Here is a 550,304-nt window from a genome sequence, read left to right as displayed (position 1 = left end):
GCAACAACTATTAATCCTTTGATATCCATTGGCCGTCGAAGTCGTATTTGAAATAATCGTATTCATACTTGACCACCACCCCCCATCATACACCTGAGATTCATTAATAATTTTTCATAATTCATTATTTTCAAAACTGAATCGAATTAATCACACACAAACAATCAATTTATTAATTTCAAAAAAAAAATCTATCATTTGATTAATATATCAATCATTCAATCAAAAATACTTTTCAGAAAAACAATAATCTAATCAAATTTGATTGATAATTTTGTGTTTGTGGTTTAATTGTAAGTGAGAGAAAAAGAAAAAGTAATGTATAATTCAATCTTTAAAATATCCATGTAATTATAATTACATTTGAAAAATTTCAAAATGTGTGTGTGTGGGTGTTTACCTTGAATTTCTTAATTTTTTTTTTTAAATACCGTTTTGAATTTTGTCAATTTTTGTGTTCTTTTTTTCAAGTCTTTTTTTTCTGTTCACAATGTTTACAATGAATGAATGTAAATCTGATCTTTGTTTTTTTTTAAAAAGTTTCTGATCAAATATGTTTTTGTAAATGATTAACAAAATTTGTTTGTTTCGTTTTGTTTTGTTTTGTTTTTCGTTCGTTTCTGATAAACATCAACAAATATATATTACCAATGAAGAATATGAAAAACGAAAACGAAAAAAATTTTGATTTTTAAAAGTTTTTTTAGTTTTGTTTCCATACATAAATCACACATGAATGATAATGATATTCATGTTGTTTTTGTTGGACACATGTTTTTGATTTTTCTTTCTGGAAAGGGGGGTTTTGTTCGTGTTTATTCGTCGTCCACTTGTTGATCCGTTTCATGTGTTTTTGTTTTTGTTTTCTCGTTTTTTTATTGATCAATTGATCAATATGTTGTTGGTGTTTAGATAAACAAATTTAGGCCAAATTTTGTTTTTGATTTTGATTTTGTGATAGCATTTCAAACAACAACAACAACAACAACCGAATGATATTTTGTTTGATTATATTTTGAAAGGAAATTGATAAAAACAACAAACATGCAATTTTGTCATTGATTTAGTGGTTGGTTACTCTTTTTTTTTATTTTTTCATCCATTTCATTTTATATTCGTGAATTTTTTAGATAGATTTTCAAACATGAAAATCTCCGTTATCATCGTTAGACAGACAAATTTCAAAATTTAAATTTTGTTTTTTTTAAACAAAAATCAAGGAAATATAGTGTGAATGTTGTTGTTGTTGTTAACCCAGAATGAGAAAAAGGTTAGACATGTTGTGTGGAATAAGGGTCAAAGATTTTTGCATATTTGGAAAATGTTTTTTGTTTTTGGATTTGTTTTGTTGAAAATGAAAATAAACAAATTCTGATCACTTTATCTGATGATGATGGTGGTGGATTGCAATAATATTTTCTGTAAATATTTATAATGTTTTTTTTTGGCAAATAATCATGATTAGAATGATGGCAGTGGTCTTGGCTATGGTGGTTGTATTTTCACCAAAAAAAAAAAATCAAGATAAATCCACCAGACTGTGAATTATTGCAATGGATTTGTCTGTGTGTGTGCTATATGGAGCGAACAAAAGTACAGAATAGAATGAAATTCAAAACTTTAATACAAAAAAAAACTTTCACCCGAATAATGAAATTTTTTTCAAACTGAAAAAAAACCAAAAATGTTATTGCCACCAATGTGTGTTGGAATGATTTTTCATTTTCATTTTTTTTTTTCGTTTAATGTCCGTTCACTTGATGAACGATGATGACAATGTTATTTTTTTCTTCTCCTCCTGTTCATAATTCTCCTGTTCTTTTGGTTACAAGTTATGTAACGTTAATGTAGAATTTCAATGAAATCATCATCATCATCATCGTTATTTAATATTCGTCTGGATTCGTTTATTATTTCGTTCTGAATTTTTTTCCATCAAATCATCATCATGATGACGAATGTGAATTATACGAAATATTCATTTTGGAAAGAATTTTAAAAAAATATGTTAATAATTTCATAAACATTTAGCAAATAATCATTCATTATGAATTTCATGTGTGCGTTCAGTGTGTTTCCAAATATTATCTAGTTTCGGCTTTTTTGTTTAGACATATGATAACAACAAACACAAATGAAAGAATATATTTCTGACCAAAACAACCAAAAATCTAAAATATTTTATTATCGTCATTCATTTTCCTTTTCATTCATTGATTGATTGTTATGTATTTTGACATGTGGAATTTTTTTTCATTTGAAAAATCAAGACTTTTTTTGATGTTTGGATTTCTGATTTGTTTCAATGTTGAGATGAGTCATATTTATTTGTGATTATCTTTTTTCTTCCTTGCTTTCATCAATATTCAATTTGATTGACAAAAAAAACGAAATGATTAAAAAACACATCCGATCTACCAAAACAAAAAACACTTGAAGAAAAAAAATGCTAAGAATGCAAAGACTTTGAAATAAATCATTTAATGATATCCTTTCATCATTAATTAGTGTATTAAGGATGTTTGTATGATTCATATGTGTGCGTGGGTGTATCGTATGATGATAAGAATCCTGGTTTGAATATTCTACCAATACCACTACTTTTTTTTCTACATTCAACAAAAAAATGCTAGGAACTATTAATTTGTTTTAATAATAATGAATTCGACCGACACGCGTCATCAAAATCAAACCGAAAAAGAAGTTTCCCGTTAATTTTTTTCCATTGAATTTTATTCATTTTGTGTTTATCATTCACCATAATTTCTGGTTGTTTATTCAATTACTCACTTGATTTATTTCAATTGAATGTGATTTGATTTCTTTTTCTTCCGTTTTTTTTGCTCAATTCGGTCATTCCACTTTCAAATTGAATTTAATTTTTTTCTGATTTCCTTTTTTTTCCAGGATGGTCATCAAACAACAAATATAAATCCAAATTCATATCATTTAATATTGACACCAACATTAGAATCATTGAAAACATTATCATTACCACGTAAAATTTCACAATCTGGTATTAAAAATCATAATCATAAGAATGGAATTTCATCATCAAAAACCTTGAAACGACAATCAAAATCATTTATTTCATCCGATGATATACCTGTTGTTAATCCTGCATTTAATGATGGAACAATAATGCCAACAGCTATTTCTGATTATGATGATCCATTACGTTTACATCATTTACCACAACAGAATCCACATCCAGATCTAGTTGAAATACGTACTAATCAAAAATATTCAACAACATCAAAATCAGTAGTGGCTGATCAGCAATCATCATCGACATGCAATAATAATAGTAATAATCGTAGCATTCCATCATTTCATTTGACAAAAAATGTTCATTCAACATTATCAAAAGTGACTGATCCAATTGAATTCTGTACATTACCACAATCATCTCGACAAAAATCTAATATGATCAATGATCCACAACAACAACAACGACAATCAATAAATATGTCATCATTTCAGCTGCAACAGAATCAACATCCATTACCACAACCACCAACTATACAAACAATGCAAACAATACAAATGAATCCAAGATTTAGTACATCATCATCGATTAGTAATCAATCATCATCAGATGTTTCTGCCAATCCATCTACAACATCTAGTCTTTTCTATGTAGATTATCGTCCATCATCATCATCTATAAACAACAATAATAATAATGAACAAAAACAACAACATCGAAATTCATCGGTATCCGAACTATCATCAAATAGTTCAACAATCACCGATGGTAGTAGTGGTGATGTTGATAATAATAATCATCATCATAACGATGAAATAGATGATGATTTACCACCTCCACCGGATATATTATTATGTGATGGTAATGATGATATTGATGATGGTGGTAGTATTAGTGATCAAAAACAATTAACACCTACAAATAAAATAGCTCAGCTATTACCACCATTGCCACCTGATTATCATACAATATCAACATTACAACGACAACGTAAACATCAGCCAACATCAACTACGCAACAATTTCCCTTTACATCAAATACATTAAATCGTTCAAAGCCATCCGCAATTAATCATACAATCAATGATGTTCCAGCATATTCAACAACTACATTAAGTTCATTCACCACTTTACAACATCAAACGCAATCATCATCATCAACACCAGGATCACAATCGAGTACATTATTGCGAAAACCTCCGCCGCCGCCACCACCACCAAGGCCGCCACAATCGATCTCATCGGATACAACATCATTACAAACATCATTATCATCATCAGCTAATTCAGATTCATATGCTGATCCACAAACATTATCGATTGTTTCCGGTTCAACATCAACATCACCAATAACTGATAATCTAACAATTATGACAACACCATCACCAACATCTGAACATTATCAAAACTCAGCATCATTACAATCACAGCAACAACATCCTCAACAACAACAACAACAATTGGGTATAAATCAAACATCAAAATTATTTAATCGTCGTACACAATCACCAACATATGGTTGGGTTTATCATCAAACAAACAATTCAATAAGTGATAAAAATAATCTTCAATCAAATATGATTAATCAATTTGAAATAAAACGTTGTGATTCATTAAGTTTAGCTGAAAATGGATCAATTTCAAATGGAATAATAATCCATAATAGTAATGGACCTAATAGTTTGGAATCGGGTGATTCTCGTCAACCATTAACCAATCATTTATTTGATAATAATAATAATAAGAATAATAAAATGAATTCAAAGAAAAAAGATAAGAAAAATCATCATCATCAACTGAATCAACAACAATCAAATAAAACATCATCAAATGTTTATCGTAATCAAGTATTTATTGGTGAAAATGATTGTAAATCAATTTCAAAAAATAATGCTAACAATAATGATGATGATGATGATGATGGTAATGCTGATCGTACAAAAGAACGTATTATTAGACAATCATATCGAATGTTTTTCAATGATATGTCATCGGATGTTGATCATCAAAAGAATGGTCGAAAAAATCATATGAATGGACAGCAAAAATTTTCAATAATCGATGATAATGATGAAAGAAAAAGAAAATTTAATAATCGAAATAATAATTTATTGATACCGATAAAAACAAATAATGAAAATTGTTGTAGAAGATTTTGTCGTTCAACAATTATCGTATTATCAATTATGATATTAATTATTGTTTTAATCATATTGGGAATTACATTGTATAATCATTTTGTATTGGATAAACAAGAAACTGGATTCAATGCAATCGGTCAGATTGAACAATTTTTTCAATCATTATTCAAAACAAATTCTTCTAGTCTAAACAACAACAACAATGATAATAATTTGACAACAACAACAACAAAACCAATGCGTACAACATCATCATTATTATCAACATTAACAACAACCGTAGGAATATTGATGAATACATGGAATATTTCAAGTAAACATTCTATTAGTACAACACCATCGATGATTGACATTCCAGCAACAACAACAATAATACCAACAGTAAAATTTTATCCGGAAAATTTGACTGCAACAACAACAACGACGACGACAACAACAACAGTCATTCCTTTAACAACAAAAACGATTAAAACAACGACAGCCATACAGGATTCGGATTCGAATATCATTATTATACCAACAACAACAATATCACCCTTAATAGAAACAACAACAACAGATAAATCATCGCTGTTGACAGAAATGACTACAAAATCTTTTTCAAATAATGAAAATCAAACGGATATAAGAACAACAATGATGACGTCGATGATTTTGGATGGAAATTCGGAAAACAATGTTCAAATTGATGTGGAAAATTCAACAACATTGATCAACAATGATAAACCTGTAACAACAACATTACCATCAATAATTGATTTAATTGAAAATAATCCGTTGACAACAACAACAATATCTATAAGTACAGTGCCAACACAAACGAACGAAACATTTCCAATCGAACCAGTAACTATAAGTACAGTGCCAACACCAACTGAATCAATGCCGAATGAAACATTTCCAATCGAACCAGTAACTATGAAAACAACATTGACTACTGAACCACCAACGGCAACAATTATTTACGATGAATTGGATGGTTTTCAAGTTTATACACGAAACAGTTCGATAACTGAATCATCCGATAAATCGTTTATATATGAAACGACTGTCATGACTCCTTTGACCGAAAAATCGAAAAAATTGAATCAAACATCCGGAAAATAATCGGTGATGATCAAAAAGTTTAAAATGTAAGTATACCTTGAATTTGTTTTTTAAAATATTAAAATTTTAAATTCTTTTTTCAAATCATTTTTCTAGATGTGATCCTTCTTCATCCGAAAAGCTCAATTTTACTTACAAATCAATCAATCAATCTATAAATTGATTTTCCTACGCTTGTTTGATTTTTCCGAAAAAAAATTGATTCATCCGATTTGATTTTGTGACAAATTTTGTGATCCAACAACAAATATACATCCAAGAATATATACAACGATATTATATTTTTCATACTGCTACGGATTTTTTTATTTTATTTTTATATTTATTCTAAATATGATTTCATAATTTTTATTTTATAAATAATATTCAATTTTAATGATAAAAATAATAAAAAGTTTAAATAAAATTTTCAAAAATAAAAAATTTGTAGTTTGTTTATTCAACACTAGATGGCAAATGCATCGGCATAGATAAAAATGATATCCGTTTATCGATGTCAAACCAAACAAAATTCATGGATATTTTTTTCCATTGATATTTTGGGATTTTCTCAAGAAAAAACAGAATATTCCATCATAAACAAGGAAACAATTTTAAATGAAAATCTATACCGATTGACGTAATCTATTTTCTATTTTTTTCTTTCTTTTTTTTTTTGACTATGCGATTTTGTATTGAATCTGAGAATTCAAATCAATCAATCGGATATTTATTTTTTTGGCCATAGATCTGTCTGTGTTTATTTTGAATAATAATAAACATTCATTCAAGGATAGATAGATAAACATTATTTGAAAAAAGAAAGAAATTGAATCAACAACAACAACAAAAATTCTATATCATTCAGAAGGGATTGGTAAAATTGACATTATAATTGATAGATTATCATTATTATATAATGTGAAATGAAGTGAAACTTGAAGAAATTTACGGTAAGATTTTTTTTGTTTGGTTGCCATTATTATTCCTTTCGATTCAAAACATGTTATTTTTTTTTCATTCGAAAACATCCATCCAGAATGATTCATTGGAAAATTTTTATTCTTCAAAAAAAATTTCAAAATGATTTTTCATTCGATTACAACAATTGTTTCCATTGTGTCTGGTATCATATAACCAGAATCGAAACGTAAATTAAAATGAATTATTTCGTTTTCTTATGAATCCGAAGAAGAAGAAAAAAAAACAGAAAACATCCCATCAATGATGATGCACATTGTTCATCAATCATTTGATTTTCATAAGATTTTTTGTTTCCCTCACTAATATATTTTTCTGGCCATTTAATTTTTTCTTTTTCTCTTTCTCTTTGGATCATCATCATCATCAGAAAAGAATACAAAGAATTTCGATGATGATGATGATGATTAAGATGGATGACCACAATTGAATTGTTTGTTTCACTTAAAGAATAATGGTGAATCAAGAATAGGGAAAAAAGTTTTTCTTTGTCAGAAAAAAGAATCGAATCATTTCATTTCATTTCAGGTGTGTCTGGTTTGCGTACAATACAGCGACCAAATTGTGAATGCGAAAATGATTTACATTCAATATTGGATAGGAAAAACATTCTTTGAAAATGATGATCAATTAATAGGAAAAGTTTCATTCAACTGACTTGATTTACTGGGTCTCCAACACTGATTCACCAACCAAATTGTTTTTCAATCCATCATTATCGACTGTGATAATAATCATGTGTGTGTGCGTGTGTGTTTCTATGTATTTGTCAACATTTCGTTAATCAACGTTAAATTTAATTGCGAATGAAACATCACATTTGATTTATCATTTAAGTGATGTAAAAAACAACTACTACGACAAATTATCGAAAAAGAATTATTATTGAAATGATTAAATCTAAAATCGATTCGATGACCAAATCAAATTCATCATTCATTGTCATGTGATTGTGAAATTTTTCGATTTTGTTTTGTTTTTTCCCAAAAAAAGTAATTATTTGGAATAACATTGTGTATGTTTTTTGGATTTAAATCGATTGTTTTTTAACAATGATAATGACGATGAAGATGTTTGAATCTAATCCTTATCTAATCTTTACATTTGACAATTGATGTTTTGTAATAATGAAAATTGTTATCAATTTTGTTAGTTTGTTTTTTTCTGTATGAAATAATTGTCAATAGATGATTGTCACATAATCATTTCGTTTGTTGGCAGAGAAGAGATTCCGTCATTCGTTCTATTGAAATTCTTTTTTTGTAATCGGCAAGAAATTTTTTATTTTTTTCATTTGCAATCAATCATCTTCATTGTGTTTATGAATGAAAAAAAAGGAAGTGAATAAAACAGCCAAAAATGAATTTCAATAATACATACAAAACTGACCTACATTGAATACGAAACAAAATCTATGAAAAGTGAAAATGATGGTCAAGCGGAAGCCATATATATATTTTTTGTTGTTGTTAGTTCCTATGTTAGTTGTATAAACATACGAAGATCATCATCATCATCAATGTCATCATTGTCATATTAACAATGAATATATTGTATGTTTTGAACTGGCCTGGACTTTCACAAAAATTGAATGAAATGAATCGAAAAAGTTCCAAGAATTCAAAGTAGAAAATAAAATGTTTTCAAATAATAAACAAGGAATATAGTGGACAACAGAATAATATTCTTTTTTTCGACCAAAATCAAATAACCAAAACAGCAGCAACAACAACAGAAAACAATAACCGAAAAGAAAAAGAATAATGTCTATCACATTTGATGATGGTCATACAATCAAGATGATGATGATGATGATGATCAAGATCAAAATGGAAATCTACAACCAGAACAAAAATCTTAAACATTAAATAACCAGACCACCATTCACTATCAGACACTTATATATCTTGAAATAAGAAGAAAAAAAAATGAAATGAAATGCCAGAATAGTTCATGATGATGATGATGATGATGATCCAGAATATCGTTCATCTTTATTCACTGAGGATGAACATATATAAGAAATAAGAAAAACATCAAACTTGTTTGTACAGTGTTTTGTCTCTCTCTCTCTCTCTCTCTCTGCTTTCTCGATTTTTACATTTATTATTATCAAACGAACCGAAACCATTGAAGAAAACGAAAACGAAAAAAAATGTTGAAGATGAAAGTATCATCATCATCATCATCATTCTTTATATTTATTTCTTCAAAGAAATTTCTCATTCATTCATTTTCATTTCCAAGCCATTCATCTCATAATATAAGCTAGGACTACTATTTCCTTCAAAAAAAAGATTCATTCAAGATTCTATTTTCTTTTTTTTGCTTTTTCTTGAATATATAATATATATCCAACTTTGACTGAAAGGAAAAAAGTCAAAGTCAAAAAATGGGTTATATATGTGTGAATCTCTTTCTTTCTCTTCTTTTTTCTGTTCTGTTTTGGTTGGTCGCAAAATGTGCAATTTTTTTCCAAACGGTTCTTGTTGAATAGAGAAGACAAAAAAAAATGGAAAAAATAAAGTTTTTTTTTCTTCATTCAAATGTCAAAAAATTCTTCATCATAATATTGATGCTATGTTTTATGGTGTATATTTATTGGAATAAAAAAAAGAATCATCATCATCATCAGTTTTGCGGTGGTGGTTCCGGCATTTTGATTCATTATAAACGATTTATTCATTCAATTTTTTTCTTTGAAGAATTTTTTTTTTTTTGCCACGTTTTTCGACAAACATTCACCATGAACACAGACACACGTAGTACTTTGGAATCATCGTCGAAATATAATGGATGATTTCAAATAGAAAAATTCTTCATCATTTTGACTGTTTATAATCGAAAAATATTTTTTTTCCGTTGGAATTAAATATTGAGCAAAACAAAAAAACTGACAAAAAAATGAAAATGAAAAAAACATTTTCCCGCATCAATGACAACATAGAATATTTGTTCGGGAAAAAAATGAAAATGAAAAAAACTTCAAATCGCATCAATCCCTATAATCACCAAACATCATTGAGAATGGATCATGAGGATGATGATGAAAAAATCAACCGTGCAGAACCACGGTTTAATCGTGGTTCACAAAACTGATGATGATTTGACCCCGGAACCAAACTGACATTTTTTTCTGTTTGTTTGTTAACAAACAACCAAAAAAAAAGAATGAATCCAGTTTTGGGGGGGATCATAGTATCAGGGAAAATCATCAAAATGATTCATTGTCTTTGGGTGTAAAAACAATGTATTTTCTTTTTCTGTTATAAATCGAGATGGATCGATTTTTTTTTGTTTTGGTTTTGTTTTTGTTTCGAAAGAAATGAAAAACTCTAATAGTTCTTTGATCCTTTGAAATGTAACATTGTTTCTTTTGAGCCAAAAGATGAGGTCAAAGTTTGCCTCCCACAACAACAAATGAAACATTTGACTTTAAAAAAAAATCATTTTTCATTATGTTGGTGGGTGATATTGAAAACAAAGTCAGATGAAAAATCGTTTTTGTTTCATTTCTGTTTTCTGTTTTTTTTTCTCCACTGTCATACACACAATCCAATTTCAATTCAATTCAACGATTGAAACAAAACAAAAAAAAATTTATTTAAAAAATTTAGAAGAAAATTTACTTCAATTCAAGTTTAATCTATCTATTTTTTTCTTTCCTACTCCCGTTGTCATCACATCATCATCATCATCCGCCGACATTGTTAAAGCCATTGGGACAAAATCATAGAATTTAAAGCTGAACAGAAAAACATTGATGATTCTATGAACAAACATAGATAGAAATGAGACACATAATGTTACGATTTGTTGAAAGTCGTTAAAAGATCATTATTTCTTCTCACATTCTCTCGTTTTTTTGGGTTGCCAAATGATGAAATTCTGGAACAACAAAAGAAGAAAAAATTTTCATTTGCCAAAAACATTCGATTCATCCAAATGATTTGACAATCGTTTGTCAGCTTTGTTGTTGTTGTTGTTCATCATCATCATCATCATCATCGATAGTTCATGTTTGATGGTTTTTTCTGTTGTTAACCCGAAAAAAATTCAATGATAATGATGAAAGGAAAGAAATGAAAGGATTCGTTGGGTTAAATAGTAGCAGCAGCAGTAGTATGCAAATGATCCTTTGAGTATAACATGATGATGATGATGATGATGATGATCTTGGATCATCCCCGCATCCATATATTCATCATCAATCGATTTTTTTTTCGTTTCGATTTTAAAATCCAGAATCTTGTTGGTGCTGTTTTTTTTATAGCATGATTTTCTTGAATTGATACAAACTTTGACAATTTTGAATTTTGGAAAATTTACTAGAAAAAAAAATCATGAAATCAATGAAACAAAAACAAATTGAATTTTACGAAAGTTTCCGTTGTTTCGGTTTTTCAATCACACATATTTTTTTTCGGAAAACCGAACCAGAAAAACAGAACCACATTGAACAAACATGAAACTTTTTTTTTGGTTGAAGCAAAAAGAAAAATTCTTTGATTCGTTTGAAATTTTGTTTTTTCAATCCTTAGTTTGTCAAACTTTTTTGTCCCCACATTGATTTTTGGTTTTCTTAAATAACAAAATTCTGTACAAAGTTTTCATCATCATTTTGTTTTGGTATGTGTGTGTGTGTGTTTGATAAGCAATATTTCTCTTTTTTCTTTCATTGTTGTAGTTGTTGTTTTAGTTTGATTATTACATTATCCGTTGATATTTTTCTTCAAAGAATAAAAAAACATCAAAATGCTAAAATCCAAACAAACCCAAATGATGATGATGATGATGATGAACGACAATAATTTAGTTTCCGGATTTTTATTTTCTTTTCGGAATGTTTGTTTGTTTGTTTGTTTTGAGTCAGAATGAAAATTTTCTTTCATTTTCTAAATGCTGCTGTTTGTTTGTTTTTTTTAGTTTGGTTGTTTGGTCAATGGTAAACTCAATGAAAATCGTTTGTGATTCAATGATTGGAACATTTAGAAAAAAACAAGAACAAAAAAAAACCACATTGATTGACCACAATAAGAGGAAAAAAGAAATTTGGAAAAAAAGTTTTCAAATTCTTCATCTAGTCTGTTGATTGTAATAGAAAATGTTTTTGAACAAAAAAAAACAGAATGTTGAATTTTTCTTGACAACTTTTTTGTTTTTTGATTACCGAACTGAGCAATCAAATTTTTTTTTATTGTGTTCGATTCGATTTAAAGTCTCTGGTGACCCAGAAAAAAACAAATGATTCTTGATTGATATGAAACAAACAAACATTTAGAATATTCTTGTTTTTTTTATGATACACATTTTGTTTGGAATTTATTCCAAAGAATCAAAAACTTTAAATTCTTGAATTTTTTTTTTTGACATAACCAACAACAACAACAAGAACGATAACTACAAAATTGCTTTATTGTCAAATGTTTATTACACACTTTGAATGGTTTGTTTTCGTTGTTTTGTTTTTTTTTAGTTCGGTGAATTTTATCTCCAAAATTGTTGAAAATAGATTGATTTTATTCTCTTCATCATCATCATCATAATAATCTTCATTGAACATTTTTTATCTTGGTTCGATTAGGAAATCCAATTTTCTTCGTATCGAATGAATATAGCCATAGATTTTTTTTTTCCTTGGAAAAAGTTCTTGAAAACATTTTTTTTTGTTCAAAAATTCATTGAAAATGTCAAGACAAGAAGTGAAATCATTGAAAAAATAAGAATCATTCTGAGAATTCAACAAAAGCATCTTTTACTGATTTGATTGATTGATTGATTGATTATATAGATTTTTGTTTATGATTCTGTATTCAGTCCTGATGATGATGATGGTTTTGAAAAAATTTTTCAAATTTAAAAAATTCCACGGAATCAAAACGTTTATTTTGAAAAAAATTCATTAATTTCATAAGGGGAAATTCCTCGAAATATGATGAAACCGATGAAAAAAATGTGAAAAATTTCCTGATGCAGATAAACCAATAAGCAAATAAACTTATGAAAATACCGACACCGGAAAAGACAAGACAAAATTTTGGATTCAAGAAACAGAACAATTAATAGCAACAATTCTTCAGAATCGATTTTTCTTTGTAGAATGAATGTTTTTCATTGGAAATTTTTTTCAGACAAACAAACAGTAAAAATTCCCTTTCCTTATCACTTGCTAAACAATAATAATTATTGGCTACCAAAACCAATATTGAACAAAACGAGAGAGAACAAAAATGAAAACAATTGAAAATTTCATCAAAAAAAAGCAATCGAAATGAAAAGAAGAAAAAAAATTTCATTTCAAATATCGTATCCAAATTTCATTTTGGATCAAATTCAACAAAAACCATACTCAATTCCTTCCATTCTCAATTACAAACAATAATAAATGGTAATGGAAGTAATGGGTAATAATTGCAGTATGTCGTAATATAATTTTGTTGAAAAACAATTTGAAACAAACAGAAAAATCAAATCGATTTCAAGGAATTTTCATTCATTTCTTATTTTATCATCAGCAAAAAAAAAGGAAAACAACAATGTCCAATATCCAATATGAAATCAACAAAATGATGAAAAACAAAAACAAAAACAAAAATTTCATCAAGTATTAAGTTTATTTTCTCTGGATAAATATCGATAGTGAAGAGAGTGAGAGAGAGAGAGAATGGAAAACGAGAAAAAGTGTTGAGAAAATTCAATCGATTGGAAATTATATCCCGTTATGATTTCTACGAAATTATTACAGCATTAATATTTTTTTCCCTTTTTTTTGTACCATACTCTTGTTTTTGGACTGCCAAACATCAAACCGAAACGAGAGAAGAAAAGAAAAAACTTTCTACAATCAAGAAATGGGGCGAAAATGAATTTTTTTTCTTTTCATTTTTATTTTTGCCATTCAAAGACCATTTAAAGATGAAGAACAAGAACAAAAGTAGAAGAAAAAACTTTTCTTTTTTTTTGGCAGCTGTGTATGGTTTGATTCGATCCAAAGAGTTCTGGATCGAATCAAACTATGAATGAAATGAAAGATCAGAGTGGAATAAAAATGGACTACATGTACAAATGTCAGTGAGTTTTTTTTTGGAAACTGTAAGAGAAATTTTTCTTTGTCATAAATGTTGAGAAGAGAAAAGAAAAAAAAGTTGGCGAAAAAAAAGTTTAAATTAAAAATGACAGGTCTATTTTAATCTAAAAGGAGTTTGTTGTTGTTGTTGTTGTTTCTGTTGTTTTTCGAAGTTTTTTTCCGGGTAATCTAAGTCAATATAATTTACATCATCATAATTATTATCCATGAACTTTGGATGGTGCATCAACCGGAACATTCATTCATCATCGTTCGTTCGTTTCATTCGAAACAAATAAAAATTTTGACAAATCAAAAACAAATTGGAACAGAATTTTCACACACTGAATCACAGCAAAGAATGAAGAACGAAGAAAAAAATTGATCCTAATAATGGTATGGTTTTTATCGAAAAATATTCTGATGATTAAGCTCGAAGGATCACCAGAAACAACAACAACAACAAAAAGAAATCTTTCGGAAAATAAAGTTTTTTTCCTGTAAAGATTTTTAAAGTTTTTTTTCCTCATTTAAAACAAAAGCAAGAAAAAAAATTTATTTCTCATTGGAATTCAAGATAATGATGATTATGAAAGTTTGCTTTTTAAAAAACCAAAGTTAAATCTTTTTCTTTTGGCTTTCATCGACCATATGATGATGATAATCAGTAAAGAATCCAATTGGCCAATATAATAGGCTTTCTTTTTTTCCAATGAAAAAAATCTCTTCAATCATCTTTCAATGTAATAGTGAAATTGAATATTAAAATCCATTTTCGTTTTCCCCTTCCACTTTGGCCCACTTTTTTCCATTGAATTTTATTGCCTGTTTTTTTCAATTACAATCAATCGACCAATGATTTAGATAATGTATGGGATTTCTGGTTTTTTTTCTGTTGCTTTCACGATACCATAGTCATAAGTAATGTTTGTTTTACAACGATGATGATGTTTGAAATGATGATGTCTAGAGAAAAAAAAATTCAAACATAATTCAATTTCTTGGATATATTTACTTTCTGAATAAACTTGTTTTTTAAATCAAATTGGGATGGGGAAATAAAGGGGAAATAAAAGTCTTCAAAAATCATCTTGATTGAACAATTTTAATATTGAAAAAAAAAACACAAAATTTCTTCATTGTTTTATGATATGGTCATAATTTAAAACCAAAAAAAGCAAAGAAATTTCCCGAAAACCTTTGAGCAATTTCCGGCAAATAAAAAGATTTTCTCAAAATACTACTATTAACGATGATAATGAAACAGTTTCCAGTTATTCATAAACAACATTGAATTCACTCCCCTATCATATACACCCACACATACACATTTTCAACAAAAAACGCACACACACACCAAAGACAATAAAACAAATTACTTTGTCAACGAACAAAAAGCAAACGAATAAAATTTAAAAAAAAAACACAAAAGCAAAATATCATAATGAAATGACAGAATAAAAGAAAAGGAAAGAAAAATTTCTAATGTTTTTGCTTCTAAGTTAAGCAACAACAAAAAAAAATGAAATTAAATTAAATAAATTAACCCTAAAACACTATATCAGAAGAAATGAAATGAATGTAGAAAAAAATTCTTTTTAAAAAAAATTCATCTCAAGTGCTTTTTTCTACTTCTTCTTCTTTATTCCTTTCATTTCATGATGCAGTTTAAGAAATCGTGCCCATTTTTTCTTTCTTTGGCCCAGGAATTTTTCATTTAACTTATTCTGGATAAATTTTTTTTGTCTTCAGTTCCAATTCGATTTGTGATATTTGTTTTGGAGTTTCGTGAAGAAACGATCGGGTTAAATAAGCAAATCCGTAATGTTTTTTCTCTGCTTTGTTCCTCTATTCCATTAGGATCGATATATTTTCTAGACTGAATTCCATCCAAAAGAAAATACATTAAATTTATGTAGCAAAAAATAAATTTTCAAATCGATATCGTTGTCTTTTTGTGAATAGGTCTCCACAAAAAATAAAGTTTCTAATAATAATCAAAATGTGAACCACTACTAATTGAAGTGTGAGTTGAAGAATCAGGACGATTCACACATTTTTTGAAAATGTGGCTACCGAAAAAATTTAAATTTAAATTTCATTTTTCTAATGAGATTCATCTTCATGCATAACGCTTTTAACTTTTTATTTTAACACTTCACTCTCGTTGTTGTTGTTGAAAATTTGTACTTGAAAGTGGAAAATTTTACAATAATGTTAATGTTGTTGCCGGTGTCGATCATTCAAACCACCATTATCATTGATTATTACCGTATAATATAAATTTTGGTTTCTGTCTACAATTTCCCAAAGAAATGATCTAATAATAACACCGTGAATGAAATCTGGATAAAATTTAATTTCCTTGTAACCCGATCTGGTTTATGGTTGAATCGATTGGTAGATTTGAATTGATTGAAACTAGTGAAACATTGAGAAATTCTGAATTTTAAATTCTTAAAAGACAGGAATTCTTGTCTGTGAGAATGTAGGGGAGAAAAAAGCTTGCTTATTTCACTATTCGGCAATGATTTTCGCTTTCCTATCACTTATTTTGTGATGATGATGATGATGATGATGAAAAACTTTTTAATATTCAAATTATAATAATAATAGGATTTTGGAATATTCATTATTCAGGATATGAGTGAAAGAGTGAAAAATAAACGGTAAAGAATTTTCGATTAGGTCAATTTGTTTTTTGGGATTCTGGGTCGAATGAGAAAAAAAATTTCAAATTTGAATTCCAAAGAAAATTCCCGAAAATAACAGTTTTTTTTGCTTTTTGATTCAATCAAAATTGTCTGGATTTTTGATCTGACCACCACCATCATCAGTACCACTACCAAATCAGTTTATTAACAATGTTTTCAAATTCAATTTTACACTTGACTAACTTATTTCCCGTCAATTTTTTATTCTTTATTTTTTTTGGGGGTAAAGTTTTTTCAAATTGTCAAAGATCCAGAACAGCAAAGTAGCAGACCGAAAAAAAAATACAAGTTAGGCAATTTGATTTTTGTTATTTCTTGTAGTTCAGATTCTTTACGTTTTTTTCCCATTGAAAATTTGCGCCCGGAATGATTGTTGTTGTTTTTTTGTGGATATGACATTCGTACACAAATCATCAAATGATTCATTCATTTATCAATTTCTATTTGAAAATTTGTTTTCAATGTCAACGATGGTTGCCTGTTGTTGTTGTTGTTGTTGATTATATGATTAAATGATTCCCGGCAAAACTAAATTTCTTTATTTCGGATGATATCAATCTTTCTGTGTGTTTGTGTGTCTGGAAATAATATTGACGATGGCAGTTTAGCGGTTATGATTAACGATTTAACAACAACAACGACAACATCCTAAACGAAACATGGAAAAAAAACAACATTTTTTCGACGACAACAATAATAAAATATTGAATCATGTCTTGAACATACGAAAAATTTCTTCTTCTTCTTCTTCTTTTACTTAATCATTGAATTATCCGAACAACAACTAATGATAATAATCAACATTATTATTATTGTTGTCATCGCCGTCGTCGTCGTCGTCGTCATGGTCATCGGGTCGATTGGACATGTGTGAATTACGAAAAATAAAAACAACAAAAATAAAGGCCCAGAATAATTGTTGATTAGCCATTGCTAGAGATTTGTTTGTTGTTTTCCGGGAACATTATTTTTTGTTTTGTTTTGTTTTGTTTTGTTTGAAACTGGTAACAAACACAGAATGAATGAATGAATGAATTCATCAAGAAAATTGCCATTTTCATCAAAACGTCGACAACAACAACAACAACAAAATTTCCGTTTATTTTTCTGTTTTGCTAAGCGAATTGAATTTCGCATCGATAATCATTGCCGAAAAAAAACAACAACAACAACAACAACTGATGATTGTATTCGGTTATTATTATTGCTGATGTCGATTCTGTTGATGATGATGATGATGATAGAAATTGCAATCGAATCGGTCCATTTAATGTCAAAGTCATTTTACTTTCGTTCTGCTCTACATTTTGATGATGATGACCGTGATACGAATTTTCGTTTTCATTTTGAAAAAATATGTGAAAATCAAAACAACAAAAAAACAATTCTGCAATATGGTTTCTATGGACCAACCGATATTCAAACACCAAATCCAAAAAACTACGTGAATTGAAAATGGATTGTCAAATGGGGTTGTCATTATGGTTATGGCGAATAAAAGATAAGATTTTGAAATGAAAAAAAATAAAAATAGAAAATTTAACTTTCAATTTTTTTATTTTCCAATATTCAACATTTTTTTCTTACTCTATATATAGTTTTGTCTGAATGTTGTACGGATTTCCGTGTCTGTTTCTTTTTTTTTCTGGTTCAACATTATTCAGTAACAACAATTTCCGGCCGTTAGGATTTTTTTTAGGAATGAGAAAAGAAAAATATTCAACTCTTATCACCATCATCATCATCATCATCATTGTATTTGATGATGATGGTGATGATGATGAAAATGATGAGGTTGATTGTTGTTGGCCTAAATCATAGAATGGATGTAATCATCATCATCAATGAACATCAATCGATTCTTTTTCTTTTTCTTTTTTACTTGATCATTTCATACGGGATATGAACGATTAAAATCGATATTCAATCGATCAATTGATCGATGTATTCGATGGCATTATTCGAATGAAATCAATTTTCAAAAGTAACAGATTCAAGGTTATAATGTTGTGTTAAAATCATTCATTGATGTGTGTGTGTGTGTCTGAAAATTTAAAAGTTTGTAACGAAATTGAAATCGGTTTTCGTATAGGAAATTTTCCAAGAATAATAATTCTCTCTATAAGCTATACACCGTGACACATTAACAACAACAACAACAAAAGTTTCCCAGAAAGATAGAGAAACTTTCTTTAAAAAGAAAGAATGTTAAGAATTTCAACTTTTTTTTAAAAGGAAAAAAATACTTGATCATCATCATGATGATTGAATGAAGCTGCTACATAACCAATTCAAGAATCGATGGACAACAGCGATTCATGATGAGAAAAAAGTCTGCGGTCAAAATGGAAACATCTGGATTCATCTGGACGATAGTAGAAAAAAAACAAATTTTTTTCTTTTAGTTCTTTCGCTATTAAACTTTCACTCATCATCATCATTTGAGATTATTGTTGACTAAGTGCGAAACAAACAAACAAACAAACAATAAAAGTTTATAAGGAAATTTCCAACGAATCGAAAATTCCTGCACAGCTCCAGTTCAACTTCCTTCCCAGAATTTATAATTAGAAATTTTTAATGAAAAAAAACCTCGCCATTCTTAATTTCAAGATTTTCAAACATCTTTAAAGGTTATATGATGGATCAAAAGAATAAATATGGTTGGAAAAAAAAGTTTTTCATCATATATTCTTGGAACCTAACAATGACTTTTATTTGAATTTTTTTGTTTTGTTTTTCCAAACACACAATTCAACCGTGTAGTGGGAGTGTGGAAAAAATGAAAACTTTTGGATTTTTTTTTTTATTATTATTATTTCAGTATTCTCATTTCTCTGTGTTTGTTTGTTTGTTTGAATCTTTGTTTTGTTTTTTTCTTGGATTTTTGAAATCAGCATTCAAAATAAATGAAAAAACAACAACATTACAATTGCACAGATGTTTCCATTTTTTGGAAAAAAATATAAACATTTTTCTTGCAAATCATATATGTATGTGACCATGATGTTCTTTGTTGATCTCTCGAAAGATCAACAAAGAATTATTTGTTATCGTTATGCTGTATGTGTTTATGTTTACGTTTGTTTGTTTGATTTCATTTTCAACTTTTTTTTTGTTCTACCTTTTCTTTTTTCATTTGTTTTTATCCAAAGTTGAAAAATTTTTCAAAACTTTTTCTTTTTCTTCTTGTTGTTGTTCAGTGAACAATGAGAATCTTCAATGGTTTTTTTCTTTTTGGCAAATAAACACAATGAATATATTCCGGATGACCATTCGTTGTTTTGTTATTTATGAATGCTGTAATAATAATAATAATAATAACATGGACGGATACCAGAATCTTCTGTCGTTTTTTTTTGTTTGTTTGTCGCCAAACCAAAGTAGATGAACATCATCATTATCATCATTGAGTAGCTAGAAAATAAAATCATTATACGTGCCCTTTTAATTTTCCAAATGATTTTTCCTTTTGTCACATCATCAACAACATTTACATTGTTTAATGTTGTTGATGTTGTTGTTGAAAACATGAATAGAATTCAAATTGATAAATCAAGTTATCTCAAACTTGCGATACAAATAAACAAACGTTATTGATTTCCACTATATCTAGTAATGATATATTTTATTAGCTTAATAATAATAAATAAAAAAATCGAATCAAAATGCAAAAATCAAACAACAACAGCGATGTTCAGGTTTTTCTCTTTCTTTTTTTTAACGAATCCTATGATAATATTAAATGTTTGAATCTTTGTTTATCGTTTTGTTTTTTTGTTTTTGTTTTTTTCATTATTCTTTGTTATTTGAGATTATGTTATTGACTATCATCATCATCATTATCATTATCATTATTATAGTGATAATAGAATGTTGTTGTTTTGTTTTTTTATTCTATTTTGCCGAATGAATGGAAAAAACGGAAAACATCACCAAAAATGAATGAATGATAAGATGTGTGGTAGTTATATATCTACCCCACCAAAACAAAAATAAAATAATGGCATCATAAAATCTTTATATTTATTTGGATTCGATTTTCTCTCATTGCACTGTGGTGTTTTTTGGTACATCACTAATTCTTTGGTTCTTTACACACAAATTGTTTATATATATGGGCACCCAGAATAAAATGTATTTGAAAAAAACTAGGAAATCTTTATTTTGTTTTTAGTTTCTCTTTTTATCAATATTCTGTATATACGATGCCGATGTTGACAAGAGAGAATATGGTGAATGGGTGTATCAGGTGGGTGGTTGGTTGGTTGGTTGGCTAGCTGTTCACACTGGGATTTAATGTGATCTAATGAAGAACGAAAAAAAACCGAAACCTAAAAATAATAATAATTTTCAGCTTGTCTCTCTCTCTATCCGGAATATAGTAATAAATTTTATTTTATTAGTTAGTTTGAAGTTTAGTATACAGGGTAACATTTTTTCCCCTCATCGTATAATATTGGATCAAATTCCATTGGATCGTTCGTTCCATAATAAAACATGATCCAAGAAAAATATATTGGGTTTATCATTGAATTATACGTGTGTGTGTGTTTGAATGGCGCCAAACCAGACAAACAAACCAAAAAAAACTAAATGAATTTTATTTCTTCTTTGTCCTGTGTGTGTGTGTGTGTGTGTGTGTTTGATGTCCTAAATTCCAACAATGATCATAAGAGCACAAAATTTGCCGGTGAAAATAGACAAAAAATAATAATAATTTTTATTACCATGCGACAAACTCTATGTATGTGAGTGTATTATATATGGCAAAAAAACCTAAATCATCATTGCTGTTCCAATTGGAACCCAACGAAAAAAAAACGCAACCGATTTATAGACGTCTAGTCTTTTGTTTTGTTTATTGGTTATTCGGTAATAAAAGAAATTGTTTCAAGAATCATTACTACTACTACCACTACAAAAAAATACCACTATTACACACAGTGAAAGAAGAATATTCTTGGTTATATAATCAAACGGATATTACACTAACAGCGAAATAATGAAACGAACAAAAAATGAAAAACATTTTCATTCGTATTTTAGACTTTGAATTGTGGTGGTATATATTCTGTGTGTGTGTGCAATTGATTGAAAAATGAATGGAAAAGATTTTCTTTCAATTATGTGTGTGCAATGCTGTCCGGAATATTCCGGGTTGAAATATGAATAATGAAAAACAAATTTTTTCCATTACAACATTTCAATCAATTCATTCAAAAGTTATTATCATTGTTATCGTTATCATCCTATTTGCTTTTAAGCTGAGTTAAAATGAAAAATTTTAATTTTAAAAATTAATTATTTAGAAAATAAAAAATTTCAAAAGTAAATTGTCATTCCATTTCTCTTCTGAATTTCTTTAACTTTTCTAAAAACTCATTACATTGCCATTACATTATTATCATCGATGATGATCGGCAATTCAATTCTGTGTGTGTGTTTGTATCACAGTGATATAATGTTTTTGAATCATCCTTCAGGGCAAAAGATTCAGTGATGCAAAAAAATGTTTTAATTTTTTTCTACTAACCCAATCACAACCAATATATATTGTGCTTGTTTGTTTTTTTCCACAATTAAATTCTATATTATTTGTTCAATTGTCAAAAGTGATTTTTTGTATTTTTTTAAAAAGAAATAGAAAAATGTTGAAATTAAAATCAAATAATTAATTTTTTAAAAAGAAGAAATCAATTACCGATAGCAAACATTGGAAATTTTCTTCTTTCCTTTTAAATCATAAATTAACCAAAATTCTGGGAATCTTTTTCTGTTCATCTTTATCTTATTTATCAAAAAGGAATTCTTTGAAATTGATTGGTGTTTTCAATGTAAGAAAAGAAGAAGGGGTTTCAAATTTCAATTCTGTTTGATTTGTAATGTGATCGACATCTTTGTTTTTATGTGTTTTTTGTTGTTTCAATCGCGATACATCCAATGTGTTTGTTTGTGTGTGTTTCAACCAATGTTTTTTTTTGTCGGTCATTCATCCAACACCAAAACACAATCCATTTGATAATCACAGGTAAGATTAGTTGATTTTTTGTTTCAGGATGGCTGTGTTTTGTTTAATTATCACACACACACATACACCAGCTCACACACCGAACCAGAAGTTAATTGACCAATAATGATAATGTTGACAGGTATGGAGAAAAATTTTTCAACCGAAAAACAAAAAGTAAAATGAACAAAAACAACAATGTTTTTTATGGCGATTTTTAGTTAAATTTTACAAACATCCTACTCATTCATATTGTTATCAAGGAAAAATCCATATATACAACACATTTTATAATTAATTAATTAAATAATTAATTAAATTGGCTAATTAATCAATGTTGTTGTTCGTTGTTTGTTATTTGTTGTTTGCTGTTGTAATGATGCTAATTACATTCAAATAGAATTTCTAGTTTCATGATTCTATAGTTATTTTTTCAAAATTGTCACCGATGACAACAAACAAACAAAACACTGACGTTTTATATACTGCTAATAATATAATGACAATAACTTTTAAGCTTTTACTTCAAACAGTAAACAGTAAATGAGATGTTATATAATGGTTGAAAGAAAAAGAGTTACGAAATTGAAAAAAAAATCAGTTTATCATTATCATTATCATCATCATCATGGATGTTAATTAAATTCTTTTTGTTGTTGTTGTTGTTGACAACAACGTAAACAATGATGTGATGGATATGTTTGTAACGAAAAGGAAGAAAATTTTTTTTTGCCCTCCCGATAAAATAATAATTACCCGAATGATAGATATTTGATGGAAAAACTTTATTTTTTTTTCTATTTATAGAAAAAATGATCAAATGTCAATTGTGCAATTATGTGTGTGTGTGTGTAATCGAAATTATAAATGCGGCAAACAAAAAAAAGAATAAAATGATTGTTTTCTTGATTTTTTTTTCGAAAAAATAATGTAGTTTTTTTTTGGAAACTTTTAAACGAGAATTTGTCTCTCTGGAGAAATTTCTGGCTGATTTTGATCATCAAATGTGAATGAATGAATGAATAATAATGAAAAAAAAATTAGAGGAAAGTGAACAAGAATGAGAACCACTTTTTCCGAGGAAAACCGGGCTGATTTTTTTTTATTTTATTTCTCATTTATTCGATTATTCCGGATGATAATGATAAAAATGTTTGAGATCTTTCAATTTTGTTTTGTTTACTTTCTTTTTTTTTGGCTGTTCCAATTGAAATTCTTTTTCCCTTGCTTGATCCTTTTTTTTCGATGATTTATTTGTCGATTGTTGTTTTCCCCTCTCCCTATTGAAGAAGATATTTGGGTGGAAAAAGATTTTCATCATCATCATCTAATAATATTTTTTCGACGATAAATCATTTCATTTGTTTGATTTTTTCTTTTTTTTCTTATATCCATCTTCCGCAAATTCGAATGTAAACATTTTTTCCTTGGAAACTTTTTTCTCGTTCAAATCAAATTCTGTGTTTTTTTTTCAAGAAAGATTTCTATTCTTTGATTTGAGGAGGAGGGGGGAATGGGATGAAATATTCTGAAAATTCAATCAATTCTGTAGTGCTGATTCTACAACCACCAATTATAAATAGTAATCATTGAAAGAATTTCGTTTTTTTTGACGAAAATGAAACCATCATTATTTATACTTTTCAAAAAGAAAAACAAAACTAAAAAACAGAATAAAAAAACAAATACAATTCCAATTCCTAACAAATTCTTCATTTTGATGATGATAAATTGATTTGAATGAAACAAAACAAAAAAAAATATTTTAAATGTCATTCGTCTAGCGATTCTGGTGAAGAATAATCTATTTATTTGAGAAACCATAGTGATTTGGTTGGTTGGTTGGTTGGTTATCAAATACCCACCATCAAATATCCACCGCTACTACTACCAATGATGATCATCATTTCGACAGCAGAAAATATTTCATTTTATTTTTTGTTGTTTGTTTGTTTGTTTGTTTGTTATTTTAATCATACACATTCTGTGATGTTCTTTTTCCAAGTAATGTTAAGATGTTAAAATCTTTATGTAATGAGAATACGAAGAAAGAAAACAATGACATTCGAATGAATTATTATCCATCATCATCATATGAATAAGATAAATTTCTTTTTGGATTCTATAACAACAACAACAATAACAAAAACATTGTATACCAAACGAAAAAAAAAGAATAAAATTTTGAAATGAATAAATTATATAATCAAAACAACATGAATCAGATCTGAACAGAATCTGTTGTTTTTGTTGTTGTTGTTGTTACATGATATTATTACCGGAATTCTGATGATGATGTTAATGACAAAAAGTTCTGTCATTTCAGTGTGGGAGGGATGAATTTGTTTTGTTTTGTTTGTTTTTCTATTTGTTGTTGTCGGATCCAACTGATATTATTATTATTATTAATTCAATATAAAAAATTCATATCATTTTTTGTTGTTTGAATTATGATGTTAAAAAATTTGTTATTGATAATCACATGGTAATTACAAATGACAAGTTGTTATTGTTGTTGTTGTTTTTTCGATTATCAATCGATGGTTATGTAATCATGTTTAATTCAACGGGAATATATTACACTTACTACCAACTATAAATGTCATCCATCATGATTATTATGGTTGAATCATAATTTTGTTCATTTTTTTTCGTTGATTTTTAGCAGACACAAAAGCAAACAAAACACACAAGCACACACAGATTTTATCTGTCAAAATAACTAATCATCAATGTCAGAATTTTTCGAATATTTTTCCATTCATCATTCATTCAGAAGAATAATCATTTATCATTCAATTCTTATTCTTTTGGATTGTATTTTTCTTTTTCAGAATACAAATCTTTTTTTCTATACTTATTCTGCCTTGAGGTAATTTTTTTTCCTGATTTTTTTCCATCCTTCTTTGACATTTTATTACTGAATTTTAATTCCAAATTCTTTATGAGAATATCAAAGAAGAATATCTAAATATAAATGTATCCAAATGAGAGAGAGAGAAAAAAATAGTAAAGAATAATTTAGTTTCATTCAAGTTTAGTTAATATAAATTCTGACTAAATTTCATTTCATTCAACCATCATTCACAACAACAAAACCGAACCCAAATTCTCTAAGAAAATGAATGAACCTAAAGCTGAGCAATATACAACAATAACAAACAAACAGACAAACAAATAAACGAAAAAAATAGATATATATTGGCCTTCGGGAATTAAATTCATTCATTCTCACACTCGCTATGTGTGTGTAATGAATGTTTATCTGTAATTTTGGTGGTCGCTCATTTCATTTCATTTTGTAATGATTCTACTGTATTTATATTTCAATTGAGGTTTTGATGTGTATGTGTGTGTGTGTGTGTTTGTTCATTTTCGTTTTCACACACTATTCTTCATCATCGTTATTATTTGTTTGTCGCCAATCATTTGCATCATCATCACAATCATCATCATTTATTAATGAATGATGTTTAATGTTTATTCAGTGATGATTATTTTCAAAATCATTTATATTTTGTATGGAAAAAGATGCGTCTAGCCATTTCGTTGATTTTTAATAAAGAAAATTTCAAATTTAATTTGAAATTCAACCAAAAATTGATCATTTTTCACTGATCAAATCAAATAAACTGAAGCAAATAATCTGCGACATTGTAGCCACCGCCACCATCGATGGTCATCATTATCATCGTCGTCGTCAATGAGACGTGCCAGATTAACGATTTTCTTTTTTTCATTTCAGTTTTTTTTGGGGATGTTGTTGTTGTCGATTCCAAAGATTCTATCCTAAGAATCGAAATAAATATAAAGTTTTTGTTGTTGTTGTTGTTGCTGCAGTGTTATTATAAATAAGAAAAAACAAAAGAAAAATAGCGAATTAAAAAAGCAATTCCTAACCAAGAATCCACCAATATTGAACTACTTACGTCGGGATTGTTTTTTGTTCATTTTCATTTTTATTCGGGTAGTTTTCAAAAAAAAATCAATTTAATGAGTTATGTTTCCAATTGAAAAATATATTTTTGTTTTTCCATTTTTTCTTCATTTTTTCTGCTTTTACATCAGTCTCCAATTCCCAATTGAATATTGATATAAAACTTATTCTTATTATTATTATTGATAATGATGATGAAAAACTATAAGTTTTGCTTGAAGCTAAGAAATATAGAAAAAAGTCGATATTCATCAATATGAATGTTGTGTACACCGCACATCTTATCTGTATCAAAATATATGCCGCATCCAAACACAGAAATAAAGTTGCTAGATCGAAATATAAATAGGAAATTATTATTTTATTCTTTTCCTATTTATATCGATTGATACCATACCATAACATAGCATATCATACGCATCAATGTCATATTAAATTGGTGGAAAAAATTTTCTTTTCCTGTTTGTTTGTTTGTTTAGTTTAGTTTATTTTCATTTAGTTCACACTCAATTTTATTGAATATTTATTCTATACACCCACACACACATACAGCCATGGAAAATCAATGAGTTTTTGACATACGGTTCGTCAAAAAAAAAGGATGCAACCAAAAAAAAACAGTAATAACTAAGTAATTGACTGACTGAATGACTGACTAAATGAATCGAATAGGAATGCCTGTCGAACACGTCATCTCAACAAAATCTTAATGGAAATTTTTTATTTTTTTTTATTTTTATTTTTTTTTTTTGGAAATTCTTTACTACTGTTTTGGTAGTTTTTCATTCTACTCTATACCAAAAATATTGATGATGCATTTGATCAACGGAATTCTGGGTTGTCCGGTTCGATAATGTTAATGATGATGATGATAATGGTACTTTTTGTATTTTGTTTCAACATTTTTTTGTTTCAACATCATTTACTTTTACACAGTCTGTAATGGTTGTTAATAAGACACACACAAAAACACAAACACAAGAACTTCCGAATGTTTTTTTTTCGTTTCACCCAAGAAAAATGAAAATAAAAAACATCCCAGCATTGATCATGTAGTGATGATGTTTGGCCGTTGATGTTTTACTTTTCCTGACCAAAATATATACCATTTCGTCGATTTCGATTGATTTTTTCGTTTTCGTTTGCTGACATTTATTTTTTCTGTTTTCGGAAAACTTTTTTCTTTTTTCTTTTCGTTTTTTTATTTCATGGAAAATGTTTCCGATCGTTTTTGTTAATATCGATTATTCTTCGATCAATAATATTCATTTTTTATTTTTGGTTGCATCATTCGTTAAGCAAAATGAATGAACAAGAAAAAATTTTCACTTTTCATTCAAAATTCAATTCAACAAATTGATATTTGTATTTGATTATCATCATCAGAATAATTTCAAAACTCCCCCCTTCCACAAATAAAATTCTGACCAAACAAACAAATCTTTTTTGAAATTTTCGTTAAAAAACATCAACAATTCTTGATTCTTTCGATTGTTCAGAATAAATTTTCCTAATGAACCACCAAGCGATGATAAAGATGAAAAAAAATTCCGATCCCTCTCCCACTGTTGATGATGATGATGATGAACACATATCGAATAAAATGAAAAAAACTGAAGAATGAAGATTGAAATAAAAAAGCAGAATGATATAACCATCTGTCACCATATATACACACACCCTGTGTGTATTCGTTTTTTCTCATTCTTTCTTTATTGGATGTTCATTTCATTTATTCTTCATTCAATTTCTTTATTCACTTTGATTCTGTTTGAAATTCTCATATATTTTTCTCTTCTTTTTTGTTGCTCTTTCGCAAGAATAAAGTGTATATGACCTTTCGTTCAATGGGCAATTTCGGCACCAAAAAAAAAGAACCGAATTTATTTAATAAATTTCAATCTCTCTTTTTGTTTTTCATCTGTGGATTGATTCTACGAAATTGAAAATAAATTTATTCAAAATTTTCCATTGTTCAAATCACTATACAGTAGTTTTATTTGGTTTTCTCTTTCATTTTATCTGCTCTAATCAATCCAAACAACAACAACAAATTTCTCCAGTATTGATTATGCAAATTGACGAAAACATAATTTTGTTGTTGTTGTTGTTGTAATTATGTTTGAGAAATTTTCCTTAAAAAAAATTCAACTTGAAGAATTCTTTTTCCTAGGAATTATTGTTGCCGGAAAAATTTCCCAAACAAAACAGATAATTGCAATTAACTTGAATATAAAAAAAAATTATTTATTATTATTTCTACTACCAAACATCATTTCATTATCATTATTCTGTTGTCATTATTAACATTATTTATGAATGTTATGTTCATTTTTATTTTTCTATTTCCACCCATCCAGCATTTCCACATTTTATCCTTTTGCACTTTATCATTTCGGCATACCATAACATGGTTGAAGAAAAGAAAAAACGAAATTCATAATGATATGATATTCATTTTAATTTATTCAACACACACACACACACACAAATAAACTTGTACGAGAGAAAAACAAAATATGGAATATATATCTAGATTTATATTAATCCTAATAAATTCATTTGGATGCAAAACGAAAACTGGGAAAAAAACTGACTGAATCTAAATTAAGAAAATAATAAAAGCCACATGTGTTTTTTGTTGATGATGATAAAATTCATTACCCAAAAACACACAACATACAGTTATCATTTTTGTTTTTTTTTGAAAGGATTGTCATTTAGTCACTTTATCTATTGATGATCTAGTGATGAATGAAACAAGAGAAAAGGTGAAAGGTTCGTTCATCAAACCAAAGAAAAGAAGAAATTCAGTCAATCAATTCATTCGCCAAACCAACCGACAGTTAGGTTGCTCACGAACATTATCATTCGATGTATCAGTAGAGAAAAGTTTCCGAAAAAAATCCTGTTTTCTAAACAAACATTGGTTGACTGAATCGTTGTATTCTATTGAAGAATATGTGAAAAAAATACATTCCAGAATCAAAAAAAACAACAACAAAAAAATAAATTCTTTTTTCATTTCTCATTTTTATTCTACATTTTTCGTTTCTTCTCAAAAATATTCCAAAACATACATTCCACCAACATATACGATTCCCATTGCATTTGCATTTCTCATTTTAAGAAGAAAAGATTCCATATAGAATTTTATTTGATTTTTTCTTTCTCTGCTTCGTTTTTTCCATTTATTTATTTGCTTGATTTTGTTTTTTTGTTTTTGCTTCTTATTTTTAGACTTTATTTTCAATTTTGGCCATAACCATTTCACTATTTACTTAATTCGGATATAAACAACAAAAAAAAAAACTAGAGAAAAAATTGGGGCCAAGCATCTTTTTGTTTCACTCAACTCAATTAGAAGCCTTGGATGCAAAACAAAGCAAAGCAAAGCAAAACTCTTTTTGTGTCTTTATCAAAACTAAGAAACACAAAAAAAAAAAATCCAGTAGTAAATCTTAACTATTTTAGATGATGATGATGATCATCATCAAGCTTAATCTTTATGTTCATTTCTTTTTCGTTTTGTGTTTAGTTCCCTTTCTTTTCTTACTATTCAAAAAAAAAAAACTTATTTATTGACAATCCGTGATTTGAATAAGTGATGTTATTCTCCACAAAACAAAACGAACGACGAAAGAATCGAATAAAATAATGAAAGAAATGTTCATCATCAAATGTTGTTGTTGTTTCAGAATTATGGTATTTTTCTATGTAAAAAATTTTTGTTTGGAATTTAATTCTGTTGTCGTTTTTGCTATGTTGATCACACACACACACATTTGGCCAATGTCTGTCGTTCCTGTTATTTTTAAAATTGAATTTTTCATTTAATAGAAAAAAAAACAAATTTTGTTGTTGTTGTTGTTGTTTTGTTCGCATTACATGCTAGCTAGTCATCATTCATTCATTCATTCATTCATTTCTGACTTGATATTCACAGAAATTCTTTTATACAGAAACAACAACAAAAAGTGAACACAAAATTTACACAAAATTCTGGACAACAACAAAAACATTACTGAAATTCTCTTGACTTTTTGGCGAAAAAAAAAGTCAATTCGATGTTCATGTTTTTGTTGTTGTTGTTGTCCAGAATTTAAGGTTCTGTTCATTTGTTCAAATGTGTTCGCACAAGATCAAAAACAAGAAAATCGATTTAAATCGAAAATGATTTTGATGATGTAAAATTCTTCTTCTTTTTTGTTTTGTTTGTTATATGCAACATCATCATAATAATAATATTGGTTGTTTGTTTCTGGATCAATTTGGGTAAAAATTTGTTCATTTGTTGTTGTTGTTGTTGTTGTTGCTATTACCAACAACGTATTCATTTTGAATTGAATCAAATTTCATCATCATCAAATTCAGTGTCTTTTTTTTCTACAATTGTTTTTTGTTTGTTTGTTTGTTTGTTGACGATTCAATTCAATTCCATTCGTTCTTCCTGAATTGATTCAAATTTCATTTCAATCAAATAAATCGATTCTTTTAGTTTGCAATGAAAATTCTTTGTTGCCTTGGTTGTTGTTGTTATTGACAAAATAATACACACTGTGAATATCAGTATGAGGGTCTATTATTGAAATCAAGTTATCACGAGGATTTCATTCATTCATTTAGGGCTAAAACTTATTGCTCCATTTCATTTTGGTTGATGGTCATTTTCATAGTTATTCATATATCGAATGAATGGACAAAACAAAGAAAAAAAATTTGTAACTTTGTTTCATAAATTGTATACGATATTTTACGTATGGATCATGTGTATAAAATTCATTCATTCGAATATCTTCGAATACCAAAAAGCTATTATTATCTTGATATCTGTGGTATGGTGTATGTATGTATGTGTGATTGCCATTTTCGCTTTGATGATTTTGTTGTTGTTGTTTTGTTTTTTTTTTTTGGTAGGGGGGCGTCTCGATTCCTATATTCTACGTTGGAAATGGATCGAAATAGTCTTTGGTTTTTTGTTTTGTTATTAGAAAATTGTTTGAATGTTCTCTACATCACTCAATTCTGATGACCGACTGATTCATTTCCGACCACGAAGACGACGACGACAATCATCAATGATGATCGGTTTTTTTTTGTCTTTGGTCCGATTCTATAATTTTGTTTTGTTTTGTTTGTTTCGGAATTTCATCTTGGGCAATTTTCTCTTCTTTTTTTTGCTTGTTTTTCTCAGCATCATACAGAAAAAGAAACAAAATCGATTGCCAATTTTTTTTGTTCCTGTTGTTTTCATTTTCATCACACACAAACACACACACATTGACACGCAACAAAACACATATACAGAATCTGTGAAATGTGTGTTTTTTGTTTGTTTGTTTGTTTGAAAACAAAATGAATCGAGTAGGGGTTCGAGAATGACTATAATTCCAAAGAACGATCAAGAAGATCTATTTAATGATTTTTGATATGAAAATTTTTTTTATTTAATTGCTTAAAATTGGTAAATAAATAAACTTTTTAAGAAAATTTAGTTTATGAAAAAAAACTGGAAAAAAGCAGCAACAAAAAAAAAAATGAAGAACCCAAACGATGAAGAAGATTTTTGAAAAAGAATAATGATTGAAGAAATTGAAATTGATTTTTTTCTTCATGAATTTCAAACATCTTTTTTTCTCTCTTTTTCTCCAAAAAAAAAAATCTTAAAGAATTGAAAAAATATAAGAAAATTCTCATGGGTTTCTCTCTCTCGCTCTCTGTCTTTTTTGCTTGATTTTTATTTCACATTCATCTTCTTGAGTCGTTCGTCGCCATCAATTTTATTCGGGAGAGAAAGAAGAAAAATGAAAGAAAAATGAAGAGAAGAATTTAATTGAAAAAAAAAATTTCTTATCATCAGCAAAACATTACAAAAATACGCCAACCAGAATGGAAAGAGAGAAAAATGAATGAAATGTACAGAAATCTTATCCATTCATTGTTTGAGTGGATATTTCTCTTTTTAAAAATTCTTTTCTTTCAAATTTTTTTTCATTTTCTCGTTGACCTGAATGAATCATTTATAAATCAAAAAAATCAAAATTGAAAAAAATTAATTTTTCAATTTTGATTTTTTTTGGTTGGAAAAAAAATTGATCGATAAAGAATTATCATCAACAAATGACAATGGTCGAAATTCTCTTGTTGAAACAAAATCTTTTTCCATCATCATCATCATCATTGTTCAATCAGAAAAAATTTGCTGTTGTCAACGTTGTTGTTGTTGTTGTTAAAATTCATCGTACCGTGTGATCGGATTCTTAAAAGATTTTGATCATAAATTGAAAATTGCGAAATCTTTTCATCACCATTATCACCATCATCATTTTTTCCTCCATGAGGTTCTTCCAGATTTTAAACAAGAAAACAAATTACTGCAGTTTATAATCTTCAACGAATTATCAGATTCGTATCTGGTTTTGTCATCCGTAATCAAAAAAAAGAAAATTTCTCATTTTTCTAATTAAAAAAAAATCTTTAATACATTTTTTTTTTTGGAACGACAGATCTTTTTATGATTCAAAATAGTAAATAGTAATTCGTTTTTTATTAATGCAATAAAATTAAGTGTGCTTATAACACGGGATGTATAGATCTATAGATTTGGATAAAGATTATTTTTTTCCAATAAGATTTTCATTCGTTATCGCTCGAAATATATAAACAATTCGTGAATTCGTGATTAGAATCGACATTAGAAAACATTATTGGTTATTTTATCCAGTCATTCATTTTTCCATTATATCAGAATTGAAGATGTGAAAAAAAAGAATCTGATTTAGATAATAGCGAGAGAAGAATTCATTATGAATAAAAAAATATCGTCCATTCATAAATGACATGTTTTTTTTTCGAAACGATTGATTGAATTAAGTGAAAACAAAATGAAATTGATCCAAATATATTGCGATTGATTGATTATAAATAAAAAAGGAAATAGAAATGAATGAAATGGAAATAAAGTGTAAATTACAAATTGAAACTTTATTTATCTGTTTGTTTCGATTGATCATAATCATCATCAATGGTGATTGAAAATGAAATTCATCAATTTATCTAATCTTTGTAATGGTATTTTCTAACTTTGTATCGAATTCATACGTGTATGTTGCAACTTGCAAGATTAAATTGATCAAATTCTTTGTAATGTAATAAAAACTGACTGATAATAATAATAATAATAATCTTTTCAAAACCTTTTTCACAAAATGATTTCACAACACTTGTAAAAATTAAATAAAACTTTTTACTACTTCTGCTGCTGTTTTTGGTAGTTATCATTCGTAAAGCGAAAAAGTTATCAGGAAAAAAAAAGTTAAACACAGTGAATCACGTGAGATTTTAATTCTAACTTTTCAACTTTTTTATTCCATCATTAAAATTTGAATAAAATAGAATTGAATTCTAATGATGATAATGATGATGATGATGATTACGATATTTAAATAAATAGCCATGTTTAATAAGTTTTTCTGGTTCATTTTTTACTTCTATATGTAAATTACGTCAAAAATTATATAATAATTATCATTGTCTACTGAATGACAATCATTTATATCATCAAAGATCATATTATCCATTTTGCTCAATCTCTCAATTATTTGAATATTTTTTTTCATTTGAAATGAGTGAATGTGTAAGCTGTTTTTTCTTTTCACATTGGCATTTTTTTGAATATAAAATTAGATTAGACATGTTTCAATTTCTAATTCCAAGTTTGATAATGATAATAAAACTGGATTGAACTTTATTTGGTTGTTTTGTTTCTGGTGAAAAGTTTCTTTGGCTGTTGTTAGTAATTATATCTTTATTTGTTGTTGTTGTTATCGTTACATAGAGTAAATCACAGAATAAATATTTTGTCGTTTATCGAAATGAGATTTTTTTGTTTTGTTTGTTTGTTGTTTTGGTTGGACAATTGATAAATGAATTTGGATTAATTTCTTCATTGAAATTCTCTTGAGACTTTGATAACATTTTGAATTAATTATCAAGAAATAACAACAACAACAACAAGATTTTCTTTCCGGATTTCTACTGTTATTAGACGAATAGAAGAATATTCTTAATTCTTTAAGACAAATAATCGACGACAATGATAACAATAATGACAAACAAACAAGTAATTAATTCTAAAATCAAGATTTAACATGTTTTGTTTGTTTGCTTTTTCTCTCTCTATTTTTGACAATCAAAATCATTCCGATGACTATAAGGATTGTAAAAAATGAAATGAATGAATGAATGAAAGAATTGAAACATTTAAATACAACCACATTACAAATACAATGCTAATCTATTATGAATATTTAAGAAGAAGTATGAAAAAAAACATATTCCGGATATTCATTTCCCATTATCATCATCATTATTATTTGATGAATATTTGTTCGTTTGTTGTTTAGTTTCCCGGATAAATAATCCATTTACCCGAAAAAATATTGTTGTTGTTGTTGTTATAACTGTTTCCTTTTTCGATTGCGTGTATCATCATCATCATCATTATAATGAACCATAATATCTAGAAAAAAAAAATATTAATATTATCATTATTGATTATGTAATATGAATAATTACGAAAATGTAAATCGTTTACCATTAATATCATTATGGCCAATGTAAATGATCATCATTGGTTGCCGGTGGTGATTATTGAATAATTTTTTGTTGTTGTTGTTGTTACAAATTGAAAGACCAGTATCCGGGTTAAGCAAAAAAAAAAATTCTGATTCCAAATGACGAAATTCCACTTTTTTTTGTTATTGGTTTTTTCTTCGATAGAAATTCCATAAGTAAATCATAATTAATCCAAGGGAACGTAAATAAATAAATAAAAAACAAGACAATAATTAATCATTATCTAATTATTTATTTTTTTCGGTTTAATAATACCCGAATAGAATCGAGATTTGATACGCAGGCAAACAAAACAAAAAAAAAAAAACATACCTAAAGGGTAAAAATGATTAATTTTTCATCATCATTATCCTGATCATTTGCAAGGATAGAGAGAAAAAGAGAAATGTCAAAAGCGCTTATTATAACACACGACACACATATTGACATTTACGAATAAATAAATAACCAAAAAAAAAAAAAATCCCATCAAAATATATTTGGGAATGTGGGAAATGTAAAATGACACACCGTTCATTTTTTTGTTGGATCGCTTTGGTTGAGCGCCTGGATTATTTTCATTTCATTTTTTGTTTTACATCATTTATCGTAATAAAAATATATTTTTTCATAATATGGATACACATTCAAGAATCAGTGAGAGAATAAAAAAAAATGATACGTCACATCAAAGATTTTCGATTTAAGCCTACAAACAAAAAAAAAAAACACACCGGTGAATCGATGAATTTGATGATGATGATGATGTTCTATGATAATGATTATTTTCTAAATGAGATTTTATGGTTGATATCATTTTCGTTTCAAATGTTTATTTCATATTTCATTTATTCATACATTCATTGGAGTTTTTTCAACGATTTTTCTCTGTCAAACATTTTGAGAATGACAGAATTCATTCATTTATTATTAGTTTCAAATTTCATTACAACAAAAGAATTTCACATATGAGTTTAATTTGAATTCTTTCTCCTTACCAAAAAAAAAGTGTTGGTTATTAGTTATTATTTGGGTGTGGGTATATGAATCATTTTTCTATACGATTCTGTGTGTGTGGGTGTTTGTCCATCATTCTGATCGAAACGAAGCACATTTAGACAATCAAATCATTCAATATGACGTTAATGATTCAAACAAAAAACACCCAAAACAAAAACCAACAAAACAACAACAAATAACGATCATCATCATCATGGAACATAGTTTTTTTCTTCAACAACAAATTATTATTATCCAACAAATAAATAACCTTACTAAACAACAACAACAACAACAACAAAAAATAATGACAATGATGAGGATCAAATCAAGTAAAGTGGAAATAAATATAAGAAATCATTATTTCTTCGTTTAAGCTCGTTATTTCGTTGCTTGTTTTGTTTTTTGCCTTTGGCCAACACCTACAAAACAAGAAAAATATAACCAACCAAAATGAAAAAAAAGCAAAAGAATTGATGATTCTCACGCGATTCTGTGTGTGAAAAAATGTGTAGAAGACACATACAAACACACGAAAGAAAACATAACAAAGCAATAACAATCATCATTACATAATGATAATTTTTCACAAAACCATAATCATTGAACATTGAATTTTATGTGACAAATAAATTGAAAAATTTGCTTGACAGCATATTATTTCAAGTGTTTTCAAACAAACAAAAATTATTACATAACTTTCAACATTTTGTGATTTTGTACAACTTATGTCCATCAGATGAGATAATCTGTTATTGAAAATTCTGGGTGTGTGTTTTTCTTCGTCGTAAAAGAATATTCTCTCTCTCTCTCTTCATCAAAATCCAATGATTGAATTTTATCGATAATGCGCGCGCACTGTAATAAAGGAAAAAACATATTGGATAATAATCAATTTCGATCATCATCATTATTTATTTATTCATTTTTATGAATATAAAAAAAAAATAAAGAATTTATTCAATGAATGAAAAACATGCGCTCCAATAATTTTACTTACATCATATTTTTTTTTATAGATGGATGATGATCATCACCATCAAGATGATGATGATTCAATGGAAATCCGTTATATTGATAGATATTTTAAAGGCAGGGATTTATTTCTTCTTCTTCTTCGTCTTTGGCTTCTTTCACCATTTTATTATCATCGTTATTGTTATTATTTTATTGAAAAGCTATTTACTAGCAAAACAGTAAAGAACAATAAGAAAATTTCCAGGAAATTTTTTCATCCCCGATTACTGTTTATTTGGGGGAAAAAAATGGTTTTTATTCTGGAAATGGAGAGAAATCCAGGGAAATTTTCCATTTTGTTATTTTATGGCAAACATCTCATCATCATCATCACAATCATTGATTGAATTTTTTCTTTCTTCGTTTTATTTATACAAAAAATACACTTACATTTTCGGAATGTCAACCAAAATGTATTCAAGCATCTGGGAAAAATATCTTTTTCTCTTTTTCTGGTCACTATAAAAAAAGAGAGAAAATTTTCTTATTTAAACTTGAAAAAAAATATTCAAATCCATAAGATGTGTTTGTTTGTTTGTTTACCAATATATTTACCATACACAAATCGAATTCATCAAACAAACAAAATTTGAATAAATATCAAAATAATCAATTCGCCATATCCACCAACATTCACAAACAAACATTATCAGAGAGAGAGAGAGAGAGAGAGAGAGAGAGAGAGAGAGAGAGAGAGAGAGAGAGAAGAAAAAAAATGTGAATTTCAGGGGAAAAAAGTGATTCAAAGATGGTATTCTTTCTTTCTTTTTCTTTTGGTAAAATAATAATCAATAAATAGAAAATGGATCATGGATCAAATGCAATTTCTTTTTTCACATTTTTATTATTATGGACAACGAATGTAAAAAAAAGTTTCTTGTTCAATTCTTGTACGACGGATATTTTGATCATCCATCAAAACAGCAACAGCAGCAGCCAAACGATGATCATCATCCCCTTTTTATCTTGATCTTTATCATCATCATCATCATCACCCAATGAAGGGAATTTTATTTGAACAAAAAATGATGATGAAATTCCAAAAAAAAACAAAGTAGTAGTAGAATGTTTTTGAACCATGAATTTGAATGGATCTTATGATGATGATGGAAACATCTTTTCTTTTTCTCTTCTTTCGTTAACCATCATCCGATATAAACAAACATTGTTATTGTTTGGATGTTTTGTTTTTTTTTCGGTTTTTCTCCTCATTGATCGGTTAAATTCTTTATTGTCGATTTTTTTTTAATAATGAGTTTCCAAATTCTTTTCTTTCGTTGGTCGATTGTTTTTCTTAAATTTGATGAACGTGACTTTTGAAACAAAATATTAATAATAAAATATATAGGCTATTTACACACACACACACACATCACTAACGCCCCCATTCTTAAAGAATAACGAAATGGAACAAAAAAATATTTCAAGAATTTATAGTCGATTTACAGGGGAAAAAACCGAAGAATAATAATGATTGAAATCGATGATGATGTACGAAAACAAATTTCTTAATTCAAGTTTTTTGTTGCAAAACAAAAAAAAAAGAAAAACTGATGAAAGATTTGTCACATGAACAAAATCTAAAAGATTCCGAAGAATAATTTTGATTCAAAAACCACTGTTTTTTGTTTGAATGTTTGGTGCAAAACTATTACTTTGTTATCGTTATATAGATCGATTTGTGTTTAGAATTTGCCCAGAATTTATCATTCTGGATCAATTTTTTTCTTTTTTGTTGTTTGTCTTTTTTTTGTTTTTTCGGGTACCATTCATCCACCCACACACACTGCTATTACAAATTAATATTAACGACATGTGATTGTATAGTACTTTTTCTTTCTTTTTGTTTCCTAAGAAAAGTATTTCATTTTTTTTTTTTTGTACAGAATTTGGATCACACAACACATCATTTGGAATGAAATAGTAGGTATGAGAGGAAGAAATTATGAAAATGACTTGACTATGTGGCTAGATTTTTGCCTATTTACGAATTTTACGAAAAACAGAAGAAGAAAAAGATCCCGATTATATCGGATTAGGTTATGGAAGACATAAGATCATAAGAAAAAAATTGATGATGAAAAATAAAGAATCATCAGCTCTCTCGTATCATATGAATAGCTAATAGGATTGAGACGATTGATGTTTGCTTAGTTTTTTCTTTATTAATTTATCAACAGTAATAAGTGTTTTTTACAAACCAAAAAAAATGTATGCATCTTTTTTATTGGTTTCGGTGGTGATTAAAAAAAAATCATGAAAATTACTTAGGAACGACATGGGATTTTTTCACTGATAATAATGGGAAATGTTCGGAAATATTTTTTTCAGTAGAAAAATTAAATTATTTTTGTTTACCCCCATGTTTTCCCCTTTCTCTGTTCCATTTTCTAAATGAATATTCAAAACAAAACAAAACAAAAAAAAAAAAAGATTGAATATTAACTGCAAAATGAATGTGTTTGTTTTGGCAAGTTTGTATTTGCAAGCACTTTTTGTTTTGCTGACCTATGCAAATTCTTGTTCAAGATTCTGTCGATTCTGTTGTTGTTTTTTGTTTTGTTTTTTGAGAATAATAACAATTTGATTAATTTTTTTTCTTTCTCTTCCACCTATTATTATTATTATCTAAACATAATCAAAGAAGAATGAAACAAAGGTCAATTTATCTTCATTTTCTCCCACTTCATTTCTTTTTCTCCCACTTCTACATATTAAATATTCAGAATTTGCTTCCTTTTCATTGCGGCATAAAAAATGATCAGGAAAAAAAAGTCAAAACAAGAACGGAATATATAAGAAATTGATTATATTTCAATGGCCTTTTGTTGTTGTTGCTGTTAATGTTAAGTGGTGTACAAAATTTATTATGATTTTTTTTTCTTGCACATACAAAAAGAAATGAACAAGAATCTTTGTGTGTGTGTGAAAAACTAAAGAATCAAGAGAGAGAGAGAAAAAAAACATTGTATTTTATTTTTATGAAGAATTTGCATTTTCTTTCTCTATTTTTTTTCTGCTGACATGGTTTTGTTGTTTTGTTCATCATTCAGAAGAAGAAGAAGAAGAATTGAACCAAAACAACAAAAGCTGAAAAAAATGAATTTTTCCTCTATTGCCGCAAACAGACATTCAACTTTTACAATCAACTATTTTCGCCCTTAAGGACCGGGTTCCAGAATTTTGTATTTGACAATCAGCTTTTTTTCATTCTTTCTTTACGAAGACGACGACAACAACAACAAAAACATTATTTCTGACAAGAAAAACAAAATAGAATTCAAATCAACAACGTTGAATGAGAAGATGAATTTTTAGTTTTTAAAAAACTGTGTCTCTAACTTTCATTATTATTCTTGTCAAATTTTTTTTTCATTATTCAATCACAAAATGATTGGAAAGAATAAACAAACAACAACAAAAAAAAAATTTCGTATGTTATTCATGTCGATGTCGATGATGGTGATGGTAGTGTTGATGATCCAAAGATGATGATAATAATGTATTCATCACCATAACAATCAAACCAAACTGACAATAACAAACATCAAACAACACTGATGATGATGATGATGATGAGATACTTAATTAAAATAATGAGATTATTTACACTTGACAAAACAATGAGAAAAATAGTGAATAAAGGTAACAAACATAAGAAGAAGAAAAAAAATAAACTGAATGAGAGAATGAACTGAACTGAATACAAAATAAAATTTTTTTTTTTGCCATGTTCAATGGATATTATTATTATTATAATGAAAAAAACAAGAATTTTTTTTCTCACTTTTTTTTACTGGTTTAGCTTTTGTTTTCATTAACTGATGACATTGTTTTTTTTTATTATTATTATTCAGAAAAGAATTTTCATTTCCATTTTATCAAACCATAAAGATGATGATGGTGTTTACTTGAAATCATAGTAGTAGTAGTAGTAGAAGAACCAAAAATTTTCAATTCATTTCAATGAATATTCTTTATATTCTATTAATGATAATTAACAATCAAATGTGTTAAGGACAATGTGACTTTGACAATTTCATTTTTTTTCTTCTTCTTCTTCTTTTTCCCATTTCATAATGAAATAATATTTCAAAAAACCTGTTTAAGATTCATAATGATGGCAATGTTTCCGAAATGTTTTTTTCATTACTGTTTGTTTTTCTTTTTCTTGTTCTTTCCCAAATAATTAATTTACTTTATGATGAGAAAAAAATTCATAAATAAAAAAAAAGACAAAATTCAATTAACCAATTTTTTCTTCAAAAAAGAAAGAAAGATGAATCGAGTAGAGAAAATGATTTGATCTTTATGAAAAAAAATTCTACTGATTAATGAATTCGTACCCGAAAAGAATTTTCACGCGTACATTATGAATGACAATTTGTGTTCCGTGTCTAAAAGAAAAAGAAAACAACATTATTAATTTAAAATAAAATGAAAAATAAAAAATTCTTAAAGAAAAATAAAATTCCTTAATGGTTTTTAAAAGTATAAATGAATGATAAACTACTGTGTATATGAGTGTTGTATGTTGAAAAATTGAATCAAAGTTTTTCATCCATTCCCCTTCCGTGTTTTCTTTCAAATCAGTCCAAAAAAAACCATCAAGAAATACCGATGAAAATGCAAATGACTGTGTATTTATAATAAATCAATTATGATGATGATGATAAAATTTTCATTTGATTTAGTTTATTTCTTGAAACAATTTTGTTATTATTGTTGTTTTTAAAGGTCTTGAAGTTTTTTTCCTGTAAAAAATAAGATTTAAAAAAAATTTAGTAAAATTTACAACAGAAAAGAAAACGAAAATGATAATCTCTAAAAAGAAATAATTGAAAATTAGATTATCAACAATGACGACGATTTTTTTCTGAAATAAAATATTAAAAAGTTTCTTCTTCATTTTCCAACGAAATACACACAAACACTGTGTTCTTACCTGATCAATAATAGATTACAAAATCGTATCGATTTCGATAAGAAAAACAAATTCAATTGAATGTGTGTTTCGATTTGAATAAAGAAAATGTTGTTTACAACAACATTTTGAAAACAAAATCGCAAAAGTTTTTTTTTTGAAAAAAATTAGATAGATTCATTAAAATTTCATTAAATTTACTCACTCAGATCGCCTTATTTTATCAGTGTTGTTGCTGGGTGAAAAGAATGAATAAATCCATTCCTTTCTGTCTTTCTTGGTATGAAAATAAATAAATTTTCCATTACTTCATTGAAAGGGGCGAGAAAACGAGCGATGGAAAAAAGAATAATCTAATTGTGATTTGAAAGAATAATAATACCAGAAACTATTGAATTCTCTTTTTCCCCTGGTTGAATAGGTTGAATATTCTTGCTTTTTTTCTGGTAAAATCTTGACGGGATGAAATAAAGAGGAAAAAAAGAAAAAAGAGAGAATGGAAAAACGGTAATTCATTCGACAACAGAATCTCCCATTCTTTTCCCGTCTATTTATAATGATTTTTTTTCGGGAATAATAAAATGAATTTGGTGCAATTATAACTATCGCAGATAACGAAACGATATCTATATTGAATTGAATAGCTTATAGAAGCAAAATACTCGTTCGTTCGATCATTGGATTCACATTAACCAAAATGATAAAAAAAAACAACATAATCCCCCGGCGTGATATGATATGATGATGATGCGGCGGTGGTGAACAACAAAACAGAATAAAAGCCAAAAATTGAATTTTCATGTAAATTTTTCATATAAATGTTTGACAATACGATTTGTTCCAACAACCAAACAAAATAATAATAATAATTTTTTCTTAAATTTCACCAAAAAAGAAAAATCTGTTTACATGAAAAAAGAAAAGAAAAGAATTAGATTTAGGCAAGAGAAGAAAAAAAATTGTTAAGTTAAATCGATTTAGATTTTTGTTTCTTCAACAACGAACAAAAAAAAAGATGCTTCACACTGAGTTTAATAAAGTGATGAGGTAAATATTTGTCTGAAAAAGCCAATTCGACAGGATTTTTGAGTGGGTGTGGAAAGAATGGGTGTTTTCTGTTGATGATTTTAGAATCTTCATTGGTTAAGGTTTTTTTTATGAAAAAAACGATTGACATTTTATTGTTTACATCAACAGTGGCGTTATCGAAGAAAAAAATAATGACGCAAACACAATTTCCATAAAGATTCCAGGATAATAAATTCTTTATTTTTTTCTGTTGACCATATATTCTTTATATTCGTCATTCGTATTATTCTTTGAATTTTCTTTTTGAATCTACTTTGAATTTTCTCAATTTCGAATGAATGAACAACATAATAATATGGTTCTTTTGTCTGTTTTCTTTTTGTTGAACCCACACACAAAACCCACTTCAATAAGGACAGAATTTATTGTTTTCAGAATCCATCATAGTCATCATCATCATATAAATAATGTTTAGCTGTCGAAATATTTTAGTTGTCCGATTATTACTGTTATTGTTGTTGTTTAAAGAAATGAATGAAGAATTTTTTCCTTCGAATATTGTCAAACAATGGTCCAAAAATACGGGTTGAATAAAATGGAATGTTGTGTTGTGTTCCATACCAAAACCACATGTGATTCCAAAAAGCCAATAAAAACAAAAAACAACAACAAAAAATGATGATAGAGATGAATAATTTTAGCCAATAAAACCAGAATGGCAAACCACAATTATTATTGTTGGTGTTGAGAATATGAAAAAAAAATTAACGAAAAAAAAAGAATTTTTTTTTCGGATTCGAAACTATTTTCATCCAAATGGCTTAAATGTTGAAAATGGACAACAACAAACAAGAAAAAAAATTTCCGCTGTTTGTCGTAGCAGCATGAAGTAGTAGCATGTATCATTGCGTAAAATATGTTATTCTTTTCGGTAAAATGTTTTACGATGGAACGGAAATCGGTGTTGTGTACTGCTAGCAATTTATCGAATTTTTCTTTCAACATTTCGATAAACCACTTCTACTTTTTTTTTGGGTTATCAGGAAAAAAAATAATTTCGAATTTTTTTTTATGACGCAACAAACAAAAAACTAAATGAATCGGATAAAAGAAAATTTTTTCATTTAAATGTTTTGTAAATTGTTGATTTTTTTTTGCTTGAAAATTACACGTTTTTCGATTGATTGTGTGTATGTGTCAAGGAAACCAAAAATACCTCACCATCCTCTAAATTCCAAATCGTATCAACAAGTTTGTTGTTGTTGTTTGATCTAAATCCATTTTATGATTAATTTATTTTTATATTTCTTTCCTTTTTAGGCAATTTTGTTTGATATTTGTATCGGGTGATAAACATTTGATGTTTTGATCATCATTCAAAATCCAAAATCCAAAAACATCATCAGTAACTCAACAGTAAGTAAAATTTTTTTTGTTATCCAGATTTTTTATTCTACTGTGTAATCTTAAGTCCTTATTTCTAAATGAATCTTATTCAAATTTGAAATCATCATAATCGTAAAAAATGTTTCATTTTAATTCTGAAATCATGTAATAATCATAATTGCTTGTTATATTCCAATTCTCTTCATCATTATCATCAGAAATCTTTTCAAATCTTATCGTTTCTTTTTCTATCTTTCTATCGATTCACTTCACAATAATAACAACAACTGGAAAAAAATGATGCAATTGAGTGTTGTATGTTGTTCAAGCAAAAAAAAAGTTATGATTGGAAATTCATTCATTTTTTAGCTTGAAGCCATTTTTTGCCTTTAAAATATCAATGGACTGATTTCTGGCTCGATGTCTTAATGCGAATTACCCCTTGTTGTTCATTGATGATGATTTCGGTCGTCATCGTCGTATATGATCATGATGATGACAAACGAAAGAAACAAAAAGCAAAACGAACCAAGTTTTTTCCAATTTTCAAAGTCGACGAACACATCCTTTTTCGAATGTGAATTTCGTTTATTTTTTTTTATTTGGTTCATTTAGTTGTTATTGTTGATGTTATTGCCTTTAAGGTCTTTTTTCCTCTATTTCCTCTAAAATATTAATAGTGTGTATGTTTTTTTTTCGTTTGTGTTAGGGTTGTTTCAATTCGTTCTTTTTTTTGGACAAAAACGAAACAATTTTTTTTTCGCTATATACCGTAACATCTCATTCGTGTTGGTCATTTGTCAAAATATACGATAGGAAAAAAAATTATTATAACATCCTCGAGAAATGATGATGATGATGATCATCATCATTGATGCGTACACTATCTAGGGATGTAGAATTTTTCTTTTTTTGATTCTTTTTTATATTGGGTGATAAGTATGTGTGTGTGTGCGTGAGTGTTACATTTATTTATATAAATAACAAAATAATCATACAATCGAAATGGACAATTTTTCATTCGAATGGAAAATTCATCAATCGATTTTGTTTGTTTGTTTGAAAAATCGATGATGCTACCGATTACCACCGATTGTGACAAACATACACAGGTGTTCAATCATTTAATTTTTTTTCTCAATGCCGATAAAGGTCATTGAATATTTTCATTGTTTTTTTTTGCATGAATAGATCGATTTTGTATCGATTGATTGATTATTGTTGTTATTTTATTATTTTCCTAGAATTGTAAGTTTGAATTTCTTGTTGTTTTTCATCATTGTGAATTTTTTTTTATCTTATTCATTTCATTACGATTCATTGGATATATCTAATGCTTTTATGGAACGATGATTATCTTACATCGCTTGTATAATAGTAACCAATCATCAAAAATGTTTGAAAATTTTTCCATTGTTGTTTTTGGAGAATTTCTTGAATTTTTTTTGCCCAAACACAAATTTAAATTAGTGTTCAATAATCGAGTTATGATGATGGTGTTAGTGTTAGGTGGATTGGCCCATTTCAAACTAAAAAATTCGGGCCATCTATTTTACTGAACAACATTTACAATCCGGCCAAAGAAATTTTTCAAAAAAAAAAAATTCCTATATTTAAACACACAGGATACAATGTGTGTATCATGTGTGTGTGAGTGAATATAGAGAATTTCCTCTTGGGAAGCGTTGATGCAAGAATGTTGTGTATTGAAAAATGATGATCCATCGTCTTAAATTCTATCCAAAAAAAAGAGAAGAATTATATAAAAACGAAAGCCAACTTGATAAATCAATCGACCGTAACACACACACATTCACTATACACTATTTTACAATAAGGCAACGAACAAAAAAGTGAAAAAAAATATCAAGTATGTCTGTGTTGCACTTGAAACCAAAAAAAAATCACAATGTTTTTTCTTGACGAAAATTCTAATGTTGTGTGTGCATTGGATCTCCACTCCATGAAAGATTTTTGTTTTAGTTTGAAAAAACTATAAATGAATTGTTTCTTTCTCTTTTTTCGATTTAATTTTTCTTAGTTTGGGTTTAGTGTATGTTTGAGTGTGTCAAGGATTTCGTTTTATCAAGTTGGATCGATATCAGAGTGGTGAATGAAAACATGAAAAATCCATAAAAAAAGGGTATTTCTCTTTTTCTCTCGACTTTAATTGATGTTGGAATAATTTTTTGTTTTGCTTTGTTTTTGAATGATTCTTTTATGTGACCTAACTTGATTCTATTTTGGATTTTTTTTCTCTTCAATCCTTTTCACTAACTCAAGTCCTATTGAAAATTGACAATGTGATCCTTTTATAACGAATTTCAATTTGACTTTTGATCACAAAAAAAAGTTTTTTTTTGTTTGTAAATCTTTTGACTTGAATTTGCTTCCCAAAACGCCCAATTCTTTTTTCCTTTTATTATAAATGGTATGAGAAACTGGATAAAAATGATAACAAAAAAGGTGTTGATATTTTGTTGTTGTTGTTGTTGGACATTGGATCGATTTAAAATCTATCGATTTTTTCCCTATTTGTTTGTAATAGAATTTCTATTTTTCATTTTTTTTGCTGGTTTTCGATGGCTAGTTATTGATCTGTTTGGTAGTTTTACACCCATTTTTTTCTGTTCATTTTGGTGATTTAAAAGAAATTTTTTTCTGACCAGTTTCTTTTGCTTTTACCCACACCATGTGTGGGTGTGTGAATTAGATTTTTTTTTTTTTGATTCAATTCTTTGATTGTTCGATTTTTTCGCCAACTTTTAAGAATAATCAGAAAAAAAGGTCCAAAGTTTTTTTTCGCATTTCAAAATGATTCGGTGATGGGCGTCATTTTTTTTCGTTTCCTATTCTTTATATTATTAAATACAATAATAACAATTCAGAGATGGCGAAATATTCTTGGAATCAAGAATCATTTTCCCTTTATTTCTTGACGTTATATTTGAATGAATAGGTTATTACGATTGAATTTCGATTCATTTTCCATCATCATCATCATCATCACCATTCTTTCCCAATCATATGTGAACAAACGAAATTCTGATATAACAAATACATACAATGTGTACATATAAAACGAAACGAAAGAATGGAAGAAAAATCGAATCAAAGATGAAAGATTTTTCTATTCTTGTTTGAAGAAGAAGAATAATAATAAGAAAATAATGTCTATTATTCATCCACCACACCACACCAAAATCTATTTTTCTTTTCTTTTTTGCACCACCTTAAGATGAATTACATTTATTCTATCCAACATAGTGAATTTGTTTGGTGATCATGATCATTGTTCGTTTTGATTCATTTATTTCGTTTTTTTTTCGTGAATTGTTGTTGATTAGTTTCCAAGCAATAGATATAGACATTGTCGATCCATTTGGATGGTGAATAAACACAATTTATTCCTTTACTATTGTTACTGTTTCAATAATAATGTTTGAAATCAATTTTTTCTCACTTTTGGTCTATTTTTTATTAGTTACTTTTTTTACTTTACCACACAAATAATTCTTTTTGATATTTGGATTCTGTTTGTGTGTTGGTGATCGATTATCCTTCAATGTCCACTACATACACACAACACAAGAAAAAATAACGAAAAAATATAACAAAGATTTGATCACTGATCATCTTATTGGTAAATATAAATAAATAACATTGAGATACAAGTGGTGGATGATCAATGAAAGAATATTCTGTTGTTATTGTTAGGTTGGTGTTGATGTTTGGACCCAATTTATTATTATTATCATTTTTTTGGATTCTTGGATTGTTTTTTTTTGTTTTTTGTTTAGTTTTCGTTTTTTTTTTTTGGTTCGGGCAAATCCAGTGTGCGTCGATATCGATAATAATGTTTTCTATTCTTTTTTGTTTGTTGTACTGTTTGTTATAAGATAGGAAAAGATTGGAATTTTTTGTTTGTTTGTTTGGATCGAAAATCCTCTTGGTTTATGGCTATGAACGTTTTGGTTGTTGAGAGTGATCAAATGGAAAGTATTTGGAATTTTGTTTCTTGTCCATCATCATCATCATCATTGAAAATCCATCGATTTATCTGAAAGTTTTTTTTCTATTTTTCCTATCTTTCCGAAAAGAATCGCTCTAATTCAATAATAAATAGGTCTAGGTGTCTGGAATCTTTTTTCGTAGTATTTTCTCAATTTGCCCGTCTTAACTTTGAACATCGTTAACAACTGCACAACAGCTAACCCAAAAAAATTTTTTCTCATTCGCATATCTACCCCTTTTTTCTATCCGATATTTATTGAGAAATTTAATTCAATTTTGTTTTTAACCTCATATATTGAATTTAACTTTTCAACTTGATCGATATCGACCGCAAAACCAATTATTTAACCGTTATCGAACCGAAAAAAGGTAAGGAAATTGTCTCTTTTTTAAACGCCAAAAATAAACATTGAAACAACACTAAAAAAGCATCTTCATCTTATTTCTTTTGATTGCGTTTAAATTCATGATAATGATGAATGTTGATCGACAAAGATCGATAAATTTCTTCATGGCGTCAAGTTTTCATTCGAATGATAAAGATGATGATGATGATGATGATTAATGCCTATCACACATTCATACGATCAATTCCAGGAAATATAGATGTGTGATATTTAGTAAGCTAATTAGTATTTGAACATCTTTATCGATTTCCAGACAAGCCAATAAGCTAGCTGAATTAAAGTCGTTGTTGAAAGTTATCAAATTTTTTCTTCTTGACATAATTTTTTCAAGATAATTTTCATTCTCCTGAGATAGAAACTTCCCGAGATTAAGAATTTAAAAAAAAGTTATTCAAATCAATCAATCGATCATTGATGATGCTCTTCAACATTCTGTCATTTAATTTTTTTTAAACATCATTTTTAATATTTATTCAATGTAAAAAAAGTTGAATACTCACTCTTCACTGTACTTCCCTATCGAAACATTATCATTATCACCAAAGTTTTTCTCGGTTGTCCTCATTATCATCATCATCATTAATGATGTGTATAATGATGATGATGATGCGGATAACTAATAAAAACAAATTAGAGTTTATACACATTTCATATTTATAATCATAGGAAAATTTATTTCTCTTACTCTCATATTTTTTTACACTTTAATTCCTTTTACTAAGTACGAAAGTGAGAAACCACACCACACCACCGTTGACGACCCATTGATAATGATGAAAAGGATTTTCCGTTTTTTTTCCTGTTGTTGTTGTTGTTGTTATTGCCAATTCTGTTCGTCTATTTAGCTTCAACACCAAGTATCATCATCATCATTAATTGATGATGAATTTCATCACCCAAAAAACACCAAGCCATATATTGGTTTAACAAACAAAACAAAATAAAAACTTTTCATATCACTAATGATGATGCCATGATGTTGCTTTCGATAATAATGATAATAATTTTTTTTTGGTTGGTTTTGGTTTTTCGGTTGGATAGAGGGGTTTCCATAGTATTTGTGTAATGGTTTGGTTCGTTCATTTATTTGTTTGAATTTAGTGAGTTTTTTAATCCATGTATTTCATGTTTCGCTCTCTTCGTTTCATCTATAGATAATTTTCATTCATTACATTTCATTTTACTTGTATTTGATCTATGGTTAGAAATATGAAACAAAAATGCATAATAATTGAATTTTTGTTTATCAAGATTTTTTTTTCATCATTGTCATTTATTTTCATCAATCGATCAAAAAAAAATTTTCCGCATATAAATTTCATCAATGATCAGATAATCCTTGTTTGTTTGTTTTATTTGAATTTTTGGGTGGCATTGTGTTGTTCATCCAAAATCAATAATTCATTTGCTATTCTATTATTGAAGTTTTTTTTTCGGTTGATGATGTGACCATCTAATCTCTGATCACATATATCTATGGTTTTAGTTGTTTTTTTCCATATGAATATTAAATGTTCATTTCAATATTGATATTTTGTTTTTATCTGAATTTTCTTTCAAATATTCTAAAAGATTAATTTGTATTATTTCAAGGGCCGCGTTAAGCTTGATAGTAAAAATATTACGTACGTCATATGTGTGTGTGTGTGCAACGAAACTCGGTTTGTTTCGTTGCACGCGTGTATTAATGTTGATGATGAAATTGATGTAACGATTAAAATATTCCAAATAACTCATTTTTCTGGTTTTCTCCTCAATATCTGAGTATATTGATCAAAACAAAAACAAAAATTGTTGTCAAAATTTGCAAAGTTGTTCAAGTTTGATGAAATTTTGTTTTGCTCAATTTTATTATGTTTAATGAATTTGCTTTTGTTTCATTCTGATTTTCGAAAAAATTTTCATTGTTTAAGTTGGTGTATGTACCCTTTGCCCTTTCTCATTTTTTTTTATTATTTTCTTTTTTTAATAACGTTTTATTTTTTGTTTTTTTCTCCCACTCCCTTCCACAAATGCATGTTTTGTTTTTCGATTTTCGGCTCAAACATTCTCAAATAACGTTTTATTTTTTGTTTTTTGAAAATATTGTCATTTTTTTCTTAATCCCAAGTCATCATCAGTTGAGATTATTGTCAAAGATAAAAACCAAAAAGAATTTTATATCAAAGTCCAAAAATGTCAAAATTTATACATGAATCCGATATGATCGAAGTTATTGAAGGAGAAGCATCTCGTTCAATAAATTTATTCGACAATTATCATTGGAATTCAAGATCAACAATCGATTATACTAGTTCGACATTTCGAAACCGAAATGACCATGACCACAACAATGAACATGATAATCTTAATTGCAATGATAATAATGATGTTATAAATCGTCATAATCGTGATGAAGATCACTCATTGAGAGATGAATCTGATAATCATGGTAATAATAATCGTTCACGTGATTATGGTAATGAATTTGAAGAAAATGAACATGGATCATCTCGTGGAAATTCCAATCAACGGTCTATAGAATTACTTCGTAGGGTACTAACAAATCGTGATTCATCATTTGGTATGATTGATTCTAGATTTGATTTACCACCAAGAGCCATTTTTTCCCGAAATTCTAGAAATCAAACTCGGGCCATGGATAATAATATTGGTTTATCTTCATCTATAGCTAGTAAAAAAGATAGCCAAAAATCCAGATTTCATTATCATTACGATTCGAAAAAAGATTTGATTCGCGATATGCTAAGTAATTTTCTCTGTCCATTCAACGAAGATGATTATTGCCGATTTGAGCACCATAAATCTTATCCTTGCGAATTTTTCCATCCAAAATCTGGCGTTGATAAATCATATAATCGTTTGCCACCATTTGTTTGTGTATTTAATCTGATTAATCGTTGTAGATCGCCGTCTATATCATGTCAAGGTGGTGAAATGCGCTGTAAAAATGGTTTCCATTTGGATGTATTGCGACTATTAGATTTGAAACAATTCGAATCCGAAAATGAAGAAAATTTACGTGAATTTTATGGCGGATATTCCCAACTTGAATGCACTATCTGTTCAGATAAAATTTGTAATAAATTTTTACATAAATATCGTTGTTGGGCATTACTTGAAAGTTGTTCACATTTTACCTGTTTGCCATGTATGCGAAAATGGCGTAAAATATCTCATTCCTGTCCATTATGTCGTATCGTATCGAATCGTTATTTATGGTCATATTATTCCCAGATTCCAGATGAAAATCGAAAAAAGTGTTTATTTGATAGACGAGATTATCATGTAATAGAAGATGAACCTCCAGCTCCAATAGCATCTGAACCATTGGATATTGAAGTTATCTATCGTTATGAAGATGATGGAACTATTCTTTATCTTGAAGAACCCGATGATGATGACTTTTTTTGAATCATATTTATTGCTTCATTTTTTTTTGTTGAAAAATTTCCACTTCAATTTGAAAAAATTGATAATTTTCAAAAATTGGAATTACAATTCACCAAATGTATTAATATTCCACATCAACATTTGAACAAAATTTAGGAAATCACATAAAAAAAAGAACATTTTTTAACATTTTCCAATAGTTCAACTTAATTGATATAATAATGATAATGGTGAAAAAAATCAATGTTTAATGATGTTTCTAATTTTCCTGATTATGATTTATAAATTCTTATTTCATTTACATTTCGTTCATCTTTTCAAAAAAAAGTATTCTAGAAAAAAAACAAACATTCAATTTATAAATAAAACATTCAATTTTTGATTTGAATTGAATTGAAGAAAAATTATAAATGGATTTTTCTGTTTTGTTTGAAAAACAAATTTTATTTTATTTTTTTCAAAGTTATAAAAATTTTGGATAGCCATTCAATAATAACAAACAACAATTGAATAAATCAAAAACAAATTGAAAAAAAAATTTGTTTAAAAATAAAGAGATGTTCTTCATGGAACATGAATTTTAAATTTATCCATCATTCTTTCAAAAGGTTTGTTTTGTTTTCTTGTTGTTGTTGTTGGTTGTTGTTGTTGTCGAAAATCCAAATGACAATCTAATGCTATTAATGGAATATGATAGTTTCAAATTTTTTTTTCACATTATCATTATCAATATTATTTTTGCAAAATTTCATTGATAATGATAATGATAATGACAGATTGATGGAAATGATGATGGTAAACATTTTTTTTTCTCTCGCCACACATATCTCAATGTTATCGATACAACATACAAGAATCGTAGACATTTGTTTTCAAATATTCTCTCCATTTCGCTCGCCTTGCATGTGACAAAATTCATTTATCCCTTTTTTTTCGTAAATTTTTTTTGGCAAATCCATTGATTTTTCTTAGGACACCGATAATGAATGGATAATTTGATAATTTTTTTGATGTAAAACTTTTTTTTTCTCCTTGATTCGATATCGGATTGGGTAAACATCAGATGATTATATCAGTAACGGAAAAAAACTTATGAATCGAAAAAAAGATGGACATTTTCTTTGATAAAAGAATTCTTAGCACACACACACCACACATCAACCAACAAGGATAACCAGATCAAAAAAGTTTATTTTTTTTTTCGTCCATTCTCCAGAATTCGTGTCCAGTATTTTGAATGAATGATGGTGATGGTGATGGTGGCGATTGAGAAAATGAGTGAAAAGTTTTATTATTTTTTTTTTTTGCTCAGTTGCAAAAGTTTTTTCAAAGTTGGAATAATTCTGTACACACACACACACCCATAGACATTGAGTGTATGTGACAAGTAAATTTTCTTTTTTGTTATTATTTTCCTTTTTTTTCTCTCTTTCATTTCAAGTTTATTGTCGAGTTTTTTTTTCCATAGTTATTCTGTTTTGAGAAGATTGACATAATTAAATTGTTATGTCATTGTCGAATGTTGTTGTTGGTCATCGAGAATGTGAAAGGGAGATCATTTCGTCGATGTATGTTGTTGTCGTCGTTGTTGGTGATGGAAATTTTTTTTTTTTACTACAAAGTTATAAAATAGCTGTCAGAAAAAAAAAATTCAAAAAGATTCGATTTTTATCAAGTTTTTTTTTGTTGTTGTTGTGATGAAAAGATAAATTCTTTATGTTGGATTTAACTCTCTTTTTTTTTGTTGTTGTTGATAATTTGTATTTAATTCCGTTTGTTTCTTTGTTTCTGTTTTTTTTTGTTTCGATTGTTTTGCAGTGTCAAACTTTTTGATTTGTTTCAATTTTTTTCACTCGAAAATTGTTTGCTTTATTTAACCCCTCTATCGCCGCCATCCGGTTATAACATCTCGATAACATTGATCGATTCCAAATTTGATGATGAATTTAAACGACTATTGAAATTCTTTCGGTTTAAATATAAAGTTTAGAATGCTTGTTTTTTTTGAAATTTCATATTTACATAAATGATGTCTTATGGTATATCATAAAGTTTTCGCTTGGACATTTCACTTTATTATTCTCCCCCCAAAAATGTTGTTTCAACAAAAAAAAAATCCCATTACAAAGTTAAAATAGCTTTGTGTCAAATGTTTGTTGTTTTGTTGGTAGAAATAGATCAATTTTTTCCCTTATCTCAAATCATACAGAAACAGAGATTTTGTTTCGATTTTGTTGTTGTTGTTGTTGTTAACAAAAAATTCATTTCAATAATGGTGAGAAAGTTGCAAGTACAAAAAGAACTATTTGATAAACAAACAAATTGAATTTCTTTTTTTTTGTTGAATGAATTCAAAGATAATGTTGATGATTGTGATCAATTTTTTTCCCTCTCTCTTTCTCTATCTCTACAAGTTTGTTTCGGATGCAAAATGGAAAAGAGAGAGAGAGAGAGAGAGAGAGAAAAAAAAGATAAAATCAAAGTTTCTATTTTGTCCAAAAAAGCACCCATAATAACCGAAACCGAATAACATGAACACAAATAAATAAATAAAAAAAAGGGACCATAACAACAGCAGTAACAACAACAACAACAATAATAATAATAATCGAATCGTAATAACCGTCGACGAAAACAAAGCCAAAACAACAGTGTGATGCAAAGAAATAATAAGAAATGAAAAAAAGATGCAATCTTTTTCCTATCTCTTCTTTATAGTCGTTTTGTTCTTTCGTTTGTTCGTTCGTTTTTTCTCTCCTCGACAATCACCAATTCTTGAATCATTAATTTAAATGTTGATCGATATCAGGAATAAACGAAAAAGAAAAAAAACTGAGAACCCGAATAAGGCAAATTGAATGTGGCTGTCCAAGCAAAAAAATCGGCCAAAGAATTGAATCGAAATGAAAATGAATTCAATTCGTTTTGTATATTTTGCAATACAGTTGTTGTTGTTGTTGCCAGTGTTACATAAATAAGTTTCTTAAGAAAACAAAAAAAATATTATTCTCTGGATTTAACGAAATCAAATTCTTTGATTCATTAATTTATATCTTATTCGTTCTTTGTTTTTTTTTTTTTTGGTTATTATCATGATAATGAAAGAATATTCTTTGACGAAAACAAAACAAAACAAAAACAAACTTTCCAAACAACTTTCTTTCCTGTTGTGATTTTATATTTGTACTTTTTTTTGAAAATTTTCTCTCAACAAATACAAGTATCATTTGTTAAAGAGACATTGAATGAAAAGATATATATCCGGATCCAAAAAAAAGAAAGAAGAATCCAAAGTAGATTTTCTTTTCTTTTCTTCTTTTTTTTCGGTATCAATTTCATTTTCGATAGAAATTTTCTTCTGTTTATGACAAGTATTTAAGATTTTCTGTTCAATTTTTCTTGTTGTTTTGTCTTTTATTTTTGGTTCTTATTTCACAATTTTTAGTCAATCTATTCATTCAATGATTACACAAACAATGACAACAATGATGAATAATTAATTCTTTTCATTTTTTGGACAAACATTCCCCGGAAGGAAAACTAAAAACAAGAAATTTTAACAGAAATCTTTAAACAACAACAACAACCAATAGTGATTATCATTATTTCATTGACTTAATGACGTCAACAACAACAACAAAAACAAAAACAAATGTCCAATTCATTCATCAAGAATTTTAATTTTAAAAATGCAATCATGTCATGTCACATTGGTTGTTTCACATTCAAAAACAAAATGACAAAAGGATTCTATTGCATTTCAATCATTCATTCATTCATTCATTTAGTTAATTTATTCTTAATTCTGAATTTGTTCCGAATTCACCAAAAAAAAAAAAAATAAATTCTATTTATATGGATTCTTGGATTCTAATCACTTGATCCAATCTAAAACACACACAATCCAATGGGCTAATGATTTCATTCTATTCATTAATTCTCAGAATATTTCATACATCGAGACTATTTTGATGTGAAAAAAACTGTAGAATAATGATGATGATGATGATGATGATAATAATAAGTACCGATAACAAACAAGCGATGAAAAAACAAAATCTGAACATCGTAAATATTGGAATGGCAAGAAAAATTGGAAAGAGAGAGAGAGAAAAAAAGTAGGCCAAATTCATTTTTCTTTTCAAGACTTTCTGGACTACTGCATATGATCATTATGTTTTGATCTTTGAATTTATCTTTGAATTTTATATCATTTGTCATTTCATTCACAATTCTGTTGTTGTTGTTGTTGTTGTTGTTGCTGTCAACATGAGCCACTTTGGTTCGATATTTTTTTTTGGTAATGTTAATGATGATCATGATGATAAATAAAATAAAAAAAAAGATATTCAGGGGCCAACTTGAACCAACAACAACAAAATGTAAAAGTTTTATTTTTTCTGGCTCTTTTCATTATTGAAAATTATGAATCATTTGGGAAAATTTATGATTTTGAATTTCACAATTTCATCGTCGTCGTCGTCGTTGTTGTTTATTCAATTTATATGGATCATATTTTTTGTTTTGTTTTCGGTTTTTTTGGCTTCAATCAACCAAGTTGCAAGTAGCAAAAAAAAGTTTCGATTGGAAATTTTTTTTCCATTCTCTTTTTTGTTGTTGTTGTATATCCGGTACAAATGAGTGAACAGAAAAACTGTCATTCAAAAGAGCCAGAACCCTTTCATTCACAAAACTGCAAGAATATTGATGATGATATGGTCAGAATGGTTTCGAAATATTTTTGTGTTTTGAATTTTGAATTTTGAATTTTTAAATTCGTTATAATAAACTAACTTTACCAACTAAACAGGAACAGGAAAACAAATCATAGTGGCAATGGCGAAACGAAAAAACTTTTCATTTTTGTTGATGTTTGATCCATTTATAGTTTATTTTTCATCATCAAGTGAAAATGCATCGCTTTACTGCAAACTCTACGGATTTCGAAAGTCAGTGTGAACAACAACAAAAAAAAAGTTTCAACCAAACAACAAAAAATGATATTTTTTCTCAAGAAGAATATTCCTGAAAATGTTTGTTTGTTTGTTTTGGTGGATGGAAGAAAAAAATATATTGCCCATTAACGCCTCGTCGTCGTCGTCGTTCTAGTCGTTTAGTTTCTGTTTCTGTTTCTGTTTCTGGATTTGATAAATTATTCGGAAAATGTTTTTTTCTTCTTCGTTTTTCTTTTTCTTTTTCAAGAAATGAATTTAAATTGATTGCTTGTTGGCAGTCAGTCATTTAGTTGGTTGAAATTTCATTTCATTTGAAATAAAGTTTTTTTTTCATATTAATGCTGGCTGGTCGCAATGTATTTCTTTTTTCGAAAATGAGATGATTTCAAAAAAAAAAAAAAATTGAAAATCACATCCAAAACAAAATACTAATTAATCACTTTATTCCGAACCAACAAAAACAAAAATCGATAATTTTATCAAATTTTTTTTCTTTCAAATGCTTGTGTAATCAATAAATCGATCGATTGATTGATTCATATAATCGATTTTTATTTTTATTTTTCGGTAAAAACGATTCTCATTTATATTCATATGTATGACTTTTCCACCATTTTGAGCGGCTAACCAAGGGAAAAACAGCGAAAAACTAAAATTTTCCATTTAAATTCATAAATATGTCGAGCTAATTGATTTTGTTTTTTTTGTTTCTTTTGTTTTTTTTCTTTTAGGAAATTCAACAATTTTCTGGCTTTTCAAAATGATATCGATAATCGACCAATTAACCTTAAACAAAAAGTTGAATTGATTAATTGAAATTTTTCCGTAAAAAAACAAACAAAAAGTTTCTAATTTCAGTGATGAAAACGATGATGAACAATTTATTAGTAAATCAATCAAATGATTTATTATCGAAAATTATTATTATTGATGATAATAATCATCATTATCATCATCGTAAACGACGAAAACATCGATCTAAATTAATAAAAACTACAAAGGCAACAACGACAATGATGATGATGATGATGATTAAGAAAATTGTGATCATAATGATCATCATACAATCATCAACAACAACAAATCGTTTGCCAAATACTGTGATGGCCATCAATTTACATTCACAACAACAATTATCGAGTGATGAACTTTTTCAATCAACAACAACGATATCGACAACATCATTTCAACAACAACAACAACAGAATAATAATCAAAATTGTAATATAATATGTCAATGTAAATGGAAATCGGGTAAAGAAACGGCCAACTGTGATCATCGTTCATTACAAACAATACCAACAGGTCTTTCATCAACAATACAGGTGATTGATCTAAATGGTAATATGCTCAATAAACTTCCTGCCATGATTTTTGTTAAACGTGGTCTATTAAATCTACAACGTATATATATGGCCAATTGTCATTTAGGTTTGTTTCATTTTTTTATTTTTGTAAATTAAGTATTAATTTTTTGAAAAAAAACTACACTAAACCTAAAATCTATTTCCTGTTTTTCCGTTTATTTATTTCACTTATTTCTTCATAATGATAATCATTATCATTATCATAATTTCTTCTGGTTGGTTGGTTGGTTGGTTGGAAAAAGCTGAGCTCATCAAAGTTGTAATACCCAATAGCCAACAACAACTAATAATCATAATAATCATAATAACAATTCAGCAATTTTTTGCTGATTTTTGCAGGATAATAATATCCATCCAACAATTTACGGGGTAACAAAACGAACAACAACAACAACAAAAAAACATTAACCTTTTCTGTTACGGTTGTTGCTGTTGTTGTTAGAATAGTTTTCATAGCTTGGAATTATTTTTTTGTTGCCCCAGTTGTTTGCCCAACAAATTGATGAAATCTTCATTCATTGTTGGAATTCTGTTGATAATCATCATTTTTGTTTTTCAGTAGTTTTGTCAAGTTATTACAAGTTCAAATATATAAATTAACCTCATTATCAAATTGTTTGTCGTCTTTATTGGCTCGGGTTCAAATTATCATAATGATTGTCTACTGGATGTAAGTTCTACGTGGGAAAATCTAATGAACTCAATTGTTTACTTGTTTTCATCAATGCTTAAAGTTGTTTGCATATTTTCCAAAAGTTAAGATTTAATGATTATAAATATGTGTGAGTGGGGGTTATTTAGGCAGATCAAAGTCATTTTTGAATTCTATTCAATAGTTGAATTGGATTGACCTTTGGCCAATTGGAACTTTGAACAACCACGCAGACATTATGTGACATAATTTTGCATCATCATTATCGTCGACAACAACAATGATGATCAAAAATTTTCAATTGTTATTAACACTTCCTTTCCCTCACCCAGAAAAAATAAAACAATTGATTTCATTGAAATAACAATTTGTATTTATTGTTTTCGATCAAAAGTGGAAGTTGAAATATGTGAAACAAAACAACAAAAAAAAACTGGAAAAAGTTGACTCCACACTTTAATCATTAATTGCGTTTGGTGCAAGATAGACCAGAATCAAATGAAATAAAAATAAATGAATTGTAAAAATGTCAGGCCTGTTGTTGTTGTGAAATAATGTTGTTGTTGAGAAAAAAAAAACGAAAAATACAATTAAATTTAATAATCACTTTGGGACCTATTTTTACATAACTTTATTTTTTTTCCGGACCATTTTTTTTCATTTGGATTCGTTTCGAATCCTGTTTTTTTGTTTTAAATTGAAAAAAAACATTCAATGATGATGATGAAGATGATTGGAAGATGTTAGAATGATTGAATTTGATTATTTTGATATACCTCGAAAGGTTGTCATCAATTCTTTCTGAAATGGTCATCAGCATTATGTTGATTGGGTGAGAAAACACACACACAATTTTAATAATCATCTTCGTCGTCAACGACAACATCCATTATCATCATCATCATCATCGCTAATCGACTGAAAAAAAATTCAATTTTAAAACACCAACACACTATATACTCGTACAGATGAGACAAAAAGCAAACAAAATAAATTGTGAGCAAAAAAATGAAATAATTCCATGTTTGCTAACATTGATAAAATCGATATCAATGGATCAATTGAATCAAGAATTACATCAACACCAACAACAAAAACAACAAAAACATCCTTATTCTGTTATCATAATGAAATTCTACTACTACCAATACTAGTACATTATTTTGCAACTATCATCCAAGTTTCATAAGTTGAACAAATTAACCATTATTTTTATTATTATTATCATTTTGGTGATGATGATGTAATATATATAAATAATCATTAAATTAACCATTTTTGCCTTTCACCATTTTTACGTTTTAAGTTTCTATTCAATAATAAGCTATTTTTTGGAAATAAAGGTTGTCTTTATGGTGTTTATATGTGTTATTCTGGTTTGTAAAAACGAGACAGGACACTATGGGTGTTTTGTTGTTGTTGTTGTTGTTGTTAATTTATGTGCATCTGGTTTTATTTATTTTGCACCAATATTTTTATCAATAATATGGGTGTGTGTAAAATTCTGAACCATTCAAACACCCAAAAAAAACCCATTATAATTATTATTGTTCAATAATAATATTTGGTCATTGTCGTTTCTGAAATTTATTAGAAAAAATTATTATTGTTTTTTTTTTTTGGTTTTGTTTGTTTGTTTGTTTGTGATTCTTCCATTCGCCACCTCGGCATCATTGGAAAAGTCTTTCTCTATCTTGCTGTTGTTGTTGTTGTTGTTGGTTCACCATTTGACATCATTATTATTATTATTATCTTTATCGATAAATCTTTTGGAATTTATATCGGATACCAAAAAAAAGAACCGCTGTTTGAAAATGAAATTAAATTCCGGTTGTGTGTGTGTGTTTTTTTTTGAAATTTAAAACAGAAATTATTGGAAAAAAAACTCAAAATTAAAAAAAAAATTATTTTGCTGTTTTTCAAATAATTTATGCGTTTCGGAACCCCAAAACAAAACAGAAAAACAAAAAAAAAAAACGGACAAAAGTTTGCTTCACTGCCATAATTCCATTGAGTTTTTTTTGGTAATATCAACTCCATTGCCAAATTGAAAATCCATTTTTGTAATCAGCTTTTTTTTTGTTTGTTTGGAAAAATAAAGTAATTTATAAATAATAAATTAGAAGATTAAAATTGATGGACAACATTGATGAGATATTTGAGAAAAGTCATCATAGATATTGTGTAATACAATACAAGTTGAACATCGATGAAAGAAATTTATCATCATTTTTTTTTTTTGTGATGACAAACTAGAATTCCCGGGAAGCTTTTTCTGTTTTCACTATTTGAAAAAACAAAAACAAAACAAATGAAAAAATGTTTTATTCATTTGATATCCGATTGGATTTGTAAAAAAAAAGTTTTTCATTTTGTCAATTTCTAATTTCTTATAATATCATCGTCAATAGATTTGTTACAATTTTTATTTTTAAAATTTAAAAAAATTTAATTTCAATTTTTTTATTTTATTTTTTTCTTTAAAAACTTTAAAACAGTGGAAATATCGGCCGAGAGCTTTATAAAATTATCCAATCTTATTGAGCTTGATTTATCAAATAATTCATTGACAACAATACCATCAAGATCATTAGCTGAATGTCATGGTTTACGACGATTATCATTATCCGGTAATCGTATTAGTAATGTAAAAAGTCGTTCATTTTTACCATTAACAAATTTAAATTGGTTGGATCTTTCAAATAATGTGATCTATCATCTTGATATGGATGCCTTTATTGGTTTACGTTCATTACAAGTTTTAAAATTACAATCAAATCATTTACAAACAATACCATCATCACAATCATTTGTACAATTTTTATCGATAAGAATTTCATTAGATCTTTATGATAATCAATGGCGTTGTGATTGTCATTTAAAACCATTTCGTGATTGGATTATTACTAATCAAATACCGATGACAATTAAACCTGTTTGTTATATGCCAACACGTTTACAAGGTAAGTGATATTCAATTGTATTTTAAATCTCTTTCATAATCATTTATTCTTCGTTCACATTCCATTCTCCAATTTCATGAAAGAATTTTGTTGTTGTTGTTTTTTTACCAAGAAAAACCAGAAAAAAAAAAAGAATTTAGCATCAATAATTTGATGTGTGTGAAAATTGTACGACAGGAAAATCTATTTCAAATGAAATTTCTTCTCTTTTTCTCTTTTTTTTTTGACATGCGAATCATACTGACAACTTTTTTTCTTTCTCTTCTCAACATTGAACAACAACAACAAAAAAAAGTTTGCCTAGTTAAATATAGAATTACCATACCAGTAAAAAAAAATTATAATAAACAAAAACTGGGAGAAAAAAATCGATCAATTGCTTTCCAGAAATTTTTTTTTTCGTTTTTGAAAACGTGAAAAAAATTCCAGAATACCATGAATGTGTGTGTATGTGTGTGTGAAAGTAAAACATGTCTACATAAGAGAGAGACCTGTCTATCTAGTTTGATGCGGCAGAGATGTGTGAATGAAACAAAATACAAATTTCATTCATTCATTCACTCCAGTTCTTGCTGTCACAACAACAACAACAACAAATTTTCATTCAATTGACAAGGAATATGAATGAAAAAAAATCCAAGTGATTCAAGCTAATAACTAAATGGGGATGAACCAAGAATAAAAAATAAAAACTTTTACATGAACCAAATGACGTTTGTGTGTTCGGTGGGTGTGTGTGGGTGGTTGGACATTTCAAGTCGTAGTGGTAAAATGAAATTAGTGAAAATGATAAAATATTCAATTTTTGTTTCCCAGCAAGTTTTTTTTTCTGATCAATAAATGAATGAAACTATTATGACAAGAATCGATTGAATCGATTCATTTATCGAAGAATTTTCGATTATTTTTTTTCGAAATGATTTTTTGAAAAATTCTGTACAGTTTTTGATAATATTCTTTAACACCAAATATGGTTAGTCATATTTTTTTCCATACTTTTTTTTTAAATATTCAAAATTTAAAATTCAGTCACACGCGGACATAAACAATGGATGTTTTTTTCTTTGGAATTCTTTTCTTCTGATTCAATGAATAGCATCATCATCATCATCATCATAACATTGAATGAAAATTGATTCAGGAATATGATAACGTGTGTGTGTGTGCAACAGACGTATGGTTTATGTGTCATTCTCATAGTTGGCAGAAAAAAATGAATGAAAATTATGCTAATTTTTCAAATGATTTTTCAATTTATTATCATCATCATCATCGTGATGATCGAAAAAAAATCAAAGACAAGAAAATACAGGAATCGAGAATGAAAAAAAAGAAAAGAAATTCAAGTATTGAAAATATGTGAATGAATGATTTTGAACGCATACATCGAAAGAATCGTCAGAAGTTTTCAGAAACCTTACCCAAAATGATGACGTTCAAAATTTATTCGAATAATGCAAAAAATATATGAAATGATTCCATCGAATTTGAATTGATGATTGAGATGTGGTGAAAGAAGGGATGCTGATGAGACAAAGAGAGAGAAAAACGTCAGAAAAATTTTGATTGAAATAAAGAAAGAAATTATTCTAATATCAAGCCACACACACACACAGAATCCAAAAGTAAATGAACGCGTATGCACATCATACCCGTTTTTGGTTCTTCTTTTTCCCCTGTTGATGATGATGATGATGATGATGAAAAGTGTGGGAGTTTGAAAATTAAATTTTTTTTTATTCCATAAAGTCTTTATTCGAAATCAAAATTGATGATGATGATAAGGGTGTTATATAATAGGATGATGTTACCACTGTCAATGTCATGTGATGATTTAATTTTTCATCTTCCTCTCTCTCTCTCTCTCTTCATTCACAACAAAACAACCAAACCAAAAGGTCTATAGGCAATTTGAATTCCAGAAGACCAAAAAACCTCTTTGAATCATCATCATCATTTGGAAATGGAGAAAAGAAATTTTGGCAACTACCAAAATGACATCATCATCATTATTATTATTAATATTAATAATGAAAATAATTTCTTTTCTCACTGTTTTTTTTTTTGATCATTTCAAAATCATTTTGTTCTCGAATTACTTTATTTTTTCAACTGGAAAAAAGAAAAGAAAAACACTTTTTTTATAATGGTTGATTTGAAGAGTTGGTGATGGTTGATGATTGATATTCAAGTGTGGTGGTTGGGTGTGAAACTGAAGAAATTAATTTGATTTTTTTTTCATCAAATGATTTATTCGTTTTCCATTCATTTTAAACAGAGAGAATTCTTCGATTCTTTCTTCTCTTTTTGATGAAGAGAAAACTATTTTCTCTTCGGGGAATAATTGATTTGAACATTTTAATTTTCAATTTTTTTTTACATTTTTTGAAATGAATTTATTGATTAAATTTTGTTTCTAAATTTAAATTATAATTTTTTCATTTATTTGATAAATTAGGCCAAACTTGGGATACAATTTCAACGGATGATTTTAGCTGTCCACCAACTATCAATACGGTCAATACACATTATTATAAACATATTGGTAATAATGTAACGATACCATGTTCGGTTAGTGGATTTCCATTGCCACAAATTTATTGGCTATTTGAATCGACCGGTATGGGACAAACAACAATCGAATCGATTAAAGATTCTGATATTGATGAAGATGATGATGATGATAATGATGATGATGGTAATAATAATGGTAATAAATCAACGCTGATCAATAATGATAATGAATATGATGATGTTGATCGATTACAATATAATCAACAACATGATCATAATCATAATCATCATCGACAACTATTACCATCATCAAGATATTCAATTGTACAGGAACGTGAACAAATGGGTATTGTTATCAGTAAATTAACTGTACATTCATTACAACCAATCGATACACAACGAATAACGTGCTATGCACGTAATGTTGGTGGTTCAATAATGAAAAATTTTACATTAATTGTTTCTACACAGGAACCATTTAGTTCATCACGTTCAATGGATCTTTTAGTATCAGAATTTATGTTAATTGTTGTTGCAATTTGTATATTACTTATGTTATTAATGTTATTCCTATTTGTCGTGATATTTCGAAGAAAATCCAATTCATCTGCAATTATCAATAATAATAATAATAGTGGTGGTCCTACAAACCATGTAACCGATTCATCACAAGCACCAGAACCGAATCGTTTACAATTAAATGATGATGATTATCGAATGATCAAACCATCAATGATTAATGGTAATGGTAATGGTGATGTGCTTTCAAATAATATCCTAATGAATGGCAGTATTATTGGTGATGAAAAATCTATATTTCTTGATCATAATAATCATCATCATCAACCTACCTTTCTTCAACCTTATCATCACCATCATCATCCACATAATGATAATGAAACAACAACACCGGCCAATATTTTAATGGTAAATACAATTGATATGTTAGCTGCTGCTGCTGCATTATCAAATGGAAATACAATCTTATCTGCTGATCCAAGTATTTCAACTGATCTATCATCACAATCAACAACAGCAACATCGATGAATGGTAATGTTGTCAATATTCATCCACATCATCAACAACAGAATTCAACAGATTCAAGTGTAAATAGTCAACAGCAATCATATTTTCCATTCGATACAACGATAACATCATCATCATCACCACAACCATCAACGATACAACAGTTACCTCCATCATTTTCTTCCCATCAACCGGATATACTTGTTTCATCGAATGCCTATTATCTTGCTCCATCCAGATCATTATCATCATCAACAGCGATGATGACAACAACATCAACAACAACAACAACAACAGCAACAGCTACACAATTTCCATTATTAAATTCCGGTCCATTATTTCATATGGCCAATTCAAATGATAATAATAATCATATTATTTATGGTACAACACGTATTGCACCAACACGAATGATTACGAATAATTTAGCCATCGCTGGTAATAATAATAATATAATACATAATTCTTCATCAAAAATAACTAAAGTAAAATTTGCCGATGAATTTGAATCATCATCATCATCATTATCATCATTAGATCATCGTTCAATGATTATTTCATCACCACAACAACAATCATCACAAGAATCACAATCAATATCGAATAATAATCAACCATATACAACCATAGGAACAACATTACGACGATCATCAACAATGATGGATAATAATAATAATCTATCAATGAATAAACCATTAGGTATTGGTCATCGAAATATATCATCATATCCAGAAAGATTACGATTAATTGAATCATCAGTTGATTCGGGTGAACCAATACGTGTTACCAATGATAATGAAAATCATATTGATGAAACTGAAGAGGATGATTATTATCAACAGCAACAACAACAACAACAACATCCAGATTCATCAGAGATTTAGTTTCAATCAATCAATCAATCAATCATGATTATTCTATTTCATATCTAAATATAAATCATCATTATAAATATTATCATTATTATTTTATTTTATCTTATAAAAAAAAATTTTACCTCGAAATATTTTCTCTATTTCTTGTTATTATTATTATTATTGTTGTTTTAATTGATTTGAAAAAATTTGTAAATAAATCTTTTCCAAAATAAATGAAAGAATTATTCTCTTTTTATATATATCGCGATACAATCGATTATTCTGCAGAATATAACATCTCCGCAATATGAAAATAATGAATTTTAATGTTGAAACAAAAATAAAAGTTTATTATTCATTTGGGGATGGAAAAATGTGATGAGATGTGGAAAACATGTATGTGTGTTTTGTATTTATATTTACTGCAAATTTAAATGAGATCGTATTTCACAATCAATGATGATGATGATAGTGATGAATGTGTTGTTGTTGTTGAAAAGATTATCAATAAATCATCATCAAGGGATGAAACTAAATTGTGAACGATCTAATGATTGTTGTAAAACTTTTGATACGGTCGATGTAATTACATTTGCAATTTGTAATCGAAATACATTCGATATTGAATTAATAATTAATTCCAAAAGACTATCCCAAACACCTAATCCTTTCATTTCGATCCAAACATAGGTAATATTTTGAACCATAAATTCTTCTAAACGTGGTGTTGAACCACGTTTCAATGGTTGTCGCATACGTAAATAAGCGGTTACATTACGTATGGCTAATGATGATGAACCGGTTGGTCCATTACGTCCTTTGTTTGTTTGTTTGTTTTGATCGATCCATCCATCGATTTTTGATTCATAAATGAACAGAAAAAAAAAGAAATGAAAGAAAAAAAACAGTTAGATTAAAATGTAGGAAAAAAAACATCAAATTACAAAATTATAAATGATCAAAAATTTGGAAAATGAATCGAATCAATCAATTCAATTTTCATTCAAGATTCTAATCTTTTTCCATTGAATCACAAAATACAATAGCAAAATGTGAATGAAAATGAAAATGAACAATATCGAAAGAAGAATATCGATCCGAATTTGATTCCAAATATATTTAATAATAATAATAATAAGAAATGGATCGACATTTCTATAGAAAGATTTCAAATTTCTTTTCAAAACAATTCTCTCACTCTCTTTCGGAATTCAAATAAACTTAAACAAACATCACAGCACAACACATATCTAAGTCTTGAAAAATGAACAAAAAAAACTTGAGAAACCAAAGAATGATTTCGATTCGTTTCTCTCTCTCTCTCTTTTACTCTCTTTAGCTGCTTTATTCATCAGCCAATGGAGAGAATGAAGAAAAAGAAAAGAAATGAAATATAAATCCGAATCCAAAGTTAAATTTCTTTCCATTTTTTTCATCATCATGATGATAATATAAATACAAAAGAATCAAAGTGAAATTCATATATATCACCAAACAAACAAACACACACACACACACAACAAATGTTGAAATGTAATAAATTTCTACATTGAACAACAACAACAACATAACGTGCTACCCTCCCATTTATATAAATAATAATAAAAAATTGGTTTTTTGAAATGAAGAAACATCGATCTATCGATATCCAATATAAATATATATAGATTCTGGGGAGATTCAATTCTATTGATCGAAGAAAAACTTTAAAAAAAATATATATCTCTATATGTTCTCTGTATGTTGAAGATCATTGATCATTGAATATTTTTTCTTTCTATCGATGATGATGATGGCCATTTATAAAAAAGAGTGAATAACTTTTTTTTCATAATACTTCGATATAGGCAAAACTTTTTCCAACATCGAATATCCAATGTGTGTGTGTGTGGTTGAAAGTTGGTTGAAAATATTTGAAAAAAATGGAAAATATTTCTGTAACAAAAGTCAGGATCAAATTGAAATCAATAAATACAAAAATGAATGAATGTAGAGAGAGAGAGAGAAAAAAAATATTCATAATATTTATTATAACGGATATTTATTCTTGTCTATTTTAACCTACTGTATAGTATTTTGTTGATTCGGTTGGATTGAATTAGATTTTTGTTTGTTTTATTTGTTTGGTTGAATCTTTAAAATCCAAAACAAAAACAACAAGAAAAAAACAAATAACTTTAACACTTGATTTTTTTTTCTGCAAAGTTCAGCATCATTAAACTCGCAATGGAAAGAATCTATGCTAGTTTTTTTTTGATTGTCGTAAAAATGGGAATCATCTTTGTTTCTTTATCCACCCACCCACTGACATTACAGATATGAATTTAAGTGACTATCCTGTATTGATGATGGTGGTGGTGTCCACATAATGTTATCACATTGAAAAATTAAATGTTTATCACGATCAATTTCATTTCATTTTTTTTGGATGGAAAAGAACTCTGGTTCTATGGATTCTTCTTTTCGTTAAGCAAAAAAAAATGTGTGAAAATTTTTTTGTTTCACACATTTTTATTTTCTAGCGGGTGTTCAATTCATTTAACACTTTATTCGAAAATGAGAATCATTTTCATTTTCATTTTTCTCTACTTCAAATTGTTGTCTATAAAATGGTAAGAAAAAAAACTAACAAAACAGAATGAGATATGCCATTAAACATTACGAATGTTTTCTATCATTTACCATTATTCTTTTTTTGGTCGAGATAAGACACTTGGCTTTATGACAACAACGATGGCTGACAATCAGAACTGAGAGAAAAAAAAATGAACTGAATTCTTTTCTGTTTTCAACCAACAACAACAACAAAAAAGATGTAAGTAGAAAAAAAACGCTTGAATAAAACTCACTAACTTGGTTTAAACTTTGTTTAAATGTTTTTTTTTCATTTCGTTTTTTAAAAAAATAGGAAATGAAAAAAAATTTTGAACAGAAAAAAACAAACTAGAATTTTCAATTCGTAAGGAAATGAAAACAAAAGTGAAAAGAATTTCGAATGTTGTCAGTTTTGTTTGAATTCGATGTGTATGGTCCATCATCACGATGAAAGTTCATTTCTTTTTCTTTTATTTTTTGTTTCTAAAACAAAAATAAAATTCTTGATGGATTTCTCGAATTATCATTATGAACAAACAACTAACCAACCAACCAACCAACCAACAGAAAAAAAACGACTATCATCATCAAGAACAATCATTTATTAATAGAGAAGACATTAATTTGAAATCTCAAGTGGCAACCATCAAACAAACAAATAAACAAACATTTAAAAGAAAAATAAAATTCTTAAAATGTTCATTACAACTATCCACGCACTATCCACCAGAATCAGATTAAAGAATATTTTTTTTCGAAATGAAAATTTTTTTAAAATAAGAAAAAAAATAACCACTTACCCAATACATTAATATTCCAATCATATTTGCCGGTTAAATTTTGAAAACCAACTTGTGCTTCAATAATGGCTGATTCATCTTCATAAATAACATATATATCACCCATACGTGTAAATGTTGATAAACCATAAAGTTTTCCATGTTCAATATCGATGGAAATATTTATCGGTATAAATTGTAAAATTTTTGTTTCAATTTGTCTTTGAAATGATGGTAATGGTATTGGATCAATACGATGTTTAATACGTTTACTAACCATCCGTACAATATCATCGAATAATATTTCTGATTCATGTTGTATTAATTGATCTAATTTTATTCGTTCTAAACGTTGATTAATTAATGTACGAATTTTTACTGATATTTTATCCGTAACTGTATATTTTACTTGATCAAATATTATATCACTTAATGCACTGATTATTGTTTGGGCGATTACTTCGGAACCGAATACTTCAAAATTTTCCAGATCTAAATTTACTTCATCAGCTTTCATATTTAAATCGATTGTATCGATATGTAGCTGTCCATTTGACATACGTTCAAGATTACCGAATGCATCGATTTCCATATCTGATATATTGAAACGAAATGCTCCGGCTCCTTCGATTGACACAAATGATACCTTAAAAGAAAGAAAGAAAAAACAGAATGAATCAAATGTAAATGACAACAATGATTAAATCTAATTTAACATGATGAAACAAGAATCATAAATAAAACAAACATCTATCTATCAATCAAACAGCCTTATCAAAAAGAGCTAAAAAAGAAGAATTCCAATACAAAGTGATTAATTGCTACCAAAACAACAACAACAAAAGTGAAAAATGGAAAAAACTTTTGGTACTAACGATTCATCCGATCGACCAACCAACTGGCCTAATATAACTAATAATGAGATTTTGTTGCAAACAAAATTTTCAAAAATGCTCTTTTTTTTGGTTCAATAAAGGACAATGAAATGTTTTTTTGTTGTCTCGTTTTTTGTTTGTTAGAAATCAAATCATCAATTTTCTTCCAAATTCTTTATTATCGTAAAACAACGAAGAAGAAAATTCTCTCTAACACTTTTGGGCCATCTTTCAAATAATTTTTTACCCATCCAATTGTGGATGATGGTGAGATCAATTTAGAAAAAAAAAGTTGTTGTTCTCCGAAGTTGAATAAAAAAAATAAAATGATAATCAAAACATTATCTTGGCAATCTCAAAGGGTTAATTTATTTTTCTTTAGAGAAAATTTAGATTTTTTTTCTGGCACTTAATATCTCAACGTTGCCAATTTTTTTCAAGAATAAATTCAACAAAAAGTTAATTCACAATGTTCATGGTCATGAAAGAGAAAGAATAAAATCAAAATCAACTAAATACTAATTATTCTTGGGATTTCAAATACCTTTTTTTTTGTTCTCGTTCATCCGTTTATACACACACAGCGTTACGTGTTGATTTTTTTTTTTGTTTCAATGGAAATTTCTCTCAAAAAAATTCTGTGACACAAATATAGTTGACAAACAAACAAGAACAAACAAGAATATTCTCTTTTTTCTCTCCTAACAATTTAAATCTCTTCTCATGGCAATGAATGGTCCCAAATGATCCATCTGGTGAATAACAGAATCCAGAACTGTTCATTTTTTGGAATATATTGTTGTTGGTTCTTTTGTGTGTGTGTATAAATATCTGCATATATAGAAAATTTTAATTGGAGTTTCTATACAAAAATTTCTTCTTATTTTTATCATGGAAAAGAAAGAAAAAAAAAGAAAGAAATCTCATAATCATCATTTAGATTTTTTTTGTTGGTGAATCTTTTTTTTTTGCTCGATTCATGTCATTTTGTTTGTTTTAAATTTATTTTTTCATTTTTTTTTTAGAAATAAAATCCAATCCAATTGCAAATAAATCCTTCGTTTTCACTCTCTTTCTGGCATTCAAGATTTTAATATATTTTTAAACAAAAAAAAAACTAAAAACTAAAACCGGAAATTAATTTCCGGATAGCGCTAAAAAACGAATCTATTTTTTTCTACCAACTTTCATCCATCAATTCACGAAAACACACACACAGAAAAGATCAAATGAAATGTTTGTTTCAAAGTTTTTTTTGTTTTTCAATCTATAGTCAAGTCATTATTATCAACGAATTTGTTAACAACTATCTTCGGGTATACCCCGGGTATAGTTGTTATGATGATAATAACATCAACCAAAAAACAAAACCATGTCATCATTATAATTATTCATAATATGCATCACACACTTACCGAACCGTCAAGTGTATAGTTTCCGGTTAGAAATACTTCTGATATGGTTAAATGGATCTGTGTTTGTCGGGTAGAATATAATGAGAAAACAAAAACAAAACAAAAAATTTAAATTTTTAAAACAAAGATTTAAGAAGAAATAAATACAGACATTGGCATTCAATTTTCCAACATTAGCACGAATTGATTCAATTTCAACATTACGTATACCATACATCATAACATTGGAAAATTTTCCATTATAAGATGTAAGCCAATCTTCATCTTTCGAAACTGGTATATCACGTACACGAACCGGATCGGGTAAAAATTCATCAATCAATAATTCTGGTCTTATATGGCCATGATTTTCATCCACTTTTTCAGCTAATTTATTTAATTTTGATGAAATTTTTTTCAATTTTTCAACATTTTCATTATCAACTTTAATTATTTTGGATAATTTTTTTAAATCTTCATCACTAATTAATTCACCGGATTCAAAATCATCAAATGGATCTGGTGTTGTTGTTGTTGCTGCTGTCGATTCTGTAGATTCTTTAACTGTTTCACGTTTTAATTTCTGTGTAGTTGCAACAGTTGTTGTCGAAATGGTTGAACGTTTTTCTAAATCTGGTGATGAATCTTTTTAAATTTCATTATTATTGAATGAAATAAAAATCAAATCAGAAAAAAGAAGAAAAAAAGATAAGAAAAATTTTTTTTTCTCAACAAAAAAAAAATCCAATTTAAATTTTTTCACATCCATGGGGGTAGGTAGTAGTGGTGGGGTAAGAAAGAAAAGAATTTCCATCATCATCATCATCATTGAAAAGAGTTGATGTAAGTAAAGTAAATTACAAAACTTTTTTCAAAATAAAAAAAATAAAAATAAAATTCTTATCATCATACCAGAAGTTAATTCGGCGGAAATTTCATCATCATCTGGTTGACTATTTTCATCATTGTTGTTGTTGTTATCGTTGCCACTAGAAGAAGAATCTTCTTGATCATCATCATCATCATCATCATTATTCAATGATCCGTCTAAAGGATGATTATTTATTATCGTTGTTGTTGTTGTTGATAATGTTTTCAATGATGATGATGATGATAATGGTAATATCGTTGTTGTTGTATCATATTGATCATCATCATTATAATGGATTTCGGATATTTGTAATGATAATTTACAACAAACAATAATAATAATAATAATAATAAATTTGATGGCCATCGATAATGATTGCCTAGATTTATTGATTGAAAAATTCATTTTATTTTTTGTTTCAATGTTTAATTTTGGATTCGATTCGGTTTGCAATTGAAAATCTCGTTGTTATTTTCAAAAGGTTTTCTGATTTCACACAAAATAGAAACAAACACAAAGCACACACACACATAGGAAAGTTTGAAATCACTTTCAATTTGACGTTACTGATTAGCGAACTAAACTGAATGAATGAAGGAAGAAAAAAATTCACTGAATTTGTTTGTGTTTCTTTTCAGAAGAATTGAAATCCTGTCGTCGTTGTCGCCGTTGCTTGTAGAATGAAGGTCATCAATGTATATACGCGAGATGATGAAGGCAGATTGAATCTTTCTAAAATTTTGTTGGAAAAAAACAAACAAACAAACAAAAATTATTTGTTGGCCATTTCATTTGTAATCGTACAATGAATGAATGAATGTAAGGATGAAAAGGAAAGTGTGGAATAAATTCCACTTTTAAATTAATCAATCAATCAATAATGCATCAAATGATCAAATGATCAATGATTAACACACGATCATTATCCATATGCAATGGTCAATCTATCGTTGTTGTTGTTGTTGTTGCTGCAATCTATCAATGTTATTTGCTTATTGCAAGTTTGTGTTTTTTGTTTTAAAACCTGTTTCCAAAAAAAATTTTAATTTCGATCAACATTATCGATTGATTGAAGATATTATACAGGGATACATCTCTCATTAATAAATTCACGTAACATTTGAAAAAACATTTTTGTCTGTCTGTTTCTGGGTTTTGGGTTTTTTTTGTCTTCTATTCACTAACTAAATCTCGTTCTCGCTCTTTTCATTACGTCATAATCAAGATTTTTGTTGTTGTTTTGAAAAAAAAATTTAAACAAATCGATCAAAATTTCATTGCACCCAATTCTCTTCCTTCGTTTTTTTTCGTTCGCAAACAAAGACAGAACATTAAAAAAACTGGACCATCAAAATCAATTAATATGTTTTCGGGGAGAAAAAGTGAGAGAGGAGGGGAAAAGACTGATAATTATGTTCAAATGACGTAATCCTCACTGTTGTTTTTGCTACAACTACAAAAACAACAACAATAAAATCATTGGATAGTAAAATTGTCAAAATGAAAAAGAAATTTTCTCATTTTGCAAATGAAAAGGTTCATTACCAGTACACATCCATACATAGATTTTTACCTTTCCATTCATCCATCCATCATAATCAATTATAATGATTTTTGTAAATATAGAAAAAAATATTTATAAAAATCCAACTTACCCAATGTTTCAACTTTTCAAAAAAATCTTCAGAAAAAAAGGCAATCATCAACAAACCAAACAAATGAAACGACGTGTCGTTCATTCGATGAAATCAAATGAAAATGATATATCCGATCGATACCAATCGAATCAAATTGATGATGATAAAAAAAAGAGAGAAAATGGTTTCATTATCTTGTATTTGGTACTAAAAAAAATATCATATTCAAAACGAATAAATTATCAATCAATAAATGCTGATAAACACTGATGATATTTGAAACGTTTTTTGAAATCAAACATCCATCGATTTCAATTTTTCATTTTGTTAATAATCTCGTTTATGATAACAGAATGATAATGATGATAATAAGTTTGATTGATTTGAAAAATGACAGAAATCTTTGAACTCATTCAAATTTTTCATTTCATTCATTTTTTTCTGGTGATTTCATTTTTATAATCCAAAAAACCAACCAATCCAAACTAGGCCTTTGACCTCAATTTTTTTCCAGAAAAAACAAAATCATCAAATGATAACGATGAACCAGAAAAAAAATTTTTATTCCAAGGTTAGAAAACCAAACAAAGTTTTAAAGATGAAGATTTTACGAAAAAAATAAATTAAGCAACTATATCGATCGACGGTGACAAAAAAATCTTTTAACATTTGATTTTCGTTTATTAGCCACACACACAAACAGCAAATATTTGGAACAATTTGAAAGTTTTTTGGTTTTTATTAGTTCATCATTTTTTTCTGATTCCAAATTGGTAATATTGGTTGAAAACCTGATCAACTATAGCCATCATCATCATCATCATCATTACATGACTTGAATTTATTAACAAAAATACAAAATGTTTTTTTTATTTATTTATTTATCCATTGAGAAACATTGTGAAATTATTATTATTATTTAGAATGTTGTTAACTGCAAGTAAAATTGAAACCCTGCAAAAAAAAACCACGTATCATCATCATTAATGTTAATTGTCTTTGGCAATTGTTGTTGTTGTTGTTACTGATAATGGACATTCAGAGGTTTAATAGAGGCCAATAATAATAACCGGGAATAATTCTTGATTTTATTTTATTTTCTCGTAATTATCATCATCATCATGATCATCTGGTGAAAGTTAGAAGAATTTGCTGAATTTATATTCAGTAGATTTTTTTCTTGTTTATTTGGTTGGTGGTGAAACATTGCTACAGTTGATTATATAATCAATTGATGATGATGATGATGATAATTGCAAATCGATCATGATAATCAATAATAATTGTTGATGATGATGATGATGATGTAACAACTTTTTTGTTGTTTGATTTTCCTGATGATGATGATTGGATTCTGTAGATGTGAATGTGATGAAACAAAGAATCCAATAATAAACATTTGGTCATTCATTTGGGTCTAGAATTCTTTCATTGTTGTTTGAAATACATTCGATTCATTGTTTCAATGTTGATGAAGATGAAGAGGCCAGAATAAAAAAGGAAACAAAATGAAAACAAAAATAGAGCGAAATTCTGACACGTTCCACACACACACACACACACACACACAATTGGATTCTTTTCGTTTTATTTTTTCTCTTTGCTTTGTTCAAATTTCTACCAAAAAAACAGAAAGAATCAAGCGACCATGTTTGATTATTATGATGAACAAAACAAAAAAACGAAAGAAATGAATTTTCCAACAACAGAATAATAACGAAAAAAAAAGAAACATTGGGATAAAGCTTGGTTCAAACTTTTTTCTTGTTTTCATCCGCATCATCATCAGCATCAGTTTTTTTTCTCTTTTACTGGGTTACATACATTCATTTCATTGATTCATGACTTTGGTGATGATAAATTCGTGGCAATTTTTTTTCCTTCGTTCGTTTTTGTTTTTTGTTTTTATTCTTGAAGCTTTATCATCATCATCATCATCGCTAAATATTATCATTATTCGATGGATTCTTGTTTCTTTTTTTTTGTTTTGTTCATATTCATAGAATTTTTTTTCTTCTTTCCATCATCATCATCATCATCATCATTATTCATGTCCATTGAGAATCTTTGTTTTGCATGATGATGATGATGATGATATGCACATCGATCGTTGAATCTAACGCCCACCACCACCATCACTTTTTTTCGGTGTGTTATTCTCCCCACCACCACTACCACCATGAACACCACCATAGAAACAAAACAAAAATAGCAATACCAATTGGAAATTTACAATAGAGAATATGAATGAAAGATAGGCGTCAGATGATGATGGCGATGATAAAAAATAAAATTCTGACAATGATGATTATTATTATTATTATTATAACGATTCATTAAAATTTAATCAGCATTTTCTTTTCACTTCGTCATTTACTTCGTTTCATGGATATATATTGAAAGCAAAAAAAAAAAAAATTATGATAGTTTTTCGATGATAATAGTTTTTTGTTTTTGTTTCTTTTGTTCTTGATTCTGGAACTGGAAACAATCCATATTATGAATGAATGAATAGTGTGGAGAGAGAGATGCAAGAATATTCTTTAGAAAAATGATGTGAAATTTATTTTTGTTTTTGTTTTTTTTCTGTTTTTACGATGACAATTCTTTACCAACGATCCATAAAGATATATCATGATTTATTCACATGAAATTCTTTTTTCTTTCTTTTTTTTTTTGTTCAACGATGATGATGATTATGTTTGTGTGTGTGTGTATGTTGATGAAACAAAAGAATATTTTTCTTCATAATATTTAACTACGAAAAACAAAATGAATGATCATCATTTAAAAAAAGAAAGAAAGAAAGGTATCGATAATTGTATCCGATTGATTTTATCTATAGCTATTTCCACATTTTACAGTGCTCATATGTCTAAATAGATTGTTTGTTTTGTTTTGTTTTGTTTTACTTTCATTGCTTTTCCGAAAAAATCTCGTTTCAAATAATGATTGAGGAAAAAAACTTTTTATTTAACCATGTAATAGCAATAACTATCAACCATGATGATGATGATCAAATTAATAAACTAACTTTCTATTACAACAACTTAGTTAATAATCTTTTTTTTTGGCTATATTAACCCAAAATAATGATCATAATCATAATCATTATGACTAATTCTCATATTATATTTACACGCTCACATTCTGAACGATAATCAAAAAGAAATAGAGTTTGAAACAAAAAACAAATTCAATTGATATGAATGTTTGTTTGTGTGAAAAACATTTTCATTACATAACTATTGTTTATTGATTATCATTATTTAAAGATGAGTTTCAGGAAGGAAAAAAAAACCCTAAAAATATCGATAGTATCAGATTATCAATTGAAACAAAATTATTATTCGTTCATCACTATCATTCAATTCGAAGAATAATTAACCTTTTTGATGTTTATTCTGCCATTTTTTTTGATGATCATTTCTGCAACAAAAATAAAAAACAAACATTGAAGAAAAAAAAATTCATATTTGAAGCGTATAAAATAAGAATGATGATTAATCATCATCATGATCATCATGAAAATTTCTCACCATTCATTCATTCATTCATTCATTATATGTTATGTTCCATTTGGATCAATGTATCACCCAACTAGCATCATTATTATCATCAGCAAAGTCATCATCATAGTGTATTCTTATCTATAGTCTTGTTAATTAATTAATTCAAAAAAATAAAAAAATTATACACGACACCCACGCGACATTTACATTAACAAGTTATATATGTTACAGAATGAAATGAATAAATTCTGTTCATTCATTTTTTATGTCTGATGATGATGATGATGATAATATGATGGGCGACTTTTTTAAAAAAAAGACACAATAAAAACTACAATAGTCAATTTTTCCAGTCGAAAAAATAATTATCAAATTAAAAACTATAAAAAAAAGTGAATGAGAAAATTTTCCGGTTTTTTGCTTGTTTCAAGAATTTTTTTTTTACAAATTATAAAAAGATAAAAATTCCAAATATAAATAACATGCATGCATGTAGATCATGGATGCGTAAATTCATAGATTATGTTACGGACGGAAAATCAGTTTGTTCAAATCAGTTATATACTTTGGTTCTGTGAATGTGTGTGTGTTTGAAATGTTTCCTTCTATCCAACCAACCATTCATTCTCCACCAAAACTGAAAAAGAAGAAGAAACAACTACTTTCGACATATGAAACAAAACAAAAAACTAATAATTCATAATCATCATCATGTGTGTTCCAAATGGAACAAATACGTTTTTTGTTTCTCCTATTATATTCTGCATACATTCTGGATATTCGTAGCATCTTTTTCTTCTTCTTCTTCGTTTTTTTTCATAACATTTTCTTGTCATTTGGATACATATTATTATTATTATGAAAATTCCTGAATCAGATAGCAAAAATATAATAATGAAACAAAAATAATAATAATGAATCCAAATCTGTGAAATGTTATGTTTCGATATTGATATTGTCATCATCATCATCATTTGACGATGTTGATGATAATTAATCATAATCATAATTATAACGTTAAAATAATGAATGAATGAATGAATGATTTTAGGATTGTATGAAACTTGTGGAAATTCAAAATGAAAAAAAATATTGTCATCCACGAATATCAATGTTGTTTGATTTTTTTTCTTGTTTGTTTGTTTGTTTGGTTTGTTTTCTCTGAATCGTATTGATGTTTTGAAATAAACAACAACAACAACAAAATCTTTTTTGTTAATCAAAACATAGGACACAGACATTTCCTATTTAATTTATTCTTGACATTCTTTAAATAACGACAACAACAGCAACGACAAAGAAAATTTTTTCCAAAAAAAGGAAAAATTTCTTGGAAAATTTCTTATTCTTATCATTCAAATTCAAATTTTAACCCTTGACTTTTATTTTATTCATTCATTTCATATATAATCAACAAAAACATAAAATTTGAATCTGTATAATGAACAACAAATAAAAAAATATGAAATAATGATTCTATAAACATAGCCAAACATCGATAACAAATAAAGAATCCGGACGAAAAACAACATTGAACTCTTTGAATGTGAACCCGAAAAAATGTGAAGAAAAAAAATTTTTGAATCACAAAAAAAGATGAACTAAAATGAAACGATGCATAACCAAAAAAGTGATCCAGTGTTAGTGGTGTAAAAAAAAGGATTCAAGAATTTCACATATATTCACATCATACAGAAACAGAAAGAAAAAATTAGAATAACAAAATGAACGTCAAAAAAGAATTTCATATGTGCGAATGGGTGGTGGTGGTTCGATTCTATAATATTCCCATAATATTCTATTCCCGTTCCGTCACATATAACTTTTGTTTCGCTATTTCTGTTGTTCTGGATTTTTTTTTTATATATTCTCCTGTTTCCCAGCTTATGCCAAAATCATTTTCAACTTTATCATAATAATTAATCATAATTAATATAAAATGAAATATGATCAACATTGACGACGACGACGGCCAAAAAAATATAAATTTTGCTGAAGATATCCAACAGCAACGACGAAAAAAAATTGTCACCAAGCATCACTACTATGTATTCCTTGAGGGGGAAGAAGAAGAATATTCACCACCACTACGTTTTCCCCTTCCTTTTCACTTATAATCAAACTGATTACTTTCATTGGTTGTTATTATTATTCAACCATGTTGTTTATTGTTATTATTTGTGCCTTGTATCTTTGTCTTCTTCTTTTTTTTGTTCAAATCTCTTCAATATGAACTTTTAACATATGATTCTTGATCTTTCATTTTATACAATAACCAGAAAAAAATAATGAAAATAATTTGCATATTTACCCGGGTTTTGAATTATATTTTCATGAATTTTGGAATCTCATTCAATGCTGATGTATGAATGAATAAATCGATAGTCGATTCTTTTTGCCTTGACAAAAAGAGATGAATGAAAAAAAAGAAAGAAACAAATCCGATTCAATTTCAATCAATCGATGATTAAAATCTATTTGAAATGATGATGTTTGAAAAACGAAAAATCGATTAATTTTATTCTTTCGATCGTTTTTTTCCATTGAAAAATGCATATAAAATTCAACGACCAAAATCCAAAAACCAAATGAAATAAGGCCAGCAACCAAATTATAATTATGGATCTAACCCGAAATAAAAAGCGATAATGATGGTGATGATGATGATCTATAGATCGGTGATCGGCTACATAGTCATCGTCGTCGTCGTCATCGTTAAAGCCATGCAATACATCAATTAATTACAATATTAAACATAGTTATTCATTCATGATTCCATCATCATCATCTGCTTATTATGGAAATAATGATGATGATGGTGATGAAAAGAATCAATTTTGTTTCCAACATTCTCTATGAATATTCTTGTTATAGATATTGAATTTATACCAAGGATAACCCATTTATGAATGGTCCAAATGAAATAATTTCAATTCAGTTTCTTTTAGTTTTAGTTTTGAATAAAACAAAAATAAAACTTTGACGATAATGATGATGATTATATATGATAATGTGATGTGTGTGTTGAAAACTTTTTTCGTTGCAAACAATAGGAAAAAAAATATAACCCTTTTTATTCTGTTTGTGTGTTAAACATTATTCAATTTTTGATACAGCAAACCAAAAACTAAACTTTTTCTTTTGTTAACTTTTTTTTCTTTCTCTCACCATTATTGTTTTGTTTTATATTTCATAAAGTTGTTGTTGATTCTTTTTCACCTACAAATAACAAAAACTATTATGGATGTTGATTATGATTTAAATATTTTTACTTTTTTCTTTAAAAAAAATTGATTGTTTGATTTTGGGAAAAACTATTTTTTTTATCAATAACTTTGTTCGTTCCAAAAATCCATTCGAAATAGTTGATTGCGAATTGAATTGAATCATCATTATCCGATTCTGTTATTCAATATTTTTTTTCAACTATTTATTACGAAAAAAGCAATGTAACAAATATTGTTGACATGAATGTTTGACAAATAGAATCTCCAATCATCAATTATCAAATATCGTTTTTATTTTACTAAATAACCAAAACTAATAAATAGTTTTTATTAATTATACTAATTTATCAAAATTGATTATTTAGATTAGTTAGTTAGTTAGTTAGTATGATTGATAATAACATTTACCCGAATAAATGTTATTCCAAGTTTTTGTCGTTGTTATTTTTTTTCCTGTTTTTTTTGTCTGAAATGACTTTTAATTTCAATTGGTGAATTCGGTTGTTTTTTTTATCAAACATGGAAAACAAGAAAAGAAAAAAAAATTGATTCTTATTAAAAGTTTGGATTTTGGGTCCAAGAATGATGATAGAAAACCTCAATTCAAATTCAATTTGCAACTTTTATCTGACGAAAAAAGACTTATTTTGGAACATAGAAAAAAACTCCCAAAAACTCCCAAAACAAAAATTATCGGGTCATTGAATTCATTCATGATGATCATCAAATTGAATATTTTTCTTTCTTTGATGATGACATCATGACAAAATAGAATTTTCTTCTTAAAGAAAATAAAAATAAAGAAATTCTTTTATCTTTTTTTTTTTTGTTTGTATTTATTTAATATTGATCACCGATCATCAATTTTATTTTATAAATCTAGATCGATGAATATTCCATCATCACATCACATTTAGATTCTCATCTTTGCCGTCATCATCATCATAATCACGATTTCCATGTCCATTATAATGATTAGAAATGATGATGATCAAAAATATCATAATCATCATCAATCATATCGATAATTCACACACAGAGATATAGAAAAAAAGGATTCAATAAAGTATGTTATTCTCATGAATCTTATTTTATTCTTGCCAAAGAATTGGCCACAATGTCCATAATCATCATCATCATTATCATAGGAAAATTATTCTTTCAAATGAATCATCATTTCATGGATAGGATGAATATCTTTACGACAATCCTTTTCCAAAATAAACATTTTATGTTTGTTCGTTTTTTTTTCAGGATGAACAGAAATTCAATAGAAAATTGTCTCCATTTCATTCACAATATGATTCGAATTTCTTCTGGTCTTTTGATTCAACTAAAGAAAAACCTTTTTTTGTTTTGTTTTCCAAGACTGTTTATTCCTGTTGAAGAAATCAACAAACGAAACATTTTGTGAATCCAGGGGAAAAAAATTGATGATGATAATCAAGATAACAGTGAGTGAAAAAAAAATATGATGACAATTGATAATTGATTCTGTTTTTCTCTCTTTGGTTACAAACATTTTTTTCTTTCTTCATTCTTCATATTTGTCGATATTTGTTGTTGTTTGTTTTTCTTCTTCTTATTTCATTTCATTTTTCAGATTCTTTGTTGTGTTTTGTTCCATTTGTTTGTTTTGATTTTCATGTTCGTTAATATGCTGACACAAGAAAAACATACACATACAAACACACACACACACACAATGAAAATGAATCGCGTAATCTTTATTTGTGTGTTTTTCTTTATATGTTTGTTACATTTCTTCTCTTTTTTTTCATTCATTCATTCATTTAACTCACTAACAGTATCCAAAGAAAACATCTATTATTATGTAATTTCATATGTCGTAAACATTCGCGTGTGTGTGTGCGTTGTATATGTATCCGGGGTATAACAAACGAAAAATGATTTGTCGTGTCGATTATTTATTTTTTCATTTCGTTTTTTTCGTTTTTTGTTCATCAAATATAATAACAGTTTGTAAGTTATAATCGAAATTATCAAATTTCATCATCATCATCATTGTTCCAATTGGAAAATTTTTTTCGGTTTTCGTTTTTCATCGGTTTTTTTTGGTTGATGAAAAAAACAAAAAATGACAAAACGGAAATGTTTTGCTATTCCATAACCAATTAGGTCAAAATGGTCGAAATGGTTGTTTTTTACTCAGTTTTTTTGTTTTGTTCTTGGAATATAAGTAGAACAATGAAAGATTCTTTGATTATTCGTTTGATTCTCTCCACCCATCCACGTACACAATGACATAGAATTATTATTATTATACTGATCATCAATTCTGTCAATGTCAATTCTGTCGATTCTGTGATTTTACCGACATCTTAATTATTTTTTTTTCTTCTTTATTCTTTCATTTTAGATCTTCCTCATCATCATCATCACCATCCTACTAACTTGCTATGTAATGAAAATGTTCATATCTTATATTATAGATTATTTTTATTATATAATGAATTGATGTATTACACCAACTCCATATCATTCAGGAATAATAAGGAACCAAAAAAAACGTAACGAATCCTTTTTTATATATATAAAAATAATGTGTGTGTGTGCTGGGATCCAGGATAATAATATATGATGATGATGATGATGTTCTTGATGAAGATCATTGCTTTTCTTTTCACTTTTTTTCAAGAAGTAGAAGAAGAAGAAGATTCAGGCGTCATATAACATTATCATCATCATCATCATCATCATCATCATCTTAGTCTTAAAATAATAATAATCCAATTATTTTAGGATATTTGATATGTGTGGTGTTGATTGTGTGATGATGATGATGATGATGATGAAAGACAACAGGGCCCATCTCTCAAGTGAGAAAATTTTTATTTATTTTTATTTTTTGTTGTTGTTGTTGTTCGGTTTTCATTTTCTTAACTTATCAACTAAGAAAATGAAAATGATGATGAAAAATAAGGCAATGAACAAGTAAAGCAAGAAAAATCAAATTAGCTTCCGTTGTTATAGTTGTTGTTGTTGTTGTTGATCATCATTTTTATTCTTTATTGAATCCATTGATGATGTACATAGTTTTTGTTGTTAGTATTATCATTCATCATTTATTGATATCGATATTGACATTTGAACATTTTGAAAATGTTCGGCTGTTTAATTTTTTTTTTTCAATGTGAATGAGAAATACCAATATTCAAAAACGATTACAATGTTGACCGTAAGAGGGCGATATTAACATTTTTGAAAAAAAAAAATTTCAAAAGCGCAATTTTCAAAAGCAGAATTGATTTTGTTGGAAAATGGGGAAAAAAATCATTTTAAATCTGCTGAACATGTAATAATATGAAGGAACGAAAATGGACAAAAAAAATAAGAAAATTCCAAATCTGATAAAAATCCTAAACGAAAAGATGATAATCGTTGACAAACACAACACACGCACAACATCCATGTCTTAATTTTGTTTTTTATTTTTCATGTTTGCATAATACAAAATTTTTCAACTGGAAGAAAAAACAACGGAAGACAACGGTTTGTTTGTTTGGAAAAAACAATACAGATTTTGTTGTTTTTTGTTTTACCAGATTTTCCAGATCTTCATAATCATCATATTTTTTTCTATAGTTTGTTATCTTTTTTTTCGAAACAAATTCAAACAAACAAACAAACAAACATTCTGGATAAATTGATAAAAAAAATTGAAATTCTTTTTTTCTGCTGATTCAAACTATCGAATGAAAATAGCCATTCTATTCTGTTTATTGAATATTCTTATGTCTTAGGTAAACATTTCGAATATCTTCTTTTTTTCTGTTCATCCAATTCGATTTCAAATTGTATTTTGCTGAAGAAGAATTTTCGTCTATATAGTTGATGTTTGATTCTGTAAAATCTTCCAATTCTTAATACAATTCAATTTGTTTTGCTGGTTTGTTGGTTGATTGGTTAGCTTTGATTTTTTTTTGTCGTTTGACACACACACACAAAAAATTTGTAGCTTTCTTAACCTAAAAAAAATCGAAAACAATGAAATCAAAGCTAAAGGGAATCATTATTTACGGTCGGTTTAAAACAACAACGACAATGATGATTCCATTTTTCAGAAAAACATTGACACTGACTGAAATGATGATGATGATGATTTCGTTTTCGGGAGGAATGTTGAGAAAATTCAATCCAGAATTGTGGTTGATTTGATTTTCTTTTTTTTTCGTGGAACGTCATAATACTGTTTGGCTGATATCAATTCACATAAACCGATCGACAGAATTGTGGGATGAAAAACGGATTTTTCTTTTGCACCAACATCACCACCACCACCACCACCGACGCAATCATCATCATCAACAAACCGACAATCAATTCTTTGGCTTTGCGTAAAATGATGAAAAGAAAAAAGCACATCATCATCATCGTACAGAACAAAAAAAACTGAATCTAATCATGCGAAATTTTTCATCTTTTTACTTGAATGTTTTCGTTTGTTGAATTTTTTTTTATAGCTGGCAAACACTGGCTGCCACCGAAATTCAATTTGATTTTATTTCATTTCATTTCATTTTTTTTTCGTTTCAAGAAAATTGGAAATGTTTGCGAGGATAATATTATGTCCCATGAGAAAAGAGTGGAAATTCTGTTCGATTCCTTTTTTTTGAAACATTCGATTCTGTTTAGAATTTCGAAGCTACGACAGTCAATGTAGCGGCCGCCGTAGTCGTCAAAAAATCATTCGAGCTATAAGTAACACAGAACGCCCAATCGGAACAAGTAAAAAAAAATTCTTTTTTTCTTGTTCGTTATCCAAAATAATGACATTTTTTTTTCTTTCGATTTGATTCCGGTTATTATTGTCATTTCATCAACGGTTATTATTAGTGGAAACTAATGCGAAGATTTCTTATTTAAAAAAAATTGTGTCCGATAAATATATTTGATTTGATTGGGAACTTTACTTGTCATTTACACACACACACACACCCAGTATATAATATCTGATATTTATTCATATCGGTTTTATTGTTGTTGTTGTTGTTGTTGATGTCAGACTACAATTCTGTCAATGTTTTTTCTTTTGTTTTGTTTTTTGTTTGTCGATTCGTTAGTGAGGATTGATTTACAAAAAAAAAAAAAAATCAATTCCGATCTTGCCGATGCTGTCATCTAGTGATCATAACTTTTATTGAATTTTTAAATATTTTTTTTTTTTTGTTAAAAATTCCAATTTTTTTTAATTAATTTAATTACTCAAAACATTCTTTATATTTAAAGAATTTGTTAATTTGAAGTAGCGAAAAAAAAGTTCATTATTATCATTATCAATAAATCATAATGTGTGTTAGTTTCTGTATGGGACGACGATGTTTATTAGCATTAATGCAAATTTCATTAATCTATATTTCAATACTTTATCTATTAAATCCTGATCATAAATGGTTGCAAATGTTATTATTTAAAAATGGTACTATTATTGATTTGATTAATAATAATGATGATAATCCACCGATAAAACATATTGATTTAAAATATATTGAAAAATTATTTCAATCAATCAATCAAATTGTATCATCAAATAAAACATTAAATCAATCATCAACATCATTATTACCATTATCAATAAATTCTAGTTTATCGATAGAATTATCATCACCAACAACATCCAATGATAATGATAATCAATCATGGTATCGTACATGTTGTTATATAATGATAATTATAAATTTATTCGGTTTGATTACAATTTTATGTAAATTATGGATTGGTCTTCTAATTTATTTGATACCGATTATAATATATTTTTGTATAATAATTATACAATTTATAACAACAAAAAATATGATGTATATAATCGATATAATTATATTCTTTATGATCATATGGGAATGTTTAATGATTTTATTGATGGAATGTGCCGATAGTATTTGTGATCTTTTTATATCATCATTTCGTTCATTTTGTCATTGTTGTTGTTCTTGTTGTTGTTGTAGTTGTTGTCAATGTTGTAACAATGATGATAATAATAATGAACAACCAATTATGATGATGTCACAGTTAAATATTGAACCACAACAACAACAACAACAAAAACAACAAATATTTATATGATATTTGATAAGTGAAATTTAGAATTTTTGAAAAATATCAAGATTAATTAAAAATTTTTTTATTGTGAATCAGAAGTAATTATTAATTCATTCAATTTTGGTTTTGTTTACAAAATGATAATGAATATGCGAAATGATCATTGAAACCATCAAATAAAATTTTACGGATTCATCATCTTTTTTCCTATGTCATACTTTCAATCAATGACATTCGCATCGATGTTTGTATCTTGTTCGGTCCATGAAGATCAGTCAATTTGAATATATTTTCAATGACTGATATTTCTGTGGATGTTGTATCAAAACCACAGAAACATGACCAATCATTTACAACTAAACCGGCACCAATTAATTCGGAACCACGATTAACTGTACCGGCAATCAATGGGATCTGTAATAATGATGATAATTCATCCTGTTGTTCAACATTAATACGTGGATGTAATAAACCACCACGATTTGAAATTGAACAATATGTACCAACTAATGCTTGTTGTGCAATTGATTGTCGAAAAACTTCAACTTTTAATGTATCGGCAAGTATTTCTTCTGTTTCACGATCTAAATCCGGATGTACAAGTGCACAATAATCATTACAGGCAATAACATTACCTAATGCACTAAGACGTTCTTCAACACGTTGTACGGATACTGAATCTGGTAATGAATTTCTTAAATGTTGTAATTCTTGATCGGTAGTAGTATTCGGTACTAATAATCCATGACGATTTGCTACAGTTAAACGGCCAATAATACGACAACCAGCTATCGATGCATGTACCACTGGTATTACATTGGCCAATTCATTTTCAAATACCGAATAAAAATTCTCTGAACCACCAATCGCTGTTAGACAATAAGTATTTGTCAATTTCGAGAATACACCAATCTCATTGTTTCCTTCGAATTGTACACGATATGCCATTGTGTTTGCTTTTAGGAATAGAAATTCAAATCAAATCAATTTGCTTTCGCTGTTGCTGTTACCGAAGAGGATAGGATGATAAAGCTCAACTGAATTTTTTTATTACGAAAACTAGATAATGATGCTTTTATATATACCGATGTTATGGCGTTTTACCGATGCAATCTGCCAGAAAACAAAAAACGTTTTGCAATCGTTTTTTAAAAGCTCAATTAAATAAAAACGATACAAAAACATAAAACGCTCACCACTAACACGTGATGATTATCAATTGGAAAAGAAGGAAAAAAATTGGTCGGCTATTTTGACAGTAAATGTTTTGAATATTCCGAAAAAGCTATTTTGCAGAATATGTTTCAAATTCCAAATATTCCAATAATTTATTATTATTCAAGAAAAATTCAAATAATTTTCATTTTCAATAATTATCATTATTCATTTCCATTCAATTCCATCTTAGGTTGGGGTTCAATGACGACTTCTGTCGATACTTGTTGTAATCGTTGCTCTTCTCTAAATTCTTGTTCGGCCACATAATAATTTTGCTGAAATCGATGTTCATAGCAGGTGAATCCAGTCAATGACACTATCAATACTATCATGATAAGACCAATAATAGTCATAATTCGATAATTAACTCTGACCCAAAATATCGGTCTTTGTAATTTCGAACGAATTCGATGTCCAATGCCATCACGATTACCATAATAATAAAATATTCCGAACCAATTAGATTGTTTAGGTAAAAATAATTTGGAATCTCGATTATCATTCGAAAATCGTTTCAGTTGTTTATTATTGATTGTTTCATTATCCATCAATATGAATGGTTCGATATCATACCAATTTGATAAATAAAGACATGGTTGAAAATCAAATATGGATTCATTATAAATCCACGGAACTATACAACGCATATGACATTTAATAATGACTAATGCTATCAAATTTTCTGATTGTATAGTGAATGCTGCTGTCATTGGTGGTATTGGACCACGATGAAATGTTTCATTAGAATCATTGACAAGTTCAACATCATTTTCTTTATTATCAAAATGTTCCAGTTTAACGATGGTCCAGAATAGCTAAAACATAATGAATTAATATAATATATCAATGGTGGGAAAAAATTTGATACAAATACCCGACGATTAATGATTGTGAAAAGATATTGTTCATCATCAAACAACAGACGAAAGGCAGAATCCATTCGAATAAATATATTTGTTTGATTCATTGTTTGATTAGATTGTTGTTCAATACGTGGGGGAAGTAGATGAGAATCTTGAATCGTTCCGTTATTTGTTTTTATATGATACCAATCAGCGGTCAAATAAGATTTTGTGGAACGTTTTGAAACAACAATGAATGTATATTCATCCATACCAATATTATAATCATAATCATATTGATGTTTAATCAATGTGAATACCGTAATACGTTGATCCACAGTGTCTAGAAAATTTATTTTTTCAGATAAATTAAAATATGTTTCTCGAATTAATCGTTTTTCAATCTCAAACATTATCAATCGTTGTGTTTCATTTGTAGAATCTTGAATCGATAAAATTGAACCAGTATAATTATCATAATGATGATAAAGTTGAAAATCGATATAATATTTTTCACCATACAAACGTATTGTACCATTCTGAAGATTATCGGCTGCATATACCATAAACGAATTCCGATTACTTGAATATTCCAATTGACATATCGAACAATTATAGATGGGAAATAATATCCACATCCAAATCAATAATTTAATTATCATCTTGAAATTAATATGACACGCACATTCGAACATGCACATTTGTCAACAGATTCGACAAAAGATTTTAGATGTTCGAATGTTAAACCGGAAAAAAATTGTTTGTTCGAAAAATCGAATCATTGTAAAAAAAAAGAACTAAAAATCCATTAGAACAATCGATAGATGGCGTCCTGTACGATACGATGTATCGAAATCCATCAAAACAAAAAATAAAATTTCGCTCATATTTTTTGTTTATTTGCTAAAAATCTTTGTAAATGGATTGATTATTGAATTTTTAAATCATTCAACAACAACAATATCTATTCAATATTTTAGGATCTGTTTCCCAATTTTTTTTTCAATTAAATTTTCTTCTCATCATCATCATCATTGCCTTTATCTATGTATACTGGTGCATTATTGCCGTTATCGTTGTTTTTATCATCGAAAAATGTCCTTGAAAATAAGAAGGATTAATCGAATCTGATTCGAATTTTTCATTTGTTTTGGAGAGCAAACAAAAAAAAAGTTTATATCACCGCCATTCATTCGTCGCCTACACACGTGATAAACAAAGCTTCTTTATTCTTTGTTTGAATCTATAGATTATTTTGCCACGTTGAATTCTGCAAAAATACTCATTCGACAATTTCGAAAGAAAATTGGAGAATATTCTCCACAATAATTGTTAGATTCTTTGTATTTTTTCTAATTTTTTCAGAAACGATGGGTATATTATTTTCAAAAATTTGGAGCTATTTCACACATGAAGGTTTGTAATGATTTTTACAGGTTTCAAGAAGATAATTGAAGTTTTCTTTTTAATTATAGAACATAAATTGGTCATCATCGGATTGGATAATGCGGGAAAAACAACAATTTTATATCAATTGTATGTAACACTTGACTTAATTTTTAAAAAAATTTAATTAACTATTTTGATAATAGCCTAATGGAAGAAGTTGTACATACATCACCAACATTGGGCTCAAATGTTGAAGAAGTTGTCTGGAAAAATATTCATTTTATAATGTGGGATCTAGGTGGCCAGGATTCATTACGACAAGGATGGCAAGCTTATTATACAAATACGGAGGTAAAAGAAAAAATTAATTCAAAATTGAAAAAATTAATTTTTGGATTTTTTTTTCTTGAATTGATAAAATTATAGTTTATAATTCTAGTGATCGATAGTAGTGATCATGAACGAATATCAATCAGTAAAGAAGAACTGTGGCGTATGCTTGGCCATGAAGATCTACGTAAAACATCGATATTAGTTTATGCAAATAAACAAGATATAAAAGGATGTATGTCGGTTGCACAGATATCAAAAGAATTGAATCTAACATCAATTAAAAAACATAAATGGCAAATACAACCTTGTTGTGCTATTTCAGGTGAAGGGTATGTATTTTTTTTGTGTAAATTTTAAAATTTTCATTTTCAAATAACAATATAACCTTATTATAAATAGATTATATCAAGGTCTTGAATGGATTGTTGAACAATTGAAAAATAAAACGTAAAACTTTTAAAAAGATTTCTGAAAACAAAATAACAGATGCCAATATAACGCGCATATCTATCTTCAATTCATTCCTCATCTATTAATCGAAGAATAATTATTTGTTGCTGTTAAAATAATCCTGATGATCCAATTGAAAATCATTGTTGTTGAATGTTTTATTTTTTTATATACATTGATAATTATTTTTGTAAAATTATTTTATTTTATTTTATTTTTAAAAAAAATTCAATTCATCATCCACATCAACCAAACATTTTCAAAACAAACAAAATGTTCTGTGATATAACATTTTTTTTTCATTCAATTCATTTCAATCAGCCACATTTGAACCAAAAAAAAAACTCAAAATGATACCAAAAACAAAAAAACAAAACGGACATTGGAAAAAGATATCTGAATCTTGAATTTGTATACAAATCATCAACATCCATATTAGACCATTTATAATATTATTAATTTTTGTGTTTTTGTTTTACTTTCACTTTTACTTGTAATTTTCATTATCATTTTATTGTGACGAAATTAAAAAAAAGAAAAAAAATTTATCAATTCATTGATTGATCAATTCATCATTGATGATTTCACCTGATGAAAAGAAAAAAAAATCTTGTTTTTTTTCGCCATTGTTTGCCAGCCATCAAAAAAGATTTAATTTTTTTTTCTCTTTTTGCGAATCCTTTTTTTTTATTTCTGTGTGATTCATTTAACACAGAAAAAAAAACAGATTTTACTTTCATTCATGACATGACACAAAATGATTTTTTTTTCTTTTCACACACACAGACATTGGAAGAAAGACAATTTCAATCAAAAAATGAAATGAAAAATTTTTTCTCATTTTTCCAGTCGAAGACAACAACAACAACAACAACAAATCCGGATTTATGAATATCACTGAATATAGCCTGTTTCAAACATATATTATATAGACGCAGACAGCATTTGTGTTTCAGATTTTTTTTTTTTTGAATGCAACAGATAAATTGTTGATGTGGATGTTTTTTTTAAAAAAAAAAAGTTTTGAATTTTTTTATTTTCAAAATTTTTGTTTTCTCTTTTTTAAAAAAAAAAATGCGAATATCACTGAAATAGTAGTAGCATAAATGAAAGTAAATTGGAATAGATAATCAATTTATCAATGAGAAAAACAAACAATTAATTTTCGAACCACTACCACTATGGATATGGTAGTTGTATGGCGCCCAATAACAACAACAACAACAACAGCATCATTATCATCGTGTTGTTTCAAACGCTTTTGATCTTGTTGTTGTTGTTGTTATTCTCCGTACATATACTCTGTGTTTTGCTGCTGCTGCTGTTGTTGATGATGATAATTTAAGTAATAATATTTGTGAGCAACAAGAGGATCCAAGCGAAGCAAAAAAAAAAAAAAAAAGGTTCCAACAACAAAATTTTTTGGATCTTGATGTTCGGGTTTTTGTTTCTGTTTTGTGTTGTTTTCTAACCCTCAATTATAATTTATTAATTTGGTTTTTTTTTGTCAATAACCAAATCATCGATTCAGTTTTTTATATATGAAAGTTGATCTGAATATTTATAAACGACAATTTAGCAAAACTTATTGGTGAAAAAAAATTCAAGTTTTTTCTCATATGTATAACATACGTTTTTGATGATATTTACCATTCCACAAATCTATCTTTTCTCTCTACGTTTGTGTGTGTGTTTGTGTGAGTATATTTTTGTTATTTTGTTTTAATGTAATTTTTGTTGTTGTTGAATAAATATAACGATGATGATGATAATAATAATTGATGATGGTGGTATTATTTAGATATCATATAGATGCTATGATCATCAAAAAAAATAAAATAAAATTTTTCAATCCATTTTAATGATGAGATTTCTGTTTTGGTGTGATTATGATTTTTTTTTTTTTGATTATAAAGATGAAATAATTGGATAAAATTAACGTTTTTCTTTCTTTTCTTTTCTTTTCTTAAATTTTGATTTTATAGAAGAAAAAATTTTTATTTATTTACCCTCACTAATCACCAATCATCATTATCGAAATATTACAAAAAAATAATAATAATAATATCATTTAATGGTAAATGTTGTCCTGGCTATTATTGATCAATCGTTATATTTTTTTTCCAGAAAACAAAAAACAAAAAATTTCTGTTGCATTTCTCTCTCTCTCATTTCGTATTTGAGTGTCTTGCATTTCTTCAGCAAACAAACAAAATATTAAAAAAAATTTCGTCAATCACGATTGGATTTGTTGATTCATTTTTTTTTTCTGTTTGTTTTATCCATTGTGCTGTTCAATCATCATCATCGATTGAAATCCATCATCAAAGTCATACACGTAACACACATTCACCAATAACCTTAACCAATAATCAAATCAAATCCTAAACAACATTCGAATTGTTTGTTGTTTTTTTTTTGATTTAATTATTTCTTGTTTGTTTTGTTTATTTTTTTTTTTTTTTTTGTTGTTGTTGACCAATTTTACCACCACCATACACACACACACACAAATGTGAAAATTTTGTTTTTGTTTTTGTTTTCAAAATTCAAACAAAAAAAACTAATTTGAAAATAATCAAGAAAATCCATATCCATGGCTGCTACTACAATCGTTGAAGGAACAAAATTGGCATTAAATTCATCATTAGAATTGAATAAAAATCATTCAGTCGTATTTGTAAAGCTAACCGATTCAGCATTGAAAGCAATCGAAGATTATACTTTGGCCATTTCGAAGGTAAGTTTATCATTTTTTTAAAACAAACTAATCAATCAATCAATGCAAACAAATACAGATGCTAATCATGAAACAAAAAAAAAAAATTATGAGATTAGATGTTGTCATACACACACACATCTCAATCCAATATGTAATGTATTTGCTTTCTGGTGCATCTTTTTTATAATAATCACCTAAATGTGATTTTAAAAAAGAAAAAACAAATTTATAATTAAAAAAGTATCAATTTCATAATAATAATAATAATAATAATCAGAAACAATGATCGATTAGAGCTTATAATAATAATAATATTGAAAGAAATCAAGTATTGTGTGTGTCTGTACGCGTTTTTCTACCTATATTTTGATAATATTGATTGACAATCATCAATTGGAAATGGATTTTTTTTGTTTCTTCTTATTCACTGTTGCCGTGTGTATGTAGTGTTTTTTTTTTGATTTTGTGGAAAAACAAAACAGAAACAAGAAATTTTTTTATTATTATTTATTTTTTTGCAATACAAAATTTTGTTGCTCTGGATGCAATTTCGAAAACTAATTTCTCTTTTATTTTTTATTTTTCTTGATCATATCATCATCATCATCATTGACATGTTGACCTGAAATCCTCCCCACAACAAACAACGACGTTCAAATGAAAAAAAAAACAACAGGGAAATGTATCACAAACGATTAAAAAGCCATTGATTGAACTACAGCCTAACAATTCACAGGGCGTAAGTAGAGTATATTTATTGTTGTTATATTGTTTTAAATGAGAAAAATCTATTAAAATAATAAACCTTTTGAATGATGAATGGCAAACGAAGCAACAAGTTGTTGTCGGTTGGTCGATGAGAATTATCATCGAGAAAAAAAATACTTCCGACTTTGTCTGCATGTCTTGTTTTTTTATTTTCTCCATTCAATAATCATGTTGTTTTCGTTTTCTTTTTGATATATCAACAAGCAAAAACAACAACAACAACAAAAATGAAAACAAGTTGTTGTTTCTTACCTTATTTTCTCTTTTTATATTAGATTTTCTCATTAAAATTTTTATTTTTCATATTTTTGGCTGACCACTTAAACTAATCATTTTTTTTTAATTTTGATAATAATCGAATAATAGATAATAACGATACCGAATAATAATGATCTACAATCATCAAATGATGATGATAAAAAGGCACAATGTTTTAATTTTTCAATAAAAGATATACAAAATGATGGTGGAATATTGGAATGTGTACGGCAAACATCAATGTCGATGGAATCATTGGGTAAAATAATGTTACGTATGCAGATACATGCCAATGATGATGTATATCAAAAGACCAAAGTGAAAATGGCTGTTGCGGCCGAATTGGAAAGTAAAAAATATAATACCAAAGTGATTGAATTTAGTGGACGTAAAGTGAAAGCGAAAAAACCATATACTTCAAATGCTGGAACAAAATTTACCGGAACAAATAATAATAATAATAATTCATCGACATCAACAACGGCGGGCACTAAAAATTCATCATTGGTTCGTTTCAATAAATTTACTAATAATAGTAATGGCCAATCAAAATCGACGATACCAGCTGAACATTTACGAAAAGTTCGTGATTTATTGATACAATTATTAGTGACCAAATCATGCAATAAGCCAGTGGAATTGATTCCTAAAGTACAAGAACGTTTTAAAGAGCTACCTATCGATAAACAACAGATCATACATATATTAAACACGATTGCAACATTTAAAGAAGGTATTTATCAATTGAATGAATTGGCCGTTGCTGAAGAAGCATTACAACAATTTGAAACCGAAAAACGTAATGGATCAACAAATGTTTCCATCACTGTAAATGGCGGTAACATTAATAATAATAACAGCAGTATTTCACCATTTTCTGATCATTCAGCTCGAAGTATATCATCACCAAACAGTCTAAATACATCACCGACAACAATTACTTTATCGATTCATAAACATTCTCCTTATCCTAATGGTGTTGTAACGGCAAAATCATCAATGAAACGAAGTGGGCCTGATTTTTTGACAACTACAACAGGACAGAAAAAATTTAAAAGTGATAATATCGGCCGTTCAACCACCACTGCAGCAAAATCAACATTAAATAATCAAAGTGCAATAACAGCAAGCTATTCACCATTCGATAAAGTCAATAATCACGTGGAACAACCATTACAACATGAATCACCGGATATTGCTCGTTCACAACATGCTTCGTATTTAAAATCAAGCTCTCAATTTGATGCAATTAGTCAGTTGATGAACGGTAAACCACCACCACCACCATCGTCATCATCGATGTCTAAAGAATCGAACAATGGCCATCATCATCATCATCAACAACAATCAAATCATAATCACAATCCACGGCATTTTGGTAACGGATCTGGTTCAATGAATTCGACCCCGAATTCAAGTCCCGATTCAGATATTAGTCATATTGGTAATGTTGCAAGTTCGGATTCAAGTCAGAATAATGACTCGGATGATTATCTGAGGTAAGTTCATTCATCCGAGTTTGTTAATTAAATTAATCTATTTTTATTTGGTTTAGTAAATATCCAAAAATCAAGGACATGAATCAGCTAATTCAATATAGACGTGATTTTGAGGCTGAATTTCCTGAATATAAAAAACTTTATGATTATGTTGAAGGTGTTGCACGACAATTTGAAGAATTAAAAGAACGTATACAGGCTAAAGAAGAAGAATCCGATGAATGGCATGTAAGTATAAAATCAATACAAATTTTTGTTTGTTTCATTTGATGAATTCTAATGATTTGGTTCATTTTTTTCAAAGGAATTAATTCGGCAAATATTTGAAAAATATGATGAAGTTAAAAATCGTTCCAAATATCAACGTGCACAAAAACGACTTATTTATTTACATTATAAACTATTGCATATAAAAAACCAGATTACTGAATATTATCGTAATAATGGTGGTAGTGGTGGTTATGGTTTTAGTGATAAACATCTACAACAATCATCGATTATCAATAATTCTCAGTTGAAATTATCATGATTTAATATTAAGACCGTTATTGGTGACTAGTCAATCATGGAATAATTTGCATTTGAAAAAAAAGAAACGAGAATGAATTGGATTCGGATTGATGAGAGAACAGAAACAAAACAAAACAAAAAAAAAAACAAGTGCCAATATTTGAAGATTTTATTTTCGATTAAATGCGAAAAAAATGACGCTAAAGGGAAAAGACCATTCATTCATTCATTCCATTTTTAACCAACCATTTTCGCACATCCAAAAGAAGAGAGAGATACAAACAAAGAACTGAAGATGTCTATAGATTTGATGATGATTAATATCATTAAATTAAATTATGATAAAAAGAATGATTATATTTGTTTCCTACGAAAAAAAAACTCATCTTTACCTCGTGATGATGAATTTATTATTATGCATGTTAATTGTGATATATAAAATGTTTTTTTTTTGTTGTTGGCAAATGGAAAATATTCATTTTTTTTATTGCAATTGTGTGGGTGTGAATTATATATCTTTTTGTTTTTTAAAATTATTAATTTTTTGCATAATGAATTTATCCAAAGATTGAGAAATGGATTCAATTACATCAACAATTATATAAATTGCTCTCATTATGATTTGTTTGTTTGTTTTTCCAACAAAAAAAAATTATTGATGATTAATATTTTTTAAGAATAAAGAAATTGGCTTTATTTTTTAAAATTTTTTTTATGTAAATTAAATTCAGTAAAAGGAGGGAAATAATTTTCTTTTTTTTGGAAACAAATATTAAATGGAATTAAAATCGAAACAGAATTTGATTTTCATAAGTGTATTTTTTTCAAAACATAAACTATGACATTGTTGTTGTTGTTGTTACTGGTTGTATAGAATGTAATCAGAATAATAATAACAAATAAAATAATTCGATCCTGATCAAATGGAATTATGAATTTGTTTTAGAGATACGTTCATTCATTTTTTGATGAAACTAAATTAAAAATTAAATAAATAAATAAAAAAACAAAAGAAAAATTAAAATTAAAAAACAAAAGACAAAAAACAAACAAAAAACAAAAAAATCAATCCCTAACTTTTCGAACGTTTTTGGGAAGGAACAATGACTTACTGGCATCTTTTGCTTCTTTCACAAGACGTTTAGCTATATTATCGATGCCCGAATTATTTTGAAGAAAAAATGGTCGTATAAATTTAGTGTATACATAATCGGAACCATTTCTTTCCAATGGTAAATAACACCATACAAGGAATACTACCTATAATTTTGCAAAAAAAAAGATTTAGTTCTATTTGTTTTTGGAATTTAGGTACATAAATGTTTATAATCATTATCGTGATCATCGATAAAACATACCTTAGCAAGCCAATAGAATGGAAACCAGCTAAATATAAAATCGGAAAAGAATTCAATAACGGAGAAAAAGGCAAATACAACCCAATAGGTTAGCCAACGTGTATCATCATCTTTATTACGACTTTCTAATGCTTTGATCCTAAATTTTGTTAAAAATGAGTAAAAATATAATAAAAGAAATATTTATTTTTTTTTCGAAAAAGACATACGAAACATAGGCTGGATATAAGAAACCAACAAAATTACAAATCAATTGGGCAAAATAACCGAAAATCATGTAAATCATCAAGAAAACCAAGACACCTATATATTAAAAATGGAAAAAATTTAAAAATTTAGAACCGAATTGAATTATGATGACGACGATGTTTATCATTACCTTTAGCAATGTACATTCGTTTGATACCAGTTGATTTTTCAATCATTTCCATATAGGTATTTACTTTTGTACCAGGTTGAGAAAGAAATTTTTCAATTTCAGTCATTATTTTATCGAAAATTTCAGCCATTTTTTTCTCCTTAGTTATTTTATTGGATGACAAGTATATTCAACAGAAAATTTTAAACAAAAAATGAATCAATTAATCAATCAAAGATTTTCTGCTGTTGTTTGATGGTGATTATACAGTTTTAAATGATGATAATGAATCAAAAAAAAAATTATCGACAATGACAACGACGGGAAATGAATTAAAATGCAAAAAAACAAAAAACAAAATTACATATCCAATTCACAATGCCAAATGTGGTTACTGAAAAAAATAAAACAGAGGAAAAAAACGTTTATAAATGTCCAATCTGATGTTAGCTTTTTAACGATTTGCTGTTGCGCAGTTCTTTTTTTTCAATGATGATGATGATGATGACTGACTTAACTGTGTCCACATCATGAGATCAACATTGATGCAAATAATATCGCCATCTAGTGATGAGTTTTTTTTCTCGTTAAAAATTAAAATTTTATTCAAATTTTAAAAATGAAATCAATCATTATTATAGTGGAGAAATTATTTTGATTTGAAATTATTCTTTTCATTTCGAAGAGCGGCCATCACTTCGATTGGATCATCTTTCTTTACATGTTGTTGTACGGATGTTACTTCTACACGCATAAATGGATTATATCGTCGTTCATCACCAATGGTCGATGGTATTGTTGGTCGATTTTGTTGACGACATTCTTCAGCAAAACGAATCTTTTCATCAATATCATGATTATTCGGTTCAACTTGTTTGGCAAATTTTAGATTACTCAATGTATATTCATGACCACAATAGATTTTCTTTTGGAAATGAATAAAATCAATGAAATTTATGATTAGGGAAACAAATTGAAACTTACGGAATGATCGGGTAATGAGCCAAGAATAGTAATCAATGCATCATACATTTGTTTAGCAGTACCTTCGAAAAATTTACCACAACCACCAATGAATAATGTATCTCCAGTAAAAACGGAAATATCATTATCGCATGAAATTTTATAACAAATATGACCACGTGTATGACATGGTGTATGAAGACATTCAATATTAAGACGACCTAATGATAATTTATCACCATTTTTAACGATATGATCAACACCATCAACACGATCTTCACCACCAACCACAGTTAAACCGGGTATTAATTGTAACATTTTATTATTACCACCAGCATGATCCCAATGATGATGTGTAGTTAATATGGTACGAAGATTTAGATTTTTCATTGATCGTATCAATTCAACAACTTTATCCGGTTCAACTGGATCAACAACCGCTGCATCACCACTTTGTTTATCCACAATTAGATACATATAATTATCTACTAATGCCGATATAATATGTACATCCATTGTATTCTCTTGATGACAAATCGTTTGATTATGAAAACGATTACGAAATATGGACCTAGCTGCCCAAAGTACTTCAGAAAACAAGACAACCATCATTAAAACAAACAAAACAAAACAAAAATTATAAGGAACAAAGAATTTAAAAGATTGATTTCTGGTTTTTGGTTGAACAAAATTTCTTTTATTACATCAATTTTATCGGATGGTCAATTTTTACCACAAAAAAAAGAAAATAATAATGTCTAATTTGATTCATCCACATTATCCGTTTGTAGTCCTTTGAATGAACTGATGGGAACCAATGTAACCAATGTGTACAATTTATGTACAGAATCTTCATCTTCATTACGACGTCTGGCTAAACGTACACGAACACGAAACGGTACATTTCTGATACCTTGTGACCAAATAAATTTATTTAATCGAATATCAATACGGACATCTTCGGTTGCCATTTGTTTTTGTGCAAATTTTCTGATCTCTTTGATGGCACGCGGTGCACGTTTCTTAAAGCCAACGCCATGTAATCGTTTATGCAGATGAACAGTATATTCACGGGTAATAACTTCATTTAAAGCGGATTTGCTTTTTTTATCTCCACGTGTTTTCTTGGTACTAACCATTTTCGTTTACTGCTCTTTTTGTTCAAACTAAAAAACACATATAATTAGTAGGAAAAAATTATTTTTCAACACACACAAAAATGTCTTACTTAATAAATGAATGAGGAAAAAAATGTTTTCAATCAGAAACAGAAATCAATCAATTACAATTCTTTGTTGAAGATGAAAGAAAATGTTTGACATACCTGGTTGTTTAATCAAATTCATAAACAAATTGACCGAACACGCGACACAATAAAGCAACAACACACACCATACGAAAAGAAGGAAAAAGGAAACAATTCAGACACACACACGCAAACACACATTGACAAAGCATCGCTCACAATCGATATATCGATTCCGAATAACTATAATCGTTTGCGATAGGTGGAGCCAGCTTTAAAAATAAATTTTTTTTTGTTTTGACAATTATTTAATCTTGATTATCATTAGGAGTAAAATGGAAAAAATATATGGAATTACATAAGATAAAAAAGATTTGAAATGTATGACAATATAGATGCAAACATCAATATGACTGGATAAAATGACTGAGATTTTTTTCTTGTAAATTGTGCTGTACGTATTTTACATAATTTTGAATGATTCGATTTTTTTGAAAAAAAAGTATCAAAATTATACAATTTTATTCGGCTTTCTTTTCTCCTGAATACGTTGTTCTTCGACACGATCCTCGTTGTAAGCCTGATAGACAAAAGAGAATAGTATACAATGTACAACCAATACGGCTACAATGGCCGAATAAATATTGGACCAATGATCTGTGGTAAAACTTTTGAAAAAATGATCAGAAATAAAATAGCTCATTATGGGCAATATGATCATTGAAAGGCTATAGATGATCAATTTATTTAAGGGACCCATTTTTTTCTTATTTCAATAACGATGATAGATTTCAAGATGGAACGAGTAATAAAAATTTTTTTGATTCCAAATTGTTTAATGATAACAGTGTGTTGACTTGAGAAAAATTATGAATCATCATTTATGAATGGTTCTTTGAATTGGAAAAAAAAGGAGTGGCATATATCAACGATGTGTATGTCGATGTGTCTATTTCGATACATGCTGCTAAAACAGCATCATCAACATTTAGACTTTTCCTTTTTCCGTCAGCGTTTAAACGCGTGTGGTTTTTGGTTTGGACATCGAAATTCTTTTTTTCAGAAATATTTTTTTTTGTGAATTTAAATCTACAAAATGGTAATCTAATGATTTTTTTTTGCTGAAGAGAATTTAATCTATTTTGTTTTTTAAATTTTGTTCAGGGTCGTGTCCGTACTAAGACCATCAAAAAAGCTTCACGTGTAATCATCGAAAAATATTATACACGTTTGACGATGGATTTTCATACCAACAAAAGAATATGTGAAGAAATTGCCATCATACCAAGTAAACGGCTTCGAAATCAAATTGCCGGATTTGTTACTCATCTAATGAAACGTATTCAACGTGGCCCAGTTCGTGGTATTTCAATCAAATTGCAAGAAGAGGAACGTGAACGACGTGACAATTATGTTCCAGAGGTAAGCAGAAACATTTTTTCCCTTAAAGATTTATCTATTAATTTTTCATCTTTCAATAGGTATCCGCTTTGGAAAACGCTCTGATTGAGGTTGATGCCGATACATATGCCATGTTGGAAGATTTAGGTCTAACATTGAAAAAACCGACCACATCACCGGGTGATTTTCGTTCCCGTATCTAAATGATTATGTAAATCGTTCAATTTTTTTTGATTCGAAAAAAACAATAAAAAAATTGTCAAAAAATTTAATTAGTCTTATTTATTAGCCAAATTGCTCGACAATCTTCGATCAACTTTTGTCATTTGACAATCATTATGTCGAAAAAAAGAGCCAAAGTTAATGATTTTTTTTTCGTCTATTTGTTTTAATGAATTCTGTATTCTTTGTCGATATCCAAATTTTTGTTGATCAAATCATAAGATTGATTGATTATATTTGAATTATCAAGTTTTTTTCTTTTCAAAACAAAAATAATATTCTCGAGAAATCTTTACGGGAATGCTGTATAAAGAGAAACTATAGAGAAACTTGTCCAGAAGATAAACAAATAATTTGCAATAACGATCAAAACACTCGCTAAATAATATCCAATGTTTTCATTCGTTATATCAAGTTTTCAAATTAAATCTTGATTCAGGAATTTATCTTATTTTTTTATAAAAATATGTCCGAAACTTTTAGTCGAGCATGTAAAATGAAAACTTTGCATAAAAGTTTTGTTGATCAAGAATTTAAACATGTGTAAGTGTGTTTGCTTGTGCTTGAATTTGAATTCCCATTAAACTAATTTTACGCGTAGAAAAAAAAGAATTCAGGAAATCTTGATGAAAACGCCTACGGATATAACAAAAGATGAAAAGGATATTCTGAAACGATACAAGAATTTGGTCAAACTTGTACAATCGCAACGAAAAAATCAGAGTCTGCGTAAAGAACGTGAACAAGAAATTGAAGACGATATCAGTACATTACGATTTAAATGTTCGCAATTAGTCGAACTGATTCGTTCCAGTAAACATATTGTTCTTTATACGGGTGCCGGTATTAGTACATCAGCATCGATACCTGATTATCGTGGTCCGAATGGTGTATGGACTCGTATCAAAAATGGTCATAACACTCCCGATGTTAATGATTTAGTTTTTTCTGGTAAATAATTCTAATGAATTTGAATTTTCAATGTTTTCCTTATCACGGTATCTAATTTGCTATCAGAACCAACATTCACGCACATGGCCATTGTATCATTAGTGCAAACAGGATATAGTCAAGCATGTTGTATCGCAAAATTGTGATGGACTTCATCTACGTAGTGGCATACCAGCCAATCGTCTATCCGAAATTCATGGTAATATGTACATAGAAGTTTGTCGTAATTGTAAAACATCATACATACGTTCATTCGATGTGACGGAAAAGACTGCCCTACGACGACATGAAACCGGTCGACGATGTCATCGATGCCCTTCCAATGTTGGAAAATTAATTGATACGATTGTACATTTCGGTGAAAAAGGTAAACTAAAACATCCATTACAATGGGAAGCTGCTGCAAATGAAGCACAAAAAGCCGATCTAATTATCTGTATGGGAAGTAGTCTGAAAATATTACGTAAATATGCTTGTCTTTGGCCACGAAATAAGAAAACAAACAAATTGGTTATCATAAATCTACAATGGACACCAAAAGATTCACAGGCAACGATAAAAATCAACGGAAAATGTGATATGGTCATGACAGAATTGATGACAATGTTGAACATACCTGTCATACCATATGAAAAAGATGATGATTATGTTCATCGAAATTCCATACCATTACGATCGGATGAAGAATTTACATGTAATCGAATCCGTTTGGAACAATTATTTAAAAATGAAATTGATTACGAAAAAATAAACACAATGCAACCAGCTTGGTTTGGAAAAGGTGTACGAAAGAAATGATTTTTTTTTCACTGAACATTATTTATTTATTTTCATTAATAAAAATTTTATAAGATTTTTTTCTGTGTTTTTAATTATTGAGATGATGATTTTTTAATCTTATCCAAACGATTTTGAAAATCATCAACAACATGTTGAATGTTGGTAACTTTATCAAACATTTCTTGAAGATTTTTAAGATTTTGATTATTATTATCCAATGTAGTTTTGATTTCATTTTGCATTGTTTCCATTGCCGTCATTGTATTGGAAAATCTGGAAGCATGATCTTGTAAATCATTCAAAACTTGTAATCGCTCCAAAATGTTTGGCAATAAAGGACGATTTTGATCAATTTTTACATAATGATTATAAATTTCATTCAATTTATCTTCTTTATCCAATTCCGTTAATGTGGATTTTTTATCCTGAATTTGATTCAATTTATCAATGATTAATTGAAGACGTGCATCCATACGATCTAATGATGAATAATCAAGTTGAACAATTTTATTACTTAAATTGATTACAATATCCATAATTGATTGATCATTTAAATAATTGTTTAGTAATGGATGTGATGAATCTTTGATTGTTTCATTAAGGCCTAATGTTGATTCGATTTTTTTCATTCGTTGTTCCAATGCATTGATACGAGCCAATTCTAAAATTTCTTCTTTATCAGGTTTTTGATATAATTCATAGATAATTGGTTCATTATTGCCGGTATTATCCAATGATACACGGCCAATATCTTTAACCAATTGTGATGTGTCAAGCTTTTTGAAACAAACATCATGTAGATTCGACAGATTAGTAAATAAATTTTCAATATCTTTAGGTAATGAATCACCGTCAGATTGAGATTTTTCATTCGATTGAATCGAATGTTTAAGATCTTCAATTTCAGCCTTAATTTGTTTATATTTTTCAACTAATGAAACATTTGATTCAGATTTATTTGTCGATTCAGATAATGATTGATGTGAATCAGCAACAGCAAATTTATTGAATGCATCAACACTATTCGATGGTATAATTTCGATCGATGCATCTTGGATTGGTTGTTGCTGTTGTTGTTGAATACGATCAGCTTCGGGAAGATCATCCGTTTCATATACATCAGGTTCACCGGATGCAATGAATGGTAGATTAGCATATTTTGATGTTGAACTCATGATTAATTAATTCGGTAAAAAAAAATTCTTAAAATAAATGTTTTGTTACACCTAAAATCAAAAAAAAGTTGTGTCATTATTACCTGTCATCTGTGGATAGATCAGTCTGTTTGATAGAAAAACACGTTTTCTATAAAAATAATTTTATTTAATCATTTAACAAGCATGGATGGTAAGTTTTTTTTTGAATTTGAATTTTATTAAAAACAATTAATTATTGCATAAAAATAGTTGGGAAAAAGAAACCAGATAAATTGTCACGAAATATTAAACGATCACGTTTAATCATTCGTAATTTATCATTCAAAGCGACTGAAGAAGATTTACGTAAATTATTCTCGTCATACGGTGAAATTGTTGATATAAATTTGCCGAAAAATTCAAATGGAAAAATCAAAGGATTTGCTTTTCTTGCTTTCGATAATGTACGATCATCGTTGAAAGCGATCAAATTTTTAAATGGTAAAAAACATTTCAATCGTACGATAGCTGTTGATTTTGCCGTTTCAAAGGATTTATACGTCAAACACCAGGAGAAAGAAAATCAAGAACAAACGAATGATAGCCAGCCAACGGATGATGATAAAAATGATGACACTGTTGATGACAACATCGATGATGTCGATAAAGACGAAGACAATGACGATAACGACGATGAAGATGACGATAATGAGGATGAGGATGATGAACGACCGAAGAAACGTCGAGTACGAAGTGATGTAAATGAAGGAAAAACTATTTTCATTCGTAATATCGATCTCGAAACGAACGAAGAATCTCTGGAGAATGTGTTCAAATCGTTTGGTCCTGTGGACTATTGCCGCATTTGTTATGATGATTACAGTGGTAAATCTAAAGGATCCGCATTTATTAAATTCAAAAATCTTGATGATGCTCAACAATGTCTGAATGAATCAAACATTCCAGAAAATAGTCGATTTTATTTAGATGGAAAGCAATTGATTGTCACAAAAGCTGTTAATCGTAATCAATTAGAAGAGATAAGAGATGCAAATCATCATAAACATAAAGATAAACGAAATCTTTATCTAGCAAAAGAAGGTCTAATCTATCCGGATTCACCTGCAGCCGTTGGAGTTTCGGCTACTGATCTAAAAAAACGACTATCTTTAGAGGAAAAGAAGCGAAAATTATTACAGAATCTTCATTATTTTATTTCGGATCGAAGACTTTGCATACATAATCTACCCGGCAATTATGATGACATGAAATTACGAAAATTATTCACCACAGCTGCCAAAGATAAAAATGCCCGCATTCTATGGGTAATACACAATCAATCGATATTGTATTGTATAATATAATTTTTTATCCATTTTGAAATTTCTAGGCTAAAGTAATGCGTAATCGTAGCCGAATAGATCAACAAAAATTTGGTTCATCTAAAGGTTTTGGTTTTGTTGAATTTGAACAACATAAACATGCATTGAATGCATTAAGATATTTGAATAATAATCCGGAAATATTTACAGCCGATAAAAGGCCTATCGTTGAATTTTCTATTGAGAATAAAGTAGCTTTGAATAGGAAAAAATATCGTCAAATCAAGCAGGAAAAAATGAAAAATGGTCAATCGAATATTTCAGCGAAGGAAACTAACAAAAATCTTCATCATCGTCATTGCCGTCCGAACAACAACTTTCATCAAATTCGTACGGTGGTGTTGAAGCCAAACCATTCGAAAAGAATGAAAAAGTTCCGAAATTGAGAATGAATAGAAGAAAAATTTTGGAACAAAAGAAAAAATTGAAATCAATGAAAACGAAAACAACATTGACGAAAAAGAATGAAATTATCAAAACGAATCAAAGTGAAAAAGCGAAAAAACAAAAATCTAAACGGCCAATCGAAGCGGATGAATTCGAAACAAAACATTTGTTAAAACGGCAAAAAAATCGCAATAATTTCATTATGACAACCAACGATTCTGATATGGCAGTAATCAATCAAAAACGAAAATGGTTTATTCAATAATGTATTAAGATTTTTGTTTGTTTTTTTTTCATTGAATAATATTAAAAGATATTTAAAGAAAAAAGAAATTATTTTCTGTTTAACAAATATTATAAACAAGTTTAAGAATTGGTTGCTGTAATAAAAGACGAATTTGAAGCGCACGTGGATTTTGGCTATTTTTTCCGATTCGTATTTCACCACGTATCGATTGACCGGCTGCAACAAGAATCGGTTCTTTTAATGGAAATATTGTCTGTTTCCAATGTGTAGGCTCAGCAAATGGTGATGTACTTAATATAATTAATTTTGTCATTGAATCAAAATAACAATCAAACCAGCCAACAAATCCATGAATAGTTTTATCATTTTTAAAATGAAATTCAAATGTTGATGATAATTCGTTGGCAAAATCTGTTATTGGGCATGAAATCAGATCGAAATCGAAAATTTTTTCCGCTGCTGAACAGATATTTTCCGGCGATATTAGATCGACAGTTGCTTCCTTTGTAACATCGGTAATCATTGAAGACATATCAAAACCGTATACATCATTCCAGAAATCGATATTATTTTCATAGAAATTACAATCGGAAAAAGTGGATAAAAATATTTTACAACGACTCGGTAATAAGGCTCCTTGTGGCTGTAATAGATGATCACGTGCATACAATACGGTATCAAGCATTCCTTCGAATAGAAGAAAATAGCCCATCCATTCGGAAATGATTATATCATATTTGGTTTGGTAGAGATAATTTTTCAAAATCTAATCGTTCTAATTTACCACGTACAACACGAATAGTTTGTTCATAACCATTTTCAATGATAATTGATCGAGCATTATTAACAATATCACTATGATCAACAGCGACAACTAATTTGGCACCTGCTTTTGCAGCAAACAATGATAATATACCGGTACCACAACCAATATCCAATACTGTTTTGCCAATAAATAATGAACTATTCTCAATTATAGCATCTTGATAGGCTAATGTTCTCGGTTTATCAGCCAACATTGTATGATGGATAGAAAAATGTGAATAAGAATCCATATAAGTACTATCGGATTGTTCATCCAAATTCGCAACATTATTTTCAATTTTAATAACATCACCACCATCGGATTGTTGTTGTTCAATAAACAGATTACGCATCTGTCTCATATCATTTTGAGCATCATTCAATTTTCCTTTCAATTCGATGATTATATTAGTTAATTTTTCTTTTGATAATTTATCACAAATATTTTTCAATTCTACACTTGAAATATTCATGATGTTCATTTGTTCATCATCATCCTCATCATCATTGCCATCATTAATTTCACCGTCATAATCTATGATTATAATTAAGAATATATAACTAAACTTTAATTTTAAAAAAAATCAAAACAAACCAAACATAAGAAAATTATCATCTTCCATAGTTGGTTTCAGGTATTCATCTTTATCGAATAATCGATCAACGATAATTGTTTCAACATTTGTAGCTAAAATTTGTTTGATTCGAATATAATTCACAAGTTTAATAAAATCAAATGTTTCTAGATGATGTTTACGACAAATATCAATCAAATCAATATGATGATTTGGTTGGATATGTTCATCAAACATTTTTTGATGTGTGGAAGTATAATGATCACAAAATAAACATTTAATATTGAATTCTAATGGTTCTTCCTGTTCGATATAATCATTTTCATCACCCGAGGATGATGATGATGATGATAATGATAATTCGTCATCCATTGTTAAACGATTACAAATCAATTTAGTTTTTTAAAAAAATATAAAAATAAGATTTTCGTTTCGAAGATTTTCATCACGTTTCCAAACTTTTAACGCAATACATGTGATATCATCATCATCCGAAAATACAATTTCATTAATAGATGGGGCCACTTTATACTTCTAAACGAGTTGATTTTTTTTCGATCAATATTTTTTTCTTGATGGAATTTTTATGAATATTTTATTTGCACAAAATGTACAACACCGATTCTAATGTGGATGATGAGGATCAAAAGGTTTGTACAATTATGAAAAATGAAAAAACAATCATTTTGTTAGCAAAAAGTGATTGCCATCATCATTTTTTACCTGATAATGAATATTCGATTGAAATTAAAAGAAAATTTGGTCAATCGATTCAAACATATTTTATTTCACCGATTCAATTCGATTTCATTAATATTGTCGAACTTGGTGAACTGCTGACACGATCAGATCAATGGTCAGGTATCATTTTGACTAGTAAACGTTGTATTGATGCACTAATCATGTCGATCAAAATGATTCCCGATTCGGTTATGAATTCATTAAAGAAATTAACATTTTTTACTGTTGGAACATCAACAAGATCATATCTTTTGGAAAAATTACAAATCAATTCAAAAGGATATCATACAGGAAATTCGGAAGATTTAGCTCAATTTATTGTTGAACAATATGAAACATTTGATAAATCAAAATCATTATTATATCCATGTAGTCAGATACGAACTGATCCTTTAATGAAAACATTATCCAAGCATAATATTTCCGTTCGAGAGATTCATTGTTACATTACAATGGCAAATCAAAATCTTGATAATGATTTTCAAAAATTTAAAACATTCATTTCGACAACATTTACGATGATGATGGATAGAATTCTATTGCCTGTAGTATTTTTTAGTCCATCCGGTGTAGATAATCTATATGATTATCTGCAAAAATATCTTCACAACGATGATGATGAATTTTCTAAAAAAATTCATTTACGATACATAGCATTTGGTCGTCAAACAGCACAACGAATTGAATCGAAAAATTTAAATGTTTGGTTTACGGTTTCTGTACCGACAGCAAAATCATTAGCTGAAGATTTATATCGTAAAATTATGACAACAACAAATAACTAATAACGAATTTTCTTTTTCTTTCATTTTATTTAATTTCATAAATACTAATTTGTATCATCATATCAGGATAATCAAAAAAATGTTGAGAAAAAATCTGAACACAAAATAATGCTGGAAAAATGGTTGAATAAAAATTTTCGTATAAAATTATCGGATAATCGTATTATTGTTGGCGTATTTCTTTGTACTGATTGTCATCAGAATATTATACTTGGTTCAAGTCTTGAATTTCTTAATGGTAAGTTTGTTTGTATGTTCATTGTCGATTATTGATTAATTCGAAATGATTTTCGTTATTCTCTGTTTGTTTATCTTGATAATCATGAAGATGATGATGAAGATCCTCGTTTACTTGGCCTGGCCATGGTACCTGGTGAACATATAATGTCCATATGTGTTGATGAAATTGAACCGATTTCGTAAATTTTGAATAAATTTTTTTTTTTTTGAAAAAAATCAAAATCTCACATTAGCGCCATCTATAGTGGAGTGGATTTTTTTAGTTGAAAGTTTTTTTGTGTTTTGTCGAACGACAACAGCCATCAACGAAAAAAAATGTCTTGTTTTTGTCAAAAGATTTAATCATAAACCATCAAATTTTTTTTATCCATTTCATAATTTAATTATAATTTTAATTATTTTATTTAACATTTTTGATTTTCGAGAACATTTTTATATATGATGGATCCATCAATGAATCCGATTGAAAATCTTCATCAAAACAATAATAGTGTTGATGTATTTTTCGATTCAATTAATCAGATGTCTAATCTATTGAATACTGGATTAAGTGAAGAACAATTATCGATTGTAATTGAATTATTAAATTATGGTGTAAACGCTGAACAATTGGCTCGATTAATTATACAATTAAGAAATAAGGCACAACATGATCATCAAATGATTAATTTTATGTTTGATAATATTAACTAAATCAATGTATATTGTCATAATTAATTGTATAAATCTTTTCTGACAAAGTCATTATTTTTCTTATTTGAATTTAAAATAATATTTCCATTCAATTAAATAAAATTCATTAAAATAATCAGATCTTTTCTTGTTTTCAATTTTTGACCGAAACTTTTCTGCTCATTTTCAAGTTTCCCGGAATTATTCTCGAATGGTCACATGTTATCATTCGATTCTGTTCGGGGAAAAGAATTCAAATTAATTTTGTTCAATAATGTTGATTTCAGCTAATCGTAATTCATTATTGCGATGTTATATTTTGACACAAAATAATTTTTCACGTAAGATACGAACATTACCATCATCTGTTTCAAATTCGCAGCAATCACAGCAAAAATCAAATGAACAATCAATAAATGATGCTGATAATAATTGGTTCAATGTTGAATCCGGTGCCGATATTGATGAACGAGTCGTACCGAAACCGATAAGTTATCGACCAGATCATCTTCCACAATTACGTAAACGACAGAAACAAAAACCATGGTGGAAATTTCGTTACTTTGTCGACATTAATACATTGCCTATCGAACAAGCCGAATATACGGAAAAGCCTGAATATCCACCAATATATCAGCCAACAAATGAAGGAATACAAAAGCAAATTCGGCTTGATTGGTATAATGCTATCCGTCGATTACCAACAGCTGAACAAAAAATCTACGAAATAACTAAACATTATGGTCATCTAAGTCTAATGATTGATCCAGTTATGGCCACCTATAATGGATTACCCTCACAAAAATTCATCACTCGTACACATTTGATCAACGGATTGCCCGACTCATATCGTTCAACTGATCTGCAAAATGTCGATAATATTGAACATTTACGACAACAAATTCTATCCATAATTGCTGCACGTTTGTTTGAGGCTAAATCTCGCATCGCATCTGCTGATTTTCGTAAAACGCAATTGACAACTATTGGTCGAAGTAGCCCAACAAATGTAGTACAATCATTGGCTGAAGATGATATTATTGCCGATGTTGTACAATTGATACAAAATCATTACCGTTCAGAACAATTGGACAATTATCATCTGGATTACAATCCATTTGTCAGTACATCATGGTGGCTTGGTGATTATCCTATACCATTCAAAAAGGCACGCTGGTTCAAAGATAATGAAAGAATAAATCAATTATTCACTTATCGTGGTAATCATAGTCTTCATATTCGAAAAATGAACCCATTGCCGCCAATCGTATCGATGAATGATGTTTTATCGCAAACAGAAATACCTAAATGCGATTATAATCTACTAAAATTAGGTATACCGTTACGTCGTCATAATATTATGTCATTACCTGGTTTTTGGCCTGATCGTTCTGCTGGTTATGATTTTCCTTATCTAATGGCAATGAATTATGAATGTTTACGACAACGGCAACGACGATATGGCCTTTCCGGATGTAATGATGATCAAGATGTATGTGATGGTATGGCAATTACATCAGCATTCAGTTGGTTAACCGGTATAGCTAATAATCTTGGTTTCACAATATATGATCGATTAACATATCCATTAGTTACAAATGTTGTTATTACTAATGGACAAGATTGGTCATTTTATGTTTATCAATTGAATAATCATTGTTTCCATGAAGATCTTACTATTAATGATGATGGTAATAATGTAAATAATGTATGTAATCTATGCTGGTCAAGTGGTAATATACGTTTATTTGATTCATTCGAAAATGGATCATTCAACAATGTTAATATAGCCGTATTGGATATGTTAATCAAAATGATAACAACAAATACAGCTACTAATGATTATCTATCCGAATTGAATCTTCGCCCTTATCTTCGATCATCATTAGATAATAATATCGATAATCAACGAGAAAAAGATGAATTAACATATAGTTTACGTCGTAAATTTGCCAATCAAATTGATACATTTGTTGCAAGACGTAAGAAAACAAATCTTTGGGAAAAAATTTATAAAAATCATAAAGAAGCAATGATCGATGTAAAACGTATACGTCCAAAAATTGAAATGAAATATCCACCATTTTTTAAATAAACAATCTATAGACACACACATTTTACACATTGAGAAAAAAAAGAATTTATTTGTTGTTGTTGATGTTTTTTTTACAATGAAATTATTATTAAATAAATAAATAGATGCAACAACAATCGAATGATATTGATGATTTCATATGGACGATATTTTGTGTTATTTTTTTTTCATGACGACGGAAAGACATTTTTAATTAGCACAATAAGTGCAGCAAATGCATCCATTATTGAATTACGATCCAATGCTGAACAGCATAATATTTTGCATTTATGACCATTTAATAATGGTTGAAAATATTGTTCAATTTGTTGTTGTGTACGAGCTTCTGGTTGATCTTTATGTGTACCGATAATCATTAATGGTCGGCCACGTAAACCTGGATTCATTAATATTGTACGTAATGTATCCAATGATTTTTGCATTATTATTTCATTTGATGCAATATTTACAATAAATAATAGGGCATGTTTATTTTCATAATAATTTGACCAAAATGTTTGTAAACGTTCGGAACCACCCAATTCTTTAACACTTAATATAATACCATTTAATGGTAATGTTTTTATATTAAAACCATTTGTCGGTTCAATACCATTGGTTTGTTCGCCAACTAATTGTGCAAGTAATGTACTTTTGCCCGAACCGGATAAACCTAAACACAATACTTGATATTGATTGTTTGTTGTTGATAATAATTGTGGTTTATAACAGAGTATAAAATGCCAACACTTTACAGAAAATAACAAAAAAATGAAAAAAATGAAATTTTTTTAAAATCAAATAAAAACAAATTAAATACCTTTCGAAGATTCGAACGACATGCAACAAAACTACAATTTAATGCATTTCGAACACCAGACATATTTCGTTTTTTTTCGTTTATTCGTTCGATAACGTTCGATCATCTATCCATCAATCAATCGATCAGTTATCACATTCAAACATTCGATGATTGGAAAATATCGATAGCCGTTTTCAATTTCATTCAATTTTTTTTTTACTTTTCTTTGCACAATCATCGATAATAATGATGATCAATGAATGAATCGAAAAGTTGATGGAAAGAAAAAATTGGAAAATCCTATATGATAATTTCTGAAACAAAACAAAAAAAAACAAAAAGCAATTATCATCAAAAAAAAGGGAATAATTAACAAACAAAAAAAAACTTGCACTTACCAAAATATTATCGTGTTTTTCTTTTTCTATTTTGGAACAGTACACAACTTTACATTTATATTATATAGCCATCATAATCATCATCATCGTCATCATCATCATCATACATTGAAAAGTTCCAAATATAACTGTTCCAATCATCATCATCATCATCATCAACATTATTATTATTTTTGGATCGCATATTCGAGAATGCGCCCTGTATGTCTGAACTAAAATTGGTGGTTAGCATCGAAATTCTCTGCAAAAAAGAAAAGAAAAACAAACATTAATTTATTCAATTTGTATATAGAAAGAATGTTTCACACAAACACACACACACACAAAAATGTACACTTACATCTATATATGATAATTAATATTATTTTTGATGTTTTTTTAATTGATTTATTATTACTATTACTATTATTCACTTATTTTCTAATTTTAAATCGATGCAATCAAATGCTAATTACAATTAAAATGTTAATTACACATTCGGTTGGTTAGTAATGGATTTTTTCTTTTATTTTGATTCGAACGTTTTTCATATCATTCGAATTCGAATCATTCGAGAGAATACCACTACGCGTATGCTACGAATACGTACACACCTAAGCAATTATCATTTGATTAATCTGAATTGACTGGATTTATAATTAGTTTTTTTTTGGTGACGTTTTCTTCAATTTTATATGAATAACATCACACACACACATCATCATTGTATAATGCCACCCAACAAACAAACAAAATTTCATTGAGAATTTTATAATTTGAATTTTAAAAAAATTTAGTTCCGATGATTGATAATAGATGGCCATAGCCATTTTAGTTTAAATCAAAAAAAAATATTTATAAAAGAAAAAATATTAATTTTTAATTTACAAAAAAACAAAATCCCTATTCCTTTTTCATAATAAAATAAATCATAAGGAAATTTCCATAAATCACCAAGGTCATTTCGATTAAAAAAAAACTTTTTCTTTTCACCTCCACTTTCGAACAGGTAAGCAGGTAGGCAAAATTGTTTTACAACAACAACAAAAAAACTTGATCAATTAAGAAATGAAAACTACCACCTTTCCCCCCAACTAGACCTTTGCACTAATACCGATCAAATTGTTTAGATTTTTATTATTATTATCCATTATATTTGACCAACTACTGACCAACAACAACAACAATGATAAAAAAATCGAAATATCTTTTTTTAAAATCTTGGAATTTCTCCTCCAACATTTTTATACAAATCGGATCAAATAAGAAATGAAAAGCTTCTAGATTTTATTTTTTATTTACCCAACAACAATAATAATAATAATTTGGCCAAACATTGAATCAACGAAATTATTTTATTTTATTCGAAAAATTAACCTTCAACTTTTCGAATCCAATAATCAAAATTTATATGTTCAAATCGGGATACATCAACTAAGGTCACAACAATCAAATATGAAATATGATGATGAATCCATAACTACCATCGTACAGTATATATCAATCATTATTAATGTGATGATGATGATCATCACCATGATGATCAAAACAACACATCTCAGCGAGAGTAACAAAAAAAAAGCTCAAAGTTCATCATCATTGAATTATATGTTTTGAATTTCTTCTGTTGCTATTTAACCAAATAATTTCGATGTCTTGATCTTGTTCGGATGGGATACCATGAAAACAACAACAACAAAAATTGATCATCATGAACATTCGAATATTTTTTTTTGTTTTTTGATTGTTTGAATTTTTTCGAATCACGCATGTTCTCAATCATCAAGCAAGCTAGGCCGGACTATCCCAGGTCCAATCGATCCACCCCCGCCCTCCACTATTCATACCAAAAGAAACAAAAATGAAATACTTGTTGCCATCCAAGTGCATAATGTTTAAGATAATGATGGATCCATTGTTCAAATTATTGTAAATATTTCTTCAGGCTACAATACAAACGTTTGGCCATATGTTTTTCATTCATTATATTCAATCATCATCATCCCAAAATAGTGGTGGTGGTGGGACATTTTTCGGCTGTCCAAATAAACGATTTAAATTTCATTGTCCGTGTCCGTATGTGGACCGAAAAAAAAATTCTTTAAAGAAATTTTTTTTTATAAAGAAAAATTTTCAATCATCATCATTGGCTACTGGGTATATTCTTTACAACAACAACAACAACAAGGTTCAAGGCCAAAAATTCATAGCCATAGGTCATCGATTGTTTTGTTTTGTTGTTGTTGAGAAAATGAAATATTTCTTAACTTGATTTTTTTGGTTGTTGTTGTTGTTGTTGCATTTCTTTTTGCAAGAAAATGGATCGATCTTTTTTTTTATAACACCGTGTGTGTGTGTGAATATTATTTTCTTTTCTTTCTTGAAAGAAACAGAAATTCTTCGGTGAAATGAAACAAATCACGATGAAAAAAATATAAGTAAATAAAAACACTTGAAAATATTCATGCACAGCAACAAGCTTGGTGGTTGGCGGTGGTGGGTAGAGATAGGAAAATAGGATCAAAATATCATCATCATTATCAGCAACAACAACGGAGAAGGAAAAAAACATATAAATACAATTAGCACATTTGAAAAAGAAAATCCAATAAAAATGATCGAACACGTGTGTATCGATCAATATGATCGGATCGAATCGAAATTGAACCCGAGGCAGGAATTTCATGTTTATGGTGGTTGTGTTAAATATTGATTCGATTTGAATTTTCTGAATGGAATTCATTGGATTTTTATCAATGACAAGTTTTTTTTTGTTTGTTTTGGTTTTTGTTTCTTGGAAAAATGATTCTGTTGTTGACAACAACGATAATGAAGAAGAAGAAAATAAATTCGTAGATAAGATAAGAACAAGGACATGAACCCACACATTCATTCATTATCATCATGTTTGTCTGCATTTGTGTGTGTAGGTCTATAGGTCACCATTGAAAACAAATACAGATTTTCGTGCATGCAAGAGGAGAGAAAAAAAAATCCGGTTGATAGAAAAACCATTTGGTTTTTCATTTCTTGTTCATTAATTTTAACGTTTTTCAAACATAAAATCTTATCAAATTTTGATTACATAACATGATATTCAGTTTTTTTGTTTTGTTTCTCGACCGAGGGTTTTTTGTTTCAGCTAATAGAATTTGATAAAAAACCGGAACCGGTAATAAAGTTTTTCTTGTTGTTTGGTTTCTGGGCATTGCCTTTTATCTGGTCTCAAATTAAAAAAAAATGTCTTTCCATTTTGGATCCAAAAATAAAAAATTCCAAAAAGAAATCTCACCTTTTTTTTGTTACACAAATTCTTAATATTCGAATAGTAGTAGCATTTATTTGAATGGAAAAAGCGAAAAGAGGAGGAGGAGGGTACAAACCACCCACCCATCTACCACCACACTGCTAATATGAGACAAAAGAAATGGAATAATGAGGACATACAAAATGAGGAAGTGGACAAAATCTAACAAAAAAAGCGAATATAGAATAATACTGCTAGCAACAACAACAAAAAAATTCATACTGCTACTATTTGTGCGCGCGGGCTTTTACATCAAAATAACGTTGATGTCTGCCATAGCACAAAATGCAAAAAAAAACACGCGCATTGCGTATAAACGCACACGGCATTTTCGGTTTTACAAACAAACAAACAAACAAAAAAAAAGTTTCAATTGTGTTCGATCTGTTTTTTTTATCTTCTGTTGTCTGCCAGTGTTTGCTTTCTTGCTTCTTTGATGTGTGAATGATATTCGTTGTTTAGTTTGGTTTTAAGTTTTGTCGGATTTCATTTTCACATCATCTCGTTTCGTTGTCATCGTTGTTTGGTTGTTTTTTTTTTATATATTTTGTTTAATTTTTTTTATATTCCAAATTTTTTTCTGGTTGTTTGATTGTTTTGAATCGACGGTTGATGTGTGCTGTTAAACCATTTATCCATTTTGGTTATTTTATATAATTTTCATTATGATATAATCATTTTGTTTATTCGACAACGAAATTCTTGATAGTGTTTTTTTTTTTGGTGTTTTGTTTCATTTGCATCGTTTTTTTTAAAATATAAATGTTTTTATTGAAAGTTTATTGATACGCACAGAAGAAGAACTGAAAATAATTGTTCGTTCTGCGTATCATCTCCAAAGCAAAGTATTTCATCATCGCAAGAAAAAAAAACGAACCCAGATTCGATTTTTTTCGAAAGATAATGAATTGAATATATCAGGGGATTCTATTATTTGAATCCATCCAATTAACTCTATTGTACAACTTGAAGAATTACAAAAAAAAATCTTAAAGTACAAAAAAAAACAAAAATCTTTTTTTCTTGTTAATGAGAATTGATAACCTTATATTGAATAATACGTACATTTTGAACTAAAACAACAAAAATGCCGGCTAATCTTTTATGCGATTTTGCCGATATAATATCATCAACATCGACAATGATTGGAAATAATAATAATGTCAATGGTGGTTTCTTTGAAACAACAATCGGCCACAATAATAATAATGATCTTCAACAACAACAACAACAACGTCGAACATTTTCCATTAATGATGATTGTACAACAAATGATTTTTCAAATGAATTTAATCAATGGTTACAAATGTCTGATCAACAACAACAACAACAATCGAATAATATGAATCAATTACGATCATCAACAGTTAATTCATTATTAAATGCATTAAATAATATTAATGGTAATAATAATAATAATCATCATCAAAATAATGATCATCAAATGATGCTTAAAGCGGCTATTGCAAATGCAACCCCTGTATCAACAACAACATCAGCAACAGCAATGACAATGAAACGTAGCCAGAATACAACCGAATGTGTTCCAGTACCATCATCAGAACATGTGGCTGAAATTGTTGGTCGTCAAGGTTTGTTTTTTTTTATTCTTTGTGTGTTTTTGTCATATCATTTCCATTTCCATTTTTTTTCTACTCTTAAAACATCTGGATTTTTGTTTTAGTTTTTTTTTATTAATTAAATTAGCTTTTAGATGAATCTATTTATTTTAAAAATACATTTAATGTGATCTATAATATTCTTTGTTTGTTTATTTTTTTATTTTTTTGATCATATTAAAATGAAAATAAAAATATAGGTTGTAAAATAAAAGCATTGCGTGCAAAAACAAATACTTATATAAAAACACCGGTACGTAATGAAGAACCAGTGTTTGTTGTAACTGGACGTAAAGAAGATGTTAATGCTGCAAAACGTGAAATATTATCAGCTGCTGAACATTTTAGCCAGATACGTGCACAACGTAAAAATAATCCGGGTAATATGGGACCAGCACCAAATGCACATCTACCTGGTCATATTACTATACAGGTACGTGTACCATATCGTGTTGTTGGTCTGGTTGTCGGACCAAAAGGGGCAACAATCAAACGTATACAACAGCAAACAAATACTTATATAATAACACCATCAAGAGAAAAAGATCCGGTATTTGAGGTAACCGGATTATCCGATGATGTTGATACTGCACGTAAAGAAATTGAAGCTCATATTGCTTTTCGAACTGGTGGTTTAATCGATTCACAAGCCGGATCCAATCGGTACACCCGATGAAAGTACAACAACTGGAACAGGTTCAGATTTTTCCAATTCACCATTACTTTCTTCATTCGATAATCTATTCATTTCTTGCTTAACGAATAATAAATGTAATGATTTCTTCCTGTCATCATCATCTGCTGCTGCTGCATCAACAACAACAACAACAACGTCTACGACAAAATCATCATTTTTGAATCATTCACCATCAATGACCACCAAATTGATGGGTAATAATAATTCATTAATACATCAACAACAACAGCAACCATCATTGAAAAGTCAAACATTTAAAGAACTTTGTTCAATATTTCATATGAATGATCCTCATCATCATTCATCATTATCAACATCACCACCGAATTCATTAACATCTGGCCAGACAAGTAATGGATCTTATGATATTGATGAAGGTTTAGGGGATTCACCAACATCATTTGATCATTTATTATCTATTCAAAATAATAATAAGAATAATGTTTATAATTCATTATCATCAATGTGGCCATCATCATCAAATGAATCATCAACAACATCATCGACAAGAACGGGTTCATTTCAATTAATTGATGATTATAATAATGATAATTCATTTTTGATCAGCAATAATAATAATAATAACATTGAAACATCATTAATGATGATTACAAATAATAATAATAATAATATGGATCAACGTCGATCAAGTTTAGAATCAAATATTCCAAATAATCATAATCATTTATCATTAGCATCCGTATCAGCATCACCATCATCATTATCCGGTATTGGTTCATCTTCAATCATATAATCAATATATATATAGATGTATGTGTTTGTGTTTATGTCAAACGTTTTTTTTTCTTGTTTCAATTTAAAAGATTCAAATTCACTGAAAACTGCCAATACTTCTTTCTTTCTTTTTTGTTCTTTGGAAACCACATATATATTTGATCTACTTATATTTAAAATTTCATATATAAAAACACAGATTCTTTACATTTTTTAAAAAAAACATATCGTCATATTTCTTTTATTTCATAGAATTAACATATAGTTTCCAGCCAGCTATTTTACATATAAACACTGATGATAAATATAATTTAAAATGAGTTTTTTTTTATGAAGAAAAATATATATTTAAATTTAATTGATTATTACATAACAGAATTTACATTTATTTTTTGTTTCTTTTCGTTTTTTTTAAATATTATTTTGAAATTGTCAAACAAAAATATCGTGTTCAAACAGAATCACCAGAATTTCTTTTTCTTTTTTTTAATTTGAAAAATCTATCTTTTTTTTTTTGATTGATTGATTATTACTTATGATGATTATCGAATGTTGTTTGTGTGCGGTGTGTGTGTGTGTGTGTGTGTGTTTTTCTTATTGTTTCTGTTCTGTTCCAAAAATGTTTCAGATTAATTGATAATTTAATGAGATTTTTTTTCTTTTTTTGCTTTTAAAATATTTTTTTATCTGTTTTTTTCTCTGCCTTGGTTCATTACAAAATATTACAAAGAATCTTTATTAATTTTACTCTTCTTTTTTTTTAATTTGATGATTATTTTTTCTGTTCAATTCTTTACATAACATCCACCCACACACACACAAACAACCAAAACTTAACAGCCCATTAAGAAAGTCAAACGCCGAGCATTTAAAAAACTAGAACTGGCTTCTTTTTTTTTGAATGTGGTCGGATAACACGGCTATAGACGCACAACCCTTTTCGAAAACATCATCAAGAAACAAAGATGTTAAGTTTTTTTTTCTAATTCTTTGAATTTATATATAAGAAATATGCTAACAAAACAAAACAAATCATATGTGTTCATCGTTTTTTTTTCATTATTCATATAGATTACTATTATTATTATTAGCTTTTTTTGTTTCGTTTTATTGATTTTATTTTCTTTTATAAAAAAAATCCCTGAATATTGCTGCGCATTGATACTTAATTATTGCATTATCATAATAGGCAAAAATGCACTCAAACCAGCCACACTTATACACAAACACATAATTGATGCTAAATGAATGAATCCACATGGCAATCATGCTTGATTAGAATTTTTTATTTTCGATTTGTTTTGGCTGGGCACTTCATTAACACTTTCTGAAAAAACAAAAGGGCCAATTCTGTTACTAAATATTTTTAAAAAGAATTTATTGAATCTTTTTTGACAATGAAGAAAAAAACCAAAAAAAAAAGATGGTGATTTTTGACAACGAACAAAATATTTATATAGAGAGCTCACAGAATATATATTGCACTGAATTTGTGAATTTTTTTTTTTGAAATATATTTTTTATTTGATTTTTTTGTTTTGATCTCATTCCATTTTGATTGCTTGTTTGTTTGTTTTTTTCTTTAAAGTACAATTTCAAGTACACATTTATTTAAACACACTTTCAAATTACATAAACAGAATCTCAGTAATACAAATGACAAAATAAATATCCAATGTACAATAATTTAGTGATCTTAATAAGCAAAAAACAAAAATGAAAACAAACAAACAAACCAACATTTGATTAATCGATCATACCGATGATATTGTATGTGTCACCATAAAGTACAAACGAAAATTTAATAGACAAACATGTTTGTTTTGGTTCTTAATAGATTTAGAAATGATATGAATCCTTCAATATATCGAACATTGATCCACACTCCCACACATACACCCACTTGCCATATATAAAGTACAAGTATTATTGTCGTTTTCTTTTTCTTTCATTTTTGATATTACAAATATGTATTACCTGTGTGTGTTTTTCACGTTTTGTTACACAGTAGTTTTTTTTTCGGAAAAAAAGGTGTGAAAAATGACTGTTTTTTTTCTTTGAAAAATATTTAACATAAGACGCACCAATATTGCGGAAACAACCATCTCGAATTCCGATTCCATTTTTTCCTCTTCTCTGCAAAACATGACATTTTTTCTTATATGTGGTGCCAAAAATCATTCATCAAAATTCAAAAATGAATATGAAAACTTTTCAATTACAAATTGCAACCGAAAACAATACACGAATTTTAAATTATTCCAAAAAACCAAAAAATTGATTATAATTTATTTGAGAAATTTATAATGGAAAAAAATAATATATTTATGTCATCACCCACACAAACACACACTTTATATATGATTATACAATCTTTCTCCATATAAAAATATCTCTTATATAATTGGATTTATATTTTTTATTTTGTGTTATATTCTTTTACAAACATATTTATAAATTACAAATTGATAATAATAATAATAATAATAATTACAAATTACTTTATTCTTTGATTGATTTGAGTGATCGATTGATTGATTAATTGAACAAACAAACAAACAAAAATTCTCTTCCAAATTCCAAATTTTTTAAATTATAAATTCAAAAATTAACCCTTTTTATCTCACAAACACACAGAGACACTTTGATTTCAATCTTCTATTCGTTTTTCCTTTATTTTTCATCTAAATTTGTAATTTTTTTTTTTTTTTGATAACAAACAATTACATCAAACAAAAAACAAATTTTTCTACAAATTTCTTATAGTTTTTTGGGAAAACTTTTTTTCTAAACAAAACGATTCAAATCAAAAAAAAAAAAATAACTTTTTCTACTTTTTTTTCCAAAATCAAAAAATTCCACAATTTTCTTCAATCGATCACATCAATCATTCAATCACCATTATAAACAGTAATAATAATTTCGATTGGATTTTCGTAAATTCAGATTTTTTCCTTCTTCTTCTTCTTCTTAAATATTAATTATAATAATTTGTAATAAAATGAAAAAACAAAGAGATATGCATACAAATAATGAATAAATAAATAAAAATATTTAAAAAATTAAATTTTAAAACTTTAAAATTTTCTTTTGCAACAACGAATTTCGAAAAAAAATCATGTGATTGATTTGTCCATCACCATGGTGTATCTATGATTAATTTTTTTTGCCAGCAATAGAATCATCATGTGAGTCTTTATCGTTATCTATCTCCCTCAGTTTTTTATGTTTTGTTTTGTTTTGTTCAATTCTCAACCAAAATTCTACAATCATCAATGTTGTTGTTATGGTGAATTGAATTTCACCAATATGATAAACAACACATACATATTATATCATCATCTACACATATGGTGGTAATCGTGGTGGGTTACCAGCCTTAATGAATGAATGACTTGACTTGGACTTGATGGTTGGATGCTCATTCAGTCGGTTCATGGATGGTTCATGGTCTCTCTCTCTCTCTCTCTCTCTCTCTCTTGTTTGATGATTTTCCAAAATGATTGTGAGGCGAAAAAAAACAACAACAACAACAAAAAACTAGTCGACCTTCTATTCGGCCATCCACATTTCGTTGTTTTTTTGTTTTGTTTTTGTTTGGAGAAAAATGAAAAATTCAAGTTTTCATTCTTTCATGATGATGATGGTGATGATAATATTCACAACCATTGTGAATCTTGGAATCCAGTTCAGTGTTGTTCATACAAAACAAAAACAACAAAATTTAGTTTTCACTTTTTTTTCGTCTTTCGCTCACACTTATTTTCTAGGTGATTTGGTCATCATTATCATCATCATCAAGTACGATGAACTAGTTTTGTTTTACCTGGCCATTTTTTTTTTTTTTTTTGGGTAATGTGTCAGACTGATCGACCGACCAACAAACCAATCTGACTGACCCGACTGTAACAATGAATTTTCCAAAAAAAAAAAATCATTGAATTTTGATATTTTCTTCAAAATAAATTAAGGTCATTCTTGAACGATAATAGTAGGTTTTTGGTGTTGGTGGTGGTGGCCACTGATTTCAATTTTGAGTTGAACAAAAAAAACATCAAATTAACCACCCAAAAAGAAAATTCAGTTTGGTTTAACCCATTACAAACCAAAGAAACTTTTTCAGTAATAATTATATTCTTTTTGAAAGATTTATTACCCTATTTTGCTGTTTTGAAAAAAGAAAATTTAGATATAATTCTTTGAATAACATTTGAATCGGTTGAATGAAAGGAAAGGGTTAAAATTTTCTCTCGTTTTTTTTGTTTTGTTTTGTTTGAAAATTATTTTCGTTGTTGTGATTATTGTCGACTTTTGACAATTTTACAACGAATGGGATGGATAATGGCTGATGGCATTGGCTAACCATCAAGACATTTTTATAATCATCTTATGGTTTGATGTATGCGTGTGGTCATGCTGATGTTGATCCTGATGATGATGATGATGATGATGATAATGGCGATGACATCCGGTCGACAACAATAACGACAATGATGATGATGATGATGATGAATAAAAGTAAAAGTTTTTGACATTCCAAGTTTGTTTTTTTCTGTTCACAGGCTTGTTATGTTTCTACAGAATGATGATAATGTTTTTTTTTCAAATTTTTTTCTTTTTTTTAAATTTAAGACGGATGTTTATTGAAATTTTCTGGAGAAAATTTCCCAGAAAGCTACAATCATAATTAAACGTAGAATATATCTTTTTTGGGAAAATTCCTGAGCCTCTTATTGTTGCCTTTAAATAGAGTGAGAATCTATAACGATCCAGAATAGTGAAGCAAAAAATAAGGAAGGTCATAGACCTCGATAATTTTGTTTTTGGATTCTTCTGGCTGTTTTTTTTGGATGGAAATAGAATCCTATGGACAATAATTTATATTCCTTACAGTTTTGCTTCTGCTGCTGCTACCACCATTATGCTATATAAAAATGTGTGTGTAACCGGAAAATAGAATGATTTTTTTTTGAGAACAATAAAAATATTTTTTGAGAATTTTCTTCCAGTACTTTTTTCCTGTGTTGTATATATGGAAATTTTATTCATTTTGAACATAAACTGGTACCAAATGGATGCCACGAAGGAAATGGAACGATCATTTCAAAGATATCAGTTGGATATTTAAAAGAATTTAAAGTTTTTTTTGTTGTAGGGCATTTGTTTGAATCGTAATTCTATTTTTGAAGAAATTTTGATTTATCATTTGTAATTGATGTTTGAAAAAAACAACATTTTTTCGATTACTAATTTGATTAGAATTTTTTTGTTTTCACTGAAACAATTTTGGGTCATATACACAGAACATGTCGAAAGAATGAAGATATTTTTGGATGCGCATGTATCATTTTGGGTTCGAATGAAGAAAACATTGTCGACCTGAATGACCGACCGACCGACGAACCTTTCGGATCATCCAATGATGATGGTGGAATTTCGGAATCATTACGCATGCCATTTATAATGTAACCAAACATTTAGAAGAAGAAAAAAAAACGGGAAATGGAAAAATGAAAATTCAATTACCGGATATTCCAATCCAATTCAACAAAGAATCTAATATTGGGAAACCTTTGAATTTATAAAAAAGTTTAGAATTCTGCATAGTTAAAAATAGTCAATTGTTGACTTGAGCGAGAACAATTCTTGATGATGGATCTTCAAATATTTAAATATCATCTTTTTTTTTACACAAAAAAAATATTCCTATTCAATAATAACTATCTCGTTACTATAAGTTGAGTATTTTTAGAATATTTTGTTTGGTTACTATGTTTTTGTTGTGGTTATTGTCGTTGTTGTTGTTTTTTCTGGAACAATTTTTTTTTCTCGTGATTTTTTTTATAGTTCCAAATTTAAACATAAAAATAGACCAGAATAATTTTTTTTTATTCTATGCATGTTGTTTCATCATTGGGGTTTTGTCTATTTTTAGTAGTAAATTTAGTAAAAACACTACAAAAATATATATAGAGAGAGAGAGAGAGAGTTCATAACATTGTACCAAAGAATCATCCAACAAAAATACAAGGCAATTGTACCATTAATGAATCAATATGACGACAAACGATGATGATGATGACGAAAACGATTCATTTTTTCCATTAATAATGATAATAATAATAATAATGGTAAGTAAATCAGACGCCCTGTATATAGCAGCAGAATTCTTTTTTTTTTTTTTTTGCTATTCGGTTCAATTCGGTCATATTGGTAACATCCAAACAACATCACATGGTACATCTAATAGTGAGAAACAGAAACAAAAAAAACATCGTAACGATTTCCAATAACAATACCAAGAGAGTGAGAGAAAGTTTACCGAAAACGAAAAAAAAATGAAACCAAATCGAGAGAAAAAAAGCCCGAAGTTCATTGCACTTTGGCCATTTTTGACTATAGCTTTCGTTGTGTATTAAGTATTGGATTATATAGATAGATATAGTGATTTTGGGTATATGATTCGCCGAAAAACAAAATGTTTTTTTTTAAAATAAACGATGTTGTACACATACAAATAACGTTTTCAAATATATAATACATTAACAGATACACACACACACACACACATCAAGGAAGCTTTCGGGTTGCCGAACCGAATGGTTGTGTATTTAGGGCTATACCAGAGTAAAAAAGAAAAATATTATTAACCAGAAAAAAATCCCATAGAATAATGTAAAACGATGGCGACGACGCCGTATACAAAATTCCTTTCGTTTCTTCATTCATTCTTGTAGAATTTTTTTCGTTTTGTTTCGAATTTTCATAATCATCATCATCATTAAATGCTGCTACCGACATACATATCGTGAATGAATTGAACGTGATGAATGGAATGAATTCTTTCGGGTTTTTTTTTGTTTGGTATTTCGTTTCTAAGCCCTGACCGATCAAAGTTTCTAAAAGTGAAAATATATTCCTATTTTTTTCGAAAGAAATAATGATATTGATGGCACCATTTAACCATCCGCCCGCCGACTTGAAGAAATTGGAGAACCAGAATTCATTCATTCATTCATTCAACTTTTAGCCATCATTCATGAAATGTGGATGTATCACTACCATTAGTAGTAGTAGTAGTACAAGTAGCAGAAAGTTAACGGAATTCTATATACATTATCATCATGTCCTGATTCGGGTTAAAGTTCGTTGAACATCCGGATAATTTTTTTTTGCTTGTTTCCTTTTGCCGTTGTTGTCGACGAAGAAAATTCTGTTTCACATAAAAGAATGCATTTTTTACACACAGAATCCTTAATATGCAAATAGAATTTATTTCAAATTAAAAAAAAATAATATTCAAATATTCTGGGCAAACAAGAAAAATGAAAAAAAAGAAATGAAACAAATTAAATTTTTATGGGCAAAAAAAATCATTTTAAAAAAATCATTTCATTTAAATTTAAAGAAAAAAACAAAAGAAAAAAAATTGACAATTAAAAAATAGCACACACAAATAGCACAATAAAATTAAGAATTTTTTTTTTGTTGAGAACAATCGAAGACATGGATTAATTGATGATGAATATTTTGTTTGTTTTTTTTTTTGCTCTAAGTAATCCAATCAAATATTTATAAAATCTTTGTTTTTTTATGAAAAAAGATTATTATATAAATAAATAATATTCAATTTTCTTTTCGGAGATTTTGAATAATGAGAAAAATCTTGATTTGATTGCTTGCTTATTGTTTTTGTTTTTTTGATGATGATGATGATGATGATGATAATGGTGAACAATAATAATCTATAGAATTCGATGATGATTGATGATTAATATTGCATATTAGATTTATTTATTTGGACCTGTTTAAAATATGGAAATGGATTCTCTCTTTTTTGTTATTGATATTCTTCATTGCTGCTGCTGTACTGATGATTGTGATTGCAAGGATTTTATTGGTGATTGATCTGGTGTTGACTGTTGATGTTTTTGCTGCTGTTGATGATATTTACGTTCTTCCATAACTTTATCAAAACATTCATTTAGAAATATATTCTATAGAATTTTGGTTCATATTAGATAAATGGAAAAAAGTTTAAATGTCAAGATTATTTAAATTATTAAAAAAAACTTACATATGGCGTATGAATACGAACACGACGTAATTTATTATCCGGTTTATTATAAACGAATACAAATGAGATGCCTTCATCATCAACATACCATTCTTTTAGGGTATCCCATTGGAATTCAATTTTTTTATTCTAAAATTTAAAATAATTATTTTTCAAGATTTCGTTGATTTTTTTCTGATTAATTTTTTTTACCTCGATGGCTCCATCTTCATGACATGCTTGCAATTTAAATGAATCATAACCAACGATACACATAATATGACCTTCTTTACGAGCATCGGAAGCACAATGTGGAAATGTTATCTCACCATAACCATCTAATTTTCTGGCCAATTTTAAATACTTGATAATGATGAGGAAGAGAAAAAACAAAACAAAAATTAAAATATCAATATAAAATGATGAAAATAATAATAAACTTACTTCAGATTTTTTCGAAATTTCCTGTAAAGCTTTCAATTCATATAATTTATTTCCGGCTTTAATCTGTCCTTTATTTACATCTTCGATTGTTTGGTAGAAGAAAAATGTTTCAAGTAAATCTTGTCTTGAGCATAATTCGATTTCAGTTGGTAAATAAAAAAACCATTTTTTCATCATTAAACAAGTGGATGCGGCACTTGTATTCTGTATATTTTGTATATATAAATTATATGGAAATTCATTTGATTGTAATTTTCTTTCAAATCCTTGTTCAACAATTTCAAATATGGCAAAATATCTGGCTATTTCGGGTGAAAGGTTAATCTTTTCAATAATGGCATCATAAACATCTTTGGTACAGCTATTCTTTTTCACCGTAATCGTTATGGCCGTTCTGTTTGGCAATAAAATTTTAAGATCTACTGGCGTTTGATTTGTTCCCTGTTTGGACAATGTAAATCAGTATCGGATTTTATTCTTTTTTTTTCAGTTAAACTTACATGTTCGTCATCATAATCGGTAAGAAATTCTTGTATTATATCACTTTCACCAATAACACGTACGGCACAAACTTTTTCAATATAGGATTCAAGACCACGACGTCGTGAATCTAATTGCTGATATGATAATGAGAATGGCCATTTTCCCGGAAATTTTGGAAATGTAAATTCATTAAATTCACGTTTAAGATTATTATGTAGATTTAAAAATTCGCGATAACGTCTTGAACAAAGATGTCTACCGGCCATATAAATATTAAAAACACAATAACGTTCACCATTATTTTTTTCAATCCAATTATAATCAGGTATTGTTATTGGTAATGAACGTTTCTCACTATAATCATAGACAAAATTATTTGTATCATCGGATGGTTCCAATTTTTCAGCCTCCTTACAAACAGAACCAAACAGAATTAATATTCTTTTCAAAAATTAAAAAAAAATCAAAATTTTACCCTAGGTGTTACGGATATAACCGTAAGGAGAAGTTTATCGCCACTAGATTTAATCAGATCGACAACTTGTTTATGTGTTGCACCTTCAACATTAACACCGTTTCTAAGTTTAATGTTGTGGGAAAACCAAATCAAATTAAAATTTTTAAAAAGGGTTTTTGTCAGAAACTTACACTTCAAGAATACGATCACCTTTACGAATACCGGCCTTTTCAGCCGCACCATTTTCCAAAACAGCACTAACATGTTGTAATGGTGCATATAATTCACCATTTATACTACGTAATGGACCACCTTCAGATACTTGTCCACGTACATTAAAACCGAAACCGGTTTCCGTTTTATAAATGGTCACTAAATGTGGACCGGAAACATAATCTCCTAATTTTGATGATGTGGGTGTTATTGATGATGATGTTGTTGTTGTCGTTGCTATTGTTGTTGATGATGATGAAGGAATTGATGATGATGATGATGATGGTGGTGGTGATGATGATGAAGATGATTCAGCATTGGTCATTTGATTATTTGGAAAATTTTCTGCCATCGATTATTCATATAAATGATAATAATGACGTAAATTCAAATTCTAAAAATTTTGATAATCAAATTTAATCGATCACATTTAAACATTGACATTGACATTGACTTACTTTTTTTTCAACTGCAAAAAAAAATTTATCAATAAATTAATTACGATATGGATTAGTGAATGTTCCCATTGGAAAAAAATTATGCATTACTTTTCTATTAATGATTCCCAATAATTATCATAATTGCCATCGAGTGATGATTGTTTTTTCTCAAAAGAATGTTGAAAATTTAAAAATCAACACAGCTGATATGGATGACATTTTATATTTTTAAAAAGAAAAAAGTCAAGAAGATAACCAAAAAAAAACATCTGAAATCAATTAACTTTAAAAATTCAATTCTTTTATTATTATTGTTGATTGAATACATTTATCATTCATTTAGGATTTGTTTTTCAGCTGATAAAACAGAAAAAAGTTCCAAGGTAATTTTTTTTCAAACATCTTACATCACTTATGTATTTGGAACGACGTGAGTAAGGATTCTCTTTCACCGAACACAATGAAACTTATCAATATCAACATCGATTGTATCGCCATCTAATATCGATTTCGGGTGTTATATTTTTAAAAAAAATTTCGAATCAATCCGATTTACTCCCGATTTTTTTTTGTAAAACAATTATCAATATGAATATAGGAAAAATCATTATCATTTAACAAATAAATGACAATTTCGTTTCGATATCATAGTTTTTTTTTGTATTGTTAAAATTTTCTACCGAAAATTTTTTTTTGTTGTTGTTGGAATTCTTAAAATCATTTATGTTTAATGAAATTCGAATGTTTTGTTGTTCAGGTCTTATGATTTCCACAACAACAAATTATTTGTTTACAAAATTATTTCATCTTTCTTTTTTAATTAATTACAAGTGTGTGTTGCCGGCCTTCGGCCAGCAGCACGCACACTGCCAGCCGTAGATTTTGGCAGATGAGCGGCTACGCCGCCCATCCGCCAAATCTTGGCTGAAGTTTTGTTCTTGCGATCGATCCAACTATTTATTCACTCGATACAATCAATTATTTGTTTTCTATCCATTTGTTTCGGTTTCACCGAAAATCGGTCCAAAAAATATTGGAAAAAATCGCCAAAGATAGCCACAAATATTGGCGCTTCACTTAGTTCCTCCCGGAAAACCTAATTGCACAAACCTAACCTAACCTGCTTAAGGCCGCGGTCCCATTACAATGAGACCGGGGCCTAAGCGTTAACAATTTTTCTATCCCGAGGCAATTCGTGTTGCGCAGACTGTTGCGCACACTGACTATTTCTGCAGACCCTTTCTATCACATTTGTGTATTAAAAATTTCCTAACACATTTCTCTGTTAACGACAATTTCTTGTGCACCACACTCGAGAAGCTTCGCTTCTCGTGTTTATTATATAGATTCTTGAAGAATTTTTCTCTTTTGTTTTTTTAAAAAATTAATTCTTGTTTCTCTGCAGAAAAAAAGGTAGGAGTGATAATTATTAAAACAAATTGCGCAAGCGCTTAATTTGATCGACACAGTTTTTTTTTCATTTATCAATAGTTAACGTTGGAAGCAACCGCTTCTATGTCATGTCAAACCCGCTTGTTCAACTTGTTCCACCACAACCACTATCATCATTTCGTCCACGAAAAAAAAAATCTGCCAACGAACTCAAAACGTCTCGAATAACTTCAAAAATTGCACACTGTCTGAAAATCAATTTCATATCAAATCATAAATCGAAGGATAGCAAAAAAAACAAACGCAATTAAAACATTTAAAATTATCACGTAAGCCACATTGGATTAGGATTGGAAATTTTTATCGAAAATAGCCCAAACCGTAAGAATAAATTGTTCGAAAATAAAAATGACCATGTTATTGTTAAACAGGCGACCATCATCATCATCATTGACCAATGTTAAAAGTTGGTATTTTTGTTTTGTTGAATTTTTTTTTTAAATATCATAAAATTTATTGATTATAGCATTGAATAAGGCTCGAAAATGGTATAAAGCGGTAATATTATCATCATCATCGAAATCTGGATCGGATTCAAATTCGAATATCGAGATCAATATTATTGATAATAATAATGTTACTATTAGGGAAAGGAATGAGAAACATCATCATTATCATTTCAAAAAAAATGATAAACATCAACGGTAAGTCAATTGATTTTATCCATGTGATTTGAAAATTATCAAAAATCCTTTTTTTTCAAATTCGATTTGTGTTGTTGTTAATGATGAGAACAAAATGCTCCAAACTGCTATGTGGTGGTATATTTGATTAACAAAGCTCATCCAAAAGAAATTTATAATTTTTGTATTTTTTTGTACACACAATCCTTACATTACCTATTACCAAAATCATTATTGATTGATTGATTTTTTTACGAATAAATCAAGTTCAATAGAAATAAACATGATTCATTCAAATCAAATCATGATTATCATTATTAAACATACATATCATCCACACAATGAGAACAAACTCTTTCGTTTTTTTTGTCTTCAAAAACTTTGCTTCGTCATCTAGAACAACAATTTATCATGATGATGATTATAATGATAAAAATATCGACGGATACTAATAATAATGATATAAAAACAAATTGATTATCGTTTGGCTGCTGATTATTGGAATTCATTTATCATTGATCATCATTGTATCAATATCAAAATGTACATGATCAAATGTAATTTTTTTTACAGAAAAAAATATGGCTTGATTTTTTTTGTTTCCAAGAAAAAACAATGATGATGGAATATGAAATTTGATGTAATCATAAGAAAAAAAAACTCGAATGATATTGTTTGGTCTAACATCAACATCAACATCAACAAATCGTATGATGATAATTTAATGGACGTGCGCACTTCACCTAACCTGATAAATCATGATATTCTTTATATATTTTTTTAAAATGCCAATGGATTTTTCTTGGTGTTGTAAACATATATATTTTTTTTACCTAAACAGTATTGTTTGATATATATACAATTATTATACAACAATCTTGGATTATTGGTTTTCTGGTTCAGAACATGTGCTATCGATGTTTTTGTTGTTGTTGTTGTTTTGTGTGATGATAATTGGTGCGTTGTTGTTGCTGTTTTTTTAATGTTGAACTCCAAAACAAGCAACACAAATGACATTTTATTATTGTTTTTTTTTAATTGAAAAAAAACATTGAATCATTTTATTTTTGTTTTGTTTTTTCGTTAGTTTAATCCAAATCCGGTTAAAAATATTTTATTTGTGTTTTTGTTTTCAGCAAATTTTTATATTTGTTCCAAAATCGTATCTATCATCTTTTTAATCGAATCAAATTTTTGTGATTTTCATAACCAAACCCATACACACACACACGCTTGAACAAACAATTATTATCTCTCTGTGTTTTCTACAAACAAACACAAAATCCAAAGAAAGTGATAAAAAATGGATCAAAATTATCTAAGCATGATTTTGGCCAAAAGGTTTGTTTTTGTATTCTTTTTTTCATTTTCATTAAACATGAACAAACAAACAAAAAACAATTTATTGATTGCCATCTAGCGCCAGCTATTAATTTAAAAAAATATTTGAAAAAAAATGAAAAATGTATCCAATGATTTGTTGAATGAAAAAGAAAATGTCATCACTTTACACCAAAACATCATCACATTTTATTATCTCTTTCAATGTTATTATGATCCTTTTTTTTTACAGGATCCTTGTTTTTATCAACAACAACAACAACATTCACACTTTATAAACAAAAAATATTGTTTGTTATTTTCGAAGCTAAAACCAAAACTTGTGATCTTATGATATTATCATTACTTGATGATGATGATGATCAAATGAATCGTGTGTCATCCAAATTGCTCACACGTTTATGTTGTTTTTTTTCAATGATTTCCTTTTTTCTTTGTATCAAAAATCGACTAAATTAGAAAAAAATTAATTGATTAGAATTTTATCAAAGTACAAAGTTCCATTTTGATTATTTATTTCCCCTCAAAAAAAAATCCGATACCAAAACGCCCGGTATATAAAAATGGCTGCAATTTATTTTTTTGGTTATTTTTTTGAATTTTTGATTAATTGATTTTTTCTATTCTTTTTTCTAAAATATTTACTTAATTTCAATCAACAAACAAACATTCTCAAATCATGTTGGTGGGAAAAATCAACGATTCTAATATCGATAATTCATCACGGAATTTGAAACAATCAAATAATGAAACAAATAACAATAATGATAGTGAGCCAACAAGTGAAAGTTCAACACAGATGCGTGATCAAGCATATGAAATATGTCGAAAATATCTTAGTGGTGAATGGAATAAAATATCCAGTGATGATATGATATTTAAAACCGTTAGGTTTGTTTTTTATTCATTTAAATAATCAAGGTTTTTTTTATTGAACAATTTTTTTTTGTAAAAACCAAATTAGTGGCGGTTTAAGCAATCTATTATATTATTGTTCATTACCGGCAACACATACACCAGTTACCGGTGAACCAAGTCAAGTATTATTACGAATGTATGGCCAATTATTGGATAGATATGATACAAAAATTACCGATTCAGTAATAACAATGTTATTATCTGAACGTAAACTTGGACCAAAATTATATGGAATATTTCCGGGTGGACGTCTTGAAGAATATATTCCTGTAAGTAATATTTATAAATGAACATTTAATTTGATTATTTTATTTGTCCTTGTTGAAAAAATTGTTGTCTGATAAAAGTGAATGAAAATATTGGCCATCAAAACTCTCGATTGACCAAACAAAAAAATCCATAGAAAAACAATGTGAGATATTGATTTTTTTTTCACTTGAAAATCTTCAAATGATGAGAGTTCGTTGTTGTTGAAACCCCTTCGTTCGTTCCAAAAAAAAATCTTTGCTTCAAAAAACCAAAGACAAAAATTTTGTTAATATTTGATTGTTTGTTATTTAATGTGATCTTTTTTAATCCGTTCTTTTTTCTCTTATTTGATCATATATTGGGTGGATCATATATTTTAATATAAATTATATAAATCTATCTCTATATATGTCGGTGTGTATTTTTTTCCCCATGAAAAATCAATCTATTCTAAAAATATATTTGAAAAAAAATGAAATTGAAAAGGCACGAGCAATGACTTGTAGTGAACTTTCCAATCCATTATATTCAGCAATAATAGCACGAAAATTGGCAATTGTACATCATTTAAATGTACCGATTAATAAAGAACCAACATGGTTAACGGAAACAATGCAAACATGGCTAGAACAAATACGAAAAGTTCCATTCAATTCGGAAAAAATGTCAACAATTGAACAGGAATTAATACGGTTTGATTATGAGAATGAAATTAAAATATTATTTCGTATATTGGAACAATGTGAATCACCAGTTGTATTCTGTCATAATGATCTTCAAGAAGGTAATATTTTATTACCATCCGATGATAAACATTTCAATTCTAAATTGCTTAACAATAATGTATTGGATACAATGACCAAAAGTGATGGTGATCATGATGATGTTGTTGATGATGATAATGATGATGATGAACAAACGATGATGAATGGCGATTGTAAACAAAAACAACGATCAAATTTTGATGATCATATTGTATTTATTGATTTTGAATTCTGTGCATATAATTATCGTGGTTCAGATATAGCAAATCATTTTGTTGAACGTATGTTTGATTATTCAAATCCTGAATGGCCACATTATTATTCATATATGGATCGTTTTCCAAATGATGATGAAAAACGTTTATTCATTCGTGAATATCTTAAACAATGTTCAGAACTTAATAATACTAGTGAACCGGGACCATACGATAATGAAGAACATCTTATTAAAGAAGTTAATTTTTATGCACTTGTATCACATTTATTATGGACATTATGGAGCATTAATAATGCACGTACATCGAAAATATCGTTCGGTTATCTGGTAAGATTCTTTAAAAATTTTACACCTTTCTTAATATCATCTCTAACTTTTTTTGTTGTTTCTATTTCCAAGGAATATGGTAAAACGCGTTTGGAAGCATATCAGATGCATAAAAAATTTGTTATTGAAAAATACTGCCTTAAAATTGACTGATCGATTGTTTTTATGATCAACACAAGATTATTCTGTTTTTTTTTCTATTTATGATATTTATTATCTGCATCACCGAGTTACCAAAAAAAAACGAAATTCAATTGTTGCATGGAAAAATTTGTTTTTTAAATAATATTTTTGCATCTTTACATGCATTTTTACACATACACACTCACAAATACAAATGTTTTAAAAACAGAGAAAAAATTTTTGTCAATTAAGCAAAAAAAAAAAAATGTATTTTGTTTTTTTCAATTTCCTTAATCTAAATTGATATTTTTTTTTGATTAATTTATTCGTTGAAAATATTATTTACCATTTCACACTGATACATTGATATTCGTATCTGAATCATTTGATCATTTCATATCCAGAAACGAAACAAAAAAAAATTTCATTAAAGATTTTGATAAATTAAAATTGAAAAAGAAAAATTGTTTTGAATTTTTTTCCACTCTTTGTTGACGATAATGACTTACATCGTATGAATTGGGCTTTTGGATTTTTTTTTCATTGGTTCAAGGCGTCATTGATTTAATTGAGATTTTGTTGTTGTTTTTGTTGTTGGAGTTTGGCTCATTATCATCATTCATTTTATTTTTTTGGTCCAACAATTGTATTGGACGGTGCTTATTATATTTTTGAAAATTATTTTCCTTATTTATTAATTTTATTAACTTGAATTTTGTCCGAAAACAAACGATTTTCTTCCGGACAAAATATTCTCATTCGACTGAATTTCATTTCATTTGTTATCGTCTGTTTTCTTTCTTCAATTTTCAATCGCAGTAGCTTCGTATCGATCTTTCGTATCGATCAATCGAAAGCTACTTATTCTTTCTCAAATTCTTTTCTTGTCATTTAATTTTTATTCTTTTTTCCACACTCTTCGAATATCTGCAACTTTAACTGTGATTATATTGTTTTTGTTTCAATCATGGAAGGCAAACAATTCTAAACAGAATCAAGATGTTTGTGATATTCAAAAACATTAATTCTTTTCAATGGCCTTGTAGCCGTAATCAATCTTCAACGATTGCTTTTATCAAAGGTGAAGAAGAAAGTGAAGAAACTGGTGAAAATATTTTATTATCGATTGTTCAATTATTAGCTGCTAATCGAAATAAAAACTTATGGATCGACTTACAAAGTTATCTAACAATGAACAAACGGGAGCAATGGCTGGCCCATCATCATCTTTACGAGCACAAACAATTCGACAATCATCGTCGAATCATAATGGTCGAATGATCAATCCAAACAACAATAATAATAATCATTATGGTGGTAATCGTCAACGATTTTCCAATCAAAAAATTCGGGATAGAGAACATAAATCCTCGTCATCGAATCGAAATGGTAAAAATGACGGTGACAACAACCGTAAATTATTGACAAATAAAATACCAAAAGTAATATTGGCATCGGATTCATCAATCCATTATGGTTATCATCAAATGAAACGTTATAGCTATAATAATCATCATGGTAAAGAACGATTCGTACAGGCCAATTGTCAGTTTGTTATCTCATTTGACAAAACATTTTCCATTGATGATCATCCTGCATCAAATTATTCTGAATGTTTGCATAATCCAGATGCATCGATCCCATGGGAATCAATTGAAGAGATTCTATTCACCTGTAAAACTGATGATAATGTTCATTGTCCTATTTGTTTACATTATCCAACTGCAGCCAAAATAACCCGTTGTGGTCATATCTATTGTTGGTCATGTATGCTTCATTATCTTTCGTTAAGTGATAAAAAATCTCGCCCATGCCCGATTTGTTTTCATCACATTCAAAAGAATGAATTGAAAAGCGTTACGATTGTTTCCAAACAGAATCATTCGACAAACGATTTGATTACATTCAATCTAATGAAAATACGTAAAGGATCAACATTTGCTGTACCGATCGATTATGAGGAACAATTTGACCATTCGATTAATATTAAAAATTTCAATCAAACTTTGGACATGTTTCATAAAGTTTTTATTGCATCTCGTGAACAAAAAACACAATTAATCGAACGTGAACAGAATGAATTACAGCAAGAATTGTTTCAATATAAAGCAGATAATATGCCCGAAATATGTTTCGTTGAAAATGCATTAGAAGAATTAGCCGTACGGAAATCGATGTTGGATAAAAATCAATCACAAATAGATGAATCACTATTGAATTTCGCTATACTTGGATTAAAACCTTCTATTTCTGGTAATAATAATGATTATCATTATTTTTATCAATCTGCTGATGGCCAACATATATATCCACATTCAATTAATGTGCGTATGTTGAAACATCAATATCAAGAATTACGATATTGTCCACCGATAATCATTGGCAAAGTGATTGAATTACATCGTCAAACTATAACTGATGATATTCGTAAACGTTTTGCTCATTTACGACATCTTCCATTGTCCTGTGAATTTACCATTGCTGAATTGGAATTCATTAATGATGAAAAGATCGTTTCGGCTGAAACTTTGGAACAATTTCGTACGGAAATGAATAATCGACATCGTGACAGAAAACGACGTGAAAAAGCACAAAGAATTCGTGATCGTAATATTGAAATTGAAAATAACAAAAAATATTTCAATGTTCACCCACTGCCGAATTTTTCTATGACCGATGCAGATTTTCAACCATTGGAAGACGATGATACAGCAGCAGCCTTTGCATTGGGTGATGGAGCATCATCATCATCGTCATCAGATACACCACCATCAACATCACCAGCATTGCAATCATCATTTGCTAACATGTTAACTTCTGGTAAAACAAAAATACAATTCGATAATACTATACGTCGTCAGCAATCATCATCGAAAATAGAAATGACCAATAATGATGAGGATGATAATGAAGAACGAGTAACCAATTTAGATCTAACATTGAGCGATTATTTTGATCAATGCGTTCGTGTTGGTGGCAGTAATTCTAATGGCATCAGTGGTGGTAAAAAACAGAAGAGAAAGAATCGACAAAAGTAAATTCTACGAAAATTTATTTGTTTTTTTTTTGCAAAATTTTCTTTAATACAAAATTCTAAATGATACAATTTATATCTTGGCTACATTTACAGTTCCACACAGAATGGTGATGGATTTAATGAATGCTTAATATTTATTTGCAATAATCCGAAATTATTAGATATTTCAATCACGATGAATGGCTTTCTCTTTGGCCATTGTTGATGTTGTGAAAATCCTTGTCAATGAAATTAAATGATCGTAATACTAAGATGAATCAATAAAAAATAATTAATGATAATATTTGCAATCAAACGAAAAAACACAAACCTTGATAACAAGGAAAAAGGCAAACAAATAAATTAAAACGATCATCGTTATGAACAGATCAAATATGGCCGGTTTAGTTCTATTTTAAAACAAGAAAAATGAAAAAAAATTCAAATAAAATTCTTTTTTCGCTTACTTATAGATGAATAAACGAGTTTCGACCGGTTCATAGAATACAAATTCGGGATTCTTTGCATCCACTTTATAATGTAATGTACGTACATTACCATCGGAATATTTTTTCATCATCATTTGCATGGTTTTTAACAATGTTGGTAATTGATAATTTTGTGAATCTTTTTGTGTCGTAAACAACAGATTCTGTGTACGGGGAACGTTTTGCAATTGCTTTGAAATAGATTTGATAAATGACTGTGATACGGAATATTCACCGGATAATAGATTTTCTTTAATCGGTCCATATAGTTGATGAGCTAATGCTTCACCAATAATGTTGATATAATTTTCCATATGATTTAATCGTTGTTGCTCATCACGTTGCCGAACATCAATCATTGTTCGACGTTGAATTATTTTCGATGAAGATAATGATGTCAATGTAAATGCAGATATTCGTTTGAGGCTAAAACGTTCATGTTCCCAGAATAGATAATCTTCGGCTAGATTAATTTTCTTATGAATAAGTGTCGTATTTATTTTTGAGTAATCACTGGATATTTCTTGTAGATTATTCCAGAATAATGACGCCGGTGTTCCGGGTTTTGGTGGTTTCGATACATACATGAATAAACCATTTTCATTCATCGAATCGGCCAACGATTCAAGACAAACAGCAAATTGTATATTATCCAATAATGAATCACCATCCGACGATCGTGATGAATCGAAATTATCATCTAACCATTTTTTGGTACCAAAATAATTTAATTTACCACCACCGGATAGTAAAAATACTAGATTTGCTTTTGGTCGAGTTTTTATGTTCGAATAAAGTTTTGAGAATAATCTCATCAATTCTAGAAATATGATCACACCACTAGCATTTGAATCTGCACCATTTGATAAAGCCTAGACATTGAAAACAAACATAGATGATAAATAATATTAAAAATATCATAATCATACCGGAATCATTGAATAACTATCATAATGTGAAACAATTACATATGTAGGCATCTGATCTTCGATACCGGCACCGATTAATTTTGTTTGAAAACTTGTTACAATCGGATTATTAATAGTTGTAACCTGTGGTCCATTCACGACAAATTGATAGCTATCGAAAAATATTTTCTGTCGAATCATTTCGGCAGCTGATTTAGTTGTCTTTGAACCTAGAGCTCCTTGATTGATGTTATTATTTTCAGATGATTCCATTAATTCGTCATATAATCTATTGATATCATCATTTTCTTGGATAAAATATATGGGCAACGATGTTTCATTGGTTAACAATCGTTTTTCAATATTTTGCCATTTATTTAACTCATCCATTGTCACTGATTTATTTATAATATCATCATATATGATCAACACACCGGATACTAAAGATTCTTGTAGAATTTTTTTGATAAAAATATCATGAAAACTTTTATGGAATAAATCTTTCCATTTAAATAATGCACATTTACGGATAAAAAAATCCGATAATTGATTAGGTGTTAATGCCTCAAGATTGAATGTTGAACTACGTGAACCGAATTGACCATAAGGCATATCAATCTGATGTACACGATAGATAATAAATTGATTTTGTGATAAATTTGATGATCCAGCAATAGCTGTACCAGTTGCCATCACAATCGAACCTGCTGCCGGTGTTGTAATCACAAGTAAAATCGGTAACAATGTGAATAGATAATAGAATGGAACATAATCGGACACATTTTCAGCTTCGGTTATCATTTTCCTGTTTTTTATTGTTAAGAAAAGATTGGCTTTTTTCAAGAAAAAATCACAGCAAAATTTCAAAAAAAAATTCTTTGAAATTTTCGATCACATCAAAATGTGTTTGTCTGTCGTCACTGCAGTGTGAAAAAAAAACATCGAAATGTGCATCATATTTCGATAGTTTCGAAATGATAATCGATTGTATCGTTTATTTTTAAATTTTGAAAAATTGTCCAACTTTTATTCAAATATAATTTTAGATTAAATTTATTATTATTATTATTATTTATTCTTGCAACATGACCAATTGTTTTCGAACATCTTCCGGACGATGTTTTATACGATCAATAATATCATCATATTTATTTTTCGGATCAATTAAATGGCTATGAATATTTTCATATGTATTTGCTATCGCATTCAATGAATATTGCCATATTTTTTCACGAATTGTTGGATAATAAATATCATTCAATTGTTTCATAATGAATTGTCGTGGATTCTGTAGAAATTTATCGAATAAATTCAAAAATGTTACAACAGCTATCGGATCACACCCGGATAATGATGATAATGGAATGTTTGATTTGATAAAATCATTCTGATTAATTGCATTACATAATGAATTAATTGATAAGGAATTAATAATATAACGATATTGTTCGTTGACAATAACATCGGATGTGGAATCAATTTTTGTTTGTAGATTTTTCGAAAACGAAATTGTAAAGTTATATTTTTCAATTGTTCGCTGTAAACAATGATAACAATTTAAATTGAAAATAGTCATATCGATTGATGGAAGTTTTGATGCTATAATTATAATTGATTGTATACATGGTTCAAATATGGCCGAAAGGATTCGTTCAGTTTCAAGTTGTTGTTCTTCTTGACTGAAACTCATCGAACAAGGAATCCCATCCAATAATTCATCAATCAATTGAATATAATGTTGTAATTGATCTCGGAAATTAATCGATTTTGTCAAACTTATTATTCCATCATTTCGTAATGATAATTGTGAACAATAAAATTTCAGACTGTTATAACAAACTTTATCACTTGATAATAATATTTCTTTGATAAAATGAATAAATGAACAATCTTCATTAAACATTTCTTGAAATGTATGTAGATAAAAATTGATTATATTTTTGATGAGAAAAAAATTTTTCGTACGTCGAATCTGTTGGCCTGTCGATTGTGTCATTATTTCTTGTCGTCGATCATTAGCGACTAGACAATTTTCTATACGAATTTTCAGAATTCTTATCACACCTTCAGTTAATGATGAGATAACATTTTTGATCACATTTTTTCGTGATAATTCATCTTGATTACAAGATTTTAATAATGTTCGAAGCATATCTCTTTCGAATACAAATGTCTGATGTAAATAGGATAACATATCACGAATATAACGAACAATATCATTTGAATATAATTCCATTGCTTGATAATGTGTATTATTGGATGAACGTCCACGTGTTAATGCTTCAATGAATGAATGGGTAACGGCTGATCGCCGTACAATAGTATATTCATCCATACAATGTTTAAATAATACCTCTTTATGTTGAAGATATGCTAATGCATCAAAAAGATGTGAATGTAATTCAAGAAAATCTACATTTACCGTACGCAATATATTCACTGTCCATCGATATAATTTTTCATTGGCCATCTCTTCATATTTAGACATTGAATCCATTATTTCGAAACCAGTAATTAATTGATTACTAGCCAATAATGTTTTAGCTTTTTCATAATTTGAACGTATTTTGCTTAATAATGTGAAAAAATTTTCATCAATTTTACATCCATCATTGCCGGTAATTATTGCTAATTCATCAGTGGTCAGGAAAAAATTTGCCAAAAATTGATTCAATGTTTTTTCATTATCATCTAATTGTTTAAGTTCGGTTTGAATTTTATTTGCTTGTTGAACAAAATCCGATGTCTGACATCTTAATTCATCAATTTTTTCCATCATCATCTGGCATGATGAATCAACAAATGTTATATAATCGTTCAATTGTTGAAATTTTCGATGAACATCATTAAATTGTTCGGCAAATTGTTCATTGATTGCCAATGATTGGGTTTCAATTTTTGCCCGTAAATTTCGACGTGTCGTCAATGTATTATCATTGACTAATTCGGATACGTTTTTCAATGCATTCAAGGTATCCTAACATCAAACAAATCAGATAATCATTGATATATATGATATAGACAATGTACACTTACCGTATCGATTTCACAGTTGAGAATTTTTTCCACTTTTTTATGTAATGGATTCTTTGATGAATCGGTAGCCATAATGATTTTTGGATGAAATTATCTTTGAAAATCTGCGATGATGATGACGATATGCTTATGAAGCTTCAATTGAAAAGTACGGAACGTATTTAATGAATGGTATCATCGTCTTGAACAACACAAAAACATGTGATTTGTTAGGGCTTTCGATTCGAATATTCGAAACATTCAAATTAACATCAACATGGCATCGAATCAGATTTTGGGTCATTTATTTCGTATCTGTTCCAAACATCCATCATCATCATCATTACCATCATTGATTGTTTGTCGACAATTTCGCAAAAATGCATTCAAACCATGGTTAAAAACTTCGTTGCCTGAATCGGTACAATCCGATGATCCAATTGTATTATCGGCAAGAAAATCATTTGGCAAAACGATAATACCCGAAGAATTATCCGAATTACGTTTTGCATATCCAGAATTTTTACCCATTTCCGAAGCTAAATACAGAAATCCTGTATTAGAAATGATAGTTCGTGAAGATATGATAAAACGTCGTATGATGATTGATATACCGGAATTTTATGTGGGAACAATAATGGCCGTCACTATAACCGATCATTGGGCATCGGGTAAGCTAAGTAAATTTGTCGGTATCTGTATTGAACGTAATGGACAAGGAACATTTGCTAATTTTACATTAAGAAATCGTGTCGATGGACAAGGTGTTGAAATACGTTATGATCTTTATAATCCGGTTATACAAGAAATACAAGTGTTAAAATTGGAAAAACGATTAGATGAACATTTATTATATCTACGTGATGCATTACCTAAATATAGTGAAATACCATTTGATATGGCACCAGAACCACCACGTAAATCGGGTGAATCAATACCAATCAATACTATACAGGTTGAAATGAAACCATGGCCATGGACAAGAAAATGGGAATATCATGATTTAAAAGGAATTAAAAAATTACCAAATATGCCTGATTATAATTATATTAATCGATGGAAACATCAAAATGAATTGGAACGTTTTGATTTAATGGCCGAATATCGTTCACATATACCTGAAGAACAGCAACTATCAATATGGAATCAGGTACAAAAACATCAAATTAGTGTAAAAAAATCACGTGAAATTGAACGTCGTCGTAAATTGATTAAATAAATCAATATTTTTAAAAAAATAAAATCAATTTTTTTCTATTTAATTTAATTGTAAAATTATTCTTTTAAAAATTGTAATGAAATTCAATAAATTAAAAAAAAATCATCAAACACCCACGAGCCACATACTGATTAGCACGTGTGCCATGTTTCATTCAACAACAAAAAAAACAAACGTCTCACACATGTTTTCTTAATACGCCTGAATTAGAATGAAAAAAAAATTGCGCCAAACCTTATGGCAGGCCTTATTTTTTTATTTATTTGAAACACTTTCCCACGATCTTTTCATGATAAAAAAAACAAAACAAAACTTTCTTTAGCAACCAAAAGAAAATTAGACTCGTGGCACGCGTGGCCAACTTGTTCTGTTCAAATGTATGGACACTTGTGGATATGATAGCAAAAAACAGAAAGAAAAGAATCGGCCTTTATAACATTGGTTATTTTGAAAGTTTAGTGAGTGCTAAAGTAAATCGCCAGAAAAAAATCGAAGCGTGGGAATGCAGATGTTTTCCAAATAAATAGAAAAAAAAAATTTCACTGTTTTGTTTGAATTCCACTTTCTATCCCCGATATGATGAAAAATGTCGCACACACACGTTCGATCTCGTTCCCACACTTTTTTTGTAAGTGCAGGTATTCACAGTAAGCTAGGTCTTTACATATGACCATTGGGTCATATTCGAATAAGCTACATAGTGAGAGAGAGAGAGGGAAAAAAACAAAATCTCACAATCAATGAAGTTGACCTCATCACCAAACCAATTTGACACGTGGCCCATAGACTTTCGCTCAAAAAAAAGAAAATTCTTTTACATTTGATCAAATGTAAAATATTTATTTTTTTCAAGTGAAAGCAGTAATGTATTTTTTTCAAAAAAAAAGAAAAATGAAAATCCATGAGAAAACCACGCCTCGTAGGGGTAAATTAAAAAATAAAAAAAATTTTCACGCTCTCCTGGTCATCGATTCAATGAATGAATGGATAAATATGACCATAGGGGACTATGTAACCAAGGCCATAAATACATTCCATCATTATTATTTTTTTGTATAGAAATACAGATTTTTTTCCCCACTCTCTCTCTCTCTCTCACTCTCAAACATTGTTCTGTGAATGTTCGACCTCGGTAGATGAGGAGGTGAAGGGTCAGATGATATCGTTACAACACAGGGGTCATCATCATCATCATCATCATAACGGGGAAGAAAAACTTGGCTTGTTGTGTGTGTGTGTGTTGGCCATTCAAAAGCTTTGATTTTCGAATGATAAATAAGACTTGAAGATTGAAGAACTTGTTGTTGCTTCAAGACGATGGTGATGATGATGACGAAGAGAGAAGAAAATAAAGAGGCGGAGAAGTTCCCACGATCGGACGATCTTCGTCATAATCATCGAACAGCAAACCAAAGTCTTCGAAGAAGAGAAAAATATTACTGGCAAATGGTAAATAATGGTGATGATGATGATCATCATTATTATCAGAATAGTAAACGTGATGGCACGCGTCAACAACGTATCGTGGCCCAGCCAAATCAGCCATCAGTTAAATTTGGTATTTTTTTTCAACGTTCAACGTTTGATGGTGTCACCACACCTTGTTCTCACGCTGTCGTTTCGATTCATTCGTTCATCATCGTTATTTTCGATCATTGGCATTTTAGTCCAGCTATGTAATGTTGTTGTTTTGGGTATATTCGATTATTTTTATATAAACCATTGATGATAATGGTGTTGGTGATGATGATGATGATGGAGTGTGACCTGTTTTAATGCCACGCGAATATTAATATTCGTCTTTGATTTCATTAAACATACAAGTGATATCAATGTTTGAAAATATCGATGACAATTAAAATCAATGAAAACAATTATTAAAAATGATGATACACCGTGTGAAAGGGTTAAAAAATTTTATTATATTGCCTTATTATTCAATGAATCATCATCATCAGTATCTTTTTTTAGAAAAATGATAACGTTTAAAATGTATAATAAACTTATTTTGATTATATCAAATGGATGAAGACGATATCTTTGAATCAATATGAAAAAAATCAGAAAATATATTTGAAAAACAAACAAACAAAATTTAATCAATGTGAAAATTTCTTAATTTAGTTACTGATCTTCATAAACATTCGAATCATCGTAAATCGAAAGGATTATGATTGTATTCGATACCATCGAAATAATCGATTGTCCAAAACATTCGAATTCGAATATTCTTTACATCCGTATTTTGTAGAAATAATTTTCATAAATTTTTTTAAAGAGTTATTTTCATATCAATTAATTTTAATTCCAAAAACGTATACTTTAACATTACAAATATCTTTACAATTGACAAATATCGTCTGTCGAAAAACGATGACAATATTTATTGATAATGATATGACCACCAAAAAAAAACCTAACACCCCTTACAAACAAACAAAAAAATTACCATCATCATCCAATCCAACCGTCAAGCTAAAATTTTATCTTCGAAAATCATTCAAAGCCTGTTGCGCCCGTTGTTCGCTTTACTTTTACCACACACAACTTGCTGATCGTGGGAAACATACACACACAGGTGCAGTTTCATGCAAGCCCGATTACACCCGTCGTTGTATAGAGTGAAAAAAAAATTGTCCGGTTGTTGGCCCATAACACCGTATTACATATGTGAGTCTTAAACTATACTATTGGTTTTAAAGAAATGATGTCCATTTTCTTTAGTGATTTGATAGGAGCGTGGGAACGCGATCATCAAGCCAATCCAGACATTATCATCATCATCGATTTTCAATGCAACAACAATAACAACAATATAACCAAGTCAGATGGTCAGTCGCATGTCTTCGACAATCAACCAACAAGAACATTGAATGAATGAAAAAAATTATCAACGATCACAGAATAAAAGAAAAACGCGTGCCTTTACATTTGGTAAATGTGTGCACTATTGACCTCCTCTCTCTCTCTATCTCTCTTTCTTCATTTGTTTCCCCTCTCCCCACACCATCACCATCAAAACCAAATATTGCAGGGTAATTCTCGTCTTAATGTTGATAAGAAAAAAAAACATATAGAGAAATGTAAGAAAAAAAACATTTCTCAGTCGAGATCGTGGGAAAGTGCTTGTTGAATGTTTCCCATATCTCAGCTCGATGATCGAATTGCCTGCCGCGCGTAACGATCGCGGTCGGTTTTTCTTCTTCAATTTTTTCCCCTCGAAATACCAGCACCACCACCATTCAACAGCTTGCTTTGCTTATGTTAAAGCTGACCTCAGGCGGCAATTCACCATTATTCTCTCTCTCTCTTTCACATACAAAATATATATTTTTGAAATATAAAAAACAAGGCTTAAGCTCACTCGCGCGACTACATAAAGATTTTTTTTACACTTGGGTAAAGTTATTTTTTTAAAATAATTTTTTCGTTCCCACGCTCGGGTCGAATCACCATCATCGGCATTCAGCCAATCGACTATTCAATATGATGATCATCAACATCAACAGGCAAGCTGAATGAATGAATGAATGAATATGAACAGACTGCTGCCGTGCAAAATGCCAGAACATACAAAGCCAGGCTATTGGCATTTTTAATTTTCAAAAAAGGCTGGATTTTTTTTGGTTTTTTTGAATTGATCAAAGTAACTAAAAGTAAAGCAGGCGGAGCAACAAGTGTGTTTGGCGTGTGGTTCTGGACTATAAATATGAGTGGCTTTTGATCATTTGATTCTAGGTTAAACCTGGAAACGATCATCATCGATTTTCTTGAAAAGCCTAACCAAGTAAAAAAACTCATAGACTTTAGTCTTATTTGAGACTTAGAAAAAAATTGTATTTTCCCGCGACAAACTTTTTTTTTGAAAAAAATTTCCAATCGAAAATGACTGCCAATCACGGTACCGTGGAATCATCCACAACAGAATTGATCCGTCAAAAACCAATGACTAAAGCATCCGAACATCGACGTGTAAGTATTGTTTGATTTGTTTTTTCTTTTAAAATTTTTTTCAAAAATAAATTTAACTAATCATTTTCTCATAATTTTTCTATTACCAAAATAACAGATTACAAAACCAATTATGGAAAAGAAACGTCGTGCCCGTATCAATAATAGTCTGAATGAATTGAAAGCATTAATATTGGATGCTTTGAATAAAGATCCATCTCGACATTCAAAATTGGAAAAAGCCGATATTTTGGAAATGACTGTTAGACATTTACAAAAACTTCAACGACAACAAATAGCCGCAACAATTGTTAATGATACAACACAATTGAATAAATATCGTGCTGGCTATTCAGAATGCGCAAATGAAGTTGGCCGTTATATGGGCAGTATGGATGGTGTTGATCAATCATTACGACAACGTATTCTAGGCCATCTTAATCATTGTGTTAATAGCCTAAATCAAATGGCTGCTAATAATTCTGCAGTACAATTTGGTGGTAATCCGGTGACAAAAACGGTTGCATTTCCTGGTATGATACCAGCTCAACAAACCAATCATTTACATGTTCAAATACCTGTTATGTTTGGCCAACAACAACAATTCATTGGACAAAATGGTACTGATATTAATAATAATCGTACAACATTTTTGGATGATGTTTATGTTAAACATCAATCGGGTATTTCAACAACAGCGACCACAACAACACCGCCACCATCATCAGCATCATCATCATTATCATCACATTTTGCCTTTAATCTTCATTCACCATTATCATCTCCATCATCGAAACCAATTTCATTAACAACAAATGATTTATTTTATCGTAAAAATTTTCATCATCAACGACAACAACATCAATCAATAAGTCCCGGTTCAATTTCTTATACGAGCGAACATATGATGATGAGTCCAATCGGTAGTGATAATAGTTATAATGATGATCAACTGGATATGGCTGTTGATTGTACAATATCAAAATCATCATCAACAATGAATGATGAAAATGTATGGCGTCCTTGGTAAAAAAATGGACAAAATTCAATGAAACCAAATCCAGTCTGGTCAAAATTGTACAGTTACAAATGACAATCATTTACAAACACACCTTATATGCCTTTAACAAAAAATGATGCCTTATATTTTTTCTGTAAAAAAAATCAATAATTGTGATCTCATTATCTCATATACAATGTAATAATCATCATCATCAACATTTTTTTTTGTAAATTTATCAAATGTCAAATCGAATCAAGAAAATTATCATTATCATAAGATTTTTTTTCTTGGCATTCGCATATTGTGCCTTTCTTTGTTTTTTATCTTTAATTTTGAAAAAATTCTCTAAAGAATTATTAAAATAAGAATAAATATGATTTATAATTGATCTCGAAATCAGAAAAAAATTGTAATTTTTTCATTCAAAAAAAAGAGAGAAAGATTTTAAAAGAAAAATGATGGACAAAAATCGTTTGACCGTGTATCCGGTCATCACATAATCATCATCAATTATCTGGTGATGTCAGATTTAATCAAGTCATTTTTTTGTTGCAACGAACGAAAACTTTTGGTCACTTTTTATTCAAAAAAAAAAAATCAAAATCAATTATCTTTTTATTCGGACACTTATGTGACATAAGATTTACGTGTGTGTGTGTATATGTCGTATTCATTATTCAATCAAATGGAGAAAAATTGAAACCTAGGTAGTTGATCGGTTGGCTGGTCGGTTGGTTGGTTGGTTGGTTAGGGCTCATTAATTTAAATAAAACTTGTCATAGAACAAGGATGATGATGATGATGATCATCATTATTACATAAGACAGCTAGTGACAAAAGTTGTTTATTACGTTGACACTATACGTTGTTGTTGTTGTTGATAAAAATGTTCAACATCAACAACAACAAAGATTTATGAATGATTTTTGTTTTTGGTCAAAATTTTTGGGTAAAAGATTTCATTCAGAAATTTACCTATTCTATAGAAAGGTGAAAGGAAATGAACAATTTTGTTGTTGTTGGTGGAATTAATTCTTAAATGAAATGATTTTTTTTTTTTTTGGTCAACTTTAATTATGATTATTCATAATTATAATGATAATTGGACATTTGACAGCATCCAACCAAGGTCTAATCATTTTATTCTGGTTTATTCTGTAAGGGGATTCTATTATTTTTTCCTGTTCATTCATCATCAATCATCATCGTGTTATAATGACAAAAAAAGAAATGGTGACCTGAAAATCGGTGATTTTTTCTTTATTTCAAAAAAAATTGAATCGATTTTTAATCACATCATTTTTAATTCATCATCAAACAGGAAAATGCAAATTTTCTGCTTTTTTTAAAAGTAAAGCGAAATTCCGGTCTAAGGAAGAATATTTGTTTATTGACAAACAAAAAATAAGTTCAAACTTTTTTTTTGGAGAAATTTTCTAAAATTTATTTTGTGAGATTAATTTTTTTGGGTTAATTTTTTTGTTTGTTGTTTACTATAGTCAATGAAAAAAAAATCAATCATCATTTTTTCCATGAGTTTCTAGTTATATAATTAATCAATTTGATTCATTCATTCATTTTGTTGTTTACATAAAATTCTTTTGAGTCAATTCAAATTGCCACACCTCATCATGGATTTAGTTATTAATTTTTTCTGATTATGATGGATTGATTTGTGGGCGGTTGATGTGTTGGTGGATTTATTTATGGTCGTCACACAGTTTATCATCAAAATCGGAAACAAATATCTCTCACCCACCGCCTTTATAATTTGAATATTTTGATTGATTTTTAATTGTCCTTGAACAAACAATCTTGACCTTTAAAAAAGTATAGTGTGCTCGGTTGTGCAATTTGAATTTTTTTCCATTAAATTAAAAATTTTTTTTCAAAAAAAAATTATTAAATTGTTTTGCAACGCCATCTGTTATTGGGCCATCATACCAACTGTGAAGCAACTATTATAATCTAATCATGATAATAATTTTGATTTAATCATGATCAAGGTTAAAATGGAATCGAACAATTTTTCATTCATATTTTTTTTTCATTGTCCCTCTCTTACTCTTTTTCAATGTTAATGTTTTTATTATCAAATTGAAATATCAATGATCAATGTCAATTTTTATTCAAGGATAATTTCAGTTGAATCAATATTGCTCAAATGATAGAAAAAACAAACAAAAACATTTGTCATTATCTTTGTGTCTGTTGTTTTCATTGAAACAAATTAAAAAAAAACATTGAAATTCCAATGAAAACAAATTATGGTCATGTTTTTTTAGTTGTATGAAGGGAAAAAATATTTTAAAATCGATCAGATTAAACTATTTTTTTTGAAAAAAAAACCAATAACGAAGCAGACATCCGTATTTATTCGTAAATTTATTTCCATCAGAAAAAGAAATTATCTTTCATGAAAAAAACATTGAATGATCATCATTTGAAATAAATGTTCATGTATATAACAGATCTGTATACAAAATCAACAGATATTTTCAACAACAAAAAAAAAGAAACGAAACAAGTATTTTGAATTTTGTGAAAGTTGATCATTCAAATATGCAATATTGCAATGATGATGATGATCATATCGAATGAATGCGCATAAACGTTCTATGTACAACATCATCATCATATCATCATCACCATAACTATATCGTCAACATCAGATGATTATTGTTGTTATTGTTATTGTTGAATAAAATTAGAATCCTGAAGAATTCTTTCTCTCAATCTAATACCAATTTAGTTTATCAGTGGATAATAAAAAAATTATCTTTGTGTGAAAATTGAAAAGTTTTTTTTGCTTCTTCTTCTTCGATATCATCTGTTTGTGAAATTGGTTTATTTTTTTTCAACAAAAAATTTAGCTAAAATTAGTCAAATAAAATTATAATGTTTCGACGAAATTCATTCATTATATTGCAGAATAATTTTAAAAATCATCATCATGATTTACGTTTTTCATCACAATTGACATCATCAGGTGAGAAGATTTTTTGAAATTCATGATTTTCATATTTTTTTTGTAACAGCATCGGATGATAATCGTTATGATAAATGGCGAATAAACCATTCTAATAAGTTTAGTTCAAGTTCCCCATATATTATCTGTCTGAATCGATTACATACAAATATTGTTAATCGAAAATCTTTTGATGGAATTCGTGGTGGCAGCGGCGGTGGCTTCGATAAAGGACAAACAACAAATGGCAGTCCAACGAATGGTTCCGGTTCAAATCATACAAGCGGCACTAGTGGTAGTGGTGGTTCCAACAATAAAGATAAGAATTTTCTATGTCCAAATTGTGGTAATGTTTGTACACAGATTGAAGAATTTCTTTGTAAGTATAATTGATAATGATAATGAATTGAAAGGAATTTTTTAAATCAAATCTTTTTTATTCATCGATAGCATCCACACGTTTTGTTAAATGTGATAAATGTGCAAGATTTTTTGTAATATTATCCGAAAACGATTGCAATCGTACGACAACGGCAAAAGAACAACAATCGAATGCGACGGCATCATCGCCGAACATACAGCAAAAAGTTAATGAAAAATTTAATGTACAACGAAATCCACCGCCACCAAGAAAGGTGAATGATTAATTTGTTTCGAATCAAAATTAATTGATTAATTCTATTCTACATTATAGATTTATGATTATCTGGATAAAAGAATTATCGGTCAAAATAAAGCGAAAAAAGTTTTATCGGTTGCCGTTTATAATCACTATAAACGTCTCAATCATAATATATTATCACAATTGAATAATGTTAATAGTAATAATCGTAATGAAAGTAGTGAAGGATCATCGAAAATCATAAATAGTAGAGGTAATTTTTTTCGAAATAAAATTTTGACCTGTTCATTTTTGGATAATTCTTTTTTGTCATTAGATGAATTCATCAACATTCCTGGTACCAGTCCATTTGGTCTACATTTGCAAAGTTTTCATCCACATGATACACCTGTTCATTCACCAGTTGATAAATCGTCACAACAACAACAACAGCAACAGCAGCAACAACAACAGCAACAGAATCGTGGAAGCTTTTTATTGGATGCAAATCAATCGGATATTCGATTAGAAAAATCCAATATATTATTATTAGGACCAACTGGTAGTGGAAAAACACTTTTAGCTCAAACAGTCGCCGTTTGTTTGGATGTTCCATTCGCAATCTGTGATTGTACAACATTAACACAAGCTGGCTATGTTGGTGAAGATATTGAATCGATAATAGCGAAATTACTTCAGGATGCTAATTATAATGTGGAAAAAGCCCAACAAGGTATCGTATTTCTTGATGAAGTCGATAAAATTGGAGCCGTGCCTGGTATACATCAATTACGTGATGTTGGTGGTGAAGGTGTGCAACAAGGTATGCTTAAAATGTTGGAAGGTACATTAGTCACGATACCGGAAAGAAATTCACGTAAAATGCGTGGTGAACCTATTGTCGTGGATACAACAAATATTTTATTTATTGCATCTGGTGCATTCAATGGATTAGATCGAATAGTTAATCGACGAAAAAATGAAAAATACCTTGGCTTTGGAGCACAATCATCCGAATCACAAGGTCGACGAGCAGCTACGGCAGCCGATGTTGCTGATAATTATTCAAATGATTCATCATTGCTTGAAGATATGATTGAAAAAGATCAATTATTAAGCTCGGTTGAATCCAGAGATCTAATTGAATTTGGCATGATCCCTGAATTTGTCGGTCGATTTCCTGTGGTCGTACCGTTTCATAATTTAACGGAAAATATGTTGGTACAGATTTTGACCGAACCACAAAATGCATTGATACCACAATTTCAGAAATTATTTTCAATGGATAATGTTGAATTAACATTTGAACCACAAGCATTGAGAAGAATAGCTAAAGTTGCTATGGAAAGAAAAACTGGTGCACGTGGTTTACGAGCCATTTTGGTAACTATTATTACATAATTTTTTATTGTTTTTTTCAATCTTTTTTTTTCATTATTTTCAGGAAAATGTTCTACTTGAACCAATGTTTGAAATACCTGGTACTAATATCCGTAAAGTTCATATCACTGAAGAAGTTGTGATGGGTAGAAATAAACCTGGCTATGAAGATGGTAGTGGAATGTCCGATTCAACATCATCATCATCATATGATAATGTTCAGGATATCGATGATAAAGAACGGGCCGTTAATCCTTGATGATAAAGACAAACATGCAACAACATCGCACAATAGGAAATTCATATTTTTCTTATTTTTTTCTCGTTGAATATTTTAACAAATTATCTTTTTTTTGAATTTTCAATATAGTTTCCATTGGTTATATATGATGTATATATATTGTTTGACACATTTACATTCACACACACACAGATTACACACTCATTTAAATAAAACAATATGGCTAATTAATTGTTGAATTTATCAATTTGAAAAAAAATTTGGATCGATTAATTGATAAATTCCATATATAGACGTTATAGAAAAATATTCTTAATATTTTTATTTTTAATATTTTTGTTTATCATCTTTGCATACCAGAAAAAAAAATCAGATAAAATAATAATAATAAATTCCTGATGACATAAGGTCATCAGCTCAAATATAAAAAAAATGTCGAGCTTTTTTAATTAATTAAACATAATTTAGTTGTAAATAATTAGTACAATTTATATATATAATCTATGAATTTGTGTGTGTAGTTGTTGTTATGTTTGACAATAATTTTAGTATTGTAAATATTGAATCATCAAAACGAAAGTTGTTGTTGTTGTTGACACCCATTGCCTTTATAAAAATGAATGAAGGGAAGAGGAAAATATTTATCAATTGGTTAGAATTACAGAATCCGTAACAGGTTTGTTTAGTTTTTCGATTTTATATCACACAAACACATACCGATGAAAAGTGATAGAATTTTGGTTTTTTTTGGATCGGATTTTTTTCAAAAGTTTTAATGTTGTTGTTGTTACTGTTGTTGTTTTGGTTAAAGAAGGGAAGGAAATTTTGAAAAAGTTTCTTCGTTTTGTTTTTCAATAATATATACCAGAATCATCAATCAATCTTCATTGTTAGTATTTTTTTCGGTTTGTAGAAAACATCAATTTTCATTATTTATCACAACGATTTAAGTTTAAAAAATTACAAATAACAATTATATAGAGTTGATGATGATGATTAGGGCCAGAAACGGAAAAAATTTAATCTAAAATTTAAAAATTTTACAATAACTTGATGGAAACGAAAAAAAAACGAAACAGGTGACAATGAATTGAATTTGTTTAAAACTAAAAAAAAGAATATTTTTTTCCCCCATAGAAAAATTACTTTCAAAAGCAAGACTTTGATTACGATTCAATAAATTTTTTTTTTTTGAATTTAATAAATCGATCTCAAATTGGCAGTGTCTTGTAGCTTGTTTTTTATGTGTAAATTCAGAATAGAAAAAAAAGAATACATATTATTTACAGAAAAAAGAAAGAGAGAGAATAACAACAATAAAAGGCCAACGATAAATAAATGCCTGACAGAAAAAAAGGGTTAGTGCTATAATAATTCTGATGTTTTCTTAAAAAAAAATCCAACTTTGAAACTTGATGATGATGATCCGGAATTTACAAAAAAAAAGATTCACAATTTTATAATCGATAAAAGAGGGTGATTAGTTTTGTTGTTTCGGTGTGTTTGTGAATGTTTTCTTTTTCATTAATAGAAAAAAACAAATTAAGACAGATTCAGAACAACACAACAACAGAATAAAATGCATGCACAAAAAAGAAACAAATACGAGAAACGGAAAACTCTAAACTTCAGTCATTTTCTATATGTTTCTAGATCGAAAAAGAAATGAACGAATTATAAATCAATTAATTAAACAACAAAAAAAACTGATGATGGGTTATATTAGGATTGGAGGATACGTCAAGTTTGTATTGTGTTGTTTTGTTTCAGTAACGAATTTTATCATCATGTAATGTATGTTTTGTAAATTTTCATCATTATTATTATTTTTAAAATCAATTAATCAAATATAAAATATTATTATTAACAAGGCATTTTCATGGTTCCAAAATATTATCGTTCATCATTATCATTAATTAAATAATTAGTGTTTTTATCATTCTTTTTTTCCGGATGAAATTTGCAAGAAACAAAAAACAAAAAAAAACAGAGAACCAAATCTTTATAATTTAAGGTGGGGTGTGTGTGTGTGTGTAAAATATGAGAAAAAAAGCATCTATTTTTTTCAATATAATAATAACGAATAATATAATTATATTGGATTGATCTGTATATAATAATCATCATTTAATATAAACAGTCGAAAATGTCAAATCGAAAAAAAATTCTTCCCAACCGAAATGAATTAATTTGAAAAAATATATATTAGAAATCTATAAGATGAGGATGACGATGATGAAAGAAGAAGTGAAAGATGTTAAATTCGTTTCTTTATAGTGAAAAAAAGAAGCGAGTTGTCATGATGTATGATGATGATGATCGGTAGTAAATTGATGAAATTAGATGATGATGATGAAAGTGAGAGAGAAAAGATTCGTAATAATTATGCAAATTTATGTCAATGTGGTTATATAGGCATGATAATGAAGATGATGATCATCATTTAAAAATGATTGAATGAACAACATATGAAAACAAAATGATGTATTTTTTTGAGAATGAATGAAAATGAAGAATATCAATTTTCAAACAAGCTGTTGATCCGGTTGATCAATTGAAAACAATTCTTTATGTAAGGCAGGAAATATTAGATGTGATGATTGGCGACGAAATTTATTCAATGCTTCCATATGTAATATTGATAGTTCACGTAATTGTCCCGATTTGGCTAACAATATATCGATGATTGTAACATCGCCTTTAATGAAAAATGTATTCTTATGTGTACGATTTAATTCATTACGTAATGCTTTCATTATGGCTTGATTTAATCGTTGTATCTCTAGAATGCCTTTTAGGCCAGATCGATCTTTATATTGAATTTAAAAAATAATTAATTGATTAAAAAGAATAATGAGTTTTTTTCATACCTGGAGATATTAAAACATAGGCAGAGAATAAAGCCAATTCAGCTTCAGTCAATTTGAGATCAGCCAAATGTTCGGCAAATTGAAATGCTTGTGATATTAATTTTGATTCAGTTATATCAGCTAAAAAATAAGAAATGGAAAATTTTCAACAACAAAAAAATGCATTAGAATTGAGTTCATCGAAACCAGTGAAAAAATTCTTCGTAATCATCTAACCTTGACTTAGGAATGCATCGATAGGCATAAGGCCACCATTAAAAACAACTTGTTTAGTATTTAGATCATAATAACGTGACATACGTAAACAACAAAGTTCAAAACTTCCTGTAAATTAAAATTTGAATAATATCCGCATAACAAAACGATGATTACCACAAACGAATCCTATACTTACCGGCTTTAAGTAAAACAATTTGATCATCTTGTGATAATTTCATAAAACCGGGTATCATTTTTGCAAATTCAATTATCTGCTGTATCATATCGGTTAATTTATCTGCACATCGTAACCATTGTTGATCATGTGACTTTTAATTATAATTAAAATTTTAAGTTAAAAATAAAATTTTCCAACAGCATATATTTTTTATACGTACAAGATTTTTGAATTCAAAAACACGACTAAGATCCATTGGTTTACGTTTACAATCGATAATCTGTTCGGTTGTCAATAGACATGTTCTCGTATGTGCATCGGCTACAGTTTTTGTTAATAATTCTGGACGGATATAACGGAAAAAGAAAATTTTAAAAGTTTAAAATAAAAAAAATAACCAAACCAAAACAAAATAAGAAAAATGAGACAGGAAGAAATATTTCCCAGGAACAACTAAAAAGAGTGACAGATAGAAAAAGGTACCTAAAGGATTATGTGGATGTTGTATAGAAAAATTATAAACGCCACCGCCGCCACCACCATCAAAATTACTACTACCACCACCATCACCATCACCTTCAATGATAGTAGAACCGGGTGTTAATAAATTTCCGCAGCCAACAATCAAATTAGCATTGGAATTATTATCATTATTATTATTATTAGTATTAGGAGTAGGAGCCGAATTCATTGAACCAAATACAGCATTTAACGAATAATGGTCAATAAACGAACCTAAATGTGAATGATTTGCCGTTAATGTAACCAAACAATTATTATTATTATTATTATTCTGCTGTGGTGTTGTTGTCGTCGTAGATGATCCACCACCAATATGATTATTATTATTGTTGGAACAATCGTTTGGTGAACCCATCATTGTTGTTGTTATTGTTGAATTTAATTGATGTAAATTTGTATCCGGTGACATTGTCGATGTTGATGATGATGCTGTTGGATCATTATTTATTGTTGTCGTTTGACAATTATTCTGCGTTGTTGTTGCAGTCGATATTGTTGATGATGATTTTAATTCACCAAATTGTGTTGTTGTACTATCAACAAAATCTGTTGATGATGGTATCATATCAAACATATTATTAGCCGCTTGTTGTTGTTGTTGAGATGCTGTTGTTGAATGTTGTTGTTGTTGTGAATTATTATTATTATTCGTTCCACCACTTGTTGTTGTATAGGCTGCATATAATGTATATGGTTTATCCTGAGCATATAATGTTGTTGTTGTTGTACCGGGACTATTATTATTCATAACGTTACCGGTTAGATCACCATTTGAATATTGTGAATATCTTGATAACGGAAAAAAGAAAAAAATATGAAAAATTCGGTCAAATAAAAAAAATTAATATTTTTGTAAAAAAAAGGGTTAGTGACCGAAAAAAAAGGATTGACCAAATTCAATCAAATAATAATGTTGTCATATCATAAATGACTAAGTGATTTTAAGTTTTATGACACCATCATTATCATTTTGTTTTAGTGATCTAATCAAATGCGTACAAGGACTAATTTCTTCTTTCCTGATTCTTTTTTTACACGTGTCTCTTTCCTCACTCGCTAGCATAGAGATTCGGCATCTAATCAACAACAGAAAAAAAACACCGACAAAGGATATTTTTTCCTGAAATTTCGGTATCGTATTACGGTATCGATCCAAAACATTTAAAAAAAACAACAACAGTTTGATCTACATTATTTGTTTGGCCATAAAAAAACAATATTGGGTTTGAATTCAAGAAATGAATTAAGCGACAAAAAAAACTGCGAATATAAGAAAAGGGTTCAATCAGACAAGCAAACACAAAACGAAAAAAAAACTTAATTGCTTCAAGTGAATCTTTCTATTAACCAAAACAAAAACATGAAAAAAGATTGCCGGCTAAAATAAAATTCTATGGAAAAATAAATTGGAGCAAAATTTTTTATGGCTAAAATTTGAAAAAAAAACCCATAAACCCTCAGGCACATATAATGAACATTGTGCAATCCAAAAGTGAATCAAAGTGAAAAAAACCCAGCCAAAGATAAATTGGGATTGGGAAAATCCAAACGTATGGCTAACAATAATATCCGGTCAGCCTAAATTAATTATTGGATTTAAAAAAAACAATTTAACAGAAAAATTTACCCATTTGTTAATGATGATGCGGATGATGATGAATATGATACATGTTGACTTGATGATGAAGGCTGTTGTTGTGGTTGTTGTTCCAATACCGATGAATCAGGTGATGTTTCTTGTTGTTGTTGCCGTTGTTGAAATTGTGTACTTGATGCAACAGCTGCAACAACAACAGATGAATTATTTGATTGTTGATTAATACCACCGGATTGTTGTTGTTGTACACGTGTTATCGTTGATTGTTGATGTTGCTGCTGATTATGTTGATGCGGCTGCTGTTGTTGTTGCTGCTGTCCATTCGATAATGGTATTGTCGTTGAATTTAATTGTCCATGTAATGCTGTTATTGTTAATGATGATGCCGATGTTGATGATGATGATGATGATGTTGATGATGTTTGACCACCAATATTCGTTATTAATGGACCATTATTATTTGGTGAATTACCACAACCTAATCCAGTTGATAAAACTTGTCCACCATTTGGTGATGTTGTCGTACTTGCTGTAACAATTTGTGTCATACCACATACACTACCAACACCACCGCCTCCGGTTTGTATTAAAGTAGGTGTTTGATGTTGTTGTTGATTATTCATTGTTGATGGATGCTGTGAATGACCACCACCACCACTACCGGGCCTTACTAATTGTGCACGATGATATCGTACTTCATCTTCAACTTTTTCTCGTTGTTTTTTAGACATTCGACCGAATTTTACCGCTAAATTTTAAAAAGAAATCTTAAGAATCATTCAATTTTCAGTAAGAAAAACAGTAATACATACCATCACGTGACATTCCTAATGCTAGACATTTTTGTAGACGACAATATTGACAACGATTACGATTCACTCGATCAACAACACAATTTTTTTGCCGTGGACATTGATAATTAACAACCGATGATTGGCTACGACGAAAAAATCCTTTACATCCTTCACAGGTAATAACACCATAATGTACACCGGATGATTTATCGCCACATACTTTGCACGGTATTATTTCAATTTGTGCTGTTATTTAAAAAGAAAAAAAATTAGAAAATTAGAAAAAATGATTTTTAATCACATGAAATAAAGAAAATGATCTTAAAAAATCCAAAAGCATTCGATCTAAAAAAAATCTCAAATATACTTTTAATCGGTATCATTGAATGTGTTGAATCTGGATCAAAAGTTGTCGTTTGTTTGGATGATAATAATAATAATGAATTATCATCATCATCATCATTATGATAACGATATTGAACATTTTGTTGTTGACGAATTTCTCGATCCAATACGGTATCAAGAATTGATGAAAATTTTGATTGATTTAAAGTCAACATTTTATTCATTTGGTGAAAATATTTTAGTTTTCAAAACTACTATCGATCAATCGACAAATTGTTATCGTCGTCGATGTTGACCCATGCAACTGTCGATAAAGACTGGAGTCAAACAAACAAAGTCAAACGAAAAAAAAACTTGGAATCTTTTTCATCATTTATGGCCCCTAAGGTCTACTTTTTTGTTGGAAAGAAAATTTCTGTGTGTGGAGGCGGTTCTTAAGACTACATGAAGGCGGTAACCAAAGAAAAAAACAAAATAGACATATGACCTTTGACCATTGTGTAGTGTTGATGCTCAAACTATCTACCTTTGCGATAATCAAATACGAACCGAAATCAAAGAGAAGAAAAAAATGGAAACGGATCATTTCACAAATCTTCTCATCTTTTTTTTCTTCTTCTATCCAACCATCTGTTCGCGTGTTTATTACCCTATGACCTATGAACGTGTTCACGTGTGTGTGACTTATTTGAAATCCATTTTTTTTGCTACTCTTATGATTTCCTTATAAGAAATCCATTCAATCGACAACAGTTAAACGACCGTTGAATTTTCAGTTTCAGTCACAGGTCAATGGCTACCTGATTTTTTTTTGTTCATTGTCATTGTCGTAAAGGTAAAGAAATGAAAACATTTTCCTTTTCTTTTCAGATATGATAATCGATCCAAAGACACACAAATGTACGATGACCTTTTTTCCTCCCCCATCTCTCTCTCTTGCTTTCTCAAATGAAAGGATTATTGACCTTTGAATGAACCGAATCTTAATGTTCCCTATGGATCATCAACGACATCATCAAAAGGTCATATCACCTTATGTCAGGTAAGCAACACGAAAAAAAAAGGACAAAGATCAACCCTTTTTTTCTTGCAAAGACAAACATCATCGTCATTTTTCCAGGGTTAAGATTTAAAAATAGCATACTACAAACTAAGGAACCAACAACATCCACCAAACACACAACCACCTGAAAGATCAAAATACCGTAACCATATGTCAGTGAGATTGAAAATTCTTAATCTCTTGTAAATGTTTATTTTTCCGATTGAATTTGAAAAATAACCATTTTTTCCCATTCAAGATAAAAAAATACATAAATTATTTTTGACCTTTCACCTTTTATCCAATGAGGAACGATGATAATCCACATTCAAATAATGATAATCAAATCAATCAATCGATCGATCAATGTTCATTCTCATTATCATCATTATATCTTAATGGAACTAAAAGAGTTATGCAAAAAAAAAAAGATTTCAAAGTTAAAACAAGAGAAAACGACAAACAAACAAGATAAGAAAGGTCAAACGTTTTTTATTTTCTCGTTAAAAAAAAGTGATGAAAACTAATAAATAATAATTTTGTTAGTGATAAAAAAAGGAGAAAAAACGTTAACGCATGTCAAACAAATACATACCATAATAATAAAATGGCGCCGGGCGTCATTCAAAAACAACAACAACAAAAACAACCACAGAAGTTGTTTTTTTTATCCAAAAAAATGTTTAGTTTTTTCTTTGTGTCTCTAAAGTTTTCTCTCTGTCTCTCGTTTCTTGATAACAAAAACAGCAAATCCAATGCAAAGGTCAATGTTTAAGTATTAAAGTATTCGACCAAATTATTTATTGGATTCCTATTGAAAAGAATAAAGAGTTTCGGGAACTATACTGATTCTTCAAGTATCCGATGATACTTGAATATCCCTGATGGTATAGAACCAAACAAATAAAAAAAAGGCCCCAAAATGTCATCATCATCAAACTATAGTAACCATAAAATATTAAATTCAAATGAATGTTTGTTCCTCCTCCTCCTCCCTTCCACTTTTTTTTTGTTTAACCAGAAAAACCAAAAAACCAAAATATTTTTCATTCATTGTCATATCCAAAAAGACGTACTCAAGCCATACATTTATATTCACAAAAAATATATATACAGGATCGACGAAGGTCGACGAACTTTTTCTTCAACAACAACAACAGCAACCAGAAGAAACATAACGAGAAAAAAAACGAATCCAAACCAAACCAAAAAAAAAAAACCTAAAACCAAAATGACCAGAAAATAAAATCTTATTACAAGAAATGTATACCACTACTACTACTATTACTATGTTGGAAAAAATTATATATCAATCGCTGGGCGTGACGCCCGCATACTGTTTAAACATACACAAAAACATACTGTAAATTTGACCCATTTAAATTCATACTCTGTTTGTGTGTGTTGGTTGGTTGGTTGATGAGATAATAATATTGCTTCTTTATGGCTGCCTATTCGCTAAAATGACTGATTGAATGAAAAAGGAATGAATGACAGCCAAAATACTATCATCACAAATATAGTGAGAGAAAGATACTGATAGCAAAGAAAAAGAAATAAAGAGAAACAATGTTGGATTGACTGACTGACTGACTGACTTGAATGATGATGATGATGATGACGATGGCAATGTTGTATACATAAAACCCGGAAGAATAACAAAACGAAAAAAAAATGACTACGACGACGACGAATTTGAATTTTTGTTTTTTCGTTATTTTCATAATTTTTTTTTCGTTGTTGGAATAAAAACCATGTTCAAAAGTCTTAGTCAGTTAATCAGTGTTGTTGATAAAAATGTCCATATTTGAAATTATCGATAATAACCAATTAGAAATGAATTTATCATCAATTTGAAAAAAAAGTTTGTGTGGATGCGATATGTGTAGGTGCGAATGAAAGGCGTAATTCAAAAATTCGTTTCAAAAAATTTTTGATCAATATAATTGATTAATTTAACAAAACAAAATCTAATTGATTTCAATTTGTGTTTTGCTGAAAATAAAATATGAAAAGAAAGAAGAAATTCTCAGCAAAATGAATCATCAACATCATCATCAAAAGTAAGGAAAACTTGAAAAAATAGGAAGTAAAATAACCGGATGATTGAATTTTTCATCATCATCATCAACAGCAGCAGCAAAACGAAAAAAAAATTTCTTTACACACTGAATAATGAAAGAAGGGGGTAAACACAGTGCAAACAAAGATCAAAATCATAATTATCATTATGAAACCATTATTGATGATATATATTCATAATGAAAGAAAGAAAGAAAATTGTTTAAAAGATATCTTTCTTTTTTTTCAGAAATAAATGAAGGAATCAAAAACCAGAAGAAGAAGAAAAAGAAGAAAAAAAATGATGAGGAAAAGAAAGAAAAAGAAAAAAATATCCAAGGAAAAGGTCAAGGCGATGTCGATGAATGGCACCAACAAACAAACAAAAACAAGAGAAACATCTAAAATAGAGACAAAGTATGTGTGTGTGTGTGATAATGGCAATGGAAATAAATTCATTCTTATGTCAAGCGCAACAAGATTTTTTTTTTTCTAACGAAAGAAAAAAAACAGGTATTTTTTTTTTGCTCCCCACTCAATATAACACAAGTTCATCATCATCATCATCATCATCATCATGAAATAATGATCAGTTAAGGTATGAAGAGAAAAAGAGAGAGAGAGAGAGAGAACATAAAAAAGACCTTGTTACGCAAGTTTTGTTACGTTAGTTGTTGTTGTTGTTCATCAGCATCATCATCAATGTTTTGTCCATTTGTAGAAGATGATGATAATGATTAACCAAGTAACAACAAACACCAGATGTGTATGTAATGATTATAAGTTTTTTTTCTGCTGTTAACGGTATCAGACCGTACCAGGTACCAGGTTGAAAAATATACACACTTAGTAATGCTGAACGTTTGATTTCTTACATCAGGTGAGAAAAAGAAAAGATTTTTTTATTGAAGTAAAAAAAAAGAAAAAAAAATCTTTTTAAGGAAGAAGAATAAAATGATTCATCTTTTTCACATTCTTTTATTATCATTTGGTTGAAATTTTTTAGAAAAATGATGTAAACACAATCGGATTGTGTTTAAATCATTATCATCCAAACAACAACAACAAAATTACGTTAAATTTAACACAAATCTATTGAAAACATCACTGAAAAAAAAGTAAACAACCCGTCAAAATTTGGAAAAAAAACATATTTTATTGAAATAAATTTCAATCGAAAGAGGGGAAATAGAAACAACCAAAACAGAGAGGGAAAAAAACTTTGAATACAAAGAAAAGAGGTTAAGTATAGTGTGACTTCCGTTCATTTCTTTAGTTTAAAGTTTAACAGCAACAGCAAAATTTTACCAAAGGAAATTTAAAGGTAAAAGAAAAAGTTGAACGTACTGTGAATGGAACACCAAGCAGAAGCATACTTCACACACACACATAAGTCTCACAGGGTTCATACGTGTTCCAAAAAAGAAAGAAAGAAAGAAAGAAAACGTTTGGGAAATTTTATCGAAAAAAAAATCTGACCTCTGAGTCGAGGAAATGTTGACCCAGGTATGTTTATACGCCTTTTTACCTTTTTTTTCATTTTTACCTGATAAGTTTTTTTTTCACTGGAGTTCCTGGAAAATTTATCAGACAAATAAAAAAAGGTAAAGAGGTGGTAGTGTTGTGTCTAGTGTGTGTTCGTTTGTCGGTAGTATGGTTGAGATGCAAATCTGTGGGAAAATGAACTTTTGAATATATTTTTTTTTCACTTCGATTCGATTATTTGGCCCGAACCAAACAAAAGATGCTAAGCATCTTTCTGGTTAAATTTTTCCCGAAAACAAGAAATTTAACCAGAAAACTTTAGACCCAAAAATTTTTTTTGCTGATTTCAAAAAAAGAAAAAAAGAAAACCAAAATCTTTCATCATCACCGGAAATAATCCAGGTGCAAGTTAAATGAAATGAAATTCATTGAAATTTTTATACATAATCATCAAATTATTTATACTGTGACACACACACACACAAGAAAATTGATGTATATTTCAAGTGATGAATGTGATAATTTTTATGTAGAATTGTGTCAAACTAGCTAACTAAAAAAAATTGTCATTAGTAATTAGTCAAAACAAAAAAAAACCTGAATATCAGATTTGGGAAATTTTTCATTTTTTACATTTTCAAGAATCCCAATCGAGAAAGAATAAAGAAATTTTCCAAATTTAAAATCATCAACAAAAAATCACAAGATTATTGTACAACAAGTTGACCTCAATTATCATTTCTATAGTTTCGGCGGGATTATATGTGTTTTAGGGATGCCAAAATAATGATGGTGATGATGAAAAATGGTTGAATGAATGTTGTGACATTGATTTAAGTCAAATAAATAAACAGAAGAAACAATACCAAGAATAGAAACATCTAGATTCGTTAAACATCTTTCTTAATATATTTAAATTTGTTCTAGATTCTTGTTTGTTTGGTTGTTTGTCTTTTTCAATTCTTCCTAACATACAAAAAAACAACAACAAACGGTAAATATCTTATTCATATCTTGATGAACTTAGCCCGAAAAAAAACGAACATTTCGAAAACTTTTTTTTTTTTGTTCGGGATTTTTGCCAAACAAAATCGGCCAGAAAATCGTATTACATCATTTATTTTTGTATGTCGGTCGAAAATTTCAGTTCATTTGTTTTCTATACTATACGGGTATCCTATGTTTGTTAGTGAACTGAAACAAAAATTATGACCGAAAAATAAATCGAAATTGATGATCGATGATATGTGTGTGTGTGCTGCTGTTTAGAGTGCAGATGTGATCCAAAATAAACATGTCAAACATTTGGACAAACAAATGAATGATCGAATGAATTTGGTTGAAAGAACAGAATCCTTATGAATTCTAATGATGATGACTATGGGTCATTAGGATTCATATGTTTTTTACTGTTTTGATGATGATGATGATGATGATGGATACTGATCATCATCATCATAATAATAACAATTTTTCAACTTTAAATCAACTGAGGATACTGATGATGATGATGATGATGATAAAGTAAAATGATGTTTTCATCTTTTTTTTCTGTGAATTGATTCGAATTGATTGAATCAATTCAAACAACAACAACAACAATATTATCTGCGCAAACGCGGAAGTAGTTTGTTTTCATATTTTTTTTTTTTTGTTTCTTAGTCTTGTTATTGATGATGATAATGGTGGTGGTGGTGGTGGTATTTTTTCCAATCATTATCATTTGCTAAAGATATGGTCCAAGAATGGATCGATTAATCGAATTAATCGATTAGTAGTGTATGGAAAAAAGGGATGTTGTATTGGAAAACTTTGTAAATTGCAGAAAAAGCTTGATAGTAAATACAAATTTTCATTTAAAATTCAAATTTTTTCTTTGGCACAGAAAAAAAAAATATTCTAATGAGTAGAGTGAATTCATTGAATTTTGATTATGGTGATTTTATTTTTTTGATTCATCATCATCATTAATAAATCATAATTCCCGATTATGATTATTCCCGATTTGTTTGTTTCAACGACATAGGGAGAGAGAGAGAGAACGAAAAAAAAATTCAAATTCAATAATAATGAGGTCAACATTATATGATATGTGTGTCGAATGTTCATGTCATGTCATGTCATTTGAGTAATAAATTTTTTGGTCGAATTTAATCTCGATTATTTCGGATTATCATCATCATCATCATATAATGAGATTGAAAATCATTCATATTAAAACACGATATTTGCGGTTAATTCAGAAAGAAAATGACCCATAGGGTCATTGAATGGTAGAAAAATCTTTCCGAAAGAATAACACACACACATCACAATATATATAGAGCGAATTTTCGGCTATGAAAAAGTTACAAAATAAAACTGAACAAAATATTCTGCGGCTGTTGTTGCTGTCCTATATTTTCTCTTCAATTATTCAGAATAATCGGAAAAAAATAGCAACAAAAAACAACATGGAAGTAATAAAGAATTGTATAATTTATCATTGTAAAAAACAAAAACAAAATAATCGTGACATGAATTGGTTGTTGTTTTATATCATTCGGTTGTTTTTTTAATCATTTTATCTTTTTTCTATCTTCCCAAATGTAAAATTTTATCCAAATTAATCAAACAAACCCTTTAGGCATCTTTTCATTTGAAAGTTTCGATTGATTGATTGGCCTTTTTTTGGATCGATTAACTCTCAATTACAATAAAGTTGCGATAATGAGAAATAAAATTTCTCTTCCTTTCATTTGTATCAGTTCCACACGCACACACAAACACACAACATACAAGGCCTTACATCGTTTCAAGTTTAAGGCAATCAAAAAAAAAAAATTCAATGATTTTTCTCATAATCATCATCATGGTAATAATGATTTTTACAACAAAAAAAAATTACCTTTTATCGAACCGGATGATGGTTGTGGCTGTGCTATTTCCACTTTAGTGGTAAAACCGGTACTCCACGAAGACATCGTGGTATGTAAACCCGGTGATGATGTATCGGGTAGGATATAAGAATCCGGTGGCGTTAATCTAGTTGTCGATTCCAGGTTGATAGATTTTGTTTGTTCCGTTGTTTTATTAACGGATACACAATGATTACAACAACAAAAAAAAAACAAAACAAAAAATTAATGGAATAAAATTAATGTGAAAAACGATTGAACGAAAAAAAACAACAAATTTCCAAAAAAAAACAATAGCTTCGTCGTTGATGTTTTCAAATGATGACAAAATGGGGAATCAGTGTTGAAAAAAAATGATGATGATGATGACAACAATTCTATGAAACTCCCAACAAGAATTTCATCAGATTAAACAAAGAAGAAAACTATAAGAGGCACAATGTGTGATGAAATAAGATTTTCATCAAAAATCATTATATTTTCATTTCATTTTTTCATTTTCTTCATTCATTCATAAATTGAATTTTTTAAAAAAATGAATGAAAAACGGATGTAATAAGTTATCACGTCATTCATGAATGGAACAATATTGTTCGATAATAATTCGAATGTTGTTGTTTTGATGATGATGATGATGATGATGATGGTCAGTGTTGTTTATTTTGATGATTGAATTTAATTTCTTTTTGACATTAATTTTTACTGATTGAATCCGAGAATAATTTTCGCTATTCATGATGATTGATAAACATTGAATTTTTTTTTTTAAATCACAAAAAACAACAACAACAATTTGGATGGATAATTTTTTGAAATTGAAAAATTTGAAAATTTCGTTAACCCGTCGGATACATCATCGATTTTGACGATCAAAACAATCATCAAAAACACATCACATTCGAAGAATAAATCAATTTATTTCGTTGTTGTTGGTGTGATATTAACAATAAATCGATACAAACACACACACAGTAAAGTTCCAAGAAACTAATTTCAATCAAACAGAATAACCGCGATGATGATGCTATTGATCAATAAAATCAAACAATTTTTCTGCTGCTGCTGTGATGGATCATAAAGACACAAACACACACACACATACCACGACGAGAAAGAAGAAAAAAACCGAATATATAATATGCTAATAAAGTACAACTAAAAACAAAACAAAAAAAAAAAAATACGAAAAATGTCGATGTTCGTTGAATGAGAGACGAAGAAGAAGAAGCAAGAAGCTTGGATACAGATCTCAAACGGGAAAATAAAAATTGAATGAAAATTTTTGTTGAACTTTCTTGAAAGAAGAAGATGATGATGATGATGATGAACGAAAAGAAGAAGGAAATCAACCATAATCTCTACAACAACATTATATTTTTGTTATTGTTGATGTTGATGATAATGTTGATCATGATCATGGAGTCTTTTTTGATGATGATGATGGTGGTGGTAGTCGGTTTCTTAGTTTTTTTTTCTTCATCATCATCATCATTTGGTCGGTCGGATTGGTTGCTTGTTTCGGGTCGGATCGAATCATTGATATGGTTTGCTGTCTCTTACGACGACGACGACGACGATCCACAATCGTTTTTTCAGTTCACCAAAAAAAAAAAAAAAAAAAAATACCAAACATCAACACTTGGCGAACGTCGACCTCTCTCTCAACAATTTTTTCAAAAAAAAAAAAAAAAAAATATTGGAACAAGACACGCCCATTATTGTATAATATTTAAATACCACTACTTTGTTGTTTTTTTTCAAAATTCCCATATATATATATAGAGAGAGAGAGAAAAAAAAAGGTAACCAGTATCAATATTACATAATAATGCTACTATCTCAGTTAGTCAGTCAGTCTGTGTATTTGATCTGATGGAATGTTCTGAGAGAACAAAAATGTATATAGAAGAGAGAGAGAGAAAGAGAAAGAGATGATCATATAATTTCATTTGATTATTTTTTTTTCAAAAATATCTTCCGTGTATGCGCAGTTCGAAATTGAAATTGGTTAGGTTATGTTATATTTTTTCATTTGATTACAGAAGAAAATAATCAAACATTGCGCATCTTTTTTTTTAAAAAAAAAGACCGAAAAGAAACCAAAAAAAAGTAATCCATTCGATTAATGATTATGATGATTATCAATAAAGTGGAAACCAATCCTTTTTTGTTTTTTGCTTGTGAAACTTTTCACAATATTGTCACTTGTTGTTCAGTTGAAAAGATCAATCTTGTCAGTGAATAAATTAGCTGATTAGCCGAATGATGTTAAGATGTTTTGTTTTTTTTTGTTTTTCTGGTTATTGTTTCTCGGTGAAAAAAACAAAAACAAAAACAAAAATAATTAATTAAAGCGGAAGTTTTTTCGTTTCTGTAATTAATCAATTAGTTTTCGTCTGGTTGAATTTTTCTTCCCAGAAAAAAACCACATTTTTTATTTTGAATTGATTCTATAAACCAATTTGGTCATTTATTCATTCACGGCCATCCAAAATCATTATAATGTAAAATGTGGCGAAAAAAAAATGTTTCCCGAATGAAAAGAGAAGGAACAACAACAACAAAAAAAAATTACGGGAAAATTTTTTTACGAGAAAAAAAAGGTCTTTTCCAGAAAATCCATTGATGATGTTTCCACATTTATTATCCTCGTGTTCTGTTGTTGTTGGATTTTCATCATCATCATCATCATAATCGTTTGTTGTCGATGATGATGATGGAAAAATAAATTCAAGATCATCATCATTATCATCATCTGTTGTGTATATAAGTGAAGAAAGCCATTCTCTCCATTCAATAATTTTCTTCTTTTAACGAGAAAAAAAAAATAATAATATCTTAACAAAAACAACAACAAGAAAAGTTCACGATCGTGACCCTGTGACCTTTACATCTAATACACATCATATAGACAATTTTTTTTTCTTCTTTTGCTCACTTCTTTTTGCACTGTAGACAAGAGAAGATTGAACATTTTTTTTTTTGAACGGATTCGAGATTGAATCCATTTTATTCATCTAAAAGTTTGCCAAAGAAAATATATATTTTTTTTTAAAAAGAAAAAAAAATTACTTGCCAACAAACTTAAAATAATAATGATAATGATGGCGTGATGATGCCATTAACCGAAAAAAACTAATATCGCAAAGAACATTGACTATCCAAAATATTGATAAAATCTGTTGAGAGGAAGGATGAGTGATTTTTTTGACATTTTTTTTTGTCAAATATCAAAATTTTCTTCTTCTTTTTCATAGAATTTATCATCATAGAATTTATGAATAATTTTCGAGAGAAAAAAATTGATTGAGTGATTTATCGATTGATTGATTGATTGGTTTTTCGAGAGAAAAAAAACAAAGAGGTGTTGTCCGGAACAGTGTGAGAAAAAAGCAAGAAAGGAAAAGAGATAAACATTCGATTTTTCCAATTCAACTTTAAATGACTGATTACGGTTGAAATAGCAATGATGATGATGATGAGCAACAAGTGTTTTCATTCGATTTTGAAATTTAAATTTTTTAAATTCCCATTCATTTGACGAAAAACAAAACAAAAATCAATTGAACATTATGGAAAACTTTTTGATGATCCTTACTTTGTCATTTGTTTTATTGTTCCATTGTTTTTCCGAATGATTGGTGTGTGTAATTTTATTTCATTCAATATTCGTTGACCGAAAAATTGCAAAAAAAAATTGATCTCACGCGTTTTTCTTTTGAAAACAGCATGCACGTGCTGCTTGTTTTTTCTGTTTTGTTTGAAATGAAAAGAATTTAAATTTTTAATTTTTAAATCAAAATTTATAAAGAAAACAAAATTACGAAAGAAAATTTTCTTTCCGCTGATTTTATTTTAAAGTTTACTTTCAAATCAAAAGGATTAGAGGTCAATGTTGTTGTTGTTAAACAGGTTAGGAAAGAAAAAATTGATTGAAAATTTAATGATTTATTAATTGAATTATCATCATTATCATTTAGATTTTCATAATCATTTTATTTATGAACGTGTCATGAATTTTTTTTTCTTTGAGTTGTGATTTCTATATCCGGATTATGTTTTTTTCTTTGAATGATTGGCGTGATGGATGGTCAAGAAAGGGAAAAAAACAAAAAAAAGAAAAACAAAGAAAAACAACACAGCAGGATTTCAATCAATCAATCAATCAATCAATCATGTTCGATAAATTTTTTAAATCTTTACCGTTGTTCAATCACTCAAACATCCATTCAAATACAAGAAAATTCTTTCTTGTTTTCCCCTCCTACGCATAGCTAGCTGAACAAAAAAAAAATTTTAATTTTTAAATTTTTTTTTTGATCAAATTCCGCTGGTTTATGTCGGATCAACAATCGATTAATCGACACACACACACTCACACACAATCGATTAACTTTTATTACGAATCGTTCATTACTCAAACGTTCGAAAACAAACATACATTATTTCCCGAATCGAATATTGAGCGGAAAAACATTTTTTTTTTTGTTGTTGTCTGATTGTCAATCACAATTCATTTAAGCTGTCAAAGATTTTCATTTCGTATTGATTTTTTTTTTCATAGAGAAAAATAACGACAAAACCGGACTATTGAATGTTTTTTTTTTCGCATACATTTATCACTTTGTTACTTTTGAAAAAAATTCGAAATTACCAACTAAACTAAAAAAACCTGGATTGAAAACAAACAAAATATTTTTATTCCAAATAAATAACCCCAACTGAAAAATCCAAAAAGGTTTGTTTTTTTTACTTGGATATTTTCGATCCATTATAATCGATTTTTTTCCATGCTCGATAAAAAAAACATGTTGAAAATATTTCCTGTCCAATGCACACACACACACACATCGGGCAGTAAAACTAGGTCAACTAGCTCTCGCTACATAATCTGGTCTTGTCTGGTGGCGAAAAACAAAATATTTTACCGGTAAAAAAAAACAAGAAAAAAAAACAACACCGGTTATTTCGATAATCGATGATTCGTGTGTAACCGGGAACAATATTTTTTTTTGTTCTCTGACTAAATCCAACAACTGAAAAATATTTTCTCTTTGCCACCATATTTATAATGGTAAAAGACAGGATAATTAACTTTTTTTTTATTCTTTGAAAAAAAAATCATTATTATAATGATGATGATGATGATGGTCAAAGTCAAAGTCAAAAATTGAAAAATTGAAGCAAAACAATGATAAACCATTATCATCGAACAATTCAAGGACAATTTTCCTTATTCATAATGATCAAAGGAATAATGAAACGGGAATAATTTGTTATAAGATTTTTTTTTCTTGAAAAATGGATTTATCTTCTTTTTTTTCCCTTTTACCATTCAAAACCATGATCATCATCATCGATTGATTGATCGAAAATATCATCTTGTTTTTCATCAAAATATCATCTTGTTTTTCATCATTCGAAATCAATCATCAAAATCACTTACAACAACAATAATGACGATGATAGTGTCCATTTAAACTACTAAATCCAAACTTAGTTCGTTTCATTATAGAAAAGGTAAGCCTTTTTTCAACACCTTTTTATTTACCGATTGAGAGAGAATTTAATTTGAATTTTAAATTTCAACTAATGAAGATCAAGTTCAAGTTTAATGAGTGTTTAATAATGATCAAAAAAAACCCAAACAAATTATCATCATTATGATTGACAAATTATTAAATTTAGTGAAACTCAATTTCCAATCTCAACAATCTTCAAACGAACAACAACCGGTAATTTTTTTAAATAAAAACAAAAAAAGTTAATTAGAATAATTATCGATTACAATTGAAAAAACAAACAAACAAACAAACATTCATTTATTCATTCAACCTGAACATTGAAATGATGATGATCATGATGATGACAATGATAAAATGAATGAATGAAAAAAAGAAAAATGTAATATCTAAATGATGATCATAACATAAGGAAGGAAGAAAGAAATTCTTGCGAATGAATTCAATGGAAGATGATGATGAAAAAAAAACTTGAATAATTTTTCTTTTTTACTTCCTGAATGAATGAATGAATGGCGAACCCTTTTTCTCTCTTTTTTTTTTTTTGCTTCAAGAAAAACGATAAAATCCGGTTTTATATCAAAATCGTTTTTCTACCCTCTATTTTTCTCTCTCTCTCTCTCTCTCTCTGGTTTTTTCTGGTTAAATCTTGATGATTGGAATTTTATTCGGTTAGGTTATTTTTTCATTATTATTATTCACATTTGCATATTATCTGGGATTTTTTTTTTCTTCTTGGTTTGGTGGTTTGGGTGGTGTGTGTGTGTGTGTGCTGGTAGAAATGATAGTTGTTGATATTGAACCAACCATCACAGGGGTAGTAAATATCTTTGATTTATTCGAATGTCGGGTAATTTGTTTTGTTTTTGGAAATTATTATTATTATATGATTGTGTATAATGAAAGGTATAATTTTATTCGTAATCATGAATTTGGAAAAAGTGATGAAAAATGAAGAAGCGAATTTTTTTCTTTATCACCAAAAAAAAAAAAATTTTCATGATTATTATTGATGATCATCACGAAGACGAAGACCAAGACTACGATGATCAAATGATCGATGATGTTTTTCTGTTTAATAAAAAGGGTTTCTCATAATAATTTGATTTGATAATTTGAATTGATGTTGATATCGGTAAGAAACCGGTAAACAAAAATCAGGATTCACCAAATCATTTATTGCTTTTGATCAATAGATTTTCTGGTTAAATAATTCCGCTATAATGATTGATTAACTGTTGATTCATTCATTCATTATCGTCATCGAAATGATCAACAGGTTGGATCGAATCAATTTCCGCAATTTTTTTTTGGCTCTTTTAATAATTTTTAATTTCGGAAAAAAATGACATCAAATTCAATTCAATTATAGAAAAAATTTAATAATTTTTTTTGTAAGAAAAAAATACAAAATTAAATTAAAAAATTAAAAATTCATCATAAAATGCGCCATCTTTTGACCGAAAAACTTAAAGAAAAAAAAATGGCGTTCTGTTTTGGATGTTCGATGTTTCATTGTTATGAACCACTATCATTTGTTATGTTATGCTACTACGAGTATACAGTGTATCTGCCCCGGGTGTAGATTTATCCGTTTTGTTCAGCATGATGATGATTGTGATGAGCACGATACAGAGTTTTCGAGCCCAGAAAATTAACAAAAAAAAAAAACATTCACTGTAACTATCGTTTTGTCTTTGAAATGAAATTCACATCAATAACAGCAAATATTAAAATTATAACCCGAATTCGATAAATTGAATTATTGTATTTTTGTTTGCAAAATTTTTCTCAATTAAGAATTCCTACAAAGAAAAGAAATCTAATTTTGGTAAACAATTATTTTTTTTAGAACCGGGCAGCGGTGATTATGATAACCGTATAGTGAATACGGTATTATACGTTCAATTCTCGCATCATTTTCAATACAGTGTTGTTTTGACTTTTGAATTTGAAATTCCCAAAAAATTTTTTTTTCGGGTTTCAAATTTTTATTTTTATTAAAGAAACGATCAATTGATCGATCGAATAATGGCTTCCAATGACGATCATAACATCATTCAACATGACAACGATATTCAATTTGAATCACAAAAATCATCAACATCATTTGATCATATTATTTCAATTAATTTGAATGAAAAATCATCAACAATTAATGATGATGTTAATCAACAAACAGCCACATTTACAGCTGCTGAACAGGTTCTTATGCAGATACAGAATCCATCCACAGAACTTGAAATTACTAATAATAATAATAATAATACTAATGAGGATGGCGATCATAGTATTGTTGATATTGTTGTTGTTCCTGAAACAAATCATTCATCAACAACAAATGTTGAACCAATAAAAATGGTTGTTGAAAATGTTGTTGAAAATATTTTATCCAAACAAGGTAAGGCATTCATTTTCATTAATGACCGGATATTCGAATCATTTTTTTAATTGTCTTTATCGTAGATGACGTTACCGATATAAATAATGAAAATATTTTGATAAGAAAATCATCACGAATACTTCGATTACGAAAAACAGATAATAATAATGTTAATAGAATCAATGATGAAGAATTTATTAATAATGATAATGTCGATGATGAAGATAATGTAAATAATGATCAAAATAAACAAACAAAAAAACGTCGAACAATTAAATCGAAAAATAATGATAATGATAGTGATGATGAAAACGATAATATTGATGACGATGATTATCATGAAAATGTTAATGGTGGTGATGAAGATGATGATGAATTTCGTCCGCTTAAAAAACGTAAAATTATACGACGAAGTAAACAGACCGCTAATAAAATTACCACCGCCAATACTAATGCTACCAACAACACTACCGCTTCGACTAACACAAAAACCGGATCAACTTCCAACGAAACAAATCGTATTCAACGAATTCGTATGGCAAAAGATCGTGAAATTGAACGTTTACAAATGATATTATACAAATGTTATAAACATAATATGCTCATTAACAAATTGAATCGATTATTAATGAAAATGAATGGTTGTCTTATGGATAAAATCTACAACACTATGAACGCTAATAATAATGATAGAAATAATGAAGATGATGAATCATTATCAATGATAAGTCTGGGCAAATCATTATTAACATTAATTCGTTCGAAACAGGATTTACCAGATATGGATAATTTTATTGCTCAATATGATGATCTAATCAAACAATATGATCAGTTAGATCAAGAACGAAAAGAAATCCTCGCCAAAATTGATGATGAAAATGTTGAACAATCATTAATTGATCAAACGATTGGACCGTATCTACGAAAATCGAAGAAAAAATTTACAATGTTTGATATGATTGGTGTTGATCGTCCTATCGCGAATAAATCTACACCGAAAAATAATCGAAATTCAGAATCGACGATAACGAAAAGAAAAAGACCCGCCATCACAAATTTTACTGAAAGTCATGTTCCGAAAAAAGCCAAATCAACAACAGGTGATACGCCGTTACGTAACACAACATTACGAACAAAAAAATCAAAACGTAAAACCAATATACCGATTAATCAAGAAGATTCTTCAGCTGAAATATTGGATGGTGATGAAAAAGCACAAAGTTATCATCCATGTCCATGGATAAATTGTACATATGAAAGTAAACGTGAATGGGCATTAAATGAACATATAAATCTAACCCATACTGGATTAAAACAATTTGGCTGTAAAGTTGATGGCTGTCCGATGATGTTTTTCAGTTCATCTGAATTAGATAATCATATGAAAAAATGTCATGTCGAAGCAGCAAGCAAAGAATTTATGCCCTGTACATGGCCCGGTTGTAATGCATTATTTAAATCAAGATTAGGTTTACGTGCACATCTACAGGTGCATAAAGGTGAAAATCTTATTCAATGTGATTGGCCTGGATGTAATTATACAGCAAAAAATAAACGACAACATGAAAATCATTTACGTAAACATACGGGTGATCGACCATTTTCATGTGATTATCCGGGATGTGATTCAAAATTTCGTACAAATGATTCATTACGACATCATAAAAAATCACATTCCGAATATCGTCCATTTCGTTGTGATTGGCCTGGATGTGAAGCAAATTTTAAAACAAATCGTGGTCTTACCATACATCGAGCTTTACATACTGGTGAAAAATTATTCAAATGTGATTGGCCGGATTGTGAATTTGCATCCGAACGTAAATATCATGTTGATCTACATGTCTATGAAAATCATACTCATATTAAACCATATCCATGTTCATGGATGGGTTGTGATGCTAGTTTTCTACGTAATGATAAACTACAGAATCATTTGAAAATACATCGTCAAGAAAAACCATTCAAATGTATACATCCATCATGTGAAAAACATTTTGTTGAAAAAGGTAATATGATGAAACATTTTAATAATGTTCATAAACGATAATATTTTGTGAAAGAATGCATTTTGTTTTTCTTTCTTGAATTTATTCATTCATTTGTTCATATGATATATTTTTTCTGAAACTTTTACTACGGAAATAAAATTCATCAATAATTTTTTGAAATTTTTTTGAAACAATTATTCCATTTTCATCCAAATAGCCTTGATCGGGTGTAAATATCAACGTGATGAAAAAACAAAACAACAAAAAAAATTGCATCGAAACAAGGCGTGTATTAAAAAGGTAGTAGTTTGATCCGATGTTGTCGATGATAACATGTGGTTATAATGATTTCAATATTAAAAACTACTACCTTTTTTTTTGGATAATAACAGCTGCATGAAGGAATGAAATAATAAAAAATTATTTGGTAGTAGCATTGATGATAGCTAGACCATCATTTAACCAGCAGCAGCATCAACAACATAACAATGAAATATCCGTATTATTGAAGTGTTCGACGACAACGTCAACGTTGATGATGGTGTTGATTATCATGATTATCAAATGAAAGAATTCTGGTTGAAATTCTAATCCGGTCGAAAGAATTTCTTTTTCATTATGAATTCTTATGTTTATAATTTGTTTTGTTTATTTTTTGAATATCAAGTTTTGAATCTCTTCCCGTCCCCATCATCTTGAGTTTTGAAAATTCATTCAACCATCACAAAGATTAATTATAATTGATCAATATAAAGATTAATCGATCAAATTAATTCAATAAAGTTTAATGTATTTGGCGTGTGTGTGTGTGTGTGTTATATGCTTTCATTTGAAGTTTATTGTACCTGTGTAATTTCCATTCATTTCATTGATTTATATAATCAAAAAAAAAGAAGATTTCTTCATTGTCATCATCATCATCATCATACGAATCATTCACCTGTAATTTTATAATAATAATAAAATGAATTATACTTGTTTCATGTTGTTGTTTTTGATGTTTATCATCATCTTACCTGTCACAATCAAATAATGAATGATGATGGTGGTGGTATGTATTTTGATACCGATTTCAAAAAAAAATTCATGTAATTATTGTTTGTTTGTTGATTTAGAGTTGAATTGTTCATTTTTGGAATTACCTGCAATGTCAATCAATGAATTTGTCTGCCTTATTTGATTCACGTCTTCATTTAGGAAAAAGAAGAAGCAAACAAAATCTTTCGTTGCCATACCTTGTTTGGGATTTTCACAAACAAATTTTTTCTTGATTAATGGATTAAACGCTTGCAAATATTGTCTACAAACATTCCTAAATTTAAACAATAACAACGATATATTTATTGTGATAACAAAAAAAACTTTCCCTAGATTTTTACATCTATCGGTTGCCAAATAAAACAACGAACAAAGCATTATCTTTCCAATCGAATATAAAATTGGTAAGTTTTATTGATAATATTTTTGTCTGGAAAAAAAATTCTCATAGAAATTTCTACTCATTTATTCTATAGAATTTTCATGGCCAACAAAATTTAGAATATTCTTCTATAGCCAATTTATTTTTTGCTGCCAAAATTATCAACATTTGCTTGTTTGTATGAGTGCGTGTGGTTACTATCATTAGATTATCATAACACAAATAGCCTTGATGATAAATTATTTCATCCCATTTATTTTGATGATCGACTTGTCAAAACATTAATCAAAATATTGTTATATGGATAACATCATCAAACAAACAAACAAACAAACAAGAAAAATTATAACGAAAACATCAAGTTATCATGAAATGTGTCTATCAAATCAATAACAATTTACAATTGTCAATTGTAAATGTAAACGAATCATCAACAAATTAAAACAACACTAGGAAAAACATTTCAATTGTGAAATTCAATATACGCCCAACATTTTGTTGTTGTTGCTGTTTTTTTTCGGTCAATCATCTAATTGTGTCTGTTATTGTGTTTATTATTGAATCGTCAAATTTCAATTTATTTTATAACGAAAAAGAAAAAACGTTCTTCACCTTTTGTATTCTACGTTTCATTAACGTTTTTCATATATGGTGGTTTGATATCTGAAGTGAAACTAAATTAATTTTCTTTCCATCATTATCAACATCATTTCGTGTTTTTTTGTTTGCTCTTTATAATCATTGTGTGTGTGTTCGGTGCTTTGTTCTTTTTTTTCTATTGAAAAAAATAAAATAAAATGTGATTAATTTTAAAATTTTCATTTAATTAATTATCAACCAAATAAATGTAGTTCAAAACACAAAAACAAAACAAAACAATGGACATTGATAATAATAATCATGATAATGTCCAATTTCATATGATGATGCCATCAACATCATCTACAATAATGTCATCAAATATTAATAATAATCGTATTAGTAGCGGTGGTACTAATAATAGTAGTAGTTTGATGATCAACAATGATCAACATTATCAACAACGACAATTATTATCCGCAACATTATCCACATCATCATCATCATCGGCAGCAGCAGCAGCTGTATCCGCATTATCAGCTGCATCTAGCCAACAACAGCAATCATGTATACCACCAATGTATTATGATGATATACCGGAAATTATTCCATATGAAGATTATGATAATGTAAAGGTCAGTTCAAAAACAATGTTTGTTTGTTTGTTTTTTTGAAATTAAAACGAACATTGTTTCCTGTGTTCTCGTAAATTGATTAACATTGCTATTTTGATCCATCTGCAGACAAAAAGATGTAAAGATAGCCGAAAATAGTTGATATATAATATTTTATCAGTTGATAAAAGATTTTAATATAAATAATTATTATCATAATAATCATGATAATTAATTAATTATTCATCAGTTTGAATACAAAAAAAAAAATAAAAAATACCGGAATAAATGAATGAAGAGGGAACCAAATAAAAAAAACGTGACCAACAAATATTTTGATATTCGTTTGTCTGTGTGTGTGTGTGTAATGGATTGGTGAATGTTGGTATTACAGATTCACACACCACCTACTCCATACATCATTCCAAATGATAAGCAAAAAGAGAAGTAAATTTATTTTATTTGGTCATTTCCAATTTGTTTTGTTTTGTTTTTTGTTTTTTTTCTCCAGAACGATCGTTGACCTGATTATACCTGTGTGAATAGAATAATAATAAAAAAAACTGAATGAACCTTATTGTAGTTCCGGTTACTTTTTTTATTGTGTTTCTCATCATTCATTGCATTTATCAATGACATAAGGAAATATATTCCAACACAAACACACATTACAATCAATGATGTGATGATGGCTACTTGAATTCATTCAATTGTTATCATGGATTTTCAAAATTTTTTTTTCATATTGAAAAAAATAAAAACTATTTATGTAAACTGGGAGAGCGAAAGGGAAAAAGATGCTCTAAATGTTGACATCAAAGCTTATTATTTTCTTGAAAACCATGATCAACAAATCAATCAATCAATTTAATTATCGAAATTTTTGTTTTTTGGTTTCATTCGTAAAAATCTATTGTTTATTTATGTCTCTCATTCATCTTAATAATGATAATCTTTTTTTTCTGAATTTTTCAAATTGATTTTTTTTTTTTTTGGTCTGTGTGTGTGTGTTAAGCCCAACATTAAATATGACAGATGAGTGTTGGAAATCCATTCATTTAGTGATGATATAAGATGTTATGTGTGTGTGTGTGTGTGTGTGGTTTATAAATAAGCTGATTGATGGACAATAACAACAAGTTTCTTCTTTAAATATTTATTATTATCATAATGATGATTATGATAATCGATTATTAGTTATTTTTTTCTCTGGTTATATAATAATAACCACATATTTTATAAAGAAGATAATTATAAACATTTTTTATGAAAATTATTATTATTATTATCATTTTGAAAATTCCAAATAAAATGATTCATTGTAAACAATTTAATCTCATTATTTTTTTTTTGTTTTGTTTTTGTTCTGTTGTGGATGATATTGGTCATCTATCTCCACAGTGTGATTGATGATGAAATGAAATGTTTATGATCCAAATATTTTAGAAAAGATAATCATAATGATAATGATAGCTTATAGTAGTATCATCATCATCAGCGAATTCATCAATTTCATTTGTAATTGAATCTGAATTTGATCCATACCCGGTAAACAAAGTGAAAAATTTAAATAAATTTTGTTTTGTTTTTGTTTTTTTTTGTTGTTTTTGTTGTTTTGCATATTATTATCATTATTCCTTTACGAATTGATTTGTTATGTAAAATTTTTTCTGTTTCTTCAGCATTACCCAAACCATTTTCTCTTTCAATCCAATCAGAAGACAGAAAACATATTATTATCATTATCCTTGTTTGGAAATTTTATGTGTTCCATAACATCCAATTCGATATGATGGAACAAATTTTTGAAAATTTTTGTTCCTTGATGGTTCCCCCCTTTTTTTTGGTTGTTTTATTTATAAAACTTTTTCCTTCAATTTGATTCGAATATTTTTATTTTTTAAAATAGTAAAATTCAATTTTCAAATCTCATTCATATTTCAAATTGATTGTCATCATTCATTTCTGACATTTTTTGACAAAACACTTAAAGGATTCATCTAGATTTCTCTTTTTTTATTACAATTTTTTTTCTTTTCGAATGAAATAAGCCTTTTTTTGGCAACAAACATCATCAATATCGATTCAATCTAATCCAAAAACAGCAGCAGCAACATACAGTAGTAATTGAAAATCGTGTTACGGTTTTTGTTGTTCGTATTTTTTTTATAATACTATTTTTGTGGGCTACCGTGTCAAAAATTTTTTTCAACGTCTGACTCCTTGTATTTGATTCGTGTCCGGCTTAATATCCAGTTCATTAATCAAAAAAAAAATGTTTTTTTTTGATTAAAAAAATTAAGATCCATTTCGGATATTAAATTACCCGAAATGAAATGAATGAAATTCATTTTTCTTTTTTGCTTTTGTTTTCGGCTTATTCGATTGAACCGTCTTAACGGTTATTAAAGTATATCATAACTTTTTACTCGACGGAGAAATGATGATCCGATGGATAAATTGTAAATTTGTTTTGGATTGAAATCGAAGAAATTGAATTTTTATTTGGCGATGTATTTCTTTCTTTCTCTCTCTCCCATCACGATTTAGACATTTAGATCATTTCGATTGATTTTTATGTTATCATCAATGAAATTCGACATATGGTGAACAGGTAACGATAATAATGATACACCTGTATTGATTCGAATTATTTAATGATCAAAAAAATAATTCCTCCTCATTCATTTTGCTATAGTTATTAATACCGGTAAATGACTTATTTTTTTCCCTGAAATATCATCATCGATGATGATGATGATCATATCGTGTTATGATCCATCATTTGGGAAAAAAATTGGTTATAACACGTTTTTGTTTTTCATTGTAAACTTTACAATATTATTATTATTTATGGGAAACTTTTCATAGTTTTTTGTTTTGTTTCTTATATTTCATTAATTATGTAATCGGATATCCGTATAATATTAGTATCATTAGTAAAATGATGATGGCTAAATCGACTTATCAAACTCCATTGTATATATATAGTGGCTAATTTTAGAATGGAGATCATTCGTGATTCATTCATTTTTTTTTCCTACTCGTTGTTTGTTTGTTTGTTTGTTTCAAGCATTAAAGCTTCAATTTTGAATAAGATAAATAATAAATAAATTATTGATTGATTTGATTTACAAGTTATTGATTTATTGATTGAATAATGTGGATAACGATGATGATGCTCAACGAACATCTTTTTTTCCATTCGATAAAAATCATGATATAATCATCAATTGATTTCAATTTCAACACACCCTTGCTGTTTGATTTGTTAAAAACATGCAAGTATTTTTCCCGAATCTTTTAGGGAAAAAACCGAAAATTCTCTTATAAAAAAAATTTGAAAATGAAAATGGATCATCATCACATAATGAGAAAGTGATGAAATCCTGTTTCTGTGTATTTGTGTAAGATAAGCATCATCAGTTTTTGTTTGATTGTTTTTGGCCAAAAATTTCTCTAATTAATCATCATCATCATTGGATGTTGTTGATGATGATGAATATCAATTTTTCATTTTTGCATTTTTCTGTTTTTTGGTCGGTTTTTTTTATTTCAACCTGATTGTCCATTCATGTCGTAGATTGATTATGATAATATAATGTGATGATGATGGATAATTGAATTTGTTTGTTGTTGTTGTTGATGTTGAAAGGTTTGAAAATTATTCCTTAATTTCAACAAGTTTTCGAAATAGTTAGCGAAAATGTTTTTTTTTTTGCTTGGGAAATATTTCCGTTCGTAACAGCAAAATACCTGTTGTTGTTATCACAATGACAATGTTGTTGATTGACATTTTTGTTGGTAAATGAAAAAAACAAAACCAAAATTGACCATTATGATGATGATGATAATGGTTGAGGTCATCATTGTCAAACGGTTTTGGAAAAAAAGAATGAAAATGTAAAACAGTTAACGAAAATATAAAAAACGTGTGAAAATTTTTGTTGATAATAATAATGATGATGATTTGGGTGAGAGAATCGTAGTGTTTTTTTCCAACATTTATGACATTTTTTTGCATAATAATTTTGAAAATTTCTATCTTTATTTCGGGTTTTTCTCTGATATGTTTGTAATTAAAAAAAAAGAAAAGAAATTTCATCATTTTTTTCCAGTAGGTTATGTTCGTACAACAACATTAATTAATGATAAGTGAATAATGAAAATTTTATCTTTGTTGATGATAATGATGTTTTCTGTTTGTGTGTGTGAAACAATAACGAAAGAAAAACCCATTTTCTATAGTTTTTTCCGTTTAAAAAAATATGGTTTGTTTCAAGCATCATCATTATCATCATCGTTTGGGTTGCTCCTATGTTTTTAGTATATTCACAATATGATTTATGTGTGTAACCATAAATGTTGAGGATACTTAGTATGGTGTGTGTATCTTGGGTATGATTCTGGATTTGTTTGTTTGTTGTTGACAAAAAAAAAACATGTAAATTTCTTTTTGCTTTTTGAAAACTTTTCGGAAAGAAAAGCTTTTGCTTTTCATATTTTTTTATTCTCTCTAAGCCCCCCACACACACAATTTAAATAATGATAATAATTGTGAGAACTAAAAAGATTTTTTTCCAAAAACAAAAAAAAACAAAACGATTCACAGAAAAAATTTTCATATTTAAACATTTCTGTGTGTGTGTTTGTGCCAGGTTATTTAAGAAATTTTTCATTTCTTACATAATGATGATAATGATGAATATTTCGTAATTTTTATATTTTCAATCAGGTGATCAATGAGGATACATCCAAATAATTGGCATAATAATGGTTATCATTATATCGTTTTTGTTTTTGTTTTTGTTGTTTTTTTCATTTTCCTCAACGAAAAAATTTTCCCTTTCGGATTTTTCGTTTTTATTTTCCCAAAATTTATGTTAATTAGAAATAAGCGACCATATTAACCATTTCATTTTTCTGTAATGATGATAATAATATCTGATATGAGAAAAAATTATCAGATGTGGTTAGATTGAGATTAAAAAAAAATGTTTTTCTTTACAGTTTGTCCCCGAAAATATCTGATCAATAAGATTGTTTGTTGTTTTTTTTGTGGCATCCCAAATGATGATGATTATTTTTTTTCACTGAAAATGATAATGATGGTCATCATCAAGCTTTTTAAATCACAAAGATTCGGCTCTGATTTTTGTTGTCTATGTCAAATATGTGTGTGTGTGTGTGTGGGAGTATGATAATCTGCATTAATATGATGGCAAAAAACAATGGAAATTATTTCGTCTTTTTTTTCAAACGAAAAAAAAGATGCTAAAATACCTTGATATCTTGTGATGATTATCATTTTTTTTTGTTGTTGGAAAACTTACTAAGTAACCAACTAACTAATCAGGCTTTTCATAGCCCATCATCACATCTGAAAATGTTTGAATTTGAATCTTTTTTTTTGCGTTCATTTAGTGAAACACCTCTTTTTCTCTTTAATTTACCTATTTTCTTTTGCTTGTTCTCTCATTTTATTTCATTGGCCATCACCTTTATTTTTACCTGAAGTTTTTTCTATTGTAATTCATCTATACAATGATGTTTGTGTTGCGCTGTATGTAGATGGATTTTTATTTTCATTTTCATTATGTTGTTGATGATGATAATGGTTTTGTGTGTGTGTGTTTTCCATTACCTGTGTTTTTATCATTATACATTTATGGTAAAGATAAATTTGGTCATTGTATTTGTGTATGCGTTTGTTTGTTTGTTTGATCAATCTTGTTGTTGTTGTTGCAAATAGAACATGAATAGAGACATCATTTTAACTTGTTTCCAAAATTATTATGTTTTTTTTTCCATTTCAAACTTTTTTTTTATTATTGGAAAAGTTTGCATTTAATTTATCACTTCTGAAGGATGTGTGTGTGTGTGTGTGATCATTGATGATAATGATGTGTTGATGAGTTTCTTCTTGATTTTGTCACCAATTTCCATTTTAAAATGGAATGAATATAATAGAAATCCTGTATGACAAACTTATTTGTGATTGAAAATGTTACATTCTTTTTTTCTTGTTTATTCAATGGAAAAATTGAATTGAATTTTCCTTTTTTTTTGAGATTCTGATTGATGTTCAACATTTTAAAATTAATGATCCTGATCATTGTTGAATGTCATTGAATTTTTTTGTTTTGTTGCAAATATCCTTGTGATGATAACAATAACCAACTACATACAACAGGACAAAAAAATCAACGTAAAATCAAATGACCATTGCATGATGATGACCTGACATTCATATTTATTCAGTGTAGTGGTTGTTGTGTTGATTTCATTGAAATTATTGAAATTTTTTTTCACTTGAAGTAAAAAACTATCAATCGATATGAACAAAAGAATGGAAAAAATTTTCCATTACAAATTTTTTGTAAATTAAAATTTGCCAAAAATAATATCAATTTGTAACGAATGTCGATAGAGAGAGAACAAAAAAACAATAATCAATTGGTTCATTGGATTTGTGGTCGATGGTGATATCTATCTTTGTATTCAATTCTCCATCATCGATCAAACGAAAAACAAAAAAAAATCGAACCATTCACCGATTGATTCCGTGAACAACAAACCAAAAATAGAGATTTTTCTTTCGGTTCCCAAATGAAAAAAAATTCAATTTTTCTTCATCCAAAAAAAAATCAAATCAAATCAATCAATTTTTCGATCAATTTAATTTGATTGATCAATTTATTCGGCTTTCTTTTCATCATCATCATCTTGACAACATATCACCTTTGCACCTTTTCATTTCATCGAAAACAAAATCTTCTTTGTGTGATCGATCATCGATCGATCAATTGATTTAAAATTGTTCTTTGAGAAATTGAACAACAAATTTTTTTTTGCCTTACAAAAAACTACTACCTGTTGATCGATCGATCGATCGATCAATGATTATGGTCATAAAGTTATCATTATTTTATTTTTGAATAATATCAAATACGACCCATTACAAAATAATGATGATGATGATGCAATTCAATTTTTTTCATTGTGTTTTTTGTTTTTGTTTCAATGTTTCCATATGACAAATTGATTATTGATTTGGATGAAAATTGAATAAATTTTTTTTGTTGATTGAGAATGAATACAAAAGAAAGATAGAAAGGTTTAAATAGTGGATTGTGATTTATTTTTGTCAAGACAAATCATCATCATCATTATAAATCTCTCATCTTGATGGAATGGTGGTATCTTGGGATATCCTTCTATATTCTTTTCTTTTTTGTTGTGACCTCTCTACCTGTGTGTGATTGTTTTTTACTCTTTTTTCCCGTCGATTCTCTTTTTGAATGAACAACATTGTGAACGATTAATCGAAGTTTTTTTTACAAACACAGTTTGTATCCACAACCACATGGCTGATTGTGACAACCGCAGGCAATCGATCAATTTGTCATTGTTTTCTTCTTTAAATTGTAACTAACTTTAAGCCAAAATCCCATCAATCAATCAATCGATCTATGAATTATGTGTCCTTTTCTTCTATTCGACGGATATTTATTTGACATTTTGTTCTTGACCTTTTCTTTGTTGACATAATGAAATGACAATCAAACCAAACAACATAAAAAAAATGGTTATCAAAATAGCTAAATTATTGACCTCTGGTCAATCAAATTCTAATTCAAATACGAATACGAATAAAACAAAACCACTACCATTATCATCGAAACAATCGGCCACTACAGTACCGAATAAAACAAAATCAGCAGCACCATTACCACCGAAATTAGTATCATGTCCAACTCGGCCGCCGCCGCCACCGCCACCTCCGCCTCTACCGCTGTTTTTACCGAATCTACCACCACCATCATCATCATCATTGATGACATCGACAACTGCTACGAAACAACAAGAATCATATCATCAGCCAAGATCATTATTAACATCAACATCATCGGATTCTTCTTTACAAACATCTTCTTCATTAAAAAATCAAGATGATAATAATGGATGTTGTTGTTGTAATGCATCATCATTATCATCCGGAATCTACAACAACAACTTCTATATCATGTGAGATTTGTCATCGACAACAACAAAGTAATTCGGATATAAAGTTAAATAATTCATCTTCGATGATAGCTGAAACTAATTTAAATAAATCAAATATGAATAATCAGAATATCGAACCAAAATGTTGTAATATGATTACTACAGGTAAAGAATCTTTAATGATTCGAAAATTTGTTCCAAATCGTTCACCGCCGCTACCACCAAAATCATTAAACTCAACAAAACCTTTATCATCGAAATCAAATTCATTATTTTCGAATCCATTTCCAGCACCACCACCACCATTTGCATATCCATACGAAAATGATGGCAGTAGTAAGAAGAAGAAGAAAAAACATGAAAATAAAAATACCGAATCAAAAGATTCATCAATCTATGTGTTTTATCGTTATATAAAAAAATTATTTCGAATATTTACATTATGCCGTAGTCGTCGTAATCGTCGTCGATCACATACAAAATTAAAACGTTCAACGAAACGATTTCCACCACCACCACCACCACCGCCCATACAATTATCACAACCACCACACCCAAGCATATTCTTTTCGACATCATCCTATTATCCAAAATCACAATTTTTTCTAGCAAATAATCATTTATGGTCATCAGGAAATTATTATCCACCACCACCACCACCACCTAGAAGTCATTATTATTATCAGTATGCACATCAACAACAACAACAAAAACAACAGCAAAAATATCAACAACAAAGACTATCAAAACATCGTCGATTGGAAAGATTTTTCGAACAACATCGTACAATTATGATGACTTTAGCAAGACGTAAATTTGGTGTATCGAAAATGTTTGCCGAACAACGTAAACGATTATCGATACCTACAGATCAACCGATTGAAATTAATGATAATAATGGAAATGGTCAAACTCAACAACTGCCGCAACAACAACAACATCAATCATCATCATGGATATTGAAACCAAGATATCGAATATTGAATAGTTTATATCGTACAATGATTCGTAATGGAAATGTTAATTATCCATTTATAATGGATCGTAATAATCGTATGAATGGTTATCGTTATACAACAATACGATCTGTATCGCCATCTATGGATGATCATCCGAATAAAAATAAAAATAAAATTAACGCATCGGGAAGATGTTGTTCATGGTTTAGTTGTTGTGGTGGTGGAGGTATTGCTGGTGATAATGGTATTGATAAACAACAACAGCCATCATTTATTCATCAAGATGATTCTAGTCCAAATCGTTCAAATCCTAATCGCAATCATCGTCGTAGTCGTCGTCCTAGTAATCGTATTCATCATTCAAATCAATCGATAATGGAAAAAGATCATCCAACAATAACAAAGCGATCATCTGAATGTATTGATTGTTTAATATCCGGTTTAATGCCTAGCTGTAGCCGATTATATCAACAACAATCACGATCAAAATCTAATGATAATATTGATGATGATAATAATAATGAATATGATGATGAAAATTTGATGGATGATAGTCAAATATTGATCAAACAAAAATTAGTCAACAACAATGAACAACAAAAACGACGACGACGACGTAGATTACATCGACGATCATTATCATCATCACCGAATCGATCAATGATAATCAATAATGATGATGAAATTGATGATTGTTGTTGTGGTTGTGAAAATATTGGACAAATACGGCAACAACAGCAACAACAACGATATCGTGATCATCATCTAAAACAACGTGAACTTAAAATGATGCAATGTAAATGTTTGGAACAACAACAACAACAGCCATCAACATGTCGTGATTGTTGTTATCAATCACCACCAATAACAGCAACAGCTAAGAATATCCAATGTTGTCCAATACAATCATCACCTGTTTTACATTCATCACCATGTTGTACTTGTTGTTGTTGTTGTGATGATTCAAATTGTTCACTAATCAATGAAGATGATTGCAATCGATTATCTAAGAATAAAAAAAAGAATCGAAATCGATCATCGATCAAACAACAACAACAACAACAGCAGCGAGCACAAATGCCAAAGTCATCATCATCGGTGAATATTGGAAATATTATCGATGAAAATTTAAAATCAATAATTGATTGTCGTATGGAGAATAATCAACGACGACGACAATCATCTTGTTTACGACAACCAATAATGCAATCCAATAATAATGATTCGGTTAAAAGTCAACAAATCACCAAACAACAATTATCAAACAAATTGAATACTACAAATCATATTAATAGTGGTTATTGTTTTTGTCAAAAATGTGCAAGAAAAAATAATCTAATTGTTGCTAATCTTTGAAAAATGTAATAATTTTTTTTCAAAATTTAAAATTTCATTTTTTTGTACACAGATGGCATTATTTTGTTTTGTTTTTATTTGATAAACACGCCATCTATCAATGAATTGTACATTTTTTTTCTAAATACCTGTTGTTTCTTCTTTTTTTTTGAATTTTCTTGGAGAAAAAAAATTATCAGATTCCATGAATATGATTGACCTTTGCCAGTTTGATTGTTCGATCATACGTTTGACATTGATCCGCATTTATAATTTTTTTTTGTTGTTGTGTGCATTTAAAGCGTATAAAAGAAACTTGTCATTTTCTTTTTTGATTGACAAATTTCCTTTAAGGATTGATTTATTTTGTTTATTTTTTGTCTATAGTTGGCCTTCATTCATTCATTCATTCATTCTTTCGATGATTGGTTGATTTGATGATTGTTAAAAAGTTTGTAGGGTTATATAATAATGATGTGATAAACCTGTTCGTTGGTTTAATCAGAAAATGTTTTTCTGTCTAATGTTGTTTCTGCTTATTCAATCGGTATTCGATTGACCGGCAAATCTTTTATTTTTTTTCATTCATTCATTTAATCGGATGCTAGACAATTTGATGAATAATGATGGATTGGATGAATGATACCTATTTAGTTGATTTGTGAACGAAAGAAGAAAATCAGATCAGTCTGGAATTTTTTTTTAGCCAAATCAATCTTTGTTTGATGTAATTTGATTGATAATTTCGAAAGACAAAATCATGGTCACGATATTTTTTTTTATATAATAAAATTCATCTTGAATGTTGATTCCGTTTCCTTCATTTGAATTTTCAATTTATTCAATTTTTCATTTTCGCCTATTTTATCATAATCATTATTTCTACATCAACGGATCGTGACAAATATTGTTTTGTTTGTTCGGTTACATATCGAATCGATATATATCCATATGGTCGTTACAGGTAATCGTTGCTACTTTGACTGCTGATGTTTTATATAAATTGAATTTAAATTGCCAAGAAAAGTAAAAATTCGTTGATCAAACAACAATGTTTTGTTTTTCTCTCCAAAAGTGTGACATTGATATCGATTATTACGATAATGATGATGATGATGAAGGCAGTTGATCAAAAATTGAAATTGAAATATTGGCCAACGACGACAGGTGGTTCAGATTTTTTTACTGTCATTAGCAAACACAATGGAATTCAATATGTTTATGCATTTTGATTTTGTTTAATTTTTGTTTATTTTTCAAGAAATTCATTCATTTCTCTTCATTCAAATTTTACAGTAAATTTCAATTTCCACCTGACAATTGTTTTTTTTATTGGTTTGGTAGTTTGTTGTTGTGTAAAAATAGTCACAACCCTTTCGATTTTTTTTCCTAAATCATAAACTTGATACAAATAGATTTTTCTTTAAAAACAAAAATTTATTTAAAAATGAAATGAAAAACACCCACACAATTTGAAAATCATGAACTTTTTTTTTGGCCCGAAAGAAAAAATTTGGTGGGATGCAAAATTTCAACGAACACAACACGAAAATTTCTATTTTTTTCATTTGGAAAAAAAAGAAAGGAAAAAAAACAATGAGAAAGATTCGTAAGGGGGGATGGAAAAAAAATCGTAAAATATGTGTGATGCTTCAGAGCAACAAGCATCTTTTTTTTCTGAAAAATGTTTTTTCTCATCAATTTCAAATCATAGTGGTAGATTATGATGATGATGATAGGCAATGGTCAGACGATGGAAACATAAACATTTACGATAGAGAATGAGGATAAAATGGAGAAAAAATCTTGGCAATTTTGTTTTCCAATGTAAAAAATCTTAACGGTGTAAAAGAAAATCTTGTTTCTGGCCGGTCTTTTGGGGATTCATTCACCAATTCAAGTTTTCTCTCTCTCCATTTCGGCATCCGCATCATCATTATTTGTTTGCTAGTGATGTTCATGTCAATCTTTTTTTTTCCCCAAATAGATAGGAATAGTAGATGAATTTTTGTTTTGGCGCCTATCATCATCATCATCATCATCATCATCAACGCATCAAACGTTAATCAAATCGAGACCAATCATTTCTATTGTGTTTAGTCTTGTTGGTCTGTTGTATTTGTGAAATGTTCATGAGATTGAAACTTTGAACTCGATTTTTGTTGTTGTTGTTGTTGTTCTGTGTTTCTGGAATGTACACAATCTTTCTCTCTTGTTTGCATCTTTCTCTTGTTATGATGATTTTTTGTTTGTCTGTTTTGTAAATAATGATTGTTGTTGTTGTTGTAGTTTCGGTGGTTCTCTTTTTTAATTCTAATGTAATGTGGGTGTTGTCGTCATCATCGTTCTCGGATGTAGTTCACGATTGATGTTCACATCAACTCTGTTCATATATTCCAGAACACTTTTTTCGACATTGTTGTTTTGTGATGTTGGCCATTTTTTTCCTTTTTTTCATAAAGTTATCCAAAGTTATTTTATTTCTTGATTCTTGATTCTGTGTTTTGTTTTTGCGGTGGTCTTCAAAATGGTATATCTAACGGCACGTTCAACATCAAATCTAACATCAACTATACAATCGTTGGATAATCATCATCATCATCATAATAATAATCGTTTGATTATTGGTAATTCATTCGATATAAATAATGGTAAATTACCATCAAAAATATATCCAACCGAACGTTTTCGTAAACAACGTTTACATCAATCACAATGGTCATTAGATCCAAATGATTCATTAATAATGATTAATAATAATAATAATAATAATAATAATCAAGATGATGTTAATGATAATCATCAAAAGCTTAATCCTAATCAAATAAATCTTGGTGATGATGATGATGATGATAATCGAAATGTATCAATTAATCAACGTGAACATTCATTATTATTATTAACACCATATTCAAAATCATGTTATCTAATGGCACAACAACAACATCGTACACGACAACAACAAATGATGATGATGATGATGGCAGCAGCTGAAGAATCTTCTTTACAACAACAACAAAATCTTCAAATGATTCGATCAAAGAATCATCGTCATCATTCATCATCGATGAATAAATCAAAATCAATGCTAAATTTACGAACATCATCATCATTATCATCATCCATACAACAACAACAACAAAAACAATTGAAACCAGCTAAACATTTAAATAATTCAATTCGTTCGACATCATCATCTTGTTCATCATCATCATCAACAAGAACATCATGTTCATTGATTGAAGAATCAAATAATCAGCCAGAAAATATTATTGTTAATGTTAATGGTGATTATGATCATGATCATCATCAATCTTTGATATCAAAACATTCATCATTACCATTACCATTATCAGCATCCTCATCATCATCATTAATGATCAACAATAATAATCATCGAACTATGCAACAGATACAATGGGTTAGCTTTTCTATATAGAACAAGATTAAAAATTCTTTTTTTAAAAAAAACTTTGTTTTGGTGTGTGTTTTTGTAACTGGGATTCAATCACATCACATCATTATTGATCATCGTATCAATTTTTCTCTTTATCTACTTTTACCCTAATAACTGTGGCCTTTTTTTTCATTTTCAAACTGGTTATTGTTTGATAATGATGATAATGATGAGGGTTATATCCATTTGATGATTATTATCATCATTTTTGGTTGTTTGTTGCAAAACAACACATTTATATAGGGTGATTACCTGCATACCGAACAACATTTTATTTCACTAACAACTTGTTACAATATTCAATTCGATTGATTCGGGTAGTGGAAAAAAGTATCATAACTTTTATCCGGCCGAAGTCGTCATCGTCATTTTTTTTCGTTTGGTTATCCAATCAAAGGGGTTATCATCATCAACTCGGTTTTCGTCCATTATTTTTTTTCTATTTTGAGTTTCATACATAGATTCGAATAAAGAAAATGATCAACTTATTTACACAAATATATGGAGAGAAAAAACAATTTTTTTTCACAAAAACAACCAATTTTTTTCCACGATGAAAACAATGTTGATGATGTTTATCTGTTTATATTCAACACTAATGATGATGACAATCGATTTTTTGGTTATTTGAATCCAAGAAAGAAAAAAATCGATTATTTCATCTTTTTCATATATTTCTATATTTCTGATTGATTTTCCAATCTGATGATTTGGTTATTTTTGGTTTTTTTTTAATAATCATTTTTTTGATTTTTTTTTTTTCGTTGGCCTATAGCCAAACTTTGTTAATCTAATGTTGATGATTATTACATTGATCTGATTATTAATTATGTTTTTTTTTCTCGTCGTCGTTTCAATAAGCTTGAAGCCTATGATTATTCAGGTCACATATATGAATATAAACCCCTTTCGGATGTTTTCCATTTTAGGATGCTAACTGTGTGTGTTTGTATCTATGCAAGTGTTTCAGGAAATTAACCCTTTTTTTGTGTGAGGGTGGAGTGTTTTAGATTCATTGGAAAAAGAAACAAATGAAATTCAAAGGCTTGGTTTTTGGCTTTTGGTGAAATAATACATACAGCTTCATGAAACAAGACAAAAAAACTGGTATATTAATCCATTTTTTTCCCACTTTCTTTATCTTACAAATATCACGTAATATTTTTTTTTTTTTTTTCGATAGGATTTATTTGAAAATCTGCATAACTTAGTTCAATGAATAAATGATGTGATGGGATTAAATGTCTGTCAATTGATTGGCAAAAAAAAATTGTGAAATTGAAAACCGATTTTTTTTTGAGATTCAATTCATTTATATATCGGTTAATCATAATCGATGATTGATATAGGAGTGGCGATTGATTTTATTTTCATTGACTTTTCTGTCAGTAATCAAAAGTAAATGAAAGAAAAATCATAAATAATAATGTCTTCCAAATAGCAAATCGGATTTTGTTTCATTTTCACTGTTGTTGTTGTTGTTGTTGTTTTGTTGAATTGATAATTAATTTTCATTTTTTTTTCGTTGTTTCCCGACCATCTACTTGTTGATGTAAATCTTTAACCATTTTTTTCTTCTTTAGATGAGATGTAATGGTGTTGGATGAAAAAAAAATAGTTTTTTTTTACTCTGTCTGTCCATCTTCGACAAGACAGATCGATCGATCAACCAATCGAATCTCGGACTGCTTGACTGAATGACTGACTGATTGACCGATTTGTGGAGAAATGTTGTTGGCAAAATCTTAATGGGATGTTGTGTTGGCCAAAAAAAAACAACATCTAATTTTAGATTTCCGTCCATTGTGTATGTGTGTATGTGTGTGATATTAGATTCAATCTATAAATGTGTATCGTATTCAATTTTTTACTTTAAATAATTCTCTCTCTCTATACAAACTTCATTTTCCTAACTTTCAATTTGGAACAAACTATGTCATTTTTGGATCAATTGAAAGGAAATAGCAACAACAAAACAAAAATTGCTATTTATTGAATCAATCATTTTGATAAATTTGTAGGAATTGAATTTTTTTCTTCAATTCAATCAATCTTTAAATGTTGAAATAATTTTTTCCATAGGTGAATTGAAATTGAATTGAAAATACCTTTTGTAAATTAGATTTAGTTTTTTTTCTTCTTCTTCTTATTGATTTGATTGATCTATCATTATGGAAGAATGATGATTACAGAGAGAAAATAAGCCGAATGACAAATTTTTTTAATGTGTTTTTTGTAATAAAAATAAAACGATAAAAATAACAATCGGAATTAACATCATCATCATTAGGGTGTATGTTTTTTCTTGTTTAGTAATTTAATCCATTAATGTGATGATAATCATAATGAATTTGCACTACCTATATGCTTCACTACTCTTACCGAAAAATTTACTTCCATTGTTTTAAACATCATCATCATTTCTTTCCTATGATGATGGTAGCTGTTTGATAATTAATCCAACTATTACTATGTAGCTAGATATCAAAAAGGAAAAACTACTCAGTCAGATCATATTCTTCTTTGATACGCCATCAATTATGATCCATTGTTTATTAGATGAAAAATTGTTGTATTGATTGATTGATTGATTGATTTGGATCCTGGAATTTTATTGATTGATTTCTTTATTTGTACAATGATTTTGTATATGGTGTGAATTATTTTTTCTTCCATTCTCTCCTTTATTTGTTTTGTTTAACTGTTTAAATGATGGGACGAATTTTTCATCATAAAAATCAACAACAACGACAACAACATAATAAACATCCTCGTTCATTTAAAAATAATGATAATATTGGTCAACAACAAAAATGTTTAACAATGATTAAACAGGTATGATGATTATTTAAAGGTGTGTGTTTGTGTGTCTATCTTGTAATGATCGATGAAATTGATGACCACCTACACACACACAAAGAATGAACAAACGTTTCTGGAACAAGCAAAATTCACGAAAAAAAAATGTTATTTTTCATAGAAAATCATTTAATTACGATTTTTTTCATTCATTCATTTTCGACAACAACAACAACAATTTTATGCCAAGTCATTTTTTAAAAACGAATATCTATGGTCCTTGTAAAAAGTGTGTGGTGTTTGTACATTTCGGAGTGCAAAATGTTTTTGTTGAATTTGTCGTTTTTTTATCACATATTTTTCACATGTAACAAGAAAAAAAAATGTAGCGCAAGGTTCCTGTGTCTGTGTGTTGTTTTGATGTATGGGGAAAAATTATAATTTCATTAGTAAAATATCGAACCATATTTAGATATTTATGGTTCCTGTTCAATATTATTATGTAAAATATATTATCGGACATAAGACTTTTTGAATGAAAAACGACTTTTATGGTCTGTGTAAGTGTTGCACGTGTGATAATGATGATGACACAATTGTTATTTTTTAAAAAATTGGATCAAGTTTATAATTAGCCTTGTTGTATTTTTTGCTGTTTTTCTATTTTTGTCATTATTTTGTTTTGTTTCGAGATTAATTAATTAATATCTTTCTTTCTTTTTTCTTTTTGTTAATCAAAAATAGGCAAAACATCGAGCTTCAATATTATGGTTGATTGCAAAATCAACAGATAATGGCCGTATACCACCTGAATTACGTGATCCATTCTATCGTGATCATCATGGACAAGAATTATTAAAACCATGGATTACACAACGTATGGCTAATGGAGAATTATATGGTCGTGCATTGGCCAATATATATGGTGTACCGGATTATTCATCATTTAGCCATCAAAATATATTACAATTATTAACTAGACGTGGTGTTTTTACCGATCAGCTTGGTATTGCCGAAATAGGTGAACATATAACTGAAACAATGTTGTTGAAAAATTGTCCAGTTAAACTGGTTAGTATTTTAATTTTTTAAATAATTTTTCTAATTAACTAATACTATTGTTTTTTTTTGATTCTTAATTAAAGGCTGCTCATATGGTTATAATTGAATGTATAATGATGTTGTATATACGTGAAATATTAATACCAATCAAAGTGATGGAAGTGACTAGCCGATTTTCCGGTGAAGATATTGATGGTGTTTATACGGAATTACCACCAAGTACTGAACCTGAAGATGTTGCACTTTATTGGGTGAATCGTGCCTGTGCTCAACTAAATCAGGAGATTTCAAGAGATTATATTTTAACTCAACAACAATCGGATGAAGGTGGTGATTGTCAACCACCAGTATGTGTGCCTTCATTGGAAGAACTAAGTGATATGTGTGATGGATGTTCATTATTTGCATTAATGGCATTCTATTGTCCTGATCATGTTGATTGGCGTGAAATTTGCCTTAAACAAGATATTTCTATTGCTGATTCTATCTTTAATCTACAACGAATACAATATTTTTGTCAAGAATTATTTCCTTCCGATATTTGTTTTCTATTATTGGAAGATTTTCTATACTTACCCGAACCGATTGTGCCGAATTTCTTGGCTTTTATTGCCGATCTTTTATTTATGTTTGAAATACAACCAGTTGAATCGGTTACACCGCCATATATTCGTTTATATCCGGAATTATTTCAGGAAGAATATCAACCAAGTAAGTTGTTTATTTTTATAATCTTTATTACCTTACATTTAAGCAAAAATGCTGTGATTAAAGATTTGTTTCTCAAGCGCTGGTAGCGAACGTGTTAAATTATATAATCTATATTACCTTCTTTCTAACCCTTCTAGGTTATCCACAAATGTTAACACCATCAGAAATGAAAGCAAAATCATTAAAATCATCATGGAATAATAATAATAATAATGATTCGATTGAAACATCATCAAGTGTTGCCGGTATGATGAACAATAATAATAATGAATATCCTCCAAATCATCCAATCTATGATCGACCATCATATACACAACCACAACGAACATCATCTAATTTAACACTTAATTATCATCAAGGTTCATCATCTAGACGAAATTCATTAAATAAATCAATGAATCGACGATCATCATTATTATCGAATGGTAGTGAAATAATTTCACATAATAATAATAATCATCATCATCATTTACATGATCAATCACCCGATGTGGAAGAAAATCTATACGCCGAACCTATAACGAATCCTAATGGTGATTCAAATGTAACACAATTATCACAATATTTTTCAAGTATGAATTTAACACCATCCAATCATAATAATAATCATGGTACAATGATCAAAGATAATAATGAATATAATAAGAATCGTTCACGTGCATCCGGTAGTCATCTTAATGACTATTTCTCAAGTCTTTCCAATGTAAATGTTGTTGATCAACAAACCAATAACAATGCCATTAATACACATGTTCGTGCACAAAGACAACATCCAAATAATGCTGATAATGTTAAACAATTATTACATCATGATGAGCAACATCATCATCATCACAATTCTTTTATTGCCAATGATAGCCAAACAAATTCTAGTGATACATCAAGTATAGCGGAAATGTCCGATTATTCAACACTCACTGGCACTGCTGTTGCTGCTGATCAATCAATGATTCGTGCTCAATTGAATGAAAAACGTAAACAAATTGAACAGGAACGACAACAAGAAAAACAGAAACGCGTTTCATCTGATCACAATTTTCGACAAGAAGTATTAAAAACTTTAAAACATCAACATCAGGATTCGGATACAATAGATTTTAGTCGTAATATTGATGATGAAAATTTAACATTCGAAATACACGAATTAAATCCAATAAGACGTGAGAAAACATTTACCAGTATTCCATCATCAATGTCAGAATCGAATACCAATAATAAAAATAATAAATCAACATTTGTACGAAAAAATTTATTCTCAGCTTCGGATGATTTGAAAGCATCAATGACCGATTTGAATTATGCAAATGCCAAAGATTATCATCATCATCGTAATCAATCATCATCATCATCATCAACAAAATCTGATTCAAATTCAACCAAATCAAATGTAAATGAATCAAAGATTTCATCATTGGAAACAAAAATTACATCCAATGAACAAAAATTATCATCAGAACCAATTTTATCTGAACATAATAAATTAGAGCAAGAAATATCCACGCCACCATCATCAACGATTATTCAACCTTCACAAACAACAACATCATCAATACCACCAACTACAATACAATCATCACAGCAGCAAACACCACGAAGAAGTCAATGGGGTCAACCTATGATACCATTGGCTGGTCATCAGATGCATGGTGTACCGCCGGCACAACCAGTTGTACCACCATCCACAACACATCCTTATCATCCACCAGCATGGTCGCAAGCGGCACCACCACCGCCTCCTATGGGATATGATCCGACATCACAATGGTATCATCATCATCATCATCATCAATCTCCTTATCATCATCCGCCGCCACCACCGCAATCCACTTATCCGCCATATAATTATGGTCCAATACCGCCAATGCGTCCATATGATCCATATGGTGGTGCATATGGTAGTCCATCAGCAACTAATACAATAACATCACAAGATCCATATGTTTTATCACCAATGTCTGGATATCCACCACCAACACATTCAACACCTCAACAACAATATTCGACAATTCCAGTCAACGAACAACAATTGATGAGTAATAATAATTTAAATGATACGAATCAAATGATTGAGTCTAACATGGAAGGAAACATTCAACATGGTCATCACGAACAGCAACAACAACAACAACATCCAAATAATAAAACACAACCATCCACTGAAACATTTTTCATTTCATTCAATGATTCTGGTAATCAACAACAACAACAACAGCCGACAAAACGAACAAAATCCAATAAAATGGAATCAAATGATAGACCAATATTGTCAAGAACGGCAACGCAAACATTAGTTAGTTCAGAACAGGCGAAAAAATCACAAAATGTTGATAAACAAATAGATGAAAGAATACGAGAATTGTATAATGTACGACGACCATCGATTCCATCGGTACCGGCCGTTTCATTTGTGATTGCAGCCGATGATATACAAAATGATAATACAATTGATAATCATCAATTAGAAGATAGCCTTATGATGAATGGATCTATGATCAATAGTGATAATGATGACCATTATTATGCTGATGATACATCCTCACAACGATTACATTCATTATCAATGAATAATCAATCTATTTCGGGAAAATCAGAAGAAGAAATGCAACGTAAAAAAGAAGCAATCATGAAACAATCAATACGTCGTCGTGCACAACAGGAACAAAAACGTATACAAAAAGAACAGGAATTGGCCGCAAAGCGTGAACGTGAACGTTTGAAACGAGAACAGATGGAACGAAAAAAAGAAGAAGAACGTGAAAAACGAGCATTCATTCTGGATCAATATAAACGTCGTAAACAATTGGCCGAGGAGATTGAAAAGAATGGTGGTGTTGCTGCATTACAAAATACTGTTGCACGTAGTTCATCCACCTTGATTCTAAATCGTAGTGGTCAATCATTGCAACAACAACAACAACAAGTTAAAATGCGTTCTGGAACTCAACAACGACCAAGACCAAAATCATTACATGCTACATTATTAGATGAATGTTCAGCAGCTTTATCTACTATTTCAGGTTCTGTATCTGGATCATCATCAAGATTAAGTACATCACGTGATGAAATCGATGATCTAATGAGTTGTGGACGATTATCATCGGCAGCATCGATCACTGGTACATCTAGTATTTCAAGACCACAATCTGCAATGAGTAGTCAGCTTTGTTTGAATTCATCATCCAATACGGCTGTGTCTACACCAACCGGTGCTTTTGGTGAACATTCAGCATTTGCTGGTCTTTCTGCATTCGGTACAGATCTATCTTCGGGTAACAATCAAAATCAAGGTCCAACATCAAGTAATTTTTTCCAAGAATATAATGGTCCAAAATTGTTTGTAAAACCAAGTCAAAAATCGAATAAAGCATTAATATTGAATGCTATAAATGTTGTTTTGGCCGGTACGGTCAATGCCGATACAAATCGTCGTGTCACTGAAGTAAGTATTTGTTTTTTTGGTTTTTCTAATAATCGATAATTATTTTTTTCAAATTGAAAAAATAGGTGATAAATAAATGTGATAGTAAATATTATTTGATATTGTTTCGTAATTCTGGTCTACAATATCGAGCCATTTATTCGTATAATCCTGAACGTGAAGAAGTGAACAAATTGGATGGTATTGGACCAAAAACTGTACATAATGATATGATTGATAAATTCTATAAGTAAGTAGAAAATATTTGGATATTTTATTTCGATTGAAATTTAATCATCTTTTTTTTGTTGTTTTAATATTGTATTTATAGATACAATTCGGGTACAAAAAGTTTTACAGCAATTCAGACTAAACATTTATGCGTTACAATTGATGCATTCACTATACATAATCATCTTTGGATGAGTAAAGCTAAACAACAGCAACAACAAATGACGCCAAGACGTTTCATGTGAAAATATTTTGTGATTGGTCAAAATTCATTAATGGCAAAAAAAACATTCAAACAACAGCAAACGACAATTCTTCAAATTCCATAATTTTCGTCTTATTTAATTTTTTTTCCTTTTCCATTTTTTTCATTACAACATTTGTCTTCTTCGATAATTCATTGATTGGTTACCAGATTTTTGTTCCTTTCCTTTTTTTTCACCATTTTGATATTATTCTTTATTATTCATTTTGTATCCAAACTGGCTGTTTTGTTCTGGTTTACAAATTTCTTTTTCTCTTTCTTGTTCATTATTTTTATTATTCATTTGAATTATTATATAAATATTTAAAATAAAATGAATTTCCAATTTTATTGATCTTTGTAAAAATATTTTTGAAAAGAAATCGAAGCGATCATCGATAGATGGCAGCAATAGATCGGAGAAAAGTTTAAATTTTAAAACAACTAAATCCATGGATTGTGCACCATCACGGATATTGATCACGGACAAAAAAACCGTGTCAAAAATATTGTCGCTGTCAAAATTACTTCGTATCACAATCGAATTGACAAAAAAAAGGGTCCTAACAAAGCCAATGTAAAGTAATAAACTTTACATCATCATAAATAAATTCTTTTTATATGAAATAAATTTTGTTTTATTTTATTTTTTGAGAAAAAATGAACAATAAGGAGAGAAAAAAAATTGAACCCTTCACATTCATTATAAGAATTGAAAGATATAACCCTAATAAGTGTCACATAACACCAATGAACAAACAAAATGAGAGAAAAAAAACAATTTCAATTCAAAATTCATATATACTACACTTGTTTTTCGATTCAATTCCACAAAAGAATAAATGCAATAAAGAAGAGAAAAAATCTTTCTCTCTCTCTCACACACACACATACACTCGATATGTCTTGTCAAGAATTATAAATTTCATTTCACCATCCTCACACTATCTCATTTCATTTTGTTGTTGTTGTTGTTGTTTTATTTTTCGAATGATGATCATGTCATAGAATGATGCCGATCCTATGAATGAATGGAAATGGAATCCCGGACAACATTTACAATGGGAAGCGAAAAAAAAACTCAAGTGAGAAACTTGAAGAAAAACAAAATGAAACGAAGAAAAATGACACATGGTTTGTTGAAACAAAAGAAGAAAAAAAATTTTCCACTTTTCAAAGATGATGAAATTCTTATATTTAGGATGGGCGTTTTGTTGTTGTTCATTTTTTTTGTTATAAAAATATTATAAAGTTTCATGGGGATGCCACACACAAAAAAAAAAATTTGATTTGATCCAAGTGATGATGATGATGGAACAAACTGAAATTTTTTTTCCAGTTAAACTTCCTGAATCTAAAAATAACGAAACGAGAAAAAAAATGAAATCAAAAAACAAACTTTTTTCAATGAATTTTTTTTTCTTGGTTCCGTTTCACGTACCATAGTGTTTCATCATTTTTTTTCTGTTTCTCATTTCTTTTTGTCCGTTTTTTTCGTTGCTTGATTCGAATCGATTCTTTTCTCTTTTGTTTCCGAACAAAAAAAAATTGGAATGGATATCATTTTCACTCTTGTTTGTTCGAAAATTCTTTAGTTTTAGTTTTGTGACTGGTGTCGTCATGAACTTTGTAATTTATTATTGTTGTTGCTATGATTAGCGTTGTCAATTTTCTTCTTCTTCTTCTTCGAAGCTGCTGCTGCTGCATTCATTCATTCATTGCTTTTTGTTGTTGTCATACTTTTCAAGAATTTTCAGAATCAAAAACAACAAAAAATTTGTTTTATTTTTACTATTCTAGGGGATGAATGTTGTTCATATTTGAAGAAAAATGCTTTTGAATCAAGAAAAATATGAAAAGATGATGATAATCGAATCAAATTCAAAACAATTATTCTGTAATCATTTTTTTCAAAAATTAAATTCAAAATGATAATTATTTTTATATTTGAATAAAAAAAAATCCAAAAAGCAAAAATCTTCATTATTGCATAATGATTCTCAATATTCTCTCAATCGATTATATCGAACGTCATAACTAAATGCGTCATTGCTTTAAAATGATTTTTTTTTAAATAAAATAAAATACAGATAATCGAATAATTGAGTTGAAGAAGAAATTATTTTAAAGATTTTAAATGAATTTCTTTTTTCAAGCAAACAAAGTGATGAACGAAAAAAAGAAAAGAAAAATCACATTTTATAAATATAATGATGATAATAGGAATTCTTGAAGAAAAAAAACAAAACAAAAACAAAAATTCTCAAGAAAATCCTGTTATAATATCATCATCATTATTCCGCGTATTATATATGGATGAGAGGAAAATTATTGAAATCTTTTTATTTCGATTATTCTCTGCAGAAAAAAAGGGTGAGAGAAAAAAAAATTGCTGATGAAAATGAATTGAATAATAAACTTTAATGAGCAATAATCAAATGTGTGTCAATGTGTGTGTGTGGATAATGAATGACAAAAAATCCCAACACACAAAAATACATGAATAAATGAATAGATTGTCACATCATCATCATCATCGTTGTATGATGCTTTAATAGCCTGAATTCTCGATAGCCGGGATTTTTTTTTCTTTCATTATATATCTCATTTTATTTCTGAGAAAATTTCCTTCATCACCATCATCATCATTGGAGAACATTCTGAATCGCATTATATTTGGAAGCTATAAGAAACAAGATGATGATGATGATTATGATGATACAATTCAAATCCAAAAAGAAATGACAAACACAAATAGAAATGAAAAAAAAACAAATCAAGAATTCGAATGTGATCATCATCATCATCATCTAGCAAGAAAAAAAATAAAAAATAAAAATAAAACTTGTTTAGATGAACAATGAAATGGTCAAATTCTTGTGAAAAGCCATCAAAAAACAACAACAAACAAACAAACAAACAAACAACAACAAAAATAGCATAATGAATAAGAAAATCTAATCCAAAACAAAAAAGACGGAATGGATGATGGAAGAATGAAAGAAATGAATTCGATAGATTTTTTTTTCTCCTTCAGAATTAATTATTCCTTGATTACGAAGACGACGACGATGATGATGTGGATGACGACACAGCCAATCCTCAAAAAGCAAAAACTAATGAGAAAAAAACAACAACATTGAAAATAAGAAAATCCTATTTGACATTTGGAACAACAAACCTGATCATCATCATTTTCTATTTTTTTCTCCGTCCAATACAATCGATAATCATGAAACGTGGAAAAAAAGGGTTATCGTCGTTGCTCTAATAATTAACAAACGAAAGAAAGGGCAGAACAAAAGAAAAATCAATTCATAATGTAATGAATGTTCAAACTTTCGACCAATTTGAAATTAAGAAATGATATTTTGTTATGAAAAGAGGTTAATGGATGTGTGTGCGTGGATGCAAATGTGTTTAAGAAACAGGAGCGAGAAAAGTAAATTGAAAATCAACTTTTTTTTCTTCTTCGCTTCCTAGTTACTTGGATTGAAAATTAGAATTTTTGTTTTCGGGAAAAGTTTCGAATTGGATCGATTTAGACATTTATATTATTATTATTATTATTATTCCGGATGATTCTAATGAAGAGAATTTTGTTTTGTTTTTCGTCCCCTACACATTTGAATCAAATGAATCGCGTCCACGACAAAATGAATGAATGTATTAGAATTCTCAATGGAACAATTTTTTTTTCAAACCTTATCCAAAGTTACTGGATTTCACTGTCTCTCTCTTTTGCTCTTTTTACCACTTTGGTTCAAATTCAAACGAAAAATATAATAACTTTAAATATCCAAAATTGCCCTTATTCAATGGTATTTGGCCCAAAATATTTCATTCAATTTGAAATTTTTTTTTCTGTGTTTCAAAAATAATGACATGGTATACAATTAAACTTTTTTTTCGTTCGTTCATCTTTATCAATTTCCAAAAAAGTAATTTAATACAAATCGAAATTATGAAACATGGGATTTCTCTTTTGTTTGAAACAAAAAAAAATTATCCAAGAAAGAAATCGTGGTAATTTTGTGGCTCGTGTAGATGATGATGATGAACAATGGCTATCAGTTGGTGAACGGGAAAATAATGGGAATTTTCATATCCAAGGTTTGTTTCATATCGGTCAATAGAATGATAAATGATTCATTTATAGTAGTAGTAGTAGTTGGTTGTGGTGGTTATTATGAAAAAGAAAATCTTTTCTGTTATAAAAAAAATTTCAATGACTATATTATTATGATGATTATGATGATGGATTTTAAGTTTTTTTTTCTTCTCAAAACTTGATGATGATAATCATCATCATCATCCCTTTTGGATCAAACCAAAGAAATTGTTACCGAATTGTTACAGAAGAATGTTTTTTGTAATTTTTCTAGACAAAATGGGTAAAAAAATCCCGAAACAAAACCCGGGCCGTTACTAGTATCATCATCAATTTATCTTCTTTAGAAAAATTTTCTAGGATATAATTGAATGAAAACAAAAAAAAAATAACATGACATTAGAGAATTTTTTGTTGAAAATTCTTCAAACTACAAATAACTTCAATTCTGCTATATGATATTCGAGGGGAGAAAGAGAGAGAGAGAGAGAGAGAGAGGATTGAATGCTTAGGGATTATTCTTTTCAAATGAAATAAAAGCCAATATATAACTGGTGAAGTTGAATGAAGAAATTTTTTTGAAATATATAAAAAACTGAAATTATGTTTTATTTTTTTGTTGTTTTGGTTTCAAAAACAACAAACAATTTCAAAAGGGATCATCATTCCCGACCCGATTTCATGATAAACGATAAAGAATTTGTGGGGATATTTACAATGTGAGTGTGTGTGTATGTGTGTGGATACAATTTGGAAACAAATTTACAATTGTCCGAACCAAACAATTTTAAAACTGATAAAAATGATGATGATGATGATGATGGTTAAATGTGAAGCCGGTGGATGCTTAGCCCTTATATAGTGGCAACAGCATTAAATTGCATTACAAATGAAATTGATGGTAATCAAATTTCTTTTTAAATGAAATAAAAAAAAATAAAAAATAACATACACTTAACGGAAAGAGAAAAACAAAAACAACGAGCAATTTAAAATATATTTAATGATAATGAAACATATCGTTGAATCGAAAACAACAACAACAAAAAAAATATAATTTGTTCAAATCAAAATTAGTGAAAATAGTGAAGATGGATGGATAGATATAGTCGCTCAAGATATTAAACAAAAGGAAGGAAAACAAATAACCAACGAAAAAAAGAAAAAGATCTGAAAATGACAAACGAAAAGACAATCAGATTTTTTTGTTTTTGTTTTTACTATTACACTAGATGAAATGGAATGGATGATGATGATGATGATAATAATAATGAATCTGAGCAAATTTCTTTCTGTTTACCAACAATGATGATGATGATACAATTTTGAAGATATTACAGCAAAATGTTTCTTGATGATATAATTTAGCTGATGGTGATGAAAATTTTTTAGGTTTTTTTTTTGTTCATTCGAAAAGCTAAATTGAAGATATTTTTTTCTGGATACGATTCTTGGAATGAAAGAAGGAAAAAAAACAGACAGATGAGATTTTATCAATACAAAAATAAAAATAGAGAAAATGAAATGAAAATTAATGGAAATGAAAAATCATATCTTGATAATGATGATGATGATGATGAGTGAATGATGATAATTTTAGTAGGTATCATTCAATGAACTTGAAATTAACATTTTTGTTTTCGTACAGAATATAATAATGATTATCATCAATGACCATGGCATTGTAGAATTTATAATTTGATCACAAACATACAACAACAAAAGGCAAAACAAACGAAAAAAAAACAATCAAAACAGATATAAAAAATATGTTTCCTACAAATAATAATGATGCACTGATGTAAAGGAAACAAATAATATTTTTTCTGGAATCATTTGAATCTGCAATCGACATGATATTAGAAAATGAAAAAAAATGTCTGAAATGAAAAAGTTGAACGAACTTTTGAAAGAACAAATTAGCAAACATTCGAATTCGATGATTGGAATGTACTGTTCAAATACAACGTTTTCGCATTCTTATTCGATTCGAAAAAACAATTATTTGTCATCATCATTTTCATTCGTTCAAAGAATTTCCATTTAAAATTTAAGATTAATTTTAAAATTCTCTCTCTCCATTAAGACGATTATAATCGAATAAAAGCGACAAAGAAACAACAACAACCAATCAGTTTTCTAGAAGATTTTCTTTCCATGTACAAATTTGTCATAAGAATATCATTATCATCATTATTAATATCAACATAATGACAGAATTTTTTTTTCATTATTATTATTATTATTATTATTAAGAAATCGCCACCATTATCATCATCATCATCATCATAATGATAATAAGCTTTATATTTCATGACAAATAATAAGAATTAATGAGTTCAAACGAATCAATTGATGCAACCAACAACAACAAAAAAAAAAATCTTCTTTTGAACCAAATGAAAACGAAAATTTCAATGACAATGGTAGTTGGAAAAAAATGTTGTTTGAAATTGAATTCAATTGAATTGAATTGAATTAAAATGAAATGAAATGAGTAATAATAATTCTTGCTTTCGTCGACTACACATCGGCTTCATTTTCTTCATTTTTTTCCATTCTTCATTTTTCATCGATCATATACTGATGATGATGTTCGGAGAAAAAAAAATCGACAAAATTTTTATTAATGAATTGCAAGTCTATAAGCGAATAAAAAAAATTGAATGATTTCGATTAAAAAGAAAACTTGAACGAAAAATCTTTTTCTCCGTGCATTTTTATCATCATTTTTATGTAAGAATGATCCATCCATGATCATCATCTTACCTCTTTTTTTTCTTCTTCTTCATTTCCATTCGCCGATTTTATGAATATCCTGAATTTTCTCTTCTCTCTGTAATGAAAGAAAAGAAAAAGAAAAAAAAGACTCAATGTAATTTATCATCAACTCAGAAAAAAAAACAGAGCAAAAATCTAAACCACTGAACATCATTGTCATGACGATGATGATGATGATCATCATCATTATCAAGGACATGAATGAATGAAAATGAAAACAAAATATATTTTTACATAATCAAAATGAATGAGAAGAAAAAAAATCTTTGAAAGTTGAATGAACGATGAACGCGATACAAACTACTCACAGTGAATTATAATCGATATGATGATGATTCTTGTATTCATTTTTTATATTCAAAAAAGGTGAAATACAAAACAATAGACCGAATGATGGGTGGTTGGTTGGTTGGTTGGCTGGCTGGATGTTCGAATCGGGCCCAAATAAATCAATCATAGTTATCATGATGATATTAAAATGACAAAACAAAAGAAGAATCTTTATTATCAACATCATCATCAACAACATAGTCTATTGTTTTCTTCCGCATCATCATCATCATCATTGAATGTGATTTATTCCGGACGAAACCATTACTATGGTTGTGTTTTTTTTTCTTCTTGACTCTGGTTCCATTTGCCATCATCATCATTATCATTTCGGTACAATTTGTTCAACTATGATGATAATTCTCCGATGTAGTTTTGAATTCAAGTTCAAAATCATTTTTTTTTTTTTGTTTTCTTGTCATTCACCGGAAAGTTTTCGTTGACATTCTACAATCCGGATCGTAAATAAGAAAATTTGTTCGATTGAAAATATTGAATTTTGAAGAATGTAAATTTTTCTTTTTTTTTTTTGGTTTTGTTGAAGAGGATCGAGAGAGAAAAAAAACCGCCAATACAATGTCAATGATGATGATTTTTGTTGTTGTTGTTGTGCTCTTTGGATCATCAAGATCATCATCATCATCATTTTTTTTCTTACTATTTTTCAAAAATTTTTTGAATTAAAATCGATTTTTTGATAGCTTATATCGGCAAAATAATAAATAAAAAATGATTCGGGAGAAATATACAGTGTGCGTGTGGGTGTATGAGTGGGGGTAACAGAGAAAAAAAAATTCAAATGGATCAATAAATGAATGAAGTTTTTCATGCTGCTTTGGCTTCAAACTTTTGAAGAATCAACTGTGTTTCACAAAGGCAAAGGTCGTTGTTCTTGCTTAGAAAGTACTCTTTTAGAAAAAGAAATGAATTCATTTTTTTTTGTTGCTGGAATGACATTTGAAATATAAATTCTCGAGGAATGTCATCATCAACATTCGATGATGATGATGATGATGATGACTTATTATTTATTTGCAAATTCTTTTCGAAATATGATGACAATGACAATGTTAACCCAAAGGGCAAATATTTGGTTATTCGTTTTTTTTTCTTCATAAAACTAATATGGGTTAGAATTTTTTTGTTTTTTTGTTTTTTTTTATCATCGCTATTCAGCTCGATATCCTCGAGGTTATCATCATCGTCATCAATTTGAATTGCTTTTTGCATTCGAAAAAAAATTCATTTTTTTCCTCAACTATTTTGACAATGTTTTCGAACGAGCGAGCAGAGAATAAGAACAGAAATAATATAAAACAATAACAGGAATTTGTCGATTCAATTCAATTGTCGTGCGAAAAATAACATTTATTTCGATAAATAAAATTTATTATTATGATTTATAATTGGAAATACAAACAATTCTTAAACACACTAAACAGGAATATTGAAAAAAAATAAGATTTACAAAACAAAACAAAACAAAAAAGAATATATATTGGGCTGAATGGATCAATATAGTCGGATTCGAATGTTTTTTTTGCTGTTTGTTTCAGATCTTTTCCCCACTTCTTTGTTATTCGATGATGAAAAAATCATTGTCGCAATTTTCATGTCAAATTTGGTTTGTTCCAAATGACTTGATAGCCATCATCATCATTGTGATGATAATAATAACGACAACGATAACTCAATGATGCTAAACGAAAAAAATATTTCTTGTGTCGTTTTTTTTCACTGGTGTCCTTCCTCAAACCATATAACTTATTTATTTATTCGTAATTCTTGAATTTACTGTCTAAATAGTTTTTTTTCCATATTAGAATCGAGATCAACAATGATGACGATGACGAGAAAAAGAAGAAACGATGAAGTCAAAAAAAATCCTTATAAGAATCCAGTGATCCATGGCCGAAAAAAACGACAAACTATGATGATGATGACTTTTATTCATCATCAGCCTTTTTTCAGAAGAAAAAGAAGAATCGTTCGGGCAAATATTTAGCAATGGCTAAATATATTTGAGTAAAAAAAATAAGAAACTCATTTTGAAGCAAGATAGAAAGCCCTCATAGAAAAGAAATGAAAAAAAAACATTCCAAATATAGTAAGTGGTATATTATCATTTGTTTCCCCTTTCTTTCTCAGTTGATACGTTTTTTTTGTATTTCCTCATCTTCGATTCAATTCTTTATTGGACAGATTCTTTCACACTCTACGAGAATGGCAATAGCACAACAGATGAAACGGGTTCGTCGTATTTATTCTCTCTCTCTCCCTTTCTGCTTTCTATGTGTGTATTTGTTACTAAATCCTATTAAAGCTATTAGTGTGGGCTCCCAGTTTTTTTGTTGTTGTTGTTGGGCGTCCATTCATTTTATATGGTGAAAAAAAGAGAAAATTTGAAGAAAAAACACGGTACTGAATGACTGAATTCTTTGTTGAATATCATCATCATCATTCAACAAAGAAAGTTCGGGTTTTTCGTTTTCTGAATAGAAACAACACTTACGAGTGTGATGAAGAATAAAGAGGATGAAAAAAAAAGTTGACAAAATCGAAATCATTTCACCTTCGATATGATAGTGAACCTTTTGTTTCGTTTGTTGTTTTTCAATAAGGACAACAACAAATTCTTAGAATCTGTGAATCAAAGGAAAATAAAAGAAAACTTCTTATCTTCTTATATGAAAAAGACTTATGATGTTTACGATGTTATGCTTGTGTGTGTGAGTGTGCCATTCACAATGAGCAATACCAAACGGAAATACAAATTTAGAATTTTAAAAAATAAAATTGTAAAAAAAAACGAAAAGAAAGATAGAAAATAGTATTAAAAGATTTAAGATCATCATTAGGCGAAGAATGTTTCGTAAGAACAAAAGAAAAACAACAAAAAGAAATGAAAAAAATCTTTGCTGTTTGTTATTTTCGCGAATAACACAAACAACAACAACAAAAATCTAGAATTCTTTTCAGTTTGAATTAACTATTAAGGATTGTAAGGAAATATATTTGCTTTTGCTTGACACATATCCGGCCCTGCAAATTCAATTGGAAAATTGTTTTTGTTGTTTTGTTTTTTCTGTTGTGCATCATGAAGAATGATATGAATGATAATTTATATTCGAATCAAATCTATAAATAATAAGCAAAGATTAAAATAATTTTTCTTTTTCTTTTTATTTTTTGCAATCGTTAGCAGGAAGAAGAAGAAGAAGAAGAAGGAAAAAAAATCCATTTGGGGTTGAATCAGCCAACATTTAATCTGCTTCAATGATGATGATGATCAATATTACTCTCTCTGTGTGTATGTGTGAGAAGAAATGGAAAACCAATTTTTTTATTATACAGAGAAATAATCATACCAATGGGATTTACTATCGAAAAACGAAATGAAAACGATCGATTCAAGCAACAAAACGACAGAAATGATGAAAATGATTCTTCCCCAAAAAAAAGGGAAAAAGTGATTGGAAAAAATCGAAAGAATGACATAACGAATATCAACAAAAAAAAGTGGGAAAGAAAAATTCGCACGAGTTCATTGCCTCTTTTTCTCATTCATTCATTCGACAATCGACAATCTTAGCCAGAATTCTCAAAATTCAAACCATCATCATCATCGTCATCACATTCAGAATATCGATTACGATAACTGTATTTCGAAGCAAGTAAGAGAAAAAAACAAAGTTTGTCAATCACATTTATTTATTTGCTGTATACGATTCAACGTCATCATCATCATCATCATCATCATCATCGAAATCAGGCATAAACAATAGTGATAAGTGAACATTTATACGGAATGAAATGAAAGAACTGAGATTGTAGTAAATGATTCAATTTTTCTTCTCTTCTGTCGAGATGTTGAAAAACTGTTTTTTTTTTTTTTGGAAAACAAGATTGTTTCGGTAAAAAATCTGCTGAAAACTGTAAAGCTTTAAATCTAAATCATCGAAAGAATGACTGGTTTTTGTTGAGAAAACAAAAAATTCCAAGATAAAAGATCCCTGAAATAAACTTTATCCACACACACATACATACGAAAACGAAAAACTAAACAAGAAGAAAAAAAATTCAATTTGCATAAATAATGAATGGCCAGAATGGGAGAAAATAGCCGTGATCCAAGATCAAGATCAACAGCAACTGGGTAAAAAAAATGATATTCAATTTCATAGTTCTGTAATTTTTTTTTCTTTTTCAACCATAGGAAAACCAACAGGAGAAAGAATTGAAAACAATGAAAAAAAAAATCATATAGCCTGCAACATTGAATTGGTTTCAATGAATCTAAAATAAAACCAGGAAAAAAAAAGACCAGAATCGAAACTTGACCGGAATAATGATGATGATATGGATGCTCATTTGTCTAGTATGTAATACGTGCTCTCATCATCATCATCATCATTATCATCATCACCATCAATCACATCAACGACGCACATCTGTAATCAAAACAAAAAATCGAAATTATTATTATGGAAAAATATTCAAAACAAACTTGGGAAAAAAATTTTGAGTAAACACAATTTATATTCCGTTGAACAAATTGAACCAATTTTCGATTTCGATTTTTTTTTCTTCAAATCAAAACCACTGAAAATCAAGAATTACAATTTTTGTTTTTCATTTAAAAAGTTAATTTGCAATCTAGTCGAAATCAATCTTCGAATAGAACACTAGATTTGATCAGAATTTTGCTTGGATTATCTATGAAAAAAATACCAACAAAAAAAAAATGTGACAATCATTCGACCAAGAAACCAAACTATTAATTGGCTTGTGAAGAATCCAATAATAAAAATCACATTCTGATCCTTTATCGTAATCATCTTCATTACTTTTCAGTCATGGATCATCATAACCAAACTAAATATGACAAAAACATTTTTTTTTGTGGATGAAACAACCAAAAAACTCGAAATAAGTTCATTGTTCGATGTTGGAATTCTTATTTATTTTTGGCACACTTTATTAATAATTCATGATTATTATGTTCCAATTGATTCCATAGTCTTCATCCAAAGACTATGTGTGTAGGTGGATAACTGAATGAAAAAAAATGATGGTGATTTCAGCTAATCGAATCAAATATAAACAAACTATGCACACCCCAAATAAACGCCCAATATAAATTCTTCTTCCAAGCATCAAATTCTTTGATAAAAAACAAGGCGACCGCAGATAGTTAAATAGAAAAATAACTTTGTATATAAATTAAGACATTGATTTTTGTTTGTTTGTTTGTTAAAAGTTTCAATGTTCAACCAATTTTTTCATCAATCGAAAAAAGCAAACCAACCGAATAAATATTCCCTTTTCAACACCATCAATGTGTCAGTGTGAATCAACAATTTTAGACAAACAACTTTGAAATTTTTTTTTCTCGGGATTTAAATAGATTTTTTCTTCTTGATTTTTTTGAACGTTTGAAAATGTCAATATAATGTTTATGCATGCGTTATATAATGTATTTTTTTCTTTACTTACTATAGATTTTCTGGCTATCAGCCCACAAATCGAATAAACAAATAAAAAAAATTTCGAAATTGTTAAATGAAAAAAAATCAATGCTTTTCAAATATTTCTTCTTTGATATCTCTGGTATCATGATGTATCATATCAATGCAAATGAATGACCTTTCTTTTGATATTAAATCTATATGATGTCAGATGTTTGTGTGTGTGATTCCATCATCATCTACAATGTCTTTTCATTCATTTTTTCTTGGATTAGAGTCGATGACATCCTGGATTCTTGTGTGAAATATTGAGATAGTTTTAAGCTTGATATGAAGAAAAATCAATTTATCTATTTATTTGGTAAATGTAATCATGATTGAATTTTCTTTTTTATTTGAATGAAAAAAAACAAAAATTAATTTCAAATTGAATTTTCTTGCATAACCACCGATCTTCTTCATATTCAAACAAACAAAAATCATTGAATTGAAAATTTTTTCAAAAAAAAACAACGATTGAATTTGATTAAGGAAAATTTTTTTCAACGAACAAAAAGAATGACATTTCATTGTATGGATGTTTAGGAGTTTTTCTTCTGGCTGTTTTTTTTCCTGAAACAATCAACAATGAAATTTCTATGACCAAAAAAAAAGAAGATAGGAGGGGAAATGGAAAGTTAAAATTTAAATCTAATCAAATCAAAGTGAAAATGATAATAATCAAAATAAAATTACAGTGGTGAAATTGAAACATCCGTCTTGTGTGTGTGTGAGTGTAATATATACAGAAAAGATATCGGTTTTTTTTTCTTGGTGTGTGTGTGTAAATGTAATCGGAAAAAAATGATGATCATTTGATATTGGATCGTATTACATCGTATCGATAATGTTCTATTTGATTCCATATCCACCAAACACATTTGTCTTCATTTATATATCATTCTGTTTAGTTTTTTTTTCGTTTTGTTTCGTTGTTGTTGTCATTATTATCAATGATTATTGTAAAGGAAATCGTTGATGGTAACCGAAAACCAAACAAATCAAATTTAAATTGACCACAAAATGGTCATTCATTCGTTAAAACAACGGAAATCGAATCAATTTATATTTGTTCAGTAGTATCGATAGTATCGCGATTCGAATGATAAGAAATTCACAAAAAAAAATCTCTTGTTTTTTGAATAAAATTTTTCTCAAGTTTCTTCGTTTGAGAAAAAAAAATGGTGATAGATAAAACATTGATCAATTTGATTGATTCGGTAATGTTGTTTTCTTAACATCAGAAAAACTTAATCAATCATCAATGGAAAAATAAAAATAAAAATGTAAAGTCAACAACAGTTATTATTATTTACTAATAAAATCAAAGATGTAATCGAAAAACAAAATTTCGACAAGATCAAATGATGATCAAGAAGAAAAAATGATAATCAACTTTTCTTGTGGAACACATTTTTTTCTTGGAAGAAAAAGTCAAAAAAAAGAAAGAAAAACTTGTATTTATATGGTCTTCATTCATTCATTCATTTGGGTAACTTGACACTTGACAGCTTTCAAATTCTTGGAAACTTCTTGTTGGCCTTTCTTATTCTCACTTTATTTTCTCGATTAGAAAAAAAAACACCAACCAACCAATAAGACAAGTAAAAATGTAATTACAAGTTGTAAGACATGAAATTCTGTTCAATTCATTTTGTTATGTAATCAATTATGAATGACCAATATCATCATCAACACATAATCAATAGTGTTTCATTTCAAACAACAAATAATAAGCATTTCCTGTATACACAACCGTATTATGTTATTTATGAACAAGACTTTTATTTTTTGATCGAATAATAATCGAATAATGTTGGTGATAATGACCTACACATACGGGCACCAATCAATTTTTTTTTGTTGTTGAAGAAAAGAAAGAATCTGATTTTGAAAAGAATTTCTTATCCTAAGTTTGAGATAAGTTAAAAGTTTTAAAGATGATGAAACAAAATTTTTCTGAATCAATTTTTATTGAATAATTTGTTTGTTTGTTTGTTATAAAGAATAATGAGCTGTCATTGGCACTACATCGACGATGATGATAATGATGATGACCATTACATCATTGTTTGTTTAAATTGACCAACTGAATAAATTGATCACAACAAAAAAAAAAAGATTCCAAAAGACAAGACAAGTCAAAAGTTCAAAAAGTTTTTTCTTTTTGAGATGTGTGTGTCTGAGACTTGTGATCTGTTGGAAACAAGTGTAGAGAAAAAGAATTCTTGTTTATCGTTTTTCCCCTCTTCACACAAGAATGGTATAAGAGAAAACTATCGATAAATCAAGCCAAAGAAACAAACAAACAAACCAACCACCATCATATTATACATGATCATATTCCATCATAATAATGATGATTCAATGATAGAATTGTTGTTGCAATCGATTGATTCGAAAAAAACTATTGGTCTTTATTAAAATATTTTTCAATGTAATAGCCCAGAACAACATTACCATCATCATCATCATCATCACCATCGTTGATGTGGTCAAACCCGTTTTCCGGGAAAACACAATGATGATGATCAACTAAAATGAAAAATTGACTTTAATATAAATCCAAGTTTTTTTTTCATTTGAAAAAGAATCTTTCCAAAAAAAAAACTTTAATGTTAAAAATTTTTCTTTTATTTCATTCAATTTTTTTTTACTGGTTCCAAAATCGATTGAACAAAATTTTTGCAAGAAAAAGAAATTCGTTAAGAATAAGAAGAAAAAATCGAAAACTCATGTTGTGGTCAAAACAGATTTTTTTCTTCTTATTTTGTTTCTTTTGGTTATGTTGGCATCCATCAATTTCTCATGAGAATTTCTTTGGTCCAAAATGGTCGAGAAACTTTTACCCAAAATACACATGTGGATATTGATTTCTTTGCTGCAAAATGAAATAACCAACAAACAAAAAGAAAAAAGCAAACAACATTGTTGACCATTTCGAAATAAAAATATGAAATAAAAAGAAAACAAAAAACAAAAAATATTATTATTACTGAGAATCAGAATATAAACTCTTCACACAGATAACAATAAATTTTTCAATTTTAAACATTGAAAAAAAAAACAAGAATAACAAGAAATTTTACAAGATTTTCAATAATCAATTTTTACAAGCGAATCAAAAAAATTGTTTCCTCATTCCCATTTTTTAGGTATGAATTTTCTTTTCCACCAAACAAAAAAAAAATCAATCATTTTATCACTATAGTGTATTCATTTCAAAAAAAAAAATCATAAAAATTATTGAAAATCGATTCCAAAACAAAATTGATGAATGAATGAATGAATGAAACATATTGGAAAGACTATGCATGTTTCTTTCCAGACTTAATTCTAAAAACGGGATTTCTTTTATTTCTCGGGATGGATCATTGATCCACATCCAGCTCAAAAATCATGCCTATATATGATATCGATTCAATCAAAAATCAAAGGGTTTTTTTCTTCACCAAGCAAAGCAAAAATCAAATTCATCCAAAGAGATTATTTTCTTTCGGTCGATTCCATTACTATTTTCTCTACTCAGCTATTGATTCTTCACTACCATCATTCCCCCCAAACAAACCGAGACAGGAAAAAATCTTCAAATATCTTAATTCACAAAAAAAGATTTCCACATCATCATCAATCCGTTTCCAAATTTTTACCACTTTCGTTCGTTCAATCATCATTATCATTAGGATTTTCGCTTATAGCCAAAACTAAAAACCCCTCCACCACCACCACCTTCTTTCTTTTCGATAAAAGGCTTAAAATTAAGCTCCATCATCATCATCAGTTCTAGTTTTTTTTTCTCCACCACCATCATCATTTTCCATTGCCATTCACTGATTGATTCAATGATGTTATTTGTGATTGCATAATTCTTTTTTGAAAAATATCATTTTCTCTCCATCTCTATCTCTCATTTATATAATTTTTGTGAACTTTGACAACAACAACAACAACAAAAACGAAAAAAAACTTTGAGAAAGTTGTATAGTGTGTTTCAATACGAATTAAACAACGAAAAATAAAAATTTCCAAACATATGTCACACACTATGTGTGTTCCAAATGGAACAACTGAAAAGAAAACTAAAACTAAAAAAAAAAAATACGAATGACTAAGCGCATTTTGCAACTGCTGGTCTTTTCTTTTTCTCTCTACCCTCACTTTTCATATATTCACTACATTTTTTTTCCTTTCTTGGATATCAACCCTAATGATTCAATGGACTGTGTGTGTGTGTATATTTCGATACATCATCATGTGATCCGCATTGATTTGTTTGGCTAATTTTCATTTTTCGATTCCATAATCCTTGATTATTAAAGAAACGAGAATGGAAAAGCGAGGAAAATTCATTTCAACAATGTCACCATATTGATCAGAAATTTTATTTTCAAACAAATTTTTTAATGAAAAAAAAAATCAAAATAAAAATTCACCCGAATCAGCATGAATGACTATAGAAAAAGTCACTAAAGTCAATCAATCAGTAAGTTAGTCAAAATTCGACCAATTCCATCTATAGTATATGGTAACCCAGCAAATCACCCAAACCAACCAACCACCCACGCACATCATCAACATCAATTTAAAATAATTTGAACAACAATTAGTACCATACTTGTCCACGAAAAAAATCGTTTGAAATTTCAATCGACCAAGAAAAAAAAATCATGTTTTTTCCCCCTCCGAAAACGAAATTAACATGGTAAGTTTTGTAATTATATTTTTCTTTCATTTAACTTTCGATTCGATTGTTTTTTTTTGTACAGTGGTGGATCGATCCTGAATATCTTCAGTAATCAATCAATTTCAAAACACGAATTGGCTAAATACAAGACATTGGTGTTGGTTGTTATTCTTGTGTGTGTGTTTGGATCAATTCATTTTTGAAACACAGTATAAATATATATTGGCATCTTGAAACATTGAAACTTTAATATTTTCTATCCGAAATCATAAAAAAAACAAGTCGAGTGAAATAAAATGTCATTAACCGACAAATGATGATGAATCAATATATTTTTTTTAACAAGTTTTGTTTTGTCATAATTCATTTACCGATCATACTTGTTTTTTTGGTTACAAATTTTCAAATTTTTCATTTGTGTGTGTGTGAATGGAAAAGAAAAATGAACATCATTCTTCTGTTTCAGGATCACACACACACACACACACACATTGGTTTATCACCCTGTTTCATGTGTGTTCATGTAATCACATTTTCAATAAAAAGTAGGAAAAAAAAATATATAGTGTGAAACCAAAATGGTGAAGGGAAATCAAAAAACGATCCGGATTAATCAAGTCGGATTTCCTATTACCGTTTTTTTTCATTCATTCAATTCATTCATTTGACATTGAAGTGAATGAAAGAGACTATTGAACCTATTGATTCACTCATTCAATTCAATTCAACTCAACTCGATTTTGAGTATACTAAATGTAAATAAATTATTATTTTTTTATTATTATAAATCGGATGTGTGTTGGCTAATAAATAATATAATTTCATATAATAAATCAAACAAAATGGATGAATGGAAAAATAGTGACAATAAAAATCTGTTTGAATATGAAAAAAATTGATACAATACACACACACACACACAACAAGAATACTGAATAAAAAACGTAAAGAATATTATTCGTGATCAATATTATTTTTTTATCCTTGAAAATTGTATTTTGAACTTGAACTCGGATTGATTCTTTTCATTTTTGGATTGTCTGATGATTGAGCCATAAGTGTCAAGATTTAGAATGAAGAATTTTCAATACTTATCGATAGAGAATTTGACAGGATTGATTGACCGAATATTTTTGTCTATGTTTTCTTCTATATTCAATCAGATTCCAAACATTTGTAAATGACTTGTGTGTGTATTTAGTCAAATTCATTGATCCTTGAAATCAATTTTTTGTTTTTTGTTTTTGTTCTTGTACTGAGAAAAAAAAAGAATATTCTTTTTTTTTACTTGAAAGTCCGACTTGTTTCATTCTAATTAATTAATTCTTTGCTGCTGTTGTTGTATTCAGATTGTTGTGACAGAATTATCAGTTTCGATTTCCTTTTTTGCTCTTTCTCTCCTCTGTCTTGTTAGTGTGTGTGTGTGTGCATGTTATTTTATTGATTAGAGTTTATTGTTTGCCCGAAATATAATAGTTATATTTTTTGTTGTTGTTGTTGTTGTTACTGTTATCCTTCGAAAATATCGATGGACTGATTCATTTTTAGCTATCGAACATGGGGTATGTTACAGAAGAAAATCCATAATATATTTTCTTTTTGGGATGAAATGAATTTATATTCAATAGAAGAAGAAGTTTTTGGAACTGAAAAAAAACAAAAAATCGAATTCTTGTGATTTCGATGTGAATTCGTTTTAATCATGTTGTGAATGGATGGATTTTTTTTATGTTGTTGGATGAGAGAGAAGTGTTGGCAAGCTGTTGTTATTGTGATGATGATGATGATGAATATTCAATATGTGTGGAATTCTCATACCTGATTTTTTTTAAAAAAAAACCTTATTGAAATATATTCATATTTCGATGAAAATTTTCATTTTTTAAAATAGAAAATCGATTCAAAAAAAAAATCCTAAACCTCATGATTTATGATGATGCGAATAAGGTGGTAGTGTTGGCGAATGTTTTCACCGTTAACATAGGCAAAAAAAAAGTTGATGAAAATTCAGTGAAACGCGAATTCTCGGTGTTTGGCAGTAGACGCGTGAATATAAAACTTACAAAGTCGATTAAAAAACAATTTTCAAATCATCAAAAATCAATTTTCGAAGCAAACATCAACATCAATACACACACACACACACACATAACACAAACCAAATGATCTCGGATGAATTTTTCTTTTGGTTTTTCGATTCTCGATTTGATTTTGAAATTTTTTCAAGTTTTACACTGAAAGGGTCGAAGATCATGGCATCAAAGCACCTGAAACAACAGAATTGGAAAAAAGTTTTAGTTTCAATTATAATTTCACTATTAAATTTGATGATCAAATAACGATGGCCTGCAGGTTCATTTTGTTTGATAATGATGAGGATGATAATGAATAAATCATCCGAATAAAAGAAAATTTTAAAATCCAAAGGCAAATCATTCCCGAAAAAACTTGGCCATTATCATTTCATTTCACTATCATGATCAAACATCTTTTTGATGTCGGATCTATTTGAAATTTCTCTACATTTCAAAATAATTCAATTTCATTTTTCCACCCCTATACCACCACCCACCGAATTTAATTCACAAAAATCAATGCATTCTTTTCGTTGTTGTTGTTGTTCGAAATGATTGTAAACTTTAAAATTGAGAAAAAAAAATACCGAAAATGTAAAATCAATAAAATATATCAGAAGGAAAAAAAAGAGAAACATTTTCTGGGTCAAAATTGGACAAATTTTTCAATTCAATCGATTTTTTCATTTTTTACAATGAATAAGATGAGATCATCTTTTTTTTTCTCACAGCAACACAATTACATTATTATCAATATTGAAACTTTCGATTTATTATCCCAAAAAAAAAAACTGAACAAAATCCTGATTAGATCTCAATCTCATTAGCTGTTGGAATTGGTGGTAGAGAAAGAACTAAAAAACAAAATTGATAAACCAGATTCAGAATCACTTTGTGTGTCAAGCTAAATTCTATTTCTCATTCATAACGGTTGCTGTGACATCATCAATTTTTTTCTTTTTTTGCTGTGAAAATAGCAGAAAAAGCCAATTTAAATTGTCCATTTTCTCTCTCTCTCTCTCCCTCTCTATTTGGTATTTTCGGTCGATCCGACCAATCGGATGTTTCAAAAGTGCCATTTGTTTTTTTTGTCGTTGTCGTTTGAATTGAGAAAAAATCAAAATGGATTCGATTGAAATCGGTTATCGATTTTTTCTTTTTCTTCTTTTTTGCATTCACTCTCTATCGGATTCAAAATGGATTGTTTTGTTTGGAATGTGTAGTGTTTGAATTGAAATGAAAAAAAACAAGAATTTTTTTTTTTGATATTCAAATGGATTTAAAGATAAAATTTTTTTGTTTTTCTCTCATTTTGGATTTTGATTTTAACTTTTTGTTTGTTTCGGTTTTTCTCTTTCACTTATCCGTGACATTTCCTGTTTTTTTTTCACACATGTTTGAACAAACGATAACAACGAAAACAACATTGATTTTAGTATAATAATGATACATTTAAAATGGTAAAACATTGTGTTTTTTGTAAACAACAACAGCAAAAAAAAGATTGAAATTTGTTTTACTTTTTACAATCATCGATTTCAATGATGTTTAATGTTTTTTTCTTTCAGCGAATTTGATAATGTATATTCTTCTCATCACAAGATGATGATTCTTTGTTTCAAACACGTAGTTTAAAAACTTTAAAATTTGAAACTAAGATAAAATCGTGTGACGATTCACAAAAAAGGGTTTGATGATGATGATGAAAAAGAAATGGAATGGCCATTTAAGAAAGAAAGAAAATTCCTGAAAAATCAATGAATTTTTTTTAGTTTTGTTTTCCAATAAAAATGAACCACATCTTTATTTTCGGGTGATTTTTTAGATTTTTAGTTCTTTGGTAAAAAGCATCAATTTCTTACTTTTCAATGCGCATCTGCGCTAAATGATTGAGATTTTTTTTTGTTTGTTTCATTTTTCTCTGTTCCCGAGTTATAATAATAGATAATGATGATGGCGGCATTTTTTTCCGTAGTGTTCCTGTGTGTATACTTGTATATGCGCTTGAACATAGCAGTTTTCAAAATATCGTTCAAAAATACAGAATTTATCAACATCCTATAGTCGAATAGCCATTTTATTTTGAAGAGCTCATTTCATTTCAATTTTTCATTCTATCATGTACGGTGTTTGAATCGTTTTCAAATGTGTTTGTTTTTCTGCTTTCTTTTTGATGTGTAATTACTGCGGAAATACAGACACAGACACACACATTTGAAACTTTTAGTTTTTAGCTTTTCTAGCTTTTTTTCCTGGTCATTTGGAAATTATATTTTAAACTTACTGAAAAAAAAAACATTTAAATTCAATCTACAGGTCCTGGAACTTTTTTCGGTAAAAAAGTGATGTGTTTGGTGTCCGTGTGGATAAGCGTATTAATGGTATCGTTTTCACTGCAAAAAAAACAATTTTTCATTTGATGAATTTTGTGAATGAGATATTCCAGTGTTTTTTTCTATTGTGTTGTTTTTCGGTGACAAATGAAAATTTTCGAAAACGACAACAAGCATTCTGATATCATATTCATCATTGAATTGGTTTTTTTGAAATAATAATTTGACGAACACAATTAAGAAAAAGTTCACGTTTGACATTTTGACTTGTCATTTTGAATTGGCCGGACAACTTTTTTTTTGGTAAAAAACTTCCGATCAACAAATTCAGTTTGCATTGATCAATTGAATGCTTTTCTTTGTCCTATAATCATCATCATCATCATTCTTTTTTTAGCATTCATTTTTTCTTCGGGGCAATTGAAATTTCCTTTCAATAGAATCTGGTGAGTGTAATATTACATAGGTAAAATCGTGAATATTTTCAAAAAAAAATATTGTCAATGTTTGTCGAAATCATTTCATTTCATTTTTTTCATTATTACAAAAAATGAATTTCTATTAAATTAATTTGATTGTAGATTTGATTTGGTTTGTAGAATATTTGTACCATTGTAGAATATTCGTCCATGTCTTAGAAAATATCTACCGTAATGTGAGACTTTTGTGATTAATTAATGCGACAGAAAAAAAACATTGAATTTAATTAATTAATTCATGGTTGAAAGTTTATTATTATTTTTTTTCATCATCATAGTCATTGAATGAAAATGTAATGTTATCCAACCCCATTTAACGAACAATGATGGATTTGTTTTTATTTTGCATGTTTGTTGGTTGAAAATTGTTTTTCCACGAAATGTGTATAATCGAAACCAGAATTCATTTTGTTTTTTTTAACGTTTTGTTTCAACAAACACGAAAAAAATCCCAAGAGTTTTAATTCTATTTTTACTTTCATTCAATTCATTTTGTGTCTTTGATTTCTTTTTAGGTATTGAAAATGTAAACCAAGACAAGAAAAACATTCATATTCATAGTTGTTGATGGTGGTGGGTGTGAGATTGGCAACCAAAAACTTCGAATAAATTAGCCACTACTGTTTGTTATGTAACCGGAATATAATGGAATCATATACTGAAAATACTATCTAAATTGATCCATTAAGTTTTCAATAAAATGAATATCCCACAACAACAACAACAACAACAGCATTTCTCCACCCATCATCAAAATGATGATGATGATGATAAACATTCCCAAATGAATTGTCGGAATCAGCTGATTGAATGATAATCAATTCAATTTATTTGTTATGGGTGTGATTTATTTTTACTGAAAAACAAGAGAAAATCTATCTATAAAGCTAGTTAATCAATCAAAATCGATACCAAGATTTTATTTTGTTTGTTTGTTTTGAAATAGAATCAATTATCCATACGAGACACCTTATTAGAGATAAACACTATGGCCACTATTTTCTTTTTTTTCCTAATACCAATTAATTAATCAATCAATCACTTTTTTTTCTAATGTTCATTATTTTACTGGTATTTGAATGGTAAATGAACAATAACAAAAACAACAACAACAAAAACAACAAGGAAATAGTAGATAATTTAGTTGAAATAACTTGATCATATCGATCGTATCGATTTTTTTTGTTGTATTTTCTTTTGATATTCTTGCCTGTTTTTTTTTTCGTTAGCACATTGTTATTTTGATGATAATAAATCAAATTACCAAATTTTTTTCCATTGTCGATATTGAAATTCATGATAATAATAAATATTGTTAGTTCTCCAAAAAAACATTTTCATTGAAAAATTTTCATTTTTTGAATGCATTTCGAATTTTTTGGGGGGGGGAAAAAAGAAATGAAATTATATTCAAGATGGATGATGATTATGACGATTGTCAAATTTTTTCCATTTTTAGTTTTCCTCACTCTTTTTTTTGTTGTTGTTGAAAATGTTCAATATATAAGGGATGCATACACACACAATTCACAATGACAAAAACAATGATTGAACGATAGAATCGAAAATGATTCTGCATCCATATTGATAGCGAAAATTCATTGAAGAAAAATCATAAAATATTTCACTTTGCACACACACACACACAAATGTATTGTACAAAATTTTGCTTGCTTTTAATGTATGTTTGTGAAAGTGATTTGTCATAGAAAATTCGTTTTTCGTTGGTACTGCTTTACTCTTTTCTATAGCCCACGATGCTGATGATGATGATGATTGTAAATGGAAATCATAATTCAAGATTATGATGATGACGATGATGATGATAATGGTTTTTTTCGGGAAGAAAAATTTACTCGATTCGATTTTTTTCTTGGGGTTCGATTATTCCAAACTATCATCACTGTGAAAAAAAATTTGGACAGAATAAATTCTAATCAATCAGTAACAAAAATCTGCTTCATACAATTAGATTTGAATTCTTAGGAATCGAAACCAAACCCGGTGAAAAATGAAATGAAATGATTTGCTTTCGATTTTTATGATCGATGAATGAAGAAAAACTAAAGATAACTGATGGATGTTCATTTTGGTTTCAATATCGATATTTTGCTTTCAATATTGATTATCATCATCATCGATTCATTCATTAATTTGTTGCTGACCAATAAGAAAAAATCTGTCATCAATAATTATATTTCGTTTTTCGATACTGTTATTTGTTAGATAGATTGCGGTTAAGATATTCTGGTTAACAAGATCTCCAGAAAAAAACTGAATCCACTGAATATTCATTCATTTTTTACCGAAAATGAATCCCATAAATTTTCCAACATTTCGACAACAGCATTTCATAATTCCATAATTATTGTGATATATGAATAGAGCAGTATGGAGGGAGAAATAAACAGAAAAACAAAATTGACGGATCTGAAACTTTTTTCCGCTTTTGCTATTAATTCAATTAGTCCGATGATGATGAAATAAATGATAAAATTGATTATGATAAACAAAACAAAACAAAAACAAAAATTGATTCTTTCTTTTTTTACTGATGCATCAGATTGAAAATCAGATATGAAAGGAAATGAAATATTTTTTTTTTGTTTGTTTACAATTTAGCTATTTATCCAGGAAATTGTATCACAAAACAAAAACTTTTTTTTTGATTCATTTGATTCGATTGATGTGTTTCACAATCAGTGAAAAACAATGAATGATAAACATAACCCGGGAATATTTTTGTCGAAACAAAGTTTTCATCCCCCCCCCAAAAAAAAAAAATTATCATCTTCACCATCGAAATTGATATTGATAGGTTTTCAATATGCCATATTTTCTTCAGAAAAAACTTCTTTATAATCATTATTTTTTTCGGGAAATATTTCAAAATGTAACTAATTTGGTTTTGTTTCAAAAAAAATGAAAAAGAAAAACAACCCCTATTTACCATAATGATGATGATGATGATGATTATCATTCATAATGATTTTCATATTCATATAACTTATTTCATTAGTTCCTTCTGTTCAAATTTCTTTATCTTGTTTTTTTGTTTCCCCATCTTAATGATATAATCATAGATCTATATTTTGATGATCATCATCATCAGCATCTTAATGATGATTTAAATATGTCATTAAGTTTTCCTTTTTGATATTCATTTTGGAACGACCAAAAAAATAAAAATGAAAATAAATTTTCAAACCGACATTGTTTTTTTTCGATCCTAGATATTGATCATAATTTAAATTCTTCATCTTAGACAAAAGATAATGTAATCCATTTGTAACAATTTGACAAAAAAATCTTCATTTCACAATTTGTATTTTTCGAAGATAAAAAGTTTCTGTTGTGGTTGTTTTGATTACAATAGGACCCAAGAGATGAGCTAATTTTTGTTAATAAAATTGAATTTCTAATTGATTCACACACACACAAACACCAATCGTGAATGGACAATTAAATTGAACAAAGAATAAAGAAAATTGGTGTTTGATCAATTCGAGAAACTTTTTCGGAAATAAAATTTGATTTTTCTTATCTTTTATGAGAAATTTTCATTGTTTACTTTTTTCCTGGTCTTGTTTGATTGATTCGGTAATAGTTGAATTTCATTTTGGAAAATCAAATTGAAAAAAATTGAACGTTTTTCTTTTCTTGTTGACTTGAAAATGTAAATTTTTCTTTTTTCTTTCTATTTGAAAAAATTATCCGGGAAAATACTTATTTTTTCTGGAAAATTTATTCATTCAGAATTTTCCCCTTGAATTTCAATGATATAATCACACACATCGTTGACAGCGACCAACAACAAGCACCGAATTTGTATCAATCCACTTGGATTCTCGATTCATTTGAATTTTTTTTGTCTTGTTAATCGATTTGAAGAAAATTTTTTTCTTTGCTTGATAATAGGTTATAGTAGTAAGAGATTGGTTGAATACTTGATGTAACGATAACTTGTCAATTCAATTTGGGATTTTCACCCGAGAAAAAAAAAGCAATAAATGTTTCAAATTCAGTACATACATCATCTTGGTAAATTTCTTTCGAAATTGTAAATCTCGGGAATTTTTTCTCTTCATTTTTTTCTTTTATTTCTGTTTTTGAAAGTAGAAAATCTTACAATGTCTGTGTGTGTGTTTGTTTTCATTGGTTGAATGGGTGGATAAGTACAAAAATAAACATTTGTAATACCAAATCAATTGTCGTTTGGAAACGTTAAGCGAAATATTCTGTTATTTTCATGTTTTCAATGAGTTGTTTGCTTGTTTGTTGCACCACTTTTGTGTTATGTTTTCGTCGTCGTCGTCGTCTTTTATTAACACGCCATTTTCTCGTATTGTAAATCTTTTTCAGCTTTCAGTTTTGTCACATTATTGGATTGTTTTTTTTCCTGTAGAGAGAATGCAAACAAAACAAAACAAAAAAACGAAATTAGAAACAAAAATTGATAATTCCAATCGATTAACTTTGTTGATAATAACGAGACGAATCAAACAAATTCATTTCTTTCATTATGTTTCAAAAATGGTCAAATTATTTTGGTTTTTTTTTCAAAGATTTTGTTCTTCAATTCACAGGAATTTCTTTCCAGAATGATGCCAGAATTGGATACATATTTTTTCTTCCCCGTCCAAAATAATCAACCGTTCAATAATGATGATCATCATTTTTCGATTTTTTTTAGTTCATTGATGTTTTGTTTCTTGAAATTATTTTCCCATCATCATCATCATTTGGTACAATCATCATCAGAGTTTATTATTCTTCCAATTCTTAAATACACTTCTATCCGCATCCATTCTTTTTTCCGTATAGAATTTTCGATAATTTTTATTTGTTTTTTTACCATTTTTTATTCCGGTTCGTAGAATTTAATGTAATAATATTATTATGTCTCAAACACCCACACTCACTTATTCCAAAAAAAAATGGGAGGTTACAAAAAAGGCGGGAAAGAATATTCTTGTTTTATCAACAACAACAACAAAAAAAAAAAAATTTTCAATTTCAGAAGGAAAAAAAATATATCAATATGATTCGATCTATTTGTGTGTTTGGTTGTGTATATACATTTCTTCGTTACGCTAAATTAAATACGTCACTTTTTGTTTCGTTTCGTTTCAATTTTTGTTTCTAAAAACACTTTATTCTTTATTCTTTTTTTTCTCCTATTATTAAGTTCAAAGATGATAATACTGAAATACAAATAATAATAATCATAAACAGAGCAATTCATTTAATTTTCGTTTTGTTTTTGACTATGGATGTTGCACAATACATTTTCATGTACCCCTATCGATTCTTTAGTAAGAATATTCTTTTTCTTTCTGTGTTTGAAACCAACTTATCCATACTATTTTTCGTTGTTATCGATGGCCGATTGATTTGAACATCATCATCAAACCCGGTAGTAATCGAATGTTTATGTTCGATTTTCAATTCTTTTTTTGTTTGTTTGTTGCGATTTTCATTGTGAAAGTCAAAGGAATATATTTTTTTCGCATTATTTTTTTTCCTGGATACTCAGTAAAAACAATGAACATGTAAGAAAAAATAATTTCTTGTTTGGACACCAGATGTGAATGAATCTTGTCCAAATCGGATGATAAATAAATAGATTTTTGTTTTTCTCCTTGAAATTCGATCTTATGTTTATCGGTTTCTCTTTCTCTCTCTCACGAGCATATCAAATTCGTTGTTATTTTCGAAAATCAATTTTATTTAACAAAATAGCGAACAAAAATTCTGTTTTCTGAATTCAAGAATCAAGAATTTCTTTATAATAAAAAAAAATCATTCAAATATTTGTGATTGGCAAACAAAACAAAAATGTTTTTTTTTTTATTTTAAAAAATGTTTGCCATGAATATAAACTAATAATTTTTTTTCTTTCTTTCAAACATTTGATTCCGGTATTATTTACTTGAATTTGTTTTGTTTTCTTCATTCATTCCTGAATTTGATGCTTCAGGCTTTCACGGGTTGGAGTGAAAATGAATATTTTTTTTCTGGGCAAATTTTTGTTGAATTCTCAAAAATTCTGTTATTGTTTTTTCCCTTGTTCCACCTTTTTTAATCACAACAATTCGGCAAACAAATTCAGGTCGAAAAATTTTATCTAAAAATAAACATCCGTTTAAATATAAAAAACAAAAATGAAATTAATCAAGTTAATTGAATTTTTTTCTTTGTTTCATAATTGACTAGACTGAACTTTTTTTAACAAGCAAAAGAAAAAAAACAAACAAATTCCAACATTTCATTCATAATTTTTTTTTGGAATTTCTTGATGTTTATCCATCCAGGTGAAAAAGAAAACATGCCGAATACTTTGTTTTGGGAATGAAAAGAATGTTGCCTATGTAAAATTGGTTTATTTAAAATGAAAAAAGAATTTTTCGTTTGCAATGTTTATCATTAATTGTGTCAAATCACATCAATGAAAATGTTAAGATTTTGGATATTTGAAAGTTTGTTTTTACAATTCCCAAAACAATAATTATATCCATGTTTTATTTTGTTATTCTTTTGATTTTGTACTTTCTATTTATTATTATTATTATTATTCTCATTTAAAACGAATGTGTGATGAAAATTTTGATTTGAGCTAAATGGATGGAAGAAAAAGAAAACTCTTGATGACAAACATTATTATGATGATGATGATTTGTGTAAGTGGATTGAAAGAATTGTATTCAGGAAAATGTGAATGAAAATAAATAATAAAGTATAATGATGATGATAATAATAGAAAAAAAGAAAGAAAGAAATATATCAATATTTACTAAGAAGAAGTACTTATTTTCGGAAAAATTATAAATTCTTCAAGAATGTTTTTTCTTTTCTTTTTTCTTCACTCAGGAAGAAAAGTAGATTTTTCATTAGAGCATCAGCACATTATTATATATGATTCTTGATGATGATGATGATAATAATCACGGTAAAAACACAATAAATAATAGGATGATTATTAAAAGAAGTATCATCATTATAATTATCATTCAGAAATTTTATCATAATCTAAAATTATAATGAAAACTATGATGATGATGATGATGACGATTCTATAAAATGGAATGAATTTCATTTGATTTTCTATTTACTGTTGTTTTATTCTATGATTTTTTTCGTTTTTCCTCAAGATGACATCGGAAATTGGTGGAGTTACATTTATTTTTTTGGTTGTTTCCCGAAGACAATCGATTATTTTGTATCGATTGTAATAATCGATTAATCGTTTATTACTTAATTTTTTTTCCTTCAAAAAAAAGACAATTTCTTTTGTGTCAATCTTTTTCCATCTTGATCTTTTCTTTTTGGTTTCGTGTATCAAACCACCATCAGTCAGATAAATTAAAGTGATGGACGAATTATTTTGATATGTTTTGTGTGAAACAAATCGAATTGGAATTCAATTTGATCGAATTTATTTTTATTTTTTTTTCTCATACCATCAATTTACCGCCAAATAAGAATTTTGTTTTTAAACGGTTTTTATTTTCCGTTTGTGTTTGTGTGTTATATACAACCGAGTGTAAAAAAAAGTTTCCTTTTTCTTTCGGCTATTTTGGATTAAAATTGATTGAAGCGAATTTTTCTTCTTAAAGTTTTTCACTCGATCTTTTTTTTTGATATTATACGACGTTTTGCTACAATTTTTTTTTGAATTGAAAGTGAACAAAAAAAAATAACCAAACCGAGGAAAAAAATTTTCATCCGAAATTGTTCAATCTACTGGCTATAATTCAATTGAATATAATGTCGGGGATCCGGGTTATTTTTATTTTATTCGTTTCATTTCGTCTGTATTTTATTTTCTCCGATGATACAATCATCGACGACGAAAAAATGCTTGAATTAAAATGTGAAATGTTTGTATAACAAATGAATGGTCATTTTATGAATTGACACATTGTGTACTTGGCAAGCAGCACAGGATATTTTCGTGCCAATATAATCATACAAGAATTAAAATTAACAACAACAACGGCAATCATCATCATTAAGCTTTTTGACCGACAACCAAATGATGGTTGATGCACAACATTTTTTGGAATGTTTTTTTGTTTCTTGTTCACTTGCTCTATACAATTTATGAGTTTGGATAAATTATGAAAAAGAATATTCTGCTGAAAAACATTCTGCAAATGAAATGATGTCTTTTTTTACCTTTCAATTCTAATTTAATTAAAAATAATACAAAATATTTTTCGATTCTGAATTTGTTTTTTAGCTTAATCAAAATTCAAGAAAATTCAATCAAATGTTAATGATGAAATTTTCAATAATATTTTAATATTTGGCCCATTCATCTTTTGATTTTCTGTTTCTCTATATCATCAAAGATCTGTATAATTTTGGATGCAACATGAAAAACATGATACAAAATGTTAGTTATTATTAGTTTTTTTTCGTCTGATGATTTCAAAGAATTGATTTAGGAATTGTAACGAAAATTGAATTCTCGAATGGTGGCACACAGAATAGAAATAGAATAGAATTCAATAGGATTTAAAGAAAGTTTTTGATTAGATTCTTCAACAAAATACGAAGTTTATTTTTTCAGAAAATGTTTTTTTAAATATTAAATATAAAATTTCAAAAAGTAGGAATTCATCTATTTATTCATTAACAAAAATACATTGACGATCGCATTTTTGGTGACATTTCAATGAATGAATCAAAATTATCCAAACAAGGTACACGATGTTTTGTATAATGAATTCTTGGTAATAATATACCATCACCACTATCGTTATTATTGTCGTTGTTGTTCGACGATGTGGTCAACGATAATGACGATGTTCCAACTGTTGTTGTCGATGTTGTTGTTGTTGTTGTTGTTGAAGTTGTTGTTGCTGGAAAATAATTAAGCATTTTGGCTGCATCTTGTTGTTGTTGATCATTATTATTGTTGTTGTAATTATTATTATTACGATTATTAGCCATTGATAACATCATTAATGATGTTGCTGCCTGAATATGTTCACGTGCACGAAATGCGGCTAAATGTGCATAGAAAACCGGTGTCGGTATAGATATTGAACGTGAACAACGTGCATAAAGATGACAAAGAACATTGGTAAAATTATGTATCTGATTAGCGGACATTTGATTTTCATCAATCAAAACACAATAATGTGATGGTCTTGATGTACCTTGAATGCCAGCATGTGAACAAAGATAAAAATCAAATCGTCTTGGATGTACAACATCAGTATTGACAACCGTACCGGGCGGTATATTAGCAAAACGTCCAACACCATCTTTACTATTATCCGGTATAAATCTTGAATGATGTCGTTTCTGTACGATAATAAATGTTAAACGAAATTTATGTCCCGGACGATAATGTTCAAGTGTTTCTTTAATAAGAAGAATTTCTTCATTATAAACCACTTGAAATTGTCCTTCACTAACACCATCACGATAGAATATAATTTTATCCGGGAGCTGATTAGTTTCCATTTCATATGCACGTAATAAATCGATTAACATTTTATCCAATTCTTGTATGATTTCTTGACGAAAAAATTTCTGTATCTTTACAGATGATGTATATCGTGCAAATGATTGATCAATATTTGCAACCATTGCCGCAATTGATGGTAAATTTTTTTCCGATGGTGATGGATGTGCAACATCAACACCGATTGCCATTGTTTTACGATAATCATTCGATCGTTGTAATTTACCATAATCCAATGTTACATTAATACCACCTAATTTGGCATTAATTTTATGCAAAATATTTACGGCAATCGATTGATTAATACGTAGAACATTTGTTTGTCGCATACATTGTGTTACCATACCAAAATCAACATCACCAAATTTTTTTATAGCACTATGTTGCCATTCAGAATTACAGCCAATAAAAAATACTAGCTGTAATGGTGATTGTCCACCACCATTATTATAGGTATGTTTTAATTTTTGTAAAAAATCACCCAATGTTGCTATATCGAATTCATAATCCATACGTATGGGCATATCGATTGCCATACCTAATTGTTCACCATTGCGTATAAATGTTTCAAGAAATTTTTCCAACGTTGAATCATCAAAATGTAATAATTTTACTAAAATCCAACGTTTCAATATGATTGGTTGAAAAAATTTTCGATAACGCCATTTACCATTGGTCAATTTTATTGGTCGTTCATCACCTTCCAATAGTTTTGGTTGATCCAATACATTTGCACGTATTGTTATTGGTTGTGTTGCAATTTGAAAACCAAATTCTTTCAAATAATTATTTCTATCCGTTTGAATCAATTCATTAACACTTGAACGAATTTCTTCTAATCGTTCAAATGGATTTATTCCTGCTGCTTTTCGAATTAAATCAGATTTTTCTTTTATTGACAATTTTCTTGCCTTTTGATCGGCAATTATATGACAGATTTCAGCTGGAAAATAGATGAATTCATTTTTACCTCGACGTACTTTAATACAAGGTAAATCTGGTCGTTGTAATTTTCCATATGTTTGATGGAAATAATCTGCAACACTAATTTGTTGTTGTTGTTGATGCTGTTGTTGCTGTTGTTGTTGTTCATTACCATTCGGTTTGAACATAACTTTATCGGCCGATTCTAATGTAATACCGGCAATACGATAACGTCTTGAACGTTTAAGATTACAAACTTCAAAATAATAATCTTTGATCAATGGTTCCAAACGTTTGCGTAAAAAATCATTCCAACGATGTTGTTGTTGATGATGATGATAATGGTGATGATGATGGTGATGATGGTGATGATGATGATTTCCAATATTATTAGAATTACCACCATTTCCACCAAACATTTCACGTTGAAAATTTTCAATACAATCATTCATCATAAATGGTTTGATAAATGGTGTACAACAACGATCCATAATTAATTGTAAACCAGATGAACATGTTTGTACTGAAGATGAAATACCAAATGCTAATTCTTTCAATGTTGATAAACTAGTTCGTTTATCATCTTTATCAAAACGATGATGAAAATTTGATCGTCCAATAAGAAAACGTTTTTCCATCAATAAATGTCGAATAATTAGATTAACAGCGGTAACCACTTCAACATAACTATCATTCATTGGATTACGATAAAAATCTTCGATAGTTGAATAAGCGACTGTTTTGATTAATTTAATGCATACTTCAAATTCTTGTTCATTATGATAATAATCATTTGCCGGTAATGTAACACGAAATTTAATTAGCTTATCATCAATAATTGGCAAACGAAAATTGGTCAACATTGATGATGCACCATCATAAACACATAATACATTATGGAATATATTTCCATTATTATTATTCATTTCGATTAATCTTTGTATTATTTTACGTGATAATAATTCATTACCATGATTATTATTATGATTTGTTGATGTTGTTGGTGTTGTTGTTGTTGTTGTTGTAGGAATCAAATTTTTAGCTCCATATTTCAAACGTTGTTGTTGATCATTATAATTATGATTATTATTATTATTATTACTATTAATAATAATGATTGGATTGATTTTAACATAATATGAATAGATTACTTTATCCGGATCATATGTAATCATAAAATGATTTGTTAATATTATTAATGATCGATCATTTTGATTACCATTGCCATTATTGCTACCACCACCACCACTGCCATTATCATCAAAATCATCATCAATATCCGGTTTGGTTGCAAATAGATCAAAACGTCCACGTTTATTAACAAAATTTTTATCTTCATCAATATTTATTACTTTCATTGTTGTTGTTGTTGTTGTTGGTGATGTTGAAATCGACATTGTTTGGTTAGATTTGTTGTTAAATGTTGTTATATTAAAAACACAAAAAAAAAATTATGGACAACCAAAAAAAAAATTTGACGAAATTTAATTCAATTCAATGAATGAGAATTTGAATAATAATAATAATAATAAAAAACGAACGATCGTATAGCAAGTAAATTACAATGAAATAAACATCCAAATCATTGGCTATTTATATCGATATTTTATTAATGATAATTTGATTTACTCAAACAAAATGAAACAATCAAAAAAATTTCTATTTTCATTTCATTTCTGTTCGAATCGAACATAATCGATTGTTGGTTATCGATTGTTGTCGATGTTGCCGAAATATTCGAATGTTCGAATGAATTCTGTTTTGTTTGAGAAAAAAAAATTCGAATTCAATATTCGAAAACATGTGTGATTCTGATTGCAAGAAAAACGACACATATATGCGTCGAACAAGTTTACGAATCATCGTTAAAATGGCATTCTCGAGATTTGAACTCCGATGCTTCAAAAAAAAAAAGAACGAAAGAAAGAATATTCCGGTTCTTTTCATTTATTTATTGAAAACAGAAACTCGCAAATGAATTAAGATTAAATTAATGGATTCGGCAGCCCTTATCACCATCATCATCGTCATCAAGTTCCATTTGGAATCCATTTTTGTTTTGTTTATAAAGTTAGAAAGAAAAAAAAAGTAGCAAGGGAGGAATATTTTTTTTTCGATCATCATCACACACACTGTAACGGTATTATTACTTTGAAGTCTCAACAAACAAACAAAGAATAAAGAAATCAATGAAAAAACACATATATAATGTATTTCTAATATAAATTTTTTTCTCTCTCTCTCTTTTTTCCTATTGTTTTCCTAGAATCCAAGAAAAACAACAACGACAACAACCAAAAAAATCGACAATGTTTGACTAGCCTTGTGATGATGTATATATAATTCTTTGTTGATGATGGCCATATGATTGTTTTTGACATCGAAGAATGACTTATCGACTAATAACAACAACGACGACGACAACAACAACAACAACGATTGAAAATATTCCAACAGAATATAAATAATGATCCTAAAAAAACAACAACAACAACAACAACAAAAAATGAATCTCTATTCAAATATTTTGAAACATAAGATTTTCATTTTTCTTCATTTCTCTTATCGCGAATAAGAAATGATGATGATGATTAGGAAAAAAAAGCAAAGTTAATCTTTTCAATGTATGATATGTCATTTATGAATGTTTTCACTAAAAAAAAAAATTCGAATTCGAATTTTTCTTGTTTTCCGTTCATCGAATCAATCAATCAATCAATCAAATCGATTTGATTGATCAATATATCAATATTGTACAAATAATTATAAATAAACAACAACAACAACAACAACTGTTTACTCTTATCGATCATCATTATTATTTAAAATTTTCTTTTTTTTACAAAAGAAATTCAACAACATTATTCTGATGTCGGAATATATTTTCATTTCATCATTTAAACTTTGTTGTTGTTTTTTATTGGAGCAAAATTTTTCGATTATTTTTTTTTGAAAAAATTACACATCCCGATTTCATTACAAATATAATGGATGTTGTTCGTACGCATCATTTTGTATAATTGCCAAACATTAACCGAGACCTACGTTCTGCAATCATTATTATCATCGCTGTCATTATATAACCATACAACTCGAACCTGTGTTTGTGTTTGTGTTTGTTTTTTTTAACGATCGAACATCACTACTAGAATTCGACTTATCACCATTATCATCATCAAAATAATCGTCAGACTAGAAATGTTTACGCTTAAACACAACAATAGAAACACAAATCAAATCAACATTTCTCATTTTTCGGGAATAAGTTTATATTTTTTGTTGTTCCATTGTTGTTTCTGTTAAACAAAAAAAAAAAAAAAAAAAGACAGCAACAAACAAAATTCATCGATTCTTTTTCATCATCATCATCATCATATGAATCTTTATCTGAATCAAAATCGTTATAGTGATTTTGTTTTCCATCAACAACATTAACATTTTTTTGTTTTGTTTTGTTTTGTTTTCCTCTACATTAACACAATCCGAAATCAACTGTATAGTGACATCATAAACATTATTATTTTTGTTTTGTTTTCGGTTATTATCCAACAAATTCGCCTTGTCTTTATCGCAATATTTATCTTTCATGATTCACATCATCATTGGCCATCTTGGATGTCATTATTATTGTTGTTTATGTTATTGAAAATATTAATATCATCATTATTACAATGAATTATCTTCATCGCCATGTTTCATGGTTAATGAAAATGATGAAATTAAACATTCGTATAAATAATGATGATGATGGTGATGGTTATGGTGATAGTGATGAGAAGGAAAAATTCAATAGCAATAATTACCATCGATCCATACAATTTGTCGATATATTTCTTATGTTCATGATGTTTATGATACATTTTCATCGTCATCGTTTTCGATATTGTCAACGTAAACGAAATACCGTTAGTGCCCGAAGTTTTTATTACAATCATCATCGATTTATTATCTATCTATCATACATATTTTGTCTATCAACATCAATATCGATTATGGCAAATGATCAGATTTTAATTTCTCGATCCTCATCATCATCGATGGTTACTAGATCATTACCACTTGTTCAACGACATTCCCCCTCATATGATAGTAATAATTATGATGATAATTCAACAATACCAATATGTCCATTATATATCAATAATGATAATGATCAAAATAATATGACCACATCAAATCCATGTCATTGTTATGGTTCGATAAAAATGGGAATATTTATTGAATGTACCGGTGCTAATATTCGACAGATAAATCAAACATTTGATCATCTTCGACAACAACAACAATCACAATCAAAAGCCGTCCATTCATTGAGTATTTATCGATTAAATACATCATTATCATCATTACCTGATTATTTATTTCATTCATTTACATCGATTAATGAGCTTCATATATCATCGACAAATCTAACACGTATCGGTACGATACAAACATTCAATGGTCTTGAAGAATCATTACATTCATTGAGTTTTGTTGATTCACAAATATCTATCATACCAAAATCAACATTATCTAAATTATCAAGATTAAAATCATTAGATTTACAATCAAATCATATTGCCAATCTTGATTCCTATGCATTCTATGGCCTTCCATTACGTACATTAAATTTACAGAATAATTTTCTAAAAAATCTACAAGAATTTGCATTCGGTGGCCTAGAAAATACCTTAGAAGAATTAATATTGAATGCAAATCAATTAGAACATTTTCCATTATTTGCATTACGTAGACTAAGAAAATTAGTTACATTAAAATTACAAAGTAATCAGATTAATCAGATACCGGATGATGGTTTTACACGTTTTACCGTATTGGAAACACTTGATCTACAATCAAATCAAATTCGTCATCTAAATTCACGTAGTTTTATGACAATGCCTAAATTAAAGATATTATATTGTTCAAATAATCTTCTTACCGTTGTTAGTGATAGTTCAATATTTGCACAGCTGCATTTTCTTGAAACATTAGATCTAAGTGTAAATCGTTTACGTGTTGTCAATTTGGATGGTCTTGAAAGTATTCGTACTGTTGATCTTTCTTATAATCATTTACATGATCTACGTTTACAAGGTTTAATCGGACTAAGAGAATTATTTGCATCAAATAATAATATTCTACAGCTATTGAATGAAACATTTATGAATACAACCGGCTTAGAAGTACTTTATCTACAACATAATGCTATTCATACAATTACCTACAATACATTTTATCGTCTACAACAATTACGTCTATTAGATTTATCATATAATCAGATACGTCATTTACATCAATCATTATTTAAGAATACAAATCAATTACAATCATTATATTTGGATAATAATCTTATCGATGATAATGGTATCGAACCGGGTATATTTCAAGAATTGGTAAGATGGACTTTATTTTTAAAAATTCTTTGGATATCAGCAATACTATTTGACGTTAAGAAATGATTTTGTTTTGCTTTTTTCTCACTTTGAAAAAAATTATTGCAAGTAAAATTTGTTATGGCAATTTGTTTAGGGTTTTTCTTCCTAATGACAGTAAATAAATGATCCATTAATTCATTCATTTTTTTTCTGCTGTTGTTTCAATAATAAAAATTTATTTCGGCAAACATTTTCTTTTTTTCACGTTTCTACGATCATCATCTTCATCTTGAATTTTCAAGTAATTTCTCTATAAATGTCGAATCTATTAGAAAGAATGATTGGAAGGGAAGAAAACTACCAATCCATAACAGATAATCCGATTTGGGCATTTTTTTTTGTTGTTGGATTCTTTGTATGTCTCCAAATAAAAATAAAATAAACACATCAACAACAAACATTCATTGACTATTTTTTCGTGCGTGTGTGTGTTGAATGTGATGACCAAACACATAGCAAAGCATTTGTAATTAGGTCGAATGATTCTAATGATTTGTCGCCTAAATGTACGCCGCCGTTTTTTTTTCGTTAACTGTGCTTTTTGTAACCACAAATACCATCATCAATTAATCAATGGCTTACCGCTGGCCATTTATATATAATGGGCGGCATTTTTTTTTACCAACAAAACACTAATCCTTATAGTTTATTGAATGCTTTTTTTCTGTTTCGATATGATTTTTTTTTGTTGTGCTGTATATGATATGTGTCCATTGCAGAAAAACTTTATCATCATCATCATAATCATTGATGCCAAAGGATATTTCTCTTTGGTCTCTTGTGTGTATGCATGTATTTAGATATTCTGGTCTGAAACAGAAACTTTTTCCCTGTTTTTTTTTGCATTTGATTTCATTCTGAATGATATTTCCTGGTTTTTCTTCATTTCGATTATTTGATTTATATTTCAGGATGAATAATCAGGAAAAAAATATATTTCAGTTGCCATTCACAGATCACATAATTGGTTATCTTTTTTTTTGTCTATATTCTATCATCCATCATATTACAAACAATAATAATAACACACCTGACAGATGTATAGTTCGATTCAATCTTGAGATGTTGACAATGTTTACTTGTCATTCACTTTAAAATGATGGTCATCAAAATGAAAAATTTTCAATTGAATTTTTTATTATTGTTGTTGAAAATTTATTAAACACTGGTTTCACAGGTTTTATTTCAGGATTTTTATTTTTTTTGGCAATATTTTTTTGCTTTCATTCTTTTCAATGTTTGTTTTTTCATTGTTCGATTCATTGAGAAATTATTATTTTTTGATGAAATTCTTTTGCAGAATTTCCAAAAAAAATGAAATGAAATGAACATCAAAAACGATCCAAAAAAATGAAACTTAAGCAAAAAAAAATCTATATATTTATGTGTTTTGTTTGCTTGTATTTTGTTTTCAATGTTTCTCCTCACTAACCATATCAAATAGATAAAAAAAATACCGGAAAACATCTTTAACAATGATGATTATTATTAAGAAGTATATATTTTTTCTGTTTGTTTGTTTGTACTTAATATCGATTCGTTTGTTTTTTCGGTTGATAAAAATTTGATGATTCAATTTTTTTATTTTCCCGAAACCATGCGATGATGATAATATAACAACAACAAAATTAAAAGAAAACTACCATGTTTCCTGTCGTTGTTGTTGTTTTGTATGAAGTTTCATTTTTTTTGTTGTCCAAAACCAAATCAACTGTATCAGATGATTGTAGCGTTTTTTTCTCATATATCTCTAAATGAAATGAAATGTTTTTATTTAATTTCAATGTTCAATCAATCTATTCGAGCGTATGAAACAAAAACGACATAATAATGACGATAGATTTAAACCATGGAAAACGATTTTTAAAAAAAATTTAACAAATCTCAAATTTTATCGATAACCATTAGTTTTTCTCTTGGAAATTGATGATCATGAATTAAATGAATCAGAATTTTGAACTACTACATAGAAAATTTAATGATAAAGAAATCGATGATAATTTTTAATGGCCTTTGTTTTTGTTTTTTAATATTCTTTTGTTTTTTTCTATGTGTGTGACCACAAAACTTTATTCTATTTGTTCATCATCATCATTATTATCATTCCATAATCTTTTGTAATTCTGATCATGATACTTTTTTTCCTATTCTTTCTCTCTCTCTATATTCATTATACATATCATCATTCGGGTATATGTAGGAAGAATCACGTTCCTATTTTTCCTAATTTTGTTGTTGTTGTTGTTTAGTTTTTTTTTGTCGATTCTGTTTATTTATCTGTATGATTCGAGCAAATTCTTTTAGTTTTTTTTTCAAAAACAACAACAACAACAACGAAAAAACTTTTCGAAACTGACCCAAATTTATTTTGCCTGTCAAATATTCGGAATTGTCATCATCATCATTTGTGACTGTTGATATAAATGAGCAAACAAAACAAAACAAAAAATTTCAAAACGAATCAATCCTCATTATCATTTGTAATGAATATGTTTTTGTTTTTTGTTTTCATACTTTGATCATTAACACTCCATTGAAATTAATCATAGGGATGATGATCAGTTTACCCAAAAAAAATTTTTGCTTACTTTATTTTTTCATTCTGTAAATTTCATTTTTCTTTACTGTATTAGAATATTCTGTGTTAGTGTGTGTGTGTGTGTGTGTTACAGATGTAAGTATAGAATAAAGAAATGTAATAAAAATATTAAAAGAAAGAAAGAAAAAAAAACTGTATCAATTTCATTCTCGATGAATATATGTGACCAGAATCCTTGATACAATGATGATGATAATAATAATAATAATAATAATGAAGAATTTGAAAAAAAGATATTTATTCTCGGGTGATTGTTTTCTTAACTTTATTTATTTATTTGTTATCATCATTTTTTTTCTGCTTTGGATAAATTTTAACTTTAGATGGTGTATGTGATCGAATCAAATCCGGGATCAAAATTCTCATATCAATTGATTATTGTTTTGGGTCATTTTATTTCAAACTTTCAAATTCGTGAATGAACTTTCGTGCTTTCGTTGAAAAGTTTTTTCTTCATTTCTTCAAAGTTTTTCTTTATTTTCCTTTTGTTTTGTTTATTTATAATATCTTCATTTTGGACAAACTCCATGAATCAAACATTTTTATCAATTTGAATATTAATTTTCAATCAAAATCGATGAATCAATGAATAAAGGATCTGTACACAAACTGTAAATTATCATATTTGATTTCTATAGATCAAATTGTTTTGTTTGGTTTTTTTAGTGAATCTTTGTTATTATTGTCTACTAGATCAAAATATAATCATAAATGTGTGTCTGGGTAATAAAAATTATATTCTTTATTTTGTTTTCAGAATGAATGAATGAAAAAAAACTTTTCAATCAATCAACAGCAACAACATAATCATCATCATTCATCATTATATTGCCATCATATAAAGATGATGATGATGATCCAGACAACAACAACATTTTGTCTGCAGAAAAACTGTGAAAATTTCCCTGTTATCATTTTTTTTGCAAATGAAATTAATCATTTCCGGGAATATTTCTTCTTAGATAAGAGATATTTTTATATTTATTTTCTTACATCTTCTTCTTCTTTTTGTTTTTGTCATTGAATTTTTTTCCTTAGATAAATTTCATCTTATCCAATTTTTAAAAATTTTCATTTTTTTTCCTTTTCACTTTTCAAACACCTCATTAATATTCATGGAATATATTGATGATGATGATGATGATGAGTGGAATCACTATGGGCAAAGAAAAAACTAAACATCTTTTGGGAAATATCTGAAAGAAACCGAAAAAAAATTTACCAAAATAGCACCACGGTCAACCCATGATGATCATTATATTTCAAGTTGAATAAACTTTGAATGAAAATCAATTTATTTTTTTTATGGTTTTTGTTTTTTCCTTTTTTCGATAACAACAACAGCAGAAAAAAACAATGTATTTTTATTATTGAAAAATCAATCCAATGTCTTTATCGAATCATGTTTGTGTTTGTGAAAGATAATTCTGTGTGTATGTGTTTTTCATGTTTTTGGGTTTTGCTTTACGCATCATTTACATTTCTTTCCATTTCCAAATTCAATATATAGACATGGATGATGTCATTTTCTCTCTCTTTCTCTCACTCCGTGACACTTTTATACTATCACGAGATATGCTGGATATCCAAAACAAAACAAAAACAGGCTATAAAATTTAAAATTCATAGCAAAACTTGTTCTGTTTCTTTGAAGAACCAAAATTTCTTTTCTGTTTTTGCATTAAACCATCAAATCGACTTATTGATTATCGATTGTTTTTTGTTTTTTATTCGTTTATTCTGTTGTTGTTGTTGTTGTTGATAATTATCTTTTATTTGGAATTTTTTTTTTCGCTTCAGATTCGTTTTCAAGATAAAGATTCTTGATTCTTTATCGAAAGTTAATCATAATTATTATTGTATAGTTAACTAAACTAATAAATAAAACTTGGAAAATATCTATCTATATGACCAATTATTATTGGAAAAGATCAAGAATAATTCCATTGCTCTGTAATTTTTTTTTATTATTCGCGAAATAATTAATTCCAAAATGAAGAATATAAAAAAAGAAAAGAAAATGAAAAACTTTGTTATCGTTTTGCTAGAAAAAAATCTTCATTTTATGTATTAAGAAATTATTATTAAGATCATCGCCACTAATTGTAATGATGATGGTAGTGAGAGAGAGAGAGAGAGAGAGAGAGAGAGAGAGAGAGAGAGAGAGAGAGAGAGAGAGAGAGAGAGAGAGAGAGAGAGAGAGAGAGAGAGAGAGAGAGAGAGAGAGAGAGAGAGAGAGAGAGAGAGAGAGAGAGAGAGAAAGAGATTACCGCATCCACCTACCATGTAGATATTTCTCGATAATTATGTTGGGTTTTTCTTTTAAGCATCTGACTTTGTTTCTCTTTTTTTTTTTGTATTCAAATCTTTCGATATTTTTTTTCTTTCTTTCCAAACAGAATTATTTCAACTAATGAATAATAATGATAATTAGAATATAATTTGGATGTTTGTTTCGCTTTTTTTGTTTTAGTTGAAAATTTTCAACAACAACAACAACAAAAATTAATTTAAGATTATCATTAAGTTTTTGTTGTTGTTGTTGTTTCAAGTTATTATCATTAATACACTCGTAATATACCCATATGTAACATACTGATGATTTTAAATCTTGGAATGCAAACGACTAAATTGAAAAAAAACGTTGAAATTTTCAACTCTCAATATCTCAATTCTTTGATCCAAAGATTCTTTGATTTCTGATCATGTGTGTGTGTGTGTGAATGATTTTTTTCTTCTTTCGTTCTTTCAAAGATCCAATTTTGTTGAAATCACTTTTAATTCTGTTGTGTGTGTTTGTGTGTGTGCGTTTTGTTTGTTTCCGAAAGAATTTCAATCTATTTTGTACATTGAATTGAATTCAATCGAATCGAATTGAATCAATCAAAGCGATGAACAATTTTCACAGCTATCGATCTATCTGATATCTATGTGAAAATCACTTGAAAATGATGAAATTTTCCTTTTGGTTTTGTTTTCTCTTATTTTCCTTTGCCAAATAGATTTGTCAATGGTGGTGGTGACATTAAACAAATTATTGAAAGGTTTTGTTTTGTTTTTTTCAAACCTAATACCATTATTATAATTGAAAATGATTTTTTTTTCGTCTCACATTGATCGCATCGCATCACATTTCAATTGATTATCAATTCTATTCAGTTGTTGTTGTTGTTGTTGATAAAACTTTAGGAATTTGTTTTTTTTCTCTTTTAAAAAATTTATTTAAATTTTTTATTCTCTCACTTCTCTCACTGTTGTCAATGTTGTCATTTTTTCTTTTATTGTTTTGGTTGAGTTGTTCGTTATTGAAATTTTGAAAAAGATTTGTGAAAAAAAGCATATTTTTTGAGGAAAAAAACGATGAAGTTTTAAAAAAAAAATTTGCTCTTTTATCTTTGTTTCCCGGGAAACTTTTTGAACAATATCAGCAGCAATAGCAATGACAAAAGAAACGGATTGTCTATTCTTTGTTGTTGTTTGGATCGTTATGATAGCCTAGAAGAGAACAACATCCGGGAATCATCATCATCATCATTTGAATCGGGATAGATCCTATGGTCCAAGATTTTATTCATTTTCGAAAATGTCATTCAGAATATTCTGTTAGTGTGTGTGTGTGTGTGTATGTGGTTCAATGAGTTTTGATAACTCAAACCCCAAATGGGGGTAGGAAAATTGATGTGTAATTCACTTGATGATAATATTGTGTTTGGTATCAAAGAATATAAAAAAAAACACAGTTTTCAAAGATTTTTTCATTTATTCTGTACTTTTATTTTTCGCGTCATTTGAACTTTATGATTAATGATGATGTGATAAGAAGTAGAATAAAATAAAATAAAATTTCAAGAAACGATGAATGTAGAGAAGAAAAAAAAGTTTTTGATCATTCTTTGATTTCTTAGAAATTCTCGCTCTCTCTCTCTCTCCTTTCCCTCATTCTCTGGTGTTATTCACAATGAAGAATTAGAATTCTATGAATTTTTCCGAATTCAAAGAATTCTCATTTTTTTCACTGTTGAATTGAATTCGGAATTTGAAAAAGTTTTCAAATATTTTTTTTTTTCGTTTTCCATATTTCTTAAATAATATTTAGAGTTTGTCATCATCATCATCTTTTGTTCGTCGGTTTGTAAGATGTTCATAATCTTCCAATGAGAAAATAATCGAACCGAACAAACAAACAAACAAAAACAACAACAACAACAAAATTGAATACAAATTTTTCTATTCTATTTTGGAATAACTTAATTTCGAGAAACAACAACAACAACAACAAAACAATGTTAACTTTTTTTCACAAAAAAAAAAAAAATTTAACAATGATGATTGATGATGTTCAGTTTATCATCATCATCAATATAGATTGATGAATTTTCTCATATTGATTGAATTTCAATGGAACATGAAATAAATATATTTTTTTCACATAAATCATTCATTTGATGATCTATATTTGATTTGATTATTTTTGTTTTTTTCTGACCATTGACAAACAAAATGATTTTCACATTGACATTTTGATGATCATAAACAAAACAAGAGGAAAAAATATTGCCCAAACAGAATTGTGATGTAACGAGAAACCAAAAAAAGAAAAAAACAAAACAAAAAAATTCAATAATGTTTTGAACGAAGAATCATTTTTCTTCCATTTCCAGAATTTTTTTTTGAAATTGAGGAATTTGCCTTCGAAACTTTTATTTTCCTGTTTTTTTCATATTCCAGAATTATTCCTTGCTTGATTTGGTATTTGGTAAAATTTTTTGCTTTGCTTTTTAGCCATTGGCTAGACACCAATAAAATATGTTTTATTTTGTTGTTTTTTTTCGGCTTGAGTTTTTTTCAGTTCGCATCTCGCTGCACAACATCAATTCATTTTGGTTGTCGGAAAATCGAAAAAGTTTTTTTCAAGAATTTAATTTTTTTACAATAATCATTTCCTGAAAATAATTATTTTCAACATCAGCAACAATCAAAAGAGATTATACCACTGATTTTTGCCATGTAAATTGCATATGATAAATGTGTAAATTTTTTTTGTGTAAAAGTTTCAAGTTTCTTCTTTTTCTTTATTCTATGTGTGTGTGTGTCAAACGGGAAATGGAAAACTTTTCATTTTTTCTTTTAAAATTTTTCCAATGGAAAACATGTATACAAAAGAAATGTGAAAAATTTATTTCAAATAAAATTTTCGCCATTTTTTTCGCCCAGAATTATTATGTGAAACGCCTTTTGTGTGTGTGTGTGTGTGTGTGAAACAATAAATTTTCTTTTCACATCATCATCATCATCAGTGAACAAAAATGGACAGCCTAAAATGAATGAATAAATTCAGCACCAAAAAAAAGAAGATTAATTAATTAATGAAAGAAAGCAGAAAATCCGATACACACAATGCTATAATGTTGTTAGTCCATTCATTTTTTTGGGAAATTTTCGGTTTTTTTTATTACTTTGAATCTTTTTTTCAAACATCCAGAATATTCTTCTGTCTTTTTTTTGTATGATATGGTTTAAAATGAATGAATTGAATCGAAAACATTTAGGAAAATGATTATCATGATAATCATTATGGTGTTTATAATGTGAATATGTGGGTGTGAAAAAAGGATAACATTTTATACAATGAAAGTCTATTTTTTTTTGAATTCTGTTTTTCGTTCCACTAATAATAATGTGACCAGAGCATTAATAAAAAAATTCATTATCTTGATCATCATCATCATCATCATAATTAATGATTATTAAAAATAAAAATGATTATAATGTTTTCTTGATTTATTTGTTTTAAACATACACCAAGGTTTTTTGTTATTTTGTTTCCAGAATAATATACTTATATGGTATGAAATTGATGATTTTTTTTTGTTGTTAATCAACCATGGATTCTCTGATTTGGTAAATAAATAATGTCAGAACAGAATGTTGTAAGCATTGAAACATTTGTTTAGGCATTGTTATTTCATTATATTTTTTGTTTGAATGAGAATTTCTTTGATAATGAAATTCTAATGACATCTTAAACACGGATGACAGGTGATTCAATATTCTTAAGATCTTAACATTTCGTTTTTTTGTTTGTTTTGACTTGTTGACAGTCATTGTAATTTCTATGCATAACTAAAAATGACATTCCTTTTCATCTTGTTTGTGATTTAATAATACTATTATGATGAAGCACAACCAAAAAATGAATGAATGAATGAATGAAAGAAGATTAAACATTGTGAATGTATGATTACCACTGATTGATTCAATGTTGATGATATGTGAATATTCTTTTTCAACATAATAATATGATCAATAATAATGATCCAATTACCGATGAATATCCGAATGCATTGTTTTTTTTAGGGTATTAAATTGTCATTGTCATTGTGACAATGGTAGACATTCTTTTCTTTTTATCCCGACCAAAAAAAAAAACAATGAGAAAAACGATAAACGTTTCTCACGCACACACTCAGCTGTCCGCCGACCGATTCTGATGCCAAAAACAAAATTCCGGATGAAGAAATCAAAACAAAAAAAAAAAATTCCTGACATTTATTATAGATGTATGTGGTGCTGCTCACTAACCGATCTGCTTTAAAACAATACCGAGAAATGAAAGAACAAAACAAAGAATTTCGATTTATTAGCTTTTTTTTTGTTTCATATGAATTGCGATTTAGACCAAAATTCTTTATTAAATTGAATTTTATTCCTTTTTTTTCAATTTGTCGGCCAAAAGATATTGAACTTTTGTTGTTTTGTTGGTCATTCAATGTGAATTTCTATTTGGTGGTTGACCATCCAGTTCAGTGACATTTTAATTTATTAAAAATTTTTCATTTTAAATTTTGTTTTGTTTTTTTTTCTATTTTGCAGGTCGAATTACGTGATTTACGTTTACAACATAATCGCCTTAAACATATACGTAAAGGTGTATTCTATTCACTGCCAAATTTGCGTGATCTTGATCTACAAATGAATGAAATTGAAATAATCGAATCATTAGAATCATTAGCATCATTACAACATCTTAATCTTCAGGGTAATCGTTTAACGATATTTAATGGACAAATATTGTCGAAATTTCCGTCCTCATTACGTTATCTACAATTAAGCTGGAATCAATTAGATTCAATACAAAATGAAACATTTCGTGGCCAAAATGAATTGGAAGTAATTTGGCTAAATAATAATCATATTAAACATATTACAGAAAATGTATTCAATGATCTTATTCATGTGGAAAAATTATTTCTTAATCATAATGAAATCAATTTAATTGATGATGATTCATTTGTATCGATGAAATCATTAAAATATTTAAATCTTGAACATAATCGATTAGGTCATTTAGGTCGTAATATGTTTAAAGGATTAGAAATGTTACAAGAATTACGATTATCATCATCCGAAATTATCGGTATAGAACCAAATATGATGGAATATTTACGTTCACTTGAAATACTTGATATATCTGATAATCAAATATATACTTTAAGACGATCAATGTTTCATTTGGCCAAAAATATTCATGAACTTTATCTACGAAATGTTATGGCCGATGAAATTGAAGTCGATTCATTCGAACAACTACAATCATTACGTATATTGGATTTAAGTCAAAATTCAATCAATGCAAGACGTATGAATGGTATACGATTACCATCAACAATTCAATTATTAAATATTTCTCATAATAATCTTTCAAATAAAAAAGGAATTGAACTAAGTCCGGAATTCATACATCAATTGAATAATAGTTTAGAGATATTAGATCTATCTCATACACATTTTCGTTTAACAATGAATTCGGTCAATTTTTTTCAACCATTGATCAAATTAAATCGATTACATTTGGATTCAAACGAATTGATACGTTTTGATAATGTATCATTTCCTCAATCAATGAATCAATTGTCAACATTAACATTACAGGATAATCATTTTGAAACGATACCATTATTATTGGCCAAATTTATACCGAATATTCAAACATTATCATTAGCTAATAATCAGATCAAAAAAATTCCAACAAATGCATTTGAAAATCTTCGACTTTTACAATGGTTAAATTTATCTAAAAATCGTATTAGTATTATTGAATCATTAGCATTCAATGATCTTGATCAATTACAATATCTGGATCTATCCGGAAATGTTCTACGATCATTATCATCGAATGTATTCGACAATCTTCCACGGTTGAAGCATTTATCATTGGCAAACAATTGGCTACAATATATTCCAAATAATTTATTTAAATCATCGATTAATCATACATCAATGATTATTGTTCGAATGGATGAATTAAATCTTGATTCAAATCCAATGATACGATTACGTGAAGATCTTATTATTCAATCATCATCATCATCCAATAGTGTTGATGATTTTGCATTGATAACCATTCTACGTGCACAACATGGTAATCTAACCGTATTATCTACAAATGATTTTTTAGGTTTTAATCATCTTGAACAACTAATTTTACATGATAATCAAATACAAACAATTTCACCATCAACATTTCGTTCATTATCACGATTAATTGTATTAGATCTTTCTGTAAATAAATTGGATAATCTTCCACAGGAACGATTAATCGGTTTAATCAATCTAGAATCATTGAATATATCACATAATTCATTAACTGAACTTCCATTATTTGCCAACGATTTGGGAAAACATTTACATACATTAGACATATCATTTAATCGTATTTCACGTATCGAATCATTTGGACATTTATCATCGAGCTTAAAATATTTATCATTACGTCATAATATGATCAGCTGGATTGCAAATAATGCATTCCAAAATATGACATCATTAACAATGATTGATTTGCGACAAAATTTTCTTACACAGATTAGCGAAACAATTTTCGAATCCGATCGAAGTTCGATTACAATCGATTATGTTAGCTGGTAAGTTATTCATATTGATTTTGTTTTTCTGAAATTTAACTTTAAATGATAATTCATAGGTAATCCATTCCATTGTGATTGTCGATTATTATCAATTTATCAATGGCTTGAAGAACATTCACGTCTTGTTAAATTTGATAATGATGAAGAAATGATGATCTGTGATCAACCGGAAAAATTAAAACATGATTCTATTCAAAGTTTACAGCCAATCGATTTCTGTCCAATACCATTGATAACATTGTTAGAAGTGAATAAAATTGAATCCAGTGCAATACGATTACGATGGGAAGTACAAAATGAAACATTAGTCGGTGGTTTTACACTTGAATATTATTTAACATCTGAAAGATCATTAACATCACCAGCTGGTTTACAATTAAATTCTGGTGCACGTAATGCAGAACTTCGTGATCTTGTTTCGGAAAAATGGTATACAGTTTGTGTTGAAGCTAATGGTAAATATCTTCGACCATCATCATCTGGTACTTCGATGGCTGCATCATCATCATCATCTTCATCATCGATAGAATCTTTAGATCATCGAACAATGATGATGCCATCACAGGCAACAATTATTGAAAATGATAAACCAAAAGCACATTATATGATTAGTGATAATAATTATCCAATCATATATGATGATTTAAAGAATAAAAAACCAATTTTACAGGATTTTGTATCCGGTAATCGAAAATGTTCGCAGGTAGGTGTTTCTTTTTATCAAAATAAAAAAAAAAAGAATTAAAAATTAAAATCAACAAATTGATTGGATGTATGGGAGAAATTTGCCAGTATGAATAAGAATTTCGACAAAGATTGATGAACAATTTTTTTCGATCGATCAATCAATCAATCAATCACACTTGATAATTTTTAAAATTAAAGATAAAAGAATGAAAAGAAAAAATTTCATCCATTCATTTTCAAATGATGATCAAAATTTATACATTGAAAATGAATGAAATGGAACGTGATCAGGATTTTTGATGTGATTATCATTATTATTGAGTGTGTTGACAGCAGTATTTCTTTCTTTATTGTTTATCGTTTTCATTTTTTTGTTGTTGTTGTTGTTGACTTTTTTTCTGGAATGTTTTCCTTTTTATTCATTCATTCATTCATCACATAATGAATATAATTCAGTTTATGATAAGAAATGAGTCAAATAAACAATACTGGATTATTATTATGCAAATATTATTACATCATCATATTTTGAATAGAGAATAGTTTGGATAGGGTAATAGTGAACAGGCATAATGGATTATTATTGATGTGATGGGATGACTTGTTTTATTTTTTTTATTAAAATTAAAGGGTTACCATTTTTATCTATGATAAAGATACACACACACATACAAAATATTTACCATTTTGTAATAGTTTTTTTTATTCGGTTCTCGTTGAAAATAGCCCTATAATTATGGAAGTTTAAAGTGTTTTGAATTGAAATCATAATTGGAGAACGAAAGAAAAAACGAAAACATTGAATCGAAAAAATTCCTATCTTTGCATAATGAATTGAAATCGTAATGGAAAATCAAACCAAAAAAAAAAAGAGATACAAAGTAATTACCTTAATGATCATAATGATTAAGATGAGGATGCATAATTACAACAGCAAAAATATTAACAACAAGAAAAAAAAATTCATTATAATCATTAATTAATTAATTATTCTGTAATTAAAAGTTAGTTCGTAAAAAAAGTAGTTGAACAAAAATAGACATTAGTTATTCAAGTGTGTAGGTGTGTGTGTGTTCCTCATCGATATGTTATCATTTTGAGATGTGTAAACACAAAATTCAATTTTCAATTTTGTTTATTTTTCTTCTTTCGTTTTGCACGTGTTTGATTGATTGATTGATGATTTGTTTTTGTTTTGTTTTATTTGAATTATTAGATACGAACATTATCACCATTGGATGGACGTCGATTAATAACATTACCAGCTTCAAGCATTATCATTGCAATCGGTTTATTTTTTATGCTTTTATTATCTGTTTGTATATTGACAATCATTATATTTCGTTTTCGTCGTAAAAGAAAAATTAAACTAAATAATGGCAATAATGATAATAATAAAAATGATAATGATGATGATGATGATATTATTAATGTTGATGATAATATTGATGATGATAATGATAATCATGGACAACAACAACGTTCATCAACAGTGGTCAGTTTTGGTACGGTAACAACAAATTCAATTGGTTCGGGAAATTGTCTTAAACAATCGACCGTAACAGTAACAACACCAATGATGGATCCACATCATCAACATCAACATAATCATCATCTTCATCATCATCATCATAATCATCATGAAGATAATGAAAATGGTATTAATATGACTGAAATATCTGAATTAGTTGATCCGGTTATTATGAATGATTATATAACATATAGACATTTTGCCTTACCATATACACAGGAAAATGTTTATTCATAAACAAAACAAAAAAATTTCGATTGTAAAAGTCAAGAATCCAACCAAAATTGTAATTTTCCTGTTTTTGTAAAAAAACAACGTTGTAAATAAATAATTTTCATTTGTAAATAAAGATAAGCCAATAGATGTTTTATCAATATTTTTTAAACAAAAACACAATTTAAAATGATAATAATTTTTGCTTGATGGTGATGCTCAATTATAAGATTTTGTTTTGTTTTGTTTTGGTTCGGTAGAAAATGATGACGATCAAATTTTTCATCATCATCATTAGTTTTTAGGAAATTTTTCTTTTTCTTACCGTTATTGTTAATTTAATTTAATTTTTTTTTCATTCATTTCAAGACAGATAAAAACAAAAACAAAAATGAAAATGAAATGAATTTTAATAAAGAAAAATTCTTTTGAAATATTATTTTTTTTTCGAAATTTCTCCTGATTACACAACATAAGATGTTTTAGAACATAAAAAAACATGATGAAACATGTAAAACCTGAGAAAAAAAAGGAAATCTTTTCGAAATAGTTAACATATTTTTTCCGGAAAAAAAGATTCCTCAATGATTATGATGATGATGATTGAACATGATGTTCATTCATTCATTTTCGTTCCTGAAAATGTTTTCTTTACTTTAATTTCAGTTGTTGTTTTTTTTCAGTTTCTTTTGGAACACTTATTTTCTTCATAGATATTATTCACTTTATAAACAACGAAAATAAAATTCTTATTTCAATTTTATTTTTTTTCCCAGTGATGATTACATAATGTAAATACTTGCATCATCTTTGTTTTGTTTTTTCATTATTACCTACATCAACACAGATCTCTCTCTCTCTCTTTCCCTATTTCACACACATCCTGTATAAATTCATGAACATTGTAAATTCAATCTGAATATATGAATCAAACATTCAACATCATTATCATTTGGAAAAAAACATTGATAATCTTATTTCATTCTTTGTATGTAAATATTATGTATGTTTTTTTTGTTCTCATATTCTTACATTCTGTTTTTTCTTCTTCTCTCTCTCTCAAAAATATATGATCCACTTTGTAATATAGAAATTTATGATGAAAGAATTTTTCTTTTTTAAAAAAATAAATAAAATTTTTGAAAAACAAAACTGGAGCAGAATTCTCATCATTACAAAGGCTTATTTTGGTTTTTAGGATTTTTTTCTTTTTGGCACTGAAAAAAAACAACAGAATTTCGATGACAACAAAACAAATCCAAAACCATGATGATAATGTGGAAACAGTGGAGAGAAAAAAAGAAAAGAAAACAACAACAATTCATCATCCAGAATTATCCGGATTCTTTCTCCTTCATCATCATCATCATTGCCATCATTATCATTATCATAGAACAACAACATCAACATCAACAATTTGGCATCCGAAAAAGCAAGAGAAAATAGAGACAAGAACAAAGAATATTTTCAAGTTTGGATGTTGATGTTGGTGATGATGATGATGGCTAAATCTATGTGTGGATGTTCTTATCTTTTTTTTATTTTTTTCCCTCGAATTTTTGATTTTTTTTTCTCGCTATTCTAAATTCATTAGTTTCAATGTTCAATGTTTAAACACAATGACAAGTAGTATAGTAAGCACAAGTATCATCATCAGCAGTTTTTTTTTAACCAGTAGTAGCCGTTTGTCGTCATTATATTTAATGTCATTATCATGTTTAATACGATGATGATGATGAAACGCAATGACATTAAATGGAACGCTCCAATTTTTTTTAATTCTCATCCAAATAGATGATGATGATGAGATCCAAAGAATTAAAATGAATGATACTCTCTTGCTTACATCAACCAATTGGAATTGAAAAAAGACAAGTTTAAAAAAAAATTTAAAGCAATTTTTCATTATTGCCGGGCAATACTTTTAAGGAAAAAAAATTCTTAAAAGGAAAGAATGATGATGATGTGACATTCGAATCAAATCAGAACGATGATGGACGAAATTCTAGATGATCATCATGATGATAAACGATGAATAAATTTTCATCAAATTTTTTGAAATGTTTTTGAAAAAAATCAAGTTTTCAAACTATACTGGCCAATTGAATTATTTTTTTTTACGAATGAGAACCAACAAAAATCATCAATTATTTTTCAGATTTTTGTTCAACAATCAAATGAATCAATCAGAATGAATTTTATTTTTCATACATCATCCACACCGTGTTCTGGATTGTTTGATGATGACAATGATCATACACATGACCTAGATCCGTTCTTTTTTTCAAACAAAATTCTATCACAAACCATCATTTTTATCATCATTTTTTTTGGACGACAAATCATTTCATTTTCTTTTATTTCAGTTTTCTTCATTCGTCATTTATTCAATTTATTTGATTCCTTTTTTGTTTTTGTTTTGTTTTACTAACATAATGTTTTAGCATTGTTGTTAACATGGACAAAACAACAACAAATTTGATTTATTCCAAATTGAATAGTTGTTTCATTATTATCTAATGATTATAAGAATGAAATTCTGGATTCTGTTTGTGTGTGTGTGTATGTGTGTTTGTTTCTTTATTTTGAATAATGGAAATATGTATCGAAGGGGGGAGAGAAAGGTCTACTATTATTTTGTATTTTTTGTTTATATGTCACCCTTTTCCGGTCTATTGCAATTTGTAAAATAACATTTGTAAATATCGAGAGAGAAATAGTTAGAAAAAACAAAAACAACAATTGTAATAATAATTTATGATTTACATTCTTCAAGTTAATGTTTCATATTCTTGGATTTTGTTAGTTGTTTGTCAGGGTTTGTTGTTTAGTTTTTTTTTTTTGATAAGGGGGAAGAAAGAATGTTGAAAAAAAGTTTGTCCATTCACACATACAGTATAGTATTTTTTGGATAAAATAAATGGAAAAAGTTTTAAAGCAATGAAAATTCAACTAAACACCATCATTGCCGATTTTTAAATGGGCAATGATGGTGTTTAGTTGAATGGGGTTGGCAAAAGAGATAGGAAAACAAAACTTTAACATTTCTTTTTCCAAGAGAATATTATTTTATCAAACCCCCCTCTCATCATCCAAATGTAATAGCCGAAAATTTTCGTAAATTTTCTATTCTCTCCCCCTCTATATTTAGTCTGTTGTTACAAATATTATATGTAGTCACCCAAAGAATCATTGAATTAGAATAACGAATGGGTTAATTTTTTTTTCTTCTCACCAACTTACACACACGAAATATCGTTTTGTAAACGAAAAACTTTTGACGTTGTTTCGGACATTTTTACTCTGTTTGTTTATGATTGTTTTCGTTCTCTCTCTTTCACTTTCGGAATTTTTGTTACAAAATTAATTATTTTTCATTTCAAACGAAAAACAAAAAAATAAATAAACACCCATACACAAAAACATCAAATCCAATAATGTTTTTCTCTGAATATAAAATGGCCTAGATAATGTTTTTAGGCTGTCCTGATCTAAATCTGATTTGGCTTTGTTGTTGTTATTTTTTTGCTACACATCCATTAATCTGGAGTTTTGTTTTTACTTACACCAAAAACATTTGCCATGTCCATTCACTATTCGTTATCTCAACAAAAATTCAATAAAATGAAGAAAAAAAATCCGGGAACGAAATTAAACGCGATTTAAAAGCGTCCGAATTTTCAACTTTTTTTCTATAGTCGAATGAAACAAAAAATAGTCTGGTTGTTCGGGTGAGAATAGAAAAAAAGGAAAAATTAAAGCCCCAACAACAAACTTTGACATAAAATGAAATCTAAACTGATGATGATGGTGAACTTTTCTTTCCGAAAAAATAATGGGCAACAAACTCTTTCTTCGATTCCATTGGGTTGGCAAAAACAAAAAATGAATCTTAACCGTTTTTATTTAAACTTGCTACTGATGAATGGTCCATTAGAATAACCCGCATACATACACTTATGGACAGACCAAATGAATACATTTAAATTCCTCCACCAAAAACTTGACAACATTTGCATTTATGATTGGCTATTGCCATCACCACCGAAAAACTATCACTGCCATATATAATCATCATCATTATCATAGGAAAAGTTTCTAAAAATAAAAATGAATAAATGAAAACTTTATCCATTTCATTTTATCATCATCATCATCATCATCATCATTTATTATCGTTGTTTCAATTGTTTTTTGTTTTTGCTTTTCGGAATAAATGCTAAAAATCTGTTCGTTCAATATATTTAGATATATAAGAAAATGACCTTTCCTCTCTCTTTTTTTTGCTTTATCCGTTAATAATAATAATGATCATCATTATGATGATAATGATAATGGCCATAACTTGATACAAATAATTCTTTTGTTGAATGAATATCATCATCATTATCATCCTGACCTTTGATCCATTCGAACAGAACATTGTACAAATGTTTTATAACTGAATTGCATCGACCATTCCGAAAAAAATGGATGTTTGAAATATGAATATATTCAAATTGTCCATTTTCATTCAATTCAATCATACCATCACCATCAATAAAACTTTTTTGCTACAGTTTTCACACGAAATGCACAAAATTCCATGAAAAAAATGAAAATTGAAACAAAGAGAAACACTTTGTACAAAAAAAAAAAAAATAAAACCCGGTATTTACGAAAAAAAAGAGTGAAGAATTGTAGAGAAAAAAAAATCCAGAATCCTAAAGAAAAAATGGAATCATCCAAAACATTCAGAATCCAGAATAATGAATATGAACGATATGATATTTACATATCATAATCACTATGAATTTATTTATTTTCATTTTATCCATTTTTTTATAATATGTAAAATGATGCTTCAACGAAAAAACAAACAAACAAACAAACAAATGTAAAAAACAAAGAAGCAGAAAAAAATTTAAAAATTCAAAAAAATAAAATAAACTGAATCAACCAGAATATATAAACGATTCTCATTATCATCATTATCATTGATGATGATCATCATCATCTAAACATAATCATAATCCCTTTTTGCATACTTTATTCGGTTATGAAATTCATTGCCGACGATTCAACGATCCGCACATGCATTTTTTTTTGTAAAATAAAATAACTCTGTACCAAGATACACGCACACTTTGTTTTGGTGTATGACAAATCTGGTGTAATGGAAACATGGTTAGGAAAAAAAATCGATGAAACCAAAACCGGGAAAAAAAATATTTCAAATTTCCTATAGGAATATTTCTTTAGTTAAAAAAAATTAAACTTGATAAGTTTATTTTAAAATCTAAATGATTCATTTCAGAGGGGCAATAAAAAAAATTCTCTAAAAAAAATCAATATTATAATGACCAAAGAGAATCATGAATTATTGTGAATGTAATATTGATTTGTTTCAAACAAAAAATTCTTTTGAATGATTAAGAATTTCTTTTTTTCGGAATAAAACTTTTAATATTTTTCTGAAAGATGAAAGAAATTCTATGTATATTCTTGCATAGGAAGAAAATTCTCTAAATTCTTTTTCTTCTTTTTTTTGAAAAATTAGTTTATTAATTGAATTTATTCTGTTGTTTTTTTTCACACACACATAAAAGTGGGAAAGCTGGACAGGCAATTTTGTTGTCGAAAATTCTTTGGACTCAACCAAAATGACCATGACTGTGAAATATGAATGATCAACAGACCATGAAAATGAATTTGAAAAACAAAGTTAGAATCAAATGACAATCATCATCATCGTATATTTAACCAATGAAAAAAAGGCTTAAAACATTTATTTGTATCTGAAACATTCGTTGAGAAAAATCCTCCATAAAGATTCACTAGTGATGATAATTTTTGTTCACTACTAAATGAGAAAAAAGAATTTAAGCACAACAGAATTACTGCCTGTGTGGGTGTAAAAAACGGAAATTTGTTTTCATCGTTTAATCAAAACAAAACAAAAAGAAGAAAATACAATGTAACAATTGCATTGAAAAAAAATTCTTGACAGAGAATTTTTTCTGAACCGAAAATAGTTTCGGTTATAGGAAATGGACGGAAATAATTATTAACAAAACAAAAAAAAACAATTCTTAATTTGATTCGATTTGATTACTAAAGAGGTACTCCATCTTGTGACAATCATAATAAATGTTCACAAATGAATAAAATTCGATTTTAATTTTTTTTATTCGATCCATTAATTGATGATATAAATAATTTTTTTTCAAATTAAATTAATTTTACTATAGTAATTGAATCAACGGTATTTTTACAATCAAAAAAATAAAGTTGTATTAGGATATTGTTCGAAGGACAAATTTGCTTTCGAATATTGGAATGAATGTTCGTTAATCAGTACGTTTTTTTTTGTGTTTGTTTGTTTGTCAGATGGAAACAGAAAATTTTTTTTGATTATGTAGCCAATGCAAGTGAACTGAATAAAGCACCACCATCAATTAATAAACAGCTACCTGTCATAAATTTTGCATGATTTGAACCAACATAGGCAACAAGATCGGCAATATCATTCGGTTCACCCATCATTCCTAATGGTGATGATTTTCGTAAATATTCTTCTTGTTGCATTACTTGTTCCGAATTGAAACCAATTGCAGTGAAGAAATTCGTTTGTACACCACCCGGACTATTTTATTTATTTATTGTTGTTGAAAAACATTGATTGAAGATTAGTTGTTATAATGAAAAAAAAATAGATTAAACTAAAAACAAACTTACTTAATCGAATTAACTCGTATTCCTTTTGGTCCAAGTTCCATTGCAATCACACGAGTAAACATATCAATCGCTGCTTTAGCCATACAATATCCATAAAATCCTACAAGCTATTCGCACAATGTTTATGATTATTGATTATTGATATGATTTTCATTCATTAAAAATCAACTAAAATTTACCGGTTTTAAACTACAAACACTTGAAATATTAATAATATTTCCTTTTGTTTGTTCCAAATATGGTATAGCCATTAATGTAAGATTGATTGTAGCACGAACATCTAATCGTATAACTTTTTCAAATGTTTCCAATGATTTTGGATCGAATACAGATGTAACCTGTGCATAACCAGCATTATTAATCAATAAATCTAATCGTCCAAACATATCGATTGTTGATTGTATTAAACGTTTTGCATCATCATCATTCGTTATATCGGCAACCACTTCTAATGGTTTAGATTTTTTTGGTGATAATTGTAAACATTCATTAGCAACACGATTAATATTTTCTTTTGAACGGCCAGTGATAACAACAAATGCACCCAATTCAGCCATACGTTTAGCAATACTTTCACCAATACCCGAACTTGAACCGGTTATTAATACAACTTTCTCCGTATAATCAAATTGTAATGACATTTTTAGTAAATTTTTTTTTCTTTTCAAACAACAAACAAGCATTTAATGGGAAAAAAATTAGGACAAAATGCAAACACACACTTTATTTGATGAACAATGCGAATAATGATAATAATAAGTTTTTATACGATCCGAATGGATGATTCATTTTGTTCTAAAACAACCTTCTTCGAACATTTACACCGCAAACAAACATTCATACCAAAAAACAAAAACAAAAAAACGATCAGTTAATTTTTTTCCAAAATTTTTAAATCATCAAGGATGCACATATTACAGAGTGAGAGAAATCAAAAAAAAAAAAAAAAAAAAAAGAAATATCATAATAAAATATTATTCAAGGCAATAATTTTTATGATAAAACAATTTTCATTTTAAAAGTTATCGATTCAAACCGAAAGAAAATGCAATTGATTTTATTTATTCATTTTTTTTCTCTTGGTTGGTGTAAAGATGAAACAAACACACAAACACACATTACATATTGTTGATTTAATTAGATTTTGTTGATTTAATGGTTGAATCGAATAGATCATTTTTTCCATGTTTATCAGCAAATCTAAATAATGGTTTACGAAATGTTCCCAATTCATTGCCATTCATTGTTGTTGTAGTTGCTGTTGCTGTTTCGAAACCTTTTCTTGTATATTTCATATGTAATATTGCTTCAGATAACCAAAGATCAGTATATTTAATTAGATAACCTAATGCTAATACAACCGAATTTAATGAACCATCATAACAATAGATTAATGTATTGCCATTTTTTAAATAATTTTCATGTATCTTATCGGCAACATCATTTATATATAATTTTAATGTTCTTGGTTCTTTTGTACTGATCGGTACACGTAATGTTTCCGTATTTAATAGTTGTTGTTTATGACTTTGACTATCTTCATTAATTTTTGGAAAATCAACCATAGGTAAATCGATGGTTGCATTCAATAATAAATTTATATGATTTGTTTTCAATGTTTTTGATGAAAGACCACCAAAACTTGTAATATAACAATTTTGTATTACTTTATTTGTTTCAATATTATAATGATCGATTTTTGTACGAATTACTAGATCAGTTGATAATTCATTCTGTATAAATGATTTTAATGAATTTAATGATATATGTTTCTGTTCAATATCTAAACCATCCGGTGTTTTACGTGATGTTTGATCACGATATAGTCGTGCATCACTTGCTAATTGTACCGATGTTATTCGACTTATTGTAAATGGACGTATACAACGTCGATTCGTTTGATTGATTTTATCCGCTCCTGTAGCCGCTATCGTCATTCCATTTAGACCAGTTGTTATACAATTATTATTATCTTGAACCACGGATTCTACTGTATCTGAACATCCGATTAAACAGCTGTTTCCCATGATTCGAATTATCGATCGAATGTAAACACAAAAATTTTTAAAAATTCATTGCGTTCATATTTATAATCATCATCATCGACAACAATTAAATTATGTTGTTGAATAAAAAATTTGATTTATTTTATTTTACAATAAAAAATAATTTGATTTACAAAAAGCGAATTTTTATGGGAAAAAAATCACAGAATTTAGAATTTATTTAATAGAATTTGTAGCCAATTTATCGGCCATTTCATTACCATAATCACCTGAATGTGCACGTACTTTTGTCCATATTAGACGATCCATTTTACTAATTTCTTCATCCAAACGACAAAAATCTTCTTTATTTTTAACCGTTTCACCAGTAGACAATTTCCAACCATTAAGTTTCCATTTGGGAAACCATTCGGTCATGGCTGTTATCATAAATTTTGAATCCGTATAAATATTCAATTTTAAACAATTATTTTTCAATGCCGTTTGAATGGCTACGATAGCTGCTTCAATTTCGGCACGATTATTTGTTTGTCGACCTCTAATTCGACGTGATATATTATCCGGATGATCATTAGCCCAAAATACACCAATACCAGCTTTAGCATTTCGTTTACCATTATTCATACATGCACCATCAGTATAGACCAGTGATTCTCAACCTTTTTGTTGTCGCGGCACAATTTTAGCGGCACAAAATATATATCAGTTGCATTTTCAGAATTTCGCGGCACACCAATGTGCCGCGGCACACGGGTTGAGAATCACTGGTATAGACAATTGGATCGCCTAGATGATTACGACGTATTGTATTGAAATCATTTTTTCGACTTTTTGGAATTGGGGGATGTTTTTGTTTAGCATAAATACCAACAGGTTTTATTTGATTATTCTGTTTGATTTTGTTAGATGGTGATCCATTCTTCTTAGATGTAATCATTCGAACAAAATTATTACTGCTATCAGCTGTTGTTGTGGTCGAAGTCGTCGCAAAAATTTTTGCCTTCGAATTTGATGAAATAATGACAGGAGGTTTATGGCTTTTTATAAATTGTTCGGCTTCGGATTTAGTTTTAAATTTTTTATATCTAGCACCGCTAAATCCTTTTACCTGCTTTTCACATTCAACCCAAGTATTAAAAATTCCTTGTTGTCGACCATTTGCAACCGCATAATATGACATTTTAATTTAGTTTTTCTTTGATAAATAATTTTCAGCCAAAAAAAACAAATGAAACAAAACAAGCTAACTTATTGCAAACAAACAGAATGAAATTCTGACCGTGCATTCTGGTCAGCAGATAAATTAATATGACAACAGAAAAAATGCACGCGCGCCACAAATAAATTCTATGAGAACTTTCTCGTTCACAATCAAAAACAATTTTCCGAAATATTTTTTCAATTTTTTTATAATAAAATTAATAATAATTATATAATAATGCATGACATTTGTTTTTGTTTGTTTGTTTGATTGGTTTTTTTTTTTGAAACATTGAGAAATAAAAATACAATAAGAAAAAAATCTAATCTTCAAGAAAAAAGAAATTACCACCACGTTTTTGTTCAGTATCTTTAACTGAATTTAATTTATTAATTCTTGGCCGATAATTATTTGGATCACGACGAAATGTTATATTCAATAGTTCCAAAAATCGATTCATACCGGACAATAATGATTGTGGTGATGTAGCGACTGTTTTTATTGATGGTTCACCTTCAAATACAATAACACGATCAGCTAGATATGTGGCCATTATGAAATCATGTTCAACAATGAATCCGGTCTTTTTCGAATGAAGAAAAAAACGTTTAATAACTTTAGCAGCAACAAGACGTTGTTCTGAATCTAAATATGCTGATGGTTCATCAATTAGATAAACATCGGCCGGTTTACCAAGACAAAGAATCAAAGCAATACGTTGTAATTCACCACCAGAAAGATGTCGTACTTCTTGATCAAGTATATTATCAATCTGTAATGGTTTCACCACTTCGCCTTGAAAATGTGGATGTGTAAAAAAATCACGAATTTTTTCATGCAATAACATTCGTACTGTTCCTTGTGATTTGGGACTTATTTTCTGTGGTTTATAACTAATATTCAATGTTGGCACATCGGATTCGCCTTCATCCGGTTTTAGATTACCAGCCATCATTCGAATGAATGTTGTTTTTCCCGTTCCATTTTCACCCAATAGAACAATAATTTCTGAATCAGTAAATGTACCGGGTTCAACGGTCAATTCAAATGGTCCTAAACGTTTGATCATACGTGGATATTCATAACGACACATACGTTTAATCTCTTCATCGTTTGCAGTTTCGGCTACTTTAAAAACTAATGATGCTTCACGAAAACGAAGATTTTCTGTCGGTACAAATCCATCGAGGAAGATATTAATACCTTCACGTACCGAAAATGGCATCGTTACAACACCGTATACACCAGGTACACCGTATAGGCAACAGATAAAATCGGATAAATAATCCAAAACTGAAAGATCATGTTCGACGACAATAATATATTTATTCACCTGTAATAATGATCGTATAGCTTCGGCAGCTTTCAATCGTTGTTTCACATCCAAATAACTAGATGGTTCATCAAACATAAATATATCGCCATTCTGAATGCATACCATTGCAATAGTGAAACGTTGTAGCTCACCACCACTTAATTCGGAAACATCACGTTCAAGTATAGCATCGGTTAGATCTAATAATTGACACATTTCTTCCTTATTTTTTCGTTCATTTTTTTTATCGATTAACGTGCTGACAGTACCAGCAATGGTTTTTGGTAATTGATCAACATATTGTGGTTTTATTATGGCTTTTAAATCATCTTCAAGTATGCGAGTGAAATAATTCTGTAATTCAGAACCACGAAAATAAACAAGAATTTCTTGCCAATCAGGTGCATCGGCACCATATCTACCCAGATTTGGTTTCAATTTACCAGCTAAAACTTTTAATGCAGTAGATTTACCGATACCGTTTGTACCGACTAAACCAAGTACTTCACCCGGTCTTGGTGTTGGTAATCGGTGAAGTTTAAATGAATTTGGACCAAAACGATGTGTTGTTTCGGAGCTCAGATTTGAAGGTAAATTAATGATGGTAATTGCACCAAGTGGGCATTTTTTAATACAAATACCACAACCGATACATAATTCTTCACTGATTTTCGAAATCTTATCATTCTGCGTTACTTCGATACATAATTTACCCATACGTACAACTGGACAGGATTTTTTACATTCAAGACGACAACGTTTTGGTTTACATTTATCATGATTGACAATAGCGATTCTTGTCAAAGATTCCTGCGTTTCTTGTTTACTTTTGGGTGGTGCCATATCGTTGATCTTTTTTTTTGTTGGATGATAAAAAATTGAAAAAAAATTATTTGATTGATTGATAACAATCTGTTGTTTACTACTTACATTTCCAGATGATATTTTTAGCAGAAATTTTTGTTGAATTACATATGAAAATAGAAATTCTTTCTCGTCGAATTCTTCGTGTTTTCGGAATCAGAATTTTTTTTTATTAGATAAAAAATTGGCGGCGGAAACACGCATGCAATATTTACAGAAAACAAAATTTAATACGGAAAAAGAGAACGATCACATGTGCACATCGTTAATATATCAATGAATACAGAAAATCATGTCAACGTTGAACATTCAACACAGTGATGAACGATTAAATCGCTATCGATACTAAAAAAACAATCAAAATGTTTCTTTCAATCGACACTAGATGGCTTGAATTCTGGTAATAATTCAATATTGAATTTTTAAATTCTTTTTTATTCGATTTAATTATCCATTATTAAATTTCAAGCAAACTATTTCATACAATTTTTTATCAATGAATCTTTATCTATAAAGATGATCAGCCTCTAGATTGGCTGCAATTTCCATTTCCCATTTATCACCATTTTCTAATAATTTTTCTTTATTATATAATAATTCTTCATGAGTTTCGGTTGCATATTCAAAATTCGGTCCTTCAACAATAGCATCGACAGGACAGGCTTCTTGACAGAAACCACAATAGATACATTTGGTCATATCGATATCATATCTAGTCGTACGACGGCTACCATCCGAACGTTCTTCAGCTTCGATAGTGATAGCCTGTGCAGGACAAATGGCTTCACATAATTTACATGCAATACAACGTTCTTCACCAGACGGATATCGTCTTAATGCATGTTCACCTCGGAAACGTGGTGATAACGGTCCTTTTTCGAATGGATAATTTATCGTTGCTGGTTCTTTGAACATTTGACCTAAAACGACACCCATACCACTAATCAATTCACCATACATTATGCCATTGATTGTATCGTCCAAAACTTTTTTCGCTGTTACTTCTTCATAATCATTGACGATGAAATAAGTGCCTTTAAAAAGAGCATTAGTGGTTGTTAACGGGCGTGATGACAATATGGATCGAGCCACTGATGGTGATCGCGAAGCTAAATGACGACCTGTAAATGAAACCATTAACTTATTATTTATAGAATATGAAATATTCACAAAAATTACCAATATTTAATGCAAACATAACTGATAAAAGATGATGAATTGATCGATTGATGATTGCTGTAAATGAAAAAACAGAATAAATAAATGTCCTTTGGCAAGCTGACACTATTGTTGGAAACTTTTTTTTAACAAAATCATTTTCCCAAGGAAATTTTCTAAAAATGTTTTATTTAATCAACAGATGGCTGTGTGAAACAAATGAATTTATTCGAATTATTTGTTTACCCCGGTCATTATTTATTTAAAGTGTTCGAATTGTTTTTTGTTTGGTCGTTGTTTCGTTGATTTCTCGACAATTTTATCATGAATATTCCAAATCAACGACATAATGATGAACCAAAATGGCCAATCGGTTCAGAATATCTATGCGGTATGGGTGCAGGACTGTTAAGTGTATGTATTACATTTCCAATCAATAAACTTATGTTTCGACAAAGTGTATGGGGATTTGATGCAGCTAGTGCTTTACGTCAATTACGTATCGAAGGTATCGGTTATCTTTATCGTGGTGTTGGACCACCATTATTAGTAAAACCATTATCATCATCAGTAATGTTTGGATCGTATAATCAATTTTATCGTATGTTATCTACTGAAAATAATAATGTTAATGGCTTTGATTTCCAAGCATCATTATTGGCATCATTATTATCCGGTGCTACTGAAGCATTGATAGCAACACCATTCGAACGTATTCAGATGATATTACAGGATGGTCGTTTCAATAATCAATATACAAATATGTTTGATCTATTCTATCAGATACGTCGTTATGGTATTCAAGAATATTATCGTGGATTTCGTATTACGGTATTACGTAATGGACCATCAACATTTTTATATTTTTGTAGTTTAGATTATTGTGAACAAAAATTATTTCAACCATCATCATCATCATCATCATCATCATCAACAATAACGACAACAACACAAATTAATAATCAAAGAATTACAAATGAATTTATGAGAAAATTTATAACTGGCGCAATATTAGGTGGTACAATATCAACATTAATCTATCCATTAAATGTAATACGCACAAGAATACAGGTACAGCCAATCGGTACAAAACATATGTCCATACGTCAAGCATTTGAACAATTATATCAGGAACGTATTGGTACATCACGTTCATTAGTAGCCGGTATACATGTAAATCTATTTCGATCATTTTTACATTGGGGATGTTTGACCGCTATTTCAGATTTCATTCGAAATAAAATTAATTATAATTAATCGATTAATATTGATTTTAAACAAAAATCCTTTCCATTTCCGATTTTTATCAATATAGATTCAGGGCAAATCATGCATCGATGACAGATAAGATTATCAAATTCAAATTTTCTTCGGGGATCAAAATTTTCCCATCCTATCAATCAATCAATCAATCAATTTTGATTTTTATTATTAAAAACCAAAACAAGCAAACAAACAAACGAAAAATAAAATTATCATCATTAATGATAGAAAAAACTAATTTCTGATTATCGAGATTCAATTCGATTTTGGATTAAAATAGTCGAATGAAAAACGACTGTTTTTGATTATCGATTTTTACAACCTGTTCTTAAACGGTTTTTTTTCTCGCTTGCTCATATCCAAATCAATCGATCACATATTGATGATTCAAAACAACAATAAGTGCACTCACATTTGATGAAAATGAAAATGAAATTCATCCTGTCTCCAATCACATCATCAAAAAATCAACGGAAGAAAATTTAACACACACAAAAAAAAACATTCACCATTACTATCATGATAATTCTTTTAGGCTCGTCAAATGATGACAAAATAAATCAAGAAAAAAAGGTATGGATGTTTTGTTTTTTGTCTGTTGTTATTGTTTGGATTTGATTTTTTTTCTTGGTATTGATGATTGACCACAGATTATCGGCCCAAAACCGTATAATCTTTTCTTCCATTCTTTTCATTCGTTCAGTCAATCATCAGCATCCATATTCAACCTCAAAACACTTCCTTGTTTATTTGTCGCTGTCATCATCATCATCATCAAAATCATCAAAAACATCAAATAACCAATCTGTCAAATCTCTCAATGAACGAAACATTCAATAATTATAATATCCTAGCCATTATAAACATATTCAAAGATAAAACAAATTAATTGAAAGAAAAAGAGCGGAAGAAGAGAAGGCTGGGTGGTTGGATTTTTTTTTTTTAAATTTCAATTTCAATTTTGAAATGACGAAATGTTTTGATTAATCATATTAACCAAGGACTTGATCTTACATTCTCATGATCGATAATATTTGGCCATCTTGATAATTAGAAAAAACATAATTAAAGGTTATTAATGTTTTTAATTACTTATCATTTATGAATTTTTTTTAATTGAAAAATTTTTTCATTTAAATTTTTATTTCTCAATTATTTATTTTTGCTTAAATCAGATTATAATTATCATATGTACATGAAAGAAAAGAGTGTAGGTGTGTGTCTTGAAAAGTGTTTGACGAAGAAAAAAAATTGAATAAATTGATCGACAACAACGGAAATTATCGATCTTTATCGAAAACATAAACAAACACAACAAATGTGTGTTATAAAAATGCTTGTGAGTGTGTGTATGTATGTGTGGGTGTTTGGATTCAATTTAAAATGGATGGATCCAGTTTTTTTCTTCTTATTCATATCTCATTGTTTGATTTCCTGATGATGATGATTATGTTGGATAATTAGGTTTGAAGATAAATCCCAAATGATATTTGATTATTATTTGTTAATTTTAAAATTGAATCATTTTTTTTGTTGTTGTTGTTGTTGTAAAAATGTTGAAAATTACAAACGAAAAATATCATGTATAGAGGTGTGTTTGTATATGTGTGTTTGTGAATTAATTAGTTTAATTAATATTTTCTTTTGTTTGATTTGAATATAATTTTCAAAATTGTGGCACATCAGAATCATTCACTTCAATACCACATACATCAGATATAAAATAATCCATACATGCTTGATATAATTGTATTTGGGCAATAATCGATGAATTAGTTGATGTTGGATATTTATCTTCCGATTCAACACGACATTGGCTATGATAATTTAATACCTGATTTTCTAAATCTTCTTGTAAACGTTTATTTTTAATCTCTTTTTCGGCTTTACTAAAATCATAACCACCTTGTTGTGTGAACCAACCTTCTGAACGTAATGCACAAGCGGCAATCTGTTCACGATGTTGTTCAACCGATTCACGAGTAATATTCGTTGGTAATGGTGTTGTTTCCAAACATTTCGTAATCACATTAGCTTTAGCTAATTTTTCCTGTTCACTTGGTTCTAATTCGGGACATTTACCCCAATTGATTTGTGGTGATTGTGGTAGGCCATTATTGATTGCAGTTGTTTGACTATTACCATTATTATTATTATTACCACTATTGTTATTGTTGCCATCTGATCCATTTGTATTTTGTAATTGAATCGGTTTATTATTATGACCAACATTCGATGATGATGATGATGATGATGATCGTGTATTTGATTGATTGATCGATTGTTGTTGTTGTTGTTGTCGTCCAAATTGTTGAGCATGATTTGGCTGTTGTTGTTGATGTTGATGATGATGTAAATGACCAATATTAGCCGAACCGGATGCTGGAATATTACCACCAGTTTGACTATTAGCATCACCATTATTATTAACAGCAGCAGCTGCTGCAACGGCAGCTAATGATTGTTGTGCAGCTAATAATTGCTGCGTTTGTCGTTGTAATTGGGCAAGTTGTTCAAGTAAATCTTGTTGCTGTTCAAGGGTCAATAACGTTGGTTGTTGATGCTGTTGATGTGAATGTTGTTGTTGTTGTTGTTGTTTATTCATAATTGTATTCGATTGTTGTGATGCTGATGCTTGTAACGGAATCGATTGTGTTGATGGTTGTTGCATTGATGAAGCCAGTTTTATCGATGTATTATGCTGTTGATGATGATAATGATTTGGAATGTTAGCATCAACAATGATGAACATCATCATTGCCAATAGTAATGTAAATATTATCGAACGAAACATGATTGAATTTTATTTTGTTGATAATGATTTAGAAGACGACGAATGAAAATAAAAGGGTTAAGATGATGATGATGATGATGGAGTTCGATGAACCTGATTTTAAAAAATTTTCAAATTTATCTTCTTCAAAGATCAAACGATCAATGATCTTTAAGTTTTTGAGAATAAAAATGTAGAATTTTTTTCAAATACAAGAAAAAAAATGACGACTAGAGAAAATTTGGTAAAGACATTATGATTTTGTATCAATTTCAGGAATAATCGAATTGAAATGTGAAAAAAATATTGCAGAATCGATTGAATTGTAGAAAAATTCCGATGAAGAAAAAAAACCGAACAATAAATATATTCACATCAACCAATCAAATAGACATTGAATTTTTTGGGATTAAATTAATGAAAATATTTATATATTAAAAAAAAAAACATAAGAATCGATCCGTGATCGAGAAACGACCGCAAAACATTTGTTGCCAAAAATGAAATCGAAAATTTTTCATATAAATTTCTGTCTTTATATACCGAGGCCGATCGGATAGCTAGATCGGATGGATGGATGGTTCGCTCTCTCCTTATGAAGAAAAATTAGAAATTTATTGAAAGATATTATCGTCTTTTTTTTTGGTTGGTTGGTTAGCGGTGGCCACTACTTTATCAACAAACGAAATTAAAAGAAAAAAATTCTCTTTTTTGTTTCTTCTCTTAAATTTATTTCTTTGGGTTTCCCATTTGTTCTCTGTCTTTCTCTTTTTCTATCTATATCTTTTCGTTTGTTTGTTTTCTAAACTAACCTGATCAAACAAGCTGAACATTTTTTTCTTCTTGATAAAAATTTTCTCATTTTCTTTTCTGCAATAATTATGACATTCATTAATTATCAATTTTTTCACATACACACCGAAGAGGGGAATGAAAAATCTGATAATAATAATAATAAGGATGACCGGGGATCGATTAGAAAATTATAATTAATTGAAAACAAGAGAGATATCAAGCAAAGAAAAGCATAAGACAAACCAAACTATCATCTATGATCTATGAACCGAACGATGTTATCACAAACAATGATTATTGAGAATTGAGAATTTTCTACATAATTTTTTTTTGCGTTTTATTTTTCTAATGATAAAATATAGAATATAAAAATCGGGTTTACAACTAAACAAAACTAATCAAAAAATTAAACACTGAATTTTGATAAAACCAAACAATTGTTAACCAAAAAAAATAATAATAATTAAATTTCTTGAAAAAAAAATTTGATACTTATCATCGAAAAAAAAAGTTAAATAAATAAATGATAATGATGATGATGATGAACAAACAACAAAGCGCAAGACAAGAAATTTAAAATACATGCCCACACATCATATTATAACATTCAAACATATTTCACGTTAAATATCTATATGTATTGGATGTGGGAGTGTGTCTTGGATGATGAAACAAGGAACAACAACGACGACAAGATAATAATAATCATTGTTTAAATATCCAATGTTTGTTTGTTTGTTGGTTGGTTTTTTGTTTGGTTACTTTTGATGATAAAAAAATAAGAAAGAAACAATCATTATATGAATGAATGAAAAAAAAATGGTTTCAATTTACGATAGCCATGATGTTTGATGATGATAATGATGATGATGATGATGGTGGTGGTGGTGGTTATGGTTATGGTTGGTAAATGGTCAAACAATAATAATAATGATTTTAATCATAAACAACATCATTATTATCTTGAAAAATATACTTGGACTTCCGGATGATCGATAAAAGTAATCATTATTGTTTGATACATATTTTTTTTATTATTGAAAATTATTTCGTAACAACAAATCCGATTATAAAGATTATGAGAATATTTATCTTCTTCCGTCTTAAATTCGTTTCAAATTGATTTCTTTTTTTTTCTTTTTTTTGGTGTGTATCGATTGTATCGATTATCTATTTAATTGAATTTTGTTTCCCATTTTAATGATGTTGTTTTCAATTTTTCAATTGTTTCGTTAAATTGCATCGATTTCATTTGAAACAAACAAACAAAAACAAAAACAAACAAAAAAATCATCGCCGATTCGTGTTTGTTTCGGAAAATTGTTTCCGTTTTTTTTTAAATTTCTTTCTAAATCGATAATTTGGTCAGATTTTTTTTTTTTTGGATATTGGTTTGATTTATAAACGTTGTTGTTAGCCAAAATTCAATTGAAATACAAAACAAAACAAAAAAATGACAATCAAAATGAAAGTTTGTTGTTTTTTTTGGTCAAAATCATGACAGGTGACATTTCACTAGATTGACCGCAATGAAAAAAAAAATAAATTTCAAATTTTGTTTTTTAAACTTTTAAATGTGTGACTTCCTTAATGATGATGATTATTATTTTGTTTTTGTTTTTGTTTTGAAATGAAACAAAAGAAATGATCATTTTTTTTTTGTTTCAAAAGTAATAAACTTCCTGGAAAAGAAATTTTGTTTCGAAAATATTTTTCATATTGATTGGATTTGACCAAAAATCACCATATATCGAACAACAAACACACACACACCCCGAATTGATATGGTCAAACCAAATGGATCAAATGTATATACCAAAAATGGTGAGAAGAAAACTTATCTATTTTTGTTTTAGTTTCTTGCTTCACTTGACTGAAAATTTGAAACAAATTTTGAAGAAAAAATAAAATGGTCACTATGATAATAAATGAATGGCAATTTTGACCCATATTTGACGTTGAAAAGAAACGAATGAAAATTATGATTGTCGTATTTAAACAAACATTTAAACAAAGATAAGATTACTAACCAACCAGCAGCAACAACAACAACAACAAAAAAGTAATTTGATATTTTCTGTTTTGAAACAAAAAAAAACAATATATCTTTCTTTTCTTTTCTTTCTTTCTTTTAGTTGACATTTTGGATAAGAATTAATCGATAAGAATTTAATGATGATGATATTTGTCTTTATATATCCAAATATTGTCAATAATAATAAAAAACCAATTTAGTTATTTTGAATGATAAAACCATTCATTCATTCATTCATATCATTTCATTTATCAAATGATGATATTTCAGGTTAGCAAAATAAAAATAAATTCAAATTCATCATGATGATAATGGCCTTAAATGTAAATGCATGGCTAAATGTGGTGGTTTTTTTTACTTTTTTTTTGTTGACAAAATAACCTGAGATGTAACTGTTAATTTTTCGAAAAAAATATGACCATTTTTTTTTGTTTTTCGTTTTGTTTCTTAAACGCATCATTATTTGAATTGTGCTTTATTGAGTGATGATGATGATAATGTGTGATGGATGAATCTTTCCAAAAATACAAATGACACAAAATTTTACAAAAGATTGTCTTTGAATCAAGACCAAAATATTGTTGCTTGTTTTTTTTCTTTCTTTCAAAAAAAAAAATCTATCTTTACCTATCTTGTTGATGATAATGATGATGATGTTGATTATGTTGACCAGACCAAGAAAAGAAAAAAAAAGAAGGTGAAAATTTAGGTCATTGAACTAACTTTAAATTATATTCATGATGATGATGATTATGTGATTAGACTTAAATTCGCTTTTTTTTCTAATCTCTTTTCAAATTACTCTGAGAACGAGAGTAATTTTGTGTGTGTGAGAGAGAGAGAGAGGTCATCTGTGAATACTGGTAGCCAGGTTATTTACTTTTTTGAAGAAAAAAAACATATTATTTATATAACTAAATTAAACCTCACCTACACATACATCGAAATTTTATTTTACGTTTCGATCCAGAAATAAAATCAGTAAATACAGTGTTTCCATGAAAAACAAGATGATGTATTTTTTCTAATCAAAACAAAAAAAAAACAAGTTAGTTTTTCTGAAGAATTTTTTCCTAATGAAGATTTAACAAAAATTCTGATAAGATCTTTTAGGGGGGAAGGTTAAAATAAAATTTTATGATGACCGATATTAATTAATCATTTTTGTTTGTTTTTTTGTTTGTTTGATGGCCAAATAATTATTTTCGTTGCAATTTATTTTTTTTTCATTCAATGATGTCATCATCAAATGAATGATGGCAATCATTTCGTTGAAATTTCATTTTGGTTTTTTTTGTTTTGTTTTGTTGTGTTTGTCATTCGCAACAATGGATTGTCAACATTGATTTTTTGTTTCATCTCTCCATCATCATTATCATTATAATCACCTGCAGATGATTTTTCTTATGCATGATTTGTGTTGTCATTCAATTGAAAATTTAAATATTTTTATTGTCAAATTAGAAAAAAAATTTGATTAATTTAAAAAAACAAAGATCGATTTTTTATGCAATAAAATTCAATAGAAAAAAAAACAAATCGAATGTCTGTCACATAACATTCGATATATCGATTGTGTAATCGATTGTTGTTGTTTGTTCGTTCGTTCGTTCCGGTTAACAACGAAAAACATTCTTTCGAATAAGAAAATCAACCAGGTGATTCAATAGTAAAATGTTTAATTTAAAATGAATTCAAAAAAAAATCAGCCTTGTAATAATATTGAGTGCGGTAAACAAAAATATTACGAAATTCAATAATTTTTTTTTTTGCCAACCAAAATCATTCATTGAAACAAAATGCTTTTCAACATTCATAAATCATTGGTCACACATAATAGGATTTCAAATCGGATGATGAAATGGCCATGACAATGACCAAAAATAAAAAGAAAAATATACAAATCGATGTCAATGCCATTTTGTATCAACCAATTGATCAAAAAAGTGGACCTTGACATCAACTCTACAACAATATCGATACCAGAATCCTACCACCAAATAATCATTAAAAATACTTTTTTTTCATTTTATATTTCCATTTTTATTCATCAAATAATTATACAAATTTTTAATTGAATTTTTTTCCACTATTATAAATTAAAGATGAAAAATCTGATCAAGTAAAGTAATTATCATCATTGTAAAATTGTTTTTTTGTTTAATTCTAATTCATTCTCATTTTCTTTGGTGAATTAATGATGAAATTTTTCTTGGTTGGTTGGTGTATGTGTATCCAATGATATGATTGAAACCTGAGAAAATGTTGTTTTTTTTGATAAAATACGTTTTGATTGATTATAAAACACCTACATATAAAACCAAACAACAACAGAGAGAAAGAAGTCGAAAGATAGAAAAGGGTGATAATGAATATTAATGATAAGGCCAAATAATGAATGAATTCGGTGTGTCAGAGTGTTTGTGTGTGTGTGTGGATGTATTTAATCTTAAAATCAATGAATAAATGAATGGATGGATGGATGGCTGATCTGATTTATTTATATCAGATAACATTGAACAACAACAATTCAATTGGAATATGAATGGGAAAGAAAAAGGATCGAGAAAGACAACAACAACAGATGAGAAAAAAAAAGATGCTAAAATTAACAGAATGAATAACAGACATGATGATGATAGGAAATTCTTTTCAAATGTTTTTTTAATTTTAAAATTTTAAAGTTAAAAAAAAATTTGTATGTGATCAATTAATGAAGGCGAAGAAAATATCATTTGTTTGTACCTGAATAAATCAAAAGAAAGAAAATCAATCAATTCAATGAATAATCAATGAAATATATTTTCTTGTCGAAGTATTTGTCGTCATAGTGGTCATCAGTATCATCACAATCAATCAATCAATTTTTTTTGATGAATATAACAAGAAAAAACGGAAAAAGTTTTCGGAATGTTTCAAATGTTGTCAACGCACACACACACACACATAAATAGAGTAATATTTTAAAATGAATGATGATTTATTTTATTAGATATAAAATTCAAATTTTTTTCCTTTATTAAAAAAAAATGCTGGATGTGTGTGTGTGTCGATAAAAAATCTATAAAAATAAGAGAAAAAAAAATTAGAAATTTTTAAATAAATGAATGCAAAACAAACCTGAAGAAACAAACCAAAGAATCACATTGAATTTTATATTATTTTACAATCGTGCCCAAAAATACGATTCTAGATAATGGTAAGAGAATGTGTGTGTGTGTGTGTGTGTGTGTGTGTGTATGAATCATTCGATTTCAATTTTATCACTCAATTTTCTTTTCTTATATTTATTTTCCTGATTTTTTTGATCGTCATCATTAGCAGAAGCAGCAACAGTAGTCTTTCCATTAGCATCATTTTTATTTTCAATTCTTATTGATTGATCTGGATGATCATCGTCAAAATCACGTTTATTATTTCTTATTATTGGCGATGATGGTGGTGATTTAATTTGTTCATTATTATTTGAATTTTCATTATCAATAATTTGAGTTGTTTGTTGAATTTGATTATTATTAATCGATATCGAACCGGCAGTCATAATTGTACTGACTGTATTGGATGCGGATGATGATGAGGATGAATTTGTTGTTACTATTTTATTTGATTGTTGTTGTTGTTGTTGATTTGGATTGATCGATATGATTGATGAATCTTTTGCTGTTGTTGTCAATGATGTCGTTGGTGATGATGATGATGATGATCCTGTAGTCGATGTAGTTGTTGTTGTAATGGAAATCATTTCCGTTGATTGTTGTTGCTGCTGCTGTTGTTGAAAATATTCTGAATTAGTTGATTCTACAATAACTTTTTGTAATTCATATTTTATAACATCTTTTTTCGATTGTTCCAATCGTCGTAATGATGAGGCAAGACTACGACAAAATGCCATATCTTCATCTTCATATTGAATTATTGTTTCACTTACAATTTTACGGATTACATTATGTAATTCATCATTATTACAAATAATATTCGATTTGGTTGATGTTAATGAATAGATACCACTACTATTACTACTGCTATTTGTTGTTGTTGATGATGATAAATTTAATGAATTTGTAACATTATTTCCAATCGATGTATTATGATTATCACCGTCACCACCATTTGTAAATATAAATGATGCTTGTTGTTGATCTTGATGACTGGAATTTAATTTTGAATTCGATGATGATGATGATGATAATCGAATAGTTGAATTTATTTGTTGTTGTTGCGGTGTAATTATTGTTGATGATTCAAAATTTGATGGTGAATGTCGTTGTTGTTGCTGTCGATGATGGGAATGATGATGATGATGATAATCTTTGGTTGTTGAAGTTGAATAATTTAATGTTGATGATAAACTTTTACGTGCTGTTGGCGGAGATGATAGTGATTGTATCGAGACCAATTGTTGTTGTTGATGTTGTGATTGTATTGGACTTATTGAACCTGATAATGATGATTGACGGATACGATGACTACCAACACTAGTATTGATATGATGTGAATGTAATGTTGGAACAGCGTTTGCCAATGTTGTCAATACAAATGTAGGCGTTCCAGGTGTTTTTACAGCTGTAACGGGAACGGCAACACTACTACCTCCACCAACACCACTATTAATCGTCGTTTGAGAATTTGCAGCAGTCAATAATGCAGGTGATAATGATTGTAATTCAATAACAGGATTCTTAAAAAATATTGCCTGATGTTGTGATGTTGATGATGATGTTGTTGTTGTCGTTATTGCTGTTGTAGTTGATGATGATGATGATGTTGATTGACCATTACCACCGCCACTTGTTAATGCTATTCGATTCGATAGATTAACACCACCATTTATTTGACCAATAGTGGATGATGTTGCCGATGGAGCCTGTATCACTGAAAATGCTGTTGGATGAAATGTTGTTTGTAAAGCTGTCGCTGCTGTACATGGAATACGTTGAGCAATGGCGGATGTACCAATTATTCCAACTAAAAAAAACAGAAAAACATCAATTTTGATTTTTCTAATTAATTAATTATAAAATGACAAACCATTACTAAGTGGTAAATGTAATGTTGATTTGGCACCATTAATTGCATCTTGAGCATTTATAATAATAACTTCTTGTTGTTGCTGTTGTCGTTGTTGATCCACTTGATGTTGTTGATGACCAACACTATGAACAGCTCGAATTGTATCAACATATTCTAAATCATGACCATTTTGTATGGATGTTGTATCATCATTATTATTAATTAATACAGCAGTACGACTATTTCCAATAATTGATGATCTATTTCCGATAGTGGTGGTAGTAGTAGGATTAGTTTGTGATTGATCACCACCACCACCACCTCCACTACTACTTATTTCACCATTAGATAAAATATGATGATTAGGATGAACATTATTATTATTGCTATTATTGGCTAAAAAAAGCATATTTGTATAATGTCTCCAACGTGATACATATGGTTGTTGATGTGAATGCGTATTTCCGTTCGATGTTGAATTTCCATTATCATCAACACTTTGATCATCAGTACTATTATTGGTGTTTGTCGATGATGATGAACTTGTAACACGTTTATGTTCACGAAAAAATGTTGTACGTAAATTTCGATATTTTTCATAAACATCTTTACCTTTTATAAAGATAAGAATCACGATGATTAGACAAACACACATTAGACATTCTTAAAAAAATATAATCATAACTTACGTGTCAAACGTAATTGATCAGCAATATGATCCAATTTATCTTGTCGTAATGTACGATTATTATAATCTTTATCTTTTGTATTCCATAATGATGGATTAATACGAAAATAATCAATCAATTCTTTTTCTTGTTCAAATGATAATCGATGCATTTTTTTAAATGAAAATTTTGTTGTTGTTTTTTTGTTTAAACTGATTGAGATTTTGATGATGGGATAACGATTGATAAATATTTATTTAAAATTGATTAAAATTTGAAATATCACAAGTGTTAATTCATTTAAAAGATTTGAGTAAAATGAAATTGATGAATGAAAACGAATGAAAAGTGACAGAATATTACAAATATTGTGGCACCCACACACAAGTAAAATTGATGAAATAAAACCTTTTTGTTTCTTGCAAAAAATAAATTCTTTGGATCTTTTTTTGTTTTGATTTTGTATTTGCAATGAATTTTTCAATCAAAATGTAATCAAACCATCATCATCATGATGAAAAGACGAATATAATCCGGGCACCTAAATGAATGCAATATTAAAAAAATTGATTAATTTTTCAATCAGAAACAAGAAAATTTTTATAATCAGCAACATTGTGTAAATTCAATTAATTTCATGTTGTTGTTTTGCTTTGCAAAATTACTGTTGTAAATAGAAATTGTTGAATTTAAAAAAAAAAGTAAAATGAAAAAAAAAACAAAAATTGAATAGGAATCGACGATTCTTGTGTATGAATATTATTGTCAATATCGATATAATGGATATTTTTTTTTCTTTTGATAGAGCAATAAAAGGAATGGTAGATTATATAGAATGCGCATTTATCAAAGTCCATTATCATAATTGATCTTTAAAAGAAAATCATATAATGATGACAACAAAATGATGGACATGTTTAATAAGAACGGATATTTATTTTGAAAGAAGAAAAAAATATGGTTTATAGAGTAAAGCTCAACAACAACAACAACAAACCAGATGATAATATCCAAAACGTTAAAAAACAAAAAGAGAAAAAAAACCGGAATACAAAAATACCGGAAAATGAAAAAAAAAATTTTGTTGCCATGCTTTTTTTTCATTTTCTTTCCAAAAAAATTTCTTTTCATTCAACAAGAATGAAAAGAAAACAATAAAAAAAACCAAGTTAACAACAAAAAAAAAAACCGGCAAATTTCCGGAAAGTTTTCTTTCTACTTTTTTTCGATCGAATATTATCTTATGGGTATGATGAAAATGAATGGGAAAAACTTTCAATCTTTGGATCATTGAATGACAGACACAGCACACACACACAAAACAAGGAATTTTTTTGTTCCATTTTGAAGAAGAAGAAGTTCTTAGATATTGAATTAAAATTGGTGACAAATAAAAGAAAAGTTATGATGGAATTCTATTGTTTTCATTTCTGGAACAAGAACATTTTATTGAAAAATAACACAAACACTGATAATGATCATCATTTTCATGGAATCTAATTTCAATAAAATCTTTTCAAAGCAAATGAATTCTAAAATTATGTTGCGTTTTTTTGTTCATTTTCATTTCCAAATTCAATCAACAAAAACAATCGAAAACATTCTTACCTTCAGAAACACAAAAAAAAATCAGAAAGCATAGAAATGAAAAACCTAACAATGAAAATTCTTGATGATCTTGATCATCTATTGATCAATGATGATGATAATTGTTCGGATTTAAAATTGTCCAGTTTGGTTATTCAGTTCATCACACATTGATCAAAGAAAATGAAAAGAAAAAAAATCAAAATCAAACACATATAAAGAAAAAATTGAAAACGTGTATATCTCAAGTCAAATCATAAATTGTGGTATCATTTTTTTTCTTTTACTTTGGATTCACACACACAGACACATTTGATTTTTTTTCGACTGTTGTTGTTGTTGTTGTTGTTTTTGATCATGGATTTTTTCGTTATCCTTTTTTACACTTGTATATTTTCGGATGACTTCGATTGAAGGATGTATTATGTGATCAACGCTTTCATATGTGTGTGTTGATCACGTCGTCGTCGTCGTTGTTGTTGTTGTTGTCGTCATCGAATCAAGCCGTCGTCTATTTTCTTTCAACTTTTTTTTTCGATGGATTAAATTGCTGCAATCACATTTCAATCTAACCAGAAAATAAATGGAAACAAGCAAAAAAATGAATGAAGATCATACTTTTTTTGCCATCAATTTTTTTTTCTCTCTCTCTCTCCTTGATTATCAATTAATATTAATTATCATTCAATAAAATGATGATTGTTGTCGTCGTCTGTTTAATCAAAAAAAATGATCAAAGATTCACAACAACAACAACAAAAATTGGTAATTTTCCTGAGGGGGTGGTTGGTTGGGTGAGTTTATTGGTTGGATGGGTGCAAAACAGCTATTTCAAAAAAAGACCAGATCAATCAAAATTGATCAAACTAAATTTTTGGTTTGTGGTTTCTATTTTAAAATTGATCATTTTGTTACTGATAAAAAAATTGGTTGTTATGGTTTTTTTGATTAAACATTTTAAATTTAAAATGAAATTTGTCATCATATCCTTATCTCACAAAGAATCTATTCTCGTTACACATTTAGATTTTCCAAGATTTTATTTTAAAAACATTAAACAAAAAGGTTAAAATTCATCATTAATGCTAGAAAAACTATGGACATTTCAGAGTGTGGCAAGAAAGAAAAAAAAATTTCAATGTCGTCTTTATTGGTTATGTCAATGATAATTTGTTGTTGTTGTTGATTATAATCAAAACTATTTTGATTGACGATGATGATTGTAAATTAAGGGAACAAGTAATTAAATTTAATCAATCAACTCAATAGAATAGAATGGTAAAAAAAGAGAGATAAAATGAAATTTATTGAAAGAGAGAGAGAGAAAGAGAAAAATGAGTGCAAATTTGTTTCTTGGTATTTGTTGTTGTTGTTGTTGTTGTTGCTATCCGTAAAACAACAAACATAATTCGTGTGAAAAATTCGTGAAAAAAATAAGAATTTCAAAAAAGAATCTTAATATTTGAATGAAAATGAATGGATAAGTTGGGTAAATTTTCTAAAATTATTATCATTTTTTTCACTCATCAACAATGGGAGTTTCTTTTCTTTGTTTTTTTTTAATTTTACTAATTAAGATTGGAAAATCACCTGGGTTACACACACACAGAGAGATAACCGTAATATTGCAAATGGAATGATGCAATCAAACCAAAAAAAAAAAAAAAAAAAATGAAAATGGATACAACATTAAGCAAGAGAATCACCACAGAGAGAAAGAATTGAATGAAAAAAAATTGTTTCAAATTGAAGTTTTTCAATTTAATTCATTGATGAATAACAATTTAAGATAATGATGATGACATTATCTTGTTTGATGTTGAATTCTTTTTTTTGTCATTTGTCTATTTCTGATACACTCGTATTGAAGAGAGAGAAAAAAACAGAACAATTTATCTTAATTGATTAAATGAGCAACAACAACAACAAAAAAAATCACATCACATCATATCAATTTATAAATGGTAAAATTTCAATGAATTTTTTCGTTTCATTTGTAGCCAAATGAGATATCACCAACACATCGCACCATAAAATGAATGCATGAATTTGATCATCAAAACAACAATATTCAATTGGGCATTTGATAACGCTTGATGGCTGTTGCCTGTCGTGAAAGAAAGAATTCGGCGCCAATTTTTCGAGCATTGTGAATAATGTGTGGAGCCTATTTCATTGTTTCATTTTTTTGATTTCCATTTTGGCGGGTTAACTAAAACCAGCCAAGCAGCAGCAGCAGCAGTAGCACAAAAACAAAAAAAATACACAAAAGATATACCAGGTAGTAATGTTTTTTTTGTGTAAAATATTGCAGGTATAAAGAGATACACACATCACAGAACAAGAACTGCACACACCGGCTATAGCTATACACATCACACACAGGTTAACGCCGGCTTAGCCATCCTCATCATCATTTATCTTGATCAACCTTCAATGTATAAATGAAAACACGTACACACCCTACTTCCATATTCTAGAATCTAGATACACCTACTCAAGAATGTTTATTGGAAAAAAAAATTTCCAAAATGAAATAAATTTCAATCAAAATGAAAAAAGGGAATTTCAAAATTTAAAATTGGTTGCTTGCATTTGTTTCTTTTCAACATAATTGATTTATTGCATAATAATAATTTTTACCGATAAAATAGACAACAAAAAAAAATAAAAAATCTTACTTGAAAATCTTACGATGATGATTATATTATTATTATTATTATTATCTCACCATAAATTATCATCAACATGGATTGTGATGGAAATAATAATTTTCCATTATATAGATATTTTATCGTTGTTTGTTTGTAGTTGTAGCGTTTGTTTTCGGATCAATGTGTGTGTGTGTGTGTGTGTATGAAAATTGCAACAAAAATAATCGATTGATTGATGATGATGTGGATGTGATGTGTGATCGTGTTGTATGGTATAGTCGATTGTTATGTGGTTGTGAGAAAAGAGTTGTAAAAAAAACAACAAGAATCGATAGTATATTACGAATTGGATTCAATATCATTGGCGAGAAAACAAGACAAAACAAATTGATTTTTGAAACAAATTTTTCACACACCCCTACAAAATATACACACACACACAAGCCATTCAAGGCTTGCGGATGATCAAAATCATAAATTCTTTATTCAAATCTGTTTTTTTTGGATCTGATTCTTTTATCATCGATAATTGATTGATTAATTAATTTGTTGAATTGAGAATAGATCTTAAAATTGATTTAAAAAAATTGAATAGAATTAGAAACATTTGAGAATTACAATAAGAATTGTATACACACCTTTTCACAATTGATAAAATACAGGTCGCAACAATATAGGACAATGATGTCATTTGTTTTGTTTTGCTATTGTTGTTGTTGTTTTTTCAAAAAAAAAAAAAAAAATTATTGCAATGAAAAAATTGATGATTTTTCAGAAATTATAATTTATTTTTTTATAATTGTCTCTTAGTGTCGGCCGATATCGGCATGTCGACGACTACGACAACAACGGGCAACAATATATCGTCGACAATCAATGTTTTTTTTCTATTTTCAATGATGATGATGATGATAATAATTGTTGAAACAAAATTTATTAATTTACTTGAATAAAACACACATTCTTTTCGTCGGTATCCATACGATATTTTCGTTTGTGTAAAGTGTGTGCTCGGTTTACATCATCAACATCAACATCAACATCAGCAACAACGAAAAAAAAATAACGAAGAGAAACAACGACGACGACGACAACAACAACAACGATCATGCATGATTTGTATTAAGCCGAAAAAAAATTTGTATTTTTTTTTTTGCAGACGGCAGCAATCATCATCATCAACACACTGCAGTTTTGCTTTACATATTTTCTATGTAACAAAAATTCATCGAATTTCTCGAGATATTCTCACTTCCAGCAACCATACATTTTGATGATGGAAACTTATATTTTGTCGTGTATACGGATACAACCAACCAAATCAACACAAAATAAGTTTGCAATATTGCAACATTTCTCTCTTTCTCTGAATTGATGTTGTATTTTCTTCCGAAGATATATATAATGTATATCAAGAAATTCCACTACTACGGAGGATTTTTTTGTTTTGTTGAAACTATATATATATTTCCTTAAATAAGGTAGTAGGCTATTTAAGTGTTAAAAAATTCTTTAAAATATCAGCTAAAACGGATTCTGTTGTGTGTGTATAATGTGTATATGGATGGATACTTTTTTGGATTTTTTTATATAGTAGTGGTAAATGATGATGGATCCAATTTCCAATATAAAAGTTACTGAAAAAAAGAAAAAGGTGTGCAATTTTTTTTTAAATATTCGTTTTGAGCATGCGTACAATCAAATAAAGTATTGAAAGTCGAAAGACCGGTATTTCTGCCAGTGGCAGCAGCAGCAGAAGCAATGAATTTTCAAATCTTAAAGAATTTAAAAAATTCTTCAAGAAAAATTACAGATCAAAATTATTTTATAAATAAATAAAATTTCTTTATTTGTTCATATTATTTAAATTTTTTATAATCATTCGATAACTAAATGAGAAGGCCATATATAAGTTTGTTTGTGTGTATCGAGTATAAATTTTTTATAATTTTCATTTTAAAAAAAATATAAGAAAAATGGTCAATTTGATAAAAGTTTGAAATTTTTCTTGTGGTTTTGGAAAAAGGTCGGTGGGAAAAAAAAGTATACAAAGAATCATGTTTGAATCATTGTCGAAATTTACAAAAATTTTAAAGTTTTTTCTCCAGAATGGAAAAACAAAACAAAAAAAAAAAACTTTTTTGAAAAGAAAAATGGAAACCATAACCAAAAGTGTGAGAGAAAACAAAAATGAAATAGTTTGTTGTTCGAGCGGGAAAGTGATTGAAATTTGTAAATGGAGATTAATGAGTGAAGAAAAAAAAATATAAAGAAAATTTGTAGAATCAAATTAATTATAACATTGATTTAAGTGTGTGTGTGTGTGGGTGGATGTCAGTGTCCGATGATTATTGGTTTTTGTTTTTTGTTTTTTGATTGATTGTGAATCAAATGAAACAAACAAAAAAAAAAAAGAAGAAAAAACAAGAAAATTTGAATAAATAGAAATTGAAAACATACATCAGAAAACAAGCAATGAGAAAATGAAAATGAAAAAAAAAATACATAAGGCATCTCCGAGAACAACAAAATTAAAGTGGGAAAAAAAACCTAATCAGGAAATTCATTTTGTTCAGTGTATTTATCATGAAACAAACAAACAAACAAAAAATGAACGAAAACAGCAAAAAAAAAAAAACAGGACAAATAAACGAAACGAAACAGAAAATCATCATCCGCATCATCTTGATGTGTTAACATTTTATAAATATGTATAGAGAGTATATGAAAAAATCTAACGATAAATAAATTTCATTCATTTGAATTATCAGATTATCATTGAAACAAAAACGAAAAATGTAATGTATATCATTCACATCATCATTATTCATGGCATAAAAATATATTAAAATATTAGATTATTTAGGCGATTCAAAAGAGAAAGAGAAAATTGTGAAAGCATTATGTAAAATATATTGCACTGAAAAACCAAAATTATCAATCAGTCATCGATAACAATTGTTGATATTCGACGACGTTTTCTTGGTTTTTTTATTGATACAATTTTCGATACATCTGTTGCTGTTGTCGACATTTTCATTAAAATTCTTTGACGTATCGGCTGTTCATTAACAAAATTATCTGTATCATCCTCATCTGATTCTTCATCATCGGATTCAACATTATTATTATTACGATCCATTAATCCAAATGAATGATTATCATCGTTATCATCATTACAATTATTTCGTGGACGTTTTGAACGTATCATCATTGTATTTGCGTTTGTTTTTGATATGGATGATGATTTTGATAATGTAGCTAAAAATGCTTCAACCTTATTATCAGTAATAACAGTGTTATTATTCGGCATCATATTGGAAGAAGCAGCAATCATTGCAGATGAAACGGATGTTAAGGATGATAAATATGATGATGACGATGATGATGAGGAAGAGGATGATGATGATGCTTGACCAACACCGACTATGTTCAAACCATTTCCAGTCGATGAAGATGATAATGAATGTATACCAGAATCATAACGGCGACTTGATGATGATGACAGGGTTGATGATGATCCAGATGTGATACTAAAATCAATTACTTCAAATTCAACCGATTCATTGCCATCATCATCATTATCATTAGTTTTTTGCGTAGAAATAATACTATTCGATTCGTTTGTGTTTATTGAGCCTGATGAACTTGAAATAGTTGTTGTTGTCGTTTTTTTCTTTTTGAATTTCATTTTTAATCCTTGTGATCTTTGTTCAATAAGATTTGTGTGATTAATCAATTGTTGTTGTAACGATGGCATAGTTGATGTTTCCATTGATTCACTACTGACATGTTTTGATGATGATGATGAAAAACTTGATTGATGAGAAATTGATGATTGTTTGGTCATTGTACGTGATGATTGCAAAGTTTCTTCATCATTTATCGGGAATTTACATGTTAAATCTGGATCCATTATAATCATTTCATTAATCCATGGATGCTTCAATAATTGTTGCATAGTCAAACGTTGTTTTGGATTGATTGTCAATAGACCATTGATCACAGATTTACATTGAGCAGATATTTTTACCTGACTATTAATCCACATTGTATCATGATTCAATTCTTGTCCAGAAAGTATTCGTTCCAGAATATATGAAGCATAATTATTGACAGCAATAGATTTTTTTGAATTCGTCGGACATGAAGATTCTCGTTGCTGTTGATAATGATAATATGATTGTTGAAATGGTACACGACCAGTGAGCATTGTGTAAAGAACAGCACCAAGACTCCAAAGCTATACATTATTAATAATAAATTATCAATTATATTTGAAATAAAAAGACACAACAACATACATCACAGCTATTATCATATCCATCACGAAATAAATGATTAGCAAACGATCCGCGAGTAGTTGTCCATGAATCGATAGCTGATCGATTCGATGTAATTATTGAACTTGATTGAGATTGTATCACAGCCTGAAAAAGAACCTCTGGTGCAGCATAATTTAATGTACAACAAGGTGTTGTCATTCGATAACCAGATGATGGCATAAAACGAGCAAAACCAAAATCAACCAATTTAATTTCAGCTTGATCATCATCATTAAAATCTTCGGTGGTTGTATCTTTGAAAAGGACATTCTTTTTTTTAATTGAAAAAGAATTGATTAATTAGCTATCTGTCAAGTCAAACATGAAACAGAAACAAACCTCTGGTTTTAGATCACGATGAACAATGCCAAGGGAATGTAGATATTGTACAGCTGAAACAAGTTGACGAAATACTAGCCATGCTTGACGTTCACTAAAACGACGATTTGTTGATTGACGAATACGTGATAATAGTTCACCACCCGGTAATAATTCTAAAACAATAAACATATATTTGTCATCTTGAAATACTTCATTCAATTGTACAATATTTCGATGTCCCTGACAAGCATTTAATAATGATCGTTCATTTAATGCAGCATCATATGATAATCCAGTTTCTGAATCACGACGCCAATGACGAGATACAATTTTTACAGCAAAATGTTCACCAGTTTTACGGTGACGACAACGATGACATATTGAATAGCTACCATCACCAAGCCATCCTAAATCCGGATATTGTTCATTCATCGATGTTGATGGTTGTTTACGTCGTCCTGGCCCAACCAATTCATAATGATCAAAGAATTGATGATTTATTGTTTTCGATACATTTTGATTGTCGGAACATTCATTGACTAGTTTCCAAATATCGGGCCTATGAACACGATGTGTTTGTATTTGTTGTTTTGGTTGGTGATATGATCGAGATGATCGATGGATCGGTGGACGAGTCGATGATAATGATGACGTTGGTGATTGATCAATGACTAATGATGGTGCTACATAAGAATAATCATCAAATGGATCATCTTCATCATCGCTATTAGGATCACAATTATTATTCGAATCGGCAACAGGTTGTTGGTGTTTATTCTGTCCTGTTGAAGATGGTGGATCATTACCCATCAATAATGATACATTTGGTACAAGACGTGTGAATTCTTCGGCAAAATTACTTGTATCTAATTCATCACGAATATTTGGACGAAATGGCGCGGGTAAACGTCGCTCGGCTAATGCTTTCCAATCGATTGATAGAAAAAATGGATGCCGTTTAATTTCATCGGCATCACGACATCCACCACCTAATCTTCTATCCGGATCTTTAACTAGAATCACTTGTAATAGATCACGAACTTCAGCGGATAAATGGCCTGGTATCGGTGGTTGTGAACGTAGAATTCTTTTCGAGATCTCTTGTTGTGTATTACGTTCACCATCGACAGTGAATGGTGAAGCACCAGTAAGTAGTTCATAGATTAAAACACCAAATGACCACCAATCAACTATTATAAGAAAGTTTCAAATAAATTAAAATCAATTTTAAAATGTTGTCCGAAAAATTTTACACAAATAACGCTTACCACTAAAATCATGTCCATTACCACCAACAATTTCCGGTGCCATATATTCAATTGTTCCACAAAATGAATGTGTACGTTTTTCCTATATCCATCAAATGAAAAAAAAATTAAAATTGAAAATTTTCACAAAAAAACTACTAAAAACACAATTACAGTTTCATGAGGTAGAAATTGTTTACAAAGACCAAAATCGGCCAATACGATATGTCCATCATGATCTAATAGAATGTTTTCTAATTTTATATCACGATAAATAATGCCAAGCTAAATCAAATCAAAGAAACAGATATTTATTTTCATTGATAAAAAAATGTTACAATTACAAATTACCTTATGTAAATTTTCCAATGCTAATACTAATTCGGCTGCATAAATACGTACAGCATCTTCGGTAAAATAATCACGTTGATATAAATGTGTAAATAATTCACCACCATTAACATAATCTATTTTTAGTAATATGAAAAAAATATTGATCGATTAAATTAATCAATTTCAATCACCATCAAATTTATCAACCAACCAAGAATAAGATGTAATTTAGTGGCCGTTTGAAATGCATAATGTAATGATACAAAAAATGGTCGATTTCGTACTACTTCCAACACTAAACGTTCAGTACGTGTATGTTCCAATGTTTTCTGTTTTTGCATTACAGATGATTTTTTCAATACTTTCATTGCATATAATTTTCCATTATCTGGACCGCTAATTTTTCTTACTAAAAATACCTTTTTTTAGTGAAAATATAAATTCCGAATTATAATGTTAAAAATAGTAACATCAAACAATCAAAACAAACCTTTCCATAAGCACCAGTTCCAAGAACTTTGAGTATATCAAAATCATTCATATCAACAGTTGTTATTGTTGTTGTTGTCGATGTTGATGATGTTTTTTCATTATCCGTCTTCATCATCATCAATTCAATATTTTTTCCACGAGTTTTATGTCGCTGTCGTCGATATCGATGTTGTTGATGATAATGTTGTGGACGTTGATGGCTATTACCATCAATAATCAAAGAATTTCCATTTTCTTTGATTAATGATTGTTTATTTTGTAAAAAATTCGACAAATTATTTTGTTTTCTTTCAATGGTTGTTGTCGTTGTTGGAGTGGTTGTTGCTGTTACGGATGGCAATTTCATTTGTTGAGATCGTCGTCGTCTTATTGCTAATTTAATTGTTTTAAAATTTTCATTATTAATTTTTGTTGTAAAATTTTTGGACAAATTCAGATCATTTGCATTTTGTTCATTATTTATTGCTATCGTATTAGTAGCAGTAGTAGTAATAGTGTTTGATGGGTTAATGACATTCATTGATTGCGGTTGTTGACAATTATCCAATTCAGTCATTACATCATTATTCAATATTGTTGTTGTTGATAAATGTTTTAAATCAAGAATTTCATCATTCAAAAACAATGGTGATGATGATGATGACATTGACCGATGTTGATCAATATTTGTTGTTGTTGTTGTTGATAATTGTTTTTCATTAATTAATGAAGTTTTCAATATTGGAATAATGTTGTTTGCAACGATGTCACCATCATCATCAACATCGATATTATTACATTTGAACACTGTGGCATTGATCTTTGAATCTGTTGTCGTCGTCATTAATGTTTGCTGTGGTTGTCCATTAACATCAACATCCGAAATCAATGACCGACAACAACAACTATGATGATTGTGAGATGTTGTTAGTTTTATATTTTGACAACAACAAACACAACAATTTTGTATGATTTGTTGTTCTCGATGATGATTTTGGCAACAAATTTTTGAAAAACATGATGTTGATGATTGTTGTTGATTCTGATTCAATATAGAATCATTCACTATAATTGAATAAGAGGAGAAAAAAAGACAATTTTTAATTTTGATCATCAAGCATAAACTTCTTTTCTTTTTAAAAGTTTATCCTTTTTATCTTTGGCACATAAGTATGTTTTTAGTTCAGGTAATATTTTTATTTTGGATCAAATCGAAAAAAAAATTTCTTAAGAAAAAATTCAAGGTTTTTAGTTTCAAATTTTTTTTAAAGACAATAACAACAAAATACGACGTAGAGTTTTACTTGAGAAATCTGTCGCTTTTTTTCGATTTTAAATTTTGAAAAAGATTAATTTATAATTTCGAAATAAACTTACGATAAATTTTTTTTTTGATCAAAAATAAAAATTCACATCATCAACTGAAAATTATGGGAAAATTTTGTTCAAAATTCAACAGGACACAAATCAGAAACGATTAAACACACACACACATAGAAATTCTTATTGAATCAAAGAATTTTATTTAAAAAATGATAGTATTCGTCGTCGTCGTCGTCTGTCAATCTTAATGTTTTAAACCAAAAATAAAATTTCCTCTCTTTTTTTCACCCATTTAGCCTGTTGTTTTTAGTTAACTATCATCGATGTCTACATATGACACTTGATGATAATGATGAGATCTCTCTCTCCTTCGAATGTGATCCTACTACAATGATGGAGCATAAATTAAAGTGAGCCATGAATTGGAAAAAAATACAAAAACAGTGAGTTTGAGGAGAGAGAGAGTAGCAAATATTTATGCGTTGTTGCCGTTGTATGGATTTTTTTGGCTTTGCGATCATATAATGTCGCTCATAGAACAAAATTATCATTTAAATGATAATCGAATAGTGGAAAAAAATGTCAAACATCATCAGTATCGAAAAGAGAATATGATTTCAATGGAATTTCGGTTCAATCTAACTTAAAGAGTGATTAAGAACTTTAAATCAATGATGTTGTATGAATGAATGATGTAACGGGATTCTAAATTAACAGTTGGATATTTTAACTACGTTTATGACAAAATTGTGTGTGCGTGATTACAGGTGATTATAAAACAAAAACAACGCATGCGTCAATTTGAAATCTATAGACGCGCCGAATTCAAAAACAAATCTATATTTTTAAATGAATTTTTTCACCAACAACAACAAAAAATGAAATATGAAAGAAAAGAAAATCTTTACTTATTTCACCTTTAGGCGAATATATTAATGATGATGTTTTACTTAGTAAAAAAGAATGTATGACCTCAATATTATCATCATCATCCGAAACGATGATAACCTGTCATTCTTGTTTTTTTTCCTAAGCTACTACCACAATAACTGTTACTACTACAATTCCATTATTATTATCATAATAATCATTACCATTAAATCATTGATCATCATCCTTCTGTGTCACAAATCATTATGTCATCGTTGGAACAAGATTTTCCTAACAATGTTTTTTTTTGGATTGAAAAAATTGTTTTTTTCCAATACTTTCAATTTCGGACAAAAATATATCCGAAATTGAAAAGAAAAGAGAGAAAAGAAATTCTTAACCGATTTTGAATATGAACAAAATCCAAATGTTTATTATGGAACCTGTTTTTTGTTTGCAAGCTTTGAAACATAATTTCTGTTTGTTTGTTTGTTTGTGAACATTCATTTTCTCTCATTATCATTATGCCCAAATCATGATAATCATTTTGATTCGCCAAAATGAAACGAAATAACAACAACAACGACAAAATAATGATGAATTTCATTACACAGAAAAATAATGAATGAATTAATTAAATGTGCATTCATTCAAATGATAATGAGATATTTTTTTGAAATGGAAAGAAAATTTTCCAGAAAAAAAAACAACAAAACATTCTTAGAGTCATCTTTCAAATACAATATTTGTCAAGCATCGAAACAATCGAAAAATTTTATTCAAAAATATACAATATTCTGATATAAAAAAAAGTGTTAATCTCTTTTTTCTCTCCCTCTATCTCTTCATCCGATATAAATGTAAAAAATGGATCATATCCACCATCATAATGAATTTTGGAAAAAAATCAGGACAGTAGAGCACTGGGTAAATCAGTTAGTCTGTTGTTGATGTATGACCTACAGGTTTGAATAGGAAAAAAAACAAGATTGTCATTCCTTTTTGAATAAAAAAAATACGGTTATTGTAACTGTTGTCGTTTATCGTTGGGTATATTGTTACACCGGTGATCTTTTGATTCTTCTTTTTTTCATTGAATTTCTTTCGTTCTGTACTGCTGCTCACAACAAGAAATCAAAACCAACAAGATTTTTTTTTGAGAATCATCAAGTGAAAAAAATGTTGTAGTGGTTCAAGTTGTGCGAGAGAGATATTTGTCATTATTTTTTTTCCTTACTGACCTCAAATATTATTTCAATGAACGAGAAAAAGAAAAATCTTCAATAGTCATCATCATATAAAATGGATGGATGAATTCCGAAATACCAAAATCAAACGGTTAACCGGACCGGTTATACATTAGTATTGAAAAAAAAACGTTTGAGTAAACGAACAAAACAAAAAAATCATTAATCAATTGGAAGAGAAAATAGCCATTGATTTCGGTGGAGGAGGAATCTCCTCACATCGATTTCAATATGTGTTTTTTTTCTTTATGGTATCAATGGAGAAAGGTATTTCCTTATCCACATTTTTTTTACTTCCGAAATGTGAATTAAACACAAACACAAGATGAACAACAAGAGAATAGTCAATATGAAAGAAAGAACGTAAAAAAATAAATGTTGCGCAACAAGTTATATATGATGGTCAACAAGCACAATACATAGCAGTTTTTTTTCGAGGATACATACAGGATCATACCAAATACAAAGAGATACAAAAAGAAGCCGAAAAAAACCTGTTATATAATTTGTTGTTGTTGTTGTTGTTGATGTTTTTTTTGTCGCTGTCGAAACAGTCGTCGTAGTAGTAAAATATGTGTTTGTGACTTAGTGACTGAATGATCTAAATTGTTACGATTTTTTCATTCGTTCATTCATTTCTTTAGGTTAGATCTGGTGATCATCATCATTAAGAAATTAATAACGATATGAAATAAAGTGGTCAAACAAGGTTTAATGAGGGAAAAAACAATGTTTATTAATTATGTTATTGTAATTTATTTTTAATAAGTTTAAAAATTTAAATTTTCTTCAAAATATCATTGGAAAATCAAAAAGGGAGAAGAAAAAAAAATCTTGTCATTTTGGATGATCATTTTTTTTTGCCAAACGTTTTTCAATCGGGAAAAAAACAAATTTTTTCAAGATTTCTCTTTTGGATTTTTTAATATTTTTTTTTCAACCGAATACAATACAGACATCGAATCAATCATCAATGATTTAAATGGACAATGAAAAAAACTGATGATGATGATCATCATTTGGGAATGTATTTCATACGCAAACACACAATTGGAACATCATTATTTTTGAAAAGCATCCGTTTTTTTTCGTCTATCTTTTTGTTTGTCAAAATTGAAAGTAAAGAGTCAAAAAAAAAGTTGTTTTACATGCAACGTTCTCTTTTCTCATCGAAATATTTCCAGTTCTTGAAGATTTCCCCCCCCCTGTTATTCAGAATGTTTACTTTTACTTTTCTCAATTATGGTTACATAATTTTCATTGGGAAAAATAGAATTTTTTCATTAAACGATAGGAATCACTAGAGAATTTCCTGGAAATTTTATCAACGATAAACATTATTCTTTTTTTTTCTTCAACCAAGAATTCTTCGAAATTAAATGAAAACCACACCTGTATTTTAATTATATCCGATGAAAATCATGTATTTCTCAATAACACACACACCTGTTTGAAAAACACAGAACCACAACCAGCAGCAGCAGAAGAAAACAAATCAAATTTGACAAAAGCCAAAATTCTGTTTATTTACTTTGTATTTTGGTTTAAGAAAATCGTATATTCTGCACTCATTTTTTTCCCCAAGTATCTTATATTCTGTGTTCAAACAAAGAAAATTCTTATTTATTTATTTCGATTTTGGGTGTGTGTGTGCTCTATGTAATCAATTTCAATTCAGATTCTTTGTTTTGTTTTGTTTTTTTCAAAATAAAACAAAAAAAATCCTAGATCTGGTTGAATTGTTGTATCAATCATTTTAATCTTATTACAGCAGAAAAAAACAAACAAACATTAAATTTGAACCAAATGAAAGTAATCTTTTTTTTTTTGTTCAAAACAATCATTAAAACAAAACCCACACACAGATTCTCATTAATTATTTTTCTCTAAATTTCAAATGGTAATGAACTTTTTGTTGTTATTTTGTTTTTGTACGAATTGTTTTTTTTTTGTTTTCATTAAAATGAATTCAATGGGGGAGGAAAAACAATAATAATAATATGATGGTAAGATAGAAAATTCATAGATAACGTTACCATTATTAATATCCTGTTTTGATCGATGCTGAATTTGTTGATTATTTTTTAGATGATAATGTTGTTGTTGTTGTTGCTGTTGTTGTATCATTTTATCATTGTCATCCACCAAAACAACTTGATGATGATGATGATGATGATCAGTAACAATAAGCATATTTGTTTATAATAATAATTATTGTTTTCAAATTGGAAAAAAAAGAAATTTAAAAATTTTGATGTTTATGAAAAACAATCAATCAATCAATTATTTATCGGTTTTCTGTTTATCGAAATATATTATAATTTTCATCATCATCATCATCACTATCATTATCAATCGATTGATTGATTTGTTTCGATTTCATTAAATTATTATTTGAATATCGAAACATTGTGGAATTTTCTTTTTAAAAATTTTTCAAAAAAATGTATGCTAAATACAATAGATAAACAACATATTCAGTGAAGAAGAAGAAAAACAGAAAACAACAGCACAAATCAAATGTCCAACAGGTTAATGATGATAAAAGACAGCAAAACAGCAATACCCGTAAAAATAACGGCAATCGTTGATTATAATCAAGTTGGTTTTAGTATGAATACCGTTTTTTTTCTGACGTTTAATCAAAGAAGCGTAACCCGAAAAAGAATTTGTTTCGATCGGTTTTCACAACACAAAATCTACGGGCAAACTGAACTTCTTTCCCAACAAAATTCAAAAAGATAAAAGGAAAAACCCGACAGCAACAACAACAACAACAACCAACCAACCAACCACCACCACAAACACATGACACATTTTGTCCATCAAAACACAAAACGATAAACAGATATGAATGGGGAAAAAAGCAATAAGAGAGAAAAGAAATGGTTAAACTGGGCGCCATATAGATGAATATACAGAGTCAATCAGTCAGGTAGGAAAGTCAAAGTCGTAGTGGCCAAATTCATTTTTCGAATAGAAAAACAACAAAAAAAGAGACAGCTGAGTTAGATTGGCCAACATTGTTGGCTGATCAACAATTTTGAATTGTTTTTTTTTGTTGTTGTTGGAAAAAAGCTTTAAAATATTGAAAAATCTATACAGGTGATGATTGTATTTCAAACATAATTTTTTCCGAAACAAATATCAAATGAATGAATGATGAATCCAAAAAAATTTAACCATTTTCCAAACTGCCACTACCACTAAAAAAAAATCTTTTTTTTACTAAATCTTCATCTGAATTGTGTACGTGTGTAAAGGTAGATTTTCATTATGATGACGATTTTCAATGATAAACCTTTATATACCGATTTATGTTCAAGTATCCATGAATCCTTGATCATTTTTTTGAACAGAACAGACAACAACAACAAAAAATAACATAAAACAGGTAATCAATGTTTTTCAATATGATTATCATCAATTATTACATTGGAAATTCGATCTAAATGAAAATTTTTTGACAAACTTTTGTCAAATCAAAAAAATGTTTATCAATCGGTTAGATTTTTTTGCTTTTGAATTGAATTGTTTGCAAAATCTTTACCATCATTATTATCATCATTATCATGATTATGATTAAAACTAGGTCAAATTTAAATCTTGGTCCATTTCAACAGTAGTGGTAAGTGGTAGTAGTTATTGCAAAAGTAGCCGTCAAACATTTTCTTTTGCAAAAAAAGATTGTTCTCTATTACATTTTTTTTTCGTTTTTGATTAATTGTTTAAACCTGAAATTGAATACCTGACTTGTGATACCTAAAGATTCAAATATGTATGTGCTATTTACACACAAACACGAAGACACACAGATAGAAATAGGTGATAAACTAGTGTGACTGGATGACCAAAAAGCATTTTTTTAAAAAACTGACAATCATTTTTTCCTGAAAAAAAAGAAGGAAAAAATGAAATTTGTTTGCAAAAAACCAGTCTGGCGCCCAATCAATGTGAAAGAAAGCAAACAACAACGGAGGCAATCCGAAAAACAAAGAGGAGAATCAAATGATAATATCATTTGATTGAATTAAATATGGATTGATAATTACTGGGAAAAAAAATAATGGTGGTTAAAGCCAAGACATTATTTTCTTAGAATGGAAAAATCGAAAAACCTCACCAATCAATCAATCAATCAATTTGATCAAAGATTTTAATCGATTCGTTTCGAAGAAAACAAAACGAAAGAGAAAGCAAATTCGATTCGAAAGAAAAAAAAATGGTTAATGGATGACCAGCAACAACAACAACAAAAAAAGAGATGATCATGATTAACCAGATGATTTTGTATTTAATTTTTTTTTGGTCATTTTTTTCAAATGAGAAAAACAATAACAAAGATCATCAATTAAGATAGTTGATATGGAAACTTTATTTCGTTATTGTTTACCTTTTAGGTGTATCTATAATGATCTCCTCAAAACAAAAAACAAGTATATTATCTCACGATTCACGATTCATTAGAAACAGCAGCAGTATTATTTATTAATCGAGTTTATCAATCAATCAATCAATCAATAAAATTAATTAATTAATTAGTAAACAAGAAAAAACAATAGATAGATTTGAATTTGGTTAAATATCTTGGATTATAATAATTAACTGATGATTCTCCCATTTTCGTATCGTTCGAAAAATATATTCAGTTAAGTAAACACATCAGGATAATACAAAAACAAACAGGCGAACCACTTTTTTCTGTACTGGATTATATCTCTCACGACAAACATTATAATTTTGACATTTATCAAACAATCGAATAAAAAACCGAATCCATTTGTCAAATTTTATTCAATTTCAAAAATCAAAAATTGATTTTGTCATCACAATGAACAAAACTTGTTTTTTTTCATTCAATCACTATCGTTTGATGAACTAACGGAAAATGACAAACAAAGAAACAGAACAAACTTTCACATTATCACTACCGGCAATTGAAATATAATAATTCTAGATAAGCGCCATCTATTGTCGTTTACGAACAATAATCAAATTTAAATTCTAAAAAGCGCGCGAGATTTCAACATTGAAAAAAACGTAATTTTTTACTAAATAAAAAAACAAAGATTTCAACCTACCATTATTATCGCTGAACATATCCATCATTTCGTTATTGTTCAATGATGATTCTGTTGTTGTTTTTGGAATAACTTTTAATTTTGAACGATTTAAACAAAGTTTAAGATTTTGTTGTCGTTTTGATTGTTGCTGTTGTTGTTCATCATTATTATCATCCATAACATTATCATGAATGTTCAATACTTTAAAACGAAATGAAAGATTTGTCTTTTCTCGTTGATTCACTGTATTATTATCATGTTTTGTCATCATACTACTACTACTACGACTATTATTATAAAAACCACTTGAATTTTGTTGCCATCGATATCGTTGTTTTGATTTTATTATTCGTACATTATTATCATTCGATTCTTCATTGAATGATGATGATGATGATAAATTTTTTAAATTCAATTTCAATTTCAATTCATTATCATTTGAATTTTTATTATTCTTTTTTTTCGATTTTTGTTGATTTTTTTGATAAAATTTTTGCTGCTGTATAATTGATGATTGATCAATTTTATTATCAACATCATCATCGTCGTCGTTGTCGTCGTTATCAATATTCATATCATTTGATTTTAAATTATGAGGATGATTTGTTTTAATGATAACAATCAATGGTGATTTAGTTTTATTCGATTGTTCAGCAGTAGTTGTTGTTGTTGTGGTTAAAATTGATGATTGTGTTTGTCTTCGTCTTATGGCCATTTTTCTTTTTTTTTTTGCTAAGTATCACCAGAAAACAATTAAAGAATTATTACTATTGATCACAGTTGTTCATCGATAAATTTATCTGTCAACCAAGAAAAAAAGGCATAATATTTTAAGGCAACCGAGAAGTAATTTCAATCACAAAAAAAAAAAAAAAAAACACCAGAATTGAAATTATAATGGATGGCAATCTATAAAGTACAAAAAAAAGGTAAAGCAAATAAATTAGTTTCGAAAATGAATTTTTAATTATAAAAAAATACATAACAGTAATAAGCTAATCGAAACAACAACAACAACAACAAAATTCTAGAGAAAAGTTGCAGGAAATGTTATTTTTTTCCAGTTTTTTTTTAATTTTTAAATTAGCAGGAACAAAAAACAATCACATCGTTGAAGATGGTCAAAATGATGATGATCCTCTCAAAGGTGTGTTTGTCAAGAAAAAAGAAAAATCTTTGACAAATTTCCATCAATTTTTTCCTTCTTGCCAGAAAGTTTTTTTTATTGAATTAAAATAAAAATAAAGGTTTATTTACACTAATCACAATGATGATTATGGTTTATTTAAAAAAAACAAAATTTATCATTCTGAAATTCGAAAAAAGATGAATGATAAAGAAAAAAAAGAAACGAAAAACCGGAACCATGATGCACAAACACAAACACAGAAACAAACAAACACATTGGGCAAACGGGTATAATAATCGAATATTTACAAGTTGAATGAAAAGATTCATACATGAAAAAAACACCATTTATACATTTACATTAAAAAAAAATAAATGTTGGAAATATTTCTGAAAATATAAATTACCGGAAATTTTTTTCGTGAAAATTTCAACTGGATAAAAACAATAACAATGAAATTAAACAAAACAAAAAGTTAAAATTAATTAAAATTGATTTGGTGTTTGATCAGATTTTTTTTTGTGAAAAAAAACTAACCATGAATAAAATCGAAGGAGAACAAGAAATAAACTTGTGTGATTTCCGTTCCAAATTCATTCATCATCCGGATCTATTTTTTTTTCTTCACTCTCATCAAAGTTAATTTTTTTTTGAATGATGACATTTCTAAAAATAATCTATGATTATTTGCATGATGATTATGATTATGATGATGGTCAGCATCATGTAAAGAAGGAGAGAAAACCATCAAAAAGAAGAAAATTTTAATGACCCCAAACAACCGGACAGCGATAATGATGATGTTAAAATGTATGTTTCGGGTTTTGTTTCCCTTCGAATTTCGTCTGCCTCTCCCCCCTTCGCTCTCCGCAAATCACATATGTGTGAATGAAACAGAAACAGAAAAAAAACAACATTGTTTCAAATCTTTATTGGATATGTTTTTTATTTACAATGAAAAAAAACATTCGAAATTTTATGGTGTGAAAAATTTTTTCGGGAAAACAAAAATATTTTTCATAAATAAAAACCTTTTCGATTGGAATATTTATGATTATCGTTTGATATGGGTTGGATCTAGGCCAGCATACTAAAAAACCAACAAAAAAAATGATGACCAAATGCATATGTAAACAAACAATGGAAAAAAAATCCCAGGATGATGATGATTAGTTTATTGTATTGTATTTTACAAACATTATTTATTTTAATTTAGATTTTGGTGCAACGACAAAAACAAAAAATGATAATGATAATCTACCACTACAACAACAATTGTCAATTACGTTTACGAAAAGGTAGTGGGAAAAAAAGGTAATGATAATTTTTTTTTCTGGGTGAAAAACAAAAATAAATAAATCCTTGAATAACTTACAGTATGTGTTTCAATGATTAATTGAACACACACACCAAATAGCTAATCAAATCTAACCTTCTAATTTTCAACAAATTTGTTTGTTTTGTTTTATTTTTGCATTGGTCTAATTGGATAATGATGATCACCAGTTTGACACCAATTTAATTGGGTAAATGGATTCTTCATATTTGAAAAGAAAAAAATGATAAATTTGAACTGAAATTTAAAAAAATGAAATATTTTAGGAAAAAAAAATTCTTCTGAAAACAAAACAGAATCAAAGTCAAGGAAAGAAAAAATCAATAATAATCAAGGACATCGACATATCATTATCATGGCCAACGGTGAGGAAAAGAAGAAGGAAATTTTTCAAAAAGAAATTTATCGATTGATAGGAAAAAAAACAAGCATCCATCATCATCTTTAGGTTTAATCCATAAGTGTTCATCTAATCGAGAGAAAAAAAAATTAAACGGAATTCAAGAAAAAACCAGAAAAAATCAATCGATTTTTTCTGGAATCGGCATACAAAAAATGCCATTCCTTTCAAGGTTTGCAACTTTTTTCTCTATATAACTCTTAAACACTGAATATCGATTGAATTCAAAAGAAAATGATCCATATTCAAGTTCAGTAACTGATAATAATACTGTATCTGGGAAACTGAAATTAATTAGCTATTTGCAAAAATGAAATAAAACAAAACAAAACAAAAAATCAACAAAAATTTAATCAAATTACCAAATATTGATTGATATTAATGAATTATTTCATAATAACCAAAAAAGGAAAATTGAATGAAAAAATTTATGGAATCTTTTCTTCGTTTTTTTTTCACATGATATGACGTCAATCAAAAAATGTTAAGCAATTTTTGTCATTATTATTATTCTGGTTTACTTGGAACAAAACAATTCTCATTGGTACAGTCAATGAACTCTTTTTTTTTCTAAATTTCGATTTTCTACGATTGAATTTAATCAGATTTGAGAAAAAACTTGATGAACATCATCATATCTAATGATGATAAAAGATGAAACACTTTTTTGTTTGTTTGAATTGAATTCTACAATAACACATTCCATTCATTCACTACACAACCGGCAATGATTCCATTGACATACTAACCTACACAAACAAACAAATTGTTGCCTTTTGCTAAAAAAGAATCTTTCTTCAAAACAAAAACAAAAACAAAAACAAAAACATCAATTAAATGAATGAATCATGAATGTTTTTTTGCTTCTATAGCAATCAAAAATAAACAGGACCAAACATATATGGATTGTGACAAACACATAGAAAAGATTATCCTTGATGTGATGCTGATGCTTTCTTTCATACAGTTTTTTTCCGGCCAATTTTGTGTATAAATTACGTTGGTATTTCGTTTTGTTTTTCTTTTTGAAATTCATATTTTTTTTTGGTTTAAAATTCTCTTAAAAAATCAATGAATCGAACGAGAATGAAACATTTTTTTTGAAAAGAAACCAAAAAAATTATGTCAATAAAATACTGTAACAAGCAAACAAGCAAAACTTGTCACCAATTCAAACTACCATCATCATCATCATCAACAACATTTGCACGTACTATACTTGCTCAAACAGATATCCTTGACTTTTTTTTCGATATTTAGCATTTTCTTATTCTCGTTGTTGTTGTTGTTGATGATGATGATGATACTGCCAAATAGAGTGATTTTTTGTTTTGAAAGAAAATAAATGAGAAAAAAAGGAAATTTTCTTTTTCCTATTTTCCTATCTCATTACAAAACCTGAATATAAATTTCAATTTAGATTTAAAGGTTTTTTTTTGTTTTAAAATCAAATTCAAATTCATAGGATTTCCGTTGGAAAAGAAAAAAACAATTTCTTTATTACCACTTACCTGGACACATTGTTGTTGTTGTTAAAAGTTAAAAAAACTTGACACTTGTTGCACATCATTTACTTATAATTATTGATATAAAAACAAACATTTGATACTTTTATTAATTAATTAAGAAAAACAAAACAAAACAAAACAAAGGTGTTAATTAATATTCAATTCATACGAATGATGAAAACGACAACAAGCACAATATTTCAGGAAATTTTGCATGTCAAAGCAGTTTTTCTTTTCTTAAATGTTATCGTTAATTATCAAAAAATAAATTTCGTTATTTCGAAAATTTGATGATGATGATGATGAGCGAAAATAAAAAAAAAGGAAGAGAGACAACAAATTCGATATAATCGATTGTGAGTGATGATTATCGATTATTTTTGTTTTCAAACAACGGAGGGGGGAAGAAGAAAAAATTTGAATTTTTTTTTAAATAAAGATTTTGAGTTTGAATTCGGAGCAGCATCGCACTGGAGGGAGAAAGACCACTTGATGAACAATTTTTTTGCTTTTAGTTTAAATTTTTTTAAGTTTGTTTTTTTGCTGACACGAATTAATTATAAAATTTTTTTATAAATATGATGACAATTCAAATCAATCATTCAATGATTGATTTTCTACGTTTAAAATAACGATGATGATGATTTGATATAAAATTATTAATAATTATTATCAATTGATAATTGATAATTTCATTGATCATCATTGATGGATCCATTGTTTTCGATCTGAATTTTAAAAAATCGAAACAAAAAATTTTAAAATTCAAAACAACGAATCACACACACACATCAACAACATAATTATTTTACTCGAATTTTTTTTTCTTCATTTCTTGTTTTGTAAATTTCTGTTTTTTTTTATTTACAGTTATAATTGATGATGATGATGTTTGTGTTACGATGGACGTATGTATACAATGTTTTTGTGGACGAATATTGAAACGACGGCGACGACGACGATAATCGAACAACAACAACAAAAACTTGTGTCTCAATTTTTTTTACCACTTCGAAAATATTTTTCTTACGACGACAACGATATAAACAACGATCGAAAAAAAAAAACGAAAAAAGAAAAAGAAAAGAGAAACGAAACAGGACAGGACACAAAAATAAATATTTTGGCAATAACAATATCGACGACGGCTGCTCTGTTTTGTTTTTCTGTGATTTTGCGTTTTAGATTTTTTTTTATTAGGATTTTAGGATATTAAATTTTTCGGAACCAATTTTCATTCATTCCTCTTTCTTTTTCCTGATGATTTTTTTTGTTGTTGTTGTTGTTGCTACAATTTAGATTTGGAATATAAAAATTTAATAATTTTAATTAAAGGATCATTTTATTTATTCGATGTTTGTGTATCTGTTTGACAATATGATATTCGTATTTGATTGTTTTGACTTGTTTTTTTTTCTTTCAAACGTTTTACCACTACTGTTTTTTTTTGTTTGTTTCGACATCCAATATTTGATGATCAATATAATTGATAGATGAATGAATGGATGGATAGATCTGATCTATTTACCGCTAATTTCTCTTTCGTTGTTTAACAACTTTTGTTTTGATTTTAACTTATTGATCCAATGGCTGTGTGTCTGTATACGTGGATTTGATTGATCTGTCCTTTCTCTGTCCATTATCTTTAATCTTGCAAAACAGAACGTGTTTTTCTTTTCGGATCGAAATTAAAAAGAAATAAAATTTGACACGAACAGAATCTATGAACGGTCGTAAAAAAAATCGAGTGTCAAAAATCAGCTGACTTCATTCTGAAATATTGATTTAACAATAAAAAATTTTTTTTCGAAAAAATAAAATATTTTTATTCTAAAAAAAATGAATGATAAAGGTAGCGAGAGTTTATCTAATTCAAAAAAATTAAACTAATTAATCTTTATGATTTTTTTTGATTATAAAATATTAGATAATCCACTTCATATAACATGGTGTAATCGTATAAGATTTCCACCATTAAATCAACATAATGTTCTTACATATTTTGCGGATAAAAGTAATCCATTTTATGATCATACATGTAATAATGAACATCTTAAGATGAGAAATCTACATCCACGTGAATTGGAAAAAATGAAAGGAATCGAATATATTTTATTACATAGTAAAGAACCGATATTATTTGTTATAAGAAAACAGCAACGACATTCACCAACATATGTTGTACCATTAGCTAATTATTATATAATTGCCGGTGTTATTTATCAGGCACCGGATTTAAAATCAATTGTTGAATCAAAATTATTGACAACGATGTATTCATTACAATCAGCATTTGAAGAATGTTTTAATTATGCACGTTTTCATCCATCCACCGATTATACATGGACATTTGATCGTGATAATTCTAATGATATGATCAATTTTAAAGAAAATGGACAATCCAATGATAATAATAATGAGAATGGTAAAGATTCGAGCACAAATAATAATAATAGCAAAAACACTAACAGTAAAGAGACATTCATAATTGATGGTAGTAATCAGATGAGATTACGTTATCGCGAAAGTGTTGATGGATTACTATGGCATTTGTTGCAAAAATTTCCACTAAATCCTCAACAAGGTGGTGGTGAACAAAAACAATTAGCTATTCAATCATCAAATAATACTACTTCACAACCGACAAATACATCTAATGCGAATGATTCACAAACAAGTTCAACAACTACAAAACAATCGACGACATCATCAAATGGATCGACAATTAAAATGGAAGATGAACACGATAATCAAGGTTTCAATGAACAACAGCAACGAATGAAAGCGGGACAAAAATCTGCACCAATCGGATCATCATCATCAACGATGATGATGAAAAAACCAAAATTAAATTAATATTCATTTTTTTAAAATTAATCTGAATTAAATAAAAGAATATTTGTTAAATTATCAAAATTAATCAATACTGCTAACACCATCTATTTATCATTGTTGAAAGCTGTTTGCAAAACTTTCGATTTGAAACAAACAAATTCCGGAAAAGATTCTTTAGAATTTATTGGATGTAAATTTCAAAGGAAATTTTCCTATTGATAACACTCATTTTGCAATTCGATGAAGTTTTTTTTCGTTTTTGATTACACAAATAGAGACACAGCTGATCGATGATCAACACCCATTTAATTTGCTTGACAAATATTGTTTTATTTTTTTCATGTGAATCATTCATGGGGATTTATCAAGTTTTGTCTTTTGTTTGTTTTATTTATCTTTAATTTATTCAATAATGACAATAATATTGATTTAGTGATTTTATCCTTTTTTAAAAAAAATTTTGGTTAATAATTTTTTATTTAATAAAAAAAAACATCATCATAATCATGGCTAATCGATCGTCGGCGGCTGAAACATTATCCCAAACAAATTCCGAATCATCAACATCATTATCATCATCGATGGAAGTTACGGTGGAAAAATATCAACGTTTAGCAACTGAATATGCAAAGGTTTTCAATTTTAATTACAAAACAAAAAAATCAAATAAAAACAAATATCATTTTCAATCAATCAATAGATTCGTGCTCAATTTTTGGTGCTCAAAAAAGCTGTGATCGAAGAAAAAGAAAAAAATATTGAACAACAACAAACGATCAAATCACGGGATCAAAATGTACGACGTTTAGAACAGGAGATTGAAAATCTACAATTTCGTAATCAACAATTAACTAAACGTGTCAGCGTATTGCAAAATGATTTAGATTCAAAAGAAAGACATAATTCACCTGCATCAAGACGATTTCTATCATTTTCATCATCACCTTCATCATCATCAACATCGAAAGATGGTCAATCGAAAGATTCACGAAGAGCTTCAACAACAAGTAGTGGTGGTGGTGGTGGTAATAATAATTCCCAGCAACAACAACTTGAATCAATGGATTTAGTCGATGAATTAAATATGGAATTAAAGATAAAAGCCGAAGAATTGGAACGTTTAAAAGAATTAAATTGTGATCTAGAACAACAGCGATTACGAGATACAGAACGATTAGAATATGAATTAAAATTAGCTAAAAGCGAGGCAGCCAATCAAACAGAAATTAGTGAACAAAAAATGAATGAATATGAATCTAGTCTGCGTAAAGCAAATCAGGAAAAGAATGATTTCGAAAATCGTTATCAAAAAATTAATCAAGAATTTCATAAATCACGCGTTGAAATGGAAAATTTGTAAGTTTTTTTTTCAATTGCATATATCTTTACTAAAAATAATGATGTAAACTTTTTTCAAAATAGAAAATTTGAGAATAAAAATCTTAATCAACGTATTGGTAATCTGGAACAATTGATTAAACAAAAATCAAAAACAACAATAGTCAATAATGATAATGATAATAATATTGGTTTAATGAGGAATCGATTATCGCTTCAGCAGCAGAAACCGCAAAAACACCAACATCATCATAATCATCGACAAAATAAATTCTATAAAGATTTTGCCAAACGAAAAGATGTGATTGAACAATTTTCAATGAAACTATGTGAATTTATCTGTGCCCTATCTACCGTACATTCCAATGTATCGCAGAAAATTTCCATTATGTTTGCATTGTTTCAGAAACAATCGAATCATTTATATTTTCTTGATTTTCAATCATCAATCGAATCATCATTATTATCATCGATGAATGATTGTTCCATAATTGATTCGAATGATTTACCAACAGTAACCAATCATCATAAAAATCAACCGAATGAAAAAGGAAATCAATCATCGTCGAATAATAATCTCGTACCATATCGTTCAATGTCTGTGATGTCAATACTTCGAAAGGTATTTCATTGTTGTTTTTTTCTGAAATCATTATTAATTTTTTTTCCAAAAAAATATACGTAGTTTCGTGATTATATGCAAATGGGCTTTGATACCTATCTGGTACAATTGGAAGATGCATCCAAACAATATTCTGAATTAAAAATTCAACAATGGAAACTGCAATCTCTATCGAATTCAACAACAACAACAACAGATTTGAATGCAATCGAACAGGAAATATCTAAAACATCGATCGATATTGTTGAAACGTTTGCCGATTATGTTAGCTATCTGAACAAGACAAACATATATCTGACTATTTGGTAACTAGCTTAATTTTTTTTTGGAAAATTCGTTAATAATGTATATTTCTTTTTTTGTTGAAAACTGTCCAGTTTAAATCTTTGGTGTAAACAATATGTTGATTATGATCCATCAAATCCTATTATACAGTTAATGTTAGATCCACAATTACAACAACATTTAGCTGATCCGGAAAAACGTCGTAATCTTTGTGAAAAGAATGAAATGTTAATACAATCAATTAATAATTGTGTAACAATAATTGGACAGATTTGTAATTATGTTCAATTATTATTATCAAAATCATTGATGAATACAAATTTTCTAACAATTTTTAATGAATTTATGCATCATATTGATGCACTTGAACATGGTATTAATGGTATGTTGTTTATTTTTTTTAATTTGGTAGTCAATTGATTGTTTTTCTTTTTTTTCGCAAATTCAAAATTAGAAACAAAACGAGTATTTAGCTCAAAAGTTGTACTTGAACATGATCTTGGTGTAACTGTTGAATTGGAATTAAAATCCGCTGATGATTGTATTTTATCATCGGTTGTATTTTTATCAACATGTATCAAAGAAATTCGTCTTGTATTTGAAATGCATTATTTTTTCTTTGTTAATGATTATCAACAATATGAACAAAACCAACAACAGCAACAATCATCCTCATCGAATGGTGATAATGATTCGATTATTGATCAAACGGATAATGATTACGATGATGATGGCGATGTTGATCAAATTGATAATGTTGATGAAAATGATTGTGCAATCATTGAATCAAAACATCAACAACAACAATCGATAAATTTAAAAAGTGATAATTTGAATATTGAGAAAAAAGTTTGTATCCAGAAATATTGAAATAATTATTGGGTTTTTTCTCTTAATACAATTTCTCATTCTTTTTGATTTGTTTAGCTTAAATTCTGTCAAGAACGTCTGTTACAGGTTGAAAAAGAAAAAGAACATTGGTCAATTGAATCACAATTGATGCGAGTAAAATTGGAACATGAACAAAAACGTTCAAATGAATTGGAACAAAAATGTCAAATGTTGAACAACTCATTGCTTCATCAGCAATCGATTCCGATAACAGCACCATCAACGATTCATAATTCAAATTCATTTTCGGGTGGACAATCATCATCAATGATAATGAAAAATTCATTGAATAAACAACCATTTCATTCGAACAATGTTTCATTAGGTTCATTATCGTCACGAAGTTTTGATCAAACATCAACAACGACAGCAACAACAACAATGGCAAAAAATCAAACAAATTATGCTGAACTTGGTTCGATTGGTTCATCATCTAATCATGAAGATTGTTGTTCAAGTCAATTAATCGATGATGATATTGTTATGATTGATAATGGTAACAATATTGAACCGTTAATTACTAATGCAAATCAATCACAACAAACATTATTGAAAAATCCAATGAATCAAAAAAGTTTAAACTATATTCAATCAAAATTGAATCGTTTGATCGATGATCTTGAACGTATTGATTCGAAATCAAGATCATATGAACATGATTGTCATTCATTACGACAACGTTTATTAATTGAACAGGATCAAAATTGTCAATTACGGCAAGAATCTGAGCGTCAACAATTATTGATGAATGAATTGAAAGAAGAATTACAAACAACTGTTAATAATTATGAAAAACAATTACAAGCAATGTCGGAACATATGGCCAAATTGAATGAAACATTAACTGAACAATGTGAACAGATTGATGTTTTGCGTTATGAAAAATCAAATAATTCTGAACAAATAATTTCGGATTCTGATTTGAATCAGAAAAATAAATCCATTACAACGATAAGTATGGCTGCTAAGGTTTGTATTTTTTCTATTTTTTTTCCAAATTCAAATATGAAAACAACAATCCGAAACCTGTATCCTTCGCATATTTCCATTTCTCTTTTTCTCTCACACTATAACTCATTTTACCCAACACAACCTATCCATCTTTGACCTCATTTCTCTTCGTTCTGGTTAGGAGTTCAATTTAATTTTTTGACACATCATTCGATTTTTTTTTACAATTCTGTTGATAAATTTGATGAAAACTTTTTTTTATAATTGCAAAATATCTAGAATCTACGCAAAGGTTTTGGTGGCGGTGGTAAACGTTCAAAAACGAATAATTGATAATTTCATCGAATTTTTTTTCTTCAACAAAATATCTTTTGTCACACACACACACACTCATAACACCTTTAATTATTTGTCATTTATATATAATCTAAAGTGAAAAAGTAAAAAACAAATAAATCTAAATAAAATTGATTCAATTTTCATCATCTTGTTTACGGATTATTTGCTCTCAACAAATCAACAAATCAATAATATGAATAATATAGTTTATTCATCGTATATTTTAATATATTCGATTATATGTTGATAAACAATAAATGTGTGTATGATAAATGAATATTTATGAGAAAAAAAAAACTATACAAGCAAAAAATGAACGATTATTCTGTGTGTGAGAGAGAGATAAAGATATACAATTAGTGAGATATATATCAAGAATGTGTGTGTGTGTGTGTATGAGTGGGTATGATAATGATAATATTAAGCTGAAATAATCGTTGATAAAGAAAAAGAATATTCCTGGCTGAACACACCGAAAAAAAAATGTAATGATAATGATAGTGATGATCAATGATTTCGAATTCCGAATTTATTTTCTTGTTCCACCAGCGGCTGCTTTTTTCGAAGGTGCGGATGCTTTTTTAGCAACGGCTGCTTTTTTCGATGGTGATTTTGCTGGTTTAACTTTTTTAGTTGGAGTCGATGTTGATTTGACCTTTGGTTTTTTAGGCGATTTCGGTGCTTTACGTTTCTTTTCAATTTTGGCTTTCTTTTCGGGTGTTGCTTTTTCCGATTTAGCTGGTTTCGATGGTTTCACCTTTTTGGCTACGGCAACAGCAGGAGCAGCAGCAGCAGCAACAACAGCAGCGGATTTTGGTTTCGATGGTTTAGCTTTTTTGACATCGGTTGATTTTTTAACCTTTTTGACTGCTTTGACAATTTTCGGTTTCTTGACTTTTGCTTCTTTCTTTTCACCTTTGTTCAATTTGAATGAACCAGAAGCACCTTTGCCTTTCGATTGGACCAACAAACCCTTGGCGACAGCACTTTTCAAATGTTTACGAATGAACGGTGACATACGTTCGATATCAACAGTATAATTTGATTGAATATATTTCTTGATCGCTTGCAATGATGAACCATTACGTTCTTTCAATGCAACAATAGCAGCTTTGACCATTTGAGCCACTGGTGGATGAGTGGATGCTGTTTTAGGTTTTGATGATTTTTTAGCTCCCGAAGCTTTTTTCGGTTTAGCATGTTGGGCTTGAGCAGCAGCAGCTGCAGCAGCGGATGCGACAGTTTCGGCCATTATTTCTTCTTGTTTCGAAAAGAATTACGATAAATGTCCAAAAAAATAACGATGATGCAATTAACGATAATAATTTTCCCGACGAAAATGGAAAAGCGAATAATAATTTTTTTCAAAAATAAGTACGAACGAAGGTTGTTACTTTAACGAATGGCGAATGGCAAGTAGTAACTTGATGGACGATGCGAGAACATTTATATATGTTCGGACCGAATGCGCGAACGACCTCATAAAAACATGAAATTGAACGAAAAAAATTTGCAATATAAATCTGGCCAAATCTGGCGATTTGTGTTTTGTTCATTCAGTTTTCGATTCATTTTATCATCGAATCCTGAACCGATTTTGATAAATTTGATATCATTGGATTCAGTAATAAATATACTTTCTAATGGTGATAAAATTTTTTGATTAATTAATGATATCTTGGCTAAAATTCGTTTCAAAGTTGATGAAAAGGTTTGTAGAATCCAAATCCGTTTGTTCATCTTGATCATTGTTCGATTTTGACCAAGAAATTGGTAACTTATAATGATAAATTTTACATCATTCGAAAGCTTAGTTATTGTAGTTTATGATTATGGAAAAAAATTCCGGATTCACAAACAAAAAACAACGGAAATCGACTAAAACACCCACAACGTAAACACTCTGATAGACCTAATGTATTCCTGAAATCAATGGACAATACTTTGCTGAATTCTTAATCAATATTACTGAATTTAGTATTAAAATTTTTCTCATAAAATTTTCTTTTCAATGATGCCGAATTTTTTAGGATTGACCGAACGGAAGTAGATGAAAATCGCAAAAAACTGATCACATCAATTGATTCATAATGGTCTTGACAGAAAATAAATTTATAACTAAAAAAAAGAGAAGCAGTCGATGAGTATGCGCAATCCACTATCAAAGCAAACATAAGCCAAAGTCATTATGATGTGACTGCTAATATTTACTATCCATGCAGAGTGCTTTGCCAAGTCTAACTGAAATCAAACGTTAGTATAGTCAATAGTAGCGGTTATAACATAACAAATGTTGCCATTCCCGTGTATATGAAACATTGAAATATCGATTTGAATGAATTTTCGAAGATATTTTGGAAACAAAAATCTGTACAATAAATTCTTATATTCAACAGCAACACATCCAACAGCTGCCATTTCCTTTTGTTTTGTCTTTTGATCGAAATTTCATAACAACGATTATTACGTTTTAGTCATTATGATTTTCTAATGAAAATATTATTGTTATTTGGTTAATATTGCAATATCGCTTTGTTAGTATGCCACAATCCAAACGATTAGCCTTGAAGATGTTTGCTTTTTCTTCAGAGTGAAGCACGTGATGATAGAATTTAGCATACATTGTTTGCAGAAAAAAATCATTGGAAAAATTCCTTTCAAATTAACTAATCATTCGGATATGATAATTATTGGTAGAAATTGTTACGGATATCAACAAAAACTTAATATTTGCATTTGTTTTCGGATATGAAATTTGAAAAAATTTCAAATTATGCGCCACACAATTTTACAAATGCTGATTGGTCAATTTAAGCACCGCCTTCGCATGCAATTTCAAATTACGCGCTCTGATTTTGATTGGCTAATGCCCATTTGTAAGTTTGATCGTGTTTGAACTCATCCGTATATAAATGAGGAGCTCTCAGTGAGCAATCATCATTTAGTGTGTTTGTCATCCAATCTACTCATTTCGTTTTCCAATTTCTTTCTGGTTAGTCTTCGATTACAATCCAATCCAATTTGAATCATGTCCGGACGTGGAAAAGGTGGTAAAGGTCTTGGAAAAGGTGGTGCCAAACGTCATCGTAAAGTTCTTCGTGATAATATCCAAGGTATCACAAAACCGGCTATTCGTCGTCTTGCTCGTCGTGGTGGTGTCAAACGTATTTCCGGCTTGATCTACGAAGAAACCCGAGGTGTACTCAAAGTTTTCCTCGAAAATGTTATCCGTGATGCTGTTACATATACTGAACATGCAAAACGTAAAACCGTAACCGCCATGGATGTTGTTTATGCACTCAAACGACAAGGACGTACATTGTATGGTTTCGGTGGTTAATCACATGATCCCGATTGAATTAATGAAAATATCTACTAGCCTCATTATCATCACCAAAAAAAATCCTCTCAAAATGGTGAATCAATTGAAATTTCTCCCAAAATGATTCTCTTTTGTTTTTTTTTCTGTTTACAAAACATAGTAACATTTATGATTGACTTTTGAAATTGACCAAATTTAATTAATCATTATTTTGTAAATAAAATCATTTTTTAAAAAAACCAAGTATTGCGTTACAACATTGTTTAATGATTATAATTTTGAATGGATTTATTCATTTTTTAATGATAATTTTACAAAGACAAAACAAACAAGTACAGAGAATGTGAATTGCAATTGTTCCTCAATTTTTGGTTGGTAAAAATTAAGCTGTTTTTTCAGTTTTTTTCGGCAACAAAACTGCTTGGATGTTTGGCAGTACACCACCCTGTGCAATTGTAACACCAGATAATAATTTGTTCAATTCTTCATCATTACGGATGGCCAATTGTAAATGACGTGGAATAATACGTGTCTTTTTATTATCTCTTGCAGCATTACCGGCCAATTCTAATACTTCAGCGGCTAAATATTCTAGAACAGCAGCAAGATAGACTGGTGCACCGGCACCAACACGTTCAGCAAAATTTCCTTAAATTTAAGAAAAAAAAACAAATTAATAAATCAATTTACCTAGAAACAGAATGGTACAATACCTTTACGAAGTAAACGATGAATACGACCCACAGGAAATTGTAGACCAGCACGTGATGAACGTGATTTAGCTTTGGATTTAACTTTACCACCTTTTCCACGACCAGACATGATGGATGATAATAGTTTGGGAGATCAAAAATCAAAATTACAAATTAACTTTAAAATCGTATTTGTTGATGTTGGTGATGGAATTGAGTTTGAGTTTTCTCTTCTTCTTCAAAATAAACACAAAATAATCGTCATATGAATGTGAGTCTTTATATTTGCCATATATAAAATATATATATTTTTTTTATTAAATCAAAATGGTGTACACAGCCTGAACCAATCAAAATCGTTCAATTGAAACTACCACATCATATTTTCATGCTACTAGCTGTTACGCCTTATCGTTACTTTATTGTTGCTTCTATGACAAACAGAAATAAAAACGCTCGATTGTTGATGGAAATTTTTTTTTTTTGACGATTTCTATTTTACTTAAGAGTGTTTTCAAACAAGCAAAACAATTCGACCAAAGAAAAATATTGTTGACTTGTTGTCTTATTTCTCACTGATTATCTTCACCTGGTTCAAAAGATTTGTTTGCCAAATTTCGAATTGAAACAACAACATGGCACCATCAACACCAACTGGTAAAATTGGTAAAAAAAGTGCCGGAAAAGCACAAAAATCGGTTCGTGTAACGGATAAAAAGAAAAAACATCGTCGCCGTAAAGAATCATTTTCAATTTATATCTATAAAGTATTGAAACAAGTACATCCGGATACTGGAATATCATCAAAAGCAATGTCGATAATGAATTCATTTGTTAATGATATCTTTGAACGTATTGCAGCCGAATCATCAAGATTATCGCAATACAATAAACGTTCAACAATTACATCAAGAGAGATACAAACTGGTGTACGATTATTATTGCCAGGTGAATTGGCTAAACATGCTGTATCGGAAGGTACCAAAGCTGTAACCAAATATACATCGAGCAAATAAAGTCATTGTTGGTGTAATTGTTTTCTCATCAAAAATCATCTTTTAAGTGTCAACCAATTTATACCATTCATTTATTCTTTAATAATGATTAAAGATGTGCAATTTTTTTAAAAAAAAAAATTACCATCCTATCTTGTTATCTGATAGAATTTAAAGAGAAATTTCTGTATCAATTTTTTTTAATTGTAAAAATATCATTAATTCATAATTTCTAGTAAAATAAATTTAATTGCCGCATTAATTAATGGATCGAATTAAAAAAAATTCTTGTTTTTGTTCATAGATGGCATCACTATGTTTTTTTTAAATGAACATCCGTTTGTTTTTTGACCAAGACACTAAATAAATTGGACATATGCTAATCGTTTTTTTTTGTATATCCACCCACAAACACACACACTTAACCCTACCCTATTTTGAATCGTAACGTATTTCTACCAACAACAAAAAATCCTGGACAGATCTAAAGTCGTATATTCTGTTCCAAGCTGATAATGTTTAATTTTTTTTTGACATTTTTTGCAGACATTTTGTTTTCAAATGATATATTTGGTATTTACGAAAACAAAGTCATCTGAAAAAAATCAACCTTTATAAACGCTGACCCTTATCGAATGTCATTTACTGTTGCTGCAGCAGTTATTGTCTTCTATAAAGAACATGAATGTCCGAATTTTTTGTGATTCGATTCGAAAATCGTCATTCCATTACATTCTCATTCATAACCACCAACCGAAATCAAAAACAACTAAACTAACACCACTTTATACCTACTCAATTTGATGTCCTGAATGTTTTTTTTTCATTTCAATCGCGCACGCAAAACTAAATCGATCCCATAACTTTGTTTCGTTTCGTTTAAACTTATTCGCTTCGGGTTTCTTCTTTCATGGATGAAATTTTTTTTTCATTTATCTTTCTCCCTATTCATACTGTTTGTTCAATTCATGTTGTATATATGGCTGTGTATGTTTGTGTGTGGAGTTACAAAAAGCCAGAGAAAGAACAAGCGAACGAACGAAAATCCTGAAATGAGTGCGTTGCCTCCCGCTTCTTCTTCTTCTTCTATTCTCATTGTCCTTTTTCTTTTCGGCCGTCAATCGCCATCATCATCGTCCATAATCGTGATCGTTGTTCTTGTTCTCTTCTTTCGTATACACACACACACTAGCTAGACATATTTATTCCATTCGAAATGGTTTTTTTTTATCATGATGATGATGATGTGGTATGGTGTGTAGAGAAGCAAAATGAACGCGAATTCAAAGATTATAAAGGTAAATATTTCGGTTCTGGCAAACGAAAAAAGTTAGATAGAAGCGGTTAATTGATTGATTTTTTGAGAAAAAACTAAACAACATATATTGCGTCAAATTGTCAAAAATTCAAATTTAATTTAATTAAATTGATTAAGACATTTGAAAAACTCTGCATTCAGGCAATTTTCTACAAAATACAGAATGGGAAGATGTAAAATTTCGTTTGTTATTTTTTTGGCTTTCATCAAAGTAAAACTCTAAAATATCGTCTCGCCGCAATGACGCGCAATATCAAACATCAACATCATACATCAAACACATACAACAACAACAACCAGCCATATTAAATAGAGAAAAAAGAGACGACCGAAACAATCATATACCGAATATACAGAGCAACAAAAAAAACAGCCGTCAACGATAGTCGTATCGTAAACGATAATAAAATAACAACTGGTTAAGCTGCATCTCAAACTTTCTTGCTTACTTGCCTGTTTGTCTGCCTAGCTCGCTTATTTAGTGTTATTTTTTTACGCTAAAATATATATGTGTGTTGGATGTTGGTGGATTGGATTGTATGTAATGTTTTGGCTTTATAATAATTCGGGGCTAGGTTGTCTGGGTTGTTTTTTTTTCATTTGCCGTCGTTGTCGTCGATGATTTAATATGGTGGTGAGGTCGTCGTCATCATCGTCGTCGTCGTCGTTGTGTCGTAGTCTTCGTTTCTACGCGCGGTTGTTTCTTTCTTTGTTCTCGTTGTTAACTGCTGACTGACTGATTTGCTGCTGTTACCAATCATCATTTCGTTATCGTTGTCATTGTTGTCAAACAAACAAACAAACAAAAATACATGCTTAATTCCATCATCTCCATCAATATACATTGATCCAACAGATTCTTTCGTTATTGCGTCATTATGTCACACTAACTATTTGTGTGTAAAGTGTTTTGTGTATGTGTGAAACGCTTTATCATTGAAAATGTTAATTTGTGTATACACACGCACACATAGCGAAAAGAATGAAAAAAGATTTTTTTTTTCTTCTCTCACTAAATTATATGCGTGAGTCTGTTTTGGTACTGTTGTTGGTAGCGATATATGCCAACGCGTTCGAACCCAAAAGAAATTGAGACCCAAATAAAATTTCGATACAAACTGGCATTTGGTTTTATTTGGTGGTGGTGTATATGAAACAGAGAGAGAGAGAGAGAGAGAAAGAATGGAGAGAGGTGGTAGTTGCAAATAAAGAAAAAAAAATCGTGATCATCATAAAATCGTATCGTAATTTCTCTGTGTAATTTTTTCGTTCTTTCATTTCTTCTATTTTTTCTGGCCATTTTTTCCATTCCATTTGTGGCCATTATCGTTCGGTGTGTACAAATTGTGTGTGTGTGTGTGTTTGGTGTGCGTAAAAGGGCGCGGTAGTAAATGGAAAAAAAAAATTTTTGTGATGACCCTAAATGAAAAAATTGTGCGATATATAATCGGCTCATATGGACAAGCGACAACAACAGAAACGAAAGAACATTGTGACAAACATTTGTGTCTTCGACGGCAAATTCTTGAATTCAAATTGCGATTTTTTTTTTTTTTTTTTTGGTTTTTGTTGAAATCTTTTTTATATAGCAAAGTTGTTCGACACACAGAATTTGATTATCACTGTTGTTGATTGAGCACACAAATTCTGTTGCGATTTTTTTTAATTGAATCATTGTATTTCATTTTATTATTGTATTGCTTATTTACTGTGTGTAGCAATTCCAGTTAGGAGCAGTGAATAAATTCAATTCATCATTTTCCTATTTGTTCGGCAGCTTTTTTCTTTGAAATAAAATTTCATCATCCATTTTCATTTCCAAAATACCAAAATAAAATAAAATAATGCCAAATAATAATCGTACAGCAACAACAACACCATCGCTTTTATTTAATGAAGAAGATGATGATAATGATAATCAATCAAGTAATGATTTAATCGATACAATCGATAATGATGATGTTAATGGTAATGGTAATGATGATGACAATGATGATAACGAAGATGAAGATACTATAATAACAACGACAAACACAGTGTTACCATCAACGACAACAACAACATCATCAACGACAATACCGACAATCGATCCAGAAGATCAATCATCATTTTGGTCATCATTCGATTCGAATGATCCAGAAAAAGTTTCAATTATTAATAGTGTTATGAATAGTATACAACCACAATTAAATGGAGCATCAACATTGCCAACAACATCAACATCAACTGATTTGTTGACAAATTCATCAACAACAACAACCAACATGGTTATTCAAAATGGATCATCATCATCATCGATTGCTTCGAATAGTCGATTAGATGAACAAAGAAGAATATTAATTGAAGAAGTACGTAAACGACCATGGATTTATTATAAAAAAGATCCAACATATAATGAACGTGTACGTGTACAACAATCATGGAAAGAAATTTCCGAATTAATCGGTTGGGATGGTATGAATTTTTTTCTTTAATTTTTTTTTGAAAAAATCATTTTTAACAAATTTTATTTCCAAAAATAAAATAGAGGAAATGTGTAAATCAAAATGGCGTAATGTACGTGATGCATATCGAAAAATACAAAGATCTCATCAGAAAAATCCAAATGATTCCAATTATGTTAATCGTCATCCGGAATTAGCATTCCTTGATGATTGTCCATTTAAACCACGAACAAGAACTAAAAATCAATCGTATGTTTTGTTTTGTTTTTTGTTTGCATAATGATTAATGGAAATTTTTTTTTATTTAGAAAAACAAAATCTTCAAACGCGACGATAATTGGTGAAAAACGTCAAACCAGAGCATCATCAGCAGCTGCATTAATTGTACCGAATGCTAATCCATCCACACAACAGACAAATAAATCTGAATCATCAAATAATAATCATCATCATCAAAAATCAATGAATAATCAATCACATAATAGGACAAATAATCATCAAAATAATAGACTGAATAATGAATCTCATCAAAAAAATCATCATCAACAACAACAACATTCACAATCAACAAACATTCCAAATACCACCGTAACAAATAATTCTACTACTCAGGTTATTGGCACATCGACAATACAGAATGGTTCATCAATGATACATCATTTACATAATAATCAAATGAAACCAATGATTTCGGTTGTAACTAAACCAAGAAAAACGATACAGTATAATAATAATCAACAACAACAGCAACAACATCATCATAATCAAAATAATTCAACAAACATCTTACGATCTCCATCAGTATCAACATCATCATCATCATCATCAACGATCAAATCAACAAATAATAATAATCGATCAAATTCTAATAATAATCAATCAAATATGAATTATATGAATCGTTCGATGGGAAATAATTCACAATCATTATTGAATCAAACACTTACAAAAAATATGGCAGCAGCACAATCATCTGGAGCAACTAATTATCATAATAATAATAATTATCATCATCAACAGCAGCAGCAGCAGCAACAACACCATGCAATGAAAAAACCTCGATTATCATCATCATCATCATCACCATATCATCATCAAATGTTATCGACAAATAATCATCATTCAAATTCCAATAATAATATTAATACCAGCAACAACAACAATAAAATGATCGGCCACAATAATAATAATAATAATAAACAAATTGGACATAATCATCAAATGGATGAAATTCTTATGATTGTACGTGAACTACAGAATCGTCATCAAAATCATTCGGTATTAGGTACATTATCAAGTATGATTGATCAATTACCATTGGAACGACGTGCTTCAGTATTTGGTAAAATATTCAATATGGTTGCTGAAGAATTACGTTTATATAATATTGAACGTAATGATGATCAATTATCAACCATGAATACTAATAATAATAATGCGCAGGCATCGATGATGATGATGAAAAAGAATCATCGACAACATAATAATAATCGTACACGAACGGCTGAATTATTAACATTAAAAAATGATGATTATGTTGAATATATTGATAGTGATAATCTGGATGGATATTATGATGAAGCAACAGCTATTGCAACGGCAACAATGATGGCTGTAAATCATCATGGTGGCCATGATAATCATATCGTTGATGATGATGAAGATGATGATGATGACGACGATGATGATGATATGATGGACTAATTATTTTTCAAACTTTGATTAATTTATTTAATTTTCTTCATTTTTTACTTGTATTATAAAATAACTGAAATAAAATAAAAATTATTTCATTATACATTCAAATAGTTTTATGAATCTTCTTTGCATATCATGTAATAAACCAAACGGTTGATTAATAACATTACCACGAATTATCCGTCATATGATACAATCAATTCACTGATCAATTTTAAATTAGCCGACTAATACCAACAGCTCCGTAGACTGGTATCCTCAAACAATGTTATATGGGTATCTGGAAAACGGTTAAAGCTGAACTCCGTGTCGGTATCAACCGTACCAAAAGAGATGCGTGGCGTAAATTTATAACCAACCAAAGTAAAGCTGACACCTGGTCTCACGTTGCCAAAATCTGCAAAGACACCATTTTTCCCGGATGATTCTACTTCCGATGACCGAACACCAATAATTGGACAGCAAGGCCAGAATCCTGGGTATCCAAATCAGCAGATTAACATTATCTCTCGACTCACACGAAATAAACCATTAACTTCAATTAAATTATCAGGATACTTAGCTTCACTCTGTTGATAAAGGCGGTACACTGTCTGCAAAGCGTCCAATTGTCGAAAACTCTTTGTGACATTTAGCCTTTCAATCAAGCCATTCGTTTGATGATGACCAAATGTAGCACCAATTTCCAAATTGTGCGATGTGCTCTTTCCACCATTCCATTTGACTGATGGTGATACGGCGAAGTACGATGATGATCAATTTACAAACGACCACAATAATTTTAAAATTTTGAAAAAACAAATTTTTCAAGAATTGAATAGGAATTGTTTTGATGGAAGAACAAATATATCTTTTATTTCTGAACACAACAGACACACTGCTTTGTCTTTGACGCAAGTGAAAAAATTAGTTCGAAATTCGAATACTAACAAAATAAAGATGGGTTTTGGAAATTTAGTTCGAAATTCGATTCATTTCAAAATTTAGCTATAAAAATCGATACAAAAAACAGATTTTATTTTAATTTTTGATTTAAAAAAACTAAAAGACATAAGTTTAGCAAGTTTTGTTTTGTTTTGTTTTATTACTTTTTTTTCAAATATGAAGATTTGGGACCTCCCTTGTTCGGAAGAACAAGCGGTAATTTTTTTTCAAAATAAAGGCCTACTGCCAAAAAGTGTCAAATGTAAAAATAACCATGATATGAAGCTATCGTTTTCCGATGGAGTTAGGTGGCGATGTGATTTAAAATCTTGTCGTTCTAAAAAAAGATAAGATTTGATGATATCAATATACGCGATGAACGAAAAAAAAGACAAATTAGCAGCGATAAAAGAACTATTTTCGATTTATTTATTGAAAATTGTAAAAAAGCTCCAGGACCATATCTAACAATAGATGAACAGTTGGTAGCTTTTCGTGGTCGATGTTCATTCAGACAATACATACCATCAAAACCAGCCAGATATGGAATCAAAATATGGAATCAAATTTTACAACGAATCGATAAATATGGAAGTGGACGATGCTATATTTGTCAATATAAATTGTTCAAAGATGAATTCGACCCATCTTCATTAACCGAGCCAGAAACCCAAAAGGCGGTCGACCTAATTATTTCTACTTTGGACGCAGAGGTCGTCATGAAGATTTCAGCTACCTTGCTAGAAAAACCAAAGGACATATTGATTTTTCTTAATGATGAGATGCTTATGGCAAGTCCACACGTTGTTTCGATATTTGTTTTATATCTTTTTTTCTAAAATAAATAAATAAAGTTTGTTTTTTTAGTGAATGGGGGTATACACAAGTTAGGAGAAATGAAAAAAACCTATTCATAACATCATTTCCCTTTCCGCGGATCACACCGATTTCGATTTTCGAAATTTCCTTCAAATCAAATATGACATGATCAAACACGTTGATTTTGTGGTCGGTCTCTAAAAAAAAATCGCGCAGTTTGTATGTTGAAGGTTGAAGATTTTGGCGCGTAAATTTTGATTTACGTTTTATATGACGGGTCTAAAATTTCGATAACTAAAAAAATTCAAATTCTTTTTCAGTTGAAAAACGTGTTTCACTCAGAAAGAGAGTGTTTTGTTCTTGATTTATATTTTTTTCAGGTTTTTTAGATTGGAAAAGACGATGGAAAAACAACAGTTAAAAGAAAAAACATTGTTTCTGCGAAAAAAATTTAGCAGTATTGTTTATAAAATAAATAACAATCGTGTAACTGGTGAGCAATGAATTTCTAAATTGAACAAAGTTCTAATATCCCTGATGATAGGTCTCATATTGAACGAATATATCGACTTCATCAACGAATTAAGACGACATGTAGATGAGTCCAAATGGATCGAATTGACGCTGATGGAAGAAAGATGGAATCTGGTTTCCGAATTTATTAAACGCAACATGGAAACCCCTGGTATTGATCGCCAAAAACTCTTGGAGAGTTTGAACAAGTCGAAAATATTGGCGAGCAAGATATCTTTCGTATGTATATTTTTTCTGTTATTTGAAATTTGTCTATCATTTACTGTCTTTGAAGATTCAAGCTCCGAAACCTCTTCGTCAAGATCATTCGTTGGTCATCGCATACAATAAACTGAGAAATAATGTGACATCGGAAGAAATTTGTCCGATTCACAAAAAAAAGTTCAGGACTTATCAAAATATGTTCAATCATTTGAGATCAGATCATCCGTAAGTTTTTTACATCAATCATGAAATCGATTCAAATATTTTCTCAGGGATGTTTACGTTGGATCTGAAGCGGAACCCTCACCGGCCTTGGAATCGAAAATTTCCCCAAAGGACATCTTGGGTACCTGTTGAATACGGTCCGCAACAAAACGGCATTGTTGAACGTATGAATCGAACAGTTTTTGTTGAATATCGCTAATATGGATCATCGATTTTGGGTTGAAGCAATGTAAACAGCTATTTGGGTTCGAGATTCCAGTTCTTCTCCATTCGAATTGTATTTTGATCATAAACCTTACGATCATTTACATACATTCGGATGTGTACTGTCATCTACCAAATCAAAAACGTACATATAATAAATTTGTCGCTTTTAACAATGTATAAAAACAAAAATGGAAAAAAAAATTCTTTAAATTTAATTAAAATTAAGAAATTTCGAATAATTTTATTAAAATGATGGGGTGGTAACGATATTGATGAAAGGGAAAAAATTTCTTGAATTTTTGTTTTGTTTTGTTTTTTGTTGCGAATGAAAAATGCATTGAAAATAAGAGAATGGGTGGAAAATAAAGGACATTGTGAAAAATATTTTCATCACTTTGTTAAGATGAGATGATTTGAAACTTTCATCAACAAATTCAAATTGATTTTTTTTTCATCATTGGCTCCGATATCTGTTCATCAACTTAATCTAATAATGATGGAATCGCATCATTCGGATAGCCAACATCAACAAACATTATCAGTAGATTCGAATGTCATTGATAATGGATTGGCTAATCATTTACCGATTTGTCAAAGCTATACAGATATGGAAGAATCACTTCGTGCTCAACATCGACATTCACGTTTTAAACATTCATTATTACATTGGTTTTATCGTCGTTTTATTCAATTACCATCGGATACATCGATTGATCATTATTCAATACGTACAATGACAACAACCGATTCTTCCAGTTCATCATCATCGAGAAATCCTTCTACCGATAATAAAATCAATAGAAAAATGTTATGGTCTTTAAATTATCTTGAGGCATCAATATATCTTGAAGAAGGATTAAATAATGATAAATTTGATCATCATCCACATTTATTTACAAAATTACCAATGTATTTGATAGCACATAATCGTTTCGTATATGCATTGGATCTTTTTTGCTGTTGGCTAATATTATCGTTAGCATTGACGGAAAAACCGGCCGTTGATCATTATCATCTTCCTGAAGCTATACACGCTACACTAGAATTAATTGCTTTATCCATATTGGCAATAATTTTATTTGTTAAATTACAATGGATCGGTATGGCAAAATTTTTCAAACATGGCCGTACCTTAATCAAAACTATCGTATTATTATTGATGATTATCGAAGCGATTGTCGTTCTATTACGACAGGATTCACATTTTCGTGTAACACGTTCATTGCGGCCAGTATTTTTGATTGATAATTTTCATTTTTTCGGCGTACGACGTGTTATTCGACAAACATTTCAATCATTACGTTCATTTATCGATATGTTAGCATTGTTATTATTTTTTCTAATATTTTTCAGCATTTCAGCATTCTATCTATTTTCTGGTATACCAAACTATACACAATTCTCAACAATTATTCAATCATTTTTATCATTATTCGTATTATTAACAACAGCAAATTTTCCCGATGTTATGATGCCAGCATATCAAAAAAGTCAATTATATGCACTATTTTTTATCATATTTTTAGTGATTAATTTATATTTTCTACTAAACATTATGTTAGCCGTTGTTTATAATTCATTTTCACAAATTGAAAAAGATAAATTTCGTAAATTATTTCTACATCGTCGTAAAGCTTGTGATCATGCATTTCGTTTATTAGTAACTAATAATAATAGTAATAATATTGGCTATATTGAATTTGAACATTTTAGTGGCCTAATGAATCATTTGAAACCGCATACAAATCAATTGGAAAGATTTATTATGTATAAAGCATTAATAATGGAAGTATTTACACCACAAGAAGATCTTAAAACACGACATTTACTTCATCGTCATGATAAAAAATCTACTAACAACAAACAACCTTCTGGATATTATTCATCAATGAATGCTGAAGAATATCTAAATCATATAATCAATGCTCAATATAGTCAAAATGATAATATTAATCTAGATAATGATAATCATCTTACATTGGAAAAATTCTATCATATTTATGAGATATTAAATTTAAAATGGGAAAATCTGGATAAATCATCACCATGGTTCGATCGGTCATCATCATCATCATGTTGTTTGTATTTACGTTGGTTTCCGAAAATTATGTATCGTTTACGTTCATTAGTTATGCATCGATATTTTGATCGACTTTCATATATCATAATTATAATGGCTGCTTTATATCAATTTTTGGATGCTCTTATCGGTTGGAATGCTGATCATGTACATAAAATGTTTCATTTTTCAACATCAACACGTACAATTTGTGCCATATTTATATCATTGTATACGATTGAAATGTTATTGAAATTAGCAACATATGGTCCGTATGAATATTTTCGTTGTCGTTGGAATCGATTTGATTTTTTCATTACAATTATCGGTTTGACAACATTCATTATGAATGAATATGTTCATATGACCACTATTACATTGTCAACATCATTTTTTTCATTTCGTTCATTAAAATTATTGGATCTACTTCGTCATCATGTTCATCGTTATCGTGATATACTTGGTCCATTTGCATTGATTATTATCAAACGTTTTATGTCGGTCACAATGGTCGTATTGATTGTTTATTATTTTTTTGCAATCATTGCAATGGAATGTTTTGGCCAATATTCATTGATTGATTGTTGTCAGAATAGTACACTTGAACCATATTATCGTTCGAATAGTACGACAACATCATATTATTATTTGAATAATTTTCAAGATTTAATCACCAGTTATAGTAAGTTTAAACTTTTTTTCAACCAAAAAAAAAAATCCATTAATTTTTCTTATCATCTCCTATAGTTACATTATTCGAATTGATGGTCGTCAATAATTGGCAGATAACAATGAATGCATATGTAATTGTTACCGGCAATCGATGGTCATACATATTTTTTATTGCATTCTATATAATAACATTGGTTGTTATTACTATTGTTGTTTCATTTGTATTGGATACGTTTAATTTTCATATTGAATATAAACATAGATTCGGTCCGGATGATTCAAGTAAGCTATTCGATTTTTTTAAAATATGGTTGATTGACTTTTTTATGTTACAATTTTCAATAGTGAGTGTACAAATATCTGTAGAAGTTCCTATTAATCAACAAGAATTTGATTATTATCAATCATTGGATAAATATCTGATTGAACAACGATCTCATCTAATATCAATAAATAAATCATCAACATCATCATCATCGTGTTGTCATAGGCCATCACCAAGACACTTTCCATGTCCAATACAACTATTTTGTGGTTGGTGTTCCACAATGGACAACGAAAATTTTTCTCGTTTTGATCAACTAAATGAATCATTTAAAATACAAAATTCATCAACATCATCATCATCAACACCACCACCAATTATTGGAATAAATGAAAATATTAAAGAATTCGAAACGATTGTCGAAGAAGAAACAGATACACAACCAGTGATAAGAATTGGCAGACCTACAACATCGACGACTAACAACAAACGAACAATAATGTTTCGTGGCCATAAAATTCGTGATAAATTTTCCTACAATCTTCGAATGTATCATGATGAATTACAAAAATGGATTAATCAATCAGAATTTTCATAAAGAGAGAAAAAAATTATTATATTTTTTAGTTAATTTTATTTACATGGATTTTATTTTATTTTATTAATTAAAGAAAAACTATTGATTAAATGTTCGTTGTACACCTAAAGTTAAATCATATAAAGTTTCATTTGGAAAATGTCCATCTCTTTCGATTAATAAGGTTGATTTTCTATTTTTTACTTTCATCGATATATAATAACATCTTTCGGTACGATGTTCACGTGTAGTAACATCGGCTAGATTGAATATTTTTGCACGTTGTTCCGGATTACAACCACCATACCAATTGATAAGGCCAACTTTGATCTGTTTACCACCGGGCATTAATCTGATAAATGAAACACATCGTGATAAGAGAAAGAAAAACAATGCTGTTGATCCAATACCGATGGTTAAAAATAACCATTTGGTAAATTTCTGGTAACCATATACTGTAATGGACAAAATGATTAATTTATTAGAATTTTGTTGAAACAATTTGAGATACCTGAAAAATATTCAATCATTCTATCAAGATATTTCATTTCATGTTTATTTTGTTCATATTGTTTTTCTCGTTCAATTACTGCTTTTCGTTTACCAATGAACGAATAGAATTTATATAGGATATTTGCACAAACTATCCAGAATAAAAAATTAGCAATAATTACGATAAAATATACTCTATATGTGCTTGGATTTGCTATTTCAAATAATGTAATCTCATTTTTTACATAGCTTAAATCAACATCCAATGATTTGAGCAATTCTTTACGATCCAATTTCGGTCGATCTGCGGATGATTTTAAATTAGACGATGATTTCCATACAGATTTTGTCGTTCCATTTTCTGTATCAATTTTTGTTGAAAAATAATGTGATGATGATATTATAAATCTTTTGTATGTTGGTTGTTTATTAATGAATATAGTTTGCAAACGAATTTGACAATAATTAATCAATGTTCGAGATAATAACATTTTAAAATTTTAAATTAATTTAATTTTTTCAAATTCGAATCATCAGATGGTATACCAAAAAAAAGAAAAAGAAAAAATGTTTTGAAAAAGTTTCCATTTCTACATCATTGAGCTAAGTAAAGTTAAAATATACATCGATTGTCATTGTATGCAGTATACTGCAGTGTGTTTTGATTGAATGGCGCGATTTCAAAACCCAAGCAGTTGGACCGTTGAAATGATTCGTTGTGTGTGGGGTGATATGATTCGTTATTTGCTTGTATCAGTTCAACAGTGTGCTTCATTTCTGTTGTGGTATATTTGTTCAGCATATATTTGTCATTTTGATAATTGAATTTCTAAAATTCTTTTGTTTATTATTATTAGTTATAAAAAATGTCACAAGAAACCAATAATGCCAAAATTCTAGATGAAATTGATCCGAATTCTGAAGATTGGCAACATTTATTTAAAAATAATGGTCAAGCACGATTTTCAGCACATCCACGACGATCATCGATTCTGAAATTGAACGAACATTCATTAGCATTTGCTGATCGTCGTTCATCTACTCGTCGTGTTAGTTGGGCACAAACTTTTCAATACAAGTAAGTAACTGAACATTTGATTGTCATTTCAATTCTGAAAAAAATATATTAAAAATACAGAGAAGTTTTATTGGATGGAACATCTGTACTCACCAGTCAAGAACTAAATAAATATGGTCCAATCAATCCGAATGCTATTGTAATTCCTGCTACTAATGAACAAAAAAAAGATGATGACAAAAATGAAAATAATTCGAATAATAATAGTCCGAAAATGATTAGCTGTAATGATGAAAATATACAGAAAATTAAGAATAAATTCGAACCAAAGCATCTTCCGCAAGTATTGTCCAAATATTATAATCCAAAAAATGATCGTAAAGATTATGCAACAGTTATCAATACTGCCTTGAATAAATATGGTGTTGAAATCGATACGGCCAATCCGATTAATAATGCTGCTAAATTATACGAAATATTTAAACGCGATTATCCATCACAAGAACAGAATTTTGAAACATTTTTGAAACATTTCAATCTAGATGGTGAACCTCAACAACAACGTTTATCATCACAACCGGTAAAAGCAAGCGATTCGATCAAAAATGATATCAATCAAACACCAAGTATTAATTCACCTGCTGAAAAGAATTTTTTGAATTCGACAAAAATTTCCGAATCACATCATTCATTACGTTCATTTTCGATCATAGATCAAAGTCCTATTCGAAATGATGGCGATTTAAAGAACATTGAATTAGATAGTGATGATGATGATAATCAACATTCTATAGCTAAAACAATCCATAATACTTCATTCATGCAATTAGAATCGAATACTGATGAAATGCCAGATTTAAAAAAATTCAAATCCATTGAGCAGCCTGAAATTGATCGTCTTCAAGCACATGATATGAGTGTCGATATGTCATTAGAATTATCACCAACAAAAAAATCAGTTGATCCAATGTCGATTGAAACGGTTGAAACTTTAACATCGGATACAAATATGGCCATTAGCGAAAATTTTGAATCTGATAAACCAGAAATTGAAAATAAATTTGAGATTTTTGTTGATCAAAGTTGTATAGCGGCAAAAATGCCTGGAAAAGAATCACCGAAAGCAGATGCGATGAATTTTCTTAAAAAACTTGATGGTACACCGAATACAGATTATTCCATTAGCTTTGAAGATGATGACAATGATAATGATTTAAATCTCAAAAATGCAAACAATGACAAGCCTGAAAAAGAAAAAGTAGATTCAACAGAATCGATTTTTGTTGATCAAAGTTGTATAGCGGCAAAAATGCCTGGAAAAGAATCACCGAAAGCAGATGCGATGAATTTTCTCAAAAAACTCGATGGTACACCGAATACAGATTATTCCATTAGCTTTGAAGAAGAAGATGATGATGATAATGATTTAAATCTCAAAAATACAAACAATGACAAGCCTGAAAAAGAAAAAGTAGATTCAACAGAATCGATTTTTGTTGATCAAAGTTGTATAGCGGCAAAAATGCATGGAAAAGAATCACCGAAAGCAGATGCGATGAATTTTCTTAAAAAACTCGATGATACACCGAATACAGATTATTCCATTAACTCCAAAGAAGATAGTGACGATGATAATGGTTTAAATCTTAAAAATGAAAACAATGACAAGCCTGAAAAAGAAAAGGTAGATCCATCAGAATCGATTTCGAAAGAAATTATCGAACAACAACCACAACTGATTCATGCATCAACTTTTGATCAAATTAATATTTATTCATCATCTATTGAATCATGTTCAATAACTAAGAATACTAAGACTGATGATCAAAAAGTATCTGAAACATTGGGGAAAAAAGATTTCCAAAAATCGTTACAACTTCATGATGATCATTCAAAAGATTTAATCTCACTTTCATCTTCATCAGCGTCGTCATTATCTATTGAAAATAAACAGAAAACAGCTGAAAATGAACATTTTATGACAGATGTGGCTATGAATCTGGAAAATTCGACTAATAACGATGACAGAAAATTAGCCGCTTGTCTTACATTGTCTGCAACGAATGCAACAACTGATATTATTGTTGGCGATTCAAAAATTGACGATTTAAAAAATCTAACAAGTTTTACATTGGCTACCGATACTTCTAATCATAATGTTAATGATAATGAACAATCTAAAAGTGATGGATCAACATTGTTCAAAAATGATACATCACAAAGTTTATTTCATGAATTTGAACTAGTTACACCGAATACAAGTATTACCGAATCATCGGACAATTTCGTTTCATCAAACAACAAAACGTTAATGGATTCTACTCTTATCGATAAGAAAACATTATCAATGGAAAAGTCAAAAATATTGGATGCAAAACCTCGTGATATTATCGTTCCAGATAATATGATGTCTAAAGATGATGATGATTCTGCATATACAGAAGAAATTTTATTGAAAAAGATTGAACCACTTATTGAAGGCAATCAAAATGATCATTATCAATCAATATTCATTGCAGATATTGATTATTCAAAGACTGATTTGACATTGAATGCGGATGATGGTGATGATGATGATGTTCAAGTTAATATTATCGATATAACCAACGAAAAAACTAATGATTTATCAGAAAATCAAACGCCATATGTTCCAACAAAGCCGATTAATTTGGGTAAATCAATGACCGAAATTTTGGAATATCAAAATATGTCTCAGGAACAACAGCAACAACAAAATGATGATGAAACAAACAACAATATGAATGACGATGAACAAAATAATCTAATCGTAACAATGGAAGCTTCGGTTGAAAATATCGTTCCTGAAAAACAAGAAAAAGAAATAGATTCGTTATCGATAAATTTTAAACTTCCAAATCTTGATCTGATGCGTCCATCAATGAAAATGTCTATGTCAGTAAATCAATCAGCAATAATCAAACAGTCACAGCAACCACCAAAACAAATGACAGGATCAACTGTTGCCGAAATTATAACCGAAATGTCTCAGCTGAAATCTACATTACCACCACCGCCGTCGACATCCAATTCACGAATGTTTGACAATAATCGACGATCAATGATTAACAATCCCGAGAGATATTCATCAAAGTTCTCTCAATCGAAATCGAATTTTAATACAAATATTATTCGCTTGTCAACATCATCAGCAGCGCAAACATTATCCGAACAAACACAGAATCTAAATGATTCATTATCATCATTTTATGAAAAATCAATATTGGGTCGAAAATCATTGGGAATAACAATACGTGAAAAATTATTAGAAAGAGTTAATCAACAACGACAAGAAAAAGAAAAAGAGGCCGAAATTCTAGAATCAAACGAAACAAAAGAATCGAAATCGGTTGAGAATGATGAAACTAAACAATCACAGCAGATAATTGAAAATGAAGAATCAAAAATTGATGATAATGTTGTTGATGATAGCGAACTACAATTAGATTTAAATGTCACTATTGAATCTTTACAACAAGACCCTGACGAAGCGAATGAACGAGTTTTATCACCAATCGAAATGGAACAATCGATTATAACAATGTTGGATGTAGTTGATTTGTCTCATGATTCTATTGAATCGACAGAAACAAACAAAGAAGCGGCGAATATTATTGAAGATAATGAAATGGAAAATAATGATGAACAAGAAAAAGATTATAATTTAAGCTTATCGGAAACGACTGGAGATTTTTCAATGATGATGCATGACATTTCACGTATGGTAAATGATGAAGATGAAATGGCGGAAAATTTAGAATATTCCATTTTTAATCAATTCGAAGAAACTATAAAATTACTTCGACGAAAACAACGACCAATTCAGATTCCAATGTTTGATTTTATTAATGATCTTGATCATCGAAAACTAAATGTACGAATTCAATCTGTAAGCCAGAATCTATTAGTATTACGATATCTTTTCAGTACATTAGAGCTTCGGATACATTTCGGCTCAATTGTAACATCGAAAATTTTCCGTCATTCAAACACAAATAAAAATGATGATAATAATCATCGTCATGAAATTCGTGAAATTGTAGCCATTGATGTTATTTCATTAATTGATTCGAATAGACCATTACAAAATGATGTGATACGTGGCCGTAAAGATCGACCTATATATAATGGAGATTTTTTTCTATTATCATTCGAAACGGATGAACATCGTCGATTATTGAATCTGGCACAAGATTATGTACTCACACATTTTGAAGAGAAACGTTCAATGTTTGATAAAAAATTCAAAGATACAAGTAAACTTAAAGAATTGATGGAAGAATTCAGTATTTTGGTTACACCGGCTAAAAAAATGGCATGTGAATTACGAAAATTATTATCATCAGAGATTTCACTTTTATTGCCAAATGATTCGGATGGAAAAATTGGGTATGTTTTTTTTGTGCGTGAATTTTTGATCAATTTTGAAATTATTTTTTTTTCTTTTTCATTAAATAGAATATCTGTTCAAATTCTCGGAATACGAATGAATACGGCTGTTATTTTTCATTTTTATTTCGATCATCTTAAATATCCGGATGAAGTTATCCATCCTATTATTATCGTACCGGATAAAGATCGTCATTTATATCCGTAAGTATTAATTTTTTTAAATGCTAATTAATTTTAATGAATTTATTTTTCTTTTTGATTGTTTTAGATTGGAAGAATTTATTGTTGCACTTAAAATGATCAAACCATGTGAATACAATTATATAACTAGATTGATTAGAGGTACACGCTGTTTTATACGTGCATTAAAACATGTAATGATCCGTAATCGATCATCACAACAACAATCGAAACAGATTCGTGCTACAACACAATTTGAAATACCTCGCAGTGCTTAATAATATTCATCATCATCATTTTAATAATCATTGTTTAAAATTACATTTTTAATTAAAAAATTTGCTTTTTAAATTTTTTTTTGTGTCATTTTATTTATGAAAGGTCTTACTTTCCAATTCAATAGGGTTAAGGAAAAATTTTTTTTTTTGATTGTTGATATTTTTACCGGAACCAAATGTTCAAAATGAGTTTTTTTTTGAAAAAAAAAATTTAATTGAAAATTTTAATCATCATCATATTACCACTATGAACGGTAGCGTGGCCGAGAGGTCTAAGGCGTGAGTTTTAGGTCCATGATTATTCCGAAAAACTCAATTTATGGATGTTTATTTGAACACACTCATCAGAAATGGCGTGGGTTCGAATCCCACCGCTACCAATAATTTTTTTAAATTTTTTTTGTAATTTTTCCAATTTTATAAATTTTATATTTTGAAATGTGAATGACAGACATACAAAGTGAGAAAATAAATGACTTGAGTAAAGAATTTTTCCGATTATTAGTATTTTTCATGTGGAAAAAGATCTTGAATAATTTTCGATGCAATCGTTTGATTTGAAATCAAATACTCTTCAATTCGATGCCATTGATGTTCACGTGAATATTGACATAAACGTTGAATGTTTGTCTGTAATTTACGTTGATAATGTTTCTCCCAGATTTGTTGACGCCATTCGATATTGTTGAATAATCGATCGGATTTAATTAATTGATCAAGATTTTCCATCATTAACACGAACATTGACCACCATAAATTATCACAGATAAATTTTAGATATTTATTATTAAAATATTTAAGAAATTGTTGAAAATTTTCTCGTTGTCTACTTCGTAATCGTCCTTCACATTGATAGGAATGTTTTTCTTTCCAATAATCGATCAAAATGTTTAGAAAATTTTCAAAATCAACGATAATATTTTCCAAAAATTTGATAATAATAAAACATTTGGATAGATACAGAATACTTGTATCCGGTTTTATGGCTTGTAATCGATTGATATAATCATTGCCATTAAAATTTGATGATTGAATTGATAATTTTTGTATGATAGTAATCAATCGATTTCTTACATAATATATTTTATGAAATTTTGTTTCATATGATAATAATTTCTGGTTACAACTTTGTAAATTTGTCCATCGTATAAATTCGAATGTAACATTTGTACAGAATTGTAAAACATTCTTATCAATATGATCAAAACGTATCTGTCCATGGCTTAATCGATCACGTAAATGTGGTCCATGACAATGTATAATTATATCGTTGAATGCATCGATAAAACCAATGGGTAAAAATTGTAGCATTCGATTTCGTGACAATGTTTGTTCATCGATAGCATCAATTTTCCAATAATCTAAATCGGTAATTAATGTGCCAAAAATTTCACGAAATGTTACATAATATTCACGAGCAATAGCGGTAAGAAGACGATTTTCTAATTGATTAATATGACAATATAGATAACGTAACGATGATTCAAGTAATGGAAATAGAAGACAAATCCAATATCGATTTTTGTGTTGTAATTTTTCTTGTCGTTGCAAATACAACATGTATGACCATGCTGGAAGCATCGTTCGATGTATCAATGGACAACGTTCGATTTGTTCACAATAATCATCACCATCATCATCTTGAAAGATCGGAAATTGATGATTAGCAAATTCATTTAGATCGTATAATGATGAACGAGGTATCGAATCGTTTTTAGTGAAACTAGAATCACAATGATGTGATAGCCGAAATCCGATTGTTGTTATGATTGAAATCAATGTTGTAATTATTGGTCGCATTTGAATTGATGTTTGTTTGACCGGACAATTAATAAATCCATGCCATAAAATATTCCGAATGTTCATTGTTGTTGGTGGTCCTAATAATACTTTCAATGGTCGTATTAAATCCTGTCCAATCAATTCGCCTAACTCGGACATTTCAATTAAATCTTTCATTAATGGTGGTATTTGTCGACATTTTAGTCGTAAAATATCCCCAAGACAATGTTCGATACCACTGGTCAAAATAAGAAGACTTAAAATTTCATTCATTCGAATATACTGTTGTTGATTTGTAAAAGGTATGGTTGAAAATTCATTACGTAAACCAATATCAATAGCATCCAATATATAGGATTGCCAATGTGGACCACACCATTCAATATTGGATCGAATTCGAAACTGTATCGAATCAATTGCATTATTGTGTTCCAAAATTTTGTCAAAATAATTATCAATTTTATGAATAAATTGACCAATTTTGTTTACATTTTCATCCGAATCAATTGAATGATCAAAATCAATATTAAATTCATCTAAAAATTTATCGAATATTATTAAATCATGATTCAAACATTCGACATTATCATTTAATTGAATATTGAATATTTTTTCAAATAAATTCTGAACATCATGGCTAAGAAATGTATCACTTTTATGATATTGATCAATTGGTAAAATTGTTTGATGCATTCTTTCGTCATTTGGTCCAAAAATATACGAAACAACCGTTCGTAAAGAACGTTTTAATGTTTGGATTCTTTTTTTTAAACCCATCGATTGATACTCCTCATTAGACATGTAATCGGGTAATAATTTCCACTTGGATGAGGTTGATATTTGTTTTTTCTTTTTCTTTTTCACTCATTATTAACTTTTTTTTACCTAATTGATGATAAGATATGATGATTAATTGAATTGAAATGAATCCAAAATGAATACAACAATCATTCAGCCGTTATGGATTTTTGCATTGGCCATCATATTCATTGCATCGACTGCTCATTTTGGTTATAATTTTTTATTATCCGAAGAATTATATCTAAAAACTGGTGATGATGAAATAAATGATGATGATTCATGGATTAAACAAACATTATCGATGCCAACTGAACCAACAGCCAGTAATAATCGTGATAATGGTCAAAATGAACGAATGTTCAATTATGATTATAGTATTTATATTAATCTACAAGATTATTGTGATCAAACATTGGCAACTAGTCGTCCCAAATTCAATAAATTTGTGTTATTTATAATCGATGCATTACGTGTAGACTTTGTAAAATCAATCATTGGTGAAGAGCAACGTAAACAATCACCACATCAACAATCAATTGATCCATTATTACCTTATACGGAAAAAGTGATGCAAACAAATGGTATCGGTATGATAAGTGTTGCTACAATACCGACTGTAACATTACCTCGAATAAAGGCTTTGATCACTGGCACATTACCATCATTTATGGATTATTTTCTTAATCTTATTCCAATGGTTTCAAATAATAATGTTGATGTGGAAAAGAAAACAAAAAAACAATTTGATGATAATATTGTCGAACAATTTAATCGACAAGGTAAATCTATCGTTTTTTATGGCGATGATACATGGAAAGAAATTTTTCCATCATCAAATAAAATATTTAAAAGAATAAATGTAACATCATCATTATTTGCAACAGATTATACTGAAGTTGATTCAAATGTTACATATAATCTTAATCGTGAATTAAAATCACTAAATGATTGGGATGTTATGATATTACATTATTTAGGTGTTGATCATATTGGCCATCTTCGTGGTTTTCATTCGGAATTATTTTCCGATAAATTTTATGAAATGGATAATGTATTTCGAAATATATTTGATACAATAACCTATTCAGGATCATCAAATGATTCATATCTTATTGTAATAACTGGTGATCATGGTATGACTGATGCCGGTAATCATGGTGGCCATACAAACGATGAAACAAATACAGCTTTGATATTTATCAGTACAAATAAAATTCATTATATACCTCAACAATCGAAAACAGCATTCAAAAATGATATTGACAATAAGATTGTTATTTTTCAATTAGATTTTGCCGCTACAATTACCGTATTATTTGGTCTTAAACTTCCTCGTAAAAATCAAGGTAGAATTATATCATCCGTATTGGAACGATTCAACATTCCGAATGATGAACATCTTTGTCATCTATTTCGTAATGCATTACAAACACAAAAATTATTATTATTCAAAGATCATAAAGAAACAAAATCACGATCATTATTACGTAAACAATTTATTACTGCATTGAAATATCATTGGAATTTTATTAATGAACAAAATCGAACCAAAACTAAAAATATCGATAATGATGATGATGATAAAAGTGAACAGAAAATTTATGAAGATGCAAAAAAATCTTATCAACAATTTATTGGACAAATTCAACATGAATTTGTTTATCAAACAATTGATCGTTCATTTTGGTCATCATTGATCGGTGCCATTATGATAACAGTGATTATTGTATTCATTTTATTATACATTGAAATTGTTTACAATTATTCATCATCGATTATAATTGTTCATCTTCTTAAACCTTCATCATCATCATCATCATCATCATCATTACGATTATTATCGTTATTAATTTTATTAATATTTTCGATACGTTTCTGTTCACTTGGTTCTATTAATTTTATTCTCAACGAACATTTATTCTGGTATTATTCAACATTATTATTGCTGTTGATTAATTTATTTATTGTTGTCAAAAATAATATTCATCTAAACAACAATCAACAATCAAATTATTGTCATTATAATCGTAATTTTAATGATCTAGTCATTATAAAATTTTTATGTTTGATTACAATATTCATTATATTGATGTATTGGCGTATGCCAATATTAACCGATCAAGATTTAAATCGTAATGATATTAGTAATTATTTACAATTGTCATCAAATAAACATTTATTAAGTTCTTTAGTAATATTTGCATTGATCATTACGGCTGCAATGATTTATAATCAAACATCATCATCAAAATCATCATATTATTTTCTTATTACATCGTTTATTTTAATCTATTTATATCGTAGCTATATGAATCAGGTTACTATTTTTCGTCTTTCTTGTTTAACTTTTCTTGCTAAATATCCGAATTTTTGTCCACAAATTATCTATTTATTTATATTGTTCATCATATTTGATTGTATTAATCGAAAATTTCAACTATATAAATTTTTATCAATTTTATCATGGATTGTTTCGAATTCGGAAAATAATTCTATAGTTAAAGGTATATGTCTGAATACATTCACTACAATATGGATTATTATGTCGCTGCTATTGATGGAACCATCATTGATACCTGTGCTAACAATGAATATTTTAATGGAAAAAATATTGTGCCTTATATTATCACAACCCGAACGATCATTTGATCATAAATATAATCAAATATTTTATCGTTTTGGTCTATATATTTGTATGGCATATAGTTCATTCTATCAGCTTGGTAATCGTAATTCATTATCAACAATTAGTGTTAAAAGTTGTTTTATTGGCCTTAATCAACATAGACCTTTTATATGTGGATTATTTATGATTATATCAATGTATTCAACAATGATCTATTGGATGATAATGTTTTTTATACGTTTTCGTGATGATTTTTTAAACAATATTTCAAACAAATATATTCCAAAAAATTATCAAACATTTTTATCGATAATAACCATTACATTTATAAAACATTTTGCTATAATGTCAATGACAATGTTTGTTACATGGTGGTTACGTGATCATCTTTTTATCTGGTCAATCATTTGTCCAAAATTAATATATGAATTATGTTTTACTGTTTTGATTACAATTTTTCTATTCATAATATTTTTCCTTTATACACATGATGATTGTTTTAATGAAATCGAAACTGAACAAACATCATCATCATCATCATTGGAAACAATATAAAACAAATAAATAAATGAATGAATAATGCAAAAATAAAATATAATCTTAAACAAAACGACTATTTTACTTGATTCTTTTTATTATTTTTGATGGTTATATTAAATAAATATTATTAACAAAAATATCGAATTACACACAATTACAAATGTGATGTGGTGATGTCAATTCTATATGATGATGATGATGATATTTAATCACAATCTGGCCATAAATCGTGATCACTATTATATAGTTGACTTTTTAAATGTCCTTTACCAGCAACAAATATTTCTGTTTTTTCCTTACCAACACCAATAGCAGTTGTAGAAGTATTCATTTTTAAAATCATTGTTGATTGTTTGTAACTATTATTATTATTATTATTATTCATTGATCGATTATTTGTCATTATCGATAATAATTGTAATGCAGAATCTTCTGTAATGTGATGTAATGGAGAAAAAAAATAAAAATAAATAGAATGAATAGAAATTTTTTTATAAAAACCAAAATAAATAAATAAATACCATTCGGAAGTTTATCCTGAAAAGTAAACACTGAACCGGATTTATTCGATTGAAATAATAATGATGATGATGATGATTGTTCATTGGCATCATCATTATCATTATTGCTATTATTATTATTATTATTATTATCAATGATTGGATGGATCAATTTTAATCGAGATTGTTCTTTAATCATTGGTATTGTATTTTTTAATAATGTTGTTGTTGTTGTTGTTGTTGATGATGATACTGTATTCGTATGAACCGGATCATTCATTATCATTGTTTGTCGTTGTTGTTGTTGTTCTATTTTTGGATTGATTTTATTGGAAAAACTTTCGGGCATTTTTACGGAAATATCTTTGGAAAATTTTTTTGTTGCCGATAAACTTTTTGTTGACATTTTTTGCCATTTTGATTTTCTTTTCTTTCGAAATAATGATGATAATGATGATGATCGATATTGTTGTATAGATTTTTTTATCAATGATTTTTCATCATTGTTGTTAATTTTTGTCAATGATTTTGTTGTTTTCAATGATGGTGGTAATGGAATATTTTTACCCGATAATGAATGATGATGAAAGTTTTGATTGGAATTTTTCATCTTATTTTTTTTTATTAAAATAATCTAATCTCTTACGAAGAGAAAAAAATAATATGAAAACTTGGCAATTGAAAATTCAGAAACTAAAGAAACATAACAATTTTGTTTTTGGCTTTCTCGAATATGAAAGAAAGAAAGTGAGAAAAAAAACACCGAATATTATTATTTTGTCACTAATTTAGTTTTGATCGATCAAGTTTGTTTGTTTGTTTGGGCAAATATTATTAAAAAAAACATTAACAACAAAAACAAAGCACAGAACAAAACTGTAACTGTTGTGATTATAAATACAGAAAACAAAATTGAATTAATTTAATTTCATTAATTCAACATTTTTTCTTTCTCAATTTTTGTGTGTGCAAAGTAACTACGATTAGGAACAGTAATGAAATTCTGTATCTTTATTTTTCAATGAATTTCCGATGAAAAAATATCAAATGTCTGGAATGTGATGACGATGATTCGAATCAAAGAAAAATCAGAATCTGAAGAATTTATATTTTGGAAACAAAAAAAAAATGCGATAAAAAGATTTTCTTATGAAATCTTCATTATAAGATTTTGATCAAAAATATCATTCATTGATTGAATTCTTCGAATCTTAAATATTTGTTGAAAATTGATGATATTTTCAACAAAAAAAAATATTAAAAACATTGTATCTCCGGAATAACGTCATCCAAGATTAATTCACATTCTTAAATAAATTAACAGAAAAATCTTATTCTTGCTCACGAACGAACCAACGAAAAACTTAAAGAATAGAATTGAAATGATCTTTACAGTCAATTTCATTGATTGATAATCATCATCATCAACAATCGGTTGACAAAACAATATCAAAAAACGTAACGAAAGCGAAACTAAGGAAAAAATAAGGAACCGACAATGTTGACATAGAGATTTTCTATTTTCCTTTTTCCTTCTTTTTTTTTGATTTTTTGATTTTAAATTTTTTTCACGCTCAATGATCCCAAAAAAAAATTATATCGAACACCGAAAACGAATTTTTCTTTGGTTCAATTTAAAATTCATGAATCACAAACGACAAACGACAAAATGTTTAAAATCAAGACAACAAAATTCAATTGAATTTATTTTGATTGTCACAATACATATAGAAAGATTGTGTGATTTGTCAGATTCATGTTTTTTTTTTTTTTGGTTGTTTGTTCCCATTTATCCCATTACATATGAAACGACAAGAAGATGCATCTTTTTTTACATCATCATCAAAGAATCAAGCAACAAAAAGAGACAACAACGACAACAAAAAAAAAAATCAAGAATATTCATCATCTAAACTAAAAAGAAGATTCAAGAATTTTTTTCCCCCAAAAATAATTGGGCATCATTTGAATGCAGCAACCAACAACAACAACAACAACAAAAAACATCAGAAAATTCAACCACATCATCATCATATCAAAATGATGTACTAAACATAGATTTATTTCATTTCCATTTTGTCGTTTTTTTTTATTCTTGTCGTTTTTGTTGTTGTTAATAATTTATTCTTGTTGTTGCTGTTGTTTTTTGTTTTTTGTTTTCTTGATTTCAATGTTAAACATTAATCATCATCATCATGATTTGAAAAATTGAAAACGAAATATTTCCGGAGCTTTCAATATATGAAATAGGAATTTCATATATGAAAAAATTAATTTGTTTCAATTTCCCTTTGTAATATTTTTATAGATTACATTGAATTGCATCATCCTTATCGTTAATAAATTAAATTTTAAAATTAGATATTATTCATGTGATTCCAGATTCCTTTATTCTGGAACATCCCACACACACACACACACACACAGAACACACTAAGTACATACATTATGTTCATTATCCTTTTTAACTTATGTTATTGTAATCACGTGAATAATTCTATTTATAAAATTATCTCTTCATTTTTTGTATTTGGTATTCCCATTCCAAAAATGTTTCACCTCTTGACTTTCCCTGTGTATGTGTGTGTGTGTGTGTGTTTGAGTGCTTGTAAACATCCTATTCATTCAGGTTTAATTTCAATTCATCAACAAAAAAAACTTTTATTTAAAACAAAACAAAAAACTTTTTTTTTATTGGAAGAATCTTATCTCTCTGTCTTGTTGTGTGTATATAGACATTGAATAGAATGGATAGAATTGAAATGAGTTGGTTCGTTGGTTCGTTGATGAGAAAATTGGTGAGAAATTTCAATGAAACTATAAACCTAAAGCAACATTTCTCTCTTTCCCTCTCTCTCTCAAGTGTACTTAGGATGTTTATGTGTGTGTGTGATGCTTGGAATATCATTCAAAAAATTTAACTTTTTGTTTTTTGAAATTCTGTTCAAGAATAATGATGATGATGAACACTTGAATATTATGGATATACATTTCAAGAAGAAGGAGAAAAAATTTCAAGAAAATTTTCAATGTTTATCAACAACAATGTTGATGATGATGGATTGATAATTTCCATCATCGTCGTTGTTGTTGATTTTGTATCAAATCAAATTGAAAAAAAACGTTCTATTTACTCAAATTTCCATTCATTTATTCAATTGAGAAAATTTTTTTGTTTTTTTGTTTTCAAATTCTCAATTGTTTCAATTTATTGGCATATAGAGAGAAACGAAAGGGGGGAAGCAGGGTGGGAATTAATGGTGGTTGAAATTTTCAATTTTCAACAACAACAACAACATTTTTGTTTGAATAAGCCAACGAGAGAAAACAAAAAGTTTATCACACTTGATCATGGAATTAAACTTTTTTTTTAAATTAAAAATAATCGTTTATTTTCTCTTTGGGTCAAATGAAAAAAACAAAGAATTTGATTCCTGTGCAAATAATGACAAAAAGAGAATGAAATTCTATCCAAATTCAAATCTAAATCTGTATGAGATGCCATTTGAAAACAGAACAAAAAAAAAGGTAATACGTTTTTTTTTGTTTTGGGAAAATCCCAAAAGAAAATGGGAAAATATTGAAAAAAAAACAAACACAATGAAATGGAAATTCTTGTTTTTTTCTGGGGATGTTTTATTCATCGGATTTTTTTCTGATTTGTTTCTTCTTCTAATGGATAATGGATGTTTCAATAATGTTTCAATCTATTGCCTGCATATAATGTTGATTCAGGCAGATTTCTTTCTTTCTTTTTTTCATTTACATCACACACAAAAATCAACAATGATGATGACAAAGTGATTGTTGTTGTTATTGGTGTTTTGTTTTGTTTTGGTTGCATTAAGTATATTGCATGAATATTGAAAATTGATGATGAACAAAAATAAAAAAAAAAATCAATCAATATCCAATATGACTTGATTTAATTGAATCCAGAGAGAAATTGCAAATCTTTGTTGTTTTTTTTTCTAAAATGATGATGATGATGCAAAATGTCAAATTTCTTTATTCAATAAAGAAATTCTATCCATTCGAACCACCATAGAATTCACCCCTTTCATTTTTTTTTGGGATTAATTTCAAAGAAAGTTTCAATGAATGAACAAAAATTGGAAAAATGATAAAGCCATTCACTGAAAAAAAGCAATATTTAATATAAAAAAATATGATGAAAAAGTTTTTTGTTGTTGTTGTTGTTGTTATCAACCCGAAAAAAAAACCCGAAAAAAAACATGGAAAAATGGATGACAACGACAACAACAGAATGAATGATGAAACAAGCAAACAAAAAAAACAAAATATTTAGCACACAAGAATGATGAAAGAAATGAAAAAATAAATTGTCTTCGAAAACAAGAAGAAAAGAAAAGAAATTGTCATTCATTGAAAAAAAAGTTCAGTGAAGTTTGCCATCATCATCATTACATTCTCATAAAGTTTTCATTTTGGATCATTTCATGACATTCTATTTTTATCATCATCATCATCATCATCATCATTATTTTGAATGGTCATCATAGTTTTTGGATGGAAAAAAAATTCTTTTCTTCTATTGCCCTTGATGATCATGTTCAGAGATAGTTAAAAATGAATTGACCAATTTTTTTCATTCTTCATTCTTTTTTTCTTATTCTTTTAATGATTGATACGATTTGAATCGATCGATCGATCGATTTCATTCTCAAGTCATTTTATTTTTGATTTTTGAAATTTTCCCTTGTTGATGCATAAGGAATTTGTTTTTTTGGCTCGTTTTGTTTGATCATCATTTTTTGTCATCATCATCATCATTCAGACTATGTCATTCGTCAAAATGTTTGAATCAAATGAAATGTTGAGAAAAGAAATGAAAAAAAATTCTTGAATTCAATTTTGTTGTTGCTGTTAAATATTTCTAAAGAATAAATGATTATTACCGTTACCAATGTTGAAAAAAATGATGAATGAAAGTTAATATTCTTTTTTTTCTCCCAAAAAATATTCAAATATACAAAGTTTTTTTTTATTTTCTAAGAAAAAGAAGAGATGTAAAAAGGATTGTTCGATTATTTTTTTATTTATTGTTCCTATAAATACGTTGACAAATAACTAATGTCAATAATAGCAACGACAGTAATAAACAAAATTCTTTCATCATTCATCAAAATGACAGGAATCATATTTCAGAATTGTGAATACAAACAAAACAAAACAAAAAAATTCTCCATTTTCATTCTAAATTAAAAAAGAGAAAACCACCATTCACATACACACACACATAGACACCTAAACCTACACAGACACACAAAAGATTTCATTTGAATTTCTATTTTGGGCAGAAAAAAAGAGAAAAAAAAATTATTAATAAATTCTATGGTGAATGTAAAAATACCAACAACAACAACAACAACAACAAAAAATCCCTTGAATATCCTTTTGTTATATTACCCATATTATTGCTGTAACGAAAGAGTCATAATGATGATGATGACATAATTTAAATTCATTTGGAAAAAAAATTTGAATTTAAAAAAAATAATTCAATTGAAATTCATGCTTTTTCTGTGTGTGTGTGTGTGTGTGTGTGTGTGTTTGTCAATGGAGATCCGGTGTATTTTTTTCTGCTTGGATCATTGAATTTGATATTTCATTCAAAAGAAAAAGAGAATTATTATTATTGTCCAAATTCTCATAAATTCAATTCAATTTTGTAAAAAAAAAAAATTTTTTGAATTATATTCGCTGATTTGGTAACAATCAATTTAACAGCAACAACGACAATGATGATGATGATGAAATTCTAAGTAAAAATATAATCAAATTTTCTTAGCAAATAGTCGCTTTGGAAAGGAAATTTCATCATCATCATCATCGATGCTAGTAATTGAATTTAGATTTTCAGCAGATATCAGGCAATGATTTTAAAATGATAGAAAAAAAAGGATTCTCCATTACTATCATAATCATACTGATGGAATTTTTGTTTTTTGAAACAAAATTTTAAAAACATTTTACAAGGATAATGATTATTGTCCATTACACAGAATTTTGTTCAAATATACCCTTCTATAGAAACACATTCAGATTGTTATTGATAAGAAAACTGGTTCATTTTGGATTGGATTTTATTTTGTTTGCCTGTTAATTAAAAACAATTTTTTTTTCGTTTCATTAATCCATCATAATTGATTATCACTGATGATGATGATGATGAATTTGACCATTCCTTTCGAATTGATTTACTTTTCCCTACATTTCCGTAATGATGATGGGGATTTAATTCTATTTGGCAAGATTTTAATTTAAAAAATAATAATAATAATAGACATCAATAAAATCATCAACAACGAAAAACATCAACATAATTTTCTATCAAACAGTGAAAAGGCTTAATCTCTCTCTCTCTCTCTCCTATTTTTCCCTTTATGATGATGATGTTTATGTTATTTTTTTCACACATCTCTCCAGATCAGGCTTAACACACACACACACATTTTCGATAATAATTTCGGTAGTGGAAACAGTGATGGAAAAAAATAACGTTATTTTTTGTTTTGTTTGTTTGAAAAAAAATGAATCGATAAAGACTTGTGGGAATTAATTCCAATCTCACCACACATACACATACACACACACAAACACATACTGATGCAATTAAAAAGGATGTACATTTTAATAATATGTTTTTTTTTATCCGTTGTTTTTTTTTCATTCGTTACGATAGTACAATAGATCGATGCGACAAGATTAATTTCGATAGTAATGAACGAATCAATAAGTGAAAAAAACAATCGATTTTTATTATCGAATATATTTTTATTTCATTATTATTTTTTTTCTTTTTGGTTGTTTATTGTGGTTGTTGTTTATTTCATCTACTTATCAGATATGATGAATCAGAATCGTTGACCTAAATTTGTTGTTGTTGTTGTTGTTTTTTCTGGTTTGTCAATATGTCTGTTGGTGTGTTTTGGTGTGTGTGTTGTACATCGATTCTAGATCCAAAAGAATTTGGCCGATTTTTTTCCAACCACCCCCACCCAAAACAATCCCCTCCATCGACCACATCGACCCAATAAAATGATGAATTGGATTTATGTTTCCAAACAAAACAAAAAAAAAGCAATATTATGATTAATAATGATGTTGTTGTTATTCCATTGGTTTTGTTTTCAGTTTGTTTAAGCATCCCTGACAACAACAACAACAACAACAACAATGTATCAGATTTCCAATAGACAACAGAAAAAACATATTGAATTTCAATTTGTTTGTAAAATAAAATTGTTGAAAACAAAATTATTATGTAATAATCATAATCATCATTATAATTAATTATGAAAATGAAAATCATTTTCATAATTAAAAAATAAATAAACTTTTTTTGTCTCTGTTGTTTTTCAAATGATAAAAAGTTGCTTTTCTCTTTGCTATCTATCCCTGTTGTATTCACATTAAAAGTTTAATTAACTGTTTTTTTTTGTCTATTTTGCTATTTTCATTCTGTAACAAATGAGAAACACAATTGAAATGTCAAATATTGAGAAGAAGATTAAGAATCCAGAAAAAAAATAATCTACCCTAAATGAAATGATTGAAAAACAAAGACAAAAAACCAAATGAAAACATCATTTATCAAGTTGAAATCAAGTTATTTTGTTATCCTATTGTTGTGGTTTAAGGAGGAGTAATCAACTAAACCACTCCTTTTTATTTACATTTACCTACCCCATCCTCCCCCAAAAAACTAGGACAAAATTAATGGTCAACTTAAACTTAACTTTTTTTCTAGCCAAAAAAAAAGATGTACGAAGATCTACAATACATATTTGTTCCAATTAAATCGAATCAAATCGATCAAAAAACAAAAACAAAATTTTATCATTAAGATTAACAACTTCAAGATGAAATAGATAGATAAAACTTGTTTATCAAAAATCAATCAATAATTTTGTTGTTGTTGTTGTTGTTGATTTTCATCAACATCATCATTTATGTTTTTTGGATCCAAATTTCTCCTCATTTTCATCATTAAGTTGATTGGTTTGATCTGAGTTTTTTTTTTTGGATGGTTTTCTTTAATCTTGTTCTCGTATCTGACAGTTTTTTTTTTTTGATTCTTGCCTTTATATTTAGTTCAGAAATTTCCAAACAAACAAACGAATAAAAAAATGTGAGACATTTCTGACAACCAACCAACCAAAGAAAAAAATTTATTCATTTCATCTGCATATTTGATCTTGAATGGATTTTTTTTTTTTTTTGTCCTTTTTTTCTGGTTTGAATTTTTCATTCATTCTTGGTTATATGATGAGGATTCTCTTATCATCAACATTATAGGTCGTTGTTGTTGTTGTTATTTGATTGTGTGAATTCAACACAAGATTTTCATTTGCACTCAAGTTTGTTTATTTTTTTTCACTTATCCATCATTCTTGTTTTTTTTTATTATTATTATTCTTAGAATTCTTGTTTTCATGTTTTTCATGATGTTTCAGCATGTTTTTTGTTTTGTTGATTGTTTGGTTGTTTGTTTGTTTGTTTGGTTGGTTTGCTTGTCAGAATTTCAGTCATTCATTCTTATTCCGGAATCATCATTTTAGTTAATTTTTTTCTCTTGGTTCTATTATGGATGATGGTTTTGTATTTTTTTTTGCATCCGTTTCGGTTCGTTTGATTCAAAAACCATCATCATCATCATCATCTTTGCTATTAAACTCTTTCATTTTTTCTTTTGAAAAAAAATTCATTCCTTAACATCTTCATCAGTTTTTTTTCGTTGAAATCATTACCATTTGAATGTTACATTTCATTTTTGGTTTTCCAAAAGATTCCAAAAAACTTATGAAATGAAATGAAGTGATTTGTTGTTGTTTTTCTCTCTTGTCAAAGGAAAGAAGAAGAAGGAAAAATTTTTCCATTTATTTTAAATTATTTTCTCTGGAAAAAAAAGAAGAATTTTGAAAACTTTTCATCAACATAATGGATATGCGGAAACTGAATGAATGAATGAAAAATCAGATAAATTTCAAATTTTTTTTTCCTCAAGAAAATTAAAAAAAAAGAAGAAGAAAAAATTCAAGAATAAATCATAATGGTTGTTGTTTTATTTTTGAATCATCATACCGATCACACTAAAAGCAAAACTAAACCAAATCAAATCAAATGGAAAGAGAGAAAATCCTTTTTTCACCAAAAAAAACAGTAGCAACAGCAACAACAACGGCCACGACGACATTTTATTTATTCATCATCAACAACATCACCAGATTTACATCATCATCATCATCATGATCGATTGTAATCCACTTTCCGCTTTTGCTTCTTCCACATAAACAAAAAGTTCATTACTTTTTATTTCGTCAGTTTTTCTTCCTTTTGGTTTTCATTGCATTTTATTTTTGTTTCTATTTCTCTGCCAAAAAGCCAGTGTTTCACAACTTTTTTTGCAGAATTTTTAGATATATCCGAAAGAAAGAATCGAAAAGAATCCCGACCAATGTTATTTGCTGTTCTTTTTTTTTTGAATGTTGGCATTGAATGCGTCGAATCCGTGAATCAAAAGAAGAAAATTTTTCCCGTCGCCGTCTTCGTTGCTGTTGCTGTATCCCAAGAAAAAAAAAGAAACCTTCTAATCAAATTGAAATGTTTCATTTCAATTTTAGCCATTGAAACAAATATATACACAATGTTCGAACATTTTCTTTGTTCATTCAGTTAGTGTTTTGTTTATTTGTAGTTTTTTGTTTCGTTTTTTTGTTTTGTCGGGCTGTTGATCGCATCATACAACCACCCACCAAATTTATTTGGATTTTCATCGATCCACCAACATAAAATATATATTTTTTTTTAAATTCAAAACAACCGAAAAAGAAACAACATTTGATTTGATCAAAATAAACTTGTTTTTTTCACATTTATATTTCCGGTATTTTGAACATTTTTTTCTTCTTTCCATTCATTCATTTACTTGTTGTTTGTGTTTCGAAACTAAATTTTGTTTGTGTTTTGTTTTGTTTCAAAATTGAATTATTTTTAAACTTTTTTTCAAAAACAACAACAAAAAATCAATGTCGATGTCCAGTGTCCGATATAATGAAGATAATTGTTTTTTTTTTTGAAACTGATAACAAACAAACGCCAACGACGAATATTCACAGTGGACAACAGTGTTATCATCAATAACAATGGTAATTGAATGAAAAAAAAATTGTTTTTCTTCCAAAAAAAGATATTTGAATTTCAAATTTTGTTTTTTTTTCTTCAACAATGTTTTGATTAAATCAATACGTTTCGTTAGGCGGCGGTCCCACTTGTATAAACTAACAAACAGACTAAACCGAAAAATGCACTGTGGAAGTAGAAAACGGGAAAAGTTTGCGATTTGACAAACTTTCGAGTTTAACATATCAAGCAAGCATGATCCGGCAAACTAGTTTTTTAGTTTATACAAGTGGGACCGCCGCCTTAGAAAGAAATAGAAAACAGAACTATGTTTTCAACCAAAAAAAAAAATCATCATGTGGAAAAATAACAGAAATTATCTTATTTTTATTCATGAATTTTGATTCGTTTCGTTTCTTTTGTGATGACCATCCAGCCAGACCTTGGTAATAGTTTGATGAAATTGATGCATGGAAACAAAAACATTGAACAAATCTAACCGAAAAAAAAATAACAGAATTTTTTTCAAACATTTCGAATGGGAAAACATACACACCCCCCAAATACACCTCAACTAACCGAATACATGTCAAAATAGTTATTACATTTATGTCATTTTTTTCCCATCTCCTCTTTTTTTTTATGAAATAACAATTTTTGTTGTTTTGGGTCGTTTTTCTTTTATTCAAATCATTCGCATCAATTGAGAATTGGATGCACAAAAAATTTCATTTGAAATGTTTTGTTGTTGTTGTTATTTTTTCCTCGTTTAGTTATTCATTCGAGTTATTCCTTTTATCCACATCATCATCATCATAATTCCGACGAAAAGTTTTTTCCATTTCTTTTTTTTAAGGAGATTTTCTGGTTATGTTCGGAATTCATTTCTTGGCTCTCATTTATTCACTTTATTTTCATTTTGTTTGAAATTCTTTTCATTGTTTCTAAAATGGGTTTTATGAATTTTCAAGATAATCATTATCATAACAATGACCATTATCATTATCATTATTAAACATTCAAAAACATTGAATAACAAAGAAGCAAAACAAAAAAAAATGAGAGAAGAAGAAACATTTTTTTGTTATCAAATTGATTCACAGTTTTCTTTCGTTTTTTCAAACGCCTTTTTCAGGTCTTTCAATGTTAATAATGATTCGTAATGACCAGAAAAAAAAGAAGAATAAAGAAGATGATATCATGAAAAGAAAAAAGGGACACCATTTTATTTTTCTTATACTTCATTGTATGTTGTCACCGTTGTCATCATTATTATCGGTTATTAAAATGGTTCTGTTTCTTTCTTTTTTTTTCATTTTGTAACATTCAATTAAGATGGAATATATATTTTTTTTTTCTCCATTCAAAATACTATTATACAACAGAGTTGATCATTCAATAGATTGAATAATGAGCGCGGGTGGTGATGATTATGATCGAACTATAGTAAATGAATGACAAAATTGTTGTTTGGGTTTTCATTGGTTCCAATTAAAAACAAAAAAAAAATAAAATAATAATAACTTATTTGATTGCCAAATCGGATAATAAATATGTAGAGGTGGTAGATGAAATGAATAGATAAAATGTTGAAATAAAAATTAATCCGAATTTTATTCAGTTATTCGTTCCATAGAATATTCTAGGTTGTCGTTTAGTCTTCTTTTCCAGAGAAACCTGTGTTTCACTTGAATTCTTTTTTTTTTTGTTTTTGTTTAAAGTTTTCTTTTTTTTTCTCTCTCTCTCTATCTTGATGATGTAAATTTTAAGATGATGATAACGTTTGATAACATCCATGAAATCTTTTATGTTGTCAAAGAAATAAATAAAAAACTTTCGTTAAAGAAAATTTAAACATTAAGAATATTCAGCTCTCACCATGCCAACAACAATAATGATAACAGAATGAAAATATTTTTAAATTGCAAAAATATTTATTCTTCTTTTGTGTTTCCTAGTGATTTGATGTTTGTAGATTCAGATGAAGAAAACAAATACCTTTTTGCAAAAGATTATATTTTGTTTTGTAAGCAAAAAGATCTTATTTTTTTCTTTGATTTTAACGATTTTAAATTCTTGATTTTGAATTTTGTTTGTTTTACAGAAAAAAAATCTTAATTTTTGACATTTTGACAAAGGAAAAATCCTTGAATTTAATTGTAGCAAAAAAAACAAAAAAAAATTAATGAGGTAAATAATAATTATCATCTTTCTTCGTTTGTTTGTTTTGTTTTATTTCCACTTTCCAGAAATATCGATTCTATCGAACTCACCAGAATACAATATCGATTCTATCGAATCTTTTCATTATTGAAAAAGAAAAACATAATTCATCGGTTAAACGAATATTGAAGAAAAGAAAAGTTTTTCAAAGTGAGAAAATGAACATGTATTGCATAACACCGAACACAACACAATCAACCAATGTATTTTTATATTGGTGAAAGAAGAAGAAGAAGAAGAAAAAGGTTTCGTTCCAAATGAAACAGATTCTGTTTTTTTTCCTATTACTAGGTATTATGGTTTGAATGAATGATGATTGTATTGATGTGTATTTGTGTGTGTGCATCTGTGTTTTGTCTGAATTCATGATTCAAACAGATTCAGAATAAAAAACGATTGAACTAACGAAACATTCTGTATTCCAGGTTGGAAAAATATTTTTCCAATGAAAGAGAAAAAAGTACAAATCTTTTATTTTCCTCTTTTTGTCCATTCGTTATTGTTGGTTAATATGATGGATTTTGTCTAAAAAAAATTCATTAAATTTTTTCAATGTTCGTTTTATGCTGGACATTTTCATGGTTTTACAAACCAGAAAGAAGAAATTGATCTGTTTTTGATTGCTAAATTTTTCAAAATTTAGAAATTTTGTATTCAAAATAAATAAATAGCAACAGAGTATGTTTGTTTATGAATTTTCAATTTTCCTTAGTGTTCTTCCACATCTTTCGTTTTGATGATATAAACTCAGTGGGAAAAAAAAATGAACAGTTTGGAACTGTAAGCATCCACCAAAAGAGAGAAAGAAGAATGATTCATCCAAAAACATTGCGAAATATTTTTCTTTTTGATTCAATTCCAATTTCAATTTCAGTTTCACTCTTTTCTTTTTTTTTTTGGTTACATGACAATTTTTTTTCTTCTCTCATACTTTCAAATAAATGAAGAATTTCAATTTTGCAATATTTATTCATCACTCTCTCTCTCTCTCTCTCTCTCTCTCTCTCTCTCTCTCTCTCTCTCTCTCTCTCTCTCTCTCTCTCTCTCTCTCTCTCTCTCTCTCTCTCTCTCTCTCTCTCTCTCTCTCTCTCTCTCTCTCTCTCTCTCTCTCTCTCTCTCTCTCTCTCTCTCTCTCTCTCTCTCTCTCTCTCTCTCTCTCTCTCTCTCTCTCTCTCTCTCTCTCTCTCTCTCTCTCTCTCTCTCTCTCTCTCTCTCTCTCTCTCTCTCTCTCTCTCTCTCTCTCTCTCTCTCTCTCTCTCTCTCTCTCTCTCTCTCTCTCTCTCTCTCTCTCTCTCTCTCTCTCTCTCTCTCTCTCTCTCTCTCTCTCTCTCTCTCTCTCTCTCTCTCTCTCTCTCTCTCTCTCTCTCTCTCTCTCTCACTCACTCTCTTTTTCACACATATCTTTTTCAATTTTCATTCAGACATGGGAAAAAAAATAATTTTACTTCCCTAAAGCATCGATAATAGACTCTTTTGATATGATTATATATAATGTTAAAAAAAAAAGAAAGGGTGAATATTAATTTCATTTTCAATTTGATTTTTGTTTTTCCTTTTCCATTTTTTTTTTTTTTTTTTTTTTTTTTTTGCTTATATGTTTCATCGAGTTTTTTGTTTTTGTGTGTATTCACCAACGATATTAATTGACTTTTCTCTGTTCAATTTTTTTTTGGTTATTGTGTTTTAATTAGATTTCCCGTGTGTGTGTATGGTATTTGATGATCGAAAATTTTTATTGTTTTTTTTCGTCGTCTTTTTTTTCTACTGAATTCATATTCTTTTCAAAGGCAAAAAAAAATTGTTCATTAAATTAAAAGAATCTTTCGGTTGTTTGAGTGAACCTTAATAAACAAATAAACCTTTGGTAAGAATCAAAAAAAAAAAAAATAACCGTGAAGAAAAAGTCAATTAAATTTCAATTTAATCAAGTTTTTTTCTCAGAATGTACGGGTGTGGTGTAGGTGTGCTGATTCTGCACTCAGAACAATTGAAAGAATAATATAAAAAAAACTACAAAAGATTGTTCAATGAAGCAACAACAACAACAACAACTATAGAGAAAATGATAGGTTTTCTCAAAGTCTAACTAAAATTTCTTATTTTATTTTTTAACAATTCAATTCAATTGAATTTAATTCAATTAATCAATCAATTTTTTTTTGTGTTGTATCATCATGAAATAAGAAAGAAGAAGAAGAAGAAAAAACTTCTGTATTTGCTTTTTGCTTTTTGTTTGCTCAATGAGAATGATGATGATGATCATGGTTACCTGTGCATGTTTGTTTATGTTTGATTTTATTTTCCTACTAGTTTTCATTTGAACTGTACATTATTCTTAATTCTTAATGTCTAAGTTGAAATTTTTTTTCAAATATTTATTTTTTTTTTTTAAAGTAAATTTTGTTTCTATTTATTTTGCTTGTTTGCTTGATTGATTTTTGTTTTCATAAAAACGTTACGATGTTTAAATGTAGATCGAGATCAAGAAAATACCTGTTATGACCATTTGTATTTTTTTAAAAAGATTTTTATTTCTGTTATTTCTAATGCTAAATAATAATAAAAAAACTTTTGTCAATCTAAAACACATTTCATATGTTCAACGTTTAGCGATTCGTATCATTAGTTGTTTTGGTGATAGTATGAAATGTCCCTTATAATAATCAAGTTTTAGATTAGGATCCGGTAATAAACGATAGTTGAGAATTAAGTGTGCAACAGCCGCACGAAGTTCAATCAGTGCAAAACGCATACCAACACAAAAACGATTACCCAAACCGAAGGGCATATAAGCAATTGATGATTCCATTGATTTTTCTCCCATAAAACGTTCTGGTTGAAATGATTCGGGGTCGGGAAAATATTCAGGCATTCGATGTATGATATATGGATGGGAAAGTATTGTTGTTTTAGCCGGAATTTTGATACCTGTATTCAACAATGTTGTATCTTTATTTGTGAAACGTGGAATATAATTCACTGGTGGCTTAAGTCTTAATGTTTCGTAAATTACACCATTCAAAATAGGTAAATTTCGCAATGATTCATAATCTAAAGATGAATCATGTGTGCTCAATTCTTCATACAGTTTATCTTGCCATTCAGGATGTTTAATAAGGTAATAGATTATATGACATAACGCAACATTTGTTGTATCATAACCAGCAAGAAAAAAGCCGATAACTTGTCCAGCAATTTCTTTACGACTAATACCTTTCAATTTCTGTTCTTTTTTATCAATCTCATTTGATTCAGAATTGTCATTTACAGTTTGTTCCACCAATAAACCAATAAGATCCTTTTTTTTTGAGAGAAAAATTACCTTAATAAGAATCAAAATAATGGAAAAATTTTTAGATTTATAATTCTTACGTTGATTTTTTCTTTTCAAGCGATCTTCAATTATCTTGAATGTTAAATCATCAAAAAATTTGGCCGATTTGCGATCAACAGGATCAAAATCCAAAAATCTTCCCAAAGAAGGAAATACCATGCAAATAATCATGCTAAATGTAAAATCCACATTCATAATACGTAAAGCATGTTTTACCAATGGATGATTGTACTCATTAATTGAATTCAGTTCAATTCCAAATCCACACGAAGCAATCACATCCATGGCCAATGCATTGGTGTAGATTTTCATATCGAACATTTCCCCATTTTCAGCATGTTTTTTCAAATTGTTTACAAAATTGTTCGAAATATTGTTGATAGGAGTGATCATAGCTTTTAATTTAGCCGATGTAAATGCCGGAGCAGCAATTGCTCGAATACGTTTCCAAGCATCATAATCTTGGATAAATACCAATGAAAGTATCACTGATGTTTTGCCAAAATAATTACCCCAACGAATTGGAAATTTATGAAATTCTTTGGTTGATATTTCGCGAGCTATTTTCGGATCATTCATAATCAAAAAAGAATTACCTATACCATATATTCCAAAAATATTGCCAAATTTTTTTGCTTCTCGATAAAAAAATTCATGCATTGGTTCTCTCATCCATCCAAAATCGGGTACATAACGGGCTTTTATTCCTTGACGTTGCCAAAATGTATGACATCTATAATATTTACTGAATTTTGTTATTCATTATTCATTAGTTTTAATATCAAAAAAAATTAAAATTAAATTCTTACTAAATTGCACTGATGACAATTATAGCTGTAGCAATGGTCAAGATAATTGAATGAAAAAACATTTTTCATGAAGATTTAATTTCAATTCAATTTTATTAAATGATTGAAATAAATTTGAAAACATAACTGGACTTTTATAAAGGCTGTAAAATCTTGATCTTGTATGTATGATCTTGCCGAAAGTAAAATTATCAAGGAAATTTAACAAAAATTTCATGGAATTTCCTTAGAATAAGACGTTATTTCCAATAATAGATAAATCATTAGATATAACATTACTTGTAGTATGAAATTTTTTTTTATCGAAATTGACCGAATTGATAAAATTGTCAAAATAAAAAAATTCACGGAATTTTCTTATAATAAGACTTTATTTAATGATAATTATTTTATTGATTTATCAATGAAATATTTTCTGTTATTTTTAAGAAATATTTTCAAGGTCTTTAATACGAACTATGATTATCATGAATAATTTCTTGTATGCAATTTTGATTTTTATCTCGTATTTTATGTTTTTATGTGTAAACAGTATGTTATAACATAAAATTATAATTTTTTTCTTTTTCTTCTCTTTTTTTTCTCAAATGAATAATGATAGTTTTTTGGACATTATTTCATTTCATTTTCTATTGTTTTACTGATTGATTATCGATCATTAACAGAATTTGTTCAAATGTTTTCTTCTTTTTTTCAATTCTTAATGTTATTATTGTTTTTTTTTCTTTTTGGTGAAACGTTTTTATTTTCGAAAACATTCTTAAACATTAGATAATACGATAACATGATGATGATGTTTGTTTTTCTTTTTTTGCTATTTGTTATTTGTTTGTTTAGGTTTGTTGTTATTATAAAAATGTTGTAGCCGATGCAATGTTGATGTTAAAAAGTTTAATTCAATTTGATGATCATATGATAACAAACAAAGAATCTTTTCGATTGATGATCAAACATGATGAAGAAATAAAGATAGTAAGAAAGAAAATTGGCATCATACGAAGAACGTTTGGGCGGAGAATGTTGGATCGGTCTAATGTTATTTAATGAATTTATCATCGATTGATTGATTATATAAATGAATAAATTGAATTTCGATTCAAAATCTTATGATAACATTTCCGGTAACCTCCCCATTTGTAATCGAACAGAATTTTATTTGTAACAACAAACAAACAAACAAACAAACAACAACAAGAAGCTTTTTTTGCACTCAAAAAAGAAAATTTGTAATTCAAAATCTTTTATTTTTCTAAATAATTAATCAAGATTATCATTTCGGTGAAATTCAGTAATTCGTTTTTCATTCTCCCTCTTTTTTTTGGTCAATTATAATTATCCTCGATAAATAAATCTTTCGTTTTGTTTTGGGGGAATCGAAATCAATTCGATGTTTTTGTTGTTTGTTTGATTGGTTAGTTTGGTTTAATGTTTTTATGTTGTTGTTTGTTTTTGTACCAAGAAAAATAATGATGATGATGATGATGATAGAATGAAAAATGGTCGAATCGAACCAAAACAAAATCAAATTACAGTGGTACCTCGGTTAACGAATACCTCGGTTAACGAAATTTTCGGTTAACGATTTCGGTCAGGAAACCGTTAACGACGATTTTTTCGGTTAACGATGATTAAAAAACAAGTATTGCATTGTATTTCGGTTAACGAACATTTCGGTTAACGACGGTTTTTCAGGAACCGATCATCGTCGTTAACCGAGGTACCACTGTATAATGAGAATTTCTTTCTTTCTTTTTCTCTCTTGCTTGATTCATGAATAAATGTTATGTTATGTCTTCCTAATCTCGTTGTTGTCTTAATCTTTGTGAATTTATTTTTAATCCTCAACACTCATTCATTTATTTGGTTGTTCGGTTGTGTGCGTGTGGGTTTAGAGTTGTAATTGGAACAACAACAACAACAAAAAAGTGTTTTTTTTCTTGTTTCTGTACAAAAATTTTCTATTTATCCAGTTTCTATACTTTGAAATCACATCATATGTATGTATTTAATCAATTTTTTTTTGTCTGGTTATATTTGTGATTTATTTTTCTCATTACATCGATTATCATCATACATCCGGATGGATTGCAGAATTTCTGAGCTTAAGCAAAAGTTGGATTTGAAGAAACAGAAACAGAAAAACAAAAACATAGCAAAAAAAAAAAAAATCTCATTATTTTCATTGAATTACACCATCTATAAGACCTAGTTATAATGATGATGATGATGGAGAAAAAAATTTATAAATTAATCCAATCAGATTGAGTAAAAACAAAAAAAAAATATTTATCGATTCAAAATGTAATAAATTTTTTTCCAGTTTTATACGATGAAAGTTTCTTTTTTTTTTTTTTTTTTTGTTTCATTTCATTTTTTTATCAATGCAAAACGTCGGTCGATCAATTTCACTGGAATCACAATTTCGGTAAATCACAAAAACTTTAAAAACTATTTTTAAAACTTTCATTTTTTCCAATTAGAAAAATAAAATGACCAAAGAAATGAATGTTGTTGTTGTTGTTGTTGTCGTCGGAAATTAAAGTTTTTTTTTTGTTGCAAAAAATATGTAAATCAACTAAACACAAACCAAATGAAAAAGTTTTATCTGTCAACTGGTAACTGTTTCACTCCCAAATTTGTTTCTGTAGTTTCTTCTGTTGAATGGATTAAAAATTTGTTCAACACTTTTGATTTTGTTGTTATCAACAAACAAACAAAAAAAAATCTTTTTATTCCATTTTCATTTTTCTTTAAAATATTTTTTCATTGTTTATTGCTATATATTTCATCATCAAAATATTTTTTCTGGTTCCAATGAAAAAAAATTGTCAACAAAATGAAAGTAAAATTGGCTTCTTTCATTCTTCTATTAGAAATTTGATTCATTTAGAATTTCTTAATAATTCAAATGAAAAAATGTTTAGATCCTCTTTTTCTGTTGGTTTTCATCAAATTTTTTTTGTTGGTGCTTTTTGCTAAGAAAAAACAAGATTTCTTGCAATTCTTAATTCTGTTTTCTAACCTTTTTTTTCGGCTAATTTAGTTGTCTTTTTTTTAGTTTATTAAAAATTTTACATTTTTCCCGGTTTGATTTGAATAAAAATTTCAATATCAAATAAAAAACAAACACTAAAAAAAAATCGGGTTTCAAGTCGTCGGTCGTTTGTTTGTTTGTTTCGCTTGGTAGGTTTTTTTAAATTGGAAAAACAAAAAAAATTTCCATAAAATCAATTGGGAAATTAAATTTTTTTTTTCAAAAAAAAAGAAGAAAACAAACAAACAAACCAACCAGACAAACAAACAAACAGATAAATCTCTATGGGAAAAATTTAAAACTAAAAAAAAAAACTAATTTCAATTTCAATAAGAATCTTATTTTTTTTCTTCTTCCAGATCAATAAAATGTACAGAAAACAGATAAAAATCAATTTGGATCGAATCGTCGTCGTCGTCGTCATCATCATCATTATTTATTTATTAATTACAAACAAAAGTACACTTCCCGAAGGCATTTGTATTGACAAGAAATCATCATCATTGATTCAATATATCATCTTCTGTCCACATTATGAATTCATTAGTTTATTTTTTTTTTTGTAAATTCAAATAGTAAAATAAAACAATTTATTGATCCATAATCTTCTTATGGTTTCATCATTAGTCATTGAATAAATTTGTAGAAACCGAATTGAATCACTATTTTTCTTTCACTGTGATAATGATTTCCGTTTTGAATGTTGAATGTTGTTTTTCTTATCTACTTTCGAATTACCCAATAGAGAAATCAATATGGATTTGCATTTTTGCATCATATTCCAACTATAATGATGATTTTTTTTCTGGATTTTTCCATTTTCATTTTTTTTCGAAAAAAACCATAATCAAATCTATTTTATGATTCTGTATTCTTTTTTCTTGACAAAAATTTTCCGAAACTGAAAATCAATATTTTCGGGTTGTGAAAATTTTCCCGTAAATAAAACCGAATTGTGTTTGCGCGTTTTTGTTGATCAAAACAACACAAGAACGAGGACAATTTTATCATATCAAGCAAACAAACAAACAATTTTTCCCCTTTATCGAAGAGAATATTCGAGATGTTTTAGTTTTATTCAAAACTTTCTTAAATGTCATCATAATGAATGTCTTTTGATGATCAAAATGATTGACGTAATAAACTATAGTGACGTCTTTTGATGGTTGATAGTTGTTTGATAAAAATATATGGAAATGGAAAATTATTCCAATTTAAAATCAATAAAATCATAAAAATGACATTTTTTTTTCTTTCTTCACTGGAATATTTCGAAATCAATCGATTGATTTCTTTGTTATTGATCATAAAAACAGAAAAAAAGGGTCATAAATAATAATAATGATTATAAAACGAAGAAAAACAAGAAAATTACCAATCATAAAATCAATTTGATCGATGATTGATCAATAATCTTGTGTTATAGAGTATTTTTTATCTGTTTTTGGTTCATGATTATCATTATATCTGCAACTGATTATGTAATGTGGTCCTTAGATAAAGAGATCAAATGACAAATCAAATCAAATGAATTGGAAAAAAAATAAATCCAGAAAAATTTTATTTTGCAGAATGTTTAGTTAGAATCATAGAGAATTCAACTTGAAAAATTTTGTTTCACAACGAAAAAAAACTGATGATAATGATGATTTATGATGAAATCATTTTTGCAATTATTTTTCCCTGTTTCAATGTTTCATTTTGTATTTGCAAATTATCTTTTTTTTTAAATCATTTCTTTTGGTTCAATGATTTTATTGCATCAGTGATGGCCATGTGGATTCTTTTTTTTCTCCAATTTGATTTGGATGTTGTTTGTTTCATTCATTCATCATCATCATCATCATCGTGATCCATGTTACAAGAAGAAATTCCAGTGATACAGAAAGTCATCAAGTCTAATGATCATAAATCATAATAATTCTAATTGTCATTGAAAGTCAAATAATGATAATCTTATGGACCAAACGAACGAACGAACGAAATGTTTCCAAAAAAAACATTGAAATAAATTTTTACCATTGAGATTTTCTTTTTTACTATTACATTTTTGGAATTTTTGATGATTTTTAATCAATAATTTAAAATGAAAAAATGCAATGCAGAAAAGCCAACTTTTTTTTTCTCCCATTCTCTTTCTCGGTTCGGTTCATTTGAATTGAATTAAATTTTTCAATAGATTCAAAAGGTTGAACTATAGCTGTTTGTTTGTTTGTTTGTCCATGGCCATCATCATCATCATTTTCATCTTCGAGAGGGAGACGGAATTTGTTTTAAAATTTTAATTTTTCCATTTATTTGTTTATAAAGTCGTGATTTCTCTTTCTCTCTTTCTCTCTCTCTCTCTCTTCATAGATAGATATGTAAATCACATGACTTCGGGCATAACAATTTTATTTTTGTAAAAATTTTCCTTGTTTTTCTTTCTGTTGATTTTCTTTGAATATCAAAAAAAAAAATTTAAAAATTCTATTCACTCTCACATCTTTTTCACAAATTCTATAGTCGCTGCTGTTGATATTAATTTTATTCCTTGTTGTTATTATCTTTTTCTGTGCACTGTTTGTTTGTTTGTTTCATAAAAAATTCATAAAATCACTGGATTTTTGTTATGTTTTTCCAAGCTAAAACACACACACAAATTTCTCCATTCAAATGTTAAAATTTTTTTATTCGTTTCGCCCACATTGTTCATTGCACTCAATCAAATTCAAAAAAAAATTGTAAAAACAAAACAAAATTTAAATGGAACAAAAAATTTATGTTCTTCTTCGCATCTTCATTATCATTTGTGTCCAATTTCTAAACAAAAAAAAAAAAGAGCTAGCCAAATAAATTGCTGATTTCTTAATTGAAATTTGATTGTTTCTTGTTTCAAATAAACATTATAATAATAATATTTTTTTTTCTTACAAATTTTGACATTTTAAGAAGAAGAAAAAAATTCAAGAGAAAAAATCTAGACATGATTTGAATAAAAAATTAATCAAATTTTATTTTGGGAAAATTTCTCATTCCCAGAAATTTCCCGAAATGATAATGATGATGAAAATTATGGATTCTAGTTACATATTTTTCATCATCGTTTTGTTCATTTTTTTTACATCATTTTTTTTCTGTATTCAATTACCTCACGTCATATGATAATGAAAACATTTATTCATTTCATTAGCCGTTGGGAATTTTTTTTTATTATTGTTCTTCATCTTTTCCTATTCTTTTTTTTTCGTTTGAAGGTTATGCTTTTAGAAAAAAAATAATAATATTATCATTATTATCATCACATATTTGATGTTTAATTGAATGGAATTATAATTGATTATAATGTTGAAGAAGGTGAATTGAAAGTTTGTCAGTTATTTTGTTTTCTGGTTAATTAGATAAATTGATGATTAGATCAAATATTCTTCATCATCATCATCATCATTGTACAAAACTAAAAACAATGGATGCCAATATGGAAAACGAACATGTTAATTATTTCATACTTTGGAACAAAGTTTCCTCTTCTTTTGCAGTATTCTTCATTTTATTAGTTAGCCAAAAAAATGAAGAAATTTTTTTTCAAAGTGAACATAGCCATTTGAAAGAATATCTCGAAATGTTGAACTTTGAAATCCAAATGATTTTTATTTTATTTTAATTTTTTATGCTTTTTAAAGACTATAAAAACACATTTGCACTAATATTGATCGGATTGATGATTCGATTTGGCACAATGATTTTTTGACAAACAAAACAAAAAAAAATTGGATGTAAAATTTCCCCCCATTCCATTCTCTTTCTCTCCGATGATAATGGTGATTATTATCGAAATCGATTTTCATTTTCTTTCTTTCTTTCTTCCTTTTTGTCATTTATCTGAATTGAAAATGTTGAAAATCTGTGATCGATATTTTCGATTTTTTTTTATATATTTAAATTTTCTTTTTTGGTCGATTCATTCATAGAACGTCTTATATATCCCGAATATCGAATCAAAAGAAAACAACATTGTTTACAATGATTTATTATCATTATCTATGAAAAAGAAATGATGACGTTGTTGTAGAAAAAACAACAAACAACAACAACAGCAATGAATTCTGTTAGTTTGTGATCATCACTTATGCTTATGTTTTCAACAACAACAAAAAAAAACTGAAGAGAATAAGTTTTATTTCGTTTTTCGTTCATGAATAATTCAACAACAAAAAGAGAGAGAGAAAGAAAGAAAGAAAATGTAATGCAAGACAACAATCAGAGATAAATGAATGAATGAATGAATGGTAATTATATTGATTTGAATCCGAAAAAAATGATGATGATGATGAATAATCAAGAATGAATTAATCAATAAATTTTCATAGAAATATCGATTCAAATGATGAACAATTTGCCCCACACACACACACAATGATCATTGGAGAAAAAAAAGAAGAAGAAAGAAATGTATTTGAAAGCCTTAAAGCATCGATTCAAATGTCATCATCACTTTTACTAATCATAAAATTCTTATGATTCTTGTCTGTGTTTTTTTTCCACTTATTTATCTTATAATCAATACATAAAATGTATGTTTCTTTTCTTTTCTTTTTTTTGATAGAATGAATATTCTTCTATAATTTATTATCAAGTTCAATGAATGTTGGTTTCTTTTCCGGGATTTCTTTTTTTTCGATCACCCAAAGAAAAAAATTATTAAGCAAATTGATTTTATTTTCTTTGGAATATGAAGCAACAACAAACAACAACAACAATCCAGTAACCAAAGTACATTCCAAATTTGTTGTAAATATAATCACTATGAACCAAAAAAAAAAAAAAAAAAAACAACATCCATTTGCAATCAGCAAACAAATGTTTCGTTGTTCAGATTTTGCTCACGTCATTTTTTTATGCATATTTTACAACAAATGAAAAAAAAAGTTTTGTTTTTGCTTGCTTGCTTTCTATGTGGGTGTGCACACAAAGTTTGAAATTACCTGGAAATTAGCTTTTTTTTTACTTTTGTTTATAAATGATAAATGCATGTTCTACTGAAAATGAATTAGAGAATACAAGGAGATTTTTTTTTTTTTTGGTGATGGAGAAGAAGAAAAAATCCTGGAGTTGTATAAAGAATATAATGCCCAGAATATTTTCTATTTGCCTGTATATGACGGTGTGTGTGTGTGTGTAATTTTGCATATGGAATCGATTTGTAAATCAATCAATCAACCAGTTTGAAGTTGAATTAAAATGTTTTTTTTTTTGTTTTTCAATGAAAAACAAAAAAAAACAAAATTCTGTATCCAGAAAAAAAAAGATTATTATCATCATTATTTACGGATCTAAACTGGGGGAAAAAAATAAAATTTTGATTTCGTGATCCAATTAATTTGTTGTTTGGCATTTTTGTTTGATGTAAGTAGGCGTAAGGGGAGAAAATGAAAATGTCTTGTTTTACTCAGAAGAAGTTTATTTTGTTTCGAAATTTGTTTTTAATGATGATGATCATAATGTAAACCAACGACAACAACAACAACAACAAGAGATGAATAACAGCAATAATAACAAATAATTGTTGATTCAAAAAATGATTGATTGATTGATCATTGAATCCATAAATTGATGGATGATTTAATGGATGCAAAAAATAATGAATCTGGAAAAAACAAAAATAGATACAAGAATCTCACTTAGATTTTAACGATTCCAACAATCAAATACAAGAATATAGAATAACATTTAGTATTCAATTTTGTTTTTGCTGAATAAAAACAAATGAATGAAATTCTTTTTCCATAGAGAAAACGGATAAATTTCTTCAAGTTATTGGCTGTTAGTTCTCCAAACTAACCCCCCATATCTATCTATTCAAAATCAAAATCTTCATTCATGTTTTCAGTATTTTGTCATTTAATCTTATATTTTTCAAGTAGAAAATTTGCATCTTCAGTTGCAGAAAAAAAAACTTTCAAAAAAGATTGACAAAATAATAAAAAAAAACGAAATGTTCATTAAAATAAATCCTGATTACAAGTAAAGAATGGCGGTTACAACAAGTAACGAAAAGAGTTCTTTCGAAATCAATTCACATGAATAAATAAATAGTGTGTATTAATTTAAATGAGAGAGATGCTTAGATAGAATGCTGTGACTGAAGAAGAAAAAAATCTTATTTCATTCGCGATTTATTTATTTTTTTTGTTACATTCAAGATTTAATTTTCTGTCAATGAAAAAAAAAGATGTAACAAAAAAAAAAAGACCGAAAAATCATTAAAGGTTTGGATGTAATTCACAAAAGAAAAACAGCCGTATATACTCTGTTCAACCACAAATCATCTGCATATCTAAATAATTAATGATTTTTTTTTGATTCTATTTCAATCCATTGGAACAAAAATATGTGGTGTAGAGAGAGAGCGAAAAAAATAGAAATATTCAGTTGGCTTATCCAGACAAAAAAAAAATTTTCCAATCATTTTCAATATATGAATGAATGTAATATATTTCCCAATCACAATCAAAATGAATAAAACCGCTTGTGTATTTAAATAATGTTGATTCAATGATGCGAAGAGAGGGTGTTTAGGATTGTTTAATCTGATGCAATCGAATTCTCTCAAAAAAAAAGAATTCAATATTTGGATGGTTCTAAAAATAAATCACATTCATATATGAAATAGAAGGGAAAAAAATTATATTAAATTAAGGTTTAAGGAAATCATCAAAGAAAAAACAAATCATCATGATCATCAACAACAAAAAAAATGTCACCCAAAATCACTCAAGATTTATCGAAAACGATTCTTTCGAATGATTGTGATGATGATTGGAATGATGGAAATGACAGGAAAAAAAATGATTCAGGAAAATTCTTCAATTATTCAATAATATCATTCAAAACATTCATTCAAGTATCAATTCAATTTTAATGGAAATAATTTTCCAAGAAAAACATTTTGTTATTAATCAAATATTTCTCAAGAGTAGATGATGATGATGATGATTATCATTATCACACTTGAAACCTTCAAACACATACAAATTCTCATTTCTTAATTCCTGATGCACAATAATTTTGTAGCAAAAAAAAAGATTGTTATAAGCATTCTGATCATACATTTTTTTTGGATGCAAACGATGAAAATGTAATGATAAACTACATTTACAATGCAAGAATCAAGAATATGTGTTGTTGTTGCTGCTGTGTGACTAACTTTATCAGTAAAATAGAGTAGATTATTGATGGGTAAAGAAGAAAAATTCTGCTGATTGAATTGGTTTTTTTCAACAAGTAATTACATTCTGTTTTCATTTTGTTTTTTTTATGTTCATTTGAGCCAAAATCTATTATCATCAAAACAAAAACGAAAAATCAAATTTGGAAATATCGAAATTGATTCATCATCGATTTTTTTAATCTATCCATCTATCTATCGATCGATCGATCGATTCATTACACGTACACAGAATAAAACAAAATGAAATGAAATGAAAAAAAAATAAAAATGAAAATTGATATAGGATTTCATAGATAAATTAAGTAAAGAATATGACGATGATCATCATGATCATCATCATCAAGATTATTATGATTTATGTAGGGATGATATTGGTGAAAATATAAAAATTCATTGGCCAAAGAATCAAATAGAATTTGGTTACAAACTATTTCTCTCTCACTCACTTTCCATATCAAAATTGAATTATGATTAATGATGATCACCATCATCATCGTTGTTGGTCATTATTGTTGATTATTAGAAAATGAATGAATGAATGAATGAGGCGAAATAATCATGATAACAATATAAATGTATTTATTTCATTGAAGCAAAATTTTTTTTTCTCTCGCTGTGAAATAGGCAACAATACTAATCTTATTTGTATACAGGGGAAGAAAAAAGAGGCAAAAAAATTACATTCTTTTTTTTTGCAAATTCAATGGAAAAAACAGATGATTATGATGATGTGTTCACATCGATTCTGTAAATTAAATTATCTTTGAAATGATTTTGTTGCATATATATAAATTTGAAGAAATTCTTGATAAATTCTTTTATATATTATTTGATTCTGATTCTAATTTTATTCTTTTTTTCCATTTTTTGTTCAAATCATCCATTATTTTAGCCTTTCAATTTGATTGAATTGATATTCCGCAAACGCCTAACAATATGAATGCAAAAATAATAATCACAATTTTTTGATTATTAATTTAATAAGATATTTTTCGTACGGGTTAAATATGGCAACCGTAACATCATCATCATCATCGACATCCAAATCTGGAATCGCATCTACACCAACAACAACGATGACAATTCCGATTAATAATAATAATAATAATGATGATAATAGTCTAATCGAATGGTTAAGAAATAATTGCCCAAAATTATTAACAGCATCAAATTTACAGCAACAAAAACAACAACAACAACAACAACAACAACAACAAGCTCATTATAAACATAATAATATCACATCGGATTTAATCAATGATAAAAAATCAAATTTATCGTTATTAAATTTATTAAATAATGATCAACGTAAACAACAACAACATTCGATGATAAATAATAACCAACATGATTCTTCAAATAATCATCTTCATAATCATCAGCATTCATCATCAATTACATCTTTATCCAAAATTAATAACAACATTAATAATGATGATAATATTGTTTCATCGATTGATTCAACCAAAAATATATTACAAGATACAAAACAACAACAACAGCAACATTTATCATTATCGAATGATTTTGATACATCTGAACATTTAATGATAATGTCAACATCAACAATTGAAAATGATTTAACAGGTTCATTATCAATGATAAATTCAATGGATAATAATAATAATAATAATGATCCGATATTAATATCATCGATTAGTAGCCATAATAATGATCATCATCATCATTCACATCATCATAATCATCATCATCAACAACATCATCAGAATCATCAAACATCAATTATAGTTGATCATACAATAATTGATACGAATAGTGAAACAGCTCGTAATGCAATCATTTATGTTGTTGTTATATTAAGTTTCTATTTATTAGCTATATTAACAATTGCAATTCAATATTATCTAAAACATCAAACATTGGATCCATTTAGTGCCTATATTTTTGGTGGTGGTTGTAGTTCATCAACAACAACAACAAACAGAAATAATGATGGACGTGGTTCGAATTCAAAATCATTCAATAATAAAAATCATCGAAGTAATAATAATAATTATTTAATGAATCGAAAACAATCTAAATCAATTATTAGTGGTGATAATGGATTGAATTCATTAACAAATCATCAACAGCCATTATTATTATTGAAAAGGCCATTGAATAATTCTTTAACATCGAGTATTGTGATGAATCAACAACAACAATCAACAGCATCATCTATATCAGCCGCATCCGCATCCTCATCATCATCGTCATCATCATCAAGATCAATGTTATTTGAACAGATGATGTTAACAGCAACAACAACAATGATGATGACCAAATTTCATCAACAACAACAAAAACAAACATCAACTTTATCGAAAAATAATTTAGTAAGTTGTGATTTTTTCCTAAGAATTCTTGAAATGTCAGCTTTTCTATCTAACATCATCATCATCATTATGACATGTGATTATTTGAAGAATTATTCGAGAGGAAAAAATTATTGATAATAATAATAATAATAATAACGATGATTGTAGCAAACAAACAAAAAATAGTAAAAACAAATAGAATTATAAGAAAAATAATTTAATTCAATTATAGGTTGTGTGTGTGTGTGTTTGGTCCAACAAAACAAAACAAAAACAAAAAAAAACATACATTGATGATCGATGAATTGATGAGAAAAATAAATAAATAAATCATTCTCGTGAGAATCGGATGATGATGTTGATTGAATTTTTTTTTGAAATTTTTCTTCTACTCTGACATCAATCAAGAATGTTGAATTTCATTTTTTTCTTGATAATTTATTTCTATTCATTTTGATCTTCGCTAATTTATTGAATTTTTTACCACTTTCTTTTTTCTGTTACATTACAGGATTCATCAATGGCTACAAATTTTTTAAAACCATCATCATCGACGACGATGAAAAAAAAATCTCCAATATTCAGTGATCATAGACAATTAAATGATAGTAATCATCATTATGAAACATCGATTGTGAATAATAATCTAACTGATAAAGGTGGCGGTGGTGGTGGTTACGGAAACAGTAAAGATGTCGAAAGAGGAAGCACATGTGATAGTGATGCTATCAACGGAAACATTTTACATTCATCATCATCATCATCAATTGTAATTGTTCATCATCAAAATGATAATGATGATTGTAATCGACAAATTTCAATCAATATTCAGCCAACAATAATATTATCGAATGAAAATGAAAATAATTCATTTGAACAAATTGATCAGGAAAATAATCAACAACAACAACAACATCAGGCATTGATGATTGATGAAATTGATGATTTTATTGATGATGATGACGATGACGATGATGATGATGATGATGATGATGATGATGAAGAATCTTGTATCGATACTGATGATGATGATGATGATGATTCTGTCATGGAAGAATCTGAACAAACTAATTCAAAATTTAAAATTTTCTCATCAAACATTCTTAATCAAACTAAAGGTGATTTGTTATCAAATTCGATAACAACAACAGCAACAACCGCCACCGCCACCACCACAACTACTACATCAAGTCGTAGACAAATTCTAAAGAATCTTTTTTCATCATTCGGTTCATTTGGTTCATCATCGACACCATCACCACCGCCACCGTCAATGATTGATCAAACAAATTCATCATCAGTGCCTTTATCACAACAATCAGCATCGATGATCACCACTACAGCCGCTACCGCAACAACAACAACAATGACCAATGTAAAACCAGTTGTGAAAAAATTTCTTATACGATCATTATCATTACGAACAAATGATGATTCATTCGAATCATCATCAAGTTATTGTCCATCATCATCATTACATAATCATCCAAATTTTCAATCAATAACAAGTGCAACCAGTGGATCATCATCAACTACAACAACAATGTCACATCAAGATCAAATCGATTGTGGTTCAACATTGTCACAAACAAAATTAAAACAACAACATTCACCATCATCAACAAATAAACTGCCCAAGATTGTTCGATTTCAACAACAGAAATCAAGTTCTACACAGAATTCGTCCAATCATATGATTAAATCATCAAATACAACTACATTATTATCATCATTATCATCATCATCGTTATCATCATCATCATCTGTTGTTATCGATAATGGCCAGCATCATCATCATCGACGATATGAAGAAACACATTTGTAATAATTTTCTTTCATGATAATTATTAAAAAAAACTAATCGATAATATCGATTTTATTATTGTAACATTTTTATCCTTTAATATTTTCATACATGTAATTATAGAAAAAACTGACATAATGAAAATAAAATCATTTTTATTCATTGATAAATCATGTATTATTTTTTAATTGATTTTTGTTTTCGAGAACGTCCAAGATTTGAAGGTTTTCTTTTACGTTTGATAGCTGGTTTTTTTGATTTTGAATTTTTCGGAACATCATTATTATCATCATCGGCCATGTTCATTTCATAATCAGAATCTGCATCATTTTGATCAAGTAAATGATCAAATTGTTCGGCCGATGCAAATATGTCGTTTGTAATGGATGAAAAACCATGTTTACCTTTGAATGGTGCAGCATTACGTGCACGATTTTTTCCCATTGCTTTACGTATAATTTCGGGTTCAAAGTTTTGTTCATCTTCATCTTCATCGTTGGTAGGAAATTCTTCATCATCATTTGAATTGCTATGAATGGATCCATCATCATCATCATCATCTTCAAAATCTTCCATATCGAAATCTTCATCATCAAATTCTTCATCAAAATCTGCTTCGTCATCATCACCATCATTAGATTTAGTTTGTTTCTTCGTCGATTTCTTTTTTGTTGATGTTTGTAAATCTTTAGCAAAATCTATACTATCATCACCAACATATTGTTCATAATTATCAAGTAAATCGTTAAATTCTAGGCTGGTAACCGATTCAATATCACTTTCATCATCATCATTATCATCACCATTTTTCGATTTTTCCATTTTATTTGATTTTCTTTGCTGTAAAAATTTATAGATGAAACGTTCATCAATCGGTATTTGTTCTTCATTTTGATTAATATAATCTTTGGAATTTATATTCATTGTTGATGTTGATGTTGTTGTCTTTGGTATTCGGCTGAAAATCTTGCCAAGATTTTTCGTTTGACCATCTTGATCATTATTTTCGATACGTTTAGGATTTTTAAATGAAAAACGATCGAGAAAATGTTTGAGACTAAAATCTTCCAATGGATCACCATCATATTCAAATGATTCATTATTGATTATTTTCTGTACAAACATTTGTACAGTTGGATGAAAATGATTACGTAAAGCAAATAATTCCCAACAAGGTTCTTGATCGGCATTTGCATATAATGGATTACGACAATCGAATCTATATTTACCATCATCTTCATTATTGTTTTGATTTTCATTGTTTTTCTTTAAATCAACATAGACCCAGGATTTGATTTGGCCATTCGATTTTTTTCGATCTTTATCATCATCATCATCATCATCATCGTCATTGAAATTTTTATCAATTTTCGTATCCATTTGAATCGGAATGATGTCAATTTTGAAGCCATCTTTTGTTTTCATTAATGCACCAATAAGAATCAGAATGGCTATTACGAATGATGTCGATGAATGTAAACAAAGCTATTAAATTGAAAAAAAATACAAGATTAACAAATCGAATGATATAATTGAATTAACGAACCTGTAATAATCGTTTAATGAATGCTCGTACACGACGTATAATTGGATCGTGTTTCATTGATCGATATAAAATGTTTAATAACAAATTCAATTTATTACATTGATCTAATGTTGTATCCAATAGAAAACGATATAATGATGAATAAAAACGATCGGTTAATGAACCATTTTCAGTGAATAAAATCATTTGAAACATTAATGATAATGTCTGTATGGCTGTATTACGATTAACATAATGTATAAGTTTATAGAATGTATTCAAATGTTTTTCAATCAAATCTGATTCAAGTTTTGAATATGGAAATGCACGTGATACACCAGTTAATAATACCGACATTATTTTACTATTCACTTCACCTAATTTTGTACATTTAGTAAAAATGGTAAAATAAATTTGTATAACATGATTAGCCAATTCACGATCAACATTCGCCTGATAGATTATTTCGCTTAAAAAACAAAGACAATAATATTCCGTACGAGCCGTAATATTTGGACGAAATAATAAACGTTCCACTTCTTTTACAATAATCATTTTCATTTGGCTATGATGTTGAAGAATTTGTGCTAATAATCGTGCAGTTGTTGATGCTACACGTGGTGCTGGATCACCTAATTTATTGATTAAACTTTCTAATAATAATTTTTCCTGTTCCGGATTATTAATGAATAAATCATATAACGTTCGAATAGATTTCATTTTCAATGTATCCAATGTATCATGTGAACATTGAACTAATTGTTCAATAAATCGACGATACAATGAACGTATTTGATCTTCAACATGTGTAATAAGAAGAAATTTTCGTCGATAAATATTGAATGAATCTGTATTCAGAAGAAAATCATGATCAACTGAATTAATTTGTTCTTCAAATGATTGTAATTTTTCACGAGGAATTAATAGATCACCAATAAATAGATCACGTATAGTATCGATAGCCATTATACATTCACGTTTTCCTTTTCCATTAACAAAACGTATTAATTGTTCTAATGAACGAAGATTATGTACAGATGAATCCTGTATCAAAATAGTATTGGCTGCTAATTTATCCTGTACTGTACCATTAGATAATACAGTTTTTATCCATTCAAAATCTTGTGCTTTTGATCCATATTGTTTTTGTTGATCATAAACATAATAATCAGATTTCAATAATTTTATTGCTTCAGCACGCAATTCAGTCACATGATCATGACTTAATCGTAATGATTGATCTGAATTTGTTGGAATATTATCGATAACTTTTTGTCGATACCATTTAGTTCCTGCCGGTATTAACAATGTTTGTTTTCGATTATTGCCATCATCATTATTGTTCTGATGATTTGATTTTTTCCACTTGGATTGATGTTGATGAGAAATTTTCTTTGGATTCCTATGCAAAACAAATTCTTGTTATTGTAATTCCATTAATAAAATTTACATTCATTAAAACTTACATTTTATCTATGTTGTGGATCGGAATGAAAAATTCAATCACAAAACATGAATATTTTTAGAAATCCAAAAAACCATGTGGATTCTCACGTGATTCAACATTCAAGGATTCTCTGAATATTCATATAATACGTTCTGTTAGTATCCAAATCAAAACAGAATCAATCGATGAATGGCGTATTCGTTTCTTTGTTGTTGTTGATGTTGATGATTTGATTTTGTCAGGAAAAACATTATGTCCATCATAATCATCTCATCGGATTTAATAATCATAAACTAACTAAATTAATTGACAACCAGATTTTATGATCGACTATGATGGCAGGTAAAATGAATAATAATTCTCAACAATCATCATTGACATTGGCTACCCATGCTACCATACAAAATGTTGAATCAATTTTGGAACAATTTTTCTATTATCATATCACTTATCAATGGGATAAAGCCAAAGAATTTATTGAACGTGAACGTGATCAATTTCGTGCCAAAAATTCACATTTAATATTAACCTCAATGTTACATTATTTGGCACAATTAATCATTGCTGATCGTAATTATTTATCGTTGCAATTTTTTTCTTGTAAAGTATTTCAACGTAAAAATTTGTAAGTATTATCATTTAGAATGAAAAAATATCTTTACTAATCGTTTTCATTTAAATTCGAAAGGCTAAAATCAACATATGAAAATCTAAAGATTGAATTTCAACGTTTAGAAGAACGATCTAATCAACTATTTTTACGACATAATTTTCATCTGCTTCCATTTCAGTCATCGCCAATTCATTCAAATTCTAATAACGGACAGCAACAGGTTCCATCAATTGGAAGTTCAATTGGTTCGATCAATGATGTTGCTGGCGATCTAGTTGTCGAAGAAGTTATCGCCGATGATAGTGAACTTGCTAAAGACGCTCTTGATTGTCTCGATATTATCGAGGCAATGGATAATGAAAATAATCGTCAACAATCGCCAGTATTCGGCGATAATCATCAACGAGAATCATCCAGTAGTCCTCATCAATCATCATTATCATCAAGTTTATCTCGAGATCAATCATCGCAAAATTCATCCAAAAGCAATTTTTTCTCCAAATTATTTCGTCGATTCTCTTCACAATCGTCTTCACATTCAGTTGATAATGTAGGCCATCAGAATCAAACAAAATCATTGGAAATGAACGAACCTATTTTTGAAAGTTTTACGACTGAAGAACTGACCGCATCTATACCACCCCCACCACCTCTTCCACAATCGATAATGAATTCTGATTCATCCAATAATCTCGATTCTTTAGATCAATTTGCTGGACATTTATGTGGTCAATTAATAATCTATTGTAAAGTTCGTATTGAAATGATTGATTTTTATGAACGTTTAGCTATGGCCGGTGGTAGCCATCATAATAATCATCAAAATTGTCAACAACAACACCAACAGCAGCAGCAAAATTTTACTAATAAATTCATTCAATTAGATGATTTTTTACAAACGATTAATGATTTACATTCACGTGCTGAAGATTCATTTCATCATCCGGTATTGACAAGATTGAAAATTATGTTCATGTTTGAATGTGATATAATTTTAGCATTACTTCGTTGCCATCATTTTATACAAAAATGGCGTTATATGGAAAGTTTATTCGCATTACAAGAAGCACATAATAAAATTAGCCGTTTAGCTAATCCGAAAGAATTTTTTTTCGAAAATCAAATGCTTTTATCAATGGTTGCCGGTAATGCCGCTATTGGATCCGGTACAGTTATCGTTAATGGATCGCAAACACAATCAAAACAATATTCACCACCGACAACAGATGGACAAACGACCAAATCAAACCAAACAGGTGTCAATAGTGCTAGTGGACAGAATAATCAAATGTCATTAGGAGCTTCAAGTTTATCTAGTTCAAGTAGTTCGAATTTAAGTGTTCCAAATAGTAGTGGTCGTCCATATTCACCATTATCACCGAATCAAACACATTTTGTCTATCCGAACAATATCACAGGAACAGCAATGCATCCCGGATCATCATCATCATCATCTACAACACCATCTTCAACATCGACTAAATTTCTTTTTCGTACCGTACAACAGCAACAACAAGGTCATCAACATTATTCAGGATTTTCTTCATCAATGTTTTTGGATACAAAATCGATACCATCATTAATACAATGGTTTAATCGGTTTAAATTATTTTTATTATCAAAATATAGTTTTTATTTTCATTCGTTATTAATGATTCATTTGACGCCGATTCAATCATCATCATCATCAAACATAATTCAATCAATGACATCTACTAATTCGTTATCATCGTTAATAAATCAATCATCATCTTCATCGAATGGCATAAATTATCAACAAACGGATAATTATATGCGTAATCTATTTGGAAAACATAGTAACAACAACAATAATAATGCTAATAATCAGTTTTATGATTTTCATTCAAAAATTATTCAATTTATACGTAAAATTGGTTCAGATTTTCAATCATACATAGTACTCATATGGAATTTACAAGGTAAATCAGATATTTCATTAGCAGGATATCGTTCACCATTCATTGATACAGTCATTCCACAAGGTAAATAAATCATGATGATCGAATTGATTAGTTGATTAATTGGAAATTTTTTCATCCTTTAAAATTTAATTTAAATTAGGTCGTAGTTCATTACCAATTATTTATTCATATCCTATTGAATTCAATATGAATCGACATCCATCATTAATAATGATAATGGAAAATCATTCAAAAGAATTGAATAATACCGATATTGTTGTTATTGAACATGATCGTAAGCCACAACAACAACAACAACAATCATCATCAACAGCAACGATTGAATCAAATCATTCAATGATAACATCATCATCATCCAATTCATTAAATGTTACATATTTTCTGGCGAGACCCGATCCGGATATGACATTAGCATTGGTGATCGAATCAAAACGTTCAATAAATGAACGTGATCAAAACCATATGCAATTATTTATGCAGGATTTATCATTATCATTACGTGATACAAAAATTTTACATAGTTTTCGTATGGGAAAATTTTAGCTAAACATTCTTTTTATAGAAATTTTTTTTAACGACATGATTTTTTATTTCTTGACAAAATCAATCTGGTGTTTTTTGTTTTTGTTTTGAATAATTTTAAATTATTGTGATTTTTTTTCTTTCTCTCACAGAATTATTTGTATTTGGATTTTGAATTTTATTCTTATTATCTACAATATTCATTCATGAATGAAATTTCTATTGATTTGTAATAAAATTTTTTTTCCGATTCATAATTTGATTCGTTGTTAGTAGAAAGTAAAATTATGTACTTTCAATCTGATTGATATAAACCTCTTGTACATTAAGTGATGATTCAAATTTGAAGTGTTTTTTTTCAAAAAAATCGACAAAGATTATCGCAAAGTTTTTAAATAAAAACATTGTCTTTTTCCTGGAAAAAATATTTCAAAAATGCAATAACAACTGTTATTTAAAACCGATAACTAAACTGATAATGTTTAATTAATAAATACATTGATAATAATTAATTGTTAAACTAGAACATTCGAATATAACTCAAATCCAAAATATCCCGACAATCAGAATGATACTGATCATTTCTCAAATGAACGCTTGATTATTTGTATTTAAAAAAATTTAATTCTCTCTATTTTTTTTTCTTCCAACAATTAAAATTTAGTTTTACAATCATGAATAATTCTGGTCAAACATTGACAAAAATTCAGATCATTGAAAAACAGATGAAAATTTCTAAACTTCGATTAAGCCGTTATAAAATATTGATGGAAAAAGAACAAGATAATCAAGAATTTTTAATTTCGGAAATGTATAAAGAATTAAAAAATTTGAAGAATTTTTATCAAAACGATAATTCTAATAAAACCAACAACATCAATGCAAATAAATTCAACAAATCAATTTCAAACCCTAAACAACGATGTCAAGATGTTCAACAAGAACAAAAACAAAAAAATCAATATCAATGTATGTATGCGGTATGTAGTTTTAATGCGGATAATCGGGGTAAATTGTTACAACATATGAATTCATTTCATATGGAATCCATTTTTGGTTGTTCAAAATGTGGAAAATTTTATCAAACACGAAATCGTCTTGAAAATCATTTATGTAATGATAATCGATAGATATGCTAATATTTTGAATATCATGATCAATATGATAATGTCATTTTTTTTGAATTGTGAGCAAATTATTTGATTTTAAAATAAAATTCGAGAAAAAAAAATCAATTTTTAACTGCATTTGTTTTTTATTTAAAAAAAATGAATGAGAGATTACCTTTGTAAATCAATGTGCTTGTTATGATTTCGACAAAAGAAATAAAGAAAGAAAACAATAGAAGAAAAATGGCGGATAAAATTCATCATCATCAATCTTTGTTTGTTTTGTTTTTCGTTGAAAATGATGAGATTCAATCGTGATGTTTGATCAAATGTTTTTCAAGATAATTTAAAAAAAAATTATTATGTTTTAATTGATTATATTATTAAATCATTATTAATTTATTTATATAATGTGTTTATATGATGATGATTATTATTGGAAAATTTCATCAAAATTTGATTTGAAATATTATTATTAAATGGATGATTAATGATGTTTGATTGCGGCCGCTGCTTTCAAACGCCGTGCTTGTCGTGGACCAACCGTTGTTGCTGTATATAAGTTTGCAAATTTACCAACTGATAAACCATTCTTATTTTGAGGTCCATTAAGATTATTTTTATTATTATTATGATGATTGTGATGATGATGGTGATGATGAGAATGATGAATATTTTTTTGCTTAATATTCTTTTTCTTATTTGATGACGTTGGCCGCATTTGTGCTTTACGATATCCTATCGTTGAAGATGATGATGATGATGATGATGACGATGCTGTTGAAGATGATGATGTTGAGGAAGATGATGTTGTCGTCGTTGAATTGTTTTGTTTTCTTCTATTTTCAAAATCTTTAATCAATTCTAATGAAATGATATTTTCTTTTGGTTCCCATTGATTATAACGACTAGACCATCCTTTCCATTCAACAAGATATTCAATACGGCCATCGGGTTTGATACGTTTATCCAATAAACGTTTAACTGCATACACATCTTTGCCTGCGATTAATCCACGTTTTGATACCGATTTAGATGACGACGATCCTGATGATGTTGATGGTTTGGTCGATGAATTTTTTGTTTGTTTTTTTGGCTTAGGTTTTGATCTCGATTTTGATGGCTGTTTTTTTGTCGGTGATCTTGTTGAAATTTCAAATGCAATAGCCAATGCTGCATTTTTTGCCGATTGCCTTTTACTTGTAGTGCTCATATTTCATATGAATCAACATATATAAAAAACAAAACAAAATTATTATAGTATAATTAATGAATAATGATTAAATAATAATGATGAGATCGATGACGAAATTATAGTAGCAAAAAATTGATGACTGATCAATAAATACAATCATAAAAGGATTGTATTAAAGATAAACATCTGGAAAAAATATATAAATAATTTGATCAACAAAAAAAAATTAATTAATCTTTCATTCAAATATTTTGATTTTGTTTATTAATAATCAAATTCTTTGAAATTTGAGAGCTTGATTGGCGGATTGGAAAATTCTCTCTCTCCCTAAATGGCGGCTATAGTTGTTTACACACACAACACATACACAGACACAAACTTTGTACATAGAATGAATGAATAGAGAAGAAGCACGAAAGCGAGTTATTATTTCTCACTGAATGCAATGGGATGATCAACAAATACTCCCTATTTATATCCAATGAACATGTTCGGGTAATAATGGATGATTCGAATCCCCCCAAAAAAACACTTTCAAAATGTTGAAATATTCCTTTTTCTGGTTTTTTTTTCTGAAATTACAATTCTTCTTTTTTTTTGCTTTTTTTGATTTTTAGAAACATTTGATTCAACGAAAATCAATATGAAAAATATCGTCTATATCAGGATCTTAAGATTTAAATGAAATAAATTAATCGCCTTTCATTGTCATAAATATAGCTAAAAATATGGATAATCTTGATCATTAATAATGATTCGATCAAACTTTTTGGAATTATTGTTTTTCATCATTTCTTGATTATGATGATTGATATCTGCTATTGAGAATGTACTAAATGTTGGAAAATTTGATTGTTGTTGTTGGCTATTATTGAAATACAAAGCTTCCGAATTTTTCTGATCACGATGATAATAATTTTGATTAGGTTTTTTATGAACCGATCGGTTAAAGTTTGATTGCAAATATTCATTTAGCTGTGAAGGAATCATTGAATATTTTGATGATAATGATGTCACATTATGTTGGCTGTAGTTTTTCGAAGATTGACTGGAATTTGTTCGTCGTTTTGATTTAGATTTTGATATTTTATCTGATTGATCAGACATATTTGGTGATTTCATTGTGACCAATGAGAGTCCATTGTGCATTGGCAATTCATAATATAATGTAGATGATTTATTCACACTTTCCAATGATCGAATTTTATGTTTTAAATATTTTCGATAATTTAATAGAACGGATGTATCAAAACCACAACCACGACGTCCATTGATTGATCTTCGATCACCTTGATAATTATCGAGAATTTGTTTTAATTTTTTCTGTCCATCACTTGATTCAATCGTTTCGTAATCAGCCATTTTACTTCGAATTTCAATGAAGGTCCTGAATGAATAATTTTAAATTTTACAAATTTTAAAAATGAAAAAGATTCGAATTTTTCTTTCAATTCGAAGTAATTCTGTTTATGAACGGACCAGTTGTTTTTTTTTGTTTCGATTCTTTTCGATAAATCAATGTGTGTGTGTGTGTGTGTTATATGTCTATTTTTTTGCGAGGTTTTTTTTTGTTGTAAACAATTTAATTTAATTTTGTTATTATCGTTTGTTGTATTCATCCATTGATTTTAATTTCATAATCATCAATATCAGTGGCAATAATAATTCCTGATTTATTCCGTTTACATCAGTCAACAGTTTATTTAATTAGAATAAATAATAATTCATCATCATGGCTGATCCATTATCATTATTACGACAATATCATATGCGTAAAAAAGATATTGTTGAAAGAGATCAGATGATTTGTTTTGGTGAATATTGTTGGCCAAAACAAACAAAAACAAATTATCTAATCTATAGGTCGGTTTGTTGTGATTCATTTTCATTTCTCTAAATTCTTTTCTTTTTTTTCTGTTTTGTTTTGAAAAATTAGTTCATCACGTGATGGACCGAATAAAAATTATTATACACTTGAATGTTTGGTCTATTTTCTTCGTAATGTTCATCTACAACATCCTACCTATGTTAAGCAGGCAGCATCGTTTGAGATTCCTGGTTTGTTTCTATTATCATTTTCGATAATGAAAAAGACAATTTGTTTTCTCACTCTATTTTATCATTTTGTATATAGTCGTACAAAGACCAGATCGTAAAGATTTACTTGCGTATCTTAGTGGCGAAACATCTACATCGGCTTCCATTGATAAATCTGCACCAATTGAATTGCCCATCAGCATTTCTCAACTGGTCAGTCATTATTTAATCAATCAACGAATCACAACTAATAAGTTTTCTTTATATTTGTATAGAACAAAGAAAGTGGCCATCAACAGAATTTATCTGGTCATGTCGGAATGACTGGCCAATTGATGGATGGTCAAGATGGACCACCAGCTAGTAAATTGGCTCGATTAGATGAAATGGAAAAAGTTCGCAAGCAATTTGCCGCACGTTTAGATGCACCGAAAATTAAGAAAACATTGCCAACGGATTTATTAGTTGGACAACATGGTTCAAGTTCGGCTAGTGGTATCGGTGCTTCTGGTGATTCGAATACAACATCTCTTCGCGATTCGATGAGTCATGAACAGATTGCCGCATTGAAAGCAAAACGTTTGGCAAAAAAACGTTCGACGATTATTGATGCTGATACCGATCTGGAAGGTGCACAAGCATTAGGGTAAGGAATGATATGAACATTTATCAGTATTTTAAAAATGATAATTTGTTTACAGACTGAATAATACGGCAGCCGATCATTCTGTGCTATTACAGTATGATTCAAATTTTACCAAAGAAATTCAGAACAAAGAACGTGTATGGCGTAATCGTACCAATATATTACAATCATCAGGAAAAAATTTTCAGAAACCAATATTTTTCATACTACAATCAATCAAAGTGCGTGAAGATAATGCATTACGGAATCGTGGCAATGGTATTGTTTCGAATAATTCTATACATTCATCAAGTCAAATGAATCGATCGAATTTATTATCATCATCATCAACATCATCGGTTATAATGTCGACAACATCATCACAGATGAATAATGGTCAGGCAATAAACGTCGGTAATAATATTCAACAAATACAACCATCAGCACAACCTGCCAATATTCAGCAACAACAAATAGCACAACAACAATATAATCGTTATGATCAGGAACGTTTTGCTAAAAATGATTCGGCATTAGGTTTCAGTATCGATACGACCAGTACATATCATGGTCTTACATTAAAAAGTGTAACAGAAGGTTCAACTGCACCGAAAACCGTTTCAGGTTCAGCAGTGACAGGTCTATTAATGCAGAAAAATAATCAACTTGTTTCTAATAATGGTCATCATGGCAATCAAAAACCACAGAAACGACCATCACGAACTCCGATTATCATAATACCAGCAACCAATACATCTTTGATTACAATGTATAATGCAAAAGCTATTTTACAAGATCTAAAATATATGGATTCCAAACAATGTGATCAACGACGTGAAAATGAAATTCTGATACAAAGAAGAAAACCGGATAATACCACTGTTCCGTATCGAATCATTGATAATCCATTGAAATTAACACAGGAAGAGTGGTATGTTAACTTTGAGAAAAAGCGAATCATTAATAATTTCATTGATTTTTTAAAGGAATCGTGTTGTAGCAGTTTTCGTTCAAGGACCAGCATGGCAATTCAAAGGTTGGCCATGGAATGGTAATCCCGTGGAAATTTTTGCGCGAAGTAAGTTTTTAACAATTTGTCCATTTTCCATAATTTTTTTGTTTTATTTTTTTTTCAGTAAAAGCATTTCATCTAAAATTTGATGAAATGAAATTGGATAATAATGTTGCAAAATGGTCGGTAGAAATTATTGATTTATCTCGTAGTAAACGACATTTGGATCGAGCAAATTTATTAAAATTTTGGTCATTATTAGATCAACATATTGCCAAACATAAACATAATGTAGTTCGTTATTGATCAAATTTACTGATGTTTTTCTTTCAAACTAAATCATCATTATCACCGTTTTTCATTTTAAATTCAAACATTTACATTATTCATTCAATATCTACGCTTGAAAATCATGGACATCTCTATATAATTTTTAAAACAATCCCAATCGACAATTAATCGTACTACTGGATATGAGCATCATGTTTGAATTTTTAATTCTAATGTAAATATAATATTTCATATTATTATTATCATATAAATAAAATAAAATATATTAATTATTTAAAAAAATCCAATGATAATATGAAATGCAAGACAAATATACAATACATATACAGAAAAAAAAGAAAAATTAAGCAACAAGTGAAAAAATTATGTAAATAATAATAATGATGATGTGACTAAATTCAAATTGGCAACAAAATTGGTGTTTGTTTTTTTTGGTGTTTTTTCTTTTCGTGTTAGTAAACAGGAAATATAATTTTGTTTATTCTATAAACAACATTTCCATTTCATTGTTTGACCATTGTTATTGTTTCGCAATTATTATTGCTTGTGCTGCTGTTGATATTATTATTATTGATTTTATTCATTTCATCAGCATGATCACTGTAAAGATGAACTTGAAGAAATTTGGCGGCTTTAAATAAACGAAAACAAATATGACATGTATTTGAACGTGTTGCTGCAATTGTTCCATTCAATGTTGATGATATTATTTGTTGATTTGAATTCGATGATGGTATTGGCTGTGAATTGATCGATGATGATGATTGTAATGTTGTGGAAGATTTTTGTTGCGATGATGATATGGTCAATGTTTTATTCATTATCATCATATCATTTGATGATGATGATGATGACGAAATCGTTTGTATTGTTTGAATATCATTAGTTTTCTGTTGTTGACTAGATGATGATGAATCACCATCATCACCATCATCGTATACAAATTCTTCAGTTATGGCACCAGAATTTGAATCTTCTTGATTACAACAAACATCATTATTATTACAACTGCTTCCATTTCCATGGTTACTCAAATCATTATTATTATTATTATTATCAAAATTTTCATTATCATCATCAACAATGATGACATTTTTATTCCAACATTTTTGTCTTGGATCATATAATTTTTGTGCTAATGATTGTAATGTTTCTAATGCACGGCCACAATCGGTAGTATCGATTAATCCTGGATTAATATTCTTACGTTCCATTTCGGCATACATACCGAATGGTAATTTACCTAAACATTCAAGTTTCATAATATGCATTTTTGAACGTAAATGTTTAGCTAGATGACCATGCATACGAAATGCAATTTTACAATCAGCACATTTATATGGACGTGGATTATCCGATGATGGTCGACCAAATGTTATACTCATATTTAATTTATTCATATGCGATACTGAACGTGCATGTTTTTGTAATTGACCTTTTGTACGAAAACTGACAGCACATGATTCACAACGAAATAAACGTTCAAATGAATGTATTTTATAATGTAAACGTAATTGTTCAGGTTTACTAAATTGTTTCATACAAGTAGGACATGTTGGTTTATCATCAACACCATCAATACGTTTTGTTGGACTTTTACCAATAGTTACCATTCCCGAATTGTTTGTATTTATTAATGGCGGTGAAGATTGTTGTTGTGAACAACCAGCAGGTGATGATGATTTATCATTATTCGTTTCACCACCATTATGATTCATCATTATAATACGTGGTAATGAATGTGGTGAATGAATTCCGGATGTTAAATGGGCAAATTCATCACGGCGAATATTTTGATATAATTGATGACCATTTGTGGTATGATGATTACCATAAGATGATGTTTCGATCATCATATGTGATAATGGTGAAAATGATTGTCGAATATGCTCGACAAATTTAGCTGTTGATTGTTGTCGTTGCGGTGATGATTGTTTCAATGATTTTGCAGTGGGTGATGATGATGATGATGATGGCAATGTTGAAATATTTGATGATAAAAATGCTGGCGATGATCGTTTCAGCTTTTCAGGTGTTCCAAAATTATTATCATTATTTGATTGAGATTGTTGTTGTGTATTACCACTGTTTGATAATGGTGTTTTTTTCGATGACAAATCAATGGGCTCAACTTGTAATGATGATGATGTTTGGAATTGTTGTTGTGAAGATTCTTGATTATTATTAGCCACATAACGATTCAATGATTGTTCCACAATCGATGGTAATGATGGTGTACAAAAATTTGCGGATGATGATGGTCGAATAAACTGTACAGGATCACCACTGACAACTATTGATGGTTGGCCATGATATACAAGCGATTGCGGTGATTTTGTCATTATCATTGGTTTTGAATTAACAGACTGTAATGATGATGATTGTTGTTGAAAATTGGAAAAATTTTTCTGTGATAATTCATTCGGTGTGTTTGATATTGGTGATTTAACCAACGTTTCGGAAACTAATGGTGATAATTGTCTGATAATACCATCACCAAGAATTTGTCCGGATGATTGATGTTGAACTATATTTGTCTTTGGACTTTCATTCGAAATGATTATAGGACTGGTTCGTTTTAATTGTGATGATATTTCGGATAATACAGGAGGTGAAACAATAATTTTTGGAGTTTCAATTGCCATCGAAGAATCGCTCGATGATGATGTACGGATCCGTTTTCTTGGGCTTGTATTCAATGTCGGATGATGATGCTGTATTGATTGATGATTAGTGATGATAACACTTGTTGGATGGCTCATTGGTTGATGATAATGATTTGGCTGTGGTTGGATTTGTTGTGAAAGAGTTGGTGGAGGTGATGGACGATTGACCATCATTCCAGATTTATTCATAATAGAATCAATCGAATTTATCGGTTTCAATAAGGCCGTATCATAGCCATAAAATTCTGGTTTAAACTTAGTTGATCGTTGATTTGCTGTCACAGCGATTGCCGGATATAAGCTAGATGAATGACTTAGATCTGTCAATGGTTGCATTGAAGATAATGATGTTGGCGGTAATGGCGCTGAAGCAACAAGTGTTGGTTGTGATTGAATAATTAATTCGTTTAGTTTTGACTTTGGCTGTTGTTGTGGATGACCATCCAATAACAATGGTGATCTTCGACAATGATTCGATGTTGTTGCACCTGACGATAATATCAATAGACTATGAATAGCTTCGGCTTCATTTTCATTATGACCAACTGTTGTTGTTACAGTTGTCGATGTCTGTGCTGTTTGAGATTGATTTTCATTTTTTGCATTAAAATCATTATTATTATTTTCAATCATTGCTGTAGATAATGAATGTGATGTTGAAATGATTGGACGATTTTGTCCAGTTTCGATAATGGATAATTTTCTTTGTCTTGCTAAATGAGAAGAAACGGATTGATTATTATCAGATTTCAATGATTTTTTCTGTTGCTCGTTTTGTTCATTGTTGTTTGATGAATTGATTAATAAATTATCATCATTATTATCATGTATAGCATCATCAAATTGTCCTGGTTCTACATAGTTTAATCTATTCACTGCTAGTTGCTGTTGTTGTTTCGTTTCGTTACAGGTCGGTACGATTGGAACACCTTTGAATTCATAAACAAACATAATGTTTAATTATCGGAAAAAATGATTAATAAAATATAAAATATTATAATTACCTTCATCATCATCATCATCATCATCATCAAACATATCATCATCATCAAATTCATCATCATCATCACCACCAAAACGTCCAATTGAACAATGTGATAATCGATTATTACCACCGTTACCATCGATCGAACAATTTGAATCGGAACGATTTAATTCATATTGTTCTTGTTTAGCTAATGCTTCTAAATCGATCTGTGAATCATCGATACAAGTTGGTACAGGTATTATACCTAATTCAACACATTTTTTATGATGTGCTTTCGATTTCATATGTTTAGTTAGATTTCCTTTGGTTTTGAATGCAAATGAACAATGACGACATGAATATGGCCGTAGATCAGTATGTGTTCGTATATGTTTTTTTAACATTGATGGTTTTTTACAACGTATACCACATTCACCGCAAACATATTTACCACGACCACGACCACGTATATAGGTATAATCTTCGTTTGATTTAAAACCACCTAAATTTTTTTTTCAAATAAAATTAATAAAATTAATTTTCGATAATCATTTTTTTGGGTTATCAACATCAAAAACAAAACAAAATCAAATCAAATGAAAAACAAAACAAACATACAGAAATAGACACACAAAAAGAAATGAACAGAATACAGGCAAATCAATACTTGTTGTTGTTGTCGTAAAAAAAATAAATGATCAACAAACACCACCACTACAATAACAACAACAACCAAAGAGAATTTAAAGAAACAAAACAAAAAACCAAGTTCAAGAAAATACTAGTGGTCAACAAACGAAAAAAAACTGGAAAAATTCATTCATTTTATTTCAATTCAACATCAATCAATCAGTCGGTCGGTCGGTCAAGACAGAAGATCAAATAAAGTGTTTGGTCCTCACTTTTTTTCAAAATAAAAAAACAGAATAAATTCTAGTGAAAACTTTTTTTTTTTTTTTTTTGTTTTTTGTTTCCAAAATTCAAATGAAACCGCGTTTTGATGAACAGTGAAAATTTTTTTTCCTCTTTCCTTTACTCTTTCTGTTATTCAATCTGAACCGAACAGAACAAAAAAAAATTTCAAGGTTATCATCTTTGTCTCGTAATAATTATTTTTTTTCATACAAGATAAAAAAAAAGGTAAAGTCAAATATTTTTTCCATTCATTCATAAATTCTCAAACGAATGATCGAATCATACAAAACAAACGAAAATTACTTACTGGATAATTTTTCAACCAAACAACGCGACAATTGCTATAGGAAAAAACGATCAGAATTGAAAAAAAAGAATCAAGTTTTCTTTTCGCCATTCATTCATTCATTCATTCATTCATTCATTCATTCATTCATTCATGACTGACTGACTGACATATGTGATTTAGTGAGAGTGTGAAATAATGATGATCATCAACCGACCAAATATCGTTTTACAGACTTGTTGGAGCCAGACAATACGGCGCCAGTCATAATGAATGTCCAAATAATAAAGAAATGTTTACTTGTCTATGTCTTTGAGTGTATTTTGTATAGACAGAAAATGAGATAAAAACAATTTTTGGCCAAAAGGAAAGCGGCAAAATGTCTATGAGTAAATGGCAATGGCTTTCTTTTTTTTTCGTCTTTTGTCGACGACCAAATACATTTGCAATGAAATGTGTTTGTGGTAAACGTCGGCGTGGCGACTATTGATGACTATATGTGGCCAGTTGTAATGTTTTGTTAGACATAGACTAAAAATATTACAAACGAAACAAAATCTTTTGTGGCTGCATCAAGAGAAATCATCCATTTCATTCAATCTTATGATCATCACATTGATTGTTGTTATGATGATGATGATGGTGATAAGTTTGTTTTTTTTTGGAGGAAAGAAATAAGAAAATTAAAAATTTGGGTCTGATCTTTTCAAACTAATCAAATGGTAGCAATTGGAAAAAATTGAAATATTTTCAAAAATTTAAAATATTTTTCAATGAATATAGAACTACAGACTCCATCTAGTGTTGTTTGATGGAATTTTTTTCTTGTTAAAAAAAATTTAAAATTAATCAATTTGCCAATAACAATTTTTTTTTTAATTTCCTCATTTGAAAAGGAAAAGAGAGAGAGAGAGAGAGAGAGAAAAAAAAATTTCCAAAGAACACTTCATAAATGTATGTAACAATTTTTCAATGTTTCATTCATTCATTCATTCAATCAATTCGGTTATCTGACAAGCTGAAAATGATCCTTTTAAATTCAATTTCAAAAAAAAAAAATTGTGAAATGTGAAAATCATAAAAAACAACAACAAAGTAAAGGGCTTTAAGCACGAAGCATGTTTATGGGCCGAGCAGTAGCAGCAGCAGCAGGTCGTTATTTTATGTTATATAATCATCATCATCATCAACAACAATTTAATATTTTACAGGTTGACCTAGATTCCTTTGGAGAGTCAAAAAAACGCACTATATGAACTTATGATGATAGAGGGTAACCAAAAAAGGTGAACGAACCAAAAGAAAAAAATTGAAAATTAAAAAACTTATCGGTGACTATGGCACATATGGTTTAATAGTTTTTTTTTCTTCTTCAAAAAACGGTAGCAATATAGCAAATCATCATCACTTGTTACCACATTATTATCATTCAGGTTTTTATTTTTTGTTAAATTTGAAATTTATTTTAATTTTTTATTGGTAAATCATAAACATTAACACCAAAAAAAAACTGATAAAGTAAAATGATACTACCATATTCCACCGTCAGATTTAAATGATGTGGGATATTTGTTTTCCTATCTACCTCATCTTGGTTAATATATTTTGACTATTATAATGTTGAGGTATTATTTGTATGATAATCAAAAGACATTTTTGAAAAAAACAATCTGAATAAACGATAATTGCGGAAACAGATTTGACATCAACAAAAAAAAAGAGCAACATTAAAATTTTGGGGTCATCATTATAATCTATGACAATGATAATGTTCGAAAGTTTTTTTTTATATTTTGTATTTCATTAGAAAATAAATCTGAAGATAAATTTTGCTTTTAGTTTTTGGAAATAAACATTATCGCAATCATAAAAATTTCGGTCAAAATATTAATGCTTTTTGTTTTGGTTTTGGGTTTTGTTTGTTACCATTAGTGGTGGAGGAGGTGGAAATTAAATCATAACTTTATCTCAGGCAAAGAGTGTAGTTGGCCTTGATCAGTAATCAAAAAAATGTTATACCAAGATTTTATGAATTTGCTTTGAGAACAAGAAAAAACACACATCTGTTCAAATTGAAAAAAACATTCACGAATCAGGATGATCCATCCAGTAAGTGAGAAACATTTGTGATTTAAAAGTACTCAAAGGGTTTTTTTATTAAAATGAATATTTTCATTTTCTTTAAATTTTTTTCCAAGGAAATTTCTTTCCTCTATCCATAGTTTTTTTTTTGAACGACGGCAAAAAAAATTCATTTCATTCTCATTAAAAAAAAAAAATATTTTCCAAATCACTCTTCCTGGATCAACATAGTTTTGAAGCAATATGTCAAGTTAGAAAAACAAAAACAAAAAATGATTTCAAGGTTGCATCTTGAATGTGAAAAAAATCAATGGTATACTCTGTGTATACTCTGTATAAAAGAGTTGATTCTCATAAATTTTATTTAATTTCATCATGATCAAAATCATAAGACATCATTTGACAAAGACGAAAAAAACATCATAGAATGATAATGATGGTGGGAAAAAAACTAAGAAATAAACTAAGAAAAGAACCCGAACCTTGACGAAGAAGGGTGAAATAAAGAAAATAATAATAATTCATTATGGGATATCTATTTTAGAAAGAAAATTCCTAAGAATCTGTCAATATTCATCATTCAAAAAAAATAATACTAGCATCCTTCCATCTTACGTATAGGATCTCATCACATAATTGCAAGAAGAAATGCAACAAAAAAAACATTAATATAATGATGGAAAGTGAGTGTGAGATCAGACCAAAGCAGGTATGAGTCGATATTATCCCCTACACCTTACGGGACTAAATGTTTTTGTGTGTGTGGGTAATAAATAATTGAACAATGTCTCTCTCTCTCTTTCTATGGATACCACACACACAACAAGTATAGATCGGGTAATTTTTGGCCCATTTTTTTCTCCTCTCCATCGTTCAATTTCATTTTAATTCAAATTTGAGAAATTTCATGCACAATTTTTTTCCTGAATGACAAACATTTTTTTAAAAAAAGAAGATATGATAATTTGCATAATCTTTTTTTTCATCGGCAAAACTCTCACACTTTTTTTTCTCGTTTACTCTTTTTTTATGAAAATTTGTTTGTATAACCTCGACAATCAGTTAAAGGGTTAACATGGAAAGTGATTTGATTGATTCAAAAAAAAAAAACAAAATTAAATTACCTTCAAAAATTTTAATCCTTTTCGGTAATGATGCGGAAATATCATCATTAGATGATGAATGTCCAATTAAACGATGCCAATGATGATCATTACAATCATTTAATGAATGATAATGTTTTTGTTTTACACCAATACATTCGGAAAATTTTCTTGATGCTAGATTTGTTGTTGTTGATGACATTATCTGTTGTACTGTTGGTACAGCTAAATTCGGTGATATATTTGACATCATCATTATATACATTACAGCTTGTTTATCTGATAAATGTCCAAGCAATGGATGCATTGTTATATATGGATTTATTAAACTATTAGTTATTGATTGTTGTTGATTGATTGAATCTGTTGTTTTTCTTTTCATCGTTTCATCATTTATTTTTGTTGTTGTTGTTGTTGCTTCATTCAATTCATCAAGAATCATATTGTTCAATGTTGATTTTATTGTCGTTGTCGCTGTTGTTGTTGTTATTTTATTCAGTGCAAATGATACACGTGTGGAATTTCGATTTTGATTTCGATTCAATTGATTTATTGATTTACGTTTCTGTTGATATTGATAATAATTCGAATGTGTCGATATATAATGTAAACGTGTAATCGAATCACAAATACGATCAACAATTCTGGAATCGATTGACCAGATAATATGTTTCAATGTTCGTTCAGTTAATTTAATTGTCGATGTTAATTTTTCGGATAAATTTTCGCTATTCAACCTAACATGATCATCATTTGTAATCATATGACTTAGACGTGATTTAATCGTATCAAGAAATTCCTGTATGGATCCCTTAGTTTCACTTGATGTTGACTTCTGTTGTTGCTCCTCCTGTTTAACAATTGTTATTGGTTGGTTTTTATCTACAGCAGTTACCGTAGTCAATGTCGGTTTTAACGAAGATGAATACCACAATGTGGATAATGATGATGATGATGATGGTGATGTTCGATGGCGATTGTAAAAGACCGCCTCATTTGAATCATATGCCGATAATAATTGACAAGGTGATTTAAGTGTATGTAACACGTGTCCTTCAGGTACGGGATGTGTTGCCCATTGTGAATACATTGATAATTGTGGATTTGCTTCTTGCATAACATACATTGGTTGTAAACGATATATACAACAATATGTTGGCCGTAATGATACTTTTAGACCTAGATTTGAATAGGCGTTACCATCAAGAAATAATTGCTGATATTTTTGTTGTGATCTTGGTGTATCTGGTGATATTAATGTTGATGCTATTAATTTTATTGAATGATCAAATTTATGTTCAACATTAATATCATTCTGTATCATTGAACATTGATTAACCAATATGGATAATTTTCGGCCATCCAATGTTGTTGATAATTGTTGATTATTTGATTGATAATCAATGATATTCAATGATAATGTTGTTGGACGTTGTAATGATTTTTTTGATAAATCAATAGATTTTTGACCATTATCAACGGCATCTAATAAATCATCCATTAAATTATTCATTTGTTCATCACATTCTAAATCATTTAATATATCATCCATCAATTGTCGTACAATTTGATCTGAAATTATTTCCTCCTCATGTTTGACAATAAATTTCATTTCATCTTTAGTTGAATCGATAAAATTATTGATTTGTTTTTGATCATCCATATTATCCAATGTAAATTCATAATTTGTATGATTATCAAGTAGATTCTGTAACACTGGAAATAATAATGGACCTTTTAAAGTAATTTTGGTTGATGGTCGCATCAAATATGGCATATAAGCGGGTATTATTTCCAATGGTATTAACGGATCTTGCTGTTGTTGTTGTTGTTTACAAGTTTTTGATTGTTGCAAAACTGAATCACGATGTTCATTGATGGCTGATTCTCGTTTTGAATCTACATCGGTGATTGACAAAAAAAAGTAAAAATTTTGAATTTTTCAAATTTTTTATTAAAAATTTATTACCATAATCATAATATGTTGATGATGACCAATGACGAAATGCTGGTTCGGATATTTTTCGCTTCTTCAATCCAATCGATGATGATTGTTGTTTTTCATTATTATTATTATTATTATTAACATTATTTGATTGTTGTTTTTGATGTCTTGGACATTTATATATTGTTGATGAACTATTTGAATCATCATCATAATCGTCATCATAATCGCTATCATCAAAAATATCATCGGAATTATAACCCGAAAGTAATTTAGATTTGAGAATATTTCCAAAATTATATGATGATTTTGATATTGATGATGAAATTGAAAATTGATTCATATCTTTATCTTTATTATTATCACTACTATTGTTATTATCTTGTCGACGGTTTGTTGCCGCCGTATAGCTAATAATTGATGGACGTTCCAGAACACATACTTTACGTTCACGTTGTGGTAATTGCGGTTTTGTCATTGTTGTCGATGTCGATACAATTGATTCCGAATATTTCTCAGTTTCATTATCATCAACAACAATCACCTGTTGCTGTTGTTGTTGTTGATGATGATTTTGATTACCACCACAGCAATAATATTTTTGATGAATTTCAAGATTCTGTTCCTGACGAAATGGTACCTGACAAAATCGACAAGTATATACAGCAACTGGTTGCTGCAATGATAATTGTGATGGTTGTGATTGAGGTGGCTGTGACGGTGGTTGTATAGTTATTTCCGATTGTATCGATTGCTGTTGTTGATAATTTGTTGATGATTGATTATCAACAGGTATGTTCGATATTGAACAACGGCTTCGTTTTCTTGGTGGTAAATGTAAATCCGATTTATTATCTAATGTTGTCGTCGTCGAAGTCGTTATCGTTGTCACTGGTGTTGTTGTTGATGTTATCTTTGTTGAATTTGATGTTTGTTCCAAAATAATATTGCTATTCTTATTCAATGAAGATGATGATTTGAGCAAAAGATCTTTAATTATACATTTTTGATCATTAACATTGTTCGAATTTTGATGACGATTATTATGACCCATTGTTGAATCCATCATTGATCTTTGATCAATATTCATTGATGTTGGTGATGGTGATTGACTAATATCATTATTGCTCGAGATCAATGTTCGTGATGAACCATTTTTTGTTTGGCTAATAATATTATCATTGGAATTTTGATTATTTCCAATGGAATTTAATAATAAATTTCTAACTAAACAATTTTTCGAATCAGATGTTGATGATGATCCACCATTCATAGAGATACCATTGATTGCTGCTGTCTGCGTATCAATAAGATAATTTTGTTGTATAGTACCAGTAGTTGCATTAATTATCACGGATTTTTGATTATTAGATAAATCACGACCAATCATCGCCATTCCTCCATTCATTTTTAATGATGATGATGATGATTGTGATTGTAATGAGGAATGTTGTGATGGTTCAAATAATGATGGAAATAAACTATGTGATGATGATGATGATGATGAACGATTATTCATCGAAGATGATAATTGTTGCGATTGAATGGTTGCAATCATAGCCGCTGTTGATATTTGCGGTGTAACAATATTTGTGGATAACATTGGTATAATGGAACTATTATTAGCTAAATATTGTTGTTGTTGAGACCATGAATATTTTCTTATTAAATCATCATTATGATGATCATTTATAATCGTTGATGGATGAAAAATGGGTAAAATCGTTGATGTTGTAGCCATAATACATGGCTGTGTTATCGTTGACGATGTTGTTGTTGTTGCTATTGTTGTTGAAGTTCCTGTTGTTCGAAATTGAGTCACAAATGATGATGATGATGATGATGGATGAAACGGAAATTGTTGTTGATGATTATTATTTAAATTTATTGATTGATTTTGATTCAATGATAAACATTTATCACCCAATAAAGCTGATTGTAAACGAGAATATTGTAATGATTTTTGTTGTAGATCACCCGTTGTTGTTGTTGTTGTTGTTGTCAATGACGATGACGATGATGAAGAATGACGTCGTAATGAAAAATATGGCTGTTGTTGATGATTATGACGGCTAGCCGATGATGATGAATTTTTCATCGATCGACGTTGATTATGTGAATGAGAGGTAGGTACCATTGTTGGTGATAATGTTGATGATGATGATGATTGAAAACCAACAACACTTTCACCAATCGTTGATGATGATGATAATTGACTTGATTCACCTACAATTGCTTTATTTTCTTGTATTAATTTTGTTATATGTTCGGATATATCCTGATCAGTTGGCCTATGTTGTTGTTGTTGCTGTTTTTGGATGTCCGAAGTTGAGGTTTGACGTTGTTGTTGTTGATCAAGATGAATACCCGTTGTTGTTGTTGTTGCTGTTATCGTCGATGATGTTAATGGTGAAATAAACACTGATTGTTTTCTAATCGGTACAGTTGTACGATGTTCATTACGTTTTAAATCAAAATTATCATTATCATTATCATCATTATTATTATTTTGAGTATCAATTGATTTTGATTGTGTTTGTTGTTGAGATTTTGATAACATTATTTGATTATTTGAATTTTGTTGTTGTTGTTGTTGTTGATCAATGAAACCATTATTATTATTTGAATCTAAATCCATAATTTGTATCAATTGATTTGATTGATTTCTCATCATCATCATCATCATTAATTGATCATTTGGATCATTTAAAAATAACGTTCTTGTATTTAATTGTTGTTGCGATTGTTGTTGTTGATGTTGTTGTTGTGTAACAATAAACGGAAGTGTATTTGAATGATTTAAATATTGATGAATCATTGGCGGTAGCGATGGTGGTGGTTGTGGCGGCGGCGGAGGCGGATGATGATGATTATTTAGATGAAAATATTTTTGTTGCACTGTTGAATGATTGGCTGCTGCTGCTGCTGCTTCTGTTGCCATTGTTGTTGCTGATGATGTCGATGATAATGATGATGATGGTGGTGATGATACGATTGTTGTTGGTGAGAAAGACATTTTAAAAATTTTATTTAAATTTATTAAATTGCATTATTTTTTCGTTATTTTTTTTTGTTTAAATTGAAACAAAAACCAAAATTAACAGAATTTCCGTAGATTTAAAAGCAAAACAAAAAAACAAACAAAAAACAATGAAAAACGATAAAATAACAACGAAAAAAAATTCACTTTTCAATCCAAAAAAAAAAAACAAAAACAAAAAACAACAACAGCAATAGAATCGATACGAGAAAAAAAATAGATTATATAATCGATTATAAGCAAAATACCCAATTGGACTTACACTCAATGAATGAGTGATAGAAATGAACGGATTATTGGATTTTGATGCATGTTTGTATTGTGTGTGTGTGCGCTTTTTTTGCGACATTAACTAAATATTGGTTTTATTGGTTGGTTGGCAATTTTGGTTGATTAGGTTGGTTGGTTGGTTGGTTGGTAACCGAGAGAATCATCCAATTATTATCATTATCATCATGTTTTTTTTCTGATCATTTTAATCACATAACCTCATAATTTTCCTGTGGTTTACTGATGATAATGTGGAGTGAGTGGGTTTCATTTTTTTTTTTTTTTTTTTTTTTTTGGCCACAAAAAATGATGGATTTTCTTTATCAATTTTTTTTTTGCACAATTAAAACGTACACAAACAATGTTACATCGGAAATTACAGATTTGTCATCACAATATTTTTGTTTGCAAAATTGAGATCGAAAATTTGGAATTTTTTTTTGTTTGAAATTTTTTTTCTTCATGCCATTATTCAGGTTATCGTTTTTGTAGTTTATCGATTATCGTCGTAATCTATAAAGAGAGAAAGGAAAAAGATACATATCGAAAAATTAGTTATTTTATAATTAATTTAACATTTAATTTGATTAATTACAAGTGAAAAAACAAACAAACAAAACCAAAGCTGCATTGAAAGATGCAGATTGTATTATGCAGAAAAAACACATAATAATTGTTGTTGAATCAATCAATCAATCACGAGATGAAATTGAAAAAAAATAAAGCAGCAATAACAAATGTAGAATGTTGAGTAATCCATTTCTTTATTATAATCATCATCATACAGGTTGTTTGCAATTTTTTTTTGTTGTTCAAGTGTACAATATTTTTTCACTTGTTCAAATCAACAACATTCGAACGTTGTGTTATTTGGTTCAATGTGTGTGTGTATGTTACAATAACGATGATGAGGCATAAGTTTTGGATAAATAAATTTTTTTTTTTTTTTTTGAGTGAAGAAATGAGAAAGATATCTTCTTGTTTGCAACTACACCACATTACTATCAACAAGATCACAAATGATTTCAATTTTTCGTTCGTTGTCGATTGATCGAATTGTGAAAGCAAGAGTTATCATTAGAATTGATTTTTTTTCACTTTTGGTGAGGAAAAAATTTTTGGTATTTTTCCTCAATTCATAGAATCGAAAAAAAGAAAGAATTCAAAGTTTGTTCGAAGAGTTCAAACTATTTACACACAGAAACCAAATGGTTCGAAATAGAAAATGATCGCATTCGATTTTTTTTCGTATTCTTTTTTTCAATGATAATTTTAATGGTGATAATCGTCGTTGTGTTGATGGTGGTGGTAAGGACAAAACTATGACGATGATGATTACATTCCAATTAACCACAATTCAATTCAAGGTCGGAAATTTCTTCTTCATTTTCTTCTCACATTGCAATGTTTTTTTTTCATTCATAATTTTCAATTAGAAAAGTTTTTTTTTCGGCAAAAAAAAAAATTTATTGAATAACACGTTCACATCACATCATTAAAATCTATGTTTATTTTATATGACGATGATGATGATAATGTTGGCAACGTGAAGGATAACCACACACACACACACACAGATTTCAATTCTAAACGAATGGAATGGAGAAAAAAAATGTTGCAATCTTCAATGATGATTCACATGATGAATGAATATTTTTTTTTTGTTACGAGAAAATTTCCAGGAAATTATTCAAGATTGTAAAAAGAAATATTCCTTGGAAAACTATTTTGAGAAAAGAATATATTTCCTTTGTTCGATATTTTTTTTTGGTTTTTAATGACAACGTTGTAATTTTTTTTATTAATCTTAGAAAAAGATTAATAAAATTCATTATAATTTTATCATCATCATCATTATCAATTGTTTACCTGCAATTAATAAAAACAACAACAACAACAAAGTTTGGGCACATTTTCATCATCAAATTGATTATTATTTTCTGTTTTGTAACAAAAAAACAAAAATTGTTTTCTCAAGAAAACTATGTAATTTCCAATCATTGTTTTGATCATCATCGTAACACAATCTAGAAAAACACAAGGCCAAGGATTTTAATTTTTGAAAAAAAACAACAAACAGTTAAAATCGAAAACAAAAATTTCAATGTCATTCACCCGAAAATTTAAAAGAAAACATTTTTCGTCAACAAAAACATCATCATCATTTTCTTCCAAAATATAAACACACGAAATTCGATGATTGAATATTTAAATTTTAAAGAAATTCACCTCCAAAAGATTTTAAAAACAGTTAAAAAAATTGAACAAAACAAAACAAAACAAAATTGTAGTAGGTTTGAGATGTAATGTACTTTTTTTTTCATTTCTTTTCTCATGTCGATTGATCATTGGTTGGTTGGTTAGTTGATGATCATCGATGATGATCATATGACAAAAAAAAATATATGAAAGAAACAAAAAAATAAAAAATAACCAAGAAGGAAATTATCAGCGAAAAACTTTTTCTTTTTTGTTTAAACAATTTTTTGTTTTCTGGGTAAAAAATTTACTGGAAAGAAAAAATGATCGATTTTTACAAGAAAATACTTTTTATCATCATCATCATCATCAATCAGTCAATAAATTTGTTGGCGAATGGCCAATAATGATGATGATATTTTCATTTATTAAAAAAAAATCTTGAATCCAGTTTTTACTTGGTTCATTTTTTTTTGGGTTCTGAGAGTTCGCCCAATTTGGTTACATTAAATTGTAATCATTAATGAACCAAAGCTAATTTGATTATCAAATTTTATTAATTAAATTGGTTAAATTTGAATGTTGGCCAAAATAAAAAAAAACAACGACGACAAAAAAAAGTATCCATTGATTGATTGATCGGTTGATTGATGATTTTTTTTTATCAAACACAAAAAAAAATTTTGTCAAATCAAAGTTCAGAATTTTTATTTTGGTTTTTTTTTGATTTAAATATTTGGCCATGTACTTTGTACTTTCGGTTTTCTGTTTGTTTGTTCGAAACTCGTTCCTGTTATTTCAAATTGAATTTTTTTTTTTTTGTTTTGGTTTCAACTTTGGACTTTTTATTCTCATTTTTTTGCTTCCATTATCAGTATAGCTGTTGTTTTGGTTTTAAAAAGTTAGTTAGTTATACATCCATTACAAAGAACTTTGGACTTTTGTACTGTTATTTTTTTTTTGAAATCATTAATCATTATCATCAAATTAATAATTGATGATGATTGTCATGTGTGTGTGTGTGTGTGTGTGTTTTTGGGGAGAAAAAAAAATGTATTTTGAGATTCAAATAGTCATTATCTTTTGGGTGATGATCAGCATACAGACACAAACAGACAAACACATAGAACTATCGAGCCATATTTGATGATTATCATCAAATCAAATAAAAAAACAACTTACAAGAAACTTTTCCTGGCTATTTCTAATTTTTGCTGTTTGTTGATGCAATAATTTTTGGAAAAAAAACAATTAAATCATTTGATAATGATCCAATTAGAACATTGTGATTTTTTTCCCGAGAAAAAGAACATGAAAAAAAAGGATTCGAATGCGAAAAAATCACTATTTTTTGTTTTGCTTACCTGTTTCAACATGTGTTTGTCTGCTTCCGTCGAAATAGAGAATCATAATTCACATGATTTTATTTTGTTGTTGTTGTTGTTGTTTTCGAAAAAAAACGAAACAAATTTTTTTAAATAACAATAAACAAATTAATTAATAAACACCGCTATAAGCAAAACAAAACAAAATTGAAACAAGTTCTTGAAACAGGCAATTCTTCATGATAATTCGAGATGATAATGATGATAATAATCAACAAGAAGAAGAATGAACGGCATTTGTGCAACAAACAAACACACAACCATGCGTATTTGCCAAAATGAATCCTCTTTAACAAACAGAAAAAAATATTCACGAATAAACATCGACAACAACAACAAATATCAATGTAAATCAACAAGTGATGATGATGGAAAGAAAAATTCCAAGAGCAAAAAAAACACCCCCATTTAAAACAACAACAACATTATTATTTTGGGTTTTCTGGTACTTTTTTTTGGTTTTCTCACTGTTTTTTTTCTGTTTTGTTTTTGTTTGAAAGTCGACAATGATAATAATAAATGGGAAAAAAATTTTTGAACGAAAGAAAGAAATATCCAAATCAATGATGATGATGGTGATGATGACGACGATCATTTACCATTACCATTAACAACAGCAATGATGTTGTTGTTGATGATGATGATGATGCAGATGATGATCCTCATCACCATCATCAAACATCATCATCACCATCATCGAAATCGACATCAACAACAACAAAAACAACATCGATGGTTTTTTTTTTTTTGATACACTATTCATTTTTGTTCGTATAAATTTGAAAAAAAAACATATACAAGTTGTTTTTCGCCATCAACATCTTTTACTTCTTCCACTTCTTCTTCTTCTTCTTCTTCTAGTTTTCTTTTTTTTTCGTCTTCATTACGATCATCATCTTCAACAGAAGGAGAAAAAACAAAAAAATTCAAGATTCAAGCTCAACACACACACATGATATATGTGTGTATAATGTACTCTGTTTCACTTTTCATATACATTTTTTTTTCAATTCAAAAAATGTTTGGATTTTTTTTTCTTTTTTTGTTTGGATTTTTGTTTCATGTACATTGCAATATTATTGCAATCAATATTACCATCCATTTCCATTCATCCATGGTTGATGATATCTCTAATGATGATGATGTTTTCCCCTTTGTCAAATGGCTTCCAGGTTTTTTAATTTGTTTTTTGTTCTGTATCCACACAAGTTTCCTCCCTCCCTCTCTCTCTCTCTCTCTCTCTTCATCAATCTATTATGGTTGAACGGGTGGTGGAAATGGTGGGGGAAAAAAACTAAATTGTGACGCCTTCCTGACAATATCAAATACATCACACACACACATACACTGCACTAAACTTTACGTACACGTACTGAAAAAAAAATGAAGGGAGCCATGAAAATTTTTCTTGTTGTTAATGTTGTTGATTTGATTTTATGACGATGGAATGGTTTATATATTTTTTTTGATCACAACAAATACATCATGCATGTATAAACTCAATGGAAAAAAGAAAAGAAAATGAAAAGCATCGATGTCAACTTTGTTGTTGTTGTTGATTTCGCATTGAATCAAATTGAGAGTATTTCCCCTTAAATCATCATCATCATCATGATCGGCGTCAATGTTGCTGATGCCTGTTGTTGTTGTTGTTATCATTATCATTCGTCGTTTAATGATAAATTAGATTTTTTTTTTTTTTTTGGTTGAAAAATTTGTACATTTTCTTTCTGAAAATGTCTTTCTCATTCTCGTTTTTTTTAAAAAAAACTTTCAGGATTGAATATTATCTTTGAGTGTGTGTGTGTGTGTGCCTCACTTGTAACACACAAATACTTTTTAATCAGGAAAATTTTCTTGAAATGACATAAATTTCGTACCCAAAAATATTTTCGATATTCATCATTATCATCATCATAATCCGAATGAAATCGATCGATTTTTATTTTGGTGACACTATAATTTTTTTTCAAAAAAAACATCCATTATCATCATCATCCTTTTTTTTCTCGTAACTGAATATTGAGGTTGATTTAGGAATAGAGATTATTGTTTTTTTCTCTTGTTCGATGTAATAATAATCAAAGAAAATATGGAAAAATATGGAAACTTTCCAATCAATGAAAGGATGATGCTAAAAGGATAATAATAATGTGGATCGTGTGAAAAAGAAAAAAAAATTAAAGACAAAATTGAAAAAAAGGGCAAAACAAAACCAAACCATTTCGTTTTTTTTTTTGGTGATTAAATGATTATCTTGTAATTAGATTTTTGATCAATAATTTTTTTTTAAATTTTGACATAAGATATTACAACAACAACAACAAAACTCATTTGAATTTTAAATTTTTTTTTCAATATTATCATTTCATTTATGAATGAATCATTTTTTGAACGATTGCGAATGAATGAAAACAAAACGGGGAAATTAATGTTCGATGAATTAAATTGATTGTTTTCGATGAGATTATATTTGATTTTTGTTTCTCATATTCTTCATCAAATGTTCAAAAGGTCAAATTGATTGAATGATTTATTCTTTTTTTTGTTGTTGTTGTTGTTTTTTTATTTTCTCAATAAATATTTAATGAATTAAACAAAGTGGACATTCAAGTTTCAACTAATATGTATATATATGTTTCCTGTTTATCCTTTTCCAATTTTCTTGTTGTTATATCCCTACCTCTTTCTTTATTCATGGTAAACAAGCAACAAACAACAACAAAAATTAAAGGTATTTTCCCATACAAACGTTTTTTTTTCTTCAAACAAGTCTCTTTTCTGAAAGAAATTCAAACAAACAAATTTTTTTTTTCAAAAATGTGAGCACATTTGCACTTGTTGTTGTAGTTGTTGTTCCAGAAACTTTTCCCTATTCGATTAATAATTTTCAGGAATTTTTTTCTTTCAATTCATTTTTGATTGATTTGATTGATAAATGATGATGATGATGATAAAAAAACATAAAAATGGTAATTAAGATTTGTAAAAAACAAAAACAAAAAAAAACATTTCAAATTTGATCAATTAATAAACATTAATAATTTTAAAGGTGGATAAAATCAGCTTTACCTGTCGATTTCCGGGTTTCCGGATTTTGGAAATTATTTTCGATATTCAGTTTAGTTTTTTCTTAACAAAATTTATTTCATTTTTAATAATTTTATTTTTTGTTGTTGTTGTTGTTGTAATTCAATCAATGAAAATCTGAATCTGTCAATTTCCGGGTACATTGATTCTGGGGAATTTTTTGGTTTTGTTTTGTTTCTATCGACTTCTAATGTGATTGGGATTTTTTTCATTCATTGAGAATGAGAGAAAGGAAAAAAACCCCACTGGATACATTATATCCCGCATCAAGAATTTCTCGAAATTGACAACACAAGAATTCAATCGTGCAATCAATTTAGATTTTACAGGGTTTTTTCATCAACCAATAATCATTATTCCAAATGAAATAATTGATCGATTAAAAATCCGGAGAAACAACAACAACGATAAAAAAAAACGGAAATCAATTACAACACCATAGGACGTATTTTGATAATGGCAAACTAAAAAAGAAAAAACATGACTAATCAATCAGAATGGTTGTGGACAATAAAAAATTGCAACCGATCGGCCATTGCACTGGATAAATTTCTTTTTCTTTTTCTTTTTTGGCCGTTATAATTCCAATAATCCACATTAGTTGCTATCCTTCGATCGATTAATTCTCGGTTTGTTTCCATTCGGACAAAACGGGTAATTTTAAATATTTTTTCTTGTTTAGTTTGAAAAAAAATGAAAAAATAAATGGTTTGAAAATGGAGAAAATTTTTTTAAAAATTCATTTATTTTGCTGATATCATTGTCAGTGACAATGTAAAACAAAAACAAAAAACAAATGGAAAAGACTTTTTAAAAAAATGATGGAATCAATTCAATGTCTATTTTATTAAAAACCATTGGAAAAAAATCGGTTCATACTGGATCAATCCGAATCGAAAACAAAAACAAAAAATGACCGAAATTTTTATTTTAAATTAACTTATATCATTATTCAAAGTTGTACGATATTGATTATGTTTAAATAACATTTGTTGTTGTTGTTGTTGTTGATTTTTTTGATATTGATATTGACGTGGATGTTGTAAACGATATGATGGCCAACGACATATTGGACAACGATGATTACCACGACAAAGCCATTGTGCAATACATGGTTGATGATAATTATGTCCACAAGCTAATCCCATTATAATCTGTTCCGATTCATATGGTTCTAAACATACTGTACAATCACGTTGATCAATCATCCATTCTGGGCGATATGTTGAATAATAATTGTTTGATTCTTTTACAGGTTGTTGTTGTTGTTGTTGTTGCTGCTGCTGTTGCTCTTGTTGTTTTGATTTATGATTCGATCGAATTCCATCATTACTACGACGTTTTCTAAAAACTTTTTTACGTAAATCTTTTGTTTTCGATAGAATTATATCATGTACAATAATATCATCATTATCATCATGATAATTATCATTATTTTTTATATTAATATTCGATGATGATGAAGACGTTGATTGTTTTGATTTGGATAAATTCAAAATAGTTTGTTTCAAACAATCAAGATAATCATTATCATCTGAAGATTCCGAAGAAGAAGAAGATGATGATGATAAAGATGATGATGTACAACATTGATTATCGATAAAATTTTGATTATAATCAATCAACATTGTTGATGATAATGATGATTCTTCTTCTTCATCATCATCATCTGGTTCCTGATAATTCCAAACAGGTAATTTATTTAGATAATCATTTGATATTAATTCGGTTTGTAGCCATAGATTAGGTGAACCGGCAAATAAACGTTCAAGTAATATACGATCCATATCCATATCAAATTCCATATCCATATCGATTGTATCGATATCATCGGTTTCGGAAAGAAATTCTTCATCATCATCATCATCATCTTGTGAAACATATTGATCATCATTATAAATCATCGATGTTAATGATGATGATGATGATGATAATGACATTCGATTTGAAATTGATGAATATTGTGTTCGATCATAACGATTTCGATGTGTATTTTGGCTTTTACGAAATAAAAATACATTAATATAATGAAATAATTTTTGAAAATAATTGAAAAATAATGAAACATGATCATGATAAACATTGAATAATTGATCAGAATTTTCATTATCATTATTATTATTAATATTATCAGCATCATTGGTTAGAATTTTCCATCGAATAAATGTTATTATTAAACCGGTTGTTAAAAAAATTGATTAAAAAATTTGTATCAAAACGAGTTAAATTGATTAGAAATTGATTCGTTTGAATAAGAATACTATCTTCATCATCATTATCATCTTCGAATGAATATTGTTCGTTAATGGTGATTGGCATTAGATAAAATATAATCATTAATAATGAACCATAAATAAGATTTAAATCGATAGCTGTTATAAATAATATTTTAAAATGATTATAAAATGATTGCCAGAGAATTATTCGCTGTGTAATTCGAAACGAAAATATATCAAGAATAATGCTTAAATTCAATAGAATAAAACCGGATATTAAACATTCGAATGTTGATGATTTTTCATCCATTTCGATGACTAGATTTTTTTCCGATTCATTTTCATTAATAAATTGTTCTTTGGAAAGAAAAAAAAACAAAAGAAAATTAAATTTTTATCACAAAATATTATCGAAATTCAATTACCGAATGTTGGATTATTATTATTTTTATCACAGAATTTTTTTCGTCTATAATTATCAACATCATCATCAATGTTATTATTATCGATGATTATTGATGATGAGGTATCGTGAATAAGCTCTTCATATTGAAAATATTTATCAATATTTTTTATTGAAAATTTTTGCCATAATAATGATTCGGATGGTCTTGAAATGAAAATCATCCAAATGGATAATATCCAATGAATAATGATGAATAATAATAAATATAATGATTGTTTTTGAAGAAAAAACAACATCATCATTATCATTATTATTATTATGTAAAATCGATGAAATTGAAGAAAACAAAAAAGATCATCTATATTTTCAAATGATAATTGATCAATAATAACATCATCATCATAAACAAAAACATAAACAAACAACAACTCAAAATTACGTGTTGAACATTTGATGTAAGCATCATCTATTGGTTAGAATTTTAAATAGAAATTGAATTTGAATTTTTTCAAACATGATTGTTTGATGAATTTTGTTGATTGCAGAAAATTTGAAAATGAAATGAAATTTGAGAAATGTTAATGAATGAATGTTTTTGTTTTGTTTTGTTTTGTTTTCATTACTTTCGGAAATTTTGATTCTGTTATAATCGATTACATTCATTCATTTTTTTTTCTCAATGATATATCTATTTATATCGATAGTTTTTTTTTCTCGGGGATCAGAAATTTCTCGACTAAAATCAAAAATTTTACATTCTTGGCCATATGAATAGCCGTGATAGTATAGTGGTTAGTACTTTGCGTTGTGGTTCTTTTCGAATGTATATGTTGGTAGCTGCTTGTTATCAAATCATATGCTGGAATTGTAACAATACCGCAAAAACCCCGGCTCGAATCCGGGTCACGGCAAATATGGTAAATTAATTTTTTATTTTTATTCATTTTTCTTTCAGAATTTTTGTAAAAAATGATTTTTTTAAATTAAATTTTCGTAAATTTCGAAATTGATTCGATTAAAATAATTATAAATTTTTTTCCTAAGAAAAAAAATACAATGATAAGATGTGATTATTTTCTGGACAACATGGCACCATCTAGTAGTGATAATTTTTTGTTTTAAAAAAAATTTTAATTCTTTTACATCGTCAGCCAAAGATAATGAATTTTCTAAAATTATCACATACAAGCGGTTATTATTATTCTCTACATCGAATAAAAATGCAATAAGGGTGTGTGCCTATCATGTGGCAATGCGACAATTATTTACATTAAACTTGGCAACAAATATGATAGTAATAATTTGGCATTGAAAACATAAATGAAGAATATTTTTTACAATTAGTCGAAAGAAGAAAATAAGAATTTGAATGACAGATTAATTTAGTTGCTGTCGGGTAACATTGGATATTCATTTATTCATTTATTAATTAATCAATGGATAATTTATCATTAGTCGAAATAATTGATCGTACACGATTAGTATCGGATGTAACCGAACCAATATTACCGGTTTGTTGTCCAGTACCGGGTGGAAATTTACGACCAGGATCATTGATCATTTTGTATGCATCTTGTCCGAATAATCAAGGAAGGTTTGTAGTTGAATTTTTTGTTTGATTTTTTTGTTTTGTGTTTCATTCATTTTGCAATTCTTTTCAAATAATTATCTAGATTTCGTATAGATCTTTATGCAAGTAATTGTCAACATTGTCGTAGTGAAGATGGTAAAAAAAGTCTTTATGATCCGGCTGAACGAATTGTTGCTCTTCATTTTAATGCACGTTTTGGTGAAGGAAAAGATGGATCTAGTTATGTAGTGATGAATTCATTTCATGAAGGTAAATGGGATCAAGATGAACGAAGTACAGTGTTTCCATTTCAACCGGAACAACCATTTTGTTTGATGATATTGACCGAAGAAGAACGATTTCGTATCTATGTTGATGGTGGTGAACGACCACATTATCAATTTCAACATCGATTTTCAATCGGTGATATTGGTAAGTTTTCATTTTCAAACAAAAATATTGAAAAAAATTAACTAAATCCATTCATTCATATAGGTCGAATACATATTGAAGGTCCTAATCTATCAGTCGAATTGATTGAATTTCGTGAACCAGGAATCGATCAGGAACAATCTTCACCATTACCATCAATTATTCAAGATCCATCTGCTGTTACAATTCAACCGTCTACTGTTGTTGATGATAATGTTGCCCGAGAAAATCGGGATGTATCGGATAAGAATGAAAACACTAAAATTGTTCATTCACCTTCGATACCATATTTTGAACATAATATAAATTTTGGAAAACCTTGCGACATCATTATCAATGGAATGATATTAGATCCATTCAATAAATATTTTGTTATCAATTTAGCAAATACTAATGGTGATCGTGATGCTAAAAAACAAAACATACCAATCCATATTAGTATACGTGTGGATCAATCAAAAATTGTACGTAATTCATTGATCAATGGTGTTTGGGGCCAAGAAGAAACCTGTTTGGAAGGAACATTTCCATTAACAATTGGATCAATGTTTGAAGTATTTATCCAAAATCAAAATGAATCTGTATCGATTTCAATTAATGGACAATTATGTTGTCAATATAAACATCGTCATGATCCGAAAACAATCGATACAATTGAAATTAATGGCAGTGTACGATTGGATTCAATACGTTATCGATTCAATTGAAATTAATGGCAGTGTACGATTGGATTCAATACGTTATCGATTCAATTGAAATTAATGGCAGTGTACGATTGGATTCAATACGTTATCGATTCAATTGAAAATTTTAAATTAATTAATCAAATTTTTTTTTTCGTTTGATTACCTTCAATTAATAATGAAAAAAATAATTAATTAATCTGTTTTTCTATCTAAAATGTATCCACTTGAGATTGAAGTACTACTAATAAATTGCTAAGCAACATTATTAAAGTAAATAATAATAAAAACACTTGAAAATATTTACATCTTGAAATACCGTTGCTGATTTTGTACAATTAATCAATGCAAATAATATCATCCACTATATAAAAAGAATGTGATTGCTTGGAAAAATAAAAAATAAATTTATAAATCATTTCTTCTATTAATTCTTGTTTATTATTGAAAATTTTATTTGAAAAAAAAACAACAACAACAATGTTTTCAAACAATAAATTGTTCATCTGTATTTGCTCGTCATTATTATTATTGTTGTTGATCATTAATGAAAATCATTCGGTCAATGCAGCCACCAGACAAATCAATTCAGAAGGTTTAAATCTTATTAAAAGTTTTGAAGGATGGCGTCCAAATTTTTATTATGATGTGGTTGTATGTTTAATTTAAGCCAAAAAAGAAATTTCGTTTTATTCTAATTAATAATCACATGATTTTTTTTTGAAAAAGGGTGTCAAAACAATCGGCTATGGACATGCATGTATACCGGCATCAAGTTGTAATAATATTCATCCACCATTGACTGTTGCACAAGGTGAAAAATTATTACGACAAGATTTAACCAGATTTGAAACCTGTGTCGAACGTATTGTACCGAAAATGGATGCAGATAAATTTGCAGCATTAGTTTCATTTGCATATAATCTTGGTTGTGGTTCATTGGAACAATCTTCATTAGCTAAATATGCACGTGCACATAATTATCATGCAGCTGCAAATGAATTTCCAAAATGGTGTCATGCCGGTGGTAAAGTTGTACAAGGTTTAGTAAGACGTCGTGCAGCTGAACGTAAATTATTCTGTAAATCTGGTGGATGTTAAATTATTTTCCAATTGATGAATTGGATTTATTTGGAAGAAAACATTTTTTTTCCAAAAATAAAAACTAATTTTGAAGTAAAATAAATAAAAATATTATGGGGTTTTTTTCAGAAAAAGCAGAAGAAACTTAATTTATTGAAAGAAAAAAGAATTTTTTTTTATTTTAAACAATTAACAAGTCGAACCGATTGAATTGATACAATTATCGATGATTAATCAAACGATTTATTCATGAAGGGTTTATTCGATTTAAGCAAACGTTCATCACAATAATGTTGGATACGTTCGGCTCTTTTATGTCGATCGATCAATGGATTGAATTTGATGATAAATACCAATACTGCAATGGTATGATAGAATATAGCTAATGCAATCAGTTTGAATATACATTCGTAAAAGTTTTCAACATTGGTTGGAACGTTTAACATATACAACAGGGATTGTATTTCATACGGTCGACATCGTTCACCACCATAAATTAACCATAACGTTGCCGGGAATTGGTAACGAAATATTGAAATATTTGATATGAAACGTACGATGAAATTCATTTCTTCAATAACATTGTATATATTTGATAATAAGATGCCAATGCAAAGCATCAACCCAATTATTATGAATAAAGCGATAATTGATTTATGAAGAAACATTACGCTCAGATTATTTAAGGCCAGAAAACTCAATGATGCTATGAATAAATTGAAAACTTGCCAAACAAAATAATTGTTTGGAGATACAGATGAATAGATATCAGTTACATAAACAAAGATTACGGCCATAGGAAGAATTGTCATCACATCGAATATTAATTTGGCGAGATAATAAGCGCCACAAGTGTACCAACCTTACAATAATTTAAAGTAATTAAGGGTTAATTTGCAAATCTAATAAAAATACAAACCATTTTGCTGTTGGGCTGTGAAAAATTTAAAATTTGAGGAAAACGTGTTGATCACTTGAGCATTCATCATGAAAATACATGCGAAACACGAGAAGAAGATATAATTCACATTATTGGCAAGACGTACATCTTCTATCCATTTTTGATCGGTGATATTGGAACAAATACTCAAGAAATCTTCTTCCATCGATAGGCAGCCATCAATTTGGGCAATTTCCTCATCAAAAAAGCTTCTGAGTGCAACACCACTAAAGATACACATGATTGTATGACCAAAATATAATGGCCACTGGTACCTGATTGAGGAATGGATGAAACGTTGCAAAAGAACAGCTACGAATCGGATTGAAAATCTCATACGTGGAAATGGTAAGCCATTTTTTATGTGCACAGTATCTTGCAATAGCAACTGTGTGATCTTAGCGACTTCATGGTCGGTTTCTTCAGCTAATTGTTGGACGATTGGATTTGAATGTCCAGTGCATGAATATCGAATCAGAGTTTCGATCGGGTATCGTTTGTCATCATCTATGGAAGATGCTTCATTTAAAAAACTTTTGATTCGGGCTGGAGGCCCTGAATAGATGCCAAGTCCATCGAATGCAAGCACGTAGCATAGGTCAAACATGCCCAACTGCTCTGTACTTGGCTGATGAATGCTTACCACCATAGTTACATCTGGATGACGAGCGATATATCGTTGAAGACACAGAAGAACCAAATGTGCCGAATTAGAATCTAATCCACTGACCGGTTCGTCAATACAGATCAAATTGGGCATTCTAACTGAGGTCAATTCCAAGGCCAAAGCCAAGCGTTTCCTTTCACCGCCTGAACAGTTTTGTACCATAGTGTTGGCTGTGTTGGCAATGTCCAATTCATCGAGTAAATTGGTTGCTATCTGGTCATGATTGATCGATTGTTTTCATGACAATTCTTCAATTTGGAAGCATAGACCAAACTTTGTCTGCTTGTTAGTCCGGGTATCAGATGATTGGAAACTTCTTGTCTGATGTAGCAAGTCCGAATCGGTGTGAATCGACTGAGATAAAATTCTGTCGAGCCTGTCAATTTGGTTTTCATTTTCCCATTAAAAACTTTCAATAAAAGTGATGTTTTGCCAGAACCTGAACTGCCCATTATAGCATTCAATGTTCCAAATTGAAATTGTCCACTGAGATTTCGCAGTATCAATGTGTCTTGGAATTTTTCCAATGATTCAGGAGTTGGACGAACTTCATAGATTGTTTCGGTGGAGAACAATGTCAATTGACGCCATCCAATTATGTAACGGCCTTTACAAAATTGTTGAAATTCATTTAATTCCGATTTAACGTTGTTATTATAGTCGATCATCGAGACATTCATAGATTTTTGAGGGAAAATGATCTCGATGGGTGTGGCAAGAATCCTGGTCATTATTACTTCTTTCTTTTCTGATGAAACTGTACCAATGTTTACATTAGTGAATGTCCAACGCATCACAATGAAAGAAATAATTCGGATAACAATCATAACTAGAATAGAATATTTGATATTTGAATATATGTTGTCGGAATCAATAAATAATTGTTTCGCTATTTGTGAATATTCTGTTTGCGAATCACAACGATCAATTTCATAATATGAATAAAATAATCCCTCCAGTAAATAGCGGGAACTGATTATTTTTGACATGGTCAGGTAAACCGGCTTGTTCATAACATCGATTGCAATCATGAAACTATTCGAAATACTTAGTGAGACAATCGTCACTTGACATAGAAGTAAAAGAATCTCAAAATTATCAATACATATTGACAATAGCAGATATCCAAATGATTGGCCGTATGAAAGTGTTAAAAAGCAGAAAAGAGATGCGTTAACAAATCGATACCAATTCAAATGATAATTATCAATGTAAACAAAACCGCAAATCATATAAAAGATAAAGACACATATTACCATAACGATTAATGATGTGAGCAGTTCATGTATATAGGAAGAATGAATCAAGGATGCATAACTATACCAACCTTTGAATAAACAGTTAAATTAGTAAAAGATATTTTCGATTCAATGATGCTTACCATTACGATATTCATTACGAAGAACTTTCATAAAATTAATTTTCATCACGGAATTCATTCCAATACCAAGTGATAGCATAAGAAACACATACAACAACATTAAAATTACGAATGTTCCAATTAATCGATCTTCTTTCAATTTATCGGAACATGTCTGATTGAAATGCTCAATATTGATTGGTCGACATCCACTAGGTATCATGGCATCCATATTTGTGATTGATATTTGCAACAAACATGCAATTATGCTTACTATAATAACTGCATACAGGTTCCGAACATCAGCAATGAATGTAAAATAAAATAGCCGTTTAATCTGTGTCCATAGATCACAAAAACAAAATTTTCGTAAATGATGAGGAATACCTTTTGGAATAGATTTGAATGGATATTTTTCATCGATAAGATATGTCATTCGTTGATGGTCACGTTCAACACTTGCTTGAGTTAATTTTCTGACTTGTTTATCACTGGTTCCATTACTAGCTATGCGAAGATATTCTTGAATTGGTGAATCATCTTCTTTCAATGTGATTCCTGTGATTTGATTCAGATGTGGTCTCAAGAGATGTGGTGGGTCAGAATAAATGCAAACACCTCCCTTGGCTATGATGTACAATTGATCGAACAAATTCAAAATGTCCGAACTTGGAGCATGAATCGACACCATAACTGTAATGTTATTTTGCATGGATAATCGTCGCAAGCATTTCATGACCACCAAGGCTGATTCACTGTCCAGACCGGTTGTCGGTTCATCCACAAACAAAAACGGTGGTTTTGATTCGATCGACATCAGTTCTTGAGCAATCGCTACACGACGTTGTTCCCCACCGGAACAATTTTCAAAGCGGGTATTCAACACTTTTGGATTCAACATTAATTCTTCTATCGTTGATTGGATGTGTTGATATGCTTGATCATGTTTACTAGCCACGTTTTTGAAGCAGAATGCATAATATAAAGTCTCGAGAACTGTGAATTGCCCCAAAATTATTTCATGAACGAATTGTGGCACAAAACTGACTAATGACTTTGACGAATTGGTCAATATTTCCTTGTTGATATAAATCTCGGTGTCTGATGAAAGATTTTTGGCTGGAACATTGCAGGTGAGACAATTGATCAACGAAGTTTTACCGGCACCGGATGGACCGAGCAATGCATTCAAACTGTTCATCCGTATGGATCCATTTAGACGATTCAGAATTATTTTCCTTTGACGTTGTGGTTTCCAACCATTCACCAAACACCATTCATCGATTACATAGCGTAAATTTTTCCAACACAATGAAATTTGTGGATTGCAACGTGCATCATCAGTGGAGGACATTGTTAACTATTGAATTTTATTGAATTAAGATTAATTCATTCACAATTTATAACAAATGACGTTGAATTGTTTCGAACTGGAATATTTTTAAAAATGGCTCATATCATCATTGAACAGACGAAAAAAATAATATGACCTTCATTTGTATATGTTAATGAATATTAAACATGATTTAAAGTTTTTTTTTAATTACGTTTATAAATTTCAATCTTTCCATGTCTCTTTCTCATTTATTCATAATATTATCATAGATTTAAATCAAACGCAAACAAAACGCACTGAATTTGATTGAATTAGATTTTTTATCGATAAGTAAGTATTCGATCGATGGATTGTTTAGGTGCTGATTAGAATTAATATTTATAAAATTTTTAAGATATTCAGCCGCTCACATGATTGTCCAAATGAATTAAATTCAAATTTTTTTAAAATTAATTTTCGATTCAACTAACTTCCAAATATTATACGTTAATTAACATTGTTGGTTTTTATTCAAAATAATTTTTACATTTCTAATAAATTCTTAATGAATTTTTACTTGTTTTATTTATATTTTATGGTCAGATGTTTGTTTTGTAAAATCACACAAAATTCTATTCCATTGAATTTATGAAATGATATCAAACTTTTATCCATCATCTTTTTTTTTGCGCATCTAAAATGCATGTATTCATGAACTGTTTTGCGGTGTACGTGGTCCAATGCTTGAAGAACGTGATGATGATAATGTTTTTGCATCATTTTGTCTATGATTATCCAGAATAAAACTGCTTTCTGAAAGACTATCATCATGTTTTCGTCGTAGAACCAGATCTTTTATTACTTTTTCATCAATATTTTCTTTTGATTGTAATAAAGATAATGATGATGATGATGTAGTCAATATACGTGGTGCATTTGCCGAATTCGGTGGTATCATTATCGGTAAACAAATCATATTTGTTGATGGTGATGATGGTGATGAATCTGATTTCACCTGCAATAGATCATTTGATTTGAATTTATTGAATGTGGATTTGGATTTAGATTTCGATTTCGATTTCGATTTCGATTTCGATTTCGATTTCGATTTCGATTTCGATTTCGATTTCGATTTCGATTTCGATTTCGATTTCGACTTAGATTTCGATTTTGATTTTGATTTAGATTTCAATGATAATGTAAGATTTTGACCATCATGTTGTGGATAACCACCTATTGATGTTTTTTGTTGATTTTCGGATGAATTTTCTCCAGTTTTGGATGATTTTTTTGATGATCGTTTTTTACGATTTTTTTTTGGTCGCGATGATGACCATGGCGATGACGAAGTTGATGATGTTGATTTTGGTTTTGATTTTTTTTTCTTCTTTTTCATATCATTATTATCAACACTATTTTCTTCTGTTTCGGAATTCGGCATTTGATTCAGTGTTTTTTCCTGTTCATTTTGAAAATATTTCTGACATAAAACAGCAACACCCATCATAAACATTACAAAAAATAATAATGATGTTGATGTTATTATGATTTGCATCCATACTTTTGCTAATTTGTAAAAAAAAATTAATTAATTTTCATTCTAAAATTTAAAAAAAAATAACAAATTAACTTTTATAACTTACATAATATTGATTCTTGAATTTTTAAATCCTTTTCACTAAAATGATAATCTATTGTTTGTGGTTTTTCCTTAACATCTTCATCATTAGTTTTATTTGATTTTACTGTTCTCTTAACTTTTGCTGTTGTTGAATAATATTTTCTTGTTATTGGTTCTTCTACTTCTTTGGCTGATCTTCTTGTTGTTCTTCTTGTTACTATCCTTCTGGGAGGAAAATAATTATCCGGCATTCCATTATCATCTTCATATTGTATATTTACTTCACTGTGTAAATCGCGTCTTTTGTTTTCATGAGATGATAAGCTATGAGGTGATAATTTGAATGAAAAAACCAATGAACAAATCATCATCATTGTTATCATTATTAGCAATAAAAATTTTCTATATCGTTTCATAATTATTATTATTTTTATCGATAATATTTCTTTTTTGTACAACACCGATCAATGATCAATTACCGAAACAAAAACAAAACAAAACGTTTAAAAATATCTGTTTCGGGTAGAAAAAAAACGTTTCGTTTTGTTTGCTATTTGAATAATGTTGTAAAAAAAATTTTAATTTTAATTTTAAATTGAAAATTTTAATTTTATTAAAATTTCGAATGTTTTACTTTTTGTAAAATGAGATTTTTTCAAAAATAAACTTTCAGTCCATTAGATTGAATGATGAAATATTCGCATTTGAAATATTTGATTTAAATCATTTGAAATGAAAGTTTTATTCATGGAAATTTGTTTTTTCATTCTCGAGATTGATTATGTTTATGAGAATAATGATTTTCAAAGCCTTTTTCGGTAATAAAAATGGCCGAACATTTCGGACATGGATATGTTTCTATTTTAGGATTATGAATAAGTTGATGTGTTTTCAGATTTGTGGCATTATTGGTTGCATATGAACATCCATTATAATCACAACGATATTTATAATTTTTAACATTATTGTAATTGATTGATGATAATTTTTCTGATTTAACATTTGGATGTAATTGATTTTTGAATAATTTTTGTTCCAATTTTGGTTCAATTTCCGTTATTGTTGTTGTTGTTGCTGTTGATGATGATGATGATGATGGTGATGATGATAGTTTCGATTGATCAGTTGTATTATTATTATTCATTAAATTTTGCAAAAAATCAATCGTTTGTTGAATTTTATTCGAATCAATATTATTGTTGATCGTTTGTTGATTATTGTTTAAATTTTCGGTTTGTAATTTTTGAAGTATATCTAAAAATTCTTTATCCGATTGTAAACTATCTTCAAAAAAATTGATCAATGTATTTATTGTTTTGTCTAGATAATTTTCATTATCATTTTGGTCATTAATATTTTGATTTGCCATTTTTTTCCAAATAATATGGTAAGGATTATGAATTAATCACCTACATTTGAAAAAAAAACATTTAATTAAACAGTTAATATGAAAATAAAAATTTTTTTATTTAGAAAATTTTACCTGTTTTTGAAAAAAAATCTTTATTGACACGTCTACTGGCGTAATGAAATCACATTTTTAAATTAACTTTCCCAAATTATTTGCCATTGTATATGTGCGTGAGTGTAGATCGATGTTACTCGTAACAATTATCAATCGATTGAAAATGAAAATAACTTTTAATTTAGAAACAGCTTCACCCATTCTCTCTCTCTCCCTCACTCCTTCTTTCCCTCTTTTTCTTTATCACATCCAATGCAATTGTATTGTTAACTTATATACAATGAATTCCAATAATAAACAATAATAAAATTGACCATCATTTTATCAAATTTTTTATTGATTGAATTAAATATTTGGACAAAAAAAAATATTTGAAGTATAATTATTATTCATTAAAAAATTACAGATTAATTTCTGATTTTGTTTTAATTTAATTTGAATGTTAATTTTTGTTAGTATCGATTTTTAAATTGAGAAATAGCTTGATCTAACATACGTTGAAATATGGGACATGTTAAATCATAAGGATTATGTGGCTTTTGATTTCTGATTTGCTCGGCTTTACAGTTGCAGCAAATTGGAGGTTCTTTCTTTTTAGAACAATCTTGATGTCTGTGATAGCCAGAACAATGATAACAAATTTGTTCAGTTTGACAGTCAAAAGACATATGATTGAAACCAATACAGTTATAACATCGGATAGGAAAATCTACTGTTTGAACATTTTCATTGTTGATGATTATTTTACGTTCCAGATTTCGCATGATAATTGTACGTATGGGGCAATCAACTTGTACAACATAATCAATTAAATCTGATGATTTTTGATTTTTTCTCCAGAATCTAATTTGTATGGCTTCAGAAGGAATCTGATTCATTGAACAAAGGTAATCGTTTATTTGCCGATTCGATTTTGATATAATTTCAGGTAATTTATCAGATGATATAGATTTATCTACACCTTTAAATAAAATCATTTGTTGAACGGATCGTTGGATGGTGGCTGTTCGATAATTCTGATCGATTGATTCGGAATTGGAAATTTGTTTCCTCAATTTATTAGCAGTTTCAATTTCATTATGATTAGATTTTCGTTTGAAACTATCGTTTGTATGATTGATCTTGGTGGTTATTGTTTGATTATTTTGTGATAATTGAATACCCGATATAGATGATGACGGCATGGATTGATTTGTTTGTTGTTGATGATGATCAGAATATGATTGAATATTTTTGATTGAATTTGAATCCTGTTCAATATTTGTTGTTATTGTTGTTGTAAGTTTTGTTTGATTCGATTTCGATTGAATTTTATGACATTCTTTTTGAATATTACGAAGTTTTTTCAACAATTTCTCCCCATTTTGACAACGATGTTCAGTATGATTGATTAATAAATCAATTAGTTTCGGATTTTCATTAACATTTTGATTATTAATTTGATTTTCCATTTTCAATTCGATTATCTAATTTGCTTTTGGAATGTTAAACAAGATCTATTTAAAAGAAAAAAAAACAAAATTAAAACATCAATGAATATTACACAGTTATAACTCTCTTACCTATTTTGAAATTAATCAATAAAAAAAAATTTAAACTGCCACGTATAATGCCGCTCAAAATACAGAAATAAAATCCACTTCATCAAAATTATAATGCGTACTTTTGCATGTGTGTGTATGCATACGGATGCTATCCATGACAATTATCGATCGACAATTATATTTTTATCTGTTAGAATATCTGATACAAATCTTCTAGAAAATCATAAATCACAAAAATCATATTCAATTGGAAAAATTTTAATTACAAACACAATTTAATAAATATATTTTATTTGATAATGAAAATTTTATTCATAGAATTTTTTTTTTCAATCTCAAGATGATAAATGATTACGAAAAGCATGACCATGTAGACCAGGTTCGCTAAGAAAAACAGCCGAGCATTTTGGACATGGATATATTTTTGTATGAGAATTATGTGATTTTTGATGTATCCGCAGATATTTAACATTATTTGATTTATATGTACATCCTTTAAACGTACAAATAAAAACACCATTCAAATACGTTGATTTTCCATCTAATAAATCAAAATTTCCCTCATCAACATCATCAGAATCATCGGAATTAACTAAATTATTTGATTTCTTTGATTTATTAGCATCAATATCAATGTGGTCGGATTTTCGTTTTAAATAATCATTTGAATTGTTGCCGGTAGTTGTTGGTCTTTGTTTGGAATTTTTCGATTGTTGCTGCTGTTGTTGCTGTTGCTGCTGCTGATCCTTATTCCTTACTGAATCGTTATCAATCGGTTTCGATATTGATGATGAAGAGAATAGATTTTTCGAATTGACCATTCGATTCTTATCCGAATTCATATTGTTGCTGTTGTTGCTGCTGTCGTTATCAGTGCTTCTGATATTCGACAAATCTTTACGAAATTCTTCATTAATTCGTAAAACACTTCGACAATATTGAATTTCAGCATCTGAACGATTTATAAGATATTTTTTAATTATATCCATTGATGATAATTCTTCCGATGATTGCTGATTTTCATTCAAAGATCGTTTATCCCTTGTCGATATGTTACGACCAAATCTAAAATTGCTAACAAAAACCAAAATTTTAGTTTTTTATGATTATAAACTTAATTGATTTATAGCTTATATGTTTATATACATAGTTTATCAACTATGACTTTGATAATAATGTTTTATCAATGAACAAGATTAACTAAATAGATCACAATTTAAAAAAATTTCAAATCTGATCAAAATGGATATGTTAACAGGAATGGAAGAAATATTTTGCTTATATATGTGTCGATTGTAGTATTACCACCGATCTAATTAAGTCTTATAAGTTTCTTGTCTGTCTGTCGGTCTGTCAATCCATGAAGGCATCGCAAAAAAATGGAAAAAAAGGAATCTTGCATCTAGCAATATTGCTAAAATATATTTTTTTTTGTTTTGCTTAGTGAAAAGATAATTTTTTTTATCCATGACAATTATCAATTATGGTAGATGGTTGGAAAAAATTGATGAAAAAAAACTACAATGTAAAACTACAAACCTAAGTCATATGATTAAAACATATATAAATGTTATATTGATTTTAAGTTTTGAATTTGGATCCACTTGATATTGAACCAAATTTTGTAGATAATCTTTGACCATGGAAATTGAATAGCAACGAAAACATTTGGAGAAAAAAATGGGTCCAATTGAACGTAATAAAGTCACAAAAAAAAAAATTAAGATTAATTTATTAATTCTTTGGATTGTGCAGTAAGTTTGAGAAAAAAAACAATAATCAAAATACATGATGACATGTAACGATAGTGATATGAATTTTTTTTTAAATCATTTTTTCAATTATTTTGCTAAAATATTGGATTCAGATAGAGAAAAAAGAGAAAAACATTATGATACTATCCTTTCCTAATTAAAAGTTTTTGTAAAAAAAACGATTTTTTTATAATTTTTTAAATTAGCATACTTAAAAAAAAACGTCTATTAAAAATTTTCTGAGTATTTTTCACATTGCAATAAAAAAATGAGATTTGATAAATTAACAAAAGTTTTAATAACACTGTTAATGTTTGTTTCAAAATTTATTTTGATAACACCATTTATAACAACAAATGGAACCAATATTAATATCGAAATAGATTGTAATTGGATAAAGATAGAAAATTTTGAGAAAACATTTCATTTAAACCAATATACTATTTATTTATCAATAAAATCTAAACAAACAAATGAAACACCAGTCTCATTTACACTTAATGATATGATTCAATTATGGACAACGTTACAGGTTATAATATAATCCAGATAACGAAAATACAAAAAAAAATGAAATGAAATGAAATGAAAAATATTTTATTTTATTTTTTTGTTTTGTTTCCAAAATGAAATCATTTTAGTCAACAAGTGTCTTTCGGTGTGTTTGTATCTTCAAAAATAATTTTATTTAGTAATTTTTTACCATAAATAGAGAGATTAACCATAAGATAACCAAGAACAAAAAAAGAATAGTGGATACTCAAACGCAATCCGTATGCAATCATTGATTTTGATATTTAATAAAGAATGATAATTTTTTTCCATGACGATTATCAATTATATGTTTAAAAAAAGTAAAATTATACGATTTTTATAAGTAAAACTACAATCATCTTGATTTGATTTCCAATAATAACGAGAAAAAAACATTTTGAGAAAAAAAAATTATTTGAGTCCAATTGAACGCAATAAAGTCAACAAACAAACAAACAAAAACAAATTAAATTAAGATAAATTAAATTAATTCTTTTAATTTTGCCTTAAGTTTTTTTTAAATAATAATAATAATAATAATAATAATCAAAATACAGGTGTAAATTAGGTAGGTGGGTGGTGGATGCAATACATTGTATTAAATATGTTTTTTTTTCGTTTCAAAATCATAATTCAAATAATAATAATAAATAGGATGATGTTTATTTTTAAATGTGTGTGTGATGTGACCAAAAAAAAAAACGAAGAGTATAATTTTCATTAAATTAATTTCATTATTTCATTATAATGTCAATGATAATGATGATGTAAATGATGTGAATGTAAATGTAAATGATGATGATGCACATAATTCGAGCAGTTTTATATCACAAAAAAATTAAATTAAATTTTGTTTTTTTTTGTTTAAAATGAAAGAAATTTTGTTGCTTCGGGAATTCATAACCAGTATCGCAATACCATCGATTATTAAAGATTATGGAAGAAGAATTTAAATGACAACTATTACCATCACTAATACCACTACTATTGGATTATTTTGGCCATCTAAATTAAGATGGTCATGTTGAAATGATTATTTCAATTTTATCTTGTTGAAGATTTTCTGTTTTTTGTTTGTCGTGAATCTTTATTATCTTTGGTGGAATTATTCATCTGTTCATCATCATCATCATCATCTCCATCATCATGGTCATTGTTTTCCTCCGGTTCAGTATCTTCTGAATTATCTTCATTTTTTGTTTCATCATTTTTTGAATTATCACTTGATTCAATTGTTGATTGAATTATTTCATTATCATCATTATTATCTTCTGGTTCGGTTTCTTCACCATCATCCTGTTGTAATGATGGTTGTCGATTTATTTCAATCGAATCCAAATCAACAATTTTTGATTGTTGTTGCGTTTTCGATGATTCTTCTTCCTTTTGATTTTGATTATCATCATCAACATTATCATTATCATTATCATCACCATCTTCATCATCATCTTGTGTCGCAACTTTTCGTGATGGTTTAACACTTTTACGTCGACGTGATGATCCAGATGAAGTGATGATCGATGATGACGCTATTGCTGCAACTGATGATGGTGATAGATTGAGAATCGATTCATTCATTTTTTGATTATTTTTCAATAAATTTAAGCTCAAATTTGTTGTTTTCTCTCCATCACCACCACCATCATTATCATTATTATTATTGATAACATTTTCAAATTCATTTCGTTGTGATTTATTTGAACGACGCGTTTTTGTTGTCAATGTTTTTGTTGATGATGATGATGATGAGGAATTTAATCGATTTAATTCGGCTAACGATAATTTTAGATTTGAAAGACTACCATTATTTGTATCATTAATTAATGTATCACCACCACTAACAGTCGTAGTTGTTGCTGGATTATTATTAAATTGAAATGCAGCCAAAGCAGCCGATGATAATAATGATGACATAAATGATGATGGTGATGTTATCAATTTATCAGTGGTCATTTGTTGCTGTTGTTGCATCATCTGCATAATAGTCGTATCTGTTGATGATTGATTATTATCAATATTGTTTATTGTACCATTTTTAGGTTTACGTTTTCGTTTCAATAATTCACGGCCACTACCATCCGAATGAAAACGTATAATATGATGACGAAGATTACGTTTTTCGGAAAAACCACGGCCACATGTTTTACAAACACAAGGTTTAAATCCAGTGTGTACACGTTCATGACGATGTACACTAAACACTCGATCAAATGTTTTGTCACAAAATCGACATTTAAATTGACCGGGTGCCGTCTCTTCAATATCACCTAAAGAAAATTTTTGTATCGGTAAACTTTGTCCAGCACCTTCGAAAATATCTACAGGTTCTTTTAAATGTCTTGATGATGTTGTTGTCGATGATGTTGATGATGATGAAGATGATGTCGATGATGATGAACCATTATTCTTACTGTTACTACGTGTTGTTTTCGGTGATGAACATTTTTCATTTGATGTCGATGTAGTTAGATCGGCCAATGTAATCGATGATGATAATGTTGATTTATTTGATTTATTCGATTTCATTGAATGTGATTGATTCATAGCAGTTGATACTGGATGTTGTTGATTAACGTTAGTTGCCGCCAACAATGTTTGATGACCAATTATATCTGGTACAATTCCAGAAAGATATAATAATGAATTGTTATTGTTATCCGATGATGATGAATTGGTCAATGTTGTTGAATTATTATTGTTAGATGATGATGATGATTGTTGTTTTGTAGTAATCATCGATGTCGGTATAATTGTTGGTGGTGGTGGTGTATTTGGATCATGATGATGTAAAGAATTTGAATCATTTGTTGCTATTGATGGTGGAAAATTATTATCACCACTATTACCAACAATAGATAATAGTGTTTTATCTTTGGTAGTCGATGATGATGTTGTTTGTCCACCAATAGTATGTTGATGATGATGAGATCCATCCATTAAACTTGCAGCAAATTTACGACCAAAATCAGTATTTTTTGATGCATTTGCCAGGATTTTACGAAAATCAACAACAGCTGATTGATGATGATGATTTAATTGTTGTTGTTGATTGATTGCTGCTGGAATTGATATTGATAGACCAGATTTATTGTTATGATTCGTGGCCATAGAATTATTATTCATAAGTGAATTTAATAATTGAAATTGTTGATTTGTTGCAGCTGTTGTTGTTAAATGATTCGAATTCGAACTAGCCATTTCTAATGTTCGATGTAATTGACAATGAATTTCAAATTCTATAGTATCATTAAATTTTGCCAAACATTTATCACATTGTAAAGTTGTTGTTCTTGTATTAATCGATAGCGATGTTGTTGAAGATGGTGATGATGGTAATGATGTTGATGATGATAGCTTCGATATAATCGATTGATCGGATCCATCGATTCCGGCAGCCGTTTTTGCAAACAAAGCAGCCATAGCAGCAGCTGCAGCAGCATTTTCAGCTACTTTTTGTTGTTGTTGATCATGACCACCAACGGTTATTGTTTGGTTAGATGTAAGTAGATATTCCGAACCATTCATTGTTGTAGGTATCATTAGAATATGATGTACTTGTTGAATATGGTTAGTAATTTGTTCCATTGATGCAAATGCAACTGAACAAAGACAACATTTATAGAATAATAATGGCTGTTCAGTTTGTACATTGATTGCATCCAATAATGATACAAGAATTTTTTCCGAACGTATTTGTATAGGAGAATCGGCAACCAAATTAGCCGGTGGTTTACAAAAAAATGAAACATCAGCTTGTGACCAATTAAACGATCGTGCTGTTGTTTGATTATGATTTTCATCAGTAATCAATGTTGATGTTATCATTGATTTTAATTGATCATCAATATTTGATTTGCATTTTTTATTATTATTATTAACATTCGATGTTGTTGTTGTCGATTCTGATTGCGATTCATTCAATTGTAATTGCGATTGAGATTGCGATGAGGAACATTTGCGTTTTGTTGATTTTAACAATGATGGTGATAATTGATGATCATTATTATCCGTACATTTTGAATGATCAATATTTTTATTGTTGTTTGATGATAATTTCTTATTATTATTTTCGGTTTCAATTTTTGATTTCAAATTTTCCGAATTATTATTGTTGGATACATTTCCACAATTTCCACTGCCGCTACTACTGCCACTATTACCACCAGAATGATATGATTTTATATGAAAATTTAATGAATGTTCATATTTAAAACCTTTACCACAAGCAAAACAAACAAATGGATGTTGCGTAAGATGTCTAATCAAATGAGCTTTTAAATCAACTTCAGTTGCAAATGTTTTATGACAGGATGTACATGGAAATGCTGTTGTTGTTGTTGATGATGATGACAAATGGCTATTGATACCTTTGATGGTCTGTTGTTGTTGCTGTTGTTGTTCATCACTATTGTTATTATTGGCCATAATCATCAACGGATCATTCATTGAGGAATCCTGATCCGTATTATTTAATTGTTGTTGCAGCTGTTGTTGTTGTTGTTGTTGAGCTTGATGTGATGATAATAGTTTACGTTTTTTAGTCATCACTTGTTGTTGTTGTGATGTAGTTGATCGTTGATCGGCACCAGACAATGTTGTGGTTTGTTGTGTATTTGGATATTGCACTTGATGATAATGAAGAGGTGGATCCATTGGTCTGTTGTTGTTGTTGTTGTGATGATGTTGATGTCGGTGTTGGTGTTGTTATTGTTGATGATGATGTTTGGTTTTGGTTTAATAAATTTTGCATCTGATGTAAAAATGGTATACCATCTATATATATGTTCGTGCGTGCGTACGCGTGCAATCGATTTTTCATTTAATGATTGATTGATTGATTGATAAATGAATGAAAAAACAGAAAAAAAATTATCATTAAAATCAATATGTGAATGATAAAATTAAATCGCAAACTAAAAACTTACATGATGATGATGATGACGGTGATGATAATTTCATCGATCCATTCGCCATTGTATCCGATAATTCAGTTAATTGTGAAAAATGTGTTAATAAATGTTGTTCATATTCTAATTGATTATGAGCGATAATATTATTACCACAAATCATACAAAATCGTTCATCTCTTTCTCGTTGTTGTTTGTTGACAATATTTTTACCCAATGATTTTGTCGTTGATGATGATGATGTTGGTGATGTAGTGGTCGTAGAACTGAAAAAGAAAAACAGAAAATCCATTATGATTAGTCAACACAAAACAAAAAAGAATTCGAGAACAACTTACTCTTTGATCATTTGTGCTGAAATTGCAGCCAATAATTGACTTGCAGCATTTGCAAATGATGACGAATGATCATTATTTGAAGAATTTTGATTCTGTTGATTGTTGGCAGCAGCGGCAGCCATCATTGATGCAACAATTTCATTTGATTCGGTTGTTAAAAAATTCGATGCCGTTGTTGTTGCGGTTGTATTATCCCAGAATCCAGTATCGATTTGAATTGGATTTGAATTTGTTCCATTAGCAATAGATGTCGCTACCATAGCATAATTTTGTAATAATTGTGCTGCTGTTGTTGAATTATTATCGGTTAATGGTGAATTTGATTCAGATGATAATGGTGATGTTGTTGTTGTTGATGATATTGAATTATTTGTTGTTTTTGTTTGTGATTGTTGTTGCTGATGTTGTTGTTGTTGATGATGTTTAAGAAATTGATGTAAAAGAATTGGATGAAATGGAGATCCTGGTGCTGATGCCGATGTTGTTGATGGTGATGGTGATGAATCCAAAGATACGTTCGATTCGATATTGAACGATGAAATTGTTGCAGTATTATTAACAGCATTAGCAGCTTTCTTTATGTCCATCATTTTTTATCGATGGATGATTTTGTTTTCAGATTAAATAATTTTATCACACTATAACGATAACAAATGAAGAATTAAGAATAAACATAATAATAATAATAATAATGATAAATAATGAAGATGATGATGGACGATTATATCGATTGTATCGAATTAGGAATTTTTTTTTCTCTCGATTTGTTCATTATATCAAAAGAAAGAAAGAAATAAAAAAACAAATAATTCAAAACATCTGTGTAAAGAGTATTCTTCTTTATTCATCATCATCATAACCGAAACTAACCAAACAAGATCAAGATGATGATGATGATGATGATGATCGGAATGATGATCAAGCTTGAAATGAAATGAAATGAACTCTAAAACTATAAAAATGTGAATAATAATAATAACAAGAAGGCCGAAAAGAAAAACAAGAATTGAAAACGCGAGCACACTATGATCATGATGATGATGATGATGATGTTGATGGTAATGGTGGTGTACGCGGACTGTCACGATCATTCAGTCAGTCAGTCATCATCATCATCAGTTTTTTATCGGTTTTTTTCCTCTTCTATGTAATACCGAAAGAAGGAGAGAGAAGGAAGGACGACGACGACGATGAACAAAAAAAAATAAAACCCGAAAATTCGGTTATCCACTACGAGCTATACTCGTACGTATAATTTTTTTTTCTCGTTTTGTTTCTTTAATTCACTATTTCGGTATGTATTGGCGTGTATTTTCAACGAAACAAAAAACAAAACAAAAAAAAAAACGAGAAAAAAAATGCACACGCACATACGGAATTTCCTGGGCTCCCAGCTCCCAGAATATATTATGATGAAATGAAATGAAAAACGCGTTATATCACGCGATTTTCTTCTTCTTCCAGTCGATTCGAACCTAAAAATGTACACCAACAGAAAAAAAAGCACGCAGAAAAAAAAGAAATAGCCAAATTGGAATACTGCTGCTTTGTTGGGGAGCCACCAATGACAGAAACACATCAAAAATGATGATAACCATAATAATAAAACCGATATATATGGATCAGGCAAAAAGAGTGGACATTCGGGTAATCGAAATGGTCGACAACGACGACATTACATAAAGTGCGCGTGGTAATGTTGTTGGTGAATTTCTAGATACAAAAATACTATTCTCTCTCTCTCTCTCTTTTTGGTGTGTGGACAGTGCGGTTATTTTTATTTAACCCCCCCCCAGCCTCCTACTTTTATCTCCCAACAATTCTTGGTCCAAAAACGACACGCACACACAAAATCAAAGAAGCGGCAAAGGAAGCAGCAGTAACCAATAATGTGATGATGATGATGAAATGGGCACCATAAATAAAAACATATTCCCAAGTTGAAAATATTCTATGCTGGCCAAAACCAGAAAAACAACAGAAAGAAAGAATGAACCAGTTTTATTTTTTCGTTGATTCTTTCTATGTTTCTACATTGCTTTGGTCCAACAACAACAAAAAAACGTGCTGGCAGTCGCCTTTTTATCTCTCTTTCTATGTAGGTGCGTGCGTTATATTCGTCACTTTTTTACTTAACTAATTCTGTATTCTTGTTGTTTTGGACATACGGCGGCGCACGTGCTGCTTTTCTATTGCAGTATTCTATTTCTATTATGGAGGGGTTGGGCGCGATCATTTTCTCGCGTTTGTGTTGTCCGAAACCGAAAAGAACGTCGAATGAATGAACCAGAATGATAAAAACACGCGCACATTGAACACACACACAGACACACATATATTACGAAATGAAAATAGTAAAACAGAATAAATTGGAAATGAAAATGAACAAAAAATTTTTACAGTATTACTTCGATTAACAAATCTGCAAAACAAACAAAAAATTATCGATAAGCAAACAGGTGAATTTTTGAAAAACAAAGAAAAAAACTATTCAAATTTTTAAAATTTTCAAGTTTCAAAAAAAAACCAAAAACCAACAAAAGCAAATGGCTATATACACCTACCTACCTGTTCGATATGGGTGATATGGTGTATTTTTGTTTATTTATTTTTTGATTTTTTTGGTGGATTTTTTTTTGACATTCATTGCCATCACACATAAACAGATAAAGAAAGATGTTTATTTATTTATCTTGCTATTGAAAATGATAATTTATTTTATTTGTTCATTTCAGAATTGTCGAACGTGCCGAATCATTTTTTTTGTGTTGTTCAAAAACGATAATGATGATATGAAATAAATCATTTTTATTTTGAAAACAAAAAAAAATGGAAAGAAAATTACGCATGTGCAAAGTATCAACAAAAACAAAATTAACACGTGCGCATCATCATCAGAACAAAAAATCCATTTCCGTTCAAGAAAATAAAAACGATGACGAATAAATATTTCGGTAGCATTTCTACATACACACACACACACTATTTCTATCTGTATCGATATTTATAATGTCCAGTCTTTTTTTCAAATTTTCACTATTTCTCTCTATGGAATACCAAATACACGGAAGTATACAATGCGTCATCATTTTAACTTTTACTTAACTAATATATTATTCTGGCCGCTGATATCTATATGTTTTCGTGTGTGTGTGTGTGTATGAATGTATTATACGTGTTTGGTGCGTGTTTATTTTTTCGGCTATCGAAATATATAAAAATTCGGTTCCATCAATTCATTTTAGGGTTGTGTGTGTGTGTGTGTGTATTTGGTATCTATGGATTGTTTGGTTGGTTGGTTAGATTTTCATACAAAATTTTGTGTCGCCCAGGCAAAAAATAAAAGTGTATAGAGAATGATCATCATCATCATCATCACATGGCTATATATGAATTGCAATGTTTATATTCTCAACATTGTGATACATTATGTGCGTGTGTAGGGTTTTTTATTTTATTTTTTCCTACTGTTTTTTTTCGGGATTGCGAATATATTAAGAGTTTGAATGAATGAATGAATGAATGATGATGATGATCCTCGAAAATGCCAAGTGAATTTTTTTTGTTTTGTTTCACTATCAATTCTGGTTACAATACAAAAGTACGTGTCTAGTGTGTTGTAATGTACGAATTGTACGAGCGAATTCTGTTTGCTTCTGCCTTTTGAAAGCAAAGTTTCTCTTTCTTCTTCCCCCCCGATGTCCATCATTTTTTTTTCTCTTTGGAATGACCAATGTGCGTGTGCGTGTTTTCTTTTTAGGTGCACGCGTTCCCAAAGAATATATAACCCATAACTAGGCACGCACACACACCAAAATACAACTTGTATATATAACGCAAGGCGCCACGCCAAAAATGTTTGGTTTTTGTTTTGTTTTTGCTTTTTTTTTCGTTTTTGGTTGGACAAAATTCTGTTGACAGGCGTACGTTTGGGTTATGAAATAATTCAATTCAATGCGAAGAAAACATTTCCGGTTTCTCGGTATTACATTGATTTTCAATGGGAATCGAAAAAAAATGACAAATAATTATCGAATAAAATGAAAAAATTTAAATCCAACTTGTTTGTCTTAACTATCAACATAACACACCTTGTAAACCATAGCTTCTTTAGCAATCATCAACGACGAGCAAATTTTCACCAAAAAAAGAAAAAAAACATCAATCCATTATAGGATAGAAGATGGAGGAAAAAACCAAAACCTACCAATGGCGCCTTTGTATCATTTTCCAACAAAAAAAAACACCGACCAATTCGACAGCGAAACAAAAAAAAACCAGTCAATGAAACAAAAGCAGCAGCGCATAGGTCGATGACTGGAAGCCATCGTTCATGATGATGATCATCATGAACGTGTTCAGCAAAAAAAAATCACTCTATGTATGTCTCCATACATAGTGAATGACGCCAAACATCAGCCAGCAGCAGCAACGAACGAAAAACACGAAAATTACTTATTTCCATTTCCATCATTATCATTGTATAATTCTACAGTTTCTTTTTTTCGTTGTTGGAAAAAAAATATTGTTTGTTTGAAATGGTTGACCTTTTCTATCTATTCGTATCGTTCTCGTTTCACACTTGTATTTCGTACACGACATTTTGGCTTTATAAGGGACCAGTAATAGTGTTGATTAAGGGAGGAGGAAAGGAGGGTTATTCACGTATACCAGATTCATATACACGCAAAAAGATAAACATGGAGAGAAACTGGTCGTTTCACAAACAATCCAAACTTTATGAACTTTCCAAAATTATTTTTCATGTTCATCATCATCATCAAAAGAAAAAGGTCGAATTGGATGGCAAACCTATCTCTCTCTTCCTCTCATTGAATTGCGAATTCAACAAACAATAGCGCGTGCTAGAATTATTATTATTGCCTAAAAGAAGACACAGTTTATTCGATTCTTCTCTCTCTCTCTCTCTCTCTCTCTCTCTCTCTCTCTCTCTCTCTCTCTCTCTCTCTCTCTTTTGCTGCAAAAGAAGTCAAATGTATTTCCGTGTAAAAGGTATATACGGCGCCGGCGTCATGTGTTTTAACAACAATCTTCTTTTTTTTGATAAAAGAAAACAAGAATTTTAATAAGATTCATTTTAGAATGAGGGAAAAAAATTTAACCAATTGGACAATGTCCAGGACAAGATATTTATTGTTGGCCTGTTTTTTTCAGTTTTTTTTCTATTTTTACATTTTTTCTATCTATCTTTAGTGTGGAATTCTCACACACACACACACACACACACACACACACACACACATTTGTGTAATATTTGACGATTTATTGCTATAACGAGAGAAAATGCACGTGTGCAATCATCATCATCATCATAAAAGGTAAAAGGTCAAATATAAAAAATGCAGTAAAAAAAGGTCACATGACGTCGTTACCAACCAACCAACCAACCACCGCCAGCACTTTATATTCAACATAATGGTCATCATATTTTTTTTCCTCCTTGTAAGGTAGAAAGATTAACATTACCGATTTGAGAAGGTACAAAAAAATAAAAAAATATTTAAAAAGCTGACCAGAGGCTATTTATATAAAGTGTGAAGTAAAACATGAACATTCACTGACCAATATGAACATTTTTCTTTTCTTTTTATCTTTTATCCAATTGGTCAACTGGATTGCGAAGAAAAAATATGAAATAACCGAATGACATTCTTGAATTGGTTCTTTCTTTCTCTCACACACAGGTAGATTTTCAACCTGTCATTTTGAATATTGGGGGGAGACTGAATCAAATGAATAAAACCTGCTGCTATTTTTTGATCACAACCTGATGACATGGCATGTATATACACGGTGTGTACGTACGTAATGATGATGGTAATAAGATTTTGAAAACGTGGCAGAAATTTCTGTGTTTGTTTGAATGTTAGAAATACGTGTTTTTATTTTTGTTAGGTAGGGTGAGGTTAAGGTGAGGTATGCTTAAGGTATGGTAGAGGTTAAAGAAAATGTTTGTGTGTGTGTGTGTGAGAATAACCTGAATATTTTTGTTTCTTCTGGTTGTTAAATACAACTTTGCACGCACGCACGCACATTTTTACCCGACTTCGAACACGAAATAAAAAAGCGGTTATCACTGTTGTAGCTTGTTTTCAGCAAAATAAAAAAGAACCCGGACAACAACAACAACAACAACAACAAAGATTAAAGTTTGTGTCCTAAACAACCGGATGGAAAAAAAAGCAAGCAGGTATCCACAAAGCAATTATTTTGGAAAACTCTTTTTTTTATAATATTCAGTTTAGTTTGGTTGGAGATGATATTTTTTTTCAAAAAAAAAAGCGCCAGGTGAAAGATCTTTTTGTTGTTGCAAGAATGCAAAAGGATTTTTTGGAAATCAAGAAGTTTTTTTGTTTTTGTTTTGGTTATTTCCATTTGTGAATTCCGTTTTTTTAAAAATCTTTCGTTGAATTAATGATGTCAATTGATAGGTGCAAAAAACAAAATTTTTTTTAAATGACTAACCTTGAAAAAAAGTTCCGATCACAAATGGATCTTTGGAGATTCTTCAATCAAAGAAAAAAACCATGATCAAGCATTTATCGATGAAAATTCTTTTTCCAAAACAGTAAATTGAATTTGAATGCCATCAGCATAAATGAGGAAAAAATCACATCACTCACATATATCACATTGATGAAGAATAAATGCCGGTATAATCGATTGATTGATTGATTATTGCCCCAGAATCCCAATCAAAAACGAAAAAAAAACATACATTAACGGTATGCACAAATCACATCACATCACACACATACACATAAGGCAAACAAACTAAATGGTCGATGTCCTTTTTGTCAAATCAAATCAAATTTATTGATGTAATAATTTTTTTTTAGAGTAACAAAAATACAAATACCACCATCATTATCATCATTATCATAGACTATCACCAGCCAATTCAATGCAACAAAACAAAAATAACATAACATACCATACCATATATATACACGAGCTCAAAGACCCTTCAAATCAAACCATAAAATATTGGATACGTTTCTGGTTGGTTAGTGTGTGTGTGTGTTTGTGTACGTGTCTTGATCGCGTATGGTTTTTTTTTCATTTCATTTCATTTTTTCAAAAATAAAAATCCATAAAAACACACAAACACACACACACCAACATAGAAAAAGAATGGATGGATGTTTGCTTCTGTTCGTTGTTGATATTTTTTTTTGTTCGTTATACTAATGCTGATGATGATTATCATAATAATAACAACAACAACAAGTGCATGGTATGTACCACCACCACCACCATCATCATCAACTATCAACAATTGCTACGACCACGGACAAACAAAACAACGAACTAACGAACGAACGAATGAACGAGAAAAAAAATTGATGGCCAAATTGTTGAAAGAATAAACCAACCAAACAAAACAAACCAGTAATGACCACACAAACACCATCCATTTCAAAAAAGTATACACTACACTTGACATTCCACCAACCAAAATAGTTTCTTTACACTTGATCTTTGTATTTTTGTATTTTTTTTTTCATTTTTTTGAGGCTGGTCGATTCTCTTTCGGTAGTTTTCTGAATCTCTTTCTTCTGAATAAAGTTTGACCCTTTTTTGTTTCTTCACTTCTTGCTTTTGTTCTGTGAAGAAGGTTTGATGATGTTTTTTTTTTTTTTTGTTTTGTTTTAAGGCTACCTTTCCTGGTTTTAAGGTTAGGTAATGGTTAGCTAAAGGTGTTGATCCATCAATCCATCATTCATTTAATAACCATTATCATCATTATTATTCATCAGATTAACCATACCAAAGTCATCCACCCACCCGCACACACACACCAGTCGACAGTAAACTTGAACAGTTTTCGAAACTGTTTTATCATCTTTGGAATTCGTTAATTTAATTTAATTTTTTTTCAATAAAATGATCCATTTGGATAATAATATCGTATTCATTTTTTCGAAGAAACGATGGATGTTTTTGCTATTTGAAACAAAACAAAAAAAAATCATCAAATAATGATGATGTCTGATGATATTTTGTGTTTGATAAACTAACTAAAATCCTGCCTGTTATGTGTGTTTATATTTAACACATAACCAAACAATCAAACCAGCCAAGTTAAACTTGCCAGCCAAACAAAAGTTCATTAAACTTGAACTTGTAGCTTTTTATTTTGATTTAGTTGAATTGATATTGCATGGTTATATGATGATGATGATTGGGTGTACCTCTCTCTCTCCCTCTCTTTTGATTGATGATAATGGTTGGATGGTGGCAATATCGTCGTCGGCTGCTGCTGCGGCGGCTGATGTCGAGGATATCTATCTGCATATTTTTTTATTACGAAAAAAGAAGATAAAATTAGTGGGAAAAAATCATTTTTTTTGCACGAGTTTTTTTTCTTTTGTTTGTTGCATGATCGATGATAATCATATATCCATTGAAACATTAATTCGGTTCGTTTTGCATCACACGATGATGATGTACCGAAAAAAAATATCATTTTCAGATATCGAATTTCAATATGGATTGCATTCTAAAAAAAAATTTTGATCAAAAAAAATAATCTGGATTTTTCTTTTTCAAAATGTTTTTTTATAAATCAAATCAAATCAAAATTCTATTCAATTTCCACTTTTCACCAATTGTAGCGCCATCTTTTGTACTGGAATAGACACAATTTGTATATTTTTTTTTAAATTTCAATTTCAAAAATTTTTCCAAACAAAAAAATATACAAAGCAGGAACCAAAATACAATGTGAAAAAAAAGTGTTAAAGATATTGATTTTTTTTAATTTTTCCATCAATAAATTTTGTTTTGTCTTTTTTTTGAATTCAATTGAGAAAAAAAATGAAATCTTGATTTGCTTAAATGATAGATATTGCGCCATCTAATGTGGTGAAAATAAAATTGAAAAGAAATCATTGAAAATTAATAAATGAACAAAAAATGATGCTAGAAACTTCGTTTGTGATTAATGTGGTGTATTGACCATAACAGCCAATGGAGATAAATTATCCGGTGATTTGGGTGTTTTTGGTGTTGTTGGTGTTTGACTATCTTCATAACGAGGTGGTTCTTCATCATTCGATTCGTCGACAGTATCAGCATCCAAATCATCATCGATCATACCGATTTTCGATTCTTTTTCATCAATATCATCGTTATCATTTGTATTGATTTCATTAGTATTTTCATCAACAATTTGATGATTATCATTCATTTCGATTTTCTTCGTTTCATCATCATTGATAATATGATCTACATTAGTTTCTAAATGAAAAACAGCTTTCATTGCTGCACATAAACGTGCCATACGTTTTGAAATGGCAAAACTTTTAAATTCTAATTCACGATTACATTGATCAATAATCATACAACCAACAACATAATATTTTCTATCATTCAATCGAATACGTTCAATAATTTTAAAATATGGTTCATCAAGACAAAGATCATCACAAATTTTATATAGTTTATTTTCAGCATCCAAAACAGCTTGAATTGATTGATGAAGTTTAGTTCGTTTAGCATCATCATCATCATCATTATTATTTACTTCATTTATCGATACTTGTGGTTTAATATTTTTTGATTCTGAATTCACATCAATATTATCTTCGGTAATATTGTTGTTTTCGATAATTTCATTCGATGATGATGAAGATGATGATGATGATGATTGTTGTTCAGCTGAAATATCATTTTCAACGGAATCATTTGATTCATTTTGATCAGATTCATTTAATAGTGATTGTTGTTGTTCCATCATTATAGTTGTTGATCATCTTCAAATAATAAATTATCATCAAACAAACAAGAATGAAAATCAAAAACAGAAAACGTACCGAAAAAAAAACTCCCATCACCATTACTCGATTACCAATAAAAATGTAATAATTATTATCAAACTTGTACAAAAATTATGATTATCTTCATCATCATCATCATTATTATCGTTATGTTATCAATCGGTGTCTATGACAATGATCATTCATTTATAAATAAAAATAACAAAAATAATATCATTTTTTCAATGTGGTTTTCAATAATACTTGAGAAAATTGCAAAAAAAAAAATTGTTGGAAATCTTTTGGAAATAAAACAAGGAAATTATGTTTCGTCAATAATGATATACATCGGCTTTTTTTAAATCACAAATCGTAGATTGGAAGTGATCAAATATTTTTTCCGATAATCCTTTTTCGGTAAACAAAACACAAAAAACGATTTCACCATATCGGAAACAACAAACAAAAAACATTCTTATTGATTATGCGCATTACAATAAAAATGACTATTTTGACAATTTTGTCCACTATTATGATAACAACAACAACAACAATGATGATGATGATGAGATAATGTTCGAATCATTGTTGAATTATTCCATAAATATTTTAATGTTTCAGATGCTGTACGTAATTTGGCCAATCTTTTTGAAATATCTGTTGCTTCGTTGGTCAACAATATTGTTTGAATAATCAAACGAATTGTATAGAATTTTTTACAACCAATACGTTCACGTTTAATTAATTGATATGATGGTTTTGACCAATTTTTATTATAACAAAATAATTTTAAACGTTTTGTTGAATCAATCAAACTAATTAATTCATATGATGGTGGTAATTCTTTTGGTGATGATTCTGTTGGCTGTTGAATTTTTGGCTCCAAATCATCATCATTATTATCGCAATGATTTTCAGACATTTTTCTTGTTTTCAAACAAACAAACAAACAACTGAATGAATATTTTGATCTGATCGTCAACCATCTTTCGAATGAAAAAAAAACGCGTAATGTATATGGAATGTGTGGTCAGGGGATTATATTGTCATCAATTATCCATCATCATTATCGTCATCCAACCAGCCAGCAAGCCAGCTAGTCAAATTCAGACGAAATTATTATCATCATTATCATTGGGATTTCAACAACAACAACAACAAAAAAAGATTGTCTGTCTATATGGTTCATGTCAATGAAATTCAGCAAAAAAAAAACGAGGATTCTGAACGATTGAACTAAACCCGATTATCATTATAATGATGAAAATGAAAATAAAAAACCGATCATAATGATCAATAAAAGTAATAATCATGAATAATAATGGCTCATCATTATTATGATCATTCATTCATTCATTCAATCCAATCGATCGATTTTGATTGCCAATCAATTTATCTATTTATATTATACCGCCATAGTATAGTTGATCCGTTTGTTTTTATGTTTTTTTTTGTTGTTGTTTCAGTTAAAAACAAATATTTTGGATGGATGAACATCAATGATTTTTTTTCCATGTAATGAATGAAATGAATGAATAAAAAAAAAATTCAGTTCAACCAGTGAAACGAAAATGAAATTATTGGGAACTTTGTTGTTCTAAAAAAAAATCTGAAAATAGTTAGTATCCCTGAAGACCCATTTTTTTTGGTAAATTATGACCACAGGATAACCTTGTAAATAAAAAATGAATAAATGATTATGATGTTGATGGTAATGATCTGGACATGAAAACAAGACCACAAAACAAAAACCACCAAAAAATGCACCGTAAACACACACACATAGAGAGTGTGAAAACCATCGTTAAACCAAGGTCAAATTTATCATTTAACTTTAATTCATTTGTTTAACAAAATTAGTGGAAAAAAAGGTATTTAAAAAAAACTAAAAAAAATGATGTGTTTTTTTGTGTTAGTGAAAGATTTGGGTCGGTAATCAACAACAACAACAAATGGAATTAATTTTTTTTTTGAAAGAAAAAGAAAAATAGTTCATCCAGGTGAAACGCATTAATTATGTTCCTAAATTGGTTAATTTAATTTTTTATTTTTTTTAAAACTTCATAAGCCTAATGGTGTTTTGTTTGTTTTGTTTTATTTTTGTTTATGAAATATTGGGTAAATGTTCAAAAACTTTACTTCTTGTTATATTACTACCGGAATATGAATCCAATATTGTTGGATTCGACATAATAAAATTATTACTATTATTATTATTATTATTATTATGGATAATTGTTCCGGTAACATGTCTTTGTGGACTACTTTTAAATGTCATAATATTACCATCATTAGTTTCAATATCAAATTCAATATTATTTGATTTTAATGGTTGATTTGATGTTAGATTTGTTGAATTTATACGTATTATTGAATTACGTTTAGATAGATTTGATTGATGATTGATTATTTTTAATTGTTGTTGATTAGATGAATCATTTGATGATTGTTGTTGTTGTTGTTGTTGTTGTTTCATTGTTGTTAACATTGTTGATAATGAATTTTCATTATCATTATTCATTGTTTTTGGTGATATTTGTGGTAAATTAAATGCTGATAATGATGATGATGATGATGATGATGTTGTTGTTGTCGTTTGTTTAGTTGGAATATCCATTGGTTTTGTATTGGATTTTGAATGTATGTTAGCCATATTATTATTATTATTATTATTATTTGTTGTCGATGATGTAGCATACAAAGATAGATCAGGTATTTTAACATTATTAAAATATGAAAATTGTAATAATTGTTCACATGTTGAACGTTTTGCAGGATCTTTATCCAATGTTCGTCGTAAAAATTCAAATCCAGTTTGATCAATATGTTTAGGTATTTTTTGTTCTAATGGTTCAATTGTATCCGGTTCAGGTATTGAAACACCGGCAAAAAATTCATTTGTACGAAATATTGTTATATGTCGGGCAAGTAGATCACCAAGTGTTTTTCGTATTAAATATAATTGATCAACATCCGATTTACCTGGCCATAATGCTTCACCACGCATTAATTCAGCAGCCACACAACCAATTGCCCATACATCAACAGCTGGACCATAATTTGTATCACCAACTAATAATTCTGGTGCACGATACCAACGTGTAGCAACATAATCGGTATAATTTTCACCCGGTATCAATGTACGTGCAAAACCAAAATCACATAATTTTACTATACATTCACGTGTTAGCAATATATTTTCCGGTTTTACATCACGATGTATACACTGTTTTAACACGTATAAGTTATATAATGTTTAATAATCTAATCCAGGTAAAAAAAAATTTACTTACATTATGTTTATGACAAAAATTTACAGCATTAATTGTTTGCCACATAATACGTTTAACAATTGGTTCAGGTACACCACGTGGATATTTTTCCAATATATCCAATACGGTTAATTCACAATATTCAAATACTAAATGTAATTTACGTTTACGACGAAATACTTCAATCAAATTGATTAGATTTGGATTTTTTAATTGCTAATGAAACAAATTGATTGATTGATTTTGATCATTAAGAAAAAAAAATAGTGCATACCTTTAACATTTTAATTTCACGCATTGCAATTTTCTTAATCAATGGATCATCTTCAGTTTCAACATATTTTTTAATAGCAACCAATTGACCATTATCACGATTACGACATTTAAATACAATACCATAACTACCTTCACCTATTTTGGCTATTTTTTCATATTTTTCAATCGAACTATGCATCATTAATTGTTGTTGTTGTTGTTGTTTTTGTTGTTGCTGTTTTTGTGATGGTCCACGACGAAAAATTGAATTCTGTGTTGTTTGTTGTTGTTGTTGTTGTTGTTGCTGCTGTTTATTAGATTTATCCGTATTATCTTTTGTCAATGATGATAATGAAAATAATGATAATCGTTTTTTATTTATACCCAATACACTGGTACCGTTGATTGAATTTTTTTTAGTTGATTGTTGCTGTGTTGTTGTTGTTGTCGATGGTGTTGCTTGCTGATGATCTATTTCATTTATTTTAATGGATTTTTGTTGTTTGTGAAATTTTCAAAAAATTAAAACAACAACAAAAAAACAACATACCTGAAATGGAAACTTTACGATTAATTTTCGGTGTTGATTTATAGGATTCGTTGTTGTTGTTACTACTGCTAGATTGACTATTTAAAATGGCCAATTTTTCGCTAGAAAATTTGATACGCAAAAAAAAATTTTAAAAATTAGTCAAATTTTAACACAGTGAAAATGTTTATTTAAAACAAAACAACAATTTCATTCATTTCAAATGGAATTCGATATTGATGTGCGAAACAAAAAAATCATTTTCAATTCTGTGTTCGAACAGAATATCAGTTATATTGTCAACTCAAGGGAAAAAAACTAACTACTAATCGAATGTCAAAACCAGTAATTGATAGCGGTATAATGTGAAATCAAAAATAAAAAATTCAAAACGTTTCAAATTTCCCATTTAAAAACAAAAACAAAAAACAAAAAATTCACATACACAGGAAACATTCTTTACCTAGACAACATAATAATAATGATGAAATTTTAAACTTTAAAAAATTTAAAATATATATTTTTTTTATATCAAACAATTAAAATAGTCGAATGACGATAATAGTATTCTTATTCTTTGTCTTCATTCATTCAAAGTTGACGAAATTCATTGTTGTTGTTGTTTTTTACATTTTTCAATGACAACGATTATGCAATGATCGTATATAATTTCACTATAATGACAACAAAAAAAGGTTTTTCTTTTTGGCTAATGGCGTAACCCTTAGTGATGAATGATGATTGTTTTTTGCGTTTGTTGTCATCGTTGTTTGATTTGATTTGCCGTTTTCACCATATTCTGGTTGTTATTGGTAACCGGGGGGGGGAGAAAAAAAATTCAATTTTCTTCAATTCTACAGGATTTGTTGCAGAATTTATCAAATTTTGTCAAAAAAAACTTTGTCAATTTAATAGAGAATGAAAGAAAAAAACAAAGAAAGGATAAACAAATCGAATGTTATCCACAACAAAAATAAAGAGAAGGAAGGGGGAAATAAAACAAAACCAAAAAAATTGAATAGAATCTTTCTTCCAAATTTGAATTATTCTTCTTCTTCCAAACACACACCAACCACTACAGTTTGATAACCATGACCACTACCACTGACGTACCTCACCCACCATTTCCGATTGTCGCTGGTGTTCGATTCCGTTGGGCGAAAAATATCAACAACAACAACAATTGGACATAATCCAAATATATGAAATATATCTGGTTTCCACCTCCAAATCTTATTTGTTATTATTGATGATGATGATAATGATTATAAGAAAAAAAAATAATCATTATTCAATAATTCAATAATATATGAGAAATCCATAAATGTAATGTTTTTTCTTATATTGATTATTTAGTGATGAGAAAAACAGATAGAGAAAGAATGAAAAAAGAATGTAACCATAGTGATATTCTGATATTTGTTCAAAATCCTAATATATACGATAATAAACAACAACAAATAGGGAAAAACAAAATTGTGATAAATAAAGATACAAACTAAACATGTACATTATACTAACGAAAAAAGAAAAACATAGAAGATATTAAAAGATTTGTATGAGAAAATCAGACCATTGTGTTTTATGGATGATGATGATTTTCTGATTTTCTGATTTTCTGTTTGTCACTGCTGCTGTTAGTTAGTTAGTTAGTTTGTTTGTTTGGTTGGTTGGTTGGAATAAATTATTTAAATCAAGCAACAAAACAAAACAAAAACGACGACAACTACAGGAAATGAGAAACAGATAAATCTTTGCTACCCAACAAAAAAAACCGAGAGACTAATAAAATACTGGTATGACAAGAATCTGACAACAACAACAGAAAAAAAACGTGATATCTTTTTGTTTTTTTTTCTGGTGAATCCGGAATTATAATAATTTTCCTTGTCAATGTATGTCATCATGTCTAATGAATAACACACACACACAGGGAAGAATAATACAAATATGTTTTGTTTTCAATCAAATCTGACCACAAAGATTTATGTGATAAGATTTTTTTTTAATTAAGAAATTTTTTTCAAAATATAAAAATTCTGGATAACGTCATACCTGAACGGGTCAAGATATTGTTGTTGTTGTTGTTGAGGATGTTGATTATTTCGAATCGAATGTTTATTTTCATTCGAAATTGGTGGATTTATTTTGATCATCATTTTGTTCGAATTTGAATTCAAATTCTGATTTTGATTTTCTGTTCCAATCATTTTTGTTTTTATGTTATTATTTAGATTCTTTTTCTGTTTTTGTTGATTGTTTGTTGTCAATGTCGATGTTGTTGTTGTTGTCAATACAAAATTCTTGTTATTCTTTGAATTCACCAATTTATTATTATTATGGTAAGAATTTTGTTGTTGATTTTTTCTTTTAATGATTGTTTTATCGTTGATTGTTTTGTTGTTATTAGTTGAATATTGAAATGTCAAATGTTTATCATTATCATTACGTTTTTTTGTAACTGTCAAACATCTTTCATTATTATCATCGTTATCGTAGTTATCATTGTTGTTGTTGTTGTTTGTATTGATGACAATTTTTTGATTTGACAAAATTATTTCCCTATTCAATGATGATGATGATTGTTTTGATGAAAATTTCAATGAATTTATCAATGATAAATCCTTATGTTGTCGTATTGGTTGTGCGTTTGTTTCTTTATAAACATTACGCCAGAATAGATTCTCATAAAATGAATCATTCGATGATAATAATGATGATGATGATGATGAATTATTTCGATTTTTATTCTTATTTAGTTGTTGCTGTTGTTGGCAATCATTTTGATTATTATTATTATTGTTGTTGTTCATCGATATTATTATTGGCCATTCATTTTGATTATTATTATTATTATTATTATTATCATAATTGTTGTTCATAAGTAATCGATCATTATCGATTAATTTCAAACAATTCAAATGTTTTGTTGTTGTTGTTGTTGTTGTTGCTGCTGCTGGTTGTCGATTATTTTGATTATGTTGAAATGATGAAGATGGTGAAGATGGTACAACAAGAACATTTTGACGATCCAACAATAATAATTGATCCAAACGTTTATAATGTAAATCATCAACAACAACAACATCATCATCAACCGGATGATTCGATTTTTTCGACAATTTTAACATTGTATAACAAATTACTGTCGATTTAGTCGATATTGGTGTTGATGATGATTAAGGGTAGTGGTTGGTGGCTTTTGTCGTTTTCTGCTGGTGATAATGATAATTATGTGAATTTTTTTTTCTCATAAAATGAATCGATCGATAAAGTTAATTATTTTTAACAAGAATTATTCACTGCCGCCATTTTCATCGTTTAACAAGTCAAAAAAAATCTTGATTTTTTTTTGTTTTGTTTGAAAATCCATAAATATCGTTACCACCAGAAAAAAAAACATTCGAAATCGAAAAACGTTCGATCGAACGAACGAATCGATGGACAAAAGAAAAAATGTTTCAAAGAAACGAAAAACAAAAACAAAAAGAAAATTCAACATTGATTAAAACATGAAAAATCGATCCAAACAAACAGCAACAACATTAAAACAAGCGAAATGAAATGAAAATGACCATCATCATCATCATCACCATATGGAATATGAATTCCTTTTTTTTACTCAGAAAATATATTGACCTATCAAACAAAGAAAAAGATAAACTAAACAAAAAAAAATGAACAGAACCCATAATATCATTATATAGCGTCGTTTTGGACACCTGAATTTCTTTTATTAGTTTGTGTTTATATTTGTGTGGGTTTATTGTTTATTCTGGTGTTTCCTGCTGCTCCCTTTAGCCAAAATATTCTCTATTCTAGAAACAAAAACAAACAAAACAAACAAATTGAATTGAAATTTTTCAACAAAACATTCCAAACAAAAATTAGAAATTAGAATTTATTTAATTTGAAAAAATAAACAAAATTTAATTTATGACATTTGTTGAAAATCAAAAATCATGGAAAATTTTTTTTTGTTTTGTTTCAATGAAGACCAAAATCTTCCATATTTTTATTCAAAATTGTCCATTTAACTGAATCAAATACAAATTTAATATTTTCGGTATCGGTTGCACAGGTAAAATGTGAATAAATTGTTTTTGTTTCTCTTTTTATCGATTGACGATGATGAATACCATTATTATTATTATTACTATTCATCGATATCGTACCGTTTAATGTTTGATGATGATGAAAAGAATTATCATTAATAATTTTACCATTATTATCATATTGATTAAATAATTGTTTATCATCATTATAATAACTAAATGCATTACGTATAAATAATTCTTTTATAAATTGTCCAGCATCTGATGCATCATTGATATTTCCATTAACTCGTTCGCTACCAGCGCTTGAGAAACAAATCTTTAACCACAGCCCATGGAATTTTTTATAATAGAACTTTGAATGGCAATGATTTTAAAACCAACGCATATTTGTAAAAGTAATTATATAAGAAATTTGAAAAAATCTAATTGATAAATAAATGTAAAATCTTAAACGACGAGTATTTGCATTTATGTAAAAACAAAAACGACGCAAATTTGATCAAATGTGAATACAAAAACCAAGCATATTCGATCAAATGTAAAAACAAAAACGACGCAAATTTGATCAAATGTGAATACAAAAACCAAGCATATTCGATCAAATGTAAAAACAAAAACGACGCAAATTTGATCAAATGTGAATACAAAAACCAAGCATATTCGATCAAATGTAAAAACAAAAACGACGCAAATTTGATCAAATGTGAATACAAAAACCAAGCATATTCGATCTAATGTAAAAACAAAAACGACGCAAATTTGATCAAATGTGAATACTAAAACCAAGCATATTCGATCTAATGTAAAAACAAAAACGACGCAAATTCGATCAAATGTTAATACTAAAACCAAGCATATTTGCTTAAATGTAAATACAAAAACGACGCATATTTGCGTCGTCGGGTTCAAAATAAAGAACTAAAACGACGCACATATGCGTCGCTGGTAGCGAACCTGTTAAAATCTTCAAATATACGTTTTAATGGTGAACGTTTAATTTTTTCTTCCAATAAATCTTTTTTATTTAAAAATAATATAAATGATGATTTAAATAATGTTTTTAAACTTGTTATTAAACTAAATAAATTTAATGATTCTTGCATACGATTAACACGATTTTCTGATTTTCTTCCATCTAATATTTGTATCATTTGATCATATTCTGAATCATTAAAATTTAAATGATTACTTTTATATTTAAACATATCATATTCATTTAATGCTGTTAAAAATATTATCGATGTAACACCTTCAAAACAATTTATCCATTTCATACGTTCATTATCTTGACCACCAACATCAACAATACGTAAATTAATTTTGGCTGATTTTATATAAAATAAATGTTCAATAATACCGGTTGTTGGCAAACGTATTCGAACAATATCATCATTTGTCGGTATATAATTTGGTTGGCCAAAACGTTCAACATTTTCGAAAAAATATTCCGCCGAATCGGATAATTGAAATTGTGTACGATGTTCATAACATTGTTTTACACCGGAATCCGACCATAAACAACGAATACAATCAACCAAATCTTTTGATAATGATAATTGATTTGCAAATATTACTGTTGCTTGTGAATATGAACAATCAATCGATAATATTTGTTCAGCATAATGATTTTTATTTTCAAAATTTTCAAATTCAATTGATAAATATTTCATTGCATGTAACAATAATTGCATACATTTTATTGTATTATGAAATACATAGATACGATTATTGATTAATTCGGCTGATGTAAAACCATTATCATGTATAATACGCATCTGTTTAATAAATGTACTTTTACCCGATTCACCCGTTCCAAGTAATAATAATTTTACCTGTTTACGTACAATTGATTTATTTTCTTTAAGAATTTTTTCAATTTTTTTATTACGTTTACGTATTTCACGTGATTCATTTGATTCGATACACATGATTTTTGTTTGTTTGTTTGTTTGAAACAAAACAAAAACGAAAATCTTGAATTTGCCCGGTACACTTTTTTTTATTTTATTTTTTCGTTTTTATTAAAACGATCACAATAATGAAAAAGCCCGTAAGGAATTCTGGTAAAGAACCATAAATAATGAACAGATGATGTTGAAAACTGAGAGATAGATAGAAAAAAAACAAGCACAACAATAATTCGAATGGAAAATAAGAAAGATGTTTTTTTTACGATAAATTCTTCTTGTTGTTGTTGTTATATAATTATATAACTGTCGATAACGAGATCACCCTGAAGAAATTCGGAATTAAGAATAAAAAACAAATTCCAATGCGAATAAAATGTCTTCAAAGATGTTGTTGGAACAATATTTATTATTTGTTGTTGTTGTTGGTTAGATAAGATGTTTGCTGTTCGAATGACAATGATAATTATTTTTCATTTGTTTTTGACAAAAAAAAAATTTGGATTTTGACTTTTGTTTCTTCTTTTGTTCTTTTTTTTTCATTTCCAATTTCAATGATGATGGTTTATAATTATGATGATGATGATCATCATCAACATATTGGATAGACCGGTCGGTTTGGGTTTGATTTGTCGATAATGGCCAATGATTGTCATGGTGAAAATCCATTTTATCGACAACGACGACAACAGTAATAATAATAATGATGATGGGCTGGACAAAAATTTTCGGTATTAAAGACGATAATGATAATAATGATGATGATTATATTAGAGACTTTGATTTTCATTTTTAATTTCTTATTTGATTATTATCATCGAAGATGATTTTTTTTCTCTTTCTTTATTTCTGGTTTAGTCTTGTAAAAGTTTTTTGCTGTTGTTGTTGCTGATCATAATAAAATGATGATCTTATCATTTGATTTTTGCAAGACATTATTATTATTATTATCATAAAATGTTGGTGAGGTTACTAATGGTAATTTGTATCCAGGGTAATATTATTTATTTGATTTTTTTTTTTCTTCTTTTTTTGATGGTCTCAATATATTTGTTGATCAATCAATCGATCATATCATTTATGAACGGTTGCAAATTTTAACGCAACGGAAAAAAAAATTTCGAATGTTTTTTTTTGTTCGAACATATAAACATTCGAAATTCTTGCTCGAAATTCTTTCGTTCGCTCGATGATTTGAATCATGTGACTTTTGTTTTTGCTAAAAAAAACATTTTTTTTAAAGATTCTTAAACCATATAATTTTACCATATATGAAGCTTCATCATTTTTGTTTTGGTGAAAACAACAACGAAAAAAAAGTAGGCGGAAGAACAAGATGTAATCATAGAAAAATATGTACCAAAAAAGATAAACATCATTAACAATTTTTTTTTTCTCGTGTATAATGTTTGAGTATTTAGGTAAGTATATTATATATTCCGTTTTTTTCTGCTTTTGGATCATTTATTATTATTATTATTCCAATAACAATGACAAGGACAACAACAATTTCGACATTGTTCCAGAATGAATTTTTCCCTTGGTTTCTTGTTTCCCGAAAAAAAACAATGAACAAAAAAAAAGTAAAAGAAAAAAGATAGTGAAAGAAAAACATTGTCCATCGCCATATTCCCGATTATTACATCGTTTTCCATTTTTTTTCTTGTTCATCGATTCAATGTTTGTCCACAACAACAACAACAAAAAAACCAACATAGCCAAATAGATGATGATGACATTATTCGGGTCTGTTTTTAATATTTTTTTGGTCATGAAATATCATCATCATCATCATGGAATCATTTTATACTTTCGAAAGACAATTATTGTGTGTTTATATTTGATTTACTAACCAAACGATTGAAGAAAAATAATCAATATGGGTAAAAATGTCTAAAGATGATGATAATACTGATAAATGATATAATGAATGGAACAACAACAATGTATGGAATGAAATCGATAACATGAAATAATTCTGAATCAACCAAAAAAAAAGAAGAAAGAAATTGGTAACAGAATTTCAAGAATCTATATAGAATGATGATGATGACAAACAAGAAATAACAACAGAAAAAATTTCATTCAATTTCACTCATGCATACCGAATCAGAATTTGATCGGCCCAAATTGAAAGTAGAATTTTGTTTTGTTTTGTTTGACTTTCGACTAAACTTTTATTCATTTGATTTTTAATAATTCATCATCACCATCATCAACGGATTACATCATTCCAACAATTTACATTAAATGTTTTTGGACCATCATCATCAAATGTAATTCTCTAACAAATTATTATTATTATTAGAGAGAATCATCATCATTATCATCACGAACTAAACGTAACATGTATCATCATCATCATCATCAAACAAACATTCCGTAAGCAAATTTTTTTTTCTTCTTATTTCAAACTTTTTTTTTGATACAAATCGAAATTGAAGAAAAAAAAATTCTTTTCATATTAAGAATACGAAAAATTTCCAAATGAAAAATTCTATTATATGTATGTGTGTCCATGTTTGATTTTGAAAATCAATGTTGTCGCCTTTCTTCTTTTCTTTTCTTCTCTAAACATTCATTCAAATTTATTCGAATAGCCTAAGAACACGTTTCTCATTTCACAATTGTCAATTGATAAGTTCTAAAAGTGAAGAGAGAAGAAGAAGAAAAAATTTTCTTTTATAATTCGTAAAACGTTTTTTTTTTTGTTGAAGTTGATAAATAAGAATTTTTTTCGATTATTCTTGACAAAACCAACAACCGGACAACAACAACAACAACAAACATATTTGACAACCAAAGCAAAAAAAGTACATCAAATTCAATAAAGCCTACACACTTTATAGAGAACAAATTCTATTTGGTCTATTTCATTCATTCATTGATTCGGTAAGTAATCGAAATTTTTTTGAAAAGAAATCCAAATAAAAAATTGTACACTGAAACAAATATAAAGTCAATTTAACTCAATAATAATAATAATAATAAGTAGAAAAACAGAAAAATAGCAAACTTTTTTTTCGGGAAAACCTTTTTTAAAAAAAAAAAAAATTTTCCATTAAGCTGAAAATAAACTTTTTGTTTGTTTGTTTGGTGTGGGTCATCATTTGATGATGTTGTTGACCATTATATCATCATCATCGAAACCACAGAATTTTTCCTTCCAATTTCGGATGTGAAACACAAATATTTGTTCAACCAAAATGAATGAATTAGTAATGTAATAAGGGATAAAATAATAATAATAAAAAATCGATACGAATTTGATTGGTTGTTTTTATTGACGCCACCACCACCACCACCACCATCATCAAATTAAATGGTTATTTTGAGAATTTTTTTATTTATTTATCGATTTTCTCCTTCTCTCACTCACTTGGTTGCACTAAAAAAAATCAATCAAATCAATTAATCAATGAAAAATTAAATCATCAAAAATCATAAAGAAAAATCTCTGGAAGATTCTGGCAATAAAGTTAATCATCCAAAACATTTACAAGATTATTTTTGAGATTTTTAATGAAAAAAAGACTAATTTTTATTTCATTTCTTTTTTTTGAAAACCGTAATTATGAAAACATCCAGAGAACGAAACGACTAAACTTTGATCACAAAAATCAAAAGGTAAGGTTGTCTCGTCGAAACACAAAATATATACAGAAACAAAAATTAACATAAAAAACCAATTTTCTTCATCATCAAGATCATCATTACACGAACCAAATTGCAAAATAAAATTGAAATATGAAAATTGAAAGAATTCATCATCAGTCAACCAAGCTAATACTTGCAATCGAAAATGACAATTTTTTTTTCGTTAAAAAAATTAATGAATCGTAATCGAAAACCATTTTTTTTGACGCAATCAAAATTTCGAAATGTCACAAGGGTCCCGATTCAATTTTTTGCTTCATCCAAACAAAAAAAAAGAGTTAAATTGTTTTGCAAGTAATATTTTCTGTTCATTTTCAATAATTTCTCAATTTATGAAAAGAAGAAAAAATGAAAAATCATTTCTTTTACAAGGATCCATAGATGGCCGGCCACAGATTGTTTTTTGACTTTTTTTTCTGACGCAAACTCCAATTTATCAAACTTTTTCTTCGTTTTCTTCTTCGATTTGGAAAGTTCATTTTTTCTTTTCTTTATCAGTTAGAGTATGCGCTTAGATTCTGTGGGCGAAAGAATCCGAAAAGAATTTCAGGATTCTTCTCATTCAGAATTTTCTTTCATTTGTTTTGTATCATTCTAACGATGAATATATGTAGTGTGAATATTATATTCTTTTGAAGAAATTACGGGAAAAAAATGAAATTTTAAAAAAATTCTTTCAATTTGATTACATTTCTGTGCCTTTCAAGATTCTTGTGTGTGTGTGTCTGTTTAGTGGTCATCTTCATTGATTATTCGTTAATTTATTTCTCATTTTGTTAACCAAAGAAGAAGAAGGAGAAAAAAGTTCAATTATTTTTCGGCTATCATTATTATTACATCAAATTGATTATGAAGACAAATTTAAGTAAGTTTGTTTCTTTATTATTATTATTAACATTATCGTTTGCACTTCTATCTCTCTCACTTTATTTAATTCCTTAATTAACAATAATCTTAATGTTTGTTATGTAATTGGATTGTTTGTTTGTTTGTTTTTTTTGGGACTAATGTTGGGTTTTGGGAAAAAAAAGTTCAAATTATCATCATCATCATTAACACAAAAAAAAAAATATAAATATAAACCAACTTGATTCCGGCCAATATTCTGTAGGAAAAAATATACCAAATGTGAAAAAGAATGAAAAAATAATGATAAACTTTGTGTATAAAAAAAACAGAATTTGTTTGTTTGAATTCAATTCCATTTTTTTTTTTAGTCAATTATAATGAGATCCCAAACACATCAATATCATTTTTCATACGAATGTTTCATACGAATTTTTTTCCCTCTCCGATCTTATTACTATTTTTTTTTTCTTCTTCTGTTTGTTATCGTATAAAAAGTTTCCAGATTTTTTTCTTCAATCATATCAAGATTTTGGTTATTCAACGACCAAAAAAAAAAAAAATGTTGTGGTGCGGTGTGCAAATGACAAATAAACGAACAAACAAACAAACAAATTTAATTCAAAAATTCAAAATTTTTTTTGAAACAAATTGAATTCTGTTATTTACAACAGTGGAAGAGAGAGAGAGAAAGCAAGAATATTCCTGCAATTTATGGATTTTTATTTGATTTCCTTTTTATTATTTTTTTTATTTCGCTTTGCATTGATTTTCGATTTATTTTCAAGCGAATTTCTTTTCTTATTCTGGCGTTTATTGACCAAAAATTGGTGACCAAACTTTAAAAGAATAAAATAAAGTAACAAGAAATTCTTGTCTTCACCATCATCATTATGTAAAGAGAATATTTTTCAGAAATTTCTTTTTTTAGAAAATTTTCAATTTTTTTACCGCTAATTTTCTTATTAAATCAAATAATTTTCTTTTACTTTTATTCAATTGATATTCGAATATATGACAAACAAACTTAACAAATGTTTTTGTCAATGTTTTATTCACTGTGTGTTGTTGTTGTTTGATTCATCATCATCATTTGCAGAAAAAAAAGTTTTACTTTGAAATTCGACGGATTTTGTTTTCGATTCGGATTGTTATGATGGAATAAAAGAGTGTGGTGGGTGTGTGTGTAGATGGAAAAGCCAAACTTTTTTCTTCTTTTCATAAGTTTCACCTATATTTGTTTGTTTGTTTTATTTTTGCTTGCAATTTCGACAGCTGTACTAAATGATCGTAGTTTTTTTTCCATATTTTTTTCTTCGTTCAATACAAAAAAGTTATGGTCGAAGAATATTCTTTGCTTGTTCAACAACAACAACATTGCTTAATTCAAGAGAATTTCATATTCTCGAATTCCAGTTCTTTTTCAATGATGATGATGATGATATACTTGTGATATTTTGAGTGAAAAAAATGTCCAATTTTTTACTTTTAATTTGAAAATTTTCATTTTTTTTCTCAAAATGGACAACCAGAACTGAGAAAAAACAACGGTTTTTTTTTGCATTGAAACAACCAAAGAATTAAAACCATTTTAAAAATACCAGACATGAACAGAAAAATAATGATGATGATGTTTTGGTTCAGTTCGATGGTTCAAACAAATCAACCAGTCAGCCAGCCAGCAAAAAAACAAAAAGTTAATCTCAACTAAAGTGAAACAAACACAGCCTGCGGATGTAGCATCCATTCATTAGTATCCATTCATTCATTCATTCATTCATTCATTGATATAATTATGATCATCATCATCATTATTTTTCACACACTGAACAACGAAGAAAAACAAACAAACACTTTTTTCTAATGATGCTGATAACAAATAATAATAATAATTATAATGAATCTAATGAATTAACCAGAGCAGACACATTTCAGAATTATTATTATTATTATTGTTTCAGTGTTGAAACAAAAACAAATACACAAAGACAAACCGAAATGATAACATTTTGGATTTTTTTTCTGTGTTTCATAATGTATGAAAAAGAGAGTGAAAGAGAAAATATGAAATTCTTATTATAAAAATCGACAAAATATATAGGAATTGTTCGTTTTGTTTCGTTTTTTTTTGATCCAGGCAGGATTTTCTTGATTTTTTTTTCACAAATGATGATTTCCATAATTAGCGTCATTATTACAATGATGATAATAGGAATTTAATGTGTATGTTTTGGATGATAACAGTAACATCAAATTAGTCGAAAATTTTTTTAGTCAATTTTTAGATGGTAAAAAAAAGTCTAATAATAGTGCGTTGGTATTTTGGGGGGAATATCTACGGGTTTTTTTTCTTTCCTATTTGATTCATGATAAAAAAACATCCAATAACAATAATCCAAGGAATCAATGAAGAATGATGATTTTACAGCGAAAAAAAAATGATTTAGCAGAAACAAAAAGTTATGATTTGAATTTGATTAGAATTTGAAATTTTGTTTCGCCAAAAAATAAAAAATAAACTAATTCAGATGAATCGAAAAAAAAATTTAACATTCAAAACACACACACACAGGAAAAAAGATCTATTTTTTTCATTTTAAAAATATTATTCAATGATGATGATGATGATGTATAAAGTGATCCCAATGGACAAAATTTCATTTTTGATGAAAATGTTTTATTTTTTTTCTTCAAACCAGTAATATCGAAACAAAGCAAAATGTCATTTTCGATTTCCGATTTAAAAGAAAAAATGAAAATCAATCATCATTTTGAAAGTTTCTTTTTTTTTTTGTTACTGAAAGATTTCAAGGTCCAAAAACTATATTTGGTAATTGACTTTTTGGATTCTTCGACCATTCAATAGTAATGATGATGATGATGATAATGGTATTACAATCGAATAAATAAATGGTTTTTTTTCAGATTCCAGAAAACATTTTTGGTTGTTGTTGTTGATCCAAAATGAAATGTTTTAAATGTTTCAAAAATGTTTTGTTGAGAAAAGTTTTTGTTGTTGTTGAATTCTTTTTTTTTGCTAATTCTTTTCTTTTTCCTGATTCCAAAAATCAATATTTATTTTTTTCATCATCATCATCATTCATCTATTACTATTTCGATACAAATGATGTTTGTTTTGTTCGTTACAAACATCTACTGTGTTGAAATAGAAAAAAAATTCAATCGTCACATCATTGTGTTTTGTTCAAGTTTGTCGTTGATTTGAAATTCGTTTTTTCTTTAGTTTGATTGTAAACATATTGACATTTTCTCTCTCAATGATGTCTGAATTATAAATGAGATTTTTCTTTTGAATTTCATTCGGTCTTCACACACACACAACACACAGGAAACAGAATTTTTTTTCAAAAGAATTATTGACTAAATGTACATATACGTGCTTGATTAAGTTGAAATAGAATTCGAATATAGAATAATGTTCATCATCATCATCATCAACAACAGATTCATTTGATGAGAACCAAAAAAAAAGCGATTTTTCACCCGAATCAACTCGAATTTAATTCTGTTTCATTTATCAATTCTATTAATAATTGCACAATTCAAACACTCTGTTTACATTCAAAAAAAAAAACAACAACAACCAACAAAAATATTAATAGCAGAACGAAAACTGTTAATGATCATCCGAATAAATGTGCATCAAAAAGCAAAACAAAAAATAAATAAACAATAACGAAATTGTATTGTCTATTTTGCAATTATAATGATGATGATGATGATGATAATTGAATTCCGAAAACAATTAATTACGAACGTTGTTTCTTTGCCGAGGTTAAATCAAAAAGCCAATGCACACAAATTGTGCATTCGTCAACAGAAAATAAAGTGAAATAAAAATTTTAATAAAATCAAACATTGTTGGTGGTTGTTTCAACACATTTTACATTCCAAACAAAAAATAACAAAGCAAAATTGCATCTTTCATCATCATCATCATCATCATCAGCACAGAATTCAACAACTGCCAACCCAAAATTATAATTTTTTCAATTTTGCACACGAATCGTTTTTTTGACTTCCCAGTTTTTCTTCACCATAATCACCCCCGCAAAACAAAATTGTTTTTTCTTTTTCATCGTTTTTGTTTCCATTATTGGTGTTTAACCAAAATCATCGATCATCAGCATGATGTATGTAAAGTGTATGGAAAATTCCACTGATAGAAGAATCAGATGATAATGATGAAAATAGCAAGAGAGAGTGAGAATATTCTATAATCACTACTTAATTCATCATGGATGAATTGAATCCACAAAAAAAAATTAATCATCAATAACAAATATTTTGTCCAACAAAAAAAACATAATAACACAGAACAGAATTCAAAAACAAGAAAAATTCTGAACTGAGAATGTTTACACAAACTTTTGGGTGAGAAAAATATTAATGAATCATCAGAATATCACCACATGACAATCTCCAATTTTTTTATATTGCGTCAGCAAACAATAACAATAATAACAACAACAAGATTAACTTTAATTGATTGAAAAAATTTAAATCCGAATTAACTTGCAAAATCATTATTTTGTGGGTGGATGGTGGTTTGACAATATTTATTTACTTAACATCAAATAATTTAATTTAATTTAATTTAATTTAATTTAATTCAATTCAATTCAATTTTTCTTTTCTCGTTTCTTTTTTTTTCTCCCGCTAAAAATTCAATTTTCTGATTCAAATTCGATGGATGTTAAAAAAAAGTCTACACTCTACTTGTATTGTTTTTAGCCGATGTAAGCAATGTGATATTTATTCATCTGGTAAATATATGTACATTTCGTTTGAAATTTTCATCATCATCATCAACAACAACATTAATAAATGATGAATATAGTGAATCATTTTATCGTATTATAATGATTGTATCGGCCGATATGGCTGTAAAATGTCCATCAGATCGTATACTATATCCATGTAAATGTCATCATAATGAACATATCATCTGTACTGAATCAATGACCTATAGTTTGTTGCATGTATTTCGTGCTATTGAACAATCAATGTTATCCAATATACATTATCATTTATCATCATCAACAACAATAACAAATCAAATGCCAAAACCATTATTTAATGAATTAATATTATCAAATCATTATTGGAATGAATTGGATGATAATCTATTTCAATATGTACGTTTTCAACGTATTATTATGTATGATATGAAATCATTGATACGAATACATTCAAATGTATTCAATGGTACCAATAATGATGTAAAATACTTAGAGATTAAAGGTAAGGAAATTGATTGATTTTTGAAATTTGTACTGAATGATTACAGGAATAATGCCATTAATCATTAATTGTTCACACTTATTTTGTTCATTTAATTTTATTTTAATAGGCGAAAATAAACTTGGCCAAAAATATATCAATCAATTATTCGATGCCTTAAGTTCACTACAGATGGCAAGGGAAATGTATCTGGAATTAAATCAATTAGATATGATACCAAGCTATGCATTTCGTGATATTCAAATGAATTATTATAATCCATCATTATTTGATCAAGGAAATTATTATACTGAAAATTTGAAAATAAATAATAATAGAAAGCGTTTACGTTTGGAACGATTACATATCCTATCAAAATCATTAACACAAATATCAAGCTATGCATTTTATGAGCTAAATTCATTACGATACATACGGATACATTCAAAACATAATGATGGTCTACAACGAATATCGGCACATGCATTCGATTTAGCACAACCATTAAGTCATCCATTAATTATTGATTTAAGAAAAAATCAATTAAAATTATCCTGTTTTGAATTGGATACATTTCAACAAGTTAATCGTCCGGTACATTTAGATTTATCGGAAAATAATCTAACATCAATACCGCAAACAATATTTGAACGTTTTCTAAATATTGATGCCAAAAATACGATTAATATGGGTGATGGTACAAATCCATTACAATGTAATGATTGCAGCCTTTACTGGCTATTAAAAGATCGCCAAATTTATTCATCACAAATTCATGATGCTATATGTCACTCAATTAATGCTAATCTATGGCGTCTGGATGAATCAACATTTCGACAATGTCAACAGGATCAACATTATCAACCAAAATTAATCTTCCGTAATAGTGCCCATTCTATTCATTATCAATTATCATCATCATCAATGACGACCACTATGACCAAGTCGACAATGACAAATACAAAACAACATTATGGACATCATCATCATTATTTAACAATTCTTTTTTCATCATTCATAATGATTTTATTAATTTAAAAATAGATAAATAAAATTAAATAATAACTACTTTTTTTATTGTTATTTTTACAACAAAAAAAATGTTGATGAAAACATTTAATTCAGGTTGTTACAAAAGAGAATGATGTGTCGTTGAATTCTTTTTTCTTTCTCTCATCTCTCTTTCATTGTCAACATTGGATGTGAATTATTGTTCTAGATACAGACATCGTTGATGAATTTAACGATTCCAAACAAAATCAACAACAATGCACAAATGGTAAAATGTCAACGGTTTTTCTTTTTCGTCCGTTGTTATTATTCTGATCATTCGAATTCTATTAATTTGACAGTTGGTTGTATTAGGTTCATCGGTTGTTGTTCCAACAGCAACAACAATGTTGATGTGTCACTTTTAACTTTTGAAGAAAAAAAAAAAAGATTTGCAACATGATTTTTTCATTTTCATTACCCAATTTTGACAATAGAACAAACAAGGAAAAAAAGTTATTTTTTTTGGCACATCGTATCATTAAATTCATTTGATGTGTGGGTGTGAAGAAAAAAAAATCTGATTAACTGAAATTGTTCAACCATAAATCTTTCGCCAACGTCATACAATAATGATACCGAAAAAAAAACGAAACGAAAATTATCTTACATTATTTAATTTTATAATTATTTTTCAAACAAAATGTCCTTCCGGCAATTTTATTGATTAAATTTTTTTCAACCAACAAAAAAAGAAAATAGAAAATAAAAAAAATGAATTTGTCGATTTCATAAATTATGAATATGGTAGACATATGGATGTCTATCGATCGATCGATCGATCGGTGTGTGTGTTCTACAATGTATGTGTGTTTGTATTAAATAAAAAGCAAGCAATCGAAAAAACAAATTCTTTGTGTAAAGAAAAAAAAATTCTAAAGATGTGTGTTGTTTGTGTTTCAGATGAATGGATCAACAACAACAACGAATGATGATGATGATGATGATAAATTTGAATCCATTTGGCATATAATTCAAATTCCATATATTCTAGACATTCGGAAGAAAAATCGATCGATCGATCATAATGATGATAATAGGAAAAAACAATGAAGTTTGTGTTTGTGTGTGAAAATAGTTATCATTATTCAACTATTGACAAGAGAATATTCTTTATATGTTGTTGTTGTTTTTTGGCTTGTTGTTGTTTGTTGTTTTTTTTTCATTTTTAATATTTAGGCATATTTTGATTATTATATTCATGCATTTCGATTTTTGGTTAAAAATTCCTAGATAATTGTTTTGTATTTTTTTTTCTTGGATCATAACTTGGATTCATGATCAATATTTTTGCCATCATCATTATCAACGTTATCAACATTAGTATTATCATCATCATCATTATAGAAGTTTTTGATACGATCAGAAAAGAATATCATTATGAAATCAAATATGCTACCCAATGCCATAAAAAATATAACAAAACCATGAAAATATTTACGAAATTTTTCCTGATCATAAAGCCAACAATTTCCTGTTTTACCACAACGTGAATCCCAAATTAAACAACAAGCATCGGCAACATTACCAAATATTAATGGATATGGTATAAATGCTAATTTGAATAAAATAAAATAAATGAATGGATAATATTTGTTGATTTTTTTATAAAGTTATTCCAAAATAAATACCGAAAATAGCCATAAATGCTGATGCAGCACCAATTGTAAATCCTTTATCCATTGGATCGACAGATCGAAATGATATTAATGCATTAGCTGTACGTGCTGTTGATGATACAATAGCACCACAAAGTACAACAAACAAATACGGAAATAAATTGGTACAATTATCAATGTCACGTTGACAATAACCTATATGAGCTTGATTTGGATTATTTACATCTTGTATGCAGGAACAATCGGCTAATGTTTGATTTGTTGCAAATATATCCCGACAACCAGCAAAACAAGGTGAAAAATATGTTGTTTGTCCATCGGGAGCACAAACCGGTGCAAATGAATTGGTTGTACATGAACAATCCTGATTACATGGTGCATTCATTGTAAATCTATCAATAAATAAATGAAATTAATCATTTTATAATCGAAAATATTTCATCATTATTATAACCAACCTTCCTAATGAGTCATAATTACCATTCATCTTTAGAGGATCACAACCTAAAAACATACCCGAACCCATTGTAAAAATTGATAAACTTTCAACAATAAAAACATAAATCAATATAAAACGTGCAGATGGTCGAAACAATGCCAAAAATCCACCACCCAATAATATTCCAATAGCCATTGGTAAGATTGATGTTGTACCGGTTATAAAACTAGCCGATGATGATGATTGCCGAAATTGTGATTCAATAAATTTTGGTTTCAACATTATATAACCACCGATACCAATATAACGAAACGCACTACCGATAAGATATAACATAATGAATGGATTTGTTAGAAAACGTTTAAATGCCTGTAAACTACCACCGGCTTGTTTCAAGCGTTCTTTCATTTCATTTGCTTTGACTGAAGCTGTTTTGAATTGTGTTGGAAATAAAAACATCGGTAATGACACAATAAATAATAATATTCCCGTTATACAGGATGCAAGCCACCATGCACCGATAAAACGCGGATCTGTTCGTGTGATTGTTACATTGGCTATAAAAAAATAAAGAATAACATAAGAAAAATTCAAAAATCATAAAATATTTACCCAAAGGATTTTCATAAAATCTTAGACAAAATGATGACAATAAATATCCACAAGCCGGACCAATTAATCTTGTTGCCTGTATAATGCTCATATAGATTGGTGAATTTTTTTTACCCACATTATCATCCAAATATGGAAAACCGATAACAAAATAACATGTAAAACCAATACCCTTGAAAAAACTAACGATAAATAATATTACAACAGCCAACCATTTTGTATGGCTACTTTTATCCAAACATTTCATTTCATTAATTCCGGCATTATTATCTGAACACATTTGCAATGATTTATGATTATTATTAAGATTTTTGAATATTGATGGTGATTTTCCAGTTGCTATTATCGGTATTGATGATTGTCCATTGATTATCAGTGGTATTGGTGTTGTCGATGTTGTTTGTGAAATATTCAACAACCAATTATCATTAGTTCCAATAGTCATATTACCATTATGATGATGTTCATCTAATTGAGCTGGACCATAGATAAAATATGGTGATGCTGTTAGAAAACATGAAAATGCTAAGAGTAATTCAGCAGAGGCAATTAATCGTGCCCGATTAAAACGTATAGCAAGATAACCAGCAATGGGACTCATCTTGTTAATTCAAAATAATCAAATATTGTAACTATTATCATAAAAAAATCAGCAAAAAAAAACAATACATACAAAAAATTGTGAAATATTATCGGCAATCAAAATTATAGCAGATATTTTTGAATCAAATGCATAACGTTTTTCCAATGTACTCATTGTTGAAAAAAATATCGGTCCATTCATACTTTGTATAATACCGACCAATGATAGATTGATAAGAAAAAATATTGGACTTGAAAAAAATTGTAACCATTTTGGACGCCAAGAACCAATACCACAGGATGTTAATTTTTCTTCATCTTCCTCATCATCATTAACAACATAATGATTTTTTGTTGAAAATTTGTTCGAATTTTTAGCTGCGATGGACGAATCTATCGATTTTCGATTATTGGACATTTTTTTTGACCAATTTTCTTTTTGTAAAATTATATTTACAATAACCGGATTGAAAATAATTTGAATTAAAAAAAAAATAATAATTTCTATTTTTTCTAAAGAAAATATTGTAATGAAATGATAATGATGATGATGATGATGATGATTGACCAACGAGATGAATCCAAATGAGTAAGGTATCAAGGGTTCTTTATTTTGTTTGTTTGTTAATTTTTCGGTTTTCTTTTCCAATAAAATTAAGATTTCTTTATTTCTTCCTTATGATGATATCATCGATAGCATTGATACAGCGATGATTATTCGATCAATTGAATGGATCGTATTGCCAATGATCATTTCATCGTTTCTTCATTGCAAAAATGTAATAATAAAAATCTAATCTTTTCTTTGAAGTCAATAAAAAAAAAATTATCAAACGAAAGATAGGAAATTTATCAAAACAGCCGAAAAAAAACAGAAAATCAGAAAAAAAATCATCAAATCATTTATTTCTTGAATAATTTTTATTGAAACATTCGAACATAAACGAATGATAAAACAACAAATGTAAAACTCATTGAAATATGAGAATATTATATGAAAAAAAAACTTATTAACATCATTATAATAAACATTATTTAATTAATGATAATTATGATTAGGTAGTGGAAAAAAACTTGTATTCTTTGTTTGTTCACATTTCTTTTTTTTTGATTTTTTGTCTGAAAAAAGAGAAATTTTTCACAAATATCTTCTATTGCTCTTTCTTTTGGCTATTGTGAAACAAACTATAGTGAAATATGAAAACATAATTATTAGTTGATAATATTTGATCAGAACAACAACAGTTAGTTAGTTTATAATTGAATTTGGTGTATGATAATTTTGATAATCCAGTATTGAAATTTTTGAAAAAAATTGTTATGATTGTTTAGCTTTCAACAAAATAATATTCTTTAAAAGTTGATTGTTCTTCAGGCTTGTTGTTGTTTTTATTTCTGGTATTTTGGCATATTTTGATTGCTAAATTCATGCATTTCTGATTTTGGTGGAAAATTTCTTGATAATTGTCTTGTATTTCTTTCTTGGATCATTACTGGTGGCGATTCATGATCAATATTATTACCATCATCATCATTATCAATATTATTATCATCTTCATCTTCATCACCATAGAAATTTTTAATACGATCAGCATAGAATATCATTGCAAAATCAAATATGCTACCCAATGTCAAAAAAAATGCAACACCGCCATGAAAAAATGTACGAAATTTTTTCTGATCATAAAGCCAACAATTTCCTGATTTACCACAACGTGATTCCCAAATTTTACATGAAGCATCGGCAATATTACCAAATATTAATGGATATGGTATGAATGCTAATTCGAATAAAAGAAAATAAATAATATTTGTTGATTTTGAAAAAAATATTTAAATATAAATACCGAAAATAGCCATAAATGCTGATGCAGCACCAATTGTAAATCCTTTATCCATTGGATCGACCGATCTGAATGATATTAATGCATTAGCTGTACGTGCTGTTGCTGATACAATAGAACCACCAAGTACAACCATCAAATATGGAACTAAATTTGTACATTTATCAATATCACGTTGACAATAACCAATATGAGCTGGATTATCATTATTTACATCTTTTATACAGGAACAATCGGTTAATGTTTGATTTGCCATAAATATTTCTCGACAACCGGCAAAACAAGGCGAAAAAAATGTTGTTCGTCCATCGGGAGCACAAACCGGTGCAAATGAATTGGTTGTACACGAACAATCTTGATTACATGGTGCATTCATTGTAAATCTATTCGATAAATAAATAAATAACATTAAATATGAAATTAATCATTTTATAATCGAAAATATTTCATCATTATTAAACAAACCTTCCTAATGAATTATAATTACCATCCATTTGTACCGGATCACAACCTAAAAACATTCCCGAACCCATTGAAAAAATTGATAAACCTTCAGCGAAAAAAACATAAATCAATATAGCACGAGCATTTGGCCGAAACAATGCCAACATTGCACCACCCAATAATATTCCAATAGCCATTGGTAAGATTGATGTTGTACCGGTTATAAAACTAGCCGATGATGATGATTGTCTAAATTGTGATTCAATAAATTTTGGTTTCAACATTATATAACCACCGATACCAATATAACGGAATATACTGCCAGCAAGATATAACATAATAAATGGATTTGTAAGAAAACGTTTAAATGCCTGTAAACTACCACCGGCTTGTTTCATTCGTTTTTTCATTTTAGTTGCTTTGCATGAAGCTGTTTTAAATTGTGTCGGAAATAAAAACATCGGTAATGTTACAATAAACAATAATGTTCCCGTTATACAGAATGCAAGCCACCATGCACCAACAAAACGTGGATCTGTTCGTGTAATTCCTACATTTGCTATAAAATAAATAAAGAATAACATAAGAAAAATTCAAAAATCATAAAATATTTACCCAAAGGATTTTCATAAAATCTTAGACAAAATGATGCCAATAAATATCCACAAGCTGGACCAATTAAACGTATCGCTTGTATAATGCTCATATAGATTGGTGAATTTTTTTTACCAACATTATCATCCAGATAAGGAAAACCGATAACAAAATAACAGGTAAAACCGATACCTTTGAAAAAACAACCGAAAAATAATATTATAACAGCAAGCCATTTTGTATGGCCACGTTTATCCAAACATCTCATTTCATTAATTTCGGCATTATTATCTGAACACATTTGTAATGATTTATGATTTTTTAAATTTTGAAATATTGATGATGATGCAGATTGTCCAGCTGTTATTATCGGTATCGATGATTGTCCATTGATTATCGGTGGTATCGGTGTTGTTTGTGTAATATTCACTAACCAATTATTATTAACTCCAATAGTCATATTGCCATTATCATGGTGATCATATAATTCCGCTGGACCATAAATAAAATATGGCGATGCTGTTAGAAAACATGCAAATGCTAAAAACAATTCACTAACAGCAATCAATCTTGCTCGATTAAAACGTATAGCAAGATAACCAGCAAGTGGACTAATCTAGTATTTGGTATTTCAGAAGATAATAAATCAAAATCAGTTTATAATTTTAGAAGAAAAAAATCATCATCATCTAACAGAACCAAAATACCTACCATAAATTGTGAAATATTATCGGCAATCAAAATGATACCAGATATTTTTGAATCAAATGCATAACGTTTTTCCAATGTACTCATTGTTGAAAAAAATATCGGTCCATTCATACTTTGTATAATACCGACCAATGATAGATTGATAAGAAAAAATATTGGACTTGAAAAAAATTGTAACCATTTTGGACGCCATGAACCAATACCACAGGATGTTAATTTTTCTTCATCTTCCTCATCATCATCAACAACATAATGATTTTTTGTTAAAATTTTGTTCGAATTTTTAACGGCGATGGACGAATCCATCGATTGTCGATTATTGGACATTTTTTGGTCATTAAATTTTCTTCTTATTTCGATAGAATTATATTTTCAATAACATTGGAAAAAACTATGTAAAAAAATGAAGAAAAAAATTAATAATTTCTTTCTTCTTCCTAAGAAAATTTTCTAATGATTATGATTTACCAAAAAAAAAAATAAGATAAATCAAAATGAACAACAAGGTATATAAAGGGTTTCTTTATTTTTTTCTTGTTTGTTAATTTTTCGATTTTGTTTGCCAAAGATATATGTATTTTTTTTATTTTGTTCCTTATTATCATTGATTCATACAGACATCGAATATTCAATCAATTAATGGATAATTAAATGGATCGTATTGCAAATACCATCAATGATGATCATTTTAGCGTTTCTTGATTAACAAAAATAGAAATATAAAATCTAATCTTTTTCTTTGAATCAAAAAATTTTTGTTATCAAACAAAGATATTGGAATTCGATTGAATTTTGAATCGATTTGTTGTTGATCGTTGTATCGAACGAACAAAAAAAAATTATCAACAATCGAATGAAAAACGAATCAGTAAAAGACGAATTTAGCCAAATCATCAAATTTTTTTTTCTCGTTTGAATAATAAATTGTTGGATATTGTACGATCGCGGGTTAATATCAAACATCAAAACATTTAAATTCAATGAAATATTTCATCAACATCATTAATTGATGATGATGATTATGGAACATCAGTTAACTATGAATACATTGCTTCTTCTATATGATGATCATCATTTTTTGATGATAATCAAGAAGTGAATTAAAAGAAATAAACAAACAACAGGTTATGATTATGCAGTAGTCAAACATGCACACACACACGTACATTGTTTCTGTGTAAAGCAAACAAAATTTGACATTGATTTTTGGATTTGGAAATTGTTTTTGTCAATTTCTGTTTTGTTCACATTTCTGTTTCAAAATGTTTGTAAATCAAAATGACTTACCTGATGTTTATTGTTTTGTTTTTGGGCCAATGATCGATGATCATTAATATTTATTTTGAAAAATCGGAAATCAGTCAATTGAATGGAAAAGATGTTTTATTTTTTTTTCATGAAACAATATCTGTGATGATGAAATGTTCATTTCATGTTGTTTTTCGGTCTAAAACTTCATTACATCATATTGATTGTTGTCAATCCATTCACTTGTTGTTATTATTGCGTTTTTCTATTCCTGTTGTTGAAGGTTAATGAAATAGTTTCGTATTCGAAATCAAATATATTAAACAAGTTTTCAATCTTTTTCTTTTGAATTTTTAACAAAAACAACAACAATGATGAGGATAATGATTAGATAATCAGCAACAAAAGCTACATGAACAACAATAAAATGAAATAAAATTTTGTAACAAAATGTTCAGAAATGTTTGGAAAAAAAACTTGAAAATTTTTTTAATCATTCAATATCGAAAATGAAAAACTAGAATTAAATGGGAAGAAAGACTTCATGATGATAATAAGAAAATTGACAGATATATTTTGTTTCGAGAAAAATCTATTTTTATAAAAAAAAAAAATATAGAAAAGAATTATCAAAAAGTTAAAAGAATAGTAATAGTAATACAAAGTAATAGGAAATAACCCATTACAGCCGAAATTGAATTTAGAAAAAATAGAAAAAATGAATTATAAAAATCTGTACAGATATTTGTTAATAAATTATTAATAATTGGTGTGATTGATGGACATTCAATTTGTTGTAAAATATTGTCAACATCGAAGGTTATTTTACTTAATTTTTCGACGTTTGGTTTCAATGTTCGTATATCGGAACAAACTTTTTTAACGGAATCAAATGACGATTCATATTGTTGACATTGAATATTAATTTGTTTAAAATAATCATCAGCTTTTGTCAATTGTTGCCGACCATCAATCATAGATTGATGAATTTCATTGAATAGATTTTCTAAATCTTTCGTATCGGTTAAATGAAAACCATATTCGGATAATCGTTTTGGTTCACAATAAAAATAATAATCTAAATTATTTCTTAATGATTGATCCATTTCAAGTGTTTGTGATAATTGTTTTGAATATAGACAAAAATCTGAACCACCAACAAGACCAATAAAACTGATTGTACCAAATAATGCCAAAATTAACATAAAAATAAAGCCAAAAAAACATGAACAACCACGAAGACAACCATTAAATAGACCAATAATGAATATGATTGTAAACAATGATACTACAATCAATATGATCAATAAGAATTTTTGAATTTTACTTTGATAATCACCACATTGATTTGTATATTTATCTAATTGACGAAGAATTTCTTTAAAATTGCCATCATCACCCATCTGATTTCGGATATCATTCAATGATGGTTTTACATTTCCGATGGCTTCATTATATTCAGTTTCAATGTTTTGAAATTTTTGTTTAATTTCTTGTATATTTACTTCTTCCAAATCTTTTTTGATTTTTTTCATTGATAAATCTATTTCATCTAATAAAGGATCAAGAATATCGATAATTTTTACTGTAAAAAAGAAAAAAAAACAAAGTTGAAATTGAAGAATCAAACGAATGTTGTCAAACTTACCTGTTTGATTATTTGTATCTTTAATCTTATCGACAAATGATCGAATTGTTTGACAAGTTTCCAAATTATAATCATTAAATTGTTGTTGACCAATAAAACTAAAAATATATGTTGCCATCGTTAAAAATGTAATTAATATAATGATTATTGATGAAAAACGACAACAACTATTACGACGATTACGTTGATATTCATATTGATTCACTGGTTTTTTAACCGAATTTCGAAAAAAACAAATACAAAAACATAAGGTAAATAGTATGAAAGTTAGAATGGCAAAAAGAATACCGGCCATAATACCGAATGTAGCCATTTGATAGGCATATTCTTGAAGATCATGATCAAGTATGGTTGCATCAGATCGACGAAAATCTAAACCATAACGTGAAACATTATGAAAATCCAAAACTAATTTCGATATATTATAACCGGAATTATTTGTTAATGAAAATGATTCAAAATCCATTGCGCGATAAATAGAATTCAGAAATTCTGACCAACTAGTGAATACCAAAATCAATACAAAAGTATTATTGTTGTTTTCGGCAATCGAAATAATATTATTATTATTGCTGATAATATGTTGATCTGTTGGTATGCTGCTGTTATCGATTTTGTAACCAATATCCTTAATCATTGTAAAAGTTGTTAATAAGATCAATTGATAACCATAACACCCGATCAATCATTCATTTGTTTAATCAAAAAAAAAACTTTTTGATGATTAATTTTTCCACTTATTCTTCTATTTTTTTTTAAGAGAAAACGATAAATGTTTTGCATACTTATTTGGTTGACAATGGCAACAGATGGTTTTTTATTTCAGTTTTTTTGTTGTTGTTGCGTGAAACACGATACGGAGTATGTCGAAACGGAGATTAAAACTATCTTTTTTTTTGGATTGTCGTAATACAAAAAAAAACTAAAAGCAAAACTTAAATACAAAATTTTTTAAAAATTTTATCAAACCAAAAAAGCCACAAACAGGAACGATATGTGGATTTCAAAAAGAATTCGATTCTCATTCATATCCTTTTCATAGATAACATAATCATTTTTTATCTTAACATTCGAAATGATTACATTTTTTACCAAAAAATTTATTAAAAAGAAAAGAAAAGCTGTAATCATGAATCGTAATCATAAAAATTTTTATTATTACTGTTATACATAGGATATTCTGACAATCAAAAAAAAAAAAAGAAACAACAACCATTCCAAAAGAAAAGAAAAAGAAAAAAAAGGTTAGTTATAATAATAAAATTTCATTATAAATCAATCAAACACTTTTCATTTCATTTGTTGTCTGTCTGTATATCTGTCGAACACTTTATTTGATTCAAATTCCATAAGATTATTATTATTATTATTATTATTATGTGTAGAGTAAATCATTTTTAATATGATGATCAAATCTGACATACAATAATAATATGATAAAGAAGAAATAAAACAAAAACATTGACAATTTTTTTTTGGCAATGTAATAAAATATTTATATAACCGCGTTTGATTAGTTGCCCGATTGAAGTAGAGATTATTGCTTATAATGATTTTGTTATTCGTTATTATTCGTTATACATAATTGAGGTTAGACTAGAAAACAAAAAAAATTGTCATTCGATTAATTTGAAATTTGTTTCCACGAATCTGGATGGATATTTGATTTATTCATTGTATTGAACATCCACTTTCATTCGTTTGATCATGTGATGTTTGTATTGGTTTTTCTTTTATCTCTTCAATCGGTGTTTCTTTTTCTTTGTTGATTTTTTTCTGATCCTTGATTGATCAATCAAAAAAAAGAGAGTAAAAGAAAATATCAAATTTCAATATGAAATCATTTTAAACACCAAATAACAACTTACAACAGCAATATCAAAAGCAAAATAAGCTTCACTATTCCATAATTCATTCAATGGTGGTAATGTAAATTCTTCTGGTGCAACTAGACCATGTGTTGCTTTTGATTCAAGCGGTGGACAGTCGATAGGCACTTTTTGATGGAAGCTGTAAGCAATTCAAAAAGTTTAATAACTTTGAATCAATCGATCTCAAATCAACTTACATAAAACCATTTTCACGTAAACATTTTTCTTTAATTCGTTCGACTAATGGTCGAAGATTACGAAAAAATAAATGTTCATCAATTTTAGCATTTAAACCATTTTTTACTTGTTCTTTAATCGAACTATATTCACGACATAATTTTTTTGCACGTTGAAAATGTTTTTCACTTTCATCCAATGATCGTATTGCATCACCACATTTTTCCTGTTCCAATAATGATTCACCAAGATAACAATAAGCCTATAATAATCGAGATTATGAATATCAATTCCGAATATTTGGTTCATAACAACAACAATAATACTTACATAAGATTCATAAACAGCTGCTTTCAATTCCAAATATGCTAGCCATTTATTAAACATTTTATTTTTCAATGATTTAATCAATGTTGAAGCTTTGGTAAACATAACCAATGTATGATGAGCCAATGATGAAATTAATGATGAATTATGTTTTAATTCAATTGCACGTGCAATAGTTACTTCTTGTGCTTCAGCTTGACATGTTAATTGATAAGCATTGATAACGTTTATATCTAAATCTGAACCTGGAACAATTTTTTCCGACATTTGTCCAACCCTTGAACACACATCAAGATGATGATCAAAGATTGAATATGATTTGTTTCGAATTCAAAAACAAGGAACAACTTACCAATGTGTTTGAATAAAATTGAAAATTCCAGCAGCACGTTTTAATGAATTATGTACCTGTTTTGCTGAATCCATATCGATTTTATCCTGTGCAGCAATCCAAGTTGAATGTTTCATCAACCATAATGCATATTCATAAAGAATTGAAATTAATTCAAAAACACTATCATTATATTTTTCAGTAGTTCCTATTGTTGATCAACCAAAATTAAATAATAACAAATGATTACAACAATGAATGAAAATTATCAATCTAATCGAATCCATTTCATACCGATAACCGAATTGGTCCATTTAAATAATATCAGATTTCGTAAACGTGATGTTTGTGTTGGTTGACGATCTTTATCCGAATGAAAACAAAGAATAAATCCTTGTAATAATGATAGATAGGTTTTGATTGTTTCATCCAAAATTGTTGCATCAGAACTTGGATCAGGAACTAATTCAATAATTGTTGAACGAGCTTTATTTAATGCAACACATATTTGAATGGCTGATGTTTGTGCCGATTTTAATGGTAGATTAAATTTTATTGGTGCAGTACTTTTCAAAGGATTTCGATGATACCATTGAGACATTTTTTTTGCTAAATTTTATTATTATGATTTTAATTTGATTTGAAGTATTCAAGTAAATTACGTTCCAGGAAAAAAAGAATTTTATTTTATTTTGTTTTGATTAATCAAAACAACAACGATATTTTAACATATCGTTGATCAAATAGGTAGAAATAGAATGGGCGCAGGTATTTACGCCCTGAATTTTTTTTAGAAAATAATTATAGATTTTTTTATTGACAAGCAACGGAAATATTTCAAGGATAAATTGAAAAATACACACACATTAAACATAATTATATTCAGATATTATTGAAGGTAATTTTTGTAAAACAAAGAGTTATTCTTTCCAATTATGAGCACATTTTTCACAACGATAATAAGTTGTCATTGGTTCGTCAGCTGAACGTGTTTGCATTTGTATATAATATGCACGATTGTGTGTACATTTGGGACATTTTTCATCGGTAATCGATGCTGATGCCCATTGATCACTATCTTTAATAATTTCAGCTTTTAATATTTGTCGCAATGGTACAAATGATAATGATGTAATTCCTTTTTTAAATGTAGAATTACATTGATAACAGGATAGATCAACGTTGGATGAACCAATATTATATGAATCTTTGGTAAAAAATTTCGATGATGAGAAACAAAGAAGACCACCACAAAAATCACAAAAATAATCACGAAATGATAGTTCCATAATTTGATTTTGATTTTTTTCAAAATGGATTCCGAATTTTGAATTTTGAATGAAACATGTGCTGGCAATGTATAAACTTGGCATTCGAATTTTTTTTACCAAAACTTTTTTTCATCATATGAAATTGACATTTTTGGGTTTCAATCGAGATTTTCGTTATTTTTTCTGGGCCAAGTTTTTTTCATTATTTTGAAACCCGAAAAAATCGTTGATTGAAATTATTCACAATCATCATCATAATCATGACGAGCAAAACTAATCAACCTAGTTCGATTTCGGATACAAAAAATCATCTTGCTGAATTGATTAAAAAACGAGCCGAAATGCAGGTAAGGCATTTTTACGATTATAAAATTGAAATATCAATAAAGTAACTTTTTTAAAAAAAATCTATTGCCCGAATAGCAATCATTACGAACATTAGAACAACAGATTTATAATTTTGAAGGATCATACCTTGAAGATACATATCAATATGGTAATATTATTAAAGGATGGGAAAGATATCTTTCAACGAATCGAACAAATCAATCAAATTCGGATAGAAAAAATGTTCGAAAATTTAAAGAAGCAGATCGTTTATTTTCCAAATCTTCGGTCACATTTCAAGTATGTATTATTCATTCGAATGATTGTATCAATTAACTAATATTGTTTATTTATGATAATGAAGCTGGTAAAAGATAATGAACATGGACAAAATGAAACTGATATACAAAATACTAATGCTAGTGGCTCGGAAGATGGTAAGTAGATTTATTGGTTGTTTTATTATTGATTCCTTATTCTGTTTTATTCTATCTATATAAGGCGAATCAAATTCTGTTGATGAAAATATAAACTCTTCAAAATTATCCAAAGTATCTAATAAATCGAAAAAGAATATGGCAAAAAGACCAAGAAAAGATGATTAATCAATGCACACACCATCACCACCAATCACAAAGACATTTTAAACAAACAAAAAATTAATGCTCAAAACATTGTAATTTTATTCATTTCATTTTAATTGTAACGTTTTCTAAAACAAAACAAAAAAATTTTCTTTTTGTCATTTTAAAGATTAACAACAACATTTTGTAATGATTTACATGGTTGTTTTGTATTGTAATTATAAAAATTTGTTTGATCAAATTTTTTAGTTAAAAATTCCCATAAACGATTATTATTGTTCATACAATAATCGATTGTAATTGATCGTTTCATGTTTGGTTTATCATTACCATCATCATCATGATTATTGTGATTATGATCACCGAAAAATAATTGAGTTAAACATCGTCGAATTGATCGTCTATGATAATGATTATCAGTATTCATATTGATTACTTCATCATATGATGGTAGATCAATTGTTAAAGGCATTTCGATTGTTTTCATTGAATTGGAATCATCCATCATCATTGTTGTAGGAACATTATTAAGACCTTGAGCAAAATTATCAGAACATGTTAGAATTGCTTCCGAATAACTTGGTGCAATTAAATAATTAGAAAGACTTAAATTATTATCTATAGATTGTGATCGTTGATGACATGATTGTGAATGTTGTTGATTAGGAATGTTCATGATTGTCGATTGATTGATGTTGTTGAGCAAACTGAATAATTTCACAACCTGAAAAAATTTGTTTAAAATTTATTAAAATTTAAATAAAAATAAATTATAATTCTTACCCTATAATTAACATAGGAAGTATTATATTCGAGAATAATACGAAATGGCCATGAAAGAAGAATAGCTGAAAATATCCAAAACATTGATGGTCGACAATACCAATGCCAATTTAATAGGCCATTATTATTATCAGTAGATAATGTAATGATTGAATCATAAAAATCGATACCATCCAGATCGATACCTTCACGTATTTCAAGATAATCATCAAGTTTAAAATTATGATGAAAAAAATTTGTACGTTGTCGATCGAATTCTTGTGCAGATTGTTTATCGATAAAAACAAATCCTTTAAAAAAACGTATTCTTGTGATTGGCGAACGATCAATGTCAATCAATCTATCGGAAATATCTTCAATATTAAATCGATCTTCATAATGAAAACGAGCATTCGAATATCTAGTATCGATACGTTTACGTCCTAAACGTTGTCTTTGTTGTGTAATATGATTCGATCGAATTTCATTTGCTGATAATGTTCTTGTATTAACCATTTGACAGGTCGATTGATTATAGCAACGTATATAATGATATGATGCTATCAGAACAAAAAAAAACAGAACAGAATAAAATGAAAAAAATATCAATTTCAACACGGAAATTCAATCAGAAACAGACAAAAAAAAAAAAGAATCGAAAGATAAGAACATACCAGCTTTCCACCATACAATCGGTTTTGCTTGTCGCATTTGATCAATATAATCCAATACATATTGGATACGTTTTCCGTTAACCTATTCAATTGAATTGAAAAAAAACGAAAAAGAAGAAGAAAAATTTATCAGTTGCACAACTTTCAATTCCAAGGAAACAATTGTGATCTTTATTCTTTTAGTTGCTGAGATTTTTTTTTTTTTGTTGAAACTTTCACTTGAATGGCATTACTATAGAAAAATAAACGAGAAAAAAATAGTTTGTCTTATTCAACGGAAAAAACTTTGAGACAAACTTTTTTTTTCTTTCGCTAAAAAAGAGATTTCTTTTCTTACAATAAATTTATATATAAATAAATAAAGTTCTTTACTTTTCTACAATATGAAATCAGATATCCTATTTATAATAAATGAATCAAATGGAAAAAAAAGTTTTCCACAAGAAAAAAACTCACCAATACAAATCTTGTTGAACAATGATAACATTCAACCGTATAGGCTAAATATAGAATAAGGCCAATAATGATCAATAAAGACATTTGAATCGATTGATTATTGAAATTTTGATCATCACCATTTTGATAATCTTTGTCATTATCGTTATCATCATCATTATTAACCATACATTTTCGTCCCAATTGTTGTATTGAATAAGGTCGAATTTTACATTTATTCAATTTCGATGAATAAGTTAATGATGATGATGATGATAATGATCCATTTATAATCTATGAAAATAAAAAATATTCATTTATCATGAAAAAAATCGATTAATCAATTGAAAAAAAATTCCCAAGAATACAGAACTATTAACTATGTAGAAATAAAGAGTACATTTCTCCCGAATGAGAGCGGAAAAAAAAGATTCGAATTTCAATAAATATTCCAGGGAAAAAAACCACTTACATTCAATTTGATCAATGTTTGACGCCAATTATCCAATTGCATATAAAATATCAATGATATTATACCATAGATCAATAATGTAAGACATAGACAACGGCCATGTAATTTATATAATCGTTGTTGAACGGAATTTTTCATAAATGTTTCACATAATGATTGTCGTTGTGGATATTTGATCTAATGAAATTGAAATGAATGGTGGATAAAAAAAGATATGAAAAAAAAAGAATTTATTCGAAGGAAAAATTGACGAAAGTTTATTCTTTTTTTAGAAATAAAAATATGACTTCACATAAAAAGTCCATTTAGAATATCGTTAAACAAAACTTTTGCATATAAAAAAAATTGGTGAAAAAAAGAAAGAAAAATCCATCAACTATGATGATGATGATAATCACCAACACCATCCAATAGAATAATATTTTCCAAAATAATCATACAGAATTACGAAAAAAAAGTATAAATTCAACGAGAGAAAAAAAATAAATAAAGAATTCGGGAAAAGAAAAATCACCATCATCGATCAATAAGGATCATCATCATTTCGAATATAATCGAAGGGAAGAAGAAAATAAATTCTTTCGATATAGGAAAAAATAATCGATTGTTGTTTCGATAGTAGTTGGATTCGAATGAATTATTATATTCGATCGAATCATTCGATAAGAACTTTTTTCCGTCCGAATAAAATCCATCTTTTTTTTCCTGGTCAATTTTTGTTTTTGTTCCAACTTTTTTTCCAACTTGATTCAAGATCAGTATGTGTTCCTAACAATAATTATATCTTTTCAATTGTTTATTTTATTTCTGTTTCTGTTTTTTTCCAGAAATAATGAGAAAAAAAATTGGACTTTATTTGATTCAAACAGCAACAACAACAACAACAACAACAACAACAACAGAAAAAATAACCATACTTTTACATCATTGAATTCTCAGATTCTCAATCAGAGACACATTTTCTTTTATTTTTATTCCTGTTTTGTTTTCCGATTCAGTTCAATTCAAACGAAATAATTCTTAAGGACAAGAATCAAAGAAAAAAACGATCAGGAAAAAAACCTTATTAAAAGTTATTAGAGAATCAATAAAGATTGTATTCGGTAGAAAAAAATGAATTCAATTATTGCCATCATCATTATTATTATTATTATTATTATTATTATCATTATGATTCGAAATGGAAAATTGCAAGAAAACGAATAAAAATCAATGAAACAAACAATTTCTAATTGATTTGGAAAAAAACGACAATTGTTCAATGGAGATATGGACGAGATCAATTTATTTTTTATCATGCCCAAAAACATTGACAAACGAATCATTCAAAAGAATTGAAATGAAAAAAAATTGAATGCAACCAATTCAGCAAACAAAACAAAACAAAACGAAAAAGAAAAATTTGTTTCAATGATGATTATGAAACACAGATGCTAAATACATACGAATTGCAAGAACAAAAAGAAACAAAAACATAGGAAAAACAAACAAAAGGGCGACCAAACTTTTTTGTTATTGTTGTTATTATTTATCATTTGTTGTTTGAAACTCTGACATCTCAAACAACAACAACAACAACAAATGATGATGATGATAAACACGCAAACACTACTACTGTAAACACTGTGTTTGGCCTATTTATCTTTTGGGGGGCAAGCAGAATAGAAGAATTTCGACAAATAAAAATGGGCGACCAGAGAATTGTACAATTCAGCGGCCTTCATAAACAGGAAAAAAATTTCTGGTAAGTTTTTCTTTTGAAACTTTTTTTTTATATTTTTTATTCCAACATTCTAGATTCATCAACATCATTTTTTTTTTTCTTTATTTTTATTTATTTCTCTCTATATTTCATAGAATTTTGTTCAACGTCATTTATCGGTTCAATGTTCATTTTTACTGTGAATTGTGAAACGAAACGATTCTTATGAATCCATTTTGTTTCATTTGTGCGTTTCTGTGTGTGTGTGATTCGAATGAAAAATTTTTCAACGAAAATGAATTATTTTTACTCAGTAAAAACGAAAAAATTCTTCAATCATACAATTCACATTTTGGAATGAAAATTATTATTATTATTATAATGTCTATGTGCTGTTACGTACAGACATTGAGAAATGAAAAAAAACTAAATGGATTCGTTTCTCATTTTCTTTCTTTATTTCTCATTGCCTAAATCAAAATACGAAACAAAATTCTATTCGTATTTCCGTTTCGAAAACAGGATGAAAAAAAAACATTTTATTTGAAGCAAAAAGAAAGAAAAATTTCAATGAAAAAAGAAAAATCAAATCAAGGAAAAAATCAAAAAACAACAAGAAGAAAGAACGAAAGAAAAAGAAGAATTTCCTTGATAGATATTGCTCGTTGAATTGGGACATAAAAAAACAAAACAAAACAAGAAAAAAAACATTCATTTTGTTGGTGGTGATCATACTGATGTGTGGAAATAAGAATAATAAGAATTTCAATTTGCCAGAATTTGTCAGGAATATTTTATTTATTTATTTTTTGCCTGTTCTGCGATCATTGTGTGTGTATATGTGGACCACACACATGAATGGACCAAATCAAATCAAACATAGACAACATGATTTGATGAACAAAATATTTGGCCCAAAGTAAATAAAATAAACGAAATGAAATGAGAAAGATAGAAAAAGAGACTGTTTCATGTCAAAAACAGTGATTCAATATATGGAATTCTGTCCCGAAAAAAAATGTCTGTCATAAAATTTTTCATCATCCATAATGACCAATTCAACAAAAAAAAATAGACAGAAAGAAAAAGAAAAATTAGCATTAATTTATCATTAACATATGAAATTCTGAAAATAAAATGAAAATGATAAGAATCAAATCCCAACGAATTTTTCTCATGTTTTTTTTTCTTGCTTCATGCACTATACACATCATTAGTGTATAGTGAATGAAAAAAACACACAACCAAATAAAGATTGAAAATCCACATCATAAATGATGATAATGTTAATCCCTTTGTAATAAGGAAAACATAGACTTTTTACATTGCTTGCTTGTTTGTTATCATTATCATTATGATAATGATAATTCGGTAGAAGCCTGGAGAGATTTTTATGTGTGTAAAAGCTTTGTGACTTTCCGTGGCAAATTTTTGTTTTTTTTTGGTGTTCAAAGTCAATTCAGGGATGTAATTTTTATTCTTGCTACTTTTTTTCGAAACGAAATAATTAATGAATCTGGTTTGAAATGAGAATTTTCCTTCTTTTTGGTTGTTTGGAATATGTTGAACATCGAAAAAAATACGAATTGAAATTTTTGTTGTTGGATCAACCTCACCATCAATATACATTGAACATTTAATTTGTAATCAAATTAATTGAAAACACAAGGCAAGCAAACAGAAAAATAGAAAAAAAACGATAATGAAAGAATCGAATGAAAATTCATTGGCAAAAAAATGTAAATGAATTCAGAATCGAATTCAGAAAAAAATCGAATGAATATTGCAGAAAAAGTACATAGAGAGCGAATAAATTGAAACGAATGAATTGTGAATTGATGATGTTTTTTTTTGAGACTGGAAAATGAAATGAATTACATTATCGTTTACACACGCACACACACACACACACACACACACACAGAGAGAGAAAGTATTATATTTTAGGATAAAATATTCTATTCATTCAACCATTCTATTCAAACAGTAGTATTATAGAAAGATAGAGTAAATGAATTTTGTGGATGTTACAATTTTGAATTTCGGGGGAAAAAAGGATGCAAAGAGAGAAACTAATAATGAATTTTTTGCACATCACACACACACATTTCGGTTCGGATCGATCGATATTCGATTTTTTGTTTTTTGAATATTTTGGATTTTAAACAAGATTCTCAGTGGATTAATAAATTGCGACAAAAACAAAAACAAAAAGAAATGTGAGAAAAATTTCAATGAAAACCGAAGAAACTGTTCCTGGAACCAAAAGCTTAACAGAAAACAATGAATGAAAATGGAAAACCATTCATTCAAGAATAATTTGATTAAATTATTATAATTATTATGCAAATTTTTGTTTGAAAAAAAAATTTAAAGAAGATAAAGAAAGAAGAAAAATTGACTGAAAATTTAATCATTTTTTTTTGAATAATGAAGAAAAAAAATTGTAAATAATGTAATGTACGATACACACACAAAGAATATTCTTGCAAGGGAATTTTCCCAGTAAAATAAATTGCGTTAATTTTTTTTCTTTGTTAAAAAAAAAATTCTGTTTCTTTTGGCGTGAAAAGAAAGTAATGAAACTATAGGCGCCATAAATCTAAATTTATTTGATAATAATAATTTTATACATTGAATTTAATAAAATTTTGTTTGTAAAAAAAAATTCTTTCAATGAAAATTTACATGATTGCCATGAATTGATTTATTTTGTTGATTTGATTGTTGTTGTGATAGTGGTGGTGTTGCCGTTGATGTCGATGATGATGATGATGATTGTTGATTTTCCATTCTTTTTTTTTGTTGAATTAAAATTTAAATTGATTTTTAAAAAACAAATTCAAAAAATGATGAACGATTCTTATTTTTTTCTTGAAAAAATCGATACTATCGAATCATGTTTGTGTTCGAAATTAAATTCGAAGGAAGTGAATGAAAAATGGATAATTTTTCATTTCAAACAAACAAACAAAAATCGATTAAATCGTTGTTGATGACCAAATAAACAAATGAAATGAAACAAAACAAATTAAACTATTGTTTTCGATCGATTTAATTCATAAAAATTATCATCATTATCAGCAGCTGCCAGGAGCATTCATTTGTTCAAATTCGAATTAGGCGCTTGAAATATTTTCTTTTTTGTGATTGGTTTACAACAAATTTTCATTTTGAAATCTACAACACACAACAATCATCGTGTAGAATGGTAAGAATAATGAAAAAATATACAATTAAGATAAAATAGAAAAAACACACACAGAGTCATATATAAGAATGCTGACTATATAAAAAATTGAAATAATCACTGATGCTGGATGTGTGTTTGTGTTTCTGGTTACAATTCAACAATTCAAATAATGATAGAGAATCATTTGGAATATGGAATTAGATTTTCAGTTGGAGCTTCTTTTTTTTTCTCATGATCATCGTCGTCAAACAAACGAATTCGGTTGGAGAATTCTCAAAATTCTGTTCTGTTCTTCTTCATGTTGTGAAGAATGGCATTGAATGTTGGAATTTGTGAATTCGAATGAACTTGGATGAATGCATCAAACAGCTACTACTAGCAGTATATTTTTTGTTCGGCTACATTTTTTTCTTCTTCTTGCTTTGGATAGAACAAAATGATTGAATGATGTTCTGGATTCGTTTTCGTTTTTTTTTCTAATGGCAGGGTATTTGTGAACCATAACAATGAAAAAATTTCAGAGAATAAGATGAACGTAAAGAGATGTGAAAAACTTTCATTCAAATTATCTGGTTGTTTCGTTTTTTTTCTGGATTTCCATTTCACGATAATGATACGATGGTTTGATAGTTAGATTCTATACAAGATCATTTGATCATCGTTTTTGGTTTCAAAAAAAAACACAGAGGACAAACACACAGCAAGAGAGCGAGAAACACTTAATTTTCATAAAAGTATCTTTGATATACTCTATCAATTTTTATATTGATGAAAAGGCCCCATTTGGTTTGGTTTCTGAAACTTTTTTTTTTATTTATGTCAAATCTCGATCAAGGGAGATTGACAAAAATAGGGATTGTTATTACCATTAGCCATTAATGTTTTTTTTTGTTTGGCTCGTTTCGGTTGTCTGAGTTTATTTTCATTTTTCTTCGTTATTCTTTTTATTCAGAAAGCAAAAAAAAAAAATGTGGAGTGATGAGGAAGGGGAAAAAAGTTTCATAGAAAAAGATGCTTACGTTTGGCCAAAAATGATGAATAACAGAAGATGTGTTTCAAGTGTACAGATAGAAAAAATATTTCGAAATATCAGCAGAATTTTTTTTCGGGTAACAATGTCAACATCAAAATGGAATTGGAACAGGATGGAATTTTATCAAATAATTGAATCAATCAATCAATCAATCGAACACTTAATGAACAACAATCACAATCGATTATAATCATCGATTGTGATGAGGATGTTGATTGTGATGAACGATAACTATCAATGATTCTAAAATGGCCACCACAACGACAATCATAAACAAGATTACCATTATCATCTGTGGGAATGATGTTGAAGAACAAAGTTTTTTCAAAATTTTTACCTAAAAGAAAATGATCAATAGAAAGAATGTATACCTTTGTAAAAATCCTGCCGATTAATTTCATCATTAATAATTGTTTCAGGTAATTTTTTTGCCAATAACGTTGAATCATAACAAAATTTCGAATGTTTATCACTTAGAATTGTAGCTGCTTGATTTAATTGTGAAAATTCTGGTCTGATTGTATGACCAACATCATCGTTATCATCATTTGTCGATGGTTGTTGATTTCGTTTATCTGGATGACATTGAAGAGCAAGTTTTTTATAATTTTTTCGAATATCATCAATAGTTGCATCTTCATTACAACCAAGAATATTATATAGATTTGTATCATTATTGTTTGCCATTATGAATGGTTGCGGAATTTTTTATTTGAAAAATTATAAATTATTTTTTAGGAACAAACATGTGTTTAGTTTTGTGAGGTTGATCCATAGTGCCATCTTTTGTTCACAAGAAATTACTTCAACGAAGATCACATGTGATTCGAAGTTTTTTCTTTCGAAGTTTTTTCTCAATTAAAGATCAACATTAGGTGAAAAACAAAATGAAAGCCCGTGAATTGATTAAATTCAGTGTTAATCCACGTTTGGCTGAAAATCCAGCATTACCAGTTGGTTATATTCGTAATGCTTATTATAATGGTTTAGGAAGATATGTTTGTCAATTACAACGTTTGACGATAAAATTCTGTAAAAATAGTGGTACATCACGTGGTGTTCGTGATTATATTGAAAACCGTTTAATTGATTTTAGTCGTCAAAATCCGGGTATTGTTGTTTATGTTAAACCACGTTTACATCGTACACCAGTTATTGTAAGCGAATATTTAAATGGTCAAACACAATGGATGAATATCAGGAATTTTTCCGAAACAGAAATTGATTGGTGGATTAATGATTTTTTGCGTACAAGATCTGGTTATGAATTAAGTCAACTAATATCAATGAATAATGTTTCAACACCAAGTGTTCAAGGCGTATGGAATCCTTTCCTCAATCGACCAACCGAATTAAATATTCAGCAAAAATCATTTCCAATCGATGAACGTAGCAGATATCGACCAGAATTACCATCAGCAACTGAACAGTTAAGAATTTTGGCCGAAAAATTAAAACAATCCGATATGGATGAAAATCTAGTCGTTTCAAAAAATCCAGAATAAATGATCATGATTATGGCGAAACAAAATGAAATTTTTATTTTCAAAATTAAAAAAAAAAACAAAACAAAATAAATGAATAAATTTTTCATGAAAGGAATTTTTTAGAATAAAAAATTGAAAAAGAAAAATTATTTTCGTAAACTATTTTGATGAACAAAATTTTTTTTCAAAATGCATAAATTCAAAATCATTTATTTCAAGCAACCGAAATATTAGCTGCAGCTACCATTTGCGGTCCTTGATGGCCACTACATGTCATACATTGGGAAAATTGTTGTTGTCGATCACCACCAGCCATACCACAATTATCGCCAACATTTTTACGACAACGATGATGAATATGCATTTGACAACCATTACAACGAACACCTTGATTAATACAACCGTAAATTAATGATCCACAATGATTACAATAGGTTGGTGTTGTAAATGTTTTTGGTTGAAAATGATGTGGTTGTTGATGATCATCAACAACAGCAGCAGCAGCAGCAGCCGAATCATCAACCAAATGTTGATTTGTTGGACAATTAATCGTTACCGATTGATGACAACGTTTGTGTACAACCATACGACAATCTTATATGGGAAAAATTGGAAAATTGAAAATTTATTCGATTTTTTTGTTGACAAATTTACCTTGACATTGATAGCCTTGTTTACCGATACCGAAAATAAAACCATTACAATGTGAACAAAATGTTGGTTGACGTAATAATGTTGCCACAAATCGATGACCATTGATTGGATGAACACGAGGATTTGTTGATGTTGTACAAGGCATTTTTGATGTTGTTTTGGTTATTTTGCTAGAGTAACATTCGGATGAAACGATTTCTGATGATTGAATGATTGATCGAATAAAATGCCAAATGGTTTATATATGATTTGAAGAATTTGAATTAGCAAAAAAACCTACTTTGCACCGATTTTTACTTTGGCTGCCAAAAAAAATGGAATTTTTAGACAATAAAAAGATGTTTTTCTACCACTACCACCACCACCATCTTAATCGATGATAAGTAAATATCCATTACGTCATGGTAAATATTTGTTTGCTGGTTGAAAGAATGTCCTTGTCAATTTTTTTAATGCAATCATAAAACCATTATTATTATTTTGACAAAACGAGTTTACGATTTGTTTGTTTGATAATGGTCATATGATTTTTTTTTCATAATCAATTTGATTAAATTGGATTTAATCAGGAAATTTAGCTTGTGAAAAATAAATTGATTAATAAAATAATAATAATAATAATCATTCATTTTTTTAAAGAGAATCTCCGGATGAATATATAGACAACAAAATGATTTATTGCCATTTCTAATGATGATGATGAGAATCGCAAGACTGATTTTCTTTTCTTCTTCGTTTGAATGAAATCTTTTTAAAGATTTTAGCTGTTTTTAGCTAAAATCTATAAAATAAATTAATGATGAAATGTTATTTTAAGAAAAAATATTATTATTATTTATTTAATATGAAAAATATGATGCGGGCAAAATATGAGGAATGAAAAAAAATATCATTGTAGAAAATTGATCATTTTTTTTTCGTATCAAAAATTTTTTTTGAAAAAATTCATAAATAAATATTATGAATGCAAAAAAATTAAAATTTTAAATTCCTTAAATAAAATGGATGAAAAAATCTTGTATATAGGTAACCATATAAACCAACCATTTTTTCATTATCAGGTGTGTTTCAGAAACAAAATAGGAATGTTTTTTTTTGGCAGAACGAATGTGAATATAATGGAACTAATTTTCATTACGGGAAATTATGTTTATGAAACACGCTTTGGTTTTTTTTCAATCAGATCCTAAAAATACCACAATAATTGCCAACATTTTCACGACAACGATGATGTATATGCATTTGACAAACATCACATTGTACACCTTGATTAATACAACCATAAATTAATGAACCACAATGATTACAATAGGTTGGTGTGATAAATGTTTTTGTTTGAAAATGGTGTGCTCGTTGCTGATGATTATCAATAATACCACAAGCCGAATAATGATCAAACCATTGAAGATTTCTTGAACATTTGATCGTTATCCATTGATGACAATGTTTATGTACAACCATACGACAATCTGAAAACAAATCAGAAAAAAATAGATTCGATTATCGATTTTTGTTTTTTTTCAGTTTTTTGATGATAATTTTTTTTTACTTTGACATTGATGACCTTGTTTACGAATACCGAAAATAAAACCATCACAAAATGAACAAAATGTTGGTTGTCGTAATGATGTTTCTACAAATTGATGACCATTGATTGGTTGAACACGAGTCCTAGTCTTTTTTGATGTAATACAGGGCATTTTTGTTTTGTTTTTGGTCAATTTAGTTGCAAAAATGGTTTTTTTTCACGATGGCAGATTGATTGAATGATCGAACGACAAAATGGCAAAATGGTTTTATATCATTTGTTGAATCAAAATGAAAAAATTCCGCCAATTTATTTATTATGGCTTCCAAACAAAAAAAAATGGAATTTTTCAAACAATAAAAAGATGTTAAACATTTTCTACCAATACCACCACCTTAATCAATGATAATAATAAGGGAATGCCCATGGTAAATATTTGTTTGTCGAAAGAATGTCCTTGTCAATATTTTATGGAATCAAAAAAAAACATAATTATTATTTTTTGTGACATTTTTTTACAATTTGTGTTTGTTTGTTTGATAAATATCATATGATATTTTGTAAGGAAGAAGAAAAAAAAAAGATTTATTTGATTAAATTGGATTTAATCAGGAAATTTAGCTAGAAAAATAATTTTTGATTTAAATGTTTTAAAAAAAAAAAAATCATTATTATTTATTCAATATATTAAAAATATAATGTGAGCAAAATATGATGAGGAATGAGTTTCATTGTAGAAAATAGATCATTTTTTTCCGTATCAAATTTTTTTTTTTTTTTGAAAAATAATTTCATCATAAATAAATATTATGCATGTAGAAAAATGAAGGAATTCAAAATGATTTCAAAGTTGAGCCAAAGTGTTATATAATACGATTTTTTTTGGAAAAAAAATATTATGCTTTGAAGAATTTTTCATATAAAAAAATATAAAATGTTGATATTTTTTGGTATCAAAATATAAATATTATGTGTGTGTAATAATGTGTTATTATAATGATGAGATCAATGATTTTCTTTTTTTTTGGTAATGGCAGAATTATTTTGTTGTTGTAAATTGGATGACTATTTTGAAATTTGATTTGATCAAATTCATCGAATGGAATTGTGAAAATTTGAAAGAAAAAACAAAACAAAACAAAACGAGGAAGAATAATAAAAATTAAATGGAAAAAAATAAATAAAAATTTGAAATTAAAAAAAAAACATAATCAAATTGGAACGAAAAAAAGGAAGGAAATGAATATCGTTTTTAGTTTTTTTGTCGTTGTTGTTGTTGTTGCAATATGAGTGGGTTATAGATAAGTTAAAATATAGTTTATTGGCATTTTTATAAAATGTTATTATCGTTTTTTTTTCAAAATGGCAGACAAATTTTTTTTTGTCACAGATCGTTATTGGTTGTAGTGATGGTATGTTGTGTCCAATTATTATTGTTATCATCATCAATAGCAGCCGATGATATTAATAAATCATGTGCTGTTCTTGTTGTTGTTGTTGCTATTGGTGAATCATGATTGTTGTTTATGTTGATAATCTGATGATGATGACCATTATTATTATGTTGATGATGATTATAATTGATTGGCTTGCCATTTAAAATGGTTGATGTTGCTGTCGATGATGATGGTGATGTTGTTGTTGATGTTTGAAAATCCGATGAAATATGTGTCATTATATCGGTACAATATTCATTTAAATCACTAGCAAATGTTGTCGATGGATTCGTACAAGCTGAATTCAATTTTTTAAAAATGAAATGAAAAAAGATAAAGTGGCTAAAAATATTCGAACCTACCAAGGATAGTGATAACATTTGATGCGGGCGAAAATGGTGAATGATCATCACCATTTTCTGTAATGGGCAATACATTATGCAATGTATTATGATTAACATCAGGTCCATCATCGCTACCACCATTTAAACTTAAATTCATTAAATCTTCAAAACTATTAGAATCGATTGTATAGCCAGTGATCTGTTGTTGTTGATGTTGAAGATGATTATGATGAATATCAACATCGGATACATGATGAACATTCGATGTTGGATCACCCATAAAATCGGTTCCATGATGATGATGATGATCTTTATAATGAATAGTAAAATCATCAAGATAAACAGCCGATGAATCTTCCGTTGGTGATAAAAATGTATGTTGATTAGAATTCGGATGATGATGATGATTGATCATTAATTGTTTTGTTGGTGATTCTATTTGTTGTTGATCAATTGTTACGGGTGATTGATTCAATTCGATCATTGTAATCATTTGTGATTTCATCGATGTATTATTTGAAGTCGAAATAGGTACAGTATGGAATGTTGCCTTGCCATTTTCCGTAATAACCGTATTGAATTTATACATTCCAGGTGCTGCTGCAGCAGCTGCAGTATCCGAATTATTATTGATAATCAATGTGTCGTTTGATTGTTGTTGTTGTTGTTGCTGATTTTTATTGTTCCTTTTCAATGGTGAAACAGATGTTGTTGATTGTTGCATCTTATCTGGATGTTTTTTCCTTTGATGTTGCATTAATTTTGCTTTGCTTGCATATTGTTTATGACACCAATCACAAAAATGTGGATTTATTGTTATACTGCCAACAGTTGCTGAATAGGTTTGTGGATTAACCAACGAATCGGAACCGGATATTATCGATGATGATGATGGTGATGATGATTGTTGTATCGATTGTTTACTTCGATTCGATGGTGGCAAAGATTTTCCTGAAATTTTTAAATCATGGAACTGATTAAATATATCGAATTTAAATAAATATATTTTACCTGGATGATTTTTAATAATGTGTGCTTTACGTTTAGAACTGGATTTATAAACTTTATCGCAATATTGACAATAATAATCTTTTGAAGTTTTAACAATCGGCATTGTCAATTCAGGTACGGTATTATATGGAACATCCGGATGACGTTTAGCAAGATGATTTACTAGCATACCACGACGTTTAAAGCCTATTTTAAATTAATTAAATAACAGTTCAAAAATCAAGATTTCCTAATTATAAATACAAAAATACCGTAAAGACAAATATGACATTTATAAATATATTCATGATAATTAGGTTGACTAGGTTTGGTTGCCACTTTTTTTGCACGCGGTACTTTAACACGTTGCATTCGAGCTGCCATTTTGGCTAAAAATTTATAACGAGATAAAATAAACACTTCAGATCCTAAATAAGGACAACAAATTTACACATACCGGCCATACGATCTTTACGATCCGGTGCATGCATACGTTGTGTATGTTCTTTTAATTTATCTTTACGTTTAAATTGTTTACCACAAATCGAACATTTAAATTCCCAGTGATCACTATGGCATAACATATGTAAACGTAATTTATCCTGTCGTGGAAATACTTTTGAACATTCGGTACATGGAAAAATTTCATTTGAATGAAATGATTTCAAATGTTTACGTATGATGGAAAAATCTTCAAAATTCTTTGGAAAAAAATATCAATGTGAAAACAAAACAAAAAACAAATATCTTATCTTACTTTTGTACATTTCGGACAATGAAATAGACCAGTATCTGGATTGATATGCACTGAAATATGTTCACGTCGTGATTGTATATTATCAAACACTTTATCGCATAATAAACAATCATATTTTCGTGGAACATCGGATGAAAATCTATAATTTAAATTATAATTCGAATTATTATGTTCCGAAATAACAACAACAAAAAACTTACTGATGATATCGAACATGACAGGATAATGCCGATTTTGTCAGAAATTTTCGATCACAAACCTCGCAGGATAATTTTTTCGCCGATTCATCATGTACGGTTACATGTTTATCGAATCGTTCTTTAGTGGAAAATCGTTTATAGCATTGTGTACAACGATAATAATTGTCTTTTTCTTCCATCAACATATCCATTAATGAAATATCTTTCGATGAAGATGATGATGACGATGATGTGACTGGATCGGATTTGTCGATAATTGATTGTTGTTCATCAATTACACCTGAACAAGATAATGTCGAGGTTGTCGATGATGATGATGATGGTGGATCGATTGCATCAATTTTTTTTGTTGAATCGACCATCACTACAGCTTCAGAAACATTCGATTCTTCCGGCTGATATTGATGAACTTTATGTGTTTTCATATGACGATTACGATTATAAACATGATTAAATGCTAATCCACAAATTGGACATTTATAATTCTTTTCACCGGAATGCATTTCCCAATGTCGTCGTAAACTATATTTACGTGGAAATGTTTTATGACATTCTTGACATTCATATAATGGTTTAATTGATGACTGTGAATTATTCGATTCGTTTGTTTTCAATGTTGATAATGATGATTCCGATGATGATCGTGATCTTAATGTTGATGATGATGATAAAACAGCTGTGGCCGGTAATAACGGTGGTAATCCATTGATAAATGTAAGATTTTGATCAGTGATAGTTGTGGCCGGCGTAGTCATTGATGAACCACCATTACCATCAACAAACGAAACGATGATTGATTTATCGCCATTTAATTGTTGTTGCTGTTGCTGGACTATAATCTGCTGTGTTTTGGCTATCTTATTTCGTAATTTATGTCCAGTTTGCTGCTGCTGTTGATAATGAATATTATTATCATCGGAATTGTTGAAATTTTCATCCATCTTAGCCAATGTTGTTGTTGTTTTATCAATCATATGATCACCATCATTAATTTTATTATTGACTAGTTGATTTTGTTGATGCAATGCATCATCATTATCATTATTAATATCGAAATTTTCGGTTAAAAGTTTAATACCAATTGTTTTAGCATAATCGGATGAATACCATGCTTTTAATTCTTCATCAGGCATTATTGTACGTGTTGATAGTAGAAATAATTTAAATTCATTGGCAGAAAATTCTTTAGTTACAAGTTCAATATTTTGTTCCGTAGCATTTTGTGCTGGCCGTATAAATCTAGTCCAATTTGAACCATTTTCATCCGCTTGACTTAGAATCATTTGATTAGTTATAAAAATTATCAGATTTAATTTCGAACTATATGCAATACTATTTGGTGAATAATTTTGACTGGTTTCGGTGGGTAATTCAATCATAACACCTTCGATTGGTCCAAATTGTGTACGCTTTGGTATCTGTTTTCGTGCAAATACTCCAATCACATCAGATTCTATTTCCTGAAGATATAAATATTCAATTGGTAATGTAGCACGTGCACGTGTTAATACTGGAAGATCTTGTACAACATTTTCTTGATATTGTAATGATGTTGATGATTGTTGTTGTTGTTGCGATGATGGTAATGATAATGAATTTAAATTAATAACATCCGTACCGTTCACATATGAAAGGTCGTGAAACATTGATTCTTGATCAACATTTATTCCATCTGATCCATATTGATGATGTAATGATGGTGATGACGATGATGTTGAAGTTGCATTTGTCAATAATTGATTTTGTTGTTGTTGCTGTTGAACAAAATAATGGTCAATGACTGTTGGTGATGCTAATGTTAATTGCTGAAGTTGTTGTTGTTGATTATGATGATCTGCATCATCAATTTGTAATTGTAAATGTTGATGATTGGTCGTTATTGTTGTTGTTGGACTAGAGAATGTCATTCCATAATCAAGAACAGCAGATGATGATGATGATGATAGCTGTTCGGTAGCTGCATGTAAAAGTTGTTGATGAGAATGATGATGATGATGATTTGTTGATATCGATGTTGTTGAATCAACCGTTATATCACTAACATTATTATTATTATTGATTTGTTGTGATTGAATAAATTCATTTGTAGTAGCCGTAATTTCCGTATTTGTAACGGATGGTGATGATGATGGTGGCGATGACATGATGACATTATTGTCAATTAGCTGCTGCTGTTGATGATGATTATTATTATTATGACCAGAATTTGTTATTATTGTTCGTATGAATCTTTGATTCGAATTTGTACTGTTTATTTGTAATGAATCTATTGATGATGATGATGATTCATTCATTACGTTTGAATTATGTTGTTGTTGCTGTTGTTTATTATTGGACGATGAAGATGAAACCAGCGGTGAATAAGATGATGATGATGATGATATGATTGATGAGATCGTTCGATTCGATTGACAATTATCCACCTGTTCATTATTATCATCCGAAATGGTTGTTGATTCGGCTGCGTATTTTTGTTGTTGTTGTTGTTGTTTATAGAAATTCTATCAAAAAATATCAACATTTTGGTTTTGATTTCGAATTTATTTTTAATCTTAAAATTCAAATTATTACCTTATTATCATTCGAAATCGAATGATGATGATAATAATTTTGAGCAGTTGCCAGCGATTTGATTGAATTAGACTGATTCGATGTTATCGTTTTCGATGATGATGATGATGATGATGGTGATTCTTCATTGATAATATCCAATGAATCTGAAATAAATAAAAATTGTTGTTGTCGTTGATATGATGATTGTGTATCGATGATAATTAAATTCGTATTATCATTATCATTATCAATCGATGTCAATAAATTGGAAGAATTTGTTTGATCATTATTGTTGTTATCGTTGTTATTTTGTGAAATTGTCACCATTACCTTATTTGTTGTTGACATTATTCATTTCGAAAAAAAAACTGAAAAAAATGTCATTTGAACATACAAAAATAATACTATTTGCTTCATCTATAACCGGCCATTCTTCAAATTTCAAATTTAAAAAAAATATAAATAAAAATAAATTCTAAGGAGGGAAGATTTCTTTTCGTTTTTGAAAATAAAAAAAAACAACAACAACATTAACTAGAATCTAGAATCCAGAATCCAGAATCGAATCTTTTATTCATTCATTCGATCTGATTCGATTCGATTCATTCGATTCACGCATACACCACACACACACACCACACATAAAACTTCTAGCTCCATCTTTGTTTGTTTGTCTATAATAACATCAACAATAATAAAAGCTTGAATGGCTGGCTGGCTGGCTGATAATATGAGAAAGAGAATATAAGGGAGGATGATTTTTGGTAGTAGTGGTGATGGCGATGATGATGAGGGGGTGTGTTCGTGGAACAACCTCAAATTAGATAAGGATTCTTTTTCGGATTCCTGAGGGATGCTGAGCATCCAAAACAAACAAAAAAAAATCAGGATGCTAGAAAGGTCTTTTCGCAGATATTTTCTTGTCTTGGATCGTTATCTCTCTATGGAATCATAGAATTTTGATTTTTTTTTTTTTGTTGGTCAAGAGTGGTAGTGGCGATGAGGATTTTTTTTCTGTTTACAGGGTGTGTTTGAACAGAACCAAACAGAACAAAGTATTTGACCACCTAAGCAAGCTGATTTAGCATTTTTGTTGCCGCTAGGTCTGCTTGCAGCAGCCGCCCCTTGCCTTGTTTGTTTGTTTGATCACCAAACAAAGCCAAAAAAACTGGTATCCCCTTTATAATGTAATTACGCATGCGTATTTTTTTACTTCCCCAAAAAAATGGTTTCTGGATCATTTAATTTTGCAAGAAACAAGAAAAAAATGAAAAAAAAGATGCTATGTTTGTTGGGATGCTGAATTCGCTTCCATCATGATGATGGTCTTGTTGAAGGTCACACACAAATGTTCATCACCACACAACCTATGACACCTCTCTTGAGACCAATTCATTTCATAAATGTTTGCTGCTAGGCCAAAATGTCAAAAGGAAAAATTTTGCTATATACTTAAAGCTAGCTTAGTTTTTTGTTTCACAAGAGCATCCATCCATCTCGTTAGTCGTGTCCCAACACCAGAGAAAGCTGAATAGAATTAGCAATGGGCGGCGGCGGCTATTCATTCTGGATGGAATCTGAGTTTTTTTTTGTAAAAATGAATGTGTTTGGTTGTCATTCTGAATCCTGAAATCCTGATTTATTTGAATTGGAGAGAAAAAAAATTATGAAAATAAAAAAAAATTAAAGACCACGCGACCAGGTGGGCTCGAACCACCAACCTTTCGGTTAACAGCCGAACGCGCTAGCCGATTGCGCCACGGTCGCTGCTTGTCTTTCTAAATCTAATTATAAATGGCCATGAACCAAATGAACCATCATTGATTTTCCTTATTTATTTCCATTAAATTTTGGATAATTAAAATTTTCGAAAATTCAAAATAAATTCCCGCTTCACAATTGGCTTGAATCCAAAATTGCTTGTATCGACTTTCATTTTGAAAATGAATATCCGATATTCGGAAATTTTCCCGAAAAAATTTCTGATGAAAAGTTTTTTGGAAATATATTTTCACACAACCAGCTGTCATTAATTCTTGTCAATTCATTTCGCCGCATGTTTTTTATTTTGTTTAGTTGATGAAAAAAATTTTCTAAAAAACAAAACAAAAAATGGATAAAAACAACGAACAACAGGATGATCGAACACCATTACATCGTGCATGTTCGAATGGTCAATTAGCATTGGTACGAAAACTTGTTCAAGAGGGTGCCGAAATTGATTGTCGTGATGAAATGGAATGGACACCGTTGATTATAGCGGCATCAGCTGGTCATAAAGAAATTGTTGAATATTTAGTGAATAAAGGAGCCGATATTGATGCAGCCACTGTAAATGGTCAACGTGCATTACATTATGCAGCATCAAAAGATTGGTTGGATATTTGTCGATATTTAATTGATTCTGGTGCATCAATTAATGTTTGTGATCGATATAAACAAACACCATTACATCGTGCTGCATCACGTGGTCATGAAGATATTGTTCGATATTTTCTTCAACAATTACCAAATCTACAGATTAATACAGCGGATAGTGTTGGTAATACACCATTACATTTAGCATGTGAAGAAGAACGTGAATCAATAATTAAAATGTTAATAAAATCTGGTGCTAATATTGATTCATTGAATCGAGATAAAAAACGACCAATTGATTTATGTACAAATCATTCATTTCAACGTTCGATACAAAATTTTATGGAAAATTCTATGGAAAATTGATAATAATAAAAATGATGATGAAATTCCGCGGGAAATTTTCCATGTTTAAAATTTTCTGATTTTTATTTTTTGCCTACTAAATTCAAATAAAATTTTTCTACTTTTTTTCCTTTTGGTTTTTTGGAAATATATTTATTCTCTAAATGTGTCAGAATTTATGATTTTGCGCTAAACAAAATTAACTTGTCAAACTAATAATAAGTTTGGCTGTAGTAGCAGTAGTATGTCATTGGAAATCATTGATGACTGGCGGTTGATCCAAATCGATCATCATCATCATCATGATGATGTAATGAAATGTAGATTTTTATTCAAACGATGCAAACTGCATACTCCTATGTTTGTTTGTTTTTTTTTGTTCACATCAAACTTAGATCAAGATGTGAAATGTTTGTCTGTGTATTTCGGCCTATTTAATCTTGTTCACATGCACACACACATTGTATCCATCATGAACATCATCATCAATGAGAAAGACACAAAAAAAAGAATTTAATTTTTAGAAGAAAAAAAATTCAAAAAATCGACTATTTCCACATGTACGAAAATGTTTGTGTCGAAATGTTCCATCATCATTATTTCCTTTTCAAAAAAAAACGTTCGAATCGAATGAATTTTTTTTAGTGAGCATCATCATAATCATCATCATTCTTGACAGTGATAACCGAAAACATCAATTTCCTCATCAGCCGTCAACATAACATCATCATCAACCAAAAAAGGGCATGTCTGTTTTGATATATAATGATGATGATGATGATCCAGAATAGAATAATTCTCTGTGTTGACAATATAGCAAAATGAAAGAATTTGAAATGAAATAAAAATCTATACAGTATTGACAGTATGTAAAAACTTTTATTACAATCAAAAATTCTGTATATGGAATTCTATCCATCATTCGTCATTCGTCATCACATCAAATATGACTGACATTGTATTACAACCGAACCAAGTTTATGACGACAATTCTAAACACGATCCATACATCCATCCATCCATCCATCTCTACTATTTGTATTTGGCAAACTAAAACTTAACTAGCTTTGAGAATCACGGCCGAATAAAATAGAAAAAAAATGGACATTATGTGCGCGCGATCCACATCCATTCATCTATCTATCTATCGATCGATTCGTATCCGATGAAAATGAACAAACCAAAACCAAACACACAAAACGATGATTATATGACAGTGAGTGGCAGTGGCATCTTCATCATCATCATTATTCTGATCATCATCATCAATATCATCATATTTCGATAGAATCTAAAAAAAAACAAAATCCCTTCTTTTATTCTCTCTTTTTTGATCTTGATTGAGATGAGCCAAACAAAACTATGTTTATTTTGTTATTGTTTGGTCATTCTAATCATCGAACAAATTGACCATTGTAATCAGTGTAATCTAAAAAAATGTTTGCCTAAAATCAACAACGCATTAAAGGTATGTTTGATTTTATTTAAAAAAAAACTTTACAAACAAGAATTTTGAATTTTTGTCTATTTCGGTTTTGCCATCATTTTTTTTGAATATCTGTTTACATCAGCAACATTCCTTTTCAATTTATTTTAAATGTGATTTTGTTTCGCTGCAATTTCTATTTTTTTCTTATTTTCAAATGAAACTTCTTTGAAATTCTTGAAAATATTGAACAAATTCATAGTTTTTTAAGGCTCATTAAGATATGACTCATTAACTATATGAAAAAAATTATGATCAATGTTTGTAAGCCCTTGATGATGATGATAATCATGACGATTAAATATCAAAAAAAAAAAAAAATTCTGTCTTTCTTCTCCACTACAGAATTATTTCAATACAAAACAAAAGTTTACACAAAAACCAAATAGAATAATGTAATGCAAATTAACATGGATTATGGTCTCGATTAGAGATAGTTGGGCCAGATGTTTCTACGGAATATTTATTTTTTTCTATTCCGAAAAATTCGGGATTTATTCGAGAATATTCGAGATTTTGTTCTGTTCTATCTAGTTTTTTTAGATTTTTTTTTTTGCATAGAATTCTATCTTTTTTGTTTTTATTTGTTGGTTATTGTTGGTCTGATTCTTTTTCTTCTGAAACACAAAAAAAAATCAACATTGATCAGCATGATTTTTTCCAGAATGATGATCATGATCAGAATATCAAATCTTTTTAAAAAAATCCAACTTTAAAGATAAAAAATTTTCCAGTTCAACTGATAAACTGATGGTCAAAATATTAATTGGCCAGCAGCCATAGATTGTTTTGTTAATTAATTAGATCTATGTTTGTGTTTGGTCGGTTGATTTCTATCTCTATCCAAAAAAGAAAAAATTTCGCTAATTTTTAGTTTTGCAGTTTGAAATTTATTTATAAAATTTAAATCAAAAATTTCTTGGTTTAAATTAACTAAAATTTTTTTCCCTATTGCCATTCACACACATAAACATTCAACAGTATCCACAATTTTTATTATCATCATTTTAAATAATGTTTAAAATCCCTTGTTGAAATGAAATGAAAAAAAAAATTTAATTTTCATTAATTTTTCAACATCAACGATTTGTATTAACAGTATAATAATAATAACTGTAATGACCGTTGGCAATGCCCATCGATCGGATCCAATCGATTCAATCAAACATCATATTTTTTCAATGTTGTTGTTGATCATAAAAAAATAAAATGAATTTCAATTTAATTCAATTAACAAACATTATCATCATTGGTATATCCGGAGCCATTTCATTACAAACAAAAATTACATTAATGGTTCCCTAAATGATGCTTATATTTTTAGATATATTTCAAGAATTCTAATCTTTTTTCTTTCTCAATTGATCCATCCAAAAATGAATGAGTTTTGACCCTCAAGGGCATGAACCGATTTAGTTCATGATCATCATTATCATGATGACGCCTCCAAATTTTTCAAATAAATTTAGCATGCGCAGCCACCAAATTTTGCTACAAATTACACTTTTTACTAATCTCAAATGTTCGAAATGACCAGGAAAAACAGCCAACCTTAACAAAATATGGACCATCAATAACAACAACACTAACCTATTGTACAAAAACATTTTTACCTCCGCCCATTTATTTCAGAACTGTTCATGTTGTTTGATTTTCATTAGCCATTCTTTATTTTTCAAATTGAAATCTAACAAAAACAGATCATATTTATATATGATATGAAGTAAGAGACCAGGGGCATTTTGTTTGATGATTGCTTTTTGTTGAAAACATTCTTCATGATTTGTTTTCTGTATGAAATCATCATATAATCATAGGTTTTGTTTTTTATTTGTCATTTCTATTTTGAATTTAATTCAATATGTTTTAAGGTCTTTAAAGGTCAGCAGGTAATTTAATTTGTCATTTGTTTTTGCTTGTGTGATTGTGATCGTTAATGTGAATGTGATCATCAATCATAAGAGAGAGAATCTCATAAGAAAAAATTTAAAATCTCTGTGTCTGTGTTGATGAATCTAATCAATCAATCAATCAAAATTTGTTTCACAAGAAAAATTTCATCAAATTGATGAATTTGTTTTCTTTAGCCGCTGCCGTCGTCGCCATCATCATCTTAATCAACATCGTTGATTTATCATCAGGTATGATTAAGTTTAATTTATTTATTTTTATGTTTGAATCCATTTTTTCAGATTGAAAAAATTTTCAATTGAAATATTCAACTCTGTGACACTTACACAGCCATTCTATTATATTGACCCATTCAATTTTATATGACAAATTGGGTCAATTCGTTTCCAATTTTTTCATGTTTTGATCGGTTTCTTTTGAACATTTTTTTTGTTTGGTTTGTTGAAACATGGAATAATTTGTTCTGGACCGTGGACAGTTTATTATTTGTTTTTTTTGTTGTTTTCAATCTCACAATCAACGTATATTGACACCAAACTTGTTTGACAGACAAAATTGGCGACACTTTTTTTTAAACCTTTCAAATTTTCTTATTCTACCACTGTTGATCAATAGTCGTCGGTCGGCCGGCCACTTTTGATCATTCAAATAGTTATTAAGCATGTCTGTCGCTATTTTATGTTTTTTTTTCTTCCAGTCAATCAAAAGATTCCGATTTCATTTGAATAGATTTTTGCGAAACTTTTCATTCTTTATATCACTTAGCAGTGTGGTGACAGAAAAACAATATTTTCTCTCGTTCTTCGTCTACCTTTAGGCAATCAACATTATTTTACGTCAATATTATGATTCAGATCAATATCAGATATTTGATGATTGAATCTAATAGTTTATTTTTTTATGATTATTTAGTTTAGTTTTTAAAGATTGATAAAGATATAATGTTATTTGGTTTTTTTATATAGTCTGACTGATTGATTCAATTCAATTTTAATCAGAAAAAAATTCTTGATGCCACAATAAATGAATGATTCGGCAAATATAAGTGGATCTATATTTGAAAAAATCGAAAAAATTTCCATTTAGTTTTTTAAATTTAAGATTTTTCAATGAAAAAAAAATTTTGATAATGATCTCAGTGTATATTTATTGTGTGTGTGTTTGAATTCAAAAAAGAATTGACAAAACAAAAATTCACAATCAACAAACACTGCAGTGATTTTCGAATGGTATTTACATTTGTTTTTTTGTTTTGTTTTGTTTCTTTGTCACTTCGTATCGATCAATCGATCTATTGATTTTGTTATGTTTTGTATAATGCAAATTTCTCTTGTTTGTTTGTTTCGTTTTAGTTACACTGATCATTGACGAAATAAAATAGTGAAAACAGAACGAACAGAACAAAATGATCCAAATGAACAATGGGTATATTTTATTTATTTTTTCTTTTCTTATGGGTTTATTTGACAACGAGGAAAAACAAGATGTTCATTTATGATTATTGATCCAATTGGATTAAGATTAACAAAAAAAAGACAAAGTGAAACCTCAGAAAAAATGAATAATTTTTTTTGTATGAATAATGAGATTATTTGATAGTTCAACAGAAAAAATGCAACAACAAAAAACATGTCACACACACGATTAAATCATGATTATAATCCATCCCTAGAAACATATGTTTTTTATTTCATAATGATTATCATTCTTGGACTGGATTTTTTTTTCGTTCCCTTTCGTTCGTCAAACATTTTCAGTTTTGGGTTTGATTTGAAATATCATTATCGTTGAACAAATAAATGAATGAGAATGAAACTTCATATAATTAAAATTATTACTGCTACTTATATGCAAAATGAAATGTATACGAGGAAGAATAATTATTATTCGGTTCCTGGATCGTTATAATCCAGCCCATTTTTTCTCTGTATTGTTTTTTTGCTGTTGTTATTTCTTTTGAAACATGATAATTATTGATGATGCCCATTTTAATCCAGATAAATTCATATTTTCATTTCATTAACTTTTTGTATATGTTTTTCTGTTTCACCGGTTCAAAAATTAGAAATAATCTTCATATAGAATTTCAAATACAGAAAATCAAACGATTCTTTCAACAAGTGAACTTTACTGAACGACGACCAGTAAAAAATGGATACCATTATTGAATTATTCGATAATAATATCAATGACAATAATGAAAAAGTTGAAGATGATGATAATGATTATGGTGATAATAATAATAACGATGATGATAATGATAATCAGGAAAAAAACATGATGATAACATCAAAAGATATTAATCAATTATTAAATGAAAATAAACAAGATAGTTATAGATCAATGAATAATAATGATGATAGAATTTCATTCATTGATCAATCATTATCATCAACGGAAATTATCATGAATATGAATGATACCGAACAATTCGAAAAAGATAAAAAAGCCGTCTATTCACATCCATTATTTCCATTATTAGCATTATTATTTGAAAAATGTGAGCTAGCAACACAATCAATTACATTGTTTGAAACGGATTCAAATCTAGCAACATTTAATCGTGAAATTGAAGATTTTATTGATCATCATCATCGTACGTTGGGTACTAATTCATCATTTTTTACCAATAATCCGGAAGTTGATTCATTGGTAAGATTCATTGCATTTTATTCTGGTGATTTTATTTTTGAATATAAAAATTTCCAATATAGATGCTAAAAGCTATACAAGTATTTCGAATACATTTATTGGAATTGGAAAAAGTATCACAATTATGTCAGGATTTTTGTCAACGTTATATTTGTATGTGTTTTGTATTGATTAATTTGAAATCAAATGTAATGATTTTTCATTTGTTTTATTATTACCCAAACAGCTTGTTTACGTTCGAAAATGCGTTCGGATAATCTCATACGTAGTGGTGGTGGTCATCAATTATCAATGAATAATGGAAAAAAACGAAATCCTTTATCGTCACCATCATCATCGTCATCATCGCCCCATTCATTCCTAGATGATGAATTTGATATGGATATAGAACCAATGGATAATGATGATGATGATGATGATAGAGAAAATCTAGCTATGGAAGATGAATTATCATGTGCATCATCATCATTTTTTCCATCCACAACAATACCAAATGAAACATTATTTTGCTCAAATCCATCACCATCATCATCAATTTCATCATCATCATCGTCGAATTCATATTTATCACAACATCATTCATTGCAAATATTAACCTCATCATCATCATCATCATCCCCCTCTTCATCATTGCATCAACCATCACCATCATTATCATTATCAATATCATCACAGAAATCAAATCCTTCATCATCATTAAATTCTATTCTATTCAATGGTGGCCAAAAATCAATTCCAATCACTCCCAATAATGCACCAATTATGTTTTCAGGTTTATCTAATCCATTGGTATTCAATTTCGATTCCATTATGTCAACATCGCCATCAACATTTTTGAAATCTATGTCCAAATGTATCCAGCAACAACAACAACAACCACATTCGCCACAAGAAAAACCAATAAGCATATCAAACAATTGTGATTCTAATTCCAATTCTAATGATAATGATGATGGTGATGATGACATGGTTCATGATCTCAGTTTGAAATCAAAATTAATTAATACAGAATCTATTGACATAAATGATGATAATAATCTCAATAAAAAGGAGGAAGAATTACCATCTAATCCATCGATGTTAGATGATAATCAATTGAAATCGAAAAAAGTGAAAAAAGAAAAACAAACAAAATCGAAAAAATTTTCAAATGATAAACAATCTGGTACGACGAACATGAATAATAATAATAATTGTAAACGAGGCGTTCTACCTAAACATGCTACATCGATAATGCGATTATGGCTTTTTCAACACATTGTTGTAAGTGTTGAAAAATGAATAATTTTTTTCGAATCAAATATTTATCAAATGTTTATTTTTAGCATCCATATCCAACCGAAGATGAAAAACGTACAATAGCATCTGAAACAAATCTTACTTTGTTACAGGTGAATAATTGGTTTATTAATGCACGAAGACGTATCCTACAACCAATGCTTGATTCGGCCAATAATGGACGAACAAAATCAATATCCGATTCATCATCATCAAATGATCCTGGATTAGATTTAACAATAACTGCTACAAAAAAAACTAATCGAAAAAATTTAACAAACATATCGAAAACAAAATCAAAGACAAAATCACAACCACAACAACAATCAATCAATAATCGATTTTGGCCACAATCATTGGCTAACATTATACAGACAAACGATGTAAAACAACCACAATTGTGAATTGATAGAAAACAACAAATTCCTGCTCAAAATATATTATTGTGGCAAGAATAAACGTTTTTATTGACAAATTCAATGTGTAATACAAAATGTAGAAAATGAAGGAAAAACTTTTTTTTTCTATTCAGATTTCATTGATTTTGGAAAATTTTTTCGTACAATTTGTTCGCATGAATATAGAAAATGAAGACCAAATGCTCTTAATGGACTCATCAAACAGATTTGTATTAAGCATTGTAACCATGAACGACATGGCATCATACCTGAACATAATGTTGTTACAACAAAACCATTAAAACCGATTGTCGATATAAATTGATTATTTAAGCAATCTTTTAATGATTTTTTTGCTACTTGTTCAGGTGTAAAAAGACCACCTTCATCGGAAATTAATTCAGTTATTTTTGGTTTTCCTTGTTGTTCATTTGCAAAACCTGGTGTATCTGTATCCGGTGGAAATGATACAGTAACACTGATATTATATGGACGTAATTCCATATCTAATGATTCAGCTAGACCAATTAAAGCAAATTTTGCAGCTGAATATGCTGAATAACCGTATATACCAAATACACCGGCAATCGAAGAAAATATCATTATTCGACCATTATCCATTTGACTTTTTTTCAATGATGGTAAACATGTTTTGATTGTATTTACTGTACCAAAATAATTAATATCCATCATTCGATGATATTCATCCAATGAACAATCATCGAATGTACGTGCAATAGCTGTACCAGCACAACAGATAAGTAAATCGATTGGTCCAGAATTAGATTCAGCATCGGATCGTACTTTTTCCAATTGTAACGTTTGCCGATTACTTATGTCAACAGAAAATGTTTGAATTTTCTGTCGATCACTATCAATGGCCATTGAAATTAGATCTTTTTGTGTTTTTTCCAAACATTTTTGATCACGAGCAACAATAGTAACATTGGCACCATTTTTAACACAAATTTTGGCAATTTCCAAACCAATACCTTTTGTACCACCGGTTATAAATACATGATGTTTATTTAATTTTTCCGAAAAATTTACCGAACAGAACCAACATTCATATAGATAGATTATGGCTACAATAATTATGAATAAAGCCAATATGGTTAAAATCATGATTTATTGATTTTTTTTTCACCAAGAATTAAATTTAGATAAAAAGATGATTCTACAGCTGTTCAATCTGCTCTTCTATCACCATAAAATATTGAGCAATTTTTTTTTTTGGGTTGAAATATTCCATAATTGATTCCAAAAATTCTAGATGGCAATCAAATCGTAATTTCTATATATGAATAATGTTGTGTGTTTGCGTGTGTAGAATTCATTGGATGTGCTGCCATATATACGGCGTGTGTAGGCCGGCATTATTTTATTATTGTTGGAAAAATTGTGTGTCTAATTCGACCGAGACGTGAAACGTTTTTCTATTTTCTCTTCTATTTTCTTTTTTGTTCAATTCGGTTACGCAAATTCGGGTAACAAATAATCGAAAGAAAAAAAAATTATCGACGACAAACAACAACAATGGCAAAAAGAACATCGGAATATCAATTAACTAAAGATAATTATAATGATGATGATGATGATGCTAAAGATGTTGATAATGGTAATGATAATGATGATGAACAGAAAAAACTTACAGCAACACCTGAAGTATTAAAAAATCGTATATTAATCAAAGCTAAACGACGAAATTTACAAGATTCAACATCATCATCGAATGTATTTAGTGGATTTAAAGGTAAAATTTTCAATCAGAAAAAAATATCGGACCAAAATTATATACGAAAATTTTGTTGTTGTTTTTTGTTAAGGTTTCTCATCATTTAGTAGTGGTAATGATGGTGTTGGTAATGATTCCAAATCATCATCAAATTTTGCATTCAATTTTGGTACAACAACATCAACAATAACAACTGCTGCTTCATCAACAGCGACAGCAACAACTTCGACTTCAAGTGATTCAAATAATTCATCATTTACATTTGGATCAAAATTATCTACGGGTATTGTTAATCCAAAACAAAATGGAAATATTCCAGATTCCAATAAAATTGACATTCCATCTTCTTCTTCATCGATCGAATCATCAACAACAAAAATGATTAATGAAAATAAAACTAATGATGATAAAGAATCGGCCGTTTTTTTGGCTAATCTAAATAAATTGAATAAAAGTTTTGTTGAACATATTTGTCAATATACATCGAATCCAAAGTGAGTAATTTTTCTGTTTTGTTTTTTGATTTTTTCTTTTATCTAATTTAATTTTTTATGTTTGATTTGTTAAATAGATCAATTTATGATCTAACATTAGTTTGTGAAGAATATATTGCAAAATGTAAAAAACTTCATGAAATAACACCAACAGATTCTTTAAAATTTATCAAGAATAATGTTGTTAATGATGATGACGTTGTAGAAAAAAGTAGCGATGATAATCAGAAAAAAATGGATTCTCAGTCAACCATAAAATCATCATTTACAATGCCATCATCAACATCATTAACAAAAAAATCGATGGAAAATGGTAAGCTATTTTCGTTTGGCGTTAAAAATGATGCGGTAGATTCTTCTTCTTCAACTTCAACTAATATTGATGCTAATAATAAAAAACCTTTATCAAGTGCTGATGATGGTAATATTAATAAAGGATTTTCATTCAAACTTGATTCCAAAATAACATTCGGTGGTAATATTTTTGGTGGTAATAATAATAATAAGGATAATGATCAACAACAGGAGCCAAAAAAATCTTTATTTCCAACAACAACATTTCCAGCTACAAATCCGATTTCATTATTCGGCAGTAGCAGTGGTGGTAGTAATATTATGAAAAAAATTGAAGATTCAAATACCGAAACGGCTACGGCTACTGGTGATGGTGATAATGATGATGGTGGCGACGGTGAACATGAACAGCCACCAAAAGTTCAATCAGTTGAACATAATGAAGATGATGCTGTTTATACAAAAAAATAAATATAAATTTTTATTTGATGACACAATGACAAATGATGTTTAATTTTGGATATTTTATTGCTTAAAATAGGTGTAAATTGTATTATAAAAAAGATGAAAATTTTGTTGAAAAAGGATTAGGTTTTCTTTATATAAAAACACCGAAACTTAATCAAGATGATACAAAAGATAGTAGTGGTGATGGTGGTAAATCACAATTATTGATTCGTGCCGATACAAATATGGGAACAATTTTATTGAATATAGCATTGATCGAATCTTTGCCGATAACGAAAGCAGATAAAGGAAAAGGTGTTCTACTTACCTGTATACCGAATCCACCATTGGATGCCAATAAAATTAAGAAAAATAACAGCAACGATGATAATTCTGACGATAATGATAAACAAACTGTTACATTTTTAATTCGTTGTAAACAATCTGATTGTGATGAATTATATGATAATCTAATGAAATATAAAAAATGAACCGAAAGAGAGAGAGAGATGCTTATCAAAATGACAGGGTCGATAAAAGTCGTTTTACCTCACATCATTAATGTGATTTTTTAAAACTTTTTCTTTTTTTCTTTCTTTCTTTTTGTTGACAAAAATCGATCGGCTTGTCATTATTACACAATATAACGATTTCTTGTTTTCATTTTCATTATTTTAAAATTAATAATTAAGATGTGTTTGTTTGAAAATAATTGATCACAATTAGAATTGATAAACTTTTCTTTCTTTCTTTTCTTTTTTAGATAAAATTAATTGAAAAATAAATTATAACCAAAATAATAATAATAATAAAACGGAAAAAAATGTTATTTTGATTGCTAAATTGATTTAAAATTATTATCAATTCCACACATTTTACAACTTAATTCCCAAAGTTGTTCAGCATCATCAATGTTGGTTGCATTTTTTACCATATTTTTGATTCGACGACAATTTCTATTTGTTACAAAACAAATAAAAATCAAATTTAAAAGAAATGTTTTCCAGAAAATAAAAAAAAATCCAAAACTTACGCAAAATAACCACCCGAATCATTCATAATATTCGAATCGAATGAACAATAAAGTGTTGTTTGTGCACCTAATTCTGGACTAATCAATATCATTCGACGAAAAAAATTTAATAAACATAATGTTAAACCATTAAGATGACGACCAAGTTCAGTGTTAACAAGACCCGGATGTACAGCATATACACGAATATTTGTACCATGAAGTTTTTTTGCCAATTCCAATGTAAACAAAACATTTGCCAATTTACTTTGTGCATATGCTTTTAATGGTGTATAAGCACCATTATCAAGATTAATATTATCAAAATGAATCGTACCGGGCATATGTGCTACTGATGCTAGATTAATAATTCTTGCTGATGATGATCGTTGAATTTTATCCATCAAAAGATTAGTAAGTAAAAAATGACCAAGATGATTTGTAGCAAATTGTGATTCAAATCCATCGATTGTTTTTGATTCTGGACACATCATAATACCAGCATTATTGATTAGATAATCGATTTTATCAATTTTTTCATTCAATTCTTTTGCACATTTTCGTACCGAATCTAATGATGATAGATCTAATTGTATTAATTCTATTTGATTTTTCGTAACATTATTGTTTAATTGATTAATTTCATTTCGAATTTCATCACAAACAATACGAGCTTTATTTAGATCACGACAAAGCATAAAAACATTTGCATTTAATTGGGCAAATATCCGTGCTGTATGTTGGCCGATACCAGAATTTGCACCAGTTATTACTACTGTTTGTCCGGTTAATCGTTCTTCATTATCATCGGGTAATTTTGCTCGTTTTCTTCGATAAACACCAATATTGTTTAGGAAATTCGCCTGTGTTTCAAGTAATGATTGAAATTGAAACAATAACATGAGATAGAATCGATGGAAAAAACCATTTTTATTGGTTTGGTTTGTCATGATGAATAAAACCCAACACTAACAACCGTAACAATAGTTCAAAGTCGATTCAAAATAAAATTCAAAATGACAATGAAAAAAAAACTATAGCCATTCATTTTCCTACGTAACACCAAATATTTAGGTGTTTTTTTTTGTATTCAGAAATTTCTTTTCCACTTGAGAAAAAACAGCAATAATATCATTATTATTTGTTCAGTAAAGTGTGAAAATTTCATTGTCGAATTCAATTTCTTTTTCTTTCCTTTTTCGTGTTTATTTGACCAGGATTTTATTGTGTGTTTGTTTCAAAACGGTTAAGAAGTTGATGAAACAAAATATAGAAATCACAACTGAAAAATGACAAATGTAAAAATGTGAATTTTTTCTTGGATATTTACTTTCAATTTTGTTGTGTAAAGAAAAACAAAAGTAAAAGCAAAAGCAAATTTTGAAATCCAGTAAGAAGAATGATTGATTGATTGATCAAATCAAAAATCGAATCTGATTTTTTTTTGTTTCCAATAAGGAAACGTTCGAATTTGAAAACAATCGATAGTTGTAGATGGACGATACTATCGATTTTTGAAGAATTTAAAATTTTCAATTTTTCTCAGTTTTTGATTCAATCCTGGTTTACCTGTTGTTTTTTCTGTGTGTTTATTGTTATTCAATAATTAAATGTCATTTATGTTTGGTTGCCAAAACATTATCCTTGAATTTCTTTTTTTTTTTTTTGATTTTGGATTTCAACCATTTTCGACAATTCATTCAATCGAATCAAAATTAACGATGCATGTACACCAGCAAAAATTTTTTTGCAACAAAAAAATTGTAATTATAAAAATGATATTTTTGCAAAATTATACTTCGTTTTCAAAAAAAAAAAAAAATAATAATTTTAAAAAATTGAAAAAATATGATTTTTCTGGAACACGTGCTGCCATCAGCCGACGCCGATAATTTTCATTTTTTATTTGAAATTATTTTCTACCTCAACACATTCACTACAATCCTTAACACCACATTTTTTTGACATTAATTTTTTTCTTCTCTTTAATTAACTGGAAAAAAAATTCCATTTAAGTCCAATATCTTTAGAACATAGCATATAACGAATCATAGAATGCACCTAAGAAGTACGCAAAAAATTTAAAAATCACAACAACAACAACAACAACATTAATTTTGTAAAAAAAATATTTTGACAACGTGACTTTGATCTTGTTTTTCAATATCATCGTTGTTCAGGACCAAAATAGAAATCTTTTCGAAAAAAAATCCGACCCTATATAGGAATTATTCTAAATTCAGGTATATTTTTTTCTGAAAACAAAAAAAAAGTAAAACAACAACAAACGACATTTGGGAAAAACCAAACAAAACAAAAAAAAATGTACAAAAACAAAAATTTTATTGCTATAAAGAATTCTGTAACAAACAAAACAAAAAACAACAGTATATTTTTATCCCAGAAAAAATAACCCTTTCAAGGTCGTTGTAAAAAACTATCAATAATAACCCGAGTAAAATTATCACAAATTTTCAAAATTGATTAGATCGATATAATGGATAAATTTACTATCGATAATCGTTGATTATGATGATGATTTATTCATGTTTGTTAATTAATGTTTGGCCCTTTTTTTCTACATTTATCGATCCATTGATGATGATGATGATCATCATCATTATCTCATCCTGAGATGGCCAATCTGATTGCAATGTTTTAGTTTGTTGTTTGAACAAATCATTTTTCACCATCTGACCATCATCATCATCATCATTTACCGATTTGATTTAATTTGATGATCATATTGCCTTTAGGCTTAATTTGTACTTGAACTTTTGTAATAATCTTTGAGATTAGTTTTAGGGACCTTGGATTTTTTTTAACGATCCAAAATATTGATGTGGATCATTTGATCATCATCATCACTGATTGACTCATTAGAGAAACAAGTTTATATTACGTTTTTGAAAAAAAATTATCATCTTTTTCTATGATCCGATAAAGCATTGATTAGGCAATCGAATCGTTTTTGGAATTGAAAATGGCTTTAAATTGAATCCAATTTTATTATGATTCATCATTAAACAATTAATTTGAAATGAAATTTTTTTTTTTTGAAAAAATTTCTTTAAAAATTCAAAAGATTTGGACTGATGGATGGATTATCAAGTAAATTAAACAAATTTTTTCTGTTTGTAAATCTGGTTTATGTAAATAATAAGTAGATTTTTTTTAAATTTCTAAATTTAAACCAAATCGATTGTTGGTTGTTTAATGATAAAAATAAATTGAAATTCATTTGATTTGACCTATGACACGTACACTAACTACTACATAGTTTATCAATAAACTTGACCAATAAAAAACGATTATCGTCAACAAACCAAACTTGAAACAAAATTGTTGTTGTTTGCTGATAAAACCAGCAAACAACAATACGTGTCTTCAAATGCGTAATGTTTCATGTGTGTGTGTGTGTGTGATAATAGAATAGGCAGGCTAATTATAACTTTAAAACTTAAGTGTTTTGAGTGGGTGTGTGTGGTATGTTTATTTAATTTCGATTAGTTTTTAAAAAAATGTTCAAAGATCAATCTGTTTGACAACAGGACAAAAACTGAAGAATTTTTTTTGCTGCTGCTGCTACTGTTGTTGTTTTTTGCTATCGATCGATCGCCTTCGATAATTTGATGGTGAATCAAATAAAAACCGATCAACATTGACCAAACGAATCATCATTTTATATTTTGACATTGTTCGATCAACATTGAATTTTCATTTTTCACCAAAAAAAAATATTTCTTTTTCAAATCAATCTTCAATATCCACAAATTCAGGTTGCTTTGGGTTTTTTAAGCTTGATATTTCGGTATTTTACCGTATTTCAATCTATTTTGATTTCTGAATTTCCAGGGTAAGTTTCCATCAACAATATCATTTCGTGTTTTTCTTTTTCCATCAAAAAACGTTTCTTGTCTTTAAAATTGGAAATTTGGAACATTTTGATAACATATCATTCTATAGATGCTAGTCCATGTTTTCAAAATCATCATCATGTTGATGAAAGTGTAGTGTTCCATTTTTGTTCCAAAATATTTAGTTTACATGTTTGCAAAGCATACTAGACAGATTAATTAATAAATAAATATTTTTGATATTGAGAGAGAGAGAGAGAGATGCTAATGCCAATGTGAACGTTTTTTTTTGTTGAAGATATTTTTTATTTTATTTGTGATTTATCATCAATCTTGATCTTGAATATTATTTTTTTTCTCGTGCGAACTTGTTTTTTTTCATTCAATTTTACTAGGTTATATAAATTACAAAAATTTTTGCATTCACATTCGATATTTGTGCTTAAATCGTTTCAATACGTGTTGCATATTGTTTGTTTTCAATAATTTTCAGTTTAACATCAACTTTATCATTTCATTATATAACCCATTTTTAGTTTTTGATCTAAAATTAAATATGTGAACGTTTGAAAAATTTCAAATTTACCTTTTTTTGTTTTTCATTTAAAAATTTTCTGCAATTTTGTTTCATTGATCAGCACGTTTTTAATCCATCTTTTCATCGTTTTCATCGTCATATTAGAAAGAATCAATCATGGTTGTACCACCACCAATACCATCATCATCGGATAATTTTAGCACCGGTCCAATTCCGGTTCATAATAATATGACCACCATCACCGCCAATGATAATGTTGATGCATTTCATCATTGTACATCACTTATGGGACAAGGTCTTATCGAACAACTTGGATGGATGTTTTATTATGTTAAACCAAATTCATCAATATTTATGAGCGTTGATGAAGTACCCAATTATGAAGTACAGGTATGTAATTTCTTTTGAACCGAATTAAAATTGATGGTTAAAAATTCAAAAATTTATTCTATGTCTAATAGATATTTCCAATTTTTGGTGTATTGGTCATCATTGAACAAATGATTCGTTTAATGCAACGTAAACGTTTTTCTCGTTTAAGTGATGTTATCGTTAATATTGGAGCTGGTCTCGTATTTGTTGCCGTTCGTGTTGCATTGCTTGGTGTTGTATTGAAATTATTCTATTTTCTTTACGATAATTATCGTATTGTTGATCTACCGAAAAATTGTGTATCAACATGGTTTATATCATTATTATCAGTGGAATTTGTTTATTATTGGGTACATCGTTCATTACATGAAATAAATATCTTTTGGGCAAGTCATCAATTTCATCATAATGCTGTTGAAGTTGATATTTCAGTTACATTACGTGATACTGTTGTCGATTTGGTTATCTATGAAGTAAGTTGAATGAAGTTTTTTAAAATCAATTTTCTTACATTTTTCTTTTCATAGTTTTTCCCAACACCATTAGCATTGTTTGTACCGCCGCCAATTCTTTTGGTTCATATGCAATTTTCATTAATCTATCAAGTTTGGTTACATACTGAAGTTGTATCACATTTAGGACCAATCGAATATATAATCAATACACCAAGACAACATCGTGTTCATCATGGTAAAAATCCATGGTGTATTGATAAAAATTATGGCGCATTATTGATGGTATTTGATCGAATTTTTGGCACTTATCAACCGGAAGAAGAGAAAATTGTTTTTGGTACAACTGAAAAACCATATGAAACATTCGATACGATTACATTACATTTTTATTATTATTATGATTCGGTATGGAAAAAATTTAAATCAATGAATACATTTGGTGATAAAATGCGAGCATTATTTTATGGACCTGGTTGGGCACCAGGAAAACCACGAACGGGTTTATTATCCGACATACCACCTGTCGATATTTATGCACCAATTGAACGATACGATTGTGAAATATCATTCTGGGAATCATTCTATGTTATGTTACATAGTTTTATTATTGCTATGGGTTTCTATGTTATTACTGATCATCCATTGGTTCGTAATTCACCATTGAATGCAATGATCATCATGTTCTACGTTTTGTTTGCATTAACATCATTTGGAACTATATTTGATCGACGGTAAGTTTGTATTTTAAATACATTTTAAATCCGGATTTTAAAAATTTCATTTTATTTGATTATCACAGATCAATTGGTCCATTAGTCGAATCAACACGTTGTTTATTGTTTTTCCCATTCGATTCATATGTAATGCAACCATGGATTGAACAATTATCACCACCATTACATTTACATGTTTTTATTGATTATATGCTTGGTTTAATTCGTTTAATTCATATCATATCGATTGCAGTGTGGTTATTCTTTTGGTTTCGCAATGTTCGCCGTAATCCAACAGCATTGAAAGCTGAATTATTATTGGTTAGCGATAATAAATCAACATTACTTAAAGAAGATAAATGTATCAGTGCATTTGCCTATAGTAACAATATTAATGTTATTAATCAACGACGACCATGGGCTATTGCATTATATGCTGTTACAATGGTAATGTCATTGACATTTATGTTTTTCATATTTGCATTACGTTTCGAAGAATGTAATAGCATTTTCAAGACATCAAACAATATTGAACTTTGAATATATAAATCAATCAATGACATCAATACATCCATTTAAATATAACATGATAACAACAACAACAATCATTTGTGCATCTTCGAATCCATCCATATTGATTTTAAAATGCAAATCTTTTTCTTTCATCTTCATCTCTTTTTTTAAATATTAAATTATATAATCATTCTTATTCTTATTATTATAACCTCATCATTTTAATATGAGCTTTTTCAAACAAGAAATAATTAAAATTTATATTTTTTTGTATCATTTAATTTTAAAAAAATAGTTTCGTTTGTTTATCACAAATTCAATCAGAATTGAGTGAATATAATATCACAATAAATCATTCTGAATTGAGAAAAAAAAATATTTTTGTTTCCAACATTTCAGTCACTAATATGATGTTGATATTCTAAAAGAAAACGATAAAGAATATCTAGATTTAAAAATGATAGCCAATTTTGACCAATATATTCATTAGCCATTATTAATAACATTGATAATGGTACAAGAATAACAACAATTGTTGTTAACAATGTCATTGATAATATTAATGCCGATATTAATATGACAAGTAACATTTGTAAATCACTTGGTTCGGAATCGATAACATGTTTACCACATATATGACTATCAAAATGAACATTTAAATTTAATGGATATGGACCCATATTATTATCATCAACATTGGGACAAGATTGTTGTTTTTCAATACGACGATGCATTCGTTCATCACTAAATGTTAAGTCAATAAATCGATCAGGTTGTTCATTACAAATATCAATTGTTTTATCAATAACACGATTAGTTATATGTGGCATATCGACCAATATAATTGTTGTTAATGTTGGTATCTGTTCTATCAATGTTGTTATAGAATAATCGGTTAACATATTGAATGATGATAAGCTAAGTTGTGTTAATGGAATGTGACGAAGATTTAATAATCCATAATCGGTGATTGATGCATTTCCTAAATGAAAATTTTATTAATAATTTTTATTTCAAAAAAAATTATAAATTAAGAAACTTACCGATTAATGTAAGCTCTTTAAGAATTGGACATTGTTCACTTAATGATTGTAATGAAAAATCATTTAACCGTAGATTCCAATCAAAATCACCAATTATCTGTAATCGTTGTAAATTTTTTGATCGTCTTAACATTTGTTCAAATTGTTGATGATTTATGGTTGATGGACTTTCATAGCTACGAATCTGTTCTAATACAAGACTATTCAATGATAATAGGCCAATATCCGATAACCATGTTGTTTGATCATCATTATCCGAATGAAAATGTAGTTCCAATTTGTTAAGTTTATCGAATTCTTTAAAAATTTTCAACGAATCATTTAATGGACCAAAAATAGATAGATAATGAACATTTTTTCCATTACCAAATGCAATATTTGCTAATATTTGTTCAATTGATTCATCTTCAGCAAGATTACCACAAATTAAACATTCAATATTTTCACCTAAATATCGAACCGATTTTCCCACACGTTGATTATCCGATATATCCAAATAATTAATCGATGAACAATAACGTATCACAGTGGTCAATTGTTGTTCATTCAAATGACATTGTCGTAATGTTAATGATTGTAATAATGGATATGTTCGGTTCAATAATTTCCAGCCATAATCATCTACATAATAATGATTGATAAAAAAACATTTGAAAATAATTACATTTGTCAATAAAAGAAAAAAAGAAAAGAAAAATTCAATCCATTATTGAAAATGTGTGCCTTTTTGTTCACACAGCAAAAATTTTTCATTCATTCATTCATTCGGTTAAGATTTTTAATTTCGATTACCACATTCATTTTATCGAACAGTAAACGAACCGATCCACACATCATAAATTAACAACCCAAAACGAAAACAAAAAACAAGAGAGATATTTGCCGGTGTATGATTTAGATTTGTTTTTTTGTTTTTTAAATTGTAATACCACAATAAAAATTGAATACCAATATAAATTGAAAAGTGGTGACTTTTTTCTTTGCATGAAATAATTTATGTTCAATTGTAAATTGATATAAGTCTTATATAACATGCATGCATGCATGCATATTATTATTACGACATGCATGCACGTGAGTGTGTCAATCAAATATCAATCTCCATTCTCCATTTTTGTTTGAAATTCAATTTAGAAACAAATATCTTACCTATGAGACAATTGTTGTTAAATAATAAAAATGGTTCATTTTCAATGAAATTGTTCTCTATTATTGAATTCTTTTGTTGTTGTAACAAGTTAAAATCATTTGTGATTGTCGATTGTGATGATTGTTGACAATTTACAAAACTTAAATGTCGTAATTGATGACAATGTTTTGCAATCAATGCCAATATTGTATCATTTAGTTCAATAACATTATTCATATGTAAATGATGAATATTTGGAAATTTTTCCAATAATTGATTCATTTTAATTAGATAATTATATGATGATTGTTGTTGTTGTCGATCAAGAATCATTGAATATTTAAAACGATTTTGACAACGACAACGACAAAATGTATGTGAAAATTTATGTGAAACCAGCGAAGATTTATTCATTACATATGTTGAAAATAATGATGATGTTGAACAGAATGCATAATTCCAATAATAATGTGATGAAAGTATATCATTAAGATTTGGTAATGATGATGATGATGATAATTTTGTTGATGATGTGAATGATGATGAATACGGCCATATGGATGATAATGATGATTTTGAATTATCATTAAATTGAATATAATCATTATTATCATCATCATCATCATCCGAATCAATATTGTCACTATCATTGGATGAGTTGAAAATATTGTCAATCGGTTCGACTGATATTAAACTTTCATTAAATTGTTTCCATTGATTTATAATTTGTTCAATAAACCATGGTTTATAATTAAATCGATAATTAAATGATTGATTATTTTGTTCATTATCAATTTGTTGTTGATGATGATCATCAATCATTCCGGATTGTTGTCGAGCATCATTAGCTAGATATGAATGAACAGCATAAATTTCTAATGATTTTTCTACAATAGCCATTTGATCTATAACCGATTTCCATTGTTGACAAACTAGACGACATTTTAATCTTTCCATCATTGATAAATGTTCAAATACTGATCGAAGACAATCTTGATTCAATATTATAAACATTGTGTTTTTTTGTTTGGAAAAATATCGATTATAATCACAATAACAAATATTATTATTTGAATCCGAAATATTTGAACGGGACAATTTTCGGAAACGGCAATTCGAATCCATATTTACGGATATTTCGGTTAAAATTTCTTTTTCGAAAATTTGCTGGTATCACCGATCGTTGTTGTTTATTCAATGAGTTTGATTGGCAAAAAAAAACAAAACAAAACCAAATCAAAATTGAATAACAAAAATTGTGTTAATCAATTTAACAAAGAGAAAAAATTTTGATGTAAAAAATGTTGTCGTTGTCTTTTTTCCAGGTATTTTGTTGTGGTATTTTCATGATAATAACAACAACAATAATAATAATGAATGAAATCGATGAAGCATGATGATGATGTCCTTGTCGATTATCACTAAAAAACTATTATTCAATGACAATATTTGAATTTACAAAAAAAAATGAATGTTTTTGGTGTCGTTGTCTTTGTCTTTGTTTTCGTCGTTGTTGTTGTTGTTTACGTTATTTTTGGTTAAATAATATTGAATAAGATAAAAGATATTAATGACGAAAAAACAGATAAACAAACAGGAACCAACAATTTTTTTCTGTGAAAAAAACAACGAAAATTTTAAAATTTTTTAAAATCAGAAATGCTTGCGATTTTGTTGTTGTTGTTTGTTTGTTTGTTGGATATTGATTGGGGAAAAACCAAATCTGAAAAAATTGAAAAAACGCTTGATTAATTTTTTGGAAAAAAAATCATCAAAATGTCATTTGTGTATTTGGTAAAGAGAAATAACAAGGAGAGAGAAAAAATGGATATATAGAGAGAGAGAGAGAAAAACAAAATGATAAAACAAAAACCACCACCACCCTTACCACCATTTAATGATCATCATTAACTTTTGAAGAAAAAAAAATATAGACAATAGAAGATCACGACTTTTTCAACAAAAAAAAAAAATTGTTGCCAATGCCAAAAAAAGAGAAAGGGTAGAAGGAAATGATAAAATTCACAATTTTTTTCAAACACATCAAATCCTTTCTCTCTCTCTCACTTTATCATTCAACCAATCAATCAAACTGATCAATCAAATACATGGATCGATTGATGTCCTTGACAATCAACAACAATGTCATTAGATTGTTTTATGATGATCGAACAAATCGAACAAAGAAAACAAAAAGGATGTTTGTTTATTGTTCGATTTTTTTTTATTGGTCACTATTTCAACCGATTCGATTCATATGTAACATTAGCCAATGATGATATTCGTTCGAATTTTATTCGTAGATTTGTTCGATAAGGATAATGATGGTTATGGTAATTAAATTGGGGTTTTTTTGAGGTTGAAAATCAAAAAATCAAATTCTTTAATCCAAAAGAAATTAAAATCAATCTTGTTTCACAGATTTTCAACACACGATCACCATCATCAACAACAACATCACTTCATCATTTTGTCGTTATTATCGATCAAATGATTATTTTTAACCATTTTTGAAGATATTTAAAGATTATTGGTGCAAATGGAAAAAAATACATAAAAGTTATTCAATAACAACAACAAAAAAATCTGCACTCATTTTAATCAACAAATTATAATTTTTATAAAAACAAAAAAAAAATCAAATCAACAATTCGGACGTCACAAACTTTAATCGGTTTGTTTATTTGTTTGTTGTTGTTCAAATTTTCAAATGAAATCAAAACTAAATACGTGTTCAAACACAAACACATCTTCATATCATTTTAGTTTCAATGAGATAAAAAAGAAAAATTTTATGAATTCCAAGAAAAAGGAAAAAAATTGAGTCGAAAAACAAAAGTGATATTGGAAAGAGTGCAAGCGAACGAACGAAAGTAGCATTCATTAAATGTAGGATTTATATGAAGATAAATCAAGTTGATGTTTTGCTGTTTTTTTTTCTAATTAATATTCATTTTCATTCAATTTTTCTTATCGAAACAAGTTAATCTTTGTTGTTTTTTTACGTAATGTGAAAGAGTGAAAGTGAAAGAGATTTTTTTTTGCTTTTTCTCAAACACAAACTTTCGTAAAGAAATCTGATTTATTAAATTAATTTTTTCTTACAAAATTCCAAAGATTTTTTTTTCGTTGATCATCATTTGATATTTCTCATTTGTTTTTCTTATCACAGAATTAAAAATTTTATTTGTAAGGATGTACGATCCTTGAATTTTTTTTTCGCAAAATATAATAATGGAATTTTTGATTGCTGATAAATTCATCTTGTTATAAATTCAACAGAAATGAATATGATTGTGTTATGATTAAAAAACATAATTTTGTTATTAAATATAAAAATGATATTGATGCAATGAATGATATGATGTACATGAAATTTATCGATGATTCGGTTTTGAATATTGATGAGGATGATCGATGATTTTGCTCGCGTTGCTGTTGTTGTTGTTGTTGAGATGATGATGATGATGGAATGATTGTTGTTCCAAATGAAAATGATCGTTCCATACAAGATGAATATAATGATTGTAAAAAATAAAGTATAAAAACTAATGATATTATAGTTAATGTGGATAGAATTTTCATTCCATTTAATATAATATCCGGTATTGTTAATATTGTTTGAATAAATTGATAATTTGAATGATCAAATAATCGATATGCATATTGAAAATATTTTGATTGTCGTAATATTGATGATGATGATGATGATGATGATGATGAAAATGATGATGATAATGGTTGTGATATGGTTATGGTTAAATTTGGATTATTTTCAGGTAAATTGATTGAATGAATCACAGGTTTCGATGATATAAAACGATATGATGTTGATGATTGTGATATTTGTATGTTTAAACGACGTAATGGATCTATTTATTAATTTTCAATAAATTTAATTTATGAAATTTTATTACCAAAAGAAAAATGTAAAAATCATCATACCTTTTCGATGAATATCGATTATTGATTGAATAAATTTTTCCGGTTGTTCAATATGACAACAATCACGTACAATTAAATCGGTTATTGTTTTTGATTGATTTAATAGGGCTAAAATTCCCAATTGATTTATTGATGGAAAATCAATTAATTGTAATCGTTGTAATTGTGGAAATGTTGATAATATTTGTAAAGCATTATTTGTTGTTGAAAAATCACCCGGATTTATAGCTAAACATGTCATTTTTGGACAATACTCGCGCATATGTTCGAATGTTCGATCATTGAATGGACATTCGAAACCATTTTTCGAATCAAATACAAAACGTTCCAAATTTGGACAACCACGTAATATTTGTAACACTTCTTTATTCATTGATAATGATGTATCATGTGTATTATGCTGGGTAGAAAAAAGAAGAAGATAATTTTTGTTTAATCAAATTCAAAGTCCAAATAAAAAAAATTGTTTAGAACTAAAAATGTACTTACATGATAAATTTCTAAACAACGTAATTGGCTTAAATGACGAATCGATGATAAACATTGTATTGAATCATGTTCATCAAATAATGTACGCCAAAAATGTATTGTTAATCGTTGTAATTGTTTCATACGTTCAATTAATGGAAATTGATTATCAATATAACCTTGTACAAATAATTCTGTTATTGATTGACAGCCAGGACCCGAAACAATTGATAATATTGGTATATATTGAACATCATTATGATTATGATTGTCATTGATAATTGTTGTTTCGGATGATAAATAATTTCCTAATGATAATGATCGAATTGTTGATGATAAATCACGTAATGCTGTTGCTTGTTCCAAACGATTATCTGTTATATCTAATCGTATTAATTGTCGAAATCCATTAATAATAATAGCCAATTGACGTTCATCAATTTGACAATCTTTGAGAATCAATGTATGAATTTGTTGACCAAATATAGTGATCATTCGTTGCCAACCATTATATGTAAGGTTTATATGATTTGATTCATCCATACGACTACGACCAACACCATGACATTGAATAAATGAAATTGATTGTAATCGTGGACAATTAATGATTAATTCTTCAATCATATGATCATTCCAATGATTTATTGATTCAAATCGGATGGTACGAAGATTTGGAAAACGTTTCAACATTAAACAATAACATTGATAACGTATAAATGGATATGGCCATTTTATTGTATTTAAATTATTGTTTGATATTTGAAAATCATTATCATCAACATCTTCACCGAAAATAGTATTTTGTGGTCGATATTGTCGTTGTTGTAAATGTAAATGTTTTCGACATTGATAATGACGATCATAACCCTGGATATTCAATTCGGATTGTATCAATGCTAAACAATTTGCTGACCAATTCCATATTGTCGAAATTTGACGACATTGTTCACGATCATTAATTGATAAATTTTTCAATATTTCAATTATACAATCAATATTTTTGATTGTTGCCATAATTATTGTCACTGTGTGTGTGTAGTGTTTCACATTAATAATGATGATGATAACAAAGAATTGATTGATGGAAAAATTTTTCAAATTGATTTTGAACTTCAAAAAAAAAAAAAATTATTTCAAAACATACGAATTGAAGATGAAAATGAAGATGATGATCAGATGAAAATATCCTACTTTTTTATTGGGTCAATGTTTTTCTTCTTTTTCGTCGTCGTCGTCGGTTTTTCTATCATTTATAGTACAGTTAATTTGTTTCGAATCAATTCGAATCGAATCGAAAAAATAGAAAATTTGAAGCAAACAAACAAGTTCCAACTTTTCTCTTATGTAGCATATACACACACAGAGATTTAGTTGTTCGACCACTTATGGTGGTATGTTGTCAATTTGAAAAAAAAAGAGAACAAAGATCCAAAAAAAGAAATGAAATGAATTCCATCAAACAAACAAACAAAAAATTTCTTTCGGTTTTTTTTCGTCTTAGTTCATATTTCAGGTATTTTCATAAATCTTCAATTCAATTCATCTCCTTCTCTCTCACACAGACAATATGACTGATGAATAAAAAAAAATGATAATTTGAAACAATTTGGTTTCTCTCTTTTTCTCATTGGTTTTATTTTTATTTTTTAAGAAAAAAAAATATTTTTGGCTTCAGTTTATCATTGATTTTTTTTTCGTTGCCTCTTTTTCTTATTTGATGAAATGAGAAGGAAAAAAAATCTGGCAAATTATCAAAATGATAAAACGAAAAACATTCAAATCAAATAGGAGAAAAAGGAAAAAAAAACTGTACTTTTTATTTTGATGATGAAAATGAATTGAATTTTTTTCCACTTCAAAAAAAAGTTGGTTTCGGCACAAACACAAGCATGCACTAAACTTGTGATAAATATTAATTTGGGTTTTTTTTGTGTTCCATTTCAATAGATGTTTTTGTTTTTGTTAAAAAACATAATCTTATAGAGGGTGTTAGGGGTTAAATTGATAGAGATTATTCGAAAAAGAAAATAAAATTTCAAAAAGAAAAATTTCCCGAATTTTTTTTTTTTTTGAACGAAAAAAAAACTTTACAGAAATATTCGAATGTTTGCGTGTGTCTTGGTTTTGTGTACGTTTGAACAGCCGAACAACATACATTTTGGCCCAATTTTTTTTCCTCTTGTTGTTTGTTTGTTGTTGCCTTATTTTTTTCATCTTTAAATCGTGATTATTGTGACATCCCATCATCATCATCATCATCGTCATCAATTTGATTTGAGCACGAAAGAATTAAAACAAAAAATTCCTATTATATTGAGCTGATTACTGATAATTATTATTACTATTTTTCTCTATAGAGATATCGATGCCAAACGATTTCAATAACAACCAAACCAAATCTAATCCAACCCATTTCAATACCGATTGAATCATTTTTTTTTGTTATGTTAAACAACCAATAATAGTTGATAATCTTGGTTATCAATTTTGTTTTTTTATTATAATCATCATTATCATCATCATTGAATATGTTTTTTATGGCTGACTAAAATTGTCACTATTTGTCAACTAATTTTGCCTGTTGCAATAACTGTTGTCGATGCCGTTGTTATTTGTCAATTTACAAATTACATCTACATGTGAAAAGTAACAAAAAAAAATTTGTTCGCCCATTTTTTTTGACGGAAAAGATATTTTTTTCGAAGAAAAATCCTATATGATTGATTGATTGTTTTTTTTCGAGTGCCTTCAATGCTTCGGAAACAAAGATTGACCGAAAATAATTAGTTTTTTGTTTTGTTTTTTTGTGGCTCATTTTACTCGATCCCACTAATATCAACTCGAAATGTTTTCGTCATTCAAAACAACAACAGCAAAAATGTTCGATTCCTATTTCAATCCAATTTGGTGATTTTTTTTTGTTTGTTTTGTTTTTTATTCGATTGAAAATTGATATTTATCAATCAATCAATCGTCGTCATCATTAACATCAAGATTAGATCAAAGGTTATTTTGTTTTTGAAACATTGAAATTAATCACAACAAAATAATAACAACAAATTTTAGAACTTTAGTTTTTTTTTTTGAATTCGTTCATTTTCAAATTTCTTTGCTGTTGAAATTTTTTCTCGGCATACGATCAGATGATGATGGGGATATTATTTCGATCATCATCATTTTTATTGATGATTATATTAATATCAATTTCAATGGTAAACACAAATAAAATTGAAGATAATGATAGAAAAAATACTGTACCATCACTTTATCGAATATTTAAAGTGTTATATGTTAGAGATTCATCGGATCATTTAACAAAACCACTTTGTACAGTAAATTTTTTTACATCATCATCTAATCTGGTAAGATGTTTTTTTTTCACTTTGTTTTTGGATTGAATTCAATTTCATTTTTTTCCAGTCAATCATCAATGATGAATATCGACCATATAGACATCATATTAATGATAATCTTTGTGATCCACTTTCAGCCACATTATTAGCATCAGCAGTGTTTGATAAAAACATTGATATTAATGGCCGTAAATATTATTCGTTTGATTATCGAGAAGAATGTTCAATTAATGAACAGGTGGAAAATTTTTTAACGTTTCACTTGAATCGATCAAATGATAATAAAGCAATTCCATTAGGAATTTTATTTTTAACACCTTGTCAGGTCAATATTACTGCCCGTTTTAATCTTAGTAATGAGTAAGTTTTTTAAATTCTGTTATTTTCAATTGAAAATAATTATAATGGAATTTTTTTTTTTTTTGATTTAGTACCATTGAATTGATGGAAAAATATAATATTACAGTGTCTGTGATTAATATGAAGAAAAATACGAGAATAGAAATATTTTCTTTCGATCAAATACGATGGCCAAAACAATCAAAACAACAATCATTATCATTTAAATCATTCATACCAATGATAATTATATTCTTGATTGCTATAATCACAATATTTATTGGTTCATATTGGAGTGGTTTAGTTCGTTATGAAATCTATCAAACAACATTATTGAATATTCTACCTACTGATAGTAAGTATAAATGATAATGATGATGTCTATTTTTAATCTTTGTTTATTTTTATTTATTTTATAGATAAAAATAGACAAACATCATCTGATTCAGATAAAAGATTATCATCATTAAAACGTTCATCAAATGATAATAATGAACAACCATTTGCAAATATATCATTATATTCAGTAATATTATTGGTTATATTTATGATTACAGCATTATTATTATTATATTTTTTCTACAAATATTTGGTCTATTTTATTCTGGCCTTATTTTTGATTACATCAATGACATCAATGTTTATATGTTTAGAAGCATTTATTGGATGGTTACCATTACCGGCTTCTATAATGAAAGCAACATTTTCAATACCAAGTTCTTCATGGTGGCGAGAACAACATTTAAAATTAATCGACATGATTATTGCCGTTATTAGTATCATTGTACCAGCATATTGGTTTGCTGTTCGTCATCAATTTGATGGTGCATGGATTATACAAGATTTTTTGGGATTTTTTTTCTGTGTTAACATGTTAAGAACATTACGACTTCCTTCATTGCGTATCTGTACATATTTATTATCGATTCTATTTTTGTATGATATTTTTTTCGTTTTCATTACACCATTGTTAACATCCAAAGGTAAATTCCCAGTTTATTTCCTGTTAATAAATTCATAATTATAATTTGTTTGTTTTTTCAAAAGGTCAATCAATAATGGTTGAAGTTGCAACTGGTGGAAATGGACAATCATCATCATCATCAAATTCGATAACAAATTATCTTGAATATCGTTGTGAAGGAAAACCTATTGAAACATTACCAATGTTATTTCGTGTGCCACAAAAATTATTTCAATATGATCCATTGGATTTTTATGATGTTTGTACACGTGGTTCAGATTCAATGCTTGGTTATGGCGATGTTATGATACCAGGCCTATTGATTGCATATTGTTCAGCATTTGATCGTATTGAAAACATTCCATATTTTTTGTATTTTTCTATATCTTTGATTGCCTATTCTATTGGATTGATTGTTACATTTGCAGGTAATGAGAATTAATAATTGTTATTTTTCTTCTGATTAATCAATTAATTACATTTTATTTTCCGACAAAAATATAGCTTTAATATTTATGGAAGGTGCTGCCCAACCTGCACTTTTATATCTAGTACCATTTACATTGTTACCATTATTTATTATCGCACTAATACGACGTCATTATCATTCATTATGGAATGGACCAGAAAAATCATCATTATCATTGATTATGAATGATGAACAACAACAACAACAAGTGATACCATCATCATCATCATCATCATCGACAGCATCAACATCATCTACTAATGATGATTGTAATGTTAATGTTAATGAATCAACAAAATGATTGACATCTGGTGGTGAATTTTTTTTTATTGAAAAAGAAAACAAAACAACAACATTAACAGCTGAGTTTACAAAAACAAAAAAAAAAAATTCAAATCAATCAAAATAACGATGGACTAATTTAAGAAAAAAAACGTTGTACGAAAAAAAAACAATACAAAAAATCATCTTGAAAATGAATTAATTTTGGATCTCTTTATAATGATAGTAAATTTTTTTTTCAATTTTCAAAATATGTAATATGTGAAATAATCAATAAAAATTGATAATTTAAAAAAATTTTGATGAACTTTTTTTTTAATTAAAACAAAAGGATAAATTTATTTGTCAAATCATGGTATGTTTTTTTATTTCATTTTATATTTTAGCTTTGATCTAATGAATGCAACAAACAAAATGAAAAAATATGAAATTGGATCCAATACGGATAAATAATCGATTATAAAATCGATATATCATCATTATTATCATTATCCATTGAATATTAGGCTACATAAGCATAAAATGAATGAATGAAATTTTTTTCATCGAAATATAATATCCATGGATAGAGTAATTGATTTTCAAAAAAAAAAACAATTTCGACAATGTTGTTGTTGTGTGGAAGTGGGACTTTGATTTCATTTCATTCAAGGTAAACATCTTACATCTTAGCTTGTTGAACGTGGTCGATGATGATGATGATGATAATTGAATAAATCTTGTTTTTTTTATTTGCTGAATAAAAATTTGCATGGAGTTTTTCTCACATTCTTTCTTTATTTCTCTTTTTTTTGGATAGTGGTGTTTTGCTCATTTTTCTTTTCTTTTCTGATTTGTATTATGTAATTGATTGTTTTTATTTTTGGAAATCTTCATTGATTTTTGTTGTTGTTGTTGCTAATTAAATTCTTCGTGAAATCATTGATCTTATTCCGTTTTCTTGTTTTTGTTTATAAAACTTATTCAATATCCGCTTATTCGACAAATAAATTGTTTTGTTTTTTTTCAACCGAAAAAGAAATCATTATCCACGATGATCATTCGAATTTTTTTTGTACTTGATTTTTTCCTAGGTTAATTTGAGTTCATCAATAATAATCTAATGATAACCCGAAAAAAAACATTTTTGCTTGTCATGATTTTCTTATTCGGATGTTGTGTTTTAATGTAGAACATTTGTATTTTTTTTCAGCTGTTATTTGAAATTTGATTTGAATTGAGATAAATATTTCAAATCAACATACAAACGAACGAGCAACAAAATTACCATCATCAATAATGGATGAAAAAACTAATAATGATGATGAAACGGAAACCAAAACTGTGATTAAAAATAAAGAAAAATTAGCGATAAAGAAAAATCGTCGTTCATCATCAATAGTACCACCAAGAATACCATATAGAACAATATTCAAACCAGATTCGATTAATAATATTTATCTGGGTAATTTACCAATTGAAGCAAAAATAATTAATTATGAAGAAACATCATTCATATTTTCACCATATATCTATCATATTGAATTAAATCATGGACATTTTAATTGGATTATTAAACGTCGTTTTAATCAATTTCGTCAGCTACATAATCAGATTCGAATGTTTTATACAAAATTAGCTATTCCATTACCAACCGAAAATAGCCGTCAGAATCGTAAAATTCTTGAACGTTTTGGTGAAATTGAATGGCCAAAATTTCCTTTTTTACCCGAAATGTTTTATATTGCCGATGGTATTAGCCGTCGTATTGTATGTGTGACCGAAATATTTTATTTTCATAAAATTATTTTCGAAATTTTATTTTAATTGTTTTGTTTTCATTTGAAAAATAGAAAATTCTTGAAGATTATCTTCGATTTTTACTTGGACTTTCTTTATTTCGTCATCATCCATCATTATTACAATTTTTATCAATTAGTCCATATTCATTTATTGAAGATCTTGGTTTAAAAGGTGAAGAAATTTTAGTAAAAAAACGTGCCGGTGGTTTTCGTTCGGCAACATATTGTGTTCGTATTGAAAATTTTTTCACCGATCTTACTGGTCATTGGCGTAAACGATGGCTAGTCGTCAAGGATACATGTTTATTTTATCTAGAACCTCATGATAAAAAAATTCATTATGTAATGTTATTTGATCCAGATTTTTATGCTGATTCTGGTATTAAAGAAACTGGTATTACATTTGGTGTACGTATACGTAATTTGTCTCGACAGCTTGTAATGAAATGTTTTACTGCAAAACAAGCAAAAGAATTAGCTGATTATTTGAATGAATATTCTCGAATTAATGCCAAAGAATTTGTTCAACGTAATCGTTTTGGTTCTTATGTTCCGGTACGAAAATCCATTCATAGTCAATGGTTTGTTGATGGTTGTGCTTATTTTGAAGCTGTATCACAAGCAATGGATATGGCTAAAGAAGAAATTTTTATTACTGATTGGTGGTTATCACCTGAAATTTATCTACAAAGACCTAGTCTTGGTTTAGATTGGCGTCTGGATCGTTTGTTATGGAAAAAAGCATGTTCCGGTGTAAGAATATTCATATTACTGTATAAAGAAATGGAAATTGGTATCAGTATTAATTCAATTTATACAAAACGTACATTAATGAAAATGCATGAAAATATTGCCGTATTAAGACATCCAGATGCTGTACGTGGTGGACCATTATTATGGTCACATCATGAAAAATTAGTTATTATTGATCAACAGGTTGCATTTGTTGGCGGTATTGATCTTTGTTTTGGTCGTTGGGATAATTTTGAACATCTTCTCATTGATCAAGGTGGAATTTTTTTCAAAACACAACCAAATGAGTAAGTTGATTCTATTTGATAATAATTTCATTCGAATTTTTCTCTTGTTATCTTTGTTGTATAACAGCATTATTCGTAATTCAACAAGACCTAATGGTTTATTATATCGTTCAATATCACAACCATTTTTAGCTGATATTTCTTTAGAAACATCTGATAATAATTCTCCCATTTCCAAAGAAACGATTCCTACTGCTGGTAATGGTGGTGGTAAATTTCGAAAAAAACGTTCTATAACTACTAATGCTGTTTCCATAGCGAATAATGATAAACAAAATGGACCAATAAAGATGGTTGGTGATGATACCATTGAAACAAGATCGGTGGCCGATATTGAAGAAATTCTTATTGAAAATGAAAACATAAGCAGACGTTCATCATCATCGTCATCAACAGTGGACAATGATGGAGATGATGATGATGCGGATTATGATGAAATCGATGAAGAACAACAAGTAAAAAAAGTTATTTCACAACAGATGAAAGGAAATTTTTTCTCAAAAAATCGAATTACAAGAAAATTACGTGCAAAACAAACACGTGCAATGACACGTCTTCGACGTATTCGGCGACGAATTAGACGTCGTGTACGTACATCTAAAGCTGAAGAAATATCAATCATATCAACCGATGAAGATAGTAATGTAGAAATAACACCGGATTTTTTTAAACAAAGTATACCACGTGTACAGAATAACAATGATGATGTTTCATATGATGAATTGGAAGGTGCAGCTAAATTATGGATCGGAAAAGATTATACAAATTTTATTGTCAAAGATTTTACTCATTTAAATATGCCATTTCAAGATTCGATTGATCGTAATACGACACCAAGAATGCCATGGCATGATGTTTCTTGTGTTGTGATCGGTGATGCAGCACGTGATGTTGCACGTCATTTTATCGAACGTTGGAATCATACAAAATTTTCAAAAGCAAAATTTAAAGAACGATATCCATGGTTAATACCGAAAACTTATCGAAAAAATTTGTTGATTACGACGAATGCCAATGTAACTGATGGTCAAATAGAAATGGATCAAATACCACCTTATTTAACTCGGGCTCATCGTGTTCGTTGTCAAACTGTAAGTTCAAATTTTTTTCGAATTTTAATAATTTTTTTGTTTCCTTCCCCCAAAAAAAAGTTACGTTCGGTTAGTTCATGGTCGATCGGTAATCGACAAACGGAAGCATCAATTGTTGATGCATACATCGAAGTGATCAATCAGGCTGAACATTATATTTATATTGAAAATCAATTTTTTATTTCACAAACAAAAACACATCTTGAATATACAGATCTCGTTAAGAATCGAATAGCGGAAGCCCTTTACAGACGTATATTACGTGCCTTTCGTAATGGTCATACATTTCGTGTATTCATACTCATTCCATTGTTGCCAGCGTTCGAAGGTGAAGTTGGCACCAGTAGCGGTACAGCAATTCAACAAATTATGCATTATAATTATTCAACAATTTGTAAAGGTTATGATTCATTAATTGCAAAATTAAGTTTGGAAATTGATGATCCAAGTCAATATATTGGTTTCTATAGCCTTCGAAATCATACCAAATTGAATGGACGATTAGTCACCGAATTGATCTATATTCATAGGTAAGTTACTGTCATTTTATTTCTGAAATAAAAATCGTATTCCAACGTTTTTTCTTCTTTTTTTTATTTTCGATAAAAGCAAAATTCTAATAGCAGATGATAAAATCAGTATTATTGGTTCGGCCAACATTAACGATCGTTCAATGTTGGGTAATCGTGATTCAGAAGTATGTGTAATTATTGAAGATGAAGAATATGATTTCTTTTTTATGAATGAAAAACCATATAAATCGGGAAAATTTTCCGGTTCATTGCGACGAATGTTAATGCGTGAACATCTTGGTATATATAAGGAAAACAAAGAAGATATGCTCAAAATGACCGATTTGGTTAATGATCCGATTTCCGATCAATTTTGGAATAAAATTTGGAATGCCCGGGCAAAAGAAAATACTGAAATTTATGAAAAAGTATTTCCGATTATACCTACGGATGATGTAAGAAAATTATCTGATATAAATATCTACTTAGGAAGAGAAAAACTATATAAAACAGATCAAACAAAAGCTGAAGAAATGCTTTCATTAATCAAAGGTCATCTAGTCATGTTACCATTACAATTTCTTTGTGAAGAATTACAAATCATTTATAGTGCACAGGATCGTTTTATTCCACAGATTATTTGGACTTGAAAAATGAATGAAAACGCAAACAATGACAAAATCAAACGATAATTTCAAAATTTCCGAATCACCGTAATTTCATAATTCGATCGTTCGGGAAATTTCTGGGACAAAAATTTGTAATTTTACAATGAAACAATCATAATACATTTTTCATACATTCATTCAATACATTTAACATTTTATTTTATTTATTCATATTTTTTTCATCTTAATGTCTCTCTATATATAGAAAAAAAAGAAATAAAAACATAAACAATTTATATATTGAAAAATGATCGTGAACAGAGTGAAATTTGAAAAATCAAAATCAATTGTAAAAAAAAAATCAAATATAAAATTGTAAATTATCATCCTAAGTAAAGTAAAAAATTCAAGCGAATGTAAAACAGATTCTTTATTTTTTTCAACGATGTCATCGAACATGACAATCATCCGAATCTAATTGATCATTAGAATTATGATGATTATGATATGATTGTTGATGGTTAAAATACTGATTCAATTGTTGAATATAATCATTATCTTCAAGATATGCATAAGATGGTTTAATAATATTTTCATAAACAAAATGTATCGTTGTAGGATTATTAGGTATTACACATTGTACAAGTATTATTCCTTTTATAACAAATCCAAGAGGAATTAGACTTCCAAACAATAAATCGACAGTAATGAAAAATGACATAAATATCCAAAATCTTTATTTTTTTAAAAAATTAAACATTATTAATCAGGATTAAAGTGAGGGAAAAAAATAAATAAATAAACATACTTAACCAGATCAATTAGATCTTCACGTTGTAAATTATCATTATATTTAAGTTTATAATATGAACGATATGATGGATAAAGAAACATGATTATGCGTGATAATGTATCTAGGAATTTATAGCTAAATATAAGATAACCAATTGATAATATTAATAATATTCGTGCTAAAAAATGTTTTGATATATTTGTACGTTGTTCTAATGTCATCAATGCCTGTACAATAAGATTATCTTCAGTTTCAAGAAAACGATCCATTGTTTCAAGAACATTATTAAACATTGTTTTTAATGCTGCAGCTTGTTGTTGTTGTTGATTGATAGAATTGACAGAATTAGCTGCTGTTGTGGATTTATTTTTTGTTTTCATTTTTTCGTTTGATTTTTTTTTCACTAATTATTTTGATGACGATGATGATTTGAATTAGAAAACAATAAATTTTTTCTTTTTTGGCAAATTCGATCAAATATAATTAGTGTAATATGAGTTTTGAGCATCAGCAACAAATGATGATCATTCGATGATCAACAAATAAAATGATGCGTTCGATTTTTGATTTTTTTTATGATGATGATGATAATGTAAACTGTTTATTTGATTGTTTGTCATCATCAAAACATCAAAATAATGATGATTTCAACATTTTTTTTTGTTGTTGTTGTTTTGACTGTTTTTTTTTTCATTCATATAAAAAGATTATGTATTCAATTTCTATTGTATGAAAATGATGATAATACTTTTTATTATCATCATCATTTTAAAAGAGACGTAGAAATTGAGTTGTTTTTATTATTATTAAATGTGATTCAATACCACCACCACCACCACAATATCATCATTATACAGGACTTGATCGAGAAGCGATGGAGCGATGGATAGAAAGAGACGATCATTATGATCTGTCATTTTTTCCTTCTGTCAGTCTGTGTATGGAAAGAGTATGTATTTTTTTTTTCAATGACGACCATTATTATCATCATTATTGTAATGATGATGTTGATGGTAGATTGAATCGTAATAGTGGTTGATGATGATGATGATGATCGTCTACGACGTTTGTCCACAAAAATAACAAATAACAATCCAAAAGAAAAAAAACATTGGAATTTGATATTTAGGCGCCCATATTAAAACCAGGAAAAAGAATGACGGCTACCATACTTGTTGCATATAAGAATAATTATTATAATTAAAACAAAAACAAAAAAACAATTATGTTTATAATGATGATGATAATGAAAACAAAAAAAAAAACGAAACAATAAATTATAGGGTAATGAATTTTATTATGACGATGCTTTAATTTTAAATGATCAACCTTTTTATTCATTAATTAGAATTCAACAACAAGAGCCACATTGAAATTTGATTAGTTCAAATTCGAACAAAATAAAATTCGAATCTTTTTCATTTTTACGGAATATAAAATGGCATCAAATTTGCCTTTATGGCGAATTAGGAAAAGACGGAATTTTATTATTATTATTATTAATTTTCGGTTCGATTTTATTCGTTAATTAATCAATATTCATGTCATCATTTGGTGCAACATTATTCGATTCAATAATCACTGATGAAAATGATGATAATAATGATATTTATGATGGTGATAATCGAATGAAAAGTTTAGGAAATCATATTAAAAAAATGATTCGTAATTGGAATATACCTGATAATATGGAAATATTATCGGAAGAAACATTTTTTGAACATCAACATCGACAACAATATCGTCAACAACAACAACAACAACAGCAACCAATGGAAGCATTATATCGTTTGATACGAATGGATATTTCCGAACAAAATGTTAAACATTCAAAAAATGATAATGAAGCAAATCGTTTTTTACAAATGGGACTATATTTTTTTCGTAATCGACGATATGTTGATCTAAATTTAGCAATCAATTGTTTTTCACGTGCAATTTTGACAGCAAATAATACTCGTTTAGTATTTGAATCATATTATCATCGTGCATTGGCATTTTTATCGAAAAAATTATTCTATTATTCATTTTTTGATTCAAATTATTATCTGGAAAATGTTATAGAAGATAGTGATAATAAACGTACAATAAGTGAATGTTATATTGAATCATGTGTAGAGATTATTGATTCTAACCTGAATAAAGCATCATGTTTTGGTCGTTCGGATTATCGTATACAACGTTGGATGCGTATAGCTTCGGAATTTTTAGATCGTGCACGAATTGAATTGGCCATACAGATGCTTCAACAAACAGCAACACCAACAACAACAACAACAACGACAACAACCGCAACAAAACCAAAACCATCTGATCGTTTAATACAATGGATGCGTAAATTAGATACATTTGAATTTAAAATTGATCTAACACCAGCAATGGCTGCAAAGAAATTTCAATTTTTTCCTTATAAACATAGTAATATTGAACAGGTTGTTGATTTGAATCAAAATTGTTATAAAGATAATCAGGTTCAACCACGTGGTCATGATATTTTGTATGAAAAACCATTGTCAGCATTAACAACCAAACCACTTCGTTATTGTGGTTGGTGTTCCAATTGGATTGGTTATAAATTTATACCATGTACAAGATGTGATCAAACAATTTATTGTAATAATTATTGTCGTCGTTTAGATGAAGAATTTGGTGGACATTTTAAAATTTGTTGTTATCATTATCGTGTTGCTGAATTATTAGGTGTTGAGTGTTATATGATTTATGCTGAAGCAGCAAAAACAAAAAAAATTATCATTCCATCATCATCGTCATCATCGCCATTACCAACACCATTATCATTATCGATGGGTCTAAATACACCTAATAATGATGATGATCAACTACAACCATTCAAAATTGCTGTTGATAATGAAAATCAAATCCGATTTCGTGCAATTATTCTGTCATATATTATTCAGCAGAAAATTTTTCGTGGTACATTACAACCAAATGTTCATTATTATCGTGAAATATTAACCGATTTACGTAATCGTTATCGTTCACCATTTTTAGCAAAACGTATTTCTGAAAAATTTATTATCGATAATGATGGTACATTAATTGTACAGAAAAGATCCGATATATATGGTAATGGTGTTATCGAATATCTAATTGAATGTTGTACAAATAATACAACAGGAACCGCAACAAACCAAACAACAACAATACCATTTTTAGAATCATTACCAATGAATACGGACAAAGATCTTCAACAACAACAACAGAAAATTGGTAATATTGGTAGATATTTTAAATCCGGTAAAATTGTCTACAAAGCATTAGTCGATTTTGATCAAAGAATTCAATTCTATCCACGTCTAATATTACAATTATAAGTGAAAAAAAGATAACAACAACAAAAATAAATTATTCAAAAATTTTTTTTATTTTAATAAATATAAATATCAATCAAATTTTTAATGAAAAAAAATTTATAATAATAATAATAATAATCGAAATTCAAATTCAGATTAAAATTTTCAAATAGCAATAATAATAATAATAATAATCTGTGAATACAAAAATATTATCTTTTTTTTTGGTTGTCCAAATGGAAAAAAAATGATGTGTGTGTCCAATTTTCTATAGCAAATAACAACAACAATAATGAGGATTTGGTTTTGTTTTGTTTTTTTCACCATTTATCAACATGGAAAAATACTATGCATCAATATTATGAATGTGAAAATGTAAAGTTTTTTTTAAGCAGTAGTGGAGAAGACATTTTGATTTTTTTTATAGAGAATTTTGCGTAGAATTGAAATTATTGATATCGACAAACAAAAAAAAACATTGCCAGTTTTCATATGTCAATGATTAAAATTGATCGATGTTGTTGCTGTTGTGTTAATAACACTAAATAATAACTTTTGTTTTGCTTTTATGGAAGAAATATGTTTCGATGATGATGAAGATGATGATAGAAAAATTAACCACAAGTAAAAATGAGAGATAATTTGAATTGATAACTAACAAAAAAAAAGATATTCTAAAATTCTTACTATGATTTTTTAAAAATTTTCGTTTTGTTTTTTTTTGGACACAATGATGAGATTAGATTATTTCAAATAACAAAAGAGAATTTTTCTGAAGAAAATACTGATTTTTGATCCCATTTCATTTTTATTGGGAAGCTATTTCCTGAGCATGAAGATTGTTAATCATTCACGACGTAAACGTTTATTATTTGAATTTTGATTGATATTTATATTAGAAGACGATTGATTTGTGCGTATTTGTTGTCCACCACCGCAAGTTGATGATGGTGAATTTGCTATCGTTGATTTGGATCCATAGTTCGTCGTCGTCGTCGATGATGATAAAATATAATCCATTTCCGAAAATGGACCACAAGAAGACTTACCGGCTAGTAATAACGGAAATAGAAAACATTTATATAAATTAATTATAGAAACTTTCTTTTTTTAATTCAGAAAAAACTTACTCGAAAACATTCGATTTGTATTACCAATTCCGGTGCTGCTACGTTTTCCGTGATTAAAAATATTTACTTGTGATTGTGCTGTTAGCTGTAATTGTATGGCTGATGTATTCAATTTATCCGCTGTTAAAAGATTTTTGATACCGGAAAATTTTTTACTAACTAAAATGGCAACAATTTTTCCATCATTATGATGATCATCATCATTTTCAGTGTCACCACCATTGCTAAAATGATCCATTTTTTCAATAGATTTTGGTTTCATTTCTATTTCATTCGAATCGCCATTATTATTTATTTCCTGTTTAATTGCCATAACAGGTGGCGTTGCCGGTTGTTGACCAATCGATGCTGCACGTCTTCGTCGTCTTTCACGACCAATTAGATGTTGATTACCACTAACAATATTTATATTATGATTTTCTGAATTTTCAATCAAATCATCCGAATGATAGTGATGATGATCAACATCACCAATCAATGATGATTGACGATTTAATTGATGTTTAATATTTAATGTTGGATCAACTTTAATTATAATCTGAGATCTTGTACGATATGGAAATTTTGATATTGTCGATACAATTGGTTTTGTCCAACCAATATGTAATACAGGTGTTGTTGAATCTTCTTCCCATGCACAAAGACCATCATAAAATTGTAACAAATATACAAAACATTCTGGATCATCAATAATGGAATCTATTCGATTACCAGTATCATCATTACCATCAGCTGCAATGGCGGTAGAAGTAGAATATTTTACTACATATGGTATGAGATCATTAGATATCTCTTGAAATTCTTTATAAATTTCTTCATCATCACGTGTATAATTATATTTCATTACAACACGTGCAGCATCAGCCCATGCTCTAAATGCTTGTTTAAATTGTCGTTTACGAAAATAATAACCACCCAGGTATGTATATGGATAGACATGATAATCATTATAATACTTTCGTGCAGATTCAATAGCTTCATTAAATAATTCTAATGGATGTTTACGTGCTGTTGTTGAATGAATAGAACAAACATCTTCGATATCGCCAAGATTACCCAATGCCATTGGATAACGTTCTAAATAACCGAAATCATATAGGATCCAAAGAAGATGCTGTTGTAAAATGGCCAGCTCTTCTGAATCTTGTGTTGCATTTATCGATAAATTCATAGCCGATACAAGTGTTCCTATTGTTTGAAATCGATCACATGTCATCGTGTTACCATTTAAATATAACCAACAATTCAATGATTCCATAGTTGTTGGTATAGATTGTCCACAACGATCATCATTACCACATTTTCCATGCCATGTAACTTCACATGTTTCACCTTAAATCAATTGAATCATAATCAAAATAAGAGAAAAAACAAACAAACAAATTGACTTACATTGACCAAATGTAACCCATGCATGATCTTCAGACATAACAAGTCGAACGTCATCAAGGCCAAGAATCTGACAAGCTGCCAATACTGTATATGCAACACCATAACAATCCAATTTATTCTCACTAACATAGCTATAAATTGTTTGTAAATGTGCACGATCTTTATAATGTGATCGATGTAGATTTGACCAGATTAATTCAGAGATCTTTTTTATAAGCTCACGTAAATCATTGTTTCGGTTGGTAGTAGTTGTATGATTTGAATCTTGATTACTATTACTGTCATTATTTGGCTTATTTATCAATTCAACATTATCCGTTATAAATTTATCGAGATCAATCGATTCTATTAAAATAGATCAAGTAAAATAAAAAGAAAATAAATCAAATTAGTAATACACAATCAAAACACACACACACACTGACACCGGTACCGGTCGATCTGTCAAACTAGATATGCCTGTCGGCCAATGTGTTAACAACAACTTCAGTCAATCTTTTTTCTCTCGTATCGATCTTCACTCTACATTTCATTCAATGATCCAAACACAAAAAAAAACAACAACAGATGTCTATATGAATGATCATTGTGTTTAAGTATAGTGTGTCCTGGATCTAAACGGACATGACAGCTGTTCCAAAAACATACAATAGTTTTTACACTTCATTAGTTTTCAATGTACAATTCACCACTCTCGCGCGTAGGGTCAACAAGTAACGAACTTTTTTTTCTGTTGTTGCTTTGCCCCCATATTTGATATTCATTTCCGATCAGTATAATAATAATGAAAATCGATTTTGTTGTTTTTGCTTACCTTTAATATGTTGTTGAAATTTTTTCAATAAATTTTCAACATTTTCATAATAAACAGTTGGTATTGGTATATCTAATGGTGTATGTATTATATTCGATACAATTGGTACAATTGGTGCAATCGATGCTTCAGCTGGTGAATAGCTACCATTATTCATTGTTGTTGTTGAATTTTGTCTTTGTCCATTAACATTATCTGTCATTATTGATGGTGACTGTTGTTGTTGATCATGAGAATCGGATAAAGTTGTTGTCATTGAATTTTCATTGTTGTTGATCGATGTTGTTGTCGTTTCCGAATGATCTACATATAGACCACGTGTCAAAGATGTTTCAATAATACCCAATACAATAGATAATAATGCTAAATCTGGTTCATTTCGATTCGTTGATTGATCATTATTATCATCATCATCATTATTATCATTAAATTGTCCAGGATCTAATTGTGATCGAAATAATTCACAAACAGAACCGATTGTACGTAATGGAAAAAAACTACGTATCGATCTTGATGAATTTAATGTCGTCGTCGTCGATGATGATAATGATGATGCCGGAAGACTTGACTGTTGTTGTTGTTGATGATCTGATGATTTCGATGATGATGAATCAATGATTGATTTAGCTGCTTGTTTATTTTGACAACGATTAGATCGTCTTCTTTGTTGTTGTTGTTGCTGTCCTGTAGATTCATTATCGTTAAAATTCTTAATCATAGTATCACTAATTGTCGGTGGTAACGTCGTTTGTGGACATGTTGCCGATGTCGATATATCCGCTAGCGGATGTTGTTCCGTTGCTGTTGCTGTAGCCGCTATTTTTAATGTTCGATTTCTTAAATTCATTGTCGTTATTGGACCGATTGTTGTTGTTGTTGTTGCAGATTGTATGTTTGTTAAATTTTTATTCTCATTACTGGCGATTGTTGTTGTTGTTGTTGATAATTTTGATTTTGATAAATTTAGTTTTGTATTATTTGGACGTATATTTGATGATGTTGATGAATTATTAATGAATTGTTGATTCGTTGTCGTTGTCGTTGATCGTCTATTTGGCCTATGATTAACATGAAGATTTTGTCTGGAATTTCTTCGAACATAATCATCATTATCATCAATATGATGATGATTATGATCATCAATAATTATCATAGATTTTGTTGATGATGATTTTCGATGATGATGTTGTTGTTGTTGTGATTGCCTTTGTTCATTATAATGAACACCGGCATTATTATTATTATTATTATTATGTGCTGTCATTTTTCGTTTACGTTGTTGTTTTGATTTTGATTTAGATTGAAATTTTTCATTCAACAAATGACAATTCGATGTTGACAGTTCATCGAAATGATTCTTTAATAATTTTTTAATAGTTTTCAATTGATTTGTATCATAATTATGATGATTCACTAATTCAGTTGCGAAAATTTTCTGATGATCGTTGTTGTTATTATTGGAATATTTTTTTATTTCCGTATTTTGATTCTGTTGTTGTTGTTGTTTAACGAATGTCGCTGCTGTATGATGATCATTGATCTTACTATTCTCACCACTACTTATTTTATCATCATCAATGTGAGAAACTAAATTACTCAATGTGCTGCTGCTCGTATGTTGTTGTTTGAAATAATTCTTGCTGTTGGTGCTGGTGCAGCTGCGGCTTTCGTTGTTGTTGTTGTTGTTATTATTGGTGCTGCTATTGCAGCTATTTCGGGTTTTTGTTTCTAAATTACCAATTGTGATAGTGGTGGTGTTGGTGGTGGTGGCAGTAGTAATAGCATCAATATCAACGACGGTATTATTATTATTATTTAACAAAATGTTTTTTTCCAAATTAAAAATGTGTGGATTATTTAATGATAATGATTTTGGATCATCATCATCACCAGGACAAAAATTCTTTTGATATTGATTCTTATTATCATTAATGGTTGAATAATGACAGCTAGTTGATGTTGATTTTGTTGTTGATGATAAATGATTATCACTATCAATGTTTGTTTGATAAAGATTATTCAATAATATCGATGATGATGATGATGATTGTTGTTTGGTATTCAAAGGAATAATATTTGTTGTTGTAGTTGTAGTAGTTGTTGTTGTGAGTGGTTCAAGAATTGTAGTAGTGGTAATATTTGATGATGATAGGATCTTACCATTATCATTACAGGTATGATAATGATGTTTAGAGAAATCAATTTTTTCTTGTTCTTGTTGTCCAACGATATTACCAAATGATGATGATGATGATGATGATAGGATTTTATCATTATTATTATCATCATCTAAAATATATTTTGTTAATCGGCCAAAATTTTCTGGATGATGATAATGATAATGATGGCGTTGAGAATCAATGTCGTTTGACGCAATCGCAATCCAATTCGGTGTTGATGTTGATGTTGATGCTGTTTCCGTATAGGTAGCCATTATTATTACATAATAAATTTGAAATTTTCATTTTCTTCAATTGATAATGTTGATGATGATGATGTGATTCGACTCAATTCCTGTCTGGAGTTTTGGAAAAAAAACGAAATTTCTATTTTTAGGTTTTTCCTGGTTTTCACCATCGACAACTGCTACGACAAATCGTTGGTCAAAATCTATATATTTGATAATTGAATGAAATGATGCAGGGTTATTCCTGAATAAGTTTTTTGTTGAATGTAATCAAAAAACAAACTAGGAATTTCCGGGTAAACAAATATAGATGCTGATGCTGATGAAACACGTGATTAACAATGTTTGCAATTTTTATGTTTGTTTTGCAAATGTTGCACAAAAATCCAAAAAAAAAATTGATGCGGCAGAGCACTATGTCTATGTCTTCATTTATTTATGTCTGAAATGAAATGTTTGAAAAATGATACCGTTTTCGTTTTTGGCTGACACAAATATAAACACAGACTAAAATCATTTTATTTCATAATATGATTATGTCAAGGTTATTTTTTATATTCTCGCGGTCGAAAACAAAATAGAAAAATCCCAAAGACCAACCCAAAATCATTATCAATTGAAAATGTTCGAAATGGAAAAATTCGTTCGATCGAATGAATTGAATTGAAAAACAAATGTGATGATGAGGGGTATATGAGAGGTAGGGGTATTAAACATCCGGTCATGTACCGCCCATCATCCTATTTTTCTGTTTTGTTCATTCCGAAGTTACAAAAAAAAATGGGCGGTCGATAATTTCACTTACGTTTTATTTGATTCGATCAAAAAAATTTGGTAAACTCGTTTTTTTGCACGTAGCCGAAAAGAAAAAACGTGTGTTTTTTTTTGTGCGAGTGTCATATGACCAAACAAGAATTTAGAATGAACAAAAAAAAAATTGTCTTCCTTGAAATTGCATAAAATCATTTGAAATCTCTTCATATTTTATTAGTATAAAAAGGTAGTTGAGTAGAAATGGCCTTCAAAATGTCGAAAAAGGTTGATGAGAAACAAAAAAAAAGGTCGAATGTCATGGCCAAAATGATTTTCTTTTTTCTAAATAGAAAATTTCAATGTCAAATTCTTATGTAATGATTCATTTCATTCATTCATTCATTCAATATATATAGGAATCATTATCACATGATGATGTTACCCTCTCTCCATTCTCACCCACACACACAAACACAAATCATTGATTTTACCCTCGTTGTCTTTTTGTTTGGTTGGTTTTTAAACCAAAAAACAAAAAAAAACTAAACAAACATTTTGTTGTCAAGGACACGGACACGCACACAAACACTTACTTATGATATATTCTAGAAATTTCTAGATCATCATATGACCACACCAGAAAAATTGAATTCATTAATTTAATAATTCGGTATACCCATCAATCTGTATGTCCTTGATATTTTGATCAATTTTCAAGTTTTACGATGGCGGAAATTTGTCGAAAAATAAATAATGAATATTTTATCTATTTTGATAAGATGAGCCTACTATTAGTGTAAATAGTTTGACAACAGTGTTGTTAATTAAAATCAATTTTAATTATCGATAATTTTTTTTATTCATTAAATTTTTATCAATCAATCATTTTGAATAATGAAAATACAATTTTGACTACAAAATTTTCTTTTGCCTATTTTTGTTGTTGTTTTGTTTCCAATCATAGACAATTCTTCTGTTTTTTTAGACGGCAACTTTTGTAATAATCAGATAATATTCATATGATAACAATGAAAACAACATAAAAGCATAAAGTGAAACAACAATTTTATCCTTGGTTCCTTCACGCAAATAGATTGGAATATGTGGATTCATCTGAAAAGGAAGAAAAAAAATCAAAATTTAAATCATTTTTTTGTGGAATTTTTGGTTAGAATTACCTGATACCAGATACGTTTCTTTTGAATATTTTTATATTGATCCAATTCATACAATGGATTTGTTGGATCTGGACATGGTGGTAATGCTGAATCGGGTATCTCTTTCCAGGATTTCCAACCATGTGGATTTGGTTTTGCTGCCGGTGCAGCCGATAATGCACGCATTGCTGTATACTAAGATAATATCGGGAATAGTAATTGAAATTCTTTTTTTATTTGATTCTTTTCACTTACCTTGAACAATGTTGGATTCATCATCATTGCTCGTCGAACGTAAACAGTACGAAGTAAATTAGCCATCCTTTTTGTTTGATTGATAATTTAAATTATACTTCGAGGTTTTTGAGGAAAAAAAACGTAACGATCAGAACAAAATAATCGAATATCAGACAAACACACACACACATAAAAAGACAATAACAACTCGGTCAAACTCACAGACCAAAAAAAATGGTAATGTTCATAAAGGACGAATGCGTATGTCACGTGTGTTTTTTTTTATAAAAAGAAATCATGGAAAAATTAAACGATAATCAAGATGGAGATATTATCATTGAAAAAGGTAGAATGATTAATGTCGAATTTTTTTCAGTGATGAGCTATGATTTGATTTGATTTTTTTTCTATCCGATTAACAGGTGTAGCACCGATACGAAAAGAATTTCTGATCGAACGTTGTCCAACAATTAATGTTGTTGACAAGAAAAATGATGGATTCATCAGCGGCGTTGAAAATGATGATAATTCAGAAAATAAACGTAAAATTAGCAATGATAATGGATCGGAAAATCATGGTGATAATGATGATGATGAAAATACAAATGAAAAAAGGAAAAAAAAAGATGCGTGGCCAAAATAAACAACGTCGTGGACAAATGCATAAAGCTGTTAAACAATTAGGTGAAACACGTAATCATCGTATTTGTCGTGCTTATTTTCGTGAAAATAAATGTCCATTTGGTGATAAATGTACATTTTCACATGATATTGATGCATATCTAAAGGAAAATCCTGATCGTAATGATATCGGTGACCATTGTCCGAATTTCGAACGATACGGTAAATGTAATGCCGGTATATTCTGTCGTTATGGTAGTGGCCATCTACGTGATGGCCATTTCAATGTTATTGATGAAGAAAAATATGAACGAATTAGTCGTGAAGATCGAACCATGAATTATTTATCCAAAGATGTACAATTTCAATTGCGAAAACGAAAATATGATTTTAGCGAAGCTAATCGATTTAGTCAACAAATTTGTTCGGTTGATAATATTCGACTGGCAGAATTGAAAAAAGAACCAAGACCGAAACCATTAAAACGAACGATTGATTTTCGCGGAAAACTTTATCTAGCACCATTAACTACCGTTGGAAATCTACCGTTTCGTCGTATTTGTAAAGAATTTGGTGCCGATATAACATGTGGTGAGATGGCCGTTTGTTCATCATTGTTAGAAGGTTCCAGTTCCGAATGGGCATTGATTCGTCGTCATTCTACTGAAGATATATTCGGTGTACAGCTTTGTGGTTCAGGTCCAGATCAATTAGCACGTTGTGCACAAATTATTTCCAATGAATGTGATGTTGATTTTATCGATCTAAATATGGGTTGTCCAATCGATCTAGTTTATCGTAAAGGTGCCGGTTGTGCATTAATGGAACGACGACGTAAATTGGATAATATTATCTACAGTAAGTTTTTTGTTTTCAAAATGAATTTTTTTTAAAATGAAAATTTCATTTATTTCCAGGTGTAACATCGGTAACAAACATACCGTTTACATTGAAAATGCGTACAGGTGTACATAATGGAAAAAATATAGCCAAAAATCTAATCAATTCATTACGTGAATGGCCACGTAATCGTTTAGCAATGATCGCTATACATGGACGTTCACGTGAACAACGTTATACAAAATCGGCTGATTGGTCTTATATTGGTGAATGTGCTGTTGATGCACATCAATCATCTATCAATAATAATGATGATAATAATGATTATAAACCATTACCAATATTTGGATCAGGTGATATAATTTCATATGAAGATTATTATGAAAAATTGGAAAAATATAATGTTGATGGTATAATGATTGGACGTGGTGCATTAATTAAACCATGGATATTTACTGAAATTAAAGAAAAACGTGTATGGGATATTCGATCATCCGAACGTATGGATATTCTACGTCGTTATGTTAATTATGGCCTATCGAATTGGGGTTCCGATCGTGAAGGTGTTGAAAAAACACGTTGGTTTTTACTTGAATGGTTATCATTTTTACATCGTTATATACCTGTTGGACTGTTGGAACGATTACCACAACAAATTAATGATAGACCACCACGTTATCGTGGTCGTGATGATCTAGAAACATTAATGTCATCATCATTATGTAGAGATTGGATTTCTATTTCCGAAATGTTATTAGGTCCAGTTGATGATGGTTTTCAATTTATACCGAAACATAAAGCATCATCTTATTGAAAAAAATTTTATTTTTATTAATTTTTCTAAATTAATTAATTAATTAACAACTTTTTTGTTTTGTTTTTTGGACTAAAATTTTTTTTTTGGTTCAATTCATTTATTGATCAACAAAAGCTGGCAAACCAAATTGTTCGGGTCGAAAATCCAATAATGAATTCAATAAAAGTGATGGTTCACAAGAATTTTTTGGTAAACGTGGATCTGGTACCCAAACCGATTGCATACCGGCTGCATTTGCAGCCTGAATCCCAGCAACCGAATCTTCAAATACCAAAACATTGGACATTTTTTCCATTGGTGGTGGTGGTTCAAATCGCCGTGCACAAACCAAAAATGTTTGCGGATCTGGTTTACCACGAACAATTTCCGGATCATTCGATGCAACTACAATATGATGAAATAATTTAAATAATTCCTGATGATGTTTAGTTTTTAAATCGAATGCAAATTGTTTTGAACTTGTTGCTATTGCAATAGGAATTCCATTTTGATATAAATGACGAATCAAACGTTCAGCACCTGGCATTAATGGAACATAATCGGAAAAAACTTTTCGATATTCTTCATCAACTTGTTGTGTATATTCATCAACAGTTAATGGTAATTGAAGTTCATTGATAATAATCTGTGCTCCTTCCGGATTAATACGACCCATAATTTTCACTATTAAGTTTGTTTGGTTTGATGATAATGATTTTATGGATTTTCGTTTTTTTTTATTAAAAACTTACTTTTAACTTCAAATGGATAATCACGACCATACCGTTGTGTAACCGAATTGATTGCCTTTTCATACATTGTTTCTGTATCTGTATTTTTTATTCAAATTAATTCAATTTGTCAGAGAGGTGAAAAAATAATTACCCAAAATCAAACCATCCATGTCAAAGATAACATGAGTTATGATTTTCTGTGGTTGCAACGGTTTTGATGATGATGATGACATGATGTCAGAATGTCAAATTACAAAACAATAGAAAAAAAAAGAAAATAAAGATTCCCAACAACAACAGAAAAATTTAATCAAATCTGATCAAATGATTTAAATAAAATGTTTAAAACAGTAAATAATTTTTGGTTTTCAATTCCATTCGAAAAATCAAATTCAATTTAGTTTCCAAATACGATTAAATCTTCCTTCTTTTTTTTCCGATGATGATGATCATTTATCACAAAACACACATGGGCGCCATTAATGAACAATGTTACCGGAATGAATTTTGAAAAAAAATCCTGATGTAATCCTTGTTTGATATTTTGAAATTTCTTTTTTTTCATTTAGGATTTTATTTTGTCAATGTTTGGTTTGCATCATCAGTATTAATATCATTTAAACCTAATTCTTCATTTTGTTCCCAGCTACGTTCATAATGTTCAACATTATTAGCCTGTTCAACAAAACTATTTCCACATGGATCATCCAATATAATTGTTAAACCAATCATATCCGTTAAACGTTGTTTTAATTTTTCAATTTTTTTACGGATTTCATCGCGTGTAGAATCACCATCAATAAATGGATTTGTTCGTTGAAGGTCATCGATTATATTCATACCTAATCCTTGTATAGTTGTATAACGACCTGAACCAGATGAATTTAATGTTAATGATAATTCTGGTATTAAAATATTACATGTATCCGAGCGTACAACTTCTTTTTTTAAATCATCATCATTTTGAATATTTATGGTAATACGTACACCTTTTGATTCGATACCGGCACCAGATTTTACTTCATTCGTACGATTACCACAGATTTCACAATTTGTAGCCATTATTATTATTTCTTTAAAATGTGGAATTTTTGTCAATTTCATATTAGTAAAACAAGGTGCATTACAATTTGGACAATTTGTTGGAAATTGTAAAACTTCATCTTTAAGATTTGTGGAATTTTCCGTTTGAGATGATTCATTAGGATCGATTTCATAGATTCCAAGTAATTTATCTTCATCAATTGTACGAATGAAATTCGTTGCTTTTAATTGTGGATCTGATTGTGGTGCAAGGAAATTTTCAATAAAACTATTACCACTTATATCTTCAATAATTAGTGTAAATGTTTCCGATCCATTTTGTAAACGGCGCATTTTTTCAATAAAATCAATCATAGCTTTTCGTTGTTGATCATCATCATTGAATTGTTCATTATTTTGTAAAGAATATTCTAGACCGGTAATGGTTCGTTGTAAAATACCTTCAACAGTTGTAATCATACTATTTTGTTGTTTAATTTCAAAATCTAATTCTGGAATTTTTACATGAGCCCATTCAGTTTTTATCAATTGTCGGCTAAGATCTTTAACGTTCGATACAGTCAATTCATAACGTATACCTTTTTCAGCAATTTTATTGGCCGGTTGAAGTTCATTATTACGAAAATTACAATATGGACATTCAAATGACATGACAACAACTTGACGAAAAAATGGAATATCTGTCAACAACATACGAGTTGTACCATCTTTACCACAATTGACACAATAACAATTTTCAATTTCAGTCATATCATCATTTGGATCTTCGGCAACTTTACGTAAATCGGCAAATAATTTTTCGGACATTTTCGGTTTCTTAATTTTTTTGCAATATCAATAAACTTGTAAAGAATAAGAATTTTCTCGAAACAAAACATTTGATTTGAAAATCAGCATGCGTTACCATCACACAAAAAAAAGTAAGGAGAATACTCTCCAAAATTGAAGGTTTTTTCCTTCAATTTTGCGCAGTGTTTACCAACTTTGAAGAGTGTTAGCCAAATTTGGAGAGCATTGTGGAGAGCACTGTTCAACGTTGGTAAGCATTGCTCAAAATTGGAGAGTGCTCTCCAATCAATACTCTCCAATTTTGAATAACATTCTTCAACGTTGGTTAACACTATTCAAAATTGAAAAGTGAAAACAATCGAATGATGGAATTCGGTAATTCTGCTAAAAAAATGTATCCGACAGTGATTCCGATGAGATTTTATCACGAAAATTAATTAGAATTGATGCTAATGATAAAGATGTAAATTTTTTTGGTTATAATCGATAATTGGAATGGAATCTTTGATATGTAACAAGTTGTCAAACATATCTCCTAATTCACTCTTGGTTCTTTTTGGAATTGAAAATATTTTTATTATGTGGTCCATCGATTCAAAAGGATTCATCATCTCTAAAATACATCAATTCACAAGTTGGAAAAAATGATAATTGAATTAATTTTTGTCAATGTTAAGTCTATGGAAAATAATAATGCATTCTTTTTTTTCAAAAAATTCCATAGTTCGACAAATGATCTTTTGCGCATATTCAAATGCTAACTATTTTCTATACTTTTCTTTCGTCCAATCAGAATGCAAGTTTCAAAAGTTCTATTCAACGGTCGTCAAAATCGTTTGTCCTCGTCATTCTATTTCGAACTTTTCTATTTCGAACTTGGTGACGGTTGTTTTTTCGAACGTTTTTTTCAGGTTGATTTTATAAGTTATTTTTTCCATTTTAATCATTAATTTTGGTCCAAATTTTTGGAACAACCACTCGTATTGATTAAAGATTATCTTTGTTTATGCTTTTATTTGTTTCAGATTAAAAATTGGCCACCAAATTGATGAAAATTGTTTGGACGAGTTGTGATGCAATTGACGAAAAATGATCAGTTTCTCGATGTCATTTATTCAAGTTTGTAATTATCAAATGATATTTCATTTTAAATAAATTTTCATTTAATCACATCTTTTCCAGTTTATTTTTTCAGTTTCATTATGGTGCTAATTAACATTTCCAGTAAATTAATAAAGGTAATATTACCATTTTGAGTAACATGAAAATGACAATTTTTCTTCGTCTTAGCATATCATTCGACATGGCAAAAGACTGGATAATTGGTAAGAAAAATACATGGTCCAAAATAAAACTACTGATTGGATCGATGGACTTCAAATAAGGTAACTTCAAAGTAACTTTACAATCTAATCCATAATTCTTCCACTTTAGTTCAAAATTTTGCTAATGAATGTCGAAACAATATTCGAATGATTATCATGTTCCCGATCGATTTGGCGATTCCATTGTTCATCGGCATCTGATTCAAGAATAGTTTGACAATGTTAAACAATAGGCTAGGCTAGGTTAGATTAGAATTAGGAAACATGGTCTGAGCTATTTCCTATTGAATTCGATGCCTGATGAGACTTTAGAACCAAAAAACGATCGAAAATTATGATATCATTCGAATATTTTCAAACTGGAATGGATACTTGCAGTTAATGATGGTAAGTTTTTGAATCCAATGATCGAAACTATCAACTAATATTCTTTTAAATTCAAGATCACCGCTGAGAATGATGGGATTCAAATATTCAATTTTATGGATCAAATATGGACATTGAGTTTTGAAACATGAATCGGATCGCTGGACATCGAATATTCAATTTTGGATCGATTTGGAACTGGACAAGAATGGATCAACGTGGGATGTTAAATATTAATGATTTTTATGATTCAAATTTTTTAATTATCAATAAAATTATAATTAAATTTTAATTTATGTGTAATTAAATTAATATGGGGGCGAATGCAATAAAAGGGGGGAGAACCTGCAACAATCGATTATTCGCTGCATGCGATTATTGGTTTTCAATTTTGGAGAATGCTCTCCAAAATTGAAATTTTGCATGCTCCCAGATTTGGAGGGTATTCTCCAATTTTGAAGAGCCTACTTTTTTTTGTGT

At 28.4% G+C, this 550,304-nt stretch overlaps 109 protein-coding genes, 6 long non-coding RNA genes and 2 other non-coding genes across 157 annotated transcripts in view; 52 read left to right on the top strand and 65 right to left on the bottom strand.

The window, feature by feature from the left end:
- Positions 1-6,553, top strand: part of LOC113796369 (uncharacterized) — a 14,021-nt gene extending 7,468 nt beyond the window's left edge. For 2 of the 3 annotated variants that reach the window (XM_075821791.1, XM_075821792.1), the window contains exons 3-4: positions 2,908-6,263; positions 6,334-6,553. In XM_075821791.1, coding sequence (XP_075677906.1) covers positions 2,908-6,237 — 3,330 coding nt within the window. In that variant the 3' untranslated portion in view covers positions 6,238-6,263; positions 6,334-6,553. The remainder of the gene's footprint in view (positions 1-2,907; positions 6,264-6,333) is intronic. The other variant, XM_075821793.1, reaches the window with a different exon arrangement.
- A 28,272-nt stretch (positions 6,554-34,825) lies between these two features.
- On the bottom strand, positions 34,826-37,905 carry LOC142645455 (uncharacterized). The gene is made up of 3 exons (XR_012846590.1): positions 37,540-37,905; positions 35,521-35,696; positions 34,826-35,445 (listed from the first exon to the last, which is right to left on the bottom strand). It is a non-coding gene; the product is annotated as an uncharacterized LOC142645455 (long non-coding RNA).
- Positions 37,906-41,368: 3,463 nt separating this feature from the next.
- On the bottom strand, positions 41,369-44,312 carry LOC142645488 (uncharacterized). Of its 2 annotated transcripts, XR_012846617.1 has the most exons (5): positions 43,486-44,312; positions 42,686-43,381; positions 42,070-42,310; positions 41,903-41,953; positions 41,371-41,753 (listed from the first exon to the last, which is right to left on the bottom strand). It is a non-coding gene; the product is annotated as an uncharacterized LOC142645488 (long non-coding RNA). The 2 variants fall into 2 exon arrangements; XR_012846616.1 differs by having other exon boundaries at positions 41,369-41,953.
- A 4,884-nt stretch (positions 44,313-49,196) lies between these two features.
- LOC113796391 (uncharacterized) lies at positions 49,197-67,200 on the top strand. Its single transcript, XM_027346661.2, has 4 exons — positions 49,197-49,278; positions 58,396-59,095; positions 62,182-62,646; positions 65,105-67,200. Exons 2-4 carry the CDS (start codon positions 58,525-58,527, stop codon positions 67,069-67,071), a joined length of 3,003 nt encoding a protein of 1,000 aa, XP_027202462.2. The 5' UTR covers positions 49,197-49,278; positions 58,396-58,524; the 3' UTR covers positions 67,072-67,200.
- LOC142645489 (uncharacterized) lies at positions 49,276-50,481 on the bottom strand. The gene is made up of 3 exons (XR_012846618.1): positions 50,002-50,481; positions 49,817-49,932; positions 49,276-49,748 (listed from the first exon to the last, which is right to left on the bottom strand). It is a non-coding gene; the product is annotated as an uncharacterized LOC142645489 (long non-coding RNA).
- On the top strand, positions 50,877-53,120 carry LOC113796373 (uncharacterized). Its single transcript, XM_027346640.2, has 2 exons — positions 50,877-51,234; positions 51,427-53,120. Exon 2 carries the CDS (start codon positions 51,492-51,494, stop codon positions 52,728-52,730), a length of 1,239 nt encoding a protein of 412 aa, XP_027202441.2. The 5' UTR covers positions 50,877-51,234; positions 51,427-51,491; the 3' UTR covers positions 52,731-53,120.
- A 173-nt stretch (positions 67,201-67,373) lies between the features above and the next one.
- LOC113796393 (uncharacterized) lies at positions 67,374-75,336 on the bottom strand. Its single transcript, XM_027346663.2, has 6 exons — positions 75,214-75,336; positions 73,600-74,290; positions 72,860-73,332; positions 72,709-72,765; positions 70,440-71,064; positions 67,374-67,861 (listed from the first exon to the last, which is right to left on the bottom strand). Exons 2-6 carry the CDS (start codon positions 73,961-73,963, stop codon positions 67,563-67,565), a joined length of 1,818 nt encoding a protein of 605 aa, XP_027202464.2. The 5' UTR covers positions 73,964-74,290; positions 75,214-75,336; the 3' UTR covers positions 67,374-67,562.
- An 11,876-nt stretch (positions 75,337-87,212) lies between these two features.
- Positions 87,213-88,755, top strand: LOC142645465 (uncharacterized). The gene has a single exon (XM_075821697.1). It carries the CDS (start codon positions 87,245-87,247, stop codon positions 88,016-88,018), a length of 774 nt encoding a protein of 257 aa, XP_075677812.1. The 5' UTR covers positions 87,213-87,244; the 3' UTR covers positions 88,019-88,755.
- Positions 88,061-89,190, bottom strand: eIF6 (eukaryotic translation initiation factor 6). The gene is made up of 2 exons (XM_027346629.2): positions 89,080-89,190; positions 88,061-89,031 (listed from the first exon to the last, which is right to left on the bottom strand). Exon 2 carries the CDS (start codon positions 88,940-88,942, stop codon positions 88,202-88,204), a length of 741 nt encoding a protein of 246 aa, XP_027202430.1. The 5' UTR covers positions 88,943-89,031; positions 89,080-89,190; the 3' UTR covers positions 88,061-88,201.
- A 106-nt stretch (positions 89,191-89,296) lies between these two features.
- Positions 89,297-90,892, bottom strand: LOC113796365 (uncharacterized). The gene is made up of 2 exons (XM_027346628.2): positions 90,087-90,892; positions 89,297-90,027 (listed from the first exon to the last, which is right to left on the bottom strand). Exons 1-2 carry the CDS (start codon positions 90,753-90,755, stop codon positions 89,374-89,376), a joined length of 1,323 nt encoding a protein of 440 aa, XP_027202429.2. The 5' UTR covers positions 90,756-90,892; the 3' UTR covers positions 89,297-89,373.
- A 235-nt stretch (positions 90,893-91,127) lies between these two features.
- Arl5 (ADP-ribosylation factor-like 5) lies at positions 91,128-92,577 on the top strand. The gene is made up of 5 exons (XM_027346632.2): positions 91,128-91,470; positions 91,530-91,590; positions 91,647-91,794; positions 91,870-92,105; positions 92,176-92,577. Exons 1-5 carry the CDS (start codon positions 91,425-91,427, stop codon positions 92,225-92,227), a joined length of 543 nt encoding a protein of 180 aa, XP_027202433.1. The 5' UTR covers positions 91,128-91,424; the 3' UTR covers positions 92,228-92,577.
- A 1,640-nt stretch (positions 92,578-94,217) lies between these two features.
- LOC113796377 (uncharacterized) lies at positions 94,218-100,085 on the top strand. The gene is made up of 5 exons (XM_027346648.2): positions 94,218-94,966; positions 95,625-95,687; positions 96,083-97,473; positions 97,530-97,701; positions 97,778-100,085. The coding sequence occupies exons 1-5, from the start codon at positions 94,823-94,825 to the stop codon at positions 98,000-98,002; spliced, it is 1,995 nt and encodes a 664-aa protein (XP_027202449.1). The 5' UTR covers positions 94,218-94,822; the 3' UTR covers positions 98,003-100,085.
- On the bottom strand, positions 98,650-99,855 carry LOC113796386 (receptor expression-enhancing protein 5-like). Its single transcript, XM_027346656.2, has 5 exons — positions 99,721-99,855; positions 99,551-99,644; positions 99,342-99,480; positions 99,096-99,243; positions 98,650-98,957 (listed from the first exon to the last, which is right to left on the bottom strand). The coding sequence occupies exons 1-5, from the start codon at positions 99,848-99,850 to the stop codon at positions 98,938-98,940; spliced, it is 531 nt and encodes a 176-aa protein (XP_027202457.1). The 5' UTR covers positions 99,851-99,855; the 3' UTR covers positions 98,650-98,937.
- Positions 100,086-100,274: 189 nt separating the features above from the next.
- Positions 100,275-102,415, bottom strand: tzn (hydroxyacylglutathione hydrolase tenzing norgay). Of its 2 annotated transcripts, XM_027346653.2 has the most exons (3): positions 101,987-102,415; positions 100,684-101,249; positions 100,275-100,624 (listed from the first exon to the last, which is right to left on the bottom strand). In XM_027346653.2, exons 1-3 carry the CDS (start codon positions 102,006-102,008, stop codon positions 100,349-100,351), a joined length of 864 nt encoding a protein of 287 aa, XP_027202454.1. In that variant the 5' UTR covers positions 102,009-102,415; the 3' UTR covers positions 100,275-100,348. The 2 variants fall into 2 exon arrangements, with proteins under 2 accessions (XP_027202454.1, XP_075677810.1); XM_075821695.1 differs by lacking the exon at positions 101,987-102,415 and having other exon boundaries at positions 100,684-101,286.
- On the bottom strand, positions 101,330-101,828 carry RpL31 (ribosomal protein L31). Its single transcript, XM_075821698.1, has one exon. It carries the CDS (start codon positions 101,799-101,801, stop codon positions 101,421-101,423), a length of 381 nt encoding a protein of 126 aa, XP_075677813.1. The 5' UTR covers positions 101,802-101,828; the 3' UTR covers positions 101,330-101,420.
- A 444-nt stretch (positions 102,416-102,859) lies between the features above and the next one.
- RpS17 (ribosomal protein S17) lies at positions 102,860-104,074 on the top strand. Its single transcript, XM_027346657.2, has 3 exons — positions 102,860-103,007; positions 103,073-103,330; positions 103,390-104,074. Exons 1-3 carry the CDS (start codon positions 103,005-103,007, stop codon positions 103,510-103,512), a joined length of 384 nt encoding a protein of 127 aa, XP_027202458.1. The 5' UTR covers positions 102,860-103,004; the 3' UTR covers positions 103,513-104,074.
- LOC142645463 (NAD-dependent protein deacetylase sirtuin-7-like) lies at positions 103,986-105,339 on the top strand. Its single transcript, XM_075821692.1, is given in 4 exon segments — positions 103,986-104,074; positions 104,133-104,482; positions 104,549-104,604; positions 104,606-105,339. Coding segments are annotated over 4 exon segments (1,158 nt in total). The 5' UTR covers positions 103,986-103,997; the 3' UTR covers positions 105,281-105,339.
- On the bottom strand, positions 105,306-106,437 carry DCTN2-p50 (dynactin subunit 2). Its single transcript, XM_075821693.1, has one exon. It carries the CDS (start codon positions 106,435-106,437, stop codon positions 105,355-105,357), a length of 1,083 nt encoding a protein of 360 aa, XP_075677808.1. The 3' UTR covers positions 105,306-105,354.
- A 75-nt stretch (positions 106,438-106,512) lies between these two features.
- LOC113796379 (RNA-binding protein 28-like) lies at positions 106,513-108,500 on the top strand. The gene is given in 4 exon segments (XM_027346650.2): positions 106,513-106,609; positions 106,669-107,723; positions 107,789-108,053; positions 108,056-108,500. Coding segments are annotated over 4 exon segments (1,704 nt in total). The 5' UTR covers positions 106,513-106,602; the 3' UTR covers positions 108,433-108,500.
- Positions 108,398-110,276, bottom strand: LOC113796380 (protein arginine N-methyltransferase 1-like). The gene is given in 3 exon segments (XM_027346651.2): positions 108,398-109,157; positions 109,159-109,753; positions 109,814-110,276. Coding segments are annotated over 3 exon segments (1,593 nt in total). The 5' UTR covers positions 110,166-110,276; the 3' UTR covers positions 108,398-108,511.
- A 15-nt stretch (positions 110,277-110,291) lies between these two features.
- Sbat (LSMD1 domain-containing protein Sbat) lies at positions 110,292-111,967 on the top strand. Its single transcript, XM_027346658.2, has 3 exons — positions 110,292-110,443; positions 111,386-111,557; positions 111,648-111,967. Exons 1-3 carry the CDS (start codon positions 110,402-110,404, stop codon positions 111,740-111,742), a joined length of 309 nt encoding a protein of 102 aa, XP_027202459.1. The 5' UTR covers positions 110,292-110,401; the 3' UTR covers positions 111,743-111,967.
- On the top strand, positions 110,450-111,379 carry LOC142645464 (uroporphyrinogen-III synthase-like). The gene has a single exon (XM_075821696.1). The coding sequence runs from the start codon at positions 110,456-110,458 to the stop codon at positions 111,317-111,319; it is 864 nt and encodes a 287-aa protein (XP_075677811.1). The 5' UTR covers positions 110,450-110,455; the 3' UTR covers positions 111,320-111,379.
- A 30-nt stretch (positions 111,968-111,997) lies between the features above and the next one.
- On the top strand, positions 111,998-112,370 carry Mzt1 (Mitotic spindle organizing protein 1). Its single transcript, XM_027346659.2, has one exon. It carries the CDS (start codon positions 111,998-112,000, stop codon positions 112,250-112,252), a length of 255 nt encoding a protein of 84 aa, XP_027202460.1. The 3' UTR covers positions 112,253-112,370.
- Positions 112,371-112,419: 49 nt separating this feature from the next.
- Positions 112,420-114,389, top strand: mRpS30 (mitochondrial ribosomal protein S30). The gene has a single exon (XM_027346649.2). The coding sequence runs from the start codon at positions 112,506-112,508 to the stop codon at positions 114,324-114,326; it is 1,821 nt and encodes a 606-aa protein (XP_027202450.2). The 5' UTR covers positions 112,420-112,505; the 3' UTR covers positions 114,327-114,389.
- LOC113796385 (ADP-ribosylation factor-like protein 15) lies at positions 114,356-115,962 on the bottom strand. Its single transcript, XM_027346655.2, has 4 exons — positions 115,846-115,962; positions 115,506-115,746; positions 115,126-115,421; positions 114,356-115,054 (listed from the first exon to the last, which is right to left on the bottom strand). Exons 3-4 carry the CDS (start codon positions 115,186-115,188, stop codon positions 114,494-114,496), a joined length of 624 nt encoding a protein of 207 aa, XP_027202456.1. The 5' UTR covers positions 115,189-115,421; positions 115,506-115,746; positions 115,846-115,962; the 3' UTR covers positions 114,356-114,493.
- Positions 115,963-119,150: 3,188 nt separating this feature from the next.
- On the top strand, positions 119,151-124,909 carry LOC113796392 (uncharacterized). The gene is given in 3 exon segments (XM_027346662.2): positions 119,151-120,383; positions 120,611-121,068; positions 121,070-124,909. Coding segments are annotated over 3 exon segments (1,755 nt in total). The 5' UTR covers positions 119,151-119,878; the 3' UTR covers positions 121,862-124,909.
- A 4,187-nt stretch (positions 124,910-129,096) lies between these two features.
- Positions 129,097-132,404, bottom strand: Snx27 (sorting nexin 27). Its single transcript, XM_027346664.2, has 8 exons — positions 131,954-132,404; positions 131,474-131,889; positions 131,301-131,403; positions 130,843-131,235; positions 130,343-130,783; positions 130,112-130,261; positions 129,920-130,048; positions 129,097-129,839 (listed from the first exon to the last, which is right to left on the bottom strand). Exons 2-8 carry the CDS (start codon positions 131,845-131,847, stop codon positions 129,696-129,698), a joined length of 1,734 nt encoding a protein of 577 aa, XP_027202465.2. The 5' UTR covers positions 131,848-131,889; positions 131,954-132,404; the 3' UTR covers positions 129,097-129,695.
- A 1,014-nt stretch (positions 132,405-133,418) lies between these two features.
- LOC113796374 (choline/ethanolamine kinase-like) lies at positions 133,419-138,243 on the top strand. Of its 3 annotated transcripts, XM_027346641.2 has the most exons (6): positions 133,419-133,793; positions 133,854-134,031; positions 136,123-136,242; positions 136,316-136,538; positions 137,005-137,826; positions 137,899-138,243. In XM_027346641.2, exons 1-6 carry the CDS (start codon positions 133,736-133,738, stop codon positions 137,977-137,979), a joined length of 1,482 nt encoding a protein of 493 aa, XP_027202442.2. In that variant the 5' UTR covers positions 133,419-133,735; the 3' UTR covers positions 137,980-138,243. The 3 variants fall into 3 exon arrangements, with proteins under 3 accessions (XP_027202442.2, XP_027202443.2, XP_027202444.2); XM_027346642.2 differs by lacking the exons at positions 133,419-133,793; positions 133,854-134,031 and adding an exon at positions 134,828-135,351; XM_027346643.2 differs by lacking the exons at positions 133,419-133,793; positions 133,854-134,031 and adding an exon at positions 135,765-135,904.
- Positions 138,244-138,536: 293 nt separating this feature from the next.
- LOC113796398 (E3 ubiquitin-protein ligase RNF10) lies at positions 138,537-141,267 on the top strand. Its single transcript, XM_027346669.2, has one exon. The coding sequence runs from the start codon at positions 139,113-139,115 to the stop codon at positions 140,985-140,987; it is 1,875 nt and encodes a 624-aa protein (XP_027202470.2). The 5' UTR covers positions 138,537-139,112; the 3' UTR covers positions 140,988-141,267.
- On the bottom strand, positions 140,985-143,285 carry LOC113796399 (BOS complex subunit NCLN). The gene is made up of 4 exons (XM_027346670.2): positions 142,383-143,285; positions 141,433-142,325; positions 141,297-141,375; positions 140,985-141,233 (listed from the first exon to the last, which is right to left on the bottom strand). Exons 1-4 carry the CDS (start codon positions 143,160-143,162, stop codon positions 141,153-141,155), a joined length of 1,833 nt encoding a protein of 610 aa, XP_027202471.2. The 5' UTR covers positions 143,163-143,285; the 3' UTR covers positions 140,985-141,152.
- Positions 143,286-143,354: 69 nt separating this feature from the next.
- On the bottom strand, positions 143,355-145,533 carry Cog6 (conserved oligomeric Golgi complex subunit 6). The gene is made up of 2 exons (XM_027346667.2): positions 145,398-145,533; positions 143,355-145,338 (listed from the first exon to the last, which is right to left on the bottom strand). The coding sequence occupies exons 1-2, from the start codon at positions 145,467-145,469 to the stop codon at positions 143,434-143,436; spliced, it is 1,977 nt and encodes a 658-aa protein (XP_027202468.2). The 5' UTR covers positions 145,470-145,533; the 3' UTR covers positions 143,355-143,433.
- A 120-nt stretch (positions 145,534-145,653) lies between these two features.
- Positions 145,654-146,638, top strand: mRpL19 (mitochondrial ribosomal protein L19). The gene has a single exon (XM_027346671.2). It carries the CDS (start codon positions 145,654-145,656, stop codon positions 146,593-146,595), a length of 942 nt encoding a protein of 313 aa, XP_027202472.1. The 3' UTR covers positions 146,596-146,638.
- Positions 146,639-148,995: 2,357 nt separating this feature from the next.
- LOC142645472 (uncharacterized) lies at positions 148,996-151,945 on the top strand. The gene is made up of 3 exons (XM_075821716.1): positions 148,996-149,265; positions 149,320-150,567; positions 150,665-151,945. Exons 2-3 carry the CDS (start codon positions 150,481-150,483, stop codon positions 151,574-151,576), a joined length of 999 nt encoding a protein of 332 aa, XP_075677831.1. The 5' UTR covers positions 148,996-149,265; positions 149,320-150,480; the 3' UTR covers positions 151,577-151,945.
- Positions 151,946-154,120: 2,175 nt separating this feature from the next.
- On the top strand, positions 154,121-156,978 carry ClpX (Caseinolytic protease chaperone subunit). The gene is made up of 6 exons (XM_027346666.2): positions 154,121-154,538; positions 154,588-154,896; positions 154,968-155,152; positions 155,212-155,392; positions 155,456-156,501; positions 156,563-156,978. Exons 1-6 carry the CDS (start codon positions 154,448-154,450, stop codon positions 156,755-156,757), a joined length of 2,007 nt encoding a protein of 668 aa, XP_027202467.1. The 5' UTR covers positions 154,121-154,447; the 3' UTR covers positions 156,758-156,978.
- A 1,024-nt stretch (positions 156,979-158,002) lies between these two features.
- On the bottom strand, positions 158,003-172,300 carry Hr3 (nuclear hormone receptor 3 ROR-beta). 2 transcript variants are annotated; one of them, XM_027346645.2, is made up of 9 exons: positions 170,719-172,300; positions 162,917-163,144; positions 162,135-162,852; positions 160,721-161,295; positions 160,206-160,327; positions 160,004-160,136; positions 159,826-159,933; positions 159,610-159,729; positions 158,003-159,548 (listed from the first exon to the last, which is right to left on the bottom strand). In XM_027346645.2, the coding sequence occupies exons 1-9, from the start codon at positions 170,792-170,794 to the stop codon at positions 159,265-159,267; spliced, it is 2,364 nt and encodes a 787-aa protein (XP_027202446.2). In that variant the 5' UTR covers positions 170,795-172,300; the 3' UTR covers positions 158,003-159,264. The 2 variants fall into 2 exon arrangements, with proteins under 2 accessions (XP_027202446.2, XP_027202445.2); XM_027346644.2 differs by lacking the exon at positions 170,719-172,300 and adding an exon at positions 163,266-163,473.
- A 5,524-nt stretch (positions 172,301-177,824) lies between these two features.
- Positions 177,825-180,773, top strand: LOC113789755 (uncharacterized). Its single transcript, XM_027339335.2, has 2 exons — positions 177,825-178,651; positions 178,717-180,773. The coding sequence occupies exons 1-2, from the start codon at positions 178,282-178,284 to the stop codon at positions 180,681-180,683; spliced, it is 2,337 nt and encodes a 778-aa protein (XP_027195136.2). The 5' UTR covers positions 177,825-178,281; the 3' UTR covers positions 180,684-180,773.
- Positions 180,774-181,068: 295 nt separating this feature from the next.
- LOC142645486 (uncharacterized) lies at positions 181,069-191,297 on the top strand. 2 transcript variants are annotated; one of them, XM_075821768.1, is made up of 4 exons: positions 181,069-181,675; positions 181,740-182,066; positions 182,139-183,258; positions 190,587-191,297. In XM_075821768.1, exons 3-4 carry the CDS (start codon positions 182,923-182,925, stop codon positions 190,659-190,661), a joined length of 411 nt encoding a protein of 136 aa, XP_075677883.1. In that variant the 5' UTR covers positions 181,069-181,675; positions 181,740-182,066; positions 182,139-182,922; the 3' UTR covers positions 190,662-191,297. The 2 variants fall into 2 exon arrangements, with proteins under 2 accessions (XP_075677883.1, XP_075677882.1); XM_075821767.1 differs by lacking the exons at positions 181,069-181,675; positions 181,740-182,066; positions 182,139-183,258 and adding an exon at positions 185,657-185,851.
- Positions 191,298-195,820: 4,523 nt separating this feature from the next.
- On the top strand, positions 195,821-205,811 carry LOC113789551 (uncharacterized). Of its 3 annotated transcripts, none has more exons than XM_075821764.1 (6): positions 195,821-196,959; positions 200,539-200,865; positions 200,940-201,567; positions 201,705-205,006; positions 205,072-205,235; positions 205,317-205,811. In XM_075821764.1, the coding sequence occupies exons 1-6, from the start codon at positions 196,066-196,068 to the stop codon at positions 205,459-205,461; spliced, it is 5,460 nt and encodes a 1,819-aa protein (XP_075677879.1). In that variant the 5' UTR covers positions 195,821-196,065; the 3' UTR covers positions 205,462-205,811. The 3 variants fall into 3 exon arrangements, with proteins under 3 accessions (XP_075677879.1, XP_075677880.1, XP_075677881.1); XM_075821765.1 differs by lacking the exon at positions 195,821-196,959 and adding an exon at positions 199,693-199,830; XM_075821766.1 differs by lacking the exon at positions 195,821-196,959 and adding an exon at positions 200,331-200,354.
- An 8,447-nt stretch (positions 205,812-214,258) lies between these two features.
- Positions 214,259-217,134, top strand: LOC142645451 (uncharacterized). Of its 5 annotated transcripts, XR_012846579.1 has the most exons (5): positions 214,261-214,789; positions 214,885-214,932; positions 215,888-216,515; positions 216,588-216,838; positions 216,899-217,134. It is a non-coding gene; the product is annotated as an uncharacterized LOC142645451 (long non-coding RNA). The 5 variants fall into 5 exon arrangements; XR_012846580.1 differs by having other exon boundaries at positions 214,259-214,789; positions 215,885-216,838; XR_012846578.1 differs by having other exon boundaries at positions 214,260-214,789; positions 215,888-216,838.
- Positions 217,135-236,302: 19,168 nt separating this feature from the next.
- Positions 236,303-239,723, bottom strand: LOC113789788 (protein argonaute-2-like). The gene has a single exon (XM_027339369.2). The coding sequence runs from the start codon at positions 239,557-239,559 to the stop codon at positions 236,398-236,400; it is 3,162 nt and encodes a 1,053-aa protein (XP_027195170.2). The 5' UTR covers positions 239,560-239,723; the 3' UTR covers positions 236,303-236,397.
- A 338-nt stretch (positions 239,724-240,061) lies between these two features.
- LOC113789787 (uncharacterized) lies at positions 240,062-258,691 on the top strand. Its single transcript, XM_075821642.1, is given in 6 exon segments — positions 240,062-240,302; positions 240,429-243,540; positions 253,055-255,070; positions 255,072-255,105; positions 255,165-255,811; positions 257,012-258,691. Coding segments are annotated over 5 exon segments (4,956 nt in total). The 5' UTR covers positions 240,062-240,302; positions 240,429-241,833; the 3' UTR covers positions 257,564-258,691.
- A 5,058-nt stretch (positions 258,692-263,749) lies between these two features.
- Positions 263,750-265,070, bottom strand: LOC113789790 (3-oxoacyl-[acyl-carrier-protein] reductase FabG-like). Its single transcript, XM_027339371.2, has 3 exons — positions 264,436-265,070; positions 264,257-264,363; positions 263,750-264,164 (listed from the first exon to the last, which is right to left on the bottom strand). Exons 1-3 carry the CDS (start codon positions 264,937-264,939, stop codon positions 263,933-263,935), a joined length of 843 nt encoding a protein of 280 aa, XP_027195172.2. The 5' UTR covers positions 264,940-265,070; the 3' UTR covers positions 263,750-263,932.
- Positions 265,071-265,285: 215 nt separating this feature from the next.
- Positions 265,286-266,363, bottom strand: LOC142645493 (uncharacterized). Its single transcript, XM_075821783.1, has one exon. It carries the CDS (start codon positions 266,281-266,283, stop codon positions 265,390-265,392), a length of 894 nt encoding a protein of 297 aa, XP_075677898.1. The 5' UTR covers positions 266,284-266,363; the 3' UTR covers positions 265,286-265,389.
- A 10-nt stretch (positions 266,364-266,373) lies between these two features.
- Positions 266,374-267,583, bottom strand: LOC113789794 (ribonuclease H1-like). Its single transcript, XM_075821787.1, has 2 exons — positions 267,028-267,583; positions 266,374-266,915 (listed from the first exon to the last, which is right to left on the bottom strand). The coding sequence occupies exons 1-2, from the start codon at positions 267,440-267,442 to the stop codon at positions 266,479-266,481; spliced, it is 852 nt and encodes a 283-aa protein (XP_075677902.1). The 5' UTR covers positions 267,443-267,583; the 3' UTR covers positions 266,374-266,478.
- A 70-nt stretch (positions 267,584-267,653) lies between these two features.
- On the bottom strand, positions 267,654-269,938 carry pix (ATP-binding cassette sub-family E member 1 pix). Its single transcript, XM_027339370.2, has 2 exons — positions 269,709-269,938; positions 267,654-269,630 (listed from the first exon to the last, which is right to left on the bottom strand). The coding sequence occupies exon 2, from the start codon at positions 269,619-269,621 to the stop codon at positions 267,786-267,788; it is 1,836 nt and encodes a 611-aa protein (XP_027195171.1). The 5' UTR covers positions 269,622-269,630; positions 269,709-269,938; the 3' UTR covers positions 267,654-267,785.
- Positions 269,939-270,056: 118 nt separating this feature from the next.
- Positions 270,057-270,939, bottom strand: ND-23 (NADH dehydrogenase (ubiquinone) 23 kDa subunit). The gene is made up of 2 exons (XM_027339375.2): positions 270,822-270,939; positions 270,057-270,763 (listed from the first exon to the last, which is right to left on the bottom strand). Exons 1-2 carry the CDS (start codon positions 270,838-270,840, stop codon positions 270,147-270,149), a joined length of 636 nt encoding a protein of 211 aa, XP_027195176.1. The 5' UTR covers positions 270,841-270,939; the 3' UTR covers positions 270,057-270,146.
- An 84-nt stretch (positions 270,940-271,023) lies between these two features.
- On the top strand, positions 271,024-272,061 carry LOC113789792 (mitochondrial nicotinamide adenine dinucleotide transporter SLC25A51-like). Its single transcript, XM_027339373.2, has one exon. The coding sequence runs from the start codon at positions 271,125-271,127 to the stop codon at positions 272,055-272,057; it is 933 nt and encodes a 310-aa protein (XP_027195174.1). The 5' UTR covers positions 271,024-271,124; the 3' UTR covers positions 272,058-272,061.
- A 1,067-nt stretch (positions 272,062-273,128) lies between these two features.
- Positions 273,129-275,199, bottom strand: LOC113789791 (uncharacterized). The gene has a single exon (XM_027339372.2). The coding sequence runs from the start codon at positions 274,855-274,857 to the stop codon at positions 273,730-273,732; it is 1,128 nt and encodes a 375-aa protein (XP_027195173.2). The 5' UTR covers positions 274,858-275,199; the 3' UTR covers positions 273,129-273,729.
- A 5,489-nt stretch (positions 275,200-280,688) lies between these two features.
- LOC113789693 (uncharacterized) lies at positions 280,689-288,710 on the bottom strand. 3 transcript variants are annotated; one of them, XM_075821780.1, is made up of 8 exons: positions 288,224-288,710; positions 287,613-288,151; positions 284,953-285,499; positions 283,366-283,885; positions 282,695-283,288; positions 281,595-282,631; positions 280,787-281,432; positions 280,689-280,727 (listed from the first exon to the last, which is right to left on the bottom strand). In XM_075821780.1, exons 4-7 carry the CDS (start codon positions 283,514-283,516, stop codon positions 280,911-280,913), a joined length of 2,304 nt encoding a protein of 767 aa, XP_075677895.1. In that variant the 5' UTR covers positions 283,517-283,885; positions 284,953-285,499; positions 287,613-288,151; positions 288,224-288,710; the 3' UTR covers positions 280,689-280,727; positions 280,787-280,910. The 3 variants fall into 3 exon arrangements, with proteins under 3 accessions (XP_075677895.1, XP_075677894.1, XP_075677896.1); XM_075821779.1 differs by lacking the exon at positions 284,953-285,499; XM_075821781.1 differs by lacking the exons at positions 287,613-288,151; positions 288,224-288,710 and having other exon boundaries at positions 284,953-285,865.
- A 764-nt stretch (positions 288,711-289,474) lies between these two features.
- On the bottom strand, positions 289,475-303,676 carry LOC113789900 (uncharacterized). 3 transcript variants are annotated; one of them, XM_075821773.1, is made up of 10 exons: positions 302,804-303,676; positions 299,759-299,875; positions 294,302-295,347; positions 294,023-294,230; positions 293,830-293,945; positions 293,653-293,763; positions 293,500-293,581; positions 292,250-293,421; positions 291,890-292,180; positions 289,475-291,828 (listed from the first exon to the last, which is right to left on the bottom strand). In XM_075821773.1, the coding sequence occupies exons 1-10, from the start codon at positions 303,498-303,500 to the stop codon at positions 290,527-290,529; spliced, it is 5,142 nt and encodes a 1,713-aa protein (XP_075677888.1). In that variant the 5' UTR covers positions 303,501-303,676; the 3' UTR covers positions 289,475-290,526. The 3 variants fall into 3 exon arrangements, with proteins under 3 accessions (XP_075677888.1, XP_027195294.2, XP_075677889.1); XM_027339493.2 differs by lacking the exon at positions 299,759-299,875 and having other exon boundaries at positions 289,476-291,828; positions 302,804-303,675; XM_075821774.1 differs by lacking the exons at positions 299,759-299,875; positions 302,804-303,676 and adding an exon at positions 295,660-296,019 and having other exon boundaries at positions 289,478-291,828.
- A 4,936-nt stretch (positions 303,677-308,612) lies between these two features.
- Positions 308,613-310,078, top strand: MED6 (mediator complex subunit 6). The gene is made up of 2 exons (XM_027339441.2): positions 308,613-309,010; positions 309,086-310,078. Exons 1-2 carry the CDS (start codon positions 308,998-309,000, stop codon positions 310,012-310,014), a joined length of 942 nt encoding a protein of 313 aa, XP_027195242.2. The 5' UTR covers positions 308,613-308,997; the 3' UTR covers positions 310,015-310,078.
- A 157-nt stretch (positions 310,079-310,235) lies between these two features.
- Positions 310,236-314,562, top strand: LOC113789800 (uncharacterized). Its single transcript, XM_075821777.1, has 8 exons — positions 310,236-310,625; positions 310,694-311,349; positions 311,416-311,953; positions 312,017-312,258; positions 312,331-312,620; positions 312,693-313,087; positions 313,166-314,098; positions 314,360-314,562. The coding sequence occupies exons 1-8, from the start codon at positions 310,500-310,502 to the stop codon at positions 314,411-314,413; spliced, it is 3,234 nt and encodes a 1,077-aa protein (XP_075677892.1). The 5' UTR covers positions 310,236-310,499; the 3' UTR covers positions 314,414-314,562.
- Positions 314,563-314,604: 42 nt separating this feature from the next.
- On the bottom strand, positions 314,605-315,852 carry LOC113789941 (uncharacterized). The gene has a single exon (XM_027339543.2). The coding sequence runs from the start codon at positions 315,669-315,671 to the stop codon at positions 314,949-314,951; it is 723 nt and encodes a 240-aa protein (XP_027195344.1). The 5' UTR covers positions 315,672-315,852; the 3' UTR covers positions 314,605-314,948.
- Positions 315,853-317,336: 1,484 nt separating this feature from the next.
- Positions 317,337-317,984, top strand: LOC113789945 (histone H4). Its single transcript, XM_027339546.2, has one exon. It carries the CDS (start codon positions 317,448-317,450, stop codon positions 317,757-317,759), a length of 312 nt encoding a protein of 103 aa, XP_027195347.1. The 5' UTR covers positions 317,337-317,447; the 3' UTR covers positions 317,760-317,984.
- A 27-nt stretch (positions 317,985-318,011) lies between these two features.
- LOC113789943 (histone H2A-like) lies at positions 318,012-318,710 on the bottom strand. The gene is made up of 2 exons (XM_027339545.2): positions 318,455-318,710; positions 318,012-318,389 (listed from the first exon to the last, which is right to left on the bottom strand). Exons 1-2 carry the CDS (start codon positions 318,561-318,563, stop codon positions 318,124-318,126), a joined length of 375 nt encoding a protein of 124 aa, XP_027195346.1. The 5' UTR covers positions 318,564-318,710; the 3' UTR covers positions 318,012-318,123.
- Positions 318,711-318,906: 196 nt separating this feature from the next.
- On the top strand, positions 318,907-319,690 carry LOC113789942 (histone H2B-like). Its single transcript, XM_027339544.2, has one exon. The coding sequence runs from the start codon at positions 319,069-319,071 to the stop codon at positions 319,447-319,449; it is 381 nt and encodes a 126-aa protein (XP_027195345.1). The 5' UTR covers positions 318,907-319,068; the 3' UTR covers positions 319,450-319,690.
- A 1,253-nt stretch (positions 319,691-320,943) lies between these two features.
- Positions 320,944-324,988, top strand: LOC113789866 (uncharacterized). Its single transcript, XM_027339458.2, has 3 exons — positions 320,944-323,200; positions 323,274-323,439; positions 323,499-324,988. The coding sequence occupies exons 1-3, from the start codon at positions 322,591-322,593 to the stop codon at positions 324,892-324,894; spliced, it is 2,172 nt and encodes a 723-aa protein (XP_027195259.2). The 5' UTR covers positions 320,944-322,590; the 3' UTR covers positions 324,895-324,988.
- LOC142645494 (uncharacterized) lies at positions 324,915-326,874 on the bottom strand. Its single transcript, XR_012846623.1, has 3 exons — positions 326,720-326,874; positions 325,977-326,647; positions 324,915-325,875 (listed from the first exon to the last, which is right to left on the bottom strand). It is a non-coding gene; the product is annotated as an uncharacterized LOC142645494 (long non-coding RNA).
- A 70-nt stretch (positions 326,875-326,944) lies between these two features.
- Positions 326,945-328,040, top strand: LOC113789906 (uncharacterized). The gene is made up of 4 exons (XM_027339501.2): positions 326,945-327,124; positions 327,176-327,384; positions 327,440-327,594; positions 327,642-328,040. Exons 1-4 carry the CDS (start codon positions 327,034-327,036, stop codon positions 327,724-327,726), a joined length of 540 nt encoding a protein of 179 aa, XP_027195302.2. The 5' UTR covers positions 326,945-327,033; the 3' UTR covers positions 327,727-328,040.
- A 78-nt stretch (positions 328,041-328,118) lies between these two features.
- LOC113789902 (two pore channel protein 1-like) lies at positions 328,119-331,485 on the top strand. The gene is made up of 3 exons (XM_027339497.2): positions 328,119-330,542; positions 330,608-330,814; positions 330,878-331,485. Exons 1-3 carry the CDS (start codon positions 328,295-328,297, stop codon positions 331,393-331,395), a joined length of 2,973 nt encoding a protein of 990 aa, XP_027195298.2. The 5' UTR covers positions 328,119-328,294; the 3' UTR covers positions 331,396-331,485.
- On the bottom strand, positions 331,429-332,461 carry LOC113789905 (uncharacterized). Its single transcript, XM_027339500.2, has 2 exons — positions 331,886-332,461; positions 331,429-331,829 (listed from the first exon to the last, which is right to left on the bottom strand). Exons 1-2 carry the CDS (start codon positions 332,355-332,357, stop codon positions 331,474-331,476), a joined length of 828 nt encoding a protein of 275 aa, XP_027195301.2. The 5' UTR covers positions 332,358-332,461; the 3' UTR covers positions 331,429-331,473.
- A 75-nt stretch (positions 332,462-332,536) lies between these two features.
- On the top strand, positions 332,537-337,825 carry LOC113789901 (uncharacterized). 2 transcript variants are annotated; one of them, XM_075821776.1, is made up of 5 exons: positions 332,537-332,651; positions 332,724-332,944; positions 333,005-337,291; positions 337,361-337,495; positions 337,563-337,825. In XM_075821776.1, exons 2-5 carry the CDS (start codon positions 332,733-332,735, stop codon positions 337,750-337,752), a joined length of 4,824 nt encoding a protein of 1,607 aa, XP_075677891.1. In that variant the 5' UTR covers positions 332,537-332,651; positions 332,724-332,732; the 3' UTR covers positions 337,753-337,825. The 2 variants fall into 2 exon arrangements, with proteins under 2 accessions (XP_075677891.1, XP_075677890.1); XM_075821775.1 differs by having other exon boundaries at positions 332,557-332,944.
- LOC113789694 (uncharacterized) lies at positions 337,811-340,335 on the bottom strand. Its single transcript, XM_075821782.1, has one exon. The coding sequence runs from the start codon at positions 340,333-340,335 to the stop codon at positions 338,254-338,256; it is 2,082 nt and encodes a 693-aa protein (XP_075677897.1). The 3' UTR covers positions 337,811-338,253.
- On the top strand, positions 338,006-338,132 carry TRNAL-UAG (transfer RNA leucine (anticodon UAG)). The gene is made up of 2 exons: positions 338,006-338,043; positions 338,091-338,132. It is a non-coding gene; the product is annotated as a tRNA-Leu (tRNA).
- LOC113789903 (uncharacterized) lies at positions 340,239-343,624 on the top strand. The gene is made up of 2 exons (XM_075821778.1): positions 340,239-340,366; positions 340,435-343,624. The coding sequence occupies exon 2, from the start codon at positions 340,469-340,471 to the stop codon at positions 343,514-343,516; it is 3,048 nt and encodes a 1,015-aa protein (XP_075677893.1). The 5' UTR covers positions 340,239-340,366; positions 340,435-340,468; the 3' UTR covers positions 343,517-343,624.
- An 82-nt stretch (positions 343,625-343,706) lies between these two features.
- On the bottom strand, positions 343,707-344,814 carry LOC113789854 (uncharacterized). 2 transcript variants are annotated; one of them, XM_075821785.1, is made up of 2 exons: positions 344,023-344,814; positions 343,707-343,930 (listed from the first exon to the last, which is right to left on the bottom strand). In XM_075821785.1, the coding sequence occupies exons 1-2, from the start codon at positions 344,609-344,611 to the stop codon at positions 343,707-343,709; spliced, it is 813 nt and encodes a 270-aa protein (XP_075677900.1). In that variant the 5' UTR covers positions 344,612-344,814. The 2 variants fall into 2 exon arrangements, with proteins under 2 accessions (XP_075677900.1, XP_027195246.2); XM_027339445.2 differs by having other exon boundaries at positions 343,707-343,933; positions 344,023-344,812.
- Positions 344,815-353,655: 8,841 nt separating this feature from the next.
- On the top strand, positions 353,656-375,049 carry LOC142645473 (uncharacterized). The gene is made up of 3 exons (XM_075821726.1): positions 353,656-354,173; positions 371,650-373,093; positions 373,587-375,049. Exons 2-3 carry the CDS (start codon positions 371,765-371,767, stop codon positions 374,898-374,900), a joined length of 2,643 nt encoding a protein of 880 aa, XP_075677841.1. The 5' UTR covers positions 353,656-354,173; positions 371,650-371,764; the 3' UTR covers positions 374,901-375,049.
- Positions 358,745-360,658, bottom strand: LOC113789545 (cytochrome P450 3A41-like). The gene is made up of 2 exons (XM_027339096.2): positions 360,514-360,658; positions 358,745-360,449 (listed from the first exon to the last, which is right to left on the bottom strand). Exons 1-2 carry the CDS (start codon positions 360,573-360,575, stop codon positions 358,970-358,972), a joined length of 1,542 nt encoding a protein of 513 aa, XP_027194897.2. The 5' UTR covers positions 360,576-360,658; the 3' UTR covers positions 358,745-358,969.
- LOC113789802 (CCAAT/enhancer-binding protein zeta-like) lies at positions 375,015-377,994 on the bottom strand. Its single transcript, XM_027339386.2, has 3 exons — positions 377,871-377,994; positions 376,426-377,806; positions 375,015-376,364 (listed from the first exon to the last, which is right to left on the bottom strand). Coding segments are annotated over exons 1-3 (2,691 nt in total). The 5' UTR covers positions 377,873-377,994; the 3' UTR covers positions 375,015-375,056.
- Positions 377,995-378,040: 46 nt separating this feature from the next.
- Positions 378,041-382,164, top strand: LOC113789875 (uncharacterized). Its single transcript, XM_027339465.2, has 4 exons — positions 378,041-378,476; positions 378,540-380,467; positions 380,547-381,027; positions 382,039-382,164. The coding sequence occupies exons 1-3, from the start codon at positions 378,184-378,186 to the stop codon at positions 380,948-380,950; spliced, it is 2,625 nt and encodes an 874-aa protein (XP_027195266.2). The 5' UTR covers positions 378,041-378,183; the 3' UTR covers positions 380,951-381,027; positions 382,039-382,164.
- Positions 382,038-384,722, bottom strand: LOC113789879 (uncharacterized). Its single transcript, XM_075821742.1, has 2 exons — positions 384,139-384,722; positions 382,038-383,211 (listed from the first exon to the last, which is right to left on the bottom strand). Exons 1-2 carry the CDS (start codon positions 384,593-384,595, stop codon positions 382,526-382,528), a joined length of 1,143 nt encoding a protein of 380 aa, XP_075677857.1. The 5' UTR covers positions 384,596-384,722; the 3' UTR covers positions 382,038-382,525.
- A 56-nt stretch (positions 384,723-384,778) lies between these two features.
- On the top strand, positions 384,779-387,376 carry hyx (cell division cycle 73 hyrax). The gene is made up of 7 exons (XM_027339467.2): positions 384,779-385,096; positions 385,170-385,291; positions 385,368-385,483; positions 385,546-385,916; positions 385,972-386,826; positions 386,882-386,973; positions 387,032-387,376. The coding sequence occupies exons 1-7, from the start codon at positions 384,966-384,968 to the stop codon at positions 387,211-387,213; spliced, it is 1,869 nt and encodes a 622-aa protein (XP_027195268.1). The 5' UTR covers positions 384,779-384,965; the 3' UTR covers positions 387,214-387,376.
- Positions 387,377-387,619: 243 nt separating this feature from the next.
- shn (zinc finger protein schnurri) lies at positions 387,620-404,754 on the bottom strand. Its single transcript, XM_075821717.1, has 5 exons — positions 404,036-404,754; positions 397,187-400,985; positions 395,239-397,116; positions 390,869-391,333; positions 387,620-390,793 (listed from the first exon to the last, which is right to left on the bottom strand). Exons 2-5 carry the CDS (start codon positions 400,176-400,178, stop codon positions 387,702-387,704), a joined length of 8,427 nt encoding a protein of 2,808 aa, XP_075677832.1. The 5' UTR covers positions 400,179-400,985; positions 404,036-404,754; the 3' UTR covers positions 387,620-387,701.
- Positions 404,755-407,970: 3,216 nt separating this feature from the next.
- On the bottom strand, positions 407,971-410,142 carry LOC113789749 (uncharacterized). The gene is made up of 2 exons (XM_075821736.1): positions 409,788-410,142; positions 407,971-409,719 (listed from the first exon to the last, which is right to left on the bottom strand). Exon 2 carries the CDS (start codon positions 409,084-409,086, stop codon positions 408,082-408,084), a length of 1,005 nt encoding a protein of 334 aa, XP_075677851.1. The 5' UTR covers positions 409,087-409,719; positions 409,788-410,142; the 3' UTR covers positions 407,971-408,081.
- An 836-nt stretch (positions 410,143-410,978) lies between these two features.
- On the top strand, positions 410,979-412,759 carry LOC113789750 (galectin-8-like). The gene is made up of 3 exons (XM_027339328.2): positions 410,979-411,362; positions 411,442-411,770; positions 411,834-412,759. The coding sequence occupies exons 1-3, from the start codon at positions 411,205-411,207 to the stop codon at positions 412,475-412,477; spliced, it is 1,131 nt and encodes a 376-aa protein (XP_027195129.2). The 5' UTR covers positions 410,979-411,204; the 3' UTR covers positions 412,478-412,759.
- Positions 412,760-412,854: 95 nt separating this feature from the next.
- Positions 412,855-413,670, top strand: LOC113789752 (lysozyme RrrD-like). Its single transcript, XM_027339329.2, has 2 exons — positions 412,855-413,107; positions 413,183-413,670. Exons 1-2 carry the CDS (start codon positions 412,934-412,936, stop codon positions 413,552-413,554), a joined length of 546 nt encoding a protein of 181 aa, XP_027195130.2. The 5' UTR covers positions 412,855-412,933; the 3' UTR covers positions 413,555-413,670.
- LOC113789431 (uncharacterized) lies at positions 413,180-417,909 on the bottom strand. Its single transcript, XM_027338964.2, is given in 4 exon segments — positions 413,180-414,398; positions 414,456-415,379; positions 415,382-416,470; positions 416,525-417,909. Coding segments are annotated over 4 exon segments (3,978 nt in total). The 5' UTR covers positions 417,858-417,909; the 3' UTR covers positions 413,180-413,766.
- Positions 417,910-418,318: 409 nt separating this feature from the next.
- LOC113789391 (uncharacterized) lies at positions 418,319-419,940 on the bottom strand. The gene is made up of 2 exons (XM_027338920.2): positions 419,462-419,940; positions 418,319-419,384 (listed from the first exon to the last, which is right to left on the bottom strand). Exons 1-2 carry the CDS (start codon positions 419,853-419,855, stop codon positions 418,528-418,530), a joined length of 1,251 nt encoding a protein of 416 aa, XP_027194721.2. The 5' UTR covers positions 419,856-419,940; the 3' UTR covers positions 418,319-418,527.
- A 217-nt stretch (positions 419,941-420,157) lies between these two features.
- On the bottom strand, positions 420,158-421,169 carry LOC142645475 (uncharacterized). Its single transcript, XM_075821739.1, has 2 exons — positions 420,923-421,169; positions 420,158-420,848 (listed from the first exon to the last, which is right to left on the bottom strand). Exon 2 carries the CDS (start codon positions 420,806-420,808, stop codon positions 420,203-420,205), a length of 606 nt encoding a protein of 201 aa, XP_075677854.1. The 5' UTR covers positions 420,809-420,848; positions 420,923-421,169; the 3' UTR covers positions 420,158-420,202.
- Positions 421,170-421,220: 51 nt separating this feature from the next.
- On the bottom strand, positions 421,221-422,589 carry LOC113789394 (uncharacterized). The gene is made up of 2 exons (XM_027338923.2): positions 422,467-422,589; positions 421,221-422,400 (listed from the first exon to the last, which is right to left on the bottom strand). Exon 2 carries the CDS (start codon positions 422,353-422,355, stop codon positions 421,357-421,359), a length of 999 nt encoding a protein of 332 aa, XP_027194724.1. The 5' UTR covers positions 422,356-422,400; positions 422,467-422,589; the 3' UTR covers positions 421,221-421,356.
- Positions 422,590-422,690: 101 nt separating this feature from the next.
- Positions 422,691-423,830, bottom strand: LOC113789453 (uncharacterized). Its single transcript, XM_075821738.1, has 2 exons — positions 423,754-423,830; positions 422,691-423,522 (listed from the first exon to the last, which is right to left on the bottom strand). Exon 2 carries the CDS (start codon positions 423,435-423,437, stop codon positions 422,784-422,786), a length of 654 nt encoding a protein of 217 aa, XP_075677853.1. The 5' UTR covers positions 423,438-423,522; positions 423,754-423,830; the 3' UTR covers positions 422,691-422,783.
- Positions 423,831-425,207: 1,377 nt separating this feature from the next.
- On the bottom strand, positions 425,208-429,804 carry LOC113789379 (uncharacterized). The gene is made up of 2 exons (XM_075821718.1): positions 429,662-429,804; positions 425,208-429,509 (listed from the first exon to the last, which is right to left on the bottom strand). Exon 2 carries the CDS (start codon positions 429,387-429,389, stop codon positions 425,781-425,783), a length of 3,609 nt encoding a protein of 1,202 aa, XP_075677833.1. The 5' UTR covers positions 429,390-429,509; positions 429,662-429,804; the 3' UTR covers positions 425,208-425,780.
- An 8,939-nt stretch (positions 429,805-438,743) lies between these two features.
- On the bottom strand, positions 438,744-439,953 carry LOC142645474 (uncharacterized). Its single transcript, XM_075821737.1, has 2 exons — positions 439,821-439,953; positions 438,744-439,760 (listed from the first exon to the last, which is right to left on the bottom strand). Exon 2 carries the CDS (start codon positions 439,742-439,744, stop codon positions 438,947-438,949), a length of 798 nt encoding a protein of 265 aa, XP_075677852.1. The 5' UTR covers positions 439,745-439,760; positions 439,821-439,953; the 3' UTR covers positions 438,744-438,946.
- Positions 439,954-441,663: 1,710 nt separating this feature from the next.
- On the bottom strand, positions 441,664-447,401 carry LOC113789454 (cyclin-dependent kinase-like 1). Of its 6 annotated transcripts, XM_075821723.1 has the most exons (6): positions 444,933-445,105; positions 444,265-444,618; positions 443,841-443,941; positions 443,310-443,761; positions 443,057-443,251; positions 441,664-442,989 (listed from the first exon to the last, which is right to left on the bottom strand). In XM_075821723.1, the coding sequence occupies exons 2-6, from the start codon at positions 444,273-444,275 to the stop codon at positions 441,868-441,870; spliced, it is 1,881 nt and encodes a 626-aa protein (XP_075677838.1). In that variant the 5' UTR covers positions 444,276-444,618; positions 444,933-445,105; the 3' UTR covers positions 441,664-441,867. The 6 variants fall into 6 exon arrangements, with proteins under 6 accessions (XP_075677838.1, XP_075677835.1, XP_075677839.1 ...); XM_075821720.1 differs by lacking the exons at positions 444,265-444,618; positions 444,933-445,105 and adding an exon at positions 445,875-447,401; XM_075821724.1 differs by lacking the exon at positions 444,265-444,618 and having other exon boundaries at positions 444,933-445,065.
- A 143-nt stretch (positions 447,402-447,544) lies between these two features.
- LOC113789389 (guanine nucleotide-binding protein G(q) subunit alpha-like) lies at positions 447,545-450,787 on the bottom strand. Its single transcript, XM_075821741.1, has 2 exons — positions 448,832-450,787; positions 447,545-448,170 (listed from the first exon to the last, which is right to left on the bottom strand). Exons 1-2 carry the CDS (start codon positions 449,803-449,805, stop codon positions 447,807-447,809), a joined length of 1,338 nt encoding a protein of 445 aa, XP_075677856.1. The 5' UTR covers positions 449,806-450,787; the 3' UTR covers positions 447,545-447,806.
- A 107-nt stretch (positions 450,788-450,894) lies between these two features.
- LOC113789455 (uncharacterized) lies at positions 450,895-460,599 on the top strand. 5 transcript variants are annotated; one of them, XM_075821734.1, is made up of 5 exons: positions 450,895-451,205; positions 451,283-452,166; positions 453,373-453,411; positions 459,016-459,552; positions 459,662-460,599. In XM_075821734.1, the coding sequence occupies exons 4-5, from the start codon at positions 459,171-459,173 to the stop codon at positions 460,567-460,569; spliced, it is 1,290 nt and encodes a 429-aa protein (XP_075677849.1). In that variant the 5' UTR covers positions 450,895-451,205; positions 451,283-452,166; positions 453,373-453,411; positions 459,016-459,170; the 3' UTR covers positions 460,570-460,599. The 5 variants fall into 5 exon arrangements, with proteins under 5 accessions (XP_075677849.1, XP_075677848.1, XP_075677846.1 ...); XM_075821733.1 differs by lacking the exon at positions 453,373-453,411; XM_075821731.1 differs by lacking the exons at positions 450,895-451,205; positions 451,283-452,166 and adding an exon at positions 452,415-452,676.
- Positions 460,600-461,227: 628 nt separating this feature from the next.
- On the bottom strand, positions 461,228-464,583 carry LOC113789383 (solute carrier organic anion transporter family member 74D-like). The gene is made up of 5 exons (XM_075821727.1): positions 463,925-464,583; positions 463,252-463,852; positions 462,659-463,196; positions 462,213-462,592; positions 461,228-462,136 (listed from the first exon to the last, which is right to left on the bottom strand). The coding sequence occupies exons 1-5, from the start codon at positions 464,249-464,251 to the stop codon at positions 461,844-461,846; spliced, it is 2,139 nt and encodes a 712-aa protein (XP_075677842.1). The 5' UTR covers positions 464,252-464,583; the 3' UTR covers positions 461,228-461,843.
- A 129-nt stretch (positions 464,584-464,712) lies between these two features.
- Positions 464,713-467,907, bottom strand: LOC113789382 (solute carrier organic anion transporter family member 74D-like). Its single transcript, XM_027338910.2, has 5 exons — positions 467,427-467,907; positions 466,737-467,331; positions 466,143-466,680; positions 465,681-466,060; positions 464,713-465,614 (listed from the first exon to the last, which is right to left on the bottom strand). Exons 1-5 carry the CDS (start codon positions 467,751-467,753, stop codon positions 465,223-465,225), a joined length of 2,232 nt encoding a protein of 743 aa, XP_027194711.2. The 5' UTR covers positions 467,754-467,907; the 3' UTR covers positions 464,713-465,222.
- Positions 467,908-469,135: 1,228 nt separating this feature from the next.
- On the bottom strand, positions 469,136-471,305 carry LOC113789387 (uncharacterized). Its single transcript, XM_027338915.2, has 2 exons — positions 470,323-471,305; positions 469,136-470,259 (listed from the first exon to the last, which is right to left on the bottom strand). The coding sequence occupies exons 1-2, from the start codon at positions 470,957-470,959 to the stop codon at positions 469,304-469,306; spliced, it is 1,593 nt and encodes a 530-aa protein (XP_027194716.2). The 5' UTR covers positions 470,960-471,305; the 3' UTR covers positions 469,136-469,303.
- A 154-nt stretch (positions 471,306-471,459) lies between these two features.
- Positions 471,460-473,751, bottom strand: LOC113789390 (BRO1 domain-containing protein BROX-like). Its single transcript, XM_027338919.2, has 6 exons — positions 473,323-473,751; positions 473,050-473,236; positions 472,701-472,974; positions 472,391-472,632; positions 472,191-472,332; positions 471,460-472,104 (listed from the first exon to the last, which is right to left on the bottom strand). Exons 1-6 carry the CDS (start codon positions 473,627-473,629, stop codon positions 471,994-471,996), a joined length of 1,263 nt encoding a protein of 420 aa, XP_027194720.2. The 5' UTR covers positions 473,630-473,751; the 3' UTR covers positions 471,460-471,993.
- A 57-nt stretch (positions 473,752-473,808) lies between these two features.
- Polr3K (RNA polymerase III subunit K) lies at positions 473,809-474,422 on the bottom strand. The gene has a single exon (XM_027338931.2). The coding sequence runs from the start codon at positions 474,399-474,401 to the stop codon at positions 473,949-473,951; it is 453 nt and encodes a 150-aa protein (XP_027194732.2). The 5' UTR covers positions 474,402-474,422; the 3' UTR covers positions 473,809-473,948.
- Positions 474,423-474,441: 19 nt separating this feature from the next.
- Positions 474,442-475,407, top strand: Eaf6 (chromatin modification-related protein EAF6/MEAF6). The gene is made up of 4 exons (XM_027338928.2): positions 474,442-474,646; positions 474,723-474,926; positions 474,991-475,063; positions 475,128-475,407. Exons 1-4 carry the CDS (start codon positions 474,560-474,562, stop codon positions 475,229-475,231), a joined length of 468 nt encoding a protein of 155 aa, XP_027194729.2. The 5' UTR covers positions 474,442-474,559; the 3' UTR covers positions 475,232-475,407.
- Positions 475,286-483,625, bottom strand: LOC113789456 (uncharacterized). Of its 3 annotated transcripts, none has more exons than XM_075821728.1 (7): positions 483,468-483,625; positions 481,944-483,388; positions 477,554-477,730; positions 477,103-477,375; positions 476,647-476,728; positions 475,994-476,532; positions 475,286-475,934 (listed from the first exon to the last, which is right to left on the bottom strand). In XM_075821728.1, exons 2-7 carry the CDS (start codon positions 482,046-482,048, stop codon positions 475,374-475,376), a joined length of 1,737 nt encoding a protein of 578 aa, XP_075677843.1. In that variant the 5' UTR covers positions 482,049-483,388; positions 483,468-483,625; the 3' UTR covers positions 475,286-475,373. The 3 variants fall into 3 exon arrangements, with proteins under 3 accessions (XP_075677843.1, XP_075677844.1, XP_075677845.1); XM_075821729.1 differs by having other exon boundaries at positions 483,315-483,388; XM_075821730.1 differs by lacking the exon at positions 481,944-483,388.
- A 207-nt stretch (positions 483,626-483,832) lies between these two features.
- Positions 483,833-484,168, bottom strand: LOC113789401 (dnaJ homolog subfamily C member 5-like). Its single transcript, XM_027338930.2, has one exon. It carries the CDS (start codon positions 484,166-484,168, stop codon positions 483,833-483,835), a length of 336 nt encoding a protein of 111 aa, XP_027194731.2.
- A 92-nt stretch (positions 484,169-484,260) lies between these two features.
- Positions 484,261-485,807, top strand: mRpL43 (mitochondrial ribosomal protein L43). Its single transcript, XM_027338925.2, has one exon. The coding sequence runs from the start codon at positions 484,369-484,371 to the stop codon at positions 484,984-484,986; it is 618 nt and encodes a 205-aa protein (XP_027194726.2). The 5' UTR covers positions 484,261-484,368; the 3' UTR covers positions 484,987-485,807.
- Positions 485,163-485,767, bottom strand: LOC113789399 (calcium-independent protein kinase C-like). Its single transcript, XM_027338927.2, has 2 exons — positions 485,623-485,767; positions 485,163-485,562 (listed from the first exon to the last, which is right to left on the bottom strand). Exons 1-2 carry the CDS (start codon positions 485,765-485,767, stop codon positions 485,183-485,185), a joined length of 525 nt encoding a protein of 174 aa, XP_027194728.2. The 3' UTR covers positions 485,163-485,182.
- A 733-nt stretch (positions 485,808-486,540) lies between the features above and the next one.
- LOC113789403 (calcium-independent protein kinase C-like) lies at positions 486,541-487,530 on the bottom strand. Its single transcript, XM_027338932.2, has 2 exons — positions 487,172-487,530; positions 486,541-487,091 (listed from the first exon to the last, which is right to left on the bottom strand). The coding sequence occupies exons 1-2, from the start codon at positions 487,320-487,322 to the stop codon at positions 486,802-486,804; spliced, it is 441 nt and encodes a 146-aa protein (XP_027194733.1). The 5' UTR covers positions 487,323-487,530; the 3' UTR covers positions 486,541-486,801.
- Positions 487,531-488,162: 632 nt separating this feature from the next.
- On the bottom strand, positions 488,163-494,556 carry LOC113789378 (uncharacterized). Its single transcript, XM_027338904.2, has 8 exons — positions 493,449-494,556; positions 490,878-493,378; positions 490,678-490,816; positions 490,378-490,621; positions 490,193-490,309; positions 489,942-490,127; positions 488,949-489,881; positions 488,163-488,884 (listed from the first exon to the last, which is right to left on the bottom strand). The coding sequence occupies exons 1-8, from the start codon at positions 493,776-493,778 to the stop codon at positions 488,535-488,537; spliced, it is 4,800 nt and encodes a 1,599-aa protein (XP_027194705.2). The 5' UTR covers positions 493,779-494,556; the 3' UTR covers positions 488,163-488,534.
- Positions 494,557-495,123: 567 nt separating this feature from the next.
- On the bottom strand, positions 495,124-495,197 carry TRNAN-GUU (transfer RNA asparagine (anticodon GUU)). The gene has a single exon. It is a non-coding gene; the product is annotated as a tRNA-Asn (tRNA).
- A 244-nt stretch (positions 495,198-495,441) lies between these two features.
- On the top strand, positions 495,442-496,261 carry LOC113789398 (uncharacterized). The gene has a single exon (XM_027338926.2). The coding sequence runs from the start codon at positions 495,543-495,545 to the stop codon at positions 496,152-496,154; it is 612 nt and encodes a 203-aa protein (XP_027194727.2). The 5' UTR covers positions 495,442-495,542; the 3' UTR covers positions 496,155-496,261.
- A 131-nt stretch (positions 496,262-496,392) lies between these two features.
- LOC142645448 (homeobox protein unc-62-like) lies at positions 496,393-503,935 on the top strand. Of its 3 annotated transcripts, XM_075821657.1 has the most exons (6): positions 497,483-497,601; positions 499,707-499,760; positions 501,596-502,182; positions 502,245-502,335; positions 502,409-503,445; positions 503,508-503,935. In XM_075821657.1, exons 3-6 carry the CDS (start codon positions 501,682-501,684, stop codon positions 503,862-503,864), a joined length of 1,986 nt encoding a protein of 661 aa, XP_075677772.1. In that variant the 5' UTR covers positions 497,483-497,601; positions 499,707-499,760; positions 501,596-501,681; the 3' UTR covers positions 503,865-503,935. The 3 variants fall into 3 exon arrangements, with proteins under 3 accessions (XP_075677771.1, XP_075677773.1, XP_075677772.1); XM_075821656.1 differs by lacking the exon at positions 499,707-499,760 and having other exon boundaries at positions 496,393-497,601; XM_075821658.1 differs by lacking the exons at positions 501,596-502,182; positions 502,245-502,335 and having other exon boundaries at positions 496,400-497,601; positions 499,670-499,760.
- Positions 503,866-504,983, bottom strand: Kdsr (3-ketodihydrosphingosine reductase). The gene has a single exon (XM_027338922.2). It carries the CDS (start codon positions 504,981-504,983, stop codon positions 503,985-503,987), a length of 999 nt encoding a protein of 332 aa, XP_027194723.2. The 3' UTR covers positions 503,866-503,984.
- A 205-nt stretch (positions 504,984-505,188) lies between these two features.
- LOC113789457 (uncharacterized) lies at positions 505,189-507,491 on the top strand. Its single transcript, XM_027338995.2, has 4 exons — positions 505,189-505,611; positions 505,685-506,087; positions 506,165-506,848; positions 506,923-507,491. The coding sequence occupies exons 1-4, from the start codon at positions 505,395-505,397 to the stop codon at positions 507,317-507,319; spliced, it is 1,701 nt and encodes a 566-aa protein (XP_027194796.2). The 5' UTR covers positions 505,189-505,394; the 3' UTR covers positions 507,320-507,491.
- LOC113789392 (retinol dehydrogenase 12-like) lies at positions 506,269-508,949 on the bottom strand. Its single transcript, XM_027338921.2, has 2 exons — positions 507,862-508,949; positions 506,269-507,784 (listed from the first exon to the last, which is right to left on the bottom strand). Exons 1-2 carry the CDS (start codon positions 508,788-508,790, stop codon positions 507,667-507,669), a joined length of 1,047 nt encoding a protein of 348 aa, XP_027194722.2. The 5' UTR covers positions 508,791-508,949; the 3' UTR covers positions 506,269-507,666.
- A 2,496-nt stretch (positions 508,950-511,445) lies between these two features.
- On the top strand, positions 511,446-514,569 carry LOC113789385 (alkylglycerol monooxygenase-like). 2 transcript variants are annotated; one of them, XM_027338914.2, is made up of 5 exons: positions 511,446-511,696; positions 512,336-512,625; positions 512,697-513,080; positions 513,135-513,793; positions 513,862-514,569. In XM_027338914.2, the coding sequence occupies exons 2-5, from the start codon at positions 512,392-512,394 to the stop codon at positions 514,313-514,315; spliced, it is 1,731 nt and encodes a 576-aa protein (XP_027194715.2). In that variant the 5' UTR covers positions 511,446-511,696; positions 512,336-512,391; the 3' UTR covers positions 514,316-514,569. The 2 variants fall into 2 exon arrangements, with proteins under 2 accessions (XP_027194715.2, XP_027194714.2); XM_027338913.2 differs by having other exon boundaries at positions 511,448-511,696; positions 512,380-512,625.
- LOC113789381 (uncharacterized) lies at positions 514,546-519,231 on the bottom strand. Of its 2 annotated transcripts, none has more exons than XM_075821654.1 (4): positions 519,127-519,231; positions 516,481-518,183; positions 515,332-515,952; positions 514,546-515,270 (listed from the first exon to the last, which is right to left on the bottom strand). In XM_075821654.1, the coding sequence occupies exons 2-4, from the start codon at positions 517,583-517,585 to the stop codon at positions 514,684-514,686; spliced, it is 2,313 nt and encodes a 770-aa protein (XP_075677769.1). In that variant the 5' UTR covers positions 517,586-518,183; positions 519,127-519,231; the 3' UTR covers positions 514,546-514,683. The 2 variants fall into 2 exon arrangements, with proteins under 2 accessions (XP_075677769.1, XP_075677768.1); XM_075821653.1 differs by lacking the exon at positions 519,127-519,231 and adding an exon at positions 518,349-519,082.
- Positions 519,232-519,542: 311 nt separating this feature from the next.
- On the bottom strand, positions 519,543-522,843 carry LOC113789388 (uncharacterized). 2 transcript variants are annotated; one of them, XM_075821655.1, is made up of 4 exons: positions 522,018-522,843; positions 520,895-521,898; positions 520,406-520,805; positions 519,543-520,332 (listed from the first exon to the last, which is right to left on the bottom strand). In XM_075821655.1, the coding sequence occupies exons 2-4, from the start codon at positions 521,885-521,887 to the stop codon at positions 519,728-519,730; spliced, it is 1,998 nt and encodes a 665-aa protein (XP_075677770.1). In that variant the 5' UTR covers positions 521,888-521,898; positions 522,018-522,843; the 3' UTR covers positions 519,543-519,727. The 2 variants fall into 2 exon arrangements, with proteins under 2 accessions (XP_075677770.1, XP_027194717.2); XM_027338916.2 differs by having other exon boundaries at positions 520,895-521,983; positions 522,065-522,843.
- A 636-nt stretch (positions 522,844-523,479) lies between these two features.
- LOC113789458 (signal peptide peptidase-like 2A) lies at positions 523,480-526,577 on the top strand. The gene is made up of 7 exons (XM_027338996.2): positions 523,480-523,879; positions 523,940-524,235; positions 524,294-524,586; positions 524,658-524,920; positions 524,985-525,548; positions 525,613-525,957; positions 526,034-526,577. Exons 2-7 carry the CDS (start codon positions 524,017-524,019, stop codon positions 526,297-526,299), a joined length of 1,950 nt encoding a protein of 649 aa, XP_027194797.1. The 5' UTR covers positions 523,480-523,879; positions 523,940-524,016; the 3' UTR covers positions 526,300-526,577.
- Positions 526,578-526,825: 248 nt separating this feature from the next.
- Positions 526,826-531,509, top strand: Pld (Phospholipase D). Its single transcript, XM_027338908.2, has 5 exons — positions 526,826-528,029; positions 528,113-529,101; positions 529,169-530,192; positions 530,253-530,722; positions 530,802-531,509. The coding sequence occupies exons 1-5, from the start codon at positions 527,559-527,561 to the stop codon at positions 531,352-531,354; spliced, it is 3,507 nt and encodes a 1,168-aa protein (XP_027194709.2). The 5' UTR covers positions 526,826-527,558; the 3' UTR covers positions 531,355-531,509.
- LOC113789395 (receptor expression-enhancing protein 5-like) lies at positions 531,510-532,627 on the bottom strand. Its single transcript, XM_027338924.2, has 2 exons — positions 532,121-532,627; positions 531,510-532,046 (listed from the first exon to the last, which is right to left on the bottom strand). The coding sequence occupies exons 1-2, from the start codon at positions 532,483-532,485 to the stop codon at positions 531,761-531,763; spliced, it is 651 nt and encodes a 216-aa protein (XP_027194725.2). The 5' UTR covers positions 532,486-532,627; the 3' UTR covers positions 531,510-531,760.
- A 1,019-nt stretch (positions 532,628-533,646) lies between these two features.
- LOC113789384 (uncharacterized) lies at positions 533,647-535,573 on the top strand. The gene has a single exon (XM_075821659.1). It carries the CDS (start codon positions 533,647-533,649, stop codon positions 535,438-535,440), a length of 1,794 nt encoding a protein of 597 aa, XP_075677774.1. The 3' UTR covers positions 535,441-535,573.
- On the bottom strand, positions 535,472-541,437 carry Mnn1 (menin 1). Its single transcript, XM_027338902.2, has 4 exons — positions 538,756-541,437; positions 537,942-538,286; positions 536,550-537,881; positions 535,472-536,471 (listed from the first exon to the last, which is right to left on the bottom strand). Exons 1-4 carry the CDS (start codon positions 541,187-541,189, stop codon positions 536,266-536,268), a joined length of 4,317 nt encoding a protein of 1,438 aa, XP_027194703.2. The 5' UTR covers positions 541,190-541,437; the 3' UTR covers positions 535,472-536,265.
- Positions 541,438-542,732: 1,295 nt separating this feature from the next.
- Positions 542,733-543,472, bottom strand: LOC113789438 (uncharacterized). The gene is made up of 3 exons (XM_027338974.2): positions 543,328-543,472; positions 543,094-543,267; positions 542,733-543,028 (listed from the first exon to the last, which is right to left on the bottom strand). Exons 1-3 carry the CDS (start codon positions 543,391-543,393, stop codon positions 542,897-542,899), a joined length of 372 nt encoding a protein of 123 aa, XP_027194775.1. The 5' UTR covers positions 543,394-543,472; the 3' UTR covers positions 542,733-542,896.
- Positions 543,473-543,514: 42 nt separating this feature from the next.
- Positions 543,515-545,662, top strand: Dus3 (Dihydrouridine synthase 3). Its single transcript, XM_027338967.2, is given in 4 exon segments — positions 543,515-543,655; positions 543,732-543,916; positions 543,918-544,788; positions 544,848-545,662. Coding segments are annotated over 4 exon segments (1,842 nt in total). The 5' UTR covers positions 543,515-543,606; the 3' UTR covers positions 545,585-545,662.
- On the bottom strand, positions 545,663-546,809 carry LOC113789437 (pseudouridine-5'-phosphatase-like). The gene is made up of 3 exons (XM_027338973.2): positions 546,452-546,809; positions 546,319-546,396; positions 545,663-546,250 (listed from the first exon to the last, which is right to left on the bottom strand). The coding sequence occupies exons 1-3, from the start codon at positions 546,531-546,533 to the stop codon at positions 545,685-545,687; spliced, it is 726 nt and encodes a 241-aa protein (XP_027194774.2). The 5' UTR covers positions 546,534-546,809; the 3' UTR covers positions 545,663-545,684.
- Zpr1 (zinc finger protein Zpr1) lies at positions 546,585-548,621 on the bottom strand. The gene has a single exon (XM_075821660.1). It carries the CDS (start codon positions 548,149-548,151, stop codon positions 546,874-546,876), a length of 1,278 nt encoding a protein of 425 aa, XP_075677775.1. The 5' UTR covers positions 548,152-548,621; the 3' UTR covers positions 546,585-546,873.
- A 131-nt stretch (positions 548,622-548,752) lies between these two features.
- On the top strand, positions 548,753-550,116 carry LOC142645450 (uncharacterized). Of its 5 annotated transcripts, none has more exons than XR_012846574.1 (6): positions 548,753-548,767; positions 548,927-549,256; positions 549,316-549,371; positions 549,424-549,518; positions 549,568-549,845; positions 549,902-550,116. It is a non-coding gene; the product is annotated as an uncharacterized LOC142645450 (long non-coding RNA). The 5 variants fall into 5 exon arrangements; XR_012846573.1 differs by lacking the exon at positions 548,753-548,767 and adding an exon at positions 548,790-548,804; XR_012846577.1 differs by lacking the exon at positions 548,753-548,767 and having other exon boundaries at positions 548,860-549,044; positions 549,159-549,252.
- The last annotated feature ends 188 nt before the right edge of the window (positions 550,117-550,304 follow it).

This window comes from Dermatophagoides pteronyssinus, unplaced genomic scaffold (genome assembly GCF_027571235.1).
Source record: "Dermatophagoides pteronyssinus isolate colony J.1.1.1.1 unplaced genomic scaffold, Derpt_VIB-CSIC_2022.12 sq0012, whole genome shotgun sequence".
NCBI lineage: Eukaryota > Metazoa > Arthropoda > Arachnida > Sarcoptiformes > Pyroglyphidae > Dermatophagoides > Dermatophagoides pteronyssinus.
Note: the sequence above shows the minus strand (reverse complement) of the source record. Positions and strands in the feature narration are given on the sequence as shown.

Excerpts from the sequence above, each read along its gene's own strand:
- LOC113796373 (XM_027346640.2), top strand. The coding sequence starts at position 51,492 with ATGTCAAAATTTATACATGAATCCGATATGATCGAAGTTATTGAAGGA.
- LOC113796391 (XM_027346661.2), top strand. The coding sequence starts at position 58,525 with ATGAAAACGATGATGAACAATTTATTAGTAAATCAATCAAATGATTTA. Across the intron at positions 59,096-62,181 it reads TATGGCCAATTGTCATTTAG|TGGAAATATCGGCCGAGAGC; the intron begins GTTTGTTTCATT and ends ACTTTAAAACAG. Across the intron at positions 62,647-65,104 it reads TATGCCAACACGTTTACAAG|GCCAAACTTGGGATACAATT; the intron begins GTAAGTGATATT and ends TTGATAAATTAG.
- LOC113796393 (XM_027346663.2), bottom strand. The coding sequence starts at position 73,963 with ATGAATTTTTCAATCAATAAATCTAGGCAATCATTATCGATGGCCATC. Across the intron at positions 73,333-73,599 it reads TTCCGCCGAATTAACTTCTG|ATTCATCACCAGATTTAGAA; the intron begins GTATGATGATAA and ends AAATTTAAAAAG. Across the intron at positions 67,862-70,439 it reads TTGGAATATTAATGTATTGG|GACGTAATGGACCAACCGGT; the intron begins GTAAGTGGTTAT and ends AAACAAACAAAG.
- LOC142645465 (XM_075821697.1), top strand. The coding sequence starts at position 87,245 with ATGTGTGTTAGTTTCTGTATGGGACGACGATGTTTATTAGCATTAATG.
- eIF6 (XM_027346629.2), bottom strand. The coding sequence starts at position 88,942 with ATGGCATATCGTGTACAATTCGAAGGAAACAATGAGATTGGTGTATTC.
- LOC113796365 (XM_027346628.2), bottom strand. The coding sequence starts at position 90,755 with ATGTGCATGTTCGAATGTGCGTGTCATATTAATTTCAAGATGATAATT. Across the intron at positions 90,028-90,086 it reads TCACAATCATTAATCGTCGG|CTATTCTGGACCATCGTTAA; the intron begins GTATTTGTATCA and ends ATTATGTTTTAG.
- Arl5 (XM_027346632.2), top strand. The coding sequence starts at position 91,425 with ATGGGTATATTATTTTCAAAAATTTGGAGCTATTTCACACATGAAG. Across the intron at positions 91,471-91,529 it reads GAGCTATTTCACACATGAAG|AACATAAATTGGTCATCATC; the intron begins GTTTGTAATGAT and ends TTTTAATTATAG. Across the intron at positions 92,106-92,175 it reads TGTGCTATTTCAGGTGAAGG|ATTATATCAAGGTCTTGAAT; the intron begins GTATGTATTTTT and ends TATTATAAATAG.
- LOC113796377 (XM_027346648.2), top strand. The coding sequence starts at position 94,823 with ATGGCTGCTACTACAATCGTTGAAGGAACAAAATTGGCATTAAATTCA. Across the intron at positions 94,967-95,624 it reads ATACTTTGGCCATTTCGAAG|GGAAATGTATCACAAACGAT; the intron begins GTAAGTTTATCA and ends AAAAAACAACAG. Across the intron at positions 97,702-97,777 it reads AAGAATCCGATGAATGGCAT|GAATTAATTCGGCAAATATT; the intron begins GTAAGTATAAAA and ends TTTTTTTCAAAG.
- LOC113796386 (XM_027346656.2), bottom strand. The coding sequence starts at position 99,850 with ATGGCTGAAATTTTCGATAAAATAATGACTGAAATTGAAAAATTTCTT. Across the intron at positions 99,645-99,720 it reads ACGAATGTACATTGCTAAAG|GTGTCTTGGTTTTCTTGATG; the intron begins GTAATGATAAAC and ends TTTAATATATAG. Across the intron at positions 98,958-99,095 it reads GAAAGAAGCAAAAGATGCCA|TTTCATCAAAAAATGAATGA; the intron begins GTAAGTCATTGT and ends TTTTTAATTTAG.
- tzn (XM_075821695.1), bottom strand. The coding sequence starts at position 101,274 with ATGATGGTTGTCTTGTTTTCTGAAGTACTTTGGGCAGCTAGGTCCATA. Across the intron at positions 100,625-100,683 it reads GCTCATTACCCGATCATTCC|AAAATCTATTGTGGTCATGA; the intron begins GTAAGTTTCAAT and ends CATTTCCAAAAG.
- RpL31 (XM_075821698.1), bottom strand. The coding sequence starts at position 101,801 with ATGGTTAGTACCAAGAAAACACGTGGAGATAAAAAAAGCAAATCCGCT.
- RpS17 (XM_027346657.2), top strand. Across the intron at positions 103,331-103,389 it reads GTGACAATTATGTTCCAGAG|GTATCCGCTTTGGAAAACGC; the intron begins GTAAGCAGAAAC and ends ATCTTTCAATAG.
- DCTN2-p50 (XM_075821693.1), bottom strand. The coding sequence starts at position 106,437 with ATGAGTTCAACATCAAAATATGCTAATCTACCATTCATTGCATCCGGT.
- Sbat (XM_027346658.2), top strand. The coding sequence starts at position 110,402 with ATGTACAACACCGATTCTAATGTGGATGATGAGGATCAAAAG. Across the intron at positions 110,444-111,385 it reads TGGATGATGAGGATCAAAAG|GATAATCAAAAAAATGTTGA; the intron begins GTTTGTACAATT and ends TCATCATATCAG. Across the intron at positions 111,558-111,647 it reads AAGTCTTGAATTTCTTAATG|ATGATGATGAAGATCCTCGT; the intron begins GTAAGTTTGTTT and ends ATAATCATGAAG.
- LOC142645464 (XM_075821696.1), top strand. The coding sequence starts at position 110,456 with ATGAAAAATGAAAAAACAATCATTTTGTTAGCAAAAAGTGATTGCCAT.
- Mzt1 (XM_027346659.2), top strand. The coding sequence starts at position 111,998 with ATGATGGATCCATCAATGAATCCGATTGAAAATCTTCATCAAAACAAT.
- mRpS30 (XM_027346649.2), top strand. The coding sequence starts at position 112,506 with ATGTTGATTTCAGCTAATCGTAATTCATTATTGCGATGTTATATTTTG.
- LOC113796385 (XM_027346655.2), bottom strand. The coding sequence starts at position 115,188 with ATGTCTGGTGTTCGAAATGCATTAAATTGTAGTTTTGTTGCATGTCGT. Across the intron at positions 115,055-115,125 it reads GTCGTTCGAATCTTCGAAAG|TGTTGGCATTTTATACTCTG; the intron begins GTATTTAATTTG and ends TTTTCTGTAAAG.
- Snx27 (XM_027346664.2), bottom strand. The coding sequence starts at position 131,847 with ATGGCAGAAAATTTTCCAAATAATCAAATGACCAATGCTGAATCATCT. Across the intron at positions 131,236-131,300 it reads TTATATCCGTAACACCTAGG|GAGGCTGAAAAATTGGAACC; the intron begins GTAAAATTTTGA and ends TCTGTTTGTAAG. Across the intron at positions 130,262-130,342 it reads AAATTTCGAAAAAATCTGAA|TATTTAAAATTGGCCAGAAA; the intron begins GTAAGTTTATTA and ends ATCATTATCAAG.
- LOC113796374 (XM_027346641.2), top strand. The coding sequence starts at position 133,736 with ATGACCATGTTATTGTTAAACAGGCGACCATCATCATCATCATTGACC. Across the intron at positions 136,243-136,315 it reads ATGATATTTAAAACCGTTAG|TGGCGGTTTAAGCAATCTAT; the intron begins GTTTGTTTTTTA and ends AAACCAAATTAG. Across the intron at positions 137,827-137,898 it reads AAATATCGTTCGGTTATCTG|GAATATGGTAAAACGCGTTT; the intron begins GTAAGATTCTTT and ends TCTATTTCCAAG.
- LOC113796398 (XM_027346669.2), top strand. The coding sequence starts at position 139,113 with ATGGATCGACTTACAAAGTTATCTAACAATGAACAAACGGGAGCAATG.
- LOC113796399 (XM_027346670.2), bottom strand. The coding sequence starts at position 143,162 with ATGATAACCGAAGCTGAAAATGTGTCCGATTATGTTCCATTCTATTAT. Across the intron at positions 142,326-142,382 it reads ATAGTTATTCAATGATTCCG|GCTTTATCAAATGGTGCAGA; the intron begins GTATGATTATGA and ends TTCAATGTCTAG. Across the intron at positions 141,234-141,296 it reads CCTTTTTCCTTGTTATCAAG|TATTACGATCATTTAATTTC; the intron begins GTTTGTGTTTTT and ends GATTCATCTTAG.
- Cog6 (XM_027346667.2), bottom strand. The coding sequence starts at position 145,469 with ATGGCTACCGATTCATCAAAGAATCCATTACATAAAAAAGTGGAAAAA. Across the intron at positions 145,339-145,397 it reads TCAACTGTGAAATCGATACG|GATACCTTGAATGCATTGAA; the intron begins GTAAGTGTACAT and ends GTTTGATGTTAG.
- mRpL19 (XM_027346671.2), top strand. The coding sequence starts at position 145,654 with ATGGCATCGAATCAGATTTTGGGTCATTTATTTCGTATCTGTTCCAAA.
- LOC142645472 (XM_075821716.1), top strand. The coding sequence starts at position 150,481 with ATGACTGCCAATCACGGTACCGTGGAATCATCCACAACAGAATTGATC. Across the intron at positions 150,568-150,664 it reads AAGCATCCGAACATCGACGT|ATTACAAAACCAATTATGGA; the intron begins GTAAGTATTGTT and ends CCAAAATAACAG.
- ClpX (XM_027346666.2), top strand. The coding sequence starts at position 154,448 with ATGTTTCGACGAAATTCATTCATTATATTGCAGAATAATTTTAAAAAT. Across the intron at positions 154,897-154,967 it reads ACAGATTGAAGAATTTCTTT|CATCCACACGTTTTGTTAAA; the intron begins GTAAGTATAATT and ends ATTCATCGATAG. Across the intron at positions 155,393-155,455 it reads GAAAATCATAAATAGTAGAG|ATGAATTCATCAACATTCCT; the intron begins GTAATTTTTTTC and ends TTTTGTCATTAG.
- Hr3 (XM_027346644.2), bottom strand. The coding sequence starts at position 163,467 with ATGAATAAAATGTTGACTTTAAATCAATCAAAATTTTCATCAATTCTT. Across the intron at positions 163,145-163,265 it reads TTCAATGATACCGATTAAAA|CACAAATTGAAATAATACCG; the intron begins GTATATTTGAGA and ends TTTAAATAACAG. Across the intron at positions 159,549-159,609 it reads CTATGTTTTAATATCTCCAG|ATCGATCTGGCCTAAAAGGC; the intron begins GTATGAAAAAAA and ends TTCAATATAAAG.
- LOC113789755 (XM_027339335.2), top strand. The coding sequence starts at position 178,282 with ATGGCTTCCAATGACGATCATAACATCATTCAACATGACAACGATATT. Across the intron at positions 178,652-178,716 it reads AAATATTTTATCCAAACAAG|ATGACGTTACCGATATAAAT; the intron begins GTAAGGCATTCA and ends TCTTTATCGTAG.
- LOC142645486 (XM_075821767.1), top strand. The coding sequence starts at position 190,793 with ATGACAATCAAACCAAACAACATAAAAAAAATGGTTATCAAAATAGCT.
- LOC113789551 (XM_075821764.1), top strand. The coding sequence starts at position 196,066 with ATGGTATATCTAACGGCACGTTCAACATCAAATCTAACATCAACTATA. Across the intron at positions 200,866-200,939 it reads AAAATTGTCCAGTTAAACTG|GCTGCTCATATGGTTATAAT; the intron begins GTTAGTATTTTA and ends TCTTAATTAAAG. Across the intron at positions 201,568-201,704 it reads TCAGGAAGAATATCAACCAA|GTTATCCACAAATGTTAACA; the intron begins GTAAGTTGTTTA and ends TAACCCTTCTAG.
- LOC113789788 (XM_027339369.2), bottom strand. The coding sequence starts at position 239,559 with ATGTCGATTTCAACATCACCAACAACAACAACAACAACAATGAAAGTA.
- LOC113789790 (XM_027339371.2), bottom strand. The coding sequence starts at position 264,939 with ATGCTTGTTTGTTGTTTGAAAAGAAAAAAAAATTTACTAAAAATGTCA. Across the intron at positions 264,364-264,435 it reads GTGTTTGTAGTTTAAAACCG|CTTGTAGGATTTTATGGATA; the intron begins GTAAATTTTAGT and ends TTGTGCGAATAG. Across the intron at positions 264,165-264,256 it reads ATACGAGTTAATTCGATTAA|TCCGGGTGGTGTACAAACGA; the intron begins GTAAGTTTGTTT and ends TAAATAAAATAG.
- LOC142645493 (XM_075821783.1), bottom strand. The coding sequence starts at position 266,283 with ATGGGAAACAGCTGTTTAATCGGATGTTCAGATACAGTAGAATCCGTG.
- LOC113789794 (XM_075821787.1), bottom strand. The coding sequence starts at position 267,442 with ATGTCATATTATGCGGTTGCAAATGGTCGACAACAAGGAATTTTTAAT. Across the intron at positions 266,916-267,027 it reads CGATCCAATTGTCTATACCA|AATCACTGGTCTATACTGAT; the intron begins GTGATTCTCAAC and ends AAAAAGGTTGAG.
- pix (XM_027339370.2), bottom strand. The coding sequence starts at position 269,621 with ATGGCACCACCCAAAAGTAAACAAGAAACGCAGGAATCTTTGACAAGA.
- LOC113789792 (XM_027339373.2), top strand. The coding sequence starts at position 271,125 with ATGAATATTCCAAATCAACGACATAATGATGAACCAAAATGGCCAATC.
- LOC113789791 (XM_027339372.2), bottom strand. The coding sequence starts at position 274,857 with ATGTTTCGTTCGATAATATTTACATTACTATTGGCAATGATGATGTTC.
- LOC113789693 (XM_075821780.1), bottom strand. The coding sequence starts at position 283,516 with ATGCATCGATTATCATTTGAACAAGAAAAAGAATTGATTGATTATTTT. Across the intron at positions 282,632-282,694 it reads ACATTTACCACTTAGTAATG|TTGGAATAATTGGTACATCC; the intron begins GTTTGTCATTTT and ends TGTTTTTTTTAG. Across the intron at positions 281,433-281,594 it reads ATAATGTAATCCGTAAAATT|CAGCAGCAACAACAATCAAC; the intron begins GTAAGTGAAACA and ends TTTCAACAACAG.
- LOC113789900 (XM_075821773.1), bottom strand. The coding sequence starts at position 303,500 with ATGGCCATAAGACGAAGACAAACACAATCATCAATTTTAACCACAACA. Across the intron at positions 293,946-294,022 it reads TAAATTACATCTTATTCTTG|ATTATGTTAATGGTGGTGAA; the intron begins GTTGGTTGATAA and ends TACTAAAAATAG. Across the intron at positions 291,829-291,889 it reads GATATGATAATAGCTGTGAT|CTTTGGAGTCTTGGTGCTGT; the intron begins GTATGTTGTTGT and ends AATAATGTATAG.
- LOC113789800 (XM_075821777.1), top strand. The coding sequence starts at position 310,500 with ATGGCTAATCGATCGTCGGCGGCTGAAACATTATCCCAAACAAATTCC. Across the intron at positions 311,350-311,415 it reads CGCGTTGAAATGGAAAATTT|AAAATTTGAGAATAAAAATC; the intron begins GTAAGTTTTTTT and ends TTTTCAAAATAG. Across the intron at positions 313,088-313,165 it reads ATTTGAATATTGAGAAAAAA|CTTAAATTCTGTCAAGAACG; the intron begins GTTTGTATCCAG and ends TGATTTGTTTAG.
- LOC113789941 (XM_027339543.2), bottom strand. The coding sequence starts at position 315,671 with ATGGCCGAAACTGTCGCATCCGCTGCTGCAGCTGCTGCTGCTCAAGCC.
- LOC113789945 (XM_027339546.2), top strand. The coding sequence starts at position 317,448 with ATGTCCGGACGTGGAAAAGGTGGTAAAGGTCTTGGAAAAGGTGGTGCC.
- LOC113789943 (XM_027339545.2), bottom strand. The coding sequence starts at position 318,563 with ATGTCTGGTCGTGGAAAAGGTGGTAAAGTTAAATCCAAAGCTAAATCA. Across the intron at positions 318,390-318,454 it reads TCATCGTTTACTTCGTAAAG|GAAATTTTGCTGAACGTGTT; the intron begins GTATTGTACCAT and ends CTTAAATTTAAG.
- LOC113789942 (XM_027339544.2), top strand. The coding sequence starts at position 319,069 with ATGGCACCATCAACACCAACTGGTAAAATTGGTAAAAAAAGTGCCGGA.
- LOC113789866 (XM_027339458.2), top strand. The coding sequence starts at position 322,591 with ATGCCAAATAATAATCGTACAGCAACAACAACACCATCGCTTTTATTT. Across the intron at positions 323,201-323,273 it reads CGAATTAATCGGTTGGGATG|AGGAAATGTGTAAATCAAAA; the intron begins GTATGAATTTTT and ends AAAATAAAATAG. Across the intron at positions 323,440-323,498 it reads ACAAGAACTAAAAATCAATC|AAAAACAAAATCTTCAAACG; the intron begins GTATGTTTTGTT and ends TTTTTTATTTAG.
- LOC113789906 (XM_027339501.2), top strand. The coding sequence starts at position 327,034 with ATGGAAAAACAACAGTTAAAAGAAAAAACATTGTTTCTGCGAAAAAAA. Across the intron at positions 327,125-327,175 it reads AAATAACAATCGTGTAACTG|GTCTCATATTGAACGAATAT; the intron begins GTGAGCAATGAA and ends CCCTGATGATAG. Across the intron at positions 327,385-327,439 it reads TGGCGAGCAAGATATCTTTC|ATTCAAGCTCCGAAACCTCT; the intron begins GTATGTATATTT and ends CTGTCTTTGAAG.
- LOC113789902 (XM_027339497.2), top strand. The coding sequence starts at position 328,295 with ATGATGGAATCGCATCATTCGGATAGCCAACATCAACAAACATTATCA. Across the intron at positions 330,543-330,607 it reads AGATTTAATCACCAGTTATA|TTACATTATTCGAATTGATG; the intron begins GTAAGTTTAAAC and ends CATCTCCTATAG. Across the intron at positions 330,815-330,877 it reads ATTCGGTCCGGATGATTCAA|TGAGTGTACAAATATCTGTA; the intron begins GTAAGCTATTCG and ends AATTTTCAATAG.
- LOC113789905 (XM_027339500.2), bottom strand. The coding sequence starts at position 332,357 with ATGTTATTATCTCGAACATTGATTAATTATTGTCAAATTCGTTTGCAA. Across the intron at positions 331,830-331,885 it reads AATGATTGAATATTTTTCAG|TATATGGTTACCAGAAATTT; the intron begins GTATCTCAAATT and ends TGTCCATTACAG.
- LOC113789901 (XM_075821776.1), top strand. The coding sequence starts at position 332,733 with ATGTCACAAGAAACCAATAATGCCAAAATTCTAGATGAAATTGATCCG. Across the intron at positions 337,292-337,360 it reads GATTCGGATGGAAAAATTGG|AATATCTGTTCAAATTCTCG; the intron begins GTATGTTTTTTT and ends TTCATTAAATAG. Across the intron at positions 337,496-337,562 it reads AAAGATCGTCATTTATATCC|ATTGGAAGAATTTATTGTTG; the intron begins GTAAGTATTAAT and ends TGATTGTTTTAG.
- LOC113789694 (XM_075821782.1), bottom strand. The coding sequence starts at position 340,335 with ATGTCTAATGAGGAGTATCAATCGATGGGTTTAAAAAAAAGAATCCAA.
- LOC113789903 (XM_075821778.1), top strand. The coding sequence starts at position 340,469 with ATGAATACAACAATCATTCAGCCGTTATGGATTTTTGCATTGGCCATC.
- LOC113789854 (XM_027339445.2), bottom strand. The coding sequence starts at position 344,611 with ATGAAAAATTCCAATCAAAACTTTCATCATCATTCATTATCGGGTAAA. Across the intron at positions 343,934-344,022 it reads TCAGGATAAACTTCCGAATG|AAGATTCTGCATTACAATTA; the intron begins GTATTTATTTAT and ends ATCACATTACAG.
- LOC113789545 (XM_027339096.2), bottom strand. The coding sequence starts at position 360,575 with ATGTTTTTTCATTCAATTATCTTGACCATTGCTACAGCTATAATTGTC. Across the intron at positions 360,450-360,513 it reads ATTGTCATCAGTGCAATTTA|TAAATATTATAGATGTCATA; the intron begins GTAAGAATTTAA and ends AACAAAATTCAG.
- LOC142645473 (XM_075821726.1), top strand. The coding sequence starts at position 371,765 with ATGGCAACCGTAACATCATCATCATCATCGACATCCAAATCTGGAATC. Across the intron at positions 373,094-373,586 it reads CTTTATCGAAAAATAATTTA|GATTCATCAATGGCTACAAA; the intron begins GTAAGTTGTGAT and ends GTTACATTACAG.
- LOC113789802 (XM_027339386.2), bottom strand. Across the intron at positions 376,365-376,425 it reads TCATTAAACGATTATTACAG|CTTTGTTTACATTCATCGAC; the intron begins GTTCGTTAATTC and ends TCAATTTAATAG.
- LOC113789875 (XM_027339465.2), top strand. The coding sequence starts at position 378,184 with ATGATGGCAGGTAAAATGAATAATAATTCTCAACAATCATCATTGACA. Across the intron at positions 378,477-378,539 it reads GTATTTCAACGTAAAAATTT|GCTAAAATCAACATATGAAA; the intron begins GTAAGTATTATC and ends TAAATTCGAAAG. Across the intron at positions 380,468-380,546 it reads TGATACAGTCATTCCACAAG|GTCGTAGTTCATTACCAATT; the intron begins GTAAATAAATCA and ends AATTTAAATTAG.
- LOC113789879 (XM_075821742.1), bottom strand. The coding sequence starts at position 384,595 with ATGGCTGATTACGAAACGATTGAATCAAGTGATGGACAGAAAAAATTA. Across the intron at positions 383,212-384,138 it reads TAATCAAAATTATTATCATC|CATTGGCTATTGCATTTGAA; the intron begins GTGATCAGAAAA and ends CAAAAAATGCAG.
- hyx (XM_027339467.2), top strand. The coding sequence starts at position 384,966 with ATGGCTGATCCATTATCATTATTACGACAATATCATATGCGTAAAAAA. Across the intron at positions 385,484-385,545 it reads CCATCAGCATTTCTCAACTG|AACAAAGAAAGTGGCCATCA; the intron begins GTCAGTCATTAT and ends ATATTTGTATAG. Across the intron at positions 386,827-386,881 it reads AAATTAACACAGGAAGAGTG|GAATCGTGTTGTAGCAGTTT; the intron begins GTATGTTAACTT and ends GATTTTTTAAAG.
- shn (XM_075821717.1), bottom strand. The coding sequence starts at position 400,178 with ATGTCTTTCTCACCAACAACAATCGTATCATCACCACCATCATCATCA. Across the intron at positions 391,334-395,238 it reads AAGGATTAAAATTTTTGAAG|GTGGTTTTAAATCAAACGAA; the intron begins GTAATTTAATTT and ends AAAAAAATTTAG. Across the intron at positions 390,794-390,868 it reads TGATGATGATGATGATGAAG|GTGTTCCAATCGTACCGACC; the intron begins GTAATTATAATA and ends ATGAATTCAAAG.
- LOC113789749 (XM_075821736.1), bottom strand. The coding sequence starts at position 409,086 with ATGTCATTATCATCATCATCATCATCATTAACATCGATGATTTATAAT.
- LOC113789750 (XM_027339328.2), top strand. The coding sequence starts at position 411,205 with ATGGATAATTTATCATTAGTCGAAATAATTGATCGTACACGATTAGTA. Across the intron at positions 411,363-411,441 it reads TGTCCGAATAATCAAGGAAG|ATTTCGTATAGATCTTTATG; the intron begins GTTTGTAGTTGA and ends ATAATTATCTAG. Across the intron at positions 411,771-411,833 it reads ATTTTCAATCGGTGATATTG|GTCGAATACATATTGAAGGT; the intron begins GTAAGTTTTCAT and ends TCATTCATATAG.
- LOC113789752 (XM_027339329.2), top strand. The coding sequence starts at position 412,934 with ATGTTTTCAAACAATAAATTGTTCATCTGTATTTGCTCGTCATTATTA. Across the intron at positions 413,108-413,182 it reads ATTTTTATTATGATGTGGTT|GGTGTCAAAACAATCGGCTA; the intron begins GTATGTTTAATT and ends TTTTTGAAAAAG.
- LOC113789391 (XM_027338920.2), bottom strand. The coding sequence starts at position 419,855 with ATGAAACGATATAGAAAATTTTTATTGCTAATAATGATAACAATGATG. Across the intron at positions 419,385-419,461 it reads AATTCAAGAATCAATATTAT|CAAAAGTATGGATGCAAATC; the intron begins GTAAGTTATAAA and ends TTTACAAATTAG.
- LOC142645475 (XM_075821739.1), bottom strand. The coding sequence starts at position 420,808 with ATGGCAAATCAAAATATTAATGACCAAAATGATAATGAAAATTATCTA.
- LOC113789394 (XM_027338923.2), bottom strand. The coding sequence starts at position 422,355 with ATGGAAAATCAAATTAATAATCAAAATGTTAATGAAAATCCGAAACTA.
- LOC113789453 (XM_075821738.1), bottom strand. The coding sequence starts at position 423,437 with ATGGATATAATTAAAAAATATCTTATAAATCGTTCAGATGCTGAAATT.
- LOC113789379 (XM_075821718.1), bottom strand. The coding sequence starts at position 429,389 with ATGGATCCACCTCTTCATTATCATCAAGTGCAATATCCAAATACACAA.
- LOC142645474 (XM_075821737.1), bottom strand. The coding sequence starts at position 439,744 with ATGATGGAACAACAACAATCACTATTAAATGAATCTGATCAAAATGAA.
- LOC113789454 (XM_075821720.1), bottom strand. The coding sequence starts at position 446,950 with ATGTTAAAATTGTCGAAAAAATCGAATCATCCGGTTGATGATGATGTT. Across the intron at positions 443,942-445,874 it reads CAATATCTTGACCCGTTCAG|CGAAAAATTGGCCATTTTAA; the intron begins GTATGACGTTAT and ends CAAATTTTCTAG. Across the intron at positions 443,252-443,309 it reads GTGAAATTAAAATGTTAAAG|CAATTAAAAAATCCAAATCT; the intron begins GTATGCACTATT and ends TTGTTTCATTAG.
- LOC113789389 (XM_075821741.1), bottom strand. The coding sequence starts at position 449,805 with ATGTGTATCGAATCAAATGAATCACGTGAAATACGTAAACGTAATAAA. Across the intron at positions 448,171-448,831 it reads ATATTTGAAGATTTTAACAG|CGAACGAGTTAATGGAAATA; the intron begins GTTCGCTACCAG and ends AAGCGCTGGTAG.
- LOC113789455 (XM_027338993.2), top strand. Across the intron at positions 459,553-459,661 it reads AAAATACTTAGAGATTAAAG|GCGAAAATAAACTTGGCCAA; the intron begins GTAAGGAAATTG and ends TTATTTTAATAG.
- LOC113789383 (XM_075821727.1), bottom strand. The coding sequence starts at position 464,251 with ATGTCCAATAATCGAAAATCGATAGATTCGTCCATCGCAGCTAAAAAT. Across the intron at positions 463,853-463,924 it reads ATAATATTTCACAATTTTTT|ATGAGTCCCATTGCTGGTTA; the intron begins GTATGTATTGTT and ends TGAATTAACAAG. Across the intron at positions 462,137-462,212 it reads AGCATTTATGGCTATTTTCG|CATTTATACCATATCCATTA; the intron begins GTATTTATTTTG and ends TATTCAAATTAG.
- LOC113789382 (XM_027338910.2), bottom strand. The coding sequence starts at position 467,753 with ATGTCCAATAATCGACAATCGATGGATTCGTCCATCGCCGTTAAAAAT. Across the intron at positions 466,681-466,736 it reads ATTTTATGAAAATCCTTTGG|CAAATGTAGGAATTACACGA; the intron begins GTAAATATTTTA and ends TTTATTTTATAG. Across the intron at positions 466,061-466,142 it reads AATTATAATTCATTAGGAAG|ATTTACAATGAATGCACCAT; the intron begins GTTTGTTTAATA and ends TTTATCGAATAG.
- LOC113789387 (XM_027338915.2), bottom strand. The coding sequence starts at position 470,959 with ATGATTAAGGATATTGGTTACAAAATCGATAACAGCAGCATACCAACA. Across the intron at positions 470,260-470,322 it reads AGATACAAATAATCAAACAG|TAAAAATTATCGATATTCTT; the intron begins GTAAGTTTGACA and ends TCTTTTTTACAG.
- LOC113789390 (XM_027338919.2), bottom strand. The coding sequence starts at position 473,629 with ATGTCTCAATGGTATCATCGAAATCCTTTGAAAAGTACTGCACCAATA. Across the intron at positions 473,237-473,322 it reads ATGGACCAATTCGGTTATCG|GAACTACTGAAAAATATAAT; the intron begins GTATGAAATGGA and ends GATCAACAATAG. Across the intron at positions 472,105-472,190 it reads TTGCTTTTGATATTGCTGTT|GATCAGAAAAAAATCAACAA; the intron begins GTAAGTTGTTAT and ends TGATCAATCAAG.
- Polr3K (XM_027338931.2), bottom strand. The coding sequence starts at position 474,401 with ATGCCAAGTTTATACATTGCCAGCACATGTTTCATTCAAAATTCAAAA.
- Eaf6 (XM_027338928.2), top strand. The coding sequence starts at position 474,560 with ATGACGAGCAAAACTAATCAACCTAGTTCGATTTCGGATACAAAAAAT. Across the intron at positions 474,927-474,990 it reads AATCTTCGGTCACATTTCAA|CTGGTAAAAGATAATGAACA; the intron begins GTATGTATTATT and ends ATGATAATGAAG. Across the intron at positions 475,064-475,127 it reads TGCTAGTGGCTCGGAAGATG|GCGAATCAAATTCTGTTGAT; the intron begins GTAAGTAGATTT and ends TATCTATATAAG.
- LOC113789456 (XM_075821728.1), bottom strand. The coding sequence starts at position 482,048 with ATGGAAAATCAACAATCATCATCATCATCATCGACATCAACGGCAACA. Across the intron at positions 477,731-481,943 it reads AATCAATTCATGGCAATCAT|ATCAAATATCCACAACGACA; the intron begins GTAAATTTTCAT and ends CAATTTCATTAG. Across the intron at positions 476,533-476,646 it reads GATTGTATGGTGGAAAGCTG|CATCATATCATTATATACGT; the intron begins GTATGTTCTTAT and ends TTGTTCTGATAG.
- LOC113789401 (XM_027338930.2), bottom strand. The coding sequence starts at position 484,168 with ATGGCAAACAATAATGATACAAATCTATATAATATTCTTGGTTGTAAT.
- mRpL43 (XM_027338925.2), top strand. The coding sequence starts at position 484,369 with ATGAAAGCCCGTGAATTGATTAAATTCAGTGTTAATCCACGTTTGGCT.
- LOC113789399 (XM_027338927.2), bottom strand. The coding sequence starts at position 485,767 with ATGCCTTGTACAACATCAACAAATCCTCGTGTTCATCCAATCAATGGT. Across the intron at positions 485,563-485,622 it reads ACAAGGCTATCAATGTCAAG|ATTGTCGTATGGTTGTACAC; the intron begins GTAAATTTGTCA and ends TTCCCATATAAG.
- LOC113789403 (XM_027338932.2), bottom strand. The coding sequence starts at position 487,322 with ATGCCCTGTATTACATCAAAAAAGACTAGGACTCGTGTTCAACCAATC. Across the intron at positions 487,092-487,171 it reads ACAAGGTCATCAATGTCAAA|ATTGTCGTATGGTTGTACAT; the intron begins GTAAAAAAAAAT and ends ATTTGTTTTCAG.
- LOC113789378 (XM_027338904.2), bottom strand. The coding sequence starts at position 493,778 with ATGTCAACAACAAATAAGGTAATGGTGACAATTTCACAAAATAACAAC. Across the intron at positions 493,379-493,448 it reads CGATTTCGAATGATAATAAG|AATTTCTATAAACAACAACA; the intron begins GTAATAATTTGA and ends ATTTTTTGATAG. Across the intron at positions 490,128-490,192 it reads ATGTCATATTTGTCTTTACG|GCTTTAAACGTCGTGGTATG; the intron begins GTATTTTTGTAT and ends AATTTAAAATAG.
- LOC113789398 (XM_027338926.2), top strand. The coding sequence starts at position 495,543 with ATGGATAAAAACAACGAACAACAGGATGATCGAACACCATTACATCGT.
- LOC142645448 (XM_075821656.1), top strand. The coding sequence starts at position 501,682 with ATGGATACCATTATTGAATTATTCGATAATAATATCAATGACAATAAT. Across the intron at positions 502,183-502,244 it reads ATCCGGAAGTTGATTCATTG|ATGCTAAAAGCTATACAAGT; the intron begins GTAAGATTCATT and ends TTTCCAATATAG. Across the intron at positions 502,336-502,408 it reads TTTTTGTCAACGTTATATTT|CTTGTTTACGTTCGAAAATG; the intron begins GTATGTGTTTTG and ends TTACCCAAACAG.
- Kdsr (XM_027338922.2), bottom strand. The coding sequence starts at position 504,983 with ATGATTTTAACCATATTGGCTTTATTCATAATTATTGTAGCCATAATC.
- LOC113789457 (XM_027338995.2), top strand. The coding sequence starts at position 505,395 with ATGGCAAAAAGAACATCGGAATATCAATTAACTAAAGATAATTATAAT. Across the intron at positions 506,088-506,164 it reads CAATATACATCGAATCCAAA|ATCAATTTATGATCTAACAT; the intron begins GTGAGTAATTTT and ends TTTGTTAAATAG. Across the intron at positions 506,849-506,922 it reads GATGCTGTTTATACAAAAAA|GTGTAAATTGTATTATAAAA; the intron begins ATAAATATAAAT and ends TGCTTAAAATAG.
- LOC113789392 (XM_027338921.2), bottom strand. The coding sequence starts at position 508,790 with ATGACAAACCAAACCAATAAAAATGGTTTTTTCCATCGATTCTATCTC. Across the intron at positions 507,785-507,861 it reads GATTCGGGTGGTTATTTTGC|AAATTGTCGTCGAATCAAAA; the intron begins GTAAGTTTTGGA and ends TGTAACAAATAG.
- LOC113789385 (XM_027338914.2), top strand. The coding sequence starts at position 512,392 with ATGGTTGTACCACCACCAATACCATCATCATCGGATAATTTTAGCACC. Across the intron at positions 512,626-512,696 it reads TACCCAATTATGAAGTACAG|ATATTTCCAATTTTTGGTGT; the intron begins GTATGTAATTTC and ends TATGTCTAATAG. Across the intron at positions 513,794-513,861 it reads GGAACTATATTTGATCGACG|ATCAATTGGTCCATTAGTCG; the intron begins GTAAGTTTGTAT and ends TGATTATCACAG.
- LOC113789381 (XM_075821654.1), bottom strand. The coding sequence starts at position 517,585 with ATGGATTCGAATTGCCGTTTCCGAAAATTGTCCCGTTCAAATATTTCG. Across the intron at positions 515,953-516,480 it reads TAACAACAATTGTCTCATAG|ATGATTATGGCTGGAAATTA; the intron begins GTAAGATATTTG and ends ATTATTATGTAG. Across the intron at positions 515,271-515,331 it reads TAAAGAGCTTACATTAATCG|GAAATGCATCAATCACCGAT; the intron begins GTAAGTTTCTTA and ends ATTTTCATTTAG.
- LOC113789388 (XM_075821655.1), bottom strand. The coding sequence starts at position 521,887 with ATGGCAACAATCAAAAATATTGATTGTATAATTGAAATATTGAAAAAT. Across the intron at positions 520,806-520,894 it reads GTTGTTTAGAAATTTATCAT|CATAATACACATGATACATC; the intron begins GTAAGTACATTT and ends TTTTCTACCCAG. Across the intron at positions 520,333-520,405 it reads AATCGATATTCATCGAAAAG|ATCCATTACGTCGTTTAAAC; the intron begins GTATGATGATTT and ends ATTAATAAATAG.
- LOC113789458 (XM_027338996.2), top strand. The coding sequence starts at position 524,017 with ATGATGATGGGGATATTATTTCGATCATCATCATTTTTATTGATGATT. Across the intron at positions 524,236-524,293 it reads TTACATCATCATCTAATCTG|TCAATCATCAATGATGAATA; the intron begins GTAAGATGTTTT and ends ATTTTTTTCCAG. Across the intron at positions 524,921-524,984 it reads GAATATTCTACCTACTGATA|ATAAAAATAGACAAACATCA; the intron begins GTAAGTATAAAT and ends TTTATTTTATAG.
- Pld (XM_027338908.2), top strand. The coding sequence starts at position 527,559 with ATGGATGAAAAAACTAATAATGATGATGAAACGGAAACCAAAACTGTG. Across the intron at positions 528,030-528,112 it reads ATGGTATTAGCCGTCGTATT|AAAATTCTTGAAGATTATCT; the intron begins GTATGTGTGACC and ends TTTGAAAAATAG. Across the intron at positions 530,193-530,252 it reads ATCGTGTTCGTTGTCAAACT|TTACGTTCGGTTAGTTCATG; the intron begins GTAAGTTCAAAT and ends CCCAAAAAAAAG.
- LOC113789395 (XM_027338924.2), bottom strand. The coding sequence starts at position 532,485 with ATGAAAACAAAAAATAAATCCACAACAGCAGCTAATTCTGTCAATTCT. Across the intron at positions 532,047-532,120 it reads GATCTAATTGATCTGGTTAA|ATTTTGGATATTTATGTCAT; the intron begins GTATGTTTATTT and ends AAAAAAATAAAG.
- LOC113789384 (XM_075821659.1), top strand. The coding sequence starts at position 533,647 with ATGTCATCATTTGGTGCAACATTATTCGATTCAATAATCACTGATGAA.
- Mnn1 (XM_027338902.2), bottom strand. The coding sequence starts at position 541,189 with ATGGCTACCTATACGGAAACAGCATCAACATCAACATCAACACCGAAT. Across the intron at positions 538,287-538,755 it reads ATTTCAACAACATATTAAAG|AATCGATTGATCTCGATAAA; the intron begins GTAAGCAAAAAC and ends CTATTTTAATAG. Across the intron at positions 536,472-536,549 it reads TACAAATCGAATGTTTTCGA|CCGGTAAGTCTTCTTGTGGT; the intron begins GTAAGTTTTTTC and ends CGTTATTACTAG.
- LOC113789438 (XM_027338974.2), bottom strand. The coding sequence starts at position 543,393 with ATGGCTAATTTACTTCGTACTGTTTACGTTCGACGAGCAATGATGATG. Across the intron at positions 543,268-543,327 it reads TGAATCCAACATTGTTCAAG|TATACAGCAATGCGTGCATT; the intron begins GTAAGTGAAAAG and ends ATATTATCTTAG. Across the intron at positions 543,029-543,093 it reads AGAAACGTATCTGGTATCAG|ATGAATCCACATATTCCAAT; the intron begins GTAATTCTAACC and ends CTTCCTTTTCAG.
- LOC113789437 (XM_027338973.2), bottom strand. The coding sequence starts at position 546,533 with ATGTCATCATCATCATCAAAACCGTTGCAACCACAGAAAATCATAACT. Across the intron at positions 546,397-546,451 it reads CATGGATGGTTTGATTTTGG|ATACAGAAACAATGTATGAA; the intron begins GTAATTATTTTT and ends TAAAAAATACAG. Across the intron at positions 546,251-546,318 it reads TTATCCATTTGAAGTTAAAA|TGAAAATTATGGGTCGTATT; the intron begins GTAAGTTTTTAA and ends CAAACTTAATAG.
- Zpr1 (XM_075821660.1), bottom strand. The coding sequence starts at position 548,151 with ATGTCCGAAAAATTATTTGCCGATTTACGTAAAGTTGCCGAAGATCCA.